The following is a 576,716-nucleotide window of genomic DNA, read 5'->3' as shown; positions in this document are numbered from 1 at the left end:
TTTCTTTCTTTAGTGTTCTATAGTTTTCATTGTAGAGGCTCTTCACCTTTTTTTTTTAATTGATTCCCCTTTTTTTTTGAGGCTACTGTGAATGGGATAGTTGTCCTAATTTCTTCTTCAGCAGATTCATCATTTAAGTATAGGAACACGATTGATTTATGAGTAATGATTTTGTACCCTACTACTTTCCTGAATACATTTATCAGTCTCATAAGTCTTCGGGTGAAGGTTTTTTTGGTTTTTGTTTTTTGTTTTTTGGGGGGCAGAGGTGTCTTCTAAATATATGATCATGTCATCAGCAAATAGAGATGATTTGAGTTCTTTTCCTATTTGTACCCCTTTAATTTCCTTCTCTTGCCTGATTGCTCTGGCTAGAGTTTCAAGGACTATGTTGAATGGGATTGGTGGAAATGGGCATCCCTGTCTTGTTCCTGTTTTTAAAGGAAAAGCTTTTAAGTTTTTCTCCATTCAGTACTATGTTGGCCTTGGGGTTTGTCTTATATAGACTTTACAAATGTTGAGGTAAATCCCTCTATCCCCAGTTTTTCTAGCGTTTTAAACATTAATAAGTGCTGTACTTTGTCAAATGCTTTTTCTGCATCTACTGAGATCATTATGTGATTCTTGACCTTGACGCTTTCATTTATTAATTTCTATATATTGAAGCAAACTTAGCATCCCTGAAATGAAACCCACTTGATCATGATGCACTGTTTTTAATGTCATCTTGTATGTGGATTGAAAATATTTTATTAAAAATTTTTGCATCTATGTTCATCCAGGCTATTGGTTTAAAATTTTCTTTCCTTGATGTGACTTTGTGTGGTTTTGGCATCAGGGTGATACTACTTCATAGAATGGGTTTGGCAGAGTTCCATTTTTTTCTATTTCATGGAATTATTTGAGGATTGGTATTAGTTCTTCTTTAAAGGTCTGGTAAAATTCAGCTGAGAATCCACCAATCTTGAGCTTTTCTTTGTTGGAAGGCTTTTGATAGGCCACTTCAATTTTGTTTTAGGGGACAGATGAGGCAAGACACCAAAGACAGCAAAAAACAGATTTATTTGGCTGCAGCCAAATTCAGAGGACAAAGCTCTCGCTGTAATCAATAGCCCTAAACCCCAAGTTCAGGGAATTTCAGAACTTTATACCCAGTGTGTAAGGGGAAGGGCTCAGAAGTTCACAATCTACAGAAGTTCACACAAAGGCAGCTTTTTCTTTCACCATTCTAGGCAAATTAACCCTTCAAGGACATTGCCTGAGAAGGGGAGAGCTTCTTCTCCCCTTTCTTCCCACCCCCTGCTAGCTGTTACTGTGTTACATCTCCTCTTTGAAATGTAAACATTTCTGTTAAGCTCGGAAAGGCTAGAGGCCTCATTAAAAGAAACTGTTTCCCTTATCATATTTTGCATTTGTAAACACACTCTACAAACTATTATATATAGTTCTATACTACTATATATAATAGTTTGAGATAGTTACTATACTAGATAGTCCATAAATGTTTGTGAAAAAAATAGTAAAGAGGTTTTCGTTTACTTCTAAGAATTTTTTTCTCCCCTGATTTCTCTGCTATCCATTCATCATCACTAAATGCTGTATTATTTAATCTCCAGGTATTAGAGTGGTTTCTATTTTTTATCTTATCATTGATTTCTAATTTCATTCCATTACAATCTGATAGAATGCAAGGTTATTATCTCTATTTTTTATATTTGAAAAGATTTATTTTGTGACCTAAAATATGATCTATTTTAGAAAATGTTCCATGTGGCCAGGCACAGTGAAGCACGCCTGTAATCCCAGCAGCTCAGGAGGCTGAGGCAGGTGGATCACGAGTTCAAAGACAGCCTCAGCAATTTAGCAAGGCCCTAAGCAATTCAGTAAGACCTGGTCTCTAAATAAAATATAAAAAAGGCTGGGAATGTGGCTTAAAGGTTAAGTGCCCCAGGGTCTAATCCAGAGAGAGAGAGAGAGAGAGAGAGAGAGACAGAGAGAGAGAGAGAATGATCCATGTGCTGCTGAGAAAAAAGTAAATTCTGTGAGGGATGTAATATTCTGTAGATGTCTGTTCAGTCCATATTATTAATTGTATTTTTTGGTTCTGTAGAATCTTTGACTTCTCTTGATGTGAGCAAACTTCAGTGTTTAACCACACAACAGTCAGGACCCAGTTGTTTATAGTCAAGTGGAAATACTAAGTGATTCACCAATTAGTGTGCTTCTATATGCTCTATTTTTCATTTAGGTATTTCCATTAAGTATCTTTTTACACAATGTTTAGTATTTTCAATATCTGCCCATCTCATTCTGAGCTTTGCCTGCAATGGTTTGTTTTGTTTTATTTTGTTTTGTTTGGGGTGGGGGGGTGGTACCAGGGATTGAACCCAGGGGCACTTAACCCCTGAACCACATCCCCAGCCCTTTTCATTTTAAGACAGGATCTCAGTTTGCTGCTTAGGGCTCACTAAATTACTGAGGCTCACTTTAAATTTGCAATCCTCCTGCCTCAGCCACCCAAGCTGCTGGGATTATATGCATGCACCACCTTGACCGGCTAGTTTGCCTGCATTCTAAAAGCAGGGGGGAAAAAGAGAAAAGAAAAACAAATATCCACCACCTGAAACTTTACTAACCAGCTCTGGTGCCTATAAGACAATACACAACCTAAGTTTCTTCATTAAAAATAAAAAGACAATCAGTACAACCATCAGTTATCAGATACAAATAAACAAGTGGTATCTTTCTATTTCAACTTAAGAAATAAATAAAAACTTGTTTGAACATTCATTCTCTGGAAGTACACTGGGAATTCTTTTAACTTACACATTGTCAAGTTCTAATATCTCCCCCATACTATTAATCTCCAAAGCAAAGTTAAGAAACTACATAAAGGTACCCTACGATTATAAACCCAGCAACCTCATAATTCAAAGTACCTCTCTCAGAGAACCCCAGTGAGCTTCTCTAATGACTCTAATTCATCTCCCTATCAGCATATGAAGAGAACAGCCATAGCCAGTATTTTGTAAATGTTGTCTAAGTCTCTGGACAGGACCTGCAAATAGGCTTGATCAGAATCTAGACAGTCTTCCCTAGTTTCCGGAATATGTAAGAATTTCAAGCAACTCAACAACAAATCCAATTAGAAAATGGGTGAATGGGACCTGAATAGACATTTCTCAAAAGAAGATATCCAAATGGTCAAATATATAAAAACATAATCCGATGTCACTAATCAATAAGAAAATACAAATAAAAACCACAATGAGTGCCTAAAAGAAGAAAAAGTACGCCCAAATCTCCCACCATGTCAGCCTAGGATTTGACTTTCTTAACAAGACTCCTAAAGCACAAGAAATAAAATCAAGAATCAATAAATGGGATGGATTTGGGGCTGGGGTTGTGGCTCAGTGGTAAAGCACTTGCCTAGCATGTGTGAGGCACTGGGTTTGATTCTCAGCACTATAAATAAATAAATAAATAAATAAATAAATAAATAAATAAATAAAGGCCCATCAATAACTAATAAAAATTTTTTAAATATTCTCTTTTATTGCTGAGTAATATTCCATTGTTTATAAATGACACATTTTTAATCCATTCATCTACTGAAGGGCATCTAGGTTGGTTCCACAATTTAGCTATTGTGAATTGTGCTGCTATAAACATTGATGTGGCTGTATGCCTGTAGTATGCTGTTTTTGTCCTTTGGGTATAGATTGAAGAGAGGGATAGCTGGGTCAAATGGTGGTTCCATTCCCAATTTTCCAAGGAATCTCCATACTGCTTTCCATATTGGCTGCACCAATTTGCAGTCCCACCAGCAGTGTATGAGTGGTACCTTTTCCTACACATCCTCACCAACAAGTATTGTTGTTTGTCTTCATAATAGCTTGCCGCAGCCCGGCTGGCTGGGCAAAATAACAGGGGGTGACGAGCAACTTGTGTAGATTGATACAGCAGGAGTGGGAGCCGTTTATTGTAAGAAAGGAGGGGTATATATACATTACACACAGCCTATCTTAATTAACATAAACTAGATACAGCAGTCAACCAATAAGGAATCTCCACATTTATTGGCTTGCTGGCGTTACTTCACAAACCACTCCCTCTGGCAAAATGCCAGGCGCCATCTTGACTTGTTTACAGACCCTAACAATAGCTGCCATTCTGACAGGAGTGAGATGAAATTTTAGAGTAGTTTTGATATGCATTTCTCTAATTGCTAGAGATGATGAGCATTTTTTCATATATCTGTTGATTGATTGTATATCATCTTCTGAGAAGGGTCTATTCAGGTCCTTGACCAATTTATTGGTTGGGTTATTTGGGTCTTTTTTGGTGTTTGGCTTTTTGAGTTCTGTATATACCCTAGAGATTAGTGCTCTATCTGATATGTGAGGGGTAAAAACTTGCTCCCAAGATTAGGCTCTCTATTCACCTCAGATTGTTTCTTTTGCTGAGAAGAAACTTTTTAGTTTGAATCCATCCCAATTATTGAGACTTAGAAGAGATAATGCTAAGTGAAGTTAGTCAATCCCAAAAAACCAAATGCCAAATGTTTTCTCTGATATAAGAAGGCTGATTCATAGTGGGGTAGGGAGGGGAAGCATGGGAGGAATAGATGAACTCTAGATAGGGCAGAGGGGTGGGAAGGGAACGGAGAGGGCAGGGGTTAGAAAAGATGGTGGAATGTGATGAACATCATTATCCAAAGTACATGTATGAAGACACAAATTGGTGTGAATATACTTCGTACACAACCAGAAATATGAAAAATTGTGCTCTATATGTATAATATGAATTGTAGTGCGTAAAAAAAACTAAGAAAGAAAGTCACAAATAAATAAATAAATGGGATGGAGTCAAACTAAAAAACTTCTTCTCAGCAAAGGAAACAATCAAGAATGTGAACAGAGAGCCTAGAGAATGGGAGAAAATCTTTACCACATGTACCTCACATCGAGCATTAATCTCCAGGATATATAAAGAACTCAAAAAACTTAATGCCAAAAAAACCAAATAGCCCAATAGGCTAAGGAACTGATCGCACATTTCACAGAAGAAGAAGTACAACTGATCAACAAATATATGAAAAGATGGTATAACATCTTCAGCAATGCAAATCAAAACTACTCTAAGATTTCATCTTACCCCAGTCAGAATCGCAATTATCAATAATACAAACAAAAATAAATGTTGGCGAGGATGTAGGGGGAAAAGTAGACTCATACATTGCTGGTGGGAATGCAAACTGGTGCAACCATTATGGAAAGCAGTATGGAAATTCCTCAAAAAACCTAGAATGGAACCACTATTGGACCCAGCTATCCCACTCCTCGGTTTATACCCAAAGAACTTAAAATCAGCATATTACAGTGATGCAGCCACATCAATGTTTACAGCAGCTCAACTCACTATACCTAAACTATGGAACCAACCTAGGTGCCCTTCAACTGATGAATGGACGAAGAAAATGTGGTATATATAAATACGATGGAATATTACTCAATCTTAACGAAGAATGAGATTATGGTATTTGCAGGTAAATGGATGGAGCTGGAGAATATCATGCTAAGTTTAATAAACCAATCCCAAAAAAACAATGGTCAAATATTTTCTCTGATATATGCATGCTAATTCACAATAAGGTAGGGGCTAGGGAAGAATAAAGTTACTTTAGATTAGGTAGAGAGGAATGAAGGGAGGGGAGGGGTTATGGGGGTAGGAATGAAAGTAGAATGAATCAGACATTATTACCCTATGTACATATATAACTACATGACAGGTGGGATTCTACATAATGTACAATCAGAAAAATGAGAAATTACACTCAGATGACATATGTATGGTATTAGAAAAGTGCATTCTACTTTCATATATAATTAGAATAAATTTTTTTTAAAAACCACAGTGAATTAACTGTGGGAGACCAACCTTACATGTGACTGAGTCACACTCCCCGGCTGGGTGTTGAGGCGCTCAGTCACAGAAATGTGGCAGAGCTTTCCCCACCCTTCTTGGGTGCGAGGGTCGGTGTTTCATGCATGGGTGTGTCTTGCTATAGCTGCATGGGTGAAGCTATGCTCACCTGTTCCTTTGTAATATAATCCCTTGCCCTGTTTAGGATAGAATCTTCCATGGAAGTGCCTTGTGTGTGTCTCCTTCTCTTACTGTGCCCTTGGGTGTGGCCTACCCAGGTATCAGTCAACCTGCTGACAGTGGACATCATGAAGATAGATTCAGCCCCCTGAAACCTGACCCCTTGCTTCATTTGAATAGCTTTTCCTCAATAAAAGGGGTCAGCGCATGCTCTCACTCTCTCTCTTTCTGCGGACCCTTAAGGTCAGAGGAGCCGTCATAACAACCCCAAAGAAAAAGGTAATTGTGTCTCTTGTATGGTTATTTCGTGCAGCCCAGTTAGCCCAGTTTAACTGGAGTGACCCCTGAGCCTTTTAGTCACTAGAACAGAAACCCGGCAGTTAACATCTCACCCAAAAAAGAATGATTATTGTCAAAAAGACATGTATTATCAAAAAAAAAAAAAACAATAAATGCTGGTAAGGATGTAAAGAAAAGGAACTCTTATATACTACTAGTGGAAATGTAAATTAGTAAACTATTATAGAAAACAGTATGAAGTTTCTTTAAACAAATGAAATAGAACTACCATATGACCCAAGAGTACCACTACCGGTTACATACCCAAAGGAAATGAAATTAGTACATCAAAGAGACATTTGCACTTGCACATTTACTGTAGCACTCACTATTCACAATAACCAAGATACAGAATCAACCTAATTGTCCACTGATATGTCACTGGATAAAGAAAATGCAGTACCATATACACAATGGGACATTATTCAGCCATCAAGAGATGAAATCCTGTCACTTATGGAAACAGATGGAACTGGAGGACATCACCTTAAGTGAAATAAGTTAGGCACAGGAAGACAAACACTGCATGTTCTCACATGTGAAAACTAAAGGTGATCTCAAAAAGAAAACAAAAAGAAAAAAAGAGTGAGAGAACAGAATAGTGGTTACCCAAGTCTGAGGAGAGTACGCAGGGGAGGGATAGTTGGAAATAGGATGGTGAATGGCTACAGAGGTACAACTGGATAGGAGGAATAATTTTTATGTTCTATAGCACAAAAGGATAACTATGGTTGACAATAATAAATTGAACATTTCAAAATACTTGAGAGAGGAATCTGGGTTTGTTTGTTTCCTGTCTGTTCTGTTTGGTGTGGCATGGTACTAGGGAATGAACCCAGGTCTGCCTCTGAGACATATATCCAGTCCTCTTTATTTTTCATTTTGAGACAGGGACTCACTACATTGCCCAGTTGGCCTCAAATTTGAAATCCTCCTGCCTCAGCCTCTAGAGTAGCAAGAATCCCAGATGTGCACCACCATGCCCAATAAGAGAGATTTTTGAAAGATCTCAATACAAAGAAATTATATAGTTCTGCAGTTATAGGTATGCCAATTGCCCTGATCTGATCAGTACATATTGTATACATGTTTTGAAGTGCCACACTGCATCCCATAAATACATACAATGAATTCATTCCAATATAGAAACTACACTAATTTTTAAAAAGAATAAAAGAAAAGAGTCTTCTCTGAATTTCCAGTTAGATAAGATCACTGCTACCATTTTTCTATCTAGCTTTATATGAACCATCATTCAACTCCATGAGCCCAACGTGAAAAGAGAGGTCTATGTATGTCCTGAGTCTCCAGAAGTCCTGCAGTTTAGATGGTTTACTATGAAGACTAAGCAGTCTGACCACAGAGTAGCACAATCACATATCATTCTATCTACTCTCAAGAATACTGAGCTGCAGAAAAAATCAGGTGAACGGTCCAGCAAGAAAAAACAGGGGCTGTGTTTGCAGGTGGCCTTCATCAATGGCTGGTAACAACTAGTCTCATAATTCTGATACACTAACTTCATGCCTTTGCCTACTTTTTGCCTGGATACACAAGGAATGGATATTATATTCCAGTTTCTACTGGACACTGTCATATACACAATGAAGAAACCATTACCAAGAAATGTTTCTTTAGAAAGAAGTTAAAGGATTATTCAAATAGGAAGAGAAGATGAAAGGAATCAAAAATTATTCAAGAAGAAAAAAGAGCAGCAAATCAAAAGCAGCAAAAACTAGCACTGTGCAATTAATGCCTTTATCCTCTAAAAAGGCAGCAAACAAGTTTGTATAAGACTTGTTTACCTCCATGGAACTCACACCATGTACCAAGGGACCTCAAGATGCCACTGCTATTCAAGGGATCCCCTAGAGTACATCAAATTTTTTAAAAAGACACACGGAGACCTAACTACTATTAGTAATGTAAACTAAAAGTACCAAGTTGTTTGAATGGAACTTCTTAATAAATTGTTATATTCCTATTAGCCTAGAAACATCACTAAAAAAAAATTACTGAGACATTAAGGGAACCTCTAGTTGAACCTATTTTACAATAAACTAACATCCCACAATTCCAAAATTCCTAGACTCAAATTTGGAGCTCTTTTTATACTTTTTTCTGTTTTTCCTATTAAAAAAAAAATTCCTTCAAAGTAGTAAAAAGCATGTTATGGTTTAGATATGAGGTGTCCCCCACAAAAGCTCATGTGTGGGAAAACACAGAAAAAGTTTAGAGGTACAATGACTGGGTTATGAGAACTTTAACCAAATCAGGGCATTAATCCACCTGAATGGATTAATTGAGCAGTAACCATAAGGAGGATGAGGCTGGAGGAGGTAGGTCACTGGGGGCATGCTTTTAGGGTACGCATTTTGTCCCAGAGCTTTCTCTCTGCCTCCTTGTTATCATATTCTGAACTGCTTTCCTCTGCCAGACCCTTTTGCCATGATGTTCTGCCTCATCTTGAGCCTAGAGCAATGGAGTTGGCCATCTATGAAGTGAGACCTCTAAAACATGAGCACCAAATAAACTTTTCCTCCTCTATGTTGTTCTTGTCAGGTTTTTTGGTAATCTGACCAAAAAACTCACCAAAACAGAGCATCAATACTATTTAGAAGCAGTGTAGCAAGATTTCATGACTACCTGGTAAGCATTCATGAGTGACCTAGGAGCCATGTATCATCCAGCTGGCATCCAATGAAGGTGAGTAAGCATCAATAATGCCAAGTACATGTATATAGGGTAACAATGGCTGTCTTATTCTACCTATATACTTGTATGATTACACTGCTGGTGTGACTCTGCATCATGTATAGCTAGAGAAAGAAGTTGTGCTCCATTTGTGCACAATGTGTCAGAATGGATTCTACTATCATGTATAACTAATTAGAATATATATATATATATCAAGAACAACTTTCTATACCCTTTTTAAAGACAGATGAAATGAAAACCTCAGAGGAGGAGGTATTAAGTGGAACATTTTACTACTAATATTTCCAAAAGAAATAACTATCCATTTAAGTGTTGCTCACAACACTGCCTAATTATATTTTATAGCACTAAGCAATACTTTCCTGAAATGGCAGGCTAATTTTGTGCCTAATAATCCCAGAACACTGTAGGCCAAAAACTTTAGGTCTTCAAAGACTTGTGAAGGCTTTAGTTATACAACATGTGCGTGTTTGTCCTCAATTATGTTCTCTAATGGATGCTAGGAAGTAAAATTCTATATATTGAATTATGTTTTCCTAATACAAAATTCTATATCCTAAATTATATTTTTCTAAATAATATTGTAAGACTAGAACTACTGCCAAGCGCGGTGGTGCACACCTGTAATCCTAGCAGCTGGGAAGGCTGAGGCAGGAGGACTGCGAGTTCAAAGCCAACCTCAGGGCTGGGGTTATGGCTCAGTGGTAGAGCGCCTGCCTGGCATGTGTGAGACACTGGGTTCAATCCTCAGCACCACATAAAAATAAATAAATAAAATAAAGCTATTGCGTCCAACTACAAAAAAAAAAAAAAAAGAATTTTTTTTTTTTAAGCCAGCCTCAGCAAATGGTAAAGCACTAAGCAACTCAATGAGACCCTGCTCTAAATAAAAAACAAAACAGGGCTAGGGATGTGGCTCAGCAGTTGAGTGTCCTCGAGTTCAATCCACTTTACCAAAAAAAAAGAAAAGACTGGAACTACTGTTTCTAGGAATTTTTCTCACTCTTAGACAAAAATCACTCATTTCAACAAAGTATTTCCAAGAAATTTCAATGAGCTAGGCTCTAGGAGAAGAATTAAATATACCATGTTATGGTTTAAATCTGAAATGTCTCCCAAAAACTCGTGTATTAAAGCTTGGTGGCCACTGGGAAGTGGTGGAAGTTCGAGGATGTGGAGCTAGCTGGAGGAGGTGGGTCACTAGGACATGTCTTTGAAAGGTGTATTTTGTCCCTAGCCCCTTCCCCTCCCTCTCTCCTTCAATCTGCTTCCTCACTGCCATGAGGTAAGCTGCTTTGCTCTACCAATCCCTCTGTGCCACAAAGCTCTGTTTTACCACTGGCCCAAAAACAACAAAGCAAAGCGACTATGCACTGAAATCATAAGCTAAAATACACTTTTCTTCCTTTAAGCTGACTTTCTCAGTATTTTGTCACAATGAGAGATATCTTAGCACATACCACTACTAAAATTACAGAGATTGTCAGGCAATCCGAACCACTGATATAGATACAAAATCTTAATGGTTTCAAGAAAAATCTGTTTTTCACCTGTATCGACTATTTTAATCTTGTATACAGCATAACTTTTAATACTCCCTTTCTACTTCTGTTTTTAATTATATTTAACATGTTATGAAAGAATGCATTATTAATATTTTTCAAAGTATTCATAACCTCTCTCTGGACCCATTTCTACATTCCATTATTTACCTCCCACCCTGCCACAATTCTCTGGAAAACAGGTTGAAAAGCAGTTCCCATTTGGGACATGCTGTCCTCAGAGTGGGGGGTGAGAGAGTAATGAATGGCAGGACAGAAGCCTTCAGGGCCACTGAAGTTCTGCCTTCACTCTTATTTCCTCAGCATGTCCCAAATAGGAGCTGATCTTCCAACCAGCAAGCCAGAGAGAAGGTAAATGAAGTAAAGTTACAGCTGATCCACAGTTGGAAGTAATATGAATAAAAAATAAGCTCCTGTTGCAAGCCAATGAAGTTTTGGGGTCAATACTATAGCAATAACCTAACAAACATCATACCTTTGGTATCAAAGCCCTCCATTCCCACTCTTTTAAAAGCTAAGAAATCCTTTATCTTACTATATTCACATCTCTCTTGTCTAATTTCCGTTACTGACTTCACCACTGTGGCCCAGGACATTTAAAACCTCAGTTCAACCTTTCAACACTTCCTTGTTGCATGAAACAAGTGTTTGAAGATAAAACATATATAATGCCACTAATATAAAACATGCAAAAGTACTATATACTATTTATAGATAACATATAAACACATTGTTTTGACTGACCTTAAGATATTTTTACCTCTCTTAGCTGTTTAAAGGCAAAATTTTAAATCGGAAGAGAATTGAGGGGTGACTATATAGGTAATATTGTGAGGGATGGTGAGGAGTACTGGGAATTTAACGCACTGAGACTCCACCACTGAACTACATCAGTCCTTTTTATTTTTTATTTTGAGGCAGGGTCTCACTAAATTTCTTAGACTGGCCTTGAATTTGCAATCCTCCTGCCTTGGCCTCCCAAGTCACTAGGATTCCAAGTTTGGGCCACCACACCTAGCTACAGATTAAATATATATCATTCTTCATACTCTACTTTTCTCCATACTTTGCTTAAAATATCACATTTTGAAAAGAATGATAACACATGATGCCAGTAAGATGGAGGACTAGGAACCTATAGGTTCCTCATTTCTCCATGGGGACAATAAATAGCAATATGTATAATAAAGCATTTTGGGGGAAACTTTAGAAACTAGTTATGGGGTAGCAACACCCAGTTGAGCGCATAAACAAGAGGAGATGGTAAGGAGAAGATAAGAAAGTTCACATTTTGTTTGCCCTAATTCCTCCTACCTCCAGGCATGTTTAGGCAGGATCAGGAGAATATTAACCCAACTCCTAGCTCTTCCTGTAAGAACTTGCACCTAGCATTATGGCTTATATGGGGACTGTCTGAGGAACTGGTTTCTATCTTGCCTGGCTCAGAGTATAAATGGAAAAGGTGACACAATTTGATTACCAGATGGGAGGCCAGTGAAAGCAGAGGCAAACTCCAGAGTACATTAGAGCAGCAGAGACTGTAGTTCTGAAAGCAGGCACAAAGGAGCAAGAGATTAAAAGCAGAGGAATATAACACACATGAAACCAAAACACCCTAAGAAAAAAACAGGAAATTAAAACAGTCAGAAACAACACGTATAAGGGCTGAGACTGTAGCTCGGTACTACAGTACTTGTCTAGCATGCACAAGGCTCTGGGTTCAATCCCCAGCACTGCAAGGAAAGGACAGGAGAGGAGAGGAGAAAAGAATGCTAGGATAAAAGCACATGCACAACCCCACAGAAAACATACCCCAGAAAAGGTCTGTGGTCTTAGAATCTCTAGCCAGGCTAATTGATAAATATTTTTCCCTTTATAATGCAAGTTCATAAATATTAAGAGAGGAGACTGTCTTCAACCCAATTTTCAACAAAAGATCACAAAGCATACAAAAAAAAAACACATAAACATGATTCAACCAAGGAACAGATAAAGGTCCAGAAATCAATCCTAAGAAAATATATCTATGAAGAGCCCAAGAAAAAATTTAAAGTAATAATCATGAAATTACTCAATGAACAAAAAAAGAAAACAGGTAGATAACAAATGAAATCAGGAAAATGAAGCTTGAAACGAAATGAGAAAATCAAAAAGAGAAAAGAAAAACTATTAAAAAGAACCAAATGAAAATTGTGGAACTTAGTGAGATCCTATCTCAAAAGAAAAATACAAAGTGCTGGGGATTTGGTTCAGTGGTAAAGCACTTCTGGGTTCAAACCCCAATACCAAAAAAAAACTGAAAACAGGATCTTGAAGAGATATTTATACATTCATTCAGCAGCATTATTCATAATAATCAAGAAGTACAAGCAACCCACATGTCTATCAATGGGTGAATGGATAAACAAAGTGTCTTTTATAATGCAATATTTTTCAGCCTTATAAAAGAAATCTGTCACATGCTACAACATGAATGAATCTTGAGGACAGTACCTTAAGTGAAATAAGCCAGTCACAAAACGACAAATACTTGTGTGATTTCACTTACATGAGTTATCTAAATTAGTCAAATTCACATAAACAGAGGGGAGGGAGAAATGGGGAGATGTTGTATCATTTAGTAAGCATCAAGTTTCAGTTTTGTGAGATGATAAAATCCAAAAGACTGGATGCACAATATATATATTTAACACTACTGAACTGTAATCTTAAAATGGTTAATAGCATAGATTTTGTGTGTTGGTTATCACATCATTTTTTTCAAAGTGATAAATTTTGAAACAAAATTAAATTAAATTAAATCAAATACCAAAAGTTCTATAAACTTGCAAAAATAACAAAATACAAAACTTTTAATAAAATACAAGCAAACATACCCTCCACACACCAAGAACTCATTTGAAGCACGTCTGCCAGTAGTTCCCATTGGCATGTCATCTAAGAAGAAAGAGAAAATTACAATCAGTTCTGTCATACCCCATGCTTTGAAAAAATGCAAATTTGTTCCAACATGATTATTATAAAACACTCGGAGTACAACATGAATGATCCATTTATGTTTCAATTCAACCAATGAAAATAATAGGTGAACACAGAAAATTGCACCCATCTGAATATACAGGATGTTGATCTTTCCATGCCAGTTCTACCAGCAAACTTATGGCCTTTTCCAAGGTAAACTGCCATATCTGTTGCAGTATTTAAGTATTTCTTCACCATCCAACATGTGTAGAAATTGTGCTTTTATTTTTAATTAGATTCCTTTCCATAGGTCACTGACAAGTTTTGAGTGTTACCATTTAGCTAGCCCATAAGCTCTGTGTTTTTTAAAACCTTTCCTTTTTTCCTCACTAGGTTTGTGTAATATAGTGTGTGTGGGGGGGGGGGGCTTTGTTGTTGCTGAGATAGGGCTCTCATTATGTTGCCCAGGCTAGTCTCTAACTCAGGGAGCTCAAGCGATCTTCCCACCTTAGCCCTCCAAGTAGCTGGGGCTACAGGCATGCTCCACCACATCAGGCTTGCTCTGTGGTTTTTATTGTACCATTCTGCAAAGAACACATATATCACACTATACCGGAAATTATCATATAACAAAGTCTATCTCAATCTATCTCAATCTAATGTTAAACTACCCCATCCTCCTGAATAACTCTTTTGAATATACTATGGAAGCTGAGGACTCCTGGACACAGTAGCACATGCCACAGGCCATCTTAGTCTACTCTTACGTTTCCTCTGAATGTGGGAGTACTGCACAGCTCAGAACTCAGGGACCCTTCTTTCCCTGCCACTGTTATATTCACTAACACACTGCTCTATGTCATTTTATGTGATATGCAACAGAAGTGTTGATCAAATAATAGATGTTTACAAATAAACCATGCTGCTAACCTATACTCAAAAGAGGGAAGAATCACAAATATTCTTTTGAATAACCCTACATAGGAAGTGAGACAGATGTTTATTTGTCACATCTCAGGTCCCTATTCTCAACAAGGGTATATTCTAGAAGTGAAAGAACCTAATAATGTCAGGTAGTGATTGGAAATATAAAGGAAAATAAATCAGGGCAAGGGAACAACAAGTAGTAGGATAAAAGAAGAGTCTATTTTAAAGATATTAAATAATTCCTATAAGTAGAAAGGAAGAAAAAGGGAAAAAGAGGCAAGCCTAGAAGCTAGGTTTCCCTTGTTTTGTAGCTTTGAGTTTGGAGCCACATATTATTATAAAACAAAATTAAATCAAAAGAAAACAAAACAATCCCTAGAAATCAAAAGTAAACTAAAGCCTGGCATAGTGGCACACACTTGTTGTCCCAGGTTTAAGGCCAGCCTGGGAAATAGAACAAAGCCCTGTTCCAAAACAAGAAGGGACTGGGGATGTGGCTCCGTGATACTGTATTTGTCTAGTATATGTTAGGCCCTAGGTTCAATCCCCAGGACTGCAAGAAACAAATAAAATGAAGCAAAGGAACCTAACCACAGATCATCTTGGTAGCTTAATCAACAGCAGGAAATTATTTCAAATGACTTTAAACTCAGTAATTTGTGTATCTCTAATGGATTATTCTAGAACAAAGAAACCCAGAAAGAGATTTTAAATGACTTTAGTAATTATACATTAAGTAATATTTATATTGTTATTTCAATGCAATATTGCTATTTTGAAACTCCAAAGAGAGAAAAGATTACAGCCTAAATTCACACAGATGAAAACACACACACACACACACACACACACAGAAAAGTCCACTGCCACAAAAATTTGGAAGATAGAAAGCTGGTGGACAAGTGATATTGACCTACTTGACCCAAGAAGATAGAATTTTTAACCCCAGAAGTAAAGCAACTTAATCACAGAACCCCAAAAGGCTTGAGTAATTAGCAGTACCAGAGACCTTGAAAGTAGGAACAAAACAAACAAAAAAAACCCTACAGGCTTATTTGAAAGTCTATTTAGAAGCAGTTAAAATACAGTAAATTATAACATTGTAATGTCTTTAAATTTTTTTACTAAATGAGTAATTATAACTGCTCATACCCGGGTTGGGGGGGGGGGGGACAGGTAACTATATGAGAGGATGGATATGTCAATTTTTTTCATTAGAGTACCCTTTTTACTAAATACGGATATATCTATATCATTAACATCAGATGTGTACCTTAAATAAACACAGTAAAATTTATTTTCAAAAATACAGAATATTTTTTTAAAATACAGAATTTTTAAAAAGCATTAGAATTTCATGTCCTTTCTCTAATTCAATGTAGAAAGGCCCAGACCCCACTATTGCGAAAAACTGGATGTTTCTATTGGGACAGAGTAAAACTGGGTCTCTGGATAATAGAGCACAAGGAAGAATTAAAGGCAAAGGTACTATGGTTTAAAAAGGTTAATGAGGGAAAGTAAGTAAGTGAAATTTTACACTGACAATTGAGTCCTCCTGACATACTACTTTACTGGTTCCCTTAAACAGTATCAGATTTATACTCTTTAGGCAGAAGATTGGATAAATCTTCTTTGAGGTATCTAAGTAGCCCTTCAAAAAGGAAATAGTCCAAGAAAATGCCCCAGCCATAGTACCCAGTACTATCAATCAGACCTAGCTCTATACAGAGATTTCAGTTTTTAAATCCTCCATTCTTAACTATGATAATCAAACAACAAAACAGAATATTACACCTTCAAATAAGAACAATGTCAAAGCGGGGAGACAAAGGACTGAAAATTAAAAACATGACAGCATAAATGAAAAACTCAACAGAGTGGTATTAAATAAAATTTACAGGAGGCCATTGTTTTGGTCTAAGCTCTATACTAGACCCCAACCAACAACCAGGCTAAAAATAGTCACTCATGCTGAAACTCCACCAGCAACCTGATACTTAAGCTTTTATCTGACCTTCCAAGAAATCTGGATTAGAGAGATAACAGTCAAATTTCCCAACCAAACTAGTTTCAAGTGGTGTGATCATAAGTTTTCTCTGCCTTAATCCTTTCACAGGAAAGGTAACCTAAGTTTTTACTCTAGGTTATCTGATGTTGACTCATCAGTTATTTTTTCATTATTCTGTCTCCCAGTCTGAGCCTTACAGGAAAAGTAACTTTGAAATAATAATTAGCTCTTTGTTTTTTGTTTCTGCTTTCTTTTATTTTTTTCATATTTTTTAGTTGTTAATAGGCACTTATTTTATTTACTTATTTTTATGTGGTGCTGAGGATCGAACCCAGTGCCTCACACATGCTAGGCAAATGTCTGATCTACCACTGAACCACAACCCCAGCCCTGTTTCTGCTTTCTTCAGCCCTTTTCTGTCTCTAAAATCAAGCTCCTCTGCTCAGTTTATAGGAACAACACATTCTGTTTCATGCAACAAAGTGTTGCTCGATTCTAGAATTGAAAATAAATCCAATTAAGAAAATTAAACTAAATTGTTGTAATTTTATCCTTTGATAGGATTAGAACATTAATGATATTTCCTAAAATATAGAGTATTAAGTCAAACAGATAGAAAATCATGGGCTGGGGCTGTAGCTTAGTGGTGGAGCGCTTGCCTAGCATGTGTGAGGTACTGGGTTCAATCCTCAGCACCACATAAAAATAAATAAGTAAAATATACGGGTTATGTCCATCTATAACTAAAAATATTTTTAAAAAATAAAATAACACCCTAGGAGAGTACAGTAAGAAGAAGTGACAGCATACAGAATACTACAGGGATACAGCCACAACAATGTTTATAGAAGCACAATTCACAATAGCTAAACTGTGGAGCCAACCCAGATGCTAGCGGTAAAAAAGCCCAATGGGTCCTATTGCTTAGTTCAGGACCTACAACTCATCAACACCTCCATTAGGCACATACATCCTTTGGTTCCCAACCCATACATCCTGCTGTCTCAGATCCCCCACACTGCCACCCACTTCTCGGTCACAGATTTAAAGGTATCTTTTTGCCTTTAACCTGGACTGTCCTTCCTCAGGGATTTTGAGATAGTCCACACCTCTTTGGACAAACCTTGGCCTCCGACCTTCAATCTTTTCACCCCCAGTGCCCCAAATCCACCCTCTTGCAATATGTTGAAGGCTACAGAGGCCCTCAGGGACTATTATCATCTGGCAAATCTCCTTGCCCACCTACAGGGAGGAAAGCACCCCACCACAGCCTTTAAGGCTACGGTAGCCCTCAGGGACTCCCTCCTTGGGCAGATTCCTAAAGTCCTAGTCCTCTCACCTTCGGGCTGCCAGAGAGACACTTACCCTCCCCTTCCTCTCTGCATGCCCTGCCTCTCCCCCTCTTTCCAGCCCTGGGAGTATCTGGCCTCTCCAGGAGGGGTCCTGAAAAGCCTTGGCCAAGGTCTCCCACGGTTCTGGCTCTGTCCAGGACAAGAGCTTCGACTGTCAGGATTCGGGGACGACCAATCTCTGCAGCTCGAACCTGCCACTTAGGCACTCCTGATTTTTTGGCTCTAGCAGGGAGGCCCCTTTTGCCAAAAAATCAGTTTCCTCCTTCTCTGCGTCCTCTTCCCTCCTCCTTACATGGGTAATGTGTCCTCTCTGCCAGTCAACTTTCCCCTACAATGACTTTTGGATCAAATATAGCACCCAGGCCTGGCCCACTTATCCCTTAGACAACCAAAGCAGATGACACCTTTTTGGATCCCTGGATCCCTCCATTCTAAGGGATCTCTACAATTACTGTGCAAAAAAATGGGTAGAAATCGCTTATGTCCAGGCTTTCTTCTTGCTCCGATCTAACCCTGCTCTCTACACCTCTTGCAAACCTCTACAAATTCTTCTAGCCCGTCCAAAGGGCGCTCAACAGATGACACAGTTCTCCTACTTATATCGGGCCACTCCACAAAAGGCCCAAATAGCAGTAAATAGGTCACACATCTAGGGTTCTCTATCTCTCAAGGGAAAAAGGTCATTACAGTAGACAGAAAACAGCTTATTGTGTCTATACCTACACCAAAGACATACTCTCCTTCTTGAGTTTGGCTGGGTACTTCAGGGCCTGGAATTTCTCCCACCTTGCCAGGCCGTTCATCTGGCCAAGGGCCCCCAAGATGAACCCCTACCCTCAGCGATAGGGAAGCCCTTTACAATCCTTAAAAAGGCCCTCCTGGGCTGGGGATGTGGCTCAAGCAGTAGCGCGCTCGCCTGGCATGCGTGCGGCCCGGGTTCTATCCTCAGCACCACGTACAAACAAGATGTTGAGTCCGCCAAAAACTAAAAAATAAATATTAAAAATTCTCTCTCTCTTTAAAAAAAAATTATTAAAAAAAAAAGGCCCTCCTTCGGGCATATGCCCTGCATCTCCCCGACCCTTCACCCTCTATGTACATGAAAAACAGGGACAAAGTCTGGGCGTTCTGGGTCAGGAATATGGACCCACATTTGCACCAGTGGCCTACCTATCCAACCCCACCGTCAGGGGCTGGGCCCCATGCCTCAGAGCCCTAGCAGCAGCCCATGACCTCCAGAAAGAAGCACACAAACTTACCTTTGGCTCCCGGGCTAACCATCTTATCTCCTCACCATCTAAATGATTTCCTCACTTACAAGGGGCTACAGTCACTTCCTCCTTCCAGGGTTCTATCCCTCCTTGTCTCATTCCTTGACTCTGCCTCCCTCCTCCCATTTTCTCCCTCATAAGATCCCGTCCACAAATGCCTGAAGGTATTAGAGTCGATTTTACCCTGCCCTACCACCATTTCTGAGGGACCCCTGCCCTCTTATATACGAAAGGGTTAAAGTGGCGGGTTATGCTGTCATTTCCCTCTCATCCATCATAGAGGCAAAATCTCTCCCACTCAATACCACCAACCAACAAGCTGAACTCATAGCTGCCACAAGGGCATGTGAGCTAGTAGAGGGAAAAACCCTCTCCCTATATACAGATTCCATAACCTGATCTCCCACGCAGCCATTTGGAAAGAAAGAGGGCTATTGACCACCAGAGGGATAGCAGTCATTAATTCCACACTTATTTCTGGCCTACTCCAGGCTGCCTTCCCAACTGGGAATAATCCATTGCAAGGGCCATCAAACTGACTCCTCCCTTACTACTATGGGGAATTCCAAGGCCAATCAAACGACTCAATCAGCCACCCTACAGAGTTTTACCTCCTCTCGGCTACTCTTTGTTACCACGGGGGATCGGCCCAAAGATCCCCAACAACTCTTCCGGTTTTTTCACTCTCTATTCCATTCAAGTCCACAGAGTCTCACTACTTTCCTTCACTCCCTTTTCACCCTTTCCTCACGTGATAAGACCCTCCTCCAACAGATCACTTCCGCTTGTCAGATCTGCCAGAGAACCAATACCAATATCCATTAAAACCTAAACCTTTCCCAGCTTGTGGTCATTCCCCGGCTGCAGACTGGCAGATTGATTTCACCAACATGCCCCAAGTAAAAAACATAAAATACCTTCTTGTATTGGTAGATACTTTTTCGGAGATGGGTAGGGGTTCTGTAGGCAGTTCAGGAGACGCCAGAACGCCTGGCATTTTTGCCAGAGGGAATGGTTGAAAGGTGACCCTGCTCCGGGATTAGGGCGGCTCCGGGATTAGGGTGGATCCTGATAGGATTAGAATTGGCGTGTGGAGTCCGGTGGAGGGAGTGTGTTACCGGGAAGTGTGTGTAGAGTGCCTGTGAGAGTTTGGGAATAAAGAGTTGCTGTTTGAACCTACAAGGCTTTGTGGCGGCTCAGTTATTTGTGCCCAGCCAGACTGCTGCATTTGGTGGCCCGTGCAGGGAAAGCTTGAAGCTTGGAGGTAAGTGAAATTGCTCGCCCCTGAGGAAGAGCGAAAGAATGGGTGACCATAAAAACAATGTGTTCTTGTTTTGATTTATTTTGTTTTTATTTCAAGTTAACTTTCCCTAGTACTTTCTCAGGCAAACTGGGGAAATGGTTGACTCAAGGTTTGAAATTGTTAGAGGAAGGAGGCACCCCAGTAAGACCAAGAACAGTTAGGGCGTATGTTGATACAATACAAAAATGTAGCCCATGGCTTTTTAAAGAGGAGTTGTTGAATATATCACAATGGGACCATCATGGTATCCTGTAAAAATATTTTTATTCAACAAGAAAGAGACGGCTAGTTCTGTTTACTACACTTGTCTAAGATCTTGGTTTTTACAGACATCTGATTAATTTACAAAGCTAAAGTGTTGAAACATCAACCACTAAATATAAAATCAAGTACTCTTTACTTATTAAGTTACATAAGGTAATATATTTAAAATATTATAAAATAAAACATGTGTGTTTTCATAAATTGGTAAATGGAAAAAAAAAGTTTAATATTGCTTTGTGTCTGTGTCTTTGCTGAAACAAGGTTAATAAGAGTTAAGATTCTATCAGGTGTAATTTATATACAAAGAGTAAAAGAAGTCTCAGTTGGGTTTCAATTATAGTATTATAGTACCATAAAAAACATAAAAATATTTCATCTTATTAAGGTGGAGTAATTTGTCTAAATTCAGAAATTTTATAAAGGTTGTTTCAGAATGTGAATTTATAAAAAGGGTTAATGGCTAGAAAAGAGATATAGAAAGATTCAAGATGCAGAAATATATTTTAATTGGATGGTTAAAGGAAAAAGAAATGTTTCTAGATGAGATAATCTTTGTGTGATAAAGTAAAAAGTTGTAAAATGTCTAAGTAAGTTGCAAAAGGCTTTAAAAGGTTAAATTAAAGGTGGTTAAGATGCCTTCATGGCAGAGGAAAGATTGCATCATTCGAAGCCTAGTTAATCTTAAAAGCAATACTTAAAAAAAAAAAAAAAAACATGAAAATGGAAAGATAATAGGATAAAAGCAATTTGGATAAAGAAGATTAAAAATTTAAAGTGGAAAACTTTAAAGACAAAAGTACAGAAAGGTAAAAAAAAAAGAGAAAGAAGACGTAGGAAGACAAGAATTTTAAACCCACAAAATAAGAAAAAAAAAAAAAAAACTAGGAGGAAAAAAAGCAACTAATGATGAATGTACAAACCTTAGAAGAAAACTAGAAGATAGAAACATAAAAAAAGGTTAAAAATGTCAAATAAAGGTATTTCAGATAAAAAATGCAAAAAGCTAAGACAACTATTAGATACAGACATTCAAGATAGAAAAAAATAAGAGAGAGAACTTTAAAGTCAAATATTGGATAAAATAGAAGAACAAGGAGATTATTAGTAACTTTTTCAAAAAGCCCATCAACTTTAATTTCTGGTGGTGCAGAAATTAGAAGTCTCAGATGAGGGTGTTAAAATTTATAGACAAGAGCCAATTTAGAAAACATTAAACTAGAAGGAAATTGGTTTAAAACCACATCAAAAAATTAAAAGGACTAAAGTAATTCTAAAAACTAAGGCAAAATGCTTTTGGAAGACTTGAATTTAAAAGGATCTTTAAATTTCCAAAGGATATATATAGGATATTTCGAAACATCATCCCTGAAGAAAAATCAGTTAATGTTTTACTTAACAGGAATCCCATACAATCCACAGGAAACAAAGCATAGTTGAAAGAGCTCATCAAACTATTAAAATGTACTTATTAAAACAAAAAGAGGGAATTGGAAAGGGGTATATATCCCCCAAAGATAAACTTAAAATAACCCTTTTTACTGTAAACTTTTTAAATTTGGATTCATCAGGGCTTAGTGCTGCGGAAAGGCATATGTGTCCAAAAAATGTACATAAGCCCAAGGTACTTTGGAAGGATATTCTAACAGGACAGGTCCTGACCCAGTGATTGTCTGGAGTCGGGGGTCTGTTTGTGTGTTTCCACAGGGAGAACAGCAGCCGATTTGGATTCCACAGAGATTAACTAAAGCGATTTCTACAGACTAAAAAGAAGACGATTTGGCTCAAATCCATAACAGCTGATATTCAGAACTCCAGTTTGGCTATTCTTACATCTGCGACAGTGATCCGCCCACACCTGGAAACTAATGAATAATGAACACCATTAAGGCCTATTTCCAATGTAAGAAACCTTGAGGCTTACTTGTGGGAATACCTTCAGACTCATATGCAAGTTACAGGAAGAAGGATATCATAAGAAGAGTCAAACCCAGGTGGTAACCAGGATGCTTTTTTTTCAATATCTATTTTATTATTGCCTTTTCCCACATCATGAAGTTCTATTTTATTTTTTGAGCTCATACAGACCTAGGTTAATATTTTGCTGATCAGTTCTATTTTTTGACTATGGAGTTTTTAAACATTGCAATGGAGATTTCACCTGTGAAAAGCTACAAGGACTTTACTATTATGTTATGTGTTGTATGTATTGTGTTATGTGTGCACACTTCTGTTTTGTGTTCTATGTCTGTATGTGCGTACGTCCATATATATGAGGAGTGCTCATGAAAAAATGGATCCGAATTTTTTTTTATTCACGTGATTTAAATGGTTTAATTTAAATTGGGTAAACAGCTGTTGAGGATTTTTTAATATGTGAACAAAAAAGGAGGTTAACAGATCTGTTTATTTTTACCTTTCCTTTTCATTATATTTAATAATTCTGTTCAGGATAATGTAAATTGTTCAGAAAATTGTTTTCTTATTGCCTGCTGGAATGTGACATAATTTTTTTTTTTTTAGCCATTGTTGCCAGAATTCCTATCTTCATCCCAGTGCCGGTGAAGACAAAGATAAAACTAAGCTACAGCTTCTTCAAAAGCTATCACAGTAAACTGTATAAACTGATGCATCAATGAATAATAACTCAGCAAGTGATGCTCAATCAAGGAGTCGATTTACTTTGGGAGGAAATGGACATATTAATACATTCCTCTGCTTTAAACTGCTTGCAGAACTTCCATGGACTATGTATCACTTGCATACATTGTGAACTATCTGTTGGCATTTTGCATCCTCCCTTTCTGCTTGTGATGGTCTAAAATTTGGGGGCCAACAGAGGTGAGGCAAAGAACCTCACCCCCCCACTGGCACCAAGGCCAAATTTGGGGGCCAACAGAGGTGAGGCAAAGAACCTCACCCCCCCAACTGGCACCAATGCCAAATTTGGGGGCCAACAGAGGTGAGGCAAAGAACCTCACCCCCCCACTGGTGCAAAGGCCTATCCACAAGTATGGCTGTATGCTGGACCGGTAGCCAATGACGGGTAAGATCCAATTACAATGGTACCAACCTAAGACAGGAGGCTGACGCCTTGAGGTCAGCTCATCCTATGACGGGTAAGGACCATATGTAGTATTGGACAACCTAAGACAGACACGGTCCCTAAGCCACATGCTTGTTGCTTAATTAAACAGAAGGGGGGAGTTGTTGAGAGCCACAGTTTAGTCAGAATGATGCCTGGCATTTTTGCCAGAGGGAATGGTTGAAAGGTGACCCTGCTCCGGGATTAGGGTGGATCCTGCTGGGAATAGGGCAGCTTTGGGATTAGGGCGGATCCTAAAAGTAGCACCCGCTACTTTGGAGTTCCCTGGAGTTCCCGTAGCCCAGTGGAGGGAGTGTGTTCCCGGGAAGTGTGTGTAGAGTGCCGGTGAGAGTTTGGGAATAAAGAGTTGCTGTTTGAACCTACAAGGCTTTGTGGCGGCTCGGTTATTTGTGCCCAGCCAGACTGCGGCACTTAATTCCATGGTGAGCTTGGTGAGGGTCTCTTTAAGGTACCAATTGGTCCTTTCAACCTTTTCAGAAGCCTGGTGGCGGTAAGGGCAATGGAAATGCCAAGGGAGTGATAACACGTGAGCCAGTCCCTGAGTTATCTGCGAGGTGAATTCTGGGCCATTGTCTGATTGGATAGAAATGGATTTATGTGAGTAAGCAACAGATCAACTACCGTAGAGGCCGGCTTGTTAGAAGTGGGAAAGGCTTCAACCCATCCCCAAGTCTTGCTGGTATGGCTACAGTGATTAAAGTTGCTTTTCTGTCTTTCAGTATTACTATTGTTTGTTTGGGGCAAACAGGCCAGACCTGTGTTTTGCGGACCCTAAATCCTCACTAGAGTCAGCTCTTTAGCCTAAGACTCTAGTAACACTAGCACAAAAAATAAATTAAAAATTAAATACTTTCATATAGGAACATATAAAATGATGTATCAGAAAACATTAAAGAGCACATAACATGGTGGGATGCTTCATCATGTACAATCAGAGAAGTGAAATGTTATGCTGCAATTATGTACAATGAATCAAAATGCATTCTGTGTCATATATACCTAATTAAAATAAATAAACAAATTTAATTTTTAAAAAGCATTAAAAAATTAAAGAAACTTAAACAATGGAGACACAAACATCTTGATGATAATTTAACACTGTAAAAATCCTAACTATCCTTGAACAAGTCTATTGAATCAATGCAAAATCCCAAAATGGTTTTTTAAGGCATTTTTTATGGAACCTGATACTGAGAAAAGCCAATTGCCAGAGTGATTCTTAACAATACTATCACTCCCTTACCACCATTTCCAGATCACACATATGCTTGACACACAAATATAAAAATTATTATAAAATAATACAAATAGACCAATGCAATAGAATGGAGAATCTCAAAAGAAATTCAATCCTATATTCAAACCTGAAATGACAACTCTGTCACTGCATTATCAGTGGAAGAAAGATAGAACATTCAATAAATAATACTGATATAATTACAGATCCCTACACCTTACTCTATTTACAAAAATGAATTCCAGGTAAAGTTAAATATGAAAAAAACTAAAAACCTTCAGAAGGAAATATAGGAGAATACCATTCTAACATTGGAGCAGCAGGATAAAGATCACCGGTACAATTTGCTTGTACCAATATTTTATAGAGTTGGAAGTTGTCCCCATCTAGTGTATCTACTTAGAAGAAATTCTAGCACATGTATACAAGGACACCTATTAGAGTACAATTTAAACAGTGAAATGGCAGAAATAATCTAATATAAATCAGTAGGGAAATGGGCAATCTGGGCTTTAGTTGTGCTATAAGATTCAAATATGAACAAAACACAAACAGTATGTATCCAGATCTATAATAAAAACAGGAAAAAGCAAACTAGAGAAGTAAGCATTCTATAAACCATTTACTTAAAACTATGAAAAGATTAAAATACTATCTATTATATATGAATACATATTAAAGGATAAAAATATCTATAGGAAGAATATCTGTCTAGAAAAAATAGAAAGTAGAAAATGTGAATGTTCCTATAGAATTTTTATACCTTTAGGGAAAACATTTAAAACAAATATGGCAAAATGTTGACATGTATAAAAAGCAGCATAGGGGGGTGGGGTTGTGGCTCAGCCACAGAATGTTCGTCTAGCATCTGTGAGGCACTGGGTTCAATCCTTAGCACTACATAAAAATAAATAAAATAAAGGTATTGTGTTCAACTACAACTAAAAAGTAAATATTTTTTTAAAAAGCAGCATAGCATGGGGGAGGTAACTTGAGTGTTATTTTCTGTTTAAAATATTTCATAATTTTAAAAGTTTTTAAAATTTTTGTAAAGAAATCAAACCACTGTAGTGGATGATTTTTAAGGGTAACTTATGATTCTCACAGCTCTGACTATAAATTGTACATATACTTGCTGTGGTCCATGTTTTCCCTCCCTGGGTAATAAAATCCTTAAGTTAATCTGGGGATTTTGACCTTTGCAATGATGAACACAACACCTGGCAGTACCTATGAAATAAGTATTTGACAAACAACTAAATAAACCTCTTAATGCAAACTTCTGCATATAGTTAGTACTTAGTACTACTCAACTGCTAAAGGAATCAGATCTTCTAGCTTCTCTGATCTATTCTTTCATACTCAAATCATGGTTTTCATCTAACACTTTTGTCTAATTTCTCTCTCTTGTAGATTTTCTGGTACACTTTACTATTCCAAAGAACACTGACTATACTTAGTTATAGTATAAATCTTCATTCTAGTTCCTTTATAAAAAATTCTTTCTATATATTTATGAAGCTTGTTCCTGAACTTACTCCTGAATGTATTTCCTAAAAGACTCCAATCTTAGGTTTTGTTCTTAAATGAGTTATTCCTTTAATTCCTTCCCTTAAAGTTAATTTTACTTATTATGATGGCTTCTCTCTTTTTTTCTGTTTGGATACAAAATTTGAGATAATTTCTTATAAAACTTTCATGTAACTTCAGCATCCAAAATTGTTTTATAGATGACTAAACAGATCTTAGAAAGGCAAGTGAGTAATTCTAAGAACTCAAACAACTAAATAAAATGCCCATTTGAAAAGGTGTCCTACACAAGAAAGTGTGATACACAGGTTAAAAACTGCTAATTTAGCAAATTAAGAAATATAATGTGTACAAGTAGAAAGATTCTCACATGAGTGGTCTGACGAGATGTTGTGTGGTACCAAAACAAAGTCATCCGTGTCACAAGAAGAGTTCTTGCTACTAGTACTGGCAGAATCTTTAGACACTTGTAGATAGTTGGGAGGACCCAATGGTGGGGAGGATAAGTTTTCTTCCTGAATATGCTGCATATCTGGAAGGGACTAAAATTAACAACATAAAATTAAAACTGGCCTAATAATCAAATGCAAGTCAGAATAGCCATTAGATTAAGGAATATTTTTTTTTCATGAAATGGGGCACAAAGTTGAATTCAACATAAGATTAAAAAAAAAAAAAAAAAAATCCTCTCTGGAAAGTTTTTCTTTTAGAAGAGCACAGTTTAGAAGTATTGCCATAAAGACTTCTAAAATATTTTCCAAAAATGATACTTAAAAATACAACTTATCACATGTACCTATCTGCCTCTTGTGAAGCCTTTGAGGTGAATTTTTAATCACTGAAATATCTCCTGCCCAAGCTTGTGGCCCAGCAAAGCAGATACTCAATAACTATTCACTTAATAACACAAAATGTCCAGGGACTTTAAATTAATCACATCTTGCAAACAAAAACAAGTTCTAAATCTGCCGTGAAGAAAACATGATAAACAGGAAGTGAAAGACTAACATATTATGTAAGATAAAATAGATAAGTCAATAAGGGTAACTATGTTAGACTAGAAATTCATTTACACTCACAGAAAAAAATATTGGAAAACTTTACAGGTGTGGGTGTGTTACTTTTGTTTGTATTTTGTTATGAGGTGAGGTAGTTTGTGGAAGACAGGTCAGGAAGAGAAGAAAAGCAGAGAAATCTATTTAAGCAAATACTTAGGTATCACTAGCTATGTACTTTTCAGCAATTGCCTCAATCAAGTTCTCTCGTGATAGCTCTGAGTGTCTTGATTATACAATGGTTTTCTAAAAAATTGAATTTGCACTACATCATGCTGTTAACATCAAGCTTTAAATGCCCAATTTATTCCTGCTGCTCCTCTGAATATCACCATGCAATGAAATCAGTCTCAAAGCATCTTATTACTTCCTTTTCTGTATGTGACATACGTAAAATCTTTTTGAAGACTTTATATCTGAAGGTAATAAGAAAAGGCAAGAGGAGTTCAAAGCTTTCCACTTGTTATCTAACTCCAGCCTTATTCTGAACTCTCTTTCGCATCTAACTAAACAAAACCTCAGATGGTTAAGTAATTTTCCTGAGACCATATAACTAAAAGGCAGTCGAGTTGAGATGTGATTGCAAGTATCAAACTCCACAATTTCTTGACAGTGGGTTAAGCAAGAACTTTCTCAATTTCTTTCCCTGCTATTAATGAAAGTATCTGCACCTACAAATGGTCCTCTCATTTCTCATCTTCACAGAAGAGATGCTTCCCTTTTATTCAAAACTAATCTTTCCACCTGGTCTTGCTCCTCATTCCACCACCCATGCCAACTCCCCAAGGACACAGATCAGCTCCTGACATTTTCACCCTCTCTGTTGATTCTGGCTTTTTGTACCTCTACACATAAATATGTTTAATTTTCTCACATCTCAAATGCAAATCCCCAAGGAGAGCTAGAGTTCCTTCAGTGGTTCACATTTCTATCACTTCTTATATGGGGGGTTCCTGTCTATTATACCATCTTTTTGCTAATTCATTCATTAAAAACTCAGCTCAAACAATACTCTCTTTAGACAAGCCCTCCTGAATCCTCAGTCTGATTATAATGCCCCTAATCCTTATTCCCACCTTTCCTTTTGTTGTTATTATTGTTGTTGTTGTTTTGTGTGTGTGTGTGTGTGTGTGTGTGAGGGGGGGGGGAGAGAGAGAGAGAGAAAGGGGGGAGAGAGAAAGATAGATAAATAGATACAGGGAATTGAACCTGGGACTACACTTACGCTAGGCAAGTACTCTATCATATGCTACAGCCCCAGCCCTCTGTTTTTCTTAACGATATTTCTTGAAGTTATTTTTACCGACTCAAATTCCTTAACGCTTATATATCCCTTAATCTACCATAATCCATTTTTTGTCTTCAACTCTCCAATAAAACTGTCTTTATTAAGCTTACAAATACTGTCAATACTTTACCACAAAAGTACTTAACGTTCTTCCCCCTCACTCCACGGCCCCGCTCTTATTTTTCCTCCTACTTCATGGAGACCCCTCCTTTATCTCTATTTATTTATTTATTTATTTTTACTTGGTGCTGAGGATCAAACCCAGTGCCTCATCCATGCGAGGCAAGAGCTCTACTACTGAGCTACAGCCACAGCCCTCTTTGTCTCTTTTGTGAGTACATTTTCTCATTTGTCTCTTGAAAACCAGAAGAAAAATACAGAACTTCTCAGGGCTCTCCCACCCTTCAGTCCTTACTTTGTATCTTTATCCTACTGACTAGTCTCTCCCCAACTTCAATTATCAAGTACTTCACATGGTGCTGGTGTGACTATTTTAAATTCTAACAAATTTAAATGCAAGTCCCCAAGGAGAGCTAGAGTTCCTTCAGTGGTTCACATTTCCATCACTTCTTATATGGGGGTTCCTGTCTATTATACCATCTTTTTGCTAATTCATTCATTAAAAACTCAGCTCAAACAATACTCTCTTTAGACAAGCCCTCCTGAATCCTCAGTCTGATTATGATGCCCCTAATCCTTATTCCCACAGGCAATTGAGGTTTATATACCTTGGTGGAATTGGGAATTAGACCCAGGGTCTCATGCATGTTAGGCAAGTGCTCTGCCACTGAGCAATGTCCCTAGTTTTTTTATTTATCTATTTTATCTATCTATCTATCTATCTATCTATCTATTTATTGGTGGTACTGGGGACTGAACCCAGAGGCACTCTACCATTGAGCTACATCCCCTTTTATTTTTTGAGACAGGGTCTCACTGAGTTGCTCAGGCTGGCCTCCAATCTATGGTCCTCCTGCCTCAGCTTCTCAAATAGCTAGGATTACAGGCATGTACCACTATGCCCAGCCTCTTGCTCTGTATGTATATACTATGTATGTATGTATATGCATTTATACATATAATTTTTATATGTAAAATTTACACACACACACGACTGACTTACCTACCTACTGTCACCCAATTAAATTTTTTAAAAAACCCTTAATGGTGGTGGTTATATGTGAAAAGGGCCTACCCCATAGTAATTTTAAGTTTTATTATAAAGTATATATTTGACACAGTGTGAGACATAATATGAAAAGCAAATTAATTAATGAATTAAATAAACAAACCAAAACAAACAAACAAACAAAAAAAAAAAACCCTGCACGCAAAGGTTAACCAGACCTAGTTCCACAGGAGAACATCCAGACTCAGTTCTCTAAGTGGCCAGCTCAAAGTTACCAGTGAGAAAGTAGTGGGGCCAGGATGAGGCCAGTCTACCAGGCTCCAGATAAAGTTTTGTATGTCAATACACTTCCTCTACCTTTCTCCCTGACAAGCTCCAAATCCAGAGTAGCTTTTTTTGTTTTTCTTGTGTTCTTCAAGTATTCCAGACTGACATAGGAAATATACAAAGTTCTTTCTCCTCTCTTAATTTTTCACCTTCACAGGAATATAAAGTAAGTCTTACATCCACTTTTGGTTTGGATTTACAGGGTTCTACAAGAAAGGTTTTTGCCAGTTTCAAGATTTGTCTGTTAGCAATAGGTTACTTTCCCATCTGCTTTAACTAGGAACTACTAGATTTCGCTGAAAAATAATAACAGCTGTCATCACTGCTTGAGTACTTACTGTGTACTACACACAGTAGTAAGGGCTTAAGCCTGTTTATCCTTAAAGAACCCTATTAAGGAAGTAAATTATACTTGTTTTGAATATGAGGAGGGCTCAGAGAAATTAATAGTTACTATGCCAAGTAGGAACTCCCAAACTCCATGCTCTTAAACCTGAGTTGTCTCAACTGGCTAACCACAAAATTACTTCCTTTTATGGCTTCTCCACCATTCTGCCAACAGAATTCAAGAAATTCATGTCTGTCAGGCTAACCTGAAAAATATTCACAATAGCTGACACAGAGCCTTGGACCTTCAGCTGTGTAAAAGTCTCAAGGTCACAGGCTGAAACACAGATTTGGGGGAAGGGTCAATTAAAAAAAAAAAAAAAAGAAGAAGAAGAAGAACATAAGAGAGCTAAGTAAAACCCTAGGAGAGGATAGAGTTGTAGCTCAGTAGTAGAGCATTTGCCTAGCATATGTGAGGCACTGGTTTAATCCTCAGCAACACAGAAAAATAAATAAGTAAAATAAAGGTGTTATGTCCAGCTACAACTAAAAATATTTTTTAAAAATAAAATAACACCCTAGGAGAGTACAGTAAGAAGTGGTGACAGCATACAGCATACTACAGGGACATAGCCACAACAATGTTTATAGAAGCACAATTCACAATAGCTAAACTGTGGAGCCAACCCAGATGCCCTTCAGTGGATGAATGGATTAAAAAAAAATGTGGCATAAATACACAATGGAATATTACTCAGCAATAAGAAAGAATAAAATCATGGCATTTGCAGGTAAATGGATGGTGTTGGAGAAGATAATGCTAAGTAAAGTTAGCCAATCCCAAAAAAACAAATGCCGAATGTTTTTTCTGATATAAGGAGGCTGACTCATAGTGGGGCAGAGAGGGGGTTGCATGGGAGGAATAGATAAATTCTAGATAAGGCAGAGGGGAGGGAGGGAAAGGGATTGGGCAGGGGATTAGCAAGGATGGTGGAATGTGATGACATCATTACCCAAAGTACACGTATGAAGATATGAATTGTTGTCAACACACTTTATATTCAACCAGAGATATGAAAAATTGTGCTGTATATGTGTAATAAGAGTTGTAATGCATTCCGCTGTCATTTTTTTTTAAATCAATAAAAATAAATAAATAAGAAGTGGTGACAAGAGTAATCAGAAGTCCTGAGGATCAGGACAAAGTACTTAAACTGGAGGGAACAGAGTCATGGAAGAAATGGCTTGGGAACTTCAGAAGAAGAAAAGAGGTTTGAGAAGAAACTTTAAGGGGTCAGTAATCACAATCAAACCAATAAAAATATGACTCCAAGGTCACTACTCCACACTAGAAATCCTATATAATCCCAACATTTATAGTATGCAGGTAAAATAAATTTTATTGCTTATTCACCTGTAATGGGTAGTCTTTGTTTGCAAGTATCATCACCAAAATCCTATAGAGTATAAAAAGGTGGTAGTACTGTGCTCAGTGTTCAGAGGAAATGGCCCAGAGAGGTAATATTTTTTGCTGAAGCTACACAGTGAAGAAAGGAAAGAGGTTCAAAAATAGGTCCATTTGATCCAACTCTAACACTTTCTCTTAAACTTCAGCTTAATTAGTAAACACTAATAAAAAAAGAGCCTCCAGAGCAAGCTCCATTTGTGAATAAATGCAATAGCACTAATTCTGGAATTATTTCTAATAAAATGGGAACTTACTGGTGGAGAAGCAAAGCGACAAGATGGAGAGCTGCCACAGGAGTTTCCAGGGACAGAACCAGCATATACAGGCACTGGGACTGGGCAAGCTAGGGAATAAACACAGCCAAAGAGCTATATCATACTATAGTACATTACAAGCACTGCCTAATAGAATAAGCTGTCAAAATTACTACATCTTTGTGTTAATCAAAAATTTGCATTCAACTACTAACTTAATTAATAAGCTGCCATGGAGGCAACTAAAAATTACTAGATCTTTTTCAACTTGGATATGGATAGAAAAACAACTGCTATTTTGTAATACAAAATACTAATTTTTTTATTAGCTTATATTCACTCTTTTAAGTAAAAAATGGAAAAACAAAGAGTACTCACATTTTTTTACTGGAACCTGCTCTAGAAAAGGATGGCTAAAAAATGCTTCTGCAAGGAAAAATGAGAATGTAATCTTTAAACAGACATTAATCAATGATAGCACAAAGGAGACAGGCAAGAAGGAATGGAATTATGCTGGAGCCAAAAAGTGATACTAAACAGTAATCTGAATCCACAAGAAGAAATGAAGAATACCAAGAATGACAGATATACAGATTTTTCACTATTTTTTTCTTTCTTCCCTTAACTTCTGAAAAAGACATAAAACTATATAAAGCAATAGCTATAATACCACACTGTTGAGATTATAACATAGATGTGACATATGTGACAATTACAGAATAAAGGGAGGAAGGAATGGAGCAATATCAGAAAAACAAAGTTTTAATATATACTGGGATTCAGCTAGTATTTATATGAAATAGACTATGCTAACTTACGATGCATACTGTAATCAATAAAGCAACCATGACTCAACAGCATTCAAAAAAAGAATCAATAAAGGAACTTAAACGCTATACTAGAAATCAATCTGTTTAATATATATCACCCCATCAACTGACAACTCTCAAAAATAAACCCCCAATCTTTCCTCCGTAATTCAAGTGGCTTCTGACAGCTGCACTTAGATATCTAATTATTATCTTAAATGTGACATATCCAGCTGGAACCCCTCTTCTGATCCCCACAGTCTTGCCCTATCCATAATCTTCCCTAACTCTGTAACCAACAACTCCACCCTTACAGCTGCTCTGGCCAAAATCCTCAGAGTTGTTGCTGAATATTTTCTTTGTTTCACACCCCACATTCAAACCATCAGTAAACACTGTTGCCTCTGCCCTCAGAAAAACGCAGAACCCAGCTTCTTCTCACAACCTCCACTGCTATTATAACAGCCTAATAAGCTGTCAAAATTACTACATCTTTGTGTTAATCAAAAATTTGCATTCAACTAAAAATTACTAGCTCCATTTTGTCTCACTTGGGTAACCAAGAATGTCCTGAGGAGTCTCCCAGCCTCTGACCTTCTCCTCATACACAGTCCATGCTCAAGAAGCAGCCAGATTTATCCTTTTAAAAACATTAGTCAGATCAATTTCCCTCAACTCAAAACCTTCCAATGGCTCCCATTACACTTTTAGAGAAAAGCCTGTCTTTAGCCGCTTTCTAGTTGTTCCTCAAGCTTCATGCATGCTCTCTACTCTAAAACTTTGAACGGGCTATTCACTCTGCCTGAACAGCTCTTCCCATACCTATCCTCATAGCTCACACTCATTTCAAGTTGATCAAATCATTTAAATGCCACTTTCTCAGTAAAGACCTTACTTCTGACCTTAAAATTTCAATCCTCTGTCCCTATTATTCTCATAGTACCTTGTACCTTCTAATATAGTATGCAATTATAGTTTATAATTTGTCTCCCCCCCCAATAGAATATATGCTAATGAGGACAGGAATTTTCTTTAATTTGTTTATCTCAGTACCTAGATTATAACAAGGACTCAATAACTATCTACAAAATTAGTGAAAGAAAATAAAGAGGGGCAGAATAATAAAATGATAAAAAAAGAAAATTTAAATTAACTGTAATTTGCAGAATACAACAGACACTACGTGGATGTGTAACGATGTGATTCTGCAATCTGTATGCGGGGTAAAAATGGGAGTTCATAACCCACTTGAATCAAATGTATGAAACATGATATGTCAAGAGCTTTGTAATGTTTTGAACAACTAATAAAAAAAAGAGAAAATAAATAAATAAACTAATTTTCTTCTGACATCTTTATAGTATCAACTTTCAATCTCTTCAGAGTACATAAAAGTAAAATTAGAAAGCACACAAAATTTGAAACTATTACTTACCAAAATCCATTCTGTCTTTTTGGTTTCTCTGAAGCAAACCCAAAAGGAGATTAGCCAAATAAGGTGAAGTTTCTCTAGGAATACTGGGGAAAAGGAAAAAAACAACCTAAGTGGTAAGTTTATTTATATTAAATACATTATTTTTGCCTTCATTATGGAAAATGTATATGCAGTTTCACAAATATAAAAAGACCACAGCAAAGCATAATATTTTGGTGGGAGAGGGTAGAGCATTACAATAGCCCTTGAGAAATAACATCAATTGTGACTATTATTGTTATTGGTTTAGAGTATTTACAAGAATAAAGCACTCCAGAAGCACAACACCAACATCTCTGAGTTTTAACACAACTTGCACAAATAGTTACTATGAAGCTCTCTATTAGAAAAAGAGCCACATCCAGTTTTGTCTGGAAAGGGGCAGAGCTTAAATAAGTACAAGTAAGAATATAATATCTTTGGGGCTGGGGTTGTGGCTCAATGATAGAGTGCTCGCCTAGCACATGCGAGGCCCTGGGTTCGATCCTCAGCACCATATAAAAATAAATAAATAAAGATATTGTGCCCAGTTAAAAAATATTTTTTTAAAAAAAGAATATAATTCTTTAATATGAAAATGGCAAAGCAATGGAAAAATGAGTAACAGTAATATAGCAATAATGAAATAAAAACCACAAAAGAATATTAAGGCAAATAAAAAAAAAAAAAAGATAGCTAGCTTTGCTGGGGTATAATTCAGAGGTAGAGCACTTGCCTAGCTTGCAAGGGGCTCTGGGTTCAATACCCAACATCAAAAGGAGAAGAAAACAGCCAATTTCACTAATGAAGAGAATAATGCAAATTAAATTATTATCTACTTTGTCCTACTCCATTTAGGAGTCATCAAGTCTGGAAATTCAACATTACACGTTGGTAAAAATGTGAGGAAAGGGGCTGGGGCTCAGTGGCAGTGGGCTTGCCTAGCACATGTGAGGCACTGGGTTTGATCCTTAGCACCACATAAAAAAATAAACAAAATAAAGGCATGATGTCCAGCTACAACTACAAAAAAAAATTTTTTTAATAATTTTAAAAAATGTGAGGAAAAAAGCTTACATGGCTATTTCATCTGGGACAGCCTATTTGGAAAGCATACCTTTCAGTCCAATAATTCTATTTCTAGGAATCCATCCTAAAGAAATGCACCATGATATTGTGTACATACAAGTGCACGCCACACACACACACACACACACACACACTAAAGTGTGCTTGTAGCAACCAAAAAATGAAAACAATAAGGACCTGATTAAATAAAATATGGAACACCTAACTATAGGACTCTAGATTGCCATTCAAAAGGATGCAGTATCTCTCTATATACTGTCATTGAATGTATATACTAATGTATATAGTAAGAAATACTAAAGTTAAGTTTCAGAACAATTCATAAAATACAGTGTAACTTGTCTTGAACTATATGTGTATGTGTAAACATACTCATAAATGAGCAAACATGTATTAAAAAAACTCCCACATAAAAGATTCGGAAAGACCCAGAGCAAACTCTCGTTAATCCTACAGAACAGGGCAAAGCATAGACAGGAATTTACTTTCTACTTTAAGCACATTTATTCTGTCTGCCTCCCCACAAAGAACACATTTAAAACTTCTGTAATTTTTTTATCTTAAATTTACTTTATATTTAAAAAACAAAAAATAAAATGGTCCAGCACTATACAAGTACCTCCACTGTGTTAGCAATTTTCTAATTTCCTGCCATAACATCACTGTCAATTGAAAAAACACTCACAGAAATACATAAAACACCTAAGGTTCAAATAAATAACACAATGCTCACAAAGAGTAAAATTCTACATAAAACACCTAGGGTTCAAATAAATAACACAATGCTCACAAAGAGTAAAACTCAGTGTAATCTAAATACATACCTAGGCATTAAACTCCTGTTTTTTTCATAAAACATCCTTAGGTCTTGAGGACTATTGGCCTGTTAAAAGAAAGAAGGGTGGGGAGCTTAGTTTCCTGACAAAAGTGGTGATGTGGGAGGGGATTTTAGAACTTCCAAATCATATGATCAATATTTGTATTCTTGAGAACTAGAATTTTAACTTGAAAGCCTTGAATTGCTGAAGGATTAGTCATTAAGGAACTGTGCAAATTCTACACATGGATATACTGTACCTTTTCTAAAGACAAACTGTTAAAGTTAAGAATTGTTATTCTAGGGCTGGGAATGAAACTCTGGAATTACACCTGCCTAGCATGTGCAGTGTCCTAGGTTAGATTCCCAGCACTGCAAAACAAACAAGCAAACAAAAAAATCTACTATTCTGGAGGTTACATGGTCTACCCAAAAGGTAAATTATTATTGTGTAAAATAGAAGTGTATTTAACTTAGGACCTTCAAAGAATTCAAGGAAAGGAACTAAGTATACTGGCACTATCCAAAATCTCCATAGGAATAAATAGCATCCTTATAGCAAGAGCTGCAGGATTAGTGAAACTGACTCTACATACAAATTAGATTGGAAAATTAGAAATTATTAAAATGGTTTCACTGATTTTGTTTAAAACATTTTGGGCAAATAATTTCACTTTGTTCCAAGTTTTCAGATTAAAAAAAATCTTTGTAACTAAGAAATTATAACATCGAAATATGAACTCAACAAAATTCATCATAATTATTATCTGTAAGGCCACTTCTTTACAGGATGGTAGGGAAAAAGAAGAAAAACCCAAAGTAATTTACAAAAAAACCTCAACAATTAACTCCCTCTCACCCAACATTGTCAGAGTTGGAGATAGGATTTCCAAGGATCTCCCAGATCAGCTCCAATCCTCACATGGATTCTAAGACCACAAAACCAGACTAAGCAGAAAGTGCTTTTGTCAATATTCACACCCACCTCCCACCACTGCTAGACTCCAGCCAGTTTTCTCTAGCCTGGAAAACATCTTCCAGCTTTCATGCCCAGTCTAATTACAAAAGGCAGGCAGATAAATGAAAAGCAAAAGATGTTCTAGCTGACCATAGCAGTTTCTTCCTGGAACAAAATCAAAGTAAGTCACAAAGGATCCAAAAACACTGCTTTCAAGGTATTCATTTTATAAGTCAAAGGCAACTACAAAATGAGAAGATTCCAAAACTGAGGACATAAAGAAAAAATCAGGCTACCTGAAAAGGTGGTTTTCCAACTAGGCATTGATATATCACTGTTCCTATGCTCCACAAGTCTGCCTTAGCATCATAATGTTGAGACATAATAACTTCAGGAGCCTGAATATAGAAAATTGAAGAAACATGAATGAATGTTAAATACATAATTAACATGCATGTATTAGTTGATTGGCTATGGTCACACTCGTAACTACTTAAAAAATTAACACACTGTGGAATTTCTCTAATCAAATGACACTGCAATGAATTTAGATCGACATAATTATGAGGTCTTGAGATTTGCTAGCAAATCTCAAAAACAATGCCACATGAAAAGGAGAAACAAATATTTCTACATATTATGATGGACACAAAGTACAGTAAAAGTATTAAAATAAGAAGGAAAAATACACACCAATTATAGTACAGAACAAAGATTCCCTCAAAGTTATGAGAGGTGGAGTGTAGGTAATGAGATTAGGGAGAAGGTAACTGGGTTGTCTGAAATATTTTAATTTCTAAACAAAGCTCAAGCCAAACATGGCAAAATATTAACTTCATTAAATATGGATGGTAGGTTCACAGGCATATGCTACGTTTTTCCCTACATTTTTTCTGCATTTTGAAAGCTTTTCCAATTACAGAAAAATTATGATGTAAAACACAATAATAAAATGTATCTTAACGGGCTGGGGTTGTGGCTTATCGGTAAAGTATTCACCTTGCACGTGCGAGGGCCTGGGTTCGATCCTCAGCACCACATAAAAATAAATAAATAAAAATAAAGGTATTGTGTCCAACTATAACTAAAAAATAAATATTTAAAAAAATAAAATGAATCTTAAAAGCAAAGGCTTTTCTCTACTACTTGTTACAGGTATTTTTCCCACTTCTCATAAAATAAAGAGATAGGGGTATACCACACTAGCCCAATTAGAAGAATATAAACCTATCTTATATATAGAACAGGAACAGACATTTATTTATGTCACATAATTCTGAAGTTCCAGAATTAAGTTATTTCTAAACTTAATATTTCACATTAGGTCTATACATATAGCTCAGCAATAGAGCACTTGCCTAGCATATACATACGGGGCCCTAAGTTAAATTCCCAGTACCAAAAGAAAAAAAATGTTTTTCCCATTAGTTTAGAAGTTTCATAGCCTACAACTAACAGATATAATAATAGGTACATGAAAGCATAAAGAGAAAAGACAAGATTTTTATCATTAAGTGTGGGGCTGTCTACAGTTCAGGGATCTTGTCAAGACAGAAAACATGGAGAAAATGGTATTAGCAGAAGAGGTATTTTTAAATATTCCTAAGAACTATGTCAACTATTGCATCTTTATACTTAATGAATTTTTATTTTCAACTTAATAGGGTTTCTCTCTTATTAGTTATAAAAATTATTAAAAAATAAAGGCAAATGGACAAAAATGACTTAATTTCATAGCCCACTATGCTAAAGCAAAAGATAACTGCAGTACTGGTACTATAATTAACATCAATAATAGAAATAACAATGTTCAACCATATATAAAAATCAATATTACTCAGAAACAAGCATTATATTTAAATTTCAATGCTTATGGTGCACAAACTTACTTACCATGTACATTGGGGATCCACACAGCGTTGCAGCCATCATATTACTGTGTAGGTAACGAGCAAAACCAAAATCCGCTATTTCACAAAATAAAAAGTAGAAAAACAAATGATACTTTTGGCTCACTCTTAACAAATATCATATGATTCTTTAAGACACAGGAATTGTGAAAAACAAAGAACTTACTGAATAAGTCTGCCACTGAAGGAAAAGTAGTAGCTATCTCAATTTCAACAAACTAAAAAATAGTAGTTATAATCAACTGTACAATTCACTACTCAACAAGTTGTGTAACCAAGGAATACCAATCTTCCCAAGTAAAAATGCTAATACAATAAATGATTTATTAATATAGCTCTCATTAAATATCAATACCAGATACAGAATTTGAACTGTTTTCTTACTGACGGCTTCAAGTAAATTTTATACCAGAGCACCAAAAAACTGACAAAAGAAGCTGAACTAAAATTATCTAAAAATACTAAGTCTCAGAAACATCCTTTCCATAAAGCAAAACATAGCTGTTTACCTATTTTGATTCGAATACCACTGACACTTGACTTTCTGCGATTGGCGTAAGACAACAAAATGTTCTGCGGTTTGAGATCCCTGTGGATTATTCCTTTGCTGTGCAGGATTCGCATGGCAGCTGCAATCTGATGTAGAAACACTCTGATAGTATCTTCACTGAGAGTTCCTTTAGCTGGTAGAAAAGGAGTCACATAAATATTTAAGCACACAAATCAAATACCATCTGTATATTCCATCAAGAGAATTGAGTTGTGAAGGAGGGCATGAAAGGAATAAAGAACTAGGATTCATACTTATTCCTTTTTTACTTTAATAATTAAGTCTACCATGAAGGGATATAAGATTTCTCCAACATGGTAACCAAACTGATGTAAAGAGAGTTGATTTGCATTTGCATTTTTGTTTTCACTACGGTTTTTTGTTTTGTTTTGCTTTTCCCTTCTTGTATTTACTTGCAGAAGGTATACAAACAGCTCTGAACACAAGAGGTGCTCAACAAATGCAGATCTCCTTTATAAACCTTCATGTTAGTCAAACACCTGGAATAATCATTCTTATTTAGACTCAATCATCACATAAGCATGAATTAAAAACAGGTGAAATCTTTGTGTGGCATCTACCGCCTCTTGTACCTGACAGGGATCTGAGCTCCTCATCTTTTTCCTCATATCTTCTCTGTTGCCCCAACACCCCTGACCCTCATAGGATCTTTCATAACTAAAGATACCTTTACAAGGGGGCTGGGGCTGGGGCTCAGTGGTAGAGTGCTCACCTAGCACGTGAGAGGCGCTGGGTTGGATCCTCAGCACCACATAAAAATAAATAAATAAAATAAAGATATTGTGTCCAACTACAGCTAAAAAAAAAATTTAAAAAAAGATACCTTTACAAACAGATATTTTCAACAACAGAGAAAGTGTGCACATTATTAGAAGTATTCATTAATCATTAACTACAGCGGCATTTAGGGTAGGTAATGGTTAATAGCCTCTGTCCAGTAAGGCTGCCTTTGTTCAAATCCCAGCTCCACCCTCCCTGTGTGACCTGGAAGATGATCAATTCTCTCCCTTTTCCACACAAAGCTGATAAGAGGCTGATCACATGAGATTGTTGTGAGGATTAAATAAGATAACACCCTTAGTAATGAAGACTTCAGAAGGCCTAACTCATAATACACACTCAAATGTAGTAAGTATGCAAAGAGAAACTTTTTATTGTAATGGACCTAAACATCACAAGTCCAATTACTTGACTCCACTTTAAATATCCTTAAACCTCTTTAAAACCTTTGTGAACACATTTCTGCCTATACAATTTGCAGAATATGTTCTACATAACTTTTCCACATATAATTTTAAAAGGTAAAAGTTAAAACCTGGAATAAGTGTAATATTAAGGTTTAAAAATTGTTTTTAAACGACATGTCAAGTGACAAATGGTTTTAAAAATCACTATAAGGTAACAGTAAGTGTTGGCAAGGAAGTGGGGGGAAAAAGGCACACTCTTAAATTGCTGGTGGGACTGCAAATTGGTGCAACCAATCTGGAAAGCAGTATGGAGATTCCTTAGAAAACTTGGAATGGAACCATCATTTGACCCTGCTATCCCACTCCTCATTTATACCCAAAGGACTTAAAAACAGCATAATACAGTGATGCAGCCACATCAATGTTTATAGCAGCACAATTCACAATAGCTAAATTATGGAACCAACCTTATGTCCTTCAATAGATGAAAGAATAAACAAACTGTGGTATAAATACACAATGGAATATTATTCAGTCTTAAAAAGATAATAAAATTATGGCATTTGCAAGTAAATGGATGAAGCTGGAGAATATCATGCTAAGCGAGGTAAGCAAATCACAAAAAAACAAAAGCCGAATGTTTTCTCTGATAAGTAGATGCTGATCTGTAATGGGGGTTGGGGGAAGCATGGGAGGAATGGAGGAACTTTGCATAGGGCAAAGGGGAGGGAAGGGAGGGGTTGGTGGGTAGGAAAGGTGGTGCAATGAGATGGACATATTTTCCCTAGGTACGTGTATAAAGACATGAATGGAGTGACTGTACTTTGTGAACAGCCAGAGAAATGAAAAACTGTGCTCCATATGTGTACTATGAATTGAAATGCATTCTGTTGTCATGTAAAATTAGATCAAATAAATAAATTTAAAAAAAACAAATTGGAGGGCTGGGATTGTGGCTCAGAGACAGAGCGCTCGCCTACCATGCATGAGGCACTGGGTTCAATCCTCAGCACCACATAAAAATAAAATAAGATATTGTGTCTACCTATATCTAAAAAATAAATATTAAAAAAAATGGGGGCCAGGGTTGTGGCTCAGCGGTAGAGAGCTTACTGATCATGCGTGAGGCACTGGGTTTGATCCTGACACCACATAAAAAAATAAACAAAATAAAGGCATTGTGTCCATCTACAACTAAAAAATATTTTTTAAATGGCATTAATAAAAACAGATAAAACCAAAAAAACTCACTTTAAGGACTGGGGATATAGCTCAGTTCGTAGAGCGCTTGCCTTGCATGCATAAGGCCCTAGATTCAATCCCCAGCATCACAAGGAAAAAAAAAAATCACTTTAAGACCTGAACAGACACTTCTCAGAGGAGGACATACAATCAATCAACAAGTACATGAAAAAATGCTCACCATCTCTAGCAGTCAGAGAAATGCAAATCAAAACCACCTAAGATACCATCTCACTCCAGTAAGATTGGCAGCCATTATGAAGTCAAACAACAACAAGTGCTGGAGAGGATGTGGGGAAAAGGGTACTCTTGTACATTGCTGGTGGGACTGCAAACTGGTGCGGCCAATTTGGAAAGCAGTATGGAGATTTCTTGGAAAGCTGGGAATGGAACCACCATTTGACCCAGCTATTGCCCTTCTTGGACTTTTCCCTGAAGACCTTAAAAGAGCGTACTACAGGGATACTGCTACATTGATGTTCATAGCAGCACAATTCACAATTGCTAGACTGTGGAACCAACCCAGATGCCCTTCAATAGATGAATGGATAAAAAAAATGTGGCATTTATACACCATGGAGTATTACGCAGCACTAAAAAATGACAAAATCATAGAATTTGCAGGGAAATGGATGGCACTAGAGCAGATTATGCTTAGTGAAGCTAGCCAATCCCTAAAAAACAAATACCAAATGTCTTCTTTGATATAATGAGAGCAACTAAGAACAGAGCAGGGAGGAAGAGCAGGAAGAAAAGATTAACATTAAACAGATACATGAGGTGGGATGGAAAGGGAGAGAAAAGGGAAATTGCATGGTAATGGAGGGAGACCCTCATTGTTATACAAAATTACATATAAGAGGTTGTGAGGGGAATGGGAAAATAAACAAGGAGAGATATGAATTACAGTGGATGGGGTAGAGAGAGAAGATGGGAGGGGAGGGAGGGGGGATGGTAGAGGATAGGAAAGGTAGCAGAATACAACAGTTACTAATAGGGCATTATGTAAAAATGTGGATGTGTAACCGATGTGATTCTGCAATCTGTATTTGGGGTAAAATTGGGAGTACATAACCAACTTGAATCTAATGTATGAAATATGATATGTCAAGAGCTTTATAATGTTTTGAACAACCAATAAAAAATAAATAAATAAATAAATAAATAAACTTAAAAAAAAAAAAATATCACCAGGCATGGTTGCACACACCTATAATCTCAGCAACTAAGGAGGCTGAAGCAGAAGGATCACAAGTTCAAGGCTAGCTTCAGCAATTTAGTGAGACCTTGCCTCAAAGTAAAATATCAAAAAAGATTGGGGATGTAGCTCAATGGTAAAAGTACCCCTGGGTCCAATCCTCAGTACCAAAAATAAAATAAAACCACTTTAATGACATACTGACATTTATGTTCTTAATATCTTCAGATAAAACAAATCAACATGGTATAAATTTTACCAAATATTTTTCCTGTGAGGACTGTTCTTAACTTGTCCTCCATCTTTTTATTCTCTGGGGCTCTTGTCCTGATGTTCAATGTTAAAAAAACAACAAACAAAAATATATAAAAATGAAATCTATATTATTCTTGGAAAAGAACAGAGTTAAGAATTTGAGCCAAGTACAGGAGCTCATGTCTATAAACTAGGAACTCGGGAAGCTAACAGGAGGTTTCAAGTTCTGGGCCAGGCTCAGCAATTTAGCAAGGCCGTATGCAACTTAGTAAGACCCTGTTTCAAAATAAAAAATAAAAAAAGGTTTGGTGTCAACATACCTTATATATAATCATAGATATGATAAATTATTGTATAATGGTGTATTAAGAATTGTAATGGTAATAAATAAAAAATCATTTAAAAAAAAAGAATCTAAGCAGATAGAGGCTACAGGTGCTATTGTTAATGCTTGAGGGGTAATTTTTTCTTTTCATTATAGTTTTTTAAGGTTATATAAAAAAAAAAATAGAATTTGGCCATTAGCAGGAGAAGAGAACAAGATGAGGAGAAAAAAAAAAAAAGACAGTGAAAATTTTACTGGAGATTACAAAAGAGTGCAGAGAGTGTTCAGGAGCAAAGTAAAACAAGTGGAGGATCATGGAACTTTAAGCCCATCAAATACCCAGTTTAGGTATTAGGCAATAGTATAGGCTTATAAATGAAAAGACATTCTTTTGAGTCATATTTCTAATAATCAAATATCTGTTTACTTATTTTATTTATAAAAAATAAAAAATAAAAAAGGGCTAGGGATGTGGCTCAGTAGTTAAGCGCCCATGGGTTCAACTCCCATTCCCAGTACCCCAAAAAAATGAATAATTTAGAGTACAGAGCTGGGGTGAAACTTAGTAGAGCACCTGCTTAGTATGTGTGAGGCCCTGGATTCATCCTCAGCACTGAAAACAAAAAAAATACAAAAAAAAGAAAAAAAATTTAGAACATATTCTTTCAGATCTACTTTCTTGTAAATGTCAACATACACATTACTTCATATTAGCTAGTGGGGCAAATCAATGATGTTTTACTTAAAATTACATTCCAACAAAATGGATATCACATCTTTTTCATTTTACTCATTTATAATTTCAGTTTGGGGCTTAGAATAATTTAGCAACTTTAAAATTACTGCAGGTGCTTAAAACTTATATCTATGTCCTATGACATAACATTGAATATACCTGAAATTTATCTGATTCAGAGTCCAAATTCTAACACTTATCCCATGAGGAATAAAAACAACTACCAACTTGGGGCTGGGGTTATATGGCTCAGCAGTAGAGTGCTCGCCTCGCACGTGCAAGGCCTTGGGTTCGATCCTTAGTACTACATAAAAATTAATTAATTACAACTACAAAAAAATAAATACTTAAAAAAAACAATGACCAACTTTAAGCTGTTTCAAACACAATTCTGGAAACTGAAATTCTCACTTCAAAAACAGCAAAGGCAGTGACAACGTCAAAAACTATTTTGAATGAATTCTTGAGGAAATTAACATCAAAAGAGTAGGCTCAGCTATAGATGCCACACTTAGAATACTATAACTAATGTTAAAACACAGTTTACTAATTAATTTAGAAATTTTTTTAAGCTTCCAATTGACAGAATTTATTTTCTATCTTTTGAAATTGTGAATTTTTATTTATCAGAGTATATAAAAGTTTTGAATGATCATGTTATCATACAATGGCAGTCGACCTTCCAGACATTCCAGACCTTGCAAACCAGAGCTGTGTGATAGAAATGCCATGTGAACCATACATGTAACTTTAAATCTTCTAGTAGTTATATTTTTAAAAGTGGAAAGAAGCCAGGAGAGGTGGTACACACCTGTAATCCCAGCAACTGGGGAGGCTGGGGCAGGAGGATCACTAGTTCAAAGCCAGCCTCAGCAACTTAGTGTGACCCTGTCTCAAAATAAAAAACAAGAGCTAGGGTTGTGGCTCCTCGGTAGAGTGCTCGCCTAGCACCTGTGAGGCACTGGGTTCGATCCTCAGCACCACATAAAAATAAATGAAACAAAAGTATTGTGTCCAACTACAACTAAAAAAAAATATATTAAAAAAATAAAAATATTGTGTCCAACTGCAACTAAAAATAAATATTACAAAAAAAATTAAAATAAAGGTATTGTGTCCATCTACAACTAAAAAGTATTTTTTAAAAATAAAAAGGGGAGGGCTGGGGATATAGCTCAGTTGGTACAGTGCTTGCTTCACATGCACAAGACTATGGGTTCAATTCCCAGCACCACCAAAAAAATAAATAAATAAAATAAATAGAAAGGGGGTGCCAGGGTGTGGCTCAATGGTACAGCACTTACTAGCCTAGCATACATGAGACACTGGGTTTGATCCTTGGTACCATATAAAAATGAAAACAAATAAAAGAATAAAAAATAGTAATAAATAAATGAATACAAAGGGCTAGAGATGTGGCTCGATGGTTAAGTGGCCCTGGGTTTAATCCCTGGTACCAAAAAAAGGAAAGAAAGATGAAATTAACATATTTAACCCAATACATCCAAAATTTTATCATTTTAACTTGGAATGCTATCCAAAAATTAATGAGATTTAATCATTCTTTTGTTCTATTTAAGTGCTAAAAACTCAGTATGCATTTTACACTTATAGCACAAATGAATTTAGCCACAGTTCAAGACCCCATGTGGTCAGTGGCAACTGTGTCAGACAATGCAACTGCAGGCAATTCCTTAAAGACCATAACATTTTTTATGTCTTTAGAAGTATTTTTAAGCTATAGGAGATCCCCTTATGGACTATGACAGAGAAGTTCTGGAAAGAGGTTAAAAAAACAAAAATTACACAGCAATTAAGTGATATAAATATTAGAACTAGAACTATGATTGCCTGGTTAATTCCAACATTCAAACTCCACTATTTGGTCCCGATTTAACAATACTACTCTAGAAATACCAAACACAAGAGTTCAACATCAAGTACATAACTGTCAAAATTAATTTAAATCTGCTTCACTGGATAACATGCTTGTATTGTTTATGAAGCAAACTCTAAGCTGATTAAGTACTGTAAGCTGATATACGTACCACTTGGTCTGACCCTAGCACAAAGATGTCTGTACCAGGAACCCTTAGGATGTCAAGGAACACAAGATTCAGAGACAGACAGCAAGACAGAGCAAGATGCTTCCTAGCTTCAACTTCTTTCACTGATAGTGAATCAAAGTACTCATCTTACTGCATTCTATCTACTCAAGAAAGACAATTTGAAAACATCATTTTATAAACTGACAGATTTTTTTTTTAATCTATCAAATTCAGGACAATAGTTACCTATAGATGAAAGATGGGAATGGAACTGCAGGAGGACTTACAAGAAGTTTCAACTGTATTTATAATTCTTTTTTAATTTGGAGTGTACACCAGTGTACTTTGTTATTCTTTACACAGATTGTGAATGTGGGCAATATTCTATATTTTAAAGGGTTGTTTTTTTGTTTTGTTTTGTTTGTTTGAGTCATTGTTAATTGCACTCCCTGACTGTTAGGTAAAATCAAACATTTTTTTTTAGTTGTAGAAAAACATAATATCTTTATTTTTATTTATTTATTTTTATGTGGTGCTGAAGATCCTACTCAGGGTCTCATGCATGCAAGGCAAGCGCTCTACCACTGAGCTACAACCAAATCAAACATTTTTAATAAATTGTTTCTCTTTTATAAATTGTCCATTTTGTGTGTGTATTCACTAGCCTTAATGATTTTACCACCAATTGCTACAATCTGTTTATAGGTTGAACGTATTAACAAATTACTTTCATTTTGCATATTTCCCTTGCAATTTTTAAGTGATGAACAAATAGATATTAGCCTCCTATATAGCATCATTAAAATAAAATACTTTGGAGGTATACAATTTGATCTGAATGCTTCAAACCTTATATGTATGCATTTTGGGTACAAAATTTCAAGCACCTTGTCACATTTAATCCATTATAATGCTATTGAATTTTGTTGGGTTTATTATAAGAAATGTTCCCATAAATAGATTCTTGGATACATTCTTCCCCTACAAATTTTTTATTTTATTTTTTAATTTTGGGTTGCTAGTGGCAACCTCTTCAAGTCTTTTTGTTCAATTGCAGAACAAGGGATTGGATCCAAGGGTGCTGGCACTACCACTAAGCCACATCCCCAGCCATTTTTATTGTTTATTAAGACAGGGTCTCATTAAGTTCATCAGGCTGGCCTCGAACTTGTGATCTTCCTGTTTCATCCTTCCAAGTTGCTGGGAATACAGGCATGTCGCTGTGGCAAGCTGAAATTTTTTGTTTCTTGTTTTTTGTTTTGGTGCTGGCAATTAACCCCAGCCTTCATTCATGCTAGGCAAGCACTACACCACTGAGCTAAATCCCCAGCCCCTCCAATAAAGTCTTTTGAAGGAGAGAGATTCTATTTGGTTCCTTTCCTCCTGGGGAAAGGATCCCCTTTTTCACTGCCAACAGAGACAGCAATAAAAGGTAACTATATGTAAATAAATATGAAAAAAACTCACAATAAACAACAACTAATCAGCAAAGTGACTATGAATTAAACAAATACACAAATATTTATTGTTTCTACACAAGTGCAGGAAAAAGATAGCATATTTCAGAACCATCTCTGAGGATTAAACAGACTGCAATATTATCTTTATTGAACATTCTCACACATACAAAATTACCTTGCAAATAATCTGCCAGGTCTCCACCATTGCAATACTGATACACAAAAGAAAAAGTAATTAAAATTAAAATAGCAATTCAAGATAAACTCAATCTATTCTAAGTCAAATTTGCATATAAATGTCATCAAAAAACATCATAATCAAAATTTTAAATTTTTATAAAGTAGAATCTAAATCACCAAATCAATTTTATTAATTTAAAATTTCTTTTTTTGAGGGGGGCATACTGGGGGTTAAACTCAGGGGCACTCGACCACTGAGCCATATCCCCAGCCCTATTTTGTATTTTATTTAGAGACAGGATCTCACTGAGTTGCTTAGTGCCTCACTTTTGCCAAGGTTGGCTTTGAACCCATGATCCTCCTGCCTCAGCCTCCCAAGCCAATGGGATTATAGGCGTGCACCACCATGCCCAGCTAATTTAAAATTTCTAATAATAAACTAGTGTCAATTTAAAAGTACAAATTAATTGAAATGAATTCAATAGAAACTTGTATAATACCTACCTCCATCACCAGAAAGACAGAGTTCGGCAATTCCTAAAAAGTAAACATATTAAATATCACACTTAAAAAAACTAAATGCCAAATTTTAAAATGATACTTTAAAAACACACTTGATCATTATTAAATTAATAAAGTGAACACACAAAATCTATCAGAAAGTGAAATGAAAAGTCCCAATACAATGATTTAAGCACCTCCTCATCAAAGTCAAAGCAAGGTTTGATAACGAGGACACAATTTATCAAGAAATTCAATTCTGTTTATGAAAAAAACTAAAGAGCAATTCATCTTTTGTTGATGACTAACCTAAAACAATATCTCAGACAAAGAGCATGGTAAATTTACTAATTATGAAAAAGGGAAAGATTCTTGGGTCCTTAGGGAAATAGTTGCACTTTGTAAAGTATGAGTTGGGGGCTGGGGTTATAGCTCAGTCGGTAGAGCACTCACCTCACACGTGTGAGGCATTGATTCAAGCCTCAGCACCACATAAAAATAAAATAAAGGTATTGTGTCCATCTACTATAAAAAAAATTTTTTAAAAGTATGAGGTAACTCCAAACATATTTTTTTAAGTCTGATTTCTAGAACACATGACTCAGGATGCACTGTTCTTTTCTCCTGGTTTTTATGTTTACTTGGGGCAATCACATAATCAGGCAAATTGTTGGCAAAAAAGGTTCATCAGATGTTACACCAAGATATGTTCCAAGGTTGTAAGGAACTAATTTGAGAAATTTTACAAAGTCCTTCAAATATATATATAGCTCCAGGTCTGTTTCTTGAGTAAATAATTCAAAGACTGATTAGCTGGCTCTTCAATGACAATTTTTATAACATTAACTAGATTTTAAATTGGGTCTCCCTTGGGTTTAAGCCTATGCTCAAATGTGATTCAAAATATAGTGCTTCCAGGTAGCACCTGGTTTCACCAAGATCCTAAAATCAAAAGATATATTCAGTGGGAAAAGGAAGAGGGCAGGGCAGAAGGGGGGCAGTTTAGAGCAGTAGTACTCAGAGTTGGTTCAAAGATCAACAGAAGAGGTCAAATTCCCATTTTGGTAGTTATTCACAATTTAACATGTATACCTAACTATTTAGTTTTCTCCATTAATTCACTATCTAATAAACAATTATCAACAATTATCTCACACTAGCCCACTAGTTAACTATAGAAATTAATGGAAGAATTTGAAAAGGTTTAAAGCAATTCTACAAAGGTAATTTTGTCTGCTGAACCTAATAAAAAAACTCTGGAAGTGGAGGTGTAGCTCAGTATTACTGGGTTTCATCCCCAGCACCTCACCTCCAAAAAAAAAGAAAAGCAACAAAAACTAGATGTCCATTTTTAGGCCCTCTTTATTTCACCTTTATAATAATTCAAATTTACAAAAGTCTCGGTTCATCCAAATCAGTAATATAAACTAGTGCTTCCTGACAGCTGGTATAGATAGCATTCTTCCCTGCAACAAGGATCAACACAAAAACTGCCATGCAGTTACCACAGGTCCAAATGCTGCAATTCAAAAGACCTCAATGTAAAAGTATGTCTATAAAAAAAACTCAGGACTGGGACTGAGTTGTAGTTCAGTGGTAGAGCACTTGCCTAATATGTGTGAGGCACTAGGTTCAATTCTCAGTACTGCATATAAATAAATGAATAAAATAAAGGTTCATCAACATCTAAAAAAATTTAAAAAAAAAACCTCAGGATGATTTGCTAAACATTTCTCAAGAAGACTAATAAATAATCAAAATACATTCTGCCCAATCGATGCTTTGATCCAAGAGGTATGCAGAAGTTCACAAGAATGGAGATGCCATTTTCTGTTAAGGAAGGAGGAGCCAGTTTCTACCATAGCAGGACCCCAGAATGAAAAGCCTACAAAACTAGCTTGACTTCCTAACAGCAGGGCTCCACTGACAAATCAGAAAGGAGGCAAGAACAGCCAGCACCTAAAAGCTGAGAAGATCAAATTTGTAAGAAATAAATGCTTCCTCACATCAGAAATGAAAACAAAATATATTTATAAGAGTTAAATCACCTTTACTGCGAACCAAATAGTTTTCCTCACAAAACTTGATCAAACCCAAACCAAATATCATGTAATCCTTAAAATAATGAAAAATCATTCAACATTGACAACTTTCAATAATATTTTCTTCTTCTCAAGTATAAAGTACAATATTATCTCAAATCAGTGTTGCTTACTCATGTAACAGCACCATATCCAAATACTGCAGAGAAAAGAGAGCTAGGAATTCTTAAGAGAGGCTCAACAGCCATAAATAACTTCCGCTCACTCAACAGAAGAGGTCAAATTCCCATTTTGGTAGGTATTCACAATTTAAGAGGTATACCTAACTATTCAGTTTTCTCCACTTATTCACTATTTAATAAATAATAAATGAAATATCCTGATCTCTCATGCACACCTCCTTTTGCCCACCTTCAAAGCCGTGAAGATCTCATTCTTTTCTCTTGAATACCCCCTCCTTTTAGGCCCCCTTTACAAAATAGTGCATTTTTAAAAATGAAGTACATAAGTAACATGGAACATGATTCACTGTAAGAGACAGGAAATAGTTAAAAAAGAAAATGTTCTTTTTCTTAACAGAACCAGTCAAGTCACTTATAGACAAATTGAAACAACTGGTATTGGGACACCAAAGAACTTCAAAGAGAGGGACTTGTATAATCAGAAAGACTGAGAAGTGAATCAGAACACCAAGAATTTGCCATGGCTACACACTTCACATAAATTCTCCTTTCCTGATACCTAGAAATCCTCATCTCTGCTTCTCTCCAGCACCTCCAACACACAAAATTAAAGTCATAGAACTTTCACTCCATCATTCCCCTACTCAAACTCCTTAATAACTAAGAATTAAAACCTATAAGAGTTAAACCTAGTTACTGGGCTGGGGATATAGCTCAGCTGGTAGAGTGCTTGCCTTGCATACACAAAGCCCTGGGTTCAATCCCCAGCACCACCAAAAAAAAAAAAAAAAAAAAAAAACCTAATTACTAAAAAGAGATATTATGAACAATTGTAAGCCAATGTGAAAAACAATTTGATGAAAAACACAAAATGATAAGAGAACATTTGAAAAAGCTCTTAGCTATTAAAGAAATTGAACTGTAATTTAAAACCTTTCTACAAAGAAATTCCCAAGATTCAATGTAATCTCAATCAAAATCCTAGGATGCTTTGGTTCTACAGAAACTGAAAAGTTGATTCTAAAATTTATGTGGAAATGGAAAATGTCAAAAATAACCAAATGTAATCTAGAAGAATAAAAACAAAAATTGAAAGACTTATCACTATGTTTCAAGGCTTAACTATAGTTAAGAAAAAAACAATGGTAAAATCCTGGAGTTAGAGAGTTTAGAAATGAACCCACACATATGTGGCTACTCATTTATGACAAAGGAAACACTACCAGACAAAAGGAAAAGGGTATCTAGGTCAATAAATGGTTATAGGTCAAATGGCTGCCCATTTGTAAATGTGACTAAATCCTGACCTCTATTTCATGCCAAACATAAAAATTACTTCCTGGTGGATGGCAGAGCTAAATGTGAAAGGCAAAACAATAAAGACTAGAAAAAAAATACAGAATATCTTCATGACTGTAGGGTAGATAAAGTCTTCTTAACTAGGACACAAACAACTAAATACAAAAGGAAAAAAAAACAATAACGTGGACTACACTGAAATCAAGAATTTCTGTTCATTAAAATAAACCACTAATAGAGTAAAAAGGAAAGTTACAGTGTGGGATAAGTCACCTCAAATACATATGTCTGGTAAGACTCAAGTCCACAATAATATAAAGAAATACAGGGGCCAGAGTTGTGACTCAGTGATAGAGTGCTGGCCTCACATGTGTGAGGCACTGGGTTCGATTCTCAGCACCGCATATAAATAAATAAATAAAGTCCCTAAACAACTAAAAATATATATTAAAATAATATACTTTAGGGTCTAAATTGCTCAGGCTGGACTCAAGCTTGCTATCTTAGTCTCCCAAATCACTTAAATATTACAAGTATATGCCACCATGACTGGCTAAACTCCAACAAATTAATAACAAAAAGGCAACCCAGTGGAAAAACAGACAAGATATTTCCATATTAATTTCAAAAAAAAAATAAAGATATTTATTTATTAGTACTGGTGATTGAACCTAGAGGTACTTTGCCATTGAGCTATATCCCCAAGCCCTTTTATATCTTTTATTTTAAGATAGGATCTCACTAAGTAGCTCAAGGCCTCACTAAATTGTTGAGGCTGACCTTAAACTTGTGATCCTCCTGCCTCAGCCTCCCAAACTGCTGAAATTACAGGTGTCAGCCACCACACCCAGCATCAAAAAGATAATTATATGGCTAATAAACATACAAAATGTGCTCAAATCAGTAGTCAACAGGAAAATGCAAATGAAAATCATAATTAATGTCTAAAATTGCCAAGTGTTGGCAAGGATGTGGAGCAACCAAACTGTCAAACATCTGCTAGTAGGAGTACAAAGCAATTCACTGGCAGTTATCTACTAAAGTTGGGCCCCCACATGCCCTATGATCCAGAAATTATTCTCCTAGAGACTGTCCCTAGCTATACTTATTTCAGCACAGAAGAATGGTGAAGGGGAAACTGAAGGAGAAACCACAGCAACAAGCTGTTTTCACTGCTCCTATGAACTTCTTAAGGGGGCGCTGAGGCGGAGTGAAAGTAAAAATGCTATAAAATCAAGAAGGAGGTAGATTTGGAAAAATGTAAAGTCAGGACCAATTAAAAAGAAAAAAAAAATGTTTAACTGGGGATGTACCTCAGTGGTAGAGTGCTTGCCTAGCAGGCTCAGGGCCCTAGTGTCATCCCCAACATGGGGGATGAAAAAATAATAATAAAGTTGCATGCTTCCAAAGAATGTTTAGTGTATGTACACTTACATACATGCATTAACAAAGGAAAAAAAGGGCTGGGGTTGTGGCTCAGTGGCAGAGAGCTTGCCTTGCACATGTGAGGCACTGGGTTTGATCCTCAGCACCACATAAAAATAAATAAGCAAAATAAAAATATTGTGTCCATGTATAACTAAAATAAAAAAACAAAGGAAAAAAGAAAGCCCAGGTCAATGGTGTACAACTGTAATCCCAGCTTCTTGGGAGGCTGAAGCAGGAGGATTACAAATTCAAAATCAGCCTGGGCAACCCAGCAAAACCCCATCTCAAAAACATGGGTGTAGCTCAGTGTTAGACTGCTTGTCTTGCATGCAAAGGCCCTGGGTTCAAAAGAAAGAGAGGGGAGGAAAAAAAGGGGAAGGGGGCAGGGAGTAAGAGAGAAAAAAAGAAAAAAAAATCTTTATAAAAGCATATACAGGGGTTGTGGCTCAGCAGTAGAGCATTCACCTAGCACGTGCAAGGCACTGGGTTCGATCCTCAGCTCCACATAAAAGTAAATAAATAAAATAAAGGTATTGTGTCTAACTACAACTAAAAAAAAAAAAGCATATATAGGGCTAGGGATGTGGCTCAAGCGGTAGCGTGCTCACCTGGCATGCACAGGGCGCTGGGTTCGATCCTCAGCACCACATAAAAATAAAATAAAGATGTTGTGTCCACCAAAAACTAAAAACTAAATATTAAAAAAATTCTCTCTCTAAAAAAAAAAAAAAAAAAGCATATACATAAACTTTAGAAAGATCTCCAAAACTGATGGCCAGCAAAAAACGATGTTCTTTCAAGTTGATAAAAGTACAAATTGGTCTGGCTGTGTTAATGGAACTTTGGCTTTTACTCTGACAGAAATGAGGAGCCAGTGCTAGAGGAGGAGTGTACCCTGATTTGCATTAGCAAAATCATTTTGATAAAAACGTTGAGAATAATACTCTTCGGAGGATGGAAGCAAAGGAACAGTAACAAGTATCACCAGGCAGTATTTCAAAAAATGTTTTCACAATTCACATTTCTGTAACTGGCACAAGAGACTATCTCACACTATTCTGTTCTCAACTCTACCTGTGAGAACTACTGCACTTTTAAAAAATATTTTTGGGTTTTTTTAGTTGTAGTTGAACACAATACTTTTATTTTATTTTTAAGTGGTGATGAGGATCGAACCCTGAACCCCACACATGCTAGGCGAGTGCTCTACCACTGAGCCACAATCCCAGGCCCGACTGCACATTTTAATTTCACCAATTGGTTTGGTGAGAAATGACATCTCACTGTAACTTTGATTTACATTTCCCCCGAGTCCTTGTTTGTGAGTATAAATACTTATACTTATTAGTTATTTTATTTTTCTTATGAGAACCAATAATTTACATCCTTTGCTTATTTTCTCTTTGGATTATCTTTATCAATTTGAGAGAATTTGTACACTTTAGATATCAGCCTATGGCTGTCATGTTGTAAATATTTTCTCAAATTATTTTTTTGATAAATTTTTTTGTAGTTGTAGATGGACAGATGCTTTTGTTTATTTTTATATGGTGCTTAAGTATTGAACCCAGTGAACACATGCTAAGCAAGCACTCTGCCAGAGTAAAAAACCCCAGCTCATTCTCAAACTATTATTTGCCAATTATGCTTGTTTATACTTTCCTGAAGTATAATTTATATACACTAACACAAACTTAAATTTAAGTGTAGAGTTCAGTGAATTATAACAAATGTATGTATATATACTGAGATTATCCTTCCAATAAAAACATGTTATATTTCCATCTCTCCAGAAAGTTCCCTTGTCTCCCTTTGACATCTGTTCCAGCTACCAAGGGGCACTCCTGTTCTGATTTTCCTCATTTCAGACACACTTGCTTAGTTCTGTCTCTTCTTAACACGCTGAGATTCGTATGTGTTATATAGCATGTACTATTTGTTCCTTTTTATGGCTGCATGGTATTTTTTGCCATATAAAAAGTTTAAAAAAAAATGTCCCTACTAAGCTATGACCCCAGCCCATTCCCAACCCCCCTTTTTTTGAAACAGGTTCTCACTAAGTTTCCAAGGCTGGCCTCAAATGTGCAATGCTCGAAGGGCACAGTGGCCCATGCCTATAATCTCAACAGCTTGGGAGGCTGAGGCAGGTGGACTGTGACTTCAAAGCCAGCCTCATCATCTTAGCAAGGCCCGGAGCAACTCAGCAAGACCCTGTCTCTAAATAAAATATAAAAAAAGGATTGGGATGTGGGTCAGTGGTTCAATCCCCAGTACCAAAAAAAAAAAAAAAAAAAAAAATTCATTTGCAATCCTTCTGCTCTGACTGTCTTCTCTTGATTTAAAATGTCTTTCTAGGGGCTGGGGTTGTGGCTCAGTGGTAGAGTGCTTGCCTGGCATGCACAAGGCACTGGGTTCGATCCTCAGCACCACATAAATGTAAAATAAAGATATTGTGTCCACCTAAAACTAAAAAATAAACATTAAAAAAAATAAATGTCTTTCTAGGGCTAGGGATGCGGCTCAGTGGTAGAGCACTTGACTAACATGCATGAGGTACTGGGTTCAATCCCCAGCACATTAAAAAAAAAAAAAAAAACTAAATAAAGGTATTATGTCCATCAACAACTAAAAATATTTTAAAAATAAAATAAGGGGCTGAGGCTCTGGCTTAGAGGTAGAGCGCTTCCCTAGCATGTTCAACTCTCAGCACCACATATAAATAAATAAAATAAAGGTCCATTGACAACAAAAAAATATTTTTAAAAATGTCTTTCTAACCCTTGGAGTATATATTGTCATCTAAATATCATTCTAAGTTTGTTATTATTTATGCTTCATAGTTAAGCCTTTGATTCTTTTGGGAAATGATGAGAATGCAGTTCCAACTTTATTTTTTCTCATCTATGAGTTTTGTCAGCAATCAAAAAAACAGGTAAGTACAGTATTCCTGACAATACTTGCCTCATGCTTAGAATGCACAAGATTTATCTTAAAAAAACGGACATGACTTCAATCTCCTCCTTTAACATGGTTTTTGCACTATCCTTAGAATAAAGAGCACATCTGGTCCCTATAACCTCTCCAGCATCATTGAGCACTACTCTCTCTCTCATTCTGTGGTCTGGTCACACTGGCCTTCTCCCTGGTCCTCAAATTTAGTGATCTTTCTTGCCTGTGGCCTTTATAAAAAGCTTCATTCTCCCACACAAATTCACTTGCTCTTCTACCACCAACCCCCGGCAAGTCTGTTTAAACATCTTTAGGGAACCTTTCCTAGATCCACTCTTCTGCCCCCATACTGTTTCCTCCAAGCCCCTCCCAGAGTTCCTTATAGCAGTTGGTACACTTAGAATTACCAACTATTTGCTTATTATCATCTTCCCCTTATATAGTTAAAGCTCCACAAAGACAAAAAACATTTCTGTTTTGTTCACTACTATACTCCTGTACATCTCATTAAATGGCACAAGAAATATTAATCACAAAGAAATCAGTACGAAAATCATAACACAAGGGGGGCTCAATGATAGCGCACCTGCCTGGCATGTGTGAAGCACTGGGTTCAATTCTCAGCACCACATATAAATAAATAAAGGTCTATCAACAACTAAAAAATAAACATATTTTTAAAAAAACACAACAGAAGCAAAATAAACCAGCAATGGAAAATTTAGAAGAAACACAACATGGTCCATATACTAAAAATTAATGAAATAAAAAGATAAAATATTTAAAATATTTTCCTACTAAAAATTGCCCAAAAAAAGTCACTATTGGTAAAAATAAATTGCTTTAACCTTTTAGAAAACAAAATGATATATCTTTGACCAAGCAATTTCAGGAACACCATAAAACTAATTAAAGATATGTACAACTTTCTCTGCAGCATTGTATCTAAAAGGAAAAGACAAACCAAAGGGCAATAATCGAGTTTTACGTAAATAAATTGTCATTTATTCCTTCAGTGTTATAATTATGAAGATATTTAAGATACATTAAGCTTAATAAAAGTTGTATTCATGTATAAAATTATTAATAAATCTCTCATAATGAAAAGCATAAAAATATCAATGACAACGGATTAATATATTTAGAAAAATCTAAGAGAAATACACCAAATTGCTCTCTGGGAATTGTCATTTCTATCTGTCATTCTGACAATGTTTGATAATTGTAACTAGGAGCAAAAAATACTCTTGTAATCAGAGAGACAAAATGTGTTTTTAAGTGTCATCTAAACTGGGGCTGGGGATGTGGCTCAAGCGGTAGCGTGCTCGCCTGGCATGCATGCGGCCCGGGTTCGATCCTCAGCACCACATACAAAGATGTTGTGTCTGCCGAAAACTAAAAAATAAATATTTAAGTGTCATCTAAACTGATATTTATGTCAAAAGTTCTCAATTTGGGGGCCAGGGATGTAGTTCAGTGGTAGACATGTACTTAGCAGTTTTGGTGCTAATTCAAACCCAACACCAAAAAAAAGAAAAGTTCTCTCTTTTAAAAAACAAATGGGCTAGGAATGGTGACACACACCTGTTATCTCAGTGACTCAGGAGGCTGAGGCAGGAGGATCAGAAGTTAAAGGTCAGCCTCAGCAATTTAGTGAAGCCCTAAGCAACTTAGCAATCCCTGTTTGAAAATATAAAATCAGAAAAGCTGGGGATATGACTTAGTGGTTAGGTACCCCTGTGTACGTATACACACACACATACACACACACACACACACATAATTTCTAAATTTTATATATAATTTATATATAATATATTTATTTATTTTATAAATATTTATTTATATTGATGTAGCTCAGTGGTAGAGCAACAGCATGACTGAGGCCCTGGGTTCTAACACCAATATTTATAAATAAATTTTAAAAAGCATAAACATACACTTTAGACAGATCTCCAAAACTGATGGTCAGTAAAAATGATGTTCATTTCAAGTTGATAAAAGTACTAGTTTCTAAACTTAGTGTACCCCTTGATAAACAATCAGAATCAAGGAAGAAAATCTAAAATACTAGATTGAGACTGTTTACTTGATAGCTAAATGCTCAAAACGACATTTATTTCACTGATATTTCTTAAGTTTATTTTTTACACATTAGTTCCAATTAGTATACAGTGTACAAAATAATAAAACATTTTAAAACAGTCACCTTGAAATTCAGAGTTTTTGAGTACATGTCTCCCTAATGTTATCTCACTCTATAACCAAAAATGGTACTTAAAAATACTTCTCATTCTGATAGAAAAAAATCTAGGTATACTCCACTATGAAAGCAAAACAGACTCAGCAATGTTGGGGTTTTCCGTACCTCTCTAGAAAAGGGAAATTAAGAGTTAACATTATTTAACAATTTTTGTACTAGGCACTGGCTTGTACCACTTGGTGCCCTCTATCCATAGAATCTAAGACAAACTACACAAACAGCTCTGAAGAGAATGGACATTTCAACTAGGGACTGTGAGATGAATTTTGTTTTGAATTTAAAGGGTTTTTTCCCCTTTTCTATATTGCTTTGAATTTCCTTAATGAAGGAATTTTTAAATAGGTAATAAAATATACCCACAGCACTCATATATTCTGTACAGGGGAATTTAAACTGCAAATGTGAAGCACAATAATACTCTATTTTCTTTAAATATACTTTTTTTAAAATTTTTTTTAAGAGAGAGAGAGAGAGAATTTTTTAATATTTATTCTCTAGTTTTCGGCGGACACAACATCTTTGTTTGTATGTGGTGCTGAGGATCGAACCCGGACTGCACGCTACCACTTGAGCCACATCCCCAGCCCCACAATAATACTCTATAATCAAAAACTTTAATTTAGGATTAGGTAACAAACATACTGTATTTCTTTTATCTAAAATATCCTGAAATATAACTATGAAATATAACTGTGGATTAAAGTTAAATTGTTGCTTTCAAAAAACATCGGAAAGGGGCTAGAGTTGTAACTCAGTGGCCAAGTGCTTGCCTAGCACATGTGAGGCACTAGGTTCGAACCTCGGCACCACATAATGAATAAATAAATGAAATAAAAAAAAAAAACTTTAAACCTGCGCAGGTTATTAAACTGGTACTTCCAATTCTTAAACTTAAAGAAATAAACATATGGGGGCCAGGGTTGTGGCCTAGTGGTAGAGCACTCGTCTAGCATGCGTGAGGCACTGGATTCAATCCCAGGACCACATAAAAATAAACAAATAAAGGTATTATGTCCATCTATAATTAAAAATATATATTAAAAAAGAAATAAACATATGTTCAGAAGGGATACACTATTTTTCTGTAATGGCAAAAACAAATATTAAGTGGATTTAGTTTCTTTGTAGCATAATATGACATCATCAAAAATTAGTACACAGGGCTGGGGTTGTGGCTCAGGGGTAGAGTGCTCACCTAGCACAAGCAAAGCCCTGGGTTCGATCCTCAGCATCACATAAAAATAAACAAATAAAATAAATGTATAAAAAAAATTAGTACACAGGGCTGGGTTGTAGCTCAGTGGTAGAGAACTTGCCTCGCATGGTGAGGCATGGGGTTCGATCCTCAACACCACATAAAAGTATTGTACCCATCTACTACTAAAAATACTTTTTTAAAAAGTAGTGCATGTTTTGAAAGCATATCTAGAAAAGTCCATTTTGTTTCACCCCACTAAAATTAAGCACCCTGAGAGCAAGAACTTTATTTTTTTATTCCTAGCACTTAGTACAATGCTTGGCATATGGTAGCCACTCAAAAATTTGCAAAAATGAATGAATTTGAATAATGTAAATGAATACAGAAAAGTTTTTAACTATTAGTAAAAATAACAGAATCACATAATATATCCATTTGCTTTACTGGAATTCAACTGTAAAACCAAGCAAAACGAACGAAATGTAAATCATGCATACGGATCTGCCCTAGAGTGGAGAGAAAACCTGAATCTGCAGTTCTCTCCCTATGTCTGTCTGTCTCCATAGCTCTCACACAGTGAACACCACAGTAGCCACGTGTGATTTAAGTTATATAAAAGAAAAAAATTTAAACATAATATGGACCAACTATTGAACTGGCATACTACCCAGAACACAGTACTTTTCTCCAAAGCTGGCCTCTTAAAAGGACTTCCAAGAATAATTCTGGCAACAGAAAAATTTCACCTTAGAAGATGACTAGAACACAGCTTTCCCACATACAAACACAATGCAATTCTATTTTATGCCATGTTGACAACTATAGCTGTATCTGAGAAACATGCACAGTGTTGTTTTTATTCATTTTATTCTTTAATATTTCTTTTATGATTTACAAATGGTGTTTTCATAACTTAGCAAGACCCTGTCTTAAAATAAAAAATAAGAAAGTATTGGGGATGTGGTTCGCTGGTTTAGCACCCCTGATTTCAATCCCTGGTACCAAAAAAAAGAAAAGTAAAACACTCTATTAAAGTTTTTAAATAGCCCACAAAAGTCCTTTTCACATTTATCATGGAAATGCTATATCTGATGTCAGTACTCCTGTACTTGACCTAAAACAATACTACCCCTATGGTATATTTTTAATTGTTAATAAATTTACTCACACAACACTTTTTAGCCTACTGCTATATGCTACCTTAACAATTTCTTAACTAATAAACATGCCATTCATACTGTATCTTTTCAAAAAGAACTGACAATTTTAATTAAAATTTACTTAAATATATATGAAATAAAAAAAACAATAATCCAAAATAAGTTACCTGAACATCATAGAGTGCTACAATATTTTCGTGCTGAAGTTCCTGTTAAGGAAATTGAGAAATAAATAAAGATCCTAGTAATTTTAATATATTTCAGTGTGTAAATACAAATTAAAGTATACATATGTTCTAGCATATCACACCTTTATTAATAGCCTGGAATAATTCAATTTATTACAACGAAATAATATGTCTGACCAAACCTTATTTGGGATCTAAATATTTTCTTTACCATAATTTTTTTGGATTTCTAATAAAGTGAGTACTCTCCTTTACAAAGCAAATGTTACTTAAATAGGGCCAAAGACTTTCTACTACTTTTTTCTAGTTTTCTAAATTTGATATTCTTTGTAATGGCAACGGAGATAAAATTCCAAAGTGCTTTTAAAAAGCATATTATAAGCTTGCAAGAAAACAAACTATAATTCTTAGCCCAAAGAACTGAAACTCTTTCCAAAGAACTCTCAGCAGGATAATTATGAGGAAAGCTGGTTAGTGTTGGGTGAAGGTTCCATGCTCATTTTAGTTTTGGAAACACTGGGTTAAGTACACTGAAACTGGTAAGATTTTTCACTTTAATGAGCCAAGTGTTTTGTGACTGCCCAAATATTTAGTAAACAGGATTTTCCAAATTTATTTAACCATGGAACCCTTTTTTCCTCAAAGCCTCTCCCTTGGATTATACTAGCTGTAAATCATCTAAAAAAAAACACCTCTAAGGAAAATAACTTTCTTCAATTTATAAGGAAAGAAAAAAGACCCCAAGAGTCCCCACTATTCCCCAAAATTTAATTATATGTGTAAGAGGTCAGAAAACAATGTATCAGATGGGACTGCCTGGCCCTTTTCTCAAACAGTAACACAATAACTAGAAAAAAGAAATTATGAGAAGCTAAAATCAGTCTTCACAGAATCCCTGTAAGTCTGGCCAGGAACCACAAGTATCTATTTTTAAAAAATTATTATTAGTTCTAATTAGTTATACATAACAGAAAAATACATTTCAGTTCGTAAAAACAGCCTCAGAAAGTCAGGAGCTCTGGGGCACACCAGTAATCTCAGTGGCTCTGGAGGCTGAAGCAGGAGGATTTCAAACTCAAAAATCAGCCTCAACAATTTATCCAGGTTCTAAGCAACTTAATAAGACCTTGTCTCAAAAAAAATAAAAACAAATAAAAATTAAAAGGCCTGGGACCATGTTTTAGTGTTCAAACACCCCTGGGTTCAATCTCTGGAACCAAAAAAAGAAGAAAAAAAAAAAAAAAAAAAAGCAGCTTCAGAGCACTCAATGATTCAAAAAACTGATCATGCAAAAATGAGCAGCAGCTGAATTCTCAAACTTGGGCCCAATTACCAAAATGGCAAAGAATGTCATTACATATTCATTAAATTTAGAATAGTCTTTAACCTAGAATATTACACTGCATAAAAGTAACATACCTTTAAGATTTTAATTTCCTTTCCAAGCAGTATTTGTGATTTTGACAAGTTCTTTTTATTAATACTTTTAATAGCTACCTCCCAATCAGTTTTCTGAAAAGAAAAACAATGTCACTCCTGGAAAGTATTACATAGAAACAACTCAACAGAAAAAAAAAAATCTATAAGCACAAAGATCCTTTTAACAAATAAATGTATGGCACTTGGGAAAATGAAAAAGAACCTCGATCTCAACAAGAAAATGGTCTCATAAATTATATTTTAACAAGCCAATATCCTACAACACAGCTACTAAAAACAGCAAATATGAAGTCCATAACAGGAACTGGCATCAAATGATAAAATACAGTTTACAACCACCTAAGAATTATGGATAAATGTGTTTACAAACTTGGAAAGTGATATGGTTAACTGAAAACAGTATTTGTTAGCTTGACTAGATTATAGGTGTTTTAATTTTTTTTCTTGAGTTTTTCCTTACTTTCATAACAAATGAAAAGTAAGACAGCCCACTTCTAACATGCCCCTTGGCAACTATCACAACAGTCAAAGCCTTTATAATTTCCACCACTCCCAATGTGCCTTCCCAAATTCTTTAGATTCTAAAACCTCATGTGACCTTTCTTGCGAAACAGCAAAGGCTTTTAAAGAATCTCTTAAAGGGTTGAACATGCGTTCTTCTTTATTTTCATTATAAATGAAGCGTCCAACTATCTTTTCCACTCGGGGCCCTTCTAACCAGGAGGTGAAGATAGTATGGAGCTCCTCGGGGGTGTAGAGGAACAAATGCTGGGAAAAGTAATACTTCCCAGTTTGAGAAAGCCTCAGGCGGGAAACCCGCCCATTTTCCGCTGGATCTGCAATTATCATCCTCAAAGGTGACAAGTCCCGGCAACCCAGGGCTGGAGCTGCGAGGGACCAAAGGTCCATGATTGAGCCTCCAGAGATGCAAGGAACAGTGCTATCATTTGGGTTAACTTCAGGTGGAAAAGCTTGCCTGGGCGGCTTACGGGGTCGAAACCCTAAGCGCACTACTGACTAGGAGGGGACATCAATGACCCGGCGCCCGTCGGTAGGTGGAGCGCTGCCTAGAGGCTCCGGCCTCAAAACAATCCTCACACTACCAAAACAAACCCCGCGACACTGACAGCGCGCACAATGGCAGGCCCCAGGCGGCAAGCCATGATAGGGGGACCTCGACTCCTGCGGCTTGGTCAAGTTTCAGGACCCCTTAGTCGGGCTGCGGCCCAGGGGTCCCGGCCTCGTCCTGGCCAGCTGGGCAGGCAGCGCTCACCTGGCGGTGCCGCCCCCGGAAAACCACGGCGAAGGCCCCGTGTCCCACGAGGTCCCTCTTGCTGTACTCGAAGTCGCCCACCACCTCCATGGCCGCGCCCGGGGGGCATACAGCGGGCGGGCAGGCGGCGCGACGAACCGGGATCAGCACCGCGGGCTCGCGAACCCCAAGCGCGCCCGCGGGCAGCGGGACTGGGGCAGCCGCGGCCCCGGGCCCGGGCGGACACTCATGCCGTAAGGCGGGAGCGGAAATGGGGGAGGCCGCCGCGCGGAGCCGAGGTCAGCGAGGCCTGGCCCGGCCCCGGACGCTCCTCATGGCCCGGCCCGCCGCGAGCTCTTTAGCGAAGCGGCCTCGGCGATGCCGGGCCAGGGGCGCGTCGCCGTCACTGTGCGACTCCGGAGTCGCACTCGCACCCGAAAGAGGTGCGGCACCCGGTCCTCCCCATCCCCAGCTTGCTCGGCCGCCAAGGCCCTCTCCGCCCGGAGCGCTGCTGCTGTGGCAGCCGCCGCCCTAAAACCCGCACAGCCGCTGTCCTTTCGTTTCCCCGCCTCGCGGTAGCGCCCAAAGCACACGAACTGGGACGCCGGCCGCTCCGGTGCCGACTGCCGGCCCTCCGCGACGTAAGCACGTCTTGTAGGACGCAGCACGCGGCGATGCCCGCTCCTTCCGCCGAGAAAAGGAGTTCGTGCATCTGGGCGCGGCGCCCTCACCAAAGCAAATCCAGAGGCACTGAGGCAAGGAAGGTGCGGGCTCGTAAGGCCAGAGGTAGTTACCCGCTGCAGGCTCCGAGCTGGCGCTGGGAGCCGATTAGAGCCGGCCACGCCCTGGCTTTGAGTCCACTTGCCAGGAAGCGGGCTTCAGAGAAACCCGTATTGAACACCATTTGCAGGCGGGACGGGGGTATTGCTTGTGCAGTGTAGACCCCCAGGAGTCCAGGGAGGGCAAAGGAGCAATTCCCAGAACCCGGGCTTTCCCTTGACCTCTCAAACCAGAATGCATACTGCAGACTTTCTCCCACCCTTCTTAGGCTTTGCTCTCTCCGGGTCTCTAAAGGGATACTGTCCTGCAGAGATTCTGCACGTTTTGGGGGCTCCCTGGCCTCTGTGAAAAGCTGATAACAGTGCAAGAAGCCCTTCTCAGAGAAATGCTTATGCCCGCAGAGGTAATATTGTACATATTTGTATGGTCTGTCCTAGGCAAGTGACCTGCAAGTTTGACCTCAGGTTTACCTTTGACGGCTTTAAGGAAAATTTCTTTTTTTTTTTAATGCTTTTATTTTGTTTGTTTATTGTTATTTTTTTAATGTGGTGCCTGGGAATCGAACCCAGTGCCTCGTGCATGCTAGGCAAGGGCTCTACCACAGAGCCACAACCCCAGCCCCTTTAAGGAAAATTTCTTTTGTACCTAATTATTAAGGTTGTTCAAGTAACAAGGAGCTTCTTTGTCAACTTTTAGGAAGTCTTTCATGAAACCATTTTATAAACAATACACTTGAAAATGACAGAAAACTCAGGCCCCTAAAAACTTAACGTGTTTTTAGGGTTTTGCTTTCATGTTATCTCTTACCACCTCAATAACATTGCCTATCCCTGCACTCCCATCTCTGAAGGCCAAGCAAGGACCCTAAAAAATTCCAGCCTTATAGCAATCAATTCAGAATTCCAAGAGAAACCTCTGTTTTCACTCCATTTTCTGTTTCTAATAACACAGTACCACAAACTGAGTAAGTAGGTTAGTCAATTTTCCATTGCTATTACAAAATACCTGAGGCTGGATCCTTTATAAAGAAAATAGGTTTATTTAGCTCACAAAGAGCTAAATATTTGGCTGAAAGTCCAAAGTGTGTAGCACCAGCTCTGGTAAAAGCCTCATGGCAAATTGCATCATGATGGGAGTGGTGGGAGATGGCGAGATCACATGATGAAGCCAAAGAGTGGGAAGAAGCCAGTCTTGTTCTTTTGTAATGATTCACTCTGGAGAAAACTACTTAGGATCCCAGAACTATATTAACCCCTTCTGAGGGTGGCACCGCTAATAGCCTCTCACTAGGATCCACCTCTTAAACATGTCTCACCACCTCAACACCACCACATAAAGAACCAAGCTTCCAGCACGTGAAACTGTGGGGGCTAAGATCCAACCATATCCAAACCATAATCAGCAAGTCATAAAGAAAAAAAGCTTTACACTGATTCACAGTTCTTGACTCCAAATTGAGGGGACACATCTGGCAATGACTTTCTTGCTGAAGAGTCACATGGTAGCACGTGTCATTACAACAGAAGAAACAGGGAGCAAGAGAGGAACCTAGCCAAATTGGCTCCCCTTCTTCCCTCACTAACCCCAGCAATCCTGGGGATCCAACACAGGGCCTCATATATGCTAAGCAGGTGCTTTACCCCTGAACTACATCCCCTGCCCCAATCTGGCTTATATAGCAGACTCACTCTCAAAGCAACCCATTAATCTACTCATGGAATGCACAGGTTAACGCATTCATGAAAGCAGAACCACAATTACCTGTGAGAGGTCCTGTCAATTTTTTTCTTTTTATTTTTTAGTTTGTTTTTTTTTTTAGTTGTCAATGGACCTTTATTTAATTATTTATATGCAGTGCTGAGATTCGAACCCAGTCCCTCACATGTGCTAGGCAAGTCCTCTACTATTGAGCTACAACTCCAGCCCAGGTCCTGTTTCTTAACATCTCATGATGGGGATTAAATTTCAATATGAGTTTTGGAAAAAGCAAACCATATTTAAACCGCCTTTCTCACACCCTCACAATGTAAGGGTTTGGGGCTTCTGTCCCCACCACTGTGCACACTCACATAATTGATCCCTACTTCAAAATCTGGCCTTGGTGGTTGTGTTAGACTCTGAACATCTGGAGCCTTCAAATTGAGAACAGCCACAACCTCATTGGATTATTAAGGGGAGTAACTGAGCTAAAAGTAAAAATAATAACAATGATGATGATGATAAATGAGCTAAAAGTGTAAAGTGATCAGATCACCTCCTGGCAGCAATAAAGAACTATTGAAGTCTTGGTTAAGTATGGTGAAATCAGGACTGAGGCTGGGGCTCAGCGGTAGGGCACTCCCCTAGAGCGTGCGAGGCCCTGGGTTCGAGCCTCAGCATCACATAAAAATAAATAAGTGAAATAAAGTTATTGTGTACAACTAAAAAAATAATATTAAAAAAAAAAAAAACTAGTGAAATCAAAGCTACTCTGAGTCAGCCCTTCGCCAAACCCAGACCTTCGGGATCCCATCCCCACTCTTCTCCATCTACTCCCCAGGTGATTTACAAGTGAACAGAGACCCAATTTCTCAGCTTCAGGGATAAACCATCTATACCTGCTAAGGCCAGTTTATCTGCAGACATCTGGAGAATTCACTTCCCCAAAAGCAATGAGTGTAAACGTTCGGAGAGCAGGGATGCAGCAGAGAGAGACAACACAGCTGGAGTAGGGCCGGCTGCAGTTTATACAGTGTCTAGCAATAGCGCACCATGGGGAACCGGAGGAGAACCCCCCTCTGGCTGCCAGAGTCAGAGAAACCGCAGGCTTCAGCATCTGTCCCTGGAGCAGCCCTCAGTCCTCCTGCTGGTCACCTCACTGTCCAGATGAGGAAGCAAGTGTATCCTTTGTCAGTTGAACCAATGGAATCGATGGATATTTTACACATATCTGTGTGTCCATGTTTTGGTGATGAGATACAATCCATAATCCCTCAAAGTCCTAAAAGACCCTAAAACTCCCATTTACAAGGTTGTATCTGTTAGAAACACATATATGTTTATACATGTATGTACATATTTTATATATGTGTAAATATATGGATATGTATGTATATATTTTATATATGTATGTATATATGTGTGTGTGTGTATATATATACATATATTTACACACATATATAAAATTTTGAGATGTTTTAATGCCACTAAAAATCACATCCCCACCCTAGGGTGTTACAAAGGTATTAAGAAGCCACCTCTAGGTGGCTTTTGTGTCGTGTATTCAAGGCTAAGCACATGTAGCTCACCCATATAAGGATATTTTTTTACATTGACCCTCATTATCAAAAGAAGTGGTGGGGGGTTGGGATTGTGGCTCAGAGGAAAAGCGCTCACCTAGCATGCGTGAGGCCCTGAGTTCAATTCTCAGCAGCACCACATAAAAATTAAATAAAGGTATTGTGTCCACCTACAACTAAAGAATAAATATATTTTTTTAAAAAAAGAAAGAAATGGTGGGGTAGGAAGAACTTTGCTAAAGAAATGTTTAGTTAGGACTATGTGGGTGACAAATAAGAAGAATCAAATGTGATAAAGTTAAAAGTAAAGAAATGGAGGCTGGGATTGTGGCTCAGTGGCAGAACGCTTGCTTGCTTGTGTGAGGCACTGGGTTCGATTCTCAGCCCTGCATATAAATAAATTTTAAAAAGGTCCATTGACAACTAAAAAATAAATAAAATAAAATAAAAATTTAAAAAGTAAAGAATTGGAGATAAAGGTACAGTTGCACCTGTCTCTGGAGTTTCCAGGCAGGGCCTTCAAAGCAAACTACCAATAGAACCAGGGACCTATAGAAGACCACTTTCTTCTCTTGTCATAAACCTCCAAAGTGGCTGAAAGATAAGCACTGATAGCCATCAGTCTGATATGCAGATGCTAATTCACATTAAGGGGGTGGGGGCTAGGGAAGAATAGAATTACTTTAGATTAGGTACAGCAGAGTGAAGGGAGGAGAGGGGGGTTGGGGGTAGGAAGGACAGTAGAATAAATCAGACATAATTATCCTATGTACATATATAACTACATAGGTGGGATTCCACATCGTGTATAACCAGAAGAATGAGAAATTACACTCTATTATATATGATGAATTTGGATTTGAGATTTAAAAATTTTTTAAAATTTGTTTTAATTAATTGTACATGAGAGTAGAATGCAAATTCAGAAGGGATTATTATCTTTACAACTTCAGTCAAAGTGCTGGACAGTGAACGATCATCCAAAGCTGAGGAGTAGAACTGAGAAAGTTTGGGTCACCTTGTATAACTAAGGCTGCTCCCAATGCAGCTAGCAGGTGGGTCTTTGTTGTTGTTGTTGTTTTGGAACGGAGGATTGAACCTGGAGGCACCTTACCTTTGAGAGACATCCCCAGACAGGTTCTGGATGGACTCCAAATCTTTTTTTAAATATATTTTTTTTAGTTGTAGGTGGTCACAATATCTCAATTATTTATTTTTATGTGGCGCTGAGGATCAAACTCAGCACCTCACATGTGCTAAGCAAGCGCTCTACTGCTGAGCTACAACTCTAGCACCAGCCTCCAACTGTTAATCTGCCTGCCTCAGCCTCCCAAATTGCTGGGATACAGACATGTGCCATGGCACCAGACCAGTCAACAGGGAAAGAGGTGATTCCCCAGAAGCAGGGACAGAATAGGTACCCCAAAAAGTATTCAACATAGTGGCAAGGGAGGAGATCTAGCTTTATTCTAAAATCGAATAGTTGATTGGATTCATTTTCAGTTCTTAATTTATCCTATTAACGATACATGTATGTGAATGTATGTGAACAAACAGGTACATATGATAAACTATTGAAAGGTTTCAGTATCTGTTAGTAAAAAGGACAATAGTAACTGCAATGAGAGACAAAATTAATGATGAATGTAAAATACTAATATAAATTCATTAGTTCATCAGCCCAATGATGTAGGATTTTCTGGTAGTGAAGGGCCTCCTAAGAAAATCAATGAGAAAAGTATTCTGCTTGGCAGGAGACATTCTGAGATTTAGGAGAGTTGCCACTTCATTATTATCTTCAAATCACATCATTGGTATTGCTTCTATTTTGGTTCGATTGTTTCTGCTTTGATCATGAATTGCTGATGATTTGAATTTCTTGTGAATAGTTAAGAGTGTGGTGTTTGGGTATTTATTCGTGAAGGAAGTTGCAATAAAATATGGAAAACGAGCACATAAAAGGAAGGGACAGTGAAGTTTGTATATATTTCTTAAAATTTTGAAGAAATATCATAACCACAAACCTTTGGAATCATAAACATAAATCTTTTAAAGTGGTAATAATAAACTTAAGCCTAGGAATCTTCTGATACAATGCAAAATTGAGAATGGCAGGGAGCAGTTTTGGGGGGTTTCTGTTTTTGTTTTTTGGGCACTAGGGATTGAACCCAGGGGCACTTAACCACTGAGCCACATCCTCAGCCCTTTTTATTTTGAAACAGTCTCACTAACTTGCTTAGGGCCTTGAGAACTCACTGAGGCTGGTTTTTAACTTGCCATCATCCTGCCTAAGCCTCCCAAGTTGCTGGGATTATAGGAATCCACCACCACACCTGGCAGGAGCAGTTTTAATATCGTACAAAAATCAGTCTAAAATGTGCACTTCTGCTGGTTATGGTAGCACATACCTATAATCCTAGCAACTCAGGAGCTGAAACAAGAGAATCCCACGTTTGAGAGAGACTCAGAAACTTAACCCAGACCCTCAGCAACTTAGGGAGACCCTGCCTCAAAATAAAAAATAAAAGGACTGGACTAGGTAACGTAGCTCATTGGTAAATGCACTCCAAAATAAACAACAATTTAGCTATTTCAACCCAGAATATGAGTGACTTACTTTGTTACTGCCATAATCAGTAGCTCAAAAATTCATATATTTCATAGGAATGGCAATAATGTTTTACTAATGCTAATGGTTGAAATAAAGAATATTTGTGGGCTGGGGATGTGGCTCAAGTGGTAGCGCGCTTGCCTGGCATGCGCAGGGTGCTGGGTTCGATCCTCAGCACCACATAAAAATAAAAAAATAAAGATGTTGTGTCAAAAAAAAAAAAAGATGTTGTGTCCACCAAAAACTAAAAAATAAATATTAACAAATTCTCTCTCTTTGAAAAAAAAAAGAATATTTGCAAACATCACTGAGATACATTTCAAAGAATATCGTGAGTCTGTTTCCCAAATAAACATTTGAAATGCCAAAACACCTAAAAGAAATATTTTTCTCCACTTTCCATATTTTAAAAAAGATATTTTACTGATGAGACAATAAAGAAAATGAACTTTTAAAACGTAATACTGGGGATTGAAGTTAGAACCCGGCACATGCTAGGCATGTAGCACTCTACCAATGAGTTGCAGCCTCAGCCCCCAAAACTTAAGATGAAAAACGTCTTAAATTTTTTTAAAAAATTAATAATATTTATTTTTTAGTTTTAGGTGGACATAGTACCTTTATTTTATTATTTTTATGTGGTGCTGAGGATCGAACTCAGTGCCTCACACATGCCAGGCAAGCGCTCTACCACTTGAACCACATCCCCAGCCCCAAATTTTTAAAAAAATTTAATCAGAAATTTAAACAGACTCTACTGTGTGCTTTTTTTTTTTTTTTAAATGAGCATCTTTGGCCATTATGGGATTTTTTTAGTACCTTAAAAAAGAATGTGACCAATACAGATGTCTCATCAAAATCTAGATTTTTGTTCTCTCTCATAAAACAAAGTCTTTCTAAAATGACCAAACAGCTGTCTAAGATTGGGTTCTCTAGAAACAGATACTGGTTCATCTTGCTAATGCCACTGTCTATTGCTGAGATCCTGAAGGAGCTGATAGCTGGAGTCTGTGTTTCCCCAGTGGGAACCACCTCCTTCTTCCAAAGGGAGTCTGGGCAGCACATCTCTGAGGCTACTACAACTACTTAGAAAATTTGAAGGGCAGGCTGTAATTTTCCACTATTATCAATGCCACATCTGTCTGTATGTTTGTTTGTTTTTAATTCTGGGGATCAAACCCAGGGGCACTTTACCACTGAACTATGTCCACAGCCCTTTTTAATTTTTATTTCGAAATAGGGGAAACAGGGTCTCACTAAGTTGCCCAAGCTGGGCTTGACCTCACAATCCTCCTGTCTCAGCCTCCAGAGTTACTGGAATTAAAGTCATGAAACACCACACCCCACTGTTGTGTCTCTTTTTTCCATATAGAATCATTTTAATAATATACTTAAAAATGCAAATTTTAAGACTGAAGTTTGTTTAGTGAGTCTTGCAAATAATGTGGAACAATAACTGAAAGCATATATTAATTTTTTTCCAAGTACTGGGAATCAAACCTAGGGGTACTTTACCATTGAAGTACATCTCCAATTTTTTTCTATTTATTTTGAGACACGGTCTCACTAAGTTGTCCAGACTGGTCTGAAACTTGGAATCCTCTTGCCGCAGCCTCTCAACTCACTGGGATTACAGGTGTGCACACCTGGTTAAGCACATATTCAATTTGATTGTCAGTGCTCAAGAAAATTTATTTCAATGAGAAATATGCATACAAAAACCTTCTTGTGGGATGTAGCTCAGTATAAAGATGTGCTTAACATATATGAGGTCACGAATTTGATCCCCAACATAAAAACAAATAAAAACGAGAAGAAATTTTTGATATTGAATTTTGTACTGATAGTGCCAGTGTAATACTAAGGGGAAAATCTAGTGTTTCAACCAAACATTAAGATAATTTTCAGATATTTGGCTTTTAGTCATTATATTCAATTATCTCTGGATGATACAATACATTTGTAAATTAAGTAAATCATTTTAAGTCTTTCCTTAATAAATTTTATATTTACTGCCAGATGTCAAATACACTGAAGGGAAAATGAAATAAATATCTGAATATTAGAATTAAAATATTGACAACTGAATGAAGTCCTGGACCTTGACAGGCAGTTGTTGCCCTGGATGACAAACCAGCTAAGAAATGCTATCAATTCTAATTGATAAAGTCTAATAAAAATTGTAAAACAGGAGTGGCTAAAAAAGTAATAAGTAGCGGGCACAGTGGTGCATGCCATAATCTCAGCAACTCAGGAGGCTGAGGCAGGAGAATTGCAAATTCAAGGCCAGCCTGGGTAACTAGTGGGACCCTGTCTCAAAATAAAAATTAAAAAAGGACTGGGATGTAGCTCATTGCAGGGTGTCCCAGGGTTCAATCTCCAGTACTGGGGGGCGGGGGGCGGAAATTCAGCTGGGCTGGAAATGTAGCTCAGTGGTAGAACATTTTCCTAGCATACACCATGCCCTGGGTTTTGTTCCCAGCATTGCACAAATAAAAGTGAAGTTGATAGATCAATTTAATGGTTATCAAAATATGAACTTAGAGGTCTCCTGCAGGTCTCCAAGACACATTCAGGGGTTCTATGAAGTCAAAACTATTTTCATAATAATACAAACTGATGATTTGCCTTTTTCACTGTGTCAGTATGTGAACTGAGATTGCAAAATCAGTGATGGATGAAATATCTGGCATTTTAGCAGAATCTGAACAATGCCACTAAAATGTACTAGTTGTCATCATGTTTTTCACCACCATGTCATTTCCAAGATAAAAAAATAAAATTAAAAAGCCAGTTTCTCATAAGAAATATTCTTGGTGCAGCATTACTGATTTTCTAAGATCTCAACCTTAAGTACATTTTTTTAATACCGTTTGTGACAAAAATGGGAAGTCCACACAGAGCACTTCTGCATACTGAAAAGCATGGCCGGCTCTAGGAAAAGCGTTTGTCCTATGTCAGCCACCATTTTCATGGAATGCATTTTTACTTGAAAGGACAACTGACAAACTGGCTATTCAGACTTGGTATTTAAAAGACATTTTTTCCTTAAAACGGAATGAATTCAGCCTGTCATATCAAGGAAAATAATACCCACAGTATTGCTGAGAATAAAATTTGAGTTTCCGAGCAAAAATCATGATTTTAAAAAACAGTAGTTCACCACTGTGAGCATGATAGCTCCCCAATACTGAAATACATTTCTAATGAGATCTGGTTAACAAATGTGATTTTTAAGTGTTGTATAATAAAGTGTGTAAACATTTGGAAGACCTGCATAAACCCAATATTTTCCAAATAACCAATGCATGATTAAAAAAACCACTGATAGGTAAAAGTTCCATTCAAAGAACAAAATCCACCAATAGATTTTAATCTAGAGTATGAAAAGTTTGCTGTTATGGTTCAGAGCCTACATTGTAATGAACCTGTTTGTCGTTTTTTTTTTTTTTCCCCCAATACTAGAAATAGAGCCCAGAGTTATTTTACCACTCAGCTACATCCCCAGTTCTTTTTATTTTTTAATTTTATTATTATTTTTTTATTTTTTAGTACTGGGATCTAGAACTCAGGGGCCTCTTTATCACTGAACCACATCCCCAGCCCTTTTTATTTTTTATTTTGAGATAGGGCCTCACTAAATTGCTGAGGCTGGCCTCCAACTCATGATCCTAAACCTCAGCCTCCTGAGCTGATGGGACTACAGGTGTGTATCACAACAACCAGCCATTGTAAATAACCTTGAAGAAACAACCACTTGTCAAATTTTGCTGCAGTATCAGAGAAGATTATCCAAAAGGCTATTAAAATACTCCTCTCTTTCTTAACTACTTACCCAAGAGGCCATATTTTCTTTATATACTTCAACCAAAACAAATTGAATCAATCAAACAAATTGAATGTAAATATAGATATGAGAGTGCAGTTGTTTTCTGTAAGCCAGACAGACAATAAAAGACTTGAAAACATCTCACCAATTTTTGATTTGAATAATATTGTAATTTTTCATAATATACCATTTATGTTAATATTACTGGATTTAATATTCTAAAATGAATATTATAAAATAAAATATATAATTTTTAATGTCTCCAGTATAATTTCTTTTTCTTCTTCTTCTTTTTTTTTTTTTTTTGGTAGTACTAGGGTTTGAATCTGGGGCACACTATGAGTGAGCTATATTCCCAGGCCTTTTTATTTTTTATTTTGAAATGATATCACTAAGTTGCTAAGGCTGGCCTTGAACTTGGCAATCCTCCTGCTTCAGCCTCCCAAGTCCCTGGGATTATAGGCATGTACCACCACTCCTGGCCCCCATTTTAGTTTCTGATATAGTATGTATATCAATAGATAGAACCTGCATAAACCAAAGCTTTTTGAGACCCTGAAAACATTTTCAGGATAGCCAGGTGCAGTGCTATGTGCCTGTAGTCCCAGCAACTTGGAAGGCTAAAGCACAAGGATCACTTGAGCTCAGCTGGTGGTGGCAGAGAAAGATGTTTGCTGACTAGAGAAACATTTGGTGGTAGAATTTGGAGGTCCTGATGAGGTACTATGAAGTAGAAGGTGAAGTTGGTTTTCTTTGGCTTATTATAAGCAGAGACTCTGTTGAATAGTCTTATTTTCAAGGCTACTTCACCTAATACAGATCCAGTAACTCTTGATTCTTCATTAGAAGGATTTATTTATAGTTGAGTAATTGCTAACACTGGGAAACTGAAATTTCCCTTTTTTTTTTCTTTCCAGTGTGGTGAGAATTGCTGACCTGATATTTTCACCAAACTCAAGAGGAAGTGAATGCTTTGTCTTGACCACAGGACCCAAAGCCATCTCCTCTGCTTCTCCAGGACCTGGCCTGGATCCCTGCCTGAGGTCAGCCACATAGTACACAGCTGACAGCCGCAGCTCTCAGGAAGGAAACCCGTGGGGGCTGTGGGCCTTCCTCAAGGGAGGAAGAAGCAAAACCCACTGGCAACAAGGGAAAAAAAAAAGTGTGTGGTCTCAGTGCAGAAATAAGTAGACAGGGCGCTGGGGATGTAACTCAGTGGTTGAGCCCTTACCTATCATGTGCAAGGCCCTGGGTTCTAGCCCCAGAATAGGAAGGAAGGAAATAAGCATGGGAGGGAGGGAGGGAGGAGAAAAGAAAGAAAAGTAGAGAGACCCAAAGAACCAACAGGATCCCTGCTGTGAGGCTGGTTATCCTGCAACACTGCATGTTGGCAGAAAGGGGGTCATCAAGAGAAACTAGAGGCCTCCTGTCCTCCTCTTAATGAGAAACTGATGTGACTCCATTTTTGAAAAACCAGCCTCAATCTCAGAGCAAAGCCTGTCCAAGGAAGGGGGCGTGACCCTTGTGCTTGGAAAAACCCACAGAGCACTCCTAAGCACATACCCACCCTGCTGAGTTGTTTGTCTGTAGACAAAAAAAAAAAAAAAACAGGAGAGATCTGCGGTGCCAGGTGTCCCTGACTCAGTTAGGCTAGGTGAGAACCCATAGCAACCCCCTAGCAACCACCAATCAGCATGAGACAGGGAAAATACCTGGGATACCAGATGACCCCCAGTAGTTTATGGTGGTTGATAACGTGTTGGGAACCCATGTAGTTCAGCACATACACCCCTCGTGGCTTAAACCAATCAGTTCAAACAAATCTCCCTCTTGTACTAACCAATCACCCCTACCCAACTTGTTCCCTCCAGTGAATGTGCTAATCAATGATAAAAGTTGTTGTTTCCCACAGTGTGGAATGATTTGCTGTGTGATGTTGTGACACATAGAGTATCCCCCCAAAACCTATAAAATATCACTGAACAAAGGACCGGGGCTCACTCCCTGGGACCACTGTGTTGGAAACAGTTAAGTCCAGGCACGAGCTTGCAATAAAGACTCTTGTGTGATTGCATCGGATTCGGCTTCTGGAGATCTGTTGGGGTCCCACGAATCTGGCATTACAATAACCCCTCATTTTTTTTATTTTTTAGTACTGGGATCTAACCCAGGGGCTCTTTACCACTGAGCCTGCTTTACAGAGACCACAATTCAAGGATGTGAACTTGGCCTGCCAGGTCCACGCACCAGATTTTCATGAGCACCTAGAGATCCGAATGAGATATCTCTGTCAAGAGCAGTTCACATTAATACATTCCCCAGAAGTTATGAAAAACACACTCCAGGGAGTCAATTCATTGATCTCAGAAAAAGTTCAACTGTTAAAAGGTAAACCAGTAAAAGGTGTTTGATGATATCCAATACCTATTCATGACAAAAACTCTCAGCAAACTAGAAATAGAGCAGTATTATCTCAACGTTGACATTTGCTGGAATCTGTAAATATACAACACTAAGAATAAAAACTATTCATGGGAATGGCTGTGGGGGAAGAGACAAACACTATTTGGGAAATCTTTGTTATCTCTCTCTGGTGTGTGTGTGTGTGTGTGTGTGTGTGTTGCTGAGGATTGAACCCAGGGCCTTGAGCATGCTAAGTAAGTGCTCTACCACTGAGCTATACCCTGGCCAGCCCCAAATCTCTGTACTTTCTGCTCGATTTTGCTCTGAACCTAAAACTGCTTTTAAAAAATAAAGACTTTTTTTTTTTTAAGTAACCCTGATTATGTTGTTCTTTTGTTTAAAATCCTACAAAGTCTTTTTATCTGACCCAGGGAAAAACTCAAAGTCCTTAAATGATCTGAGACCTTTCTGTACCTGGCCCCCTTTTTCTCTTTGTCTTCCCTTTGTCTCCAATCACCTTCTTTCTGGTTCACTGGGCTCCAACATTGGGCTACAAGCAGCCTCCTCCCTCAGGGCCTTTGCACTTGCTATTTCTTTCACTTGGAAAGCTCTCTCTCTAAATATCTTAAGGGAGCACACCTTCACTTCCCTCAGGTCTTGTTCCAGATATTACATTCTCACCTGTTTTAAAACGGTCTTTCCCTTTCTATTTCCTATCTCCCTTTCCAGATTTAGTTTTCTCCCTAGTACCTATCATCCCTAGCTCATATCCTATCTATTTTATTCTTTATTCCTCTCCATGGTCTTCTCCTCTAAAGAACTATCTTCCTGAGAACAGGGACTTTGTCAGTTTATGTTTGCTTCTAAATTCTTGTTGACTGAATAAGTAAATGAATTGTCTTTGGGCTACAATGCTGGTAGCAATAGATCATCACATACCCTCGTCCTTGCAAAGCTACATGGGAAATAAAGCTTTCACAGTACTGAGTGAGCTCAATTAGAAGCCAGGATGTCTGCTGACCTCAGACAATGTCATTAGAGGTATCGCCTGTGTCAAGGAAAATAAAACTTAAACCAATATTCAGTCTCACTCAGATTGTCTTCTTGGTGCAGGCTTTTCATTTTCCCAGTGTCCTCAGCGTCTTTCCGATTGGTTCACTTTTGTTTAACACATCCTCAAATTTAAGTTCTTGCTAACTTGGAGTCATTATTTCTCTAAACATGTTGCATTTCCTCTGCCATTTGTGCTGATTTTGAATTTTGACTCTCGGGAGCCAAATTTCTCTTCACATAACCCATCTGAGAAATGTCTGTTATCCATACCTCCTCCACAATAGCCCCAAGGCTGGATATCTATTCTCTCTCTCTCTCTCTCTCTCTCTCTCTCTCTCTCTCTCTCTCTCTCTCTCTCTCTCGTATGTGTGTGTGTGTGTGTGTGTACTGAACAAATGAGACCTCACAAAACACAGGTGCCTCATTTAATTATCTTGGGAAAACTAAACAGCAATATTTACAAGAACAATTTCATTTTTCATTTTTGTAGCTTAGAAAAAAAAACTCAAATTAAATGTAGGGCTGGGGCTGTAGCTCAATGGGACAGCGCTTGCCTAGCATGCGTGGGGCACTGGGTTTGATCCTCAGCACCACATAAAAATAAAGATATTGTGTCCATCTACAACTAAATATTTTTTTAAAAAAAATTTAAATGTAAAAGGAGAAAAAGGAAGTTTCCAACTAAGACAGGAAACCCAGAAAATGAACAAAAATAACACAAAACAGAAAGGCATATTTGAAAAAAAAATGTATCATAAAGGACTCCATAAGCGAAGCCAACAGGGAAATTACAGATTTGGAAAAACAATTTTTCCAGTCAAATGGCAAAGTGTGTGTGTGAATGCATACTATATATACATGAATGTGTATACATCTTAAATATTTCTACAAAGAGATCTGACACATTGCCAAATACTCAAACAGGCAAATCACAAAGAACAAATTCAAATGGCATATAAATATATGAAAAGATGTGCATATTCCTTAGTTTTTCCTTTATTATTTTTGGATATACATGACAGTAAAGTGTGGTTTGACAAGTTCAAAGCCAGCCTCAGCAACTGCGAAGCGCTAAGCAACTCAGTGAGACCCTGCCTCTAAATAAAATACAAAATGGGAATGGGGCTCAGTGGTCAAGTACCCCTGAGTTCAATCCCTGGTTAAAAAAAGAAGAAGAAGAATCAGGGAAGATTCTCTTTTTCCTGTGGTGCTAGGGAAGGAACCCAGGGCATCACACATGCTAGGCATGTGCTTAACCACTGAACTACACCTTCAGTTACAGATTTTTTTTTTTTTTTAAGATTTACTGGTCTATTATAAAGGATACAAATGAACAGTCAGACAAAAAGGTACGAAGTATGGAAGGACCCAGAGCTCAGAAGCCTCTGTTCCCTCAGAACTAGGGTGTGAGAACCTGTCAGCATGCACGTATTTTCACTAGTTTGGAAGCTCTACAATTTCACTATTCAGGAGTTCCATCTTCAGACCCCTCTACCCAAGATTCTACCCTATAATCATTTGATCTTTATGGTGACCAGTCCCACTCTTTATCATCTCATTATGATAAACTCGGGTGTGAATAAAAGGACTTCCTTGAGAATAACAAGACATTTCTATCATTTATGAAATTCTAAGGGTTTTAACTCTGTGCAAGGATTCAGAGACAAAGACCAAACATATTTCTTACATTAAAAATTAGTTTTCTCTGATATAAGGAGGCTGACTCATAGTTGGATAGGGAGGGGGAGCATGAGAGGATTAGATGAATTCTAGATAGGGAAGAGGGGTAGGAGGGAAAGGAGGGGCAGGGGATTAGCAAGGATGGTGGAATGTGATGGACATCATTATCCAAAGTACATGTGTGAAGACACAAATTGAGTGTCAACATACTTTACAAACAAACAGAGATATGAAAAATTGTGGTATATATGTGTAATAAGAAATGTAATGCAAAAAAAATCAGAGTACATGTATGAAGACATGAATTGGCGTGAACATACTTTATATACAAAGATATGAAAAATTGTGCTCTATATGTGTATTAAGAATTGCAATGCATTCCGCTGTAGTGTATTTAAAAAATAAAATAATAAAAAAGAATACATGGTTTATCAAGATGCAGTAGTTCAAAAATCCCTCTGAAATAAAGTTTTTTTTTTAATACAGAAAAAATTAGTGATGTAGAGAGCCAATTTTTCTAAATTACGGAATTTAGAAGACAGATCGTATAAAAACTCAGTGGTAGAGCACTTTCCCCTAGCATGCTTGAAGGCCCTGGGTTTGCTGTCCAGCATCAGTGGGGAAAAAAACATGGAATCACTGGCAAGGCAGCTAGAAAGGAGGTCTGAGGCAGCCTTCCTGAAAATGCACATCAGTGTATTGTCTGATATACAACAAGGCTAGACTCAAAAGCCCTCAAACATTCATTTTTACTGGACTTCACTTCTTCAGAAGCTCTCCAATATTTTGCCAAAGGTGGTCTACATTTAACATGTTCAGAACAGTTTTATTTTCTATCTGATTTCCTAACAAACAATGAAGCAAGAATGTTCATTAAATCTTGTCATATTGATTACCATAAAATTATTCTCCAGTGTGAACACTTGACACTAATTGAGGTATTGTTGCTGGGCAGAAGCTTTGCCATGGTCACTGCTATTTCTGTCAATTAATGAAAGCTCATCATCCATGATGAGCCCTGATAATAAAATCTTTCCAAAGAAGACTTTCTTAGTCTTTACATTCACAGAATTTACCTAGTTATACCCTTTCCAGATCTTGTGCTAGAAATTTTTGAAGGATCACCAAAGGCACTACCAAATTTACTGCAATCAGGTTTATCTCCTGGAAGATCCATTAATCTTTTGAGGGCACACAACAGGCAGTGCCATGATTACATTTCAATCTGCTAGAAACACTGATGTTGAGTGAAGTCTGAGTTGCCACAGAAGATGTTTCCATTCTACACAAACAGGGTTTTTGTGATGCATGAGTTCATTTCTAAGTGATACACTGTGACTCTCTGTTAAAGGAATTTTCAACTTGAGTGAATCTACCCATTTCTCTTGGCGTGCATTTTCTTATGTTTAACAAGATTTGACAAGTGGGAGAAGGCTTTCTCACAATCATTGCGTCCATATGGTCTCTCTCTAGAATGTGTTCTTAGGTGTATATTGAGCACTGACTTTGTAGTGAAGGGTTGTCCACATTCATGGCACTCATAGGGCTTCTCTCCTATGTGAATTCTCTGATGGGTAATGAGATCATATTTATGCAAATAGGATCTTCCACACTCAGTACATACAAAGGGAGTCTTTCCCGTGTGACAACACTCAAATTGTATGAGCCTTTACCACAGTCATTGCATTCATAGGATTTCTCTCCTGTATGAGTTCATGAGGGTATAACAAGAGTATGCTTTGTGGTAAAGGCTTTTCCACACCCACTGTATATATGTGATTTTTCTCCTGTGTGAGTTTGCTGATGTACGATGAGATTGCTCTTCACAGTGAAGCCTTTTCCACATTCCTTACAAACATAGGATTTCTCTCCAGTGTGAGTTCCCTGACTCAAAACAAGAAAGTGCTTCATAGTGAATGAAGCCTTTTCCATATTCACTGCATATGCAGGTTTCTCTACTTTACGAATTTGCTGATGGAGGATGAGATTGCTCTTCACAGTATAGCCTTTTCCACATTCACTGCACAGAAAAGTTTTCTCTCCACTGTGAGTTTGCTGATGAGCAGTTAGCACTACATTGCAAAGCCTTTTCCACACTCACTGCATATATAGGGTTTCTCTCCTGTCTCGGATGATCACTGACAGTGAGACTACTCTTCACAGTAGGGCCCTTCCTATGTTCATTACTCAACGGGTATGCTTCCTATATGACTTTTCTGATGCTTCTGGATGATTTCTCACCTTGACCACTTCCAGGTGTCTCTCTTGTATGAATGCTCTCATGATAAATGAGCTGAGACTTTCTGATGAAGGTTTTCTCACCTTCAATGCATGCAAGAGGTCTCTCAATTTTTTGAGTTTTCTGATGCTTGAAGACTTGAAATTTAGAATCTGTGCATTTTGTACTTTCAGGGAATTTCATTTCGGTATACATGTGTTCATCATTATTGTGTAGGTGGATTTTCTCACTTCCATTAAACTCAACAAGGTTATTTATTTCACATTTTCTCTTCTGGTTAAAAAAACAATCTTGATTTCAAAAATTTTCTATACAAATCATGTTTTTTTTAAATTTATTTATTCTAATTTGTTATACATGACAGCAGAATGCATACAAATCATGACTTGTATCATGATTTTGCAGTATAATAAAATGTGTTTTGCTCAAATGAGTGATATTTTTAAATGCATTCTGATCACTGCACTGATGCATGCTCTTCAGGAATCTTTGGTTTTGAGAGAACTCCTGCTGATGCCATCAACTTTCCTGACTTCTGGACAGGTCCCATTCTTGACCTCATCATCTATTACCTACAGTTCTTATTACTCCAAGTTGGAGAGTGCATTTGGTTGGTAGTTTGAAACTCCAATGAGACCAGATTATTATAATTCTCCAACATTACATCCTGGTGCAGTTTCTTCTGAGCAGGATCCAGGAACTGCCACTCCTCTAAGGTGAAATTCACAATCACATCTTCCAAAGTCAGCAATTGTTGAGGCGCCATCATTTTCCTCTATACCCAGGAGATAATGGATAACACGGGTTCTAAGCTTTCTCTCTCTTCTACATTAGCCATGGAGTTCTTATGGCCAGAAATCTTGGTATCCAGTTTATTTTATTTTTTTTTAATTTTTTATTGTTGGCTGTTCAAAACATTACATAGTTCTTGATATATCATATTTCACACTTTGATTCAAGTGGGTTATGAGCTCCCATTTTTACCCCATATACAGATTGCAGAATCACATCAGTTACACATCCATTGATTTACATATTGCCATACTAGTGTCTGTTGTGTTCTGCTGCCTTTCCTATCCTCTACTATCCCCCTCCCCTCCCCTCCCCTCCCCTCTTCTCTCTCTGCCCCCTCTACTGACATTCATTTGTCCTCCTTGTATTATTTTTCCCTTTCCCCTCACTTCCTCTTGTACGTACTTTTGTATAACTCTGAGGGTCTCCTTCCATTTCCATGCAATTTCCCTTCTCTCTCCCTTTCCCTCCCACCTCTCATCCCTGTTTAATGTTAATCTTCTTCTCATGCTCTTCGACCCTACTCTGTTCTTAGTTACTCTCCTTATATCAAAGAAGACATTTGGCATTTGTTTTTTAGGGATTGGCTAGCTTCACTTAGCATAATCTGCTCTAATGCCATCCATTTCCCTGTAAATTCTATGATTTTGTCATTTTTTAATGCAGAGTAATACTCCATTGTGTATAAATGCCACATTTTTTTTATCCATTCATCTATTGAAGGGCATCTAGGTTGGTTCCACAGTCTTGCTATTGTGAATTGTGCTGCTATGAACATCGATGTAGCAGTGTCCCTGTTGCATGCTCTTTTTAGGTCTGTAGGGAATAGACCGAGAAGGGGAATAGCTGGGTCAAATGGTGGCTCCATTCCCAGCTTTCCAAGAAATCTCCATACTGCTTTCCAAATTGGCTGCACCAATTTGCAGTCCCACCAGCAATGTACAAGTGTACCCTTTTCCCCACATCCTCGCCAGCACTTGTTGTTGTTTGACTTCATAATGGCTGCCAATCTAACTGGAGTGAGATGGTATCTTAGGGTGGTTTTGATTTGCATTTCTCTGACTGCTAGAGATGGTGAGCATTTTTTCATGTACTTGTTGATTGATTGTATGTCCTCCTCTGAGAAGTGTCTGTTCAGGTCCTTGGCCCATTTGTTGATTGGGTTGTTTGTTCTCTTATTGTCTAATTTTTTGAGTTCTTTGTATACTCTGGATATTAGGGCTCTATCTGAAGTGTGAGGAGTAAAGATTTGTTCCCAGGATGTAGGCTCTCTATTTACCTCTCTTATTGTTTCTTTTGCTGAGAAAAAACTTTTTAGTTTGAGTAAGTCCCATTTGTTGATTCTAGTTATTAACTTTTCTGCTATGGGTGTCCTATTGAGGAATTTGGAGCCCGACCCCACAGTATGTAGATTGTAGCCAACTTTTTCTTCTATCATACGGCGTGTCTCTGATTTGATATCAAGCTCCTTGATCCATTTTGAATTAACTTTTGTGCATGGCGAGAGAAAGGGATTCAGTTTCATTTTGTTGCATATGGATTTCCAGTTTTCCCAGCACCATTTCATCGATAAATTTCTTAAGTCATATGATCTGCCCAGATTGAGTCAGGAGGATATAGACAACCTAAACAGACCAATATCAGTTGAGGAAATAGAAGAAACCATCAAAAGACTACCAACTAAGAAAAGCCCAGGACCGGATGGGTATACAGCAGAGTTTTACAAAACCTTTAAAGAGGAACTAATACCAATACTTTTCAAGCTACTTCAGGAAATAGAAAAAGAGGGAGAACTTCCAAATTCATTCTACGAGGCCAACATCACCCTGATACCTAAACCAGACAAAGACACTTCAAAGAAAGAAAACTACAGACCAATATCTCTAATGAACCTAGATGCAAAAATCCTCAATAAAATTCTGGCGAATCGGATACAAAAACATATCAAAAAAATTGTGCACCATGATCAAGTAGGATTCATCCCTGGGATGCAAGGCTGGTTCAATATACGGAAATCAATAAATGTTATTCACCACATCAATAGACTTAAAAATAAGAACCATATGATCATCTCGATAGATGCGGAAAAAGCATTCGACAAAGTACAGCATCCCTTTATGTTCAAAATTCTAGAAAAACTAGGGATAACAGGAACATACCTCAATATTGTAAAAGCAATCTATGCTAAGCCTCAGGCTAGCATCATTCTGAATGGAGAAAAATTGAAGGCATTCCCTCTAAAATCTGGAACAAGACAGGGATGCCCTCTCTCACCACTTCTGTTCAACATAGTTCTCGAAACACTGGCCAGAGCAATTAGACAGATGAAAGAAATTAAAGGCATCAAAATAGGAAAAGAAGAACTTAAATTATCACTATTTGCAGATGACATGATTCTATACCTAGCAGACCCAAAAAGGTCTACAAAGAAACTATTAGAGCTAATAAATGAATTCAGCAAAGTGGCAGGATATAAAATCAACATGCATAAATCAAAGGCATTCCTGTATATCAGCGACAAATCCTCTGAAATGGAAATGAGGACAACCACTCCATTCACAATGTCTTCAAAAAAAATAAAATACTTGGGAATCAACCTAACAAAAGAGGTGAAAGACTTATACAATGAAAACTACAGAACCCTAAAGAGAGAAATAGAAGAAGATCTTAGAAGATGGAAAAATATACCCTGTTCATGGATAGGCAGAACTAACATCATCAAAATGGCGATATTACCAAAAGTTCTCTATAGGTTTAATGCAATGCCAATCAAAATCCCAACGGCATTTCTTGTAGAAATAGAGAAAGCAATCATGAAATTCATATGGAAAAATAAACGACCCAGAATAGCAAAAACAATGCTAAGCAGGAAGTGTGAATCAGGCGGTATAGCGATACCAGACTTCAAACTCTACTACAGAGCGATAGTAACAAAAACAGCATGGTACTGGTACCAAAACAGGCGGGTGGACCAAAGGTACAGAATAGAGGACACAGAAACCAATCCACAAAACTACAACTATCTTATATTTGATAAAGGGGCTAAAAGCATGCAATGGAGGAAGGATAGCATCTTCAACAAATGGTGCTGGTATCTAGTTTAAGGTGTCCTTAGAAATGATAATATTCTAGGCTAGGATATTCCTCTGTCTTCCTTCATTCTTTTCCTCCATCTTTCTTGCTTCTGGGGACCTAGGACCCGAGGGCTGCCCCGACACCTCCGCACTCTGATCCCCCCCACCCCGCGCTGGCGGCGACACTGCTCCGCCCAGTCGTGCCTTGGGAACCGGGGACTGTCCCTTATTAGTTCTATCAATATTGAGTATGTGTACTGTCTATGACCCAGCAATTCTATTGCTAGGTATATACCGAACAGAGTTTTTTTTTTTTTTGTACCAGGGATTGAACTCAGGGGAACTTGACCACTGAGCCCCATCCCCAGCCCTATTTTGTTTAGACAGGGCTCACTGTGTTGTGTAGCGCCTAAGTTTTGCTGAGGCTGGCTTTGAATTGCGATCCTCCTACCTCAGTCTCCTGAGCCACTGGAATTACAGACTTGTGTCACCACATCGGCTGGAACAGAAATGTTTATATATATAATATATGTTTATGTTTATATATATATATATATATATATATATATATATATACACATATATATACACATACACACACACTATTGTTATGATTTAGATATGAGGTCTCCCCCTGAAACTCAGGAGACAAGGCAAGAAAAAAAAATTTAGAGGTGAAACAATCAGGTTCTGATTGTTCCAGAGTCTTCATCTAATCAATACATGGAATGGATTAACCAGATGGTAATGGTAGGCAGGTAGGGTGTAGATGGAGTAGGTAGATCCCTGGGGTGTGTTTTTGGGGTATGTATTTTGTTCCTGGTAAGCAGTTTTCTCTGCTTCCTGGTGGGCACATTCAGTCTATGACTGAAACCTCTGAAACTGTGTGCCAAATAAACTTTTCCCCTTCTAAATGTTCTTGTCAGGTCTTTTGGTCATGGTGACAAAAAGGCTAACTAATACAAACATACTACGTGTCCTAGAGTGTTCATAGGAGCACTTGGCACTACCTTAATAATTACTAATGAAGGAGTGGATAAATTATGATTTATGCATACCACAGGATATTGAATAGCAAGAATGAATGCAGGACAACTATAAGCAATATGTAGATGAATCTTTCACATACATAATTCCGAGTAAAACAAGCCAAACAGGAAGCAGATCATGAGTTGGTACACATCTATAACCCCATTACTTGGGAGGCTGAGGCAGGAGGATCACAAATTCAAGACCAGCCTTGGCAACTTAGTGCAAAACAAAAATTTTAAAAGGCTGGGGATGTAGCTTACTGGTAGAGCACTCATGCATGAAGCCCTGGATTTAATCTCTAGTACCCAAACAGACAAAAATCCAAAAAGGAAAAAAAAAAAAAAGAGAGAAAGTCAGACATAAACCCAATAAAATTAAATCTAGAAGTTAGGATAGTGCTACCCTTTGGGGGATAGTGACTGGATAGAGCACAAGAAGACTGATTGGGGAATCAAATTTTCAGTTATAAGTGAATCCAGCCCACTCTACCTAACAAGGCTGGGCACTCCCAAGCAGTCCTAAGTGTTCAAACCATGAGTGGAGAGAGTCATGGAACATTTTAGTGAGGTGTTTTGGATCCTTCAGCCCCAATACCATGTGTGACAGAAGATGAGCCATTCCTGATGGGCCTACATGAATTCCTACAGAATATGTTTTTAAAAAACAGTACTTGTTTTAAATAATTTTTTCAATATAGCAATGTATTAACTGGAACAGTTTTACTCATTGAGGGGCTACTGAGAACAGGGACCAAACCTTTCTTTGACTTGGGGTGTTAAAAATACCTAATTTTAATATATGGTGACATAAGAATATCACATGCTGAAATATGAATAAACATTCTATTTTAGTCTCTGAATAAACAACACATACCATGAAGCTTCTTACCAATATAAGGTTAACACAAATTATTTGTTAAATTACTTTGATAATTCCTATTGGTAAGAAGCTTCATGGTATGTGTTGTTTATTCACGGGCAGGACCCGGGTTCGATTCTCAGCACCACATAAAAATAAAGGCATTGTGTTGTGTCCATCTACAAAAAAGATATTCTCTCTCAAAAACAAGAAACAACAAAAAAACCCAAACGTACTCAAGGGTTAAGATTTCACAAAACCAGTAATTCTTATTGATGCACCAAGAACATTGTTATGGGAAGTTGGCTTTCCCCCTCCTGGAGAGTGCATGTTGTTGAAGAATAAAGTAATGACAGGTACAGTTTAGTGTCTCTTCCTGTTGCCGGAAATTTCACCCATCAGTTTTGCATCTTTAGTGCAAATATTCATACAGGGACAAAAACAATCCATCTAGCGTTAGTATAAAATTAATTTTGGCTTTACAGACTTCCAGAATGGGTTCCAGGGGCACCTGAGCACCCATAAATGATGGCTTGTGAATTGCTGGACTAATCCAAGAGGAACATCTCAAAATTAGCCTCTGGCTAGAGTAGATAGGGTTTTTCAGCCCCCAATTGTAGGAAGGCTTAGTTCTGAGTCTGGGTAGATGAGCCTAGAAAGGCCATTAACTTGGCCTGCTTCATTTAGAGTAAACTTTTTCCACCTAGCATTTCCTAGGAGAAACCCAGCTCTTTGGGAGAGCTCATTCCCATCTGGTGATGGAGACAGACCATGATTAAAAATTCTTGTGTGTGTAACCCAGGGGTGGTTAACTACTGAGCCACATCCCCATCCCTATTTATTTTGAGACAGGGTCTTGCTAAGTTGCTGAAGCTGGCTTTGAAATTGTTATCCTTCTGCCTCAGTTTCCCAAGTTGCTGGGATTACAGGCATGCACCACATCACACCCATCCTGAATCAACTCAATGGTTCCAAACTGGACACTGTGTTAGGGCAGCACAGGGGGACTCAACTGAATTGGATATCAGGAAAGACTTTTTGGAAGGAGGAAGCAAAAGAGGCAGTGACAAAGACTTTGGAGATGAAAAGGACTTCTTTAGACTGTGGGGAAAGACATTTTAGATTATGGGCATTGCTTGAGCAAAGGCAGCAGCTCTGAGAACCAAAAATGAATTGAAGATTCATAGTTTCAGATTAGGTCTGTCAATATCTTCAATGCTCAATAAGGAATCTGGACTTAGCAAATAATGCTATGCAAACAGGTAATGTTATATTTAAGGTAAATCCCCATTTCCTTAATTTTTGAGCTAGGCATGATGGTATGTGCTTGTAGTTCCAACTACTTGGGAGGCTGAGGCAGGAGGATTGCTTGAGCCCAGGAGTTCAAGACCAGCCCAGGAAACATAGCAAGTTCCGATTTCAAAAGAAAAAGAATTTTTTAAAAAAAAAATTATGATATTCATCTGTGTATTCATACTTTTAGGAATGTTGATTAAATAGTCAGATGTCTATTTATAATAGCTAATTTATTTACTTATACATGCTTATTTAAAATAACAGTATATACAATAATACAGTAATACAAAATATTGCTTTTTTCCCATTCTCATGTTTCAAGTAACAATTTTTATTCAAATTCTCTACAAGCATCTTGTGTTTCAGTCTTTAGATCTATAGCCAGAGTTTTTTGAAGCACACCTCCATCCCTTGTGTCTTAAGTTGTTTGAGTAGCAGCACTTTTTAAAACATGCCTTTGACACTCACTGGAAAGTCTGATCCAAGTCATCACCTTAGGACCATTCTTCCTCACACCCAATTATCATGTAGGTCTATGTTTGTAAACCTTAGAACCACTTGCTTATTGCTTTTGAAATAGCTCTTTGAAAGGCTGGTTTGAAAAATCTAACTCCTGTAATAGTGAGGGAACACTTTCCTGGAATAGTCAAGTTTTTCCTTCTATTTAATCCATTCCAATAGGAGGAAACTACAACTATACAAACTTGCCTTGCTTGAGGCTGGTATGGGCTAAAATGTGAGGAGCAGCCAGGCGTAGAACAGTTGCAGGAAATGACAAGGATGGTTATATGGGTGACTGAGGAATGAAATAGCAAAAGGTTGTTGGGCAGATCAACATCATGAGCAGTGATGTTTCCTGGGATGGCCTGGGGTAGGAGTGAAGAAAGCTAGAAGTGGTATCTTGGAGAATGGAGTCAGGAGTGGACTGGAGCCAAGCAAACAGTGGAGATCAGAGGACAGTCTTCCCAGGTGGCAAGGGTTTAAATGAGGATATGGAGCAAGGATTTGTCAAGGAGCTTATGGAGGATGCTGGTAAGGAATCCTGGTCCAGTCACGGGGTTGGGAGTGACCAGCACACCATGACTATTAAGAAATGATTTCTCTTCTTTTTCTGCAGTGCGTAGGATGGAACTCAGGGCCTCACACACAAGCTGAGCTACATCCCCAAGCCAAGAAATAGTTATCTTGAGGAAAGAGATGTGCAGAATGGGTAGGTCCTAGAGAAAGATTGAGACGGTCAAGAAGTTTGTGAATCACAAAAGGAGAAGGTATCACACCAAAATTGCCCCCAACAGGTCCCTACTGTCTCTCACAGCACTCATCAGACTGAATTGTCTCTATTCATTTTCTAGACTGCAGGACAGATGCCGGGTCTGCCCTGGATAGCACTGTATCTATGGCAACTAGAACAGGCATATAACAGGCCCTCAGGAAATACGTGTTGGAGGAAGAAATGGAGAGGAAAGAGAAGATCAAAGAATGAGGTACCTGTATCCTATGGAACTTAGGAAGGTGGACAGCAAAGGAGATGGGCCAGGAAAGGTATGGTCAGGACCTCAGAGGGCAGCTGGCATCAAAAACCTACAAGACAAACTATAGGAAATGGATCAGACAGGATTTGTTCAAAAGTTTCCATGGGGACCTCGAGTAGCATCCAGATAGGCCCAAACCACAGCCTGAAGGAATATGTCAGGGTTCCCAGCAAAGGCACTGAAGCTGGAGAACTGAAAACTACTGATGACTATGGGGGTGGAACTGGTCTGTGGCCTCTTCTAACCCTTACTCTTGCATGAGACAAGATTTCAGGGTCTCAGACATGTTCAGGTTCCTAGGGACTGAGAAAGGGGGCTGGTGCTTAGATGGTGGTAGTGTTCAGCTCTGATAAACATCTGTATGCTAATAAAGGACTTTTGCCTCTTTGAGTGAGTCATGAATAATAGGTCTTCAAATTACATTTTATATAGCATGGCATTTCAAATAAACAGGAATGAAAACACTCATTTCTCAATTTGCAGCAAAGCAACAGTATCATCATCTAGGAAACTGGTAAAATGCAAATTCTTAGGCTCCACCCCAGATCTACTAAATCAGAAATTGGTTGTTAGGCCCAGAAACCTGTTTCAAAACATCTTTTCAAGGGATCCAGACATGTGAAAGTTTAAGAACTACTGCTTTAAGGTAAATAAATTTTTCTTAAGTCTTTGACATCTGCTACTCCATGGTGAGTATTGCTAATGGGGAAAACAAAAGAAGGAAGAGCAAACATCTATTTTTTGCCAGGCATAGCAGTGTTAAGAGGCAGTCTCACAGCTTGGGTGTGAGATTCTGGAAAATTCCTTTACCTTAAAACCTTCAGTCTCCTCATTTATAAGAAAGGAAAAAATAAGCACTTACCTTTCAAGATTGTCATAAGAGTCAGATGAGATAGTTCTTGGCCTATGGCAAGTACTCAATTATGCTGTTTATTATTATCATTAAAGTAGAACTTTCAAGGAGCTCATCATTTCATGGACTTAGTTCAGTAGCTAGGCAGGTTTTCCCAAGGTCATGATTTTATATTATATGCACACATTAGTCTTGTCTCTGGTTTCTAAGAATCGACATGTCCTAACTGAGCTGAGACTGATCCTATGAGCTCTTCTAATCCTTGCCCTTTTTAGAGACAGTCTGGTCTTCATGGTCAGACATCAAGATGTCCACACCTTACTCAAAGCCTAAATAAGTACCAAAAGTTCTAATCTTGCAGCAAGTAAATGGAATGACACAGCAACCCATTCTCATGGAAGGGCATGCCTTCTCAGGCCCCATGTCTCTCCTCCTTTAAGCTACAGTTCTCCCTATGAGCTTCGCAGGAGCTTGATGACTTACAGTAGGACTTTAGGGGTGGGTAGAGGAGTTAAATCATAGGCTCAAAAGGCCATCTTGAGTCAAAAAACCCAGCACATATCTTATTAACCTATTGGGGCAGGGGAGAGGGCTGGGGCTGGAGCCCAGGACGTTGTGCATGGTACACATGTTCTACCACGGAGGCACATCTCTTGCCCACAGTACATTTTAGATGCTAATTCCAATTTCCATCTCTTCAGTAGAATATAAGTTCCAAAGGGTCTAAAAGTTTGTTTTATTCCTTTCTGTGTCCCTTCAGGATAAACAGGCCTGATACTTATAGGGTGGACATTTATGAAACCAATACTTGAATAATCAGAAGGAATGGTGGTTGCTCTTCACGAAAATGAAGAAAACTAAAATCTGAAAGGGACTGTGGGGCTTTGATGAGCTCCTGAGGCTGGGGCCCTCCACCTAGAGCTACACTTAACCTGAAAGGCCAAGCCCTGACCAGGTGCTTCTTTAAGCCAGCACCACTCTCACATGTTGTATGGCATTATGGGATTCTTACCATGATGTAGAAGAGGCCAGCTTGAGATCATTTAGGGATGTGCCTGAAGGCACATTCAAGACAATGGGACTTGGAAATTAGAAGATGAGGGAAAAGGGCAGTTGTCACAATCGTCATCTCTCATTTGCTCTTTGGCAAATCTCAACTTTCTTCAAGCTGAAGCCCATTCTTTTTAGGCTGCTTGCATACCTGCCATAGAGAGACTGGGCCCAGAGAATCCCTGACCCAGCCCATGCTTACAAGATCTACTCATGGAACATCTAAAGGCCCACTCATCCAGATGCCTTTCCGTGGTGCCATCTGGTAACAGATGCACTACCAGTCTTAGGCAAGGGAAGTTCCAGGGAAGTTTTGTGGCATCCTGAATGTGCCAGCACAGAGTTTGAAAGACACAAACTGAGGAAATACTTTAGTGATACTCACTAAAGCAAGAATACTCACTTTCCTGTGTGTTAGGCAAGCAGAAAAGGGAAGGCAAAACCCCAACTGAAGATAAATGTCCTTGGGTTTTTGCTCACACAAGTCCCCCCCAGTGTCTTTTATGACCACTCCCACTAGTTCAGAATCCACAGTACCATTCTCCTGCTACTTGGAGCCATTTCTAATCCTGCCTTAGCAGTAAGCCTTCCTCAGTGCCTTCCTGGAAAGGGCATCAGAGTGTGAACCCCACAGGTTGTAACCTTGAAGGTTTTTACTCCCTTGACTCTATCCAAAAGCTAGAATCTGGCCTGGTCATAGAAGTGGTTAGCATTTATAGATTTTTATAACAATTAGCCCCCTCCTCTCATTTTAAGCTTATGTGAACTGAAATGCCTTCTATTTCTGGGTTTATTACATTGATGAGTGCAGAATACAGAGAAACATGAAGAGGCCCTGGCCTAGGAAGACGACTAAGTTCTCATGGTGACCATCCTGCAATAGGTAAGGAACTTTTCTTTTTCTTTTGGTGGGGGTGGGGAGACTGGGGGACACAGACAACCAGGGATTGAACTCAGGAGCACTTGACCACTGAGCCATATCCTCAGCCCTGTTTTGTATTTTATTTAGAGACAGGACCTTCACTGATGCTTAGTGCCTTGCTCTTGCTGAAGGTAGCTTTAAACTCGTGATCCTCCTGCCTCAGCCTCCCAAGCCCCTGGATTACAAGTGTGTGTCATTGCACCCAGCAGTAAGGGACTTTACTGAGGCCTAACTTCTTATTACAAAAATGAGTGAGTGTCTCTTAGTTCCATTGGGTTAGGATTCCATTTTGAGATAATATACCATGACCAAGGAAGGTTTACTAAAGAAAAAGTCTTTCCCAGAATGCAATACCTTGAAGACATGCAGAACACACATGATCATTAGGAATTAGAGCAGTCTGGCAGGATTTAGTCAAGGTTCTTCTGGTTGCTATGTAATACTAACTTTGGGTTGATTCACTCTATGCATTGCTGAGGGATGAGTGGAGTCCAACACAAGGATGCAGGACTGGATGCAGAAATCAGGACAGTCTTGAGGGTTACCAAGGCAGCTGCTCTCTTAGGCTTGCCCATGCACTGCCAACTCTTTTCTAAGTGCCACATCCAAACCACCATTTCTTCCTCATGCAAAATTCTTCAAATAAAGAATTGTCTTGGGCCTATCTGGTCAGGAGTTGAGCCCTGGTCCAATCAATCGGAATGTGGGGGATAGGGATGAAAGGGCAAAAGAAAGATCACTGTACAAACATAGGAGTGTTAAACTTTTGAGTCAGGAAGGATCCCAAACAGTGTCAATAGACAGATCAGTGGCTTAGCTAAATAAAACAGCAATGAAGTTTAGATTTCCTACAATTCAGAATGACCTTCCCCTCCAAATTTCTACTGAACTAGTCAAAGTTCCAGTATTGTAAACCACTTACATTTCATAAAGCTGTAGTGAATATTGGACCCCAAGTAGAAAAAGTTACAATAAATTGCTCCCTGTTTTATTGCTCTTCACTGGATTTGGCTGACAATGCTTTTCACTCTCATCAAATTTATAAAGGTGTGATAAAGACACCAAATTACAAAAAGTTTCACTTTCTCACTATTATTTTTACTTTTTAAACAATGAGTTGATGTCAATGACATGATAAAGAGTGAACAACTGATTACTTGCACCTATAAAAACCCTGCCAGGGAATTATATTTTATGGGCACAATGCATAGAACCTGGAACACAGCAATTGCTCAATAACAGATGAATTCCATTCCAATTTTAAAAGGAGCACAAGGACTTACTTTAGATCAAATATGAAATCTGGCTAATAATTTCAGACCAAAGCTGCTTCTGTGTTTCATAGCAGGTGAGGCAGAAAAGGGTAACCAAATCTCAAACTTGCTAATCTTGTCTTTATAAGAAGTTTATGACTACTGGCATCTCTAACTCAGAAGCACAAAATGTATACAAAGAAATGACTAGAAATTATCTTAATTGAAAGCACTAAGTTTGAATAGCCTAGAGTTTTACAGAAATTGTTAGTCGAAAACATGCAGAGGCAGCAACAGTCACCCAAAACCACATTTAATTCTAAGACCTTTATATTGCTTTTCTCCTATTTAAAGTTTGAAGCAATGTGAAATGGATGGAAATATTTTGCTAAAAGAACAAAATAAATTAATCACAGCATATACACCTAATAAAGACTTCAAGTCTATGCCTACACTCCAAACACAAGGCTAAATCCAGTAGTGGCTTGTATTCTGGGTTTTTGTAAAGCAAATGGAAATATTAGGCGGGATCAATAAATTTCAACAGAAGAGCCATAAATGCCCTGAAAGCAGAAAGCTGACACCATTTTAAATATAATTCATATATATATATATATTTAAAATCAAACACAATTAAATAGAATATGGTTTAAGTACATGAATACTTCAGCTTTATAAGAACAGAGGTGGTACATAGTACCAAAAAACTTATACACAGCCTTTTTGCTTCTTCTGTTGATGAAACAGTGTGCCTCTATACAATCAATATTGCAATGAATAAATTCTCTATTCAATCAAGACTTTCTCAAGGAGAGAGGTGATTAATAATTATATATTTATGCATATATATATCTCCTTTTTTTTTCTCTTCTTCTTTTTTGCAAAGTCTGAGCAAAAGCAGTAACACCTAAGAGAACATTCTATCCCTTCATTTACACACAGAGAGGAAGCACTGGCATGGTGTGGCTGGCGGAGTGTGCATGTCAACTGGGCCACCTTGCTGATGGCTGTGCAGTCCCAATGCAAAGTCGCCTGAGCAGAAGGGCAATGAGTGAGTCTTTCTGTACTGAAGACAAAAAGAAAAAAGGCCACCACTGCACACTTCCCACTCACAGCAAAAAATGGGGGAGGCAATCAAGCAAGTTGAGTACTTTTCTCCCCACTTTAAAAAACAAAATTATAATCTGTGAATAAACATTTTGTTCGAGGTACCACAGGGAAAAAACTGGAGTGATCCTTATGTCTTTCCTCCCACATGCATTCTGAAAGGGAAGTTAAGTAACTGGAGCGTAGTAAATGTTGCTGCTTGCTCCAGAGGAGCAAGACCTAATGCTCAAAGTAAACTAAATTTGCCCTTTTGTTAACAGGGAGAGACTGGTTTTAAGGATATGCTGCCACCAAAGGAAAGGACAATGTCACTGAAACATGACCTGCGATTTGTCTGTTTCTTTCTAAATTAATGCTTCTGTGAAGACTACACAAGGAACTCTCACCCAGTTCCACACATTGCCACTGAGAGCTGCCTGACTCTGAGTGGGGATGACTCACCTGTTAATTTTAGGAGGACAAAGCAAAGCACCTCTGCCACGTTTTATAATTCTGCTTGAGATGGACTCCTGCTCTAAGAATGTGCACCAAATATCAGCTCTATGCTTATCTGCCTCTCACAGGATGTGGTCCCTGTCTATTTCAGTGGGCTAACTCTCTCATACATGGGTTATTGCCATTGGAAAACTAATAATTTTCTAGTAATGTAAACAATACCACTTTGTAGCTTTGTGACTCACTGTATGAACATCATGTGCATCATTTATGTCTACATGTTACTATGCAATATGGTGGAAGTCTAGGATTGTCTCCCATTCATTCCTGGAAATAACAGTGTTATATCAGTGAAAAGAAATACAGTGCTGTTTTCATTGGCTGTGTTGAAGAATCCAACCAAAGGAAAAAAAGTTCTCTTATACTTCAAAAGCAGATTTCCTTTATCTCAGTTCTTGAGTCATAGCTGAAAAGAAAAAGTATAAGGTAAGGTAACATCTCTGTAACAAGTAACATATTATTAATACAGACAAAAGAAGAAGGCAATCATTTACACAGTGTTTACTATACATCAGAGCTTATGACAGTTCAGAAACTGACTAAAGTCTTGAGAAGTAAAATATAAATCTCGGTAAAAATGGGAGCTCATAACCCACTTGAATCAAAGGGTGAAATATGATATATCAAGAACTATGTAATGTTTTGAATAACCAATAATAAAAAATTTTAAAAAAAAAGATTAAATAGGTAACAAACTAAAAAAAAATAAAATAAAATAAATAAAATAAAATAGCATCTCAAAAAAAATATAAATAAATAAATAAATAAAATATAAATCTCCTCATTTACATATGAGTGCATAGAAGTTTAAAGAGGTTAAGTACTTGCTTGAATCTTTTTGTTTTGGCAATATCAGAATGAAAAATGGTTTCACTTTATGACAGAGTAATTCTACTTCTGGAAATTAACCCTACAGCATAAGAGAAGGTAAAGACTTACAAAACATTCATAAAAATGTTGTTTGTAACAGGTATAAACATCAAATATCCAAAATAACTGACCACAGGGACTCATTAAATGACAATAAAACCATAATATGTAATACCACAAAGCTCACAAGACTGAGTGTCTCTTTTATTTAGAGTACTGGGGAAGAAACAAACATTGCAGAAACAATTGTTTGATGGCAAATGCTCATCAAACAATTCAGTAATGATGTGAGGTAGTTCACACAAAATGTCTAAGCCTATTCTATAGGCAAATGCAGAGCTGGGGGTTCAAAGCAGAGGGAGGAATCAACATGGGCTAAACAGACTGAGTGATCCTGCATGGGTCTAGGGATTGCTCATTATTTTCATAAAGTCATGGAATGAGAATTAGAAGGGGATCTTTTGAGGTCTTCTTATGCAATCTCTCTAATCTATTGAGAGAAAATGAGGTACTGAAGAAGCAAAGTCACTTGCAAAAGGTCACACATATTGCCTAAAAATGGATTCAAAAGCTTGGGGACAGTCTGGTAGTGGAACATTTGGATAGCATTTGTGAAGCCACTGACACCCAGCACTGTGAAATTAATTAATTAATTAAACAGATTCAGCTAGTCCTGATAGCTTAGTGTTTTTTGTTTTTGCTTTTTTTGTTGTTGTTGTTTCATAGCAATAAACCACTGATCTCTGAGGGACAGGTAGGACAGATAGATGCCCTGACAAGCCAAAGACAAGGCCTAGGAAGCTCAAAATATAAAAGACAGCAAAATATACCCATATATCCTAAAAATGAAAAGCATGTGGTAATAAAATCTAAATACATAACTCAAATGAAAAACCTGAATTATAAACATCTGCTTTCCAAAATAGTTTCTAAAGAACATTTTCTTATTCAAACATTTTATCATCAACCTGATAATGGAGAATCACAAAAATAACTACCTTGTATGTCTTCATACACCTTTAGTTTGCTCTTTACTATTTTAGGTTTGCCTGAGCCAAAAGATAAATATAGACAAAAATTATCACCCTTATACAGAAAAAAGGATAGAGTATGCAAAAATGAATAGGGCTTTGGTATGAATCAGCCCAGTGAAAAGTTCACAATTAAACCAAGTTTGGTAATGACAGTTCTCAGAGGAAAAAGTTAGACATTTAGCAGGGAAAGAGTGATGCTGGACCTAAACCAAATTCAAGCCCTCTAACCTACTAAGGGATATATGATGTCACTGAACATATTTTTTTTTTGGGGGGGGGGGTGGTTAGGGGTATAGTTCAGTGATAGAATGCTTACCTAGCATGCTCAAGGCCCTGGTTCAATTGTTAGCATTACAGAAAATTGAAAAAAATAAAATAAAAAGGATTCTGTGTGTGTGTGTGTGTGTGTGTGTGTGTGTTACTGGGGACTGAATGCAGGGGTACTCTACCACTGAGCCACAACCCCAGACACTTTGATTTTTAAGACAGAGTCTCACTAAGTTGCTGAGGTTAGCCTTGAACTTGCAATCACTGGGATTACAGGTATGTGCCACCAAACCAAGCTTGCTCCTTCTTGAAACCAGCTTTTGCAGAATTGAAAATCTCAATCCTAAAACTAGAGAAGCTGAGGAGCAACCTTGCCTGGGAAAGTGATGGCACCTGTACCCAATAAGGGGAATGAGAGTGGGTACAAGCATGAAAACTTGTTAAACAAGTTAGAATTAGAAACACCTAAATGGATTACTCTACAAACTATCCAGTCAGGCAACTAACCCTAATGCCAGCAGAAAAGCCTGAGATCTCTGAGCAAAGTAGGTTAGACACACTGAGGGCAAGGATGCTGTACTGAGAAAAGGGTGATCAAGGAAGGGGTGAATATAACACTGAGCCCTCTTTTGCCCTATTTTGCTCCTAAAAACCTGGCAGCCTACACTTTATCTTGAGTTTTCTCTGAGGAGTATGATCAGTCTAAGAAGAAAAAAACTTCAAAAAAAAAATTGGACACCAGATTTCCTAAGAAAATATATCGGGCTAGTTAATTTACAATTAACTTTATAAGAAATTGTCAAACTGTTTTTCAAAGTGTTTGCTGTCTTTTTTTATTCCCACCAATAATAAAATTGTTGTACATTCTTGCTAATACATGGTAATTAATGTCACTCTTTTTAATCTTAGCTTTCTTTTGGGTATGTAGTGGAATATCACTAACTTTAATTTGTATTTCCCTAAAAAAATGATATTGGGTGCCTTATCATGTGAGTATCTGACATCCATATATTTTCTCAGTGTATACACTATGGTGTGTATACACTGCTGTTCAGGTGAACTTGATGACTGGCTGAGAGGCTTATCATTCTGGTGTCAAAAGTTTTATTATATTCTGGGTATGGAGGGCATTTAATATATTTTTCTTAACTATAGGGTTTATTTTTATAAATATAGGTCAATTGATCAGTTTATTGACTGGGGATGCCCTTAAAAGAAAGTTTTCTCATTGTGAACCTTAAGGGTCAGGGAAGTAAGTTCATTTGTTACAGTCTATTTTGGGAAAACAAAACTTCTCTTCCCTGATATTCCATTATCTTTGATTTTTCAAAGGGCCTTGATTTTATTGGTAGTTGTGCCTCAGTTAAAATTTATGGGACTTTTGTTGCTATATAGTTGGCATTTTTAATATGTGAAGTATCATAAATAAAGTTATTTATTTAATTTTTTAAAATGACAGTAGGGATATATTATCAACAACTTCATGCTAATAAGTTTTTAAAAATTTTGTAGTTGTAGATGGCAGAATGCCTTTAATTTATTTGTATATGGTGCTAAGGATCGAACCCAGTGCCTTGCACATGCTAGGCAAGCACTCTGCCACTAAGCTCCAGCTCCAGCCCCATACTAATAAGTTTAATAATTTAGGGAAATGGAGAAATTCCTTGACACAAATTACCAAAGCTCATGCAAGAAGCAATAGAAAACCTGAGTAATGACTATATCTATTAGATTGTGTAGTTAAACACCTTTCCACAAAGAAAGTTCTAGGCTCAAATATAATTTAAAGAATACCAATTCTAGGCAAAGTTCTAGGAAAATAAAGAAAGGGTTCTCATTCCTGACTCCTTGTGTAAGACCAGAATTACCTAGACACCAAAAATCAGACAAAGACACCAAAAATCAGACAAAAACATTGTAAGAAAACTACAGACTAGTTTCCATCATGGACATACACACAAAATTCTTGACAAAAATATAAGGAAGCTAATCCAGCAATACATAGAAAGGGTAATACATCATGACAAGTAGGGGATATCCTAGAAATGCAAGGTTCTTTAACATCTGGAAATCAATTTGTATAATTTACCCTATTAACATGATCATCTATAGATGTATAAAAAGAATTTGGTAAAACTCAACAGCCATTGCTAACAAAAACTCTTAGGACACTAGGAATATAAGAGAACTTCCTACATCTGATAGCACCTAATAGCTATTAACAGGTTTAATGGATGAGGAGGGAATGTACAGTCAAGGCAGTATAGTATTTGCATAAAGGTGGACATTGGTCAATGGAGCAAATAGAGTGCAGAAGTAGACCCACAAGTAGCCAATTGATTTTTAGAATATGTGCCAAGAGATATTCAATTGGGGGAAAAGACCATCTTTGTCAGCCTATGGTGCTGAAACAACTGGTTTTATATATACAAATATGTAGAAAAATTAAACCTTGGCCCTTATAGCATATATAAAATTTAACTCAAAATAGATCATGGACTTAAATATAAAAGCTCAAACTCTAAAACCTGTGGAAGAAAATTTTCAGGATTTTGACATAGTCAAAATCTTTGCCTAAGCAAAGATCTCTTAGGTCATACCCAGTATGAGCCATCAAATAAGGGGCAAAGTAAAGATAAACTGAACTTCACCAACAGTGAAAGCTGCTCTTCAAAAGATTCTGTTAAAAAGGGGTGGGAGTGCTGGGGTTGTGGCTCAGAGGTAGAGTGCTCGCCTAGCATGTGTGAGGCTATGGGTTCGATCCTCAGCACCAAATAAAAATAAAGATAAAAAAAAAAAAAGATTCTGTTAAGAAAATGAGAAAACAAAGCTTTGGATTAGAAGAAGGTATTTGCAAACATCTTTCTGATGAAGGAATTTTATCCAGAATACATAAAGAATCCTTAAACTGGAGGGTGCAGTAATCCCAGTGTCTTGAGAGCTAAGGCAGGAGAATTAAAAGTTCAAAGCCAGACTTAGCAATTTAGAGTCTGTCTCAAAATAAAAAAGTTTGGGGACGTGGTTCAGTGATTAAGTACCTCTGCATTAAATCTCCAGTTGCCCTCCCCTGCCCAAAAAAAGAATCCTTGAAATCCTAAGATTGGCAATATGATTTTTTAAAAATATTTATTTCTTAATTGTTGTTGGACACAATATCTTTGTTTAAAAAATTTATATGTGGTGCTGAGGATCAAACCCAGGACCTTGCATGTGCTAGGGGAGCACTCTACCACTGAGCCACAACCCCAGCCCAGCAATATGATTTTTTTAATGGATAAGAACAAATATGTAGAAAAAATAAACCTTGGCCCTTATAGCATATATAAAATTTACTGACTTTGTTTCATGGCTAAGAATATCTTGATGAATCTTCCATGTGCACATTAAATTCTATTACTGAGAAAGAACCGTTGACATCTCCAACAGTTACTATGGGGTTGTGGTATTTCTCCATGCAGTTCTCAGTTTTGCTTCATGTATTCTGAAGCTGTTATTGATGTATTCATATTTTCTGGATGATTCTATGTCTGGTAATACTCCTTAAAGTTTACTCTAATTTCTAGAAACAGCTATTCAGTTTTTTTTTTTTTTGTACCAGGGATTAAACTCAGGGGCACTCGACCACTGAGCCAATCCCAAGTCCTTTTTTGTATTTTATTTAGAGTTAGAGTCTCACTGAGTTGCTTAGCACCTTGCCATTGCTGAGGCTGGCTTTGAACTTTTGATCCTCCTGCCTCAGCCTCCCAAGCTGCTGCGATTACAGGCGTGCGCCACTGCATCCGGCCAGCTTACTTGATAGTGTCTGCATAATATTTATTTTTACTTCTACTTTTTACTTTAAACCTGTTGTTTTATTATCCAATCTGACAATCTCTCATTTACATTTGTAATGTAATTATTAATATGATTGGTTTAAATCTATCATCTTGTTATTTGTCCAACCAGTTCTTTCTTCTTCTTTTTCTTCTTTTCCTGTATCTTTTAGATTCAGTATTTTGGGGGGGCTTGGTTTATCTCTCACTATTGGTTTATCACCTATACAACTCATTTTTTATGTTTGCTCTTAAGGTTTATGGGTACATCATACGACCTCATCTTTAAAGTTAGAATCTTAAAAGTTTATTTTCACTTCTTCCTTCCTGTTCTTTGTATTATAGTACATTTTACTTCTATGTATGTTATAGACCCTACAACACACTGTTATTGTTTGGTTTTAAATAATTATCTCTTTCAGGAAATGGTGGTATATAATCCGTGTGACTCAGAATGCTGAGGCAGGAAGACCCTAATTTCAAGGCCAGAATAGAAAACTTAGCAAGACCCTGTCTCAAAATAAATAAAAAGGGCAGGGATTATAGGGGTAAAACACCCCTGAATTCTAACTCTAGTACTTTAAAAACAAACAAACAAGCCAAAAACAACAAAAAACTCAAACCAAACCAAAATCAACTAAACAAAAAAGCCTCTTAAACATAAAAATATATTTTAAAAATGTAAAAAGGAGGATCACAAATTCAAGGCCAGCCTGATCAACCTGCAAGACCCTGTCTCAAAATAAAAAAATAAAATAGGGCTGGTGATGTACCTCAGTGGTAGAACATTTGTCTAGCATGTGCCAACCCTTAGATTCAATTCCCAGTAAAATGTGTAAAAGAAAAAAGAAAGGGGTGGGGGAACAAGATCAAATTAGTTACTCATTTATTTACAGATGAAATTTCTAGCTGGTACCACTCTGTCCTCCTTGAAGAACTTTCTTAAGATTTATTTTAATTGTAGGTCTGCAAAAAATGAATTTCTTTAAGGTTTCATTTGATAAAAGTATTTTTATTTCATTTAAAAAGATATCTTCACTGTTTAGGCTGTTTTTCTTCTTGGATATTAAAGATGTTGGTTCAGCTATCTTCTGGCTTGTTTACATTTTGACAAGAAGACTATTATTTTTATTTTCATCAAATATGAAAAATTTTAATCATTATTTGTTCAGCTTCCCTCCCCAGCCCTCACTAGTGACTGAACCCAGGGGCACTCTATCACTGAGCTACACACATCCCCCGTCCTTTTCATTTTTTATTTTTGAGGCAGGATTTTGCTAACATGCTGAGGCTGACCTTGAACTTGTGATCCTCTTGCCTCACACTCTGAGTAATCGGGATTATACTTTTTTCTTCCCAGTCTTCTCTCTGTTGTACTTATTTTTGGATAATTTCCACTGTTTTTCACTAATCCTTTTATGGCTTCTAAGCAGGTATTTATCTCATGCAGTATTTTTCACTTGATACAATTTTTTTTTTTTGGGGGGGGGCGGGTGTAACCAGGGATTGAACTCAGGGTCACTCTACCCCACACCTATTTGTATTTTATTTAGAAACAGGGTCTGGCTGAGTTGCTTAGTGCCTCGCTAAATTGCTGAGGCTGGCTTTGAACTTGTGATCCTCCTGCCTCTGCCTCCAGAGCCACTGGGATTACAGGCGTATATCACTGTGCCAGGTCAGATACAATATTTTTTTTATTTCAAGAAATTCCATTTGAGTCTTTTTAAACTAGTTGTTTTATGGCCTTTGCTAATTTCAGCATTTCTGAGCCTGTTTTTATGATTGAATCTTCCCTAGTTATGGGTCCAGTCTATGCTTCCTTTCATGCTTAGTAATTTTTGATTGGATGATAAACATGGTAACTTTATACTGTGGAGTGCTCAATTTTGTTGTATTCCTTTAAGGAAGATTGTCTTGGCATGGAGTTATTATTCATAGAGCATTTCAATCCTTTCAAAATTTGCTTTTAAACTTGGTTAAGTTTAAAATTACTAGGGCTAATTTAGCTCTAGTAATAAGACATATCCTTTGTGAGGACACTATGCAATGTTTTATATAATATTATGGCCAAAATGACTTAGCATCTTAACTTCTAGGGATTCTTTGCCTAGATATATGCATTTTTACTTCACATATACAGAGATTAGTATTTGGCCAAGGACTTGAGAGGACTCTCCTCTGCAGCTCACTTTCTAGGCCACTCCCTCTTTTTTGGTACCTTGTCCTATAACTTCTAATCAAAACAGCTCTTCCAACTTTGACTTCTAATTCCTTAATTCAGTAAACCTATCGGGCACTGTTTGGTTTTTCCCTCTCTGTACTTTATAAACTGTTTCTAATCAGTGAAGGAAGTATCACTTCAATATTATTCTCCTCTCAAGGATTATAGTCCTATATTGCCTACTGTTCAATATTTGAAAATAAGTTGTTTTTAGTTTATCAGTTTTATAATTATTTATAATGAGAAGGCAATTCCTATAGCAGTTAACCCTTCAAAGGCAGACACAGATGTACCCTATGTCCTTTTTAATTTTTATACATTTGGAATATAATTCTTTTCAGTTTTACACAAGCTAACTCAGAACAGAAATCATCCTTACCTTTGTAGATGTCCCCATAGGTTGATCATACTGAGCCTGCTGCATAACATCACTGACTATCATTTTAGCGATCTTCCAAGCTAGCTCTTCTTGGGCCTAAAGGAAGTAATTTAAACTGTTGATAATGGTTACTCATTAGATGGATCAAGATGCACATAATTAGAGGTCTAAAATCAATCATATAGAGGTATAATTTTAATAACAAATATTTTCCATGTATTTTTTCTAGAGTCAGGCATTGTTTTCTAGAGTCAGCCAATATGACTACTTTTGTATTAGAAGGTCAAAATCTAACACTTTACATTTTCTACTCCCATCTCTCAATGAGAGATGGCTATTCAAGCAAGCCTCCACTTTTGAAAGTAAAATCAGAGTGGGGAAGGACAGCTTTTGTTTCTGCAATATGATCCATGCCTACTGATTGATGGAAATTTGAATGGATTGATATCCTTCAATGGCCATAGTCTCTGTACTGAAGTCCCGTGGTCTAGAATCATTCTTATCATCACCATGCAATTCTTAATTGCTAAGAAGGGCCTTTCTTTTCTTGTTATATTCTGGATAAGGGAGCACAGATATGTCAAGCTGTTTAAACATGGGAACTAAAGAAAGAGAAAACTTTAAAACCTTTCTTAGAAAAGGGTAGCATTTATAAAAGGGATCTTTTTATACTAAAAGTAGAATTTACCTCATCAGTATTTCCTTGTACCCACTTCTTCATAGCTTGTGAGAACATGGATCCTAGTAACAAAACAAAATTGAATACAGATTTCATACATAATTTTACATTAAAAATGCTCTTATTTAAAAGCTGTTACTTTTAGACATGGATATTCTTTTCTAGTATGATCCCATCCAAAACATTAAGGAATATTACCATTGGTAAAAACCAAGTATGTTTGTATGTTCCATAACAAAGTATTTACCTTACAAATATCATAGAAGTGCTTTTGAAAAGCTATTTCAGAATTCTAGATTTTTTTTTTCCTACTCTCCTTACCTGATGAAAGAAATTATTATCTAGTGTCAAATTTACAGTAAACATTAAAACAAACAAACAAACAAAAACATCTAACCAGGACACTGATCTTAGGTAAGAAACTAGCAATACATCAGGAGATAACTGTGGGAGACCAACCTTACACATGACTGAGTTACAATCCCCGGCTGGGTGCTGAGGCGCTCAGTTGCAGAAATGTGGCAGAGCTTTCCCCACCCTTCTTGAGTCCGAGGGTCAGTGTCTTGTGCATGGGTGTGTCTTGCTACAGCCCCATGGGTGAAGCTATGCTCACCTGTTCCTTTGTAATATAATCCCTTGCCCTGTTTAGGATAGAATCTTCCATGGAAGTGCCTTGTGTGTGTCCCCTTCTCTTACTGTGCCCTTGGGTGTGGCCTACCCAGGTGTCAGTCAACCTGCTAACAGTGGACATCATGAAGTTAGACTCAGCCCCCTGAAACCTGACCCCTTGCCTTATTTAAATAACTTCTCCTCAATAAAAGGGGTCAGCGTGTGCTCTCTCTCTTTCTGTGGACCCTTAAGGTGAGAGGAGCCGTCACAGTGACCCCAAAGAAAAAGGTATTGTGTCTCTTGTGTGGTTATTTCATGCAGCCCAGTTAGCCCAGTTTAACTGGAGTGACCCCTGAGCCTTTTAGTCGTGAGATCAGAAACCCTGCAGATAATAATACATTTATTATATTTTTAAACCTTTAGACCAGTTCCTATACAGTCTTCTAGTACAGATCATGTTGTTATAAGTTGGACTACCTAAATGAACTGGATGAGAACAAAATTTTAAATAGTCATCTCTATCCAATCCACAGTATAACTCAACTTCAAATACAGTCAAATACTGGTCTGGTCAAATTTTACTGTCAATGAGGACAAACAGAGCCACAGTGTTAAATGCTTTGCCTAAAATTTCACCCAGCTGTTCAATTAATCAATGCACTGCTTTCTCATCAGGCTTATCTGCAGAGTCACACTACTGACAGTCTCTTTCCTATTGACACTCTGTTCTTTACCTCTAATATCTATATCTTCCATGACTATTCTGTGTTCCCCCTTTAACATGGAGTTTATCCAGGATCCCCATTGTCAGCCCCCCCACCCCCTTTTTTCCAACTTGTAATCTTCTGGACATCTCATTCCCTTCTATGGCTTTAACTTCCTTTAATATGCAAATAATTCAGAATTTCCTCCTTGAGCATCAAATCCTTATTTCGAAATTATATAAAAGAATCTCAAATTTAACATGTTATAAACTCATCTTCCTCTTATCTACTCTTTTTTTGGTGTGTTCTCTTAAATTTTTCTTTCAGAGAACCTATGTTAAACTATTCAACATAGGGCTGGTGATGTGGCTCAGCAGCAGAGCACTTGCCTAGCTTACATGGGGAACTCACTGGGTTCCATTGCTGGCACAGTAAAAATGCTACCAAATTCCACCTTGAAATGCAGTCTCTTGAACTTATCCTTGGAAGCCTCATGAATCTGACCTTCTTTCCAATTCACGCTACCACTAACTTCAAATCCTCTTCTAATTACTCCTAATCCTGCTGCATTGTGTTTTCTGACACCAATCACTCCCCAACTACAATTCATTCTTATTTTAGCTCACAACATCTTTCTATAATTCCTTCTTGTTACACTTTCTCTGAGATGATTTTTAATGTAACTTTTTAAATTACCTTGTTAAAAAGCCTCTGAGATACACTCTTCTCAAAATTCTACTTTTTCTTCCTCAGTGCTGTATTATCAGAGATGCAAAACTCAAATTAAAACTACAGGCTGGTAAATGACAAACATTCTGTCCAGCTATACTTAGCAAGGAAGAAGAAAGTAAACGAAGGGGAAAATGAACTGTAAACAACTACTATCAAGACAGTATTCTGAACAAATTACATGTCCCCATTTCTTGATTACTTCATCTATAGAATGGGGAGGTGGTATATATCAATGTATTATCTAAATTGCATGAGCTTGAAAATGCTAAGAAATATTCATTATTTGGGTGTGAGAAGAGAGGGGAGCCTCTGTGAGTATCGTAAGAAGAAAGTAATCTGGGTAAGAAAATTTAGGGTCTCAGTGTGCAAAAGGCAGCCAAATTTAAGAAATATTTTTTTTTCTTTACTCTGGGGTGTTAGGAATTGGATTTTTTAAAAATGTATTATCTCTTTTTTAATATACCTTTATTTTGTTTATTTGTTTTTATGTAGTGCTGAGGATCGAACCCAGTGCCTCACACATGCAAGGCATGTGCTCTACTGCTGAGCCACAACCCCAGCTCCTGGATATTTTTTCTTAAATGGAATTATGTAGTCCAGAATTTTGTCACCCATAATCTCTAATGATTTTTTTTTTTTTTTTTGGTGGTACAGTGGATTGAACTCATGTCTTGTGAATGTTAGGCAAGATCTCTATCACCAAGCTACACTCCCATCCCCTCTAATGGAATTCTTTTTTTTTTTTTCTTTTTTGAGAGAGAGAGAGAGAGAGAGAGAGAGAGAGAGAGAGAGAGAGAATTTTTAATATTTATTTTTTTTTTTAGTTTTCGGCGGACACAACATCTTTGTATGTGGTGCTGAGGATTGAACCCGGGCAGCACGCATGCCAGGCAAGCGCGCTACCTCTTGAGCCACATCCCCAGCCCCTCTAATGGAATTCTTAAAGATCAATTAATACAATCAAAAAATATTTAATAAGTAACTATCTACTACGTACCTGGCATAATTTTAAAATTGGAGAATATAGTGCCAAATAAGACAGATAAAATCTCTTCTCTCACAGAGGCAATATTCCAGTTATGAGAAAAATAAGATTATAAGAATGTATGCAAATAAAATAATTTCAGTCAATGAATAAGAAAGAAGTGGTATGTTAGTAGTACAGATGATTTTAGATCTTGAGGGTTGGAAAGGGCTCTCTGAAGAGACTATGCTGAGAAAAGGAGGAGCCAGTTGTGGCATGAAAGTCATGGCAGAGGAAAATAGCAGCTGCAGAGGCCCTAAATGTAAAGAAACCTCAGAAAAAGAATAAAGGATAGTTGAATTAGAGCTTAGTCTGTGAAAGAAAGAGTAGTGCATAGTAAGGTAATAGAAACAGAAGGGGACATTCATAAGACACAATAAGAGGAGAGATTTTATTTCAACTGCCACAAGAAACCATGGGGAAAGGGGTGAAGTGACATAGGCACAATGTAAGGAAATTCAAAACGTGGGGGGAAAGGTTATAATAAAAACTAAAAGGTACCTTCCCTCTTCTAATACTTAAAGTAACTGCTGCTGAATTTTGTGCATATATTTTCAGGTGATTTTTAAATGTATACACCAATATAGTCTTTTAAAAAATGTTATATATGTATGGCAGGGGGTGTATAGGTGTAGCTCAGTGGTAGAGGGAACTCTCATCTAGCCTATGAGAGGTTCTGAGTTCCCTAGCACTGCAAAAATGTGTGTGTGTGTGTGTGTGTAGAAATATAAATCACATATCATAGCACTTATAATTTATGACATGTTACTTGAACCATCAAAATTTCCAGTGTAGAGGCTGGGGTTGTAGCTCAGTGGTAGAGTGCTTGCCTAGCATGCGTGAGGCACTGGGTTTGATCCTCAGCACCACATAAAAATAAATAAAATAAAGGTAATGTGTCCATCTATATCAAAAATTTTTTTAAATTTCAGGTATAACTTCTAGTTTTCAAGAAATGCTATGAAGAGGTACTGGGTTTGACTGTCAGCATTACATATAAATAAATAAAATAAAGATCCATCTACAATTTAAATAAAAATTTTAAAAAGTAAATATATTTAAAAAAAAAAAGAAAAAAAATGCTGGGAATGAAGCAATAACATATATAATATAATCAGGAAAATCCAGAAGGTTGAACATTCTGTAGGGTTCTTAGCCTGATTGTTTCACAAGTCTGGTCGTAAGGAAGAAACCAAGCTATAGTAAAAACAGACTGAGGTTATATCCTCCTATTTATATCATCTTTGACATCTAGCACAGTGCCTGGCACATAGGAGTCATTTAAATGCCTTCTTAGTGAATGAATGCAATCTCTGCGCTCCTATATTACCAAAAAATACTTAAAAAGAGACATCTGGAAAACCAAAGGAAGAACCAAGATATGTGGATATATTTAACAAACTCCTATTTGTAACTTTATATAAGCACATCTTGATTAAAGTAATAATGCCAGTAAACTGGTGGATGGGCTTGCTGATAGAGATACGAACTTACTGACTCTACCTTCAAATATAGCCCACTTGCAGCCTAATCTCCACTTAAGCTTAATCTACAACTATCCTCCCTTACTTAGATTCTGACAAGAATGTTATATTTCTCTGCCTCTCTTAAAGCACGACATTTTATTTCCAAACAGCTGCCAGAGCAATCCCTTTAACACATAAGTCACATTACATTGCTTCCCTGATCCAACCTCCCATGTTTCCCCAATACTTTCCAGTCCTTGCCATGGTCTCTCACTCACCTTCTACCACTCATCCCTTTGCTCACTGCACTCCAGCCACAATGGTCTTGTCCCTTGTTTCTTTAACCAAGAACACTCTTCTTCCAGATATTGCCTGAGCTTCTCCCCTATTGGGTTAAGATCTTTACTTAAAATGCTGTCGCCTCAATGAGGCCTTTGCTGAAGACCATTCAAATACCACTACCCACTACTCTGCCAGCCCATTACCCTACTTTTTATGCTTACACACACACACACACGCTCATATTTACAAACATGTACATAAACAGTATTATCTGTTTAATGTCTCCTTCACTATCATTTAAGTTATAAGAAAAAAAATTCTGTTTCTTCTCAGGACCTAGAACAGTAGACATATATAATAGGCACTCATCAATTTTTTAGAATAAATGAATAGCATAAAGAGATTGAGCAGAGATCACGATTTAGGAAAAAATTTCTTGTGTATCTTTTTTCATAATATATCTTACTTCATATAAAACAAGCTAACTGCAAACTCCCAATTCCTATGCTATAATATTTCCAACATCTGTATATGGAGTAGTAACATTGCTTCATGAGCTGTCAGAGGTATAAGAACAGATTAAAAAAAAAAACAAAAAAACTAAATAGAGATTTTTCTGTTAATACTGGAGACCCCATTATCCTCATTGACAAATGCTACCTAATGACACTGTAGAGTTCTTCCTGGCCAATGTCTCACAGAGGTCATCCAGCACTTCCTCTATTTCAAGGCTATCTCTTCCCAATATTCATCTTTTACCCAAGACAAGACACATAACTACTAGACTGTAAGTTTCTTGAGGACAGGATCTGCACCTTCTAACATGCTCAGTGAATATTAGTATACAGAGGCACTAAAAAATCATTTAGTGGGCTGCAGATACTAGCTCAGTGATTTACTAGCTCAGAGAGAGTACCTTCCTAGCATGCCTGAAGTCCTGCATTTAATCCCTAGCACAGGCAAGGGAAAAAAACAAGCAATTTGATGAATAAAGTGTTTATATTTTCCCTTAGTCTTTATATTCTTCTTAACTGAGGACCTGAGACTTCTCTGACAAAACAGAAAATAAATAGAATCAATTATATGGATAAATAAGGTCAAGTAAGTAATAGGTCCCTTTCTGTTCTAAATTGCTTCAAAAAATCGGTTGTATTTTTTTCAACTATGTAGATCTAACCTAGAGCATTCATCAAAATAAAGCATATAATTCATCACCCAGCTGTAGTTGGGTTAAAAAAATAGGATAAACGTAATAGGAATTTAGTATTATTAAATTCAATAGAAAGATTAACAATAGTTCTTAATTTTAAATACACTTATTAAAATGGAGTACTTTCTACTTAATAAAGTTAGCATCCTTTACTCAAGACACTATTGTCAGCCAATCACATATCCAAATGGATTCACATTTGTTTCTATAATCTTCCTGTATAAATAAACTGTTTGGAAGCTAAAATCAATCACAAAGGCACTTAAAAAAAGATATGAGTCTAACTCTAGAATTGACCAAGCCACTCTTCTGCTGATTAAATGAAGTAAGGATTTGAATTTCAACCTACTAATATTCTCCATATATATCTCATAATAATTTTCAATGGTTTTGTGAAAATTTAATAAAATAAAGATAAATCTCGAGTCTAATGTGGATTGGGTATTTTGCCACTAAATAAAAAGGTAAGCAATCTTTTCTCACTACTCTGCCTTCCATTTTGGTAAAGCCGGTTCAGTAACTTCATTCAGCCCTTGTACTAACTTGTGAATGTAAACATGGGGTGAAAGATATGGTGGTTATGACCAGTTTAAACTTAAGCGGCCCTTCAATTATAGCCAGTGAGTAACATGAGCAAAGGTTTAATATGAAGTATAAAAATACCACAAACCTTTTGATTTCTTTACATCGGGTTCAGGCTCAGATTCTCGGATAAACTGACCCAAGTCACTGACTCTTCCAAATGTCATCTTCCTACATAAGAAAAATTATATGTGACTTCTAAGAGCTAGAATTTAATCCCTTTTTAAGTATTTCATATAAATCTAAAAAGCTTACTGAAAATAGAACCTTCCTCCACAGAAAGCAAATTCAATTAAATTTCATTCAAAATCTCAAACAGGTTATGAAACATGACAAATAGGGAATTCACAGTTCTAAAATTCATGCAGAAGAGAAAAGGCACAAGAATAAACAATTTTCTAAAAGAAGGAACAAAGAAGTAGGACTTGCTCTAACAATGATCAGAATACATTATAAAGAAGAGATTGGGGTTCTAATTCACTGTAGAGTGTGTGCTTAGCATGCATGATGCCCTGGGTTCAATCCTCAGCACCCAAAACCCCCAAAACAAAACAAGTAAGCAAGCAAATAAACAAAACTCCAAAATTGTAAATGATAGCACAAGACACAGAATAGAGCACAGTATCAATTACATAAAAATAAGCAAATAGGCAAGGCAGAGTGCAGCATGTCTGTAATCCCAGTGACATGGGAGGCTGAGACATAAGGATTACAAATTCTAGTCCAACATGGGCAATTTAGCAAGATCCTGTCTCAAAACTTTATTGGAAGAACATTTCTGGGTTCAATCCCCAGTACTATTTTTTAAAAAGGAAAGAGAAGGAAGGAAAGAAGGAAGGAAACTATAACGTAACAGTGACTACTCTAAGTAAGAAGGAGAGAAAATAAGCATTGGTGTACGTTAAATTAGAAGACATTAAACTTATAGGTAAATTTAATTTTTTATAAGAATAATCTATTTGTAATTAAAAGTTGGTTAAAAGAAGAAAATTTTTGTGATACCTGTATAATTTTATTCCAGATAAAGGGGACTTTATTTTACAGATAATCTTTTAAAAAATATTTTTTTAGTTGTCAATGGACCTTTTTTTTTTTTTTAACTTATTTATATGTGGTGCTGAGAATTGAACCCAGTACCTCACATGTGTGAGGCAAGCGCTCTGCCACTGAGCTACATCCCCAGCCCTTAGAAGTATTCTTCTTAATAAATCCTCATTTCATTCATGGCACATACGTATGCCTATACCAACTGATAAAAATTTGTCTTAACTTTAGGAAGATGCTAAAATCATAAAACTAAAACAAACAATGAAAACCAACTTTAAAAATGATGAAGAAAAATTATCATTTCTCTTTTTGGATCCATTTTATAGATTATTTAAAATATACATTTATACACACAAAAATATAGAGGTAAACATTTCACGATTGATAAAACTTTCTTATGTAAATAAACCATTCCTTAAGAATAAATCTCACCTTTGGGAATTAACTCATTCAGGCTTATCATCCACTATTTTCTAAAAGATCACTAAAACAATTACAGATTATAAACTATAAGTATGACACAGCTGAAGTGTACTTTCCAAAGACAATGAAATTAAATAAATTTTAATTTCTTCAATATTTTTAAAATTTTTTTTGTTGTTGATGGAACTTTATTTTCTTTATGTATTTATATGTGTGCTCAGAATCAAACCCAGTGTGTCACAGATGCTAGGCAAGCGCTCTACCACTGAGCTACAACTCCAGTCCCTTCCTTCAACAAAGACTCCTCAGTTTCCCCCAAATCACTGTTACTTTCTGATAAACAGCAATTAAACATGTTGAAAACCCTCCTTCATGGTACTGTTGGGACTAGGTTAGGGGCTGAGGTAGGGTAATCAAGACTACACAGGTTTATGTATTAAGCTATCTTCAGAGAAGAGGCAGTGATTTTATGATTTGTCTGTAGTAACTCTCAGTAAGTGGCATATCTTATGTATCATTGTCTTTCTCTTCCCAGGTAAAATGAACACAACCTAGTTCTTAAGTACAAAGGAATGATTACATTCCATTTTCCAAATGCTAGTTATGTACTCCACAATAAATGATGTTGGCATCTTTTTTGCTTTTTGTTTTTAAGACCAAAACTTTGACATAGCTATCATGTGAATCAAACAAAATGTGTAAGAGACAGACTATATTACCAAGACACTCATTAATCTGGCATATGCTGGTGGAATAAGGATGGTAATGTTTATGATGTGCCTACTAGATATCAGGTTAACATTTTAAATGCTTTTCATGTATTATCTTATTTAATCCCTTCAACTCAAGGAAGTATTAATATTATTCTCATTTTACAGATGAAAAACTGAGACATAAACAGGTTAAGCAGCTTGCTAATAAGTAGCAAAGCAAAGATGAAAACCCAAGAAGTCACTCCAGAGCCTTCACTTTAGCCACAATGTTACTCTCACACTATATATTATAAATCTCACACTATAAATTTAATTAAAAATTTTAAAAGATGTAAATTCTTCTATTTGTTGTATCATGCACGAGGCCCTGGACTGACTCTTGAATGACAGGCAAATATTCTACCACTGAGCTACATTCCTAGTCCTTCTTTTAAAATTTTATTTTGAGACAGGGTCTCACTGAGTTGCCCAGACTGGCTTCTAAATTGTGATACTACTGCCTCAGCCTCCTGAGTAGCTGGGATTATAGGTGTACACTACCACACCCGGCTAAATTTTTTACATTTGTAAAAATTCTAGACATCAGCTAAGCTTACCCTGCATATGTCCGTTGATATAAAGATTCTGGATCCAGACTCGCAGCATCCACAATTATCGCTTCATCAAAATTTTTCAGAATTTTAATACTGGCTTTTTTCACATTGGACTACAATAGAAATTATAAAATAAGTAATACATTATTCAGGAAACAATCAGTCCTTTGTCTGGACTATACAGATCTGTACAAAATTTTCTTCAATGTATGATTTTCACTCAATCCTTTTACTACTGAGAAACTCAATAGCAACAATTCTGAAATGCTGAAGGAGAGCAAAAGATTAAAATGTAAAACATGTATTTAACATGCCAAATCTGTTTTCATAATGACCTAAGTTTCGACAAATGTGCTATCCTTACAGGCATTATTTTCCCAGTGTACAAAGCTCTCATCCATCCACACATGTATCTTAGCTAACAAAGCCCAACTTTTTACAGGGTGATCATGAATGTTTTGGATTCTCAGTGAGGTTGTTTGACAAAATAGAAGCTAAAGAACCCTTTCTAGAATGACAAGCTAGCTGAGTACAGTATGTTCCTCTCCAGCATTCTACCTCCTACACCCCACTCCTACAAAAAAAGCAAGTTAAATTTGGTATTTTCATGAAATACAGAGCTATGGGTTGATCCAGAAATTCTACTTCTAGAAACTCAACTATAGACAGACTCACACTTACGCAAAATGACATATATGCAAGATTATTTGCTGCAGCACTGTTTAAAATAACAAAAGGGAGGAATCAAGCCTAATAGTCATAACTTAGGCATATAGTAAATGAACAAAATAATTTAACAAACACTTAAACAATGCTTCATTGATGGAGAAGAGGGGGACTCAAACAGAGAAAAAGAATACTCTCTAAGATACATAGTTAGATCGAAAAGAAACATTCATCATAAGAAAGGAACACATTTCAATTAATTCTATGAGACAATTACTACTCAGATATCAAATCCATATATCACAAGAAAACCAAGACAAATCTCTCATATTATGGAGTGTATTATTTTATGAATACTGATATAAAATCCTCAACAAAACTACATCTGGCAGCATGTTGAAAGGATTACTAAACACCATAACCTTGTGGGATTTATCCTAGGAAAGCAAGGTTGGTTTAATACCTGAAAATCAATTTAATACTTATCAATAGAAAGAAAAACCCCAGAAACCTATGTTACTATTTCATTGGCACAGAAAGGACATTTGACAAAATCTAGTACCCTTTTGTAATTAAAAAAATTAAGATTAGTAGGGAACTTATTCAATCTGATAAACAACATTGATAAATTTAAAAAGTCACATCTAACTTCATATTAAATGATGAAAAACTCAAAAGCTTTCCCTATGAGATCAAAAATAAGACAAAGATGCTTGCTTTTGTCACGCCTACTTCACATTGTTCTAAAAGTTCTAACCAGAATGATTAGATGAAAAAAGAAAATACAAAGCATTCAAAGTGGAGAGGAAGAAAATTATCCTTATTCACAGGAAACATTTTATACAGAAAATCCTAAAGAATTCACAAGAAAGCTATTAAAGCTAATAAGCAAATTTAGCAAAGTTCAAAGCACATAATTAACACACAAAAATGAGCATATCAGAACAATCCAAAATAAAATTAAGAAAACAATTCTATTTATAATTGCATCAGAAAGAAAAATGGGCTAGGTACAGTAGCACACAACTGTAATCCCAAGGATCTGGGAAACTGTCGTTAGAGGACTGCAAGTTCTAGGCCAGCCTCAACAACTTACTGAGAACTTGTCTCAAAATTTTTAAAAAAGTTGCGGGGAGCTGGGGATATAGCTCAGTGGTAAAAGCAACCCTGAGTTTAAGCCCTACTACAAAAGAAAAAAGAAAAACTTGGGAACAAACTATAAAATGTTACTGGAATACATTAAAGAAGACATAAATAAATAGAAACATATCCTGTGTTGATTAGAAGAGAATACTCCCCAACGCAGATTCCATGCAATCTTCACCAAAATGAAAAAGCTGATGGCAAAGTTCATATGGAATGCAAAGGATCCAGAAAAACCAAAACAATGTTGAAAATGAAAAGAAAAAATAAAAATTAAAAAAGGGGGAAAAAAAGCTACAGTACAAATGCTTTCTGATTTCAAAACTTAGTACTCAAAACAAGGTGGTACTGGCACAAGGATAAACACACAGTTGAATGGAAAAGAACTGAAAGTTCAGAAATAAAAACATATTTACACGGCCAATTGATTTTTCTATGATTCAATGATGTAAGAATAGTTTTTTCAACAAATGATGTTGGGACAACTGGATATCAATATGAAAAAGAATGAAGTTGGACCTCTACCTCATACCACATGCAAAGCTAACTTAAAATGGATCAGATAGAAAACCCTTGGAAGAAAACACAGCAAACTGTAAATCATGGTTACTGCATATTTGGCAATGGTTCTTAGACATAATACCAAAAGTCTGTACAACCAAAGCAAACAGACAAACTAGACTTCATCAAAACTTAAGATTCTGAATTTCAAAAGACACTATCAAGAGGGATAGGCAAGTAGCTCAGTGGTAGAGCACATGCCAAGCATGCTCAATTCCTGAGTTCAATTCCTAGTACTGCCAAAACCCAACAATAATAACAAAACAACAACAAAAAATAAAACACTATAAAGAAAAGTAAAAAAACAAAACAAAACAAACAACAACAAAAAAAAAACAGCCTACAAAACCAGAGAAAATATCTGCAAATCACTATCTAGTAAGTCTGATAAAGGACATATCTAGAATATAAAAAGAACTACTCCAAGTCATAATAAAAAGACAGACAACCCAATGTAAAAATGGGTAAAGAATTCGAATAAACTTTCTTCAAAGATAAATTTTAAAAGGCCAATAAACACATGAAAAGATGCGCAAGATTATAAGTCATCAGGGAAATGAAAATAAAAACCACAATGAAATAAAACTTTATACCCAAGGTGGCTATAAACAAAAAGACAGATGATAAGTTCTGATAAGAATGTATAAATTGGAAATCTCATATATAATGTGGGTGGGACACAAAATGGTAGTCACCTTGGAAAACAGTCTGGCAATTGCTCAAAAAATACACCTAGGTGAATACAACAACAGAAATAAAAACACAAGTCCATATAAAAAGTTGTACACAAATGTTCACAGTACCATAATTCATAATAGCAGAAAGAGGGGAACTCAATGTCTACCAACTGATTGATACACACTAAACATGGATGAACCTTGAAAATGTGATGCTAAAAGAAAAGTCAGTCACAAGAGGCCACATCTTAAATGGTTCCACTTCTATGAAATATCCAAAATAAGCAAATCTTTGGCTCTATAGAGACAAAAAATAGATTAGCAGTTCCCTATGGCTGAAGAGCAGGGATTTGTAGTATAGTAAATGGGATTTCCTTTTGGGGTATAAAAATACTTTAAGATTCACTGTAGAGATAGTTCTGAATAAAAAGATAAAATTTTGAATATACTAAAAACCATTGAATTATGTAATATAAATGTGAATTATTATAATATAGCCATACCAAAAAAAAAAAAAAGAAATATATTATATGACTTCATTTACAAAGTGAATAGGTATATGCTGTCAAGACAGGACAGTAGCTATCCTGGCAGGGAAGAGGATAGAGACTAGAAGGGGCTCCAGAGAGCTTCTGGCTATTAATGTTCTGTTTCTTAATCTGGATGTCAGTTACATGGGTTAGCTCTGTTTGTGAAAATTCTATATATAGTTTTGATAAGTGCAGGTTTCTGTATGTAGTATACTTCAAGCAAAAATACGAACAAACTTTATGTTGCTGGGGATGTAGCTCAGTGGTAGAGTATGCTTAAAAAGCATGAAGTCCTGGGTTCAATCCTATTACCCAAGATAAATAATAATAAATAAAAACGAGCCCTTCTAGTTTATATAAAAAAACAAAATGGCAACCACACTTAGCAGGTTGCCCCCTATGTAAACTTAATAAGGAGAAAAAGTATTCAAGAGAACCTTGTTGACAGCAGTAAAGTAGTACTGTCTTAAAACTTATCCAAGATCCAGCATTCAAAAGTTTGCAGTGTTACTTATTCATTTGTCAATAGTGATAAGATTAATAAGTTATATTATAAAGCTTATGGTTAAGAATGCCTGGAGGGTAATATTTCTGGCTCTACCACTATGTAACTTTAACAAAATAACTTTATTCATTCATTCATTTATTTATATATTTATTTATTCATTCATTTTTGGCAGTGCTGGGGATTGAACCTAAGGTCTCACACATGCTAGCTAAGCACTCTACCACTGACTAACTTCACAGCCTAAAAACTGGTTAACTTCTTAATGCCTCCTTTAGATATTCTGTCTTCAGAATATCCCATTTCATGAGATTGTGGGGACAATCAGGTAAGGTTTGATTTAGGATTAATGCTCCCCCCAAAACCCAAAAGTCAAAGAAATATATACAATATAGCATTCTAGTTCAAAATGAACCCAAAAGGTCAATATTATGAAACTTAAAGAGTTCACTTTTCTATTAAAAAAAAGCATCCAAATTTAGTTATTAAAATTTCTCAATTACACAAAGAGCTCCTCAGAGGCTAAAAATGAATTTAGTAAAAGGAACAGCCACAATGTCTAGCAGAGTAATGGCCTGAATAAAACAGTAAGATACTTCACAATGTGTATGGTTATTCACTACAAATACTTTGATTATAAATAGTAAGTAGGCTAACTTTCTCTTTTATATCAATAACTTAAAACTTACAAATAGGATCTAGTACTGCTATTTAAAGGAAAGGATTGGTATACATCTTCCTACTGGTAGATGCAAATCAGTGACTACCTGTGAAGTGGCACTGTCTGTGCCACCTGGAAGAGACTCATCCGGAAGGCCAACAGAACCATGAGCAGTCAGTGAAACATTGCCTCCCAGAAACTCATCTCCTCGAACTGAATGAATGAGATCATTCAAATACTTATAATAAAGATTGCTGGACAAAAAGCCTGGCAAAAAGACCTGAAAGAGAGGAAAAACGTAATTTTAAAGTTGAAAAATCAAATGCATCTAAAACTATATTTTAATAAACATATTTTACCTGTAATTCTACCAGATAAAACAAATGTTCATACTACTTCTTGTTACCCTGAATATTACTGCTCTGTACAGTTTACTTGGCAATTAAAATTATTGACACATACAATTTTGTTGCCCCCACCCCAAAAAACACTTCTCATAGAAACTGCATGTCTTGATATTAATTCTTAGCAGAAAATCGTCTACAGGGTAGAATAATCTGAAACTAGATCTTTCTGGTTTGTGATAAATGTTAAAGTTTTGTGTTATATTGATTTTTGGTTCTGAACTGCTTTTTTAAATCTTCATTTATTTTTATGTGGTGCTGAAGATAGAACCTAGTGCCCCACACATGCTAGGCAAGCATTCTACAACTGAGCCACAACCCCAGCCCCTGAACTAATTTCTTTAAGATAAATTGTCAGGATATTACTGCTTGCTTAGCTAATTTTAACTTTGGCATATATGGGCAATTTATCCTTCAAAAGTATGTTATCAGGGCTGGGGTTGAGGCTCAGTGGCATAGCACTCGCCTAGCATGTGCAAGGTGCTGGGTTCGATCCTCAGCACCATATAAGTGAATAAAATAAAGGTATTGTGTCCAACTATGACTAAAAAAAAATTTACAAAAAAAAACCCCATAAAAATGTGTTATTAATTTGTATCATTAGGAATATATCAAGTATCTATTTCCACATGAGCTTTCTAAAACTGGGTTTTGTGCTTTGTTCTTTTCAAATTGTTAAATTTGAAAAGTGATGCACAAATGTTTTTATTTCCACTTAATAATTACTAATGATGATGAATAAGCTTCCATGTTTATTATCTGCATTTACTACAAAAGCTTTCGTTCATAGCACTTAGCACCCTTGTAAATATTTATGTCTGTATTTAATATGTACCTTCTTTATAGACTAAGCTGGGGGAGGGAGCAGAAACCACCTTTATTTTATTCACCACCATAACACCAACAACTAACATAGAAATATTCAAAGTACTTGTTAAATGAATCATTCATGTCTTCATTGTCCTCTTCCCAGTTATCTACCAGGGTCCTGCTGGTGTTTTTAAAATTAGTGCAAGTTCTTTACCTATAAACATTTAGTAAGGACTGTCTTAGCATTTTGTTTTTCTCTGTATTCAATTTTTTTTATTTTGAGACAGGTTCTTGCTAAGTTGCTTAGGCTGGTTTTGCACTTGCGATCCTCCTGCCTTAGCTGCCTTTACAGGCATGCACCACCATGCCAGGCTATATTTTAATTTTATAACCCAGAAAGTTAATATCATTTATATGCTATAGATCTGGACTTTTAAATTCATAAAATTTTTAATTCCAACTATGAAAAAGAATTATCCTTAGATAACTGGTGATATTCTGTTACCTCCAGCTTTTCAAAGATTTGATCTTTATGTATAATATCAGAAATTCAGATTTTGTGTAATGTATTATGTAACAGTGCTTAATTAACCTTTTCCCAACTGTATACACATGCCATGTATTAGCAATATAACCTCACAGGCTGTCCTAGATTCTGTGCAATTCTTGGCAGATGAAGACAATGGCAGTACAGAATTTCAGTAACTGAGGTCACTCTGACTATAAAAGTTTATATACTAAAACTCATTCCAGACTCAAGGCCTCTGCTCCTAGTCACTATGTTATACTGCTGCCATTTTCCACTATTGTGTTATGTTTGCTTTTTCCCATGGAATATTTTCTGGGATCCACTAGTAAAAAAAAAAACTTCTTGTAATACTTTTGGAGATCCTGGTTACCTTCTCCATGGTTGTCCAGGCCTGTCGTAGTGGAGTTGTGAAACAGTTAGGGAGTGGTCCACCTTCCCTGCAAATATTGGATTCAATTTCTAATCGCACAACATCATCAAATCCAAGAGGATGTGTGGCTTGGAGGGAGAAGTATCTATGGCAGAAAGATATCCAAAGTAAAATCAAATTCCATAGCAAGTATAAGCAATTTTTGTCATTACTTGATTCAGCTGCAGACCTAGAACCACAGAGAACAGTGATGACAGCTCTACTATAATCTTTACTTATTCTCACTTTGTCAAAAATATCTGGATGAATCTGCAACCTACCTACCTGCCTTCCAGCCATCCTTAGCTTCTGTCCAGTCAACTCTGCTGGTGTTTGTTTAAGTCAAGCTACGACCAAGTAAAGGAAAGAATCACACATATTTGATGGGCACCTAGCCCTCTTTCAGAATTTAGTTGATAGAAATGGATTTATAAAAAAGTAAGAAAAGAGAAAAGATCTGTGCACAGGACACAATAAGAACACACCATCATAATTTGGAGGCATAGCAATAAACATGTAGGAAATTCAAAACAAAATGCTACCAAGGGTCAAGTGGATGAATTTGATATATTTCAAGAAAACAAGACTTGCTAGTGATTTGATATAGAAAGGAAAAGGAGTAAATAACGGTTACTCAAAGATTTCCAATTTGATGGGATAAAATGTAGCTGGTATTTTGGTAAACTGATTATGAAGTAGATACAAAGAACACATTAAATCAGAAAAAAAAAAAGTATCTCTTCCAGCACTTTTGAGTAGCTTATATCTCTAGTTTCTGACAGAAACACAAAAAGTCTGAAGATCGTGACTGATGATGCATACAACCACAAACAAGTTGGGAATTACAAAATCAAATCTGGCACAATGAGCCTGGCAAAATGATGGTGCCAGTGGGATGTCACATAGTCATCTTCATTTAATAAATCTCCAAAGGTGAAATGTAATCCAGTGGGAAGCAGGGTCTCTGCTGTGGTTACTGAGCTCCAGCCAGGACCTTGCTAGTTTAGTGCTAGTGCCACTGACTCAGCATATAGAAAACTCTTTTCTAGTCAAAATTTTCACAACAAAAAGTGAGCCTCCCATGTTGTAATTAATAAACTGGTAAATACTCCTTCATGATATGAATTTTCAGGCACCCCAGATCAAATTTGTAAACTCTTACTGTTTCAAGATTTAACAATCTTTTTTTATGTAATGTCTTTTGGAAAAATTACCACCTCTTTCGGCCTTAAGTGTCTTTATCTGCAAAATGAAGAAAATCAGACTAGATCTCTAATCTGGCTATTCATCAGAATTACCTGGAATTATCTTCTAAAATAAAGACTCCTGGGGCATAACTGAAACCTGCTGAATCCAAATCTTCGAGATAACCGGAAAATAACCAGAAACTTATTTTTAACAAGCTCCCAGGTGACTCATGCAACTTGGCATGAGCCTGCAGACTGATGTTCAGGGACCAGTGACCTATAAGATTTTGGCTCTCCTTCCAATTCTAACATTCTTTACAGTTTTCTCTATCCTCAAGTTATTATCTTAGTATTTGCTTATGGATAAAAATAACAAATTACTTTTCTCCATAAAATAAGAAACTTTAAATGAACAGACATCCTCAGGTTTTGGATCTGGCCACAGTCTTATCACTTATCCAAGCAACTATTTTGAATTCTATTTACTACAAGATCTTTGCAACTTCTCGTTTTCAGGGAAAGCTAATAAAAAACTGGCTGGGGCTATAGCTTGGGAGAGCACAAGCTTAGCATGAGTGAAGCTCCAAATTCAATCCCCTATACCAAAAATAGAAAACAACCAACAATTATGCAAAACTATCATTCATTTATAATGTAATTGAGCAGATTTGCACCAGAAGTGTGATACACTCAAACAAAGATTTTTAAAAATATATATACACATATATATTTTTTGTTATAGATGGACACAATACCTTTATTTTATTTATTTTCATGTGGTGCTGAGGATCAAGCCAGTGCCTCACACTGCAAGGCAAGTGCTCCACTGATGAGCCAACCCCATCCCCTCAAACAAAGATATCTCTTCGCAATCTATACCAACTAGTTACATGTTCCTCTTGTATTCCTTATCCTTTTTTTTTTTAATTTATTTTTTAGTTTTCGGCAGACACAATATCTTTGTTTGTATGTGGTGCTGAGGATCGAACCCGGGCTGCACGCATGCCCAGGCGAGCGCGCTACCGCTTGAGCCACATCCCCAGCCCTTCCTTATCCTTTTAATGATTCAAACTTGTGTTCCTTCCCTACCTTCCTTTTTCCTGATTTAACACAGTGTCTTAGGCATGCCAAGTACAGTTCTGCCACTAAGCCCTCAAACTCGGGTTTCTTGAAAGTGCCACATTCCTTAAAGTTTCTATGACTCTGCTTGTATTAATATCTTTACTTAGAACTTTCTTTCCTTGCCTTCTCGAGCTGGCAAAATTCCATTCACTTTTCAGATCCAAATCAAATCCTTCTCCTATGAAACCCTTCCTGAACACCATATTGTTATCCTGACTTCTACACATAAACATCCCCTTCCCCCAACAGAAACTTTTGTTTCCCACAAAGCCTTACACACACCATATAAAAAGCAGCTTTCATCTGAGCTCCTTGACAGCAGAGACTGAGTTTATTCATCTTTGTTTTCAAACAGTAAATACCTGCTGAATACATCTACCAATAAAACTCACTTGTCATATAAAATCATAGCATCGTTCTGGGCCTCTTGTCCATCATACTGGCCCTTTTTGGCAGCAAGCTGAGATTGGAAGTTATCTGCTGCTAACCAGAATTGTAATATATTTACTGCATCTTCTTTTTCCATGTACTAGAAAGGAAAAACACAAAAGGGAAAATAAGACTAAAAATGGATTTCTTTCACTTGTCTACTTCATGAGCCCTATGCATTAAAATATAGGATATAAGCAAAAAGCAAAAACAAATCTACTTTTTTACTTAACATCAGTTAGCAATAGGGCATGCAGTCATTTGAGATAGAGAAGTTGTAAAATATTCTTGGCAAGGGCAGAACACCCGAAATGAACAACAACAACAACAACAACAACAAAAAACCCACCACACAGATAGATGCAAAATTTAGTGAACTGGAGTAAAAATTACACTAAATTGGATTAGTAGTTCCCACCGTCAAAAATACAAAGAGTAGTTGGGTGCAGTGGCACACGCCTATAATCCCAGAGGTAGGGAGGCTGAGGCAGGAGGCTCATGAGTTCAAAGTCAACCTCAGCAATTTAGGGAGGCTCTAGGCAATTCAATGAGACCCTGCCTCTAAATAAAATATTTTAAACAAGGGCTGGGGAGGTGACTAAGTAGTTAAGCACCCCTAGGTTCAATCTCTGATACAAAAAAAAAAAAAGGTAAGAAAATCAAACCAAATCTTTTACACTTGATCATTTCCATCATTCCATAAGAATATATTAACCTGAACAAATACTGATTTAAATTATGGCAAAGAAAGGGTGTAAAAACAAATCAACTGAGTATTCTGGCAAAAGAGAATCCAAGTGTCCAGATTACATTTTGTGAGATTGGGAATCCTCTTAATAGTCACTTCCTTTGCAACAAAATAATTCCATTTGCTGAAACCTAACAAATGCTATGAAACAAAACCATGCCTCAAAGAGATTAGTATACTTATTCATTTTGCAAATGCTTCACTATGTAATCCTATCAAGTAGCTTAAGTAAAAATGATGAGCATAGGAAAAATTTTACTACTTTTCTTTCTTCAGAAGTTGGGACTCCAATTATTTATGTACTGGAATTAAGTATCAAATTCTATAGCTTTATTTGGTACATAAGAGACTTTTAAAAAATGACAATAATTACTGATGGCTCTACGCTTAATGCATTAATCAGTGTGACCAAAACCTTACACTCAATCTCTTCTATCTGTAATATATTTTAAACTTTTCAAAAATATTCTCATATTCATGAGCTAATATAATCTGTCAAAAAATTCTATGGCTTTAAAATAGTTTCAAATAATTAAAAACATGCATTCTCATAAGCAATGGCTTAATTAGGTTTTCAAAATTAGAGTTATTTTACACTGAATCTTTGTATTTTTAAATGGAATTTTCATGTTCTCTTTGATGAATATGCCATCAAAGTACTCTTGCCATTAGATAAAAAACAATACAATAATACATCTTTGGAAATGACTTATATCTTCTATGTCATTTTCTATAGATGGGGCCCCAGCATTTTATAGTTCAGAGGCTGGAATGCTCTAGTAGAGTGTAAAAAGAAATGCAGAATTTACCTCAGAGAAATAAAAGAGAGCTGACTCACAGAAGAGAATGTCAGCCAGGTAAACAGTTCCACTGGTCAGCACTTCAATCTGGTATTTACAGAAATGGTGACTTCGCAGAAACTCACTAAAGTGCCTGCACATGGACAAAAAAGGGAAAATTTGAGGGAACACCCAAGGAAAGAGCTTAATTGGGAAAAACAAGACTCTTTCCATACTGTCCCTATGGTATGTGAAAGGCCTGGGTCAAGGCTACCTCACTTCCCACGGTGCTCTTCCTGATTCCTTTATCTTTATGTACTCTCTCCTACCTCTCAAGACTTTGTAACCCTCCTGTAATATTTAACACACATGGTACTTTGTATTACAATAATCAAAGAACATGCCCTGTTTCTTTTATTAGGCTGTTAACTTCCTTTGAGGCAGGTATTATACCTAACCATGCCTTGCATAGAGCATTTAATAAATGTTGAATGAAAGAAATGAGTACACAAGATTTTTTAAGGGCATTTTAAAAAGCCCTGAGGCCATTTCAACAAATCTATGTGGATTTAGTTATACAGCACACACTAAATAAAAAACATAACTAAAAAATTAGGATATCCATCTGAAGACATGTATCACTTAAATAAATAAACCAATTTGAATACTCACACATTAACCTCAATCACCTCCAAAATGACTTCAGAACTAAAAACAAATTCTTTTAACTTAGGCAATATTAACATTAAAAGAAGAAATTGTTTTGTTTTTATTAGAATCTAAATTATTTATATTTAAAAAACTATTAACCAAGAGTTTTAGAATGTGCTTGATAACTTTACACATATCCGAATTATTTAAATCCTCAAAGATACTTTGTTTTTAGTTGAGTGAAGTCCATTTTTAACACTGAACCCAAATTCCCAAGAATGCAAAATGTGAAAATACAAAACTAGCTTACTCTTGCTCCATTGCACTAAAGACTATGGCCTGTGCCAAAACAAAACAGTTGGGATCCACCTGTCCATCTTCTCCACAAATCTTTGCTGTAAAAGAAACAGTAAAGAGTTAAGCTTCCACTAAATTCAAACTATACCCATTCGTTAATCAAATTGGGAAATAACAATAAGGACATATAAGTGAGGTTTAAAGAGAATTAAAAGAAAACATAACAGCTTGAAAAAGTCTTTTGCGATGTACATTATATAAAAGTAGCAATCAAGATTTAATAACATAACATTTTTATTCAAACACCCTCAAAAACAAAATAAAAAGACAAAATCTGTAGCATATATTAGGAGATTACTATCATTAATTTATCAAACCTTGCAAACTAGTAAGAAAAGCCCAAAGAAAAACAAGCAAAGAACTAACAACTCAAAAGAACTAACATAAAATGGTCAATAAATATAAAAAGATATACATGATCACTAAATAATACAAATTAGAATAAGAAGGCATTATACTTTTGTTTAATAAAGCAGGATAATTTTAACAATACATAAGTGTTCTTGTTTAATAATGTTTGATGTTAATAATGTTTAATAATGTACTTTTTTAATATACTTGATGAAGAGCATAGGAAAACTACAATAAGTGTTAGTGGGAATATAAATTAACGTATCTTTTAAAGGGCAGCTTGGCAGTTTCTAACTTAAGTGTTAAAAATGAACATACTCTTTCAATTGGCAATTGTATTCCAAGGATTGAAACCTGAAGAATTAAGGATTTGTTAAAAACATTTACTTATAAATAAGTTTGTCAAAATGTTACTGGTTGGGCTGGGGGTATAAATTCAGTGATAAAGTACTTGCCCAGCACCTATGAGGCCCTGGGTTCAATCCCCAGGATCCCCTGCAAAAAATAAAAAAGTTATGGGTGGAAAATTTACAATACAAATGGAACTGCCTAAACAACTGCAAATAAAGAAGCTATTTAGTTGGCTGTCAGACAAGCAACCATGAGGTCTCACTCTGAGTTCATGCTGTTAGATGGACCTTAATGAAACAAACAAACAAACAAACAAAAACTCCACAAGAATCAGACTGCATTATAGTTTCCTGGTCCACTGATCCATTTACTCCCACTTTCTCCTAGACAACACTTAGCTGTAACAGTGTGAAATATGTACATGGTCTTTGTCCACTTTCCTAACATGTACTTCCTAAAATTCTTGGAAGTCTTCTCAGTGATAAAAAGTTGTTTTTTTTTTTTTTTTTTAAATGTGCTAATGAGATGACTGGTAGCCACCAAAGAGCATCAGGATGAGGACTAGTCACCAGAAAAGATCAAGGCATGGATTAGAGAATTGGAACTTTTAGCCAACCTCACCCCAATTGTATTACTAAGAAAAGATGGTCCAGGAAAGTCTAGAAGATGGTAGCAACAAATTCCAACTATGTAGAAAACTCAAAATCCATTGGGTATGATGGCCCATGCCAATAATCCCAGCTACCAGGGAAGCCAAGGTAGAAGGATTCAAGATTAAGAAGAGCTGGGGCAATTCAGCTGTGCCCCAGGTTTAATCCACCGCCACAGAAAACCAAAATCCCATAACACGATCAGTCAACAAAAGTAGGTGAACTAGTATTCCACAACCCTCAAAATACAGATGGAGACAACCCACCAGCATCCACAAATCTATGTTTTAGGTGTCTGCATGGAAGAAAAAGGAAAACAGGGGCATCATTTCATGTACCCCAAAATAGCCAACAGGTGTTCACTGGAAAGTATGGTGGGCTAATTTAAGAACCACAGCTGAGCCTGAAAGGGGTCATGCTTCATCTATAATAAGTGAGTGCAAAGTACTCACAGGAAGGAATAAAGAAGCCCCATACTAGAATAACCTACTAGGAGTAAGGTACTTTATTTCATAAATCACAAGTACTAAGTTTGAGGTGAATAAAAATAACAAAATTTAGTACTAGAACTTATTGGAATATAATATTGGAATATAATATTTGCTGATGAATAAATGAACCATTTTTTTTCTGTGAATATAGGTCGTCCTCATGAAACACAGTAAAAGCTTTCAAACTTTTTTTTACTATGATCTACAGAGAAGTTGTTCATTCAGTATTATCTATACACACATATATGCATGTATAATGGAAAAAAAATTCCTGAAATCTTTGCCCTTACTATGGGAAACACTATGAATTTTCTATTCTAGCCTTTTTTTTTTTTTTGGCAGGGGCAAGAGGGCATAAGAGAAAGCTGGTTCCAACCTAAGTATGAAAACACTACCAATTAGGGTATGGTCTAATCTCAAATTCTGACTGTGAGATGTTGCTTTGAACAATGTAGTTAATGTGTCTCTACTTCAGTTTCCTCATTCATAAAATAATAGCTACTTATCCAATAAGGTTCTGTAGAAGTTGAAATGAATTTATCTATGGGAAGTCCTTAGTTTATCATCTGGACATTGTACTAATAAATATGTTGTTATTGTTCTTGCTTTTGCTGTTATTCAGGTTAAAATCTAGGAATTCAGGTCCACATATAGGAAAGCAACTTTTTAAGTGACCTATACATCTATGTAACAGATATAAGAAAACAGACTAGGAAGGGAAGTATGTTAGGTTATTCAATGTTCATTAAAAATTCTCCAAAAAAAAGAAAAAAAAAATCTCTTAGCTGAGCATAGTGGCACATCCCTGTAATCTCAACTACTTGGGAAGCCAAGGCAGGAGGATAAGAAGTTTGAGGACAGCCTGAACAACTTAGTGAGATCTTGTCTCAAAATAAAAAAAAAGTGTAAGGGATAAAGCTTAGTGGTAGAGTGTTTGCCTAGCATGTACAAGGCCCTAGGTTTAACCTCTACCACTAAAAAAAAAAAAAAAAAAGACAAAAAACCCTCTTGGTCAATAATCAAAAATAGTCAGGTTTTTTTTATTATAACTTCAAGCACTACGTACCTATGATGTCATTTCTCATTGCTTCTGTAATTGGTATTGGTTTAGCAGCATCAGGAGATATATATTTGGTAAAAGTATTTACTGCATCTTGCTCTATACCTGCAAGGGAAGAAGGGGACAAAGTTCAAAACTGAAAAGCAACTTGGACCATAGCAATGGACTATATTCAAGAATAGCAGGATTTGGCTTATTGTGTTCTTTTGTTACAAGATAAACTTCCATCGTAAGGCTACCTTTTCTTTAGTTTGGGAGCAGAAGATTTATATGTGAATTCTCTCCAGTCACCTTGAGATAACAAGCTTCATTATTAATAGCAATTTTTTTTAATGTACATTCTTTGTCTCTTCTCCCAACTTGAAAGACTTGCACAACAATATAAAAGAGTGCAAAACTTATTTATAAATCTATATTTAAATATTTTACCAATAATTTCACATACATGAATACCATTTTTTTTTTTTGAATACCATCTTTTTGACTTTCAACAAACTTGGAAGGTTAAACAACAAATCTCGAACTTTTAAATCTCAGGATTTCTTTATAATCTTAAAAACAGGAGCTAGTGGGCTGGGGTTGTAGCTCAGTGGTAGAGAACCTGCCTAGCATAAGTGAGGCAAGGAAACAGAGGCAGGAGATCAGCATCACCCAGAAAAAAAAGAAATAGAAGAAAGAAAATGAGAATCCTAAAGAACTTCTGTTTATGTATGGTTCGTTTATAAATATTAAGGTATTAGAAACTAAGAATGAAAAAAATTAAGTTAAAATCAATACTTAAATCTTTTGTGTTCAACATGAACATTTTTATGAAAAATAGCTATTTTCTTTTTTTTTTTATTGGTTGTTCAAAACATTACAAAGCTCTTGACATATCATATTTCATACATTTGATTCAAGTGGGTTATGAACTCCCATTTTTACCCCGTATACAGATTGCAGAATCACATCGGTTACACATCCACGTTTTTACATATTGCCAAAAATAGCTATTTTCAAAATAAAAAAATTGGTGGGATGAAGGCACTGTTTTACACTTTCGCAACTCTAAATTTGGATTCTCATATCTGCTTTGGCATTCAACCTTATGCCACGCTGCTTTGATAAAATAGATATTAAGAACATCAGACGTGTAATTAGGAAGAAGTAGAATTTGAATGGTTTTTTTGAGATAACTGTGGATATATTCTTTAATATTTCAACAAAACGTGTGGTAGTTCTAAAAGGTTAGAATGTAGAACCTAAAACCATGTCAATGAAGTTTTCATATTGTTACATTAAAATCTACAGTCCTAGTTTCTGTTCTTTTATTTATGAATGATTTTATAAAAATCATGCTTTCCACTACTTTAGAAAATACTGGTATTCTGATTTATACAGATCTTTATAGGTTTATGTAAATCTAAAACCATCATTAATTTCACCAATGATCTTATTGGAACACCCTTTAAAACTTTCAAAGCACATGGTGGTATTTAGAAGTTTTCCAAAATTCTTATTTTCATTTGAAAAGTTTAAATTTTAGCACTGGGCAACAAATGCAGTGTTTTCCTTGAAGTGATAGGCTCACTTTATTAGTTTCCAAACAAATGTCTGCCATAGTTTGTCAGTGTTCATTCTTTGTAGTAAAAGTGATAGTCTAGGGCTGGGGTTGTAGCTCAGTGGTAGAGTGCTTGCCTAGCAACATGTAAGGCACTAGGTTCAATCCTCAACAACACATAACAATAAATAAATAAAGATATTGTATCCATCTACAACTAATATATATATTAGTTGATTTGAGCTAATTGAGCTCAAATCACAATCAATTGCTCATGTGTGTTTCTTTAAGCCAACTAGTGTACTTTAGTATAAAGAGCTTTACACATAATTTCTACCTCATTACACAAATTAAAAAGAAATTACCGTGGACTCAAAGGGTTAGCTTGTTTAATAAAAGTAATTCTTTATTACCCCAAAGACATCCTTAAGTAAAACTAGCATTTAGTTTCACCAGAAATAAGAGCAGTAAAGAATATACCAACTGGAGCTGGGGTTGTGGCTCAGTGGTAGAGTGCTTGCCCAGCATGCGTGAGGCACTGGGTTCGATTCTCAGTACCACATATAAATAAATAAAAATAAAGTTCCATTGACAACTAAAAGAAATATGTTTTACAAAAAAGTATTAAAAAAAAAAGAATATACCAACTTACTAGTACAATTCTGTCTAAAGCCAGCACATTTTCCCCACTATTTCTCTTGTACCAGCATTACTAATGTCAACACAGTGAAAAAGACAAATAACAATCTTAGAACTGTGAAAACAGTTTTGACCTCACAGACCTGCCTTACATCTTAGGGAATCCCTGCAGGTATACAAACCACATTTCAAGAATCCCCGACTTAAGCTAAATAGATTATTATGCACCCCTACTCCCTGACATTTTTAGGGATGCAGATGGACCTGAGAGGCACTTTATCTCTGAGCTACATTCCTAGCTCTTTTTAATTTTTACTTTGAGACCAGTTCTCACTAAATTGCTTAGGCTGTCCTTGAACTTACATCCTCCTGCCTCAGCCTTCTGAGTTGCAGGGACTATAAGTATGTGCCACCACATCCAGCTAGTATTCCCATTTTTATAGGAAAAAAAAAAAGGTATGTATAATAAAGGAAAATATCTTATTTGAATCAAGAAAGTATGGGAATGGGGAGTAAAAATATAGGTTTTATATGTGTTTGCAATTGTTACCAGCTTAAAATAGACTGTTACAAGATGTTTTATGTAAACCTCATGGCAAACGAAAAATAAAGGAAAATGGGAAAAGATAAAAGCATGCCAATGCACATGTGCACATGCATGCAAGCATGCACACACATTCACAAAATCAATAAAATACAAAGGAAGATAGGGAAAAAGGAGCAAAGGCACTACAACATGGAAAACAACTAACAAATGGAAGTTAAATCTTACCCTATTAACAATTACATTAGGGGCTGGGATTGTGGGTCAGTGGTAGAACGTTCGCCTAGCATGTGTGAGGCACTGGGTTCGATCCTCAGCACCCCATATTTTTTTTTTAAAAAAATTACATTAAATGTAAAAGGATGAAATTCTCTAACCAAAAGACAAAGAGTGGCTGACTGGTTTAAAAAAGAAGACCCAGGGGCTGGGATTGTGGCTCAGTGGTAGAGCACTTGCCTCACATGTGTGAGGCACTGGGTTCGATTCTCAGCACCACGTATAAATAAGTGAATAAAATAAAGGTCCATCAACATCTAAAAAAAAATTTTTTTAAATATATAAATAAAAAAGAAGACCCAAATATATGTTGTCTTAATTTTTCAGATTTAAGGATACTCACAGGCTGAAAGTGAAGGAATAGAAGACAATACTCTACATAGTTGGAAGAAGACATTCCATGCAAATGGTAACTAAGAGTCACATGTGTATCAGACAAAATAGATTTTAACTCCATCACAAAGAACCATCAGGAAGATATAACAATTATAAATAAATGTCGAAAGCCGCTCTGGACAGGTGCTATGCACTCACCTTAAGTCCTGAGAAAGAGGTACTGAATAGGTACTGCACCCCACAATACAATTTGGACTTTACCTCCACGTGGATAAGAGGTACAGCTCCAGGAGTGGGAATCACCCAATGGGGTTGGATTACACCCACTTGTTTGTTGTAATACTACCCCTTGCCTCATATGAATGGCTTCTCCCCCCCCACAAAAAAACCTGGTTTTCAGGCATGCTCCCTCTCTTTCTTGCCTGCTTTGCCCCCCTCGTGGGAGCTGTGGCTAAGGAGCCGTCACTGATAAATAAATAAATTAATTAAATAAAATAAAAAGAAAAGGTACTTTCTGTGTCTATACCTTTATTTAGTCAGACCAAATTCACTTGAGACAAATATATATCCAAAATCAAAGCATTTAAATATATATAGCAAACATTGATAGAACTGAGGAGAGAAACAGCAACATAATAATAGTAGAATACTTTAATACCCCACTTTCAATAATGAATAGAATCAAAGACAAAGAAAATAGTAAGGAAACAGAAGACTTGAACATCCAAACAACTAGATATAACAATATATATATATTCTTCTCAAGCTTAATAGAAGATTCCCCAGGATAGACCTGTTAGGTCACAAAACAAGTCTTAATGAATTTATGGAGAATAAAGTCATAGCAAGTATATTTTCTAAACACAATGGAATGAAACTAGAAATCAACAACTGAAGGAAAACTTCAAAATTCAAAAATATGTCAAAATTAAACAACATACTCTTGAACAATGATGAGTCAAAGAACAAATCAAAAGGGAAATCAAAAAAATATCTTGAGATAAGTGAAAATTCAACATACTAAAACTTTTTTGAGATACTGCAAAAGTAGTACTAAAAGGAAATAACAACTTAATTTTATATCTCAAGAAATTAGAAAAAGAAGAATAAACTAAGCCCAAGGTTAGCAGAAGGAAGGAAATAATGAAGATTAGAGCAGAAATGAACAAAACAGAGAAAATAGGAGGGGAAAAAATCAATGAAGCTAAGATTTGTGTTTTTGAAAAGATAAAAAATGTGACAAACCCTTAAGCTAGGCTTAAAAAGTGGGGAGGGGGTATGCTAATAAAATGAGAAATGAAAGAGGAGACATTGATTGCAACTGATGCCATAGAAATCAAAAAGGATGGGCTGGAGATGTGGCTCAAGTGGTAGCGTGCTCGCCTGGCATGCGTGCGGCCCGGTTTCGATCCTCAGCACCACATACAAACAAAGATGTTGTGTCTGCCAAAAACTAAAAAAAAAAAAAAAAAAAATTTAAAAAAATTCTCTCTCTCTAAAAAAAAAAGAAAAGAAAAAAAGAAATCAAAAAGGGTCATAAGAGACTATTCTGAACAACTACACACTAACAATCAGATAACCAAGGAGAAATGGACAAATTCCTAGAAATATTAAAGCCTATCAAGACTAAATCATTAAGAAATAAAAAAAAAAATCTAAACAGACTTAGAAGTAAAAAGGACTTTAAAAAGAACAAATCTGGGGCTGGGGTTGTGGCTCAGCGGTAGAGCACTCGCCTTGCAAGTGCCAGACCCTGGGTTTGATCCTCAGCAACCACATAAAAAATAAATAAGTGAAATAAAGGTATTGTGTCCAATTACAACTAAAAAATAAATAAATAAAAAGAACAAATCTGGAGGTATCATTATGATTTCAAAATTTATGACAAAGCAACAATAATTAAAACAATGATACTTATAAAAATAAACAGACCAATGCAACAGAATAAAGAGCAGGGAAATAAAGTCATGCAGTTGGTTTTTTTAGTTGTAGATGGATACAATATCTTTGTTTTATTTGTTTTTATGTGGTGCTGAGGATAAAACACAGTGCCTCACACATGCTAGGCAAGCACTCTACCCCTTAGCTACAACCCCAGCCCAGTTAATTGATTTTTTATTTTATTTATTTATTTATTTATTTATTTTTGGTACCCAAGATTGAACTCAGGGACACTCAACCACTGAGATACCCCAGCCCTATTTTGTATTTTTTATTTAGAGACAGGGTCTCATTGAATTGCTTAGCCTTTTACTGTTGCTGAGGCTGGTTTTGAACTCACAATCCTCAGCCTCTCAAATTGCTGGGATTACAGGCATGCGACACTACATCAGGCTCAGTTAAATGATTTGATAAGCATACCAAAAACAAAATATGGAAAGGATACCATCTTCAACAAACAGTGCTGGCAAACCTAGAAATCCACATGCAAAAGAGTGAAGCTGGATCTTTTACCTTATACCCTATACCAAAATTAATTCAAAATAATGAAAGATATAGACTCAAATTATAAAATTCCTCAAACAAAATATAAGGTGAAAAAGTTTCATAACACTGGATTAGGAAATGCTTTCTTGTATCTAACCTAAAAAGTATAGGCATCAAACACAAAAACAAGTGAGATTATGGTGAACTAAAAAACTTGCACAGCAAAGAAAACAAACTCTGGAATGAGAGAAAATATTTAAAAACCATATATCTGAATTAATATCCAAAATATAATTAATATCCAAAATATAAAAGGAAATCCTACAACTCAATAGCAAAAAAAAAAAAAAAAAAAAAATCACTCAATTTAAAGACAAAGGAATTGAAAAGACATTTCTCCAATGAAGACAGAATGGGGTACTGAGGATTGAACATGCTAAGGCAAGTATTCTACCACTGAGCTACATCCTCAGGATATTTTCAAAAAAATTCTGTTTCTAGACAGGGTATTGTGAAATTGCCCAGGTTGGCCTTGAACTTGTGATCCTCCTTCCTTAGTCTCCTAAATAACTAAGATTTACAGGTGTATGCAACAGTACCTGCCTCAAATGCCTTCTTTTGAAAATGAAAAAAAAAATGCTCAATACCAGTAGCATCAGGGAAATATAAGTCAAAGTTACAGTGAAATATCATCTCACACCTGTTAGGATGACCATTACAAAAAAGCCAAAAGATAACAAGTAGTGACAAGAATATGGAAAAGTGGGAACCCCTGTACACTGTTAGTGGAAATGTAAAATGGTGCAGCTGCTAAGAAAAATAATATGGAGGTCTCTCAAAAAAATAAAAATGGACTATTGTATGATCCTAGAATCATGTCTATGTATTTAACTCATAATCTTGCTACATCAGGAAGATTAAACAATTAAATATACATATACCTCACACATGCCAGAGTTAAGTACTCTACCACTGAGCTACAACTATAGCCCCTGAAAACATTGTTCTAAACCATAACTATATATAACTTGTACTCGTCAATTTTAAAAAGTACTCGTGTTATTAAAAAAAGAATTCATTGGGGCTGGCATTGTGGCTCAGTGGTAGAGTGCTCGCCTAGCCATGTGCGAGGCGCTGGGTTCCATCCTCAGCACCACAAACATACATACATACATACATAAATGTATTGTGTCCAACTACAACTTAAAAAAAATCAAAAAAATAATTCACAGGGGAAAAGAAAAGAAAGTATCAAGGTCATGACTAAAGCTCAGTGCTGTCTCCATGATTAAAAATTTATGTGAAAAAATGTTTCTGGGAAGGGGAGTTATTTTGCTTGTAAATTTATCCTGTCTATAACACAAGGCTTGATGAAAGACACCATTTGTGAAGACCTGAGGTAACTGTTTCCCATTCACCAGATCTAAAACAATCTGATCTAATCCCATTCTTTTAGCAAATATTTATTGCATAGCTAGTACGAACAAATTATGCAGGCAAAACAAAGACTTCTGATTTACAAAAAACATCTGTAAAAATTTTTAAAAATATAATATGGAAGTTTCTAAATCCTTGCTTTTCCATTATCAAAAACAGCTGCTAATTCTAGACAAATACAGTAAGAATTTATATAGATATTTAAGCATATTTATGTTCCAGGGCATTAAAACTATTGAAAAAAGTTTTGATACCCTTAAATATAAGTTCAGGGGCTGGGGATGTGGCTCAAGCGGTAGCGCGCTCCCCTGGCATGGGGTGCAGCCCGGGTTCGATTGTCAGCACCACATACAAAGATGTTGTGTCTGCCGAAAACTAAAATGTAAATAAAATATTAAATAAATAAATATAAGTTCAGAAACATAAAACTTGGTTATGCTTCTCTTTTGGATCCAGAAAACTTAAGTTTTCACATATTAAGGATAGAAGGACAGTAATAAATTTTAAAACATTAATAAACATTTAAAATGTAAAAGTCAATACACTGTTTTGATTTTTGTTTTTGTTTTGGTACCAGATATTGAACTCACGGGCACTTAACCACTGAGCCACATCCCCAGCCCTTTATTCTATGTTACTTAGAGATAGGGTCTCACAGAGTTGCTTAGGGCTTCACTAAGTTGCTGAGGCTGGCTTTGAACTGAAGATTCTCCTGCCTCAAACATTTGAGCGGCTGGAATTACTGTTGTAGTTGTACCACCATGCCCAGCAGTTAATTAATACACTTTTAAAAAAATTAACTGATAAATACTGGGTACAGTTGTATCAACCCGTAGTCCTACTTTATTGGGAGACTGAAGTAGGAGCAACAAAGACCCCCATTTCAACAAAAAAAAAAAAAAAAAGAAGAAGAAAGAAAGAAAGAAAGGAAAAAAGAAAACAAAATAGAGGGAGGACTGGGGTTGCAGTCAGAGGTAGTCATGTGTGAGGCAGAGATCAATCCCCAGCACAGCATAAAAATAAAGGTACTGTGTCCATATACAACTAAAAAAAAATTGTTTTTAAAGAAAACAAAGACCCAATAAGAGAATGGAAATGACTGAGAAAAGAATCAAAGAATCAGTGAATTTGAGGATAACTGAATAGAAAGTTACAAAAGTTGGAAGGGGAAAAAAAAAAAGAATAGAAAAAAGTAAATACAGCCTCAGGAACCTGTAGAACAATAACAAAGCTCTAACATTAGGATCATCAGAGTTCTAGAAGAAGTGGACAAACACTATAGTGCCAATTTTTAAAGAATGAATGGCTGAAAACTCCCCAAATCCCCCAAACTTATACAAATATGAAGCTTAGTAACCCTCAAGTAGGAAGAAAAACAAAGAAATTCACGTCCATTTTTAAATACCATAACCAAATTGCTAAAGACTAAAGAGGAAAAAAAAATCTTAAAAGCAATGTGTTAAATACATAGTAATAATGACTTCAAGATGTAGCAAAATAATCACCAGTAACCATGCAGGCCAGAAAACAATGAAACAACTTTTTAAAGTGGTTAAAAAAGAAAAAAAAAAAAATCACCAACACAGAAATCTCTACCAAATGAAAATTATTTCAAGAATGAAAGCAAGGGGCCAGTCATGGTGGTACATGCCTGTAATCCTAGCAGTGCAGGAGGCTAAGGTAAGAGGATTTCAAGTTCAAAACTAGCCTAAGCAATTTATCCAGACCCTGTCTCAAAATAAAAAAATAAATGAATAAAAAGGGCTGGGGACGTGGCTCAATGGTTGAGTGCCCCTGGGTAAAATCCCCAGTACCAAAAAAGAAAAGAAATGCTATAGGAAATTCTTTTTTTTTTTTTTTTTAATATTTATTTATTTATTTTTCGGTGGACATAACATCTTTGTTTGTATGTGGTGCTGAGGATCGAACCCGGGACGCATGCATGCCAGGCGAGCGCGCTACCACTTGAGCCACATCCCCAGCCCCTATAGGAAATTCTTGAGATGATGAAATGATAACTAAACTTCAAAGATAAAGGAATAACAACATATATAGCAAATAACTGGGTAAATAAAAGATGACCATTTTTCTCCTAGGTTCTTTAAACCATGTATGACAACTGAAAGCAAAAATTACAACATTTTCTGAAAGGCTTTCAATGTGTAGTTGACAATTACAAAATGTAAGTAGGAATATAAAGAAATCTATATGATGGTAAGTTTCCACATTCCATTGGAGTCACAGAATACTGATTTTAAGTACACTGTAAAAAGTATGCAAAGCCACAAAAAATCTACACAAAGAAGAACTCAAAAACATCCTGGTGCAGAGGTGCATACCTGAACTTCAGTGACTCTGGAGGCTGAAGTAGAAGGATCTCAAATTTGAGGCCAGCCTCAGCAACCTAGTGAGGCCCTGAGCAAGACTGCCTCAAAATAAAAAAAATAAAAAGGGCTGGATATGCAGCTCAATGGTAAAAGGCCCTAAGTTCAATTCCTAATATTATAAAAAAAGAAAAAAGAACTCAGTAAACTAAAAAATTTCAAAGAATCCAAAAGAAAGCAGAAAAGGAGAAATCAAGGAATAGAAAACAAGGAACAAACAAACAGGTAGACATGAATTCAAACATGTTATATTTACTATGATCATAATAAAATTATATTAACCAATACCAATAATTATGCTTACATATTATATTATAATCACATTGCAGTAATTATTTAACTTAAAGAGTTACATTAAAATCTGTACTAATTAAATTTACAAACAAAAAACCCCCACAAAGATTGTCAGAATGGGTGAAGTAACATGATCCAACTATATGTTACCCACAAGAAACTCACTTCAAATAAAAATTGTAAAGTCAGCCCCAAGTAAAGAAATGAGAAAAGATATATAAACACTAATCAAATGAAAGTTGGATTATCTATATAAATCAGACAACAGATATTTCTGATCTCAGAACAAGCAATGTTACTATAAAGAAGAGTATATACAGGGCTGGGATTATAGCTCAGTGATAGAGTGCTTGCCTAGCATGTATGAGGCACTAGGTTCAATTATCAGCACTGCATATGAATAAAATATAATAAAGGTCCATCGATAACTAAAAAAATATTAACAAAAAAGAAGAATGTATACCATGACTTAGATAAAGAAAAGTATATACAATGATAAAAGACGCTATTCACAAAGAAAGTAAATAATTCTAAATGTGTATATACCTTACAATAGGGCCTCAAAAATACATAAAACAAAACCAGACTGAATTAGAAGAACTGGAACCAGATGCAGTGGCACATACCTGTAATCAGCCACTCAGAAGGCTGAGGCAGGAAGATTACAAGTTCGAAGCCAGCCTCAGCAAATTAGCAAAGCCCTAAGCAACTTGGTGAGACTCTGTCTCAAAAAGTAAAAAGGGCTGGGGATGTAGCTTGCTGGTAAAGTGCCCCTAGGTTCAATCCACAATAATAATAATAATAATAATAATAATAATAACAACAACAATAAAAATAAAAAGAACTGGAAAAACTCACAATTATAGTTGGAGATGTCAACCCACTTCTACCTTCTCTCAGTAATAGAGTAATATGATCGCAAACAAAATATCTGCAAGGATATAGAAAAACTGAATACCATCATCAACCAACTAAATCTGACATACCCAAACCAGATAAAAGCAATACAAGACAAAGTTACAAAAATTAAAAAAAAAAAAAAATGGAAGTCAAATCCAGCAACAAATAAAAATATACCACAAGCAAGTGGAGTTTATTCTGAGAATACAACACTGATCCAATATTCAAAAACCAATCAATATAATCCAATATATTAACAGACAAAAGGAAACCAGTTGTATCAAATAACACAGAAAAAAAGTATCTGACAAAATTCAACACCCATTTATGATTCAAAACAACAACAACTTTCAGCAAACTAGCACAAGAAGGGAAGTTTATCAAACTGATAAAGGGCATTTACAAAAAACCTATAGCTAACCTCAGACTTAATGAGAAAAACAGAATGCTTCACCATTCCTAATCAACACTGTAATAGATGTCCTAGCTAGTGCAACAGGACAGGAGAACAAGGCTGAAAGAGAGAAGAAGAAACAAATTGGAAATGCAGAAATAAAACTCCCTATTCCTATTCATAAGACCACATGATTATTTATATAGAAAAATCCCAAGAAACCTACAAAAAAGTTCCTAGGAATAATAGTTTAGTAAGTCACAGAATACAAAATCAATATAAAAAAAAATCAATCGTTTTATATGCAAGCCATGAAAATTTTAAAACACAATTTTTAAAGCACTATTATTCACAATAGCATCAAAAAGAAAAAAAAGAGAAATACTTAAGATATAATTCTAACAAAATATGAAGGATCTATATGTTGAAATTATACAAAGCTGATGAAAAGAAGCCAAAGGCCCAGGTAAATGGATATACATACCATGTTCATGGATTGCAAGACTTGACATAATTAACATGTCAATTCTTCCCAAACTAATTTATAAATTGAACACAATTTTAATAAAATTCCAGAAGGGTCTTTTTTTTTTTGTAGATGTAGACAATATAATTCTAACATTTATAATGGGGATTATTAGAACAGCCAAAATAATTTTAGAAAAAAAGAAGAAGAAAGTTGGAGGACTCAGAGGCCTACACCAATGTGGCCAAGATACAAAGGCAATCTGATGGAGTAGGGTATTCTTTTCAATAAATGATGTTGGAACAACTGGACATGTAGACACTCATTTGTCAAAATAAACATAAAACATAAGCCTTGACTTAACCATCACAATTATACAATATCAACTCAAAAAGGATCATATATAAAACTGTGAAATGTAAAAACTATAATACTTTTATTAGAAAACATGGGGAGAAATTCTTCATGACCTCTGTACAACTGTAAAAGAAAAAATGGGTAAGATGGAGTTAATCATCATTCTGCTCTGAGAAAAATCTCTGTTAAAAGAATGAAAAGTCAAACTGGAATGTTCACCTGGAAGTAGACATTTGCAAATCACATAAAAAAATAAATAAAAATTACATCCAAAATACATTCAAAACTCTAAAATTTCAACAATGAAAAAGTCAACCCAATAAACTATGGGAAAGATTTAAATAATTCACTAAAAACATGGATGAGAAATACACAAAAAAATACTCGACGTCATTAGCTATCAGGGAAACGCAGAGTAAAACCAAAATGAGATGCTACTACACATCTATTAGAATGGTTTTTAAAAAACACAATAAACAAAACATTGACAATATTAGTGCTGGTTGGGATATGAAGGAATTAGAACTCATATATTGCTGCTAAGAATGCAAAATACTTTCTACAAAACAGTCTAGCAGGGACTTATATAATTAAATATATACTTAGCACATAATCTAGCAAACCCACTACCAGACATTTGCCCTATGTAGAAAAGAAATAAAAACTATATCTACACAAAAACCTATACACAAATGGTTACAGCAGTTCCCATTTATAACTACCAACAAGTGAAACAATCCAAATATATTCCAGTAGACCAATGAAATATACCAATACAAAGGAATACTACTTGAAATAAAAAGAAATAAACTATAAAAATAAACCTCAAAGGTTAATATTCTGTATAAATTCACTTATATGACATTTTGGAAAAGGCGAAATTGTAGAGATGGAAAATAGATCACTGGTTGCCAAATTTGGAAGAGAAGGGTTTGGCTACAAAGGTGATAGAATTCTTCTTTGTCCTGACTGTGGTGATAGTTAAAAAGATCTATACATGTGCTAAAATTCAGACAAGTAAACATTTTTAAAAGGTCAAATTTACTATATACAAATTTTTAAAATAACAATTGAAACAGGAAAAAAGTAATGACCATTGCTATCAATATTTTTTAAATGAAATAAATTACCATCAAAGCAAAGACTGTTTCCAAAAACAATAAAGCGTATTAAAATTAAAGAAACAAACCTTACATTTCCATTTCCAGAAACATGCCAGACTATATGTTCAAAGAAACTTATCCCAATACTGAATTCCCTCAAAATGCCTTTTAAAAGTATAGCAGAGGGCTGGGAATATAGATCAGTGGTAGAGTGTTTTGCCTAGTCCATGCAAGGCCCCCCAGAATCAATGCCCGCGCCAAGAAAGGAAGGGGAAGGGAAGTGTATCAGAGCTTGTGTTAAAGAAAGGGCACAAACAAGTAAAAACAGTTCCCTTACCTTTGGGCCAGTAGTACTTTGAAATTCAGAAGTTTTAAGGTTTTTATAGGGGTGACACACTATGTTTAACATACAGCACTATCTGGGACAATACCCGATAATTAAAAACATTTACATTTCTGCAACAAAATTCATTGCAGTTCAGGTTAGGTTTTGTTAAAAAATAACTTCAGATAGTCAAAGCTTTCTATATTTTATAGCAATCTGTACAAATTCAGATAGAAAAAAGTCAAGACAAAGCATTCACTTAAGGGGGTGGGAGGGATAAAAAAAAAAGACCTAGTGCCTTCACATTAAAGGGCCCAAACAAGGAAAATTAGACAAATAGAATGTCTAAAGCCAGAAGCTCAAAGGGCAAGATCTTTGGTTGATTAACTCAGGAGGGCAATAAAAGACCTCTAAGAGGAACACAACAGTGTTCTGATGCCAGAGGAAAAAAAGGAAAAATCTTCTTTGACAATTCCTGACCACAAGACTACTCCCAGGTTTAGTGCCTTAAAAACCCAAATAAACATATTTTAAATAGTACCAGAAAGGTAGTGAACCAAGCTCCAAGTGCATGACAAAAGCAAATGCAAATACACCTGAAAACTTAATTTACACAGAATACTTAAAGAATGCCCACAGGTAGGTTCATGAAACAGATGGTCAGTTAAGCTCAGCTGGTTAGAAAAAGGTGGTAGAAATTCATGAAACAAGTTCACAGCTAAAAATCATTGAAATCACCACATCAAGAAAATGAATCTGAAGAAACAAATGTTAAATCAGATCCATAAAAGCAATAGACAGATATGTTCAATAAAGTTATTTATTTTTGGTGGTGCTGTGTATTAAACCCAGAGCTTTGTTCAAGCTAGGCAAGCACTCTATCACTAAGCTACAGTCCGAGCCCTATGTTTAATAAGTTTAAGGAAATGAAAGACAAGATCAGAGGTGGGATGAAGGTAAAAGGAACAAGAAAACTATGAAAAACAAGCAAACACATTTCAAGAAAATAAAAGTGTTTCTAGAAATGAAGAATTCAATCATTTTACAATGAAAATAACATGCCAAAGTTGATTCAATAATGAAGAACCAACTTTAGAGAGAATCAATGAACCCATGAAGAAACCACCAGCTTTTGAGAAACAAAGAACAGATAAAAACACAGAGGCTGTGCAATGGGAATTCCAGAAGGTGATAACTAAAGAAAAGGAGTGTGCAATTTCTAAACTATTAAGAGAAGAGAAGAGAATTGAAAGAAAAGGGATGCTGTTGTCAATATGCCTAGGTTTTAATTCCAGTTCCTCACTTACTGTACAACCCACGGCAAGTTACTTAACCTTGCTGAGTCACGATTTTCTCCTTTATAAAACAAGGTAACAATGCCTACTTCATATAAGTGTTGTGGCTATTAAATGAAATCCAAATATACACTTAGCACAGAACTCAATACATTACCTCACGGCACCTGATGACAATTAAAAATATATATATAAAAACTTTATCTGCAAAGTGCAGTAAAATAGATTGAGACGGAAAAAATAAGCCTATATGGATAATCTACGGATAATGGTTTGATTTCCAACTCTTAGAGGATGTAGTCACTCTAGATATCCCTCCTGCTCCTTTTTCATACACTGATGTGATTCTACTCCACTTTCCAAATCATTCCAAATTTGCAAGCAGGTAGAAAAGAGAATACTATTCTAATGCTTTTATTTCTCATCTTAAGCTCTGCTTTGTGAATTAAAACAAGAAAACCAAATACTTACTTTTCATTAGTTTTCCTGACAATTCTTTTAGTGGAGAAGAGGGACTATTTCTACTGGCTATTATAAGTCTGGAGGAGGATTCTTGAGTTTCCATGGAAACTTGACTAGCTCCTGCTCTGGCCATTTCAAGGTGAAGAGAAGGGGCACTGTCACATTCCTGGGAAAGCAGCAAGTGATTCTGAGTGTTGTTAGTTCTATTATTCAGGCTAATTCCTTCTGATTGAGTCATAAGCAATTGGGCTGAGCTAGAACCCTCCAATCTCTTGTCACGGGACTCAGTTACAAAAGATGCTGTAGTTTCATGCTTTTTTGATGGAGATACAGGCTCAGCCAGAGAGCTCTGCTTCACTGTGTTCAGACTGTGTGCTCTTATTCGGGACCAAGTTGTAGAATGAAAACTTTCAGCTTCTAACCAAAATTTAACCAAATGCTCCATTCTCCGAAGTTCCATGAATTGAATGAAATATGGGAGGACAACAGTGTCGTGCAAGACTTGTTCAAGGGTTTTGGAAAGACTTGATTTGGTCTCCTGAGTCTGGTAGTCCAGACAAGATCTGCCTAAAAGAAGCAAAAAAGTCAGCAGTTAGGTAACAAATAATTTCACATAGAAAGATTATTCAATCACCTTTAGCAACAAGGATACCAGAGGGTTCTTAAATAAAATTTGTTTCCTAGCAACCACAATAAATGAACTATAGATACTATGATTTTGGTTTCTAAACAATGCAAAAACCAACCATCTAAAACTATTTAAATTACCGAAAAATACTTTGTTACTCAATCCTTATTATCTCCTTAGTATTAATTCAGAACATGTAAATTCTTTTTTTTTTTTTGGTTGTCCATGGACCTTTATTTTATATTTTATTTATAACCCAGGGCTTCACCCATGCTAGGCAAGCACTCTACAACTGAGCCACAACCCCAGCCCCAGAATATGTAAATTCTTAAAAGAAAAAAATAATCTTATGGTATGAATAACCTATGATACCAGTCCCAAAGAAAAAGGGATAATAAAATTATTTTTTAAAAAAAGTTTTAACCTCATTGAAATCCCGGAAAGGGCTGGTAGAGCACTTGCCTAGCTCAGTGAGACACTGGGTTTGATTATCAGTACCACATAAAAATAAGTAAATAAATAAAATAAAGGTATTGTGTCCATCTACAACTAAAAAAAGAAAAGAAAAAAAACCAGAAAAGTAAAGTAATGTAAGATGACATTTTGCCTCTCACACTGGAAAATGTTTTTTCAAAATAAATAAATAAGCACTATCAAGGGCATGGGGACATCAGCAACACTCTCTGATACTGGTGATGAGACTATTAACTGGCAAAATCTTTTCAAGGGAGCATTCAGGAACACACAGTAAAGCCTTAGCAAACTAGCAAGTTAGAAAAACATAGCAAAAGTTTTTCAATCCAATAACTCCACTTGTGAGCACTTGTCCTGAAGAAAAATTGTGGATATGTGGATATAGCTATAAAGGTGTCATGAATTCTCCATAATGGCTTTGGGATCTTATCTCAAAGAATAAAACTTAATAAAAGATACATTTCTCTTATTTTATATTTAGTTAAATTTAGTTTATCATTATAACCACAAGCCAATTATTAGGGTAACCAAAAAAGTGAGAAAAATTTTTGGCCTGATTGTAAAGGGTCATATAAATTTATAAAAATTTATAAAATTAGCTGAGGGTTTCATTAATTTTTCAAAAGGACTTTCCTTAATCCTTTGATATTCAAATGCTTCTCTTTTGAAGCACTTCATGTGTCATCATTTCTCATGACTATCTTGCCATCAATGTTAACTAAGTCCATCTTTGATAGTATCACTTCATGAATTTAAGGAAATCCTGATATTTTGCAAAACTTTAAAATTTCTTTTAATTAAACCCTGAGATAATGATAGATTCACACAGAATTGTGAGAAATAATATAGAAAAATCCTTTGAAGGGCTGGGAGTGTAGCCCAGCAATAAGCTACTTAGCTAGCATGTACAAGGCCTGGGTTCTATCCCAATCAAGGAAGGGAGGGAGAGAGAAAGAAAGGAAGAGCCCTTGAGCTTTTTAATTTCCAGCACAGTAATATCTTCGAAAACGAGAGTACAATATTATACCAAGATACTGACAATGATAGAATCCACCAATTTTATTCCAGATTTCCTCAATTTTACTTGTATTCATTTGTGTATATTTAGTTCTATGTAATTTTATCATGTGTAGATATATGTATCCATTGCCAAGACATTAAAGTTTCAACACCACAAGGATTCCTCATGCTGCCCACTCATAACCATACTCACCAAGTCTCCTTACCTCCCCCATCACTAACTGGCAGTCACTAATTTCTTAATTTCTCTAATTTTATCAGTTCAAGAATGCTATGCAAATGTACTTCTGCTGTAACAGTGGTCCACTTTATGCTTTGAATATAGCCCTTGGTGCTGTGCCACTGCAAATGATTTTTTAAATGTACATGTTTCTTTCTCCTCCCCTCCCTGCTCCTCCTTAATCTCTCCCCCTCCCTAATCTTAGGGGAAACAGGATCACCTTTTTTCACTATCCTAGGCAGACTTATCTGTCCTTGAATACATACCCACCATTGGAATGAAGTAATCTAGACTCTGGGGATGGTACCAGAAGATCTCAGAATTGACTATCTCCCAAATTAAAGAGTAAATTACAACTTCAACAGAGGCCATACAGAATGTATCCTTTAACCACCTCTTTAAAAGCCCTGTGTTCCTACTGATGGGCAGAATCACGGCCTTTCAGACAGGAATCCCCTGTGTTTCTCCTTTGCTAGCAAAGAAATAAAACTTTTTTCCTTTTTCTCAAAATCTTATCCTCCTTATTTGATTGGCATCAGGGACAAGGGCTGGGCTTTCAGTAACATTCCTTTTGTGATTGGCTTTTGCCTTTTACCACAATTCCCTTGAAATTCATCCCTGTTGTGTTTATAGTTTATTTCATTTTATTTTTAAGTAGTATTCTGTGGTATGAATTTACCAGGTCATTTAGCTATTGAAGGACATTCACTTTATCACTAGTAAGCTGCCATAAACATTTGTGTACAGGTTTTTATGCAAACATAAAATTTTCATTTCTCTAAGATAAGTGTCTAAAAGTGCAAGTACTGGGTCATATGGTAATTCTGTGTTTAGCTTTACAAGAAAATGTCACACTGTTTGAGAGTGACTATACCACTTACATTCCCACCAACAATATGTCCAGTAAAACTTATAATTTTACTTTGTGACCAATAAGCATTTGTTTGAAGTGCATTGTTGAGTACAACCCAGAAAGATTAGGCATCCTGGCTTTGAGTATATAAAATATTAAGCAAAGAGATATCAAAAAAGGGAATAATTTCATTAGAAGTCAATTCATTATGAATTTTTTTCTATTTATGACGTGCAATTTTTATAAGTGAAGAAGTCTGAGTAACAAATACTCAGAAAACAAGGATCTCCTACATATCTCTTTATGGGGGAGAGTTATTTTAACATAACAGAGATCTTACTATATGCACCCCTATGTGACCATTTTTCACTTTAAGGCATCTTAAGATATTCTCTGAAGTTAAAATGGCTACATTGTATTTAAATGGTTACTGCTTTTAAATGGCTACATTGTATTCCAGGATATAGCAAATTTGATTATTTCTCTCCTAACAGATATCTATACGTTGTTCTTAATTTTTTGCTATCATGAACAACACTACTACAAATAACTTTTACACATACTTACACATTTTTGTTCATATGTGCAAGTATCGCCAAAGGCCAAGTTTTACAAAGAAGCGTTGCCTATATGTCATAAATACTTTATATTTTGACAATTACTATCAAACAGACTGCTTTCCAAAGAGTTTTCACCAATTTATACCATCACTAAGGGAGTGGTCATTTCCCTGCTTCTTCACTAATATTCAAATTACCAAACCTTAAATATGTGTTAATGTGCTTAAACCCATTATTTTAATTTAGATTTCCCTCAGTATTACTGAAGTAAGGCATCTTTTTCATGTATTTAATGGTCAAATATACTTCTGGAAATTGCTCATTTTTATACTAGTCATGCTTTACATTTTGTATATTTATAGGAACATAACACAGTTGTCACCTATAACACTCATTGCTCTACTTTAATTTAAATATATTTTTTCAAAATCCCTTCCAATGACATTGTTCAGTACACTATGACAGGAGTTTCACATATTGTACTCAAGTCCTTTCTTTATCAGAGTTAACAAAAAGTGATAGCCACTTACCCAGGTCCCCAAAATGAGCAGCCTCCATGTGGCTTGGCTGCTTCTTAAGTGTTGCTGTCCTGCTACTTGAAAAGGAGTCCATGTTGGCAGAAATGGCATTGATTGCAACATGACTTGGTCCTGCAGCTTCCAGCAAGGCATGATTTTTAGTGCTTTTTTGTGGGGAATGTACAGATACTGAAGCTGTAATTTAAAAAAAAAAAAAAAAAAAAAGCCGTTAATTAAACACAATATAATAACCTAAAACTCTTCAGACAACTTTCAGAAAACTTTAAAATTAAGTTACATAACACTCTGCTTAAGCAGCATACTCAACAAAAAATACTTAAGATGAAAGATAACACAATCAAATAGCAAAAAATAGGAAAGAAAACACTTAACATTATTTATAACTCTCAAAATACTGTACTTAAAGTGAATAAAATAGATACTTCTTTGAGAACTTTGTTTATGGAGAATAGAAAGTACCAAACCATTCTGAAATATGGACCCTTTTCAATTTCTTAATCCTTGCTTGCTTCAGAAGCAAAACCAAAATTACAAAATAAATACCTGGGGGAGAGAAAACTGAAGAAATAATCTTTAGAATATTTTTTTTAGTTGAGTAACAAGATTTCTTCATCTAATAAAATATATTGATGATTAAAGTTCAAAGATGAAGCACACGTAAAACTTACAATGAGATGGAATTAAAGTTTCGTGGAAGAATGCTTGCCAAGTATGTGTGAGGCCCTGAGTTCAATCACCAGTAATACATAAAAAAATTAAAAAATATATTTTGTTTAGTAGTCTGAAGAAATACTTTGAAGTCATCCTTTTGACTTCAGAATAAAGAAGTTAGTTACCAATTCACTAATAGGAAATCACTCAATATAACAATACTGTCAAAGTATAGATAATTAAGATTCTACCTATCCTATGTACTCCACAGAATTATCAATGACTCTCATAAAAGGTTTTTAAGAAGTTTTGCCTTCTTGCTATAACAAGAAGGAGAGGAATGATAAAGGTCACTAAACAGTCTCTGCCTCAAGATAAATGCTCTCAGATAATTAAAGCTGAATATCCTAGTATCCTTCATAAATGCTCTCAATTTCAGCAATAGTCTCAGATGCAAAATCTGAGTAATGAAGATGAACTATGTACAAAGAGCGCATAGTACTATAATTCAGTCGATGGCTCTTTGATATGTGTTTATAGGATAAAATATTTTAAAATATGCATATCTATGCATGTTTCCCAGGTATTTAAATTTATCCATCATTCAATAAGAATTTTGGGAATTATGGGATGGAGAGTAAATGCCTTCAAACTATTTGCTCAACTTTAGAAGAAAACTTTATTTTTATTTTCATGTTAAATTAAAGGGAGCAAAATCATTTTAGCAAGTTTTCTTATACAAACAATAAATTACAAGATCCCATGGGAATGGTTAGACTTTCTAATTGTTTCTTAATTAGACATCTATAATAATGTAATATACTACTAACTCACTTGTGCAAGGCTTCCCCCACCCTTAACTTGTTAGAACTAGTACCTCTTATTTACCTGCTCCTTCCTGATATTCCATCTGACTTCAGCCTCCATGGTAATCACTAATTTTCTATCTGTTCATCCCTCTCATTCTTTAGGTATACATTTATTAAATGTCCACTTCGTCAGCAATGGTCTTCTTCCTTAACTTCTGGTCCTCCTCAGGCTGTTCTTTAATTCTTTCTGCTAGACAGCACATTTATTCTTAAACCTCCAATATTACCAGAGCGAGTTTTTAAACTTTCCTTTTTCTAAAGCTGTAAACTCTTTTTCTTCCACTGCCTAAATAAACTTAATAAAATACAGACCCTGATATGCCTGTAAAATGGATAAAACCAGAGTTCATTCTGGCTGATTCAAAGGTACAGTCTTACTCATGCCTCAAAGTGGACACTTCTGTAGAATAGCTGGGGAATTCCTGACTTCTCAGACCTATTCTTTAACCTGGACTCCAGTTTTGTATCTTCAATCATTTACTATTATATATTCTCACTTTGACTTTGCCATTTTAAGCTCAAGTCTTCTTTTTTTTATTAAATTATTTATTTATTCTAATTTGTTATACACAATAACTGAATGCAATTCATTTCATATTATACATATAGAGCACAATTTTTTGAGTCACTGTACACGAAGTATTTTCACACCATTCGTGTCTTCATACATGTACTTAGGGTAATGATGTCTAACTCATACCACCATCATTCCTACCCCCTCACCCCCCCTTCCCCTTCTTCCCCTTTGTCCTATCTAAAGTTCCTCCATTCCTCTGATCCCCCACCATTGCCATTATGAGTCAGCACCCTCATATCAAAGAAAACATTCAATCTTTGTTTTTTTGGGATTGGCTTACTTCATTAGCATATTCTCCAACTCCATCCATTTACCTGCAAATACCATGATTTTATTCTCTTTTAATGCTGAGTAATGTTCAATTATACACACACACACACACACACCAAAGTTTCCTTATCCATTCATCTACTGGTAGGTTGGTTCCACAAGCTATCAAGCTCAATTCTTTAAAATATCAAACTTCTAAATATCACATATTCTTCTAAACTAATTCTCCTTCCTAATTTCCTGATCTCTGTTCAATCCACCAGTCTCTGAATCTCAAAAAAGGTCTCCCCCACCTTTCTTTTTTCTCGGTACAGAAGATTGAACTTGGGCACTAAACCACTGAGCCACATCCCCAGCCTTTTTCTTATGTTTTATATATAGACAAAGTCTCACTGAGTTGCTTATGGACTCGGTAAGTTGCTGGGGCTGGCTTTGAACTTATGAACCTCCTGCCTCAGCCTCCCAAGCTGGGCGTGCACCCAGCTTCATTCTCTCATTTCACTGTATCTATTACTTGCCAATATCTGTAAACTTTTCTTTCAAGATGTTTAAACATTTATTTATCTGTTCATTTTCAACTGCACTAAGAAAAGAACTTCTAAGGTCTCTATCCTACCTAACTGACTGACCTTTCATAAACACCAGTAAGTAGCCATGTTGACTCCATTTTCTGTCTCTACTTTCTTTTCTGGCCATTAAGGACCCTCTAAATATCATCTCAATCTTTCTGCAAGTATTTCCCTTTTCTTACGTGAAGCTCTCCTGAACAATATACACTCAAAGAAATAAAATGCTAGCCAGCCTCGGTGGTCCACACCTGTAATCCCAGCAGCAGCTCGGGAGGCTGAGGCAGGAGGATCACAAGTTCAAAAACAGCCTCAGCAATAGTGAGGAGCTAAACAACTCAGTGAGACCCTGTCTCCAAATAAAATACAAAACAGGACTGTGGCTCAGTGGCTGAGGGACCCTGTGTTCAAATCCAAAGAAGGAGAAGGAGAAGAAGAAGAAGGAAAAGGAAAGGAGAAGAAGAAGAAGAAAAGAAAGAAAGAAAGAAAGAAGGAAGAAGAAAGAAGAAAGAGAGGAGGAGGAGAAATAATAAAATGCTAGGCTGGCAGGGAAAGAATCATCTCTTTCATTCAAACCTTTCAACTTTTATACAAGGTAGGTCTCATTTTCATAAGTTTCTCCTCAACTTCAGAAATTATTTATTAATTGCAAACTCATCTGAACTCCTTGCGATACTTCTCTTAATTTGACTAATTCAACCCTGAGGGACTACTATGCTAAAACTAGATAATAGCTGCCAATGGAGAATCTACTATATATTACTAGGCACTATACTGGTTTCTTAATGAACACTTTCTTTTGGGGGGAAGACAATATTTTATTTCTCTCATAATAATCCAGGAATCCCTGTTTTAGAGGTAAAGACACAAGTGTAAAAGAAATTAAATAGTTTGCCCTAGGTCTATCAGCTAGTAAAGAAACATTTCAACAAGTAGGACTTAAACCATAGAGTCTCTATCCTTTGATTAAAAATTAGACCCTAAAATTATCTGCGCATATAACATATGTAAATTAGTAATTCAAAAGCACTTACCCCTCTAAATACTAAAACTGAACATATAATTTTCCAGCTTTGTTCTGTTTAGCAAGCCAGAAAGGTAGCCATTAACCTTAAATCTCTCTCTCCTTCATACCTCATATTTAATCAATAACAAAGTTCTATTCATTTTAGCTCCTAAAATTTTTTTCAAATCAGTCTAGATCTCCCTATTCCCATTACTACTAATCTAGCCCAAGTTACCTGTGGGATTATTTGATTAATGTTCCTCTCCTGTAGCAATTTGCAATTTCATTAAGAATAAGTCCTTTTTGTTCACTGTTACAGCCACAGTTTTTGTCTAATAACTAAAACAAAAGGCATATTTCACAAACAGTAGCTATTATTATTTTGCTTTATTTGCTACTGCTCTGTGACTAAGCTTGTCCTTCTAATCACAGACTGCAAACTGCTTCCCCTCTCAATTAAACTGCAAACTTCTTGAAGGGGTGTTTCCTGTACTATTTTTGTATTGTTTTAAGATTAAGTCAGTGATTATGAAGCACCAATTATGTATTGAAACAAGGTAATATGAGTTTGAAATTTTTTAGCCTGGATTTTAAATTTAGAAATCTAGAAACCAGCTAGGCCAATCCCATTATTCTACAAATGAAGAATCTGAAAAAGGTTACATGACTTCCCAAGGTCAGACTGTCAGTGGCAAAGTCTGGAGTAGAAGACTGGTGTGTTCTAACTTCCTGAGATATCAAAGTTCCTTCCTTCCACACAATCAGATCTAGTTTTTACAAGCTTCTACTGGCTAAGGGCTTTCAGACTTTATTAGTGCCAATCAATTTGGCTTAAAGAAAGCAGTGTAAACTAATGTGAGATTCAACTGGCTTTAAATTATAAAAAATAGACAATAAAGCTGATCTTGCAAAATTCATAATAAATTATAATCATTCTTTCTCTGGCAAATTGAACATAACATATATAATAAACATTATATAAACATTCCATGTAAGCTACACAACAGATAGATAAACACTGTAAAAAAAAAAATCTAAATGTACAATCTACAGATTTGATGAAATTAAGTTACATTTACAAAATTTATATCTAGTGACTATGGAAATAATTCCCATTGTAATTTTCCCATTACAATCTCTAATGGAATGAGTCAAAAACATAGCAGATTATAATCTAAAAAAAAAAAAGCGCACTGTAACCTATAAATAAGGACAATGTATTGAGAACAAAGTTGTCTAAATAAATTTTAAAATAATCATTCACATTTCTGAATAAACAGAAAACCAAGACTTATAAATGGGAGTGCTTTCCCTTAGCAGTCAAAACTGTTCAAGTGAGTAGTCTTTTGTTTTGTTTTAGTGAATAAAGATAGCTAATCACTTTTTAGGGAACAATCCAATGTGTTATGAATAAGAAGGGTGCTGGTTCACTAGTGTAGCCACCAAATGCTCTGTTAAAGACTATTATGTGATAGTTGTTAAGGAGTTACAGGTTAAAGAAGGAAATAAGTCACAATCATAAATAATTTTAAAATATGATAATAATTTAAAATACGATAATAATTTAAAAAGAAATGATTAATGCCAAAAGGGAGAAGATAACAGGATTAAAAAGCTAATAAATGTAAAGCTCATAAATGTAATTAAAAAGCTCATAAATGTGAAGACATCACTTTGGATGAACTCACCTTTAATGGACTTGACATCAGAAGTCTTCTCTTGTTCTTTGCCTTTCACTAGAAGACAAAAGTGAATCATAACCAACCTCTGTAGTCAAAGAGATCCCTGCTATACATTGTAAAACTCAGAGAAGCTTTATTCTAACACATGAGTATTGGAAGTTCCAGAAAAATGGACTAATGGCCTTGGAGCAGGACAGGGTAACGCAGCTATCAGGAAAACTTTCTCTAAGAAAGTGACCTCTGAACAGCATTCAGTCAAAAAACACTGGGCATTGTGTATGGGGAAACCATGTGGTCACAACACCTATGTTCAAATTCTGCCTCTCCCACTTATTAACCATGAATGAGTTACTTTCCTTCACTGTGTCTTAATCTCCCTGATTAATAAAAAAATAGGTCAATAATAAAACCTACCTTAGCTTATGATGAAAAAATAAACACTTGTAAAGGGCATTTGAAGACTAACTAAAAGTAAATTTAGGATAAATGTTAACTAATATTATTACCACATGCCATCCACTGTACTGGGTATTATAATCATAGTAAAGAAAAAGATTTCTTTGGTTGTATATCATCTTACTTCTGAATCCCCCCCATGCCAATAAAAGGCAAACATTCTAAACTTACATTCTAAACCTCCTAACATTCAAGATCTAACAAGTTGTCTCTAAAGTGATCATATAATTTTTCCTCTATTACACAAAACAGTGAAAAAGTCTATGGCAGATAAGCTAACAATATAACATCCAAGAAAGGAAGTCAAGCCAAGTGTGAACTCCATTACAGGATCTGACAGAAGACTATTTTTAACCTTCTTCACTTTTCTTGTTTTTCTTTCAACAATAGTCTGTAAACCCATCATGAAAAGATTATCAAAATAAGAGATCCCAAAATTTGCCCATCTCTCTACTTGTGCTCGGAAATATTAAAAGTTTAAATGCTAGTAGGAGGAAATAACTCTCAAGAGTATCTCATTGAGTGTTAATCCACTAACAATTTGAGTGCCTAGCATGTGCCAGATTCTCTTCTGTCTCAGTAAAGGCAGTGATCCTTCCATAAAGAAGTCTACCTGCAAGTGTGCAGAGACCAGCAATGGAGAAAATAAGTAAGAGCATCTCAGGTACTGATCACAAAAACAGGAAATGCAGAGTAATTGGTGAAGAGCTGCATCTACCAACCAAACAAATCTCTCGCTTGAAACATCAAATTGTCTTGCCTCCTGTTACACCCTACTCTCCTAGTTTTCTAGTCATTTCTCAGCTCTTATCCCTTACTGGCCTCTCCTCCTTTGCCCATTGGGAGTTTCTCAGGAAAAGTGTGGGTGCTTCTTTTCTTTTAATCCATATACATGTGTAATTTTCTACCTGATCTTCCCCATTTTTTAGGAAAAAATATATATATTTTTTAAATATATAATATATAATATTATTTTTTAGCTTTAGGTCGACACAATATCTTTTACATTTATGTGGTGCTGAGGATCGAACCCAGTGCCCTGTGCATGCTACACGAGTGCGCCATGAATTGAGCCACACCCCCAGCCCCTGAAAAAATATATTTAAAAAAAAAAATTTAGTTGTCAATGGACTTTATTTTATTTATTCATATGTGGTACTGAAAATCAAACCCAGTGCCTCACATGCTAGGCAAGTGCTCTACCACTAAGCCACAATCCCATCCCAGAAAACATATTTTTTAACCGACATATAGTAATAGTACATATTCATGGGGTACAGAGTGACATTTCAGTACATGTACAATATGTAAAGATCAGGGTTCCCATTCTTTCAGTACCATAGATAAGTTATAATTCCTAAATTTTAAGTCTCCATTCTAAATCTTTTTTCATCTCTGGTTCATATAGCTAACCATTAACTTGTCTGGTAACGTATCATCTTTTCTCTAACCTGTTTCTACCTCAGTCTTCATCTTCCCCCATTAAATAACACCATCAGCCATCTAAAACTCAGGCCAAAAATCTGAAAGTAATGCTTAACATTCTCTACTCTTTCCCTTACCTCCCACACTGAAACCTCCTCTAAGAAAAACTGATTCTACCACCGAAATATACCTATCTCCACAGCTATTTTCCACCTTCAAAATAATTCTTCTAATCAGAGCTCCTATTACACTTCAAACATAAAAATGTACATACAACCCACTGACACTGTTATCACATATACACACATTAAGCAACAACAAAATGCAACACCATAAGGCTTGCAAATCCTATACATCTTTAAAAATTACACAAATGAGGGTTTTTTTTTTTTTTTTGCGGGGGGTGGGGTGGGGGGGAGGCGGGTAATCCAGTGGTAGAGTGCTTGTCTAGTATGCCTGAGTTCCCAACAAAAAAATAAAATACGTAAACAGTATTCTATACATATCTGACTTGTATTCATTCAATATGACACCTATAAATGCAGTTCTAGTTCATTCATGTAGCTCTAGTTTATTTTACACACCTAATTCCTTTATATATTTACCCACTTTTATATTATTAAACATGTACTTTATTTCTAATTTTCACATACAACATCGATGTGATAAACATTCTGGTACAGTTTTCCTATGATATATGCAAGAATCCAATATAAATTCCTTGAAATGAAATTACTAAATAACAAATTGTGGGGGTTTTTTTGTTTTGTTTTGTTTTTCTGATACTGGGGATTTAACACGGGGCGCTTAACCACTGAGCCACATTTTTATTTTTTTAATTTTGAAACAGGGGCTTGCTAAATTACTTAGGGCCTCACTAAATTGCTGAGGCTGGTCTTGAACTTGCAATCCTCCTGCCTCAGCCTCCCAAATTACTGGGATTGCAGGCAGGTGCCTCTGCCATGGCTCAATTATTACATTTTAATGAAAACACTGAACCAATTTATACAACAAAAGCCATGCTTCTTTTTTTTTTTTTCAAGGTTTTTTTTTTCAATCCCTGGATTGAACCTAGGGGCACTTACCCACTAAGCCACATCCCCAGCCCCCCTCCTTTTTTTTAAGTTATACATGGACACAATATTTTTATTTTGCTTATTTATTTTTATGTGGTGCTGAGGATCAAACCCAGGGTCTCACATGTGCAAGGTGAGCACTTTACAGCTGACCACAACCCCAGCCCCAGCCCTTTTTAAAAATATTTTATTAGGGCTGGGGATGTAGCTCAGTGGTAGAGCGATTGCCCCACACGTGTGAGACCATAAGTTCAATCCTCAGCACTACATAAAAATAAACAAAAATGTGTTTATGTAAAATATTTTTTAAAAATATTTTATTAGAGACAGTGTCTTGCAGAGTTGCGGAGGGCCTCGCTAAATTGTTGAGGCTGGCTTTGAACTTGCAATTCTTCTGTCTCAGTCTCCTGAGTCTCTGGGATTACAGGCTTGCCCCACCAAGCCAGGCTTTCATATTCTCATCCTTAGTATTTTTAATTTCTGCCAAGTTACTAGTTTTGAAATGCTATTTGATGTTTTAACTTAATTTCCTTGAGATTAGACACCTTTCGTGTTTATTGACCACTGAGACTTCTTCTCGTGTCCTTTTAAGTCTACACATATTAAACCTTTTTGTTATTTGTGTAACTATCCTAGGCATATTTTATTGTATGGAAGTTTTTTTGTTTTGTTTTTATTTGTTTGTTTTGTTTTTTAAGTAGCTAGATTAACATTACAGACTATGTTATTTTGTTTGTTTTGAGAAGGGGGTCTTCCTTAGTTGCCCAGGCTAGCCCTGATTTGCTGTCCTTTCATCTCAGTCTCCCATACAGCTGGAATTGAAAGCATGAGGTGACACCTGGCTCTTGTGGGGATTTGGGGCTTTTTGTTGTTTTTGAGGGGATTGCCCAGGGGAGCTCTATTACTGAACTATATTCCCAGTCCTTTTTTTTATATTGGGGCAGGATCTGGCTCCCTGAGCTTCCTGAGTTGCTGGGGTTAGACTGATTTTTTTTAAATATCCTTTCCTGGGTTGGGGATGTGGCTCAAGTAGTAGTGCGCTCGTCTGGCAGGGCACTGGGTTCGATCCTCAGCACCACATAAAAATAAAATATTGTGTCCACCTAAAAAAAAAAAAAAAAAAAAAGTCAATAAAAAATATATATCCTTTCTATTCCATGGTCAGATTTTTCCTTCTTTGTTCTATGATTTCAGCTTTTGCTTTTCCACATTTAGGGCTCTTATCTACCTGGAATTTATTTCTGTGTATCAGGGATCAACAAACCATTGCTCATGGGTTAAAACTAGCCTATCACATTTTTTATAAATAATGTTCTACTGTAGCATAGCCATGCCCATTTGTTTACACAATGCCTATAGCCACAAAGCTAGAGGAGAGTATAATGCTTGCAAATCCTAAAGTATTTACTTTCCGGTCCTTTACAGAAAAAGCCTGCTGTCCCCTGCTATATATTGGACTTTTTTTTTTTTCCTGCTACATAGAAAACCAGTATCATTTACTAATTCATCCTTTCCCAACTGACTAGGAACTTTTTTTTAATAGCTTTATTTTATTCTTTTATTTTATGTGGTGCTAAGGATTGAACTCAGGACCTTACATGTGCCAGGCAAGCGCTCTACCACTGAATCACAACGCTAGCCCCTAGAAACTCTTTTTAACATACCCAGTTCCCATATATAACCTGGATTTATTTTTGTGCATCTCTTTTGAAAATATAACAAATGAATGAAAAATGGAAGGGAAACCAAACACAAGGCTATAGCAAAATAATGCTGCTTCCTCTCTTAACATTTAAACTAAGATTCAAATGACATCTCCTCATAGGGCTTGTCTTAGCCACTCAATTTAAACAAAGAGGATGGTTTTCTTAAATTACTCTTTCATTACACTTTATTCAATTTGTAAACACACAGAGATACACACACTCATACAGTAGGGCTTTTTCTTGTTGAGTGCTTAATCATGAGGTCCTAGCATAGTGCCTGGCAGATTGGAGACGACAGAGATAAGAATATGTTGTGCAACACCTATTTAGCCCCATCTTTGAATGCTTTCTTTCCCCAATCCAAGACCAGGGTGAGAATGGTGAAAAGTGGTTGGATTTGGCCACAACCTGGGATAGTCCTAACAAATTTTTTGATGATCAGATATACAATAGGAGAGAAGGGAGGGGGGCAACAATGTACCAAAGTTTAAGTCAGAGCATCATTAAAAGACCAAAAATATGAAGAACAGGTTTAGAAGGACTAAATCTGAAGTTAAATTTTAGATATTGTAAATAAACTTGTCAGGTAGAGATAAAAAGCAGACCAACAATTGGTCTGTATTTAGGGGTGAAGAACCAAGCTGGAGGTGTAAATTTGGGAGTCATAAACACATAGGTAGTATTTAAAGATGGCATTTAAGGCCTGGATGGGATCCCTAATAAGACTGTTTCTAGCTTCTAATCTTGCCACATCCAGTCTCCAAAATGCATCTAAAATGATCTTTTTAAAACATATCGAATCATTCTTCTTCAAAGAATTTTAAAATATTCTTTTTGTGTTTAAAATGAAACCTAACCACAATCTATATAGTTCTCAATCATCTGATCTTTGCCTACCTCTCCATGCCCCAGTCACAGTAGCCTTCTTTCTATTCTTGAAGAGCACACCAAGCTCTTTATTCTCTTGTCTCAAGTGCTCTTCCCAGTCCTCTCTAAAGTTACCTCCTACTCACTAATCCTTTGGGCTTTATATTTCAACATCACCTGCTGAGTTTTCCCTAACATCTAACCAAAATATGGTTTTCTTCAATTACTCTTTCATTACACTTTATTCAATTTGTAAACACAAAGATATACACACACTCATACAGTAGGGCTTTTTCTTGTTGAGTGCTTAATCATGAGGTCCTAGCAAAGTGCCTGGCAGATTGTAGAGGATAGAGACAAGAATATGTTGTGCAACACCTAATTAGCCCCATCTTTGAATGCTTTCTTTCCCAAAAACAAAACAAACAACAAAAATCCTAACTACTTCAACATAAACTACATATTCTCTCTACCTAGGAACTTTATAAAGCATCCTATCATTTTACCAGTTTCATCCTCTCAGTACTGTTTCGTTCATTCATCACCCAGCATCAGTTACTAAAACCTTGTAACCACTGAAGATGAATTTTTTAGTCAGAGTTCAATAGAGCCTTTAGGAATCACCTGATTCTCCACTGAGAAAAGAGTGAAAAGTGGGTTAATTGGCCTAAACCAGTTTACATTGTTAGCAAATGAGCTGTCTTGTGAACTCAAGTCCATGATTTAGTGTCCCCCCCCCCCGCCCCACCCGCCAAACCTGGAACCTTTCCTTTGAAACAACAAGAATTCACAAACTAACCATTACCATCGTAAGAAACTCTCACTTGTTCTCTTTGGATATGTATTTTTAATGAAATGCAATGACCTTTCCCAGGATCAAAATCATGATGGCTCTACTTAATAATTGGGCACCTTTTACAACTGAAAATCAGAAATATAAGTAGTTCTTTCGTAAAGTTAAGGTTCCAGTAATTAGTAAACTTGCTAAGTCATCAAAAGAAGCGGTCTTCCTCATTAAGAAACTTCAGTAGTAAGTCGTTTTATTTTAGGAACAGCAGTTCCCCCATCCCTTCCGCCCCCCCCCCCCCAAAAAAAAGAGGAAACTGGAAACGAGCACTGGTTGGAAAAAAACTATTTTTCACATGTTGCTTTCAGGCATTAAACCCTCAATATTCGGAAAAGCCAGAAACTTCCGTCAAAGGGTATAAATGTTTTTTCCTCGATCTTGATCCACAGTACGCAAAAACAAGAACAAAAAACCCTGGAAAGTCGTTAAGCAAACAAGCACCAACTTCCGTGGGTTCCAGGAGACACTTTTGGACAGGCGCGACCATTCCCCCTCTGACCTCGCGCGAGGCCGCCGCCTTCTCCCTCCCTGCAGAGTCCCGGAGCACAGCAAGGCATCAGGGGGCGTCTGAGCAGAGGGCGAGCGGCTCACCAAGGGCCTTGCAGCCGCCCTGAAGGAAGCCCTCGTAGGGCCAAAGGTCCCACCGCCGCCCCAGAGGCCCGGCCTGGCCCCCCGCCGGCGCCCCCTCAGGTACCTTTCCGCCGGAAGAAGGACATGGCGGGGCCCGGGTCGGGGCGGAGGGCGCGGGGGGACTGTCCCGGGGAGGGCCCGGCTCCCCTCATTCAGCAACTGGCCCGGACTTCCGGGTCCGCAGAAGCTGTAGCACTAGCCAGAAAAGAGACCCTTCTTCCGGGTGTGGGCCCCACTGCCTTCTCGGGATGCCCAAGCAGCTCCTGCCGCCATATTATCAACAAGCTGCCCGCCCGGAGTTCCGGTCCTTCCCCGCGCGAGGCTTCACGGGAGGCCCGTCCGCCAGCCCCGCCCCCTGCTCCCCACCTCCTCCCGTGGGTGCTGGAGAGCTCCCGCACCACCCACGTGACCCTGCGCGCGTGCGGCTTTGAGCCTCTTTGCTGCAGCGCGGGTCTCGGCAAATAGCCCGGTTTCCGGCAAATAGTCCGGTTCCCGGTGAGGTTTTAAGTCGGCTGGCGCTGGATCTAGATGGAACGCGGGTCAAACTGAGACCGAGTATTTAGTCCTGGAGCAGGAGCCCGCCCTGGAGCTGGGAAAGCGCGCGCCTCGGGTGCGGACCTCCTAGCCCGTGGGGCACATTGCAGAGCTTGCTTTTCCAAAAGGCTGAGCCAGCTCCCGTTCCTCAGAGTCTGCCGAAAGATGCTGGCCGGCTTATACTACTTTGCACTCTCAGCCTCTTTTTCCCCAGGGCTGACCTGGCTGGCGGGTTCTAGGTAATAGTCGACCCTAAATGGGGAATAGGAGGAATAATCTGCTTTATGCAGTTCCAAAGCCTCCCTCCCTCTGTCATAGTGACCATAGAGAATAAAAGGAAGAAGTAGACTTGCTTTCAGAATGCGATTTCGAAGAATGGTTAAATTTGAAAAGGACAGCGACATAAAAGCCTCACCAGTAAATATATTTTCAAGTCTTATTTGAATGTCATTTACATGTGAATCTTCTGACCCTCCCTCGACCCCTAAAGCAGAAAGAATAAAGCCTCTCCACCTTTAGTGCTAACCCTCAACATTCAGTAAATGCACTTAGAGTGGGTGATGATTGTAGCTGCAGGGAAGAAGCCAGCCAATGGCTGTAACAACTCAATATACATTCTCAGGGTTTTTAAAATCAATTAAGTCTATAATGGGACAGGCAGCGAAACATACAGAAGAGGAGGTAACATGCCCAAGATTGCTCATTGACCAGTACTAAGACTGATAGGGGACAGACAGATGAGAGTGGTGGGAACAAGTTAAGAAAATAATTCTATCAAATGGGCCTGCTGTGTGGGTCCCAACATGCTTTCTTTTCCAAGAAGCAATTTACCTGCTGCCCTACGTGGCTCAAATGGTCAGGATATTTCATATTCCTTAGCAAACTACCTGTTATATGCAGAAGAAATGCAGACCTGAAATATTGTCAAAAAGAGGAACCCGCGTTACCCTGAAGGGGGAGAGTATTGTGACCCTTTTCACAGATCAGATCCCAGAATCCAGAGAGATAAGGATAATTCCTCCTGGCCTAAAATCCATAACAATTTTTTGGCTAAGAATCCAGTTAGAATTAGTCAATATGAGCCAAAATGACCTTGAGTTGTCAAGGGAGTGGGGACTTGAAATCTGATGTCATACTACTATCAGTCAAGTCAAGAGGTAGACCTGGGCAGGACTCCCAGGAAATTTCTTTGGGATTCCCCAATAAAACTGGAGTACAAGAGAGGCAAGTTGTCCCTCTCCTTTCAGAGGACCCACTCTTTCCCTTGAACTTGTTCCCTTTTCCCCTTTCATATCCCTTCTAATAAAATCCTTGCCTGTTACTCTGAATGACTTGTCTGAAATCTTTCTGACTTGATCACAAGAATTAGAGTTTGAAGGAAAGCCTTCACAGTCCCAGTTTCCCAGAAGGCCTTGAACCCTGTAATAAGACTTCCTAGAACCTGGGATCTTTTCCATATTATTTGAGCAGGTTAATAGATTTGCCAGTTGACTTCAAGGCATGTTTCCAAGTGCATGAAAGGCAATGAAAGCTAACATTTCCCAAAACTTACTTTACACAGGTACTGTGCTAAACCCTCCAGATAAGCAATGATACTTAGACTTCGTTTTGGTATGGAGGAAACATACTGCAAAAAAGTCACTGTGCAGGCTGGGGTTGTGGCTCAGTGGCAAAGTGCTTGCCTGGCACATGTGAGACACTGAGTTTGATCCTCAGTACCACATAAATATAAAGGTATTGTATCCATCTAAAACTAAAAAATAGGGCTGAGGTTGTGACTCAGTGGTAGAGCACTCGCCTAGCATGTGCAAGGCCCTGGGTTCAATCCTCAACACCACATAAAAATAAATAAATAAACAAAATAAAGGTATTGTGTCTAACCAAAAAATAAATATTAAAAAAACTAAAAATATTTATTTATTTTTGCATTATAATTCTTAATACACCATTATATACATTATAAAAAATATTTAAAAGAAAAGAAAAAGATTTCAAGACCAAGTATCTTCCTGGGTGAGGAGGGATATTGGAGCAGAAAAGACTGAGGCCCTGGATGCCTGTGTGAGCTGATGCTGAAGTGAACATCTGTTTCCTCCAGCTTCAGCAAAGTGAATTCTGACCAGCATCCCCCAAGGTTGAAGGTGCATTTGGAAGCCAATATGCACTTGGGGGCTTGATGGAGGAACCAGGACAAGACACCCCTTGTCTGTGACCAATAAAACCTCATATCTAAAGAGAGATTGACTAAAGTTAGAGAAGAGCAAACCTGAAGTGCTAAGTGGGATTTCTCTACCAGATGAGCCTAAAGGAAGATTGACTTATTAACCTAAATAACATCATTTTGCCTCCCTGACCTGTCCTTTTCTGAAGTTGTGCTTTCCCTCTAGGTTTTTTGTGTTTTTTTTTTTTTTTTTGCTTTTGGTACTGGGGCTTGGAACCCAGGGGCTACATCCCCAGCCCTTTTTATTTTTTTGTTTTGAGACAGAATCTCGCTGTTACTTAGAGCCTCCTTAAGTTGTTGAAGCTGGACTGGAACTGGAAATCCTCTTGCTTTAGCCTCCTGAATTGCTGAGGTTACACACATGAGCCATGGCACCTGGCTTTTTCCCTCAGTTTATCTTAACGTTCAGGATCACTGGGCCTGATAGATAAACATCCGGTGAAGTAAATTGAGATTACTCCCTTGACACCAAATGAATATTGGCTCACCCAACCCCACAAACTGAGAAGACTCTGCATATTACACAAGCTTCACAGCTTTTGCCTTTGTTCTTTCCTTCTTATAACCCCAGAGCTACTACCAATGAAGCCAGATTTAAAGATAGGTAGTTAGTATAGTTAGGTAAATCGGGTCTAATATCGGGTAAAATCGAGAATGAAGGCCATGTTGAGAATGGAGTCCAGGGAAAGGGGAATTGAAAATGTCCCCAAGGCCCAGAACCCATCCTAAGGAAATGTTAATGAAGCAGCTCCCAGAAAACCTGGAGATGCTAATCCAAAAGTTCTTCCTGCCCAGATTACTCCTTCGGCCCACCTGTCTCCCACCCTTTGGGCCTTCCCAACTACATTCCATCACTGCAAGATAACAGAACAAAGGACAGAAACTCCGACAACAGGAATGTGGGAAAGCTGAAAGAAGACCTTAGTTATAAAAGAGGGAAGATCTTGCCTTCCACGGATTCCACCTCCTGGGTCCCCTTCTTCCTCTGGGGACAAGTCTTTTCTACTGTCCTTTAGTAAAGCTTCAACTTTCCACTCTAAACTTGCCTTGGCATGCTTCTCTGATGTTATACTTCAGCATCTGGGAAGTAAGGTAAACCGGTAAACAGTGGTAACACCAACATCCCAAAAGTGGTCCTTAGATCTGTCTTCCTGGCGTGGCACACTGAAATTAAATTTAATTCCATCAACTTCTCCAAGGTTTTTTGTTTTGTTTTGTTTTGTTGTTGTTGTTGTTGTTGTTGTTGTTGAGATGAGTGGCTGAACCTGGTCTGTGTGTACCCCAAAGTCGGTTTCTGTGATCCTGGTAACAAGTCCAAGGGAAACAAGTGGTTTTCTAGCAGAGGGCCACAAGAATAGGGCATCCACACTCCTAGCAAGAAAGCTCATGAAAGAGTAAAAGAAATTGAAGTTAAAGTGTAAAAGACCGGGTATTGTAAAGTTTCTAAGCTGCAAAGCCTGAGTTAAAAATGTAAAGGACCAGGTATTGTTAAGTTCCTATGCTACACTCAAAACCTGAAATTCCTGTAGCTGTTAGGACAATTCCCGGGACTGCCCAGTAGATATTCCCCCTGACCATTTAGTTGTTTAATAACCTAGACCCTGTGCAGCTTGGCACGTAGGCATCTCAGAGCCTAAACCAATCAGTTTGAATGTATACCCTGCTTTAGGACTGACCTATCACCCCCGCCCGACCTGTTCCCGCCAATGAATGTGCTAATCATGTTTGAGAATTGTTGTTTGATTTTCCCGAGCCTCATGATGATTTGCTCTGATGTATGCAAAGCCCCCGCCCTCCCCAAAAAGTGTACTTAAGCACTGCTTAACCCCTGCTCGGGGCTCTTGGCCGCTCTCCCTTCTTGAGTGAGCCTGGAGCCCCAGCGCGCTGGATCCTCAATAAACCCCCTTTTGCTGTTGCATGAGTCGGTCTCTTGGTGGTCTCTTCCTCCGACGTTCGCCGGACCCTTACACTCAATATTCCTCTCTTTCCCTTCCTTCACTTTGTAGGGGCTATTTTTGTTTTTTTACCATTTTTTTTATTATTATTAGTTGTTCAAAACATTACAAAGCTCTTGACATATCATATTTCATACATTTGATTCAAGCAGATTATGAACTCCCATTTTTACCCCGTATACAGATTGCAGAATCACATGGGTTACATCCACTTTGTAGGGGCTATTTTGTATTTGTAGCCCAGTTAGGTGGTTGGATGGGGGAAACTCAGGGGAAGGGACTGTTAGAGAAATCCCCTGTGTATCTCTGGGATAAGAGAAGTGCTTATAGGGTTGAAGGGGAAGACTCTAATTCCTCCACATCTTCTCAAACCCATCCTCATTTTCTCCAGCTAAGCACAGAATCAGTGTAGAAGCAGTGCCTTCCCCAATGTGAATGCTGCCCATGAGTCTTTTCTACTAGAAATTCTGAAGTTGCTTTTATTCCCCCAGTCAGCTGAAGATGTCCCAGTCAGCTAATAATAGCTGTCATTATTTACTAAGTAGTGCTTAAGACATGCCCTCTGTATACTAAGCATTTTATAATCAGGATTATACTTAATCTTTCACCCCTGCTCCCCACCCCCGCAAAAATGAAACCCTGTGAGATGGTTGCCACCATTACCCCTAATTTACAAAGGATGGCCTGAGGCTCAGTGTATCTGATCCAGAATCACAAGACAAGTAAGAAAGAGACAGGATTTCAACCGCTGTCAGTCTGACACCAAAGTGTTGAAGTTTTCTCCTTTCCTTCCTTCCACCTCTAGCTAATAGTCAAATAGCTAACATTCTAGAATAGGATGTTTGTTGGGCAAGTGTAAGGGGATGACCTCAAATAGAGTATTAATCTCCAGGATATACAAAGAACTCAAAAAGCTCAACCCCCCCTGCCCCCCGCAAAAAAAAAAAAAAAATACACAGGCAAAGGAACTGAGTAGGCACTCCACAGAAGAAATGTGAATGGTCAAAAATATGTGAAAAAATGCTCAAAATCTCTAACAATTAGATAAATGAAAATTAAAACTACACTGAGATTTCGTCTCACTCCAGTCAGAATGGCAATTATCAAGAATACAAGTCAATTGGGGCTGGGGACATGGCTCAAGCAGTAGCGCACTCGCCTGGCATGTGCGGGGCGCTGGGTTCAATCCTCAGCACCACATAAAAATAATAAAATATAGACGTTGTGTCCACTGAAAACTAAAAAATAAATATTAAAAAATTCTCTCTCTCTCTCTCTCTTTAAAAAAAAGACAAGTAATAATAAATGTTGGCGAGGATATGGGGGAAAAGGAACACTCATTAATTTCGGGTGGGACTGCAAATTGGTGCAATCACTCTGGAAAGCAATATGGAGACTCCTTAGAAAACTTGGAATGGAACCACCATTTGACCCAGTTATCCCACTCCTCCGTTTACACCTAAAGGAATTAAAATCAGCATACTATAGTGATACAGCAACATCAATGTTCATAGCAGCTCAATTCACAATAGCCAAGCTATGGAAATAAACTAAGTGCCCTTCAATAGATGAATGGGTAAAGAATATGTGGTATATATACACAATGAAATATTACGCAGCTAAAACTGGAATTGTAGTTCAGTGGTAGCGCACTTGCCTAGCATGTGTGAGATACAGGGTTCAATTCTCCCTGCATATAAATGAGGGAAATAAAGGTCCATCAACAATATATAAAGTTTTTTTTTTTTTTAAATACTGCTCAGCCATAAAGAAGAATTAAATTACGGCATTTGCTTTTAAATGGATGGAACTAAGGAATATCATGCCAAGTGAAATAAGCCAGTCCCAAAAATTGAAAGGTCACATGTTCTCTCTGATATGTGGATGCTAACCCATAACAAGGGAGGGTAGGGAGGGGAAGTATAGAAATTCATTGGATTAGACAAAGAGGGAGGATGGGAATAGGAAAGACAGTAGAATGAATCAGACATAACTTTCCTATGCTCATATATGAATACATAATCAGTGTAACTCCATATCATGTTCAACCACAAGAATGGGATCAAAACTGTAAGGGGTTGTACACCATGTATGTATAATATGTCCAAATGTACCCTACTGTCACGTATATCTAAAAACAACAATTTAAAAATAATTTTTAAAAGTATAGGGGGACAAGTGATATGTTAGCAGCCTAGATGCTTCAGGTTCCTTCTACATCGTCACCATTGTTATGGTCTGATCTTAAATATCCCCCAAAGGCACATGTGATAAAGGCTTGGTTGCCGACCTGTGGTGCCAATGGGAGGCTGTGGAACCTTTAAGAGGTGGAACTATGTGAGAGGAAGTTAGGTTATTTGGGGGGGGTGCCTTTAAAGGGATATTGGGATCCCAACCTTCCCTTCTCTCCCTCCCCTCTCCTCTCTCCCTTTCTTGACCACCATAAAGTGAGCAGCTTTGCTCTACCACATGCTGCCCAGCATAATGTTCTGCCTCACCACAGGCCCAAAGCAACAGGGTCAAGTGACCATAGACTGAAACCACAAGTAAAAAATAAATATCATCTCCTTCTAAGTTATCTTAGGTATCTTGTCACATAGAGTAGTGCAAAGCCAACATAACTATTAAAGTGTTTATATGCTTAGGAAAATTCATATTTTAAGAGTATTGTCATTTAATCTTTTAAAATTTGATGAAACATATATGCATAAAATTAATATAAAAATCAGTGGGCTGGGGATGTGGCTCAAGAGGTAGCACACTCGCCTGGCGTGCGTGCGGCCCGGGTTCGATCCTCAGCACCACATACAAACAAAGATGTTGTGTCTGCCAAAAACTAAAAAATAAATATCAAAATTTCTCTCTCTCTCTCTCTCTCTCTCTCTCTCTCTCTCTCTCACCTCTCTCTTAAAAAAAAAAAAAAATCAGTAACAAGGGCCGGGGTTGTGGCTCAGTAGTAGAGCCCTCGCCTAGCATGTGTGAGGCCTTGGGTTCGATCCTCAGCACCACATAAAAATAAATAAATAAAAATAAAGGTAATGTATCCAACTACAACTAAAAAAACGAAAAATACTCCCATTAGCTTGAATACCTGGTCATGACACACTGATTCTCTGCATTGTATCTCCAAATTAATCCGGGTCACTTTAATTTACATGTAAAATATAAATCCTGATCAGAGGAAGTACTTTTAATTATGTAACTTATTTTAAGGGACTTCTCATAATATTTTCCTTTCTTTCTTTTTCTTTTTTTCTTTTTTTGGTACCATGGATTGAAGTGCTTAACCACTGAGGCACATTCCTAGCCCATTTTATTTCTTATTTTGGAACAGAGTCTCCCTAAGTTACTGAGGGCCTCACTAAAGTTGCTAAAACTAAGCTTTGAACTTAATCCTCCTGCCTCACTTTCCCAAACCTCTGGGATTACAGTCATGTACCACAACACTTGGCTCTCACAGACTTTTTAATACTGGCTGCATTAGTTACAATAAATCAATGAGCTAAAATCAGTAAGTTAATTAACCTAAAGCCACTGAATAAAATTAATCTCCTAGAGCAAATCCTTCTTACAAATTAAGAAATGATGTTCTAAAACAAACATTCTACAAATAATTTCTAGGTTTTTTTTAATCAAATATTCAAAACCTCAAGGATACTTTTCAAACAAATTTTTTTGATATAGAAAAAGAAAACTTGGTCTTTTTTTAGTAAGAAGCTGTGAAACTCAGATTTATGAGATAAAAAATTGAGTATACATATTGATATAATTTAAAATTCTCATCAACTATATACAGAAAGGTAATTCTTTGATGTTATTGTGGTGCTGGGCCTCAAAAACCCAAGGCTTCATGAATGTTAGGCAAAAGCTCTACCACTGAGCCCCAATTCTTTTTTTTTTTTTTTTGTAGTGTAAAAGTTGTATTTTATTGCTATGCTACAAAATGTAAGACGTTGGCACTTCCAGAGAGAACTAGAGAACGAAGGGTAGGTAGGGACAGAGGGGCAAATGATGTTACATATACAACAAGGTTTTATTTAAATTAACAGTGGTTGGGGCTGGGATTGTGGCTCAGCGGTAGAGCGCTCCCCTAGCACGGGTGGGACCAGGGTTCGATCCTCAGCACCACCTAAAAATAAAGGCATTGTGTTGTGTCCATCTACACCTAAAAAATATTTATTTAAAAAATTAATTAATTAATTAATTAACAGTGGTTAAGTTTTGCCAAGATTAAAAATGCTGATATGAAATAGCATTAAAATATAATTTGTGCATAGTACAATATAACATGTCTTTTATTAGAGAAATATGAAATGTTTTTTAAAAGAAATTAATTATGGAGTAAAATTCATATTTCATATACTATTTGGCAATGTTAGTCCCACTGATAGATGATTTTTATAAAGGAAAAAATTTAAAATCTAATACGCTACCTTTATACAAATTGCTATATTATATTATAATGTGAATTTGGACATAAAATAATCTTAGAATATTATACAATGCAAATAAAAACATAACACAGTTTGTCCTTTTTAAAAATGTATATTTTGCATTTACTAATGCAAATGAGGCACATTGGTGACTACTGTACTATTCATACCAGTATATTTCCATCCAATTGTCATAAAATTGCAACTATAATGATGCTACAAAAGAACTGGTATACCCCCCCAAAAAGAGGAAGTAAGGATGGGGAATAGAGATGTAAAGAACAGGAAAAAGATAGATAGGGTGCTGGTTTAGGCAGAGTATATTATGGTGTGTCATAAAATATTTGTTAATTTTTCAAGCCAAAAACATTTTCTATACATTCTGTAATTTCATACAAATGCCTTTATTCAAATTTGGCAAACATCAAGGAAAAGGTAATTAGTACCATATACCTCACATATCAGAAATATGAATGAGATGCCGATGCATCAGTTACTTCTGAATGATGTCTCTGATGGTATACCTATTTCACAAATATGTATTTTCACACACACATTGCACAAAACACTTGGACATTATGGGTTAGGAACAGCACAGGGGGAAACTCGGAAATACTTTTCAGTTTGTTAAAACCTTTACCTTGAGGCAAACAACTGGTAGCACATTGTTTTGAAACTATAAAAACATAAATGATGAACCCAGCCTAATTCCATCTTAAGGTTGGGATCCATCTCATCACAAAGTCATGAAAAGTTCATTTTTGTTTTACTATAAATAACTGCTGAGAAACTAATGTGACTCCATTTTTGAGAAACCAGCCTCTACCTCAGAGCAAAGCCTGTCCAACGAAAGGGGCGTGACCTTTATCCTTGGAAAAACCCACAAAGCACTCCTAAGCATATACCCACCCTTCTGAGTTGTTTGTCTACAAATAACAGGAGAGATCTGCAGCGCCAGGTGTCCCTGACTCAGTTAGGCTAGGTGAGGAGCCATAGCAACCCCCTAGCAACCACCAATCAACATGAGACAGGGAAAATACCTGGGATGCCAGATGACCAGTTTATGGTGGTTGATAACATGTTGGGAAACCGTGTAGTTTAGCACCTACACCCCTCGTGGCCTAAACCAATCAGTTCAAAGGAATTCCCCTCTTGCACTAACCAATTACCCCTACCCAACTTGTTCCCACCAGTGAATGTGCAAATCAATGTTAAGAGTTGTTGTTTGATTTTCCCGCGGTATGGAATGATTTGCTGTATGATGCTGTGATGCATAGAGTATCTCCCCCAAACCTATAAAATTTCACTGGACAAAGGACTGGGACTCACTTCCTGGGACCACTGCATTGGAAACAGTTGTGAGTCCAGGCTCGAGCTTGCAATAAAGACTCTTGTGTGATTGCATCGGATTTGGCTCCTGGAGGTCTATTGGGGTCCCACGAATCCGGCATTACACTGCGATTTCTAAACTTGCTTAGAATGCCTGCCCATGCCTTGAACTCACCCATGTCTGGCTTTCCCTGACCAGATAACAACCCTCTCTGAAACCCTAATGGCTTCTCATAAATTCTGATGTTGGGATCTAAATTTACTCCCTAAGTGCTGAACCACTTGCCTTTGTAGTATGCTTGTCAAAATCCTGTTATCTGTAAGTTCTCAAGACACCCCTCTTTTGCAACTTTTTATGCTATAAAACTGCTCTCCTAGAGAGCCGGGAGAGACAGTTCCGACTAGTCGGAATTATAAACTTGCTTTAATTTGATTTAAAATTGGAGTTGGTGGTCTTTGCCTCATGGATTAACAATAAGGTCCCTGTCCCATTTTTAGAAGAGCATTATTTTTTTTTTAATATTTATTTTTTAGTTATCGGCGGACACAACATCTTTGTTTGCGTGTGGTGCTGAGGATCGAACCCGGGCCGCACACATGCCCGGCGAGCGCGCTACCACTTGAGCCACATCCCCAGCCCATAGAAGAGCATTATTAAGGTACATTTTTATATACTGTGCCACAGGGTTTGGAAGTGGGTGGGAATATAAACATCAGTTTGACTTATTCTAATAACATTGAACTGGAGGGATCAAAACTAATATCTATTAAAAAAAAAACTGCTTGGCAAATTTTTTAAGTCCCAAATGCGATCTATTCTGGATATACTAGGAAGTGAAAAACTTTTTACTGAGCCTTCAAGAGTAAAGTGTGGGACTGGGATTGTGGCTCAGTGACAGAGAGCTTGCCTCGAATATGTGAGGTACTGGGTTTGATCCTCAGGACCACATAAAAATTAAAAATAGAATTTGTTTTAAAAAAGAGTAAAGTGCATATCTCATCACTCCACAGGAGTAGTCAATAAAAGGAACTCTTGTAGCGATGGGCAAAAGGTTAAGACTTATACAGTGGAGGGGTAGAAATAAATAATGTCCATGAGTTTCTGCCCTTTTCAATGCTTTACTCACTCAAATCACTCAATACAATTTCATTCTATAGGTTCTTAATGAAGAAAACCGACAATCATTAATGCTAGGCACTGCAATAGACATAATTAATTCACACCAAACAATCCTAAACACACCTAATCATGCATGACAGGCTCATGACAGACATTCCCTCTGCGTGATAAAATTCAAGTGTCAGATCAAAAGCCGCAAGCCCTGGTGGCTGGGGTGTGGCTCAGCGGTAAAGCACTTGCCTCCCACGTGTGAGGCACTGGGTTTCATCCTCAGCACCACATTAAAGTAAATGAACAAAGTAAAGATAAGTTTTAAGTCCAGCAGATGCACACTCACTCAGCCCCCGGTGATCAGATCAGAAACCAAAGCAGGCTTCTCCTGGGGTGGAGCTGATGGCTGAGGAGAAGGTCTTAGGGAGAAGTTGCTGCGGCTATCACCAGGGTCAAGATGTGGCCCTAGAGTTTGAGAGCGGTGAGGAAAATGCAGAGGATCAGCGACAATGAGAAGTGTTGGGATGTCAGTCCAGGTCTTCATCAGGCTCTCAGTGTGAGGGCATCAGTATGGGCTGGCTGAATATCTATTCATTTGCTCTATACTAAGTTTGGGGGCTTTTGACCCCCCTTTCAATCCTTATCAGCTGCCACTGGATTTCTCAGTGACATCATTTGGGGTTAAAACATCTGGTCTGGTGGCCCCCACCCTGATCTTTTCCCCTTTCCATCTTATCGGGGGAGGACAGCTTGCCTGTGGCTTCACTTTGAGTTTATCAGGGTGGAGGAAAGTGACTTGTTTGTGCCCGAGGGCCATACTGGAGGGCTCCTCTTTAGATGTGCCTGATGAGACTGCAGGTTTCAAACTGGAGTTTTAAAAATAGAGTTGCTTAGGCTCAGACCTATGGCCATCCTCACAACTCTTTGCCAGTCTTCCTGGAGAGAGGGAAGGCACCATATTTTCATTTTTTAAAAAAGGAAAATGCAACTGTGAAATAAAACACTAAGAAAAACACAGGTAATACCCATATCAGTTTCCAACCCTGGTCTGGGATAAATGTTGTTATGATCAATATGGATAAAAGAGAGTTCTACTTGGGAAAACCAAATGAACAATGATTATATTTCCAAAACCAAAAGGTAGGAGTCAGATAGGGGCTCGGGTTGTGGCTCAGCAGTGGAGCGCTCGCCTAGCACGTGTGGGACGCTGGGTTTGATCCTTAGCACCACATAAAAATAACATAAAGATATTGTGTCCAACTACAACTAAAACAAAATATTTTTTAAAAAAAGTAGGATCCTGGGCTGGGGATGTGGCTCAAGCGGTAGCGCGCTCGCCTGGCATGCGTGCAGCCCGGGTTCAATCCTCAGCACCACATACAAACAAAGATGTTGTGTCCACCGAAAACTGAAAAATAAATACTAAAAAAAAAAAAAAAAAAAAAAAGCTCTCTCTTTATCTCTCTCTCTTTAAAAAAAAAAAGTAGGATCCTTCTCTCTCTGTCTATGGAACAATGTGCCTTTATTTGTCAACTCTGACAAATGAACTCTCACGTGTAAAAAAAAAAATGGTCTATGAACAAGACCAAATATCTAAAATTAGGCTCATCTCAGAAAATCAGAGACATATGGCCACAATTCTGTGCTAATAAAATATTGCACCGGGTAATAGGTACATTCTTCCAGGACAGGACTTACTACCCATTATTAGACTACTGTGAAGGACAAGTAGTATTCTAACTTACTTTTCATTAAATACGAATACAGGTGACTTCCAGAAGACATCTAAAATTAACACCATTACATATCTCTTCTTGATATTCTTATATACCTTAAAATCAACTTCTTAGCAGGCAAACTGGTCTCATTTTCATTTTTAAAGCACACAGTATTTAAAGCATAAATTGTACTGATTATATTAGTTATCTAAAAAAATATGAAAACTAATTAGAATCTGGAGGGAAAAGTAAAAATGATGAGGGAAAGAAAGAATAAAGTATCCAACCTCCAAAGTGAATAAACAGATCAGCCCTTTCATTTGGAGATGGATGCTCTGTCTTGACTGCTTGTTTTCACAGAACAGCATGTGCATTGGTTCTGTCATTATTATTCTTCTGCATTACAAACACCATTACATAAATTTGGCACAGTTAGCAATCTACTCAGAAGAAAGGAAAAAAATGGAACAACATATTAAAAATGGAAACTATATCAGGGAACCTGCACATCTATACCACTGTTCTTTTTAAGAGAACAGTGAACATTTTAGAAAGCAACAAGTTCCCAGGGGGTAAAAAGGAAAGACAAAATTCTGTTATGCTGTTAAAACAATGGCACTGAAAATGACAAACACACTCTGTAGTTTTTTTTTTCTATAATGGTCCCACTATTGTTCTACTAATCCATTCATTCTTCTATCAATAAGTCATTTATTGCATACATTGGATGTTACATAATTGAAATGTTTTCTTACAAATTAATTCTTAGTTCCCTCTGGTAGATCCAGATCACAATCTCAAACTTCCTCATATTTAGAGAAAAACAGTAAAATATTTTGCAAGTTTACCTAACCTTCTTTTACTCTATCTTCTCTTGTATTTTCCAGTGTTTGGAATATGGGACATTGATTTTCCAAGAGTTTGACATCTGAACTCTCCTCAGTATATATAAACCTCAGTTCATTTTAAACTCTAAATTATGACACAATCTCATTACTACAAGACTTCCACTGTACCTGCTATGCTGGCAACAATATTAACATTCCACTGAAATCAAGGGATTGCCGCAGTCTGGCTGGGCACAATCAGGAGCCACTTGTCAAAAGAAACTAACTTTATTTTTAGAACCACACACGCCAAACAAAACAGCCTCTCAGGAAAATCCCTCAGAGCCTCAACTGCCACCACCGGCTTTCCACAAGCCTCTCTCTCCCCACACAAGCTTCTCTCCACCTCCCACAATCCTCCTGCTCTTGAGGCCGATTGGCTGGGTCACGTGGGCGGAGCCAAAAAAGTCCCCCAATGAGCAGCTCCGTGGTCTGAAAGGGCAGGGAAACAGCCCAATGAGCATCACCGCAGAGGAGCCAATCAGCTAGATGTTGCTGGGGCCGCTGTGAGCCAATCATCAGCCAGCAGCTGGAAGTTTGCTGGCAGCTGGAAGTTTGCTGGGGCCCCTTTGGCTGTGGCTCTCAACATCTCCCCCTCTCTGTTTAAACAACAAGCATGTGGCTTAGGGACCGTGCCTGTTAGGCAGTCCAATTCAACATATGGTCCTTACCCGTCATCGGATGAACTGACCTCTAGGCGTCAGCCTCCTGTCTTAGGTTGGTACCACTGCAATTGGATCATACCCGTCACTGACTACCGGTCCAGCATACAGCCATACTTGTGGATAGGCCTTTGCACCTGTGGGGGGGTGAGGTTCTTTGCCTCACCTCTGTTGGCCCCCAAATTTTAGACCATCACTAGTAGAGGAGGATGCAAAATGCCATGACATTAAGCCAATTGAGGGCTCCTTTGAAAAATTGTACCACCGGTGACACCATCAGCAAAAATACTCCAGCACTACCACAATTCTCTGTACCAACAAATAGTTCACAATGCATACAGGTGAGCTCACAATGTGTCCAGGCAAGTTCTGCAAGCAGTTCAGTGATGGCTATTGTAGAAGCTGTAGATTGGTTTTATCTTTGACTTCACCAGCACTGGGATGAAGATAGGAATTCTGGCAATAATGGCTAAAGAAAAAATTATGTAACATTATAGAAGGCACTAAAAGAAAACAATTTTCTTAACAATTTACATTGTCTTCACCGGCACTGGGATGAAGATAGGAATTCTGGCAATAATGGCTAAAGAAAAAATTATGTAACATTACAGAAGGCACTAAAAGAAAACAATTTTCTTAACAATTTACATTGTCTTCACCGGCACTAAAAGAAAACAATTTTCTTAACAATTTACATTATCTTTAAGAGAATTATTAAATATAATGAAAAGGAAAGGTGAAAGTAAACAAACAGATCTGTTAACCTTCTTTTTTGTTTACATATTAAAACAATCCTCAACAGTTGTTTACCCAATTTAAATTAAACCATATAAATCATGTGAAAAAAAATATTTGGATCCATTTTATCATGAGCGCTCATCATATATGATATATGGACATACGTACATTCAAACATATAACACAAAACACAAGTGTGCACACATAATATAATACATACAACACATAACATTATAGTAAAGGCCTTATAACTTTTTACAGGTGAAATCTCCATTGCAATGTTTAAAAACTCTATAGTCAAAAAATAGAACTGATCAGCAAAACATTAACCTAGGTCTGTATGAGCTCAAAAAACAAAATAGAACTTCATGATATGGCAAAGGGCAATAATAAAATAGATATTGAAAAAAGCATCCTGGTTCTGTTGCAGATGTAAGAATAGCCAAACTGGAGTTTTGGATATCAGTTGTTATGGATTTGAGCCAAATCATCTTCTTTTTGGTCTGTAGAAATCGCTTTAGTTAATCTTTCTGGAATCCAAATTGGCTGCTGTTCTCCCTGTGGAAACACATAAACAGACCCCCGACTCCAGACAATCACTGGGTCAGGACCTTGGTTAATCTCTCTGGAATCCAAATCGGCTGCTGTTCTCCCTGTGGAAACACACAAACAGACCCCCGACTCCAGACAATTACTGGGTCAGGACCTTTCCATTGTCCTGTTAGAATATCCTTCCAAAGTACCTTGGGCTTATGTACATTTTTTGGACACATATGCCTTTCCGCAGCACTAAGTCCTGATGAATCCAAATTTAAAAAGTTTAGAGTAAAAAGGGTTATTTTAAGTTTATCTTTGGGGAATATATACCCCTTCCCAATTCCTTCTTTTTGCTTTAATAAGTACATTTTAATAGTTTGATGAGCTCTTTCAACTATGCCTTGTCCCTGTGGATTGTATGGGATTCCTGTTATATGAGTAATGCCAAATGTTGAGCAAAATTGTTTAAAAGAGGTAGAAGTATAACCAGGGGCATTATCTGTTTTTAACTGTTTTGGAACACCCACAGTGGCAAAATTTTGTAAGCAATGAGCTATAACATCTTTAGTTTTTTCTCCAGCATGAAGGGAGCCCATCAAAAATCCAGAAGAAGTATCAACTGTAACATGCAAATATTTTAATTTTCCAAATTCTGGTAAGTGTGTGACGTCCATCTGCCAAATATGGTTAGGTATCAATCCTCTAGGATTGACTCCAAGATTAACTTGTGGTAAAAAGGTCACACAATTTTGACATTGTTTTATTATTTGTCTAGCTTGTTCCTTAGTTATTTTAAAACGCTTTTGTAAAGTATTAGCATTGACATGGAACTTTTTATGAAAATTTATAGCTTCTTCTAGTGTAGAGAAAATATGTATGTCATGTGTAGTTTTATCTGCTAAATCATTGCCCAAACTAAGGGCTCCAGGCAATCCTGTATGTGCCCTGATATGTCCTATAAAGAATGGATCTTTTCTGTCCCAGATTAGACTTTGTATAGTGGAAAGCAAAGAGAAAACAGTAGAAGAAGGGGAAATCCTACCAGCATCTTCAAGAGATACTATAGCATTAACTACATACTGACTATCAGAAAATAAATTAAATACAGAATCTTTAAACATCACAAAAGCTTGTAAAACTGCATTAAGCTCTACCTTTTGAGCTGATTGTTTGGGTACTAAAAATGTAAAAGTTTGATCAGGGGTAACTACTGCTGCTGTACCATTATTTGACCCATCAGTGAATATATTTGGAGCATTCATGATAGGTGTTTTTCTTGTCATTTTTGGAAAAATTACAGGATGCAATGACCAAAAAGACAATAAAGGATTAGATGGTAAGTGGTTATCAAATGAAACATTAGATTTGCACATGATTATTGCCCAAGTATTTAACTCATTAGCTAACTCATCAATTTGATGCATAGTATATGGAGTAATAATTTTATTGGGAGAAATTCCAAACACTCCCTTTGCTGCTTTTATTCCTTTGAGTATTAATTGTCCTACAGCCTCAGGATACCTAGTAAGAATAGTGTTAGGAGAATAAGATAAATGTATCCATAATAATGGACCTTCTTGCCAAAATACTCCTGTAGGAATATTTTTTGTTGGTAGTACAATAAATAATAAAGGCAAACTTATATCAATTCTATCCAAATGCATATTTTCCATATATGTTTCAATGATTTTTAATGCCTTTCTTGCTTCAGGCGTTAACATTCGGGGTGAATTTGGATCTGATGGACCTTTTAGGATATCAAATAAAGGTCCCAACTCTCCTGTTGGTATACCTAAATAAGGCCTTATCCAATTTATGTCTCCTAATAACTTTTGAAAGTCATTAAGTGATTTGAGTTGATCTACTCGTATTTGAATTTTTGGTGGACGGACCATGGTTGAGGATAATAGAACTCCTAAATAATTAATTGGAAAATTTAATTGTACTTTATCTATTGCTATCTCTAGATTATAATTTTTTAATAAGTTTGTAAGTGTGGCATAACATTCTAGCAATGTGTTTTTATCTTTGTGTGCTAATAATACATCATCCATATAGTGAAATATTTGTAGTTCAGGATTTTGATTTCTAAGTGGCTGGATTACTTTGTTAACATAAATTTGACACATAGTTGGGCTGTTAGCCATCCCTTGAGGGAGTACTTTCCAATCATATCTCTGATCAGGACCTTCATGATTCAGTGCAGGGATAGTAAATGCAAAACGTGGACTATCCTCAGGATGAATTGGAATTGAAAAAAAACAATCTTTAATATCTATAACTAAAACATACCAGGTTTTTGGCAAAGCAGACAACTGAGGAACCCCTGATTGAGCAGGTCCCATAATAACCATCTCATTATTAATGGCTCTTAAATCTTGCAATAATCTCCATTTACCAGATTTCTTTTTGATGACAAAAATGGGAGTATTATGGGGAGATACAGAAGGTTGTATATGTCCTTCTGCTAATTGTTGTTTGACCAGGTCATGGGCTGCTTGTATCTTTTCTTTAGTCAGGGGCCACTGAGGAACCCATACTGGTCTTTCTGATTTCCAAGTAATTTTTATTGTCTCAGTGGCCCTTTCTGAAAATCCAACCCATGTCTGTCTGTTCCTTGATCTATTTGTATTGGTGCTGCTATACCTTGTTCTTGTTTTTCTAATCTTTTTCCTTTCCTAAAACCTTGTCTAGTCATAATAGTGGGTGCATTTTGGTTGATGTTATTTGTTAATGTCAAACCTAATTGATCTAGGACATCTCGTCCCCATAAATTTATAGGAAGATGATCCAATACATATGGCTGTATAGTTCCTTCACATCCTTCAGGATCCTTCCAATCTAATACCATTGCACTTCTATGGGGATTAGTTGCCACTCCTAGGCCTCGAAGCGTTTGAGTGGCTTGTTGTAATGGCCAATGTTTTGGTCATTCTTGACGAGAGATGATGCTAAGGTCTGCACCTGTATCCAGTAGCCCATTAAATTCATGTCCTTGAATATTTAGTTTTAGCATGGGGTGGGAATCTAAATTTAAAGAAAGCATAGCCCAATCTACACCTGTGGAGCCTAATCCCTTGGAACCTCTTTCTACAGTATGACTGGAAAATTTATCATGTAGGCTGGGTATTATTAGTAACTGTGCTATTCTATCTCCTGGTGAAATTACTGATATACCCTTTGGAGAACTGGCTATAATTTTTATTTCACCTTCATAATCGGGATCAATTACCCCAGGACTTATCATAAGTCCTTTTAGAGTAGAAGAGCTGCGTCCCAATAATAAGCCTACTGTTCCTTTGGGAAGAGGTCCTTTCACCCCTGTGGGAATGATTTGAACTCCCATCTCTGGAGTTAGTACTGCTCTGGCGGAGGCGCAGATGTCCAACCCTGCGCTCCCTCTGGTTTGTCTGATGAGGGATCTGATGGACAATGTGTCCTGGGCACTACCCTGATGGGGTTGCTGGGTTCCTCCAGTGCTCCGTATATTTGTGGTTTTGGGCCCCGGAGCATTGGGCCCCCCTGTCCATTTTTTGGCAATGGAGCCCGATGCCTTTCTCCACGATATCGTGGATAAACACCTGGTCCTTGTTCGTTTTTTGATAATGGAGTACCCTCTATGGTGGTTTGAGAACGGCATTCATTAGCCCAATGTCTCCCTCTACGGCACCGTGGGCAAATACCTGGTATTCTACTCCTTTGATACCTAGTTTTGTTAAACCCTCCTCCAATGGGGCAATTCCTTTTAAAATGTCCTGTTTGTTCACAATTGTAGCATGTTCTTGGCCTGGCATCTAAAGCCTGTTTTACTGCAGCTGCCACAATTTGCCCTTGTTCATTAATGTCTCTGGCATCTAAAGCCTGTTTTACTGCAGCTGCCACGACTTGCTCTTGTTCATTAATGTCTCTACATAATTTAATATATGTGTTTAAATCTTCATGTTTCCATGGTCTAATGATATCTCTGCACCAACGATTCGCTTGCTCATAAGCCAGGTGTTTTAGTAATGGCATTGCTTGTTCTGTATTCCCAAAAACTCTGGTAGCTGTTTGAATAAGCCTATCTACAAATTCAGCATAAGGTTCATTAGCTCCTTGTATTACCTTAGATAATTGACCTTGTAAACCTCCATGTCCTTGTAAAGTCTTCCATGCCTTAATTGCATCTGCAGCAATTTGTGCGTATACGCCAGGATCATATGCAATTTGTTGCTGCTGATCCTCATAAGGTCCCTTTCCTAACAACATATCTAGATTTCTCTGAGGATAACCAGCTGCTGCATTTCGCCTAGCCATCTCCTTGCAAAATTCCTCATTGGCAACCTTCCATAACAGGTATTGTCCTCCATTTAGCACAGCTTTACACATATTAGCCCAATCTGCTGGCGTCATGTTCAAGTTGTTAATGGATTCGACCATGCTCAATTGGCTTAATGTCATGGCATTTTGCATCCTCCTCTACTAGTGATGGTCTAAAATTTGGGGGCCAACAGAGGTGAGGCAAAGAACCTCACCCCCCCACAGGTGCAAAGGCCTATCCACAAGTATGGCTGTATGCTGGACCGGTAGTCAGTGACGGGTATGATCCAATTGCAGTGGTACCAACCTAAGACAGGAGGCTGACGCCTAGAGGTCAGTTCATCCGATGACGGGTAAGGACCATATGTTGAATTGGACTGCCTAACAGGCACGGTCCCTAAGCCACATGCTTGTTGTTTAAACAGAGAGGGGGAGATGTTGAGAGCCACAGCCAAAGGGGCCCCAGCAAACTTCCAGCTGCCAGCAAACTTCCAGCTGCTGGCTGATGATTGGCTCACAGCAGCCCCAGCAACATCTAGCTGATTGGCTCCTCTGCCCCAGCAACATCTAGCTGATTGGCTCCTCTGCGGTGATGCTCATTGGGCTGTTTCCCTGCCCTTTCAGACCACGGAGCTGCTCATTGGGGGACTTTTTTGGCTCCGCCCACGTGACCCAGCCAGTCGGCCTCAAGAGCAGGAGGATTGTGGGAGGTGGAGAGAAGCTTGTGTGGGGAGAGAGAGGCTTGTGGAAAGCCGGTGGTGGCAGTTTGAGGCTCTCAAACTTCCAGCTGCCAGCAAGGGATAATCAGAGATCTGGCGATACGTGAAAGGATAGCAGAACCAAAGAACAGCAGAGTGGCCAAGAGCACAGCTACAGCAACGTAGCTTCGGGAATCCTTGCTAACACCTGAGGAGAGTGCCCACAGAGTACCTTTAAGGAATTTTACATGTTGAAAGCATTTTTTTTCCCTCGGCTACTAGAGATATCACATATGGACAGAAAATAAATTTACAATTGAGAAAATGGTTTTTTTCAAGTTGAAAAGTAAATAGCCTATAAACAAACACTGGACAAGGGCAAGCTTGTTATAGAATAATAGTAAATTCCAAAAGAACCTTCAAAACCATAATTTGACAAAAATGCAAACTAAGTAAAAATGAACACATAATCCAATTTCAAAACCATATATACAAAGTCGAACATTTTAAATTGATAAAGACATTAAGCAACAAAATATGACATCCCAAACACCAAAGGAAGAAATTGAAGTTAAATGGGACTCTAATGCTCAGAGCACTCCACCAGTCCTCTCTACAGGGAGTGCCCTATGCCCTGTGAAGCTATGTGACATTCTTGGTAAACTTTTTGGATAGTCTTGACCCGGAGAGGCAGCAAGATGCACTCAGGAGCTGATCAAGTGCTGGTTCAGAAAGCTGGAGTGGGGGTCTTGGTTTTGTTCAGTCTTTCCTGAACACTGATGACATGACCTCGTCACCATCCTGTAAGGAGGTAAACTGTACAAGTCTTGACACTTGGTAGGCATTCTGAAAGTGCAGTTTTCCTTGCTTCACTACAGCATCTCGGGTTTTAGAATATCTGCCAGAGGCAAGATTCCAGATGTTCAAAGCATGTTTATGACCTCAGATTTCATTTTACAAGACTCATATCTGGACCTGTGTAGTAACTTCAGTGGAGAAGTTATCAGAATTTTTTTCTCATGTAATTTCTGGGGTTTTTTATTAATTTTTTTATTTATACATGATATAAGAATGCATTACAATTCTTATTACACATATAGAGCACAATTTTTCACATCTCTCGTTGTATACAAAGTATATTCACACCAATTCGTGTCTTCATACTTGTACTTTGGATAATGACGTCCATCACATTCCACCATCCTTGCTAACCCCCTGCCCCCTCCCTTCCCCTCCCACCTCTCTGCCCTATCTAGAGTTCCTCTATTCCTCCTATGCTCCCCCTCCCTACCCACTATGAATCCGCCTCTTTATATCAGAGAAAACATTGGCTTTTGGTTTTTTGGGATTGGCTAACTTCATTTAGCATTATCTTCTCCAACTCCATCCATTTATCTGCAAATGCCATGACTTTATTCTCTTTTATTGCTGAGTAATATTCCATTGGGTATACATGCCACATTTTTTTTTATCCATTCATCTACTGAAGGGAATCTAGGTTGGCTCCATAGTTTAACTATTGTGAATTGTTCTGTTATAAACATTGATGTGGCTGTGTCCCTGGAGTGTGCTGTTTTTAAGTCCTTTAGGTAAAGACCCAGGGATAGCTGGGTCAAATGGTGATTCCATTCCCAATTTTCCAAGGAATCTCCATACTGCTCTCCATATTGGCTGCAACAATTTGCAGTCCTTGCCAACACTTATTGTTGTTTGTCTTCATAATAGCTGCCATTCTGATTGGAATAGTGGACACCTTACACGACCAGTGTAACTCCACATCGTGTTCAACCACAAAAATGGGAAGTTATACTCCATATGTGTTTGATATGTTAAAATACATGCTACTGTTATGTATAACTATAAAAAGAACAAATAAAAAAGTTTTTAAAAATGAAAAAACAAATGGGAACCTAATGACACAAATGCCTCCAGAAAACAGTGTGTCGTCAATAACCTATAGGGGACAAATGTCAACAGATCTTGATTCAGATTTTTCAAAAATGTTTTTGGGTAAAGTGACCTGAGACTGACTCTTAAGCCTATTGTAATTCTGAGTATGATACCTGGACATGCCCTTCAAGTGACATCATGAGATGAGTAAACAGAAAATCTTGTCTCCTGCTGGTCTTTCAGCACACTAACAGCAAACTATACCCAGGACACAGATTCTTTCTGGTAACACTGAAGGCAAAGGAGCTGACTGTTATCAAAGGAGATATGGTATTTCCATTTCCTTTACATATGTCTTGGCCAAGTCACAAAACCTTTAATTCATGAAATAAAGGAGCTGTGAAGCAAATCTGCAGTATTACTTTCAAAGCCTAGAGTTATCTGTTGGCAATGCACATTATCAAGAGGCTCTGGAAAAAGGTTTAAATGCCAACTGTGACTTAGACATGAAAGACACACAGAAGTCCAGAATGTTGAATAAAAGTCAACCAGCACATCATTCATTTCAACTCATTTTAAATAAGCACTGTGAGACCAGGAATGGTGGGCTGGGGACATAGCTCAGTTGGTAGAGTGCTTTCCTTGCATGTACAAAGCCCTGGGTTCAACCCTCAGCATCACCCCCCCCCAAAAAAAATAAAAACAATTCAGAGAATGGGAATGCTGCTATACAATGATGAGTAGTCTATAATATAATGAAATTAGTGTTCATTAAGGAGCACCTACCTCTATGTTAATTCCCATTAGTTAAAGATGTGCATGAAATATTTGGGAAAAAAAATTTTATCAGTCTATAGAAGGAGTTAGTGTAGAAATGAAAATAAAGCACTTGCATCTTCATTTTTAAAAACTTCACAAAGGTGCAAAAAACACAATGCTTTCCAGACTCACATGGGCAGATCAGTACTCTTATGTCTAGTTTTCCTAGATGTACCATCATCTCGTGGCTGTGCTTTCTGCAAATTTGACATAGCAGCCGTTCTCTTGATGTCTACCACAGCATACAGCTCTATGCACCTGGTAGGGGTTTGTGGAAGGGGAGTGGTAGGCGTTTTTGGAGTCTGAGGGTTGTCAGAGTCACTGCCACCTTCCAAGTCAACTTGTATGTAATTGAGCTGCCTGTGTTCTAAACTTGGGAGTCTGATATCAAAGTTAAAGACTGTCGGTGTACAGTCCCGCCGCCTTGAATATTCTATTTTGTGAGCACTTCCTGGCACAGTTATATTCTCTGTATTTACATTGTTATGCATTGGATCTAGATTATCATGGTAGCCATTGAGACATGGGATCTTTGGTCCTAAATTGTCATCTTCATCCCTACTTAGCTTGCTGGCTTCCAAACTGGAGGCAAAGATGGCAAATTTTTATAGTTTAATAATGCAGTTTTTCCCTGGGCTGAGTTGTTGATATTCAGGGTATCTGAGGTACTGAGAGATGTCAGATGACCTCTCCTGACCCCTGAGGCACTAGGGATAGAGAGCCCATTTATATTTTCATATAGTAGTTTGTTAACAGAGGTGCATCCCTTCGTTTTTCACTGTCATAGCTAGGATCCCATTCTGTGTTATTTGCATAAGTTGCTTAGTGCCTTGCAGTTGCTGAGGTGCGACACAGTGCCTGGCTCCAACCCCAATTTTTAATCCAATGTTTTACATTATTAAAAGCATTTGCCTCAGGGCTGGGATTGTGACTCAGAAGTATAGCGCTTGCCTAACATGTGCAAGGCACTGGGTTCGATCCTCAGCACCACATAAGAATAAATAAAAATAAAGGTATTGTGTCCAACTGTAACTAAAAATATATTTTTAAAAAAAGCATTTGCCTCAATATCTTTGTGAGCTCAATTTCTAAAAGAAATTGTGGCTTCTGATTTGAGTTTCAATCAAGCCAACTGCATCTAGAGTCTCTAATTGTGGCAGATAAATGGGAATTTATTGCACAGTTTTCTCATCAAAGGAACTTTAAAAAAGTAGTTGAGAAATTATAACAATAGTCTCAAATTTGCTCAACAGAGACTTCCTCAGGAATAAATAATTTCATGTGGCAAGATGCGGAGGAAAACCTAAAAAGGTGAACAAAAATATTAATTAGACTTTGGGGTAATAAGCAGGTAGAGAAGATGAAGATAAAGGGAAAAGAAAAAATCCAGAGAGTTAAGTTCAGCATTTGGGGACCTCTTTGGGAATTTTGCTGCTCATGCAAAAGACTGTTCTGGAGATATAGCTCAGGGGTAGAGCTCTTCTAGCAAGTGTGAGGCCCTAAGTGTTCAAACACCAGCACTGAAAAAAAAAAAAAAAAGACTGAGAAGCTGAGTTGATTGAGTGGTGCTGTTCATAGCTCATAGACTACAGCGAAAATGTTGGAGCCTAGGGCCTGCTTTAGGTTGGGATTCTGAAAAAGATACTTCAGAAGTAAACCAGCCCTTGAAAGGTTGGTTTTATAATCCAACTTTCAGTTATCTGGGTGATCTATGAAATCCTAATCCCTTATAAATTTAGAAAAATCCTGATTCTGGTGCCCCTGTGTGCCTAATGGAAGCAAATAAAACTTCTCTTTGAATAAGATAACATCACCCAAAGTCTCAAATTATTTCAGCAAAATAAACCATTTTCCATATTTTTATTGGACGCATTATAATTATACATAATGGTGGGATTCATTGTTACCTATATAACAATATAATCTGACTAATATCATTCCCCAGTATTTCCCTTCCAATTTTTCAAATATATTGTCTGGTACACAGTCACAGGTATCTAGACTCATGAGATGAGACATTAGAAACAAGAGCCAGGAGAAACAACAAATAATAGAAACAGACACATGGGAGTGAAACATGGTGGTCCCTGCCTGTACCCCAACTACTTGTACTCCCAACAACTCAGAATGCTGAGGTGGGAGGATTGAAAATTTGAAGGCCAGCCTAGGTTATTTAGCAAGACTCTGCCTCAAAATAAAAATAAAAAGCACCAAGAATGTATCTCAGTGATAGAGCACCGGTAGGTTCAATCCCTAGTACCAGGGGGAAAAAAAAAGAGAAGAAATAGTTACATGAAATCTACAGATAAGATCTTAGATACAGATTTTATTGAAATGCTTTTTTAAAAATTCTGTTCAAAGACATAAAGGTTGGGACTGGGGTTTTTTTGGCTCAATGGTAGAGTGCTTGCATAGCACATGTGAGCCACTGGGTTCAATTCTCAGCACCACATAAAAAATTAATAAAATAAACTTATTGCATCCATCAATTTAAAAAAAAAGAAAAAAGATAAAAGAAAAGATTGAAAATTTGGGCAAAGAACTGGAATCAATAAAAATCGAAAGAGTAAATATGAGAAAGAAGCAAACAGAAATTCTTGAACTGAATAATAAAAATGAAACTAAGAACTAAATGGATTGGTAAAAACAGTTGCAGCTGGAGAGAGAATTTGTGAAACAGAAGAAAAATATCTGGAATTAAACATGCAGTGAGAATAAAAATAATAACAGAATACAATGAAAAGGTTTACCATGTGTTTGGGCAGAGTACCAGAAGGGGAGAAGAGAGAATGTAGTAGAAAACCTAATGGCTGGGCTGGGATTGTGGTTCAGCAGTAGAGCTCTCGCCTAGCATGGGCAAGACCCGGGTTTAATTCTCAGCACCACATAAAAATAAAGGCATTGTGTTGTGTCCATCTACACCTAAAAAATAAATATTAAAAAAAAAAGAAAACCTAATGGCTGATAATTTTTCTGAAATGACAACAGAATCAACCCACCAATTCAAGAATCACTGTGAACCACAAGCGAAATAGATAAGAAATCCATGCATATAAGAAAAGGTCAAGAAATAAAAAACAAAGAAAAAATAATAAAAATTGCTAGGATTAGGGGTAACATATTACCTTTAAAGAACAACATTCAGACAGGCAGGTGATTTTTTTCAACAGCTACAATGGGAGCCAGAAGACTGAAATTAAATCTTCAATTTGCTATAAAAAGTAACTACCCAGGCTGGGGTTATGGCTCAGTGTGGAGTACTTGCCTGTCATGCTTGAGGTACTGGCTTTGATTCTCAGCACCACATAAAAAAAATAAATAAAATAAAGATATTGTGTTCTACAAGTAAAAAAATAATTAAAGTAACTACCAATCTAGAATGCTATACACATCAGAAATGTATTTCAATGCAAAAACACTTTCAAACAAAAACAGAAAGATTGTCACCAGCAGATCTTCCTAAAGGATCTTTTAAAGCATTTACTTCAGGCAGAATTAAAATGAATAAGATGGAGAGTGTTAAATGCAATGTATTATAAAGAACAACAACAACAAAGTGATATGTGGGTAAATATGAATGAACAGTAAGTGTAATCAGTAGTGATAAAGTTACAAAAGTTAGCCAACTACAAAGTTAGGGATTACAGTCCACACCCTCATATTTAACTGTAAATTAAATGGTTTCCAAGGCTTCCCTTAGATATGATAATTTGCCAGAAGGACTCACAAAACTCCCTGAAGGCTGTTGTACTTATGAAATTATGATTTATTATAATCAAAGGTTACAGATTAAATAGGCCAAGAGAAGAAATGCATAGGATAGTGCTCAAGAAAGTACCAGACAGAGAATTTCTGGTTGCCCTCTCCCAGAGAAGCTTACCCGAACTTTGGTGTCCAAAATCTTTGTTTTGGGGGTTCTATCATTTAAGCACAGTTGACTGCCCATAAAGATGATCAATGTCCAGTCCCTCAGGGTATACCCTGCATATTATTAATCTAGCTGGCCCAAGGTCAGTAGTCAAAACAAAAACTCTCCCACCAGGAATAACTTCAAGGACCTAGAAGCCAACAGCATAGGCCAAATCTCTCTTTGGGCAAGGTGATTTCTTTCTTCCCTTTTCTTTCCCTGGGCCTCACAAATGCTAGAAAGTCTGTCTACTACTGAGCTACATTCCCATCCCTTTTTATTTTTGAGATGGAGTCTCAATAAGTTGCACAGGATGACCTTAAACTTGTGATTTTCCTGCTTCAGCCCCTGGAATAGCTGGGATTACAGGCATGTACCACTTCACCCACTGGTTAAATCCTTTTCTACATAAACATCTAACAGGTTTTTAAAAACTTCACCAGTGTGGCAGCCCCCTGAATCTTTGTAGGGCTTATATTCCACCTTCTGTCATATATGTCTGGCTACTTTATCTAGAATACCTGCCATTTTCTTGCTCATTGGGTCCAATTAGTGTGATGTCATCAATATAGTGTTCCAGTATGATGTTCTGCAGAATGTCAAATCAAAGATTCTTCAGGATTGCATTGTCTAATGTGGTAGCTATTAGCCTGAAGATCTTGGGCACTTGAAATGTGGCAATTGAATTAAGATAAGCTATAAATGTATAGAATACACACTTATGCCTTTGCCATTCCATGCACTCTGACCTGACAGCTTCCTATTGCAAATGTTTGTGGCTCTTTATGAGTTTCCTCTACCACCTGTAGTGCACCTGGCTTGTGCATAGAGAAGGTTGGAAGTGCTAGAGTCCTAACTACCACAGGTCATATTTCAAACTTGAAATGAAAAAAAGAATGTAAAAAAATCTCATATTTTCATACTGATTGCAGAGTCTGCTACATGGTCCCAGTTCCTAAGGAAATAACTAGAGTGGAGAGGTCGATGACTTGAGTCAGGACTTCATAAATCTTCACTCTAAGCACAGAAGCACAGAAGGTTTTGGTCCTCCTGTTTCAATCAGCCATATCTCAGATCCCATCTCACATAGTCCTTGAAAATTCTAAGCTTAGTTACCCTGGAAAATGATCTCAGCTCTTTCGAGAAATATATTTATTATATATCCTTCTCATAGTCTCTTGAAGTCCTTCCTAAGGAGACCTGGCTTTCTTTTCAAATGATGTACTCTGGCCCTGAAAACTGACATCTGGGAACTTGGGAAGGAATGTGATTTTCCACTGTGACAGCTGACTTCTCATAAACTATTGATTGAAAAGAAATTATTTTATATATCAAGGATGCCCTAGTTGGCTGTCCATCTTTCTTCCATTTAGGAATACTATGATCCATTAACCATATTTTATTTCTCTATGGGTCAAAGAATCCTGATGGGCTATCCTGCCAATACAGTTTGAGTATCCTTTTGGATTTAGGATTTTTTTTCCCCAGATTTTGGAATATTTGCATATATACAATGAGATATCTTGGCAATGGGTCCTAAGTCTACATATGAAATTTTATTCATATCTCATACACATAACATGAAGGTAATTTGAGGCAATATTTTTAGTGTGCCTGCATTTTAACTGTGATCAATCATGTGAAGTCAAGTGTGGAAATTTTTCTTCTTGTGAGGTTAGGTTGAGCTCTCCCCAGGGCCTTTGCCATTCCAGAATCCAGTCATTCCCGTTGCTAGTAGCACCTCTCACTGCTCACTCAACCATCAAACCTCTCACAGAGGCCAGTGTCCTCTGAAGGTTTCTCAGGTCTTGCAAGTACACAGTTCTAACATTCCTGCCTCCTTAAACCTTCTGACCTCTTTCTTAAAACAGTGTCAAGAAAGTTCTGTCAATACCTTCCTCATTTACTTTAGGCCAAATTAAATCCAAATAGTGTAGTAGGAGCCAGTTCTGGATATTCTGGCCGAAGTACAAGATCTTGAGTTGTGGGGCTGAAGTTGTGGCTCAGTTGGCAGAGCACTTGCCTAGAACACGTGAGGTACTAGGTTCCATCCTCAGCACCACATAAAAATAAATAAGTAAAGTGAAGGTATTATGTTCATCTACAACTAAAATAATATTTTTTAAAAAAAGAACTTGAGTTGTGAAAGAAGGCCCCCAAATGGAGGAGGGGGAACCCAGGCTTATATTTCAGCCCACTACAGTCCAGCTGTTTTGAAAGCAACCTTTATACATGAACCCCTGGTTTCTCCCATACACAGCACATAGCGGTCAGGGTTTCTTTGACCAGTGTGATATTTTCTACTAAAGCAAGGACTGACGTCCTTGCTTAAGTTACACTGAAACCTAGAAACAATCTGGTGTGAAAAGTCTATCTCCAGCAAGCCGAATGGCATCTTACATAATATCTGTCTCCTCTGGGGAGAAAAAGGAGGCTGAATAAGCCTGTTAAGATTCAAGCTTTTCAGGCTTATCCACCTCATTGTCCCCATGTCACATTTCAGTTCCACTCATTCATCAGGGCACTAGCTTTGATCAGGAGAGCAGTTAAGACTATTGCTTTTTCTTTTTACATTTACTTATTTATTGGTACTGAGAATTGAGCCCAGCAGCACTTCACCACCAAGATATATTCCCCAGTCCTTTTTATTTTGAGGTAGGGTCTCACTAAATTGCCCAGGCTGGCCTCAAACTTGCAATCCTGCCTCAGCCTCCTGAGTTGCTGGGATTACAGGTGGGTGCCACCACACCTGGTTTAACTCTCTTGCTCTAATAGTGAGATTTTGGGTCTGATTGTCAGCACTCTTTCTGCAACTACTTCCTAAATGCTGTCAGAGAGGTGGGTATATAACTCAGTTGTAGAGTGTATGTTTGGTGTGCATGAAGTCCTGGGTTTAATTTCTAGCATACATGCACTGCCCCCTACACAGACACCAAAAAAAAAAAAAAAAAGAAGAAGAAAGAAAGAAAAAGAAAGAAATGCTACCAAATAAACCCTATGACTTTCACAATATATTGGCAATTGGATACTCTGAGCATTTATCTACCAGAAGCCAGATTACTAGTCCTTAAAATTAACATTACTTTCCATCTTTGTCTGTTTGGGCTGCTATAACAAAATACCACAGGCCAAGGGGCTTATAAACAAGAGAAATTAATTTCTGTTAGTCCTGGAGGCTAGAATTCCAAGATCAAGTTGCTCAGAGATTTGGTGCCTGGTAGGGGTCACTTTTTAGCTCACAGATGACACCTGCTTGCTGAGGGCTCACATGGTAAGGGGCAAAGACCTCTTGGGGGGCCTCCTGTAGAGTCCCCTTCCTGAAGTCTCCATCCTCATGACCTCATCACCTCCCAAGGGCTCTACCTCCAAATACATCAGATGGTGGTTAATATCTCAACATATGAATTTGGGGACAGGGGATGCAAATTTTCAGGTCATAGCACTTCCACACAACTTAAGTGGCACAGATACAACCTATCCCCAAGCTTCTCAATTAATTATAACATATACCACAGGGAATTTCACCTTTATGTATGTATAGAAAGCACCAGTCAAAAGTAAATGAGTGAAAGGACAATGGAGGAGGGAGGAGGAGAGGGAAAGTGGGGGATCAGGAACTGAAATGGAGTAAATCAAGTTCCATGAATGTATGATTTTGTTAAAATGAACCCAACTGCCAGACATGGTGGTTCTTACCTATAATCCTAGCAGCTCAGAAGGCTGAGGCAAGAGGATCACAAGTTCAAAGCCAGCCTTAGCAATAACAAGGTACTAAGCAATTCAGTGAGACCTTGTATCTAAATAAAATACAAAATAGGGCTGGGGATGTGGCTCAGTGATAGAGTACATCTGAGTTCAATCCCTAGTACCCCCCCAAAAAAAACTCTCAATTTCTATGTATAACTCTAATAAAAAATTTAATCAAAACTGACAGCCTAATTACTTTTGATGCTACTTCTTGCAAGAGATTATTTGTACCTCTACTCACCACCAGTAATAATAGTCTTACTGCTCTCATACTGATTGCTATGGTCTAAATGTTTGTATCCTCCCAAAATTCATGAACTAATACCACATAAGAGAGGTCCCAGAGAGACCCCTTACTATTTCCACCACAAGAGGGCACAGATGCAAGGTACCGTCTATAATCCAGAAAAGAGACCTCCCCCAGACACAATCTACCAGCACTTTGATTTTGGAGTCCACAGGTTCTAGAACCATGAGAAATAAATTTCTGTTGTTTATAAGCCATCCAGTCCTTGGTATTTGGTCATAATAGCCTAAGACACTGGTGAATAGACTAAGACATAGGTGAATAATCTAATCCCCAAATCCTAACCCTCTTTTGGAGTCATCTAGTGCTTAAGTACCTAAGTGCCCCAGAAAGCAAAATCTAAGATAGCGGGATCAAAGCCATGTTAAGAAGCCAAGTCCCAGAGAGAAGGAAGGAGAAATAAGGGGAGTGAGCCAGGCAGGAGGGAGATGCACAATAGTTATTGAGTTGGTCACCACCAGGTGTAAAGATGACCAGATCTGTAGGAATGTTCCTCAATAACCTGTATAAACCAGGAAGTGTTTATCCACCAGCTCCCATTGATCAATGATTTACCCCACAGGGCATTAATTCTTGTGATTCATGGCTAAAAATACACCTCATGACCTGGTCAATATGGAAGCCCAGAGAAGGGGAGACATACATAGTAGGGGAGGAGGTGAGATGCTATCAGGTTACCTCTTCATGAAGCCATGCAGAGCCAATACAGAGTTGGATACAGAACCAGATGAGACTGAGAGGAGAGGGGTGGGAAACAGTGGGCAAATGCTCCCACTCCAGACAGCAAGTTCAGGGTGTCCCTGAACGAAGCCAAGGGAATATCTTTGTAAAAATCACAAGGTTAAATGGATTCCAGGGATTGAACCCAGGGCCTTGTGCATGCAAGGCAAGCACTCTAACAACTGAGCTGTATGCCCAGCCCTCCAGGGAATCTTTACAGCTCATGAGTTTGCCATATCCTTCACATGCTGCTGGGAGACAGGGATCAGAATAAGCTGAGTAAATTGAATGTTAGAATAATCTGTCTTGATTGTCATGTTTTATACACACACAAGAGACAATTGAGTCCTGCCTAATTTATCAGGAATTGCTGAGCTTCCAAATTCAAATAAGTTGCCATGTTTGTAGTACTTGCATGGTCCTTTGCCCAGGATGTCTCAAATATATTTCTCTAGAGGACACTAGAAGCAATGATTGTCAAAGCTAGAAGGGATCTTAGCAACAGTCTCACATAATTACCACCATCTATGGATCAGAAAACTCAACCCTTTCACAAATAATGATAGCAACAGTAATGACCACCACGGTGATAATAGCACCTGTCACTTGGGGCACCTGCTAGACATAGTTTTGTTTGCTGTTTTAACTTAATCCCTATGATAGCTTTCATTTTGCAGATGGAAGAGTCTCAAATAGGCTTTGGTCTAATCAGTCTGGGTAATTATAATGAGCAGCAGTGTTAAAAATGTAGATACTAAAGTCTAAGTATTTTATTTGATTTTTTTCCTCCCTAAAAGCAGACTACTGAGCCTAAAGCTTTATAATCCACCCTCTTACCCGCTCCTTTACTTGCCCATGATCCACAATTATATTAAATGACTCTGGATGGCATTTCAGCAATATTCTATTATCAGGATCATTTCTGAGATTCTAAGTATCCACTAAAAAGATAGAGAGGTAAATCTCTCCTTGTCTAGTGCACACAGTATGCCAGATATTGTCCAAGGGACTTTTCATTTCATTAAACATGATGTTGCATTTAATTCTAACGACACCTGGGATGGTAGATATTATTATTTGCCTCATTTCGTGAATGAGAAAACAAGTCTTCTGAGAGGTTAAATAAATTGCCTAAGATATTACAGCAAATAAAAGGCAGAGCTGAGGATTGGAATGCAGTTCTATCTCCAAAGTCCCTTTCTTTATGCCATACTGCATAAAGATTTGGTTTGGCAAATCTGGTGGTTAAGGGACTGACATTTGATGAATGATATGTGTAAAATAGGAAAATCATCTACCTCTTAGGGTGGTGTTCCATATAAAAACAGTATGTAGGAAGTGCCTAGAACAGAGTTTGGCCTTTTTAAAGGTATTCAACAGATGGAAGCTGCTATTGCTGCTATTGTTGAAATGGTTTTATTACTTTGGTTATTAATTTATATCGAAGGTCTACCCCCACTCCATGCATGCAAGGCCCTAGGGTGAATGCATAGAAGATTATATCCTGTTGCTGCCTTTAAGAAGTACAGATTAGTACTGAACACGGAACTATGCTCAGAGGGTCTGATAGATAGGAAGCAGCCACAAGCCTGGGGCTCTGAATTTTTCACACGGGTCAATACTAAATCAGTCCTCTAGGTGGCAGCAAAAATCCCAATATAAATCTCTGCAGGGAGCTGGGTCCTTTTGTTGTTAATGACAACAGCCAACAGAAATACACTTGAGTTACTTAAGATCCAGGCAAGTAGCCCTGGCAGTTTATTTCATTTTTTAAAGTTAAACAAATTTGCATACAATAATTGAACATGTTTATGGGGTACACTGTGATACTTCATTCATGTATACAATGTGTAATAATCACTTCAGAGCAATTGACATACCCATAACCTGATCATAACCTTCTGTTCATAACCTTCAAATCCTCTCTACTATCTGTTTTGAAATCTACAATTAATTGTCAACCATAATTAGCCTACTGTGCTATAGAACATTAGAAGTTATTCATCATAACCAACTACACCTTAGTCCCTACTAACCATCATCTAACTAACATCATGTACATTCCTCCCCCACCCAACACCCAGTCCTTTAGTATTTGAATGTTAAGATATATATATATATATATATATATATATATATATATATATATATATATATATAATCAAGGATGGAATCCAGAACCCCAAGCTTCCTTTTTATATTTTCAATGGTTTATTTCAGTGCAAGCTAAATGTACCAAAGTGTTATTCCTATCTTATTGCTGTGATTGTTGGTCCCAAATTTAAACTACTGCGTTGATTTCAGAAAGGTCTCAGGTTGTACATTCTAGCCTCCTTTGAAGTGCAGATTTTCCCCTCAACTAAACTAGACGTGCACTATAACTTTAATATCTTTGTATCCTCAGTCTTTGGTCCAGAGCTTGTTGAACAAATAAATGAATGAGTGAATTACCACAAGAACTACTTAAGGGTAGGCTAGGCATTGCCTGGTTGGAGAAAGGATTTTAGTGTATGGAAACTTCAGTTTCACCAAATTATTTTATTCATTTATTTATATGTGGTGCTGAGAATCCATCCCAGTGCCTCACACATGCTAGGCAAGCTCTCTCTACCACTGAGCCACGACCCCCAGCCCATTTCTGGTTTTTTTAAGCACCAAAGGAATTTACTTGAATGACATGGAAATAGAATCATGAGGAAATGCTCAAGAGTGGTGCGATAGCATATGTCCCTTGAAGGCCCATGTATTAAAAGTTTGGTCTCTAGTATGGCAGTACTGGGGGATGGGAGAACCTTTGAGAGGTTAGGCCTAGTAGGAGGTCTTCAGGCCATTGGGGGCATGCCCTGAAAGGGATGTGGGGACCACAAAGCCTTTCTTTTGCTCTCCTTTTCTTCCTGGCCATGAGATGAGCTGTTTTGCTCTGTCACACACTCCCACACACTGCACAGTCACAGGCCCAAGCAATGGGGTCCAATTGCTCATGGACTAAGACCACTAAAAGTGATAAGCATAGTGGCACACACCTGTAATTCTGGCTACTTGGGAGGATAATCCCAAATTTGAGGCAGCTCAAACAATTTAGCAAGACCCTGCCTCAAAGTAAAATTTTTTAAAAAAATTATTTTATTTTATATGTTCTTTTTAGAACATATATACATGACAGTAGAATATATTTTGGCAAGTTGTACATACGTAGATTATAACTTATTCTATTTAGGATCCCACACTTGTGGCTCTACATGATGCAGAGTACCCTGGTCGTGTATTCAAATACAAGGCTAGGAAAGTTATGTCAGATTAATTTTACTATCTTTCCTGTTCCCCTCCTATTCTTCCCTTCATTTCCCTTTGTGTAATCCAATGGATTTCTATTATTCCCCTCCCCAACCTCCCTTGTATTAGGTTAGCATCCACAAATCAGAGAGAACAGTTGACCTTTGGTTGGGGGAACTGGTTTACTTCATGTAGCATGATAGTCTCCAGTTCTATCGACTTACTGGCAAATGCCATTATTTTATTCTTCTTTATGGCTGAACCTTGATGAGGTACTAAGTTAAGAATCTAAAATAGCTGGGTGCTGTGGCAAATGCCTGTAATCCCAGCGGCTTGGAATCTGAGGCAGGAGGATCAAAGCCAGCCTCAGCAACTTAGTGAGGTTATAAGCAATTCAGCAAGACCCTGTCTCTAAATAAAATATAAAAATGTGTCTTAGTGGTTAAGTGCCCCTGGGTTCAATCCCCAGTATCCCACCCCCACAAAAATATGATCTAAAATAGATGCTCATTCATCTGTTCCCTGTCCCACTTGTCTTCCTCTCAGACTTTTCCTGTCCTGGCCCACAGTCCCCCACAACAACTCCATAACCTGCAAATCCTCTTCGAAGCTTAAGCTCTCTGAGTAGCTCCCATATCTGCTTTGATTGAAACACAAATGTCCCTGAGGACACCTGAATCTGCTATCTTCTAAAAATGTAGAGCATGCTTCTTCTACACTTTTGTCAAAAGTTCTGCTTTTTTAAAACTTTAAACTCTTAAGACTTTATCACTCTCTCTTCTTCCTTATTACTTCATTATTCATTGAAATGTTATTCACCAGTGATGCAAAAAGTGTTCAGCCATGTTTGTGGCTGGTTTCCACATCCATGTGTACGACCTTGGCCACTCAGTGTATGCCACTCCTATATCCAGGGCAGCTTGGGCACTGCACAATCCATAATGGACACATGGTGGCCCTAACTCTACTCCATGCTTGCCATCTGTCTAGTTGTCTGTTTGGATGCTATAACAAAAACACCATAGTCTGGGTGGTTTAAACAAAAGAAATGTATTCCTCATAGTTCTAGAGGCTGGGAAATCTAAGATCAAAGCATGTTTGGTGTCTGCTAAGGCCTCCATCCTGGGCCATAGATGGCACCTTCTTGCTATTTTCTCACTGGATGAAATGGTGAAGGGAGCTCTTGAGGTCTCACTAATCCCAGTCATGAGATCTCCACCTAACTACCTTGAAAAGGCCTCACCTGTAAACAGCATTGCACTGGGAATTGGGTCACAACATATTAATTTGGCGGAATGGGTACACCCAGTCTGTGACACCATCCATTCTCATCCTGACCTGGTCATCAGATACTATCCTGATTCTCTTAACAGAAACTCTTCTCTGGCTGGGTTTTTCAATTACTTTAATAAGATAAATTGGGCAACATCAAAATTCCTAGATTGTTGAACTAATTTCTCCCAAACATTTGGCTCTCCCCTTCCTTTATTTCTCTTCTCCATCGGCTTAGATCCCAGAATTCTGCCTTTGATTTTTTTTTTTTTTGAGAGAGAGAGAGACAATTTTTTAATATTTATTTTTTAGTTTTTGATGGACACTACATCTTTTTTTAAATTTTTATTTATTTATTTATTTATTTTTTGACACTACATCTTTATTTTATTTTTATGTGGTGCTGAGGATCGAACCCAGCGCCCCTGAACCCAGCACCCCGCGCATGCCAAGCGAGTGCACTACGCTTGAGCCACATCCCCAGCCCAGAATTCTGCCTTTGACACACACACACACACACACACACACACTCCTAACCACCTCACGGATAACTTATACTCTTACTTTTTCAGTGAAAATGCTATTGATTTTTTTTTTTTTTTTGTAGTTGTAGATGCACAGAAAGCGTTTATTTTTATGTGGTGCTGAGGATTGAAACCAGTGCCTCACTCGTGCTACGTGAGTGCTCTGCTGCTGAACTGCAGCATCAGCCCCTGTTTGTTTTTTGAGGTACCGGAGATTGAACCCAGGGCCTTGAGCATGCTAGGCAAGAGCTCTACCACTGAGCTGCATCCCATTTTTTTTTTTAATTTTATTTTGAGACTTTGGTCTCACTAAAGTTTTCCATATAGGCCTAAAACTTTCCATCCTCCTGCCTCAGCCTCCTGAGTAGCTGGGATTACAGGCATGTAACACTATGCTGGTCTGAGAAAACTTCTCTGACTTTCCTCTATCAACCCCGCCCCCTCTTCTTTCATCCTTTCCTCTTTTTATAATAGAGGAGTTGTTATTGCCTAGGCCAGGATTTCTCAACCTCACCACTTGTTGATGTTTGGGGCTAGATTAGTCTTTGGTGTGGGGACTGCCTTTTCACTGTAGGATGTTTAACAGGATCTCTGGCCTCTATCTAGTAGATGCAAGTAGCATGGCCTCCAGTTGTGGCAACCAATATATCTTCAGATGTTGCCAAATGTTTGTGGGGGAGAACCACTAGCATATGCTCATGCTTCTACAAGTCCCTGGGACTCTACCACCCACTTCATGCATACACAATAAGCTCAGGAACCATGCAGTATTAACTATTATTTTCTCTCCAGGATGGTCAACAGCTCCCTCTCAACAAAATTATTTTCATAAAATATTTAAATATGCTGAAATTTCTCCATTGTAAACCAAACCCAAACCAAACCAAACCAAAAAACTCTCCTTCAATAGCACTTCCATATCCAGTCACCAGGGACCCCCTCCCCACCAATCTGGCAAGCGTTGGTTATGATCCTCACTCCCTCAAATATGACTCAAGATCCTGTCATTCTGCATCTGAAGCTTTCACAGAGGTACTAAGTGACTACCATGTCAATAAATACAGTGAACATTCTTCAGCCCCTGGATGTGAGGCCCATTGTAGGAGAACCAAATTGAACTTTGATCTTGACCTGGTTGAGTTTCAGGTGCCTCAGAGGCATGCTCAAAATGTTGGGTGGACATTGGGTAACAGGGCTAAAGTGAGAGGGGAGATCTAGGTGGGACATAAATGCCTAAGTCTCCCATAGTGCACAGGGACACAGATATATGTGTATATATGTAAGTAATGCCATAGGAAGCATGAGTTCTTTGAGTAGGGTGAGGGGAATTTTAATCAAGTTCTCAAACTTGAGGGTACGTCAGAATCACACAAAGGGTTTGCAATAAATGCAGACTGCAGGGCCTCAGCTTCAGTTTTTAATTCAGTAAAAACCAAATAGGGGGCTGGGGATGTGGCTCAAGCGGTAGCGCACTCGCCTGGCATGCGCAGGGCACTGGGTTCCATCCTCAGCACCACATAAAAATAAAATAAAGATGTTGTGTCCACCGAAAACTAAAAAAAAAAAAAAAAATTCTCTCTTTCTCTCTCTCAAAAAAAAAAAAAAAATAGGGCTGGGGATGTAGCTCAGTGGTACAGGATTTACCTAGTATGCTTGAGGCCTGTATTCAATCCCTAGCACTACAAAAACAAAACAACAAAACAAAAATCGAAAAACCTTGGTGAGATGGAGAATTTGTATTTTCATCAAGTTCCCACAAGATGCTGAAGGTGCTGGGCCACTTTAAGAACACTGGTCTAGAGTGCTGAAAGGTCACCCAGGCCTCCCAATGAGACGCTCCAACAAGGATTATCCAAGAGCGAAGGATGAAAGATTGAGGAGACAAGAAGAAGAAAGGATGGACCACCTGGTCAAGGCAGGCGGAGGGAGGCAGGGTAGATAGAAGATGCTGAAGCCCTTGGACTACATCTCCCAGGGAGCATCGCGCCAGCTACCGCGCGCCCTCTAGAGGCGGTTGGAGGGGTAGGCGCCGGGGATTGGGGGGATCGCTGGGACCTTTGACAGAGCATCCGCGAGCGCGGCGAGCCGGGGCTGCTGCGAGCTGCAGCGGCACCGCGGAAGCCCAACAGGAACCTAAAGAGGTGGGTCAGTAGGAGCTGCGCCGGCCACTGGTTCCTTTAAGCCTAGTTGCGCTGTCTTCCCGATTTAAGCGGGCGAGCGAGAGTCCGGGATTACGGGCTCAGGGACACAGGACTGCCCCTCTGGGAAGACGCGCTGGGGTGATCGTCGTGTGGCTCCGGTACCTCTTCGTGCAGCAGGTCCTGTCCCCAGTTGGAGAGGGACGTCACGCTCTGTCCGACTCACTCTGGGATTGGAGGGACCAGTGCTGCAGGTGATAGTGTCAGGTGGCCGCCCCCTCCTCTCCGGGCTTGGGGAGGAGGTGATTGGCGCAGGATCCTCGGACTGAGGGCCAGGTGGCTCCCGAAGACTGTGGCCCTGAGAGGCATTCCTAGCCCTTGAAGTGGTGGGACAGGTGCATGGGCGCTCCTGGCCGGGGATCTTGGGGCCCGGGAAGCCTCCCACATCCTCCTTGATGATGCCCGAGGTGTGTGTGTATGAGGAGGGGGGTATTGCCGTGTAGTGTCAGGATCTAAGACCTTGGCCATCCTCGCGTCCACAGAGCTCTGCCCCGCTTCCTGTCCTGTGGTGACCTCGGAAGGGCGCCGGTGCCCGTCTCCAGGGTTAGCTCGTGGTGCCACCGCGCAGTGCACCTGGTGAGCCCAGGAGGACCGTGTGGATGCTTGTGGGTGTCCCGGTAATGCGCAGCCTGTCGTGAGTGCAACAGTAACAACCACCTTTCCCAAATGCCTTTAACAAAATTAGTTTTATGTTCTTATTTTTTAAAACATCAAGTTTGATTCCGAATATCTTAATTTTATTTTGTGGGAGCTCCATTTGCCAGCACGCAAGTTTATATAATAAGCAGTGTACGCTTTCGGGGGCGGGGGGGGGGGGGATTCCGGTGAAGGTGCTCTTCCTTGCCCTCTATCGGATGAATTATGTTGGACTGGTTGACATGCTTATCCATTAGTAACTGCAGTAGCTGGAGGCGAGAGATAAAGTGTTTTTGAGTAGAGTCACAACTCAGCCCTTCAGAACGATTTTTGGTTTCAGCAGATTTTGGTTATCCAGTTTCAAACACTCATTTCAACGTTTAAGATGGGGATGGTGGTGGTGGGGGGATGAATTTGTCAATCCTAATAGCTTACTCTATAGAAAATAGCTTTGCATGATTAACTTTCAAAACAAGCAAGTTGAATATGTAGATCCGAAGCTAAACCTGCATACCGAACTCTGCATATGTTTTAATACTAGTTTTTTTATTGGTGATTTTTAATTGTAGGTGAATACGATATCTTTATTTCATTTATTTTATTTTTCGGTGGTGCTGAGGATCGAACCCAGTGCCTCACACTTGCAAGGCAAGGGCTCTACCACTGAGCTACAACCGCAGCCCCTTAATACTAGTTTTAAGCTGATTAGTTTGGCTGTTCCAGTTAGATAATTTTGTTGTCTGTTAAGAGGCAACACCATATGTCTCTTTCTAATTTTTGTGCTTCTTATTTCTTTTCTTCCATGGGTCATTCTCTCGACAGTGTTGACTTTAAAGGTTAAACAGGACATCTTCTTTGGGCTTAATTTTAGGGGAATGCTTCTCCTGTAAAATCACTAAGTGTGCTCTTATGTTAGTATTTATTCCTAGGTACTAAGAGTTTGAAATTTGGGGATGTGCTTTGGTCTTTTTCCAAATGCTTTTGTATAGCATTCATTGATATGACCATGTAGGCTTCCATCTTAAAATTACTAACATAAGTGATTATGCTGCTAGATTTTTTTTTTTCCTCTAAAATTTTGGGATACTTTGAAGTGCACTTTTGGGTAGTTTGGTAGAGTCAATAATCTAACATTTTATTTAGGGTTTGCTATCTATATTTATAAGCAAGATTGGTATATAGTTTTCTTCCTTCCCCATTTTTGTGAGCTCATAATTAAGGTTTTGCTCTCCTTACTGATTAAGTTGGGAAACTTCCCATCATTTTCTGTGCTCTGGAGCAGAAGAATTATCTGTTCCTTAAAGTTTCACAGAACTTGACTGCAGACTGCCTGGGCTGCTACTTATGTTTTCTTTCTTCTTTTCCTTCTTTTTTCTGTTTTGGGGATTGAACTCAGAGCCTCACCCATGCTAGGCAAGCCCTTTACCACTGTGCTACATCTGCAGCCCTGCTGATGTTTTTTAGGAAGTTGATATCAGTATTTAACTTCCTTTTCATTTTTTTCCATAAACATTGATTTCTCAGGTTTTCTATTTCTTCAAAGTCAATTTAATACTTTCTATTTTTATAGAAAATCCTTAGCATTATTAAAATTTAATATATTTTAACATAATGTATGTACTATTCTAGATTAAGAAAATAAATAAACTCATGTATTTATGAAGTTATCTTTCTTGTTAATATTAATACTTTTTGGTGCTTTTTCTCTCTTTTTATTGGTAAGACTTGCCTAATGATTGCTTATTTTATTAATCCTTTCAAATAACCAGATTTTGGATTTATTGATTAGTCCTATTGATTTTTATTTTTCTATTTCATTGATTTTTATTCTTTATCTTTCTACTTAATTTGAATTTATTTTAAGCTCTGATCTTTTGAATTGAAAGTTTGGATTAATCTTTTTATATATATTTTATTTTTTAGTTGTAGTTGGACACAATATGTTTATTTCATTTATTTATTTTTATGTGGTACTGAAGATCAAACCCAGGGCCTTGCACATGCTAGGTGAGCGCGCTGCTGCTTAGCCACAACCCCAGCCCCTGGATTAATTTTTTTTTTTTTAATTGTTTCAGGGCTGGAGTTGTGGCTCAGTGGTAGAGCTCGTGCCTGGCATGTGTGAGACACTGGATTCAATTCTCAGCACCACATATAAATAAACAAATAAAATAAAGGTCCACTAACAACTAAAATATATGTATACATATAAAAAATTTAAAAAGATTAGTTGCAGATAGACACAATACCTTTATTTTGTTTATTTATTTTTATTTGGTGCTGAGGATCGAACACAGTGCCTCACACATGCCAGGCAAGCGCTCTACCACTGAGCTACAACCTCAGCCCCAAGACATTTTGAGATATTATAAAAACAAAGAATTTATTGTCACTGAAGGAACTTCTAAAGAAGATACTTGAGGGAGAAGGAAAAATGTTTTTGTTTGTTTTTTGTTTTTTAAAGGTTAGATACAAGAAGGAAAGGAACAAATTTTAAAATAATTTTAAGCCAGGTGCGATGGCGCATGCCTGTAATCCTAGCAAAAAATTGTCCATCTACAATTTTTTTTAAAAGTTGTTAATGCTTTTATTTTGTCTGAATTCTTGAATTTTAGCTTCCCCATGTTTTTTCCACTGAATTCAAAGATATACATATATATATATATATATATATATATTTAAAAATATTTTGTAACTGGAAAGTGTTGGGATTTCTATTTTGCCACACTAATGAAAGAAAAATAAAGATTAAAAAAAGAAATCTGGGCTGGGGTTGTGGCTCAGTGGCAGAGCGCTCGCCTAGCAAGTGTGAGGCACTGGGTTCGACATTCAGCACCACAAAAAAATAAAATAAAGGCATTGTGTTCACATAAAACTAAAATATATATATATATATATATATATATATATATATATATATATATATATAAATCAATTTGTAGTCTAATGAACTATCAGTTTTTATAACTATTCCCAGTGCCCTTAAATTGAGTAGAAGTTTAAGTTTATTGGTTATAGTTCATGTTCTCTATCTCCCTAATTTGTTTTTCCTCTATTTAACCTATTAATTATGAGAGTTGTGGTAAAGATTTCCACTGTGATTCTTGTACATGTTTTGTGTTATGCTTCTATTGGCTATGTGCATACTGATGTGTGTTTGTGTGTGTGTGTGTGTGTATACACCATGTATATATTTTGATTCATTCTATTTTTTGTGTATGTAGTACTGGGGATTGAACCTAGATATGCTATACCACTGAACTACACCCCCTACTCTATTTTATATTTTATTTTGAGGCAGAGTCTCATTAAATTGCCCAGGGGTGGTCTCAAACTTGGGATCCTCTTGCCTCAGTCTCCCAAGTTGCTGGGATTATAGGTATATACCACCACATCTAGCTATACATTGTATTTTTGAAGCTGTGTTTTTAAGTGCTTCAAGATTCACAATTTTTATATCTTCTGGTTGAATTCTACTTTTAAAAATTTTTTTAGATGTTTATGGACTTTATTTTATTCATTTATGTTGTTTATTCATTTATTTTCTTCATTTTATGTTGTACTGGGAATCAAACCCAGTGCCTCACACATGCTAGGCAAGTGCTCTAGATACATCTCATTTAATTATTTTGCTTTTAATTCTATTTTTTCTGGTATTAATATTGTTATGTTTTCTTTTTGTTAGCATTTATCTGGCATATTTTTTCACTTATTTATTTTAAATTTTCTGTTTTGTTTGACTTGTTACTCTAGTGATCAACTTCTAGCTACATTTTTTGTTTTACTTATTAATCTTTTATAAAAATTGTAAACTATACGAACACAAAATTTACTATTTGACCATTTTTAAGTGTATAGTTTACTAGTGTCAAGTATATTCATAGTGTTGTTCAGAACATTTCATCTTGCAAAACAGAAACTCTATACCCATTATCTGCTCCTCTAGTTCTAGCAATTACATTTCTACTTTCTATGACCATCTATTTTAGATTATTTTTTTGTGGGGGTGGGTTACTGGGGTTTGAACCCAGGGGCACTTAACCACTGAGCCACATTTTTATATTTTATTTAGAGACAGGGTCTTGCTGAGTTGCTTAGGACCTCACTAAGTTGCTGAGGCTGGCTTTGATACTCCTGCCTCAGCCTCCCAAGCCACTGGGATTATAGGCATATGCCAGAGCACCCAGCTATTTTAGATTCTTAACATAGTACCTCATCAAGGTTCATCTATCTTATACAACATGTAAGAATTTTATTCCTTTTAAGGCTAAATGATATTCCACTTTATGTACACATCACATTTGCTTATTTGTTCGTCTGCCAATGGTGGGTACTGGTGCTGCTTCCAAATTTTAGCTATTGTGGGTAATGCTGCTATGACCATGGATGTACCAATAGCTCTATGAGAACCTGTTTTCTGGATCATAAGCTAATTCAATTTTCAATTTTTTGAAGATTTTTTGCCATAATGTTTTCAACAGAGGCTGCACCATTTTACACTTCCACCAGTGAGATATAGGGTTCTAATTTCTCCATATCCTGTCAACATATGTTATTTTCTGTTTTTTTTTAAATCATCCACTTAATGGGTATAAAATATTACAAAATTTTATCTTTTTTTTTTGTGTGTGTGTGTGTGTGTGGTGCTGGAGATTGATCCCAGAACCTCACCATGCTAGGCAATTGCGCTGCTACACACACCATCTGATTTTTGTTTTTAAAATTTTTTTTCCAGTTGTAGTTGGACACAATACCTTTATTTTTATTTGTTTTTATTTTTATGTAGCACTGAGGATCAAACCCAGTGCCTTGTAGGTGCTAGACGAGAGATCTACCGCTGAGCTACAACCTCAGCCCCTGTTTTGTTCTGTTTTTTTGTTGTTGTTGTTTTGTTTTGTTTTTATTTTTTTTGAGACAGGGTCTTGCTAAGTTGCCTGGGCTGGCCTTGATCTTGAGGTCCTTCTGCCTCATCCTCCCAAGTAGCTGGGATTTGAAGGGTACACCCCCAGGACTGGCTTGAAATCTTTGTCTTTTAATAGGCATCTTTAAACCACTTACATTTATTTTGATTACTGATATTTGGGGGCTTATTCCTGTTGTTTTATTTCATTTTCTATTTCTTACTCCTTGCTAGCCTCCACCCATTATGCAATTTTTGTTGGACTGAGTTTTTCTTGTTCCATTTTATATCTCTCAAGACGTGTAAGTTACATATAGTCTTCCTACTCGGCTGTGGTTAGGTACTCATTTTTTTGGCAATTTTTCATTGAGAAACATATGTGCAAAGGTGTAAAAATTACAAATGTCTAGCTCAATGTATTTTGGTAAACTACATATATATAATCAGCTTTCAGAATAAGAAGAAAACTTTTCCTATGCTCCCAAACCTGCTTTGTTGTGCTCACCATCAAGGATAACCACTATTTTGATGTGCATAGTTCTGTTTTAATTTTGTAGTGCCATGGATTGAACCCAAAGCCTCGTGTATCCTAGGCAGGTACACTACTACTGAGCTACACCCACAGCCCCTCTATTTTGATTTCTAACACAATAGATTAATTTTGCATTTTTCTACTTAACATTAGAATTATACAGTCTGTATTCTTTTGATTCTGACTTCTTTCCACTAACTTTACATTTGTGAGATTTGTCTATATTCTTGAGTGCAGTTGTGGTTAATTTCATTCTTTTTTTTTCTCCTTCCACATTTTTTTATTGGTGCATTAAGTTGTACATAATGATGAGATTTGTCGTTATGTATTCATACATGTATGCAATATAGCAATATAATTAGGGCAGTATCACTCCCCAACACTTCCTCCCTCCCTCCCCTCCTCCCACCATAGTCCTTTTCCTCTACTGATCTCCCTCTGATTTTTTTTTTGCGGGGGTGGGGGGTGGAGGGTGGGGGTGTAAAAGGGGTTGAACTCAGAGGCACTTGATTATTGAACCACATCCCAGCTTTATTTCCTCAGGGTCTCACTGAGTTGCTCAGCACCTTGCTGTCCCTAAGGCTGGCCTTGAATTTGGGATCCTGCTGCCTCAGCCTGCTGTCCTGCTGGGATTATAGGTGTGCGCCACCACACCCGGCCTCCCTTTGATTTTCATGAAGTGATCTCACCATCACCACCTTTCTTTTCCTTTTTTCCTTTGTACCTTCTGCACATGAGAGAAACATAACTACTCTTGACCTTCTGAGTTTGGCTTATTTCATTTTTGATTAATTTCATTCTTATTATTATATCCATCCTATTGTGTATATATTCATAATGTATGTATCCATTGGCATTTGGGTTGTTTGCAGTTTGGGACTTTATGTAATGTGCTGTCGTGAACATTCTAGCATTTATCTTTTGTTGAATGAATGTATATGTTTCTGTGAGTTTATAGCCAGGAGTGCAATTTCATCATATAGAGGGTGCATATATTTTTATATATATATACCATTATTTTACTTATTTATTTTTATGTGGTGCTGAGGATCAAACCCAGGACCTCGCATGTGCTAGGCGGGAGCTCTATGGCTGAGCCACAACCCCAGCCCTAGAGTGTGCATATCTTTTGTAGATAGCATTCGTAGATACTGCCAGTGACTTACAGTACTCAGCATGTCGTTGTGTTCATGGCCATAATTTTATTTGTTGTTTAATTATTTTTATTTTAAGTGATACTGGAGATTAAACTCAGGAACACTCTACCACTGAGCTACATTCCCACCCTTTTTTATTCTTAGACAGGGTGTCACTAAATTGCCCAGTCTGGCCTTGAACTTGTGATCTTCCTGCTTCAGCTTCCGAGTTGCTGGGATTATAGGTATGAGCCACTACACCCAGCTTTCATGGCCATAATTTATTACAGTGAAAGGATACAAAGCAAAATCAGCAAAAGGAAAAGGTTTATTACGGGGTCCACATCTAAAAGAAACCAGGCACAAGCTTCCAAGAGTCCTTTCCCAGTGCAGTCACACAAATGTGCTTAATTTTCCTAGCAATGAGCTGTGATAACACATGAAATGTTGCCAACTAGAGAAGGTCCCTAGAGAGTCAAAGCTCAGGGTTTTTACTGAGAGCTGATCACACAGGACCCCCTTTGCCTAGCATATTCCAGACTCCCAGAAAGAAAGCAGGTGTTCAGCATAAACTGGAGTGTTTGCACAAATAGTTTAGGCACAATGAGTCACTCTGACCCCTTAGGATAGTGGGAACCCCAAGTTTCCAAATGCCTGTCAAGTTGGGTCAACTTCGGGTTCGTTAGGAATAGCAGCAATCTCAGACCTGCTATGTTTATGTTTTCCTTCAAAAGTTCCCTCCTATTTTTCTCAAAAAAAGATGGACACTGTACCCAGAAATGACTTCTCCCAGCCAGATAAGTATCTTTTGCCCTCTCACAAGGAGAGAACAGCATTTATGTGAGTATTACAAAACAAACTGGGGTGGCATATGTTCAGCCTCGCATGCCTGATGCCTCAGGTTTGCTAGCATCATGGAAATACAAAACAAACAAAATAAACAAACTGTGGTCAAAGAACCATTTCCTGACTTTGGAAGCTATCAAAGCATGGCACTGCTAAATAGACTTGAAGGTATAATCATGAAATAGCATAAAGGAAACACTCAAACATTTAAATTTATTTTTCCCCTCAATTGACTTCAACATGAACATCATCTAACATAGCCATTCCCAACTTCGTTTACATCCTTTCCATAGAGCCATCCTGATTGCAACCCACTACCGTTGAACCACGATGCAAAGAAAAGACCATTGACTCCAATTTAAACCAAATTAAAGCAAGCTTATGTTGTGTACACAAGAGAGAGCTGGTCAGCAGCTGTCTCACCCAGAAAAACAGGGCCAGAGAACAGCAGCTGATCTGATTACAGGGAAGTTTTTATGGCACAAAAAGTGGGGTATCTTGGGAGCTTATAGCTAACTGTGTTCTAGCAAGCGTAATACAAGGGCAGACAGCAGCTTTAGGATCTGCATTGTTTAACATCTCAAGATAGGAAGCAAACTCAGATTCCAACCTCAAAGTTAATGAGGAGTAGCTGGGATTTCAGGGAGGGCTGTCATCTGGTCAAGGAAAGCTGGGCACGGATAAGTTCAAAGCACAAACAGGAATCCCAAGCAAGTTTTTAAAACATCAAATTATGGTCAGGCCAAATTGAAATTTTAGTATTTTACAGTAAAACAGAAATGAACCTTTCGTGATTTTGTGACGAGATGGCTCCCAATCTTAAAATGGAATTAGGCTGCGTTCATCACCTACACCACTACCATCCCTGTAATTACTATTCCCCCAAACTCCGTCCAGGGGTCACATGACATTTCGTCACTAACTTCCCCTTCTGTGGTTGCATTACAGTTTTTATCACTTAACTTCTTGTTTGTATGAATTTGACCTCCCGCCAGATTGAGGATTCCTTGAGGTCTGAATAGCAAGTCATACTTAGTTATACATCCTGTGTCTCCTTGGAAGGATGACATGCTTATAGTTGGTGCCTATTATCGAAAGAACAGCTAAAAGGGAGAAAGCAGTCTCTTCTCCCATTATATATCCCCCTGATTAATATGTAAATGAATTTTGTTCTGTGCCAAGGATGATGATACAAAGCACCGAGCTGAAATGAACTGCTTGAGTTGTCTGAGTTCTGTCTGCAGTGGATGGCATAATGAAAGGTTTTCCTTTGAAAGACTTTTTGAGGTCATTGAACCTGACCGTGGGCTTCCATTGTCAAATCATCTTTTCTGCCTTACTCTGTGGGCTGTTTCTGGTTGTAGACCTGTTTCCTCCCTTTTCCCAGGCATTGGGGGGGGGGGCTGAGTTAGTTATATTCTCATTCTTTACTCTTTTGTCATCACAGGTCCGTGCAAGCCCCTCTCTTGCTTTGCTTAGTCCTGAATTTGTTGGTTCACGTGCCCTTTCATTCTGTGTGCTCCACTATGCTCCACTCTGATTTCCTTCCCCTCATAGCCAACTATTCTGATGTGTTTCCTAGGTATGCTTTCATTGTATGTATACTGTATTGTATGCATGTAATTTTAGTGTCATGTTATGGCCTTTTTTCTAAGTGGCATCACTCACCATCATGTTTATCATCACTCACGGTCCATCCCTGTTGCTTTGTGGCTCCCTGGTCTTCATACCTGCCACATTTTGCCTTTCTGCTCTCCTATGGATGGTACCCAGATTTATTCCTACCCCCAGACACCACGAGAAATGTTGAATGAAACTCAAACATGTCTCCTTATGGGCTTGTGTGAGAGTCTCTTTGAGATTTAGATCTAGGAGTGGCCTTGCCTGGTCGTAGTGTGTGCCTAAACAATTGGCCCTTCATATCTCTGGGTTTCGTGTTTACAAATTCAACCAATCATGGATGGAAACTATTTTTAAAATTTACATCTATATTGAACACGTGTAGGCTTTTGTTCCTTGTGATTATTCCCTAAGCAATACAGTATAACAATTATTTGCATAGCATTTTACATTGTATTGGGAATTACAAGTAATCTTGAGAAAATTCAAAGTACACAGGAGGATATGGGAAGGGCCTGTGCAAATACAACACCACTTTTTGTAAGGGACATAAGCATCTGAAGATTTTGGTATCTGAGGGGCATCCTGGAACCTATGCCCTGTGGATACTACATGTTCTCCAGAGTAACTGTACCATCCTACATTCCCCCAGCAGCACACTAGGATTTATTTTTTCTTCCTTCTTTTGTAGCTTAGGTGCAAGGTTATACACAGTTTGAGTAACTCTTGTCTGAAACGCTTGGGGATTTTGGAATATTTGCTTAAACACAAGAGATCTAGAGGGGACCCAAGTCTAAACAAAAAATTCATTCATGTTTTGTATACACCTTACACACATAGCCTGAGATAATTTATACAGTATTTTTGGTGCACCTGTGTGTGACTGCCACTGTCACATATGAGATCAGGTGTGAAGTTTTCTCCTTGTGGCATCATATTGGCATTCAAGAAATTTTTGATTTAGGAACATTTCAGATCTTGGATTTTTGGACTTAGGGGTGGGTGCTCAAACCATATAACAGTCTGCTGATAAATACTTAGTAAGGACCAATTGTGTATTAGGTGCTGAGATTATTGTGAGGAATAGGATGCAAATTCTGTCTATTAAGTTAATGTTTGGGTGGGGAGACAGATGAGTGGGCAGGCAGTTACCAGAAAGGATGACGAGGGTTGAGCACAAAATTGGGCAGCAGGAGTAGGAAGGGGGCATGTCAGATAAGATTTCTTAGAAGGTGATATCTAAATAAAGTGAGCAGAGGAGTTAGCCAGGATAAAGCAAAGAGGCAAAGGCCTTTTTTTTTTTTTTTTTGATACTTCATCTGCAAAAATCTATGAGGTGACAGTTTAGCCCAATAAAACTGGAAAGTGGAGATCATGGTTTTGTGGTATTAAGGAAAGGGAGAATTGGGGTAGATTGAGAGTTGGAGCAGTAAGCAACCCAAAAGTAGGAAGCAGGAATGACATCAGAGACAGGGGGAAAAAATTCTGACATAGAATCAGGAATGCTGATAATCAAAGGTTGATGAAGACGAGTCCCATGCTAGTTAAATGTGCCAGAACATAAGAAAACATGAGAGCACGCCAACTCACTTTATGAGGCTAAAACAACCCAGGTAGAGAACAGTAGAAGCCCATAAAAATAAACTACAGACCAAGTTCACGTATGGTATGTGTGTAAATATCCTAAATATAAGCACAAAATGAGTCCAGCAGACCATTAGAAGAGTAATAAATTTTGACCAAATAGATTTTAGTCTAGAAATTTCCTGAATGTTCCGATAATTGGATGTATGTTCATCTAATACATTAAACAAATAAAAGGGAAAAGCTATATAATCATCTTTGGAGAGTGCGGATAAATGCTCCAATAATGGGGCTGGGGTTGTGGCTCAGCGGTAGAGCGCTTGCCTCACAAGTGCGAGACCCTGGGTTTGATCCTCAGCACCACATACAAAAACAAATAAATAAATAAACAACTGAAAAAAAAAAAAACCCTTATACTTAAAAAAAAAATGCTCGAATGAATTTGACTTTGAATTTCATCATTCCCCGAGAAGCTTTCCTGCAGTGTGCTTCTCTATGTGCAGTTTTCCTGCCCAGTTGGTTTTCTCACCTTTTACTTTCTCTGGTGAATTTTTGCTCATTATTTCTATAACGTTTCATCATGTCCTTTGTTTTTTGTTTATTCAGTGTGGAATGAATTATTCTCTCTTCTCTAGTAGTGCCTCTGTTCTTGCATTTCTGTTGTCTATTTTTCTCTTCTCTGTTTCTTCTGTTCTAATTTTTAATATTTACTTCCTTTCTTCTGGTAGAGAGGAGAGGTGCAACTTGGAACTTTTCAAAGTCATTGTTTACCACTTCAGTGGGAACACTAGGGAACACCTAGGATTATTGGGAGCCAATAGAAGCTATATCTTTTTTTTTAATATTTATTTTTTAGTTTTTTGGTGGACACAGTATCTTTATTTTACTTTATATGGTGCTGAGGATCTAACCCAGTGCCTCATGAATGCTAGAGGAGCACTCTACCACTGAGCCAAAACCCCAGCCCCGAAGCTATATCTTTTTTGAAGTGACTTTGTCTGTTATTAATAGATTCCGCCACTCCTGTTCTCTTTTCTATTCTTTTTTTTTCTTTTTTCTTTTTGGTAGCAAGATTGAACCCAGGGCGCTTAACTAGTGAGCAATACATTTTATCCGAAGACAAGGTCTCTTGAAGTTGCTTTAGGACCTTGCTAAGTTGCTGAGGCTGGCTTTGAACTTGCAATCCTCCTGCCTCAGCCTTCCAAGCTGCTGGGTTTACAGGTGTGTGCCACCATGCTCCTGTTTTCTTTCTTACTGTTTTTTTTTTAATTTTTGGTTGTAAATGGATACATTGTCTTTTTATGTCATTATTTTTATGTGGTACTGAGGATTGAACCCAGTGCCTCAAACATGTGAGGCAAGCACTCTACCACTGAGCTACAGCCCCAGCCCTCCTATTTTCTTTTCATTGAAGTTCACATGACATACTGGTGCCATCTTTTAATTTCAACCATAAGTCATTTATATCATAACTGTTGATAGGTTAGAGCTTAAACCTGACATTTGCTTACTTGTTTTTTTGTTAATAGTTTGTTCTGTTTTCCTTTTTTTTTTTTTTTTTTTTTTGAGAGAGAGAGAGAGAGAGAGAGAGAGATAGTTTTTTAATTTTTTTTTTTTTTAGTTTTCAGTGGACACAACATCTTTATTCTTTTATTTTTATTTTTCTGTTTTCTTTTTTCTGTCTTCCTATGGATTTTTTTGAATATTTTTAGAATTCCATTTGGATTTTTCTGAAGTCTTTTTCTTCCTATCTCTTTGCATAATGTTATTAGTGGTTGCTCTAATTATTACTTTATATAACTTTTCAAAATCTGCAGGCATCAGTGTTTTACCACTTCAGTGAAGTGTAGAAACTTTATCTTTCTTTACTTTCCCTATTTATGAGTTTCTACATACTTTTAGGATCACAGTTATAATTTTTGCTTCATCCATTAAAGCTAATTTAGAAATCTTAAGATAGAAATTTCATTGTAAATACATACTTTTTTTTTTAACATGTTATTTCTTCTGTTCTCATGTTTTTAAATTCTCTCTTTCCTAATTTTCTTTCTGTTGAGGGCACTTTCTTTTGTGATTCTTTTACAATTTGGAGGGTGTTTGGTTATTATATTTTTCAATTCTAAAATTCCATCAAAATATGTGTCTTTTACTTCTTTACTATCACATTCATAATTGTTTTAAAGATGATGGCTTTTTAAAAATCACTATCAGATAATTCTGACATCTGTATTATCTCAGATGTTGGTGATCTTTTCTCAATTGAATGACACTATACCAACAGGAAGAGGAAGGGCTGCCTTCACCCTGCTGGGCAGGAGTATGCTATGGTTTGAATGTGCTCATCAAAACTCACTTTGCAGCCAGGCATGGTGGTATACGCCTCTAATCCCAGCAGCTCAGGAGGCCGAGGCAGGAGGAACGCAAGTTCAAAGCCAGTCTCAGCAATTTAGCGAGGCCCTAAGCAACTTAGTGAGACCCTATCTCAAAATATAAAAGGGGCTGGGTATGTGGCTCAGTGGTTAAGTACTCCTGGGTTCAATCCTTGGTACCAAAACCAAACAAAAGAGACCAGGCAAAAACTCACTTTGCAATTTAATTCGTATCATGAAGTATTAAGAAGCGGAACCAGCTGGATGCAGTGACACATGCCTGTAATCCCAGTGGCTCAAGAGGCTGAGACAGGAGGATAGCAAGTTTGAGGCCAGTCTCAGCAATTTAGCAAGGCCCTAAGCAACTTAGTGAGACCATGTTTCAAAATAAAAAATAAAAAGGGCTGAGGGTGTAGCTCAATTGTAAAGTACCTCTGGGTTAAAACCCCAATATTAAAAAAAAAAAAAAAAAGGTGGGACCAGGTGGTAAAATTAATAAATGTGTTTGGGTCATACAGACTCTACTTGGATTAGAGCATTAATGGGTTATAACTGGAGTGACTTTATTAGAAAAACAAGCCTCTCTGGCCTGCATACTCTGTCTCATTGTGGGATATCTTCTGCTGTGTTAGGACCCAGCAGGAAGGCTCTCACCAGAAGCTGAACAGATGCTGGTATTAGGCTCTTGAACTTCCAGAACTGAGATAAATGAACCTCTTTTCTTTGTAAAGTACCCAGCCTCAGGTATTTTATTACAGCAACAACAACAAAACCAGACTATACAGACTGGAAGTATCAATTCCACTGATGCTGCTGGGAAGATGGTGGTGGAGTGGGTTCATTCTTGCCAGCTTTTCCTGACATTGTCCTAGTGAGGCACTAGGTGCCTTGTATGTCTTCATGAAGGTGGAAGCCTGGGCTCCCTATTCTCCTGTTAGAATGGGGGTAGGGTAAGGCCTAGTTGTTTTTTTTTTTTTTTTTTTTTTGTGTGTGTGTGTGTGTGTTACTGGGCTGGAGTAGAGCAGTGTGGCCTAAATATTTTCCATCTTACTAGAATGCCCCTTTCCTGGACCTTTGGCCTGAGAAGGCTTTTCTTAAAGTTCTTTACATCTGTGTCTTTCAGTGTTTCCAAATCACTTGCTTTTTCAGCTCCATGTTTGGGGTAACGAGGCAATAAGAAAATTTATTGACTCATCACTGGGGTGTTCCTTGGGCTGTAGGTTCCCTAGACAGACAGCCTGCCTTCTTCTCCCCACCTTTCAGAATCTGTTTATATTTGTTCTATCTCTGATGTCCAGCATTTTTAACTGTACTTAAGGAGTAGAATAAGGAAAACCATCTCCACCTTACTGGTAGCCCAAGTCCACGCCATGTTTTTGTGAAACGGTTTTATTTAAGAGGCCAGGCAAGCAGTAAACTGTCCCATGTTCTGAATTTGTGTAAGTCTTTCACGAAACTCATGATGAGTTTCAAAGGAATAGCGTTGACAAGCAGGCTACACAGGTGATGCTGCATATCTCCTACGTCTCATGAGGAGGCGCGTGATGTCAGGTTGCACAGCTGGTGGGGATGGCAAGCTTGGTTGCATCTTCCTTTTTGAAATTAATAAATTATCTGTGGGGTGAAACTTTGATATCAAGTGAGCATGCTTTTCCCCCAACCACTTTCTACTCAACTTTTGACACATCTTGATCAATATATTAGGGTTACAAAATGGTAATTTCCTAATTCTATTATTTTTCTTTACATTAGTTAACTCGTATTCTTTAGAGAAGAACTTTATTCCCCCATCCTTTAATTCCTTTTTTTAGTATCAATGTGTGTTTAAATGATATTTAATAATTTATAGTCATTTATATAAATATAAATATTAATATTAATATACTTTGTGGTAGGGGCAGTATAGGGATGGAACCCAGTACCTTGTACATTCCTTACTCTATCACTGAGCTTCCTCCTTAGCCTGATTCGAGTGTTTTCCTAATGTTCTGACTGAGTGGAGAATAGTCAAGTTGCGTGGATATGTTGGTAGGCTGTGGGCAAATTATTAAGTGTTTCAGAACTTGTTTCTCTTGTTGAATGGAAAGCATTTTATTGGCTTCAGCATATTAAAAACGGCTATTATAAGGCATGAGACTGTTCTTTCCAGTGGATTAAATAAGGTAATGGTGGGGATTCAGTGTAAATGCTTGTTGAAAGTGACTCTCAAAGGTTTATGGTTCACCCTAGAAGTGAGTGGTATAAAACTGGTGTGCTGAGCCTTTGGATAGGAGACCTGTGCTTTTTCTTTTACTGAATGACTCTCCTACTGTATTACTATATGCCTTTGAAGTCAGTCAATGGCTCAATTTCTTTTCCTTATCTTCACCCAGAAGAGTATGACAGGATTCTAAACAAATTGAATTCAGATGAAAACATCACACAGTGATATATACAGGAATTGAACATTATATGGTACCCCATTCATAGGTACAATTTTATGTATCCGTTAAAATAAAAAATTTTAAAAGGGGAAATGAGAAAAACATAGAATCTTTTTATATGTAGTCATTAAATTAAAGATGAATATAAGCATAGAACTTAGTCATTAAAAGGAGCTACCAAGGAAGCCTCGTGTCAGGTCCTAGGTTTGCTTTTACTTGAGGGAGTGGTAGTATAGCATTTTAATAACAGTTCCAAGTGAAATAATAAAAGGACTATAAAGTTATAGCTTTTTTTTTTTTTTCAATTTGCTCGGAGAAGGTTTAGGCAGAGGACACGGGAAAGTAGATTTATTTATAACCTGCATTTGAGTGAATAAATAGAACTTAAAAGGAATGATTAAAATATTAACCATTACATTTAACAAGTAAAATGTGTATAAATATAAAAAGACACTATTTAAAGAAATATTTTTGGTCTCTAAATGTGATGTCTTCTTTCAAAAAGTAATTCTTAGCCAGGGGTGGTGGACTGCACCTGTAGTCCCAGCTACTCAGGAGATTGAGGCAAGAGGATGGCTTGAGCCCACAAGTTCAAGACTAGCTTGGGCAGCATAGTGAAATTTCATCTCAAAAGAAAAGAAGAGGGACTGGGGCTGTGGCTCAGTGGCAGAGCACTTGCATAGCATGTGTGAGACACTGGGTTTGATCCTTAGCACTGCATAAAACTAAACCAATAAAATAAAGGCATGCTGTCCATCTACAACTACAAAAAAATAAAAACGTAATAAAGAAAAGCAGAAAAAAGAAAAAAAGTAATAATTCCTGCTTGTGGTAAAAGTTGCAGATAATGTAGATGCTTGACATAGTGAAAATTCCCAATTTTCCTCCAACTGTTTTGTTTCTAGTCTTTCAGATCTTTTCTGTGCATACAGTAAATTTTTTTTCCTAGAAATTTGCTCATACTAACCTAATCATACTATCGCTGCTACACATATTTTTTTAATAGTTATAGATGATGGACAGCATGCCTTTCTTTGTGTAGTTTTTTTTAATGTGGTGCTTAGAACCCAGTGCCTCACACATGCTAGGCAAGCGCTCTGCCACTGAGCTATAGCCCCAGCCCATTCAACACATATTTTTATGTCTGTATGTGGACAATCTATAAAACTCCTTTTTTTAAAAAAAAAAAAATGAGATTTTTCTATGTTGCTCTGGCTGGCCCTGAACTCCTGGGCTCAAGTGATCCTTCTGCCTTCAATTAATTCAATAAAATTATTTTGAAGGGAAGTCATGTTGGAAGATTTTAGTAGTATCTTAACAGTGATTTACTTTAGATAATTCTTTGGGGCCTAATTCATTGTTAGAATATGCATCCACTTACCTGCTTTGAATTGATTTTGCTAACAGAAGTCAGCATTCTCTGTTGGTCACTCTACAGTATTTTACCCCAGCTCCCCAATGACACAAGGAATGAACTTGCTGATAAAGTTGGCAGAGGAAATCAGGATGATTTATTTATTTTTGGTCTATAATATATTGACATTAAATGGCCCCATTTAGGTTACATTTGATAGCTTCATCCTCCTTTAGCTAAATAAGCTGGCTATGGATATTCTTCAAGAAAAAAAAATTGTTACAAATTTTTAGACTAATGTATGCATGAGCTGGTAAAGAAGAATGTCTTAGCTACAATTTCAGACTAATACAAGCACATTTTTGTTATTATGATCTTGCAAGTTTGCTAACTGCTTCACTGAAAATAGTGTACATGGAAAAACCTAGTACAGTATATCCCCAAAAAACATTTGGCTATTTCTTCAAGTTACTTATTTAAATTTGGTCTTGAGCTTGTCATATTATTTCTTTTAAATTGTTATATTTATGTAAATATTTATTTTAGTGCTTTTTTTCTTCCTTTGGAATTTTTATTCATTTATTTATTTTTATTCAAATGTGTTTTAATGTTTTTTATATATCTTTATTTTATTTTTTATGTGGTGCTGAGGATCGAACCCAGGGCCTCTCACGTGCTAGGCGAGCGCTCTACCGCTGAGCCACAATCCCAGCCCTTTATTCATTTAATGAAATGAAAACTTATTGATTACCTGCTTTCTCTAGACAATTTCCTGCGTACCGACATGCAGTGGGGAACAAAATAGACAAGAACGCTGTTCTCATTGAATTTATAATTAGTGGGGGAGTTAGGCAATAAATAAGAAAATCTCAGGTTGTGATCAGTTCTTTTTTTAATATTTAGTTTGTAGTCACAGGTGGACATAATATCTTTATTTCATTTTTTTTAATGTGATGAGGTTCGAACCCAGTGCCTCACATGTGCTAGGCAAGCACTCTACCACTGAGCCACAACCCCAGCCCCAGGTTGTGATCAGTTATAAGGAAAAATAAATAAATAAAGCAGGGTGATAGTGGATCACCTTGGGGGCAACATCTAGTAGGAGGTTGATACAGTTAATAATTAATATTAGTTACTATTTATTGGAAAGACATTGTGGCAAATGGGAAGCGTGCACCTTAGAGTTAGGTAAGATTCTGTATAAATCTCAAGTATCTATATGCAAACTGTGTGGACTTGAGTAAATTACCTTGCTCCCCAGTTTCCTCAACAGCTCAGAAGGAGAAAAATATCCCTATTCCATAGTGGCTTATGTGGAATTAAATATGATAAGGAAAAGCACCTAGAAAAGGGACCTATAATAGAAAAGCCTAGAAAAGTATGTGACTTATAAACAGTAACTAAAATATTACTAACTTAATTTGCTTTGTTCATTAAAATTTTTCAAATAAGAAATATCCCCATAATTTCTATAGTTTTAATATCATGAGTTAGTAAGATGGTATGTTTCAAAGAAAGCTTTAAACATTCACACGTGCTCATTGTCACCATGGTAACTGCTAAAATAGGGAATTGCTGGCATCAGCATATTCATTTCCAGGAATTGTCGTCGTTTAATGTTCACCTGCTGTTTGACCAAATTTTGTTGAGGTCATACCTAATAGAAAGGGAACTAGATTGATTAGGCATTGAATAAGAACAACTTTGAATAGACCCAAAAGGTAATAACATCAGTGGATATACTGTTTCATTTGTTTCACACTGAAGAGAAACTAAAATTCAAGGATATTTAGTACCTTACCCAAACCAGGGAACCAGGCTGAGATCCTGCTAGACCTCAAACTGGGAGCAGGAACAGCCCCAAGATACCAAGTCTATTGGGGCTGCTGATGGAGATTTCCACTGAGGAGATTCTGAGACCAAGCAGAAGTCATCACTTCTTAGATAAGCAGCCCAATGAAGTGGCATTCCAGGAAGGAGCAGGGACTGTAGGGAGGGTAGAGATTGGGGTAGCAAGTCAGCCACCGTACTGAAACCTAGTATAGGCCAGAGAGATGAAACAGGGGTCTGCATCCAGCATAAGGGAAGAAAGGAAGGTGTAGGTAACAATTAAACTGATTTCTCACCTATCCATTTGCTCTAGAGACAGAACCATGCTAAATAGCACTGATTCTTTCTTCTTTTTCCTTTCTCTCAATAAAGAGGTGTTCCTCCCTGGGTCTCAAGTTGATGGATGAAGGATTCTGCAGAGACCTTTGTCAATTATCCCCTTATTGTTCATATTTTAATTTCTCCTTCTACCTAAAAACACACTCATATGCCTCTTACCATTAAAAATAACTGAACCATCAACCTCTATTCTGCCTGTAACTGTTGACTTCCTTTCAGGGCTCAGTTTTTAGGAGAGGCTGACTCCATTTCCTTTACCTTTAGTTTCCTACTTAATTCTATAATCTTGCTGAATTCTTAGTTGTGACCTCCTTACCTTGCTGTGTTCTTGGGACCTTGCTGTGTTCTTGGGGAAGGCAACTGTTGAACCTTTCCAGTGGTATGTCTTGGGCATTTCAAATTCAGCATGAATTTGAACATGAATTCAACTCCACTTCCATAATGTGATGCTTCTAAAATGTTTCCACAAATGCTCTGATACTTTTCCTTTTAAGAGGTGGAGCTTAATGTCCCTCCCCTTGGCCATGGACCAGACTCAGCATCTTCCTTCCAGCTAGTGGAATAAGACAGAAGTGATGGCATGAAGGGACTAGGCCATTAAAGATGTTGTGACTGGCTTCTTTCTGATCTCCTCTCTTTTGGGTCACTTGCTCTTGGGAAGCCAAACGCCATGTTGGTAGGATATTCTAACAGTGCTATAGAGAGGTTCACTTGGCAAGGAACTAAGATGGGCCACCAATAACCAGCTGTACCTTACCAGGCATGTGAGTGAACTTGGAAGTGTATCTTCCAGCTCCAGCTGAGCCTTCCTATGCTGGGGTCCCTGCTAGCATCCTGACAAGAAATCCTGAGCTTGAGCCAGCCGGCTAAGCCTCCTCCAGACTCTGGACCCACAGAAACACTGAGACAGCACATTTGTTGCTTTAAGCTGCCAATAATTGTGGGTGATTTGTTACACAGCAATAAATAGTTAACCAACATACACAGCAAACCTATTTTCCCAGTCTCAGCAAACTGAATCCAAACTAGGAAATTCCTTTTTTCTTCCCTAAATCCAACCTGTGACCAAATCCTGTTATTTCCAAGAAATGTATTGGTTTAGACTGTTCTTATTTTCACTGTCACTCTCTTCGATCGTTATTTCTCATCTAGACTGTTTAAATTGTCTCCAGTTTTATTCCCTTATAATCTGTCCCCCGACTACAAACAGCTGTCATTCTAAAATGTGAACTTGATCATCTCTATTCTTTGGTTAAATTGTTTTTACTGGCTAGAGGTAACCTCACCTTAGCAGGGCAGGTGAAGTCACCCGAGGTTTGAGACTGGCTTTGCTTTCCAGTTCCGCCTCTCATGCCTCATGCAGTAGGAAGTGTAGCCATCAGAAATGGCTGATGATTGCCATGGCTCTTCCTGTTTCTGTGATTTAGTGTGTGAAGTCCTCTCTGCTTTTTGGCAGGCGTTCACCAACTCTCCAACTTTATCTACAGAAAGTGAGACATCCCTCCCCTCTTCTTCCCTAAACCCCAGCAGATACTTCTGTAATTGCTGTGATCACATCACTGTAATTAATTGTTTCTCAATGTCTGACTCACAATTAGACTAGGAATCCCACTAGATTAAGAACTGAGCTTTATTCATGGTAGTGGTGCTTCTCTGAACTTAAAAAAATTGTTCATATTATCTATTTTTGCTATACTGGGGGATGGAACCCAGGGCCTCACACATGCTAGGCAAGCACTCTATCATTGACATCTTCAAACCCCTCCCCTTTAAAAAAAATAAAAAAGTCCTATTAAAAAAAAATCCTACTACTTTTACTTTTAAATGTATCAAATATTTCTGAATATATAAAAGGACTAGATATTCCACATAAGAACCTGTCCACTCTGCACACAGCACTGGTAAATAAAATTGCATAGTTAGCAATGGTTATAATCTGAGGTACCTTGTAATATGACCATTTTGTTCTTGAACCTTTCCCTCCTCACTTCCTTCTCTTGACTTTCAATCCAGTGGACAAGCACAGACATATGTAACACTTAGAGATGGTTGAATAAATTCCTACCCAGAAGTCTTTTACAGATGACAAGTTTTCCTATGAATTTCAACACAAAATGTACCAAGGTACCAACTTTTGCTAACTACTTGGTCATATTAGCAACCTCTTTAACATCTAGAGACTGAATGTTGAACAATTGGGATTCATTTGTCCATTTTATATACTATATACACAGCAAAACAAAATGAATAAAGCATACAGAAAAATGATGCCTGAAAATGGCCAAATATAAGCACAATTTTTTTTTTTTTTTACTGGATCCTGAGGATTGAATCCAAGGGTGCTTTACCACAGTCCTTTTTATTTTTATTTTTTTTAAATTTTGAGACAGGGTCTTGCTAGTTTGTAGAAGCTAACTTCAAGCTTGTTGTACTCTTGTCTCAGCCTCCCAATTAACTGGATTACAGGTCTGTGCAATTGTGCCCAGCCATAATATTTATTTTATTGTGGTAAGAACACTTGACATGAGACCACCCCTTTTAACAAATTGTCACATGCACAATAAATTATTGTATTCTGGTGGAAAACCCTGACTTTTAAGAGATACCTCCTATGAATTTATAGATGTATTTTAGAATAGAAAGCCAAAATTATGCACCATAATCTTTAAAAATATAAATATTAAATGATTTTAAATTAATCATACCATATTTCATATATTTGTAAGAGAAATCACATTGTTTATAATCTTAAACTCTAGGACAGCTTTTCCACTTCTTTTCTTTTTTCTTTTTTAGTTGTAGATGGACACAATATCTTTATTTATTTATTTTTAAGTGGTGCTGAGGATGGAACCCAGTGCTTCACATGTGAGAGGCAGGCATTCTACCACTGAGCTACAGCCCCAGCCCCTCATTTCTTTTCTTCCCTATTTTTGTTAACAGAAAACCTAACTTAGAATTATAGGTCATCAAGAATGTTTAAAAGTGTTTTGACTCTGATAGAGCTGTACATTCAGGGTAAATATGGACACAGAGATTATAGTAGTTTCTTCCTGAAGGTCACTTTCCACAGCTGAGGAAACAAGCATATTCTTCCTTAAAAGCTGGGAGGCTCTGCGTTTCTCTCTGACAATGGTGAGTGGATCCCTCATCTACTCTTTGATTCTGGAAAATGTTTTTTTGTATCATTTTGCAGCATTTCAATGTAGTTTTTAAATATGCTAATAATATATCAAAAATTCATTTCCCCAGTTTGTGAAGAAAACTGTCAACTACAAGGGAAGTCAAACTCATGGAGATTCAGTTATCTGCATGGCAGTTTGATCATATCAAGATATCCTGGCCTGGGGCTATAACTCAATGGTAGAGTGCTTGCCTCACATGTGTGAGGCATTGGGTTCAATCCTCAGCACCAAATAAAAGTAAATAAAATAAAATAAAGGCATTGTGTCTATCTAAAACTAAAAAAAAAAATGTTTAAAAAAGATCCTAAGATCTTGTCAATAAAAATCATGATGTTTTGACTAAGACTCAGGCTGCCCCAAATATGATTACGAAAGTATACTACTTGAGTCATCTAGTCTTCATCAGTATTATCGCTGTTATGAAGAAATAGTTTATGTCATGCCTCTTTTTTTTTTGTAGCTGTAGGTTGACAGCATATCTTTATTTTATTTGTTTATTTTTATGTGGTGCAGCACATAAAAAGGATCGAACTCAGTGCCTCACATATACTAGGCAAGTTCTCTGCCACTGAGCTATAGCCTCAGCCTCTCATTTCTCATTTTAAATATCTGTGTGAACACCTTTCCCCTTAACAGCCAGTGTACTTCCTCTGAGAAAGCAGACACTGGTACCCACTGTACATACTTCACATTGAAAAGATAGATTGGCCATAATCTGCAAGGTTTTTTTTTTTTTTTAACTAAGGATTGAACTCTCAGTTGTAAAGGCATATACTTACAAGTGAGCCACATCTGCAATCCTTTTTATTTTTTATTTTGAGATAGTGTCTTGCTAGGTTGCTGAGGGTCTCACTAAGTTCCTGAGGCTGGTTTTGAACTTGTGGTCCTCCTTTCTCAGCCTCCTGAGTCTCTGGGATTACAGGTGTGCACCATCTCACACCTAGCTCCATAATTGTTTATTCCTTTTTCAGTACAGTTGTCCCTAGGGTTCCAAGGAGATTGGTTCTAGGAACCCCCTATAGATACCAAAATCCATACTCAAGTCCCTTATATAAAATGGTATAGCATTTGCTTATAACCTATACATATCTTCCCATATACTAGAAATCATTTCTAGATCACTTATAATATCTGATATAGTATAAATAATAGTAAATAGTTATTGTACTGTATTGTTTGGGGAATACTGACAAAGGGGAAAACGTCTGTGCATGTTCAATACAGGTGCAAGTTTTTTCTTTTTTGTTTGTTTGTTTTAGTTGTAATTGGACACAATACCTTTATTTCACTTATTTATTTCCATGCGGTGCTGAGGATCGAACCCGGGTCCCGCCTATGCGAAGCGATCGCTCTACCACTGAGCCACAATCCCAGCCCCAGGTGCAGGTTTTTTAAAAAATATTTTCAGTCTGTAATTGGTTGAATCCAGAGATGCAGAACCCATGGCTATGAAGGATTGGCCAAACTAAATGAAGATTAGATTATTACAGCTATCAACTCTTCTCTGAAGAAGATGTGGTGGCACGTATTGACATTAAATGCAGTCTCTTTTATCCTACAGAGCTACTCCTTTTCTTCCCCATCCACCATCAGTGTAGACCTTTGGGCTCTCTGTTCACTTTGTACTTTGATCCTCATAATGAGCTTCAAAAGCAAAAGGTGCTGATTGCACAGAAGGCTCATTTAGTGGTAAATTGAAATTAACTTCTAGTGTGCATATGCAATCACAGTGCCTCTTACATAGGGCATGCCGTTCACAGTCCTTCATGTTCACAGTGGTGTTTGATAGAAAAGCTTTTGCTAATGTCTTTTCTTTGTCCTTTTTGACAAAAACAACTATTATTAACTTAGAGATCTTACAAAGAATGTTCCATTACTATGTGTTTTTTTAGTACCAGCTTTTTGTCTCTAAGGAATGCAACTTTGAATGATGTCTCTGGTAGTTGAGATTCTTTTCTTTTTGGTAATGAAATGGATTGGTTTTGCACTGAGAAACATTATTTTACCCTTAAGGGAAACCTTGAATGATTTACCAAAGGGGCCACTGTATAGTCATGCTTCGCTAACAAGAGGGACTAAGTCTGGGAAATGTGTTGTTTAGCCAACTTCACTGTCGTGTAAATATAATAGCTGGTACTTAACACAAACACAATGTCACTAGGCAATAAAATATTGTAGGACCACTGTTATATATGCTGTCCATCACTGGCCAAAATGTTAGTATGCAACGTGTTGACTATACTTTGAAAGTGACTGCAGTTTTAGAAGTCTCATAAAAACAATAGGGCTCTGGTTTGATAAATCCCAATTTTTCAGTATTTTGCTATTATGCTTCCAGCATAGCACTGGACACATAGGGCTTGTATCTCTGAAGCTTGCATTTGAGTCCTGTTCAATAGTGATCCTAACAATTGTTAAGATTTCATATTTATATTACTCTCAATGTGACTTTTACACTTCAATGAACCATTTTGCTATATATCCACTTTTCTGAACTGATATAGCATTACAAAATAGAAAGATATGAAAACTGAATTTCAGTAAATATGATTGCAAACATAAATAACAGCACGTATATGTTATAAAAATAGATTTGGGGGCTGGTGTTGGAGCTCAGTGGAAGAGCACTTACCTAACATATGTACGGCACTAAGTTTGATCCTCAGCACCATGTAAAAATAAATAAATAAAATAAAGGTATTGTGTCTATCTACAACTAAAAGAATTTTTTAAAAAAGCAATAACAGACTTGTCAAATTGAACCACATCCTTTAAACCAAAGGCTAGCCATAGAAAAATGACCAGTATTTATAAGCTAGTATAAATTTTAATATTAATAGTTACATTAAGAGTATAATAATATTTCAGTGAATATTACTTTGCATCTCAAATTTGTGAAATACGTATGAACAAAATTGTTTTGTTTCTTTTGAAACAGAAATTCCCAGCTTATCTTTTTTTTTTTTTAATACCAGGCATGACCCAGAAGGGGTTTAACTACTGAGACACATCCCAGCTCTTTTATTTTTTTATTTTGAGATAGTCTCATTAAGTTGCTGAGGCTGGCTTTGAACTTGTGATCCTCCTGCCTCAGCCTCCTGAGTCGCTGGGATTACAATCATGCACCACCATGTTTGGCTCCGGCATATACTTGATATACTTCTGGGGGCTTCCATATGGTCTCCAGCCACGTTTGGGCCATAATCCCCAAAAATGTTTCTGAACAACATAAATCCAAATGTCAAAATCTTTAAACATAAAAATCCCTAAATTCTAAAATTCTGAAAATTTTACTCTGAAAGAAATAATTTAAAAATTCTTTAAAAGACACTTATATTCTTTAAAGGGAATTTATTTAAGAAACACATAAAAACATGACTGAACACTTCATAGGACACTTTATACAATAAAGTCTATACTAATGACAGTTGTGTGGATATAATAGTTATGGAGAAATAGATCAAAAGCAAAATGTATGGACATATATTATTATATTGGGTAAGTTTGTACACCCAGCTTTATTGCTGAAGTCATTTGACATACAAACTAAGTCTTAATTAAATTGCTCATTAATCCCTTCCCCAGAATTCACCTTTCTACCCTCTACTTTTTTTTAGTATTTTGTTTTAGTTGGACACAATGCCTTTATTTTATTTTTATGTGGTGCTGAGGATAGAACCCAGGGCCTCACACGTGCTAGGTGAACGCTCTGCCACTGAGCCAGAACCCCAGCCCCACCTTTCTACCCTTTTTATAATAACCTTTTATCCCTCCAATGAGAATTCAGGTTTTTAGAATTTCAGCTTCCAGGATTTCAATATTCAGTATTTTATTTTTGGGGGATTGTGATTTCTGGAGTTTTAGACTTCAGAGATTTTGATCTTGCAACGCTTCAGCATTCAGGATTAGGGCATTTGGGTTTGTGTCTTTAGGGTTTAGGATCAGTACCACTTCTAGCCTCCAGCAGTGTGTGCTTTGTGCCGAAGTCAGTTGGTGATCCCGACTGTGGTGGAAGCCATTCTGATTCACTCTGATGGCTAGCAAGTGCACTTGCTAAGTCCTTAAGAGTATAAGCTTTGGGAACCTTCTATCCTCAGTTGCTGTCACCCATTTAGCACAGATCATCACTAGTTGATCATCAATTGGGATTATTGTCTGAACAGAGACTGGTTTTGTTCTTTTTTTTTCCCCCATGGATTCTTTTTGAAGGTCTTTAAGTTGTTACCCTTAACTGATCAGATAACATTTTATAATGCTTTCTATGATTTATTACTTTGATTCTATTTTCTTTCATTTATTTAGCAATCATTTACCAAGGGCTTGTTAGGCACTCTGTGAAATAGGACAGTGTTTTGTCTCACAGAACTAGTGCTTTGCCTGTGTGGTTTTCTCCCATATTATATCCAGTCTAGTTTGCAGCCGATTTTTCTATTTTTTATTTTTCTTATCTGCTATGTTTCAGATCCATAGACTACTTTAACTCCATGTTCTCATTTCAAATTTTGTTCTCCAATCTAAACACACAGTAACAATTGTGGTATCAATCCTTTGCATACGGACCTAAAAGTTCTATTTTAAACTTTTCAGTTACAACACACAAAAATGCATTTTTATAAAAATTCAAATATAAAAATAAAGTAAAATATGAAGTCTCTCTTCACAATCCCACTCCACTTACCTCCCCCATGCGCCATACCCACAAGCATATAAGAGTGCTTATTTCCTACATTTTTGCTATCATTGTTATCTCTTTTTAAAGTATTGGTCCATATGAAGAGTTTTTAAAATGCCTTGTTGCTTTAGCCCATATTTGTTGGCTACTAGGTAGGCTAAGCACCTTTACACATGTTTGGTCATTGTATTTTTACTTTTATGAGTTGCTTTTTCATATCCTTTGCTTTTATTCTGTGGACTGTTTGTTTCTTCTTGAGTTAATTTTGGTAATATGTGTTTTCCTAGAAAATTATTGGTTTCGCCTAGTTTACAAATCCACATATGCAATTATGTCCTTGTTCTTGTTTCTAATTTGGATACCTTCTCTCTTTTTTTTTTCTTCCTTGATTAGATTAGCCAGAGGGTTTTTTTTTTTAATATCTTGTTTGAAACAGCTTTTACTTTTATTAATCTTCATGATCACTTTTAAAAATGTTTTGTGCCTCATTAATTGCTGCTTTCTTTATGCATTTCTCCCTCCTACTTCCTGTGGTCTTAGGGAAAAGACCCTTCCTGGGAACAAAAAACAATTGTTGGGGGTTGGGGAAACAATTATTAACATCATTCCCATTCACACATGACATTCCTTTGCATCCTCCCAACCACCATCACAAACCAGACATTTCAGAATCAATTAAGAAATAAGAGATGAGTCAGGAAGTAGACAGATTGAGATCAAACTATCAGCTTTATTCATAATAAGGCTGAATCGAAGAATAGTGATTGACCTGTAATCATAGTCAACCTAAGGACCCTCCACCTCTGAGTTAAAGTTAACTAAGAAATTCTTAGCATAAATGCTTCAGGATGGCCAATAAAAAGCCAGTTAGAGATGAATAAATCAATTACTTAGAAACACTGAGGGCCAAATGGACTCAGGGGAGGTCAATTGTTCCTTTTTTTTTTTTTTTTTTTTTTTTTGCGGTACTGAGGATTGAACCAAGGGTGTGCTAATACAGGGCTAAATTTCTGCCCCCCACCGCATTTGAGACAGTATCTCAATAAATTGCACAGGCTGGCTTCATATTTGTGAACCTCCTGCCTCAGCCTTCCAAAATCACTGGGATTATAGGTGTGTACCACTGAACCCAGTTCATTTCTGTTTGCAGACCCAGAACAAAAACAAAGAAAAATGAGTTGGTGGTCCCTCATGGGTGGCTAATGGAGTAGGGCCAGATTCGTGGAAGGGGATAACCTTGGAATTCAGAGTGGTCAGGAAGGTGTGAGATCAGAAGAAGAGGGAGGGAGGGTCAGGGGCTTTGGTTTCACACAAGCATATGAGCCAGGTGCAGAGAGAGTTTGATTGTAGAACTTCTGAAGGAGGAGCATCTGGAAGTCAGAGAAGGGCACTGCACATCCTGAACTTGATGATAGGACAGTTGAATAGGTGGGCACATCCTCAAGTGAGATAGAACTTGCGGGGGACTGGGGCTGAGTCATTCTTGAGACTATTCCAGGCTCTTATTCTTTCCTGAAATTAGTTTAACATCTGCTTTGGAATCAAAAGGGTAGCTACTTTCCTATTCCTGGCTAATTAAACAAATGCAAATCGATTCAGCCCAGGAGGGAAGTTCAGCGTGGGTGGCAGGTGTACAGCATTAGAAGCTGAGAGTGATCTGTGCTGAGTGGGAGGATACCAGGAGGGTCTATCCATGGAGCCAGATGGTCCTCTTTTCTCCCTGGATAACCTCCCAAGGTCATGACCTGTGCTGTATGAACTCACTTGGCACAACTGTAATGCTTTAAAAAAACAGCAACCCCTCAGCACATTGTGACTTCTAAACACATTGTGACTTGTGACAAACTTCTTGTTCCAAGTCATGCATTCCAGAAAGAGCCTTGCCTTTGTGTTCTCACAGGGAGGACACAATGAACCTTGTCTCTTACCTCGTAAGGAGACTAGCTTCACTAACCATCCCTTGCTCAGTGTGGTCTGTTTCCCTCTGTAATTAGTTCTCTCTGTGTTATTTCTTACAGTGAAATGGTATACTTAAAACAAAATTAAAGTCATCTAAAGAGATGGTTTGGTTAATATACAAGTGAAGTTCCTCCTCGTAGAAATGGGTGTTTGTAGTCAGAATTTATAGATATTACAAAGAAGAGCAATACTGCTAGGCTTTGGATCTTAAATGTTCTCCAAAGGCCCATGTGAATGGATTGTCTCCCAAGATGGTGCTGTTGATAGATGGTGGAACCTTAAGGGGTCTAGTGGGAGAGCTTTCAGATATTAGGGTTTGTTCTTCTTTCTCTCTTTTGCATACAGTTCATGAGGTCAGCAGTGTTGCTCTACCACATGCTCCCACTATGATGTGCTTCCTTGCCACAGTCCCAAAACCAATGGGCCAATCAACCATGGACTGAAACCTCCAAAACTCTGAACCAAAACAAACCTTTCCTCAGTTTTTATCTCAGGTATTTTGTCACAGTAACAGAAAACTAACACAAATATATATCTATATTCTGTGCTTATGTCAATTTTCAGATTTTATTTAGTATATTGTTACATTAATTATGATCTGCTAACCTATTAGATAAATAATTTCCATTTATACCCATTTTCTGGTAATAAACACTGACTTTGTTGCTGACTAGATGAAACTTAAAAACCCATGAAGATTTTTGCCTTTTTCTGCTCTGGTGGGTGTATCCTGCCTTCCTAGATCATTACAAATTCTCTTAGATACCCCTCTGCTATTGTATTGGAGTCCTGAAAACTCTTACTCTGACAGTTTTTATAAAAATTAGTCCAACATCTGCTTGACACTCATTCAGAGTCACTTTCATCTTTTGACTTTGTCCTAGTTATTTTTAGGGTTGATAAATTTATTTTCCAAGAGCAAAACAGCATTTTTAAGCCTTGATTTTTGGCTAGGATTTAGGAAATTCTTGTTCTGTGAAGAACTGGCAGGTTTCCCACTGAGGCACTTATAAACCTAGCCCACACAGAGATTTCCTTCAGCTGTAGAACATTGATCTGAGGCTTGGCCATCCGGACACCTCCCAGCCTTCAGGCAAATGGACATGTCAGTGTGTCATCGTAGATAGTCATCTTCTTCTGTTCTTAAGGAATTCAGGAGCGGAGATTTCAAAGTCTCTGCAAAGGAAAACTCATCCAGGGTTTAATTATTTCTACAATTAAGAAAGCCTTCCTCAGTTGAATTAAACTTACTTTGTGCATTAAAAGTCATGACATTTTTACAGAGTCTGATGCATTTTGTTATGATTAAGTAGAATTTTAAAATTTCTAAAACTGTTACATGTTCATTGTTGATACTTTAGAAAAATTTAAAGAACACAAAGAAAACAGAAATTTCTGACTGGTGCAGTGAGATACTTCTGTAATCTCAGTGACTCTGGAGGGTAAGGCAGGAGATTGCAAGTTTGAGGCCAGCCTCAGCAATTTAGGGGGACCCTCACCAATTTAGTGAGACCCTATCTCAAAATAAAAATGTTTAAAAGGATTGGGGATGTAGCACAGTGATAAAGCACCCTTGGGTTCAATACCCAGTATCAAAAAAGAAAGGAAGGGCTGGGGTCATGACTCAACGATAGAGTGCTTGCCTAGCATGTGTGAGGCTCGGGGTTCGATTCTCAGCACCACATATAAATAAATAAAGATTCATTGACAACTAACTAACTAACTGTGTGTGTGTGTGTGTGTATACATATATATGAAAGGAAATTGAAATTTTATATTATCTCACCACCCAGAGATAACTTTTAATTTGCAGATTATTTCCAGCCTTTTTTCTATGCCTAAATGTAAATGTAGCTCCTACAGTATATACCATTTACAATCTGTATTTACAATCTGCATTTACAATCTGTCATCATTATTCTATATCATCAAATATTTTACAGTATCACTTTTAAATTGAGATTTAATTCATATACATATGTCATAGAATTCCCATATACCATGATGTAACCAGTAAATGCAACCAACTAGAACTTAGTTCCTTTGTTGTTTTAATAATTGAGGACAAGCTCATCGCACTCGCTCATATGGTTTTGTATTTTTCATGATTATTTTCTTAGGATCTATTTCTACAAATGGGATAACTGAACCAAAGGCCATGCGCAGACATGTGTCTCATCTTGCCATTGACTCTCACACTGAGCTGCATCCCCCATCCTTTGTATTTTATTTTGAGAAAGGGTCTTGCTAAGTTGCCACAGCTGGCCTTGAACTTGCCATCCTTCTGCCTCTGCCTTCTGAGTATCTGTGATGACAGGCGTGTGCCATCACATCTGGTCTGGGTTTTTCGGTTTTTCTTTTTTGGAAGGGTCTTAATTTTCAGAAGTTTTGAATTTTCAAGTAGTTCCATCAGTTTTACCTTGATGGTATTGTATTATCTCCTGTATTTTCTTCTGGTTCTTATAACGCTTCTTGTTTTTTTCCACTTAAATCTTTTTTTATGAGAACTTATTTGGATACATAGTGTGAGTAGGAGTCTATTTTCTTTTTGACAAGTGATTAGTCAATTTTATGAATGCCATTTTTTTAAAAAAAAAGAAAATCCATTCTTTATCTTTGAATTGGTGATACCGTCTTTGGGCCATCTCTGTATTCCTGAATTATACCATTGTAATGATTATATTTTTTGGTTCTATTTTAATATCTTACATTTTTTTCAAGAATTTTCTTTTGTAGAGACTAAATTACTCTAAATCTTCTGTAGAAAAGAATTATCAGTTCTTCTAATCTGAATTTCAGGATCTCTTTATAATTTTTTTTCTTCATACTTCTAATCCCATTAGGATTTTTCTTAGACTTATAATACATTTATAAAATCATTTGTGAAGAGTGATTATCTGGTTGGAAGAATATGGTATATATTTTTTTATCTAGTTTTTTTTGTCATACAGTGAAGTATCATGGAGGGTTCTTTGTGGACAACTCTATTATTCTTATCAGATTTATTCATAGATAATATATATTTTTTTCTTATAAGTAGAATCTTTTCTAACATGTGTGTAATTTACTATTACATAATTTAACACAATACTCATTTTAGAAAATATAGTGTGAATCTTAAAAATTACCTACAATGTGAAATATAACCACTATTAATATTTTGTGTGTATCTTCCTATTAATAGATTTATGGTCTACTTGGGGAAGTAAAACATCATAGGAAAGACTTGATAATCTAAGGCACTATTAGCTGATGTGCTTATCCTTTTTATCTGCCCAGCATTTTTTTTTTTCCTTTAGGAAACTGCTCTTTTTGTAACTAGTAGGGCTGCCAATCACCCTGGTCCTTCTGCCCTGCCACTGGGTTGGGTATCCCCCTGGGCTCCTCTGGGGAGAGCCTCTGTTGTGGGGTCTTGCATGCTAAATACTTCTAATTCCAAGAAAGTATTACCTATCCCTAGAGCATCTGTGTTCAAATGATGCTGACTTAGGAAAGAGGGGCTGAGAGGTGATTAAAACAATTTCTGATGACATCATTTGAACCTTGGCTTCTAGCTGGATTAAAGCCAACTTAAATTCACCCCTAGACTTTCCAGTTACTCAAGCCAATAAATTCTCCATTTTATTCAAGATGCATTGAGTCAGATTTTTTTTTTTTTTTTTTTTTTTTTGGTATGGGGGATTGAACTCAGGGACACTCGACCACTGAGCCACATCACCAGCCCTTTTTTGTATTTATTTAGAGACAGGGTCTCACTGAGTTGCTTAGCAACTGCTGATGTTGCTGAGGCTGGCTTTGAATATGCAATCCTCCTGCCTCAGCCTCGGGAGCTGTTGGGATTACAGGCATGTGCCACCGGGACCGGCTGGATTTTTTTTTTTTTTTTTGAGTTGGATTTTTGTCACTGGCACAGTCTCAACCACTACCACCTCTCCTGTTTGTTCTGTGACTTAGATCCCTGTGTGCCCCCAAACTCTCCCAGGCAGGTAGATTTCCTTAGTGAGAGCAGATCCAATGCATTATGCTTCTTGCCTCTTCAAGGCAGAAGGATGGCCATGAGAGGCAGTAGCATTGGCCAGGTGAGCCACGTGGCCACTAGTGTTGAATACCCTGGCAAAGGAAGGCCTCTCTGAGCTGCCTGACCACAGCTCTTTATGTGGTCTGTCCTTTAGAAAGCCAGAGTCTGAGTGCGGGTGGAATTGAGGCATTCTCTGTCACCGAGGCTCCCTGAGCTTCTACCACCTGCCATGGAAGAGCTGTTTGGCTGATATCACACTTATTATCTAGCCAAATAGCAATGAAAAGCCAGCCTGTGGCAATGACTAAGCTTACCCTAGACCTGCTGATTAGAGTTCTTGGTGCATGTGGCTAGACCATTGTTTACTGACCTTCATAAAAAAAAATCTCTTCCACGTGTTTTCTGTGCCATGTCCTCACTCCCTGTTCAGTGGATTCCATGGTCATTGGGACTTACCATAGCCCATCCATAGTAGCAGGAGACGTGAACCCCAGGTTTTATGAGGATGCCCATATAAGTTGGGAGCTCTCTGAATTCAAAATTAGGTATGAACATATTTACTTAGGATAAATAAAGAAATCACAACAAATCACTAATGATTCAGAGATTCAGTTCCCTGTCCCTAGTACCCCTTTTGTTAGTTCACCAGACCCCCTGCTTTGACATCCCCCCTCCACCTTGGATACTCTATATTTGCTGCACTCAGGGGAGCATGGGAAGTGAGGAGCCCTGTGGCTTCAAGTAAACCCATTTCTGGAGGTCAGACTGGTTTTTTGGGGGGGTGTCTTTTGTTGTTTGTTCCTGTTCGATATCTCGGGGAGCAATCAGCAAGAAGCTAGCCAGCTTACATCTTTGAATCGTTAAATTTTGGAGAGGTGCAAATGAAGTATTTAGGACCCAGTTAAAAAAGAAATATGATTTTGCACTGTGCGTATGGCGTGGGGTGGGGCTGATGAGGGAGAGGCCAAGGAAGAAGCAGAGGCGTGGCGAGCAGAGCCCGCCTGCTTCCTGAGTGAAGCCTTGCTCAAGCGCTCTCTGAATGTGGTTTTCCTCCTAGGCCAGCACCCAGCCGAGAATAGTGCGGCTGACTTGCTGATTGAGGTCAGCAACTCCTGAGAAGCACGAGAAGCCAAGGGTTTATCAGTAAGTATATAGTTGGTTATTTTTTAAGATGGGGATGGAAAATCTTAGAAGACAGCTCTATCTGGGCTTAGGGATCCTTCTGCTATAGGCACAATGTCTAATGTATCCCACGGACCCTGATGTCACTAAGGCAGCATCAATGCCTTCTTTTGGGGTGCGGGGTCTGCATAAGTTCATGCTACACGCTCGCTTCGGCAGGGAGTGGGTAGTACTGAAAATGGATTTGAAATTCATCTTCTGATATCTTGGGGGAAAAAAACAGTTCTTTCTCACTGTTTGTCCTTTTTTTTTTTTTCATCTTGCAAAGTAAGGATGATTCATGCTAACTTCAAGTTAATGTATAAAGTTCTTGGAAAACAAGTCCTCTCTCTGTGATACTAATTAATTACTTGTAGTGTGAAGATCTGTTTTCATAAGCCGGGTGTCTCATAAGCTGCTGCTGTATATTCTTATTGTCAAGAGTCTAATGCAGAAAATCACCTACTTGAAGGTGCTTAGCCCACATGAAGGTTTAACAGTTTGTCTCCCCTTGGAGGAGATCCGCAGGTAGAATGCAATGTGGCTTCTTGTCTGGCAGAGGGACTGATAATGTCTGAGTGCTCAACATCTGGGCAATAGGCTGTGGTAGGTCTGAAATTTGATGTTCAAGAAGCCCTCGATGGCACAGTTTCAAAGCAACGATATGACAAAGATAGTGGCTTTTCTAGGAAGTTATTTGTTATACTGTTTCTGTTTATACAGTATCCCCCCAAAAGGCTCAAGATAAATTTGACATTACTTCCAAACTACTCTATGTTCTAGAAATGTTTTCTAGTCTTTGGTTTTGATCTCCCTTTCCCATAGACTCTAATTTCTCATTGAAATAAAATATCTTTCTCAGTAAAACAGGAAGGTCATATCTTACATTTATTTGGAAAACATGACCTCCCCATTTCTTTCTCAGTGGAGACAAAGGTTAAGACATTTATTTGTTGCCTCTGCTATAGTAGACATCAACATGGTTCCTTTTTGTTCCTTTACAACTCCATTCCATAGACACCATATTTTTATGTGGTTCTTTTTTAGATTAGCCATGTTTCACTTCCTTTAATCTTCCTTTTGTGAAGTGAGTCAACATGTCAAGTACGGTCTAAACCGAGGAACCCCCACAAAATAAACCATAATAAACTTTATTTTGAAACTCTGAAATATGAAATAAACCATTGCATGTGAACTATCCTTTTTCCCCCCCACTTCGGTTTTATTTTTTTCAAATACATTAAGTTGTTTAAAATGATAAAAATGACATTTTTAGCACCCTCTGTGAAGACAGGTACAGCATTCAAATTCTTTACAATTATTATTTCACTTGATTCTCACAGTAGCCCCTTTATAACCTTCTCTTAGGTGAGGAAACAAAGGAATGGAGTGGTAATGTAACTTTACCATGGTCAGACAGGTGGGTGGACAAGAGAGTGAGATAGCCAGGACAGGAACTTGGGTCTCTCTCAGTCCAGACCTTATGGTCTGATAGAGCATTTTAGCAAATTTGGAAGTTAGAGAAAACAGTGACTCAGAATTTCTATAATTCTTTCTACTTGTACAACTAGATTTTCTAGCACAGGGGTTTTTAATGTTATTATATAGTTTCACAATTATTTTAAATGATGCATAATGTTCTATTAAGTGATTGTCCCATAAATAATTTATTCCTTGTTCTTAAAGATTAGGTTGTGGGCTAGGGTTGTGGCTGAGTGGTAGAGTGCTTGCCTGGACACGTGTGAGGCACTGAGTTCAATCCTCAGCACCACATAAAAATAATAAATAAATTAGGGACTGGGTTTGTGGCTCAGTGGTAGAGTGCTCACCTAGCATGCATGAGGCACTGGGTTCGATCCTCAAAACCACATAAAATAAAGATATTGTGTCTACCTAAGACTAAAAACTAAATATTTAAAAACAATAATAATAATAAATAAATTAAATAAAGGTATTGCATCCATCTACAACTAAAAAAATATTGTAAAAAAAGATTAGGTTGTCTGTCTGCCTTCCTTCCTTCCTTTATTTTTCTTTCTTTGTTTATTTCTTGCTATTATAAATAACTATTTTTAGCCATAGAATGTTTCTCATGTTTTTTGGGCTTTATCTGTAAATTTGCTGATGTGGAATTGCTGGGTAAAAGGGTGTGAACTTTGTTTATGTGTACGCTGGAGATTGCCCTTGTACGTGTGTGTGTGTGAGTGTGTGTGTGTGTGTATGTTTTGAGGCTAAGCAGGCACTCTGCCACTGAGCTACATCCCCACCTTGGGCATGAACTTTTTAATGAAGATTGGTTGGTATCTGAGTTATCTTCTATCCACACTGTGTGAGAGAGTAACAGTTTAATTTCATTCATTCTACCAGTGGACAGAACCGTGGGGAGGGAATAGGTAAAATAGGGACTCTGTTTTGTCATTTTGCATTTCTTTCAATTTAGTTAGGCTGAACATTTTTTTTCATATGCTTGTTTACAAGTTGCACATTCTATTTTGATCATTATTTTAGGATTTTAACGTTTGATTTTGACTTTTGCTAATCTGTATTGTCTTTAAATAATATGTATTTGTCATATTTTTTGTCCGTTATTTCTCAGTCTGTTGTTTACCTTTTAAATGAGTTTTTAGGATGTGAATGTGGCTCAGTGGTAGAATGCTTGCCTAGCAAGTATAAGGTCTTGCGTTCAACCTCCAGCAATACACACAATTAAAAATAAATAAAATAAAAATAAAAATGAGTTCTAAAAAAAAAAAACCCACTGGGTGCAGTGGTGCATGCCTGTAATCTCAAGGACTTGGAAGGCTGAGGTAGGAGAATTACAAGTTCAGCTTAGGCACTTTAGTAAGACTCTGTCTCAAAATTTAAAAAGGGCTGGGGATGCAGCTCAGTGGTAAAGTGCCTCTGGGATTAATCCCCAGTACTAAAACTAAAAACCAAACCAAACAAAACATGCAGCAGTTTAACAGTTTTCCACAATAAAATCTCCTTTTTCTGATTCTTCTTAGTTTAATATCTAGGTTCTTGCCATTTAAGGATTCACTTCCTTCTCATATTCACTTTAGTAGATGATGTGAAAATAAATTGAGTTTTTAAAAATAATGTTAACCTCTTTTTTCCACTATTATTTAAGAACAATCCTCAGATTCTCTAATATTTTATAATTTCATCTTTTTATACCTTCAGGGTTTTTTTGTGTATTGCCTGTTTATGTGTAGGAGCTATTTCTATGGCATTATCACATTGTGGTAAATTTTGTGGCTTTTATAATATGTTGAAAGAATGAGTTGTGTGGAGTAATGTTGAGTCAAAATAAGGCACTGCTTAAGACCTTGGGCACAGGAGGCAAATGGCTCAGCCTTAAGTAACATCTTTGTCCCTTCATCTTGCTATCTGTGAAATGGGGGTAATAACAGTGTCTATTCCACAGTGTTTTGGGAGTGAGGAAATAAAAGCTAAATTAAAACATACATACACACACATTGAGAAAATATCTGATGTATGCAGATATGTGTAGGGCATATTTGAAGTATAAATATATATGAATTTTATACATATAAATGTGCATTATGAAACCTTTCATGAAATCTTGGGAGACAAGGAAGGTTATCATAAGCCAAAAAAGGAAAAGAAGGAAACATTTGACTTTATGTAGTTAAAACATAATACACTATAAAGATAGGCAAGTGCAGGCAGAAAGAAATACATGTAACATGCAAAGATTGCTATTCATAATAAGTGAAGAATTCCCACAAATCACTTAGAAACGTATAAACAAAAGAAAAACGGGCAAAAGTTATAAGCAAGTAAATCTCAGAAGAAAAAGGCCAATGATTGTATAATGTTCAACCTCAGAAATAATCATGAAAATTCAAATTCAAATGCTAATTACAAATCACTTTCCGTGCAACAGATCCACAACAAAATGAAAACATAAACAATATTCAGTATAAAGAGAACATATGGAGATGAGCATTAGCAAGAATGGGAACAAAACTTTGGAAATCTTTTTTTCTATAGCAAATTTATAAAAATCTATCAAAATGCAAAATGTGCATATCTTCAATATATCTTAGAAAATATTATACATATTTTAAATAAGAATAAGCAATGTAACCATTTTTATGTTTAAATTTTTATTTACATTAAAAATACCTAAACTATGTATTTTTATTTGAGTGTGTCTGTGTGTATGTATATAATATTTAAAATGTACTGGATATGTGATATCAAGCTGTTTACTGTGTAGCCTCTGGAAAAGGGAAGTAGAATTAGGGCAAGGTCATTTTCTCCTTTTGTTACATTTATGGCTGTGTTTAAATATTTTATGAGTCTGTATTTGTTTTGTTTGTGAAACGTAAGTGATATAAATAGGCATTTTTCCAAACCCACAGGCAAGATGGTTTTTGGGAGCAGGATCCTAGGTGTAGAAACTCGGGGTTGGGAAAGTAGATGGCAAATTTTAGGAAAAGTGAGCATTTAGGAGGCAGTATTTTAAGATTTATTAAAGGTTTTAACTTAGATTTTAGGGAAAAAAAAAGGGCAAGGAACTTTCGAGAACACTCAATCCCATAGGAGCATGGAGGAAAAATTGTTTTATTTATGGGTGGTGACCTCTTCCTAACTTCCGTCCCTGTTTTCAGGCTTTGGTGTGATGTCCCCATCTATAGGGCTTATAGACACCCTCTAGAGTCATTGTGTTCCTCCAGCCTTTTCATCCTATGTTCCTTATCTCTATTTTAAAAAGCCATCATCTGAGGTCCAAAATAGCCCTTTCTCCAATGTCTTAGTCCTTTTTCTGTTGCCAAAACAGAATTCCTGACACTGGGTATTTTATTTAAAAAGAGGTTTATTCTGCTTCCAGTTTTAGAGGTTGAAAGTTCAAGATCAGATGGCCCCCCATATGTTCAGCCTCTGATCCTCACCTCTGGGTACATCACAACATGGCAGATGGCATCATGGTAGGAGGACGGGTGAGAGGGCGAGATCACATAATAAGACAGAAAGTCCAGGGAAATTCAAGGGGCAGTCCTGCTCTGCAGGAATTAACCATAATCCCTTCCATGAGTGGCCCCTCCCAATCATCTGGCCACCTCCCACGAGGCCCCCAACTTTTTTTTGTTTTTTAAGTTGTAGATGGACACAACACCTTTATTTTATTTATTTTTATGTGGTGCTGAGGATCGAACCCCGTGACTCACACATGCAAGGCAAGCTCTCTACCACTGAGCTACAGCTGCAGCCCAAGACCCTAACTCTTAAAGGATCCACCAGCTCAACACCCCCACCACCCTGGGGATCAACTTCATTCATACACTTGAACCTTCGTGGGCTACACTCAAACCAAACCCAAACTATAGCATGCAGTTATATATCTAGCATATATCTAGGACCTAGTCTGAGCCAGGCAGTGTGTGAGGCCCTGGGGAGACAAGGGTGAGCGAGAAAGATAATATGCCAGCCTTGGGGACCTACACACCAGTAGAGAAGGGACAGTAAACACACTAATAAACCCCATCACTGCTTATGATCATAGCTGTGAAGCTACCGTGAGGGGCTTGTGATGGAGAGTTGTAGGGGAGGGCTTCTTTGGAAGGGAGGCCAGGAGGGCCAAAAAGCTGAGGCTGTTCTGAGAAGCACTTGCAGGCAATGTCAGCGTGTTTTTGAGGCCCCCCACCTTGGCGCACATTCAACCACTTCTCACCTCATGCTAATTCCATCGCCCCCATCTCTCCTATTTCATCTCCTCCTCTGCACTCCTACCGCCCTTCCTTTCATTGGGACCACTGTTTCCTAGATTTTAGTCATTTAATTCCTCTTTTCACAGTTGTTGCCATAGCCTACCACCAACATGAATTCAATTCCCTAAAATCCAGTTACCTTCTTAATGTACCTTAAAAGGAAGTTCTGTGGCTTACTGCAAATGAGAAACAGTGCAAACCAAATGATGACAGTTTTACAATGATCCTTAATGATCCTTAATGAAGGAGAGTGCTTTAACGTGGTGTTAGGCATAAACAGGGTAGCTTAGATCACCAAAGGGGTGCTATTGATGTGAGAGAAAAGACATGTATTAAGTTTAGATGGTTAGCAGGCAGAAAATGACTTGGTTGTCAGTGAATTCAGGAAGGACATTGCAGGAAAGAGATGAGAACAAGAGGAAGAGACTGCGGGGCATTTATTTCATTTGTACAATTGTAAGAGTGGGTGAGGTAAGCCAGCAAAACATTACAACTTGGGGAATCAGAGGGTCCCTCTGAGGCCGGCTGGGCGAGAGCCTCATCTGGTTGCTGCAGTAATGGGTCTCCTCCTAATGAGAAGAGCCACAAGTGCCTGAAGTAAATGACCCTGGGGTATAGGAGTTGGGGAGGGATCACAGGTAGATAAGGATGAGATCCTGGGGGCTTGCAGACCTCTGGGGTATCCACCTGCTACTGGAACTTTTGTTAGCTCTCTCTTCTTTTTTCGCGGGGCATGGGGTGGGGGTACTAACAGGGATTGAACTGAGGTGCTTAACGACTTAGCCACATCCCCAGCCCTTTTTTATATTTTATTATAGACAGAGTCTTGATGAGTTGCTCAGGACCTCACTAAATTGCTGAGACTGGGTTTGAACTCACGATCCTCCTGCCTCAGCTTCCCAAGTAGCTGGGATTACAGGTATGCACCACTGCACCCGGCTAGCTCTCTTTCTTTTTCTTTTTCTTTTTTAAAAATATTTTTTAGTTTTAGGTGCACACAATATCTTTATTTTTTATTTTTATGTGGTGCCAAGGATCAAACCCAGTGCCTCATGCATGCTAGGCAAGCACTCTATCACTGAGCCACAACCCCAGCCCAGGCTGTCTCTTCTTGATGGGGTCTGAGCACATATATAGGAAGTCCTCCTGGCTTCCTCTGTGCCACCTGGTAGCCTCAGCATGGAGAGGGATTCTAGGACAAGCATTTGGTACAGCAGCTTTGGTGAAGTAGTTTGGACTACTGAGACCATTTGGGCATTTCTTTGGCCTTCCCTGAGTGGGGCTGGGCCCACCTGACAGAGCCAGGGAAGGTAAGGGGTGGTAGTCCCCTGCACCTGAAATTGTTAGCCAAATCATGAATCTTTTGTGAGGTTCCCCTGCCAACCTGGCCCCTGCAGAGCAGGAACGTTAAGTCCTACATACTTGTGTTTCTACCTCCTGCCACAGTATCTCCTTCCCTTGCTTTTCTGTTCCCTCTGCCTGTGGATGTCTCTCTTTTCACTTCATTCATGCCTGTTATCCTGGGAATGTCACCTGAAGGGTCTTTCCCTCCTTGACTTGGTCATATCCATTTGTGACGAAATCTTGCATTTTTCACTGTTGACATTGTGTCTTTTGTGGTTATTGACTAGTTCCTTGAACTGGACCACAAACCTCAGGTAGGGAGAGACGGGGTTTGTTTTTGCCGATCCCTGTATCCTGGTGCTGGCCACAGTGCCTGAGATACAGAAGGTGGTCCAAAAATGTTTGTTGAGCAAACACAAGAATGAAACGGTCCCCAGCTGTCTGGTTGTGTAAACAAGTGAGTTCCCATGATTCCTCGTAGGGTTGACTTTTCCTCTCCCAGTTCAGCAAAGCACAGGGAATGATGGGAAGACGAGGGTCCCCGGGGTAGAGGTGCAGGGCATGCATGGGACCACAGTTGGAAGGTTGGATTTTATTCTGAGGAGCCTGGAGACCCACTAGAGGGTTTGGAGCAGGGGAGTGACAATATCTGACCTATATTTAAAAGGATGACTGTGGTTCGTGTGGAAAGATGACCTGGCAGAGGGAGGGGGTAAGTAGAAGGATGGAGGTGAATCAGAGGATGGTCCCTGCATCCAGAAGATAATCCAGGTAGATTTGGTGTTTTAGTCAGTTTTTTTTTTTTTTTTTTTTGCCTCTGTGAGCAAAAAAAACCTGACAAGAACAATTTTAGAGGAGGAAATTTTTATTTGGCTTATTATTTCAGAGGTCTCAGTCCATATATAACCAACTCCACTGCTCTAGGCCAGAGGTAAGGCAGAATATCACAATGAAAATGTGGAGTGGAGAAAAGCTCAGGATATGGCCAAAAGGAAGCAGAGAGAACTCCCCTCACCAAGAACAAAATATATACCCCAAAGACATGCCCCCAGTGACTTACCTTCTCCAGCTACACCCTTCCTTCCTGTAATTACCACCCTTCCTATAATTAATCCATTCAAGTGGATTAATGCACTGCCTAGGCTAAGATGCTCATAACCTAATCATTTTACCTCTGAACTTTCTTGCATTGTCTTACAAGTGAGCTTTGGGGGATTCCTCACATCTAAACCATAACATTTGGGATCTAACCTGAAGAATGAGCTGCTGATCATGGTGGTTATGGGCATCAGGACTCCATTATATGTTCTTGCTCTGATCAACAAGAGAGCTATGCTGTGGTCTTAAGTTTCCCACATAAAAATCCATACAGAAAGCCACTACAGGTACCTTCCCCACCCCCGCGTGGCAGCAGTGTGGCCCAGGTGGCAGCAGCTGGGAGGCTTGCTGACACCCTTGTCTGTCAGGTGTGTGTGCCACTTCCTGTCAGGATGCCTAGAGAAGCTGCCATGTTCTTCCTCCCATTATAGATAATACCTAGCTGCCACCAACCCTAGAGGGAAGAGGCACTTTTGCCTACAGAATAAACTCTAAGATCTTTCTTTAAAAAAATATTTTTAGTTGTCAGTGGACACATAGCTGTAATTTAATTATTTTTTATGTGGTGCTGAGGATGGAACCCAGTGCCTCACAGGTGCTAGGCAAGCACTCTATCACGGAGCCACAACCCCAGTGCAAAGTCTAAGATCTTTAACCTGTCATTCTGGACCTCCACAATCTTCTGCCAACCCATTTTTCCCAGGGCTATTGTGCACTACATGCCATGCTCATCTCCTACTGCCCCCTGAGCCACCCCAACATCCACACGCTGGCGTTGCTCTCTTGCCTGCCTGTGGATGTGCTCTTCTCACCTGGAATGCCTTTCAAGTCCACATCTTGCTGTCCCATCCTTCCTTCTCAGCTGAATTAGTGTTCCAGGGCTTCCATAACAAAGCAGTGTAGACTGGATGTGCATTATCTAAACATCAGAAATTATATATGTGTGTATATATATATATATATATATATATATATATATATATTTTTTTTTTTTTCCCCCGCAATCCTGGAGGCCAGAATTTTCAAATCCAGGTGTCAACAAGTTAACTCCCTCTGAGGATTCTGTCTTTTGTTGGTAGGTGGCATTTTCTCACTGTGTAGTTACAAGGCCTTCCATCTGCTACGTCTGTGTCCCCATCTCCTTTCATTATGTGGCCATCCATTATTCTGGATTGGGATCCACCCTAAAGACCTCATTTCACTTCAATTACCTCTTTAAAGATCTCTCCAAATATAGTCACATTGTGAGGTACTGGGGTTCTGACTTCAACATTTGACTGAGTCTCATATGAATTTGAGCTTTGCTCTAGTTTCACTCAAGTTCTCCTGCATCAGCTTCCTGTTCTCATGCATCAGCCCCTGAGTGGATTTCTTTCTAATGCTGATCTTTGTCTTTTGGTATTCATTCCTTCATTCACCTGAAATATCATCAAAAGACCCTCAAAGTTATATAAACTCCTGGACTATATCGTGACAGTGCTGACCACACCAACTTTATCTGCCACAGTGTATCCTGTCCATTTAATTTTTAATGAACCCATCAAACAAAATTTCTGTGCACTTCCCACGTGTAAGGAATGGATCCAGATGCTGTCTGTGCATGAATGCAAAAGTGAATCAGATTTGGTGCTTAGAATTAGTTGGAGAGGTGATATTTTCATACCCTGTCATACATAAGAAGGCATTAAACGTAAGAGAGAAAAATGCTTGGAAGGCATATCAAATCATGTGTTCTTTTCATAGGTGTGGGGAAGGTAGTAATCAGATAAGGATCTAGAGAAGAAGTAACATTTGATCTGGGATGAAAAGATGAACAAGAATTGTGCATATAGTAAGCAGCCTTTGAATTCTGGCTGCTTTCACTTAGCATGATGCATTTAAAATTCATCCATTTTTTAATGCATATAAGTAGCTCATTCATATTTTTTTTAGCTTTTAAAACATTTCATTATTTTATTATGTAGCAAAGTTGAGGATTAAACTCGGGACTTGTGTTAACTAAGTATGTGCTCTCCCACTGAACTACACCCCAGTCTTATTTTTGACACATAAAGATTGTACAGTGTGATGCTTCAACACATTGTGCAATGATCAAATCAGGGTAATTAGCATAACCATTACCTCAAACATTTATCATTTCTTTGTGGTGAGAACATACAAAATTCTCTTTTCTAGCTATTTTGAAATATACAATGTGTTGTTATCATTTGCTGTAGTCACCTCACTGTGCAGTTATAACTTCAGAATTTATTCCTCCTATTTAACTGTAACTTTGTATGTATTGACCAACCTCTCCTCACCCCCACCCCCAGATTCTGGTAAACACCATTCTACTCTTTTCTCTTATAAGATTAAGTTTTTTAGATTCAAATATGAGATTATCCAGTACTTATATTTCTTGTCTGATTTATTTTACTTAATATCTTCTAGGCTCAAGCATGTTGTTGCAAGTGAATTGATTTCATTCTTTTTATGGACGAATAGTATTCCATTCTGTATACATACTACATTTCTTTATCCATTCATCCATTGATGAATACTTCATTTGATTTATACCTTGGCTATGACAAATGCTGTGAACAGGAGTCCTGATATTTCTTTGATACCATGATTTTATTTCCTCTGTGTGTGTGTGTGTGTGTGTGTAATTCATTTATTAGTCAGCTTTCTGTTGCTTTGATAAATTACCAGAGAAAACTGTCTTAAAAAAGAAAAAATTTATTTGACTCCCAGTGTGAGGGTTTCAGTCCATTGTCACTGACCCCATTGCTGTGGGCTTGTAGTGATGCAGACCATCATGGCAAGGAGCATGTGGTAGAGCTAAACCACTCATCTCATGGTGGCTGGAAAGCAGAGAGAGAAAAAGGAGAGACAAAATAGAGTCCCCAAGGATTGACCCCCAAGGATTCACTTTCTTCAACCAGGTCTCACTTCTTACCGTTTCCACCAACTCCCAGTAGTTCATTCAGCTATGAATTCATTGATGGATTAACCCACTGAGGATACAATCAATTCCCAAAGCTCCTCTTCTGAATGTTGATGCACTGGGGACCAAGCCTTCAACATACCAGCCTTTGGAGACATTCTGGATCCAAACTATAACATATCCACCAATTGGATTCCTGGGTCATAGGGTATTTTTGTTTTTTAATTTTTTGAGATATTTCCATAATGGTTTCCATAATGACTGTACTAATTTACATTCCGAACAGTGTATAAGAAAGAGTTCCTTTTTTGCCACATCCTTTTTAAAATTATGTTCATTCTAACTAGATGAGTTGATATCTCATAGTGGCTTTGATATCTGATGAGTGATATTGTTTTTTCATATGCCTGTTGGCCATCTATATTTCTTCTTTTGAGAAATGTTTATTCAAGTCTTTTACCCATTTTTAAATCAGATTTGGTTTTGGTTTGTTTTTTTGCTAGAGTTCCTCCTATATTCTGGATTAATATCCCTTGTCAGATGTGTAGTTTGCAAATATTTTCTCCTATTCTGTATGCTCTCTTTGCTCTGTTGATAGTTTCCTTTTCTGTGCTGTTCATTCTTTTATATCTGCTGACTCTTTTTTTGGTGCTGGGATTGTACCCAGGACCTTGCGCATGTAAGTTTTCTAACTACTGAGTCACATCCCCCAACCTTTTCATTATTATTATTATTATTATTTTATTTTGGGGGAGAACATGGATTGAACTCAGGGACACTCAACCACTGAGCCACATCCCCAGCCCTATTTGTATTTTATTTGGAGGCAGGGTCTCACTGAGTTGCTTAGCACCTCACCATTGCTGAGGCTGGCTTTGAACTCGCAATCCTCCTGTCTCAGCCTCCCGAGCAACTGGGATTACAGGCATGCACCACTGCACACAGCTCACGACGTTTAATTTTTAAGAAACTGCTGTGCTGTTTTGCAAAATAGCTGTACCATTTTGCATTTCCATTAGCAATATGTTGATGTATTAGTATAACCATCATTTTAAACATTTATCATTTCTTTGTGGTAAGAACATTCAGAATCTTCTCTTCTGGCTATTTTGAAATATGCAATGCATTATTGTTAACTATAGTACCCTACTGTGCTATAGAACAACAAAATTATCCCTTTACTTGCTTCATAGCCTTTCTAACACTTCTTTTTAATTTTTAGCCATTCTGATAGGTGTATGATAATATCTTCTTCTTGTGGTTTCAGTTTGCGTTTTCTTAGTGACTAATAATGTTGAGCATCTTTTCATGTGCTCATTTGCCATTTGCCATTCAAATATCTTCTTTTTTTGGTGGGGGGGCATACCAGGGATTGAACTCAGGGGTACCACATCCCCAGTCCCATTTTGTATTTTATTTAGAGACAGGGTCTTGCTGAATTGCTTAGAGCCTAATTTGCTGAGGCAGGCTTTGAACTCCCGATCCTCCTGTCTCAGTCTTCCAAGCTGCTAGGATTATAGGCATGCACCATCATGCCCAGCTCAAATATCTTCTTTGGTGAAGTATGTGTTTAAGTCTTTGACCACTTTTTATTGAATTGTGCATTTCATTATGATTATTGAGACTATTATTGATTATTGAGTTTTACAAACTCTTTATAAATTCAGGAATGAAGTCCTTCATAGAAACTTTCCTTCCAGTCTGTGGTTTAGCCTCTCATTTTCTCAGCCATGTCTTTTGAAGACCAGAAGTTTTACATTTTGATGAATTCCAATTTATTAGTTTTTAAAATTATTTTATGGATTATGTACTTGGTATTGTATCAAAGAAATCTTTGCCAAACTCAAGGTCACAAAGATTCTCCTCTCCTCTGCTGGATATTTTCTAATTTCAAACTTCACATTTCCGTCTGTGACCCATCTTTAACATTTATTGTAAACCAGGCACTGGGCCTAGAGCTACAGAAACAAAGAGGAATGAGACAGAACCCTTCCTTCTGGGTCTTCTGGGCTGGGGATGGGGAACAAAGTAAACAACATTCTTATGGTGTGAGGAGCTCACCAGGGATGTGGTACCCCTGAGTTCAATCCCTGGTGAGCTTGTGTACACGGTGCTGAGGATGCTCACTGTGGTTTTTGAAGCAGGACTAATCTCCAGGTAAAGACCAGGGACTGAGTTTTACGGAGGCCAGTAGGAGGTAGACAGAAAGCAGAAACCAGGGGTGGGAACCCTGTTTGGGGGTTGGAGTAGCCATGGGGAGGCTGGAGGCTGGATTATAGATTGTTATGTCCCAGTAGCTGTTGGGCATTGGCTGTTCCTGGAGTCTCTATGCATGGTGGCTGGCAGGAGTGGGCAGAGGAGAACAGAGGCCCCATATGGGTCACTCAATGTCCCATATCCTGAAACAAAGAAGAGGCGGGGTTGGCTTTATGATATAGCTCATGCCTTGTTGTTTGAAGGCCAGGACATTGTCAGATGAGACTGTGTCATAAAGAGCTCATCCTTAGGGGGCGGCCGCAGCACTGTTACATAACCATTTCTGTCCCCCACCCTGGGCACAGATCATGTCGTGCAAACTGTACTGGCTGTTCCTTGTAGAATTACTCCTGAGGACTGTGTAAGAAATGTGTCATGACAAGATAATCCCGGGAGCAGCCTGCAAAATAATCCCTCATCTTTGTAGTTCTTGTATATATTTAAAACCTAATACTAGAAGTGTTCGGTGCTGAGGGGAGAGACAGGGCCTATTGCAGGCCCCTGAATAAATTAACCCTGCAAAGCACAGCAGTTGCTTTCATTAGCCAGCTGGCACTACAGGAAGATAGCTAAAGCCTGTGGGTTAGGAAAGAAAATTTCAGGAATGTGAGAACAAAAAGGAAATCAGCTGCATTCAGTGATTTAACTTAATCCGTTAACAATAAAGAAATCCAGAACTCATGGTGCTCTGAGCAATAACTGTCTCCCACAATGTGTGCAAGAGAACACTCTTTCTCTGTTCAATAGAGGGTGTCCCCCACAACCCGGGTACCCAGGGTGATGGTGCAGGCATGAGTTAGACCCCAGAGGGATAATCTCGATTTTGTTTGTGCTTCATTTGTTCCTATAGTCGCTCCAGGTAAATTCTTTCTTCCCCCTGTTTCTACCTGGTGGCCCTAAGGAGTGACATTAATGAACAGACTCAGCCACTCTTCCAGATGTTTGCAGCCATCATGTCCACTACACTTAAGGCCTCTACTGCCCACAGTCCTGAAGATACCTCTCCATAACTTCTGGGCCACAGATGGGAGTCTTTCCCTGGCAGGCTGCTTCCTCCATCACCCTGGGCAGCTTCACTGCCACTGCCCTGTTGCTTTGTAGTTTCAAGGTGCCAGAAAGTTATATCTTCAATAAGAAAGTGCAGAAGGCCCAATAAATCTGGTGGGACACCTCAGAATTTCTTGAGGAACTAGCTCTTTCAATGGTTTTTAATGGCCCTATTCCTAACTACATTTCTTCTCCTAGGCTGAGAGTTCTCCCAGGAAGCTCTTCAGTTCCTCAGACAGACAGTCTGTCAGGAGCTCTCCCTGCCAGCCTCCCCACATGCCTGGGCCACAGCCCTCCTTGTAATTGGGATCCAGTTGAGACCCTCTACTCTGATTTTCAAGCTTGCAAGGTTTAAGGCTGCCTTTGCAGAATTCAATAAGGTCACCATTATAGCAATCTTGTTTCTGTTTGTGGAAGTTCTTCATGAGTATATCAGTGACCAAATGACTCTGAAGGTACTATTATGAAAGGAGAAGACCACCATCATGGAGAAAGAGGAGCCAGAGTCCAGTCTGGTTTTTTTCTCCCGTTTGCTAACATCTGAGGTTTTACCAAGCTCAAACTACACTTTAATTTTAAATTGGTTGTACACACACACACACACACACACAGAGTCAGGAATTGGTCAAAAAAGTTTGGACATTTGTTAGATGAATTCTTTACTTGGCCTCCTGAGGAGAGAGCATATCCTACCTTTGATATCCAATGCAGATGAGTGTGAAGAACTGGTAGAGATGAGTGTCTTTCCGGGGGAAGAAAAAATAAGTAATCATAACTGAAGTAGTGGAGGGGAAATGAGCCACTGGAGGAAGTCCTGTCGTGTGACTCATGAAAATCACTTGATGTAGGATTTATTCCCTCAATGATGGTCAAAGAGTTGACACCAGCTCTTGCCTCTGAATCAGAAGTGGTAGACTGGATGGAATGCTTTCACCATTGCTTGCTTTTCTTGAATTTTTAAGGCACTTCTGCAATAAGTGGACTTGTGAGATGACCTGAGGTTTCTCTCGTGGAGTTCCATTTGCAATATAGTTAGCATGTGTGGTCAGCATGGGCACGTGGCATGCAGGGTCTGCCTCTTCTGAGTTTGCAGAGCTGGTACTGGTTTCTTCTTGGTGATGTCTTCCTGTGGTCAGAAAACCAGTGAGCAGAGGAGGGCAGTGGATGTGGTGAGTGGACAGGCCTCTTCACCCATGGGTGAGGCTTTGTCATAGAGGGTCCTTTATTACATCAATGCTCAGCAGTGCTGGGGGAAAGGGTTTGCCCCTCCCTCTTGGGTCTTAAGAGTTCCAGGGCATTGTGCCCATTGGTGGAGGGCACAGCCGTTGCTGGGTGTGTGGGGTTCTTGCATTGTTCTTAAGAGGAAATAGAACAGAATGAGATAAAACTGGCTTGTTGTCCTGGAAGCTGTACCACTGACATCATAGTGCTTTGCCCTTTGTCCCATCTGACATAGAAGTCTCAGGAAGAAACAGAAAAGGTTGGATAAAAGATAAAGTTCTCACATTCGATATTTTATTCATTCCTTAAATCTGTGGTTACCATCAGCTCCCACTTTATAAAACATCTACCAACAAATTCATTCATGATGTTTCTATTAAGACATCTAGTTAAGCCATAAGCCATAAAAATGTATTATTTTCTTTGACTATGAAACTAGGATGTATACCAAAAAATTATCCTGCCATCCTTCAGGAATAAATTCAGGAAATTAGATGGAGCAGGAAATGACTTTAGAGATTTGGTACTGCATAATTTTAGGGACTATTTCTCAAGCATGACTATAAGTTAATGGGATTAACTTTTATAATATGAATGCTTATACATCAACATGAATGTTATTTTTAAGGTAATAATCCTAGAAGGCTCTATATCAATGGGGTTCTCATTCTGAAAGCAATTTCGGGACCCCCTTTTTTTGCAATGGTTAGAGACATTCATAAGTCTTACAGAAAAAGGATTATCATTGCTTTCTATTCTATTTTGTATTCACCAATTCATTTAGCACCTGCTTAGGTTAGTGCCTCCTATTGTATTGGCAGGGTCCTGTGTTGAGACCTATAAAAGCTTTCTGGTTGGGTGAGGCAGGAGCAAGAAGGTCTCCATATGCATGTCCTCCATGAAAGGGGGAATCTAGTATTCATTGATATTTTGGGAAGCACCTGCTGTGTGCCAGGGAGGCAAAGCCCTTCTATCAACAACTATATTAACTTCTATTACTGTAACAAAATACCTGAGACAATCAATTTAAGAAGGGAGAAGACTTACTTTGGCTCAAGGTTTTAGAGATTTTAGTTAATGGTTGTTTAGGGGATCTATGGTGGCACAGTACATCATGATGGGAGCACATAGTAGAAGAATCTTCCTTCATGGCAGCCGGGAAGCAAAGAGAGAGGAAGGACCTGAGGTCCCAGTATCCCCTTGCCAATGACCTAACTTCCTCCCACTAGGCTCTACCAGAGTCTTAAAGGTTTCACCATCTCCTGATAGCACCACAGACTGGGGACCAAGCCTTCAGTTCATGGACCTTTTGGGGGACACTTCAAATCCAAATATAGCACCCACATTCCATGGTGGAGGGAGGCAGATAATTAATGGCAGATAAATCAGTTATGGTGAAAGTCTTCATTTGGTGATAAAAGCTCAGAAGAAATAAGACCACAATCAAGGTGATCTGTCACATTGGATGAGAGAGCTACTCTACAAAGTGGGAAGAAAAAGTATCTTAGAGGAAATGATTTTGAGAAAAGATCAAAGCACAAAGCCCTTTGGTGGGAACCAGCAAGGCCTATTCAATAAACTGGAAACAACTTTTGTAACTGAAGAAGAGTGATCAGGAAAGAGTGGTCCAAACCAAGGTTGAGAGGTGGGCATGTCCCAGGACCTTGAGGGCCATGACAAAGAGTTTGGCTTTCTGTCCCAAGTGCAGTGGTGATAGGCCATTGGGCATAATGATTTGTAGAGATTTTGTTGTTTGTTTTTGTGCTGGGGTTTGAACCCAGGGCTTCACACATGCTAAGTACACACTCTACCTCTGAATAACACCCCTTCCTACCTTGTGGTATTTTTTAAGAAAATAATAGTTTTTAAAGCTAAAGTTTAACATTTTAATTGCATCATCGTAAATGAAAGAAAAAATTTACAGCTTCATTGAAATATCATTGATGGATAAAAAAAATACATATTTCATGTATAAAATTGGATAAGTTTGAAGCACAGAATGAGCCCTCAGACACTGAATTTTGCTGGTGTCTTGATCTTGGACTTCTCAGCTTCCAGAACTGTGAGCAATAAATTCCTTTTGTTTCTAAATGACCCAGTTGGGTCCACAGCTTGGAAGTGGTGCTACCTGGGCCTATACTTGGAATTGAACAAACTTCTAGGCAATTTGTTGTTGCTGATCTTTTTTTTTTTTTTAAGAGAGAGAGAGAGAGAGAATTTTTTAATATTTATTTTTTTTAGTTTTCGGTGGACACAACATCTTTATTTGTCTGTGGTGCTGAGGATTGAACGCAGCGCCCCGCGCATGCCAGGCGTGCTACCGCTTGAGCCACATCCCCAGCCCCTGTTGCTGATCTTTAAGATCGATGACAACAGCTCCCTGACAGGATAGTCAGGAACATGAGAGATGACTGATATAAGAAAATACTGAACATTGTGCCTGCTTCTTTCGTGTGGATAAATATTACTTAAAAATAAGAAAGAAGTGAAGGGTTTTGAGCAGACAGTGACCAATCCCAGCCCAAACTTCAGAATTCTGTCAGGAATACATAAAGAATGAGCTCCAGGCAGAACTTCAGTGCAAGCCTATGCTGCGACATAGAGGGCTCCCACCCAAAGTGCTTCAAGGAGTTGGATTGGCCGATGTGGGAGGGGAATTTGAGAATGGTAACCCAAGGGCAGAGTCCAAAATGACTCTAAAGTTTGGAGTCTAGGAAAGTAAGAGAAAAGCTATGTTGGTGATAGCAATGGGAAGGTTGGGGGTAAGTCTAGTTATTGAGAGTCTGTTCTGGATCCTTCCACTAAGTCTGGCCATGAGGCTGCCCCCAGGAGGGCTTACAGGCCAGCTGGCACACAGGTAAATGAACAGTCAAGGAGACCCTCCTGGACTTGGGTTGGGGAGGTTTTCTAGAGTGGAGAGGCTTAAGGTCACTTTGGAAGTTGAGTGCTGAGCTGGTATCCTGGGCGTCCTCTGTTGGCTCCCCTACCATCTCTGTGCTCTGCTAAAGACACTGCATCTATGCTCTATGCCTTGCTTTGGCTGGCCCACTGGAGGGAGAATAGAATTTTGACTCCATTGAAAATTTTTTTCTTCTGCTGCTGCCTTCCCTGAGTCTCCATAGTTGGTTGTGTTTTTGTACTAAAGGCCCAAACTCTGAATCCTGGGCCAGTTCCTTCTAGCTTCCAACTGCTTCCTCTACCTACTCCCTTGCAGAGCTAGGGATGATAAGGATCCCAGTCTTAGAGTTTTGCAAGCTTCCCCTTTGCTTCTCCAAAACCCTGCCCACGCCCTTGTCAGCAGTTTCCTCTCGGCAATCCTCAGGTGCCCAGAACTGGGACTGAATAAATAGGGCACAGGGGGAGAGCAACATGGCGGCGAGAGGGGAGGCAGCACTTTCAGTACCTCCTCAACAAAGGGGTCAGAGAGACGCATGGATACGCTTAGATATGACCTGCTGAGAAACTCCTAGCAAAATTCCACTAAAGAGAGACCGGCCGGGAATTGGAAGGATTTTTGGAGGTGACAGTCTGCGCTAGACGAGTGAATCTCCGCCACGCAGCGCAGAGGTCCAGACCCGCCAGCCGCTGCCCGCGCGACTCGGCGACTGTCGGCTGCCTGCACGCGGCCCACGTCAGGGCGGATAGCCTCCGAGGCGCAGCGCAGCAGGAGCGGTGTAGGGACTCTAGGAAGAGGTCTCTCGCCAAGCCTTCATGAAATAGCAAACTGGGAGCTGAAACCAACCAGAGACGGACCAGTCCCACCCCTCCCTTCGGACACTCTGGCAAGGAGCCTGGGGCCTGCCATAGCAGAGTGGTGACATCACCAGAGTTCCGCCGACAGAATTCCTTCCCAGCGGAATCCACATTAGCAGGTGTGTGACTCCCACCCCCCCCAGATACAAGCAGCCAGGAAACCACCGGGGGCGTGTCTGTAGGGAAGCAGAGGGGACTCCAGATCCCCACCTCCCCTTAACACCAGCGGCGACACCCAAGATCTTAGCCGCCAGTTTCTGGGGGCGTGCCCACCAAAGGGGTCCTGAAAAATTTAACTGTTGGTTCCCAGATCACCCCACCACAGCACTGGGGCTTAATTGAATGACAGAGAGGGTGTTCATCGTTCGGGATATAGGACACGCGGTGGGGCTGCAAGTGTAATCAGATCCTTGGGGAACCGCCTCTGGTGAACAGGACCTGGCTGGCTGGCTGGGAGGAGGAACAGGGGGAGGGGCCGGATAAGTGAAAGGGCTCTGGACTAACAGGATTGAGAGACTCCCAGGAGCCACCGTACAGGGATTTCTGTCAGCACATAGAGGGCAGAAGCTCAGCTCAGAGGGCACAGCTCCGCCTATTGGAAGAGAAGAAAATGGGATTCAGCCATAGAACAGGGGATGCCAGCATGGCAGAGATCTGATGTCATCGGAGAGCGGCCGAGGAGAAAACTTCATTGGTGCCAGCGGCGACGGAAACACTTGGTCCCCTGGTAGGGAGGGTGAGTCACAGATACCCGAGTCTCTCTCGCTTTGTCGTCGAGCCAGAGGCGAGGAGAGGGGCCGCCGCCCACGCCCGCAAGGTAGGAAGACCTGCGACCAACCTGCAGATCAGGCCCAGCGGTCTGCAGGCGTGGTAAGAGGGGCAGGGCAGAGCCACCGCCCGCGCTGGCAAGGTAAGCAGACCTGCGACAGACCTGTGGATCAGGCCCAGCGGCCTGCCAGCGTGGTACACACTTCACCCCAACTGGAGTAGGGGCAGAGCAGAGCCTTAGCCCGCGCCCAGATCAGGCCCAGTGGCTCGCCTGTGTGGTGGTCAAGTGACCCCAATTGGAGTGGGGGCGGAGCGGAACTGACACCCTTGCCCACAAGGTGGGCAGACCTGCGACCAACCTGCAGATCAGGCCTAGCGGTCCCCGGGCGTGGTAGGAGGGGCAGGGCAGAGCCTTCGCCCCCACCTGCAAGGTAGGCAGACCTGCGACAGAACAGCGGATCAGGCCCAGGGGTCCGCGGGCGTGGTAGACACCTCACACCAATTGGAGGAGGGGCAGAGCAGAGCCCCTGCGCACACCTGCAAGGGAGAATTTTCAACTATACAAGAGCAACATAAATATATAGGGGGGGGAAAAATTTCAAAAACACAACAGTTTCACCAAGAAGAAAGAAACGCAAGCAGTATGAAAAGACAAGGAAAGAAAGGACTACAAGCAATGCAGGTCAGCTCAACTTTAGAAGAGGTAACAGCTGCAGCAGATGGAATGTCAGATAAAGAATTCAGGATATATATGCTTCAGATGATCTGGAGTATCAAGGAAGAAATTAGACAGCAAAATCAGACAATGAAAGATCACTTCGACAAGGAATTACACAAACAAATCCAGGAAGCAAAGGATCAACTATACAGGGAGATAGAGGTTATAAAAAACAAACAAACAGAAATCCTAGAAATGCAGGAAGCAATAAACCAACTTAAAAACTCAATTGAGAGTACTACCAGCAGAGTAGAACACTTAGAAGATAGAACATCAGACAATGAAGACAAAGTATTTCAACTTGAAAAGAACATAGACAGCTCAGCAAGACTGTTAAGAAACCATGAGCAGAACATCCAAGAAATATGGGATAACATTAAGAGACCAAACTTAAGAGTCATTGGGATACAGGAAGGTATAGAACTCCACACCAAAGGAATGGGCAATTTATTTAATGAAATAATACGAGAAAACTTCCCAGACTTGAAGAATGAGACAGAATCCCAAATTCTAGAAGCCTACAGGACGCCGAATGTGCAAAATTATAAGAGATCCACACCTAGACACATTATAATGAAGATGCCCAACATACAGAATAAGGAGAGAATTTTAAAAGCTACAAGAGAAAGGAAGCAGATTACATTTAGGGGCAAGCCAATCAGGATAACAGCTGATCTTTCAACACAGACTCTGAAAGCTAGAAGATCCTGGAATAACATATTTCAAACACTGAAAGAAAATGGGTTCCAACCAAGAATTGTGTATCCAGCGAAATTAAGCTTCAGGATGGAAGATGAAATTAAAACCTTCCACGACAAACAAAAGTTAAAAGAATATGCAGCTAGAAAACCATCTCTTCAAAACATCCTCAGCAAAACATTACAGGAAGAGGAAATGGAAAATAACAATGAAAACCAACAGTGGGAGGTAGGACAGTAAAGGGGGGGGAATAATCAAAGAGGAAAACAAACCATGTTTAGTAACATAAATAAACAAATATGGCTGGAACAACAACCCATATCTCAATAATAACCCTAAATGTTAATGGCTTAAACTCACCAATTAAGAGACACAGGCTAGTAGAATGGATCTCAAAACAAGACCCAACAATATGCTGCCTACAGGAGACGCATTTGATAGGAAAAGACATACATAGGCTGAAGGTGAAAGGTTGGGAAAAATCATATCACTCATATGGACTTCGGAAAAAAGCAGGAGTGTCCATACTCATATCAAATAAAATAGATTTCAAGCCAAAGTTAATCAAAAGGGATAAAGAGGGACACTACATACTGCTTAAGGGAACCATACACCAACAAGACATAACAATCATAAATATATATGCCCCAAACAATGGCGCAGCTATGTTCATCAAACAAACTCTTCTCAAGTTCAAGAGTCTAATAGACCACCATACAATAATCATGGGAGACTTCAACACACCTCTCTCGCCACTGGACAGATCTTCCAAACAAAAGTTGAATAAGGAAACTATAGAACTCAATAACACTATTAATAACCTAGACTTAATTGACATATATAGAATATACCACCCAACATCAAGCAGTTACACTTTTTTCTCAGCAGCACATGGATCCTTCTCAAAAATAGATCATATATTATGTCACAGGGCAACTCTTAGACAATATAAAGGAGTAGAGATAATACCATGCATCTTATCTGACCATAATGGAATGAAACTGAAAATCAACGATAAAAGAAGGAAGGAAAAAGCATACATCACTTGGAGAATGAACAATAGGTTACTGAATGATCAATGGGTTATAGAAGACATCAAGGAGGAAATTAAAAAATTCTTAGAGATTAATGAAAACACAGACACAACATATCGGAATCTATGGGACACATTGAAAGCAGTTCTAAGAGGAAAATTCATTGCTTGGAGTTCATTCCTTAAAAAAAGAAAAAACCAACAAATAAATGATCTCATGCTTCATCTCAAAATCCTAGAAAAAGAAGAGCAAAACAACAGCAAAAGAAGTAGAAGGCAAGAAATAATTAAAATCAGAGCTGAAATTAATGAAATCGAAACAAAAGAAACAATTGAAAAAATTGACAAAACTAAAAGTTGGTTCTTTGAAAAAATAAACAAAATCGACAGACCCTTAGCGATGCTAGCGAAGAGAAGAAGAGAGAGAACTCAAATTACTAGCATACGGGATGAAAAAGGCAATATCACAACAGACACTTCAGAAATACAGAAGATAATCAAAAATTATTTTGAATCCTTATACTCCAATAAATTAGAAGATAGTGAAGGCATAGATAAATTTCTGAAGTCATATGGTCTGCCCAGATTGAGTCAGGAGGATATAGACAACCTAAACAGACCAATATCAATTGAGGAAATAGAAGAAACCATCAAAAGACTACCAACTAAGAAAAGCCCAGGACCCGATGGGTATACAGCAGAATTTTACAAAACCTTTAAAGAGGAACTAATACCAATACTTTTCAAGCTACTTCAGGAAATAGAAAAAGAGGGAGAACTTCCAAATTCATTCTACGAGGCCAACATCACCCTGATACCTAAACCAGACAAAGACACTTCAAAGAAAGAAAACTTCAGACCAATATCTCTAATGAACCTAGATGCAAAAATCCTCAATAAAATTCTGGCGAATCGGATACAAAAACATATCAAAAAAATTGTGCACCATGATCAAGTAGGATTCATCCCTGGGATGCAAGGCTGGTTCAATATACGGAAATCAATAAATGTTATTCACCACATCAATAGACTTAAGAATAAGAACCATATGATCATCTCGATAGATGCGGAAAAAGCATTCGACAAAGTACAGCATCCCTTTATGTTCAAAACTCTAGAAAAACTAGGGATAACAGGAACATACCTCAATATTGTAAAAGCAATCTATGCTAAGCCTCAGGCTAGCATCATTCTGAATGGAGAAAAATTGAAGGCATTCCCTCTAAAATCTGGAACAAGACAGGGATGCCCTCTCTCACCACTTCTGTTCAACATAGTTCTCGAAACACTGGCCAGAGCAATTAGACAGAAGAAAGAAATTAAAGGCATAAAAATAGGAAAAGAAGAACTTAAATTATCACTATTTGCAGATGATATGATTCTATACCTAGCAGACCCAAAAGGGTCTACAAAGAAACTATTAGAGCTAATAAATGAATTCAGCAAAGTGGCAGGATATAAAATCAACACGCATAAATCAAAGGCATTCCTGTATATCAGCGACAAATCCTCTGAAATGGAAATGAGGACAACCACTCCATTCAAAATATCTTCAAAAAAAATAAAATACTTGGGAATCAACCTAACAAAAGAGGTGAAAGACTTATACAATGAAAACTACAGAACCCTAAAGAGAGAAATAGAAGAAGATCTTAGAAGATGGAAAAATATACCCTGTTCATGGATAGGCAGAACTAACATCATCAAAATGGCGATATTACCAAAAGTTCTCTATAGGTTTAATGCAATGCCAATCAAAATCCCAAAGGCATTTCTTGTAGAAATAGAGAAAGCAATCATGAAATTCATATGGAAAAATAAAAGACCTAGAATAGCAAAAACAATGCTAAGCAGGAAGTGTGAATCAGGCGGTATAGCGATACCAGACTTCAAACTATACTACAGAGCAATAGTAACAAAAACAGCATGGTACTGGTACCAAAACAGGCGGGTGGACCAATGGTACAGAATAGAGGACACAGAAACCAATCCACAAAACTACAACTATCTTATATTTGATAAAGGGGCTAAAAGCATGCAATGGAGGAAGGATAGCATCTTCAACAAATGGTGCTGGGAAAACTGGAAATCCATATGCAACAAAATGAAACTGAATCCCTTTCTCTCGCCATGCACAAAAGTTAATTCAAAATGGATCAAGGAGCTTGATATCAAATCAGAGACACGCCGTCTGATAGAAGAAAAAGTTGGCTACGATCTACATACTGTGGGGTCGGGCTCCAAATTCCTCAATAGGACACCCATAGCACAAAAGTTAATAACTAGAATCAACAAATGGGACTTACTCAAACTAAAAAGTTTTTTCTCAGCTAAAGAAACAATAAGAGAGGTAAATAGAGAGCCTACATCCTGGGAACAAATCTTTACTCCTCACACTTCAGACAGAGCCCTAATATCCAGAGTATACAAAGAACTCCAAAAATTAGACAATAAGATAACTAACAACCCAATCAACAAATGGGCCAAGGACCTGAACAGACACTTCTCAGAGGAGGACATACAATCAATCAACAAGTACATGAAAAAATGCTCACCATCTCTAGCAGTCAGAGAAATGCAAATCAAAACCACCCTAAGATACCATCTCACTCCAGTAAGATTGGCAGCCATCATGAAGTCAAACAACAACAAGTGCTGGCGAGGATGTGGGGAAAAGGGTACACTTGTACATTGCTGGTGGGACTGCAAATTGGTGCAGCCAATTTGGAAAGCAGTAGGGAGATTTCTTGGAAAGCTGGGAATGGAGCCACCATTTGACCCAGCTATTCCCCTTCTTGGTCTATTCCCTAAAGACCTAAAAAGAGCATGCTACAGGGACACTGCTACATCGATGTTCATAGCAGCTCAATTCACAATAGCAAGACTTTGGAACCAACCCAGATGCCCTTCAATAGACGAATGGATTAAAAAAATGTGGCATTTATACACAATGGAGTATTACTCTGCATTAAAAAATGACAAAATCATAGAATTTGCAGGGAAATGGATGGCACTAGAGCAGATTATGCTAAGTGAAGCTAGCCAATCCCTAAAAAGCAAATGCCAAATGTCTCCTTTGATATAAGGAGAGTAACTAAGAACAGAGTAGGGACGAAGAGCATGAGAAGAAGATTAACATTAAACAGAGATGAGAGGTGGGAGGGAAAGGGAGAGAAAAGGGAAATTGCATGGAAATGGAAGGAGACCCTCAGGGTTATACAAAAGAACATACAAGAGGAAATGAGGGGAAAGGGAAAAATAATACAAGGGGGAGAAATGAAGGTCAATAGGGGGGGTAGAGAGAGAAGAAGGGTGGGGAGGGGAGGGGAGGGGGGATAGTAGAGGATAGGAAAGGTAGCAGAACATGACAGTCACAAGTATGGCAATATGTAAATCAATGGATGTGTAATTGATGTGATTCTGCAATCTGTATATGGGCTAAAAATGGGAGTTCATAACTCACTTGAAGCAAAGTGTGAAAGATGATATATCAAGAACTATGTAATGTTTTGAACAACCAACAATAAAAAAAAATAAAATAAAAAAAAAAAAAATAAATAGGGCACAGGATGCTTCCATCGAAATAAATAGGAAAGTCTCTGGGTTTTCTTACAGTTTAGATATTATTCTTTCTTCTTCTGCAGTAGATCCTTTTATTTTTTTATTTTTTTTGGGGGGGGGGTACCAAATTTCTTTATTTGAAGGAATGGTACAAATTAAAGAACATAAGTGGAGTGCTCGCGGGGCCGTGGTGGAGGGCATCGTGCTGCCCTGACCGCTCTGACTTACCCGTGGGTGGGTGCACTCGCCCACCTGAGTCGCGGCGGGGACTGCAGGGCAGCCTGGGCTGCACGCTCAGTCGCCTCTTGGAAGAGGCAGCCGATCTCGGCTCGGAGATGGAGAGCGGGCGAAGTTGAGGAGCCCCCCACCCACGCTGCGCTTTTCCTGACAGAGGTGCTCTGCCCCCTCCAGGGGGTGTCCTCCAGCTTCTCTGCCCCAGGCGCTGCAGCCAGCGGTGTGTCACGCGTGCTTGTTTGCAAAGGGAGCCGCCCCGGGGAGAAGATTCGGAGGAGAGTTGTTTCCCCTGGGGAGACCTGCAGCCCAGCGGAGCGGTTCGGGCGGCCTGGATGCGCAGGACCCAGCCCCGCAGCCGCTGACGCCCGGCAGCGGCGAAGTTTGGCTGCTGACCCGCTCGGCGCCGGGCCACTGGACAGACGGCCGCCCGGCGGCCGCGGCGGCGGCAGCGATGCCCGTGGGGGGCCTGTTGCCGCTCTTCAGCAGTCCCGCGGGCGGCGGTCTGGGCGGCGGTCTGGGTGGGGGGCTCGGCGGCGGCGGCAGCAGGAAGGGGTCCGGCCCCTCCGCCTTCCGCCTGACGGAGAAGTTCGTGCTGCTTCTGGTGTTCAGCGCCTTCATCACTCTCTGCTTCGGGGCAATATTCTTCCTTCCCGACTCCTCCAAGCTGCTCAGTGGAGTCCTGTTCCACTCCAGCCCCGCCTTGCAGCCGGCCGCCGACCACAAGCCTGGGCCCGGGGCGCGCGCCGAGGACTCAGCGGAGGGGCTACCCCGGCTCCGGGAGGAGGGCGCGCCCGGGAATCCCGCGGCCGCCCTGGAGGACAACTTGGCCAGGATCCGCGAAAACCACGAGCGGGCTCTCAGGGAAGCCAAAGAGACCCTGCAGAAGCTGCCAGAGGAGATCCAAAGAGACATCCTGCTGGAGAAGGAGAAGGTAGCCCAGGACCAGCTGCGTGACAAGGATCCTTTCAGAGGGTTGCCGGAGGTGGACTTTGTGCCTCCCATTGGAGTGGAGAACCGGGAGCCTGCGGATGAAGCTATCCGTGAGAAGAGGGCAAAGATCGTAGAGGTGAGTGCATCATGTCATAATCCCTCCCAGTTGGCTGTTTTTCTGGGAGAAATGGCAAATCTTTGAAACTCTGAAAACTGCAACATTACCCTGTAGTGGGAGATGGAGGTTTTCCTCTTCCACCAGGTGTTATGTCAAAGGTTCTTTCATTTTCCTTTTTTTAGTTTTATAGTAGACGTAGCTAATTACGATATATGCTGAATCCCATTGCTTTTAACTTGCATGCTGTGGTGAGCTTAAGCCATATGAAGTTGGTGTTAATACATCGGCTGGTGATAGACAAACCTCTACTGGCTGTATACATTTAGTAGTTTGGGTACAGTACAGTGAAGGTACTTTACAGCCCCCCCCCCCCAATATGGCTTGGAAGTGGCTTTAAAGTGAAGCTTGCCAGTAAACTAAAGCATCATTCAACCAGGATGTAAAAGTACTAGCAGCAAGCCAGAGCTCCTTAGCGTTCAGTCATATGGCCCCATTCTGCCAGGTGGCATTTTGTGTGTACTTACAAAGTCAAAAGGTGAAACTGGAGAACTTCCCATCATAGGAGGTATACTATTGTTTACTTTTCAAAAAAATGAAAATTTAGCCAGTCTACTAACTGTATTTCTAGTGCATATTCAGAAATAGGGTATTCCATGTGAAGCAACAGGTTTGCTTCATAACAGCACAATAATAACAAACTTAATCTGGGACAAACATAGACTTTGATAAATCCTCTGTAATTTCTTTATGTAATTTGTAGTTAGAACTCATGTGATTAGTTCATGAGCAGCTTAAAGCTTAAGGAGACCTTAAACATCATTTCAGGCTGTTATTGCAGTGATGAAAGTTTAAGAGTCCAGAGCTCAAGAATCAGTTAGTGATTAGGTAGGGAATTGAATTAGAACCCTGGGACTTCTTCCCAATCACCTGTCACCAGGATGTCTATGGTCTTGCTCCCTTCCAGAGTTGCTGCTCTATGTGAAAGGATGCCAGCCTGGGTTTTACTGAGAATTAAGAGCTGTAGGAACCATATTTAAAGCATGTCATCCCAAATCTTGAGCAGTTTTCTAAAATACATTATGAATGGAGGTAATATTTTTGCCATTTTGAAAAATGATACATAATGTCTGTGAAAATAAATTTTGTGTTTTGATATTGGGTCAGTAATCAGGAAAGGAAGTTTCCTGGTCCCATTTTCAGAGAGGAAACAGAATTTTGAGGTGGTAAAGATGAAGGTTAAGTGGCTGCAGAATAGAGGCTGATAGATTATCACAGCATTTTTACTTTAACATAAGACTAGATGAATCTGGGTAAGCTGTAGTTAAGCAAGTTAAAGTGAATTTGGGTCCTTTTCAGTTTACCCTAGGAAGAGTTCCTTTATCCTCTGCCCTGCACATAGCTTTCTTCAGTAATGCTTCAGCCTTCTGCTTCTTTGAGACTCCTGCTCAGGCACAGAACCAAGACCTGGGGTGGGGGGGGGGTGGATTCTACTCTCCTTAACTACTCTCTAGCAGTTTCCCTTTTCCTTGAAATCCTGTCAGTATCACCAAACCAGGAGGGTGAAACAAAGCTCTGCCTCTTCCCAAACATCCTGCTAGCCTCATCTTCCAGGTTCCGTAAAAATATCCAACCCAAACCATGGGAAAGCAACCCTAAATGATATTTATATGCTTGTTCCCTTTAAACTCGAAGAAAGCAACCTGTGCATTTCATGCCTGTAGTTCATATGAGCTGCCAGTTAGCACACATCACAGTTTTCTGAGTAAGATTTTAAATACCAAAGATGTACAGGTATAAAAAGCTGTTGTTACTGACCAGTAGTGATTAAAAGTGCTTTTACAGCAGAAGCAGTGATACAATAGTAGTCCATTCAGGTTAACAGTACGTGTATCTATTTCTATTGGATCACTTCATATATATCTCTAAATCCAAAGTTCTTAATTTACCATGTTAAGGAAATTTATGTAGTCTCTGTTGAAAGTGTGGTGCCAACATCTTAGCACCAAAATGTGTTGAAATTGCCCAGTCTTGCAAAAAGTTGTAGAGTTCAGTGTGTTCTTTAAAATTCCATGTTGTGAAAACCCAAAATAGCCAGCATAATTAGTTGCAGTGGTTGGTCAAAGGCCAATGGGAGTAAAATGGATTATGTTTTTCATCAGATTAGTTCAAGCAGATGTAGTCCTTTGTTTAAAAAAAAAAAAAAAGTAATGCATGCTGCTCTAAAAGAATTTGGTGAGTGAGTGGTTTTAGGAGGAAAAAGTGGTTGCCCATTGTAAGTAAAGCACTAGACTTCATACAAGTAAGATTTGGTTTCATTTACTCCTCTGGGCTTCTTGTAATGAACCAATGAATCTTTGCTTTGGTTTTGTTCTTGTTCCTATGCTTTCTAGATCTTTTTTTAATACTTACATTCTTTATCATACCTGACTGTACCAAAATTTTTATAGTTAAAATTTAGAAAATATAAGTAGGCCTAACATGTTGGGTCTTGGGCTGTAACTTAAGTCAAACTCTTATAAATGTGGCTTGAAGGCAGTTAATACTGTTTTTCATAATGCTAATACAGTTGTGTTATTGGTCCCACAGTAACTTTTTAACAGATTTGTGTTTTAGGGGAGATACTTAACTTCAAATTGGACATTGCCTAGTGCCCTTTCCAAAAAAGATGTTAAGTGACTTCCACTACTAATTTGATGGATGGTAAATCTTTGATGTAATATTTCAAATTAAAATTATGATTTTCCTGGACTTGCCCCTGTGAAAATTCTGTCAATACTCTGTAAATGCATTTACTCTGGAATTTCCCTGAAATTCATAATGTGTACAAAATTCCTATTTATTTTCATGAATTGGATCTTCTTGAAATTATGCTCAAGTTGCCCTTAGCTTTAAAAAGCAGTGTTAGAATAATGAAGCTGGAAGCTAAAATAGCACCATGGAATTTTTAGAAAAATAGTCCATTTTCCCCTTTACTTCACCCCTTTTTAAAAATCAGGAAGTATTCTTAGCTTTTTTTTGGTAGTGGTAGGGAGGTAGGTAGAGGGGTTCTACACAATGAGCTTGCCCTGTCCTTTAAGATTAGAACCCTAATCCAATTTGGAAAGTGAATATTTTATTTTTCCACTTCCTGCAAGTATGAGGATTTCTCAGTAATAGATACTGAAGACAAATTGTCCCTTCTTAAACTGGAGTCCCCACCAACATAAGAGGCAGGTGGGGCTTGTGCAGGTTGTCATCCTTCTATCAAATAAGGCTTTAGGATCCATCAGTTCTTGGGACACAGATATCTGCTCAGTTTTTCAAAAGAGCCTTTTTAAAATTATTATTATTATTAATCCATTCTTGTATAATCATAAATTTAAGGAAAATTTCCATATTGGTGGTGACTGGTTAAAACATATTTTTATTATATTTTACACTAATCTTGTATGTATAGCCTTGGGAAAAGTATATCATTTATATGAACTATTAGCCATGAACGCTTTTGGTAGAGATCAGATGTGGCAATAATCTCAGCAGACTAAAACAAAAGAGAACACTCTTTATTTTCTTTTATTTTTTACAGTAATGAAGATTAAACTCAGAGCCTTGCACATTCTAGGCAAGTGTTCTACCACTGAGCTACATTTCTACCCCAGTTTTACTTAGGTTGCTGGTATAGGTAGTTCTGGTATGGAAAATATTAATTACAAAGTAATAAAAGTGACAGATTGAAGACCTGACCTGAGGGGTTTAGACACCCTTGGGTGCTTCCTTTGAAACTGCTCCCTGCTCTGGGACACACAACATACTGAACAGAGGCCATTGTGAGACTGATCCATTCAGGGGCTCTTCCCCAGACCAGAGAGGACATGGAGTGTTTCTAAAGGTTTCTCTCTTCAACAAGTAAATGAGTCAGTTAAGATTTCCACAGTGTAAGTACCAGAGTAGATGCTGACTGTTGAACATCAATATACAAAATTAAGAAAAGATTGTCAGTGGGTACTTAATTATGTTCAGCTATAAGTTATTGATAATTTCTTCAACAGGAGTATTCTGCCTTCCTGTTAATAGGCAAAGAAGATTCACATAAAAGTACTACATATAGGATTTAGAACTTAGAATTATGAAAGGAGATTGAAAAACATGCATTTTCAAATCAATGTATCATTTCTTTATGACCTAATAAATTGAACTGTGTTGAGAAAAAAAATAAAAAAATAAAAAAATAAAGAACATAAGTGGATGTTTTGGTACAACTTATAGAAAAGGTAAAGGTAACCCCAATATGCATGCACTGCCTTGGTGACCAGGGAAGTCACTTGCACGGCTATGGGAAAGTCAGGCTGAGGTTTAGCTCTCATTATCACTGTCTCCCAGGGTGTGCTTGTCAAAGAGATACTCTGCCATGCCCGATTCTGGGGCTCCCATCTTGCCCAAGTTGGTTACATGGTCACCCAATTCTTTGATGGATTTCACCTGCTCATTCAGGTAATGAGTCTCAATGAAGTCACACAAGTGGGGGTCATTTTTGTCAGTGGCCAGTTTGTGCAGTTCCAGAAGTGACTGGTTCACACTTTTCTCCAAGTGCAAAGCACATTCCATTGCATTGAGCCCACTCTCCCAGTCATCACGGTCTGGTTTCTTGATATCCTGAAGGAAGATTCGGCCACCTGGTTGGTTCTGCAGCTTCATCAATTTCTCAGCATGTTCCCTCTCCTCATGAGATTGGTGAAGAAAATATTTAGCAAAGTTCTTCAAAGCCACATCATCACGGTCAAAGTAGTAAGACATGGACAGGTAGACACAGGAGGCGTAGAGCTCCAGGTTGATCTGGCGGTTGATGGCGGCCTCCGTGTCCTGGTGGTAGTTCTGGCGCACCTGCGAGGGGGACGTGGTAGCCATGGCGGGCGGCTGAGGAGAGGCGCGGCGCTGGAGCGGCAGCGGAGGCCTGGGGCGGTCCGAGGGCGCTGTGAAGAGGTGGCGAAGGGCTGCTGGCTCTGAGCGGCGGCCGGGGTGGGGGTCGAGCGCCGGGTTCCGTCCAAGCACTGTTGAAGCAGGAAACCGCCGCGAAGAACATCTGGCCTGCAGTAGATCCTTTTAAACTGTCCCCAAAGAAAGGGCTCTTGGGGAGGAGGGAAGATGGCGGCGAGGGGAGTGCATTACCCCCGTGTGCTGCTTCACTGTGTGGGAGTATGACAAGTCAGGACGGCTAAAGGATATCTTGTTAGGAATTTCCAGCAATAGTGGGGTGCGCCGGAACCTGGAGGAAGGATTTCCATCGCATGAGGATCGGCTACGGGGACTCAAACGCGAGAGGTTTGTCGCACGGAGGGTAACACTGCTTATTCAGCAAATCGCCCCGCGGCTAGAGTCTGCAAGGCGCGCTGGGATAGAGACGCAGGGTTACAGCGCTGCAGTTTCTGCCAGACGCGCAAGCACCGCACTCAGGGCTGAATTCTGGGTTCGAGACGGGGAAGGAAGCGGTCCATCTCGGTTCTCCACACCGGTCAGACCACAGAGGAGGCCAGCAGCCACCATGTTGGTAAACTGACGTCACCATACCTGTTTTTGACTGACCGCAGCTCATTCAGCCATAGAACAGGTAATTTCAGGCTGCAATTCGCCTGCGGCTTGCAGACAGATTGCTAGGGTTCAGCGCCTGGGGGCTTCTTAAAATCTGATCTTATCGGAGTGAACACGGAGCGCGGGGCGGCCGAGTCCCGGCTCCCGGAACCGTCCCGGAACCGCCCTGGCTCCGGGCTGCGGAGCCTGCGGAGGCTGCTTCTTGGACCCTGCTAATATCAGAGCAAACACGAAACACCAAGAAGCCGAATTCCAGCTCCCGGAACTGAGCCCGCGGGGACTGCTTCTTGGAGCTTACACTTATAGGAGCTTACACCGAGCACAGAGCGGCCGAGTTCCGGCTCCCGGAACCGTCCCGGAACCGCCCTGGCTCAGGGCTGCGGAGCCCGCGGAGGCTGCTTCTTGGACCCTGCTACTATCAGAGCATACACCAAACACTAAGCGGCCGAATTCCGGCTCCCGGAACTGAGCCCGCGGGGGCTGCTTCTTGGAGCCTACACTTATAGGAGCTTACACCGAGCACGGAGCGGCCGAGTTCCGGCTCCCGGAACTTCCCTGGACCGGGGCTAGGAGCCCGCGGAAACTGTGTCTCGGTCCGGGTCCTGCTGAGGGCAGGTCAGGACTCACCCATTGCTTGGGTTGCCTGGCAAGGGGAATGAAATGCTGCCATTCGCATAGGATACCAACATGGCAGAGATCTGATGTCAGCAGAAAGCGGTGGAGGAGAGATCTTCATCAATACCAGCGGTGACATAAGCAGTTGGTCTCCTGGTAAGGGGGGTGAGGCTCAGTCACCCGAGTCTCCTCAATTTGTCCTCGAGCCAGAGGGAAGGAGCCGGGCCGCCGCCAGCCCCCGGAGCAGGCCCAGCGGCTCGCCAGCGTGGTGACCGCGTGACCCCAATTGGAGAGGGGGCGGAGCGGAGCCGCCACCCACACCCGCCAGGTGGGCAGACCCACGACCCAGTAGTACATGGGCGTGGTAGGAGGGGCAGGGCAGAGCCGCCCTTCGCGCTTGCAAGGTAAACAGACCTGTGACAGCCTGGCGGGTCAGGCCCAGTGGCCTGCCAGTGTGGTACACACGTCACCCCAACTCGAGTAGGGGCAGAGCAGATCCTTATCCCACGCCCGGATCAGGCCCTGCCGGTGTGGTGGTCACGTGACCCCAATTGGAGTGGGGGTGGAGCGGAACCGCCACCCGTGCCCGCAGGGTGAGCAGACCAGTGATCAACCTGCAGATCAGGCCCAGGGGTCCGCAGGCGTGGTAGGAGGGGCAGGGCAGATCCGCCGCCCGCGCCTTCAAGGTAGGCAGACCTACAACAGACCGGCGGATCAGGCCCAGGAGCCTGCCGGCGGGGTACAAACACCACCCTAATTGGAGTAGTGACAGAGCAGAGTCGCCTCCCTTGCCAGGAACAGACCCAGCATCCTGCAGGCGGGGTAGTCACGACACCCCAATTGGAGTAGGGGCAAAGCAGAGCCTCCACTCGTGCCCGAAAGGTGGGCAGATCTGCGACCGACCAGCAGGACAGGCCCAGTGGCCTGCTGGTACGACAGACACGTCACCCCAATTGGAGTAGGGGCAGAACAGAGCCGCCACCAGCTCCCAGAACAGGCCCAGTGACCTGCCGGCGTGGTAGCCACGACACCCCAATTGGAATAAGGAGAGAGCAGAGCCGCCGCCCGCACCTGCAGGAAAGATACGCAAGCAGTATGAAAAGACAAGGAAAGAAAGGACCACAAGCAATGCAGGTCAACGCAACTTTAGAAGAGGTAACAGCTGCAGCAGATGGAATGTCAGATAAAGAATTCAGGATATACATGCTTCAGATGATCTGGAGTATCAAGGAAGACATTAAACAGCAAAATCAGACAATGAAAGATCACTTCGACAACGAATTACGCAAACAAATCCAGGAAGCAAAGGATCAACTATACAGGGAGATAGAGGTTATAAAAAACAAGCAATCAGAAATCCTAGAAATGCAGGAAGCAATAAACCAACTTAAAAACTCAATGGAGAATACTACCAACAGAGTAGAACACTTAGAAGATAGAACATCAGACAATGAAGACAAAGTATTTCAACTGGAAAAGAACATAGACAGCTCAGCAAGACTGTTAAGAAACCATGAGCAGAACATCCAAGAAATATGGGATAACATTAAGAGACCAAACTTAAGAGTCATTGGGATACAGGAAGGTACAGAGCTCCAAACCAAAGGAATGAGCAGTCTATTCAATGAAATAATACAAGAAAACTTCCCAGACTTGAAGAATGAGACAGAATCCCAAATCCTAGAAGCCTACAGGACGCCGAATGTGCAAAATCATAAGAGATCCACACCTAGACACATTATAATGAAGATGCCCAACATACAGAATAAGGAGAGAATTTTAAAAGCTACAAGAGAAAGGAAGCAGATTACATTTAGGGGCAAGCCAATCAGGATAACAGCTGATCTTTCAACACAGACTCTGAAAGCTAGAAGATCCTGGAATAACATATTTCAAACACTGAAAGATAATGGGTTCCAACCAAGAATTGTGTATCCAGCGAAATTAAGCTTCAGGATGGAGAATGAAATTAAAACCTTCCACGATAAACAAAAGTTTAAAGAATTCGCAGCTAGAAAACCATCTCTTCAAAACATCCTAGCCAAAGTATTACAGGAAGAGGAAATGGAAAATAACAATGAAAACCAACAGTGGGAGGTAGGACAGTAAAGGGGGGGGGGAAACAATCAAAGAGGAAAACAAACAATGTTTAGTAACAGAAATAAACAAATATGGCTGGAAGAACAACCCATATCTCAATAATAACCCTAAATGTTAATGGCTTAAACTCACCAATTAAGAGACACAGGCTAGTAGAATGGATCACAAAACAAGACCCAACAATATGCTGCCTACAGGAGACGCATTTGATAGGAAAAGACATACATAGGCTGAAGGTGAAAGGTTGGGAAAAATCATATCACTCATATGGACTTCGGAAACAAGCAGGCGTGTCCATACTCATATCAAATAAAATAGATTTCAAGCCAAAGTTAATCAAAAGGGATAAAGAGGGACACTACATACTGCTTAAGGGAACCATACACCAACAAGACATAACAATCATAAATATTTATGCCCCAAACAATGGTGCAGCTATGTTCGTCAAACAAACTCTTCTCAAGTTCAAGAGTCTAATAGACCACCATACAATAATCATGGGAGACTTCAACACACCTCTCTCGCCACTGGACAGATCTTCCAAACAAAAGTTGAATAAGGAAACTATAGAACTCAATAACACTATTAATAACCTAGACCTAATTGACATATATAGAGTATACCACCCAACATCAAGCAGTTACACTTTTTTCTCAGCAGCACATGGATCCTTCTCAAAAATAGATCATATATTATGTCACAGGGCAACTCTTAGACAATATAAAGGAGTAGAGATATTACCATGCATCTTATCTGATCATAATGGAATGAAACTGAAAATCAACGATAAAAGAAGGAAGGAAAAAGCATACATCAATTGGAGAATGAACAATAGGTTACTGAATGATCAATGGGTTATAGAAGACATCAAGGAGGAAATTAAAAAATTCTTAGAGATAAATGAAAACACAGACACAACATATCGGAATCTATGGGACACATTGAAAGCAGTTCTAAGAGGAAAATTCATTGCTTGGAGTTCATTCCTTAAAAAAAGAAAAAACCAACAAATAAATGATCTCATACTTCATCTCAAAATCCTTGAAAAAGAAGAGCAAAACAACAGCAAAAGAAGTAGAAGGCAAGAAATAATTAAAATCAGAGCTGAAATTAATGAAATCGAAACAAAAGAAACAATTGAAAAAATTGACAAAACTAAAAGTTGGTTCTTTGAAAAAATAAACAAAATCGACAGACCCTTAGCGATGCTAGTGAAGAGAAGAAGAGAGAGAACTCAAATTACTAGCATACGGGATGAAAAAGGCAATATCACAACAGACACTTCAGAAATACAGAAGATAATCAAAAACTATTTTGAATCCTTATACTCCAATAAATTAGAAGATAGTGAAGGTATAGATAAATTTCTTAAGTCATATGATCTGCCCAGATTGAGTCAGGAGGATATAGAAAACCTAAACAGACCAATATCAATTGAGGAGATAGAAGAAACCATCAAAAGACTACCAACTAAGAAAAGCCCAGGTCCCGATGGGTATACAGCAGAATTTTACAAAACCTTTAAAGAAGAACTAATACCAATACTTTTCAAGCTACTTCAGGAAATAGAAAAGGAGGGAGAACTTCCAAATTCATTCTATGAGGCCAACATCACCCTGATACCTAAACCAGACAAAGACACTTCAAAGAAAGAAAACTACAGACCAATATCTCTAATGAACCTAGATGCAAAAATCCTCAATAAAATTCTGGCGAATCGGATACAAAAACATATAAAAAAAATTGTACACCATGATCAAGTAGGATTCATCCCTGGGATGCAAGGCTGGTTCAATATACGGAAATCAATAAATGTTATTCACCACATCAATAGACTTAAAAATAAGAACCATATGATCATCTCGATAGATGCGGAAAAAGCATTTGACAAAGTACAGCATCCCTTTATGTTCAAAACTCTAGAAAAACTAGGGATAACAGGAACATACCTCAATATTGTAAAAGCAATCTATGCTAAGCCTCAGGCTAGCATTATTCTGAATGGAGAAAAACTGAAGGCATTCCCTCTAAAATCTGGAACAAGACAGGGATGCCCTCTCTCTCCACTTCTCTTCAACATAGTTCTCGAAACACTGGCCAGAGCAATTAGACAGACGAAAGAAATTAAAGGCATAAAAATAGGAAAAGAAGAAATTAAATTATCACTATTTGCAGATGATATGATTCTATATCTAGCAGACCCAAAAGGCTCTACAAAGAAACTATTAGAGCTAATAAATGAATTCAGCAAAGTGGCAGGATTTAAAATCAACACGCATAAATCAAAGGCATTCCTGTATATCAGCGACAAATCCTCTGAAATGGAAATGAGGACAACCACTCCATTCAAAATATCTTCAAAAAAAATAAAATACTTGGGAATCAACCTAACAAAAGAGGTGAAAGACTTATACAATGAAAACTACAGAACCCTAAAGAGAGAAATAGAAGAAGATCTTAGAAGATGGAAAAATATACCCTGTTCATGGATAGGCAGAACTAACATCATCAAAATGGCGATATTACCAAAAGTTCTCTATAGGTTTAATGCAATGCCAATCAAAATCCCAAAGGCATTTCTTGTAGAAATAGAGAAAGCAATCATGAAATTCATATGGAAAAATAAAAGACCCAGAATAGCAAAAACAATGCTAAGCAAGAAGTGTGAATCAGGCGGTATAGCGATACCAGACTTCAAACTATACTACAGAGCAATAGTAACAAAAACAGCATGGTACTGGTACCAAAACAGGCGGGTGGACCAATGGTACAGAATAGAGGACACAGAAACCAATCCACAAAACTACAACTATCTTATATTTGATAAAGGGGCTAAAAGCATGCAATGGAGGAAGGATAGCATCTTCAACAAATGGTGCTGGGAAAACTGGAAATCCATATGCAACAAAATGAAACTGAATCCCTTTCTCTCGCCATGCACAAAAGTGAATTCAAAATGGATCAAGGAACTTGATATCAAATCAGAGACGCGCCGTCTGATAGAAGAAAAAGTTGGCTACGATCTACAGTCGGTGGGGTCGGGCTCCAAATTCCTCAATAGGACACCCATAGCACAAAAGTTAATAACTAGAATCAACAAATGGGACTTACTCAAACTAAGAAGTTTTTTCTCAGCAAAAGAAACAATAAGAGAGGTAAATAGGGAGCCTACATCCTGGGAACAAATCTTTACTCCTCACACTTCAGATAGAGCCCTAATATCCAGAGTGTACAAAGAACTCAAAAAATTAGACAATAAGAGAACAAACAACCCAATCAACAAATGGGCCAAGGACCTGAACAGACACTTCACAGAGGAGGACATACAGTCAATCAACAAGTACATGAAAAAATGCTCAACATCTCTAGCTGTCAGAGAAATGCAAATCAAAACCACCCTAAGATACCATCTCACTCCAGTAAGATTGGCAGCCATTAGGAAGTCAAACAACAACAAGTGCTGGCGAGGATGTGGGGAAAAGGGTACACTTGTACATTGCTGGTGGGACTGCAGATTGGTGCAGCCAATTTGGAAAGCAGTATGGAGATTTCTTGGAAAGCTGGGAATGGAGCCACCATTTGACCCAGCTATTCCCCTTCTTGGTCTATTCCCTAAAGACCTAAAAAGAGCATGCTACAGGGACACTGCTACATCGATGTTCATAGCAGCACAGTTCACAATAGCAAGACTGTGGAACCAACCTAGATGCCCTTCAATAGACGAATGGATAAAAAAAATGTGGCATTTATACACAATGGAGTATTACTCTGCATTAAAAAATGACAAAATCATAGAATTTACAGGGAAATGGATGGCATTAGAGCAGATTATGCTAAGTGAAGCTAGCCAATCCCTAAAAAACAAATGCCAAATGTCTTCTTTGATATAAGGAAAGTAACTAAGAACAGAGTAGGGACGAAGAACAGGAGAAGAAGATTAACATTTAACAGGGATGAGAGGTGGGAGGGAAAGGGAGAGAGAAGGTAAATTGCACGGTAATGGAAGGAGACCCTCAGGGTTATACAGTGGAGGGGGTAGAGAGAGAGGAGGGGAGGGGAGGGGAGAGGTGGGGAGGGGGGAGGGTGGATGATGGGAAAGGCAGCGGAGCACAACAGACACTAGTATGGCAATTTGTAAATCAATGGATGTGTAACTGATGTGAATCTGCAATCTGTGTATGGGGTGAAGGTGGGAGTTCATAACCCACTAGAATCAAAGTGTGGAATATGATATGTCAAGAAATTTGTAATGTTTTGAACAACCCACAATAAAAAATTAAAAAAAAAAAAAAAAAAAAAAAGAAAGGGCTCTTGGAAGATTTTATTTCTGTCTCCTTTTTCTACTGCCTTGGCTCATTCACTTTTAAGTCTTTGATGTGAAGCCACATGATAGGTAAGGAAATAACTACTCATTAGTGGTCATTCAGCTCTTTGGGATACTGACCTCTTGGTTCAGCTTTAGAGACCTAAGGACATCACAGACCAGTGTTTCTGAGTGCTTGGTCTCAATATAGCTGCCAGATTACAGCCTCTGTTTATGGCTTGTGTATCATATTTGTGAGCCACCTCTGCTTCTGTTTCTTATTCCAGATTACACCCTATCCTTTGTGGGTTTCTGCCTGTGGCCTTGTGCCATAGTTTCTGTGAGTCCTTATTCCCCTCTCAGTGTTTATTTTCAGGTTTGAGGTAGTGTGATCCGTAACATACAAATGTCCTTTCTCATTTAATTTTTGTTTGGTCCCTTTTTGATTCTCTTTCCCTTCCAGTGATATCTGCAGAGGGGACCAGTGTGTTTTCGTTTGCAGTTTTTCTTCTGAGACCATAAGGAAATCTGTCCTTTTCCTTATTTACCAGGAAGTAATTTAGGGCTATTGGGAAAAATTTTTTTCAACCCCCAAGATCACAGGAAATAATCATCTTTAAAAAATTTCCTGTGGTCACCGGCTTAAGCCTGGGATTTCTTTGGCTCTTCCCTAACCAGATTTGGTGTAACAAGGTTTCCATGTTAGATGGGAAACTCTCCAGGTGCATTGTGTGTCCGTCCCTCTGTAACTCAGAGTCCCAGGACTCTCCTCCTTGCCCTACAACAGTTTTTCAACTTCATTTAGGCCACATATTTACTTATCATACGACTGCTTCTTTGGTTTTATATTTCCAATTGCCTCTCTGGCTTCTACCCAGTAACACCCAAGGTATTACCACCATAAATGCCTTCACACTTTGCCATATGTCCCCTGCCAGACTTAGAACCACTACCTTCCAAGTGGTCAGTAGCAAACTCAACACATGTTCTAACAAGCTCTAGTTAGATATTTTCAACTTGCTGTTCACTAATATTCTATTTCCTGCCGAGTCCCATGGTAATTGAGCTATGTGCACATTCTTATTTTGTTAGTTCTCAGACTTGAATGCTTTAGCTTTCCGCTTCCTAATGCTTATTGTACTTGAAGCTGAGACCTGAATGCCTTCTCCCACTCTCACAGACTTGTCATTATTTTCTGATTATCCAGAATGGTTTCCCAATCACCTTCCAGTTTTCTTTGCCTTAAAAGGGAAATAAAACCAAGAGCCCCAAGATAATCCCCCAACACAGGCTGTGAAGGCGGAGATTCGGTAGCAAAATAACATGTTTTCAGGGAGCAGGAGACATATGCATGGGCTCTGACCTCCCCTGTGCCCAAGCACCTCATTGTATTCCTAAAATAGCTGTCCCCTGTCCCTTCCTTTCCTCCCTCCCCTCTTTCTTTTCTACATTATACTGTACAATTTATGAGTTATAGCTTAAATGTTAGTCTTATGCTATTCTGGATAGGAAAGAAGTTTGATAAGAAAATAAAATGTTTGACAAATTCAAAGAAAATATCCCTGGGAATACCCTCTCTCTGCCCCTTTCTCTCCATTTCGTACTCTCTTTGGGGAATGGGTTTCTAGATTTAACAGTATTCCCTTGGATGATTTGATTTTTTGTGATGTCTATGAGGCTTTTAAGAAACACTTTTTGCCCCCACTGTTTTGTACTTGCCTAGGGACCATCTATTCATTTCATGTTATTAATTTGCACCCATTAGAAAATATTACTTAGCCAGCATTCCCACCTGTGTTTATCTTGCAGCAGCTGAGATTTGTTAGCAGAAGTTCTAATGACTGTAAGGCGTCTTCCCTCAGTGCTTATTGCCCTCTCTGCTTTCTCCTGTTCACGTTTCCAAATGAAAATAGATTGCTCTGTAAGAAGAGCATTTTCCTCACATTGAATGTCTGTCTGCCTCCTTCCCCCAATATTTAATTGATCTGTCACAGTGTGTTGTTGAGTTAATAAAGCAGAGAAGCCCTCCATTTAAAACAATCAACAATTTTGTCTAGAAAGCAGCTCATATATGTTAAGAGTCTTCTATGTGCCTGGCATTTGATTCCTACCTTCTCCTTTAGGCTTCACGGTTTTGTGAAGTCACTATTCAACTCCTTCTTTCTGGGTGAAGATATTGAGACTCACAGCGCTCAAAAAGCATGCCCAAGCTCACACAATCAAGCTGAAGCTGCATCTGTTCCAGGTGCCTTTGATCTACAAGCCCTCATGCCTTGCCATGTGAACAGGGATTATCTAGAGAGGCCATACCCATCCTGGTGTTTAAGCACACAGGTTTTGGAGCCGGTGTAAACTAGGTTTGAATCTTGTCACTGCAGCATTTATGTGATCAACTGGTTCCCTGTGCCACAGAGCCAGGCCTAAGGGTGGGATCTGAGAAGAGAGTAGTAGGAACAATGGAAAGTGGATTGGATGGAAACCTGGAGTCAATTAGGGGAGGGCTAAGAGGTATAGCTGTTCCTTTGGGGCCGAAGGCATTGCTGCAGGTGGACAGAGAGCTGGGTTAACATGGTCCATGCTGTGCAGGCAGACAGCTCAGAGGTCATAGCTCTGTGTTCCAGAAAACCCCAGGACTGGGGGTGGGTACATCAGAGGAAAGAGAGAAGTCTCCAGAATATCTCAGTGACATCACAAGGATACTAGTCGGGGCTGGGGTGGACAACAGGTGATGTTTAATAAGATCCTTAGACATGGAGCCTGGGAAGCAGGAAGCAAGACTTCCATTCAGTCTGATGGAGCACAGGGAGCAGGTCTCTTCCTCACACACCAATTCCCATCCTCTTGTCTGCACCAACCTGCATAGTCTATCACCTCTCCATAGCAGGTGTCATGAGGCCACTCCCAGGCATCACATCCTGGGCATTTTCTCTTCTTGTGAGCATTTCTTCCTGGCTACAGTGAGCAGGACATTGATGATTCATTATCTCACATTATCAATTATGAAACAAAATGGGATTGGAAGGAAAGAATCTAGCTGATGTATGAACACAAGGCTGAATTCAAGAAAAAAAAATGCTGGCAGAATGGAATGAAGGATACTCAGAAAATAGTTTGGGAAATAGGAGGGGTCCAGATGAACAAGAGTTCATTGAGGACATTCATTTGGGAATAAGAGCTGAATTCAAGGGGATGGTAAAGAAAGGAGAGATATGACCAATGAAGTAACCTGCAGAGCTTTACCTCAGAGCAAGCAACTTGTCAGACTTTGAAAAATGATTGAGCATTTTTGGATGCACCATCCAGGAGATCATGAGATCTGATGCCAGAGATTAAGAGAGGAGTTAAGATCTTCAAATTTTGACATGACCTGCCTGCCTCCCTCCTCTCCTTTCTTCTTTCCCTCTCTTCCTTTTCCTTCCTTCCTTGTTTTGTACTTGGATTCCTGAAATGTTGGGGGAAAGACTGCAAAGATAATGTCCTGTCCCTTTTCTTGCTGTTTTTTTTTCTTTAGTTATAGTTGGACACAATACCTTTATTTCACTTATTTATTTTCATGTGGTGCTGAAGATCAAACCCAGGATCTTGCATGTATGTGCAAGGCGAGCGCTCTACTGCTGAGCCACAACCCCAACCCCAGCCCATTGCTGTGTTTTTTTTTTTAAATATTTATTTTTTAGTTTTAGGTGGACACAACATCTTTATTTTTTATTTTTATGTGGTGCTGAGAATTGAATCCAGTGATTCATGCATGCCAGGCGAGCGCGCTACCACTTGAGCCACATCCTCAGCCCCCCATTGCTGTTTTTAATCTTCATATTTTTAAGCTCTTAGGGGAGAGTTTCAGGGGTTACCTGGGCAGATTTTGGAACACTTAGATGCCTTGCAAAATCGCCTTATGCGTTCCTAAAGTCATAGTCATTTGTAAGTAGTTCTAATCATAAAAGGTGGTGTTGATTGATTAAGCAGATATTTTATTTAAACCATATCCCCAAGTCAGACTGATGTGTTGCTGTTGGGATCTGTAGTCATTACTAATTTTCTTCATGAATCATTAAGGCTCTGTTAGTTCATTTTATCTTGGGAGGGAGTCCTAATGAAATTAGTTACTGAACAGGTCTTAACCTAGACATTCTTTTGCTGTTGCTGTGGAAACCAGCAATAAAAATTGTGGGTTGAGAAAGAAAAATAATCATTGCTGAACATCAGTAAAATACAGGAGCAGTAGGCTGCTTTTCTTATACAGACTTTTTTTTTTTTTAAATCATGATACCTGGAACCAGGCTGAGGTTAATAAGGTTCTGAGCTCATCATATCACTGAAATCACGTGTAGTTTTTCTCAGAAACATTGTGGAAAACAAATTACAAAGTCTTTACTATTAGAACAAAATATATTCTAGGCTTGTGTAATTATGTCAAAATGTATTCTACTGTCATGTAAAACTAAAAAGAACCAATTTTTTTAAAAAGAACATTTTCACCAGTGGTGGCATTCACAGGCTGACAATTGGACCCATGTCCCCAGCTAATCCCTTTGTTTAAATAGGAAGAAATAATGACTCTGGAGGAGAGAGGTATTGTCAGTTGAAATGTTCTCTTCCAGCCAAGAAAGGAGACAGGAACATAAGGTGGCCTTGCCCAGCGAGACAAGTGCTCTACCACTGAGCTCTATCCCCAGCCTATGAGTATTTTTTTTCTTTTTTTCCCCTTGGAACAAGGGCCCTTAACTACCGAGCCACATTCCCAGCCCTTTTTAATACTTTATTTAGTGACAGGGTCATGCTGAGTTGTTTAGATCCTTGATAAGTTTTTGAGGCTAGCTTTGAACTTGTGATCTCCTGCCTCAGCCTCTTGAGCTGCTGAGATTATAGTAGGCATGTACCACAGTGCCCAGCTCCCAGCTCTATGTAAATATATTTTTTAAATATTTATTTTTTAATTGTAGTTGGAAACAATACCTTTATTTTATTTATCCATTCATATGCGGTGCTGAGAATCGAACCCAGGGCCTCACACGGGCTAGGCAAGCGCTCTACAGCTGAGCCACAACCCCAGCCCCATATGTGAGTGTTTTTTAGAGTGCATTTTTTGTTGTTGTTTTTAGACATTGATGGACCTTTATTTTATTCATTTATTTGTATGTGGTGCTGAGAATCGAACCCAGTGCCTCATACATGCTAGGCAAAGGCTCTACCACTGAGCCACAACCCCAGCCCTAAAGTGCATTTGTGATGTTTTTTCAAAGGATGCAGCACTTTGGTTTGGGTGCCCTGTGTCACACTCTTGGCCATCAGAGTCTACAGGGATGGGGAAAGGTAAGGTTGGGGCTAAAGAAGATCCTCAAGGGCATTTAATCCAGTCCTGTTACATTGCTGACAGAAGAAACAGAGGATCAGGGAAAGGGGTGTGCCAGCTACTTCTGGTTCAGGAATAACAGACTAGGATGATTTTTTAAAATGATTGCCAGTGGAGAGACCCAGGCCACCTCCCAGTCTCTCTGCATGTGGATGTCCCCCAAGAACTTTAGCTGCATCCTTCTACTTTGAACAATCTTTTAAAATATTTTTTTAGATGTTGATGGACCTTTATTTGATTCATTTATTTATACATGGTGCTGAGAATCGAGCCCAGGGCCTCACACATGCTAGGCAAGTGCTCTTACTACTGAGCCACAACTCCAGCCCCTGAACAATTTTTATTTCATAAAATAATTCAGTCAGGAGGGGGGATAGTAGAGGATGGGAAAGGCAGCAGAATACAACATACACTAGTATGGCAGTATGTAAGAAAAGTGGATGTGTAACCGATGTGATTCTGCAATATGTATACGGGGTAAAAATGGGAGTTCATAATCTGCTTGAATCAAATGTATGAAATATGATATGTCAAGAGCTTTGTAATATTTTGAACAACTAATAATAAAAAAAATTAAAAAAGAATTTAAAAAATTTTTAAAAAAAATTCAGAGCAGCAACTCTGCCTCGTAATGTCAGATCTGACCAATTAAAATATGCTTTATTAATTTTTAAATGATAGCCATTTTTATCCATGTGCTTCCATGAAATCTAACTTTCAAGTAATTCATTTATGTCTATTTAAAAATTAGGTTGGTTATTCCTCTTCCAGCCCTACAGCTGCAAATCTGCTGGCTGTTTCCTGGTTTGATTCATGCTGCCCTGTTGTGTGTGTATGTGTGTGTGTGTGTATACCTGGTACATTACTGTGTTAGGTGTCTCTGATGGATAATAAGCTATTAATTTGCCAAAAAGTAATGTCAGAGTATCATTAAATATTACACATTTCAATAATTTGGTAAAGTCTGTTTTAGAGTTGTAAAAATTATCCTAATACAAAGGTGTCATCTTAGGAATAGAGTTTTCTGATTCTGGCCAACTTTCAAGCACTCATTCTCTGTGACAGCAGTTGAGATGGGTAAAGCTTGACCATGTCACTTGGCAGGTTTAAGTTATGGAGATACATGTTTTCCTTTTCTGCTCTTCTACAGAAAGACAATCCCCTGCCCTAGGACAAACATGAGGAGCGCAGCCAAGCCCTGGAATCCTGTCGTCAAAGCGGGGAGCCATGGCCCCGAACGTGCACGGCCCCTTCCTACAGCTTCTTCTGGCATGAGGAGTTCTAAATCTTCAACCTCCTTGGCTTTTGAGTCCCGTCTCAGCAAGGTATAGACTAAGATGCCCAGGTCGGGGCTGTGGTGATTCTTGATGTCCAGGTTGGGAGGACTGAAGAGGGCAGTTGGCAAACCAGTGGGCTTTCAGGACCAGGAAATAGGCTTGTAAGGAAGAGCCCCAGAGTACGGAGCACCGCAGAGCAAGGGTGGTATGGGGATGAGAAAGGAAATCTAGGAGATGTTTAACACAAAAATTAGGGTCTTCTGCCTTGAATTATGTGGACTCTAGGCAATTTTGCCCCATCATGTCCCTGGATGAGGTTCAAGATCACTCATAATCTTCCCAACCCTGACAATCCAGTCATTCTCTATCCTCCTCTCTTGTCTCTTTATCTCTCTATCTCTTGGCCTATCAACACTGTTTACTATGTCCTCCCTCCAGTGATATATTTTTCTCTAATTTTTCTGCTTCCTCTTCATCTCCATTCATCTCTAATATTAGATGGGTCCAAGGTATAGACTTTGCACTCACCTATTTTTCAGCTACATTCATTCTCTATATCAGAGATTCTCCACATGCCACACCTGACACCTCCTTGGGTGTTCTGAGATGAAATTCATAGACAGTTTCACCTACCTGCAAGCAGACGTTTGCAAAATCAATATAGTATCCAGACTCTAGTATAAAAGGAAAAGTATTAAATGACTTGTACTTCCATCTGCAAATGCCTGAGCATGACTGTGCAAAGGACCCAAGCTGCTCCTGAGAGCTCACGAATGTGAAAGTGATGATGTAGTCTGACTCAGGCTTGTGACAATGACAGATGATTGTTTTGAAACAGTGAATGCTCTTGGTGAAATTCTGAGCCAAACATAGTACGGTCTTCTTTTGTTTTATTATGATGATTGTATTCTTAGAAAGTTCATTGTATCACTGGGTGTGGTGGCACACTCCTGTAATCCCAATGACTCAGAGGCTGAGGTGGGAGGATCTCAAGTTCAAGACCAGCCTCAGCAACTTAGTGAGACCCTGTCTCAACCTAAAAATAAGTAACAAGGGCTGGGAATGTAACTCAGTGGCAGAGCACCCCTAGGTTCAACCCCAAGTGCTACAAAAAGGAAAAAAAAAAAAAAGAAAGCTCAGCATGTCTTAAGGATTGTGCAACAAGTACCTTGCTGTATAAATGCTGTATAAATGTATAAAATGAAGGTAGGTGTTAGGACTGATTGATAAGAAAAAGGTGTTCCACCTATGTGGATGTCACAGAATCTGTGAAAATTGCATGGGTGGTAGGGAAATAAATTTTGCCAACTTGTCACATGCATTGTAGGACATCTAGATTTCCCATCCTGTCACCCATTATCAGTAGCATGTCCATCATGGTGACATGCAAAAATGCACCTCACATTTCCAACATATTCCCAGGACTGCATTATCCCTATGGAGAACTATTTTTCTAGGTGACAGTGTCTGTTATTATGGCTTTTAACACTGTATGTGGATGACATCCAAATTTCCATCTCCAGCCAGGACCCCTACTATAGCCTCTGTGATGTTGCCTCTTGGAAATCTAAATGTTGCCTTTGGGATAACATGTCCAAAATTACATCTTTTTTTTTTTTGAGGGGGGGTTACCAGGGATTGAACTCAGGGGCACTCGACCACTGAGCCACATCTCCAGTCCTATTTTGTATTTTATTTAGTGACAGGGTCTCACCGAGTTGCTTAGTACCTCACTTTTGCTGAGGCTGGCTTTGAACTCATGATCCTGCTGTCTCAGCCTCTGGAGCCACTGGGATTATAGGCATATGCCACCATGCTGGGCTCAAAATTGAATCTTGATTCCTTTTACTCCATCTCCCCCATCCCTCAAATCTCCTTCAAATCTTCCCTTTTGAGTTAATAGCAACACCATCCTTTTGATTGCTCACACACATGATCTTCTCTAGTGTCCCAAGATGCATCAATGAAATGCCATTACTTCTGCCTTAAAAATATATGTCAGCTGCAACCTCTTTACACCAACTGTGACCTGCCATCCATCTACCTTTTCTTGTCCTGGCTTCCCTAAACTCTGCTTTCCTCTCTATGCTCTATCTTCTGTTCTCAGCAGAAGTCAGAGTGGTCCTTTTAGCACAAAAGTCATGTCATGACCTGTCACTTCTCTGCTTAAAACTCTCTAAGTCTCTCTCCATTCACCTTGCCATGACCTTGCCATGGTCACTGATGTGCCCCCAAAGACCTGACCCTATTTCTTCTCAAACACTGACATTTTCTTCGATAGCTTTGACCACAATTTCCTAGTGACTATGACAACTGTCCCTTGGACATGCCACCACACTCTTGCAGCAGCATGTTTGTGTTGATGATTGCCTCTACCAGGAAGGTGCATTATCAGAGGTGTCGTCCCTGACCACTGTATTCAAAGTGCCCCTTAGCTTCCATCCACCCTCCTTATCCTGCCTTATTTTCCCTCTTGGCTCTTATACCGTTGCACACATTTGCTTATTTAATGTTTGTCTCCCTCTGACTGAACCCCAGGATGGCAGGAATTATCTGCTAATTTTTTGTTTGCAGCTCTCTGACCCTAGTGCTAAGAACACCTAGTGGCTGGGCCTGGGGTTGTGGCTCAGTGGTAGAGCCCACCATTCATGAAGCACTGGGTTCAATCTTTAGCACCAATAAAAATGAAAAATACAGATATAGTGTCCACCTAAAACTAATTAACTAAATAAATAAATAACATTAAAAAAAAAAGAAAAGTTACTAGCTACCTGGTGGGCTCAGAGTATTTGATGAATACCCATGTCCCCCTGTTCTTCTGGGAGCAGAAGCTTGGTGGAATAGAGGAGTTTGGTGTTGGTCAGAGCAGCCTGATGTGGAAACTTGGTTCTCCCACATTCCAGCTGTGAGATCTCAGAGAAACCATGGAACCATCCTAAGCTCCTGCTTTCTTGACTTTGAGAGGAAGGTAATACCTTAGTTGCCATGAGGAGTAAATTTACTTAAAGTGTTTGTAACATAATTTTATTATTCTATTATCACAGACTCAACTTCATTTCCATTTATTTTGTTTTTATTATCTTTCACCTAATATCACATTTTAGATTTTTACATGAATGCATATATTCTATCAATAATAGATCATTAGAACTACTTCTGGAATATATTGAAATATTTTTTATAAGAAGCATGAAAAAAAAATAAGTCCTGATATGCAGGAGTGTTTCATCAGGATAGCGAGATGTTGGCCACTTCTGACATCAGGAGGTTCGTGTTTTGGAAACTTGTTCCACAGGGAAAATGTCAGAGGAAAGCACAGTTCATGTTAGAGGATTTCTATTCTCCATATTCCTGGGATCTCATGTTCTGATTCTAGAGAATGACAGGGCTTGAGGGAAGGAGTAGCATAAGGAATTAGACCATGCCTACTCCTTTATCCCGTTTTGCTCTGACAATCTCCTTTCCCCTTACATTGGTGGGTAGATGACGAAAACTAAAAATCCGGAGAAGAGAAAACGAGGAAATGATGAGATCAGAAAATAAGTAGATTTCCTTTCCCTAAAAGTTTACTGCAAAAACTTACAAGCAGATAGAGATGTGGAATCATACAGCAAACACTCACGTACCACTGCCTGGACTCCATGGTGGACATCATACTTATTCCATTTGCTTTACAGTAAATGGATACATATGGTTTTAACGGATCAAAATAGGAAAAGTGAAAGAAGTCCACCAAAAATACTCAACTTCAATACTGGCTGAGCTGTGGGAGCAGTGGCAGAACAAAGCATGGACAACGAGATCAGCAGGATGGGGAATGGTGGTGTATATCATTCTCACTATACTCAAGCACCTGGAGTACTCTGATTCAACAGTACTCTGATTCACCCCATCCTGGCCATTTAGAAGACCCAGGTCTATGTACCAGGGATCACTGGGTTGCATACTATGAAACAGTGGCTTGAGCTTGCTCCAGCTGAGAGAAATCTAGTCATCCTTGCTACTCCTAGGGGATTTGTTCCAGAACTCCCCACAGACAACAAGATCCATGAATAATCAAGTGCCCTAGTATGTAATGGTGTAGAATTTGCATATAACCTATTTATATTCTCCTATAAAGTCTAACTCATCTCTAGATTATTTATAATACCTAATACAATATAAATGTTATGAAAATGGATGTTATACTATACTGTTTAGAGAATAATGACAAGGAAATGTCTGTGCATGTTCAGTATAGATGCATATTTTTTTTTAAGATTTTTTTGTGTGTTTGTGGTGCTGCGGATTGAACCCAGGGTCTTATGCATGCGAGGCAAGCCCTCTACCAACTGAGCTTTATCCCCAGACTAAAAATATTTTTGATCGGAGGTTGGCTGTATCTGAGGATATGAACCTGTGGATCTGGAGGGCCTAAGGTTTCCACGTCACTGTGGGGACAAGGGTTTAAGGCTGGACCAAGCGCAGACCACTCTCTCTGTTGCATGTCTCTACTTAACTCTGCCCCTTTATTTCTATGATGCCCACTGACACCCAGCTTCCTCTCACATGGGGATGAAGTATGGTGGCCAGCATGCTGTGACTCCTACATCTCTTAGAAGCTTTGGCCACTTTTTTGCTCATTCCTACTTATTTAAAACAACAATAAAAAAGTCAAACAAGAAGCAAAGACCTGTTCAGTTTCTTTTTGGTTATTGGTTTTGTTTTTGGCCAGGTGTGGGTTCACCGTTGACCTTGTGCAGCCTGCTGGGGCCTAGGAATCAGGGCTTGGTGTTGGAGCAGCCTCAGTCCTCCCAGAGAATTCAGCTGTGGTTAGGAAAGCCGTTTTATAGTGTGGTTGTGTTGTATGAGGCTTGGGGACCCAGTCTTCTGTAATCATTCTTACAAAATGCTGTAAATATGGTAGCCATTAACCACCTGGGGCAAATTGGAGCCCTTGAAATGTGGCTAGTCAAAATTGGGATGTGCTCTATATGTAAAAATACACACCAGATTTAAAGAGTTAATACCAAAAAATGAAGAATGTCTCACTAATATTCATCCATGTACCATATAACAACATTTCAGTCAATGACACACACATATACTGGTGATGCCATCAGATTACAATGGAGCTGAAGAATTCCTATGGCTTAGTGATGTCATAGCACAATGAATTATTCATGTGTTTGTGTTAATATATTTGTGTGACTGTGATGCCAGTTGCATAAAAGAATAGTATGTACAGTACGTAAAAATGGATACTGATATTAGAAACTATGTTACTGGCTTATCTACTTACTGTACTGTACTTTTCATCATTATTTTGGAGGGTACTTCTATTTATAAAGAAAAAATTTGCCATAAAACTGCTATGTGAACTAGCAGCAGCCTCGTGATTACCATGCCTCTTGATTGCATCTTCTTCTCTTGTGCTTGATTTAATCTCATGTTGTTTTGCTCAGCATAGTGAAGGATATGAAATTAATAAAGCCCCAGAAACAGGAGGGCCTGGGAGAAGGGAAAGAAAGGCAGAAACTTTGAAGGTGGCAGTCCCTGTGAAGTGGGATCCTTTCCCTAATCAAATCCTTTCCCAGTGATAGCAAACTGCCCATCAGTCTTGCCTCCGTGACAATATGAAGACCTCTGGAGGTCAGGATGGGCATTGGACTCTGAACTTTGAACCCTCCTCCTGCAGAGTAAAAACACTGCCTAGTACAAACCATGCCCAGTAAAAACAAGATCCAGATGCTTGCAACCTTTTGCCCACAAGCTGTTAAAGTCTTCAAGGGTTAAGTCTCCCCAACATAACCTATATTAACCCAGATTCCTTCTGTAACCATGGCCATTTTCTGACCAGAAAGTGCACCCACCTGATGCACAACTTCGATGCTGAATAAAGGCTTTGCTGATCCATGAAGTCTGTACCCAGCTCGGTCATTTTGAGCTAACTCTGCCCTAGGAGTAATAGGCTACTATATATATATAGCCTGGGTGTATAATAGGCTACACCACCTGGGTTTATAGAAACACACACTATGATGTTCTCACAATGACAAAATTGCCTAACAACTCATTTTTAGAATATATCCTATCACTGACACAGGACTCTATTTTACTTCGATTGCATGTTGATAATATTTTGCTTAAATTTGTGTAAAGAAAATATATTATTAAAATTCTTTTATCTGTTTCAGTTTACTTCTTTTTTTTTTTTTCCCCCTTAACCAGGGATTGAACTCATGGGCACTCAACCACTGAGCCACATCCCCAGCCCTTTTTGTATTTTATTTAGAGACAAGGTCTCGGTGAGTTACATAGTGCCTTGCTACTAATGCTTCAGTTTACTACTTCTTCTTTTTTTTTTTTTTTGGCATGGGGGACTAAACCCAAGGGTGCTTAACCACTGAGCCACATCCCCAGCCCTTTTTCTGTATTGTAATAGAGATAAAGTCTAGCTGAGTTGCTAAATGCCTTGCTAAGTTGCTGAGACTGGTTTTGAACTTGTGATTCTCCTATCCCAGCCTTCCAAACTGCTGGAGTTACAGGTGTGCACCACTACCCCTGGCATCAGTTTACTTCTTAATGTGGCCACCACACAACATAAAATTATGTCTCATATTTGCCGTGCTGCACTAAAACTTTGGTTCTCTGGGCTGGGGTTGTGGCTCAGCGGTAGAGTGCTTGCTTAGCACATACAAGGCCCTGGGTTCCATCCTCAGCACCACATAAAAATAAATAAATAAAATAAAGGTATTGTGTCCAACTACAACTAAAAAATAAATATGAAGGAAAAAAAAAAAAAAAAAAAAACTTTGGTTCTCAAAGTGTGGTCCCTAGACCAGCAGATCAGCATTTCCTGGGAAGTTGGTAGAAAACAAATTCTTGGGCCCTACCCTCGACCTAGTAAATCAGAAACATGATGGTTGATGTTGGGTTTAAAGAGAGGTGAAGTCAGCAATTGCATTTCAACAAACCCTCCCCAGAATTCTGATGCCTGCTCACATTTGAGGACCACTGTGCAATCATAACATGTTATCTCTTTCTGAAGACCAGATTACACTATGGCTAATGATTTTGGTTCTCTGGGCTGAGGTTGTGGCTCAGCGGTAGAGTGCTCGCTTAGCACATGCAAGGCCCTGGGTTTTCCCCTCATCTTTGTGAAATTCAGAGGACTTTCTTAGTTTCTTTAATCTGTGAGGTATTTAAACTTTTTCCTTTTTCGAGCTTTCATATGCAGGTGCTCAGCAGCTTAAGTATCAGAGAAACCATTAGCAAAAATACCTTTTCAACATATCAAAGCAACGCCAAAGCACATAACCTTTGTAGGGATCTTCTATAACAAACCAGAAACCTTGGGTGGTGTTGATGCTGTTGTGTGACCGGGAATTAGAGCCAAAAAAATGCAGCCATAAATAGAGATAGGTCACAAATCAGTAACTGAGATGAGGGGCTTTTCCTATTTGATGTTGCATCCAAAAAAGAGTAGTGATAGAATAAATAGCTTCAGCTGTTTTTTTTCTGAGGACAGGTAGGATCACTTTGTAGTCTGTGTGCAAAGCGTCTACACACACAGGAAAGCGTCTATGCAATCAATCTTTCTCACGTGGAAGTCCTCATGGAAGATGCAGGGGAAATAAAGTACTCTCTTTAAAAGCTCTGCTGGCTGGGGGTGTAGCTAGCCTGCATATTCCAAAGACCTTGTTCGGTGTGGGGGAGATGGCTTGAGCAGAAAGAGGAGAGCTTCAATATGTTTGAAGCAGAGGTTATATTTAACCAGTTACTGCAGTATTTGGGATGTATTAATAATAATATCCACCGATACTTGTTTTGTTCTTAATTTAGTGCTTAATTAAGGGCACGATCCTAGAACTAGGATTATTATTTTCCCTATTTTAGAATTGGGGGACTATAAAACAGTTCCTCCAGTTACATAGGTAGGAAAGAACAGGGTAGTATCTGTCACTAGCAGCCTGTCTCTACAGCCTGGTTGCACAGCCCTTACTAACCCTTAGCTGCCTCCTTCACATGTGCTTGCTGGGAAGCTGGCATATAGAGATTCCATATCCTGGGTCCCCTATTGCATTCCCCACTCCCTTCCTGCCTTGCCCCAAACAAAATGCTATATCTTAGAGTTTAATGCAGGGGGTCTCAGCTCTCCCACCACTAACTGTGCACTTGAAACCCTCCCGTCCTGAGTCTGGTGCTTCAACCGTCTGAGCGTTCCTCCTGGTCACTGTTATTCCTATAACCCCTATTGCAATTCTTATGATCACTCTCACTTCCTTTATTGTTGGGCCAGGCCATCTTACAAAGCAAGTCTTCCCACTGATTGCCAACTCCTGTTTTCTGTTGCCTCTGCCTGGCATCTCATCAGGACCCCACATCTTCAGGACCCAACCCCATATAGAAGAAGGGATAGAGTGTCCCAGGGTGTGGTTGGGGTGGAGGCTGAAGTGGTTTTATTTCTACCCCAATGGAAGTGCTCTGGTTTGTGGAAGCCCTGTTCTGATTTGAAGGTTGAGCACTTGCCCTCTGGGCCTTTTGCTAAAGGGTTTGATAATTCTGTACTTCAAGTCAGACTTAACTGATTTCAACAATGTCGGCCAATTAGAGGAAAGTAGAACTAAGTGCATACCCCTTGCACTATTGCTTTGAGAATTCCCTTAACTACAATGATTTCCACTTTTCATTTGAGGTGTCCCCTTGAGAATTTTTAAAGTCTGAGATCAGAATTGATTTCCTTTGGGAACCAGGGATGCACTTGGTCATGATTCTTGGCAGAGTGAATAATAAGTTCATTTATATTTTCCTATCGGGAAAAGGCTGCTGACATTACAGACTGTGGCCATTTAATATTGAACACATATACTGACAATCTGATGGATGGTTTGAGAGGTTGGAAAACTTGAGCAAAGAAACACCTTTTACTCTGAGATGGGAAGTAGGAAGACAATTCTGGAGTCCCTAAAAAAGGGCAATAGTGCAACTTCTGTGACAACCTCAGGTGCCATATTTATCCAGTTGCTAAATCAGGGATTATGCTGTTGTCTAAAAAAATTAATCATCTACTAAATGGAAGTCATTCTTTTAATATTACTTATTTTTTTAAATTATTAATTTGTTCTAAAATCTTGATCATGGTTGTTTGGCTAATATTAAGACTTTAAATAATGTCCCCCAACCCCCCCCCCACCTTTTTTTTCTGGTGGTACAAGGGATTGAACCCAGGGGTACTTTATCACTAAGCCACGTCCCCAGACCTTTTTATTTTTTATTTTGATACAGAGTCTTAATAAATTGTTGAGGCTAGTGTTGAACTTGCAATCCTCCTGCTTCAGCCTCTCAAGTTGCTAGGATTACAGCAAGGTCCTCTTTTTAAAATATAGTATGTGGGCTGGGTGGGGTGGTGCACGCCTATAATCCCAGTGGTTTGGGAAGCTGAGGCAGGAGGATCACAAGTTCAAATCCAGCAACAGCAAGGTGCTAAGCAACTCAGTAAGACCCTGTCTCTAAATAAAATGCAAAAAAGGACTGGGATGTGACTCAGTGGTCAAGTGCCCTGAGTTCAATCATTGATTAAAAAAAAAGTCATATGTGTTTCAGTTTACAGATGGTGACTATATTTAATGCCACTGAATTGTTCACTTAAAATGATTAAAATAGTAAATTTTATGTTAGGCTCATTTTGCCACAATAAATTTTTTAAAAAATTAAAACAAAAGTACATTAATATTTGTAGGAATGGAACCAGGACTTTGCCTCAAATTGCAACCACTTCCACCCCAATTTACTCTTTCTTTTTGTCTTTCTTTGCAGTGCTGAGAATGGAATTCAGGGTCTTGTGCATCCTGCTCAAGTGTTCTACCACTGAACTAGATTCCCAATCTCTTTTTCTTTTTTTAAAAATATTTTTATTAGTCATTCATGGACCTTTATATTATTTACTTATTTATATAAGTGCTGAGAATTAAATGCAGTGCCTCGCACATGCTAGACAAACACTCTACCACTGAGCCACAACCCCAGCCCCCTTTTTCTTTTTTAATGAAGCACAGCATACTACAGTAAAGTGCAAAAAGCACACATCATGATCTTAGCTATTCAGTTCACTGGATATTTACACAAGTTCTTACTCAGATAACCACCACCCAATGTATATGTGGATGTTCCAGCACCCAGAAGGTTCCTTCCCATATGTAAGTTCCCCAGACACAACCTCTGTTGCCATTAATTGGCTTTGCCATTCTTAGACTTCACATACATGGAATCAGGAAGTATGTGATCTTTTGCTTCTGGTTCTTTTCACTTAGAATACCTATGAGATTGATCCATTTATTAATATCAAACTTTATTTTTTTCTATTGCTGTGTTTCCATTGTGTACTATACCACTATTTAATCTCTTTTCTGTCGAAGGATATTTGGATTGCTTTGATTGGGATTATTACAAATAAAGGTTCTATGAACATTCTTTTAAAGTAGTTTTCTTGGACACAGAGCAAGGAGTAGGGCTGCTGAAGCATAAAGTGAAAGTACTTAGCTAAATTGATACTGCAATTTTACTAATTTGCCTTCCCACCAGCAAGACATGATAGTTGCTGCTGAATACACCAACATTTGGTATTGGTATTTTTTTCTCTTTCAAACTGTTCTGGGGGCTTGTGGTTATACCTTGAAATTTAAATGATACGAAAATGGAAAATGCCTCTTTTTTTTTTTTTTAATTGTGCAAATGTGTGAAGTTCTAACCCTCAGTAAGTGACTCCCAAGCCAGTGGAGCAGAATGGAGCCGCCTTTGAGGCCTCAGCACTGTGGCCGAACACCTCTTTTATGAGATGCTCTACAGAGTGCCTGGTGTCATGCACTTGGTAGATTCTCCAGTCATTTCCTCCTGATGTACATTAAGCTATTTTAGAAATGTTCTGTGCACCGCCCTATCCTGCCTTTTGTGCTGCTCACAGTTCTTTTTTCGCCAGTGCCATTGTTTGTTTTTCTACCAGATTTTTTTTCCAGTTATTCGGTCCCCCTCTTATCTACACATTTCACTTTCCACAGTTTTGGTTAGCCATGGTCCAAAAATATGAAGTGAAAATTTCCAGAAATAATTGATTCATAACTTTTGAATCACATGCAATTCTGGGTACCATGATGAAACCTTGCACCATACTGCCTGGGAGGTAAATCATCCATGTGTTCAACATCCATGCTGTGTATACTCCTCATCCCATCTTGGTTATCAGATCAACTGTCATGATATCTCTTTGCTTGGGTTCATGTAACCTGTAACCATTATTTTACTTAATAATGGCCCCAAAATGCAAGTGTAGCGATGCTGGCAATTCAGATACGCTGTGTAGTGCTTCAAGTGAAGAGGTTAAAATTCTCGACTTCATAAGGAAAGAAAAAAGTTTGTATGTCAAGGTGGCTAAGATCTACTGTAGGAATGAAACATAGTATATAAAGGGCTGGAAACTTAAGAACTAGCAGTGGACTTGGAATGTATTCTGTGCACATAAGGGAAGACAACTGATTTTGAAATGTGACACGACGGGTACTAGACACCGTCATCTTACTCTTTTCTTTGAAATGATTATAGAAGATCTTATAGAAGATCATACTCTGACCTGACCTGCGAATGACAGGCACAGGTTTGCCTAACTTGACATTTTTTTCACTTCACACACTGGTGCTACTCAGAGTATTGTATCTAAGCCACTAGGCACACGTTCCACTCGGATACCTTGTTGTTTTGCAGCACTCCTTACTGAGAACGTGTCTTCATCCTCTCTTTTCCCTCCAACCTCTCTTGTAGCTCAAGAGGGCCAGTAGCGAGGATATGCTCAACAAACCTGGAAGTACCACCTCATCAGGGGTAGTTCGACTGAAAAAGACCTCGACAGCAGGAGCCATCTCTGAACTAGCTGAGAGTCGCCTGAGGACCAATACAGGTAGGAGGGACCTGGGCAGGAGGGACTAGGAAGCCATTCATCTTGGCCATACAAAAGCACATTGGTGATGTATTCCTCTCTTCCCTCATCAGATTTTTATTAATCACTCACCCTGTGCCAGGAACTGATTTAGGGAGTGTCCTTGCCCTCAGGGGAGTTTAACGTGTATCCACGTGGAGAGAGACCAGAAACAGAAAGGTCACAGGAAGTGAGTGTGGTGGTTTGCTCAATCTGCTCGGTAATCCCCTTGTTACCATGTGTGTGTGAAATCCTTGGGATCCAGGCAGGGTGGTGTAGGTTCTGTGGTGTAAAAAGGTTTTGTGCATTCAGATAAGAGACCTAAGTGTTCCATGGACTCACTCTTATCATACAGCTCTCCCTGAATTGTTAAACGGTCTAACATGGGAAAATAACTGAAAAATATCATTATTCATTTGTAATAGATGTTGAAGATTAGTACGCTTATGATTTTGTACTCTTCATAAAACATGTTCTAGACTACCTTTCCAAAGGTGTATTTTAATTTATTCAGTTTTCAAAAAAGTTGAATCGCTGAAGGTTGTATGTGGCTTTTGGATGTGAGGGAAATTGCCTGGTGTTTCTATATAAAAGTTTTACTATTTTAAAGACTGATTTCATATAAATACACACACAAACACACACATACACACACATGCAAACACACACAAACACACATACCTTAAAAAAATACAACAAATGGTTGGGCATGGTGACACATGCCTGTAATCCCAGCTGCTTGGGAGGCTAAGGCAGGAGGATCACAAGTTTGAGGTTAGCCTGGGCAACTTAGTGAGACCCTGTCTCAAAATAAATTTTTTTTAAATATTTTTTAGTTGTCAATGGACCTTTATTTTTTAGAATTTTTATTTATTTTATTTTATTTTTTTTTTTAGTTTTCAGCAGACACAACATCTTGTTTGTATGTGATGCTGAGGATCAAACCTGGGCCGCACGCATACCAGGTGATTGTGCTACCGCTTGAGCCACATCCCCAGCCCAGACATTTATTTTTTTAAAAATTTATGTATATGTAGTGCTGAGAACCAAACCCAGTGCCTCACACATGCTAGGCAAGCGCTCTACCACTGAGCCACACCCCCAGTTCTCAAAATAAAAATTTTTTTTAAAAATGCTGAGAATGTAGCTTAATGGTAAAATTCTTGCCTGGCATATGTGAGGCCCTGAGTTCCATTGTCAGTACTGCAAATAACAATAATGAAAGCCCAACTTATTTTTCAAGCCAAACTAGCCTAACACTGATTCCAAAAATTATTAAAGCCCACTAAAAAATGACAGACCAATTTTACTCTCAAATGTTGATGCCGAAATGTTCAGAAAGCTTCCTGGAAAAAGTTTTCTGTAGCTTTTTCAATAACCAAGTGAGGCTTCTCAAACTATTTAGGAGAGTTGAAAGCCATTAGTAAAGAGACCTCGGAGATCATTAGGGGAACATTCCGACCTTAGAGAGCACATTATATATTCCATCCTATTTCATCCAAGAATTAAAAATCAGACATCCCAGTATGTCCGTAGACAAACTGCATTTCTTTTTTATCTTTTTTTAATTTGTTCTCTTTAGATATACACGACAGCAGAGTGTTATTTGACATATTATAAATACATGGAGTATAACTTATTCTAATTAGGATTCCATTCTTATAATTGAACATTATACAGAGTTTCACTGGTGGTGTATTCATATATGAACTTAGGAAAGTTAAGTCAGATTCATTCCACTCTCTTTCCTATTTCTATCTCCCCTCCCTTCCCTTCGTTCCCCATTTGTCTAATCTACTAAACTTCTATTCTTCCCCTCTCCCCACCCTGTTGTGTGTTAGTATCTGCATATCAGAGAGAACATTTGACCTTTGGTTTGGGAGGATTGGCTTATTTCACTTAGCATGGTAGTCTCCAGATCCATCTACTTACAAGAAAAAAATCATAAAGTCATTCATTTTTATAGCTGAGTAATATTCCAATGTATGTGTGCATATATATATACATATATATATATATATACATATATATGTATATATATATATTTATATCACATTTTTTTATCCATTCATTTGTTGAAGGGCACCAAGGTTGATATAAACAAAGACCCTAGGGGTTTATAGTTTAAAATATCTGTTAGATCTGTTTACTCTCTTTCTTTGACTACACCATATGTAGTATTTGTATTTGGGTGTATCTTTCAGTTTTGAACCAAATTCTAATGTTTAAGTTCATTTTTTCTTAAGTACACTCTTAATAATGTACCTCAGTTAGTGTTTAAACAGCTTTCTCCAATTTTAAAATTGATTTTTCTTTCTATAACCTTCCCATGGTTGTTCTTTGTGTGACCAAAGTGAGAATTACCTAGAAGATAAAGCCCTCTGTGATGGAGTTAGTCTCTTACCATCTTGTTCGACAGGCTCAAGTGAGGGACTAAGTAGGTCGACTTTGCCTAATTCAATAATTCAGAATAAGATATGCAATACCAATGAATCTACTGAAACTACTCAGGAGGTAAATATCAGACAAAATCCTAATTGAGGAACATTCTACAAAATAACTATTGAATACTCTTCAGACTCATAAGACTATACAAAGTAAGATAAATCTGATAAACTGTTACAGACAAGAAGAGACTAAAAATACAAAATTACTAAATGTAAGATGGCTTGTAGATTGGGTCCTAACACAGAAAAATAATGTTAGATAAAAACTAAGGAGGGGGCTGGGGATGTGGCTCAAGCGGTAGCGCGCTCGCCTGGCATGCGTGCGGCCCAGGTTCGATCCTCAGCACCACATACAAACAAAGATGCTGTGTCCGCCGAAATCTAAAGAATAAATACTAAAAAAATTCTCTCTCAAAAAAAAAAAAAAAACTAAGGAGGGGCTGGTGTTGTGGCTCAGTTGTAGAGTGCTCGCCTAGCATGCACGAGGCACTGGGTTCGATCCTCAGCACCACATAAATGTAAAATGAAGATATTGTGTCCACCTAAAACTTAAGAATAAATATTTTAAAAAATTTTTTAAAAATTAAGGAAATTTGAAAGTATGAACCTTAATGAAAGTAGTATATAATTATTGATCCATTATTTGTGATGATTGTACCATACTAACATAAAATATTAATAGGGGAAAATGTATGTGTAATATATGGAAAATCTGCACTATCTTTATGATTTTTCTATCGATGAAGTTATTCTAAAATAAAAAGCTTATTTAAAAGCAAAAAAAAATGTAAGTTCAAATATTAGCAAATAGAATTCAACAAGAAATTAAAAAATAGTAGTATATATCACAATCAAGTGGATTTATGTCATCCAAGAGTGAATGAATAATAGAAAATCTCAATCTGATCTTTTGTAGAAAAATAATAGACCAAAGAAAAACTACCTTAGGTTGTGAAGACTGGGAGGTGATACTGACACCTAGTGGGCAGAGGATAGAGGTGCTGCCAAACGTCTTACGCCTGGGACAGTCCCCAGTAATTATTCTGCCCAAACTGTCAGTGGTACCACTGTTGATAAAACTTGATGTAGAAGAATAAATATCCTATACTGAAAAATAAATATACAAGATATATTTGTCAAAATTATCAATCTTTCTGATTGATAACAGACTCTTGGTAGACTATAAACATATGGAGGCTTCTTTGGTGATATAAAATATATGGCATGTGTAGGCCCAGCTGCTCTGGAGATTGAGGCAGGGGGATTGCTCGGCCCAGGAGTTCAAGGCCAACATAGTGAGGTCTGACTCAAAATGGATAAATAAATAGCTTTCTTATCAATGACTAGTTTAAAAGGATAATAATATAATAAACAACCCTGTTTATGAAGAAATGATAAAAGTAAAATACCTAGGAATAAACTTAGTAGTACAAGGAACTATATATTAAAAAGCATTTAAAAACTCTTTTAAAGAACAAGTCTATGCCCTTCAGAGAAGATATAAGTAAGTGGAAGACTATCCGTGGTTTTTGGTTAAGAAGATTTATAATAAATATTAAATTTTGATAGTATAACATGTTAAGTGTAATAGGATGTCTAAATCATTCTATGAATTCATTTTCATCCTAATTAAAATATGAGTGGGAATTTGGGAGTGGAAACATGGATAAAATGATACTGGAGTATATCTGAAACTGGATCTCAGTAGGGTCTGAACTTGGTTCCCTCCTAAGACCCAGTGAGTAATTGGCCATGTCTGAAGATGATTTGGGTTGTCAAGACTGGGAGGTGATACTGACATCTAGTGGGAAGAGGGTGGAGGTGCTGCCAAACATCTTAGGCATAGGATAGTCCCCCGTAATTATTCTGCCCAAACTGTCAGTGGCACCACTGTTGATAAAACCTGATGTAGAAGAATAAATGTCCTCTACTGAAAAATAGTAATTAAGGGTCTAACTATAAACATCTTAGAGCTAGAGAAGAAATGGGTAGCTCAAAGGAACAGCAGAGAAAGTCCAAGATACACTGGCTAATTTAGTATTGGGTGAAGTTGGCATTTTACACCAAGATGGATAATTCACTCAAAAATAAGGACTGAGATACTGGGGGTATAGCTTACAAGGAGAGCCCATGCTTAGCATGTGTGAGGCCCTGGGTTCAGTCTCCAGCACTGCGCACACACACACACATACACACACACACAAAGACTGATTAAAATTTCAGGAAAAAATAAATCTGGATCCCTATTTTAATTCATCAAAAAAAAATTCAAAAGCAATAAATATTTAAATAATAAAAAATGAGACTATGAAAGTACAAAGAGAAAACATCAGAGAATTAATTTGTAGTCTTAGCCTTGGGCTTTTCTAAGTAGGAACAGGCCCAAAAGTCACAAAGGGAAAGATTGAAAATGTAATTACATAAATATTTCAAAGTGCTTCACAAAAAGAGGAAATTACTTGCAATATATGTAACAAAGAGCTTTTTTACCAAGAATTTATACAAATCCATAAAGAAAAGAATACAGTGGAAAAATGGGTAGTTCATATAAAAGAAATACAGATAACCAGAAGATGCTAAACCTCATTTATAAAGAAATGCTAATCAAAATAATAATTTCATATATTATTTCCCCTAAAAGATTAGCAGAAACTAAAACAGTTGACAATTGCTGGTGTCACTAAGGGTGCAAGGAGCTGGCATACCACATGAGGATGTATAGCCCAAGGACATTTGGCAGTTTGCCAAATCATATTTTGGTGACAATTTAGCAATATTTTGCCTAAATTTTAAATATGTATCTTTGATCAGGTATTTCTAATGTTTGTTATTGATGTTTTTGTTGCTATTTCTAATGTTTGTTATTGATGTTTTTGTTGCTATTATTATTATTTGTGGTGCTGGGGATGAAACCCAGGCCCTTGAACATGCTGTGTTGATTTTTTAACTTTACTGATTTACTTGGAAAAGGATGCCAATATTTATGAGGAAGATGTTTACACTGTTATTTACAATAGCAAAATCCTGGCCACAGCCCAGTGTATGATCGTTACAGGGCTGGTTGAATAATGAGGTTTTGGGGGAGTAGTATACAATATGAAAATGGGCACAGATTTGTCTGTACTGATAGGAAAAGATTTCCAAGATACTAAGTGGGAAAAATAACGTGGTGCATTTATAATATAGTATAGTCTCATTTGTTTAATGATATGGCAATTATTAAAATCATAAATATTTTCTCTACAAGGATCCATGTCTGGTTCTATGAGGAGTGTTACCATTGTTGAAAATGGTAAAGGAAGATTTTTATCTTAGATTTTTCTTCATTGTTTGAAAAATTTTAACATAGATTACTATAAAAAGTTTAAAACTGGGTAAATACAAGTTATCACCTAAACTTGTGTGTGTGATGTGTGTATGGTACTGGGGATATGGGGATAGAACCCAGGGCCTCACATATACAAGGCAAACGCTCTACCACTGAGTCACATCCACAGCCCATATCTTAAACTTTTTTTTTCCCTTCACCTAATCCTTTGTTCTATCTGTCTTTTGCCCTGTTTCTTAGATATTTGTTGGGGTTTGTCTGATTGCTTGCTCAGGCATGCGCTCCTTTGTTCAGGATTCTAGCAAAAGATCCTGGCTTAATACGAACTCCTAAAGTGGGCCAGTTCCTACACCCCATGGGGCACTAGCTTCCTTATTTATCAAATGAAGGAGACAACTACAGTGATGTTCTTGGGACAAACATCTGGGAATACTGTGTAAATTGCGATGGGCTATTGGAATGTAAGACATTCTCCTAGGTTTCCAAACTCACTTTGTCAGTTTACTTATTTTAATGCAATTAAATTATTTGACTTAATAGAGCTGAATTTGGGATTATGTTTTGTCTCCGGAACTTTTATTATTATCATTTTTGTTGTTGTTATTGTTGCATTGCTGGGGCTCAAACCCCGGGCCTTGTGCAGGCGAGGCAAGTGCTCTACCACTGAGTACATTCCCAGCTCTGAAGTTTTTATTTTTAAATACAGGTAGTCCTTAATAGCTTCTGGATAGCTGGCACTTTTGTACACCATCATGAGATCCCAAATTGACTCCTTTGTGAAGTCACAAAGGAGTGACTGTTAGGACCAAATGTTGGGAGCAGTGCATCAACACTTCTCTGTTTTGGGTATTGCCACCTTAGCAATCACACAGTAGACATTTGTTTGGGTAGACATTTGAATATTCGATTGCATTTTATCTACATGTGTGTTAGCTTTCTGTCACTATAAAAAATATCTGAGATCATCGACTAACAGAGATAAAAGATTTTGTTTTGTTTTTGGTGCTGGTGATTGAACCCAGGGCACCCTTCTGCCAGGCTACATCCCCAGTCCTATAAAGAGAAAAGGTTTATTCTGGCTCACAGTTTTGAAGGTTCCAATCCACGATCAGTAGATCCTGCTGCTTTGGGCCACGGTGAGACAGCACATCAAGGCAGGAGCATGTGGTGGAGCAAAACGGCTCATCTCATGGCCAGGAAGCAAAAAAAGAGTGAGAAGAGGGCTGATGACTCACAGTCCTCTTCAAGGGAATGTCTCCAGTGACCCAAAGACCTCCTACTAGGCCTCACCTCTCAAAGGTTCCACCACCACCCACTAGTGCCACCCTGGGAATGAAACCTTTAACATGTGGGCCTCTGAGGGATATTCAAGATCCAAATTATAGCAACATGCATTAAAAAAAAAGAAAGAAAGAAAGAAAAAGAAAATTCCCAGCATGGTGATACATGCCTATAATCCCAGCAATTTGAGAGGCTGAGGCATGAGGATCGAAAATTTGAGGCCAGCCTCAGCAACTTAGCAAGGCCCTAAGCAACTTAGCTAAGGGCCTATCTCAAAATAAAAAATAAAAAGGGCTGGCTCAGTGGTTAAGCACCCCAATACCAAAAAAAAAAGAAAGAAAAAGAAACTGCTGGTCCTAGTCATACATAAGGGCACATCTTAAAATCTTAATACAGGGGCTGGGGATGTGGCTCAAGTGGCAGCGCGCTTGCCTAGCATGCATGAGGCACCGGGTTCGATTCTCAGCACCACATAAAAATTAAAAAATAAAGATATTGTGTCCACCTAAAACTAAAAAAAAAAAATATATTAAAAAATCTTAATACAGTTGAGATAAAGATGGAAATTACTTGTGTGTTAGAAATGGCATCAACCAACCATTAGACACTTGCAGAACTTAAAGTAATTCCCTTTAGGTTAAGCTGAGAAGGAAATGAACCAAATTAAAGAAAATCAGGTAAATATTGGCAATGTGTAGTTGGTTTCCTCTGAAAGGAAAAGGATAAATTATATATAGACTCTTAGGGAGTGGAATTCTTCTTATGGCACTCAAATCTTAATTTTTGGATTTTAACTTGTTTTCTCTAATGTAGTCTGTATTTTCTTTCCAGTATATTCATTTTTTATTATTATATTATCTTTAATTATCACATAATAAGTACATATTTATGGAAGATGGCATTATACTTCAACTTGTGTAAAATGTGTAATCAAATCAGGATAATCGGCATATCCATAACCTCAAATATTTGACATTTCTTTGTTCGACTGTGTTAATTTTTGAAAGAATTTTGTCATGAAAGTATAATATAGTACTGTAATTTTCAAGTCACAATATATAAACTTATCATATTCCTATATTGTTTTATTTATTTATTTATTTTGGTCCTAAGGATTGAACCCAGGGGCACTTAACTACTGAGTCACATCCCCAGCCTTTTTTAAAAATATTTTATTTAGAAACAGGGTCTCGCTGAGCTGCTAAGTACCTTGCTAAGTTGCTGAGACTAGTTTTGAATTTGTGATTCTCCTGCCTCAGTTTCCTGAGCCGCTAGGATTATAGGCATGCACCACCATGCCCGGCAATATTCCTGTATTAAGACATCTTTTCTTGGGAATTGATCTGTCCTTTGGGAGAATCTCTCAAACCTAGTAGCAGAAGAAAATGTTTCATCTTTTGGTAATAATGGTTATATTGTGTCCTCTGTCTGCTTTTGTTCTAACTGGACATTTGACTCTTTTGGGATTGGAACTGAATGAATTGAGAGACATGAACTTTCTGGAAGCCTTTCCTTTTTGTTTGTTTAAAGACTATTTCTAGTTTTCAGATCCAGGCTTTATGGTCTTCCAGAGTTAGCTTCAACAAGAGCAAAAACCAGACAGCAGCCAAAGTCACAAAAGGGCAGCCACTACCACATGGAGCCATGTTACCTGCAGCCCCTGTGCGACCTCTGGTCTGTTACTCCATTTCATCGTCAAAACAGCCTTTAGAAGAAGATAGTATTTTATCCAGATCAGGGAAACTTGGCTGCAGAAAAATCAAACAACTTTGGCTTTGTATCTCCCATGCCCACCCCAGGTGTCCACACTGAACATGCGCGATTTTCTTCCATCAATCTCCTACATGCTGAATTGTAGACAGTTCTTGTTCTTCCAGAGGTACCCTTTGAGTATAGCTCATCTTACCCAACCAGTGTAAACTTTAGAGAAGGGTTGGGTTTTCTTGTGTTCAGGAGGCAGTTTCCTGCCTGCCCCATAAACCCCTTTTCTCAAGGTCAAATGAGATGCCAGGGAAGCCCCCAGAAAGCAGTAAGGGAATCTGGCCACCAGGTGGCAGCCTTGTCAAAACACCAAGATGCCCTTGCAGTCCAAGTTCTGGCTCTGAGGTCAAGTTCTACCTGACTTCAAAACAACCCTTCTTATATTTATTCACTAATTCAACAAATATTTTGAGTGTTTTCCATGTTTGGCACTATTCTAGCAGTGGCCAAGACAAAGATTCTTGCCTTCATGGAGCTACCTGATAAAGACCCATATGCATGTATATACAATATGTCAAAATACACTCTACTGTCATGAGCCCATGTCTGGCATACCCAGGGAGCAGTAAGAAGGTCAATGGGGCTGTCGCAAGTCAAAGCCATGGACGAGAAAGGCAGGTTGGGTAATTTCACAGAGTTTTGCACAGAGCAGTGATATGACCTGACTTCATTTTGTAAGGAATCCTTTGGCATCTTCTTGTGAGTGGACAGTTGGAGTGAGGATGATATTGGATTGGAAGCCACAGTCTTAATCTCAGAAAGAAGTCACAGTGGCCCGAGCTGGGTTGGTAAGTGGGGAGCTGGGGAATAGTAGTTGGGTTCTGGATATATATATATATATATATATATATATATATATTTTTTTTTTTTTTTTTTTTTTTAATGTGGTGCTGAGGATCGAACCCAGGACCTCGCACATGCTAGGTGAGTGCTCTACTGCTGAGCCACAACCCCAGCCCCCTTCTGGATATAATTTAAAGGGTGAGAACAACCACCTATAACTCTCCTGGTGGATTTTTTTGAAATTGTGATAAAATACACATAACATAAATTTTACCATCTTAACTATATTTTAAGTATGAAGTTTAGTGGCATGAAGAATATTCCAATTGTTTTTGCAATCTATCTATCCACCATCTTGTCTTCAGAAGTCTTTTCATCTTGCAAAACAGAAACTCTGTATCCATGAAACACTAATTCCCCATATCCCCCACTCACCAAATCCTGGCAATCCTCATTCAACTTTCTGTCTCTATGAATTTGACTACCCTAGAAGTGGAATGATGTAGTATTTGTCCTTCTGTGCCCTTGGTGTTCATCCATGCTGTAGCACATGTCAGGATTCCTTTTCTTTTTTCAGGCTAAATAATATTCTTCTGTATATATTTACCACATTTTCTTTACCCATCCATCCGTTAATGGACAGCTTATCTGTTTCCTCCTCTTGGCTGTTGTGAATAGTATTCCTGTGAACAACAGTGTACATGTGTCTCTTTGAGCCTTCTTTCATTTCTTGGGTATTGACTCAGAAGTAAATACCTACCTACCTACCCTACCTACCCTCTCTGACATGGGAAAGAAGTAGGGTTGCTAGATTCTCCTGACAGATTTTAGGGTGGGTGTAGAGTCAGATTTCTGCTCAAAGTAACAGTGGGGCTAGTGAAATGAGGTCTGACGGGCACCAAGGGAAAAGGAGGGCACACAGATCTCTTCTGGAGAAGGCAGCTGTCAGGGAGGCTCACATGACCACAGAGTGAACATTTTGAAAACTGGTAAAGTACAGAAGTATTCTTTTAGATGATCCTATATATATCACATATAGGATTGAAAAGAATGTCACTATTTTAAATTGATGTCAGTTCCTTTTAAAAGTTCAATAAGTAGAAATTTGTTAAGTGCCAGTTTTACCTTGACCACATTCTGCTTTAACATCACAGAATCTTAGATAGCTTAGAGTGTTATCAATGAGGACGAAGCAGTTGTGGTTCCAAGGTCAGAACTGACTCACTTCCATGCCAGTACCCATGTCCATCCATTCTCTATTTGCTTACATTATACTCAGGTAATATCTTAGGCTCTGACCTACCTACCCTCTCTGACATGGGAAGGGAGTGACACAAGGCTCCTGCCAGGTGCTGACTCCTCAGACACAGGAGGTAAATGTTCTCATCACTCTCTTATGCGTAAAGAAACAGAGACCCAGGTAGGTTTTGTAGTTTCCCAAACCCAGAGTTTTTTCTTCTGCTGCACCTTTTGCTGCAGGTAGAAGCCCTCATATCTTTTCTACCATCTTCACTTGTGATTGTGTGACTACTATCAACACTGATATTCTTAGCTCACTGTGTGCTAACCACCATTTCTAATAGACGTACTGAATAAGTTTAGACTCCTTTAGTCTTTACTACAAACCTATGGACAGTGTCATTATTACCATTCCATTTTATAGATCAGGAGACCGAGGCAAAAAAGCCATTAAGCTGACTGTTCTAATCCACACACAGTGAATATTGGAGACAGGACCTGCAGATTCAGGATTTGAAGCTGAGAGAAAACCAGGAGATAGATAGCTTCCAGGCTACCTATCAAGATAAGCAGATCTTGAAAGTGAGGATGGGGGTGCCATGCAAGAGGCACACCTCACCCAGGAATGTCAAGGAATTGAGAGGTTGGGGTGGAGTCAGTAGATGACAGACAACAGCAGTGGGGGTGGGGTGAGGGGTTGGGATGCCAGGTCCTGCTGCAGGAACCTCAGAGATGGAGGGTGTCCATTTCGCAGAAGCAAGAGCAAGAGACGTTGGAGGTGAGAGGGACACCTGGGACACCTCATGCCTGCAGGTTCAGGAAATGTGAAAAAAGGAACAGATGTGCATGAAAAGGCAGTGGCGGAAGTCTTGCAGGCAAGGGAGTAAGGGGTACAGAGATAGCTCTGCCTAAGAACATGCCAATTTCATCAGGAGCCCTAAAGGGGTGTTGAGTACTGAGGGAAGTACTCAGGGCAGGTGAGGAGTCCAAGTCCATTTGGAGATGAGAGCCGATAAAATCACAGAATGCCAGTAATGAATTTGTTGTTGTTTTAATAATTTTAGAGGAAACATTTATGGATGAATACATTTTGTGATTAAAAAATTAACATTTCAGACTCACCATTTCTTCTACATTTAGTTCTTTTTTTAAATCGTGGTTTATATGAGATCCACCCCCTTTGACAAATTTTTCAGCGTGCAACATAGTATTGTTGACAGTAGGCACAATAGTTACAGCAGCTCTCTAGAACTGATTCGTCTCAAGTGACTGAAACTCTGTACCCACTGAATGGTCACCACCCTTTTCCTCCTCCCCACAGTCCCTGGCATCTACCATTCTGCTTTCTGTCCCTATGAGTCTGATTAATTTAGATTCTGCATGCAAGTGAGATCATGCAATATTTGTCCTTCTGTGATTGGCTTATCTTGCTCAGCATAATGTCCTCAAGCTCCATCCATATTGTAGCATGAGTCAAAATGTCCTTCCTCTTTAAGGCTGAATGACATGCCAGGCCACAGATGGATCATACTTTAATTTGTCCATTCCTACATGGTTTTAGCTTTTGACCATGTCTGGGTGAACCCAGTTGTGAGGCTGTTGTGAACTTGGCTTGTTAAAGTCCTGCATCTGAAACTCCATGATGCACTCAGTGATTTTATGGCCCCACATCTCCTAGGAGTGCATGGTTGAGATAGGGCCTTGGAAGGGGGCCAGGGTTTTCCTCTGGCTTTCTGCCTAAGCACAAGGTATGGAGAGTGGTTTGGGGATGGCATTTTCTGGGTCCTCCACTCTCAGCCTGTAGTTCTGAGAATTGGGAACTCTCCCTGCATCTGACCAAAGAATGACAATATCTTTGCCATGTCTCCATCCGGGGACCTGGCTATTTTTCCTGTTCCGTAAGTCCTCTCTTCTCTTTTTGTTCCCCACTAGAATTTATCTCTTCTCTCTGTGTGTGTCAGTTCTCTAAGTTTATGTCTTCATGTTTTGCTTCCATTTTTATTGTGAATGGGATTCTTCATTTATTGTATTTTTGCCTTATTTTTAAAAATATGGAAGGAATCTGAATGTCATTCTTATGTAAGCAAGGGCTGTGCTAATCTCTATATCATTCCAATTTTAGTATTAATGCCACCAAAGCAAGTACTTGTAAATTTTTGATTGTTATTTGAGACATGGTCTTGCTATTTTGCCCAGGGTGGCACCTCCTGATTCAAGTGATCCCCCTGCCTCAACCACCCAAGTAACTGGGATGACAGACGGGCCTCCGTGCTGGGCTTCGTTGTACTTTTTTGTAACTTTAATTGTTTCACTTGTGACTGGCTCTTCCTCACCACCCTCTTCTTAGCATTATTGATTTTCAGTTGATTCTCATGTGTTTTCCAAGTGGTCCGTTAGCTCAGCCACAGAGAACAATGCCTTTCATCTCCCCCATACCAGTACTTATTCATTTTATTTCTGGTTCCTGCTGGTCTACCTGTGTGACCTGAGTTGTGTTAAATACTAGTAACATCCTGAACTTGCTCTTACCTTATTTTGAGCAGTTGTGGTGTTTTGCCATTAAATATCATGCAGAAAGTTGGCTTGAGATAATAATATTTTTACTCTTCCTACTTAGGTTGTTATTAGAATTGAGAGGTGGATTTTATTACATGCCTTCTAGGTATGCAGTTATTACTTTGATTATTGCTCCTCTTTTCACCCTGGAGTCTCTTTCAGGAAATTAAAATATCTGTGTATTTGGTCTCCTGGGTATATCTTCCATGTCACATATTTTCTTTGATTCTTTTAATCACTTTCATGAATCCTCTGAATTAAAAAAAAAAAAGTATCATCTACTATGTTTTGTTTTGTGTATTTCTTTACTTAAACTTCTGTGGGCTTTTTTTTTTTTGCATTTCATTTCTTTGCATATTTCTTCTAAAATTTTTTAGTAGTGCATATAATAGTGAGGTTCATTTTGACGTTCACAAATACATACAACATAGTTTGCGCCATTCCATATACTCTTGTGATTTTTAATCTTTCATCCGATTTCTCTGCTTTCAAACTGTTTCTTCTTCATCACTCTTTGCCCTACTCTCACTGTTATAAAATTTTAGATTTCAATGAGAAGGTAAATTAGAAATTTTCTAAATTTCTAGTTTCTTCTGGTAGCTGTTTCATGGGTACATATTTCCCTGGAGTCCTCAGATAGGTCGTGAGTTGCCAAAATTTTCCACATAGATCTAGTGATTATTCTATAAGGAAAGCTAGTGTGTGTCCCGAATTGGAAATAAGAAAAATTCCATTGGAGAGAGTGTGGGTATCAGGTCAGACTTTTTATGCCCAGGTAAAGGAAGGAGGAAAATGTTTTATATTAACCAGAATGAGAGTGGGGAAGGCAATAAAACCTGGGGTACAGTTTGGGCACATTTTCTTTTCTCTCTTAATGATTTTGTTTTGTTGTTGTTGTTGTTGCCTTGGTCGCTGCCTGAAGGTGGCCTTATCCTTCCCACTGCTTGTGTGAGTGCCCCTGGTATTGCTGTCCGTGACTTATATTGTTGTTGTTATCAGCCAGCCATGGTTATTTCCCGTGCATGGCCTTCCAGTGGAATGCAGTCAAGGAGAAAAAAGCTCTGCAATGCTTTCGGAGGGGCTCCTGGCAGAGGTCTCAACCTTGTGGTCCAGTTACTTTTTTTTTTTTTTTAATGATTTTTATTTTGTAAGGCACCCTTTAATATCCTAGAATGAAATTTATCAATCCATATATATGACTGAAAAAAATCAATACAGTGTCCTACCTGTCATGTAGAAGAGAAATAAAAGGAAACCCATTTCTTAATAAAGTAACACATTTAGATGTGTATTTACTGACTCCACTAGGAGACCGTTAGATGCTTGTACTTGGGTGGAGGTGGCTGAGAATCTAAATGCTACAGAGGAGGCCACTTGGTGCAGTGTGGGGGATTCAAATACCAGAGCAGTGTTGACCTGAGTGACTCTCTAAAACGCCCACAACTCAGGGTAAACTTTTGAACAAAGCAAAGTACTGCTTTTCTTTGAAGATATACGTTTATTGCATTCTAAGAAGGCTAAGTGTATAATAATAATACTGTCACACTGTTTTTGTGATTCTATGCAAAACAGAATTAGGTTGTAAACTTATATAATTATAAACAGTTTTTCCACCTTCAAATGATGGCATAATGTAAGGAACGAAAGGGAGCTAGCTATAGGAGGCATGTGTGTGCCCGATATGGCTTGGGGCAAGAGCACTCATAGGGGCTTGCTGTTTATTCAGTGTTCTGATGGCTAATCAATATTCTAGTAAAGGATATCAAGTTTCAGGGATTTCAGATGATCTATATTGTAGATGTAATAAAAATAGCTTTCTGACACATTTTTGTTGTTTTTATCAGTAGTGGGTGAGTTTGGTGTGGTAATTTTTTTTTTCTTCTCAGCTTTTCCCCCCCTGAGTTTTATTTTAGTATTTTTCTATCACTTTGAAGTTTGTATGCTTTCTGGAGTTTTTTTTTTTTAATGGTTTTCAAAGTGTATAAGTTTTCTTCAAAATGTAAATTCAAGTCAACATAAAAGTTGAAATGTATCATATTTTTAAATTTAGTTAAATATATTTCATATGCTCTTTACTTAGCAATAATTGAAGATTCTCATGCAATTGTTACAAGTACTACAGGTCGCTCCCTTGTACCATTTTCCCAATTTCCTCAATGGTAACCTTTTTTTTTTTTTTAATATTTTTTTTACTTGTTGATGGACCTTTATTTTATTTGCTTATTTATATGTGGTGCTGGAAATCGAAAGCAGTGCCTCACATGTATGAGGTAAGTGCTCTACCTCTGCGCTACAACTCCAGCCCCTCCCCCCGCCCCCCAGTGGTAACCTTTTGCAAAATGATAGTACCATCCCACAGCCAGGACATAGGATTTGATACAGTGAAGTTATAAGCATTTTAACCACCACAGAAATTCCTCATGTTCCCCATTTAGAGCCATACTCATCTCCTTTCTTCCATAGACTTTTAACTTTTGGCCATAAAATTTGTATTCCATTTCTGTAATTTTGTTATTTCAAAAATATTTTATAGGCCTAGCGGTGGAACTAGGAGAGTGCTTGCCTAGCATGCACAAGGCCCTGGGTTCAGTTCCCAGCACTGACAAAAAAAAGGCAGGGAGGGGGCAGTTTATACATGAAATCATGCAATTTATAGGCTTTAGAATTGGCATTTGGTAGTATATTAAAATGCAATTGATTTTCATATATTTATCTTGCATCTTGCAACTTTGCTAAACTCACAGCATTTGTGGATTATTTTACATTCCTTATGATTTTTAACATAAACAATCATGTCATCTACAAATAGAGGCAATTTTGTCCTTCATTTATGATCTATATGCTTTTTATTTCCTTTTCTTGCCTTATTACACTGGCACCTGTTGAATGAATGAATGTTGAATGGATATCCTTGCCTTGTTCCTGGTCCTAAGGAAAAAGCATTTTGTCTTTAGACATTATCTTTTTTTTTTTTTTTTAAGAGAGAGAGAGAGAGAATTTTTTAAATATTTATTTATATTTTTTTTAGTTTTCGGCAGACACACATTTTTGTTTGTATGTGGTGCTGAGGATCGAACCCGGGCCGCATGCATGCCAGGCGAGCGCGCTACCGTTTGAGCCACATCCCCAGCCCTTAGACATTATCTTGGTGTTGGGGTTTTTTTGGTAGATGCTCTTAATTAAGTTGATAAATTTCTTTATATTCCAGTTTTTCTCAGATTTGTCTGAGGATTTTTCCTCTGTTTCAGTTTTTATTAAGAGGATGGGATTTTGTTGACTGTTCTTTCCGTATTGATAGATATGATTATGTGATTTTTCATTTTTTAACCTGTCCAGGATGTGGTCGATTACGTTGATTGACTTTTTTCAGTTTTTTTTTTTAAATATTTTTATTTATTTTTTTTTAGTTTTTTGGCGGACACAACATCTTTGTTTGTATGTGGTGCTGAGGATCGAACCCGGGCCGCACGCATGCCAGGCGAGTGTGCTACCACTTGAGCCACATCCCCAGCCCTTTTTTTCAATATTGCTGAATTCTATTTATTAGTATTTTGTAAAGATTTTTCCACCTATATTCCTGACAGCCTATAATTTGCATGCTTTGTACTATTTGGATTTGATATCAGGATAATACTACTTCATAAAGTAAATTGAGAAGTACATTCAGTTCTTCTATTTTCTGGAAAAAAATTTACATATGGTTGGTATTAATTCTTCATTATGTATTTGGTAGAATTCTCTAGTGAAAACTTTTGTGCCTGTAGTTTTTTGGTTTTGGGGGGGAGCAAGGGGCAGGGGGGCAGAGAGTAGAAGATTTTTTTTTTTTTAGAGAGAGAGAGAGAATTTTTTAATATTTATTTTTTAGTTTTTGGTGGACACAACATCTTTATTTTATTTTTATGTGGTGCTGAGGATTGAACCCAACACCCCATGCATGTGGCTCGCTACCGCTTGAGCCACATCCCCAGCCCAAGAGTGGGAGATTTTTTTAAATTACAAATTCACATTCTCCCTAAGAGTTATACTGCTGTTCATATTACCTATTTCACATTGAGTGAGTTGTGTTCTTCAAACAATCCATTTTTTCTGGGTTATACAGTTTTATTTGTGTAGAGTTATTTGTAGTATTTTATTTTTTTGAGACTGCAGAATCTGTAGTGATACACATTTCCTTCCTGATATTCAAAATCTGTATTTTCTTTTCTTCTTTTTCTTTTTTTTTCTTAGTCTTGCTAGATGTGCATCAATTTTATTGATCTTTGTAAAAACCAGCATTGTGTTGTTAATTTTCTCTATTGTTTTCTGCTTTCAACTTCATTGATTCCTACTCATTTTTATTATTTCCTTGTCTGTAAAATAAAGCTAATCTTATTACATAAGCATCTAGAGTAGCACCTGAAAGAAATATTTTTATGAAACGTGATTACTTTCTCCTCCTTAGACTATCTTCCTTAACAGAATCTTCCCTTAGAACACATGGCAGTTTTTAAAATTCCCAACACTACCAAAAAAGCAAAACAAAAACCTGCACTACATATGACTTATAGTATGTTTAGATTTATATATATACAAATTTGAGAGTAATAAGAATTGTTTAGTTTTGTGAAACTTTTCCTCAGTCGTCCTTCCAACTGTTGCAGATAGTGCAGGAATTCATTCTAGAACCACCCGTTGGGATGAGAAGAAAAGAAAGAAAACAGATAATGAATACTTGGCACCTCTGGCTCAGTAGAAGATTCTATCATATTCATTGTGTCTAAAAGTGGTTTAACAAATTAAGTTGTTTGTGTTATCTCTTAGGAAGCCCTTTCCCGGTGTCCTACTTTGCTTTCCAAAAATCAGGCTCCATTTACAGTGTGGACAGCAGTACAACCCCATGAACCTCCACAGCTTCCCTCTTGTGTCAAGGACAAAGAAAGGAGATGTGAAGTGTTTCCCTGGTGCTCAGATGATATTATTCATAACAATAAATGGTTACAAGTTTCTCTCTGTATACACATATACAACATATTATATTGTAACTTTATAGATTATAAATACTCACATAGGATATTTACATACCATATGATATGTATTATAAATTTATACAAAAACTATATTCATTATCATAAATATACAAAATACATATTAAATATATCATAAATACATATAAAATATATAGTAAAATATAATATGCATATTATGAGGCCATATTTCCAAATTCATTTATTTGAACATCTCAGGGTTCTTTCTAGCTTTGCCCAGTCTGTGTTTATAACTGTCATCTTTGGGAATGACAAATACAGCTCTCCTTATACTCTATTTATGTATGTGCTCAATGCAGCCATTTTCACAAATCCTTCTCCCACCTGCCACCTCCAGCCACCCCAGGCCCACTGCCGGTGTTTCTCCTTGCATTGTCCAGTACTCAGCAATCATTCTGGCCCCTCCCCTTGGGAAAGGGAGGGAAAGATTGGTTCAGGAACTTTTTTTTTTTTTTCCTCTTCGTTTCTTCTTTCTTTGGAGTTAGGGATGAAACCCAGGGCCTCACATGTGCCAGGCAAACACTGTACCCCTAAGCTATACTCTGAGTCCAACTAGTAGCTCTCTTAATATCATACATTTCAAAGTCACTTAAATGTGTTTCTTATTTCAAGTTGTTTGCATTGTTGAAAAGTTAGATCTCCTGCTTCCTTTGATGAAAAAATTACTTCTCCTTGTAGAATGTTGTAGTATCAAAGATCAAGGGAAGGCTTGGGTGATACTCTGGTGTGATTACAGGCCTGAACAGTCCCTCTGCCTCTGCTGGCTTGCATGCATCTTCCCAGGACCTGGCATGTGGAAAGGGACATTCAACAGTCAATTGCAGGGGTTTAGAGGGCATTTCCAAAATCATTGTAAAGAAAAGTGAGAAATGGAATTGTATATGTTTTTATGTATACCTTTTCTTGTAGGAAAGAATCTGAGAAGTGTTCCAGAGATGCACGTCAGAATATAAAAATACAATAAATGAGGAAATGGGGCTGGGAAATAGAAAAATCGAAGACTAGAATTAATGCACATTTAGGAGAGTCATATGTACTGGGGTAGGTTGATTGTCTCCGAGTTTTTTAGAGTCAGAGGAAAGAGGGAAATGTGACTCATGAGAATGAGATGATAAGAATCCAGTTATTAGAAACATTAAAAACAACAAACTTCCTACGTATACCTGTCCAGTCATCGGCCATCTGTCACTGTGGACCTCTGGACTGCCCTGAGGCTGAATACCCTTCACTGTCCCTACCTCACCTGATAGAGAACAAGGACTTTGGTTTACTTCCCCCAACTTCACCCTTTTTCAGCAGGAAACAGCTTGACGATGTCATCACCCATCTTTCCATAGAAATGGGATATAGAAATTGACAGTAGGAAAATGTAACCGTCGTCCACCTTATGCTTTGAATATAGCCCTTGCTGCTCTACCATTGCAAACAAACAAACAAAAAAGAACAAAAACAAAAATAACCCTCTCCTTTGGAAATCTGAAGGGGTCCAAGTTTGAATATTATGAAGTCAACAAAGTGATTATGTGAAACAAATATAATATAGCTGAGTAGTCCACTAGCACCCCATAGGTTAATGTTTCCTCTACACTCTTAAAACAATATATACATTTACTATTTACTACTGCAATGTTTAATAAGTAAACACAGCATTACTGTTAGATTTAAGTGTCCTTAAACCAAGCGATGCTTGTGGAAGGAAAGAGGATTAGTAAGGCCTGGGGGATGTGCTAGAGGAATATGGTGGAGTATATGCTGGAGTACTGATGCTATAAGGGTAGAACATTGATGGAGTAACGATACAGTAAGGGTGGGGCATATGCTTGGGTAATAATACATTAAGAATGAGGGTATGCTGGAGTAATAATATAATTAGGCTTGGAAGTGTGCTAGAATAGTAAAGACTGGTTGAAACTTCAGGGATGAAGGAAGATAGGTTATCAATGATAGATATTTATAGTAACATAAATTAGTGTCTACTAACTGATATATATATATATATAGATAGATAGATAGATATAGATGGTACATTGTGAATATAAATGCTGGGGGTCATTGTAAAAACTCAAGTGCTATATGACTATAGCATAGAAGACAGAGGACAAAGACATTTTCTACTGTGACTGCCCTTCCTGTTAGATCATCATGACTAAATTCCTTGAATGAAATCTCCTACTTCTTCTAAATATATGCATTCATTTATTACTTTTTCTAAGGGAGTGACCATGATTTCTACTCCTTCCCTCGAGTGGATTTATGCTTGGAATAGTGTGACCTGGTGCCAGTATCCCACGTTTCATTAGAGAAGAGGAGAAAAGGGAGAGAATTGTAGAATCCTACAGAAGAACAAGTTTTTATGTTCCAAAAGAAAGTTCTGCTTTTCTGGTTCTGTGTAATTATCACGTTGGGTGGAAGGGAAACTGGAGGTCTTTCCACTGAATTCATGGAATATTAAAGTTCCAGCCCTTGAACTCAGCCATGACCTTCTGAAATGTTCAAGTCCCTTAATGGAAAACATGACCAGATCTCTTATGCTGCTTTTCCTGGCTGCTGACACACAGTGGATTCTCAGCGTTGGGTTCTTTCTTCCTGAGAGTTTGTTTGGATTACTGAGCTTGCCACTGAATTGTCTTGGTTTGGGTATTTATTTCTACTTCAAAAATTAGTTTAATACTGTACAAAGTACCTTTCCTAAGCAAATTACACGCAGAGGGTCAGAATAGACGTATGTATTGTTGATATCACACCTCTCTGCAGTGAAATCTGGCTGGGTTTTTGTAAAAAAAAAACCAGAGATATTTATCCTTATTTGATCATTTCCAAAAGATAAACCAGTGGGGGTGATTTTGTGTGGTGGGGATTGATTTTAGAACATTAAGCCAAGAAATTTATCATATATTAAACTAACACATATTTAACAGTTTATGTGGCTATTACTTTAGAAATCATGTGTGGGTTTGATGCCAGAGGAACAGAAAATACTCGTACAGTCAGGAAAGCAACAAGAAAACTTTAAGAAAAGTTGGCCATGAGGGAGACCTAGAAGAAGCTTGTCTGACCTCTCCATAAATCCTGGCTTGTGACTTTAAGCAAATTCATCCACCGCCACTTTCATTCCTAGTCCAGGGACTAGCCAAATCTGTGGATTTTAAAATGAAATTCTGTGAGAAGACCTAGAGCAGAGTGCGGTTTACTATTGGTGATTTTTCCTGACTAATCCATCTGGTTCCTGGGGTGGATTTTGCCCTTACCATTTTGAACTACCATAGCTCCTTCTCATTTTATAAAAATGTGTTAGTTTAGATCATTTTCTGATAGGTTTCTGACAATCTCCTAATTCACCCAGGCCTACTTGTCTTATTTGGGGTTTTAATACATTTACTTATAAGCACATCAGTAACCTGGATGGTTATACTGGTTTCTTGAGGAAACTTCACCACCTTTATTCTTCAGTCAGAATCTATTACACATGGGTGTCAGAATTTAATGCTTAGAACCTTTTAGCCTCCTTGGAGAAGCATCACGTGTGACTTTGAATAAGCTGCTCAGCTTCCTGAGCCTGTTACTTTATCCAGAAGATGGGGTTAATCCTATCTGTCACAGACAGTTGTGACAATTAAATGAAATGATATATATATATACTGTTGGCTCCCACATCTATGGGTTCCACATCTGTTTCCAACCAACCTCAAATCAAAAATACTTGGGAAAAAAAAATGCATCTGGGGCTATGGTTGTGGCTCAATGGTAGAGCATTTGCCTAGCATGTGTGAAGCCCTGGGTTTGATCCTCAGCACCACATAAAAACAAATGAATAAAATAAAGGTATTGTGTCCATCTACATCTAAAAATATTTGTTTTGTTTTAAATTGTGTCTGGACCGAACATGTATAGACTTCTATTTTCATTTCATGATTTCCTAAAAACTTTAGTATAACAACTGTGTAACAGCATTTACAAGTAATCTAGAGATGACTTAAAATATATACGAAGACGTGCCTAGGTTATATGGAAATTCTACACCATTTAAACAAGAGACTTGGGCATATGAGGATTTTGATGTCAGCCAAGGGTCCTGGAAGCCATCTCCCTCAGTTAGCAAGGGATGACAGTATAAGGCACCAAGAATGAAAACTGAAATGGTATTTTTTATAAAATGTGATTTTCCCCTAAAACCGTCTTCCTTAATAGAATCCCCTAGTTAGGAACTATGGCAAAAAATAAATAAATAAATAAAATTTAAAACATTCAACTGCCTTAGACTTTACAGCATCTTGCCTAGACTCTTCAAGTTTTGTTTTCTTTTTTTCTCAAAACTTTTAAGATCTACTATTTTAGGGTTTTTTGTTCACAGCAAAATTGAGAGGAAGGTTCTTTCCCTCTCCTTCTCAAATATCAGCATCCTCCATTAGGAGTGGCACATTTGTTACAATCCATTAACTGCATTGATACATCAATATCACTCAAAATCCATAGTTCACATTAGGGTTCTCTCTTGGTGTTATGCATTTCATGTGTTTGGACAAATAAAGAGTGACATGTGTCCATCATTGCAGTATCATACAGAATAGTTTCACTGCCTTGTTCATCCCTTCCTCCCCTAACTCCTGGCAATTACTGATCTTTTTACTATCTCTAAATTTTGCCTTTTCCATAATGTCATATGATTGAAATCATATGGCATACAGCTTATGAAGATTGGCTTCTTTCACTTAGTAATATGGATTTAGTATTGTTCCATATCTTCCCATGGCTTTATAGCTTTTTAGGGCTGAATAATATTCCATTGTCTGGTTGTGCCACAGTTTATTCATTCACCAATGAAGGACATCTTCGTTGCTTCCAAGTTTTGGCAACTGTGAATAAAGCTGCTCTGAACATCTGTGAAGCTTTGCTTTCTGGTGATGACATTTTTTTTTTCTTCCCAAACTACCATCATTTATACTTTATCAAGCAAAAATAAACTTTTACTTCTCATTTGTAAGAAGTAAAATTAGGACCAGGTTTTGACTTAATATCTTGAAGAATGTTCTAGTAGCTGTGGAATTTCAGAGATAAGCATACTGGAAATGAAGAGATCCACATTATTGATAAAGAAGTCTTCATTCTATACTGAACAAGTCCTTCATGAAGATATTATATATTGATAGGATTAGAAGATCTTCATTAAAGTCCTTTCCAACCCCAAAAGTGTTTCCTTTAAGGTTGAAGACCTTTTATTAGATATTTGTCTTATGTCCTCTCAAGTAGGAATCACTAGTCCAAGCCCTGGAGTTACAAGATAGACAAGGTTCCTGATAACTCCTAAACCTGCATCTCTGATCCCAGTTTGCCCCTTGTACCATAAAACACTTCTCCAACTATTTGCCAAAAATATATCAAGGTTGTTCAGCATATGCATTCATTCATTCAACAAATATTTACTATGTTCTAGGCATCTTTCTGGGTGGTAGGGATGCAGCAATTAAAACAATTTCATTTCTTTTCTTTTTCTTTTAAAGAATTATTTTTTAGTTTTTGGTGGACACAACATCTTTATTTTATTTTTATGTGGTGCTGAGGATCGAACCTGGGCCGCACGCATGCCAGGCGAGCGTGCTACCGCTTGAGCCATATCCCCAGCCCTTCTTTTTTCTTTTTATAGATGGTCAGAATGCCTTTATTTGTTTATTTTTATGTGGTGCCGAGGATCGAACCCAGTGCCTAACACATGCTAGGCAAGCGCTCTGCCACTAAGCTACAGCCCCAGCCCAAGGCCTTTTCTTAAATTAAATTAAATTAGGGAATCCTAAAGAAAAAATAAACATATATATTTCATTTTATTTTCACATAAAACATTCAAGTGTGCATTCATTCACTGATCTCTAGTTATAGGCTAAAGCATTTTCTTAGATTGGGCCTGTAGGTTGGAGTTCCTTAACATCTTTTCACACTGGTATTACATAATCTGTAACTTCCAGTTTTAGGCTATTTTTTTTTTTTTTTTGTAACAGGAATTGAAACTGGGGCCTCTTAATCACTAAGCTACATTCCCAACCACTTTTACTTTTTTTTAAAATTTTGAGACAGGCTCTCATTAGGTTGCTTACAGTCTCACTAAATTGCTGAGTCTGACTTTGAACCTGCAATCCTCCTCCCTCAGTCTCCAAAACTGCTGGGAGGCTCATGGTGGTACAGATGTGCACCACCACTCCTGGCTTTAAGTTTTTTTTTTTTTTTTTTTTTTAAACATGAGCAAGAATAAAGGTACTTAAGAAGACTGCATGCAGAATCTTTTCATATGATTGTGTGTATTCTCTTAGTCTTTTGCAGTTGCTGTCCCCACTTTTAGGGACTCACCTTCATTGAGGCTTTTCAAAACATTGAGTGTGGATTTTGAAGAAATAATCTTCCCACCACCACCACTCATATTTCATTGGTTTTGTAATAATTTAGGTAAATACAACACAAATAGCATAAACAGATTTGGGGACATATACACTGGGCTCAGTATATAGACAACCCAATGCTGGGGAGCAGAAGTGCACGGGTGTCTTGGAGAGGAACCTACTGGCCAAAAGTATTCATCTTGCCATGGATATCAGACAGTATGCCTTACAACATGGGCTGCATTGGCTATTTTGGAGAATTGGTTATCTGTAAAATGTTAAGTAGATGGTTTATAAGAGAGAACTCCTGTGTGACCAGAGCATCTTCCTGCCATGACTCTCATCAGACTATTTCTCCACTCCATGACCTTCAGGCATTCCTCACTAGGTAAGGCAACCTCTTGCCTTGATTCATGTGACCCCTTTGCAGCCTTATCTCCTTTCCCTGTTGGTGCCTTGATCGTGACTTTTTCACAATCAAACCTTTGTTCAACCTGGTGAACAAAGACAGGGGCCCGTGGCCCCACCCTTATTTGTGCAGGATGTGCACGTCTATGCCAAGTGCCTCCCTCCCTGCTGCCCCCTGCCCCCTCTTATCACTGCAGACATTGACAGAAATGTGCAGAGACCAAGCTTATAAGTAGCACCTCTTCAAAAGGCCTTTCTGGAACAACTCACAACAGGGTCTGCTTTCTTGCTTTTAAAATCTTCTGTAGCATTGCGTGTGTATTTCTGTTAAGATGTTTTTACTATGTCCCAATTTGTCCTGCTTCTTCTTTTTTCCCTAATAATCCTTGGTGTTTTTGAATTGAGCCCAGTTCAGTAAGCAAGCAACTCCAGGGTGAGCGTGAAGCTTTTCTCCCTTATCTTTTCCCCCTTATTTCCTCTTCTTCCAAGCCTGTGTCATTCTGGCTTTTATTCCCAGCAGGCAAGGCACTCCCAGCTTCAGTCATGCTAACTGATTCCAAGAGAGGACAAGGCTCATTTTAGTTCGGAAACAACACAGAGTCTTGAAAATTCTTGCACTTACCTCCCTTGATTTTCTTTTTTTTTTTTTTTAAATCAGCTTTATTGAAGCAAAATTGACATACCATAAACCACACCCATTTAAAATGTGCCATCCGATGGCTGTTAATAAATTGGCCGAGTTAGAACCATCACTGAGAATGAGTTTTAAAACATTGGTTACCTCAAAAATCTCTCTCCTTCCCTTTCCAGTCACATACTGTTTCTACCACCAGCTCCAGGCAACCACTAATCTGCTATTTATCCTTCTAGAGCTATTCTGGACTTTTCCTGCCTCTTTTTCATAATTGGAATGTTTTCTAGACCAATGTGCATGCTATTTACCTAAGGAACTTTGTGTCTGATTCAATGACTTGGCTTTGTTACCTTCTCTTTTTCTCCTCATGTTCAAGTTTCTCTTGGTTTTCTTTGTTGTGTGAACCAAGTCCTTGTTCAGCAAGTTGGCCTTTGGCTTATTGAGAAATTTGAGCTTTTTGTCCTCCCTTAGTATATGGAAAACTTGAATAGTATCATGTACAAAACAGATACTGAATATTATTAACGGTATAAAGGAATCTAATTCCTTCTAAGGCATGGAAAATCTTTTCTGTTATATTCAGCAGAAGGAACATAAAACTATTTAATTATTATTTTTGGTAATTACTAATTTTCAACTTTCGGTAAGGAAAATGCCATTTTTATTAAAATGATTTATGCTTGATAACTTAAAGAGTACAGAACAAAGTGATGTCCTAAAAATAAAAGTATAATATAATCCATTATTTCCACGTCTGGGTACATATCCAAAATAATTGAATGCAGGGACTATAAAAGATATGTGTACACCCACGTTTATAAGAGCATAGTTTGCAATAATCAAAAGGTGGAAGCCATCCAGATGTCCATTCATAGATGGACAGATGCTATGCAGCCTTAAAAAGGAGGAAATTATGACACATGCTACAACATCGACAACCTTGAAGACATTATGCTGAGTACAATAAGCCAGTCACAAGAGGATAAACACTGTATGATCTCACTCTTATGAGGTTACCTAGAGCTGTAAAATCCTTAGATGTAGAAAGTAGACCAGTGATTGTGAGGAGCTAGGAGAAGAGGGAGTAGGGAGTTGTTGTTTAATGGGTACAGAGTTTTGCTTTGCAAGATAAAAATTCTGGAAATGAATATGTAACAGTGTGAATGTACTTTGTGTCACTGAAAGAAACACTTAAAAATGATGAAGATGGTAAAATTCATGTGTGTTTTACCATGAGTTAAAAAAATTAAAGAGAATAATAGGGAAAAAAAGAAAGTATAAAGAAGAAAGTTAAATAAAACTTATCCAAAACATCCCCTCTTAGAAGCAACTGGTGTTAAGCTATGGTAATTATCTTTCCAAACATCTCTGTCAGTAGTGATATCACTATCACAACAAATATTAGTGTCCTTTGGGGTCAGGGGAGGTAGTCCTGGGTCTTGTGGGAATGCAGGTCAGACATGGGTGTCCCCTAGAGGAGGTCAGTAGCAGGGGCAGGATGTGATTACAGAGGCACAGAAACTGGGAACTGTGTGGATGTTAGGCTCGAGCCTGTGGAGGAGCCCCAGGGCCTACTGCAGGGTAACCGTTAACCGGGATGAGAGGCAATGGGGGACCTCCTTGTGCAGTAGAACAGAGGGTGGACGGCTGGGCTGCTGCCACTGAGCTTCTTAAGGGAGTTTGGAAGACCAGTGAATGTGAAGAACACATGCTGTAAGTTCATTGAGAAAAAGTAACGTACTTCTGGCAGAAATAATTGGGGAAGCTTTGCAGTGAGAATGAAGGTCAAGTTATAATAGTAAATGATTAGAGCCGTGAAAATACACTGTGTATTGTTAATGTGACCCCATTTTTTTTTTTAAAGAGAGAGAGAGAGAATTTTTTTTAATGTTTATTTTTTTTAGTTCTCGGTGGACACAACATCTTTGTTTGTACGTGGTCCTGAGGATCAAACCCGGGCTGCACGCATGCCAGGCGAGCGCGCTACCGCTTGAGCCACATCTCCAGCCCCATGTGACCCAATTTTTAACCCCAGAAATATAATTTAGGAAAATATGGGATGCACAAAATACATAGATAGGAATTCAACTCTGTTTTTTGTTCACATATAGTGTGAAGTACTTCAAAACATCGAAGGCCAGTAACATTTTTTTTTTTTTTAATTTGTACCAGATTCTGAGACAAGGCAGTAGGTTGATAATAATCTTCTCAAGGGGTGGCCTGAACAGAGTCACTTAATGAGTCTGTGACTGAGATAAGTATGGGAGATTTTTCTGGGTATGGTTCTGTTGTTGTTGTTGTTTAATTAACTTTTTGGTGCTCTGAATTGAACCCAGAGCCTTGTACATGGTTTTTCAGTGGTGATTATAGCTGGGAAGAGTGGTGAACTCTTGTAATCCCATAGACTAGAGAGGCTGAGGCAGGAGGATTGCAAGTTTGAGGCCAGCCTAGGCACCATATAGAGACCCTGTTTCAAAATAAAAAACAAAAGGGCCTGGGGATGCAGCTCAGTGGTAAAGTGCCCCTGGGTTTAACCTTTGGTACTGCCAAAAACAAATGAACAAAAAACACATTATCTTTGTAGTGCTGATTATATTGATATTCTTTCCTTTAGACTGTAGGGCTGTCATTCATATTCAAGTTAAGAATACAAACTGAGAATGAAAATATGTTCTTTCTAATTTAAGAGAATTAATAATAATAATAATTTAAGAGAGTTTTCTCCTTAAGGATATTCCACAGTTTATAGTTTCTTATATTGCAAGATACTATTTGTTTTCTCTGACTCCTGAAATATTGGCTTCTCTTTGAAGATTCTGTGCCCAGCTTCTACTGGAGACAAAATGGGGTGGTGTAGAAAGAACAAGTCCTTTGGAGGCAGTCGGCCTGAATTAAATTCCAGTTCCCCACATTTAATCTGCATGACCTTGGGCAAGATAGCTTAATCTCTCTGGATCTCAGTTCTTTACTTGTAAGAAGAGAAAAAGAGTAGCTACTAGGTCAGATCATACCCGATTCAGCTGGACTTCAACACTGGACAAGTGTACTACTGTTGTAAAACAAAACAAGAGGTGGTGGAGTACTTGCTGAGCCTGCACAAGGCCCTGGTTCCATTTACAGCGCTGCAATAAAGAAAAGAAAACTAGGTGATCAGAAGGTTGTTTAATTTGGGGACTCAGTAATGCCATTGGGGATCCAGGTTCTTTTCATCTTTCTGGTCTATCATCCCAAGTTATGTTGGCCTGGCGTTCTGACTAGTTCTCTGCTATAGTTCTGGCCATCTTGAGTCCAGGGCAAGAACAATGGGTCTTCCAATGGGTCTCCTTAAGAATGGGAGAACTTTTCCCAACCCACCCGCCCGCAAACCTCCCCTCATGTGTTGTTGTTCAGAAGTAGGTCCCACAGCATGCCCAGTCTAGTCACTAGCAAGGAGAATGGAATCACTGTGACTGACTCAGACTGTGAATTAAGAATCACTCCTGACCCTTCTGTCAGGGTCAGAGCCCTGGAATTCTTTGATAAGGAAGAGGTAGGGTTGTCTCATAGATAGGTCATCCACCTGTTTTATAGTGTTAATTACAGCTCCAGGTTATTATTTGATTGTGATTTGTTTAAATTAATGGATTTTATTTTTTAGATTATAGGAAACTGAGTGGAAAGTATAAAAATTTTCCATATACCCCCTCGCCATTACCTTCAGTTTCCCCCAATTATTGGGGAGGGGTAGTAGAAATAAAAAGCAAATGTGGTAGAATGTTTACAATTGGTAGATGTAGATGATGGGCATATAATAGTGATCTTTGTATTATAATTGTGACACTTATAGATTAATTTGAAAATGTTCAAAATGAAAAACTGAACAATAAAGACTTTTGTACATTTTATTTTTTTAAGAGAGAGAATTTTTAATATTTATTTTTTAGTTTTCGGTGGATACAACATCTTTGTTTGTAGGTGGTGCTGAGGATCGAACCCGGGCCGCACGCATGCCAGGCGAGCGCGCTACCACTTGAGCCACATCCCCAGCCCAACTTTTGTACATTTTAGATGATATTTTATATTTTTTTTTATAAATATTCTTCTGTGACTCTCATTTTCACATTTTCCCATTAAAGTAGTATTGAATTGGAATTTAGTCATAAGGAGTGAGATAGGGGTTTTGCTTAATTTTAGCTTTAAGTGCCACTTTATATTAAATTCTTTTAAACCTATATTTTAATTTCCATTTTATTGTGATCACATTACTATGTGATTTTTTTTTTGGCATTTTGAAATTCTAATAAAGTAGGTTTCATTATTCTTTATTCTTTCTTTTCCAAATTTTCTTGGATTTCCCAATGCCTTTATTCTTCCAGGTGAACCTAGTAATAAACACATCAAGTTCATGATTGATTTGAATTATGTTAAAGTTATAGATTAAATCTGGATAGACTTGATGTCTTTGTTTTCTCATTGTATAACAATTTCTGTAGACAGCAAAGGTTCCTTTAACAATTCAAATATTCATGTTAGTTTTTTTTAGTTTGAGAAATTAATGTTTTCACCATACTGTAAGGTAAATAAATATTTTAAAAATTACTTTATGTTAGGTATTAGGGAGGAAAAGAGGAATAAGACAGCATTGCTGCCACTCAGAGAGTTGATAGTCTCCTAAGAAGAATGATTCAAATGGTGTAGTTACATGGGGAAATTCAAGCATTTGCAAAATGGAGAAGTATCAGGAAGGAGAAGGATTTTAATTCTGCCTGGGATGGGCAGGCTAATCAGAGGAGGTGATGCCATAGTTTGCTTGGGCAGCCAGAACCAAATACCATCCTCTGAGTGGCTTAAACAACACCTTATTTCTTAAGGTTCTGGAGGCTAAAGTCTGAGATCACGATGCAGATAGCATGGTCAGGTTATGGTGAAGGCTCTCTCTTTGGCTTTTACAAGGTTACCTTCTCACTGTGTCCTTACATTATCAGAGGGAGAAAGCAAGAAGAAGCGGGAGAGAGAGGGACACACACATACATCATCACACATCATACAGGGGACAGAACCCATTGGTGCTTTATCACTGAGCTACACCCCATAGCCCTTCTTATTTTGAGACAAGGTCTTGCTAAGCTTCTGAGGCTGGCTGTAAACTTGAGATCCTCCTGTCTCAGTTTCCCTAGTAGTAGCTGGGATTACAGGCCTGTGACACCATGCCTAAGGCTAGAGAGATCTTCTTTTAAAGCCACCAATCCTATCAGATTGTCCCACCCTTATGACCTCATTTAAACTTAATTATCTCTTAAAGACCCTATCTCCAAATTCCACCACATTGGAGGTTAGAGCTTCACTGATGAATTGGGAGGCGGAAGTAAGAGAGCACTATCCAATTCATACAAGATGACTAGGCATTTGCCAGGCAGCCAAATTATGAGATGGTAATCAAAACAGAGAGATAGCAGACATAAATGCATAGAGGCCTATGACAGTGACAGTAGGGTGTATTTTGGGAACTACAACTGGCTTAATGTTGCTGGAATATAAAGTAGAAGGACATATAGCACTTTTGAAAGATGAGGCTAGAATAGTAGGTATGAAGATGGGGTCCAAGATTTTGAAGGACCTTGTTTATCAGGCTTAAGAACCAGGGACTTTGTCTTAAAGGTAGAGGGGAGTCACAGGGAGCTTTTAAACTGAGGATTGATATAGTCAGAATTGTTATTTTTAAAAAGTTGGGAAGGAGAAGCAATTTGAACACAAGCGAAACTGGAAGCAGCAATTCAGTCACTGGGAAGCTAATTCAGTCACTCTTGTAAGAGATGAAGGCCCACATTAAAGCGAATGCAGCAAGAGATGAGAGAGGCAACATCTGAACCATGTAAAGGACATAAGATACACAGGATTATCCGGATATTTTTGATGTGAGAGTTGAAAGAGCCATAGGCGTCCAGGTTGGGCTGGTGTCTTACTTGTTCAGTGTTTATAAAGAGACATGTTAATGACTCAACACATTATAAATTAATAAAATGACTCATCAGTTTCCAAACTCTAGTGGTAAGTATGTAACTATTCTATAAACTGAAGTTATATTGTTGTTAACAATGTTCACAAACTCAGGTTTTACCTATCATTCTGGAAACATCTGGGGAAGTCAGCCATCTTTTCTGGGCTGATGATTATTCACATTTTTTTAAAGGGAGGGGGTTGACATGATCTCATACACATTTCTGCTCTCCTTTTGTCCTGTGTCACATTTTCCTTAGTCCATTTGCTTTTCTGTGTTTAGAGCTGTGTTAGGTTTGGTAGATTACAGAAAGAAAACTGTGACACTTTTGTCTCCAGTTAATTTTATTTGAGAAACCAATTTATGGTACTTTCACTAAAAAGAAATAATGTCTAACTAAGGACTGATTTATATGTGATGAATTCTACACATTTTTTTCCATCTATTTGTTCATTTCTTCAGAGTTCCTGCTCTCATGAAGCTTATATTCCAGGGGAGGGTAAGCAATTAGTATACTCAGAGTATATAGCAGCCCCCATACTCGGTTTTACTTTTTGCAATTTCAGTTATGATCAACTACAGTCTGAAAATATAGAATATCCCAGAAATATACAATTTGTAAGTTTTAAATTGTGTGCCATTATAAGTATGACATCTCAGGCTGTCCCACTCTGAGAAGTGAATCATCCCTTTGTCCAGTGTATCAAACACTGTATACATTATCCCTTGTCATTACTCATTTAGTAGCCATCTTGGTTATCAGCTCTACTGTCACCATATCACAGTGTTTCTATTCAAGTAATCCTTATTTACTTATTTTTTTTAAAGAGAGAGAGAGAGAGAATTTTAATATTTATTTTTTAGTTTTTGGCGGACACAACATCTTTGTTTGTATGTAGTGCTGAGGATCGAACACGGGCTGCACGCATGCCAGGCGAGCCAGCTACTGCTTGAGCCACATCCCCAGCCCCTTATTTACTTATTAATGATCCCGAAGCACAAGACCAGTGATGCTGGCAATATGGATGTGATGTGCAAAAGAGATGCCATAATGTGCTTCCTTTTTTTTAAAGAGAGAGAGAGAGAGAGAATTTTTAATATTTATTTTTCAGTTTTCGGTGGACACAACATCCTTGTTTGTATGTGGTGCTGAGGATCGAACCCGGGCCGCACGCATGCCAGGCAAGCACACTACCACTTGAGCCACATCCCATGTGCTTCCTTTAAATAAAAATATTTTGCAAATTAGTAAGGATAGAAAAAAAATCATACGCTGAGGTTGCTAAGAACTACAGTAAGTTATTGTTGTTAATCTCTTATGGTGCCTGAATTTGTAAGTTAAACTTTGTCACAGGCACATACACACAGGAAAAAATACAGTACAGGTACAGTTCAGTACTATCTGTGATATCAGGCATCCACAGGGAGTCTTGGAACATTTTCCCCTTGGATAAGGGAAACCCTACTGTACAAAATGGTGATAAGGGTCACAGAGATCAGAAAAGAAGAGGACAGGAGGGTCGAGGGTCTGTTTTACTTTTTAATGTGGTGTTATAAGAGAAGCTCCTAATAAGAAGAGGCCTTGAGTAGAGACCTAGGAGGTGAGAGTGAATCATATGGTCAATTTAACATAGGTATCTTGATGAGTGTTCCAGGGAGAGGGAATAGCAAGTATAAAGGCCCTTAGGTGGCAGCATGCTCAGCTAATTTGAAGAACAGTAGGGAGACTGGTGCGGCAAAACCAGTGTGAGATGGGGAAGGTGAGTTCATTGAGGAGGAAAGGGGAAAATTATTCTGGGACTTGGAGGCCACTGATTTATACTTTTCCTTTACATGAGACAGAAGCACATCAGAGTATTGTAAATGGAGGCATGATATGATTTGAGGTAGGTTTTAGAAGCATCACTCTCTATTCTAGTATGTGGAGAATAGACTATAGAGAAGCAGGGGATGAAGGGAGACTGGTTAGAAGGCAGTTGCAGTAATCCTGGCAGGAGATGACAGTGGCTTGGACAGTAAGTGGCTTGGCAGTAAGTGGGGGAGGTAAGAAGTACTGAAACATAGTGGCATTTATGATATACACAATCTATACTAACGGGATTTGCTGATGAACTGGTTGTGGCATGTGAGAGGCATTGAAGTCTATGGTCTGAGTCACTGGAAGAATGGAATTTCCTTTTATGGAAATGGAGAAGATATGAGGGGCATAGATCTATGGGAGAAAACCAAGAGTTCAGTTTTGTTCTGGTTAAATTGGAGATGCTTATTTAGATGTCTAAGTGGAATCATCAAGAAGTGTCATTGAGAAAGTAGTTGGATAAATAAAGTCTGAACTTCAGAAGAGGGGACCAGCCTGGAGATATTTAGATGGTATTTAAAAGCCACAAGTAGGGCCAGCCATGGTGGCATATGCCTGTAATCCCAGCAACTTGGGAGGCTGAGGCAGGAGGACCACAAGGTCAAGGCCAGTCTCAGCAACTTAGTGAGACCCTCAGCAATTTAGCAAGGCCCTGTGTCAAAATTTAAAAAGTGGGGGTGGGGGTGGGGCACAGTGGTTAAGCACCCCTGGGTTCAATCCCCCTATTAAAACAACAACAACAACAACAACAAAAGCCACAAATTGGGAAATAAAAGACCAAGAGAGTTGAGAAGTCAGGCGGCTGAGCTGTAAGGCACTCCAGAGTCTAGAGGTCAAGTCCAACAAAGGGGATTGAGAAGAGGCCACCAGGGAGGTGGACCAAAAACTAGGAGAGTATAGCATCCTGAAAACCAAGTGAATACAGTTTTGAAATGCTGGGAGTGATTAGCAATGTCCTAATATGTTGATAGTCAGGAAAAATGACTGAAAATGGACTGTAATGTTCAATGATGCAGAAGACAGGACTAGCATTCCATTAATGATTTTTTTAACTTCTAAATATTGTCACTGCAGATTTAGTTAGTTCTAAGTGTTTTCACTGTAAAATGAGAGCTGTTCAAGGTAATTTGCATAAATTAATCATTTCCAACAGTGGCAGTATAGTATATAAATAGAAATATTTATGATCCGCATGCATTTTTATTACTAGTGATAGTATTCTTCTTGACTAGTGGGCATGTTCTTTGCGAGCATTATTTTTTCTTCACCTCCCCAAGAGTTGTTTGTTCATCGATTCATTCATTCACTCATCCGGAAAAATCTTTATTAAGCGTCTTCTCTGTGCCAACTCTAGGTTTTTCTGGTTCTGATAGATCTAATTTCACATGCGCGGTACTTGGCCTTTTCTGTGGCTCTTGGTGTTAGCCTCTCCGCAGTGGGGTTTTTCCAGCCTACCTTGTCCAACTGCAGTTCTCGCTGTGGGCGGATGGAGGCCAGAAGTCGGTCAACCGGTGCGTCAGTCCCAAGACCGGGAGGGGACCCTTTGGACACCGGGGAAGCGATATGCAGACGAATGGGCGGGGATATGTAGATGAGATGGGCGGGCCGCGCCAAGCGAGCCGCGTGGAGTCCAGGAGGGCCAGCCCTTTCTTTCTGGCGGGATGCAGATGAGGGGGGCGGGTCGCGTGGAACGAAGGAGGGCGGGCGGTATGTAGATGAGGGGGCGGGCCCGCCCGCGGGCGCGAGGAGCGGCTCAGCCGGCGGCCGCCGGGAACTGGAAGGCGCCCGGCCCTTTCTTTGACTGGAGCGGACCCGCGGACGCAGCTGCCTCTCCAGCCAGAGCCAGCGCGCTCTGCGGCACGGTGGACACCCTGTCCGAAGCCGGCCAGCCGGCAGCTTCCCGAGTCAGCAGAGCATGGGCAACCACTCTGGGCGGCCAGAGGATCCCGAACCAGGTCGGTGTGGTTTGGCTGGGGGTCGCGCCGCGCCCCCTCCCCTGCCGAGCGCCCTTCCCCCACCCGCCTCCCGGGCTGGCGGGCCGGCGGCTGTGGCGCTACCCGCTGCGCGGAGTGGGGGCGAGTGTGGAAAGGTGAAGTTCCCGCGATGTGATTCTTGCCTTTGGAATGCGCTGATGGGGTTGTGAAATTACCTGTGCTGGTTCCGCGACCAGGAAATGCCACTCGCTATAAACACGTACCTGAAAGCCCCGGGGTCAGCCCGGACTCCCGAGAGTGGAGCGGGAAGGAGCTCCCAGGCCCGGCCCGAGAAGTGGGGTCGGGGAAGGGTCTTCGTGAAGGCGTCACCGTGTGACCTCTCTGGCCCTTCGGGTCTCCTATGCGGTGTAGGCAGTTCTTGCAGACTTTCTGGGCCATGGGCGACGAAAAGTGTGACTTGGCAGTGGTTTTCTGGTTCATTGTCCGTTTTTTTTTTTTTTTTGCAGTGCATCATTTGCATATCACACTTTTCTGGAGTCCCGCGGAAGGTGGCGACCCCGTCAGCTGATTTTGTTACTCATACTCAGACCAAGGGCTTGATTGTGACTTGTTTCTTCCCCCAACATAATCTGTCCTTATTCTGGGATGCCAGAACTTGTCCAGTTTATCAAATTTTTATTTCCTTGGAAATGAAGGGAGTGAGCTTTTGTAGAGACAGCTGGGCTCTAGATTTCATCTTCTGGTCCTTCATCCTGGACTCCCGCACAGATTTTGATGCTAATAACCACGGGTTGCGTTTAAAAAAACGAAACAGAACGTTTCTGTACTGACACATGAAGTCAAGTGGATTTTATTTTAGTCTCAAAAATGGCATCCTAGGTGATTGGAAAGAGATAGTTGATCTAATGTTGGAGTCCATTGGTGGCATGTGACCAGTCATAACTATTAAATCTTTTTTAAAGGAGTAATCTTTAATTTTTAATTTGAGCCAGGAAATTGAGGCTCTGAAGTGAACTGATTTGTCCAAATGATTTATCCCTTGAATTGGGAGCAGTGCTATGATTAAAAACTTGGTTGTCTCAGCCTCAGTCATTTATGCCTCAGTCCTTGAACTGCTTGTTTTGACCATATTCCTGGGGCTGGGCAAAGGTGGGTGCCTCCCTGGTTCTGTGGCATGTTGAACTGGTACAATAGCCAGGACTGAAAACTTCAATAACTACACAGAAACACTGTCAAGAAAAATCTTAGAGGTGGGGTTACTGCATAGGTTACATAGAAGTCTTTAGTTACACAATACTTGTCCAAACTTTTCTGTGCAGAATAACCAATATATACAAAAATAAGAACAGTATATTGATTTTTCTGTGTAAAGAAGCCTGGGTAAACCCTGTTGATAACTTATTAGGTAAAGGATTTGTAACATTTTCAAAACACCTCTCACTAGTGCCCAAGAAATGTGAAAAAACCCTGTTTATTATTACTTCCTGTGAGATAAAATTGTAAAAAGACTGTCATTCTTGTTAATGTTTTTGAGTTTTTTGGATCTTTGTGTTTCAATTTCTAAGTGACCTTACATTTTAAAGCATTCTGATGAATAAGAAATCCAAGATATTTTTATGCTAATGACACTTTTGTGTTTGTAGTTTTCAGGGTTTATATAATTTCAGAATAGGAACTGAGTCTGATTCGTTGAAGTTAAAGACACTTGATTGGGAAATCTTGGTAAGGACTTTCAATGTTGGACATTTGACTGAAAGGATGAGCGTAATCTTAACTAGTCTCTTCTTATTGCTATGATGAAATGTATCAGTGAGATTCTGGAAAGTAGAGTTTTGTTAAAGATAAACGTATTTCCACTCTGCTTTACCATGGGGGCTGGAACAGTATTAGATGCCTCCCACTGGCAGTTATTGGTGCATTGGATTAGAATCTGACCTTGGAGAGCAGTCAGTCACAATTTTGGGATTTTGTGGATCTGCAGGACCTCAAATGTTTGGGTGAGGAGGATCTTTTTAAAGGGTATGGCACACAACTCTAGTCCCAGCTACTTGGGAAGCTGAAGGAGGAGTTGGAAAACAGTCTGGGTGACATAGTGAGACCCCCCATCTCAAAATAAATAAATAAAGAATAAATGGGGGTAAAATTCTCCTTTCAGACTCCTTCAGCAGGATTCAGAGGGCTGGAGGGCACCATCTCTTCCAGGTCTTCTCTTCCTTGCCTACTTTGGGGTGTATCCAGGCAGGAGGCAGGTTTTTAACTGCTATTTATTTTCTAGCCCTTGGATTTGCTGTGGTGGCAAACAAAGTTCATCTTTGGTGGTATCTGCGATGTTCTGAATTGGGTCATTGTAACGCATTGTGGTACTGCAGGATGGGTAAGAAAAATTGATCAAGTGACTTGAAGATAAAAAAACTCAAAAAACTCAAAAACATTAACAAGAATGACAGTCTTTTTACAATTTTATCTCACAGTGTCTAAGGGCAGCTAGAAACAGAACAGCATGCTGAAGACCACATCTCTTATTTCCTAGAAGGTCCCAGTTAACAACTCTTGTTTCCAACCAGGTTTTCAGTTCTTATATTGTCAGAGAGGGCTGTTGAACATGGTTGTGCAGTCTGCACACTACTCAAAGACATCTGGGTAAAGGGGTGAGTGGGCCCAGCTGCGATTGTATAAACCCAGAGGAAGGGGTCTGTTTTGCAGTTTTTACTGTTTGTATTCAAGCAAAGGTGCCCAGTATGCTAAAGATCTCTTAGAAAATGAGCTTAGAAGCCTTTTCCTCGTCCTGATACTAGTTGACAGTCTGCTTACTTCTTGTTGTAAATTTATATGTATGCATTTAAAAGATAAATACAAATGACATATAAAAGTAATACTTCCTCAGGTTGCACTCTGTATTACAGGTAATGATAACTGTAGTTACAGATGAATCCCCTAAATAGCCAGTTCAGACAGTAAAAGTTTATTTATCCCTCCTGTGGCAGTCTGCTGTGAGTTGGTGCCTTTAGAGGAATTATTGATGGTTATTAGATGTTCATCTTCATCTTCATCATATGGCTCCTAGATTGCCATCCATCTGCCTGAATTCAGGAGAGTGAGAATGCTTAGAGGATCCTGCAGGAGGCTTTAAGGGTCGGACCTGGAAGTGGTGCATGCCAGTTCCACCCACATTCCACAGGCCAAGCTCAGTCACACAGCCCCACCAGGATGCCAAGTGACTGGAAAGTGTCTGCAGTGTGTCAAGCAGAGGATAGCATGGATGGTGGTGAACACTAGCAGTCTCTTTTGATGATCATTCTCAACCACATTTGTGTCAATATTTCATTTTTAAGAATTTTAATCTGAAAAGGTGAAAGGCTTATATAAGTGAACATGCAAATACACATCACCTGGATCTGTAATTAATATTTTGCTATATTCGTTCATCTTTTTGTCCCTCTATCCATCCATAGTCCAACTTATTTTCTGGTGCATGTCAAAGCTGCGGTGATTATCCCTATAATTCTACATAAAATAATATACTATGTTTTTATGAATTCTTGATTTATTAGCTTCCAAGGCTCTCCACTAACCCTCACTACAAAAGTTGAGAAGTTTCCTCTTGTGCCCCATTTCTGCAAGTCACACATAAACTTTCTAAATTCATTGTTAGTATTCCAAGGCTAGTGGTGGAATACAGGTGGTGGAGGGTTGGTCAAAGGGCTTGAGCGGGAGTTCCTGGCTTCTGTTGTCATTAGTTTTCAATTTCATGGATTTTATATATTCACTAAGAGTTCAGTATAGTATGCATTTTTCTCAAGTATATTTTGTTCTGTAGAAGAATTTCATGAAGTGTTCTGAGAGACATACTTTGGAAAATGCACCTTTTTTATTAAAATGAAGATATCTACATAAAAAAATCAGTGATAACACATATTTTAAAAAGATAAGATCAAGTATATCTGTTGCCGTAGTAAATACGAGTGGGTTAAACTGTTCATTAATAAAAAGAGTCTTCTTCCCACAGATTAAGACAAAACCCAAATCATATGCTTTTTCAGATAGTACTTGATTTTAAAACTTAAGTCAATTAAAGTGAATAATAAAAACCAGTTATTTAAGCTTTCGAGTTCAACATTGTGATATCCTATTTATAAATCCAATAAAATTTAGTGATCACTTTTAAGGGGATCTTTGATTAATATTCAGTTCAATATATAAACTTTACTAACAAATTTTAAGCATTTTGAATTGTGTCTATTAATATGTTTAGGTTCCTGTTAAAGTCTGAATGAGAATTTTGGTTTTTTAAGTCATAAATTTAATAATTGTTATAGAAAGCATAGTGATTCTTCAATCTATACATATTTCAAAACACTTATACATTCTCTTTTTTACATGTGTGAATCTATAAATGCACACTTTCAAATTAAAATCACAAATTAATACTCAATTACACATTATAGTAGAATCAAAAAGTTGACCTGTAACTGTTTAATAGATACAATTCTCTTAAACATAAAAAATATAATTCTAAAACGCAACTTAGTATTACTATTTGTTTGATTGTTTTAAAATATTTCTCTGCTTGTTCTAAGTCCTTCCATGGTTAAAAGATGTTTACATGACTTTTTTTAGTTATTTAATTATTTGTGGTATTGGGGATTGAACTGGGTGTTCTACCGCTAAGCTATATCATCAGCCCTTTTTTATTTTTTACTGTGAGACAGGATCTCAGTTGAGTTGCAGACTGGCATTGAACTTGCAATCAGTCTCCCAAGTTGCTAAGATTACCTACTAGCACTACTATGCCTGGCTAGTAAATGTTTTATTCCAAATAATATAGGGATCACTTTCCATATAATTTTTGGGATTTCCATCTTAGTTTGCTGAGATTTTTAAAACAGACATCTCTGACAGGGCCAAGGATTGATTCCTTAAGCTTCAGATGTAAACTTTAGCCCCTTTTGTTTTGGTTGAACGTATTCTTAAACATTTGATTTGAGCATATACAGGGACAATCTGCACATGATAAATTTCCTCAACCTTCTCCTGACCTACATTGCCCTCACGCTTTATTGACAGTTTGACTAGGTATAGATTCCTAAGTTCAGAATCTCTCTACAGCATGGATTTCAAAAATTAAACAAGGAAGTGCTATAATGCCAATGTACTTTGGAGTCAAGTTATATTTTACTTAATTCTTATCACCCCTGATAGGAGCCTGAACAACTCCCCCCCAAAGCCCCATGGTCATATGGGCATACCACTTGATTAGAGTTTGCACTTTTTTTTTGCATTTAAAATACGTAAAAATTTTTGTACCTAACTACAAAGACCTTTGACTTGATAGAATGCTGCCTGTTTTTCTTATACTTTCTGTATCTTAAGGCAGTATCTTTTTTGATAGTAAGACAAACGTGATTCAACTGTGGATGTCTCTCTAGGCTCTGTTTAACTTACAGGGTCACTCCATTGAAACAATAGAAACAATCAGTTGAAGACACAAACACACACCCTGAGTATCTCAAATGAGACAGGACATTTTATGTTAGTAAAATTATAATCCAAGAAGAAAAGTAGAAGTTACAAAATCTGATACACTAAATAGCAAAACATTGGCAGTAATGAAAACCTATTAGAAACTGATGGGAACACTCACAAGTAGAATGGGAGAATTTAACCATGTGTCATACACAAACCATTTTTTCAGAATGTTCATGGAATGGTTAAGACATTTACCTATTCATTAAGACCAAAAAGAAACCTCATTATACTCATTTTTTTTTGTCAATAATTTTTAGTTGTCAATGGACCTTTATTTTATTTATTTATATAAGTGGTGCTGAGAATCTAATTCAGTGCCTCACACATTGTTAGGAAAGCGCTCTGCCACTGAGCCACAACCCCAGCCCTCATTATACTCTTTTTTAAGGGAAATTTTACTGGTTACCCTGTGATTATAATCAATAAACTGTAAATAATAAAAACTGAAAATTTAAAAGCTATTTAAAATTTTTTATTCAATGGGAGCTAAAAACTATATAAATAATTTAGAAAAATAACGTGAATACCAATAGTCACAAATAAATTAAAGAAAATAAATAAAGAAAATTCATTCTTCAGAAAGCTTTTATCATCGAGAAAGAATAAAAATAAATGAAGTACATGGAGCTGGGGTTGTGGCTCAGCGGTAGAGTACTTGCCTACCACGTGCGAGGCACTGGGTTCGATCCTCAGCACCACATAAAATAAATAAATAAATAAATAAATAAAAATGAAGTACACAAAAAGCATTAGAAAATAAAAAACAGACCAGGTATGGTAGTACCATTCCTGAGTTCCACCTATTTGGGAGAGGCTGAGTTAGGAGGATGCTTGAACATAAGATGGAGGCCAACTTGGGCCATATAACAAGACCCCATCTCAAAAAACCCCACAAAAGACAAGAAATCTGGGAAACAGGAAAGTTGTTATTTTTTAACAACTCCTGCATGGGAGTTCGGTGGAGGTGAGGATATAGTCACAGAATGAACAAAATGTATAAAACCTGGGGGAGAAATAAGAAAGGTACAAGCCCTCTATGATAAACCATAAATTCACAGAAGCATATATATATTTAGTTATAGATAGACAATACCCTTATTTTATTTGTTTATTTTTATGTGGTGCTGGGGATCAAACCCAGTGCCTCACACACACTAGACAAGTGCTCTACAGACCACAACCTTGACCCCTAGGAAAGTTTTTTTTTTTTGGCGGGGAGGTACCAGGGATTGAACTCAGGGGCACTCAACCACTGAGCCACAGTCCCAGCCCTATTTTGTATTTTATTTAGAGACAGGGTCTCACTGAGTTTCTTAGGGCCTTGCCATTGCTGAGGCTGGTTTTGAACTCATGATCCTCCTGCCTCAGCCTCCTGAGCCACTGGTATTAAAGGTGTGTGCCATGGTGCCCGGCTAACAGGAAAGTTTTTAAGAAGCACAGAAATTAATCCAGTAAATTATAACTTTGTCAATTTCACTTTTTCTCTTTCCTTAGCACATGGATGGCATTTAGTTAATATTTGTTGAATAAATATGAAAGAACATTAAAATAAGCACTAGAATTGAAAAATGTACAAGTAGATTGTTAAAGAATGGAGTAGATAAAGCTACAGAGGCTACAATAGTACATTCTTACAAATGTAAAGTATAAGCTCTAACTAAAATATAAGCCAAATTTAACCAAACCATATATTTTATAAAATATTACACCATCAGCTAAAAACTGGCTTGTTGCAAGAGTGTAATAATGTTATTAAATAAATAGGATTTGCAAAATAAGTAAATTTAAAATTTTTTTTACCTTTATTTTATTTATTTATTTATTTATTTTTATGTGGTGCTAAGGATCAAACCCAGTACCTCATGCATGTGGAGCAAGTGCTCTACCACTGAGCTACAACCCCAGCACAAAATAAGCAAATTTAATGAGAAAAATTGTTTTACTATATGTCAAGAAAACATTTAATAAAATTTAACATCTACCTCATAAACATTTAATTCATATTGGAATGGCATGGATCCTTTCTTAAGATAATAACTAAAATGGTCTTAAAGCAGCTTAACAGAAAACTAAAAATATTCCCATAAAGATCTGGAACAAGACAGTGGTACCCTGGTAGAGCTGTACAATATCGTTTTCAGATATACTATCCAAAGTAGTTAAGCTCTTTTGAAAATGCTTATTAAAAATGAGATAATATTAGTATTATTTATAAGTACTGTAATTCTTTTATTAGAACAGCCATGGATAAAATTGAGAAAAAATAGCCATGGAGTTCACTGAAAAACTTAGAACTAAGGAGAATTCAGTAAGGTAACCCATCTTGTAAATGAATATGCATATTCAAATATGAAAAGTATGTATGTATGTATGTATATGAATGTATATATAACAGTGGTTTTCTTTTATGTTAGTAGTAATCAGAAATCAACAATGAATTATTTATTAAAAAGTTACATTCAAGGGTAGGGATATAAGTCAGTAGTAGAGTACATGCTTAGCACTCCTGAGGCCCTGGGTTCAATTCCCTGCATGGGAGTCGGGGGTAGAGGTAAGGATATAAAGGTCACAGTCACAGAATGAACAAAATGTATAAAACCTGGGGGAGAAATAGGAAACATACAAGCCCTCTATGATAAACCATAAATTCACAGAAGCATAGAAACTAGAGAGATGAGATAGATATCATCTTTTATATGAAGGAGTTATCCTTCATATATTATAGTTTTTAAAATTAGAAATAGAGACTGAAAGTATAGATCACTAGTTGAGTACATGTTTTAGCATGCACAAGGCCCTGGGTTCCTCCCCAGCACCAAAAAAAAAAAAAAAAATACTTGCTGAATTTTGTAAAATGCCTTGTAGACATCCATCTCAATCTTAGGATTTTTCTTTTTAGATATAATGATTTGGTTTGATGGATTTGAAAGAAGATGTTTACCTTATAATGATTTTTTAAATCAGATTTTTCTAAATTCTCTCTTTGGAATTTTTTTTTTACATGAAAGGTTAATTAACAAAATGTTTTTGTTGGTATCTTGTTGCCTCATATAAAAGATATGAGAGTGTGTTAGAGGTTAGCTCTAAATTTCCTGCTAACTTTAACATTCTATGATTTTATGTTTTTAGACATTTAAACATCCAAACTCAAGAAAGTATTTGAGTGTCTTGCCTCATTAGATCTAGTCTGTTGAATTGTTTTACTTTATTAAAAAAAATTTATATGGTTCCAATCAGATCATAACCGCCCATGTAATACCATAGAAGCAGCATGAAAACTGAACATTTTGAAGGGCGTCCATCTTTAGGAGGATTTTGTTATCACATGACAAAACGCTTCTCTCAGGACAGTCCTCCAACCCACCCCAGCCTCTCTTCTCTTCTCCTTCATCCTGTTCGTCCACCACCTTCCCATTCCCTTTGGTGAGGGACCTCTCTGGCATCTACCTTCCCTTGGATGTTGAATTCTTGTTTGTCTTTGTCATCTCTCTAGCCCCTAACTCTGAAGAGTCCTTAACATAAAGTAGGGTTCTGATGAACTGATGTCAGCTGTTTCTCATATTTCCAGGAAACATTTGAATTCTTAGGAGAGAGTAGGTTTATTATTTCTAAATTAATATGGACAAGTATTTAAGACTGGGATTTAATAAAAAAATCTTTTAATGTTATGAACTTCAGACAAGCTTGTGCAGAAAAGAGTTTTTCTTCATTCCACACCACTACAAAGATAACTCATGATTCTAGGCCAAGGGGACTGACTCTTTCTGGTCAGCACAGGGAACATGCCTACCGTCTCATTTCATTCCTGTCAGAGGACCTGTGTTTACCTGGTCTTTCATAACTCATATCTGTTCACTATCCTCTCATATTTTTTATGTGAGGCAACAAGGTAACAACAAAAATGTTGTTAATTAACTTTTCATGTCAAAAAAAATTCCAAAGAGAGAATTTAGAAAAATCTGATTTAAAATTCATTATAAGGTAAACATGTTCTTTATTTCTTTATTTATTAGCTTTTCGTGGACACAATATCTTTATTTTATTTTTATGTGGTGCTGAGGATCAAACCCAGTGCCTCACGCATGCCAGGCGAGCGCGCTACTACTTGAGCCATATCCCCAGCCTAAACATGTTCTTTCAAATCCATCAGACCATTATCCTTTCTCAAAATCCATCAAACCACTATCCTTTCTCAGCTCATCTTTTTTTTTAACCCTTGCCCTATTCAGAAAAATCTGTCTTTTCTCCTTGATTTTTCTCTTATTTCTAACTACTTGTCCCAAATTAAACTTTGTTGTGGACAAGTGTTACCGTTAGGACTTCTGATAAACCTAGAAAAGTAAAGTCATAAATTTTGACCTGAAACTATACCCAATAAAAACTGGTGCCCAAAACATCCAAAGCTCTTGAAAATCCCCATTGTGTAGTATGCCAAAGAATTTATCTCCTTTTTCTAATGGGCTCTGCTTTTCTCTCTAGAACCAGCAACCAAATGGAGGGGGGGGGGCGGGAGGCCACTCTTAGAAGGTCAGATTATCAGCTGTCTAACCTCCTGATCTATAAACAAATAAACAAGGAACCTATTCATAGTGATCATGAAACTATTATGATAATTATCTGTTCATGGTTATATTCTCTTCTGTTCCTTCAATCCGAAAACATTACTGTGTGCCAGTTACATGGAATTATGTGCTTACTCAGCTAGATCCAAAATGTGGTAAAATGATCTCTTTTACAGGTAGACAGAGTTTTGTGAGAAGTCATATGTGTGTCTCTCTCTCTGTGTACTTACTTTTATGTTTTTCTGTATGTGTGTATGTCCCTCACAACTTCCCTGATACCCTAAGTTTCTCTGACATTCTATTCTTGTGTTTTATGTTTTGGTTGAGATTTTTAATCAGTAATTGTAGAAGAATAAGAAAGAGCAGTAACTGTAATTGGAGCAATGATTAAATTTTAGATATAAACTATACATTAAAATGACCTTGGACTGGGGTTGTGGCTCAGTGGTAGAGCGCTTGCCTAGCATGTGTGAGGCACTGGGTTCAAGCCTCAGCACCACATAAAAAATAAATAAAATAAAGGCATTGTGTTAATCTACAACTTAAAAAAAAATTTTAAATGATCTTTTTGGGGCTGGGTCTGTAGCTCAGTGGTAGGGCACCTGCCTCACATATGTGAGTCACTGGGTTCGATCCTCAGCCCCACATAAAAATAAATAAAGATATTGTGTCCATCTACAACTGAAAAAATATATTTTTTAAAAGGACCTTTTTTGTATAGTAAATTTGGTATTCAGAACCTTATACCAACCATTCCAGATATAAACTAAAATAGTGCATTTACTCTTTTCTCATCACTTGGATCATCACTATCAATGTTAATTCTGTTACCAGCCTGATTCTGGGGGTGCACTGGGGACCTCTTGTTGCTGGGGTCAGTCTACACACTGTGGTCATATGCTTGTCAGCATTTTGTTTTGTTTGTTTATTTTTTAGTTGTTGATGAACCTGTATTTTATTTATATGTAGTTCTGAGAATTGAACCCAGTGCCTCACACATGCTAGGCAAGTGCTTTACCTCTGAGCCACAACCCCAGCCCTGCTCGTCAACATTTTTAAACTATTTCTTCTCTGCTGCCTCTGATCTGTTCCTGCATGCCTGGAAACTAGAACTAAACCTGTCAGAACTGTGGATAGACTAGTTACTATTTCCTGTTAATAAAAAGATGCGAAGGTTAAGATACAGACATTTTTAGCTTCCCTGGAGATCTCTTTCTGTTCCTGGGTTGGCATAATCTCAGGTAGCTGAATGGTCTGTTAGATTTATTGCAGGTTGGGTGCTATTCCTCTGCCATCGGCCTCCCCTCTGTCCCTAGAAGCACAACCTGCTCCTTACCCTGGGGTTCTTGCGCCTTTTCTCATGTTGCTTTACAGCTATATCTGTGGACCCCTCCATAGGTTGGCCATTAGCCTCAAGTTGCCCAGGAGAGTCCCATTGAACGCTTACTAGTTTTATTCTCAAAAGTGTTCCAGTTTGGGTGGGGAGCATGGGAGGAATGGAGGATCTTTAGATAGGGCAAAGGAGAGGTGCAGAAGGGAGGGCAGAGGTAAGAAAATGTCTTTCATGGGGGTAAGAAAGACAGTGGAATGAGATGGAACATTATTGCGCTAAGTACATGTATGAAGACACGAATGGTGTGAACCCTACTTTGTGTACAACCAGAGAAATGAAAAATTGTGCTCTATATGTGTACTATGAATTGAATTGCATTCTGCTGTCATGTATAACAAATGAGAATAAATAAATAAATTAAAAGAAAAAAAGTGTTCCAACTTGGAAGAAAAATTACACCATCCTACTTCTCATTCTTTCAGTTTCAACTCTCATGTCATCTCCCAAGTAAATCTCCCCTTCTTTCCCAGGGGTGAGTTTTTTTGCTTGCTGTGGCTGCCGAGTAGCCCCTGGGGCTTGATGGACCCACCCAGAGATTGTGAGGAGGGAAATTCAGACTTCTTTTCCTGTGAGGACTCATGCATGCCTAGAAGGGAGAAGCTAGAGGCAACTAGCTGCTGGGAGGCTGGGGAAGGATGAAAGGAGAATGGTTAAAGTGAGGAGAAAAGAAGGAAGAACCGTGGGAGAGTTCTGTTCTGTAGGCTTGGATTTACAGGAAGGCTTACAAGTGTTATCCTGGATATCATTCTTGAAGAATTTTTGTCTGCTTACCTCTCAAGACTGCAGAGTCAAAGTTCAGTATTTGAAAAATGAGATGGAGTGTGATTTAGCTTTAAGAGGACCAATACAGGGAGAGACTTCTAGTGACTTACATTGAATACACAAACTCTGTTTTCTCTAGGTGATAGGTTGGGCTATTAAAATCCTAGATTCAGAGAGACACTTTGAACTCATTTCTCTTCCTTTCTTGGCATTGATGGTTTTTCAAATTGGTAAAATGAGAACCTGAACTATGTCTACATCCATGAAGACTCTCCCAACTTCTTATAAGTATGGATTATGTTGTATGCTTTGGAGAGTTCACACTATATAAAGCATTTTGAATTTCTACAGAGTAGTTTTTTTTTTCCCCAATTGCTGACCAAAAAGGGAAACTTCCAAATAAGGCTGCATAAGTCTGGGAAACAAAGGGAAACAATAACTAAAATACAAGTGTAGCCTTTGCCCTGGCATGAAAAGAATGCAGACTATTAGCTGACCTAAAGGTTTCTGTTTTATTTCATATTTAGGTGAAATGGCCAGCTTTGACCATTATTCCCAAAGAAGGTTCTTTCCAGATTTCAAAATATTTGTGCAATATTAAGATGGTTGTATTATCTTTGAGAAAGCATGGTCACTTTTATTTACAAAACTGTCAAGCTTATTGTGTATGTACCAGGAACAGTGCTTAAAAGCTAAATTTAGAGAAAGTAATCTAGGCTCACAAGTGATTATGGGAGACATTCAATAAACACCCTTATCTAATACTGTCACAAACATGGCTGAGTGACCTCCCAGCATTTTAGCCCTCTAACCATAAAGGAATGATGAAGTAATTATGGTGATTGGATTCAGTGGATAATAGGCACACTGCCATTTAAAACTGTAATTGTCAGAAATATACCCAAACATGAGGAAATGTATGCTGTAAAGGTGAATGAACAATACTGAGTACAAACTTGTATGTATGCTGATTATATCTTTGTAAAAGGATAGCCTAGATGACACAGATTGGCAAAGCTCATTTGTCTTATAGAGGGCTTTGGAGTTTTTTGAATAAGAATATTTTATGGGGCCTGAAAATATTTTATTCTCTACATGTCACATTTCCTGCCACTCCCTTTGTTCTTCATTTTGCCCTTCACAGACATTTACTTGCTAATCTGGTTCTATAGGCAGTTGAATTTTTGACTCCTGATTTAAAAAAATAAAACAAGAATTGGAGATGTAGTTCAGTGATAGAGAAGGTGCCTGACATGTGGGAGGCACTGCTAGATAAATAAATAAAAGACTAACACAGGAATTTAATTTTAATTTAAAAAAAAAAGATGCTTTTAAAATAAAGTAAGTTTTAAAATTAAGTTCATGTACTATAAATATACAATGGGGTCAATTGTCTCTTAGCTGCTTCTTGGGGAAATAGGCCTTGAGACCCAGATGTGTGTTTATTATGGGGAATGACTTCAGAAATAGTACCAATGAAGGGTGAAGGAAGTGGGCTGGGTCAAAATGGGATACAGTTGCCACAGTGGCTTCCTCTATCCCAAAGAGAACTCAAGCTAAGATGGACCTTCACGGTATCCCACATTGAGACTAGGTGATCACCTCTCTCTACCTTTCCCATCAGCCAAATAGCATGAGGTTGGGGTGTTGAAGGGAGAACCTGCCTTTTCCAGGAGTATTTCCCTTCATTTCCTGTATGAATTCCAGCTCCAATGGGGCATTTCAATATCCTGAAGACAAATAAACACTCAGTATTTTCTTCTTTAAAATGTTTATTTTGGGGGGATTGACCCCATGGCTGAGCTGGCTCAGGAGGTCAGGGCTAGGACTTGACTCATTTTCTTCCTCTCCTTTCTGTGGATCTCGTCAGGGCCTGTTTCCCCAGGCCCTCTTCCTACCTCCTTTGGATAGGCCTGTAGTAGGGTGGATGGGCCAGGTTACAGCTCGCCTTGCAGAGTAGTGAGTTTGGGTCAGAGGCTTCTCCAAGGCCTGAGCCACCCTTGTCTTCTTCAGTTCAGCCTTGGCAGGAGAGCCCTGGCCAGTTGTCAAGAAAGTGCTTCTCTGTCTTCAATATGATTTATTCACCATGGGCCCAGCACCTTCTGTCTGACTCCCATGGGGGTGAAGGCAGAACTTCAGACAGGATCCAGTCATCCCTCGGCTGTTGGCTCTTAGTACCATCAAAACCCCTCACCTCTACTTAGAGTACTTAGAACTCAGACATTTGATGTTATGTCTTGGTGGGAATCCCCTTTCATTTGTTTTTGCCTGGTCATTGCCCCTAAAAGAACACCAGTGAGTGGATGCTTTATAGGTACTAGAGCTTTTCTAACCAGTATCCAGTTAAGGTCCTTGCTGCAGGGAATAGTCTCCAGGTCTCTCCAAGTTGAGGGTGGGAAGGTGGGTTGGGTGGGTACACAGGAAGAACATTTTACATCTCTTTACACTTTATCTCAGGTTAGTTTTCTCCCATTATTTTAAATTTTTCATGTTTCCTATTATACTTATATTGGCTCTTCTCAGTCTTCTTACATGTCTCAATTTTTTAAAAATTTTCATCATCTCAGTATTCTTTTAGACAGAATGAGCAAGTGCCCCATAGTGTTCAGCCTTGCTTTGTGTATTGTGTTAGTACGCTTTTTGTCACTATAACAAATCCCTGAGATAGTCAACTAATATAATGTTTATTTTAACCCACTGTTCTAGAGATTTCAGTCCGTGGTCAGTTAACCCCATTGTGTTTTGGCCCATGACCAGTTAGCACATCATGGTGGGGAACACATGGCAGAGCAAAGCTCCTCACCTCAGGACTCGAATGCCAAGGAAAGAGAAAGAGTAGGAGACTGGGGTCCCTCAGACCCCTTCAAGGGCATGACTCCAGTGACTTAAAGCCTTCCGCTAGCCCCACTAGGTGCCACTTAAAAGTTCCACCACTTCCTGGTAGTGCTAAGGGGACTAAGCCTTTAACATATGGGCCTTTGGAGGATATTCCAGATCCAAACCATAGTTCATGTGAGAGCAGTCTTTCCTGAGATCATATTTTCCTTTTAAATGAATGTCATCTCCTTTCCAGTCTTACTGAAAATATGGAGGGTAGACTTTCTAAAGGCTTGTTTACCACACAGTCATGCTGAATTTTGTTACCATATCTGTTTTTCTCCTGGGGGCTAAGTGCCACTGCCTGACTTTTACCCAGCCCCTAAAAGAACACCAGTGGGTGGATGCTTTATAGGTACTAGAGCTTTTCTAACCAGTATCCAGTTAAGGTCCTTGTTCCAGGGAATAGTCTCCAGGTCTCTCCAAATTGAGGGTGGGAAGGTGGGTTGGGTGGGTACACAGGAAGAACAGGCCCAGTGCATCACTCCCAGGCTCTGGACTTCCCCTTCTGCGTCATGCCACAGGATTTGAATCCAAGTGTGAATTTGACCACTCAAGAATTAGAACCATCCTGAACATGGCACATGAAATCAAGAGCCTTTTAAAAATAAATTTAGGTCATTTTAAATGATATTCAACCCCTTTAGCTTACATAAATGCAAAAATTCCTTAAAATCCCTATATACATGATTTTGTTTTGAAATAGTTTTCTCTTTTATTTAAAGTTTGTGAAAGGGTTTACACTGACTGTATATACACACACACATATATATGTGTGTGTGTATATATATATATATATGTCTATATATATATATTTTTTACCACCCCACCCCCAGCCTTAAAATGTGACAGTATAGTCTGGATTCAAAACACCAAAATGGGGGCTGGGGATATAGCTCAGTTGATAGAGTGCTTTCCTTAAATGCATAAGGCCCTGGGTTCAATCCCCAGCCCCACAAAAATAAATAAATAAATAGATAGATAGATAGAAACAAGGGGAGGAACCACCTTGGAATTTATGTTTTTTTTAAAAAAAAAAAACAAAACAACAAAATGGAATTCAGTGGCTACTCCTACCCTGGTTTTCAATGGAACAGTTGCTTTGCTGAAAGTATTTAATGACTCACAAAGACACATGCTTTGAAGGCCACAGAGGATGTTTTTAACCCTACTGATTAAGGCAACAATTAGATTCTTATTCCTCTTGTCTTGATACTTGCTATGAATTATTGTGGCAATAAGTTCAGGTTAAAAAACACATACTACTGCTATTTGTGGGAGGGTCTGGTAGGGAAACCCAGAAGGTTTCTCTCCTCCAAAGCAGGTAAGATATATTCATGGAAGTAGATTTAAAAGGTCATGCAAAGTCATCTTCATATCCCTAAGTATATTATTCTGGATTTTGTTTTAAATCAAAACTTCTTAATAGCATATATGAAGGCAACTTTGTGCATGTGTGTGTGGTACTGGGGATTAAACCCAGGGCCTTACCCATGCTAGGAAAGGATTCAACCACTGATCTACACCTTCAACCCCTTTTTTTGCTTTTTATTTTTGAGATACAGTCTTAATATATTGCTGAGGATGGCCTTAAACTTGTGATCTTCTGTCTCAGCCTTCTGAATTGCTGGGATTACAGACATGTGCCACAGCACCCAGCTCTATGAAGACATCTTTAAAAAAAAAAATTAAATTATTTATTTATTCTAATTTGTTATCCATGATGGCAGATGCAATTCATTTCATATCACACGTATAAAGCACAATTTTTCAAGTCACTGATTGTACACAAAGTATTTTCACGCCATTCATGTCTTCATACATGTACTCAGGGTAATGATGTCTAACTCATTCCACCATCACTCCTATACCTCCTCGCCCCTCCCTCCCCCTTCCTCCCCTTTGCCCTATCTAAAGTTCCTCCATTCCTCCCATGCTCCCTCCACATTGCCATTATGAGTCAGCATCCTCATATCAAAGAAAATATTTGGCCATTGGTTTTTTGGGATTGGCTTGCTTCACTTAGAATTGTATTCTCCAACTTCATCCATTTACCTGCAAATGCCATGATTTTATTCTCTTTTAATGCTGAGTAATGTTCCATTGTATATAATACTGAAGTTTCCCTATCCATTTATCTACTGAAGGGCATCTAGGTTGGTTCCACGGTTTAACTATTGTGAATTATACTGCTATAAACATTGACATGGCTGTGTCCCTGTAGTATGCTGTTTTTAAATCCTTTGGGTATAAACTGAAGAGTGGGATAGCTGGGTCAAATAGTGGTTCCATTCCATGTTTCCCAAGGAATCTCCATACTGCTTTAGAGATTGGCTGCACCAATTTGCAGTCCCACCAGCAATGTATAAGTGTGGCTTTTCTCCCACATGCTCACCAACACTTATTTTTGTTTATATTGCTTGATAAGCTGCCATTCTGACTGGAGTGAGATGAAATCTTAGTTTTGATTTGCATTTCTCTAATTCCTAGAGATGTTGAACATTTTTTCATATATTAGTTGATTGATTATATATCCTCTTCTGAGAAGTGTCTGTTCGGTTCCTTGGTCCATTTATTGATTGGGTTATTTGTGTTTTTTGGTGTTAACGGTTTTTGAGTGCTTTATATATCCTAGAGGTTAGTTCTCTCTCTGATGTGTGAGGGGTAAAGATTTGCTCCCATTCTGTAGGCTCTCTATTCACCTCACTGATTGTTTCTTTTGCTCCGAAGAAGCTTTTTAGTGTGAATCCATCCCATTTATTGATTCTTGGTTTTAATTCTTGCACTATAGGAGTCTTTTTTTTTTTTAAGAGAGAGAGAATTTTTTAATATTTATTTTTTAGTTTTTGGCCAACACAACATCTTTGTATGTGGTGTTGAGGATCAAACCCAGGCCGCAAGCATGCCAGGCGAGCGCGCTACCGCTTGAGCCACATCCCCAGCCCCTATAGGAGTCTTATTAAGAAAGTTGGGGCCTAATCTGACATGATGGAGATTTGGGCCTACTTTTTCTTCCATTAGGCGCAAGATCTCAGGTTTAATTCCTAGGTCCTTGACCCAACTCAATCCAGTTGAGTTTTGTGCATGGTGAGAGATAGAGGTTTAATTTCATTTTGTTACATGTGGATTTCCAGTTTTCCCAGCACCATTTGTTGAAGAGACTGTCTTTTCTCCAATGTACGTTTTTGGCACCTTTGTCTAATATAAGATAACTGTAATTATGTAGGTTAGACTCTGTGTCCTCTATTCTGTACCATTGGCCTACAGGTCTATTTTGGTGCCAATACCATGCTGTTTTTGTTACTATTGTTCTGTAGTATAGTTTAAGATCTGGAATAGTAATGCCACCAGCTTCACTCTTCTTGCTAATGATTACTTTGGCTATTCTGGATCTCTTATTTTTCCAGATGAATTTCATGATTGTTTTTTTCTATTTCTATGAGGAATGTCATTGGGATTTTAATTGGGATTGCATTGAATCTGTATAGCGCTTTTGGTAGTGTGTTCATTTTGACAATATTAATTCCACTTATCCAAGAGCAAGGTAGATCTTTTCATCTTCTAGGTCTTCTTTAATTTCTTAGAGTGTTGTAGTTTTCATTGTAGAGGTCTTTCATCTCTTTCATTAAGTTTATTCCCATTTTTTTTTTTTGAGGCTATTGTAAATGGGGTGGTTTTCCTAGTTTCTCTTTCAGAAATGTCTTTGATTTATGGGTATTGATTTTATATCCAGCTACTTTTCTGAATTCATTTATTAGTTCTAGGACATTTCTGGTGTAATGTTTTGGGTCTTCTAGGTATAGAGTCATATTGTCTGCAAATAGTGATAATTTGAGTTCTCCTTTTCTTACCCATATCCCTTTAATTTCTTTGTCTGTCTGATTGCTCTGGCTAGAGTTTCAAGAACTGTGTTAAATAGAAGTGGTGACAGAGGGCATCCCTGTCTTGTTCCAGTTTTTAGAGAGAATGCTTTCGATTTTTCTCCATTTAGAATGATGTTGGCCTGGGGCTTAGCATAGATAGCCTTTACAATGTTGAGGTATGTTCCTGTTATCCCTAGTTTTTCTAGTGTTTTGAATTTAAGGGGTGCTGTATTTTATCAAATGTTTTCTCAGCATCCATTGAGATAAAAAAAATGATTTTTATCTTTGGGTCTATTGATGTGATGATTTCCATATGTTGAACCAACCTTACATTCCTGTGTACTTGATTTTTTATTACAAGTTAACATCATGGGTTCTGGAGTCAGAATTCCTAGATTCTTACCTTGACTTCCTTATTTACTAACTGTGGAATTATAGGCTGACTAGTTAATTTCTTTTATTTTTATTTTTGGGTACCAGAGACTGAACTGAGGGGCACTTGACCACTGAGCCACATCCCTAGCCCTATTTTGTATTTTATTAGAGACAGAGTTGCTTAGCACCTTGTAAAATTGCTGAGACTGGTTTTGAACTCGAGATCCTCCTGCCTCTGCCTCCTGAGCTGCTGGGATTACAGGCACCATCACGCCTGGCCTTAATTTCTTAGGTAATTTCCCTTTTTTTTATAAAATAGGGATAATAGTATTTACTTACAGGGTTTCCTAGAATGGTATAAGTTAATAGGTTCTCAAAAGATGTTAGTAAATGTTAAATAAGCTAAATGTTGAAGTCACAATAAAAATTAACCCTCTTCATCTCTTCTTCCCCCCTTCCTTGTTTTCCTGTGTCTTTCAGTCATTTTCTTTGATGTCTTTTCAGTCATTTTAATTTCTTACCAAATGTTTACACAGTGTTTCTTCATGATTCTGTATTCCTCCCCTTGCCTGCCCTGAGTGCACTTAATATAGCAAGGCAGTATGTTTGTTTCCTATCACTGCTGTAACAAATTATCAGATTTAGTAGCTGCAAACACTGATTTGTTCTCTGGCAGTTCAGTAAGTTAGAAGTCTAAGGTCAAGATGTTAGCAGGGCCACAGTCCTTCTGGAGCCTTTAGGGGAAAATTCATTTTCTTGCGTTTCCCAGCTTTTAGAGGCTGTACTTATTCCTTGCATTATGGTCCCTTCCTCCATCTTCACTGTATCTCTCTCCAACCTCTTATTCTGTTATCACACTTGCTTTTTTTCCCCCCTCTGATTCTCCTGCTTTCCTGTAATGAGATAATACCCTTGTGAAGACATCAAATCCACCAGCTAATGCAGAATAGTCTCTCCATCTCAAGATCCTTTTCTAGCATCTGAAAAATCTCTTTGCCACGCAAAGTAACATAAGATACAGATTCCAAGGATTAGGATGTGGACATTGCTGAGAGCCATTATTTAGTCTTCTGCAGGAAGGAGGATCTATAAACTTAGTTATAGCATAGTGCAGGTGGTACCATCACATTGGTGCCTTGAGCGAAGAGGTGTGGAACTCCAACAGAAGCAGTTATTGCTTCTTGGGGGCATTGGGAGAGTTGCACAGAAGAGGGACATGGGAACTGAATCTTGAAGGATGAGGAGGTATTTGCTATGTGGGGTAGGAGGAACAGCACTTAACAAGAAATAAGTTGTGAAATAATCTAACAATTTTGAGGAATAGTTAGATCTTCGATGTTGCCAGAACATAGGGTGTAAGGGGCAGGGGTGGGAGGTAAGGCAAAGAAATATGGATAATTTGAGATTGAACTGTGTTGTGATAAAGGGTTTAGAATTGATTATGAAGAAAGGGGATCTGTGAAATGACTTTGGTGGGTTTTTAATTTTTTTTCTGATTATATAGGTAGTACATTTTCATTTTATATAAAATGAAGAAACTAAAGAAATGTATCAAGAAAACAAATTACTCAGGCTGGGGTTGTAGCTCAGTGGAGAGTGCTTGCCTAGCATGTATGAGGCACTGGGTTCGATCCTCTACACCACATAAAAATAAGTAAAATAAAGGTATTGTGTCCTTCAAAAAATAAAAGCAAATCATTCATAATCCTGCTTCCCAGAGATGATGACTGTTGACATTTCTGTGTGTGTATTTCCATTACACACACACACACATACACACATGAACATGCACATGTGCACACACTTCTACAAAGTTGAAATCGTACTATGTATTCAAATTCATTTTTTTAATTCTTTTTTTTAAATTTTTTTCAGTTGTAGTTGGACACATACCTTTATTTTATTTATTTTTATGTGGTGCTGAGGATCGAACCCAGGGCCTCGCACGTGCTAGGTGAGCGCTCTACCACTGAGCCACAACCCCAGCCCCTCATTTTTAAAATTCTTTATCTAATAGTGTATCGTAACATTTCTTCATGTAATTAGATACTTCCAAATATTCTTAGCATTTCTATAATTCTTAATGTATTACTATAATTTAATCTTATTATTGGATCCAGTATTTTCTCTGTTTTAAATAGTACTAATCCATAAACCTGTATTTAAGTTTTTAAATATTTTCTTGAGGAAGGAGTTCTTCTCGTTTGATTATTCTCAGAGGTATTAGACCAGACAGAAGTGCTCCCCATGTCTAGGGGAAGGGGTTCAACAGGTACTAGTTCATGCACACCAGGGCTCTAGCATGGAAACTTCCATGTCTTCCTTTGTATGAGAATTTGTTTGTATACAGAGGACCAAACCCATATTTAGCAAAGAAATAGTGTGTCCCACTTTAAGGGAGAAGATAGGTCAGTTTTGAGGAGAATTAGCATGGTATTGGAATTCTCATTTATCCACAGGGCTAGAAGCTGGAGTAGTCTACAGGGAGTAATGATTCTAAAGAAATACAATGTAAACCTTCTATACCAGTCACTACCTTCTATACCACTCAAATTAGAACTTCCTGAGTTCTAATTTGTAGGCAATAGAAGCTGCAAATCTAACTTAAAATTGGCCCAAGGAGTATGTTGCTACAGTGTCCCTGAGCATAGAGTGTAGCTTATGCTACATATGGCTGGCACTGATGTCCACAGAGAGGACCTTGGCCACTACTTGCTAGGATCTTGATATTGCTGTAACCACAGTTACATTTCCCATCATAGCCCTTGCTTTGCAAAATTAGTTCCTGAATCAAATTAGTCCAGGATGAGTATAAATAATGGCAAAGTCAAGGGACCTTCCTAGCCTTAAGCGGGAGAACCAGAAGCTGCATTTTCAGCTTATTTGGCGAGAGGTGGACTCTGCCTTCAACAGATACTATTATGGAGGGGAAATCCCCAATCATAGGAAAGAAAGGTTAAAAAGCTAGGTAGTCAGAAAGAATTTCAGATATTAAATACTCCTGTCAAGATACCATTCAAATGAATCAGGGCAAAAGAAGGATCTTTTTAGACATGAAAGATTTATGTTTCCTATTTGAACAAATAATCAGACATCTGATTAAATGCTGGTGATTGGATCAATACAAATATGAAGATACAGAGGAAGATTAAGAATATAAGATATAGTGGCAAGCAGTCAATCTTGCAGCAGGAAATGTTGAATACATAAATTATATACAGTATACATAAGTGAAAATTCATAATGTAAGTGTAAAGTGAGGAGGATTCTTTAGAAGAAGGATCTGACTACCAAGGAAAATTCAGGACATAGCCTAGAACTAAAAATTGTAGACTATCTTAGTAAAATCCAGGACTAGGGTTGGAAACATCCAAGGCATTCAGATATAAAATTTCTCTAAAAAATCTCATTCTTTATCGTTGAGGGATGTGGAGGCATTGTTACGTAGCTTAAAGTTTGGTGAAGACTGTTAGGAATGACAGATAACCACTAACAAGAGATAAAACATAGTATAACTTGAGAATTCCTAATCTGAAAAATCAAAAGTCTGGAAGTTTTTGAGTGCTTTTTGGAGCATTTCAGAGTTTGGATTTTCAGATTAGGGATGCTTAAACCTGAATTTCCAAAGTAACAGGGATTTAAGATGCTCCCGAGGGCTAGACCAAAAGGAAAGAAAGAGAAGCAATGTCAAATTGGCAAAAGTGGGGAAAGGATATATGATGAAATAAAAGTTAACAAACAGGGTTGGGGTTGTGGCTCAGTGGTAGAGTGCTTACTCACATGTGTGAGGCACTGGGTTCGATCCTTAGCACGACATGAAAAAATAAAATAAAGTTACTAAAAAAAAGTTAGTAAACAGGGGCTGGGGTTGTAGCACTTGCACAGTGGTAGAGCAGTTGACTAGCATGTGTGAGGCCCTGGGTTTGATCCCCAGCACCACATAAAACTAAACAAACAAAGGTATTGTGTCCATCTACAACTAAAAAAAAAAAAAAAAAAAAAAAAGTTAGGGCTGGGGATATAGCTCAGTTGGTAGAGTGCTTGCCTCCAATCTACAATGCCCTGGGTTCAATCCCCAGTACCACATAACAAAAAAAAAAAGTTTACAAATAGCAAACAAAATAAAGTGAACTGTACCATAATAAATATTCTTTTTTTTTTTAAAGAAAGAGTAAGAGACAGAGAGAGAGAGAGAGAGAGAGAGAGAGAGAGAGAGAGAGAGAGAGAGAGAATTTTTTTTAATATTTATTTTTTAGTTTTCGGCGGGCATAACATCTTTGTTTGTATGTGGTGCTGAGGATCGAATCCAGGCCGCACGCATGCCAGGCGAGCGCGCTACCGCTTGAGCCACATCCCCAGCCCCATAATAAATATTCTTAAGCTAAATTCACCTACCCCAAATCAAAGATTAACGATATTAGCATCATACAAAGCTGAATGTAAGAATAAAAGTGTTGAACAGAACAAAGAAGGATACTATACTGATAAAAGACAAAAATATATAACTGTCTTTGAACTTTATGCAGCAAAATACATAAAACAAAAATTAAATATAAAAGAATTCATTTAAAAGCATATTACACTAGAAGATGTTAATTATGTGTGTATTTTCTAATTTGACAGGTCAGATACACTAGACTGCCAACTTGGAATCCCAAAGGGGCCAGTGGGTAGCATGAATATGTGAATTAGGGAGAAGGCAGCAGGGATGATGGGAATTGCACAGTGAACTGGATAATGCATGCCTTGCCTGGAGGCATTGGGATTTATACATTTTAAAGCCATTTGCCAGCTAAACAAAGCATGTCTGTAGCTTGGAGACTGCCAGTTTTCAACCTTTGAAAGAAACAAAAATAAAATAAGACAAAATATAGAGGTTATAAACAATATACTCAATAAATGTATGGAGCAGGAAATATATACATTCTTCCCCTGTGTCAAGGGTATATTTACAGAAAGTGACCATATAGTTTATTACAGAAAACAAAAATAAAATGTAGAAACTATCTTTTTTTTTTTTAAATATTTATTTTTTAGTTTTTGGTGGACACAACATCTTTATTTTATTTTTATGTGGTGCTGAGGATCGAACGCAGTGCCTCACGCATGCCAGGTGAGCGTGTTACCGCTTGAGCCACATCCCCAGCCCAGTAGAAACTATCTTAATCACTGGATTAAGATCACAGTAACCTGATTTTAATCCAGTGAAATTAGTAGAAAGAAGAAAAATTATTATTAAAAAAACTACCTTGAAGAGATACCCTTCTTAAATATCCTATTCCACCAAAAAAAGGTCAACTAGAAATTATAATCATCTAGCAATAAATAGAAAGAGGCGAGTTTCAAATAGGCAAAATCTGTAGAATAGCAGCTATAATCAGGAAGTTAAGTTGTAGATGCTTTTAGTGTAAGAAAAGACAGACTGAAAAATGTATGAGTGAAACTAGGTAAAAGAACAAAAAAAAAAAAGAAAAAGAAATGAATAATGATATTGAAGTGAGTGAAGTAGAAAACATAAAATGTAAATAAGAGCTAACATTATTTGAAAAGGCAAAAGGTAGCCAGACTCAGTGGTGCATGTCTATAATTCTGGCTACTTGGAATGCTGAGGCAGGAGGATTGCAAGTTTGAGGCTAGCCTCAGTAACCTAATGAGACCATCTCAAAATAAAAAAAAAGGGCTGGGGGTATAGCTCAATGAGAGAGTACTCCTGGGTTCAATCTCAAGTATTGCAAAAAAAGGAAAAAAAATATTGAAAACAGATAAGGTTTACAGGTGTGGAAGAAACAAAATCAGAAACAATAGATATGAAAAACTGGAGGAAATTGGAATTTTTCTCTCAAAATATAAATTCACAAAACTGCTCTTAGAAAAAAATATAAAACCTGAAATATTATCACTTTTATTTGACATCACTTTGGTATCAATGCTATGTGGCAAAACCATTTTTGTTTAAATATTGAAAAAGAAAAAAACAAGTTTGATCTAAGAGATTTTATATGTGACTTAAGTATGTATATGTAAATAAATATATAAATATGCTATCTATAATAAGTATTTTATAATGAATGTATAAATAAATAAATTAAAATATATTATATATATGTATACACACACACACATACACATAAATTTAAAGTAGGGATTTAACTGCAGCAATACAAGTTTACTCAAGTTGGTCAAAACACTATAATTTGTTTTGTTTGTTTTTGCTCTTACTGGAAAGGAGTATCACCCTATATTCAAAGTCACAATATTAGGATTAAATTTTACTGCAAGTGACAAAATAATAATGGCTTAAACAAGACACATGTTTATTTCTCACATAGAGCTCAGTATTGACCCATGGCTGGTGTGATTCTCAGCAGTACCCAACTGTGGCTCCACTATGTGAAGCCTTGATCTCTGGTCCAAGATGTTGTAGTTTCAGGCAGCAGATCTAGGAGAAAGGAGAGGAAAGAGAGAGAACAAAGGAAATTGGAATGTCTGTTAAGGACCCTCTCCAGGAAAGCTTCATCTGATTGGCCGGAACTGAGTCACCTGGTTGCATCCAGCTTCAAAAGAGGTTAAAATGTCATTTTGGAACCACATGCCCAACTGTAAATCATGTTACTCAGGAAGAAAAATAAAAAATAGCATGTGCTATTTTAGGATGAATATAGGTAATAATAATGACTTGTGCATTTCAGAAAGCTAGAAGAAAGTACATTGAAAGTTTTCACCATAAAGAATTGATAAATGTTTGAGGAGATATGTTTAACCAAATTTAAACATTACAGAGTATATACATGTATTGAAATATCACATTATTATATTTTTTGTACCTTTATTTTATTTATTTATTTTTATGTGGTGCTGAGGATTGAACCCAGGGCCTCATACATGTTAGGCAAGTGCTCTACTGCTGAGCTACAACCCCAGCCCACATTATTATATTATTAATATGTACAACTTAATGTTTTTACATAGCAGTTAAAATTAATTTAAATGTTAAGTAAAGAAGAAATTCTGGGATACAAGTAGCCTCTACTTGGGTAAATGTAACACTCTGGGGAAAATTTTGCGCAATAACCTGAATACATGAAGTATACCTATAAACAATAAAAAAACCTAAATGCCAAAAGAGGTGGTAACAGGGGTCAGTAAGGAGTAGGGTGATGAGCAACTCAAATTGCAAAAACAAAAAAGAAGAGAAAAAAAGATATTTAACATTAGTAATAATCAGAAATTCAAGGCAAACAAAAGCATTTTTTACCCATCAAAGAGTAACTTCCAGTGTTGGGTAGGGTACAGAGAGGTAATTATTCCTATATATTGATAGTATCATGTAAATAATTGCAATCTTTTTTGGAAAACAGTCTGGCAATAGCTGTTGTGACTGAATTGCTTTTGAGAATATGTATTGCTTTTGAGAATGCAGGGCTTCTGTCCTCTAGAAATAAATGTACCTGTGCATACATATATGTAGTGAATTTAGGGAAAATTTGCTAATTGTAGTCTTTTTCAATGTGGCTGAAGTCTAGGAACAATCTGAATGTCACTGAGTTAGGTATTTGTTAAATAAATGATAGTACATAGTACTAAAATGAGTATATATACTAATATAGTAACGAAATTTTTTATATAATCAAAAAAGAACAAGTTACATCTATTTACATTGTCCTGGAAAGCTATAACTAGAATGTATTCTAAAATGATAAAACATAGTTCACAAAAGGATGTTTATAGCTTTATGTCATATATGTGTATGCTATGATCCCAAATAAGACCAGCCATGTTTGTATCAACTTGAGAGATCCTTTCCAGTATCTTCTTAATGATCATCACAGGCTGGTATAGGATTTTGGTTATTTTGCTTTTATAAAGAGCATATATTATTTCCATATGCAAGGAATGAGGAATTTAGTGATTAAGAGTATGAACATTGGAGCCCATATTTCCTGCAATTGAATCCTAGCTCAACGTCTGTAATCTTGGATAAGTTATCTGACCTAGCCGTGCCTCAGTTTCCATCTTGGTAAAATATGTATAAAACAGTATCTACTGCATAGGGTTTTGTGTTAATATTTGTAAGGTGTTGGGTGCAATATAGGTTCTGCACAAGAGGGGTTGGTTTTCTTATTTTAAAACTTGAAATATTAATTTAGTTGAGGGTAAAACAAAGGTCATTGGTAAAGTGCTGAACATGTTTTCATCAGTCTTAGAGCTTGAAGAACATGGTGAAGCAACAAAATGTTTCTTATTCATATCCTTGCCTTTTTTATACCAAAGTGAAGAAATGGGACTAACTAGCCCCAGAAAGTACAGAAAATTGAGAGTCCTGTACTTACCAGGGAGAAGTCTTCCCAGTGGTCTTTGGAATTGACCAGTTGTCAGTAGAATTCATGTTGGCTTCCATGTCTGGACGTTTCAGTTAGGCAGACTTCATTCCAGGAAAGAGTCACACAATGAATGCCAGGAGTCGTTTGTTGAGGCATTTGATGGGATATGATATGAGGCTTTGAGCTGCTGGAGCCATCATGAGGGCAGGCAGCTTATTGATGAAGATGATTTGAGAAGAAGGCAGAAGCAAGAGATGGAAAGAAACTGACCCTAAGAACATCTTTTGCTTGAACCAGACCTTAAATTGGCCTAGACTTTCAGTTGCACCTGCCCAAAACTTTTCTTTATATTGTTGAAAACTTGTTGTGTGTTTATGTTGGAATCCAAAGATTCCTAACTCATAGAGACCATATCTGCAGCATTTCTGAGATTCTGGGTAATGTTTCAGAGGACCATAGGTAAGTCAAAAGGTCTCTGGACAGTTCATTCAACGAATGAACTCTGGGCCTGAGGCCTGGTGGGAAGAATTAGGAATGTTTGGAGTGAAGAATAGAAGACGTATGGAAAACAAAGTTGCCCTCAAATAAATATTCGCATGTCATGTGGAAGAGGCAATACATTTGTATTTTGTGATTCCTGTTCTGAAAAAAAATCTGGAACCAGTGTGTACCATGTTAACGAAGACAGAATTCAGCTTTACATAAAGGATAATAGTCCAACTCTGTGAGCTGTTGAATGTTAGCTTGTCTAAGGCTGGGTTCTCTTTCACTGAAAACACTCCATGGCAACTGATACATGGGAGTTTAGCAAATAGCAGCAGAATTTGGATGCCATTGATACTATTTTCTATGAAAAATTAGGGTATGTAATTTCTGTTTCTTCCAGCTCTGAAAGAACATGATTTTATAATTCCTTAGGTATCAGAAGATTTACTTATTATGTGACCCTGGAGCAAATTAAGAAGCTTTAGTTTATTGATCTGTAAAATGATGTTAATAATATTTTTCACAAAAAGCCAGCACAGTGGCATATCTCTGTACTTCTGGCTGCTCAGGAGGATATGGCAGGAGGATGGCTTGAGTTCAAGAATTCGAGATTAACCTGGGCAATATAGTGAGACACTGCCTCAAAAAAAATTAATACTTTTGCCAATTGATTTTTATATATGAATATATTTTGAAAACTGAAGTACTGGGTTGGGGATTTAGCTCAGTGGTAGGACTTTTGCCTAGCAAACACAGGTCTCTGGGTTTGATTCCAGCCCTATCCTCCTTATTATCCCCTTCCATAGTAAACTCTCATTTAAGAAATGTAGGTGATTCTTTAAACTTCTTTTTATGTTTTGACTTATGTCAATTTAAAAAATCATACCCCAGGGCTGGGGATATAGCTCAGTTGGCAAAGTGCTTGCCTCGCATGCACAAGGCCCTGGGTTCAATCCCCAGCATCACACACACACACAAAAAAGTCATCCCTCCAACCCCAAAAAGAAATATTAATGAAAATAAATAGGTTTCAGTGGATCCATTCCATCTAATTCTCAGATGAATGTAATAGTGGAACTTGAATGTTTCTTAGTGATCTCTGGCAGAGCTACAGCTAAGCCAGGTGTAGTATTATTAGGAGTCAGAGTTCCGTTGTGGTCTAGACTAGGTTGTTCTAACTTGCATTGAGGCTTACAAACCTGGAAGTCGAGCTTTTCCCATCTCTCCAGAAACAAGGCTGCACGTGGAGAGGCAGATCTTTTCATTCACTAAAGCTCCACTGCCCTCGACAACAACTCATTCTTAGCGTTTGCTGCCTGGAGACCGTGGGTTTTCTTTTCCCACAAAGCTGGGAGATTTCGCTTCAGCAGTGCCAAGCTCTCAAGTTGGGCAATGAGGATTTCATTTGGCCCACACAATGGGCAGGGAGACTAATGCTGTGTGCAGAGTGAATTTTGGGGTCAGGCATTCTTCTGGCCACTTTGCTTTCAGTGGAAAGTAGATGTCCCTGGCTGCTTTGTACTTTCCAAACTTTTGCATGTTGGGAGCTGCCCTTCCAGAACCATTTTGGCTTCTTCTGGAGATGACTAACTGCAGCCAGCTGTGTGGGTTGCCTGCAAGAAGCTGGTCAGACCATACCATTATCTCTCCTCACAAACACTGCAGCTTTGTGTCCTCCCACATCTAGCCTGCAACCCAACACAGAGCGGTCACTGTGTCCTCTCCAGGCTGGAGCCCCCTTCTGAGTGTTAGGGGTCTTTTGTTCAGAAGCTTTATTGTCCCCCTCATTCTGGAGCACTGTTCATGGTGGTTGTGGTACAGCATGAATATTTGGGGAAGAGGAGGATGTAGATTTACAAGTGTTTAAAATTCTAACCCAAGTTGCTGAGCAAGTGGAGTATGAGCAAAATTAATTCTGCAAAGAAAGAGAAACAAAAAGAAAGAAAGAAAAAAGAAAGAAAGAAAGAAGGGATACAAAACCTCTAAATGTTGATATTACTGTTTGCTTTTAACAAAGAAGGCAGAGTGAGTGATTTGATTCATTTGGATGAGTGAGGACTCTTTTGTGGCTTTTCCTCTGATTTGCAAAGAATGTCTCCGTTAACTTTAGTTTTAGATTGTATGAATCTCTAGAGCACACTGTAGTGAGACTACCCAAAGAGCAGTCTAGCTATGGAAGAAATTCCATTTTACATGGTCAAGGTGGGGCCCCAAGATATGATAACAGATTTTATTCCTTAAGGCAGAGAGTCTGCTTGCTGAATTGCCTCAAACTTTTTTTCATCTTATTTATTCTAAGTCAAAAGGCTCAGTACTGCCTAGAAAATCCAATGGATTTCCTGCTTCTACACTATATTTACAAACATACACATTGCTTTGTCATAATTTTTATTATCAGAGTAGTATACACACAGGTTTAAAAACAGACTAGGACAAGGAACCTATAAAAAGCAAGACCACTGGTGCCCTGTCCTCTTCTCAATTTGTGTCCCTCTTTTGGGGATGATCAAATAACAACTTGATTATGCTTATACTGCATTTAAAACACACATTCGCGTGCACACATACACTTTATTTTTTAGACTAGTTTTATGCATAGCAAAATTGGGCAAGTAATACAGTTAATCTTGTGTACCTTCTGTCCCCAAACACACCTGTTATCAACATCCCTCACCAGACTGATATGTTTGTTATAATCAATGAACCTACTGACACATCTTTGGCACTCAGGGTCCCTATGCTACACTGGGGTTCGCTCTTGGTGGTGTGTGTTCTGTGGGTTTGGACAGATGTGAAATGACTTTCACCCACCATTGCAGTATCAAATGGAGTATTTTCAGTGCCTTCAAATTCCTTTGTGCTGTGCCTATTTATCTTTCCCTCCTTCCTCACCCCGGGGCAACCATTTTGTTTATTTATTTATTTATTACTGTCTCTATAGTCTTGCCTTTTCCAGAATGCCTTATAGTTGGAATCATAAGGTGTGCAACCTTTTCAGATTGTCTCCTTCCACTTAGTACCATGTACTCAAGGTTCTTCCATGTCTTCTCATGTTTGTGCTGTGGTTTGAATAAGTGTCCATGTATTAGAAGCTCAATGCCCAGCTTTAAGAGGTGGCGCCTAGTAGGAGGTCTTCAAGTCACTGGGGGTGTGCCACTGTTGGTGACTGGGGGATCCACTTCTTCTCTCTTGCTTCCTAGCCACGAGGTGAATGATTTTGCTCCATCATGAGCTCCCTCTGTATGTGCCACAGGACAAAAACGACAGGGCTAACCCATCAGTCTGAAACTTCTAAATTGTGAGCCAAAATAAATCTCTTTTTTAAATGTTTATTGTTTTATATTATTACAGTGACAGCTGACTAACACAGCTTGATAGCTTATTTATTTATTTATTTACTTACTTACTTGAGATTAAACCCAGTGGCATTTTACCATTGAGCCGCTTCCCCAAACCATTTTAGTTTTTATTTTGAGAAGGGGTCTCACTAAGTTGCTTAGAGCCTCATTAATTTGCTAAAACTGGCCTTGAACTTGTGATCCTCCTGCCTCGCCTCCCAAGCCGCTGGTATTACAGATGTGCACCACCACACTATGTGAGAGTTCCTATTTGTCCCACGACCTTGCCAGCATTTGGTGTTGTCAGTGTTTGAGACTTTAGCCATTCTAATTGATGTGTAGTGATGTCTCACTGTGGTTTTAATTATTAAAATCTCCATGATGATATGGAGTAGCTTTTCACGTGCTCTTCTTCCATCTGTATCTTTCTTTCTTCATGTGGTATTAGAGATTGAACCCAGGTGTACTCTACCACTGAACTGCATTTCCAGACCTTTTTACTTCTATTTTATTTTTTGAGACAGGGTCTTGCTCAGTCAGGCTGGCCTCAAACTTGTGATCCTCCTGCTGCAGTCACTGAAATTACAGGCGTGCACTTGGTGCACTGCACCCAACTATCTATCTCTTTTGATGAGTTGTCTGTTCAAATCTTTTGCCCATTTTTAGTCAGGTTGTTTGTTTTTGTAGTGTTGAGTTTTAGGAGTTCTTTACACATTTTGAATATCAGTCCTTTGTAACATATGTCATTTGCAAAATGTTCTCCCAATCTGTAGCCTGTTTTCTCATTCTTTTGACACTACTATAGTTTATTTTTTCACACACACATTTTTAAAAAAATATTCTTTTAGTTGTAGATGGACACAGTATCTTTATTTTTATGTGATGCTGAGGATCGAACCCAATGCTTCTCATGTGCAAAGTAAGTGCTCTACCACTGAGCATTAGCCCCAGCCCTCACCCACACATTTTTTTGATTGTTTGCTATGATAGATAAGGATTTAACTCCTAACCTTACACCTTTTCTCAATGTCATAATATTGTCACTGTTTTTAGTTCCTGTCTTGGTTATTACTTTTATTTAACTTTATTTAAATAGTTTTTTACTTATATATGGACACAATGCCTCTATTTATTTTTATGTGGTGCTGTGGTTCGAACCTAGTGCCCCACACGTGCTAGGCAAGCGCTCTACCACTGAGCTAGAACTCCAGCCCTATTGCTTTTATTTTAATAATGCATTTCATCTTTATTATTTTGTCAATTGTGTATAGTATCTTTGGCTCTCCATTTGTAAAGGCAGAGGAAGATATTATTACTAGTATCCTCTCTACCTTGTCTTATACCTCTCAGTTTCTTTCCTCTGTAACTTTTTTGTCTTTAAATATGATAATATTCAAACGTTCTAGAAAATGGTCTCGCTTGCTCAGCATACTGGTCAATTTAAGTAGTATCCACATTATTGTGACTACATATGTATTCTTCCCTGCAAAGTGAGGTCATTGTTTTGCTACCTGTCATATGAAGCTTCTTGTTTTTCCACTTTTTTTTTTTTTTCTAGCTTTAGGTAAAATATCTTTATTTTATTTTTATGTGGTGCTAAGGATCGAACCCAGTGCCTCATGCATGCCAAGCGAGCGCGCTACTACTTGAGCCATATTCCCAGCCCCATTTTTCCACTTTTTAAAATTTATTTCCTCATTGTTTTTCATAGTCTTCATCAAGGCAGATATTCTGTCAAAGAAATTTCCCTTCTGTGGCACTTTGTCCTCTTGAACCGGTCTAGACTTTTTTCTCAAATTTGTTTCTGGGTATCATCTTTAGACTTCCCTTGACTGGTTTCCTGTAATGGAGCCACTGCTTCCTAGATCACTTTTTCTCTTCCTCATTGGTTTAGTCCCTTGTTTTACTGGTGCACACACTCAAATAACTTCCTTAGAGTGGGTATTGACACTTTAGTTTTCTGAGTCTTCACATGCTTTAATGTGTATTTTTAAATGATATTGATATTTTTATTTTTATTTATTTTTTGCGGTGCTGGGGATTCAACCCAGGGCCTCAAGCATGCAAGGCAAGCACTCCACCACTGAACTATATACCTGACTTTTAACATGTATTTTTAACTTTTGTGATTGGTTTATATTTCAGTTGGATATAGAATTCTAGGCTGAAATAATCTTTTCCTCTGAACTTTGAAGGCATTTACTTGATTGCTTTCTAGAATTCAGTATTGCAAATGCACAGTGATGGTTCATTTTATACTCTGTCCACATGCCTTCCCCAAATTTTTAGGCGTTTTTGGTATTCTAAAGCTTCATTAAAAATATATCTTCATGTAGTACTTTTTTTTTTTCTTTTTCTCATCAATTTTGCTTGACATGAGTTTTGGAAACATGTTCTTTATCTTTGGAGAATTCTCTTCCTCTTTGATAAATTCTTCCATTTGGTTTCCGCCAGTCAGTATTTCTGAAACTTCTGTTAACTGGTTATTTGATCTCCTGGATATAGTTTAAGATGTTTTTATGATAGTTCAGTTATGCTTATCAAGTGTGTCCCTTAACTTTCAAATTTGTTGCTGAGAAGAGAGGTCTCTGGAAAAGTTAATTGGGAGTCTTCAGTTAAGTTCATGAGATTAAGTATTTAAGATCATGAGACTAGGGCTGGGGTTGTGGCTCAGTGGTAGAGTGCTTGCCTAGCACACGTGAGGCACTGGGTTCAAACCTCAGCACCACATAAAAATGAAATAAAGATATTGTGTCTACCTACAACTAAAAAATAACTATTTTTTAAAAAGATCACCAGGAAAATAAAGTAATAAAATAAAAAAGGCCCAGGACTGAGGTCTGAAGAATTCTAGCAAGGAAAACGTAGAGGGAGAAGGAGGAATCAGCAAAGGAGACAGAGGGTGGCCCCTGAGGTAGGAGAAAAGCTAGGAAAGTATGACTCCAAAGGAGTGTTTCAGAGAAGCAGCCTTGTGTATGAAAGTTCCTCAGAAAATTAAAAATAGATCTACCATCTGATCCAACAGTCCCACTTCTGGATGTGTTGGAAAGACACCTGCATACCCATGTTCATTGCAGCACTATTCACAGTAGCCAAGATATAGAAGTAACCAAAGTGTCCCTCAGCAGTTGAATGGAAAAGGAAAATACAGTATACATACACAGTGGAATATTATTCAGCCTTCAAAAGAAAGAAACTCTTTGTACAACAATATGAATGATTCTGGGGATATTACACTGAGTGAAATAAGCCAGGCACAGAAAGACAAATACCACACATGTTTCTCACTTACATGTAGAGTCTAAAAAAGTTGGTTGCATAGAAATAAAGAGTTGAATAGTGGACTGGGACTTGTAAGAAGGGGCTGGAGAAATGTTGGCCAAAGGGTACAGTTACGATGAGTAAGTTCAAAAAATTCACGTACAACATGATCACCCTAGTTAATAACAATATGTTGGATACATTAAAAATCGCTAGGAGAGGGACTGAGGTTGTGGCTCAATAGTTGAGTGCTCGCCTAGCACATGTGAGGCACTGGGTTCGATCCCCAGCACCACATAAAAAATTAATTAATTAATTAATTAAAGGTATTGTGTCCAACTACAACTAAAAAATAAAATATTTTTTTTAAAATAGCTAGGAGACGAGATTTTAAGTGTTTCACCACAAAAATTAGTAAGTATATGAGGGAATACATGTACTCGACATAGCCATTTCCTAATGCTGCAGTGAATTCAGGAGTACAGATATCTCTTGGACATAACAGATTTCATTTCTTTTGCATATATACCCAGAAGTAGGATTGCTGGATCACATGCTAATTTTTTTTGGAGGAAATTCCATACTGTTCTCCAACAATGTGCAAAGGGTTCCGTTTTCTCCATGTCTTTGCCAGCACTCATCTTTCATCTTTTTTTTATAATAGCCATTCTAACAGATGGGAGGTGATACCACATTGTGGTTTTAGTTTGCATTTCCTTGTGTATTAGTGAATTTCTACATACTGTTTAGTTACCCCATTTTTTAAAATCTACTGCATAAATATAACTAAAAAGGAAACAGAAAATTACTTACAGAGCAACCAGCTTAATACTCAACTGTTCTCAATATTCTATGTTCCCTTCTAGTTCGTGTGTCTATGAATATTTAGTTTTATATACTTGTGATCAATCACAGCATAATATTGTTTTCACTGGCATTTAAAAATATTATGTTAAATATATTTCTTTTTTTGTATAGGTCTTCCTAGTTAAGAGGTGGAGCTTGCTTTCATTTCAACCTCTTTCAGTTAGCTGGCCAGCTAAGCTCATGAATGGGAATAAGTGGGGGAATGGGAAGAGAATAAAGGACATAAAGGTGCTGACTGAGCCCGCCACAGTTCCATCTGCCCATTCCTCTTGACACCCTGCTGTCACCTTGCAAGGATGTATTTTGTAAGGTAGCATGGCCAGTGTCAGGGGTTTAGAATACATTGTTTAGCAATGAGTCTTAACTCACAGTAAAGATGTTTTCCCTGGACTTATGGTGAGACTATGTCCTGATAAACTCATTCTAAGTTGAAAATAGGCTAAGTTGAAAATGCATTTAACTCACCAAACCCACCAAGATAATAAAGCCTAACAGTTTTACTAGCCTAGCCAACCTGAAACATGCTGAGAACACTTACATTAGAATAAAGCTAGGCAAAATCATCTAACACAAAGACTATTTTATAGTAAAGTGTTGAATATCACTAATTTATTGAATTCTTTACTAAAAGTGAAAAACAACTTTTTTTCTGAATGGTTGTATGGATATACTTTCACATCAACATGAGTTGAACCTTCTTTAGTTGGGGATGTCTGTACTTGAAGGAGACTCCACTGGCAGGTGTCTTTCAGGGGCTTACATCATTGCCACTTTACTTCTTCCCTTGAGTACCCTGAGGAAGTAAGTTGGACTGGAGAGTAGGCACTTATGGAAGGTGTGAGAGGCCACTAACCAGCCCAGGTTTAGTCTGATGTGTCTGTGATGCATTTTAGCAGCTCTCTTTAAATGTTCCCTCTGTTTCTAAAGTGATGTGCACACAGAAGAGAGAACCTTAAAGAACAGATACAGATGTAGTTTTAAAAAAGAAAAAAGAGGGCTGAGGCTGGAGCTCAGTGGCAGAGTGCTTGCCTGGCATGTGTGAGGCACTGGGTTCGATCCTTAGCACCACATAAAAATAAACAAAATATAGGCATTCTGTTTTAAAAACTACAAAAAATATATATATTAAAAAAAAAAGAATAGATGTAATGAAAAATACAACTGGATTGTATATTTCATAATGCGCTAGATGTAGTTCATAAATAAACTTTGGTTTGCTATTTGAAAAAAAATTGAATAGTTAGGTACATTTTTTAGAAGAACCAGATAAGATTTAGAACCAAAAGGAAAGAATTAATTAAATTAATTATAGAAATTAATAGCTAGAAATAATTTGTTCTGTTGTTCTGTTGGAGTTCTCTCCATCTTCAGAACCAAAAAAATGATTGAAGGTAGAAAGAAGAAAGGAAGGGAGAGGAGAAAGAAGCGGGGAGGGAGGAAAGAAGAAAGGAGAGCCTGAATCTAGTGGTATTTTAGGAATGGCAGATGCTGCTGTGATAATGAGTCCCTGACTTGCATGTATGCCTGTTGGGCCATAGTTACGGTGAAACTTTTGTTATCTTGCAGTGTTTATCATAGTCCTTGCTAGGATGACTTCATTCTAGAGAACTGCTGTTACTAAAATATTTCATTGCTTAGTGGTTTTAATCTTCATTTTATAAGAAAAGTTAAATAGATCTTTTCTTCATTGAGTAATTCAGTATGATGCAAGTGAGGCATCTAGATACCTAAAAGTATCAAAAATCTATGGTGGTACTCAGTCTCTGTCCCAGGAGCTTAGTTTGAAACAGTTACCTTAAAAATCATAGATTCTGTACATTAATATGACAGCTTGGCCTTTATTATATCAAAGTTTCGAAAGGACTTAGTGGTAGGTGCTTAGCAAGGTATGCTACCCGCCTGTACATCATCACTTCCGAGTCAGGTGTTTAGATTGGTGGCTGTTCCTTTTCCCTAGCAATCTGGGTAGTGGGTTGGAGCATCTGGGTCAGGCTGGGTTCTAAATCTGCTGACTGTCTAGAGAGGGGGGCATTCTCCTACACCTGCTTTCTATTCTGAAGACACCTGGAGATTGGTGATCACTTCTGGGATCCTTTGTTAGCAGGATTGCAGCAGTTCAGCCTTGATGGTCTTTGCATGTGTTAAATAGGTCAAGAGTTTTCATTTCCCCTTCACTTCTGATATTAGTCTTCAATTCCAGAGCACAAACAAGAATGGTTTCTGGGTTTTTACCCCTAGAATATTTTTTATGTGTCTGTGATACAATATAGATGAAAATAAAGAAATAATTCTTTATATCTTATATTTCCCATTATAAATATACTAAATTCTGTATCATTTCAATGTCATATAAATCCCTTTAATATTTATAACTATTCCATAGATATTCATAATACATCCTTATCCCATTCATTCTTATTTCTCTGTGACTACAAATAGCATACCATTTCCAGTGGTGTTAAAATTGATACATCATTGGTCTGATCAGTTTCTGCTTAGTATCATTGTGTCTTCTAATTACTACCCCTCCCCTCTAATACTAAGATTAAACTCACTGATTTCTTAATCAGAGTTGTGCTCAGTCAAATATGTTAATGATACCCTCTGCAAGTTTTTATTGAGAAATGCTCAATAAACTTGTATTTTGTCAAATGGCTATTGTTTATTTGCCAACATTGTATCAGTTTATATGTATTAAATTGCAAGTTAAAGAAAAACTGTTCCATAGTGACTTATATGAAGCATATGCATTGGCTGGTGTAGCTGAAAGACCAGCAACAGGGCATCTGTATTGTTTGCAGCTCAATAATGCCAATAAAAATTTGGCTTCCTTCTTTCTATCTTGCTGTCTGCAATCCCACTTTCCTCTTACAAGGGCAAGGTGGTTGCGAGCCATTCCATACTCATGTGCTTTCTTACTGATATCCAGTGATGTTTGACAGCCTGCCCTGAAAACCTTTCTTGTGCCCATTGATATTAATATGCTGTGTGCCCCTGCTTTGTGCCAGCAACTGTAGCTGGCGATGGGATTGTCTGAGTAGCTCAGACTGAGAGTCAGCTTTCCCAAGTAGGTAGGGCTGTGGGAGGAGATACAGAAACCCCAACAGGAAGTGGGTAACAGGAGGAAATGGTTGAAAGGTCATAGCCACATCACGAAAGGTGATAGCCACATCATTCACTATGCCACGTGTTTGGATGTCATTCCATTATAAAAGTTCTTGCTTTTTTGGTGTTTTTCTTAATTTATTTTTCCTTCTGTTTTTAGGGGCTGTTTCAACAACCAAACGGACAGGCATCCCAGCTCCCCGAGAACTCTCAGTAACTGTCTCAAGAGAGAGGTCTGTGCCACGTGGTCCCTCCAACCCAAGGAAATCTGGGTCCAGTCCAACTTCCTCCTGTACCCCGACCCCTACCAAGCACCTGAGGACCACTTCAGCAAAATCCAAGCAAGAGAATGAAGGTGGAGAAAAAGCTGTTCTTGAGTCTCAAGTTCGGGAACTTCTGGCAGAAGCCAAAGCCAAAGACAGTGAAATCAACAGGCTTCGAAGTGAACTAAAGAAATGTAAGGAGAGAAGGGCCCTGAGCACTGAGGGGACTGATGCTTCAGACCCAAGTGTTGATGGGATATCAGCCCCACCAGGTGACACAGAACCTTTATTAAGAGCCCTTGAGGAGAAGAACAAAATCTTTCAGAAAGAGCTTGCTGACCTAGAGGAAGAAAATAGGGCCTTGAAGGAGAAACTGACTTACCTCGAGCAGTCACCAAATTCTGAAGGAGTAGCAAGTCACATTGGTGACAGCAGCTGCCCAACATCCATAACTCAAGAGTCAAGCTTTGGAAGTCCAACTGGAAATGAGCTGTCAAGTGAAATTGAAGAGTATAAAAAAAACACACATGGAAATACATTGCGGACATCAGGGTCCTCAAGCAGCGATGTTACCAAAGCTTCCTTGTCACCAGATGCCTCTGATTTTGAGCACATCACTGCAGATACCCCGTCTCGGCCCTTGTCCTCCACTAGTAACCCTTTTAAGAGCTCCAAGTGTTCCCCTACTGGGAGTTCCCCAAATAACGCCAGCGAGCTGTCCCTGGCTTCCCTCACAGAGAAGATACACAAGATGGAAGAAAATCAGCACAGCACTGCAGAAGAGCTGCAGGCTACTCTGCAAGAGTTATCAGACCAGCAGCAAATGGTGCAGGAACTGACAGCTGAGAACGAGAAACTGGTGGATGAGAAGACGATTTTAGAGACATCCTTTCACCAGCATCGAGAAAGGGCAGAGCAGCTAAGTCAAGAAAATGAGAAACTGATAAACCTTTTACAAGAGCGAGTGAAGAATGAAGAGCCCAATGCCCAAGGAGGAAAAATCCTGGAGCTGGAGCAGAAGTGCACAGATATTCTGGAGAAGAGCCGCTTTGAAAGAGAGAAGTTGCTCAATATTCAGCAGCAGTTGACCTGTAGCTTACGGAAGGTTGAGGAGGAAAACCAAGGAGCTTTAGACATGATTAAGCACCTAAAGGAAGAAAATGAAAAACTTAATGGGTTTCTAGAACTAGAGCGGTGTAATAATAGTGTGATGGCCAAAACTTTGGAAGAATGTAGAGTTACCTTGGAAGGCTTGAAGACAGAGAATGGGTCCTTGAAGTCTCATTTGGAGGGAGAAAAGCAAAAAACTATGGAGACCAGTAGTACCCTGGGGCAGACAGCAGAGAACTGTAAAGTCCAGGAAATGTTGGAAGTGGCTCGAGCTGAAAAAGATCAACTGGAACTGTCTTGCACAGAGCTCAGACAAGAATTGCTAAAGGCAAATGGTGAAATTAAACATGTTTCAAGCCTGCTAGCCAAGGTAAGAATAGGTGTCTCTTACCTGGTATTTGTTCATCCTTACTAACATTTCTCTCCTTGACCTTAAAGTTGCAAAGAGAATCATTTGTTCTGTTACTTTCATTCATGAACCTAGCATTCTAAATGCTTGAATATCTGTGATTCCAGATGGACTGGTATTGAGATTCAAAAGGAAATACCCAAATTTCTGACTACAGGCAGTTGAAAGTATAATGGGGATATAGTAAATCACATCAAATGGTAGGATATATTGATAAAGAATTTCATAGGGCTGGGGAATACAGTTCAATGGTAGATGCTTGCCTAGCATGCATGAGGCCCTGGTTTCCATCGCATACCGAAGAAAAAAAAATTTCTGCTGAAGCTGCAGTCTAGTGCAGAGGAGGGACACGAGAATAATATGGGAGGGGGGCAGGGCAGGAGTAGTGCAGAAGTAGTACTTCCTGGAAAAGTGACAGCTAAGCTGAGGCTTGACGATTGAGTTATCTAAGTCTATCATCATGAGTTTAGCTATTAGTAACAGTTAAAATTGTCCCCAATTTTCCCAGCAAGAAATAATACAGCCACGGGCTGGGGTTGTGGCTCAGTGGTAGAATGCTCGCCTAGTATGGGTGAGGCACTGGGTTCAATCCTCAGCACCACATAAACATAAATAAATAAAAATAAAGGCATTGTGTTCACCTACAACTAAAAAAAATATTTAAAAAATAATACAACCACTATTTTAATATTTTCTGTCAAATATATGTATGCATATATCTTCATGAATTAAAAAAAAATTAAGGGCTGGGGGTATAGGTCAATGATAGAGTGCATGAGACCCTGGGCTTTCATCTTCAGCACTGTAGAAAATAACATTTAGAACCATCCTGTACATGTTATTAACTTTTCTTTGTTGCATTTAACATTTTCTGAGCATATTCTCCCCATCAATTATTCTTTTAGGTATTATTTTAAATATGATAGTACTTTATTATATAACTATCTTATATTCACTAGTCCTGTGTTATTAAACATATGTGTTTTATTGGATATTTATGTTTTTTTTCTGGTCTTTCACTAGTGTAAATATATTTTTTGTCTCTCTCTGATTATTTCTTCAGGAAAAATTCCTAGACGTTGACTTAGTGAGTCAGAGAGTATAAACATTTTAAAGACTTTCAACACATTCAGCCAGATTGCCCTCCAGAAATATTATGCCAATTTGTTCCCACGAGCAGTTCATGAGAGCACTTGTTTCCCTGAGCCCTTGCCAACACTTGGTATTAAATTATGTCATTCAAATCTGTTAATCATTTCCTTTAAAAATATTTTATTTTTACCTTTTTAATTTAGAAAGATCTTCTCTAGCCCAAGATCAAATAAATGATCACTTCATTCATTTTCAAGTGACCTTTTGATTGTTCTGGAATTTTCTTATGTGATGCAAGATTGATAATAATTGTAGGATAGTCTGCCTACTCCACAGGGTAGGTGCAGAGAGATGACTTCCTGTTTCTGTCTTCATCAAGCTCTTGGGTCTGTGAATTAAGGGTCTGCTGGGGAGCGAGGGTAAAAAGCTTTTTCACTTTATGTGGGGGTTTATCACTGTTTCAAGCAGCAATTTGTGCTGTAAGCTCTTAGGCAGACTTTTCTGCATCGCTTCATCTGTCTTGAGACTTGTTAGTCGCATCCTGATTCTGTAGTTCGACATTCTGATGGTCCTAGTAGTATGTTGTGTTAGGAGTTTTTACCATTGTCTATGTTTTAAATTCATAAGTATTTTATTGAAAACTCAGGATTAGAATTAGAGGTTACTAGCCAGGTACTCATTTAATTGAAGCTTTGCATTGTCACCCAATAGAATATTTATCTATTTTGCTTAAAGATCACTGAGTACTCTTTTACAAAATGTTTAGTCTCCCAAAGGACTTTTTTTTTTTTTTGTAGTTGTAGATGGACAGAATGCCTTTATTTATTTGTTTATTTTTGTGTGGTACTGAGGATTGAACCCAGTGCCACTGAGCTACATCCCTAGCCCCCCACCAAGGACTTTTTGTGTGTGTTTGTGTGTGCTGCTGGAGGTTAAACCCAGGGCCTTGTGCATGTGAGGCAAGCACTCTACCAATTGAGCTATATCCCCAGCCCTCAAAGAGCATTTTTCAAGTCCTCTCTTAGTCCTTCATTGTTCTCTTTGGTATTTTGATTGGTATCTCACTAAATATATGTATCAGTAAGAAATAATTTGGCATCTTAAAAATAGCTTACTTCTTATCATAAAGTATTTATTATAGGAGATTTAGAAAATATAGAAAAGTATGAAAAGTGACCTTTATAACCTCTAATAATCTAAATATGGGGCTGGGGTTGTAGCTCAGTGGTAGAGTAATTGCCTGGCAAGTGTGAGGCATTGGGTTCAATCCTCAGAACCACATAAAAATAAGTAAATAAAAATAAAGGTATTGTGTCCATTTACAACTAAAATAAATAAATAACCTTTAATATCACATCTTGAAGAAAAAAACTATCAACATTTTTTGTGTGTCCTTTAAAGTTTGTTTATGCATACAAACCTGTATTGACAGAGTTTTATTTAATCTTTCTGCCAAAAAGAATAGAGTATGTCTTTCATGACTACAATGACCCCCATTAGATTTATAAAATCTATTTCTGATTTATGCATTTCTTTTATCATTTAAAATTCTTTTATATCGCTTTTTATACATTGTTTGTTTTCTTCCTAGCTTCTTAAGTAAAATTTTTCATTTAACTTTGTTCTTTCTTTGAAGTCATGAATTTTTTGCTTTCATGTGGTTTTGGCTAAATAATGACAATAAAATGTAAAGTTTTCTAGTATAAACTTAATATGATATGGAGGAAAAGGCAAGTATTTGCATTCTCTGTAGAATATAAGGCCCAAGATATATATTAAATATCAAGCTATTATAAATATTATAAAATCAAACTGTTATTGATATATTCCATATCTTATTTCTGGCTTACTAAAGTTATCAAATTCTAATGGAAGATGAAAAAGATTTTAGCCAGTGTTTAGGTGAAAGTCTGAGGTAAAAGATGAGATATGATGCCACAAAAGGTTTCTTTATACCTATCAAGACCTCAGGTCTATGATTTTGCACTGTTGTTTGCAAAGACATTGATTTGTAATGGCAGTGAATCTGTAACTTAATCTTCCTGCTGTTTTATATTAACATAGAAAAAGTATAATCCATACCTATGGAAGAGACCATCTCTGTTTTCTGTTGCTTTAACAGAACATCTGAGACTAGGTAATTTATAAAGAAAACAGCTTTATTTTGGCTCTTGGTTCTAGAGGCCGGAAAATCTAAAACCAGGTGGTCAAATCTTGTGTGGGCCATGTTACGCTTCAACTTACGGTGGAAAATTGGAAGGAGAAGCTCTGCATTCGGAAGATGGACCATGTGTGAGAGAGTGAGGGGAGATGTCAGGCTTACTTGATAACAATCTCCTGTCAAGGTCACCAGTCTAGTTTCAGGAGCATGAGAGTTCCCATGAGACTGCATTCATCCATTTATAGGGGTAGAGCCCCCCAAACTTAATCACCTCTTAGAGGCCCCACCTCCCAATTCCACTACATTGGGAATCAAATTTCATTGTGAGTTTTGGTGGGGACATATTATATCCAAACCATAGTAGCTTATTGTATCCCCACTGTAGAATATCAGGTAATCCATTGGCAATTGTGAATTCAAATGATGTTGCTTAAGCGACTCATGCCTTAAGGATAATAGGAACAGTTTTAGCATAGAATTAAAGATCTAAGTGTTAGACTGGGTCTTCCTGACTTGCCCAGTGACAAGTCTTATGACCTCAGGCAGGCCTCTTTCCATCCACAGTGTTGAGCCAGAAGTATGATGGTGGGTGTATTCTGGTTTTGTGCCAAAAATAAAGCATTTAACATTTCATCATTAATTATTTTTGTTGTAGACATTTGGTACATAACCTATATTATGTTATTGTAAGTGTTTTGCTAAGTCGTGTCTGATTTTTAAATAAAGGATAGGGGTTAAATTCTTTCTGTATCTACTGACATCTATTTTTGTGCCATCACATTGCTTTTTTCTCCTTTATTTTGTTACAGAGGTGAATTACAATAACAGATTCTCTAAGGTAGTTAGTCCTATGTTAAGTCATCTTGGCATTCCTGGAGTGAATCCTAATTCTTCAGTGCTCATCATTTCACTTGACATTTTTGCCCAGAATCTTCACATATGATGACTTTAAGCAGTTGTCAGAGTGGACTCTTCTATTTATCACTAAGCAGACTGTTTGGTCATCAGTACTTTATCCCTTGAGCATCATATTCATCCACTCTAATACTTGGCAGAAGAAGTAGATCCGATTAAAAGAATAAAGTTGTGTATTTACAAAGGGGAAAAGCAATATCAACCCACCCTACAATCTAATAGTTAACAGATTTACCTCACCTGATAGAGTTAATAGAGTTAGTGAATCTATAAGAGTTTCAATTCAAATATGTTACTTAATGACTCAAAAGAATTTCTGAAAGTCTTCAAATGTACTTCTTTTTGGATAGTATATAGTACTTTTCCTTGTGAAATAAATAGAAAGTTAGTAGAATTTTTATAATAACTATGTTTTTGTTTCATAGGATTTTTCTTCCTTGTATTTATTTGTCTTAGCAGTTCACTAATAATATCTCCATTCTTTTTTTTTTTTTTTTTTTTTTTTTTGTGGTGCTGGGGATTGAACCCAGGGATTTATACGTGCAAGGCAAGCACTCTACCAACTCGCCATATCCCCAACCCCAATATCTCCATTCTTTTCATTTTCTCTGGTAGATTCCCTATACATTTTTCTGGCAGCTTATGTAAGACACTTCTGTATAATTTTGAAAAAGGGTGTGATGTCTACAGGACCCCAAAGCCTCAGCTTCCTGTGAGGCATTTAGGTACCCAGGTAGCCCCTGTAGCCGGATAACAGCTTGTAGTTGCTTAGGGTTATTTTTTTTTCCCCAGCCCTTGACAACCCAGCTTTAAGTTTATTTTATTTATTTATTTGAAACAGGGTCTCAGAGTGTTTCCCAGGCTGCCTTCAAATTCCTGGGACCAAGGAATCCTTGTATTTCAACCCCCTGAGTAGCCAGAAATACAAGCATATACCATATGCCACTGTGCCAGGTTTAAATTTTTTGACTTTCACCTTTTTCAATTGTTCGGGATCTTGATTTTACAATAGACTTTCTTGACTAGGCTTGAAACTTAGAAATTTTAAAAGAAAAATACTGAGGCCTTAAAGCTTATAGTTGGTATACTTAGAAACTAGCTTTTTCTTCAGAAACTCATGGTTCTCCTCCAAGGAAGTAAGACGATTATAAATAACCACTCACTGTGGGTGGTCAGGGGAGCCCAGTAGAGTTAAAGTGATCAGTGTGCAACCAAGGTTGGTTCTGAGGCCAAACTGATTAGAGCAACCTCTGGGCAAAGATTGCAAAACTGGAATTTGAGAGAAAGATATAATGAGTGAATAATCCTATGGCCATGACTTCAGAATAGAATGTCTTAAGGACTTAAGAGATCTTAAAACCTTAAGTAATCAGGTGGTCCAATAGAATCCCCAGGTGATGCCTTGGACAACGTAAAACAGAAAACTCCAGTGTCTATGATGTATGCCAGTTGACGTACTCGCTGCTTCCATTCTCTGAGGTCAGAATTCAGGCAGTTGCTAGCAGTGGTTCCCGGGCTCCATAATTCCAGGGCTATGGGCTGGTAGCTCTTGACCCTCCTGCCAAGGGTACAGGGTAGCTCAGCTTCCTTGGGCCTTTTTAACCACATGTTGTGGTTCCAGGCAGAAAAAGTCTCCTCAGACCTCTCAGTTCTATGAGTAGAACCTGGTTCCTGGGAAGCTTCCCCCAATTTCTTTCTCTTTATGTCTGATTGGTCAAAATAGTACCATATTTGTGGGCTGGGGATATAGCTCAGTTGGTAGAGTGCCTGCCTTGCATGCACAAGGCCCTAGTTCAATCCCCAGCACTACCACCGCAAAAAAAAAAAAAAAAAAAAAAAAAACCCAAAACCATATTTGCATCCCAGCCCACCTCTTTTGAAATAAGTTCATAACCTGATTCTTAAACAAAATTGAGGTTCCCATAGAAAGAAAAAAGGGGGGGGTTATGGGCACTGTTTGACAGCCTCCCCACAGGACTCCATATCTTTACTTTTTTCCACAAAGCACTCATGGTAACCTAATCATGTAAGTCCTTCAACGGCTTCCCATTTCATCAAACACTTCATGGATGCCCAGAGCCCAGCAGCTTGGCATCCCTATACTCTAGCCTCAGCCTCACTGTTTCCCTCCTTGCCCAGAACCAGCTAGATTGAGTCCTTGCCTGCCTCTGGGTGTTTGTATAGTGCTCTCTCTGTCTCTCTTGCCTGGTGTTTTCTGCAGCTTTCAGTCTTAGCTATGGGGACACTTCTTCAAAGAGGCCTTCAGCTCCGATGGATCATTAACTCATGAACTCTCATGGCTTCTTTCAATAAATGATATTGTTCTAGATCAACCAGGATCTCTGTGTGAAAGCCTTTGCCCTTCATAGCACCTCAGGATGTTCTTGGAAGTATTGGCGAATCTGTTGTGTAGCGTTCAGGGGAAATTTGGAGAATATTCGTTTCTCCTGCCTGAATGATGGACTGGTGACGGGTTAAGGTTACTTACCCAAAGTCATGGAGATTTCATTCCTCTTCAATTGAGACATAATTTACCCCATTTTCTGGCCACAAAACATCAACGAGGAGAAAGGCAAGTGAGGAAGTTCTGTAAACAGCCTGCTGCAGCTGTCCTGTGGAAGCCTGGAGGAGGTAGACTCAAAGGAGGCACCTCAGGGTAGCAACATGAGGAGAGGCCTGCAGGGAAATTTGCCAAAGGCCCCCTCCTGCCTGGCTGTGCACTAGGAGCTGAAGCTCACAAAGATTAAATTACACAGCTAGAATGCCCATGTGTCCCTTATTATGTGAGATATAACAGCGACATGGCCCCAAACACAGTAGTCACATGATGGGGGTATATACCAGGTTCTTCCCAGCAGATCGATCTCTGAAACTCAGAAGAGAAGGGTTGAAGCTGAACTTTGGTGGAGAAGAAATACGGCCTTGTGGGGGATCGGAACACAGAACACTTGTGGCTCTGCCTCCTACACCTACTGTGGTTCTCACTGCCGACCTACATGGGCTGCCCCTTTTCTGAGTTTCCTTGCCAGAATTTCATCCCCTGTGACAAATTCATTTTTCTTCTTAGACATGTTAGTTCTTTTAATGAGATGAGGCCCGAGCACTATTCTTGTCCTTGAATGTGACCTCAGGACTCTTTGAGAGCCCTAGAGTTGCCCCAACATCTCCCTCCTATGTACATTCTTGGGCAGCACTTTTATGGGGCACTGCTACTGCCGATGGCATCCCCAGCACACAGCCCCTGCTTCTTCAGCTTGCCTGTGAGTTCCCAAAGGTAAAATTCAGATTTTTATTCTACATCTTTGAGTTTTCCATCAGTCTTTTCCATTACAGAAGTGTAAATACATAGCATATTCTCTTCTCCCTTGGCAGAATAGCATTGCAAAAAGGAAAGAAAGATTTAAACTTAGGTCAGTAAGAATGCAATATAGTTATCAGTATCAGCAGTACCTGTTCACAATGTGGCCAAGAATGAAGCAAAAGTTGTTTTATAGTAGCCAAGCTAGATGTCAAAACAAAAACAACAAATACAACACACATCCTTACTCATGGCAGAGTTACTCAAGCTGTCATTCCAGGTTTGTTTACTTTTTATGCTGTATATAATTTTAGCATTGCTGTTTCTTCCACATATTAGGTATTCAGTAAATACTTGTCAGTGAATAAGTGAATGAATGGCAAAGAAATTTACAGTGGAATTAAAAGAGACTGCTATAATTTATCAATATGTTCAAAACAAATTTTATCATATTTTAATAATAATAGCTAGTATTTTAATGCTTTATATGTATTAGGCACTCTTAGAGACTATAATCATCATAACCTTACATAGTAGATACTGTCAATATTAGCCTAATTAATTAATTGATGAAACCAGGATCAAAACTGGGTTTGACTTCAACATGCCTAGATATTTTTTTGTGTGTGGGGGCGGGTACCAGGAGCTGAACTGGTACAGACTGAACTCAGGGGTACTTGACCACTTGTTCACATCCCCAGCCCTATTTTATATTTTATTTAGAGACAGGGTTTCACTGAGTTGCTTAGCACTTTGCTGCTGTTGCTGAGGCTGGCTTTGAATTTGAGATTCTCCCTCCTTAACCTCCTGAGCTGCCTGGATTACAGGCATGCGCCACTGCACCCAGCAACATGTCTGTCTTTAATCACTGATTTATATGGCTTTCTGGTTACTGAAAGCAAAGAGATAGGAAAATATATAAAGCAGACCTAATGACTCTAATACCATGTGGTCTTAGGCCAATGCTGTTTTTCCCCCCACTGAAAAAACAAAGCCTCATTTACTAGAAGAATTTTACTTGATTATAATACAGTGGGAAAGTTTACAGCAAAAACCTGAATCATCAAGAAATGTTTTTGTTTGACTTCTAGTCTGAATCATGAGAAGGGGTAAGAATGAGTTTACCAGGTGAAGTGTTGGGGGTAGGGACTGGGGAATGTCACTAGAAGACAATAACTTAAGTCCTAAGGCCAGAAAGCCTGGCCCTTGAGGAAGTAATGCTCATTTTTTTGTCATTGCTGGAATGCATGGGATGGTCCGTGGAAGTGAACAGGAAGAAATGCCAACCACGTAGATTGAATTTCACCCTCAAGACATAGTAAGTCGGGGCTGGGGATGTGGCTCAAGCGGTGGCGCGCTCGCCTGGCATGCGTGCGTCCCGGGTTCGATCTTCAGCACCACATACAAACAAAGATGTTGTGTCTGCCGAAAACTAAAAAATAAATATTAAAAATTCTCTCTCTCTCTCTCCCCCTCTCTCTCTCCCTCTCTCTCTTTAAAAAAAAAAAAAAAGACATAGTAAGTCTTAGAAGGATTTTTTTAATAGCAGCTTTATTGAGATATAATTCAGAAAATGTACAAGCCAGTAATTTTTAATATATTCTCATGGTTGTATAGCCATTACCACAGTCAATTTTACATCATTTTTATTACACAGTAAGGAAATCTGTATCATGTATTAAAGTCACCGCCGTTTGAGTCAACTTTCGTGTCACTGTGACCAAAATATCTGACAAGAGCAACTTAGAGGAGAAAAAATTTATTGGGGCCTCATAGTTTCACAGGTCAGTCCATAGAGGGCTGACTCCATTGTTCTGGGCCTAAGATGAGGCAGCACATCATGGGGGACATGTGAGGTAGAGAGGAGAGCTGCTCCCTCATGGCAGCTGGAGAGAGGATCCAAAAGGGGCCAGAGAGTAGATGCACCCTTCAAGGGCACACCCTCGGTGACCCACCTCCTCCATCCATACCGCCTGCTTATGGTTACCACCCAGTCCATTCAAACTATTAGATTATGAGAGCTGTAACTTAGTCCTAAATTACAGCCCTCATAATCTAATAGTTTTACCTCTGAATATTCCTGCATTAGCAAGAGCTTTTGAGAGACACATATGCTAACCATAACATGCTTCCCCCATATCACCTTTTCCCTCCCATCCTTTGGCAACCTCTAATCTATTTTGTGACTCTTTGGATCTGCCTCTTCTGAACATTTTATGAAATCATATACTATGTGACTTTTATCTTTTTTTTTTTTTTCACTCAGTGCCGTTCTTTCAAGGTTCACCCACATTGTAGCCTATGTCAGTACTTCATTCTTTTTCATAGCTAATATTCCATTGTATAAATCCATCACATTTTGTTTATCCGTTCAGTTGATGAGAAAGTTGTTTCTACTTTTTTGGTTATTGAAAATACTATTGCTATTAATGTTTGCGTACAGCGTTTTGTATTAATATATTTCATTTCTCTTGGGCATATGCCTAGGAGTGGAATTCCTGATCGTTTAATTCTATATTTAACTTTGTTTTTCCTAAGGGACTTTCGACTACTGAGCCACATCCCCAGCCCTATTTTGTATTTTATTGAGAGACAGGGTCTCGCTGAGTTGCTTAGCTTCTTGCTTTTGCTGAGGCTGGCTTTGAACTTGAGATACTCCTGCCTCAGCCTCCCAAGCTGCTGGGATTACAGGTGTGCGCCACCATGCCTGGCTTGTATTTAAATTTGTAAGGGACTCTCAAACTGTTTTTCAAAGTGGTCACACCATTTTATATTCCCACCAGCAATGTGTTTGGGTTCCACTTTTGCCACATCCTCCTCTCCCTTGTTATTGTCTTTTTGTGTTAGCCGTCTAAGTTTGATATGCACCTCCCCAAAGATGACATTAGTCTTTTCCCCAGTGTCTAATGATACTGAGCATTTTTCATGTGCATACTTAGCAATTATATATCATCTTTGGAGAAACAATTTAAATCCCTCACACATTTTTTTGTCTTACGGTTGAGTTCTAAGAATTCTTTACATATTCTGAATACAATGCTTTATCAGAGATGTAATTTGTAAATATCTTCTCCCATTCTGTGGGTTATCTTTTTACTGTCTTTTAATGTCCTTGAAGGCACACTTTTTTTTGTTTTAATTTTAATTATATGAAGTCCAAGTTATTGTTTTGTTGTGGTTGTGCTTTTGGTTTGAGGAATTTTAAACAAGGGAGTGAGAGAATCCCAGATTCAGAACGATCGCTGGGCTACAGCTGGAGCTCAATGGTGGAGCGCTCGCCTGGCACATGTGAAGCACTGGGCTTGATCCTCCACACCATGTAAAATTAAAGTAAAGGTATTGTGTCCACCTATAACTAAAAAGTATATATTTTAAAAAGGACAAAAGAAAGATTGCTAGCCGGGTGCGGTGGCACACTCCTGTAATCCCAGCAGTTTGGGTTTGATCACGAGTTCAAACCCAGCCTCAGCAAAAGCGAGGCGCTAAGCAACTCAGTGAGACCTTGTCTCTAAATAACATACAAAATAGGGCTGAGGATGTGGCTCAGTGGTCAAGTGCCCCTGAGTTAAATCCCCAGTACCAAAAAAAGAAAAAAGAAAGAAAGATTGCTTTAGCCACAGTTAGGTGAGAAAGAATGGATTGAACAGGGGACAAGATAGAAGGGAGGACAGGATTTGAAAGACATTTGGACATTAGATATTCTAGGAGTTAGGCCCATTAGGGTTTGGTGTCCAATATGATATTGGGGATCCCTGGAAAGAGGCCTTTGGTCCATTCCCCAATCCTCCTCTTGTGTGGTTGCACATGTGGTTGTGCTGTTTCCTGAGAGGGAGCATAGAACCTGGAGCAGCTTGGGGAGGAGTGATGTCTGTTGAACCAAAGAAGGTATTCAGGCCTGCTCATTGAGCTCCTGTCAGCCCCTGCCTGTCTAGCCATAGATGACCCCTCAGCTTTAGGCCAAAGATCTCAAGGCCAGGAGCTACTTCATTTCCTGTACCTAAGGCCTTCCTTAGACCCTTTTGTCCCTTTAGAAGCAGTAAAACTATAAGCAACTAGGATGTTTCCCTAGTTACACATTTTACATTTCTGAGGTTTGTTGAAAAAGAAGTCACTATTGGAATGTGTGGGGGTTGGATCTTTTTTTCTTTTCTTTTCTTTTTTTTTAGTTGTAGGTGGACACAGTGCCTTTTTATTTTATTTATATGGTGCTAAGGATCAAACCCAGAGCCTCACACATGCGAGACAAGTGCTCTACCACTGAGCCCTGCCCTAGCGCCAGCCCCAGTCCCGGGGTTGGATTTTTTAAGAGAGAGAAATTTTTTTTTAATATTAATTTTTTAGTTTTTGGCAGACACAACATCCTTATTTTTTTATTTTTATTTGGTGCTGAGGATCGAACCCAGCGCCCCACGCATGGCAGGTGAGCACGCTACCTGAGCCACATCCCCAGCCCGGGGTTGGGTCTTAATGTCTTTATTTTCTTCCTTCCTAGATGATTTACTTTTTTTTTTTTTTTTTTTTTAGTATTGAAGATCTTTTTATCAAATAGACAGTATAATCAGCAGATTCAGTCAAAAGCCAAGTAAAAGACAAACATGGGCTATGGTGTGGTAGAGCACTTGCCTAGCTTATGTGTGGCCCTGGGTTCCATCCCTGGTACCACAGACAAACAAACGCAACATCCTTACATAAGAAGCAGTACAGAGGGTTTATTTTACAAGCCATGTACCTTGCTATTGGCAACATAACTTATCCACCTTTGCTGGTTTCTAACAGAACTATCTATACAACTTTAATGATATTGGAATTTATTTAGAATTTATTACAATGATATAACTACATCTGCCTATGTCTCTATGTTATTCATACATGACTGAATGATGAAATGATGTATGAAAGGCAGGGTCTGATTTTCAAAAAAGTTCTTTGCTTGAGAACCTATTAAGAATAACCATAGTAGGGCTGGGGTTGTGGCTCAGCGGTAGAGCCTAGCACGTGCAAGGCGCTGGGTTCCATCCTCAGCACCAATAAAAATAAATAAATGAAGTAAAGATATTAAAAAAAAAAAGAAGAACCACAACACTAAAATATTTAAACCATATTTTCGTCTTGCAGGATGCTTTGATTTTGATGTACTGAATTCCTAGTTCCTTATATACTGAAACATTGCTAGGTTAGCTGTAAACCTGTTTCCTTAGTGTATTCTCTTTATTTGAAATTTTCTATTCTTGGGACTAGTTTGTGTAAGATGGGACCTTGGTTCTTAGTTTGACTTCCTTTATATTTCATCTTACCCAACAAAGATAAACAGATGTGCCTTATGGAGGTCTTTATTCACTGTAGTCGATTGATCTAATGGTAAAACTATTTTGACCAGTTACTCATTTCCCCAAGAAGATAATCTAGATGTGTGTATGTGGCACCACAGTGTTCTCTAATATCTGCAGAGGTGGGGGCACCACTCCCCAGGAGCTCTCCAGGACTGTAGCATGCCCTCCTGCCAGGGCTTAACTCTGCTGAGGAGAGCTGCCTTCCACAGGGTAGCCCATACTGTAGCTAACCCCCCAAGAGGACCAAGGTCCAGGCTTTGCTCCCATCTGGAACAGTACTGAGGGGCATCCTCCGTGTGGAGCTCCCCAGGGGATTAACTGAAGTCTTTGTGTGACAACTTCATGGTTCTGCTTCCTTCTTCCACAGCTTGGACACCCCTCTCCCACTCCCAGGCAGTTCTCAATAAACTTCCCGTGTCCACCTCTTCATCTCTACGTGTTTCCAGGGAACCTGACCTGTGATAGAATCTTTTCCCCAAATTCAGTATCTGGCTGAGTCCTGGGAGATAGTCACATTTGCCAAGATTCAGTGGGTCTGGTCTCAGAGCTGCCCTGGCTGTGTGCTCCCAGCACTGCCCTTGGGCTGTGGAGCTACCTCTGCTGCTGCGTGCCTCTGGCAATTTTAGGCCATCAGGAATGGTTTCACTGCCCTCTCCCCAGGAAGTCCTGGTGTTCCTGGGAAATTCCTTTGAATCTACTTGTAGTATAATCTTATAGGACCCATTTCTGAAGAAGTTGATTTTTTTAAATAATGGAATATTCTTTTGTTTTTCCTACTTTATTTTATTTTTTATATGGTACTGAGGATCAAACCCAGTGCCTCACACATATTAGGCAAGGGCTCTACCACTGAGCCACAACCCCAGCCACAAGAAGTTGATTTTCAAAGATGAAAGATGTTTGGAATCCATAGAAGAGATTTCTCTTTTCAAGGGAAAAATCATGTTGCTGGGTGTCTGATAGTGTAATTCCTGATCCAGAGAAGCTAAAATTCAAAGGAGTTTGTGTTGCTGGCCAGCAGAAAAGCCAACACAAAAGGCAGCCTAGAACTCTTAACAGTCATGAAAATAAAAGGTTTGTTCTCAGCTACTTGATACACAGGATTATTCTTTTCAAGTGATTTAATTTCTCCCTCTCTTTGTTAATCTTTGAAATGAATATTAAAACACCATCCTGTTATTTATTGAGTCCCTGTAAGAAGCATTGAGGCTACTTAAGGGCTCTTGGTTTTTACTTTTCTTTAAAACATTTTTATAATAATAATTATTATTATTATATTTGTATAATTATAATTTATTATTAGTAGTAGTAGTAGTAGGTACTGAGGATTGTACCCAGGAACACTTTTTTTTTTTTTTAAACTTTGAGACTGGATCTTACTAAGTTGCTTAGGGCCTCTGTAAGTTAGTAAGTTGCTAAGGCTGGCCTTGAATTTGTGATCCTCCTGCCTCAGCCTCCTGTTCTTTCTTTCTTCCTTTTTTTTTTCCCAATACCTTTCTGGAATACACTGTTAAATTGAGAGAATTACTCCAAAATCAAGAATTGATCAGTGCATTTGAAACAGTAGCTGATTTATATAGATTTACTGACCTGGCAGTCCACACTGTACCCATCGCTATGCTATGTCACCACTCTTTGATGCCCATGATTATGATGAGCCAACACATGAGAAGTAGAGGAACATGGGAGTCTATAAAGGGTCCAGCAGCCTTGGTTGCACTCAGACCTTCCTTGGTGTGCTCAGTCTTTGGGTTCCGTTGCTCAACTGACTCACAGACATACCAGATAATTACATGCATATTTCTAGAACTCAGATAACATTCCTCTGCCTGAGTCTTCCCAACAAAGGCAGCCTGCCCTGCAGAAGACCATGGGCTGCCTCAGCATGCAAGACCCAGAGCTGCCTTCCCTTACTGCTCTCCAGATCCCTTCAGACTTCAGCATTATGTATTTAAAATGTTGTGGCTGCTTCTCCTTGAAATTGTCTTCTGTTTCACAAAATAGCTATTGTTAAGATCATGAGACTTCTGGCTTTTTCAACAAATTGAGATTTTCTTGGTTGAATGGACCTATATTATTATTCACATTGTATACCTAAGCTCATTATAAGATAAAGAGTGGCTCTTATTAAGTGCTTACTATGTACCAGGCACTGTGATAAACTTTCTGAGTACATTACTTCTTGAACCATTCCATTGTTCAGGCAGAGGGATTAAAAAGATAAAAGGTTTGATATGGTAGATTTAAAACCTAGTAGTCCAGCTCCCAGAGTCTGGAGCTGGAACCATTTTAATGAACAACAGCTTTCAAATATTTTGTCCACAAACTGCAGTGATATATTCTACGTCACAGTCCAGAGCCACACATTTTTACAATTGAAATACAAGTTTCACAGAGCAATGCTGACCTTTAGCACAGGTAGTATACTTTGGCTGTGTTGGTTCTCTTATTAGTTTTCTTACTTCTTGTTACCTACCCACTTCCTCCTTCCTTCCATTCTTCCATCCATTCATCCACAGCTTCCCAAGTGAAAAACACTGCAGGATTGCCCTTCACTGTTTGTTCATTCATTCATCAATTTTTTTTTGGGGGGGGGTGTGCTGGGGATTGAACCCAGGGCCTTGTGCATGCAAGGCAAGCACTCTACCAACTGAGCTCTATCCCCCTATTGCTTCCTCTGTGTCTGACCTTCAGGCACAGGGGATACAGTGGTGAATACAGCAGATGAAGTCCTTGTCCCCATAGAGTTCACAGCCAGAAGGTTTTGCACATGAAATGCAGTTGGAAAAAAATTGCAGATGAAGTCCCTGAAACCCCTCCCCCCAAAAAACTACCTGGGAAGAAATCTATGGGTATCAAGTTTATATTACTCTCCTAAATATACAGTTATGTAATAATATCCATTAAAGGACTATAGAAAAGGGTCAATGGTGTTTATTGCCGTGTTGTTCAAAATAATGAATTAATTAGTATTTTTAGATGGGGAATAATAATATGCAGTAATTAAAGTAATGTCCTAATGAGATGTGTAGCGATATGGATTCCTCTCCAAAACACAGTTAAAAACAAGTTACAAGCCTTGCAAGGCCTTGGAGAAGGCCTTGAGTTCAATCCCCAGCGCCAAAAACAAAACAAAAGAAAAAGAAAAAAAACAAGTTATAGAACACAAGAATTGTATAGTACAGGACAAAAGCATATTATTATATACCTCAGTATAATATTGTACATGAAAAAAACATAATATATCATTTGTGTAAAAGTTTTTAAATATCCAGGACAATACTATGCATTATCATGGGGACATATATTTATTATAAAAGTGGAAAACCCTTCAAAGTATGACCACACATCAATTTGGGGATAATGCTTATCACTCTTGGAGGTGGGAGAGAAGGTTGATGTGTTAACAAATATTAATAAAATAAAAGATTTAGCAAATGTGGCAAAACTCAACTATTGTTAAGTGTGTCTGGGTGAATGGTTATTTCATTATTTGGAGTGCTTTTCTGTGTTAATTATTACTACTTGTAATAATTAAAAACAGATGAAATTTTATGTGCTACTCCTCTGTTTCTGTGGCATGCACATTTCTATGTTCAGATTGGTCAGGTTTCAGGAGCATTGTTTGTGTCTCACCAGCAGAGGGCGCTGCTCCATAGCAGATAGAAGATGGGGCATTCCCATCCCTCCTTACCAGTGTAGCACCAGCGCCTCTCACAAAAGCAGTGTTCTACCCTTGTATGGGAAAGAAAGTTATTTTAAGTACATGTAGCTTTCTTTCTGTTTGTGAAAAGGGGCACAAAATGCAGCCATTTGGATACACACATTTTCCTGAACATTCCCAGCCTTGTCTGTTTCTCCGACTAAGAACGCAAGAAACATTACATGCCGAGAGCATCCTTTGCTGTTGCATGAGCCAGCCTTTCTGCTACTTTTTGGTGAACTTCTTTGCCATTACACTAACTGGGGAATCTTCTCTGTTCTAGATGGAAAAAGATTATTCTTACCTGAAGGAGATCTGTGATCATCAAGCAGAACAGCTGAGCAGAACCAGCCTAAAACTGCAAGAGAAAGCATCAGAGAGTGATGCAGAGATAAAAGACATGAAAGAAACCATATTCGAATTGGAAGATCAGGTGGAACAGCACCGGGCTGTCAAGTTACACAATAATCAACTCATTAGTGAGCTGGAAAGTAAGTGAAGTCACATCCAGGTGAAACGTGGAACAGGCCTGAGTAGGATGCTAAAGAAACTGGTATTCGCAGGTGACTGTGAAACAGTTTTTAAGAATGTGTGTGTGTCTAGGATCTAAGAAGAGTCTTTTGACTACTCTGTAATCTCTAAAGAATAATGGCACTTAAGAAATAATCATTAATCTCTTGGGGCTGGGGATGTGGCTCAAGCGGTAGCGTGCTCGCCTGGCATGCGTGCGGCCCGGGTTCGATCCTCAGCACCACATACAAACAAAGATGTTGTGTCCGCCGAAAACTAAAAAATAAATATTAAAAAAATTCAAAAAAAATTAATCTCTTAAATTAAGTCAGAAAGTAAATGACAGAAGAGATTATTAACCATGAGTCAGTAGACAAAACAACTACGAGAAGGAGCATGTGTATTTCAAATGTTAGGTACCAATATGTGTCGTGAGGCTGCTGCCTCTGTCTTGAGACAGATACATGTGACATATTCTACCACTTAGTCTGTTTTGAGTTTAGCTGTGACTGTGTTCACATGGACTTTTTCTACAGATAGTCCCGGTGTAGGAGAGGGTCATTCAAAATGAACTGTTTACTACACTCATCAAGTACAGACAATGTGCTGTCTTTTGGATCTGATGGATAGAGGTTCAGAGTGGCGTGAACAATGTGTGCCTTTGGTCTGAGGGAGAAAACAATTCCAACATGTGTCCCGTTGACAGTAGGATATCAGATAACAGATGTTGGCCACTTCTTACTATAGAGACATCAATATATGATTTATTTATAAGCTCATTGTTTGCTTTGACTAGGGAAATATTTTTAAAAGATTAAACATTGCCTGCTTTGTTCAAATAAGTTTTATAAAATTATCACATCTAATGTGTCTTGCTTTTATAACAAAAGAATTATGTACAGAGCTTTTAATACTAACACATTACTAAAAATAGCTTAGTTACCTGAGAAGTTCCCCAATATGTACGATTAATCCTCATTATTCACAGATTCTGTGTTCATGAATTCACCTACTAACTAAAACTTATTTGTAACCCCAAATCAGTACTCATGATGCTTTCGTGGTTATTTTTGGAAATTCACAGAGAGGTGAAAAATTAGAGTCATCCTACCACTTACATTTCCAACTGAGATCAAAAACTCTGTCTTCTTATCTCAGTTCTGATACTGTATACCAGTGTCCTTTTTACAGTCTACTAATGCCATGTTTTTAGTATTTTTGTGCTTGTTTTTGGTGATTTTGCTGTTTAAAATGTACCCCTCTACCACAGTGCAATACTGAAGTGCCTTCTGCTGACCCTAAGTATAAGAAAGCTGTGATAGGGTCGGGCACGTGGCACACGCCTGTAATCCCAGCAGCTCGGGAGGCTGAGGCAGGAAGATCTCAAGTTCAAAGCCAGCTTCAGCAAAAGTGGGGAGCTAAGCAACTCAGTGAGACCCTGTCTCTAAATAAAGTACAAAATAGGGGTGGGGATGTGGCTCAGTGGTTGAGTGCTCTGAGTTCAATCCCCAGGACCAAAAAGAAAAGAAAGCTGTGGTGCACCTTGATGGAGAGTCATGTGTGTCAGATAAACTTGTTTCAGGACTGAGTTTTGAGCCACTGGCATGAGTTCAATGTTAATGAGTCAACAACCCAGTGCACTTAGAGAAAGAAAGAAGAACTTCTTCAATCTGCTCATAAGACTGCTCTGGAAAGTGCTAAAGTAACACATATAGTGCAAGATGACGCTATGGAGAAGATAGAAAAGGAATAAATTTATGGATTTGTGAGATGGAGGCCAAAAGGAAGTATAGCAGGCAGCATTATTGCAATGTCAAAAACCAAAGAAATTTACTTTATATGGCTCAGGATCAGGAAAATGATCAGTCCTCATTGCACACCCAGAAGGTGTGAGAGAAGTTAAACTTGTGAGCCAGAAAGGTTCTTCATGCTACAGAAGATTTTAAAAATATCTTTCCCGTGTCACAAAGAGAGGGAAGAGCATGTTTCTAATACGTTTAATATATTCATTTGGCAGACAAACCTATGTAATGCAAACAGTGTTTTAGTTAATGAAAGATGTTGTGACCAGAGGCTTATAGGAACCTAACTCTGTTTTTCCCCTATGAGCAGAGATTCAGTCCTTGCTAGTTGAGTGAGCTTGGCAACTTTATGTAGCTACCACAAATAATGAGAATTGACGTCTACGCCTGTGTGATAGTACCTGTTCCATTCCTCCTTAGACATGATGAACTGTAGAGTCTTGGCTCTCAGTATCACCCAGGCTCAACAGTGGTACTAGGATACAATTAAAGACTATTTCTAAAGAGCACTGCCCTTGAAAAAAGTAAAGTCAAAGGAGATGAGTTCTGTTTTGTTTGGGTTTTGTTTTTGTGGCATATTGCTATTGAGAAAATGGTTGTATTGTCTTTAAATTCTTAAGAGTCAGTCCAGACACAACCAAAAAAACCAGTGTATAATTAGTGTCCACAGCAAATTTCAGGCCCATCCCCAGTGGTTATATCATAATCTATCCAAGACTGAAAAATAACACAGAGCATCTTTTAAGGGCTTTTAAACTTCTGTTAGGAATATTAAGGTATTATTAAGATATATTTTTGTTAGGAGAACCAGGCACACTCAATTCCAGCCCTAATCACTCCTTCCCATAAGAGTCTTGAGAGAAACATGCAGAACAAGAAAAAAAAGTGAAGAAGGATTTTCTTACTCAGGCATTGATCCCGAACACGGATTCTTAGGCTCCACTGCTGGAATAGGATGTGACCATAAAGATTTGTTCTTTAACCTTCTCTAGTGATTCTGATTCATATCTTTAATAGACATGTGCTGCTCTAGAAGAAAGAAACCATTCAGGAACTTTACCTGGGTGACTGACATGATGAGAACACTTAAATGGCTCTGATAGCCTCATGGAGCAAATTGGAGACTTGGAGAACCAGTGAGGAAAGTTGTTCTTAATTTGGGAGAGGTGATCAAGCTGTTAGAATATCCCTGGGCCCAGATTCTGTCTGTGCTCAGAGATTCTGGAGCCCATAGGTCTAGAGCTGGTGTCTTACAAATCTGTGCTTTTGAAAAGTGCCGCATGTGATTCTGAGGTTTAACTATGATTAAGAACTGCTACTCTAGAAATACATTTCAGATTCACAGGAGTAATAACCAGTTACATCCTCTATTATACAAAAGCCCTCTACCTTTCAGTGATAAAGACTATTCAGGACAATTGTGTGCAAATAGCAGGGAAGCGCCCAACACAAGTGTGTAAGTGTGAACAGCTATTGAGGTCTTCTCTTATAGTGCCACATGGTGGTACTTCTGGTTGTATATCCTAAAAAAAAACCCCAAAAACAAAAAAAACACTACTTATTTCCCAAATTATCCCAATCCCTGTCTTGGAAGAACCTTCCGCTGCTAGCTCCCCGTCTGCAGGGTGCTAAAAACTGAATTTATAGTGGAAGGGATGGATTTGCCTTATTGTGACCTGTGGAGCTGTCCCTCTGTTTCCCAGCTTACTTTCTCTCAGAAGTCTCACAACGTTTTCAACTCCTGTCTCAATCACTTGTTTCTAGGCAATGTGATCAAATTGGAGGAACAGAAGTCAGACTTGGAAAGGCAGCTGAAGACCCTGACAAAGCAGATAAAGGTGAGTGGGGTTACAGCTGTGAACAGGGACCTTCTCCATTGTCTCACTATAAATGGTTCTCAGGGTTTGGAAACATTAGGAAAATACCAGTTGCCCTTTCTAAGTCTGCTTTCTCACTGAACATTTCAACAACTTGAGCCTTCCTGTTGGCAGGAAGTAAAATGAAATCAATTGTTCAGTTTTAGGATGGAGAATTCTGTGACTTGAGGAAGGAATTCCCATCTGTGCCTCTTCTTAGTAGGGAGACAATATGAATGCAGGGCCTCCCTGTGTTCTTCCTTGGTGATTGATATGGTGATTCTGGGCCCCTGCCTGCATGTTTGCCCTAGCAGGCGTTTCTCACAGGTGTGGGCTCTGGCATTTTCAGGAGGAGACAGAGGAATGGAGGCGGTTCCAGGCAGACCTGCAGACTGCAGTGGTTGTGGCCAATGACATCAAGTGCGAGGCCCAGCAGGAACTGCGCTCTGTTAAGAGGAGGCTGCTGGAAGAGGAAGAGAAGAACGCCAGGCTACAAAAGGAGCTGGGGGACATGCAGGGCCATAGCAGGTGGGTTATGGGCGGAGCCCCACCTCCATGAGTCTGATGAGCACCTGAACAGTGCTTTGGCTTCTCACTTAATCACTGTGCATGAGGCTGTGTTATAGAGACAAAAGCTTTTGTGTCTCTCTGTGCCAGGTTCTATGATGTCTTTTCTTTGATCAGTCTACCATTAACCATGCTACTTCCCTACTTGGAACCTTCCAAATCTAGGTTCAAATCACTGCTCTCATGGGCTATTTCAAATAAGGCCTGACAATACCCACTCTATTAAAAAGGATAAGTTAGCGTGGAAAACAAAAGATCTTGCAGATTCATGACTTCCCCTTCTGATGTGTTAGCACAAAGGCCCTATTGAACAGGTGTTTAAGAGGAAGGTATTCCTAAGGTGAGCTTAAAACTCATTATTATTTAAAATTTAAAGGGAGGGGGACATAGATAAAATTATAAGCAATATTTTAGACTTTGACTAATAAGATGTTATCTTTCCCCAATCAGGAGTCACTGTCCTTAACTTTGAATATTAGGAAATTATTTTTGAGTTTCTAGATATCTTTCAAATGTAAAATATAGTCTTATAAAATCAGATTTAGTGGGTTCTGAATTTTGATGTGTACAGTTTACCCTAAACTTGTTTTTCCAGGATCAGAAGGGGTGTTTGTTGGCTTGTTTCTGCACCTTGAGGTCTGATGTTCTTTGATCATGAGTGTCATGACATTGGAAATAGTGCACTTCTTCTCAGAATTCAGTTCTATCATAAATTTCTATCATAGAATCATAAAATTCTATCATAAAACCTGCTCCAATAAATCCCTGCTCCTTTGTTTATGACTTTTTTATAAAGTGGCCTCTAGAGAAGGAATAATGTGTCCAGTTTCACACTTCAGTCTTGAAAAAACCAGAATCATTATTTCCCAGTCACCCGTCTTTCCTCTAGCCACAGACGTGATTTTACAGGAAGGCAGGAGATTTCCCAGTGTTCCCTGCTGAAAGGACTACAGGATCACTCTAGTTTGCTTTTGCGTCTGCCTTTGTCTGTCTTGCTTCCATAATGTCCGTCTTTGGAAGAAGAACTAAGTCATAGTTTTTGTTGCTTCCTATCTATGTTATTTTAAAGATAAATGGTAAAGACAAACCCTGAGTTTTCATGGTGTTCCTAAATAGGTTATTGTATGAGATATTGAATCTCTTCCATAGATTCTAAGATACAGGCTCTAGCTCTACGTAATAGGAAATCTCTGTGTGTCCAGACAGTCCAAGGCTTCATACACTCTGCACCTTCACATTTAAAGTTATTTTTTCTTTTAAACACAGAATGTTTCTTTCTCCCCACCCACCTTTTTTTTTTTTTTTTTTTTTTTTTTGGTACCAGGAATTGAACCCAGGGTTGCTTAACAACTGAACCATATCCTCAGCCCTTTTTGATTTTTTATTTTGAGGTAGAGTCTTGCTAAGTTGCTTAGGGTCTCCTGAATCATTGGGATTATAGGCATGTGCCACTATGCCCAGCTCCTGTGATTTTTTTTTTCCCTTAGGCCTATCTTCCAAATCTAGCAATTTAATCACAAAATCACAATTTTATCACAAAACCTTTCAAAATTTTAGAATTGACACCGATCAGAACATGGCACATTACGGGAAACCATTGGCATCAGAATGTTTCTTGCCTGTCATTGCATTTGGCAGAACATCAGATAACTGCTGGTGATGGTTTCTTGTCTGATTTTTCACTTGTCTGGTAAGCTGCTCCCCTTAAGGAGTTGACTGTTTGCCGGGCTCAATGGCGTGCACCTGTAATCCTGGCAGTTCAGGAGACTGAGGCAGGAGGATTGTGAATTCAAAGCCAGTCACAGCAATGTAGTGAGGCACTAAGCAACTCAGCTGAGACCCTATCTCTAAATAAGATATTTTAAAAACTGCTGGGGATATGGCTCAGTAGTAAAATGCCTCTGGGTTCAATCCCTGATACCTAGTAATATAATAATAATAATAATAATAATAGCAGCTGACCATTTCAAAGTTACTCACTAATGGCCCAGCTACCTCCTGCACCTACCATGGACAAGAATGGAAACCAACTAATACCTCAAAGCTCCTGCAGCAACTTAGTGTTTCCATCTTGACTGAATAAGTGCTTGACACTTAATTTGACTTTGACAGTCATCTCATAAGAACTCAAAGGTCATTCTTGGCTCAGCCACAGCCACAGAACTTGCAGAACACCCTCTGATGAGGTCCTCCAAGCACAACTGAGAGAAGGTAAGAGCATCCTGAAAAGCACCTTAACTGTGACATGGGGTTAACTGGTTCGTATTCTCATTTTGAACAGATTGATATTCAAGGAGATTGTTAAGAGCTGGGCTGATAGGTGGGCAAATGAATGATGAGTCTAGATAGGAAAACAAATTAGCACTTGTTACCAAGAACTCAGTAACTAAAACAAAGTGGGATATTATTTAACTGATTAAAGATCTTCATTCCTGTTACATTTTCAGAGATATTTTTGTTTTATTTATCAATTTTTCGAGATGAGGTCTTGCTGTGTTGCCCAGGCTGGTCTCCAACTTGTGCATCCAGGGGGACCTCCCTTCTTAGCCTCCTGAGTAGCTGGAACTACAAACTCCTGTCACCACAGCCAGCTGATGTTTTCTATTTATTTATTTTTTAAATTTTGGAGTAAGAATAACTGATGTTAAGATTCATGGGAAATTAAGGCAGTGACATTCTTACACCAGTGTCCCCTTCCTAGACCTGGCTCCATCATATATAATAGTGTTTCAGGGTCCCTTTAAACCATGCTATTCTGAGACTGGTTGGTCAACTGGCCTTCCCATAGTGGGAAAGTCAGAAATAAGTGCCAATACTCCATTTATTTGGTACAATCTTTGAACCTCAGTTCAAAAATCTCTGAATTTTAGTTGTGACTTGTGGGCCTGATTTTTCTGTCACAGAAATTTGAACAAACCTGAAAGCAGTCTGTGTTTTACTAAATACATAAATTAATAAATAAAAGGATAATGAAAAACTTTCTCAACCTTGGCTTTTCCCATTTTGAACAATTAAGAGAAAGGCATCCAAATGAAGACTTTCAGCTGGGTGCAGTGGCCCATGCCTGTAATCCCAGTGGCTTGGGAGACTGAGACAAGGAGGATCCCAAGTTCAAAGCCAGCCTCAGCAACGGCGAGGTGCTGGGCAACAAAATAGGGCTGGGGATGTGGCTCAGTGGTCAGGTGCCCCTGAGTTCAATTCCTGGTACCAAAAATAATGAAGACTTTCATTGAAATTAAAACACCAGATCTGAGGTTGGGGGTATAGCTCAGAGGTAGAGTGCCTGTCTACATTTGCAAGGCCTTGGGTTAGATTCCCAGCATGAGGGGGAGTGGGGTCATCAGATCTTCTTCCTAAAAAGTTGAGTTCTGAGGCCTGGTCGATATCATGATTCTATAGGCCACACACAAACTTTGTTAATGAAAGACATTGTTGATGTGCAATACATGATATGGGCTTCGTGAACAGTGGCAGAGAATGACCCATATGCATTTATTTCTCATTCTAAAAAAGTTAAAGCCATTATTTTTAGGATGGCTTACACAATTCATACTGTGTTTATCATATAACACCAAACAAGCATCCGTGGAAGATATCTTAAAAAGAAAGAGGTCATTGAAAACACTTAAAATTTGTTTCTAATTAAGGGCATTTGCTTCCATGATAGAATATCTCAGATCACATGTGTTTAGGCCGTACCACCCACTGATTCTCACATTGTCCCAGCTGAAGTGAGCAGTGTGGTGGCTTGTCATGTGCAGACTCTGCTGGAATTGGCTTGTAACTTGCATGTGCACATCCACGTCACGCCCTAACATCACTTGTGTGTACCTGTGCTGCCCTGTATTGTTCTTAGCGTTCTAATATTTCACAGCTGCTCAGCAAGTGTTCTGTAGCTACTGCTGAAGGGGAAGTATGGGAGCTGGAAGTATATATTCTTGGGAGCTAAGATGCAGTCTGTGATACTAAATCCCTGGCCTTTATAGAGGGGGCCAGTTCCCATGGAATTCCTAACCAATTTCTGAACAGACCTCACCTTAGCTCCTACAACTGTCACGACCACTGGCATTTCATTTGACCCTTAATGTAAAAATTAGTACTCTTGGTATCCTTTCACTCCAGGAAGCATAATCTCTTCATTTATATATTTCTTTCATAGTTTAAATTTACAGGTTTAACATTAAATATATAGCCTGTAATTGTACTTTTTTTTTTTTTTCTTTTTTGGCTGTGCTGAGGATTGAACCCAGGGCCTCACACATGCGAGGCAAATGCTATACCTCTGACGTGTATCCCCAGTCCTAGTCTAAGCCTAAAGGCCTACATCTGCCTGTCTGGTTCCTGATCCCCATTTTACAGATTTGTTTTGATATGACTCCCTTAAACCCTTAGGATTTTTAGTCTGTCATAATAATTATATATATATATTTTAGCCTTGATAATAGAGGTAAGCATGAACCTCTCTATAAATGACAGTGGGGCAGGTGTTTACCTGGACATCTCTGCTTCTCCAACATATTTCTTTGTTGGAGAAGTTCTGCTGGAAGGAGCCTCGTAATGGCATTTTGAAGTCTTTGACATTTTTCTGTCTGAAAACCTTTGACTTCTAAAAAATATTGTATAGTGGGAGTGAAAGCTTATTGGCCCTATTGTGGGTATTTGCTTTTCTCTGTGGGACAGTATAGGCTGTTAATTCTTATGTTATAAACGAAGACCCCGTTGCCTTACGTCACTCCTTTACCAGCCTTCCCTTCCATTTCTATCTTCACAGCTCCATGGTCTCTGTCAGCTAGCAGAGCATTTGGTGGAAGAAAGACAGTCCAGCCCTTGCCATGATTGGAAACTACAGCCATTTCTATATGAAAGGGGGAGTCTATAGAGGAGAAATTACTGCTTTATAAAGAACCCAGTTGTTTTGTGTACATTCATTGTTCCCCACAGAGTCATTGCAATCAAGTCTCTTTACTTTTTTCCTACATTCTGGAATCAACTCATGCATGATCAAAGATAATCTTTTTGTCCCCCCCTCAGAAGATTCAGTGTTCTCTTTTTGGAAGAGTAAAATGAAGTTCAGAAAAAAAATTAAAAACAAGTCCTTTGAAAGAAATATTTTATATGCAACCTGAGTGTTCAGAAAGAATAACTGCATAGCAAACTCCAAGTGTTGGTGAATGTATGGGTTCTCCTTTTGGAGTTTATTTTTATGCTGCCTTTTGGTATAGTATCTGATAATCTGAGAATTCACACTACCCAAGGCAAAATAAGAAGCCGTCTGCATGATGCCTTATTCTGAAGAAGTTAGAAAGTTCTGCTCCCTTTTATCAAGTCTTGATTCAGCCTTTCCAAGCGGGGGTCTCGCTTTATTACCCCATCTGAAACAAGCTACCACTAAGCTTTGGTCTGTTTTCCAGAATCTTTATTGAGCTAAACATAAATAGATATTTGGTTGATTATAAAAGATGAAGTTAATGCAGTAACAGTGCTAACTGAAAACTAATGAAGGACAACTTACAACAAAAGACTTGTAAATAAAACTTACCATGAAAACTTAAAAGATTTTTAATGCAGAAGTATACAATTCAGAATTGGGAAGAACATTTGTAAATATCTTTACCTGATTCAGCAAAGTCCATCAGGCAAAAGCCTACTACTGTACTTCTCATGTGAGGAGACATTTACAGTGTATACAGTGTAGGGTTGTTAGCTGCATCATGCATGCTAAGGATAAAATAGGAGTTGTTATCTAATAAAGGAAAAATTAGGATCAAGAATGCTCTTTAAACTCAGGAAGATGTTTTGGGGAATCAAACTGGGGAGTACAGATTCACTAGAAATATTTAGCTTTGTGTGGGAAAGAAGGGACATTAATGTCTTCTCTGTAAAAATAATTAAGATACTTGCTGAAATTGTCTAGTAGGATTGAAATTTTTATTCTAGGAGATATTTACTTCAGATTGAGAATTTTTAGAATGACATAAAATTTACTTGCTGGGTGTTTTCAAATATAAACAACAGTAAATAAGAAAACAATAAGAAAAATGCAACCTCAACTTAAAATGCAAAACTGTGTTCACATGCACATTTTGATCTATCTTTACTCCAGGTACTGTTGAATATTTTTATATGTAAGAGTTTATGAAGTGCTAAATAAATATGTTATTATTTAGAAGAGTCTGTTGTTTGATTTTTAATCATTGATCATGTTGCTTCGGGACCTTTATGTTGCTTTAACTTTTTTCCTTAATATATTTTCAGAACTTTTTTCCCTCCATGCTGTGACTCAAATCCAGGGCCTTGTACATGCTAGGGAGTACTTTATCACTGAGCTTATATCTCTAGACCCTAGTTTCAGAACTTTAAAGTAACTAGAATTTGAAGTAGAAATAAGCTGGACTTGAGATATAAGTTGTTGAGAATAGGTTGAAATGGAATGTGAATGTAACTTTTAATGATTTCATTGTTTGAAAAAAGGAAACGTGAAAACATTATTTTTGCATAAAGTAATATTTAAAGCAAAATTCTAGAGTATCAGAAAATAGTAATACATAGAATTTGAAGTCTAGGTTGAAATTTTAAAACTAGTTGAAATTTAAAAACAATTAGATTGATGATTTAATAATTTGATTTTTTTTCACCGGGTATGGTGGCTCATAACTGTAATCCCAGCAGCTTGGGAGGCTGAGGCAGGAGGATGGAGAGTTCAAAGCCAGCCTCAGCAAAAGCAAGACACTAAGCAACTCAGTGAGACCCTGTCTCCTGTCTCTAAATACCTCTTCTTTCTTTCTTTTCTTTTTTTTTTTTAATGTGGTGCTGGGGATCGAACCCAGGGCCTTGTGCATGCAAGTCAAGCACTCTACCAACTGAGCCATATCCCCAGCCCTGTCTCTAAATAAAATACAAAATTGGGCTGGGGATGTGACTCAGTCGAGTACCCCTGAGTTCAATCTCCAGTACCAAAATAATGATAATAATAATAATAATATGATTTTTCTTAATTATGAAGTAATATGTGGGAATACTAATGATGAACTGGAGCTATGTAAAGAAAAATAGTAATCCTTTTCCTTCTTTTGTCATCATCCTATAAGGTAATCAGTGTTAACAGTATGTGTATTTTTCTTTATCTTTCCCTTTACTCATATATCATATAAATGTACCAGTAGGGCTCATTTTTATATTTTTTATAAATTTAGAATTATATTCTATACAGTACCATGCACCTTCACATTTCAGTTGATGTGTCCTGGGCAATATTACAAATCTAAGTAATTTTAATAGCTGCATGGTATTCTACATGGATCTGAGAATATCAAATGCTGGGATGCCAAGGTTACATTTTTGAATCTTTTTTCCCCCTCAAATAATGGTATAACATAACCGTATATGGTTGTATCTTAATTTATTAATTTATTTACTTATTTACTTTTGATATTGGGAATTGAACCCAGGGCCTTAAGCATGCTAAACACACACTCTACCACTGAGCTACACTCCCAGCGCCGTGCCCCACCCCTCCACCTTTTTTTTATAGGATGGGTTCCTAAAAATATGATTGTTCCATTAAAGAGTATTCATGTTTTTATTTTCATAGATATTGCCAGATTATTTACCTTAGAGCTACGATTCTTTAGTCTTTTTTTATTATTTATTTATTTATTTTGTAGTCATGTATGGACAGCATGCCTTTATTTTATTTACTTTTATGAGGTGCTAAGGATCAAACTCAGTGCCTCACACATGCTAGGCAAGTACTTTGCCACTGAGCCACAGCCCCCGCCTGCGTGATGGCGTTAGTCTTGATGAGAATACCCACTTCTACGTAGACTTATCAACTGGGATAATATTAATTTTATTTTTTGCCATCAGGATAAGCAAAAAAATATATATTATTAACACTTTGCATTTCCCTGAGCATATTTTTATATGTTTACTAACCATTTGCATTTTCCCCTGCTAGAAATTGCCAGTTGATTAGCACTTTTACCTAGTTTTTTTCACTGAACTGATTATTTTTTTCTTACCAGTTTATAAATTAGTAGTTATCACAGTATAATATGACTCTTATGGAAAATTTCATATTTTATAGGATCTCCATTTATTTACTTATTTTAGTTGTGATGCTGGCAATTGAATTTAGGAGTTCACACATGCTAGTGAGGCACCCCCCAGCCCTTACATTGTTATATAATATAGTCTGTTTGTATTTTCCTTTATTGTTTCTGAGAGGATTGTTTTTAGGGCTTCTCCTACCCCAGTATTATGCAAATAGACTTTTCAATTTTCTTCAACTATTTTATACTGTCTCTCTCACTCACACACCACACACAGAGAGATCCTTGACCATCCTTTGTGTATTTAATCTGATGTGAGGTATGGTTTATTTTCCTCCAGGTGAATAGCCAGTGGTGCCAGCATCATTCATTGCCAAAACCATTCTTTGCCCACTAAGTCAAAACCCCCACTTTTCATTGTTCATTTCATCTCTATCCAAAGAGACTTCCCAAATATGCCTCTTTTTCTTTTGAGTTAGTTCTGCTTCAAATATTTTAATGGAATTATTACCTTACTTATATTGTTTTTCAAGCGCAACCTTTCATTTTAAATTGTCATCTTTCATCTTGTTCACATTTTTTTTTAAATTTTAAGGTAGAGGGCTGGGGATGTGGCTCAAGCGGTATCCCGTTCGCCTGGCATGTGTGCGGCCCGGGTTCGATCCTCAGCACCACATACAAACAAAGATGATGTGTCCGCAGAAAACTAAAAAATAAATATTGAAATTCTCTTGCTCTCTATCTCTCTCTCTCTTTCTAAAAATAATAATAATAATAATTTTAAGGTAGATGCTGTCAAGAGTGTCTTGTTTCCTGTCATAAATTTACAAATGTCTATTCTGTCTTGAATAAAGTAAGTCTCCTCATTTTATATACTGAAATGTCTTTGTTGGTCAGAACTTTTTAAATATTTTAATTTTCAAATATTTGTATTAGGGGATTCTTTTTCTCATCACTGACCCTTGCTTGAATTGATTAAAGTGTGTCAGGGTCCATATTTGCTTGAGATCCGTATCTACAGAAGCTGTTTAAATGCATTTGCTTTGCCTCTTAAGCTGGAGGGAAGGCTCTTTAAGGTAAATTGAAACTCAGACTACAGGGGGAGCAGGTGTCTAGTAGGGGAAATTCCTTTATGTCTAGTTTTTTCTCTGGAGAAACTGGAATGAAGGAGCCAACTTCCTGGGTTTGCTGTTGTTTGGCCCATATGTCCACATTAGGTCCATTCTGTGACTCTCCTGACTTGTCCCTTGTTACTGTTGCCCTTTGTGCCTGGAATGACCCATTTCTAGCTTCTCCAGACAATCCGGTCTTCATCTCCTTATCCTTTGCAAAGATACTGCATGCTCCCTAGGCATCATATGCCTCTCCATTCCTGGCCTTTGAGGATGGGAGATACTAATGGGTTTTTTCTCATACCTCCATTTTCTTTGCAAGGAAATTAGGGAAAGCCCTTTGGTATTTTCTCTCCCCAACATACACACTTATTCTGTGTAACAGAAACTTAAAATTGTATAGGTAGTATCTAGTTTCCATTGCTGATGCAAGATTCTGCACTATTTCTCTTACTGTGTTGAAATTTGGAGATTAAGATGTGTTTCAATTGCTGTTTTTTTCCTCTTTGTTTTACTAGTTCTGAATGCCAATATGGCAATTGGAAGGTAAAGTTCAGAAGATACTGTTTGACACCTAAGAGAATACTTCATAATTTCTGTCTCACAGCAAAGTGACAAACTTCTTTTAGATTTGTTTTATAGAGCTGAGGCTGTAGCTCAGTGCAAAAGCACTTGCTTAGCATGTATTATGCCCTGGGTTCATTCCTCAGTATTGGGGGGGGGGGGCGGGGGGAGATTTGTTTTGTGCAAAACAGTAAAAAAGTATTTTGAGAAAAGTATATTTCAGGCAAGGGCATAGAATGAGCAAAATGCAGAGGTAGGACATAAAAGGAACAAAACTTGATTATCTGGGTTGAGTTCAAAAACTAGATGGGCAAGTGGAATTCAAAGGCAGTATGCCCGAACGGCCCCAGGAGAGGCCTGGGGCAGGGTCGTTTCCAGGAGCCACAGCAATTGTAATCATGTGTTTGGCATGACCAGTCCTTTTAACAAATAATCTGCCAGTTGTGAATTTAACAGTGGTGTAATTCGGTGTCTCCCAAGTGGAATTACTTAGGTTTTTGAATACTTCAAAAATCATCTTGTAGGGCTGGGGATATAGCTCATTTGGTAGGCCCTGGGTTCAACCCCAGCACCAGGGGGGAAAAAAAATCATCTTGTCTTGTGTAGGAGCTCACCTATGCTTAAATTGAAATAGACTACACCAAGTCGCATCTTGATGAAGTGAATATTGTAGAAAATCAATGTCATTTGAAGACTCTGTTCTACAACCAAACAAGGAAAGCAATGAATTGGAGAGATTAAATGAAATTTTTAGAGAAAAAAATAATTATAGACATATATGCGCATGCACACACATATAAAAACTAAGGCATGTAAGGTAGACTTCCACTCTGTGAGTGGCGGACATGCGTCTCACTGTGGCTGATGGGTATGCGCATGGTGGGTTCATGTGCCAAAGTATCTGACCTCTGTTTGTCATATTCAGATTATTTGTTACCAGCTCCTACAAGCAAATTCTTGCGTAAAAATAGTATTTATTTACTGAAATAAATATTGACATCATTTTTAAAAATATATTTAAATAAATATAATTTTTAAATATATTTAAGATATTTAACCTTTTCTTAAATATATTTAAAATAAATTTTAAGAAGAAACTTTAGAACCTTTGTGTGCCTCCATGGAACATTCAGGCATTAAGGAAAATTTGACAAAAGCATAACCAGTGGAGCTGGATTTGCATTTCAGATTCCCTACTTAAGAGCCATGGGACCTCTGTCAAACTTTTCCTTCTAAAGTAAGGTATAATAGTATGGAATTTTATAGAAAATTAGTATCAATAATGTTTTAAAGATATATGGTATACTTTCTAGCATATACAGAGACGTTATATACACTTATTTTGCTAAAATTATAATGATTATAGTTTTATACACAGGGAGAAGAGAGAAGACATTCTTTATTTCTGTTGTTTTAAATATGTCTCCTTAACACAAAATACAAAAAATTAATTTCTGTTAGTAGTGGTAGGGGAACCTATATGTTAGAATTATTGAAAGATATGTTTGTATGTAGTCATATTTACAAAATCATCTAAGTTGTACTTTTGGGTGAGAAGAGATTTTCAAGGTATATTTGATTACATGTGTGATTTTTATTTTCAGGTTGACCTTAGAACCTAAACTCGGTCTTAAAGGCAATAACTACTCTTGAACAAATATGTACCTGATAGTGGTATCTTACAATTTTTCTTTTATTTAATGCATTTGCTGATATACACCTGGCTACATGCATTAAATGTTTCTTAATATTCTTTGTGGGATGCAGAATTCCTATTTTTTTAAATAATATCTTCATTTTATTAATTTATTTTGATGTGCACTGAGGATAGAATCCAGTACCTTACACATGTTAGGCAAGCAGCTATACCACTGAGCTATAAGCACAGCCCCCTCTTTTTTTTTTTTTGAGGTGCTGGGATTGAACCCAGGGCCTTGTGCATACAAGGCAAGCACTCTACCAACTGAGCTAAGTCCTCAGCCCTGTATTTTAAAACAGAGGAAATGTAATACTTCATTTGTTGCTGGGTTCTAACAATTCAAAAACAATCTGGTATAGGGAATTTCGGGGTTTATTTAAAAATAAAGTTCAAGCTGGAGTACCTCTTAGCTGAAATTCTTGGGACCAGAAGTGTTTTGAATTTCAGATTTTTTTCACATTTTAAATACTTGCATATTCATAATTAGGTATTTTGGGAAGGGACCCAAGTCTTTACCCGAAATTCACTGATATTTCATATACATCTTATACACATAGCCTGAAGGTAATTTTATACAATATTTTTAGTGCATGTGTGCTTTACCTATACTTGTCCTATGGGGTTGTGTGGAATTTCCACTTCTGGCTTTATGTCAGTGCTCAAAAGTCTTAGATTTTAGATAATTTTAGATCTCAGATTCTTAGATAATGGATGTTTAACTGTACTAATAAAACCAATAGGGGCTGGGGGTATAGCTCAGTTGGTAGAGTGCTTGTCTTGCAAGTCCAAGGCCCTGGGTTCAATCCCCAGCACCAAAAAAAAAAAAAAAAAAAAACCAATAACATTCTTAACTGTTTTCTATGTTTATTCAATTCAGACTTTGTTTTGTGTATCCCTTCTACACACATGTGAGATACACACACACACATACATACACACAGAGTTATATGATATGGTGGGTATCTAGTGGGTATTTTTCTAATCTACTTACATAATTTGCTTAGCTTCCTCATACTGACTGATCATTTGAAATATCATCTTTGGTATCTGAAGGCAGGGCTTTATGGTTTTCTTATGAAGTCTATGTGAGTCTTTTTAATTATCATTTGATGTTTTGAATCAAAGAGAAAATTAGGAATACCTCAACAGAAGGTAGGATCCTCCATTTTATTCTTATTTAATTAACAAGGAGTGAAATTAAAATTAATTTTTAGAAAATGATCTTCCTTAGAGATACTTTGATAGCAAGTCATTTAAGTGGACTGGTAAGAAGGTATCCTACCTTGTTGATGATCTTTGTGATAAAAAGGAGGTTTTTTTTTTTTTTTTTTTCCCCTGCTTAGACCTAACCTTATTTTATTCTTTTTCTACTGTTTGTTTTTTGAGACAGGGTGTTTTCTATGTTGCCTAGGCTGGCCTCAAGTTCCTGAACTCAAGTGATCCTCCTGCATCAGTCTCCTGAGTAGCTGGGACTGTAGGTTGTGCCATTGTGCCCAGCTCACCGTCTGGTTTTATACTGTGTAACACAAGGAGGAAATACAACAACTAACTCCTTTCATTAAACCTTTAATTTTGTTTTTAAACCAAACCCCCTACAATTTCTGATAGTTTTTTCCAAAAAAGTTTTGAGTTTGCTAATTTTGTTTTCACTCAAAAGAAAGGGAAGTCAGGTCAAGAGTGTAGGGCAGAGTGGTTTAAGTGTTTTAAATTAAAACACTGATTCATTAAAATTTTCTCTGTTGATTACACAGCAACAGAAGAAAGCAAAGAGGATTAAGGATGTTAAGTAAATTCAATTGCAGAAGCTTATTAAGGTTTCTTTCAGAAAGATCAGGAAATAAGTATTTTAAACTTCTACTGACCTTATTAATATATACTGCCAGAAATATTTTATTTGATCCATTCTCATAAATTAGTCATCTTGCAAAACAGCTGTGGCAATATGATTTTTTTTTTTTCAGCAGTGATTTAGCAATCAGAGGTTGGGAGTTCTTGTGTTGACTCATTCACAAGGAGATTAAATGACATGAGACGAGGAAGCCATGCATGAGAGGATAGAATCACATATTCTGTCTTTAAAAGATTCTCCTATGAGTCTGTGCAGGAATTTAGGAACCACACCAAGAACCTACCAGAAAATTTGGGTGGCCAGACACAGTGGTACACCCTTGTAATTCCAGGGGCTCAGGAGGCTAAGGCAGAAGGATTGCAAATTCAAAGCCGGGCTCAGCAACTTATTGAGGTCCTGAGTAACTTAGCAAGACCCTGTCTCAAAATAAAAAAATTTTTAAAAGGCTGAAAATGTGACTCAGTGGTTAAGTGTCCCTGGGTCCAATCCCCAACACCAAAAAGAAAAAAGAAGGAGAAAAAAAATTCTGGTGAGAGTAGAAGATTAATAGCACACAGAATTTAGAGGGTCAACAGGATATTGAAGCAGGATTCTGTTGTATATAATGTATCGCACTTTAGTTGGCTTAGGCAAAAAGATATTAAATGGCTTGCAGAGTTGTTGGGAGGGCTAAAGAAACAAGACTCCTAGCTAAGCTTCCAGGATGAGTTTCCAAAGTCCCTTATGTCTCCACCATGTTGGGGAGCCTTAAAATTGAGAGGCTGCCTGCCTAGTTGGAAAGCTACAACCACCATTGCCAATACTAGAAGCAACTTGTCTCTGTTACAGTCTGTATCACCATAGTGAATGCCCCATGCCCTGCCTCTCTCCCTGAGTTCAGGTCTCACTCCAGATCTTGCTCAAGTGTTTCTGATTGGTGGAACCTGAAATCTTAGCTGCAGGAGAGTCCCAAAATTTCATCTTTCCAACCTCTGAGTATGCTACCTGGGGTTTGGTACAAATGTCCACAAGCTAATCAGCATCTGCCATTGATAGGAAGCTAAATGTTTAAATAAACATTTAGCTTCATTTTTTCATCATTTGCAGAGTAGACTCATTTATTTAGAGGTACCATCAAGTCACTCTACATATAAACATTATTTCTGACCATTTCCTAGAGAACACCTCTTTCTGAAAATTTGAGAGTAGTATGTTATTTCCTAAAGATGCAAAGCTGATCCAGGAAACAGCATTTTAAATTTATAATTCTCCTTCCAGCTTTGTGCATTTTCTCTGTATTGGTTCTATTTCCATCCGTGTCTTTTCCCCATGGGGACATCCTCCACCTTTTCAATTTAATATGCTCTTTACTATGCAGAGCTGTGAATGAAGAATCTGAGCCCTCAGAGGTCGATGCTGCTGGCCGGTGGCATGGCGTCTACGTCACCAGAACAGCTCCAGCACCTGCAGAATCTGCAACGACTGTTAAGTCACTGATCAAGTCATTTGACTTGGGACGCTCAGGTATTTAATAGTTTTTTTCCAAAAGCAAAGCTCCACATTCAAATCATGTCTTGACACATCATCTCTGCTCCATAATGACCCCCAGGGCTCTTTCTAGGTCATGCCTTGGGCAGCCACTGTATGAAGAATGCAGGAGCCCGGCAGAGGCTCAGTGAGGCCAAAACGGAGAGTCTAGCTCATAGATAAAACAAACACAGCCTCCCTTTTCTCTACACCTCTTCCCAACCTCTTAATTTCTGCTTAGCCGCCTTCTTCCTTTTCTGCTTCTTGTAGCCGTTACATTCAGATCACTACTGTTTTCCTTCTTCACATCTCCTGAGAATGAGCAGCGTCAGCCAGAGGCTTTATCTTCCAGGAAACAAGGCATCCTATCTGTGCATTCATCCTTTTTGTTGGGACCCTGGCCATTCTTACCTGGCAGTGTGCTGTTAAGACTTCTTTCTACCTCATCTTGCATGTTCTGGTGCTGATTTTTATTTATTTATTTATTTATTTTTGGGTCATTCCTGATCTTGGTGCATTTGCACCTTTAATGTAATGGGCTGACAGATTCACAATTTCTCTTTAGTTAAACTTACCCTTAGGATATTGCCAGTTACCAGTGATGGGTTCTGCTCCCTCAAATATTGAAGTTTGAACATTAGAGAAGCACGCCGAGGCAAGCATCTAAAGCAGGGTTTATTTACAAAGGGGTAACGGACTTTTCCTGGGAGGGAGAGGGGGCTGTACCTGGTATCCCAAAAAGCCAGGCGTTCTGCTTCCTTTGTTCTCCTGCCCTCTTCACCTGGAGGTATAGTTCCTGTTCCTGTGTTTGAATAAGACTATTGATATTTATTGTGAGTCAGACAGCACAGATAGGAAATGAATCAACAGTTAATGATTTGTGTATGGGCTTTCCTGTTCCTTTCCTCCTAGAGGAACCTTATTACATAGACATTTTCTTTTTCCTCATTTATCCTATATCCAAGACCAACTCCCACTTGGTTAGCTTTTCCCCTCACATTTCCCCAATTCACTCTAGAGAAAAGGATAGTGCACTGAACATCATGGAATATTGAAGTCACCAAAAAAGTAACAACAAATTGAGAACTATTATTTGTGATTTTTGATCTGGAACAAACATGTATATTTCAATCTCTTTCCTTGTTAGGTGGAACTGGACAGAATATTTCTGTCCATAAGACTCCCAGAAGTCCCCTAAGTGGAATACCAGTAAGGACCACTCCAGCAGCTGCTGTCTCTCCCATGCAGGTATTAGAAGGTCCCAAACAACCACTGTTTATGGCATGTTGTGTATTCTAGATGTTCTTATTTACATATATCTCTGTGGGATGGCGGGGAGAAGACAGTGTGTTCGCTTTACAAATGGGATTACATATTATTCTGACACTCATTTCACTTTAATGTGGAGCATAGATTCTGTGAGGACAGGAATTTTTTTTTTTTTTTTTCTCTTACTGGGGATTGAACCCAGAGGGTGCTTAATCACTGAGCCACATCCCCAGCTCCCCTACCCCCTTTTTTTTTGGTAGTTGTATAGATGAATAGCTTGCCTTTATTATGTTTGGTTTTTATTTTTAGGTGGTGCTAAGGTTCAAACCCAGTGCCTCACTCAAGCTAGGCAAGTGTTCTGCCACTGAGCTACAGCCCAGCCCCTCTCCAACTTTTTTTTTATACCTTATTTAGAGACAGAGTCTCCCTGAATTGCTTAGGGCCTCACTAAGTTGCTGAGACTGGTTTTGAACTCGTGATAAGGACAGGGATTTTGAGACTTTGCTTGCTATTAGGTCTCTTGTTTAGAACAATGACTGGCATAATAGTCATATCACAGTAAAAACCCAATAAATATTTGTTCAACAAATGAAGGAATATGTTTTTATATGTCAATATGTGGAGAAATAATTCATCCTTTTTAAAGGCTACATTACATGCAGTGGTTTATTTAGCTACTCTTCTATTGATGATGAAAGCACATGAAAGAGAATACAAAAAAAAAAAGGAGAAGACCCCCATGGACTGGCAATGCTTCATTCAGCACTGGAGGAGCACATTTTTGGGGGGGAAAATGGCAGTAGGCCACCTCGAGAGTCTGGGGGCCTAAGCAGAGCCAGATCATTGGAGGAGCTAGTTACTTTTGGAGGGCCCTCTTGGCAGGCAGGGCCAAGTAATGGGAGGAGTTTAGGGTGGGGTGGGAGGACATGTAGGTAACCATATCCTTCAGGTGGATGTTTAGATTGTTTTGGATTTACCTTATTATAAAAGCAGTACAGTGAAGGTCCTTGTACAAATTTTTGACCTCCTAAGGAACTATTTTTATGTAAGAGTGTATTAGGATTCATTCATTTGCAAATATCAGAAATCACTTTCGCTAGTTAAGCTAGAGTGATTCAGGGGTTTTGATGCTGAAAGGACTGGAGGAGAAGGTTCTAGTCTCTCTGAGCTTCTAGGAAAGGTTCTCAAAACATCTCAAGTTGGCCCATCAAAGAATCTTCTGCAGCTGGGTGTAGTGGTGCATGCCTGTAATTCTGATGACTAGGGAGAAGCAGGAGGATCACAAAGCCAGCCTCAGCAACTTAGCAAGGTCATATCTCAAAATAAAAATTAAAAAGGGATGTGGTTCCGTGCTTAAGTACCCCTGGGTTTAGTGTCGAGTAACAAGACAAAAATAACTTAAAAAAAAAAAAAAAAGAATCTTTTATTTCTGCCAGAATCAGGAATTCTTTCACTAAGTGCTGGCCTAGGACCCCCATTTTTGCCAGGATCTAGGGCCGGCTTCAGGACCATACTGCTGCAGGTGCAGTTCATGCCAGCAGAACACAAGCTCTACCCTCTCCTTCATAATACCATGAAGTTATGGGATCACACACCAGAACCTCCATCCCTGCCAGAGACAGGCAGTATGCCTCCAAGCCATGGTTGCCAGCAAAAGCCGCAGAAGGGCACATTTACCCTCCCTTGCCCCTTTCAGGTCTTCTGAGAATGGGCCTGTTTGACAAAAGCTAGGTAGATCACTGGGTGAACCAAACTTTGAGGGAGTTTGAAAAATATACCCTTTAGCTTTTCAGTCTCATGTAATTCAGTGAGTCACCCTACAAAGGGACTAGAATGAAGTTCAGTGAGCCAATTCTGAGACCCAAATTTGTTCTGAGTAATAGAAAATGAATTACTAGAAAAGGAAATGGATTTGCTCCTTCTTGGCACATGAAAATTTTGATATATTACCTTGAAATTTGCGCTCCACTCACTTATTTAAAGTGCTATTTTCCCAGAATTTTGACACCCTTTATACATTTTGAGGATTTGAGTAAATGAACTGTGTTATCTTATTTTACTTTGTTTATTGGTAAGGTTGAGCACTTCATATATTTATAGGTCATTTTATATCTTTTAAAATATTTTTTAGTTGAGATGGACACATATTTTTGTTTATTAATTTATTTTTATTTTTTTTTAGTCATACATGACAGCAGAATGTATTTTGACATATAATACATACATGGAATGTACATACATCAATCATATTGTCTATTCTATTCTGCTGCCCTTCCTATCCTCCCTACTCCTCCCCTCCTCTCCCATCCTTTCTCTCTATCCAATCTAATGTGTATTAATTTGTTTTTTATGTGGTGCTGAGGATCAAACCCAGTGCCTCACACTTGCGAGGCAAGTGCTGTACCACTGAGCCCCAGCCCCAGCTCCATTTTGTATCTTTTGAATGTGTGTGATCACATATGCTTTATCTGTTTTTCTTTTGAGTTATTGATCTTTTACCTATTTATAAGTCATCTTGATGTATTGTGGGTTTTTTAATATTTTTTTAATTATATAATATTTTATTTTATTTTTTATGTGGTGCTTAGGATCAAACTCAGTGCCTCATGCATGCTAGGCAAGTGCTCTACCACCTAGCCACACCCCCCAGCCCTGTTACTGTTGAGTTTGTTATGTCACAAGCTCACCTGTACTGTTGTGCCCTTTTGTTTTGATAGAGGCATTCGACTTACAGCAGCTTGAGGCCAGCCAACAAAGGTGTGACTCAGCGCTTAGATCTTCCAGACCTTCCCCTCTCAGGTAAATTACCTTAAACATGAAGTTCTTTTGACCTACTTTTTTGTGGGGCTGACTTTTCTGCTTGCCTTTTCATGAAACTTAATGTAGGAAATTAATCGGTATCAGTTTTTTTCAACTGATTTCCAGCACTGCATGTAGACATTTGTGGATGTTATATCCAGTTGTGCAGCCCTGAGACAAAAGGGTGTCTCAACATGCGTGGACCCAAAGAGAAATGCCAAACTTGGTTGTTGTTTTCTATTACACATATATGTATATGTACATACATATGTTTATATACGTCTGCAAAGATATGTACACTGATTCTCAAAAGAATATCTTCTATTTAAAAAAATTATTTTTTTAGTTGTAGATGGACGCAATATCTTCATTTATTTATTTTTTTGGTGCTGAGATTCGAACCTAGTACCTTATGCATGCACGGCAAGTGATATACCACTGAGCTACAACCCCAGTCTCTCTTCTACTCTTTAACATAAGTAAATAAACAAATAAAATTTTAAAATCTATCTTATTTTGAATTTGCCTATGGTTTCCACGATTCTTAAAATATGCCTCTTAAAATATTACTGTCTAGCTGGGGATATAGCTCGGTTGGTAGAGTGCTTGCCTCACATGCACAAGGCCCTGGTTCAAACCCCAGCAACACCAAAAAAAAAAAAAGATATCCCCGTGTATAATCCACTTCTTACTGTTAAAATCATGACCTACGGCAGTTATAGCCTTATGAAATGTATTGTTCAAATAATAAGATTTGAAATTACTCCTTGATCCATGGCTGCAGAGTGGATGCTCTGTTAGCAGGCATGAAAACAACATTAATTGCATTGTACATTTCCATCAGAGCTTTTGGGTGGCCAGGTGCACTGTGAATAAGCAGTAATATTTTGAAAAGAATCTTTCCCCCTGAGCAATAGCTCTCAATAATGGGCTTAACATACTTAGTAAGCTATATTGTAAACAGATATGCTGTCATCAAACTTTTGTTCTTCGGCGTATAGAGCATAAGCACAGTTGACTTAGTATCATTTTTAGAGTCACAGAATTTTCAAAATGGTAAATGAGTATTAGCCTCACCTTAAAGTTTGAGCCCCAGGGGAGGGAGAAAGCCAAAACAGAAGATTGAAAACCTGCCTGATTTTCAAAACTGCATAACTTATTACATAACATAAAATAGGGAATAACTTAATTATATGCATAGTGTTTGGTTTGCTTTTTCGAAAATTGTAGTAAAAGATGCATAACATAAAATTCACCATCTTAACCATTTTTAAATATACTTGGTAGGTGAGCTTTGAACAATAGTATATGTATCCTCTTCTCTACGTCCCACCAGCTTCAAAGTTTCCTATTGGTCTAGAGAAACCATCCTTTTGATTGACAAGATAAATATTGAAGTTGAGACCACAACTATTGCTGGGAGTAAATAGCTCATTGGCAACCCTCCCCACCTCATCTACCACCAGGCACCTGTCTATGGGAATATTATTTACTATAATAAAGAAAGGATTACACAGTGAAAACTGTTTTCTTTTAGTCATTTCCAGAAATTGCTTGTCAACATTGAGGTCATCAGAAGCTACAGAAACAGGGATTAATGTGCTGTTTTTGTTGTTCTCTTTAGTGATGTAAACACTGTTTTTCTCGGGTATTTAGAGCTAATTAGCCTCACTCCCAACTTCACTACCCATAATTGATGGCTATTAGCTGTAGAAGTATTGTTTTCTTCTATAACTATATGTAGGTCCACAGGAAGCAACCACAGGGCTCAGCCTGCTCACTGGCCTGTCCTGTAGCTTTGAACTTGATTCTCTGAGCTCATTTCCTCTATCAATATAAATCATTCTCAAAATTTTTCTCCTGTTCTCTACTTTTATGGTGCTTTAAGGATTATCTGGTGGATTCAGCCCACTTGAGGACCTGTTTCGACCCAGACTAATATGACAGTATTTGGAATGTTTAAAAGGATGATTTTTGCTAAATTTTTGGTGAACCAGACCTTGTGATTAGAATAACTTTTTTCTTATAAAATTATAAGTTATCATTCTTAGTCCTCAAGATTTTTCTCTGCTGTTGACTGTGAGCTGATAATCATGAGGCATTTTTCTGCCAGCTCATTCTTTCTGGTGCCTACCAAATAAAATAAAATACATTCTTTGGGGACAGGGACAGGGTCACGGCATCCAAACTGAGTAGTTGCACAGCCTGTTAGAAGGGCCCATACTTTGCTTAAATGCTCTGATAAAGTCATTTTTAAATTAATAATCATCTTTTACCAAGAGGGTAATTTGGCATCTAGATCCTGTAGTTTATGTAGTTGGTACTGCCTAAAGCATCATTAGCAAATACCATGTCCCTGTTTGTATTTTTGTTACTTCAGGAGAAAAAATTGCATGGGTATGTGTATATATATGTGTGTGAGTGTTTGTATATTTGTACTTGAGAATAAAATAAGAATTGTACTTAAGAATAAGTATGATGCCGGGCACAGTGGCTCATACCTGTAATCCCAGCAGCTCGGGAGGCTGAGGATTACAAGTTCAAAGCCAGCCTCAGCAATGTCGAGGTGCTGAGCAACTCAGTGAGACCCTGTCTCTAAATAAATACAAAATAGGGATGGGGATGTGGCTCAGTGGAGAAAAGTATGATGACCTGTCAGATTTCTCCTCTTCAAATATAGGTGATAATGTTGTTGTTCACACAGATCTTCTGAAGGGAAGAGCTGAGGACCTGAAGCCAGACCCTTACCTCAGAAAGAGTCCCTCATTGGAATCACTGAGCAGACCCCCTTCCCTGGGCTTCGGGAGTACCAGACTGCTGAGCGCCTCCACCGGGGGGTTGAAACCACCAAGCAAACTCAGGTACCATATTTTAAACAATGAGAAATCAGAAAACACTGGACTATCTTCCTTCTGTTTTATCCCCCATGGACAATTTACTTATGTATATACCTCTTGAGTGAAAGTTATTAAGCTACAGTTCCTGAGTCAGGTTCAGTGGCACATGTTTTAATGTCAGCTACCTAGGAGGCTGAGGATCAAACACTCGAGGCAAATCTTGGCCACTTGGAGAGACCCTTTCTCAAAAAGTTTTTAAAAAGGGCTGGAATTGGAGCTTGGTGGGGTAGAGCCCCCGCCCTGGCTTCAATCCTCAATACCACACACAAACAACAAAAAAAGACAGTACCTGCCTTCAATGAGTCAAAAATTAGAGGGACAGTAGATACTATATTGTGCTATGTGAAATGAAGGGCTGCCAAAAAAAAAAAAAAAAAAGATAAGCACAGTGCTGGGGGTAGGGGTTGTTAATTGGATCAGGAAGTCTAGAGAGATGTGAAAATTCTGCCAGGATGTGCAATGTGCTATCATGAGCAAGATGTGGAACTAGAACCTGGGCTTCTCAGGGCAGGGACCCTGACATGTGTACAGCAGCTTTCTGTCAAGGGTTCAGTGGTAGATGGATGACTAGGATGTTAACCTCTGAAAAGGCAAGTCGCAGGCCTGTTGCAAACAGTCCTCATTGGCAAGGAAAAGGTTCCTACATATTTTGATACAGCCGTGGAGAAGCACTAAGTCTGTGGGATTTTGTTTTTGTTTTTGAATAGTGGTTAAGATCAGACCTGCTCTTTAAGGCAGATTAATCAGAACACAGTGGCATATAATAAGCATTAGAAAGGCATTTTTGAGATCAGTGTTTAAAGGAACATTAGCAAGAATGTTAAAGCTCTAGTGAGAGAGGGAGATAATGTTGAGCCTGGCAAGATGGTTATCAGTAGTCTGTTCTCTCTCCCATACCTCTGCCACCTCCTCCCCTTTGGTGCTTCTGATCACCTAGACTCCAGTAAACCTCCTTCAGCTGCTTCCTGTATCCCTTATGACTTCCCTGCTTCTCCATGCTATTTTTCGGAAGCACTGAGTACATCCCGCTGCAGACCTCTCAGAAACTCCCATTACTTTGTCATCCACACTCCTTGTTTTTTAGCTAAGCCACAAGTTAGTGCCACCCCCACTCACCAGCTAGAATGGCCCAGTTTTTCCCCTCCTTCCAAGCCTACCTAACTTCCTGCCTTTGCAATATAACACGAACATTTCTGATTCTAGATCTTTATTTATTTGCTAGATTGAAATGCTTTCCTTTTGTCCTTTTATACTCCTAAATACTGCTGCTTCTTCAAATTCAAACTTTCCATGAAGTTGTACTAACCACCCTGGTAGCATTGACGGGAGTTCCCCTTCTCTGACTTTGGTGTCTTACATTCATTTGAGTACGCTGCTTTGTAGTGTGAATAACTTGCATAGTCTTTGCCCTTGTCCACAGGATGGTTATAATTTAGGGAACAGTAGATATTTTGTCTTTGGTATCTTTCCCAGGCCCTTGCATTCTGTGATATACACAGCATTTCACTCAGTATATACTTATGAATTGGTAGATAGATGAGTATATAAAACTGTCTAGTATAGCAACTTATAATAAATATTATAATCATCAACATGGAAAGGGATTTATGAAAGTCCGAATAAGTGCCAATTTTGAATCTTTGGGAATAGACTATATTTGGACCCAAGTAGATGAAATCATTTGTTTTAAGGGTTTAATTTCAATCCCTAAATATTATATATTGTCCTGTTTATTTGCAGAGATTTAAGAAAATCAAGATAGGTTTTAAGGACCAGAATTAGTGCACTTCTCAAACTAGTATCATAAATGCATTCAAAATGCTATGTGTACATTAGTATACTGTTTACATTATACCTTTCTCATGAAAGGTTAAATTAGTAAAATTAATTTTTTATTTAAATTTTATATTCATGTTATTGAGATTAACCCATGACAGTGACAATAGCAAGTACTTACTTTAGAAGTTCTCAAAAAAAAAAAAAAGAAAAAAAAAACCTACATATAAAAAAATAAAAAATAAAACACACACACACACACAAAAAAAAAGAAGTTCTCAACCTGAATTATTAAATTTGGGGAAGGGATCATATTTAGATAACTTATGTTTTAAAGAAAGAATGTTTGTTGAATGCTTTAGTCTTATATTTATACAGAAACTTTTACAAGCTTTCATCATTTCTGTCCTTTCTTTCTTTTTTAGTTGTAGTTGGACACAATACCTTTATTTTATTTATTTATTTTTATGTGGTGCTGAGGATCTAATCCAGGGCCTCGCATGTGCTAGGTGAGCGCTCTACCGCTGAGCCACAACCCCAGCCCCTCATTTCTGTCCTTTCTAATGTGCAAAGTGCAGAAGCTCAGTTTTTGTTTTTGTTTTCTTGTTATGGTAGTAGTGATTGAATCCAGAGACACTCTACTGCTGAGCTATTTGCCCAGCCCTTTCTGTTTTTTTATTTTGAGACAGGATCTCACTTAAGTTGCTGAGATCGGCCTTGAACTTGGAATCCTCCTGTCTGAAGTTCTTTTGTTTGTTTGTTTTGTTTTTTGGTTTTTTTTTTTTTTTTGTGATGCTAGGAATTGAACCCAGGACTTTGTGTATGCAAGGCAAGCACTCTATCAACTAAGCTATATCTTCAGCCCCTGTCTGAGGTTCTTGAGTAGCTGGAATTACAGGTGTATGCTACCATGCCTGGCACAGAAGCTCAGTTTTGAGGGGTAACATAATGCTAGACATGGTCACTAGAGCTTTGTAGTTAATAGTAACACTGACCAAAGAAACTTACAGGCGTGACTTCATAGATATATCAGGTACAGAAAAGCATTCATCAAAATGTACACACAAAAAAAATTGAATTAACATTTGAACTGTTTTTCCCAAAATATCTCTGCCTTGGTTCATATTGCTAAAGTCTAGGATCATCCTATTCCATTTTTAAAGATCATTTTAAAAGATTTTTATTAAATATTGAATGGATACTGTAGGAAAGTTTCAACCTTCCCCTGAAGGTTTAATAATTTTAGTCTATCAAATAAACTGGCAATAGATTAACAGGAAAAAAAAAAACATACAAAATTTATTAATGTACAGAAGTATAGGAGCCATCCACAAAGTGTGAGTTCCCTCAACAAAGGTCAGCTAAATGAAAGATAAATAACTTCTTTTTTTGGGGGGGGGGAGGGTGTATCAGGGATTGAATTCGGGCATTAGGCCACTAAGCAACACCCCAGTCCTATTTTGTATTTTATTTATAGGTCTGTGTTAAGCAGGGAGAAGAATCAAGTCTAAGAGGGTCTTAGGCTAACTAAAAATGTAATGATGTTTCTCAGTTTAGTTACTACTAAGTGAGTTTAGTTACCACTAAGCCAACGCCCTGGCCCTATTTTGTATTTTATGATGGAATATTTAATATTTGAAATTTAATATTTGAAATTTGGGTTAGCATGAAAATTAATGTCAAAGTTATTAGAAAATCAAGGATGGGGCATCTAAGCCTTTGGTCACGGGATGCTAAGGTATTATAGCAAAGTCACCTTGACATTGGCTACATCAGGTACGCAGAATTGAGTATCACTTCAGTGTGTGCAAAACCCCAGTTTTGGAGTCATTTCATTTTATCTTACTTATTTCTCCTCCCTCTCTACTCCTATTACCTCCCATAAGCTGCAGATCTGGTGTTTTTAGTATGCCCTTCTTTTTTTACACATTACCTTTTACACATTGCTTAGATATAGGTGTGGTCTTCAGATCTGTTTTTTATGTTATGTATAAGGGTCTTTAATTCAAATTATATTGTGCTTCATTAAATAAATAAGAAGAGCCGGGCACAGTGGCGCACACCTGTAACCCCAGCGGCCCAGAAAGCTGAGGAAGGAGGATCACAAGTTCAAAGCCAGCCTCAGCAAAAGCAAGGCCTTAAGCAACTCAGTGAGACCCTGTCTCTAAATAAAATATAAAATTGGGCTGGGGATGTGGCTCAGTGGTGGAGTGCCCCTGAGTTCAATCCCCAGTACCCAATAAATATGTTTTAAATATTTAAATAAATAGGTTTATAGATACATAGATGGATGGATTTTTAAAACAGAATTAAACTCTCCCCAGATTTAGGATTGTCAAGAAGCATGATTTAGGCTTTTTTTAATTTAATGAGACATAAGATATATTATTAAATGTGACTAATTTAGTTATCTCTTTGGAGTCCCTCTGGATAAACCTAGGCTTTTGTTTTTTTCTAATCTAGTTACTTGTTTCTTGTATATTTGAGGGTTTTAAAAGCCAATATCTTCTCCTTACTATGTGTTCTTCTTTCTAACAAGTGTGGAACGAAGAGACCCTCTAGCAGCCCTGGCTCGTGAATATGGCGGCTCCAAGCGCAACGCACTACTGAAATGGTGCCAGAAGAAGACAGAAGGCTATGCGGTAAGGAACAGTAACATACATGGGTGGTAGTGGTCCTGTTCCAGGATATGTTCCATGTATGCATATACTTAGTGGTCCAGTTGTCATATGATTGTCACCATTCTCTCTTCCCAGGCAGGACTGCCAGGGAGAGTGATATTTGTGCATTGCACAAAGGCCTAACAGAGGCAGTGGGAAGCCCATCTTCAGACTTCCCTGCAGACCGTATTCCTGAATGCAGAGAGCTGCATTTCCTGTGGGGAGGGAACCCTTCTCTTTGCTTGCAGGGGGCATAAGCTCCCCTCCCCAGTACACCTGACAGGCTTATTCTCCTCAGACACAGTTTTTGGTAAAGCATCCTCCTAATTCACACAAAGACCCCAAGATGTTGTCCTCCAGAATTTTTCTAAAATTTTTTTCTGTGGTTTTAAGAATGCTCGCATTTATTTTAGTAAGAATCTTGGTTTACTAAGACAGTGTTTATTGTCTCTGAAGTTCATATAGGGCAAGAATACCTGACGTAGTTTTTTTTTTAATTATGAAATATCACACACAAAGAAAAAAGTGCATTGATATAAAGTTTACAAATGAAGCAAAAGCCATGTCATCAGTGTTCCTGTCCAGAAACTCAGCATTGACAGTTGCCACCTTTCATATGACTTTCCAACCATGATCCCTCACAATACCCTAAAATACCTGTGGACCTCAATTTCGCTTATAGTTTTCTATAAATGTATGTATCCCAAATACTAAGTTAGATTTGCCTGCATATCATATAAATGGAACAAAAATATTGTAATATTTGATGTCTGTTTTTTTCCCACACAGTTTTGTTAGTACAATTTGTCCATATTGTTGCAAATAGCTATAATTTGTTTACTTTCTTCATCATTTAGTAACCTGTGGTATGATTATTATTTATTCATTCTATTGTTGTTAGACAACTAAGTCATTTCTAGTTATTATAAATAGTACAGGTATGCTTTTGTACGTGAACTCTTAGAATATGTATGTTCTTATCCCACTTGGGAATGGAATTACTGGGCCATACAGTATGCTTATATCCAAGTAAAGTAGATAGTGCCAAGCAGACTTCTGAAGTAGTTTACACCCAACCAGCTTTACAAAGATATGTTTCTCAACATTCTCACCAATTCTTAGTATTGTTTTTAGTCTTTTTGTTTTTTTTTAACTCAACCATGCAGCCACATCCCCAGCCCTATTTTGTATATTATCTAGAGACAGGGTCTCACTGAGTTGCTTAGCACCTCGCTTTTGCTGAGGCTGCTTTTGAACTTGTGATCCTCCTGAGCTGCTGGGATTACAAGGGTATGCCACCATGCTGGCTTGTCCTTAATCTCTTTACTCTCGGTCTTTGGGTAAACGTATTTTTTTTTGTGGTTTTGATTTGTATTTTCCTTTGGGCTAATAGGATTGAGAATTTTTTGATGTGCTGATCGACCATTTGGATAGTCTCTTTGAGGATGTACTTATTCGGGTCCTTTGCCCACTTTTATTATTTTGGTGCTAGAAATTAAACTCAGAGCCTTATGCATACTAATAACTCTCTCTTCTTCTGAACTGTATACTCAGCCCTTGGCTATTTTAAAAATCATTTTCTTTCTTTTCCTTACTGCTTTAAGGAATTCTTTATATATTCAAGATATAATTTTTTTATATCATATGGAAGTTTGGCAAGTTCATCTTGAATGTGGCTTGAATTTTCACTGTTTCAGTGATGTTAGAAATAATGAGGTGCCACAAGAAATCAAACATGTGCTTGAAAGTGGGTGGGCAAGGCTAACCCTTACTTCTAACAGAAGGCCATGCTATGGGAACCTGGCTAGCAAGCACACCTAGGCAGTCACTGATTCATATCTCTAACCCCGTGCAGCACCACCCTTCACTCTGATTAGAGGAGTTCAGGGTTACAATCTCTATGATCAACTAATTTTAGAATTATGAGGAGCAAAAGGGAAGGGCTATAGTTGGATCCAATTAAAGCTAAACACTATATTCTGAAAATGGACCATCAGGCTTTCTAATTCTCACAAATCCCCTCTTTTTCTTTTTATACCTTTTGGTTTCATTTCATTATACTCTTTGATATTCATCTATCCAAGATATAAACTTTTCAAGGTAGAAATCACCCTGAGTCTTCCCATTTTTAGTAGTTAAAGATAGCCATCCTGGTGATCACGAGACTTGGTAAGGGACTTTCCAGCTTGGTTGAAGACTGTCTTCTCTTCAGGTCTTGATTAAAATCAAGTCATCAGAAGGGAAGTGATAAATGGCAAATTCTAGAAGGGGAGTTTGAGTGGCAGTTTATAATAGTCATACCAGTAAAAAAAAAAAAAAAAAAAAAGGAAGAAACACAGATCAAGTCTGCCTATGTAGGTTAGGAAGACTTGTACGTCTTGAACTGACTCAGAACCAACTCATGTATCAAGTTTTCCTGTGCAAAAACCCTTTCTTTATAACTTCCAGTTTTATTTACTTTTGAGAGGACTGATAAATATACATCTCCAGTTACATCAAAAGAACTATTGGCTTTTCTTTTAAATGCCCATGTACGACTATGGTTTTGGTTAAACTGTCCTGGCAGGTATATAAAATCAAATTGGTCAAAATTGACCTTGTTTCTTTCTATCTATTACTAAGAATCAGCTGAGATTCCTCAGGGGTTACTTGGGAACTTGTGAGAAGCCTCTTATCTTCTTTAGTGCCACCTACTAGGATGGATCAGGGTCTTGCTGACCACATGTGGCTTCCCTTGGAAGCATCAGGGACATCACCCTAATGACCTTCCTTTTTACAGAATGTGCACTGGTTGGCTTCCTCTTCTCCAGGGTCCCTTTGATCCTCCTGATCAGGAAGTAATATGGCCCAGAGTTGCAAAGCCTTTAGAGAAATCTTGTAGTTCCCTGGGTCCTTACTGACCTCAGAGGGCAAGAACCAAATATTGGCTATTTTCTCTTAACCCTTAAATTTTCTTAACTTGGTTTTGGTTTTAAACATCCATCAAGCCAATTTTGCCAATCTTAAAGTGGGTGTACTGGGTTTTAATTTTGTTTATCCCTTCCATTTAATTGAGGTCAGTATTAGTACTGGAAGTCAGCCTAATATTTTGTCTGTCCTATAGGTGATGGCTTATTTGAAAATTAACTCAGGTTGTCCTGTTAGAAGGAATACTTCTTCAAAACATTAACAGGCAAAAGCTATTAAGTTCTACAAGGAAAATGCAAAATGAAATTAACAAGACCAAAAACATATTCAGTTTGTACAATAGCTTTAAACCAAGAAACATAATTTCTATAATAACATTAATATAACTTTGGTATCTACTTTGCCTTCACAAAGACACATAAATTTATCAACTCAATCATGAGGAATTTTACTTTCTTTTAAAGGTCTTCTAGTGAATGTTACATGTCTTTTATAATTTACCCAAACCTTTACTTAGTTTTGTATCCCTTGGTTATTTTGAGATCACAGTAATCTTGACAACAAAAATCTGTCCTTTGAACATAATAAGCTTAAGTCTAGCCTGCTTTGGAGCCATCCTTACATGGAGTTGGGTGCAAAGCAGATTTATCTCAAGTAAGGTGGGGCTCTTCACAAATAACACAATACAAGATCACATCTGAGCCTCACCTTCCAGAAGGACAGTCTTGGGAGAACAATCATATCGATTATAATACATGGCAGAATTAATTAAATGCCACATAGAAAGAACCCAGAGAAGAAAGGAAAGCAGGTTTGTGAGATAAAGAAGTGAAGCTAGCCAATCCCTAAAAAAACAAATGCCAAATGTCTTCTTTGATATAATGAGAGCAACTAAGAACAGAGCAGGAAGGAAGAGCAGGAGGAAAAGATTAACATTAAACAGAGACATGAGGTGGGAGGGAAAGGGAGAGAAAAGGGAAATTGCATGGAAATGGAAGGAGATCCTCATTGTTATACAAAATTACATATAAGAGGTTGTGAGGGGAATGGGAAAAAAACAAGGAGAGAAATGAATTACAGTAGATGGGGTAGAGAGAGAAGATGGGAGGGGAGGGGAGGGGGGATAGTAGAGGATAGGAAAGGTAGCAGAACACAACAGTTACTAATAGGGCATTATGTAAAAATGTGGATGTGTAACCGACGTGATTCTGCAATCTGTATTTGGGGTAAAAATGGGAGTTCATAACCCACTTGAATCTAATGTATGAAATATGATATATCAAGAGCTTTATAATGTTTTGAACAACCAATAAAAAAAAAAAAACAACTGAAAAAAAAAAGAAAGGCCCTAGAGAGGTGGCATGGAGGAAGCGTTGGAGGAGGGTAGATTAAAACATGTGACATCAAGAGAAGGGGGCTTCCAGGGGTGCAGAGCAGAGAATCTGAATGACTCAGACACAAAAGGGCCTGTGCAGTTGGGACTATTAGGAATGGAATCTGCCAGCCATGGTGGACACTGAAGTCAAAGGTTCATGTGGCCATTCATCCTTCATGGGGTAGATTTACTCTCACTTTCACTACTGTTTATTTTTTTGCTCAGAACTCTTTTTTTTTTTTTATTTTGATTGAACTCAGGGGCACTCTACCACTCAGCCACATCCTCAGCCCTATTTTGTACTTTATTTAGAGACAGGGTCTCACTGAGTTGCTCAGTGCCTCATTTTTGTCGAGGCTGACTTTGAACTCGTGATCTTCCTGCTTCAGCCTCCCAAGCTGCTGGGATTACAGGCGTGTGCCACTGCACTCAGCTATAACTAAAAAAATTTAAAAAAAAAAAATGGGGCTGGGGATGTGGCTCAAGCGGTAGCATGCTCGCTGGGTTCGATTCTCAGCACCAGATAAAAATAAAATAAAATAAAGATGTTGTGTCCACCGAAAACTAAAAAATAAATATTAAAAAATTCTCTCTCTCTCTTTAAAAAAAAAATTGTTGTTTATCTTAAGTTTATAAAGATATTATCCTCTCTTCTTCTAGAAGCTTTATCATTGTACTTTTCACACTAAATAGATGACCTATTTAAAACTGCCAGTTACTCATTTTCTACTCAGACTAGCCTTCTCATACCTTTACCCCCATTTTGCTAAAACTTTTAAAGATTTTTGGCACCACAACATACCCTTCCCAACCTCAAAATTTTGTGGGTAGCAGGGACAGAGTAAAAAACTAGCAAGAAACGGGCCTTGGCTGAGATCCAACCCAGGTAGTTGAGAAACAGAGCGGTACCTACAGTTGGGCCCATTGTTTTTTTAATTTTTTTTTCTCCTTAAATTTTATTTTTTGATACCAGGGATTGAACTCAGGGGCTCTCAACCACTGAGCCACATCCCCAGCCCTATTTTGTATTTTACTTAGAGACAGGACCTCACTGAGTTGCTAAGCGTTTCACCATTGCTGAGGCTGGCTTGGAACTCACAATCCTCCTGTCTCAGTCTCCCGAGCTGCTGGGATTACAGGCGCCCGGCTATCATTATTTATTCTTTCAGTGACTCTGTCTACCATGCATCAGCCCCTGTCTGAGGGTTGAACATTCTGAAAACAGAGGTCACCAAATAACAGTATCCCTCATGGCATGTCAGCCTTGCTGGCTGAGGAAATGGAAAAGAAAAAAGCTAGAGAGAGAAAGCTGATTATGGGATGTTTTTCCATAAAAGAAACAGAAATGGTAATGGAAAGTTGAAGAAAACAATTAACAAGAGTAGTCAGTCAGGAATGAAGCCTTAATTGTGGCTCAGCCACAGTGTGGCTGGTTTTGGGCACCATCATTTCCCCGCTACAGAAATGGATTGAGGGAACTGCCAGAAGGCACATAAAAAGACAGACTTTTCAGAAGGAATTAGCCCCTTGTGATGTGACATCGTTATAATTAGATGGCAGGGATGAGATAGACAGTAAGATATTTCTAGTCATAGTTGTGAAAATAATATTTCCTGCTGTAACAACTTCTTTGTTGTTTTGCGAACATCTTAAAATAGTTTTCAAGACATTTTACATTTGATGAGACCCACCACTTATTTTTCCTGAAGAATACTTTTCACTCATTGTTAAATGTCTGTAAATTTAGAGGGAAATATAAACTGTATGTGTCTGCTTTTTTGCTCCTTAATAGAATATTCTTTGTCTAGATCTGTTTGTCTGAGATCTCTCATAATTAGCCAAAACAAATCATTTTCAACAAGGTTCATAGTCTTTTGAAAACCAGTAACTTTTTTTTTTTTTTTTTTGGTGTTGCTGGGAATTGAACCCAGGGCTTTGCGCATGCGAGGTAAACACTCACTCTACCAACTGAGCTATATCCCCAGCCCATCATGTGTATTTTGACTTAACTTTCTTTTTACTGCATGTAAACATAGTGTGACAGGTTATGTTAAATACCTCTATATTAATTTAATAATGAGTTTTTGTGGAGGGATCCTTAGTACCAAATAATATTTTAGGTGCTGGGGATTCAGTAGTGAATGAGACAGGCTTTTGGGGACTTATATTCTTATGGGGACTGGCTGTTAACTAAAATTTAAAAAGCAAAATATGTACTAAATTAGAAGGAGGTGTTTGCTGTGAAGAAAAGTAGAACAGGGAAGGAGGATTGGGAATTATGGCTGTATGGATATAATTGTAATACAGGGATCAAGGAGGTGACATTTGAGTGAAGGTTTACTAGAAAGACTTCGGTTTTTCCATCAAGGTTGTTATGCCACATCAAATATAGCAGTTCTGTTTTATTTACTGGGGATGTATTCCAGTATACCCAGTGGACACCTGAAACCTTGGAAAGTACCAAACCCAATATTTACTGCTTTTTTAATACATACATATTTATGATAAAGTTTAATATATAAATTAGGCACAGGGAGAAATTAATAATAACCAATAGGAAAACAGAACAATTATAACAATATATTATAATAAATGTCATATAAATGTGGTTTATCTCTTTCACTCAAAACATGGAATTTTCCACTTAATATTTTTAGACCGTAATTGACTGTGGTTAACTAAACCCATGGATATGAAAACAACAGTGCCAGGCATAGAGGGTCAGAGTCAGGAGGCCATCAAGTTAGTGACTTCATCAATTGGAGTTTAAATAATACGAGATATTGAGATATCGGCTCTAACTCTAGTAGCACTAGAAAGTTGGACTCTTGAAAAAAACCCAGGTTCACCTAAGGTGGCCTGAGGATTGAGAGGGAACTCTAGCTGTGGAGGGAGGTCCTCACTGACCTTGAAATGCTTCTTATAGGAGAAGATAAACATTCTGCTGAACTCCTACATCCTTGGGTCTTATTTTGGAATATCAGATTCCCAGAAGGCCTAAAAATTACTCTCCATCCCTGAACTTGGTGCTTCTTATGCCTGTTAGCTATATTACACATCAGGGATAGACCTGACCCAGAGAACTCCTGCATCTCCCTTTCTTGTCTACTTTTAGCTCCTAGTTTTGTATTATGATGGAGAAATTTCCACTTAACCACTAATAATTCTAACCACTAATAATTCTGCCTTGCCTCTGACAAGGGACCTGGGCCAGGAATCTCCTCTGATGAATATGTGGGATTTATTTTAAATCTCTCCACAGTCCTGTTAGCTCCCAAGAACTATGACAAAGTACAACCACCCCACACCTGCACAAATGGCTGCATTCTTAGGACGCTGCCATGTCCTGGATTCTGTGGTTGATATGGTGATTTAGTCAAGGGCCTAGGTAGGGATTCCCTCCAGCTTTTCTGTATATCAAAAGCTGGAATGCAGAACGGGGTACAAGTCAGTGGTTGTGAACGTGCCTGACATGTGCAAGGCCCTAGGTTTCATTCTCAGTCTCTTAAAAGAAGAAAAAAAAAACTAGGATTCATCACTTAGCAATTTTTTTTTTATTCGTTGTTCAAAACATTACAAAGCTCTTGAAATATCGTATTTCATACATTTGATTCAGGTGGGTTTTGAACTCCCAATTTTACCCCAAATACAGATTGCAGAATCACGTCGGTTACACATCTACATTTTTACATAATGCCCTGTTAGTAACTGTTGTATTCTGCTAGCTTTCCTATCCTCTACTATCTCCCCTCCCCTCCCCTCCCATCTTCTCTCTCTACCCCATCTACTGTAATTCATTTCTCTCCTTGTTTATTTTCCCATTCCCCTCACAACCTCTTATATGTAATTTTGTATAACAATGAGGATCTCCCTCCATTACCATGCAATTTCCCTTTTCTCTCCCTTTCCCTCCCACCTCATGTATCTGTTTAATGTTAATCTTTTCTTCCTGCTCTTCCTCCCTGCTTTGTTCTTAGTTGCTCTCATTATATCAAAGAAGACATTTGGTATTTGTTTTTTAGGGATTGGCTAGCTTCACTAAGCATAATCTGCTCTAGTGCCATCCATTTCCCTGAAAATTCCATGATTTTGTCATTTTTTAGTGCTGTATAATACTCCATTGTGTATAAATGCCACATTTTTTTTATCCATTCATCTATTGAAGGGCATCTGGGTTGGTTCCACAGTCTAGCGATTGTGAATTGTGCTGCTATGAACATCGATGTAGCAGTATCCCTGTAGTACGCTCTTTTAAGGTCTTCAGGGAATAGTCCGAGAAGGGCAATAGCTGGGTCAAATGGTGGTTCCATTCCCAGCTTTCCCAGGAATCTCCATACTGCTTTCCAAATTGGCCGCACCAGTTTGCAGTCCCACCAGCAATGTACAAGAGTACCCTTTTCCCCACATCCTCTCCAGCACTTGTTGTTGTTTGACTTCATAATGGCTGCCAATCTTACTGGAGTGAGATGGAATCTTAGGGTGGTTTTGATTTGCATTTCTCTGACTGCTAGTGATGGTGAGCATTTTTTCATGTACTTGTTGATTGATTGTATTTCCTCCTCTGAGAAGTGTCTGTTCAGGTCCTTGGCCCATTTGTTGATTGGGTTATTTGTTTTCTTATTGTTTAATTTTTTGAGTTCTTTGTATACTCTGGATATTAGGGCTCTATCTGAAGTGTGAGGAGTATAAATTTGTTCCCATGATGTAGGCTCCCTATTTACCTCTCTTATTGTTTCTCTTGCTGAGAAAAAACTTTTCAGTTTAAGTAGGTCCCATTTGTTGATTCTTGTTATTAACTTTTGTGCTATGGGTGTCCTATTAAGGAATTTGGAGCCCGACCCCACAATATGTAGATCGGAGCCAACTTTTTCTTCTATCAGACGTAGAGTCTCTGATTTGATATCTAGCTCCTTGATCCACTTTGAGTTAACTTTTGTGCATGGCGAGAGGAGGGGATTCAGTTTCATTTTGATGCATATGGATTTCCAGTTTTCCCAACACCATTTGTTGAAGATGCTATCCTTCCTCCATTGCATGCTTTTAGCTCCTTTATCAAATATAAGATAGCTGTAGCTTTGTGGATTAGTCTCTGTGTCCTCTATTCTGTACCATTGGTCCACCCGCCTGTTTTGGTACCAGTACCATGCCGTTTTTGTTACTATTGCTCTGTAATATAGTTTTAAATCCGGTATCGCTATACCACCTGATTCACACTTCCTGCTCAGAATTGCTTTTGCTATTCTTGGTCTTTTATTTTTCCATATGAATTTCATGATTGCTTTATCTATTTCTACAAGAAATGCCATTGGGATTTTGATTGGCATTGCATTAAACCTATAGAGAACTTTTGGTAATATCGCCATTTTGATGATGTTAGTTCTGCCTATCCATGAACAGGGTATATTTTTCCATCTTCTAATATCTTCTTCTACTTCTCTTTTTAGGGTTTTGTAGTTTTCATTGTATAAGTCCTTCACCTCTTTTGTTAGGTTGATTCCCAAGTATTTTATTTTTTTGAGGATATTGTGAATGGAGTGTTTTTCCTCATTTCCGTTTCAGAAGTTTTGTCGCTGATATACAGAAATGCCTTTGATTTATGCGTGTTGATTTTATATCCTGCCACTTTGCTGAATTCATTTATTCTAGTAGTTTTTTTGTAGACCCTTTTGGGTCTTCTAGGTATAGAATCATGTCATCTGCAAATAGTGATAATTTAAGTTCTTCCTTTCCTATTTTTATGCCTTTAATTTCTTTCGTCTGTCTAATTGCTCTGGCCAGTGTTTCGAGAACTATATTGAATAGAAGTGGTGATAGAGGGCATCCCTGTCTTGTTCCAGATTTTAGGGGGAATGCCTTCAATTTTTCTCCATTGAGAATGATGCTAGCCTGAGGCTTAGCATAGATAGCTTTTACTATGTCGAGGTAAGTTCCTGTTATTCCTAGTTTTTCTAATGTTTTGAACCTAAAGGGATGCTGTACTTTGTCGAATGCTTTTTCTGCGTCTATCGAGATGATCATATGGTTCTTATCTTTAAGTCTATTGATGTGGTGAATAACATTTATTGATTTCCGTATATTGAACCATCCTTGCATCCCAGGGATGAATCCTACTTGATCATGGTGCACAATTTTTTTGATGTGCCTTTGTATCCGATTCGCCAGAATTTTATTGAGGATTTTTGCATCTAGGTTCATCAGAGATATTGGTCTGTAGTTTTCTTTCTTTGAGGTGTCTTTGTCTGGTTTCGGAATCAGGGTGATGTTGGCCTCATAGAATGAATTTGGCAGAGCTCCCTCTTTTTCTATTTCCTGAAATAGCTTGAAAAGTATTGGTATTAATTCTTCCTTAAAGGTTTTGTAAAACTCCGCTGTATACCCATCTGGTCCTGGGCTTTTCTTGGTTGGAAGTCTTTTGATTGCTTCTTCTATTTCATCTATTGATATTGGTCTGTTTAAGTTGTGAGTATCCTCCTGACTCAGTCTGGGCAAATCATATGACTTAAGGAATTTATCGATGTCTTCACTATCTTCTATTTTATTGGAATATAGGTTTTCAAAATAATTTCTAATTGTCTTCTGTATTTCTGTAGCGTGTGTTGTGATATTGCCTTTTTCATCCCATATGTTAGTAATTTGAGTTCTCTCTCTTCTTCTCTTCGTTAGCATGGCTAAGGGTCTGTCGATCTTATTTATTTTTTCAAAGAACCAACTTTTAGTTTTGTTAATTTTTTCAATAGTTTCTTTTGTTTCAATTTCGTTGATTTCCGCTCTGATTTTAATTATTTCTTGCCTTCTGCTACATTTGCTGTTGTTTTGCTCTTCCTTTTCTAGGGCTTTGAGATGAAGTGTGAGCTCATTTATTTGTTGGTTTTTCCTTTTTTTGAGGAATGACCTCCAGGCGATGAATTTCCCTCTTAAAACTGCTTTCATTGTGTCCCATAGATTCCGATATGTTGTGTCTGTATTTTCATTTATCTCTAAGAATTTTTTGATTTCCTCCTTTATGTCTTCTGTAACCCATTGATCATTCAGTAACATATTGTTCATTTTCCATGTGATATAGGATTTTTCCTTCCTTCTTTTATCATTGATTTCCAGTTTCATTCCATTATGATCAGATAAAATGCATGGGATTATCTCCACCCCTGTATATTTACTGAGGGTTGCCCTATGGCATAATATATGGTCTGTTTTTGGGAAGGATCCATGTGCTGCTGAGAAAAAAGTATATCCACTTGATGATGGTTGATATATTCTATATATGTCAGTTAAGTCTAGGTTGTTGATTGTGATATTGAGTTCTATAGTTTCTTTATTCAACTTTTGTTTGGAGGATCTGTCAAATGGTGAGAGAGGTGTGTTGAAGTCACCCATAATTATTGTGTTGTGGTCTATTTGATTCTTGAACTTGAGGAGAATTTGTTTTATGAACGTCGCAGCACCATTATTTGGTGCATAAATATTGATAATTGTTATGTCTTGTTGGTGAATGGTTCCTTTTAACAGTATATAATGTCCTTCCTTATCCCTTTTGATTAACTTAGTCTTGAAGTCGATTTTATTCGATATGAGGATGGCCACCCCTGCTTGCTTACGAGGACCGTGTGCGTGGTATATTTTTTCCCAACCTTTCACCTTCAGCCTGTGTATGTCTTTTGCAATCAGATGTGTCTTCTGGAGGCAGCATATTGTTGGATTTGTTTTTTTAATCCATGTTACCAGCCTATGTCGCTTTATTGGAGAGTTTAAGCCATTAACGTTTAGAGTTACTATTGATATATGGTTTGTACTTCCAGCCGTGTTTGATTATTTATCTTCTTTTTTTTTTTTTAATTTAATTTAGTTTGTTTCTCCATGGTTAGCTTTCCCCCCGCCCTCTGTTTTTATAGAGGCACTTCCCACTGATGGTTTTGGTTATTGTTTTTCATTTCTTCCTCGTGTAGTGTTTTGCTCAAGATGCTTTGCAATGCTGGTTTTCTGGCTGCAAATTCTTTTAGCTTTTGTTTATCATGAAAGATTTTTATTTCGTTGTCGTACCTGAAACTTAATTTTGCTGGATACAGAATTCTTGGTTGGCATCCATTGTCTTTCAGTGTTTGAAATACGTTGTTCCAGGATCTTCTCGCTTTCAGCGTCTGTGATGAAAAATCCATTGTTAACCTTATTGGTTTACCCCTGAATGTAATCTGCCTCCTTTCTCTTGTAGCTTTTAATATTTTCTCTTTGTTCTGTATATTGGATATCTTCATAACAATGTGTCTTGGCGTTGGTCTACTGTGATTTTGTGTGCTCGGTGTCCTGTATGCATCTAAAATTTGTATATCCGTTCCCTTTTTTATTTCTGGAAAGTTTTCTGTAATTATTTCATTCAGCAGGCTACTCATTCCCTTGCTTTGAATCTCTGTGCCTTCTTCTATCCCGATGACTTGTAGGTTTGGTTTTTTTATGTTATCCCATATCTCTTGGATGTTTCTCTCGTGATTTTTAACCAGCCTTTCTGAGTTGGCTAGGCTCTTTTCAAGATGATATATTTTGTCTTCATTATCTGACGTTCTGGCTTCTACTTGCTCCACTCTGTTAGTGATACTCTCAATTGAGTTTTTAATTTGATTTATCGTTTCCTTCATTTCTAGAATTATTGTTTGATTTTTTTTTATAATCTCTATCTCCTGATAAAGATGCTTAACTTCTTCTTTTATCTGTTTATGTAATTGATTTTCAAAGTGTTCTTTCACTGTTTGGATTTGCTGTCTCGTATCCTCTTTAAGGTTCCATTCCATCTGTCTAAGGTGTTCCTTGAGTTCTTTATATGACCATTTTTCTGCTGACTCTAGGTCCTCCTGAATATTTAGGCTGTCCTTCATTGTTTGTACCCCTTTTCTTCCTTGCTTTTTTATGCTGCTCATGTTACTTCTTGTTCTGCTTGACTGCTGAGTTACTGTTTACTCTTATAAATTTATTTGATGCTTGGGAAGAAAGATATTAGAAGGGAAGGGAAGAAGTCACTAAAGAGAATGAGAGTAGGCAGGTAGAATTCAAGGAAGGGGGAATAAGAAAATTGAAAAGAAATGAAAAGACAAAAGAAACAAAAACAAAACACACACAAAAAAGTTAGAAAATAAAGAACGAAAAGAAAAAAAATTTTTTTTTACAAAAATAATAATGATAATAAAAATAATGAAAATTAAAATTAAAAAAAATTATAATAATTAAAAAATTAGAAACATTAAAAAAATTAAAGAACAACAACAATAAAAAATTGAAAATGAAAGAAAAAGAAAAAAAATGATAATAATAATAATAAATGCAGTCATAGAGTTCGATTAATTTCTCTTCCAGTAGGTGGAGCTGTGCCCACTGGGTCAAGTTTCTCCTCTCACTAAGTGGGAACCAATCACTGTGTAGCAGCTCTTCCTCACAGACTGGGCGGGTCTCCAATCCTGAGTGCCTAGGGCCTTCTCTTGTGTTTCCTCAAGCCAGGCTGCGCTCACCTGTGACGCTCACCACAATACTGGCTACACGCCATGTCTGCTGCTCCTGGGAGCCCTGTTGCGCTGGTTTCAATGCAGTTATCTCCTCCGCCCGTGACGTCAGTTCTCTGCCAAGTTGGTATCACATGTAAATGGTGACCTTTCGTTCCCTTTGCCGGGTGACCAGTGCAACGGGTGGGTCCTGACTGTCTCTCCCAATCCCCGTTTCAATCCTGTGGCCACTGCCTATGAAGGCTCGGTTGGTTTTTACCTCTGAAAGTTCCTAAGGGCCAACCAGTTATTTCAGCGGGATTGTTAGTGCTGAGTCACGAGAAGCAGGCGAACCGGAGCTTGGATGCAGCTGATCCGGGCTCGGTGTGTGTGTTCTGAGGGGCCCAGACTGTACACCCCAGATCCACGTCAGCTCAGCATTGCCTAGTGATCCTGGGCAAACAGCATTTATACAGTTTACAGCTCCCTATGCCCGCACAGTTGAAGAGGTCAGAGACTTGATCTCTCCCCGCCCACTGCCATGTTAGATCTCCTCAATGATATTCATGTTGCCCTTACAGCTTCCTGGCAGAAGCAAGTTCTTGGGATTATACAAACTGCTGCTTCTGTTTCCAGTCCAGATTTCTAGAAATTAAACCCTGCCGCCGTCGCCTCTTCCCAGGGGCCACGCTCAGGGGCGCCGCACTGGTCCGCGACCGTAGCTGCGCCGGTGCCCAGCCCCCAGGGCCCAAGCGGCTGCCGCCTCGGCTCTCCAGCTCCCTCCTCTGAAGCAGGGGTCCCCTCGCAGGGGCATGCAGAACGACCCCAGAGCAGGCTCTGCCCGAGGGTGCAGCGGCGAACAGGTGACCCAGGCGCTCAAGGCTGCGGTCCAGCCTTTGGAGGACAGGGCTCGGCACGCAGCCCAGCTCCAACCTCTACGTGCGGCTGCCGGACAATGTAGCCATAGCCATCAAGACAGCCGGCAGAAAGCAAATGGCGGCTCCCGCGGAGTGGATTTTCGGCACAGAAACCGCAACCCAGCCAACGATCCCAATCCACAAACTCTCCCTGTATAAAAAATATTCAAAAAAAAGGCAGGGCGCACTGAGCTTTCTTTGCCTAGGGTACTTGCAATCAACTGCTGATTACACATTCACCTTTTCTGCCCGGAGCGAAGCGAAAGAGGAAGCAGATGGGAGCAAAATCCTCTGGTGTCTTTTCTTCTGTAGTTTCATGGGACAGGTTGACAATCACTACCCTAAAAGCAGGCTCCTTGAAAGTCTAAAGACATGTCCAATAATTTTCCCAAAGATCCTAAAAAAGGATCCTCTCCCGGGGGCACAAACCATCTTCACTCTTTGTTTGTTTGTTTGTTTGTTTGTTGGTACCGGGGATTGCACTCAAGGCCACTTAATCATGGAGCCACATCCCTAGCCCTGGCTGCTGAGGCATTGAAGTCTTCATCCTCCTGTCTCAGCCTCCCACTGTACAGCACCCCCCACTCCCCACCCTATTAGCAATTTTTAAAGTGATGAACTTAAAAGGTTTAAAGACCTCTGGTTTCCCGTGTTAAATTAGAACACAAGAGCAGTATTATAGTAGAAAGGAAGAAGGCACAAAGTGATACCAAAGTTTATGCTAAGGGAAGTGCGATTGAAGAGTTTGGTTAGAAATGGCCCAGAATTTTTAATGCTTTCATCTCTGTCATTGTATTAGTTTTTTTTTTTTTTTTTAAAGAATTTTTTTGTAGTTGTAGTTGGACAGACTGCCTTTATTTTTATTTGTATGTAGTGGTAAGGATCGAACCCAGTGCCTCGCACATGCTAGGCAAGTGCTGTGCCACTGAGCTACAGCCCCAGCCCCTGTATTAGTTTTCTTTTGCTGTGTACAAATTATCACAGACTTGGCAACTTAACACCCCACCTGTTTATTACCTCACAGTAGGTCAAAGGTCCCACTTGGCATGGCTAGTTCTGCACTTCAAAGTCTTCTCTGATTTGAAAGTGTGTGTGGGAAACTCTTTTTATTTTTTTTTCTCTAATGCTGGGGAGTAAACCCAGGGCCTTGCACATGCTAGGCAAGTGCTGTACCACTGAACTGTATCTCTGGCCCTTTCTATTTTTTTAATACAGGATCTCACTAAGTTGCATAGGCTGGACTCAAACTTATGATTCTACTGCCTCAGCTTTCCAAGTAGCTGGTATTACAGGCATGCATGACTGGGCTTGGCTTGAAAGTATGTTGGAATTTAATCTCAAAATCCATGTTAGTGGATTTAGGAAGGATTAAATGAGGTCATGAGAGTGGGGTCCCTTTGATGGCATTAGTGGCTTTCTAAGAAGAGGGCATGAGATCTGAGCTTGTTGTTATTATGTAGTGTAAGGCCCTCATCAGTTGCTAGCACCATGATCTTGGACTTGCCAACCTCCATAACCATAAACCCAAATAGACCTCCTTTTTTTTTTTTTTTTTTTTACAAATTACCCAGATTCCGGTATTTTGTTAAAGCAACAGAAAATGGAAGAAGACAAGGTCTTTCAAAGCTGAAATAAGAGTGTCACCTGAGAATCCTCACCTGGAGGCTCTGGGGAAGGACCAAGCAACTTCCAAGTTTATTGAGATTGCTGACAGATTTCCTTGAAGTTGTAAGATCAAGGTCCCCATTTACTTGCAGGCTGTCCACCAGGAGTCTCACTTAACTCCTGGAGGCTGCCCTTGGGTCTTGCCCACATGACCCCTTCCATCTCCAACCTAGCACCTCATGCTCACCCAGTTTTTTTCTCTTTGGCTATCCACTGGAGAAAATGCTCCTCTCTTAAAACTTGCATGTGACCCCTCAGGCCCACCCAGGTCACCTCCCTACCTTAGAGTCAATTCATTAATAACCTTAATTACATATATAAGATCCATTTTGTGACCTAACGTGGAATCATCATGGTATAATACCAGGGAGTGGAGGTTATGAAAGATGTGTTAGCATTCTGCCCATTGAGGCATAATCTCAATACAGACTACACTTTGGAACAATGGGAGCTTTTAAAAAATACCTATATCTGGGCCTAACTGTAGTTCTAAAGAATCAAGGTCTCATAAGGGGGAGCCAGGCCCCAGTATTTTTTGTCATCCCTCCACCAAATTCATATGTTGAGACCTAATCACCAGTGTGATGATTTTAGGAGATAGGCTTTTGGAAGGTGGTTATGTTGCCAGTCTACCAGCAACTGTTGGTCCTTTTGGGATAGGAACCATGAAAAACCCAAGTACAGTTTTTGAGGTATTGCCAGTCCTCAGCTATTAATATTACTAGGTCAACTTTGGGCTCTTTTGCTTAATTTGAGATAGAAATCATGAAAAGGCAAAGTTATATGATCCAAAGGAGTTTTTTTTGGAACTTATTCTTGAGCACAAGGGAAACAGTGCACAGGACAGGGTTCCTAAACTGGCTCTCTGAGGATGTGAGGAATGAAGCTTATGTAGCCACCCAGGTGAGCTCAGGTAAGCACACAGCCAATTGTTGCACACAATCACAGGATTTCTGTACAGATCTTGCCAGTTCTTTGCTGCCCACAACTGAGGTTTGCACTTAACGTAGCGATCTATTGGTGTGTGATAGGTCCATCTGCACTCAGCTGTCAAGAGATGGCAGATGTGCTCACTGCCACCCCTCCAGGAAAATACTTGGCAAGATCCATCACCTGTCAGGTCCTGGCAGCAATGAGGAGGGGAGTGAGGTAGCATTGGCAGCTCAGCCAAGCTTAGGGTTTTCAGGGATACTCACAGGGCTGGGTGGCCAGGCCAGGCTCAGGGCTGAGAGGCACTGGGGTATGCATAGCCCTGGGTGGCCCTGTTTCATGCAGGTACAGGTCATCATCACAATTGTCACCAGGCAGGAAGATAGCTCCAGCCACAGTCAAGGATACTCCTGGCGACTCACAAGAATAGGGTGGAGACCTCCTCCCCAATCACAGTACCAGGCCAATGCTGCAGCTCAGGATTGCTCCATTGCAGTTCCATGAGCTCACTTCAATCAGGCCCCCAATGGGATCTGTGCCCTTATAAAACAGACCCCAGAGAGCTGCCTCACCCCTTCCATCTTCTAGTAACACAGCCAGAAGGTGTCCCCTATGAACCAGGAAATAGGCCCTACCCAGTCACTGATCTGCCTTGATCTTAGACTTCCCAGATTCCAGAATCAGAAAAAAACAATTTTCTATTGTTTATAAGCTATGAAGTCTGTGATATTTTGTTGTAGCAGCCTCAAGGGGCTAAGATAGATACCCTAGTGATTCTAGTGTGAATAGGCAGCAAATGGAGACTCCAACCCACGAGCATTCTTAACCTGTGTCTTGAGTTGGTAAGTCTTCATAATGTAAAAAAAAAATTAGAGAGTGGCTGGGGTTGTGGCTCAGCAGTAGTGCGCTTGCCTAGCATGTGCAAGGCCCTGGATGCAATCCTCAGCACCACATTAAAAAAGAAATAAATAAAATAAAGGTATTGTGTCCAATTATAACTAAAAGATAAATATAAAAAAATTAGAAACACAACAATCATGAATAATGAAAACACTAATGGCCTGAAGAAGAGAAAATCACTTGTCTGTCACCTAAACTAACTAAACACCTGAGTCTACCAAAGGACTATAGAATGGTATGTTATCTCATGATCCCAATAAGGTCTCTCTTACTTTTTATTGCTGCAAATTGCTACAAATGTAGCAGCTTAAATAACATCCACTTAGTAGTTTGCAATTGTGGGGATCCAAAGCCACTGCAAGCTCAGCAAGGTTCTCTGCCTCTGTGTCCAGGTGTCAACTAGACTGGGCTCTCACCTTCGGGCTCTGAAAAAGAATCTACTTCCAAGGTTGCTCAGGGTGTTGACATACTTCACCCTTTTGAAATTTCCCTGGGACGTTGACCAGTATTAGCCACAGAGTCCAAGAACATGGCAGAGCCCTAGGGATATAGCCAGTGTGTCAGCTATGCAGGTAAGGAGTGGTTGTGCCTCCTCATGCTTTTTGAGAGGTACAGAAGAGTTTGAAGAGACTTAAAAGTGAATTCTGCGTGTTCATCAGAGGGTATTCCAGGTTTGGGTTCCTTGGCAAAGGGAAGGCAGAACGCAGAGCAAACTCATCCTCAGCCTAGGTGAGGTCTGAGGGCACTGAGATCAGGGGCTCTGCAGCACTGTAGTTCTTGATTCAAAACCATAGACCACCCCATGTGGCATTTTGTGGGTAGTTGTAAGAACGCAGCACTTTGTTGTTTTGGTGCCAGCCTGTTCCTGTCAACCTATAGATATCATGAAAGAACCAGATTGCATAGTTGGATTTACTAGAGACACTTCTTGTTTTAAGCATTCTCTGAGGCCAGACATAAAGATTCTAGAGCTTTCTAATAAACAAGAAAAACCTTGGGGCTGGAGATATAGCTCAGTTGGTAAAGTGCTTGACTTGCATGCACAAGGCCCTGGTCAATCCCCAGCATGTTTAAAAAAAAAAAAAAAACCTAGACCAGATATAGTTAGATGTAGATATAGATATGACTGTGTTACTTATCTAAAGTTTCTTGAGTTCATTTACCACTTACATGAACATTTTCTTATATTCTGTACATTAATAAATAAAGGTGGGCTGGGGATGTGGCTCAAGCGGTAGCGCGCTCACCTGGCATGCGTGCGGCCCGGGTTCGATCCTCAGCACCACATACAAACAAAGATGTTGTGTCCGCCAAGAACTAAAAAAAAAATAAATTTAAAAAAATAAATAAATAAAATAAATAATAAAGGCTATTTCCTGTAACAAACCTGTTTACAAGCTTTGTTGCCATGGTATGCTGTATCATTAAAGGCTTCATTCATGAGAGATTAAAACAAAAATTGTGGAGAATAGTTAAATATCTCAGGAAATTTTTGAACCGAAAAACTGATTCACAGTAAGTAATAATCTAATCTCCACAGGTTTAAGCTCAAATGACCTTCTGCATGCCTGGACTGTGTTTTTCTTAAATACTTTTGTAGTCACTATTATATAAATATACTCTAATCAATTCTTCCATATCTTTAGTTAGGTAATTTAAACAAGGTAATTTAATAAGAAAATTCATCACCAACAAGATCTTTTCTTTCAAAAGCACACCATCAGGGCTCGGGTTGTGGCTCAATGGTAGAGCCTGGCACCTGTGAGGCACTGGGTTCAATCCCCAGCACCACATAAAAATAAAGAAAATAAAGATATTGTGTCTGTCTACAGCTAAAAAATATTTAAAACACACACACACACACACACACACACACACCATCACACATCAATGTGATTCACATTTTATCTTTTAATTTTAATCAAGGCTGGATCAAAATCTGAGAGTCCCCATCATGTACATCCACAAGACTGGACTTCTAATTAGAATAAGATACTCCATGCTTTTATAATTAAATCAGAATAGATTCTACCATCATGTATAACAGAAAGAACCAATTAAAAAAAAAAAATTCCAAGGGCCCTACAGCTTTATTTCACAAGCACAGAGGCCCTAGAAGTGAGGTTCAGAGAACTAATGGGAGTCTGGTGACAGCCATAGGAAGAGCTGCAGTTGAAAACTGGTACTGGGAGCTGGGGTGTAGCTCAGTGGTAGAGCCTGTACAAGGCCCAGGGTTATATTAACCCCAGCACCTGGGGGGATGCTGCTGTCAGCCTAGGGGTAGTGTTACATCAGGCTGAGCCCAGAAAATTGAGTAGGGTGCTACTGTTAGTTTTGATTCATACAGTTTCTGGAAGAAACATCATAGGGATACTTTGAACTCTGGCCTGAGATAATCAGAAGAATATTAATTGGGGAATAATCAAACTTAATTTTAGACCCAAGGTGGCGATTGTGGGAATGTTACCAAACTAACTTTATTTATAAATAGACTCACTTAAGGGTTATATAGTCATCCTGTGTATCAATAGGGGATTGGTTTCAGGATCTCTTGAAGAATACTAAGATCCATGGATATCCAATATTATAGTGTATGTATGTGTATATATATATATATATATATATATATATAACCTTTGTAACATCCTCTTTTAAAACATCTGTAGATTACTTAGAAAAACCTAACATAGGGTTGGGGTTGTGGCTCAGTGGTAGAGTGCTTGCCTGGCATGTGTGAGGCCCTGGGTTCAAATCTCAGCACCACATATAAATAAAATAAAGGCCCATAGACAACTAAAAAAAAAATTATTCTTTAAAAAAAAAAAAAGAAAAGAAAAACCTAACACAATGTAATGTAAAGACTATTAAATAGTTACTATACTCTATTGCTTAAGGAATAATGACAAGAAAAATCTGTACATTTTCAGTACAGATGCAATAAAAAAAAAATTATTCCTGATCTGAGTTTGGTAGAATCCATAGATGTAGAAGCTGCAAATAGGAAAAACTAACTCTTTAAAAAAAAATATATATATATATATATATATATATATATATATATATATATATATATATATATTCTATCTGAGATTGGTGGAATCCACAGATGTAGAGCCCACAAATAGGGAGAATCAACTCTGTACTGAACATCTGCTAGATGCTATTCAGCAACCATGTCTAGACCTCCAGGAAGTGGGTGGGTCAAGGGTAGAAGGGCAAACATGAAAATAATAAGAAGAAGGGAATGGGCCTGAGTGCTATGCAGAGAATTAAAGAGAAGAATGGAGTAATTATGGAAGAGCTGTAGATTGGGAATACGCATCTGAGGTGACATATTAATTAGAACCAGAGAGAGAGAATTTTAATATTTAATTTTTAGTTTTCGGCGGACACAACATCTTTGTTTGTATGTGGTGCTGAGGATCGAACCCGGGCCGCATGCATGCCAGGCGAGCGCGCTACCGCTTGAGCCACATCCCCAGCCCTCAAGGCTTCTGAGTGGGAGTTCAGTCCCATAGTAGAGATGATGACTTGGCCTTTGCCAAGTCCCAGCTGGTACATGGTTCCCTGAAGTTGCATATACACTTGTCCTCCATTGTATTCCTCATTCATCATCAAGGGGAAGAAAGTGGTAATCCTATCTTCCCGGGGTTTTGAATATCTTCTCTGTAGCATAGACTCTGACAACCACCTATGACTATAGAGACTTGAACTCAATAGAGCAAACTCCATGTAAGTTAAAGCGTTTCTCTTGAATCATTTATGGGGTATGTAGTTTAGTGGTAGAGTGCTTGCCTAGCACTTGAGACCCTGTATTTGGCCCCCAGCTCTGAGAAAATAAATAAATAATAAAATTGAAATAAATCAATAATAAGCATCATAAATAGTTATAAATTATCAAAGATTTAAACTGCTGTTTTGGGCTGGGGATATAGCTCGGTACGTAGAGCGCTTGCCTCTCATGTACAAGGCCCTGGGTTTGATCCCCAACACCACACACACACACACACACACAAATAAATAAATAAATAAACAAACAAATAAAATTGTTGTTTTGACTAAATGTAAAAATTGTTCAATCTCACTGGTCATCAAAGAAATCATAAATGAAATACAGTTTATTTACTTACCATGATGGAAGGTTTTTTTGTTTTGTTTTGTTTAAATATTTTTTTAGTTATAGATGAACACACAGTATCTTTTTTTGTTTTTATGTGGTGCTGAGGATCGAACCAAGTGTCTTACACATGCAAGGCAAGTGCTTTACCATTGAACTACAGCCCCAGCCCTGGAAGGTTTTTTTTAATGATGAAGTGATCAAAGCAAGAATCTTACTGCACCATTCGTGGAAGTGCAAATGAATACCAACTTTAAGGAGGGAAATTTAGCAATATGTAGCATGAATCTTAAAAATGCCCTGTAACCTGCTCCCAGTGGCAAATGCCTGTAATCCCAGTGGTTCAGGAGGCTGAGACTGGAGGATTACAAGTTCAAAGTCAGTCTCAGCAAAAGCAAGGCACTAAGCAATTCAGTGAATCCTGATTCTAAATAAAATACAAAATAGGGCTGGGGATGTGGCTCAATGGTCAAGTGTCCTTTCATTCAATCCCCAGTACCAAAAAACATAAACAAAAATGCCCTCTAACAGAATTAAATTGTATTTCTAAGTGTTCATGTGAAAGAAATAAGCATGGATGCCTATAAAGATGTAATTATAAGCACATTCATTATAGTTTTATTTATGATTACTTAAAATAGAATAGAGATGTTATAAATAGGGGAATTGAGTAAATTATGATATATGTTTATAGTGGAATAAATGGAATAAAAATTATGCTTTGGGAAAATCTCTTTAATGGCAGGGGAAAAGATGTGCATAGTACATTAAGTCAAAAAGTAAGGTCTTGCTGAGGTTGTAGTTTGATGGTAGAGCACTTGCCTAGCATGTGTGAGTCACTGGGTTCTTTTCTTAGCACCGCATATAAATAAGTAAAATAAAGGTCCATTGATAACTAAAAAATATTTTTTTAAAAATGTAAGGGCTGGGGGTGGTTGTGGCTCAATGGTAAAGCACTTACCTAGCATACGCAAAGCCCTGGGTTTGATCCCCAGCACTACAAAGAAAGGCGGGAGGGTGGGAGCATATTCTAAGACAGATTCTAAGAAGTCTGAGGGAAAAGGCCATAATGGGGTATTACAGTAGATAGTTAAAGCAGTTCTTTTCTGGGGGGAAAGAAAAAATTAAAGTGGAAAAACAAGACCTAACGAAAATTTGCTCTTCTGGAACTATAAGACAAGGAATGGACTTTAGGTTCCTGTTGGGTTGGATTTCATCACATCTCTGCCATCCCACTTCAAAGCCATGTGATAATTAACAATGTATTTATTGCTAAACTGCATCTTTTAAAATTAAAATATAAACATAAAAATCTGATGAAATGTTTTCAGAAAAATAGTATTTTTTTCTTTTTTCTTTTTCTTTTTTTAAAGAGAGAGAGAGAGAGAGGGAGAGAATTTTTTAATATTTATTTTTTAGTTTTCAGCGGACACAACATCTCTGTTTGTATGTGGTGCTGAGGATTGAACCCGGGCCGCACGCATGCCAGGTGAGCGCGCCACCACTTGAGCCACATCCCCAGCCCCTAATAGTATTTTTTTCAAGTGACATACCGAAAATGTTCTTACCCTGATTTGCACATACTATAATTCAGAATTTTCTCATTTTGTCATAGTCCCCTCTTATTTTATAAAGATAATAGGAGTGATGTTTTATATCATCAAAGTTTTTGCCATTTGAAATCGTAATAATATGGGTCTGATGCTGTTGGTCTAAATTAAAGTCTTGATTTAGATGGCCCAAAGGGCAAATCTGGCCTACCACATGTTTTTGTAAATAAAGTTTTATTATAAAACAGTTCATTTGTAACCCATTCATATTGTTACCCATTTGTATACACATTATCTGTAGCTGCTTTTGCAGCAACTGCAGAGCCAAGTAGTACAACATACCTTTTGGCCAGATGAGGTACAAAACAAAAGCTATTTATAGTCTGCCCCTTTACAGAAAAAGTGTGCTGGCCCTTCCCTTAGACAAATCAAGAAAGGATCTCCTGTTATTCAAACACTGTATGATTCTTGCATTTCATTCAGATAGCAAGAAGCAAGGGTTCAGCTGTCAAGGGATTTACTTGAAAATTTATCTGACTGTTCAGTTTCTGATTTTATATCGTTAAGAATTCAGATAGCAAGGGATACCAGCACTATCTTTAAAGGACAGATAGATATCTTAGAGTGTGATATTAACCTGTTAATGAAGACCGTTAGCTTCTTTTCTTTGGGGAGGAAAAAAAAAATCAGTCTTTGTCCAAAGTGAATCATGTTTTGAATCTGGACAGAACACCCACATTGCATGTAACTTCTGTTTTTCCATCTCTGAGTTCCCACAGACACAGTGGAATATGCTTATCCAAATAGCAAGCAGCCTTTGAAATGTCAGGCCAATTGAGACTCTATGTGTTGTTTTCTTTTTTGAGACAGGTCTCTTGAGGGCTACAATTCAAAGAAAGTAAAATTCTCTGATTTATTTATTGTCATCAGAGGGCCTTTTCCTGTCTTTATTGTAAAGATATATTCCCAGTAGAAAATGAAAATCATGAGTTTCTACTCTGTTGAGGCTACTTTCCACATATCTTCTACTTTTGTGACAGCTTACAACACAGTGATTTGTGAAGACATTTTAAATGACATAGGCCTATTTTTTTTTTTTTGAGAGAGAGAGAGAGAGAGAGAATTTTTTAATATTTATTTTTTATTCTTGGCGGACACAACATCTTTGTTTTTGTATGTGGAACCCGGGCCGCACGCATGCCAAGCAAGTGCGCTACCGCTTGAGCCACATCCCCAGCCCAACATAGGCCTATTTTTATAATAGTAGAATTTGTTGGAAAATTAAGGCTTTCTTGCTTGATGTTGTTTGTTTGTTTTTTTGTGGTACTACAGTAGAACCCAGGAGCACTCTGCCACTGAGCTACATCCCCAGCCTTTTATTTTATTTAGAGACAGGGTCTGACTAAGTTAACTGGGCTGGCCTCAAACTTGTTATCCTCCTGCCTCAGCCTCCCAAGCCTCTGAGTTTACAGGAATGTGCCACCTACGTATCTAAGACAAAAAGACTTTCATTTTCCAAGTTGTGATGGACTCAGAGCCCTCTCCTGGTTACCTGTCATTTGGTTTTCTCTTGTGAGCCTGCACTTTGGAGCACTCCCTCTCACTCCCAGTTGTGTGTACCTCCCCATATGTTTGAGACCTCAAGTCACAAGAATAACTTTCTGAACAAAACCATCGAAGGGCACAGAAAGACCTGTCTGATGGTTTGTGCAGCAGATGGGGAAGGATTTTTTCCTTCATGTACATGAACTCCAAGCAGCAGCCATGACAATCTAAGCTGGGTGCAGTAGCCCCTTCCCCAGAAATGTTGGAAATAAAACTGAAAGATTATTCTTTAATACCACATAAAACCAAGATACTGTTGGCAGCCATGTTTTTGCCACTGAGGAGAAAAGTGAACATAGTAGGCCCAGGATAGTAATCCTCGGAAGGCTGCTTACCAGGCTGTCCCCTGGCTGGCATCGAGGAACTTAAATTTCAGGAGGGCGCCTACTACCCTAAGTGGGAAGAATGGCTTGCTTTGTCTAAACTATTTTTGCAAACTCTGGTTTATGCTAAATACCTGCTTTCCTTCTGGGTGCCTGGAGTGTGGCATGTAGTAGGCAGAGGGGGCCTACATGACCAGCCCCCAGTAAAAACCCTGGGTCCTGGGTCACTAGTGAACTTCCCCGGCAGGTCACATTTCATACATGTTCTCCAGATCATTGCTGGGAGAATTAACTCGAATGACTCCCCTGGGAAAAAATTCTTGGAAGCTTGTGCCTGGTTTCCTCTGGATTTCACTGCATGTGCCTTTTCCCTTTCCTAATTTTGCTTGATATGTATCTTTCCTTGTAATAAATCTGTGAATAGCTATAATTGAGTAGTTGTGACTCTGCTGAGCCCTTTAAGTCCTCCTAGCAATCATAGAACCTGAACTTTTTATTTAGCCATAACAGGAGTGAAGTATTGACATATATTACAACATGAATGTGCCTTGAAGACGTGATGCATAAAAGAAGCCAGATACAAAGGCCACATTTTGTATGATTCCATTTATAGGAAAGATCCAGAATAGGAAAATCCATAAAAACAGAAGGCAAATTAGTGATTGCTAGAGGTTGAGGAGAAGGGAGAAGAGGGAGTAGAGTGACTGCTTAATAGATACAGGGTGTCCTGTGGGGTGATGAAAATGCAGCTTGGTAGTGGCAAAGGTTGCACAGCATTACCAATATAAAGCTGCTGAACTGTACACTCTGAATTAGTTTAAAATGGCAAATTTTATTACATGAATTTCACCAAAAGTTTTTAAAAATCATCATGATGATAAATATCATCTGTCATGCCTTTTTCTAAGTTTGTGTTAAATACTTGTGAAACAGTTGTGTTTTTTTTCTTTGTTATAACTTTATTTTTTGTTTATTTATTTATATGTGGTGCTGAGGATCGAACTCAGTGCTTCATATATGGGAGGCAAGCGCTCTGCCACTAGGCCACAACCCCAGCCCCAGTTCTAAGTTTTTATAAAATAAATTTCTAGAAGTGAATTTGCTTTATGAAGGGCTATGTTGCCCTTCCCATTTTGATCCACATTATCAAATTTTTACTATAAAATTATTCCTTTTACACTTCTATAATTTGATGTATGATAATTGTACCTTCTCAAATCCTGAATAGACATACTTTTTTATCTTTTTCATCCTGGGATAAGATAATTTCTCATTACTAATAGAAATACAGCACCTTTTATCAGTTCATTAATCATTTTTATAGTCATTCGGAATTACCAGTGTAGTTGCTTTGCATGTTTTTCTATTTGTGTGATCTTCTTTATTCCTTAAGATTTGTGAGAGATCTTTTTGGTTTAGTTTTAGTTTTTATTTTCATCTAAGTTAAACATGCCCATAATAAGATCTACAAAGGCTCTTAAAAGCAAGCAGCCAGCCTGTCTTAAGAGGTCTGTTTCCACTCCCCAGAGTCAAGCACTGTCAGGTCAGGTCATCCAGACAGTGCTGTGGGCATTGCTAAGGAGCTAAGGAGGATGCTCAAAATTGCTATTTCTGGATTTTTTTTTTTTTAATGTCTCGAGCTCCTGATAGAAGAAATGAAGTTTTCTCTGTTTTCAACTACCCCTCTCCCATTCTTCCTGTCTTCTTGTTTTCATAATTGTATATTTTTATGAGTTCTCATTAAGATGATAGAAATGGGACTGGGGTCTTGACTCCGTGCTTAGAGTGCTTACCTGGCATGTATGAAGCACAGGGTTCAATTCTAAGCACCACATATAAAAAAATAAAGATCCATTGACAACTTAAAAAAAATGATAGAAATGTGATTCACTGACAGCCATGTAGTAGCACAGTACATGCCATTATTGCTCGTTCTTTTTGCACAACCTTTTATTCCTCCTACACTTAAAATGGTTTTGCTTGTAGTTTATTCAGTTTTCTGTGTAATTACAAGTTGAGTATCCTTTATCTGAAATGCTTGCAAGCAAGAGTGTTTCCAATTTCATCATTTTCATAGAACCACTTGAATGTCCCTAATCTGAAAATCTGAGACCCAAAATGCTCTAGAATCTGAAACTTTTCAAGTGGATTTTTAGATTTAGGGATGCACAACTTTTATCACTGTTCAGCCCCAAACTCTCTGTGAACTACTTCCATGCATCATATGAGTCAGAAATTCCAGTTTCATTTTCAGAAAATCTGACCTGAAATCTTTGGCCTTCCACATGCCTGGTGCCCAGTTACTGTTATTTCTTTGCTTTCCTCCCCACCTCCCGCTCATTTTCTTGGAAATGGGAATTGAACCTAAGGCACTTAACCACTGAGCCATATCCCCGGCACTTTTTTTATATTTTATTTAGAGATAGGGCCTTGCCAAGTTGTTCAGGGCCTCACTAAGTTACTGAGGCTGACTCTGAACTCACGATCCTTCTGCCTTAGTCTCCTGAGCCACTGGGATTATAGGCATGTGCCACCACGCCCAGCTCCTTGTTTTTGATCCTCTATATCCCCCATCCTTTAATTCCCCCTCCTAATTCCCCCTTTTTTTTCACAGTATCTTTCTGAGAATGGGTTCATGGAAGGTAAAATTCTATGGCTTTCATCTGTACTTTACCCTGATATTTGATGGTTTCATTGGGCAAAAAAATTATAGTTCAGAAATTATTTCCTGTCATAAATTTGTAGGTACAGCTTCTCTGTCTTCTAGTGGTAAAGGTGTACACTCTACATGCCCTTTTTTCCTTTTGTAATTTATTTGGTAAGAGTTTTTTTTTTTTACCTTTTTATCCTAAATGGATGGATGGCATGGCTATTTGTTTAGCATTATTTATTTTTCTGTGTGTGTATGTGTGGTGTGTGCACATGTGTGTGCATGCACAGGGCTGGAGATGGAACCCTGGGCCTTGCACATATTAGGCGGGGACTCTGCCACTGAGTTACATCCCCAGCCTGGTATCCTAGCATCATCTCTTTAACAGTCTGTCTTCGACTACTTGATAGATCCAGGTAGAAATGGAAATGCAGAATGTGCCTTGACTCTGTTCTCTTCTGTTGATCTGTTAGTCCAGTTCTCTGACACAGGTTGCAACTGGTCACAAAAACAAAAAAAGTGGCCATTAGTACTGCATATTATACTGATGCACCACCACAAGGGCTCTCTGAATGTTGACCCTCATTAGTTATATTACTGTGATAATTTTTATGCCTTTATGCATTTTATTGTTTGATTACTTACTGATTTTTAGACTTTTCTAGGTAAACTATTACAAATAATGATGATTTTTGTTTCTTTTCAATATTTATGCCTTTTGTACTTTTTATGTTTTTTTGCATTCATGAAAGTCCAGAACAATATTAAATAATACTATTGATAGTAGATAGTCTTGCCTCATTTTCCATTAATAATATCTCACCTTTAAATATGATTTTTTGGGGGCTGGCATTGTGGCTCAGTGGTAGTGCACTCGCCTAGCAAGCGCGAGGCCCTGGGTTCGATCCTCAGCACCACATAAAAACAAATAAAGGTATTGTGTCCAACTACAACTAAAAAATAAATATTAAAAAATATATATGATTTTTGGGTTGTTTTCTGGTAAATACTTTATCAGCTAAAGGAACTTGTATCTGTTTTGAGTTTACTTAGCGTTTTGATTTTGTTTTTTTCCTTAATCCAGAAATAAGAATAATATTTAAATTAGTTTTTGGCATTTACTGAGCTATCCATATGATGTCTTCCCTTTTAACTCGTTTATATAATTAGCAATATAGATAGATTCCTAGAGGTGAAACATTCTTATATGGGAGAAAAACCACAACTTTGCCATGGTATATTTTATGGAATGATTGATTTTGCTTGATACTGATAATTAAACCCAGAGGTATTTTATCACTGAGCTACATCTCTAGCTCCCTCCCACCCACCTTCCCCACTTTTTAAATTTCCAGACAATGTTTCACTAAATTGCTGAGGCTGGTCTTAAACTTGGTGATCTTCCTGCCTTTGCTTCCCAAATAGCTGGAAACACAAGCATGTACCACTGCTATAACCAAAGCATATTTTTTTTTTACCCTATTAGTAATAAAGGGGTATTTGACTTGTTGCTTGTTTAGTTACTTTATTGCCTATGTTAGTCAACTTTTGTTGCTGTGACAAAAACACCTGAGAAAAATAACATAAAGGAGTAAAGATTTATTTTGTCTTATGAGCTCAGAGATTTCAGTTCATGATCGTTGGCTACATTGCTTTGGGCCTAAAGTGAGGCAAAACATCAGAAGGGCATGGCAAAGGAAAGCTGCTCACCTCTAGCAGCCAGGAAGCAGAGTGAGAAGAAAGGACTGGTGACAAGATATACACTCCCCAAGGGCATGCCCCCAGGGACCCACTCCTTCAACCAAGTCTCACTTGCCATAATCTCTACCACCTCCCAGTAGTCCATTCAGCTGTGAATTCATCAATGGGTTAATCCCTCCAAACATTGCTGCATTGAAGACCCTGTCTTTAGCACATGAGCCTTTGGGGGACAATCCAGATCCAAACCATAACATTGCCTTCTGTAGTAGGGTTGGTGACAGGATAAATTCTTTTTTTTTTTTTTTTTTTTTAAAGAGAGAGAGAGAGAATTTTTTAATATTTATTTTTTAGTTTTCGGTGGACACAACATCTTTATTTTATTTTTATGTGGTGCTGAGGATCGAACCCAGCGCCCCCCGCACATGCCAGGCGAGCGTGATACTGCTTGAGCCACATCCCCAGCCCAGGATAAATTGTTAGTCAAAGAAAATGTTGCCAGGTGCAGTGGCAAAAGCCTGTAATTCCAGCATCCCGGAAAGCTAAGGATCACAAATTCAAAGCCGGCCTCAGCAACTTAGCCAGACCTTGAGCAACTCAGTAAGACCCTGGCTCTGAATAAAATACAAAAACGGGCTGGGGATGTGGCTCAGTGGTTAAGCAACCTGAGTTCAATCCCCAGTATTTAAAAAAAAAAAAGGAAAATTTTTATATTTTACTTAAAAGATTCTGATGTTCAAAAACTGATTTATTATTATTATTATTATTATTTATTATCATCATCATCATCATCTTGGATGGCAGTTGGGAAATCTCTCATTTGAAAGTTCCAGGCAGATTTTGTATTCTCTAAAAGTGAAGACTTAAATTTCCCTTGGGACTAAGTGTTCTCTTGTTCCCAGGAACATCCTTGAAAGGACCTCTTAGTTGCTCAGTCATAAAGCTCTGGTCTTGAATGTCTGTTCCAGAGGCACCCTCTGGCCCCTGAGCCTCATTCAGGAGTGGAGCATGTCCCGTCACTGTGTGTCCCATTGATCTATTCAGTTCTGAGAGGTGCTTTGAGGTCTTTTAACTCTGATTGTGATTTTTTTTGTTGTTGTTAAAATCTTTGATTTCTAAGTTTTGACCTTAAACATTTTCAACCAAACTTAAAAGTTTGGTTGAAAAACTAGCTTTTATATCTTTTTAGTAGGCTTCACCTTTTATTTCAGTTAATCCTCTTGAGCTAGAAGTTTACATTTTATGATACCAAAGTCACTATTTCTGTTTATGTTTAGCTCTTATTTATGTGATATATTTTTACTTCTTTTATTTTCACCCTTTCTTAGTCACATGTTTTAGGTTTATCTTTGTTGTTGTTATTGTTACTATTTTTGTGGCACTGGAAATTGAATTCCAGGGACTTGCTTATACTCTGAGAGCACTGAACCACTGTACTACATATCCAGCCCAGATGTATTTCTTATAGTTAGTTTAGCCTTATAAGTAATCTGAAAGTTTAGATAATTCACATTTTCTTGTGGCTATTAGTATCTATTTTATCTTATTCCTTTTATCTTATCTTCATTTTTAGTATGCTTACTGGTTTCCTCTTTCTGATTTCTAGTCACCTGCCAGCTGCATGGAAAGATGTATGGATTTAAAAAGTGAAAAAGCAGAGGTGGTCTTGCCTGAGGAGCTGAGAGGCCTTGTGGGATAGTAGTGAGATTTAAAGCTGAAGTCAGTTTTTGCCAAATTTGTGCAGAGTAAACAGGTCTTTTCCAAGCAAACAAAAAACATATTTTTAAAACATAGTGCCACAAAGCTAAATTGCATTAATGAGAAAGAGTTTAGCTGGCCCCGTTGTGGTTGGAAGTCAAAATTGGAGGCAGAACCTAGGCTCAGTTGCTCTTGCCAGGGACACTTTCTGAGGCAGATGGAAGGAGAGCTCCATGAATGGGCCAGGTCAACAGGCAGTTGTCACCAGGTGTACTGGTACATTACTATGATGAAATAATGTGAGGGGGTAGGTATTTTATAAAGAAAAGAGGTTTATTTAGCTCATAGTTCTAGAAGCTCAGGGCATGGCACAAGCATCAGCCATATTGTCAACATACATTTCAAAAAGCTGAAAGAAAGGATTTTGAATGTTTCCATCTCAAAGAAATGATAAACATTTTAGGAGATAAATATGCTTATCCTAATTTGAACACATATAGTGTATACATGTAACTAAACAGCACATGGTACTCCCATAAATGTGTACATTTTTTTAACAATTAAAAGTAAATTTTTTAAAAATTACCACTGTACACATTTTTCATATGTATAGAAGTGTTGGATGTGGTGCCAACTTCAGGAAGTAAAAGTAAGATTTTCAAAACAAAATTAAAAAATGTTTCCTCCTACTAAGAAATAGATTGATTTAAAGTACCCTGGGTTTCTTTCCTCCTGTGGGCCATTTGTCCTAGGGCAGGGGTCTTCCTAGGGTCAAGTATGCTAGCAGCTGATATTGGTGCATGGTACCATCAAACACCAGTAGCCATTATCTTACCTTCAGGAACAAAAAGGAGGCTTTAATATTTGCTGCTGTTCCTTTTCCATCCCCCAGGAAAGCATGTAAGTCTGTTCAGATAATAACAGCACCAAGTGAATCTGCACTGAACATTTTTTCCACTTTCTTACTCATGAAATGCTCATTTTGGGAAAAAAAAGAACTCATCTAGACACAGTCTTAATGATTTCAGGGATTGAATTCGGTCTTCTGAGGATGGGAGATTGACATTGAGTTGAAGGTTATTTGTCAAATATAAATTAAACTTGGCCTTGGAATAGATTTTCTTAGACTTCTTCAGTTATGTGTAATTTTCTTAGTAAGCACATCCAAAAATATACAAGGACCACCTTTAAATTTTTTTTCTTACTAAAAATACTCAGTTTGGAGCTCTAGAGCATCATGATGTGAACAAAATCATGTTGTTTTCTAAAACTTACTGGCTTATTTAAGACATGTCTTTTCCTACAGAGTCTAATTCATTTGATTCTAGGGTCCTTAAAGGTTTTTAAGGCAAGGATGGCAGGTAGATTCCCAGCCATGTCTAAAATGTATATCCATTTTTAAGGACAGAGAAACTAAGGCATAAAGAGGTCAAGTAATTGCTCAGAGACCCACTAGTAAGTGACAGAACCAGTATTTACCTCTTGCTGTCTGGCTTCTTGATCTCTTCATTATAATTGTTTTCTATATGTAGTGAAAGGAACTCTCCCCATATATCTCGGTAAGGATAAAAAGCATGCTACCATTTGTATAAAATATTTCTACATACATACATACACACACGCATGCACATACACATATTTGTATAAATGCAGGCCAGCACTGTCTTTTAGAACTTTCAGAATGTTAAAGATCTATGCTATCCAATCCAGCAGCCACAGGCCACATAGTAACTATTGAGCACTTAAGAGATGGTTAATGGGACTGGGAAACTGAATATTTAATTGTATTTAATGTTAATTAGTGGCTGTTGTATAGGCTAGTTAAAAATAGAATATATGTGAAAGAAGGCAAAAGAAAAGATCATTGAATCTTGTGGTTTTCAAACTTCACTAGGGGGGAAAAAAACTTCTGCAGAAATTTACATGGAAGTACAGGTCCCATGACTAATCATTTCAAAACCATTGATATAATCCAGCGACCTCATTTGAGAGATGAGGAAACTATAGGCCAGAAAAGTTGAGTCATTTTCCTGAAGTCGATCACACAGCTGCTGTCCTGAGGGAGGGAGGAAGAGTTATGGAGCTGCTTGCAATTTGGGTTGGTTTCTTCTTTAGAGTAATTAGCGTTTTGGTGTTCCAAGGCTTAGTTAAATCTGATTATCATCTTAATAAAGACAGAGGAGAGCCCAGACTTTTGTCCCCTGGGTCTCAGAACCCTGTGGAAAATCCTACTAGCAACTTACTCATTCTTTGGAACCAGACCTCATCATGACTCCTCCAAATCCCAGACTTGTATGTTAAGTATGTCTTGTTTTGTTTTTGTTTTTTGGTACTGAGAATTGAACCCAGTAAAGAATTGAACTGTACCACTGAGCTATATTCCCAGCCCTCCCCCTTTTTTTTAGTTGTTGACGGACCTTTATTTTTTTTATTTATTTATATGTGGTGCTGAGAATGGAACCTAGTGCCTCACACGTGTGAGGCTCTGCCACTGAGCCACAACTCCAGCCCTGTATTTTTTTTTTTTATTTTGAGACAAGGTCTCACTAAGTTGCTTAGGGCTTCACTAAGTTGTTGAGGCTGGCCTTGAACTTGTGATTTTCCTGCCTTCATCTTCCAGGTCACTGGGATTATAGGCATGTGCTACTTTGCAGGTTCAAGTGTGTTTTGCCCTGTTTCAATCATGCATGTGGTGACCCATACTGGGCAGGGACCATGCTTCATTGTTTGTATATCCCTCAGCACCTTACAAGTAGAGAGGCTCAATAAGTTTGATAACTGTTGTTATGGACAAAAGGCTATAGATTTAAGTAGAGTTGAATCATTAGTGCATATGGCTCGTAATTAGGTTTCGTTAACATTTTCTTGGGGAACTGATGGATATAGATAAGCTCTCTGCTAGGAGAATTTAGAGTATAACGGTTGCTAACAGGTAAGTCAGCCTGAAAAGTGGGTGACTGGGTGATTCTAGGATGAGTAGAACCAGCAGAGCTCCCAATAACCATCCCTTTTTAGAAAAAATAAGAAGAAGAAGGAACTTAACAGAAAGATACTCAACTCTACAGAAAGGTAGAAGAGGAAAGTTGAAGAAAATTCCAAAAATGTTTTCTCCAGAGACCTGGAATATGGTCTGGACCTAGGGATTCCTAGCAGAGAATCAATCATTTGATTCTCAGGGTGAGAGGTACAGAAAAGATCTGCTCAAAGGACGCTATAGAACCAAAGTTGTGCTTAGTCATGATATTTCATCTTCCTTTGCCAATGTTGGCTATGTAGGGCCAGCCCCATCAGTTGGGCTTCTGGCAGGAATTGGGGTGGGGATACCAACATGGATGTGGACCCAGCCAAATGGGTCAATATTTATTGGACAGCAGGATCCAGAGTTTGCAGTTAAATTAGATCAAGTGGTCCATGCCATGGCATAAGTCTACAATCCTAGCTACTCGGGAGGCAAGAAGATTGCAAGTTCAAGGCCAACCTGGCAACTTAGCGAGACCCTGTTTCAAAATAAAAAAGGCTAGAGATGTATCTCAGTGGTAAAGCAACCCTGGGTTCATTTCTCAGTACATCAAAATAAATAGACAAACTAGACCAAGGGTCAGGATACCCAAACCAGAGAACCTCAGGGAGGAAATTGCAAAGGTGGAGGCTCTCAAGTGTTTAAGTGAAAAAGGAGGAAGCAAGAAAGATAAGAGCCCTGTCTGCATCCCTTTTCTATGCTGTAATTGAATGCTACATAATAGGTAATTTATTTGTAATAGAAGTTTATTTGGCTCACAGTTCTGGAAGCTGGAAAGTCTAAGAACATGGTACCAGCATCTGGCAAGGGCCTTCTTACTGTGTCACTCCATTCAGAAGGCAGAAGCGGGGAGGAAAGGAAAGAGATTCTCAGCTCCAGAAAAGAGGGAAAATCCTTTTCTCTGCCATTTTTGTTCTGATTCCCCAGCCAATTGGATGGTGCCTGCCCACACTGAGGGTGGGTCTTCTTCACTCACACAAGGTCTCTTCTAGAAACGCTGACAGAGGCACTCAAAAGCCATGCTTTACCAGTCCTCTAGATAGTTCTTCATCTAGTCAAGCTGACACCTATAGTTAATTAACCATCACAAGTCTCAGCCGCTCTTCTGGTGTGAAAAGCCTTCTTATTCTATTTCAGAAAGTAGCTGTGTGGTATCTGCCCAAACAGCTCTATTGATAGAGCAATCTCCTTGTCATTAGGAAGCTCTTATCCTCAAAGGAGTGTTTTTTTTTACAATCCCCATAACTTTTCCCTTTGACCTTGCCAGGTAAACCACAGAACAGTATTTCCTGAACTCACTAACCATGGCCTTCTTATCTATATTCCAAATCCTTAGTTCCTCCAGTTGGGTTTTAAAAAAAGAAAATGGGTAAAATCATAAAAAAAGTGGTCTTCCAAATTAACCTATAAATCGAATACAATTCTTATTAAAATCCCAACAGAATGTCTTTCTTCCTAAACTTAAAAAATAGTTAAATATTCACCTGGAAGAAAACAGGAAGAACAGCCAAGAAAGTGTTACAGAGAAAAATAAAGGCCAGTTTTCTCTTATTTACCGTGAGCTGTGGTAAATAAGGCCTCTACTTCAAAAACCCTTCTACCCACCTGAGATATTCCAGAAGGGAGAACACCAACAGGGGAAGCCATCATAACCTTGGTTCCTGAGACTCATGTTTAATAAGAATTGACCAGATTGATTAAACAGGTTCATTTTGGGGGTTTTGTTTTTATTTCTGTGGTACTAGGGGTCCTAGGGCCTCATGGGTAAGCCCTTTAATCCCGAGTTATGTCCCAAGCTCAGGTCCATGTTTTTTAAACTCCTTTTTTTTTTTCCTTTTTTTTTTACATTTATTTTTTTAGTCGCAGTTGGACACAATACCTTAATTAATTTATTTTTACGTGGTGCTGAGGATTGAACCCAGGGCCCCTCACGTGCTAGGTGAACACTCTACCGCTGAGCCACAACCCCAGCCCATAAACTCCTTTAAATACAACTTGTCAGACTTGATTTGGGAGAAAAAGTCCAAATATAAAATCTTAAATAGAGAAATAAGTGATTAAAGCAATATTATGAATAGGATCAAAAGTGGACAGAAATTCCAATGAAAACCCAAGTTATAAATGTATGATATGTCAAAATCATTGTATTGTCATGAGCAACTAATTAAAAAAAAAAAGAAAAGAAAAGAAAGAAAACCCAAGTTATCTGCTTTAGGGACAAAAGATTGGTTTCTACTATCACAGAGAGATGATTCTCTCCTTTGTAGCAGATGTCACAGAAGTGATGTGAAGTTGTTTTGCTTATCTACAACTGCAAAACAAACTCCCCCCAAACTTAGTAGATTAGAATAACAATAGTGTTGGGTCCCTCAGCTGCCACCACAAATCTGAAATTCAGGTGTGACTCCCCTCCGTTCCTTGAGGTCTAGAACCTTAAATGGCTAGAGGCTAGAATAGTTAGGGGCTGGCCAAGCTTTCTCCACAGATTTCTGCATACCTCAGAAGCTACAGAGGCCCCAGAGAGAGCATTCCAAGAGTTTTGGATAGAAATTCAAGGCTTTTTATGTTCTGGCTTTGGAAATCCCAATGTCACTTCTTCCACAGGCATGCTAAGTATGTATTCTACATTTGAGCTGTGGGCCCCATCCCCTCTAGTGTGTGTTGGGGGGAGGGGGCCAGAGGCTGGAGTTGAACCAAAGGCCTAGTGCATGCTAGGTTAAGTATCCCCAGACCTAGCAAGTTCTTAATTACATCTGCCTTCCCTCATCTATAACCGAGTCTTTTCTTCTTCCTCAAATTTTGAAAAAATACGGGTAAGAGGGCACTCCTCCACAATTTATTTGGCCCTAAATCCTATAATTAATAGGACTTTTATAAATTCATTACCTCGGAAATTATAAATTCATTACCACATTGGCCTATTTTGTCTATGTGTTTTGTTATTATTTTTAGTAGCGTGTATTATTTTTTTCTCACTGTAAAAATAATACATTGTCATTATAGAAAGATTGGAAATACACAAAAGATGAAGAAGAATCAAGTTAAATGCCATCTTATTTAATTTGATTTCTGTTTTTTGCCTATTGAAATATTTTTGGATCCTGAATCAATGAATTTGTTATTTATATCCTTCCCAAATTTCTTTAACCAAGTCAGTGAACACGTAGAAAACTATAGGACCAAGCCTCTAGGTTGGCATCTATCAAAATATTACCAAAAAGCAACAAACTATTGCATATAACAAACCCTCAAAAACCAGATAAGGCCCAGCAGGGTGGCGCATGCCTGTAATTCTAGCAGCTCCAGAAGCTGAGGCAGGAGGATCACAAGTTCAAAGGCAACCTAAGCAAAACCAAGGCACTAAGCAACTCAATGAGACCCTATCTCTAAGTAAAATACAAAATATTACTGGGGATGTGGCTCAGTAGTGGCTCAGTACCCCACCCCCCACCCACACACACCCCAGAGGGGGGAAAAAAAAAACAGATAAGATTTTTCCCATGAGCTTCACAGAAATTTCTGCTGATTAGGAAACTATATTATAGATTATTTTTTATAAAAAAATCTCAAAAAAATGTTTACTTAGCCTACTTCCATTAGGATATTTCTAATTCCCCATTCTGAACAATATTCTACACGTCTTTTCTAGTTTTTTTTTCATTCTAGTTATGTCTTTTCTAGAACAGATCTCCCCAGTGTGATACTACTGGGTCAAATAATTTCATTTAAAAAAAAAATACTTCCAGTTGTCTTCCTAAAATCCTATACCATTTTATATTTTCATCACCCAATATAAGAAGATTCATTTCCCCATATCTTCATTAACTCTATGAATTAGCAGTCTTTTTAATTTAAAAAAAATTAATTTTTTTTAGATGTTGATGAACCTTTATTTTATTTATATATTTATATGTGGCACTGAGAATTGAACCCAGTGCCTCACACATGATAGGCAAGCACTCTACCACGGAGCCCCAATCCCAGCCCAGTCTTTTTAGTTTTTAATGAGTGAAAATTTTGTTTCACCATTCTTATTTTCTGGTGAGACTGAAAATTTCTTTATAGGTTTCAGACTGTATTTCCTCTTTGATGCATCACTGGTTTATTCTTACAACCATTTTTACTTGCGTTCTCTCTTCCTTATTGCTTATAGGAATATATTATAAATATTCATCATTTGCACTCACTCATTCTCTCTATATATACGTACATATAGTTTTTAAATTTTGTCATATAGAAACTTCATTGTATAGTAGGATTTCTCAGCCCTGTCTTTTATGCTTTTTGAATTTTATGCTGTAGACAACTTTGTTTCCCTGAGATTATGAAACTATTCTTCTACATTTCCTTCTACTAATGTTACAATTTTGGTTTTTAAATGTATCCATCTAGAATTTACCTCTAGAGAACAAGCACAGGAATAATCTCCATGGGAAGAGAAACCCAAGGTGATGCCCTGGTCACCAGCCCTCCATTTGGACACAGTCTCCACATCACAGTACAGAGAGCTGGCAATGAATAGAACACAGTAGCTGAGAAGGCAGCAATCAGAGAAGGCACCTTGAACAGTTCATTCTATGGGATGGGATGGGATGCAGAAGGGAGGATGCTATATGGAGAGGGGGGGCCCAGAAGCCTTTGTACAGGTCACTACAAGTCCTTGGTAGAAGGCCACACTGTCCATGTATAAGGCAGGTCACTTGAGGTTGACCAGATGGCCTGGCCTGAAGCTGAAACATATTAAAATTCTATGGTACACACACCTGCCTGAGACAAAGGATGAGTGCTAAATACAAGTACAGGGAAGGAATAGGCTGCCTTTGTTGCAATTTTACATGAACCTTCTGATTAGTGTATATGCTCTGTATTCTGTCCCACCAAATCTTCAAAGTAAATTTGGGCCTTCCTGGTCTCTTACACATGCTGAACCTTAGTGAGAAATGATCATCTGTTATCCTCTGGGATCTATAAATTGTTACATTAAAAAACAAACAAAAGCATTATTTCACAGCTGCGACAATAAAGACCTACCAAGAAAAGCCCCAGAGCTATCCTGGGAGGAAGGATATTTAAGACACCCTCAGCCTGAGAGAGCTAATTTTTGCAGGAATTAACATACTACATTTTCTAATCCATTTCCTGCCTTTTTCCCAGAAGTTTTACTTTGCTGCTTTTTAATTGTTTTTAAACTTTGCTACTTAGTGCATACAGAGTCATTCCATTCATAGAAATGCAATGGAGGAAACCAGAGATCCTCAGAGAAGATGGAATGGTGGGAATAAAGTCACACAGCCACCAAATCCAACTGTGTATCCTCAGTAGAGTTGAGCACAAGAGTCATTTCAGTGTGTGTTCTGTGGCTTCTCTTTCCTATGATTAATTTTTTTTTTTCACTAAATATTGGGTTTCCAGGCAACAGAAGACAAATGAGATTAATCTTCTGGAAGCAAAATGCTCTAGGTTGTTAGGGTTTGCTTTGCTTCTGTTCCATGCATTAAGAGTACTGCCTTTCTGGGTACAGTGGTGCATGCGTGTAATCTCAGCGCTTGGGAGGCTGAGGCAGGAGGATCGAAAGTTCAAAGCCAACCTTAGCAAAAGCAAAGCACTAAGCAACTCAGTGAAACCCTGTCTTCAAATAAAATACAAAATAGGGCTAGGGATATGGCTCAGAGGTTGAGTGCCCCTGAGTTCAATCCTCAGTACCAAAAAAAAAAAAAAAAAAGTACAGCCTTTGCATTTCTGCATTCATCCTTCTGGAACTGTGATGACACCCAACCCACTCAAAAGGCAGTCTGGAATATTTGCTAAAGTTAGAGGTTGAACTTCTCATGTATGATTCAGTGTATTCATTCTCAACTGACTTTGTAGCACCAAAAGGGACAAAATTCTGTAATTTACAACATTTTCTTCTAAGTGCTCCTAGAAATGTAATTGTCAAATACGCTTGTAATGTTACCTCTTTTACATCTGAGACTTCAGTCAAAAAGACCAGACCAACCTAGGTGCAATGGTAACTCAGGAGGCTGAGACAGGAGGATTGCAAAGTTAGAGGCCAGCTGATCAACTTAATGAGACCCTGTCTCTAAATAAATAAATAAATAAAAAGGGCTAGGGATATAGCTCAGTGGCAAAGCATCTCTGGGTTCAACCTCTACCCCTACCATATTTGCATACAAATTGTATGGCACAGCCCCCATGAAGCCAGGGTCTTCAGAGACAACTCTTCTCTCTCCTGTTCATCCACTCCCATTCTTAGCCTGCTTGACCTTCCCTCTGTTCTGCTGGTAGGAGTCCTGCATACCACACAGCTTGCAGGGGTCTCTAGAAGGTCCACAAGGGAACCGTAATGTAAGCAGTGTGGCTCTTTCAGAGTGAAGTGAGGGAAGAGTGATGAAGCATACATTAACTCATCTATTTTCGTAATTCATCTTACATCTATGTTTAAGAAAAAAGAGAGAGAGAAAAGAAAATAACCAAATTGTGTCATACCACGTAAGCTAACTCCTCATTCACAAAAATATACCTGTGGCTCACAGAAATATGCCTCCATGTTTGGTAACGAAATCACTTGTAATAATGGCAACAAAAGCAACCGCCTGAGAAGTGCATGGTGCTTGCAGGTTGACAGCCATCTTCTCCTGAGATAAGAATGTATACACACAATTTGAGTTGTTCAGTGAGCCGTGTCAAGTACGGAATTGTTGACACTCTTGGCACTCAAATGCAATTAGAGACCATTTCAAGTGACGTTCAGGGAACAAGAATTGAGGTTGTTCCACTCTGTAATAAAAAGGGTAGGGTTTTTACTTGATGGTGTAATGTTCTTGGAATGAGTCTAATAATACAAATCATAGCTGATTATCCTCCATCTCTCTCTGCCAGTGTCAGAACAGTAAAAAGTCTTAAACATGGAGAATAGCTTACACATAAGAGAAACATTTCCTGACCCGGATGTGGGATTAGATTGCCTAAATTTGGAATTCCCATAATAATTCCCTATTTTAAAAGGTGGAATACTTCGCTTTTCTAATATGATTTCTGTGCACTCTTATTAATTTTTAAAAAAAATTTTTAGTTGTAGGTGGTGCTGAGGATTGAACCCAGCACCTCATACGTGCAAGGCAAGTTCTCTACCACTAAGCTACAGCCCCAGCCCATTATTTATTGTTGAAGTGTGTCTTACATTAAAATGTTTGTCTTTTCTCCTTTTTTCTTTTTTCTTTTTGGTGATCCTGGGCATGCAACCCGGGGCTTTACACATGATAGGCAAATGCTTTACCCTGAGCTACACCCCCAACCCTGGGTTTGATCCCTAGAACAATAAATAAATAAGTAGATAAAATATGTCTCAATCTTCCAGAGAGACCTGCAGGCTGTAATCTGTTCTGAAATATCCTGTGAATCTGAGCTGTCCTGAGGTGACAGGTGATTTTGTTTCATTTTTCAATCATGGATTTGATGTCATGAGATTTTAGTCTGAACCTTTTATTCATTTATAGTGATAGATCAATGATTATTCTTAACTGGGATTCTGTTTACTAATATATCAGATACTTTCTCAATTTTGTGAGATGGATGGCTTCATCACATCTTTGGATCCGTTTGGCCTCTCAAAATGCTTCTGAAGATTCTGCTGATGAAAGGAAATGGGGGGCTGGGGATATATAGCTCAGTTGGTAGAGTGCTTGCCTCACATGCACAAGGCCCTGGGTTCAATCCCCAGCACCACCGAAAAAAAAAGAAAAAGAAAAAAGAAAGGAAATGGTATTTCATATTGTTATCTTTTGAAAGAAAAAATTATAACAATTAGTTAGAAATCTAAATGGTTTTTGTCTCAGTTCATTGATCAGAACAGCTTTCATGCTACAAAACAAGAGTGAGAGCTCCTGCTGACAAAATGGTGGGTTTTTGTAAGGTGGAAACAAGAAAACAGTATAAACAAAAAACACATATTAACATCATGTTGCTTGTAAAGAGGAAAGCGGAAGGTGATTTCCTTCTTCTGACTCAAGTAGATTAGAATCTCCTATTTTCAGGGAAAATGTCTGTGTCTTGGAATGTTTCCTTGAGGTTTCAGTTTGATGATGGATTATTTAGCATGTGTGACCCCATTTTGGTTTATCTGATCCACTGGGGCCTAGTATAAGGGCTGGGGTCCAAATCAATGGCCCCTGTAACAATATGATAATTGACACAAGACACATGTCTATTAAATGTTCTCATGTTTTAGGAAGGGAAAGATTTAGCAGCTGGGCACAGTGGCACACACCCATATTCCCCAGCAGCTCAAGAGGCTGAGGCAGAAGGATCAGAAGTTCAAAGCCAGCCTCAGCAACTTAGTGAGACCCTCTCTAAATAAAATATGCAAAAGGGCTCAGGATGTGGCTCAGTTATTAAGTGCCCCGGGGTTCAATTCCCAGTAACCCCCCTCCCCCCCAAAAAAAAAAAAGATTTAGCAAATTTTAAAAGTTTTAAATATAAAATAAACTGGAGGAGGAAGGGAGAATCTGGCCCATTTGGGACATATAAGTTCCTCAGTGTGGTAACATTCACTAGTGCTAGAAGAGTGATGCTGTTTACCCTAGAGCCTGTTCCTTGTGATCAATAGCCTGGTGACAGAAAATGTGGTTCTAGTTTACTAACTTACAAGAGTAATGGAGTCAAAGTTCCATCCTTGACTCCCTCTAGAATCTGCTTTCTCTCGCCTTAGCATTTCTGTTTATTCTTGTCCTAGATGTGAATCCAGGAATTGTAGGGTCTGCTTCCAGCACTGCAGATGGTGTTGAATTCTATGCTCAGTTCATCCTACCTCAACACCCACCCACCCCCAACTTCTTCCTTCCCTGGGTAACAGTGTCCCACAGAAAACAATACATGTGCTTTGTAGTCACATGGAACTGGCCTTTGTAGTCACATAGAACTGAACCTTGACTCTGGCACTAATATTTCTTTTTGCTGCAGCTTTCTTGTCCATAATATGGGCATAACCCGACTAACCATGTACGGCAGTTCTGCAAATTAAATGACAAAGTACACAGTGGCAGGCACATTGTAGGCATTTGACAAATATCACTACTCTTACCACCCCCAGCATTTTTGGAGCTTGAAACTTAAAGGACCTTCATCTTGACCACTGAGCATTCAACTTCCGGTTTAAAATGTGGCCTTCTGTTGGAAATGAAATGATCTAGGTCTGTGTTGCCTTGCAGAAGGAACACTTGCAGGCCCTCCGCGGTGCTTGCTTCTGTTTACAAAGAAACTATAGGGGCCATCATAAATAAGAGGCATAAGCATGTGGCCTCTGGAAGTACATCCTGGCTTTCCCTCCTCCAAGTCACAGCCATATGAGAGGTTAGTTGGAGATGGGGTCTCAGGCAACCTGTGTGTGGCAAAGAAAGAAAGGAAAGGAATTTGATTTTTGGTAAGAGCCATTCCCCAAGGTTGACCTTGTCCTTCCCCCTTAAGTTCCCCTTTCCAGAGTAATGTGTAGTTTGAATGCTTAAATCTAAGCAGGTGAAATAGGTCATTTCCCCCAACCCCCTGGCCCATTTTTTCCCCCTCTGTTCTTTAAACATATAAATCTCTTCTGAAAGTACAAAGCCAAAGCATTTATTTATTTAGTCTGTAAGTATCCGGTTCTTGCCAGGTAACTACTGAACCAAAAGAGGTTTTAGAGCCAAATAATTCCAGTGATCAGCTTCTCGGAGGGCCATTACAGTCAAACTGAAAATGGATACAGGGCCCTCTTGCAACAGTGGCATTCTCAGACTTTTATGTAACACTGATGCTTAGCAACTATTACAAGTTAATTGTGCTTCAGTCATGAAAATCCAAATAGAGAGGTATTATCACGGTGGTGTGTTGTTTTCAACCAAATGTCCTTCCCTGGGTGAATGCAATTGCAAAGTAGACCCAAGATAGCCTGTGTGTTGGGATAAAGGTCTAGGGCCCACCAGAATCATCTTGGACTTTGGCTAAAGGCAAGAGGAGGTTTGATAGAAAGGCGGAGGTGTGGGTTCTTGGTGTCTGTGCCCTTCAGGAAAGGCTCATGTGTGACATGTCATATCACCTCTTCTGTCTCAATTTCATTACTCACCAATGAGGTATTTGACCAACTTTGTGGCTAAGGGCGAGGCTAGCTCAAACTAATACTGGAAAAATCTAGATAAAAACCCAAATGGGGGTCGGGGTTATGGCTCAGTGGTAGAGTGCTTGCCTAGCATGCATAAGGCACTGGGTTTGATCCCCGGCACCACATAAAAATATAAACCCATAAAATAAAGGTATTACAAAAAAAAACACAAATGAGATCGTAGATCATCTGCTTCCAAGGAAACTTCACAGGAAACATTCTGCTGTATTTTATTATTCATTTCCACCTATGTATATTCTCTAAAACTTCTCTACACACTTTGAGAAGAATTCCATGAAGGTCTTCCTTCCCTATTCCAACTTAACTTCATGCCATTTTTTATTCTCTCTTCCTGTTCTTTTAAACTGCCAGTTGCCTCTGATAGATAGAAACACTCTAAAAAAAAGAAAAGAAAAAAACACCAGGGCAGTCAGAGAGTTGACTGGTTGTAGTTACGTTTGGCTGTTTGGGCAAAGGGAAGGAGGGGCTGTCAGCATCCACTCCATTAGAAGGAGCCAGCAACCATCACCCCTCTTCAAAATCTTTGCCAGCTTTCTTGACTCCCCTTTTTCCCAGGACTGGGTGCTCAAGCCCCAGCAACTGTGAAGAGATTGCAAGGAGTCCTACACTGGCCCAATTCCTTTTATCACCTTCAGGCTGCTCAGAACACAGACATAAAACCCAAGCCTCAAGTGGGCCCCACTTCTGCAATCCCTTGCAGGCCCCCCTTGTGAGCTATTTCAATATATTTGAGTAGCCACTGCACTGAACCACATAAACATGAAAGCATTCACAGGCCTTAGAACCTGACATTGCATCTGGGTAAGCTTTGTGGAAATCAGGGAAGGAAACCCTGTAAGAATAAGCAGGGAAGGTCTGAAGATCTGCAAGGCGGAGGTACCCTGGAGCTGCAAGCCTAGGCCACCTGCCTAGGAGGCTTTTTAAAGTTAGATTTTAGCTTCTTTATAACTGTGAACCAGACAGCCACCAGGAGCCCCGCCTGTGCTGAAGGTGGAGTCCCATTTTCCCCATGTGATCCCCACTGTTTGGTGTGCTCCTAGAGGGACAGTGGAGCCTGAAGGTTTCTCTCCCCACTGAGGAGGTCTCCAGGTGAGGAAGCAGGACAAGCTGCCAGACCAGTCACTCAGGACTTTATGACCTTTTTGTTCATCTTGAACTGCTTGTTGCTGATTATGTTATACATGATGTTGATGATGTTGATGATGATTCTCTCTTGGCTAAATATATTTGGGAAGTACTGAGATATACAAAGCAACTCAGTGGGAAGACTCCTGCAGGAGGCAACCGGAATTTCCTGTTGTTTTGAGTATTTACACCTTCTTTTCCTACTATCCTGGAAAAGAATTGGGACCATACCAAGCCTTTCCAGGTGCCAAAATCAAATGTACTCCCAGCAGTTTGGGGTAGTTCATTCCTATGTTGCCTTTCCCAAAACCCAAAGTTAGAGTCCTAACCGAACAGTCTCCTTGTATTGACATTGCTCAGTTTAGGGGTTTAATACTGCTTTTTTCCCTGCTGCAGAACATTGACATCACCAATTTCAGCAGCAGCTGGAGTGATGGCCTGGCCTTCTGTGCTCTGCTCCACACCTACTTGCCTGCCCACATCCCGTACCATGAGCTGAACAGTCAAGAAAAAGTAAGTCACTGCTCAGTCATCCTTTTCTCTTCTAGAACTACAGGGGGTATTCCTAGTTATGTTGATATATCCCATTGGGGGTTGTTTATAGAGTTGAAAGAGATGTTAGGATATTGATACCAGGGACAGATAACTACTGAATGCATGATTATTCTATGAAGTCTCCTTAGCAGATACTTCTCAGCTTCCCTTCTCAATACTTACCCCTTACACAGTGAAGGCCAGTTACTGTGACTACTGAGAAATTCTTATTACACACCATCCAGAGAAAACCCAATGGAATTTCACCTTCATGGTTTTAAAACGTTAACCAGCATTTTTCAAAGTCTATTCCAAGGCTAGTGGTTTAAACTCCATGGAAGAACATCATATTTCACTGCATAATTGTCACAGATATTTATGCCTTTTTTTCTGCAAAAAAAAAAAGAGTATAACCACTATGTGAAGCTAAAAACATTGTGCCAGTATTACTTAAAAATCATTTATTATTAAACTACCTCTGACACAAGATTAGGATGCATGAGATACTTTTCAATGCAGTGAAATACTGCATCTGACTGTCATGCGCAAGCTTTGATCCCCAATGCTGCAAAAACAAAAAGCAAAGCAAAGTTTATTCCAAAGAACCAGCAAACGCCAAAAAGGAAATGGTATGTTATGTCATATTTTTGGAATTTTCATATGACTTTGTTTAACTCAACATATATTAGACCCACAGAACCTTTTCTTTTGTTTTGTTTTTAGTTCTGCTATAATCGTCCATAACAAGGATTAGCAGACTTGTCTGTTAGGAACCAAATAGCTTTATGAGTCATTTGGTATGTTAGTCAATTTTTTGTCACTGCAACAAAATAACTGAGAAAAGCAACTTAAAGAAGGAAGGATTTATTTTGGCTCACAGTGTCAGAGGTTTCAGTTCATAGTCTGCTGGCTCCATTGCTCTGGGCCTGAGGTGAGGTGGGACATCACAATAAAAAGTCACAGTGTAGAAAAGTTGCTTACCTTAGAGAGCGGGGAGGCCAGAGACCAATATGCCCCTCTAGAGCATTCCCCCAGTGACATACTACCTCCTCCCACTAGGCTCCTAAAGTCTCCACCCCCTCCCAGTAATGCCCTCAGCGATGAACCCATCACAGATTGATCTACTGATGAGAGCAGAGCCCACTTCTCACCTTTGAACTTTGTTCCATTGAGTACCAAGCCTTCAACACATGAGCCTCTGGGGGACATTTCGCATTCAAACCATAATGGTCTTTGTCATAACGATGCAACCTTATCATTAAGCTGAAGTGGCCCTTGACAGTATGTAACTGTGTGGCCGTGGCTGTTGAATTCAGTGCAGAGGCAGTAGCTTGTCAACCTCTGACCTCGTACAACCTACAAAATCATATTCCACAGAGTGTGCTTTAGAAAACACCGTGCCTGGGTCCTGCACTCTTTCACTCAGAAAGTATCTCTTGCCAAGCTTGGTGCACAGTCATAAAGACAACAGTGACCAACACAGGCTTGTTCTGTGCCCTCATAAGATAAACAGAAGATAAACACAACTTTTACAAGTTGTGAAAAAGCCAAGAGAAAAACAGTTCTGTGAGAGCAGTCAGTGGGGATCTCATCTGAGCAACATCCCACTCCTGGCAATCCTATTAGATCAGGAAGACTGAGACAGTCTTTCTGAGGAGATGGTACTCAAGCTGATTTATGAAGAACAGATGTGAAGGAGAGCCGTGCAAAGCTCTAGGGGAGCCCTTCCGGCTCATGGAACAACTAAGAAGGGAACGCTGGGGTGCTGTCAAGGATATGGAAGGAAGCATTGACTGGATCCCAGGGGGCAGGAAGAGTGGCTTCTGGAGATGCCAGGCATCAGGCAGAGGAGGCCAAATCCCACAGAGCTTCTGCAGGTGACTGGTGAGAAGTTTGTTCGTTACTCTGTGTATAGTGGGAAGCCATTGAAGGATTCTAAACAGTGGAGAGGCATGATTGGTGTTTATAAAAGAGCTCTCTGACTTTTATGTGAAAGATTGCATTGGAAGGAGAACAAGAATGAAGAAGGAGCTATTGTAGGAGTCATCCGGAGAATTCGTTTTCCTTGACCTCACCCACTAACTGAGACTGTAGTGGTAGTGCAGATAGAAAGATGTAGAAGCGCTCAAAATATGTCTTAGATACAGAATCACCTGGACTTAGCCACAGGTTGGTTGTAGGAAAGAGAAGAGGAAGGAGTCAAAGATAACTCCTTGATATCCAGTTTGACAAAACCATTTTTCAGGGTGGGAAATGCATAGAGAGGTTTTAACCCATATCAGGAGTCAAATGGACATACCATGCATAGCCAAGTTGACATATAAAATTAACCATCATAGAGCATATTAAAATTTTAGAGCACTTTTATGTGGGGGCTTTGTCTATTATCTATAAAGCAGGATGGACAGAATTATTGAACATTTTGAAGGAAAAAAGGTTTTGTTTCTAATTCTGTTAAAGTCTGAGATGTCAGAAATATGTAGGTACTAGTGTCAGAAAAGGAACTGGATAGCAAGTCTGGAGTTCAGATGGGAAGTCAGAGCTGGAAATAACGATCTGGGGTCATCAGTGAAGATGAGTGCTGTGTAGTAGAATAATATCTGCACTGTCCAATATGGCAGCCATCAACCACAAAGGCTGTAGAGCACATGAACTATTACTAGTATGACTAGTTAATTTCAATTTAAATAGCCACATGTCACAAGTGGCTACTGTATTGGACAGGGTACATATGATATTTAAAGCTATGGGCCTAGAGATCATCCAGTCACTATGTCTTAAGGGAAATTGTCTTGGTTTTTTATTGCTGTAATACAATACCTGAGGCAGAGTACTTTATAAAGAAAAGAGGTTTATCTGGGCACAGTGGCTCACACCTGTAATCCCAGCCACTGGGAGGCTGAGACAGGAGGATCATGAGTTCAAAACCAGTCTCAGCAACAGCAAGGCGCTAAGCAACTCAGTAAGACCTTGTCTCTAATAAAATTCAAAATAGGGATGAGGATGTGGCTCAGTGGTTGAGTGCCCCTGGGTTCAATCCCCGGTACAAAAAAAAAAAAAAAGGTTTAATTCACGGTTTAGGAGATTGAAAGGCCAAGACTGGGTGTCCCATCTGTTCAGCCTCTGAGAAAGACCTAGGGGCAGATGGCATCACATGGTGGGAGCATGTGCAGAAGAGATCAATGAGTGAGACAAGAAGCCAGCGATGCTGGGCTGCTCTTTTTATTGCAACTTGCCCTTGTAGGAACCGGTCATGCTCCATGAGCACGACTTTAATTACTTCTGAGGTTGACGTGTAGTGATTTAATCATCTCCCATTACCCCCTGTGTCTTAAAGGTTCCACCACCCAATACCACACTGGGCCAGCTGTCCTTCACGTGAACATTGGAGGGCACATTCAAGCCACATCAAACAGATAACCACAGCAGAAGTGTAGAAAGATGAGAACTCCGATGTTTGTGCTATAGGTAGAGGGAGATGACCCAGCAGAGGGAAGGGGAGGGAGCAGCCAGACAGTCGGAGTGGAGTTGGGGCCAGAAGGTTCACAGAGGCCAAGGCATCTGGCATAGCCTCACAAGCAAAGCCTGCATCTGACCATGATCTGGGTGTCCATCCTCCGCACCCTCTTAATTTTTCAGCCCTTTCCTTTCCACTGATCACAGAAACAGTCAAGGAAATAGTGGGCATAGAACAACGGAAAGTGATTAAGGCCTTCCTTAAACTGTAGGGAGTGTGAGCTTGAGCACTTGCATACCCCCAACAAGCCTGTGTCTTTGGGAAGTTGGGCTGCAGTAAGCAGACTTGACTTTTATGTCTTTGAATCTAATTCAGGTCTGGTTGGAAATAATGGGCCTGCGAGTATTCACTTTCACACTTCAAGTCATGAGCATTGCTTCCTGGTGTCCGAAACCTCTTTGTTTCATTCTGGATCCCTGATATTCCCCTACTGGGACATGACCTCTGTGCCCAATGGCCTCTCACAGCCTGGAGACATGCAGTAGGGCAGGCAGACATTGATGTTCTTCCTTCTGTTGCTCTGACAGGACAGAGGCCCCTGTTTTCTACATCAAAAACTCATGGTCTTTCATGGGTCTTTTACAGGGTTGTACTCCTTTTCCCAGATCTATCTGCTATCCTCAGGGAATAGCCACTGGTGAAAGACCATGGGTCTTTGATGTGGTTCAGGAGTTAGCTCCAGAGACCTGACACAATTTAAGATCTGTTTGGGTTCACGTCCTCTCTATCAACTGGAGTTGGGTTTGTGTCCCACCACCTAAGTCTCAGTTACCACCTGCCCACCATTCCTTGAAGAAACATCTGGCTTCCTATTTTCTAAACACCCCCATCCTGGCTGCCCTCCAAGTACAGTAATTGCAGCAGCCACGTTCGTTTGGGGCTACTTGAGGTGTGTCGAGCGTGCCCTGGGGGTGAGAGGCCAGATTCCTTATGGTTATGGAAAAGCATTTTCAGGATGTGTTAACTTAAGCAGATTAATACAGTGTAAAACTGAGCACATGTGTGAAACCCAGTGTGGAGGGAATCTTACCAGAGGAGAGAGGGTATAAACAGGAGAGTTTTCCCAAAATGGGTTTTTCAGGGCTGGGGCCTTCCAGGAAACTGAGGTTCCCCTTCACAATCCCCCCAATCAAATCAGAAAGATTTCAGACATATTACTCAGAAATTCTAACAGGCATAAGATTATTAGAAGGAGTAGGAAAGGGGGGGAAGGGGACACTCTAAAAGAGAAAAGTAGGTCGTTTTGGGAGGGGGACAGCATGTCTCTATTGCACTCCAGTTTAATTGGGGGTCCCAGGAAAGTTTCCAGAGAGTCTCACTCAGGTTCACCTCTTGACTTTTGATTGACAGCAGACTTTCAAGTCCCCCAACCCCATGACAACTGTAGGGGGACTTTGGCCCGTGCTGACCAGTTCTAACTGAACCTGTTCTTATAGACTTTATGGTTGGGGGAATTAACTTTATCTCCCTGAATCCTGGGATCTGGTCTGTGTAAGGGTCACAGAAGGTCCCCCCCTGTTCTGGGTAATTTGTGTTCTTCTTATCAGCATTATTTTGGGCCTGCATTTCTCTAGCAGATAACAGGCAGCTTGCTGAGGAATGTAACATGTCCTGTGGACTGAAGCCAGGCAGGGCTGCAGGTAAATTGCTTTTTAGAAGTAAAAGCATGTGGAGGTCAGCACAGTGTGCCCAGTTTATAGAATTATTCCTTCAGCCTCATGTTCCCACCACTCATGTCAGACTGTCCCCTATCAAGGGCATATTTGAAGTGGGTTTCTATGGAAACAAGTTGACTTGAATGAAACACAGACCTTAGGATGACTGAACATCATCCAGACTCTAGCCTGCAGCCTTGTTCTGGCAAGCCTCAGTGTTGGGGTTTTGTTTTTTTAGAGGGTCTTTTAGAGTACATAGACATCAAAAAGGGCACTAAGAGAAGGCTGGGGTAGGGCTCAGTGGTAGAGCACTTGCCTATCACTCGTGAGGCACTGGGTTTGATCCTCAGCACCACATGCAAAAATAAATAAAATAATTATGTCCATCTACAACTAAAAATATTTTTTAAAAGGGGGCATAAAAAGAGGCCTTATAATATCTGTGAAAGTCTATTAAAATTGTGATCTATAGATTATAGGATATAGGAACTGGAGGTGTAGCTCAGTGGTAGAGAACTGAGAACCAAAATAACTAAGTAAATGAGTAAATAATCTTTTTTAAAATGAAACTTTATGATATAGCTATTGATTATCCCAGAAGTTTCTGAAATCATGAGCTGCTCCCATATGGATGAAAGTAATTAAAGCAAGTAAGGTTGACACCGGTTTTAAATAGGGAATTTCTGATAAAACTAACAAGGATGTCTTCTGTGACATTAAAAGGATATGCAGTCACAGGGCATGAGTTATAGTCAGGTGATTGAATGGAGTATGCTTATTTTAAGATCTGAAATGAAATATGAATGTGAGAGGAGAATTTCTAGAATTGGCATCATTTCTCCCTTCAGTTTCAGGAGAGGTATTCCAACAGCTCAACCCCCGCTAGCCAGGCTGGTGACAGTTATACTATAGGTTGAGGATTTAGACTGTCTTGGAACTGGAAGGTCTCAGGCCTACCTACACCTTCTTCCCCAGGGCAGACACTGCAGGACAGCCTCACACTGTCCCCACTTGGTTGGCAGAGGCCCAACTGAAGCTCACATCTTGTAGACAAATGAGTTCCCACCCCCAGCTTCTTTAGAGGGCTTACCTTTAGCTGGGAATGGTAATCCCAGTGTCATGGGAGGCTGAGATGGCAGGATCGCAAGTTCAAAGCCAGCCTCAGCCTTGGCGAGGCATTAAACAACTCAGTGAGACCTTATCTCTAAATAAAATATGAAATAGGGCTGGAGCTGGGCTCAGTAGTAGAGTGCTTGCCTAGCATGCATGAGTCACTGGGTTCGATCCTCAGCACCACATAAAAAACAAAATAAAGATATTGTGTCTACCTATAAGTAAAATAAACAAATAAATAAGAGAAATCGGGCTGGGGATGTGACTTCAGTGGTTGAGCACCCCTGAGTTCAATCCCTGATACCCCCCAAAAATAAAAAATAAACTCTTTCCTCCTGTCAGAAGCTGCTACACAGTGCCTGTGACAACGTTCCAGTGAAAGAGTACTAGGATAGTGATGCCTGGTCATTCAAGTCAGAGCATTTGAGAAAATTTTACAGTATGGACTATTCTGTCATAACTGCAAAGAAACACAATTGGTTTTATGTAAATCACACTAGAGGGCCTTGAGAGTTCCCTATAAAATCTTTACTTAGAAATGCCTTCATGGGCTGGGGATATGGCTCAAGCGGTAGCACGCTCGCCTGGCATGCGTGCGGCCCGGGTTCGATCCTCAGCACCACATACAAACAAAGATGTTGTGTCCGCCGAAAACTAAAAAATAAATATTTAAAAAAAAAAAAAAAGAAAGAAATGCCTTCACCTAGCTGGGCACCATGGCGCATGCCTGTAATCCTAGTGGCTCAGGAGGATCATGAGTTCAAAGCCAGCCTTAGCAACTTATCAAGGCACTAAGCAACTCAGTGAAACCCTGTTGTTAAATAAAATACAAAAAAGGGCTGGAGATGTGGCTCACTGGTTAAGTGCCCTTCAGTTCAATCCCCAGTACTAAACCTAAAAAAAAAAAGAAAAAGAAAAATAGAAATGCCTTCATTTTAGATCTTACTATTAATCCAAGAATACAGATAAAAAATAAAATATCTTATTTAAGTCTGACACATTTGACAGAGCCTTTTGGAAGTCCTAATATTCTGTCCAGGTAAGGGTACCAAAAATGGGCACTACTGCTAGAAAGGAAATTGGTATAACCTTTTGGAAAGCAATTTGAAAGTACATCTCAAAAGCCATAAAAATGTTTGTATCTTGACTTCCAGGAGTGATGATCACCTAAAAACAGGCTTACAGAGTCCCTTATTATTCTAACCCAAAGAACTTTACAATAAGAAAAAGGCGTCATTAGCACCAACATAGGAGAGTGCTTTGGGCTGCATTGAATATGGAAACCAATGCACAGTGCTCCAACTCAGTAGAACAGTGTTATGGAAGCAAGTGCGAGATTTACAGACGAACTGATTAATACCTCTTAATTTCAAGGAAAAAAGTTGGAATCTTAGGCCAGAACACAGTTTCTCAAAACCTCAACCACCAGCTGGAAGAAACATATAGCCACATCTTTCTGGGTCTTCTCTCTCACTGGGTTTCTCAGAGTTGGTTTTACTGTCAGGGCAAACCCTTTAGTCTCAGACAGAGTGAAAGCTATGGGGGAAATGGAATAGAGTATAAAATTCTGTATAAAATCTTTTTTTCCTCCAGTGCTAGGGATAGAACTCAAGGGTTCTTTACCACTGAGCTATATCCTCAGCCCTTTTTATTTTATCTTGAGTCAGGGACTTGTTATGATGCTCAGGCTGGCTTTTAACTCCTAGACTGAGCCATCTTTCTACTTTAGCCTCCCAAGTACATGGGACTGTGGGTGTGTACTACCAAATGTGGTTATGTATAATACCTACGTATATAAAATTATGAATTTTTACCAACCAGGCATAGTCACACATGCCTGTAATCCTCGCCACATGGAAGGCTGAAGTAGGAGGATTATAAATTTGAGGCCAGCCTCAGCAACTTAATGAGACCAAGTCTCTAAAATAAAAAGGACTGAAGACATAGCTTAGTGTTAGAATGCTTGCCTACCACATGTGAACTCTTAGGTTCAATCCCTAACACTGCAAAAAACAAAAGAACATGAATAGGTAGTGGAACATTTTTCTCTCAATAATATTTAATTCACCAATTTTAAATTTTAATAAATCCTAATGGCTTTAAAATGAATTATGACCAAATTAAAAACATGACCAAATGATTCTTAAGTTCATCTCTCCAAAGAAACATTAAAGAATAGCCAGAAAGAGTTTCAGGAGTGGAGCAGCACTATTACTTTTCTAAAGAAAAATTATTTTCAATGTCTAATTTTCTGTCCAGTCAAACTGTTTAACCAAGTGTGATGGTAGAAGAGACTTTGTTTTGACCTAGCTACCCCACTCCTTGGTCTATACCCAAAGGACTTAAAATCAACATACTATAGTAACACAGTCATATCAATGTTCATAGCAGCTCAATTCACAGTAACTAAATTGTGGAAGCAACCTAGATGCCCTTCCATAGGTGAATGGATAAAGAAACTGTGGCATATATACACAATGGAATATTACTCCGCATTAAAAGAGAATAAAATCATGGCATTTGCAGGTAAATGGATGGAGTTGGAGAATATCATGGTAAGCGAAGTAAGCCAATCCCAAAAAATAAACAAAGGCCAAATGTTCTCTCTGATAAGTGGATGCTGATCCATGGTTGGGGTGGCATGTGTGGAGGAATTTTGATTGGGCAAAGGGTGGGGATGAGGAGGATGCATGGGGGCAGGAAAGATGGTGGAATGAGATGGACATCATTGCCCTAAGTACATGTATGACTACACATATTGTGCAATGCTACACCGTGTATAACCAGAGAAATGAAAAATTGTGTGTAATTGTGTACAATGAATCAAAATGCATTCTGCTGTCATATATACCTAATTAAAATAAATAAATAAAAAGAATATAGATATTGTCACATGTGATTACATCCAGAAAATGTTTTTCCCCCACATTCTTACCTTAGAAGAAAACCTAAGAATGTACTCTAGTAAGACTGGGGTATAATCCAAAAATTCATACGAGGTTCTAGAGGGCTCTGGGCTAAAGGATTTTGTTGAATGGTATGTTTAAGAGCTTGAGTGTATGAAAAAAGAGAAAATGAGAAGCTATGCAGAGAAGTCACAGTCCATGAGGCAGTACCTCCATGTTAGAATGGAAAATTTGGGCCACAGGAGAATATTGTAAACTTTAAGCTTTCATTAAAATGAGTAAGAAGCCAGATGATAAAAGAGACACGAAGTTCTTCTCCCACTAAGAAAAGTCTAAATAAGCAGAAACTATAGGGAAAAAAACACTTTTGAAGAAAGATCCAAATCTGGAGCAGACTAAAATGAGGTATGATTTGATCAGTGGGTAGAGTAATAAAGAAGAGAATCCTCTTGAAACAAATGTGTTGTTGTTGTTGTTCTGGGGATTGAATCCAGAGGCACTTTACCACTGATTTACATATAAAGTCCTTTTTTTTTTTAATTTTTAATTTTGAAACAGATTCTCCCTAAGTTGCTGAGGGTCTCCCTAAGTTACCAGAGCTGTGCTTGAACTTGAGATCCTCCTGCCTGAGCCTTCTGAGTTAATGGGATTACAGGCATGTGCCACTGCACCCAACTTGAAACCATTTATTGAGTGGCAGAGGATCATGACTTTGGAACTATGGATCTTTGATAGATGACAATAATGTTGTTTTCAATGTAATTATAATAAGTTAATCCTCAAACTGAGACATTGATTGCATATTTAATTAATCTATAGGGGATTGTCAACTGATGTTCTCTTTTAGCAAAAACTACTTTTTTTAAAAAGATGATGATTTTATCCTCTTTGTCTTTCTTTATTTTTTTTTTTTTTATTTTTTTTTTTTCCTCTTTGTCTTTCTAACCTAGAAGAAGAATCTCTTATTGGCATTTGAAGCAGCTGAAAGTGTAGGAATCAAACCCAGCTTGGTAAGTATCCTATTTTGTATCCTTTTTATATTTTATTCTATATATATGAGAAAGAATTTTATGCCATCTACTAGACAGTTTCTTATAAAACACCAAAATCTATTTGCAGATCTGTTACTCATGATCCCTGTACAAATTTATCCAGTTTGTCTGATCACAAATGATTTAGTGTTTTTTCAATTAAGATTTCACTGGATAAATTTCAGTTCTGGAAATACAGTGGGCTAAATTATCATTAAAGCCCACAAATCATCTAGAAATCCCAATAAAATATCATTTTTTAAAATGTCAATACATGGTCGAGGTTGTGGCTCAGCGGCAGAGCGCTTACCTAGCACATGCAAGGCACTGGGTTCGATCCTCAGCGTCACATAAAATAAGTAAAATAAAGGTATCGTGTCCAACTATAGCTAAAAAACTTTTTTAAATAAATAAAGTGTCGATGCATTCAACCAGAGACACAAAAAACTGTGCTCTGTTTGTGTATACAAATTGAACTGCATTCTGCTTTCATATATATCTAATTAGAATAAATAAAATTGTAAAAAAATGTTTAAATGTCAATATATAATCAAGCTTTTGGAAAAAAATAGAAAATAAACAGATGCCTGAAATTTAGAAAATAAAAACCAAACCATAAGGCATGACCTGAGATCATGGCAACCCTAGGGGGCAGAGATGGGGCTGGTGATATAGGGCTTATAATAAGTAGATACTCATAAACCCTAGTGGCTGCAGGCTTTATTTAATCACAGGAACAAGAGATAAGAATCTAAGCTCCCTTAAACAAAGCACTAGTACTGAGATCCCCACATGAAACCAGGGCTCACAGTGTACTCTTCCTCTTAGTGAAAGGATTTTAAAATCTTGAGATTTTAAAAGCTACACCTGCATCATTCAGAAAAGTAATGAAGAAGTTTATCTCCACCTTGGATGTTTTGTGGGAGGGAAAAAAAAAAAAATCTCTTGTAAGGAAAAAAAAGAGCCAGGTAACGTTTAGAGTCCAAATTTGTATCTGTGCTGTGCAAAGCCCTTGGCTTCTACTCTTTGATGCAGAAATCTCTTGGTAATACAATGGCTGCTAGAAATAGGCTCACAAGTCAGAATTCCGAATCATCCAGATCACTCTACCAACTAAGCCAGTCAGTAGGTACAACAAGCAAGAGGATTATCTACCAGAACTGGAGATTGATATTGAAAGACCTGTGCCACATGCAGTGGAGCAAGGCACTAAGCAACTCAGTAAGACCTGACTCTAAATAAAATACAAAATAGGGCTGGGGATGTGGTTTAGTGGTCGAGTGCCCCTGAGTTCAATCCTCGGTACAAAAAAAAAAAAAAAAACACAAAAATAATAATGAAGGACTTTACATTGACTACATTTAAATTTATTAAAAGAGACCCAAAAGGAGGAATAGAAACAATAAGGAAGGACCTTGATAGTATAAAAAAGAGTTTTGGAAAAGTAATCAGGTAAAGCTTCTACAAATGAAAATTTGGAATTAAAAAAACAATGACATGAGTTGCCAAACTGATTAGATACAGCAAAAGAAAGAACTACTGAACTAGAAAATAAATATAAGGAGATTGCTCAGAATATAAAACAATCAAAAATGGAAAATATAATAGGGGGCTTTTATCAGTATACATTCAGCTTCAAGAAATGGAAAACCCAACTAACAGTTGCTTGGAATCACAAAGAATTTTTTTTTATTTTAATGAGAAGTTCAAACGTATTTTCAGGTTTAGTTCACTGCTCAGTGTTTTAATAAAAGACCTGGAATGTCTCTTCACTGCACTCCACAATCTATCTGTTGGCTCTTTGTTCCCATATTTCTCTGTGGTTTAATGTGACTACCAAACTCCAGACATTATTCCCACCTGCAGGGAAGGGAGAAGAGGGAAGGAATAGAGCAGATCCTTCATATCTTTCTCCTTTGATAAGGAAAGCAAAAGGCTTCCTGGAGTCCCTCCAGTTCACTGTCAGTACTGTTACATGACCACCCTGACTGCAAGGGCTTTTAAGAGAGTCAACATATAACATTTTCCAGCCTCTTCAGAGGGAAGCCTACAAGAGAAAGAGAGGTTGGGAATGACTGTTAAGTTAACCAGCTAGTACTGTCTGTCACAGAGTTTAAGAGACCTAGAAGATTGAAGCAGTCTATTTCCATGTCCCATGTCCAGTGGAATTCCTGAAACAGAGGATAAAAATAATGGAATAGCTGGGTGCAATGGTGCATGCCTATAATCCCAGCAGTTTGGGAGGCTAAAGCAGAAGGATCACAAGTTCAAAGCCAGCCTCAGCAACAGCAAGGTGCTAAGCTACTCATTGAGACACTGTCTGTAAATAAAATACAAAATAGCGCTGGTGATGTGGCACAGTGGTTGGGTGCCCCTGAGTTCAACCTCTGGTACCCCCAAAAATAATAATGGAATAGAGACAATATTTGAATATTGAGTACCTGAAAAATTTCCAGAATGATGAAGACAAGAGCCCATGATTCTTAATGAGTCTCAATCAGGATGAATAAAATAAAATATTGTAATGAAACTACAGTAAATGCAAAGACAAGCCTGATCACCTATAAAAAGATCCAGCTAACAAGTAATAAGAAACAAACCGGGCTGGGGATGTGGCTCAAGTGGTAGCGCGCTCGCCTGGCGTGCGTGCGGCCCGGGTTCCATCCTCAGCACCACATGCAAACAAAGATGTTGTGTCCGCCTAAAACTAAAATAAATAAATAAATATTTTTGGGCTGGGGATGTGGCTCAAGCAGTAGCGCGCTCGCCTGGCATGCGTGCGGCCCGGGTTCGATCCTCAGCACCACATACAAACAAAGATGTTGTATCCGCCGAAAACTAGAAAATAAATATTAAAAAAAAATTTAAAAAAAAAAAAAAAGAAACAAACCACTGAAAATTATTAAATTCAAGGGGCTGGGTTGTGGCTCAGTGGTAGGGCACTTACTTACTAGGTTTGGTTCTCAGCACAACATATAAATAAATAAAGGTTCATCAAAACTCAAAAAGTAGGGCTGGAGCTGGGGCTCAGTGGCACAGCACTTGCCTAGCATGTATGAGGCACTGGATTCAATCCTCAGCACCCCAGAAAAATAAACAAATAAAATAAAGGTAGTCTTTCCATCTACAATTACAAAAAAAAATTTTTTTAAAAACAACTTTTTAAAAAAAAAAGTAAAATAATCAAAGTCTAGAATATACAACTCACAGAACAGGATCATGAATCGCCACTAACTGTTTAAGATGTTCAATTTCATTCATGATTCTAAGCTGTAAAAATAGCGGGATACAATTTCATAACCCTTGGAAGACAGGAGGAATCCAAAAAATGAAAAAGCACAAGTACACCTATCATAGAAATCTTAGTAATATGAACAATGTTATACCACAAATTGGAAACAGAAGTTTCCAAAGAAATACCAAAATATTTCTAAAAATACTAAATCCAAATATTTCTCTAGAACCTATTCAAAAATAGAATTTTAACCATTAAAGAAATTGAATGCATACTTTAAAATGTAGTTATAGACACACAAACAAGAGTCTAAGTGAGCCCAAATTCTTTTAAACAAAGGGTTTAAAACAAATATCCCTATTATGTATATTTAAGTCCAGAGAAATTAAAAAGGGAGTAAGGGGCCCTACACATCTAACCATGATGAAGTCAGAGGAATCTGATTTATACTGTGTGGAAATAGTGGGACAACCAACAAGTACAAACAGTTTACATAAGGACCAGAAATGATAAGAACTTGTTAGGAAATTATATTATACAAAGAATATTTTTTTCTTTCTAGTATTATAGTAATATTTGCTTCTTTTTAAATTTGCTATTTTTTCTTAATTTTCATCTAAGGCATTGTAGAAGTTAGTGACCTGGGACATAAATGAGATAATTTTGTTGACCTGATTGTTGGAGCCAACAATTTCATTTGTGTAGACAGTTGCAAGTGGCTGCTGACATGAAAACTAATCCTGAAAGCATTCAGGAATGTTTGTAAGCAATGTAACCAGTTTATACAGCAAAGTAGAAATTTCTTACATTCTTAAATTTGATTTTAAATATCTTATTGGTGATAGAGACTGAGCCCAGGCCCTTGAGCATAGACACCTATCCTACCACCGAGCTACACTCACAGCCTCTACTTTCCAGTATCTTGAAACGGACTGAAAAGCCATGTATTGAGTTATACTCGACACGATTACCACAGTCCCAGCGCAGAAGCCCGACTCTAGGGGTCCCAACAGATTAGATTTAGCCACTCATCCCCCACTCAAAAAAAACAAAACAGGTAGAGGAGTCAGTGGTGAAACAAGAAGAGAACTTCAATTTCAGTGCAGCCACACTGGGAAGACAGATCTTAGGGTTGTCTTTGGGGAATCAGGAGCTACCTTGAGGTTATATAGCTGTGAGAGAACAAAGGCAATCCCAGTTAGGTCATAATCTGGTTGATCATTATCTTGGGCCTGGTCATCCAGAATCTTATTAGTCTCAAGGAAATTGCCACTACTTAGGGAACAGTCTCCATTTAGTTCTCAGAATGTTTATCAGCCCCTGCGATCCTGGAATTTAAAATACACTGAGGTTTCGAAAGAGCAACTCAGAAAAGGAAAGATCCGGGAGAAGCAAAATGGAGTCAGGTTAATAATGAGATGCTCCTTCAACACTTTTAAAACTACACCCAATCAGAAGTGACAATCATAATTAACCCCATCTTTGATTAAGTTCTATTAAGATTATGCAGGAAAAATTTCCATGTATACTTACATATTTAAGTACAGCTAGGTTTCTGGGTATAGCAGATTAACAAGGATAAGATCTTTAAAAAGTGAAGTTCTACAGTGTCTCCCAAATTTTAGACAGCATTCCTCCCCAGCCACTGTGTAATGAGAGAGATTTATCTTGCCACATCACACGGGTGAGCAACTCCTTACAGAAAGCATTGGGTAAGAGAGGATATATGGCATCATTGTCATTATCACAGGACAACCGTAATGTGTCCTCAGGGCTGATGTGTCTGTGGCTTGGTGGGGGGACACTGTTTCATTGTTCATTTAGCCCATGAGGGCTTTTGCTCACCAAGTGAGCTGGAGCAGCCAACAGGATAGTCACACAGTGTTCCTCGGGGCCCCAATGGAATAATGTCATTACAACTCAGGATTTTAAATATATGTTAGGCATGACTGAGCCTACTCTGGTGTAAACTTTATGTGTGCTTCAATAGTTACCTTGAGCTTAATTAGGCTTGCGCGCGCGCGCGCGCGCACACACACATGCACACACACATTTTTCTCCTATTTACTATATATCACACACATAGGATTTTTCCATATATTGACCCTCCTGAACCCTCACAGAAGTCCTGTGAGGTAGATACATGATGCAGGTGGGACAGGGGCACATGCAGTTAATAAAAAAGATCACTTGGCTAATGAGTATCAGAGGCAAGAATCCGAGCCAGGCAGGCAGACTCTAGAGCCAATGCCCATCACCACTGGGTAACACTGCTTCTATGACAGCCCTGTCTACCTTCTGGGCTCTTAAAGCACAATTTATTCATAGTTTGATATCCCCATGCCCTATTATATGATGATTCATCTGATTATATGGCATATTTCCATTCCCTCCACCCCCACAAGGTTATAATCTCCCAAGAGCAAGAAGCCTTACTTTTTTTCCAACTGTCTTTTTAAACATTTAGTATAATCATCTAAGTCAATAAATGATATTGATTTTATTTTATTGTGGTAAAATACACATAAGCTTTACCATTTTAGCCATTTTTAAGTGGTGTTAAGTATATTCACATCCCCTCCATCTCTTTTTATCTTATAAAATTAAAATCCTGTGCCTATTAAACATTGACTCCTCATTCTTTCATCCCCAGCCAGGCAAACACCATTCTGTTTTCTGTCTCTATGAATTTACCTATTTCAGGTACCTTATATAAGTGGTATTTGTCATACATAATCTTTGGTCATACAGTATTTGTCCTTCCAGGTGATTTACTTAACATAGTATAATGTTCTCAGCGTTTATCCATGTTTAGCATATGTTCAGATTTCCTTCCTTTTAAAGGCTGAATAGTATCCCAATTTTATGTCTATTCCACACCTTTGCTCATCCATTCATCCTTTGGACTCTGGGGATGCTTCCAGATTTAGCTGTTGTGAATAGTACTTGCATGAACATGGGCATACACATGACTTGCCTTTGTTATTAACTAAGTTAAAAGGTTCTTAGAACAATTCCAGGTTATAGATTGTAATTAACAACTATGTGTTATTAAGTGAATAACATAGGAAACTTTAGTACATTTCTGATGTTAATTATAAGCTCATTAACACCAAAGTATTGAGGAAAATCATAGTCATTATTTTTTAAATCAAATTCATTTTCATCCTGGCTGGAACTTTTTTCTCTTCCATTTTATTTGTCTTTAGCATTCCATGAATTAGATTCTTTTTTTATATATTTATTTTTTAGTTGTAGTTGGACACAGTACTTTTACTTCACTTATTTATTTTTATGTGGTGTTGAGGATCGAACCCAGGGTCTCGCATGTCCGAGGCGAGAGTTCTACCGCTGAGCCACAACCCCAGCCCAGAATTAGATTCTTATTCCATGGGAAACCATACATAGTATCCACCTCATTGAAGAATCATTTCTTTGTATTAGCACTGGTATTGCAATTGTAAAGGGTACTTAATCTCTGTATCTTAAAATCAGAATCAGCTTCATATGAATAGTAGTTTTCTTCTTGCCAGATTAGTGTTGCAAAAGATTCTGAAAGACACAAATGACAACCTGTCAAGGCGGATTGTGAAAGGGAAGGGGCCTGTTCTTAATCTGGTTGGTCATTATACATAATATTTGCTTCATAATAACCCATTAAATCATAAATTAATATTTTATATTAATCAGAATGAAAATTATTATTTAAAAGCAATTATAAACATCTAGAGGGATTCTGCAGTCGTTTTGCTTCACAAGTTTCTTTAGATTTTTGTATCATTAGTTGAAAAAAAAATCCAGTTAAAATCTCTTGGTGGGGGGGACTTCTTTGATCCTATATCATGAGGTCTGGCTTTTGTAAGACAGATGGCTTCAAACCCTAACTTTGGATCATGTTCAAAAAAAGACCATAGGTCCATTAGATGGCCAAATGAGTATAACTGTATGTTTCCTGGCAAAACAAACAAAAAATCTCATATGTCACTTTCTCTGATTATCCACTTGGGGCTTTATTATCTAGATACTATCACAGAGATGCAGGAATTTCACTAAATTCACCTTTTCTCTTAAGTGAATAGGGCTAGCCAATGCCTTTAGCACAAATTCCTCTGAGAAGGCCTGCGTCAACATTAAGTCAGGGGCTATGGGATCCTCTTCTAGGTTGAATGCTACCTGGACACCCTCCCCATTATATATTAGGCAGGAGGATCTCGGATTCAAAGCCAGCCTCAGCAACAGTGAGGCTCTAAGCAACTCAGGGAGACCCTGTCTCTAAATAAAATACAAAATAAAGCTGGGGATGTGGCTCAGTGGTTGAGTGCTCCTGAGTTCAATCCCTGTACCCGCCACCCAACCAAAAAAAAATATTGCCCCTAGTTTTCATCCTGCTGTCAAGCACTGCCCCACAACCCCAGCCCTGTTCACCCTGGCATCCACTTGCTGCTTTCTTGTATGTTTGCTTGTCTGGAAAATTATTGGGCAAATTAATACCTTCGGTATTGCAAATTAAATGCAAGGGCACTCTACCCCTGAGTGACATCCCAAGCCTTTTTTTTTGGGGGGGGGTGAGGGGTACTGGGGATTGAACTCAGGGGCACTCAACCACTGAGCCACATCCCCAATCCTATTTTGTATTTTCTTTAGAGACAGGGTCTTGCTGAGTTGCTTAGCGCCTCCTGATCCTCCTGTCTCAGCCTCCCTAGCTGCTGAGATTACAGGTGTGCACCATCACATCCAGCCCCAGCCTTTTATTTTAAAGCTTTTTAAAACTGGTTGCTAAATTGCCCAGACTGGCCTTGAACTTGCAATCCTTTGATCACTAAGATTATGGTCTCACAGCACCACGCCCAGCTGTTTTTATTTAGTTGTAAAAAGTAAGTTGAAAAGAGGTGTTTTTTTTTTTGTTTTTGTTTTTGTTTTTTTTGCTCCTGTATCCTCACCAACTTTTGGTACTTCCATGTTTTTAGATTTTAGCCATTCTAAAAGGTATAGGGGTGTACCTTGCCAAGTATATAACGCCTATAATTCCAGCTACTTGGGAGGCTGAGTCAGGATTACAAATTCAAGGCCAGCTTCAGCAACTTAGTCACCTTATCTCAAAAAATAAAAAGGGCTGGGAATGTAGCTCAGTGATAGAGCACCCCTGGGTTCATTCCCCAGTATAGGGTGGGATGGTAGGGGATTATCTTGTTTTAATTGGCATTTCTCGACTGGCAAATTATGTTGAGCTTTTTTCCATATGCTATTTATTGGCCACATATCTTCTTTGGTCTAGTGTCTATTCAAATCTTTTGCCCATTTCTTTTTTTTTTTTAAAATATTTATTTATTTATTTAGTTTTCAGCAGACACAACATCTTTGTTTGTATGTGGTGCTGAGGATCGAACCCGGGCCGCACACATGCCAGGCGAGCTTGCTACCGCTTGAGCCACATCCCCAGCCCTCTTTTGCCCATTTCTAAATCAGATTGCTTTCTTATTATTGGATTTAAATTTTTTAAAAAAATATTTATTTTTTAGTTGTAGTTGGACACAATACTTTATTTATTTTTATGTGGTGCTGAGGATCAAACCCAGGGCCTCGCACATGCTAGGGGAGCGCTCTACCCCTGAGCCACAGCCCCAGCCCTAAAATTTTTTAATATTCTGTATAAAAGTCCTTTATCATAAGTGATTTTTAGCTATTTTTTCCCACTCTGTAACTTTTAAAAAATATTTTATTAGTTATTAATGGACCTTTATTTATTTGTTTATATGCAGTGCTGAGAATCAAACCCAGTGCCTCCCACATGCAAGGCAAGCGCTCTACCACTGAGCTACAACCCCAGCCACACACTCTGTAACTTTTAATTCTCTTAACACTCTCTTTCTCAGAGCAGTTTTTAATTTTTATTTTATTTATTTTATTTTTTTAAATATTTTTTAGATGTTGATGGACCTTTATTTTATTCATTTATTTATATTCGGTGCTGAGAATCGAACCCAGGGCCTCACACATGCTAGGCAAGTGCTCTACCACTGAGCCACAACCCCAGCCCAAGGTTTTAATTTTTATAAAGTCCCATTTATTGATCTTGTTTTTTCTTTCTTGATCATGTTCTTGGTTTTTTTCTGGTACTGGGGATTGAACTCAGGGATACTTTCACCTCTGAGTTACATCTCCAGCCCCTTTATTTTTAAGACAAAGTCTCACTAAGTTGCCAAGGCTGGCCTCAAACTTGTGATTCTCCTGCCTCTCAGCCTCTGGAGCAGCTGGGATTTTACAGTCATGCTCCACCATGCCCAGATGGAAAGAGACTTTTTGATCCTTATAATCTGGGGAAATTTTGTTCTTTCTTTTAAAATTATTCTAGGCATATCTGTGTAGATTGTTCCACTTACTCCTTTTTGACCCCTTCTCAATGAATAATGAATGATACACTGATAATTTTAGCATAACCAGGAAGCAAAGAAGGAAGCAAAATATATTTAGATGTTGTTGAATCAGAGGATAAATGGCTGGTTAACAACCTCAGCTAGTTGTGTCACCACCCAGGAACAGATGTACTCAGTTCAGCCTTATTTTTTCCATTGCATCTTTGTTTCTGGCTTTCCATCAAGGTTCTTTCCTATTGTTCTCCTGTGACCACAAAAGAATACAAATTCAGACCCAAAGTTAAATTATTAAACAAATCCAGTGGCACAAATTTTGAAAAAGCTCGACCTACTGCTCTGCAGAATGCCTAGTCCTCTTCCCTGTCACTTTATAGCCTCTGTATTAGCTTGTGCATTGAAAAGTTAGCAAAAATAAATAAATGAAATTTTTAAAATAAGAGGAAGAGGTTAGCAAAAGTAAATATGTAAATGCAAGAAATTTACTAAATTAATGCAATAAACAACAACAACAAAAACTCACACATTAAATGATATGACTTAATGTTAGCAAAATAAGTGTTTATATTGGCTCAACTCTGTTCTTTGGAATTTCTCTTAAGTAATTCAATGGAAGGAAACAGTCCTGCACAGAGATGTTCATTGTGAACTCTGGAACAGTGAAGAAGTGAACATAAACTACATGTCTTGTCAACCTTGGGCAGCAGTCCCCTTAGACAGGGTGTATCCAGCACAGTGGGAGCCAGCCAAACAACCCAGCAGCGTGGGGAATGGCATATGAAAAAGTCCATGAAGAAGCAGAGAGTACACTTAACATGAGCACTGCTATGGAACCCTGGAAGTCAGAGACTAATTTACTTATATGTGACTGTAATTAAGGAAAACAGAAATCATTTTCTGATAGCAAGTTTATGACTGAGATCATCTGTTTGCAGGTCTTTCTTAATGCTGTCATGTTTAACAACAAAAGCAACAAGAGGCCATGTCTTGCATCTTTTAAAAGGGAATAAATAGGATGAAAAGTCTTTTTTACCTTGGCACATTTAGCACTACATCGTTGTGTAGGTGGAGAGTTTTCAGGCAGTAAACGCCAAGATCTGGATATGAGTCCCTTAGTGGGAAGAGGTCTATGATGTTCCCCTTGTAACTTGTCCCCTTTCCTTTTCCCTGCAGGAGCTCAGTGAGATGTTGTACACTGACCGGCCTGACTGGCAGAGCGTGATGCAGTATGTAGCCCAGATCTACAAGTACTTTGAGACTTAAACCTCAGGGCCCAAAAGAATTAGCTGCCACCAACATTGGTTTGTCCTGGAAGTACCTGGTTGCCACCAATCTTGCTCTGCCCACTGTCCAGCCTCCTGGATTTCTAAGAAAGGCTCAAACCAAGTGAATCAACACTCAAAGAAGAAACTAGAGCTGGATTCTGCAGTGTCCCTATTGCAAATGCAAATGCATTTGGAGTATAAGTTGGGGAATCTTTGCTCTTCCATGGCAGGTTTCTAAAGAGGATGGCCTTCCTTCTTCCAAACCAAGATCCCACAGGCATATTTCTGTGAGAAAAAACCCAGGACGTCACCAATCCCACATGGTGACTTGATGCGTAATCTGCACAGAGATTCTTGAGGTACAACACCTCCAAACCAGTTTTTTTGTTTTTTGATTTTTGGGTTTTTTACTTAAAATCCCTGGCTTTTGCTTTCATAAAAACTGCCCTTGTCAACCACCCCACAAAACATAAAAAACAAAGAAACTTTTGCTTTGCTTCAAAGCAACCTTGGAAACACTTTGGCTCTGTAGAACTCAACTATTTGAGTCTTCAATATGCAAAGGAGCCTGCGGTGTCTTGCTGAAGGTCCCCTGAGGTGTCTCATAGCAGGAAGTGTGTACAGTGGACGGTTTACGGGCTGAAAGGGAAACCACAGTCATTGTCCACAGCATCTTCTATCCCATTTATTCACCTCCTATTCATACCCACGCACATTTGTCACACATGAAGAACTTGATAGTCACTTGTGTGTGTGCAATGTTGTGTATGTTGTGGTCTTTATGTTTTTGCACAAACAGGCTGAGAGTGTATGTCCCTCTGGATTCTGGATAGACAGCAAATCCAAACAGTATTCCAACTCCAGGCGACTTAGTCCTTGGGACTTCATACTGGGCCTTTTACATTTGCATGACAAAAAGAAGCTCTTGGGGGTGGGCTTTGATGGCTCCAATATAACTGAATGGAGGGAAATGCATTTCCCCTAATATCCTACTGGTTACCCTAGTAGAGGCAGGGACCTCCCAAGGTGCTCAGTCTAGGTATCCATCTGGTGGCTGGTCTTCTACTTGGACAAATAAATGTATTCTGTAGCAAATGAGGGGGCCCATTCACACAGGCAGTCAAGGTAGATGTGTAAATGTCCATGACTTGCTGTTTTAAGTGCCAAATAGCTGTTAGTACCCCTCTGACAAAGGATGTCTTTACATTAAGTCCCCCAGAATTACAACTACTGCCAAAATTCTTTAAAGTGAATCCTGATTGCTGATCTGAGCCGCTCATTCAGGGACAGGTTATGGAGTCCACTCCCTGTCTTGGGAGTGGTATGGGCTCTTTCCCCTCCTCCAGGTTAACTTTTCCCAGAGGTGTCTACTGGGTGAGGCCAGCCCTCATTCTCAAACTGTTGTGACCTCTATAGGGCTGGAGTTTCTGCCTTCCAGTCTGGTCTGTGGTTCTCAGCTGTGGCTCTGTATCCATATCCTCTGGGGAGCTTCTAGAAGCCACATGCCCAGCCTCCCTGGATCAGTGAGTCAGAATATCTGGAATGGGAGCAGAGATGTGTGGTGTGTCATTCCGAGGCCTCGGGGACTCGTTTTGTGACCCCACAGCCGTGCAGAAGTCAAGCTCCCAAGCAGTTGCTTGGGGACCAGCATTCATTATGGAACTAGCCCCTTGTTTTCGAATGGAAGCTTGGGATTCAGCTGTAACAGTTTTAACTTTCTCCTTCAGCTGAATGTGTTCAAATGAAAGTCCCTGCCTGTGCTGCTTCCTGCACCTGTGTTAACATCGAAGCTGACATTGTTGGCGCATCTTCATGATTCCCAAGCTTCTCCTTTGCCACCATCAAAGTGGAGAGACGTATATTCCAACTAGTCGGGTTGAGCTGTGGATGGTAGTGCCTAAACTGGGATTACCCCAGGGTTTTGTATGGGACAAGCAGTTGAGGTCTTGGGATTCACCGAGGGATGGTCAGCCTGATTGACACTCTGTTTGCAATGATGATGTGAAAAGGGCTTCAGAAGAGCTCTGGGCCAGGCAGAGCTATGTGTAGTCGTGCCGTCTCCAGTAGGAGCCCACATTACCCATGACTGGCCACACTTATCCCTTCTTTGTCAGTAAAGAAGGAGGGGAAAACGTCCTGTGAAACAAACTGCCACGTGCAGTTTGTTCTTAAAATTCAAGGAGTTTCCCTTACTGTTGAAGAGGTGATCTGAGTGTGGAGGTGCAAGTTTTAGGACCGTTCAGAGCACAAAACTGACGGTGAAAAACTGGTAAACTAAGAAAATTAAGTAGCATTTCTTATGTTTTCTCTAGTTCTCAGCAAATTGTACCATTTCCAGTTGTCTGTCTTGAGGATTTTAGAGACCATCATAGCCATGATTCTTCCGTCTCCCCCGCAGCTGGTACTTAATTTAAAATTATTTGGTGGTTCTGCAGAAAAAAAATTTAATGTATGATTTTTACATAAAAGCTGCAAAATACAAGATCCTGAGAAGTTATTTAAGATACAAAGAGAAGTTGGCAGTTCTCTGCACTGAGGAGTTGCCTCCTGGATTGCTTCTCAGCTGACTGGTGTTCCCCAGGACAGCATTGTGAGGAACCTGCCTCCTAGGCCCTTCACACCTCAGAAACAATGTTGGTCTTCCGTTTTTTGTCCTTTGTTCTGTTGTTGATGGGCAGCTCTTGTAGAAATCATCCAAAGTAAATGCTATGGGTGGAAGACAAAAATGTCCTGCTGAGCATGGTGGCAGCCACCAGTAGTCCCAGCTACTTGGGAGGCCAAGACAGGAGGATAACTTGAGTCCCAAGGTTTGAGGCCAGCCTGGACAATATAACAACATAGCAAGATGCCATCTCAAAAAAAAAAAAATTATCAGAGTGATTAGCCATCTCATGAGAACAGAGAGCTGTTGTGTTCTCCTCCCCACCACCGACAAATGTCAGTTCTCAATCTCTGCCTTCCCTCTTCCCCATGGAGGGGTGGATGTGTCACTGGCCTGTGGAGATGGTGAACTCTCTTCCTTAGAGACAAGCCCACCTACCAAACCCAGAAGTTAGTTCTTACCATTCCACATTTTGAGGGCCATTTTGAGAAGCAGTAGAACATACAACCTCTCAGCCTTTTTAAAAAATATTTTTAATACTTTTTGCCCTTGCTCACTGGCCATTTCAGTCCTCTGACCCAGGTTGGAGTTTTGCTGAACCCATAACATCCTGTGTAGTTCACTGATTTTTAACTGCATTAGTTGAGGACACTTGATACGTCCATGGCCCAGTTTCTACAAAGAGCACATTAGATCGAACCAAGCACTGTCAGGACATGACATGCTAACATAGATGTATTAACCTGAAAGTGTAAGATGTGTGACTGTAATATTTCTAATAAATATATTTTGTTTCTGTCCGATTATTTTTCCCCAGTGACATTCATCATTAGCATGCTTTCAAACCACCAAGCTTACATTGAGTCTGCTTTCAAACAGCATCCTATGTACATGTTCCTCATGGGTCACGGCCCTCACTGCAATTTCCAGGAATTCTGAGAACTTAACACAAGGGACTAGAGGCCAGAGGGCTCCTCCGCTTCCTCCCCTCCACGGTTGTCTTGCTGTAATACGGGTTCTTGTGAAGATCACCCTTCAAGACCCTTCCTGGATGCTGCCAGGCTGTGCAGAGGTGCACAGGATGTGTTTAGTGTTAAACGTGTGACCAAATGCCAACCAAGGCCCAGGAAACTATATACAAGGGGTGCTAAATGGGAGGGTTGTGCCAAGATTGAAACAAAGTGGATATAAATTTTAAATGACACAGGATGCCAGTGTCTGCTGACACCAAGGCACTGTGTGTGTCAGATTCTGGGGGTTTAAGTTCTAATAACATGATTTTTTGGAGACACATTCAAACCATAGCAACAGTAGGGGGGAAATCCCCAACCCAGGAAGATCCATGAAGTGGTCATATTAAATGAGGGATCAGGGCTGGGGTTGTGGCTCAGTGGTAGAGCACTGGCCTAGCACATGCAAGGTTCGATCCTCAGCACCACATAAAAATAAAGGTATTGTGTCCAACTACAACTAAAAAATATTTTTAAAAAAAATTGAGGCATCAGGTAGGAGGATTCTAACAAGGTCTGTTACACACAATGCTCAATGTGGTCTCTGCTTTCTGGAGGACTGAACAATTCCTGGGGAATCTACTTATCCTATGCCTCATCAGCCCATAGAGGGCTTGCCTTTCTCATGTGAGAAGGGCTGGGATTCTTGGGCTGTTTAGTTATACTTCATCTGAGCCCCTTGAGGGTGGAGTTTGCTCGGAATACCTCAACCAGATAAGCAGCAGTTGCTATTGTTGTATAAATAATTTTTTATTAATTATGGGAACCATCCAGCTGCCAATTGCCCTCATTCCAACTTGGAATTCACCATGGAACTCCCGGAAAGAAACATCTCCACATCCAGCTGGCGTTCAGGGCTGTGGTCAGTCTTGTGAACAATTGTTGGCAGCATTCTCCAGAAGTGGGAAAGACCCTGGGGAGAAATTTGAAACCTGACCTCCCTAAGCCTTTCATTGTTTCCTTTTTTTCTTTGCTGGTTTTATTTCTAGTATCATGAATGAAACGATACAGTATGTTTCCAAGTAGAATCTCCAAACTTCCCAGGCTCTTTAAATGAATGCAATCTAACTTAACTCACCGCCCTACCAAAACTTCAGTGCGACTTTTTTAGATTATGAAACATATGTCATAAAAAGATATGGTGGGGTGGAATGGCAATTGCTGAGTGCTGGAAACACACTGATGTAAAATCTCCAGACCGACTGGCACCCAGCCAAGAGACTGGAGCACACCTAAGCCTGCACCCCGCCTCCAGGAGTTCCACCTGCACAACTAACCCTTACCCTAGCAACCCCACCCATGTGGAGAGTGGAGCCAGCATCCTACCCCAGACAACTCCACCTAACTACTGAGAAGGAGAACTAAGAAAGTTTTGAGTTCCAATGGAAACAATTTTTCTTTGAGATCGATCTTGATATCTCTCCCTCCCTCCCTCCCTCCCTCTCCCTCTCTCTCTCTCTCTCTCTCTCTCTCTCTCTCTCTCTCTCTTTTTCCTCTCACATGTCTACCATTTTTTAAGCCAAGTATTTTTTATGCATTGGTTCATTGAAGCCTGGAATGTATGGATAGTATATTGCTTAGCAAGTATGAGTTTTGTTTGTGTGTGTGTGTGTGTTTTAATTTTTAATTTAAAATTTTTTTTTACTTTATATATATTTTTCCTGTTATCTGTTTCCCTGGATTCTCTTTCTCTCTTTTCTCCTGCTAAAGCCAACCTCTATTAATCCCTCTTTCACTCTTCCTATAATTTTTAAATATATTTTTTAGTTGTTGATGGGCCTTTATTTTCTTCATTTATTTATATGTGGTGCTGAGAATTGAACCCAGGGCCTCCCACATGCTGGGCAAGTGCTCTATCACTGAGCTACAGCCCCAGCCCTTCCTATAATTTTTTACTTTTATCTTATCTTTTCTCTTCCTTCCTCATAAACATCACATCCTATACCACTCTGTTCTCTCTTTGTCCACCATTTGAAATTGTAAACTCTTTTGCAAATTTACTGTTTGTATTGTAGGCAGTAATTGAAAACATCATTTCTGTTTATTCCAACAAAACAAAAACGGTAGATGTCTTAGTAGAGCTACTTGGTTTAAGGCTGTGTATTATTTTCATTGGGCTGTTTTTTGTTTGTTTGTTTTTTTCTTCCCCTTAAAGGCGAGGTACTGAAAACCTTCAGGGACACTGTAAGTCTACAGGGTAGAAACTGTACTGCCTCAGATCCACACAGCTAGCTGGGAAGACACACAAACAGCATGAAAAACAAGGGAACAAATCACTCCAAACAAACCAAGATTCTCCAATAATAGAATCCATTAACAATATGGTAGACGAAATGTCAGAGGAGTTTAAAATGTACAGAGTTAAGAGGCTCTGGCTGTGGCTCAGTGGTAGAGCACTTGCTTGGCATGTGTAAGGCCCTGGGTTCGATTCTCAGCACCACATACAAATAAATAAAATAAAGGTATGGTATCCAATTATATATATATATATATATATATATATATATATATATATATATATATATATAAAATGTGCATAGTTAAACTGAGCGATGTAAAAGCAATGTAAGGAATGAAATCAGATAAAATTCAGGAGGTGAAAGATCACTTTAATAAAGAGATTCTGGGGGCTGGGGATGTGGCTGAAGCGGTAACGCGCTCGCCTGGCATGCGTGCGGCCCGGGTTGGATCCTCAGCACCACATACAAACAAAGATGTTGTGTCCGCCGAAAACTGAAAAATAAATATTAAAATTCTCTCTCTCTCTCTCTCTCTTTAAAAAATAAATAAAGAGATTCTGAAAAGAAATCAAGCAGAAATCCTCAAAATGAAGGAATCAATAAACCTAATTAAAAATTCAATGGGCTGGGGATGTGGCTCAAGCGGTAACGTGCATGCCTGGCATGCGTGTGGCCCGGGTTCAATCCTCAGCACCACATACAAACAAAGATGTTGTGTCTGCCGAAAAATAAACAATAAATATTAAAAAAAATTCTTTCTCTCTCTCTCTCTAAAAAAATCTAATTAAAAAAAAATTCAATGGGAAGTATCACCAACAGATAGACTACTTGGAAGACAGACTCTCAGGCAGTGAAGACAAAATATATAATCATGAAAATAAAAGTTGACCGTGGAGAGAAGATGTTAAGAAGCCATGAACAGAACTTCCAAGAAATAACAGATAACACAAAAAGACCAAATTTAAGATTTACCAGGATATATAAAAGCACAGAGATACAAACCAAAAGAATGCACAATCTTTTCAATGAAATAATATCAGAAAATTACCCAAACCTGGGGCCGGAGTCATGACTCAGTGGTAGAGCGCTTGCCTAGCATGAGTGAGGCATGGGGTTCATTTCTCAGCACTGCATATAAATAACTAAATAAATAAAGATCCATTGACAACTAAAAAAATTTTTTTTTAATTACCCAAACCTAAAGAATGAAATGGAAAAATCAAATATGAGAGGCTAAGAGGTCTTGGAATAATATATACCAAGCTCTGAAAGAAAATGGATGCAACCAAGAATTCTATATCCAGCAAAATTAAGCTTCAGATTTGAAGATGAAATTAAAAACTTTTATGATAAACAAAAGTTACAACTAGAAAGCCTGCACTACAGAACATTCTCAACAAAATATTCCGTGAAGATAAAATGAAAAGAAAAAGTGAAAAACAGCAAAGAGAAGAACTACACTGAAGGAATAACCCATCAAAGGAGAAACATTCAAATTAAAAACCAGGAATAAATCAAAATGACTGAGAATATAAATCATATCTCCATAGTAACCTTGAACATAAATGGCCTAAACTTGTCAATCAAAGACAAAGACTGGCAGATTGGATTCAAAAACAAGACCTAACAATATGCTGTCTCTAAGAGACTCACCTCACAGGAAAAGACATCCACAGACTGACGGTGAAAGAATTGGAAAAAACGTACCGTTCACATGGATCTTGTAAATAAGCAGGGGTTACTATCCTCACATCAGATAAAATGGAATTCAAGCAAAAGGTAATCAGAAGAGACAAGGACATTTCATCCTGCTTAAGGGAATTATACATCAATAAGACATAAAAATCATAAATATTTATGCCCCAAACAATGGATCATCTATATACCTCAAACAACCCATCTCAAATTCAAGAATCAGGCTGGGGATATAACTCAGTTGGTAGAGTGCTTGCTTTGCATACACGAGGCCCTGGGTTCTATCCCCAGCACCACACACACACAAAAAGTATCAAATAAATCACAACACAATAATACTGGGTGACTTTATCAAACCTCTCTGACCACTGGATAGATCCTCCAAACAAAAACTAAAGAAAGAAACTACAGAACAAAATAATACAACCAATAATTTAGACTTCACAGACATATATAGAGTATTTTATCCATCAATGAGTGAACACACTTAAAATAGACCATATCTTATGCCACAAAGCAACTCTTAGCAAATACAAAAAAAAAAAAAAAAAGAGATCATATGCTGCATTCTATCAGATCATAATGGAATGAAATTAGAAATCAATGATAAAAAATAGAATAGAGCTGGGTTTGTGGCTCAGTGATAGAGGCTTGCTTAGCAAGTATGAGTCACTGGGTTCAATTCTCAGCACCACATATAAATAAATGAACAAAATAAAGGTACTTCGATGTCTAAAAATTTTTTTTAAAAAAAATAGAAGCTACTCTTAACACCTGAAAATTAAATAGTATGCTATTGAATAAACACTGGATAGCAGAAAAAATCAGGGATGAAATTTTTTTAAAAATGCTCAGAAGTAAATGAGAATAGTGATACAACATATCAAAATCTGGGCCACTATAAGGGAGGTGCTAAGAAGAAAGTTCATTGCATTGAGGTCCTTCCTTAAAAGAACAGAAAGTTGGGCTGTGGCTGTGGCTCAGTGGTAGAGCACTTGCCTAGCATGTGTGAGGCACTGGGATGGATTCTCAACACTATGTATAAATAAATGAATAAAATAAAGATTCATCAACATCTTAAAAAAATAAAATAAAAAGAACAGAAAGTCAATAAATAAATAATCTAACATTACATCTCAAAGCCCTAGAAAAAGAATAAATCAACACCAAAAACAGTAGAAGACAGGAAATAATTAAATTCAAAATTGACAAAACAGGAGTAGGGTTGTGGCTCAGTGGTAGAGCACTTGCCAAACAGGTATGAGGCACTGGTTCAATCTTTAGCACCACATAAAAAAAAATTTAAAAAAAAAATAAATAAATGAAATAAAGGTATTGTGCCTATTTATAATTTTAAAAAAATATATGTTTAGCCAGGCATGGTGGCACATGCCTGAATCCTAGCAACTACCAACGTCTCCAGAGGCTGAGGCAGGAGGATCATGAGTTCAAAGCCAGCCTTAGCACCAGCAAGGCACTAAGCAACTTAGTGAGACCCTGTCTCTAAATAAAATAGGAAATAGGACTGGGGATGTGGCTCAATGGTTGAGTGTCCCTGAGTTCAATCTCTGGTACCCCTCATATATATATATATATATATATATATATATATATATATATATATGCGTGTGTGTGTGTGTGTGTGTAAAACAAAACACACACATGTTTATGACAAAACAAAAAGTTGTTTCTTTGAAAAAATAAATAAAATTGATAAACCCTTAGCCGTGCTAAGAGAGAGTAAACTCAAATTACTAAAATTCATGATGAAAAAGGAAATATCACAATAAACACTACTGAAATACAGAAGACAATCAAAAACTATTTTGAAAATTTATATTCCAAGAAAGTAAAAAAATCTTGAAGACACTGACAAATTTCTAGAGACTATGACCTACCTAAACAGAATCATGAGAACATACATAATTTAAACAGATCAATTTCAGGCAATGAAATAGAAGATGACATCAAAAGCCTGTCAACTAAGAAAAGCCCTGGATCAACTGCTTTCTATAAGACCTTCAAAGATGAATTAACACCAATTCCCCTCAAATTATTCCATGAAATAGAAAAGGAAGGAAACCTTCCAAACTCATTATGAGAAGCTAGTATCACCCTGATACCAAAACCAGACAAAGACACATCAAGGAAAGGAAACTTCAGACCAATATTCCTGATAAGCATAGATGCAAAATTTCTCAATAAAATTCTGGCAAATTGCATATAAAAACATATTTATAAGATAGTGCACCACAATCAAGTAGGGTTCATCTCAGGGATGCAAGATTGGTTCAACATATGGAAATCAATAAACATAATTCATCACATCAGTAGACTTAAAGACAAGAATCATGATTATCTCAATAGATGCAGAAAAAGCATTTGACAAAATACAGCACCCCTTTATGTTCAAAACACTAGAAAAACTAGGAATAACAGGAACATACCTCAACATTGTAAAAGCTATATCTGCTAAACCCAAGGCCAACATCATTCTAAATGGAGAAAAATTGAAAGCCTTCCCTCTAAGAACTGGAACAAGACAAGGAGGCCCTCTTATACCACTTTTATTCAACATCGTCTTTGAAACTCTAGTGAAAACAATTAGAAGAAAAGAAAGAAAATAAAGAGATTCGAATAGGAAAAGAACTCAAACTATCACTATTTGCCGATGACATGACTCTCTATTTAGAAGACCCAAAAATTCCACCAAAAAACTTCTAGAACTAATAAATGAATTCAGCAAATAAGTAGGATATAAAGTTAACATCCATAGGAGCTAGGGATATGGCTCAAGTGGTAGTGTGCTCACCTAGCATGTGTGAGGCACGAGGATCAATCCTCAGCACCACATAAAAATAAAATAAAGATATTGTATCCACCTAAAACTAAAAAATAAATATTAAAAAAATTAACATCCACAAATCAAATGTGATCCTATACATCAATGATGAATCAATCCATTGCAAGAAAAATTAGGAAGATTACCCCATTTACAATAGCCTCAAGGAAAATAAAATACTTGGGAATCAACCTAGCAAAGAAGGTGAAAAGAACTCTACAAGGAAAATTACAGAGCACTAAAGAAAGAAATTGAAGATGACTTTAGAAGATGGAAAGATCTCCCTTGTTCTTGGATAGGCAGAATTAACATTGTCAAAATGGCCATACTACCAAAATCACTATACAGATTTAATGTAATTCCAATTAAAATCCCAATGACATTCTTCATAGAAATAGAAAAGGCAGCCGGGTGCAGTGGTGCATGCCTGTGATCCCAGCAGTTTGGGAGGGTGAGGCAGGAGGAATGTGATTTCAAAGCCAGCCTCAGCAACGGTGAGGTGCTAAGCAGCTCAGTGAGACTCTGTCTCCAAAGAAAATACAAAATAGGGCTGGGGATGTGGCTCAGTGGCTGAGTGCCCCTGAGTTCAACCCCTGGTTAAAAAAAAAAGAAAGAAAGAAAAAGCAATCACGAAAGTCATTTGGAAAAATAAGAGACCCAGAATAGTCAAAGCACTCCTTAGCAAGAAAAGTGAAGTAGGAGGCATCACAATACCAGACCTTAAACTGTACTACAGAGCTATAGTAACAACAACGACTCGGTTTTGGCACCAAAACAGTCATGTAGATCAGGGGTACAAAAAAGAAGATACAGAGACTAACCCCATAAATACAGTTATCTCATACTAGACAAAGGTGCCAAAGAAATACATTGGAGAAAAGATAACCTTTTCAACAAATAGTGCAGGGAAAACTGGAAATCCATACGCAATAAAATGAAATTTAATCTCTCACCATGCACAAAACTCAACTCAGAGTAGATCAAGGATTTAGGCACTAGAACAGCGACCCTGCATCTAACAGAAGAAAAAGTAGGCCCAAATCTTCATCATGTTGGCTTAGGAACTGACTTCTTCAACAAGACTCCTAGAGTCCAAAAAGTAAAATCAAGAATCAATAAATGGGAATCAAATTAAATAAAATGGAATCAAACTAAAAAGCTTCTCCACAGCAAAGGAAACAATGAATGTGAAGAGAACCTACAGAATGGGACAAAATCTTAATCAGATGTACCTCAGATAGAGCATCAATTTCCAGGTTATATAAAGAATTCAAAAAACTCAACACCCCTAAATCAAATAATCCAATCAATAAATGTGCTAAGGAACTGAACAGACACTTCACAGAAGAAATACAATCAATCAACAAATATATGAAGAAATGTTCATCATCTTTAGCAATTAGAGAAATGCAAATTAAAACTAGTCTTAAGATTTCATCTCGGGCTGGGGATGTGGCTCAAGTGATAGTGCGCTTGCCTGGCATGCGCAGGGCGCTGGGTTCGATCCTCAACACCATATAGAAATAAAATAAAGATATTGTGTCCACCTTAAAAAAAAACTAAAAAATAAATATATTTTTTTAAAAAAGATTTCATCTCACTCCAGTCAGAACGGCAATTATCAAGCAACAGTAAATGTTGGCAAGGATGTGGGGGAAAAGGTACCCTCACATTGCTGATGGGACTGCAAATTGGTGCAACCTCTCTGGAAAGCAGTATGGAGATTCCTCAGAAAACTTGGAATGAAACTACCATTTGTCCCAGTTATCCCAATCCTCAGTTTATATCGAAAAAGCTTAAAATCAGCATACTATAGTGATGCACATCAATGTTTATGTGCATATTGTTTATTCACAATAGCTAAATTATGGAAACAACCTAGGTGCCCTTCAACAGATGAATGGATAAGGAAAATATGGTATATATATTACTCAGCCATAGAGAAGAATGAAATTATGGCATTTTGCTGGTGAATGGATGGAGCTGGAGAATATCGTGCTAAGTGAAATAAGCCAGTCCTAAAGAACCAAGGGCTCAGTGTTTTCTCTGATATTTGGATGCTAATTCACAATAAGGCAGGGGGCCTAGGGAATAATAGAGGTACTTTGGATTAGACAGAGGGGAATGAAGGGAGGGGAGGGGATATGAAGGTAGGAATGATAGGGTAATAATGTCCGATTCATTCTACTATGTGCAGATAATGAGTACAAGACTGATGTAACTCTACATCATGTATAACCAGATGAATGAGAAGTTATACTCCATTTATGTATGGTATGTCAAAATGCATTCTATATAACTAATTAGAAAAAATTTATATAACTAAATTCTTTATAACTAATTAGAAAAAATTTAAAAAATAAAATACCAATAATAATAATAAGCCAGCTTCAGCAACTTAGCAAGGCCCTAAGCAACTTAGCAGGACCCTGTCTCTAAATAAAAAATAAAAAGGGAAAAAAAAAAGATTTGGCTGGGACATCTTGTAGAGTTGGGCAAAAGACCTGTCACCCCTCCCACTCGCCCATCTGGGATGCTATTTATATCCCGCCTTAAAGCATGTCATTACCCTCCTATCAGAAAAATGAAGCAAAACAGAATGTGGGACATGGGAAAAGTTAGCCACAGCTTTCTCTTACTGGTATGTGTGACCTTAGATGATTTGGCTGTTTGAAAATTCTGATCCTAGAAAACACATCCGCCTGGGGAAGGAACCTTGCTCTGAGAAAGTCAAAGTCTGAAGACAGGATCATGGCGAAGGTCAGACCTTCTTAGGGGCTGGAAGCCACCACTGGGCTCTTCCAATGGCCAGACAGGGTCAAACAACAGGGACATGCAGCTCTTGATAAGGAAGATGAACCACATTCAGTCCTAGGGAAGAATTTCAAAGTCACATTTGTAACTCCCACAAATTTGACTGCCTATATTTGGGGTGGGAGGGGAGATGAGATTAAAAAAAAGAAGAAGAAGAAGAACGTGTCTGTTGCCACCTGCTTTTGCAATCAGTGGTCACGTGCCCCAGAGCAAGCGTGAGGCAGGACATATGTTGTTCCCTCCAACAGTCTCAATTCCCCTGAGTCATGCGTCGCATGGGTGTCTGGGACACTGAGTGTGGTTTCAGTATTTAAAGTTGGAGTACGACATGTCCCCTGACTGTAAATCAGCTTCATTTAGTGTTCAGCCCATCCCTAGAGGAAAACTTGGCTGTGTTGGGCCCCGCTGAGAGAAAACTTGTAGATGTCCTGGGTGGTATTTTTCTTCCACACTGATTTCAGATCCTAACTCCTTAGAGAAAGGCAACGCTCCTCAAGTTCAGGTCTTTGGAGGCCCAAGGAAACATCCATTGGGTGACTTGCCACCACCCTGCCTGGGTGAGCATTGCTTTCCATACCAAAGGCTTTGACAGGTCCATAACCAGTTGGTGGTTAGTTACCCTGGGTCAGTTCCTATCCTTGCCCAAGCAGCTGGGGTGAATATTGTCTCCCTGCTCAAAGAATAAACCAGTCCTTTTGCAAACTAGAGTCGTCTCCCTCCAAAAGCAGTGGTGACCTGAGAGCCGATATATGATGATGCGTTTCTCAGGATGGAAATCGGGCTTCTCCTAAACAAACAACGGGACTGGCAAGTCGTGGATTTGAAGAGCTTGGGGTACCAATGATATCAGATTCTAGTCTTGTATAGATAAGGAAACTGAGGCACAGAAGTGTTAAATAACTTGCCTACAGTGACAGAGCTTGGAGAAAACAAGGCAAGGCAAGGGTTCAAACCCAAACGGTCTAGCAACCAAAGCCTGTGCACACAGCCACCAGTCAGCATGCCACCAACAGCCACCTGTGGCAGAGAAGGAACTGCGTCCTGGAGAGGAAGTTTCTCCTTTGGGTAATGCTATTTAGTGCATTTGCTGTGGTTTCTTATTTGAAAGACAACTAAAGAGGGGCAGAAGTTGTAGCTCCTTGGTAGAGCAGCACCTGTGAGGCCCTGGGTTCCATCCTCAGCACCCCATAAAAATAAATAAAATAAAGGTATTGTGTCTGTCTATAGTTAGAAAACAAAAAACAACGAAATAATCCCTATCCAGTGAAGGTTAGAAATGAAATCCCACTTTGGAATACATCTTCAGCTAGGAGTTTGTGTATGTATTTCTTTTCCAAACGACACACTAAACAAGGGTCGTGCCGTTTATGTTCAGAACCCCTGTATTCAAAGGCAGCATGAAGTTCTTTCTCAGAACCCACCTCCAGCCCCTTCAGGTTCTGTCCCATTGGCCAAAATAGTGCGGTGCCCTGGGCCCAAGCAATCACTGGAAAAAGGAAGAGCAATCCGCGCAGCTGTGATTTGTGCTGGGTGGGTGGGTAGGGGTGGTCTGCCCTGCCTGACACAGGCATACCCCTCCAATGAGCAAAACCGGTGTTATTTTAGCCTGGGCTATCTGGTGGGGCGACCGGGAGTGGCCCTTTAGTGTCTGCTACAACGTGCTGGTGGCAATGCGTGCATTTTCCTCAGCAAGAAACCGTTGCCCATGCCAACCGATTCCTGCAGATCCCCAAGGAGGTGTGCCTTCTCGGGGCACCCACAGACTGCCTGGGAGGGCACAACTTCGGGGAACAAGGACAAAAGCCAAAAAGCCAGGACAAGTTCCTCATGCAGGACAGGCCCCTCAGGTCCTAGAGGGGACCACGCACTTACAGAGGGACCTAGCCACTGCTTCCCACAGACAGCACCCGCCATCGGGATGTCACAAGCCCAAGTCCTTGCTCTCGGCCCCCACAGCCACTGGGCTCACCCGCCAGACGGAGCCCAACATCCCAAAGGCTCCAAGAGGTGCCAGATAGGTGGGTCTCCGATGCCTGGTGGGAGAAGGGGGTTTCTCCATCAGGAATTCCCTGAGACCTCAGGTCCCTGGTGGCTAGGTGACATGCTATGGAGGGCTCGCTGGGGCTCAGCTCTTTGGTAATTGTACACCTCTGCTGAGGCGGTTGTTGGAAGCCTGACCTCTGTGGTCTGCATTCCCAGGGGTCCCCATTCTCAGGACAATGGTTCCAGGATCGGGTCCTGACAGCAATGTGTCTTGGGTGAGGGGATGGCTTTGCTCTTTTCCCCAGAGATCAGAAAGAAGGTGGCACTTGGGGACCTGAGTGAGCTCTCAGGAGCCACATTGCCCTTGCCTCTCCTGGCACTCCCACACCAAGACCTTTCTCTCCAGGGTCACCAATTGCTTCTTGTCCCAGAGGCAGGAAAGAGTGGGGAAGATGTGGAATGAACCCCGCCCCCCCAAAATCACACCTTCCCTTTGGCCCTTCACTGACCCAACTGTACCCCTTACCTCCTGTGGGTGGCTATCTGCCTCTATCCTTCCCGGCTCACTGAACTGACTTCTGGCTGTCCTCCTCTGGCTCCTCTGTGGGTGCCTTAGCTGCAACAAAGTACCACAGACTGGGGAGTTTATAAATAATAGAAATTTATTTCTCATTAATTCTTTGTATTGGTTTTGGCTTTTTTTTTTCTTTATGGTGCTGGAGATTGAACCCAGAACCTCATGAGCTACACTTCCAGTCCCTCCACCCCAGGACCACAGTCACCTCCCAAGGTCTTTGCTTCCTAATATCTTCACCTTGAGGTGGTCTGTGATTGGCTGGATGGACTCTTGCACTCTCCCATGGAAGAATCAGAATTTGTAGTTTCAGTGGCTCCTGGACAATGTTATTCTTTTTTTTTTTTTTTTAGTTGTTGATTGACCTTCATTTATTGACTTATATGTGGTGCTGAGAAAAGAACCCAGTGCCTCACACATACTAGGCAAGCGCTCTGCCACTGAGCCACCTCCCCAGCCCCCAATGTTATTGGTCCTTAGAAAACCTGGCCCTGAAGATGCACCTGGCTTCTGAAGCTGATAAGGTCATTTAAGGGTGGATGAGGAAGGCAGGTAACAAACTTTTGGTAGCTGTCAAGCTGAGAATTAAGGTGGGAAAGCACACACCATGCTTTTAATAGCAAGCTCATATTAAGGTGCCCTTTTCAGATGTAACCAAAAGTTTGGTCCTTGTCCCTAAGTGCCAATTAATGCCAAATTTCATAATGAGGACACAGTTTGGGGAAAAGGAGTTTTATTGCTTTGCTAGTAAAGGAGAAACTCAGGGGACTCCTCCTGTCCCAGAGGCTGTGGTTTCTACCCATCAGAAGGAACAGGGGGATTTTAAAGGAACTCCTCAAGGGTTGCATTCCAGGTGTGCTCTGGTAGGGGGTCCCAGGGCACCTTGCTGGTGTGTTAGGATTCACTTGTGAATTTGGGAGTTATTCACTCCTCAGATCCTCTGGCAGATATCTCCTTCCTGTGGAACACAGATAACTCTAGGTAACCTTGTTCCCCGCCCCCAGGTTAGGGAGGGGGAGAGGGAGAAGAGGCAAAGGAAAACGTGTCCCTTTTAAAAATAAGCCTCAGAGGCTGAGGATATAGCTCAGTTGGTGGAGTGCTTGCCTGCATGCACAAGGCCCTGGGTTCAATCCCCAGCACCACAATAAATACATACAAAAACCTCAGCGCTATATTCAAAAGGTGAAGTGGACCCCTGTTACAAGGGGGCCCTGAATATCTCATGACTACCTCTTTGGTTCACCCCATGTCCTGGCATCACTATAATGTCATGGGGGTGCCTGGGGGCCCCAGGGTAGCTACCTTGGAAGTGGAAGGACTGGGCCTCCTGGGGTCAGTAGAAGGCCATCAGATCTTTCTGATGGAGATGTCTAGAGGGTGGGAAGGAAAGGGAAGCCTCATGGGGCTCTGAGTTAGTTGGATATACAAGTATTTGCTGGGCTACTTTTTTTTTTTTAGGTGTAGATAGACACAACACAATGCCTTTATTTTTATGTGGTGCTGAGGATGGAACCCGGGTCCCACCTGTGCAAGGCGAGCGCTCTATCGCTGAGCCACAATCCCAACCCTCTCCAGCTACCTTTTATAAAAACCTTTTCCATAAAGGAATTGGGCAAATTTGTCTAAACAAGATTAGGTGTATTCTAGTACCAGGAATTGTATCAAATTAGTATGAATTTTAAATCCTGTAAGCTGGGGGTTTACACCCAACCAAAATATCCCAGGAGTACATCAGGAGTCACCAAACAGTTTGAAGCTATGTCCTGTGAGACCCGCACACACACCCCAAAAAATATTTTAATAAAACTTGCATGCTAGCTGGGCGGGGTGGTGCACTCCTGTAATCCCTGTGGCGGAGGCAGGAGGATCCCAAGTTCAAAGCCAGCCTCAGTAATTTAACTGAGACCCTGTCTCTAATAAAATACAAAATAGGGCTAGGGATGTGGCTCAGTGCTCAACTGTCCCTGAATTCAATCTCTGATACCCAAAAAAGTAAAAAAAAAATAAAACTTGCATGCTAGAAACGCATCAGAGCATTGTATTTGTAACTCGTGCCATGGAGTCTGAACCCACAGACAGGCCTCATCCCTAGAGGTGGGTGTCCAGCTGGAGAAGCCCAGCCAAGGCCCAACAGGGTGAATCACAGGCTGTAATGGCAGGCACCTGGGAGCCACAACTCAGGTGATACAGTGTTAATGGGGTCCTCTCAGAACCCCCTTTCAAGGCCTCTTCTATAAAGGCTCTCATTCTGGAATTAATTATATATGGCAACTTGGGAAACAAGCGTCTGAGACCAAGAATGTTTGCTGGCCTCTCAATCCTTCCAAGATGAGTCAGACAGAACCGGCCTAAACTCTGTGTCCTCAGGCCTTGGAGGATTTCTTCCTGGCTTCAGTTAGTCAGTAGACAATGGAAACCTGTTTCCCAGCAGAAAGCAGACAAGTAGAGCCTCGGGATTTGGCAAATCTCAATCAGACCTGGCTCCAAGCCCCTGTCTAGATTCCATTTACAATTTAAAGCAACAGGAAGTTTTTCCTCAGTGGGAGGACCTAAGGCTACCCTTCTTCAGGGGTGGGGGTGGGGGTGGGGGGTGGGGGTGGGGAATGCAGCTGAGGTTTCTGCAGCTAAAAAAATACCCATACCCACTGGTGAGAGGCTTAGAGAGATGTGCCTCTCAGTGTCATCATCCTCTCTTTTGAAACTGAAATTCCCTGGATGCAAAACCAGAAACTCTAAGAATCATTTCCTGTAACTATGTAAATGTGGGTGTTTTTTTTTTTGTTTTTTGTTTTTTTTTTTGGTACCAGGGATTGAACTGAGGGGCACTCAACCTCTGAGCCACATCCCCAGCCCTATTTTGTGTTTTCTTTAGAGACAGGGTCTCACTGAGTTGCTTAGTGCCTCATGAGTGCTGAGGCTGGCTTTGAACTCACCATATTCCTGCCTCAGCCTCCCAGAGCTGCTGGGATTACAGGCATGTGTCACCAAACCTGGCTAAATGTTGTTTTAAAGTGATAGTTGTTATTAAAATACATGTTTGGCATAGAAAATACCAAAAAGCACCAAGAAAACAAAAACCTTGTCATCACGCCAAAACTGGATAACAAAAGTTAACATCCTTTCGGTAGTTGATCAGCACACCTATGCATTAGGATTAGCAAAGAGGCAAAAAATAAGAAACCTGAAAAAATTGGGTCTTAATTAATGTAAGAAATTTACTTATTTCCCAAACACACAAAAAGAAGCCCAAAGGTAAAAAGTCCAGAGCCGATATATCGGCTTCACAAAATCATCAGGGATGCAGACACCTTACTGCTCCAGTGTCCTCAAGGGAGTGACACTTGTCCTTATGGTTTAATATGGCTACTCAGAATTCCAGCCATCACAACTGTATTCCAAGTGCAGAACAGAGGAAGAGTGAACAAGTGCCCTGTCTCTTTTAATTCTTCCTAGAAGACACAAATAGCAATTTCACTTTTAGTTCATCAGTCCCATGGCTGTATCTTGTTACAAATGAGGTAGGAAATGTAGTCTGGGGGTTCTGTTACTAAAAAGGAAGAATCAATACATTGGAAACTAGAAGTCTCTATGACAATTCACATATTTTACATGTTAAAGTTTATCTCTTGGGCTGGGGTTGTGGCTCAGAGGCAGAGCACTTGCCTTGCACATGTGAGGCACTAGGTTGGATCTTCTGCATCACATAAAAATAAATCAACAAAATAAAGACATTGAAAAAAAAAAGTTTATCTCTTGGGGCCGGGGTTGTAGCTCAGTGGTAGAGCCCTTGGCTAGCATGCGTGAGGCACTGGGTTCAATCCCCTTGCACCACATACAAATAAACAAATAAAATAAAGATATTGTGTCCATCTACAACTAAAAAGATTTTTTTTAATTATCTCTTACAATTGGCTCAAAAATTTATTCTTATGTGGGTCAAAAATAAAGACTAAGGAGAAAAATACACAGTAGGAAGAACCTCATTCACTCAGTTTTCCTTGGTGTATTCTTCCAGAGTTTCTTAGGCATATGCAAACAAATGTGAATATTATTATATTCTACCTCTCTTTTAACCCAGAATGTTGCATGTTACGCACCTTGCTTTTTGTTTTAATTTGTTTTTTTTTTCTTTTTCTCCCACTTGGCAATGTGTCTTGGAGATGTTGTACATGGAATAGAACGTATTCCATTCTATTATTACATAGAATATTTTTCTTTTTTCCCTGCTGCATGGTATTCTTTTTAAAATTTTTTTTACACAATATCTTTATTTATTTACTTTTATGTGGTGCTGAGGATCGAACCCAGGGCCTCGCACATGCTAGGCGAGTGCTCTACTGCTGAGCCACAGCCCCAGTCCAGCTGCATGGTATTCTATCATGTGGTTATGGCATCAATTATTTATCTAGTCCCCTATGATTAGGGTAGCTATGTTCTATGGTTTGGAGATCCCTGCCCCAAACTCATGTCAAAGCTTAATTACCATTGTAACAGTATTAAAAAGTGAGATTAAAAAAAAAAAAGGTGGGTTGGGGCTATAGCTCAGTGGTAGAGCACCTGCCTTGCACTTGTCAGGCACTGGGTTCGATCCTCAGCACCACAGAAAAATAAATAAATAAAGATATTGTGTCCATCTACAACTAAAAAATATTTTTTAAAAAAAGTGTGATTTTTAAGAGCTGGGTGTGGTAGCACACTCCTGTAATCTCAGCTACTCAAGAAGGTAAGGCAGGAGGATTATAAATTTGAGATCAGCCTGGGCAATTTAGGGAGATCCTATCTCAAAATGAAAAAAAGACTAGGGATGTAATTTAGTAACCCAACACCCCTGTTCCATCTCCTTATGACAATAAATAAAGAGGTGATTAAATCCTCATGAATTGGGGCTGGGGTTGTGGCTCAGCAGTAGAGCACTTGCCTAGCACATGCGAAGCCCTGGGTTTGATCCTCAGCACCACATAAAAATAAGTAAATAAATAAAATAAGGATATTGTGTCAACTATAACTAAAAAAATATTAAAAATCAAATAAATAAACCCTCATGAATTGATTACTACCTGTTAACAAAGGAATGGGTTAGTTATCACCATCAATTCTCCATACAGGGATAAATTCTCCTCATCCTCTGTCTGTCTCACAAGCATGCTTGGCACTTGCCAGATGCAGGCACCTTGACATGGGACTTCCCAGCCTCTAGACAGTGAGAAATAATGTCTTTTCTTTATTAATTGCCCTGACTGTGTTTTTTTCATTATATCAGCAAAAAAAAAAAATGGACTGAGACAATCTGTAATCCAAATCTGGACACTTTTAAGGATAAAGGAAGGCCCTCTTGCTAATGATACTGGACAGAAGTGTGACTCAGAGCTCTTCTGAGAAAACTGGGATGTAGGGTCACCCTACAGGTGATGGACATATGAGTTGCTTCTACTCTTTTGCTATTGAGACAATGCTGTAATTATTCACATGTGTATAGGTAGGTTTGTGTGTATAAGTTTCAAACATGCTTTTGCTGGGCTAAAGGGTGCAAACATTTATACCTGTAATGGAAACTGCCAAATTGCCTCTGGAAATTGGATAACTTGTTCTCTCATCAGCATCATGGGAAGATGTATCTTTCCCCACGGTTTGGCCCACAGACCACATTATAGGACCTTTGGATTTGTGTCCATCTGATCGGTGGGAATTGGTATTGGGTCTGAATTTAGTTTTAATTTGCATTTTGTTGTAAATGAGGCAGAATGTTTTGAAGTTCTTTTCGTGTTTCCTTTTCTGTGACTTGCCTTCCATAACCTTTGCCCATACTTTACCCAGTGTTTGGAAACCTTATCCTAGATGATGTCTGGGATCTGAGATGTAAATGGTTTCCCCAGTTGGTTGGTTGTCTTTGCTTATGATGTTTGGTTTTGCCATACAGGATTTTTAAATTTTTATATTTTCTTTTATGGTTTTGGATGTCACATCAAAGCTAGAAAGACCATCCCAAAGGTATAAAAGGAGTATGTCAATGTTTTCTTCTAGAACTTTCATTGTTCAAAAAAAATTTTTTTTTTCAGTGCTGGGAATGGAACCCAGAGCCTCATTCATGCTAGATTGGCTCTGCCACTGAGCTACACACCAGCCCTCATTGTTTTTGTTTTTGTTTGGTACCAGAGATTGGATCCCAGGGGTGCTTAACCACTGAGTCACAGCCCCAGCCCTTTTAAATTTTCTTTTTATTTATAGACAGGATCTCCCTAAATTGCAGAGGCTGGTTTTGAACCTGCAAACCTCCTGCCTCAGCCGCTGGGATGACAGGTGTGTGCCACCGTGCCTGGCTTGCATTGTTCTATTTTAAAACCTTGATACATTTGGGATTATTTTAGTTAACTGATTTATGTACACTTTTACTGATTTATATACATTATAATAAGTATATTTACTTTCTTCTCATAGGAATACAAGCTTATCATTAAAAAGTCAAATAGTATATAAGGCTTATGTCAAAAGACAGCAGTGTCCTAACCCTTCCCCCACACACTTTTTTAGCCAATTTACAGTCTTTTGAAAGTTTCTTTTGATATTTTCCTCCATATTTATAAATAGGAATCTTACGCTGTTATGTATTAACTTTATCAGTTTTAAACATACTCTGTTGTTATGTGCATGAAAATTCTTCCCTTCCAACAGTTGAGTCAGTGAGGGGTTGGGAATATTAGCTCAGTGGTAGAGTATATGCTTTGCACCAAACACAAAGCAAAATTAAAACAAATACTTGTGAAATCTCTGTCAGTATTATAAGACCAGTCACTGTGTACTTAATACAGGATTTGTCTGTGTGATATTTCACTTTGCATATCTAAATAATCAACCTGCATTAATAATCATGAATCCCTTTTCAAATGTATACAAACTAGACAGATCTGGGAGTAAAGCATGGGATGATAGGAATTCCTTCTTTCTGTCTCCAAAGCAATTTTTTTTTCTACTTTCACAATCTTGAAAATAGCTGGTTGCCCTTGACTCTGAATAAATGATAATTCAGTGTTGCTGAAGTGGTGTGATAATGCTGTTGCTGAAACTGAGGAGCGGAGTGGAGTCAAGGGTCAGGTGTGAGATGTCTTGGTTTATTTTTCTATTACTATTACAGAATACCTGAAAATGGGTAATTTATAAAGAAAAAAGGTTTGTTTTAGATTATTCTTCTGGAAGTCCAAGAGCATGGCACCAGCATTTGATTAATTCTGGAGAAGGGCAATTGGCTATTTAACTTGTGGTGTACAACTGAAAGGCAAGCGGCCACCTGCAAAGAGAAACATGAATAAGAGATTGAGGGGAGGTACCCGACTTAGTTTATAACAACCTGCTCCCTCAAGAGCTAATCCATTCTCTTGAGAATTAATCCAGTCTAGAGAGAAAGGAGTTAATCTCTCCTAGAGGCCTCACTACCTTTCAACTGTCACATTGGGGATCAAACCTCAACATGAGTTTTGGTGGGGACAAAACATATTCAAGCTATAGCAGAGGCTTTTCTTCATCCAAGTGGATGTTGATTTTATATCCTGCTACTTTGCTGAATTCATTTACTAGTTCCAGAAGTTTTCTGGTGAAATTTTTGGGGTCTTCTAGGAAAAGAATCATATCATCAGCAAATAGTGCTAATTTAAGTTCTTCTTTTCCTATCTGTATCCCTTTGATTTCTTTCATCTAATTGCTCTGGCCAGTGTTTCAAGAACCATGTTAAATAGAAGTGGTGAAAGAGGGCACCCCTGTCTTGTTTCAGTTTTTAGAGGGAATGCCTTCAATTTTTCTCCATTTAGAATGATGTTGGCCTGGGGCTTAGCAGAGATAGCTTTTACAATGTTGAGATATGTTCCTGTTATCCCTAGTTTTTCTAGTGTTTTGAACATTCAGGGAGCTGTATTTTGTCGAATGCTTTTTTTAAAAAAAATTATTTAGTTGTAGTTGAACACACAATATATTTATTTATTTTTATGTGGCGCTGAGGATTGAACCCAGTGCCTCACACATGTGAGGCAAGCGCTTTACCACTGAGCTACATACAGCTCTAGCTGCTCAAATGCTTTTCCTGCATCTATTGAGATGATCATAATGTTCTTATCTTTAAATCTATTGATGTGATGAATTACATTTATTGATTTCCTTAAGTTGAACCAACCTTGCATGCCTGGGATGAACCCCACTTGATCATGGTGCATGATCTTTTTGATATGTTTTTGTATTCAATTTGCCAGAATTTTATTGAGAACTTTTGCATCTATGTTCATTAGAGATATTGGTCTGAAGTTTTCTGTGTCTTTGCTTGGTTTTGGGATCAGAGTGATATTGGCCTCATAGAATGAGTTGGGAATTACTGCCTCTTTTTCTATTTCCTGAAATAAAATGAAGAGTATTGGTATTAGTTCTTCTTTAAATTTCTTGTAGAACTCGGCTGTGTACCCATCTGGTCCTGGACTTTTCTTAGTTGGTAGGCTTCTGATGGCATCTTCTATTTCATCACTTGGAACTGATCTGTTTAAATTGTGTATGTCATCCTGATTCAATTTGGGCAAATCATATGACTCTAGAAATTTGTCAGTGCCTTTGATGTTTTCTATTTAAATCCAGAACTGTTGAGTCCAGGAGGAAAAAAGAAAACTGTATAATGGTTGAGTCCCGGGGTCTTACTGGAAAAGGCTGAGGACAGACAGGAAGGCAGGGAACGTAGGGGGTGACTGGGGGTCTTGGAAGCCAGAATGTCAAGAATGTCAATGGCAGACAATCTGAGAGGTTAATAAGAGCACTGAGAAGTGGCTGACACCTTACTGGTGTCAGGGGCTGGGGCTGGGGCTGGGGCTCAGTGGCAGAGGGCTTGTTTAACATGTGTGAGGCACTGGGTTTGGTCCTTAGCACTACATAAAAATAAACAAAAAACAAAAAAAAAAATTAAAAAGGTTAAAAAGAAAAAAAAGAGATGGTGTCAGCACTGGGTAGGGACTGAGCCTGGCAAGCAGGAGAAGAGAGAATATGAGGGAAGGAAGTGGAGGCTGAGGGAGGACCTCACTTGGAAGGAGTCTTACTGGAAAAAGGAATCGAGAAACGGAAAGAGCACTAGAAAGGGATATGGGAACAGGGTGGGTGTTTCATTTTCTTCTTTCTATCTTTTTTTTTAAGGGTGGAAGAATTAGGGCACATTTGCAAGGTTGGGGAACAATCTGGAGGCTGTAGGGGGTTGGAAGGAATGTTCTGGGAAGAGCAAGGTCTTAAGTGGGAGGGCCTGAGCGTGGGCCCCAACACACACTCACACACACACACACACACACACACACACAGAGGAGTAGGACAGGCTGTGGAAACCCACACGGCCTCTCGGAGGCTGAGCACAGGGAGGGGGAGACTGGGGCAGAGATGGACATCTGTCTTTATTTTCACAGCTGGTGCAACTGTCCCAGGGCACAGGGCTGAAGGTCAGCTGGCTGGGGTGGCGGGGGTGGATATGGTGGAGGGAATGGACTGGCAGGATGAGCCACGCTGTTTGGAGATGCGCCACCTGAAGCCAAAATTCTGGAGGCAGCACAATGACTGATGGTGACAGTCCCTTGGATGGTATTCAAAGGCACAATAACCAGGGTGCGGGTGGTTCCAGTGAGTTGGAAGAAAAAAAAAATGGTTGTGGAGGAAGAGTTGGGAATCGGAAGATTCATTAAATGACATTAGTTGAAACCACCCACCGTGACCACAGGAGTAACTGGTGAGAGACAGTGTGAGGAGGGTAAGAAATCTTCCAGAAAGTGGGAACAGTGGAGGAAGGTCAGTAGGTGACCTTTCCAAGCAAGTGCAAGAGTGGCATAGCATGAAGGCAGGATTTCTGAGAGACTGAATTGTTTTATGGAGGGAAAGAGGAGGAATGTTCTGGAAGAGTGGGGAGAAGACCACCACAGTCACCTCTTGAGAGAATTACAGGGAAAGAGCGCCTCAGGAGAACCCAGCCTCTGTAAGGGCAAGAAGATGGAGGGAACTTGCAGCAAGGAGACTTACGTGGCAGATTTTCTGATGACATAACTACAAGTTCCCTTTGGCCTGGTAGAAATTTGGTGTTTAAGAAGAGGTGGACATTGGGTCAGATTTGGGAATGTTTTAAGCCCTAAAAAGATCCCAATGGTTAGAGTACAAGGTGGATTCAGCCTAGATCAGGAAAACCAGGAGCATTTTCTCAACATATCAGGCAAATGGGGCCCCCAGGCAAGCCCACAGACCATGGGGTGGACGTCAAGATGAGCCAAGGCCGTTTATGTGCTCATCAAGGAAGAAACGGAACATGTCGTTCTCTGCCCAGTTTGTGGGAGACTGGTCTAGTTGGGGGGTGGGCCTTCCTTCTAGAGATGGTTAAGGGTCAGGGCACTTACCTCTTTCCATCCTGTCTCAAAAGTCAAGTTGAGCCTATGAGCACCTGCAATCCCAATTCCTTGGGAAGCTGAGGTGGGAGGTTCACTTAAGTCCATCAGTTTGTGACCAGCCTAGCCAACATAGCAAGACCCCATTTTTAAAAACAAGTCAGCTTGGTGCACACCCATATCCATCACAAGACTCTTCATAGCGGCCAAAGGGTAAAAGCAACCGCATCCGTGGACAGATGATGGATAAACGAAACATGGTCTGTCCATGGACGGAATATGGCTCAGCTCTAAAAAGGAAGGGAATTCTGCAATATGCTACAATATGGATTTGTGGTGGTTGTTGTTGTTGTGGCAGGACTGGGGATAGAACCCAGGGCTTGTGCGTGCTAGGCACACACTCCACCACTGAAGTATGTTTCCAGCCCTAATACGGATGGACCTTGGAAACACCATGCTGAGTAAAGTAAGTCAGATGCAAAAGGACAACTATTGTATAATTCCACTTAGATGAGAAAGTAGAATGGTGGTTTCCAGGGGCTAGGGAATTTGGAATGGGGAGTTAATGTCTAATGGGTTTCAGGTTTGCAAGATGAAGAGTTCTGGACATGTTTGGTGGTGCTGGCCATACAATAATGTGAATGTATTCAATGCCACCAAACTGTACACTTAAAAATGGTTACAGCGAGGCAGCTGTAGCGTTTAAGCATGCACAAGACCCTGGGTTCCATCCCAGCCCACACAAAAAGAAAAGTGTAAAATAGTTAAAAAAAAAAATATCAATTTGGGCAACCTGAGATGGTCCGGTGGCCTGCTAGCCACACAGTTGGCCCAAGATCACAGCATTGGCCTAGAATGTGTTTCCTACTAGGAACTCTACTGGGCAGAGAAATCGGCGCAGGTGGTAATGAGAGAGATTTTCATACCTGGGGTGAGGTGACCCAGCTTGAGGCCTGCTCCCTGGTACCTTTCAGGAAGAACTTTGCTTACTCATTTTCCATGTCAGGTCTAACATGGAGACATTTGAATTCCCAAGGGTGGTGATTTGCTTCGGGTGGAGCAGGCACCGTGGGCACTTAGCTTATAGCTCCAGGTTCAGCAACAACCCGACTCACTCACAAACAGTAGGTCCCGGGCATTATGGTTATTTTCCTGACCTCAGTCTCAAGTGCCAAATCTCAAAACTATCATTAAAGTGTCCAGATTTTTCCATTTAGAGAAAATACTGTCTGCTAAACTCCATAATATTCACCTGAGTGTTTGTTCAGCAGGGGCCGGCCTGACAGCGCTTGTTTAAAAATTGACAATGAGTTTGAGATTGCCAGGAAGAGGGAAGCTGAGAAATTTTGGAAGAATAATGAAGGATGCACTCTGCTAGATATAAAAACACACAGTAAAGATGCAATGCTTTTCGAAGGACGTATCAGAAAACTGAAAGAGGAGGAGAGAGAGAGAGAGAGAGAGAGAGAGAGAGAGAGAGAGAATAAAACAAAACAGATTTGTGAATCAGAATACAGAGGCCAGAAGTGCCAAGCTACATGTGAGAACTTCACATCTGATTGAGCAAGGATGTGTTTCCAACTCACAGGGAGAGGAGTCAACTCAGGAGGTAGGGACACATTGACTTTTTTTCAGGGTTGCGGGGGGCAAGGTAAGTAGTATTCTTATTCTCAAGACTTGAACCCCCCCCCCAAAAAAAAAATGAATGGAAGAGATGGATATGGTTAACCACATAAAAATGAAAAACTTTCACATAACAAAAAATATCATGAAGTTACAGGCTCAATGGTGCATGCCTTTAGTCCCTAAGACTCCGGAGGCTGAGGCAGGAGGATTGCAAATTTGAAATCAACCTGGGCAACTTGGACCTTGTCTAAAAATAAAAAAAGGGCTGTGGATGTAGCTCCACGGTACAGCACTTGCCTAATATTCTGAAGACCCTGGGTTCACACTGTGTAGCTCAGACTAACCTTGAATTCCTGGGTTTAAGAGATCTTCCTACCTCAGCCTTCTGAGCAGCTGGGATTAAAGGGGGGACATGCCACTGTGCCCAGCTTTATACATTTTACTCTTATATGGGGGGCGATTCTCCTTTGATTATTTTTGTATCTTCCCCCAAATTAAAGCTATTATCCAAGATGCTGGGAAAAACAGAGATTGAGCTGAGTGAAGGCTCACTCCTGGACTGCCCACACCGGGAGGCTAGAGGAGGTGTGGCCTTTGGCTATATTCTGTTGGGTTTCTTGTGACTGTTATAGCATTTAGGATTTCTGTCCTGGACATTGATAAACAGGAGGTTGAAGTGGAAAGTGATCTCAAAGGTCATTGGATTCAGCTTTCTCGTTTTATAATTGAGGAAACAAAGATTCAAAGAGGTGGAGCAATAATCCCAGTCACAGAGGGATCTTATTCTGAGGTAGGTTCTAAGGTGTCTCAGCATGTCAGAGTGCCAGCTTTGGGGTGTAGTTTTCCGAGCCCCTAATATGGACATTGTTCTCTTCCATGAGGTTCTGAGTGGCTGGGACAGGAACCAAGATTTCTTTGACTCAAATATTTATGTAGCTCTGAATCCTATAGGATGCCTCATTTCGAGTCTCAGAAAACATAACCAACAGTGGCTTATTCCACAGGGATGTTGATAGGGTTATCGAACCAGAGGTCCAGAGAGAGATGTTTTTGAGATTGGTTGAGCTGTTCAAAGATGTGATCAGGGATCAGGGACACAGGTTCTTTGTTCTATCTTTCCCCATCACCTTCAGTGAGTTAGTTTTCCCCTGATATTTGTCATCTCGTGATTGTAAAAGACTATCATAGCTCTAGATACCACATTTTCACATAGCAGTGCCCTGAAAGACAGGAGTGAGGCCCAAACCTTGCAGCATAATTCTCCTTATATCCCATTGGCCAGAATTAGTTACTTGCCCATCCTTAAACCAATCACTGAAAAAAAAGGAGAAAGGGACTTTCTGATTGGCTTAGAGCAATTATGATTCATCCTTTACAGTGGGTGTATTATTGCCAATTCCAGGAACAACACTGGGGTTCTGTTAGCAACCAAGAAGAAGGAATTATTGTTGGAGAGCCACACATTGCCACAAGCTCCTTATTCTTGATAGTGACAATAATGAACAGTTGGCTTGAGGTAATGTCCCACATTTCTCGAGGGAACAATGAAGTAACAGACGTAATGATTAATGGATTCTAAAATCTTTTCAGCTCCTTCAGCTGATGTGTTTTGCAGACCACACTGGAGGAAAACGACATTTTCCACCTGAGGTTGCTGAAATTAGCTACAGAAACAAGTGCAATCATTTCAAATGAAGCAACTCTAGAAGTCTCCAGAGATAGGGACATGGTGATAATGGGATTGCAATTTAAGCATTTGTTGGAAATTAAGCTTTCCAGAGATGAGATTGGATGGGTAGGAGACTCACTGGTGGCAGAAAAGAGAGCAGTCAGACTGCCTGGGGCCTGGGATGGTGCACTGACTGAGGCCACCTCATTTCTTTTCCTCCATTTGTACTTTACCTCTCTACACAGAATCAAGTTATAAACTATGTGACTTGTTTTTGCATATCTTCTTTGAAGAACTGTGCATTCAAATCCTTTGTCTATTTAAAAAATTAGATTGCCTTTTATTGGGTTGTAAGAATTCTTTTTTTTTAAAGAGAGAGAGAGAGAATTTTAATATTTTTTTTTAGTTATGGGGGACACAACATCTTTGTTTGTATGTGGTGCTGAGGATCGAACCTGGGCAGCACGCATGCCAGGCGAGCGCGCTACAGCTTGAGCCACATCCCCAGCCCCAAGAATTCTTAATATATTATGAATACTAGACTTTTACCAGATGTATGATTTGCAAACATTTTCTCTCATTTTATGGGTTATATTTTTGCTCTCTTGATAGTGCTCTTTGATATGCAAAAGATATTCTTTTTTTGATATTTTCATTTTGAAGAAGTCCAATTTATCTAGTTTTTATTGATTGCTAGGGGTCTTAGTGTTATAGCAAAGAAATTGTTGCCTAGTCTAAGAACATAGAGATTAAAGTCTAGGTTTTCTTCTAAGAATTTTATAGTTTTAGCTCATATATTGGGTATTTTATCCATTTTGTGTTCATTTTTACATATGGTAGAAAGTAGTATTTTGTGTATAGATACTCAGTTGTCCCAAGACTTTGTTTAGCAGGCTTTTGTTTTCCCCATTGAAGTATCAAGGAACTCTTGTAAAATATCAGTGCACCATGAGTGTAAGGGTTTATTTCTGGATTCTCAATTCTATTCCATGGATCTCTCTCTCTCTCTCTCTTCCCCCTCTCTTTCTCCTTGAACTGGGGATTGGGTCTAGGGGCATTTTACCACTTAGCTGCATCCCCAGCCCTTTTATTTATTTATTTATTTATTTATTTATTTTTATGTATGTGTGTATGTGTAGTTAGACACAATACCTTTATTTTAATTTATTTATTTTTATGTGGTGCTGAGGATTGAACCCAGTGTCTCACACTTGCAAGTCAAGCGCTCTCCCACTGAGCTACAACCCCAGCCCTGTATTGCCATTTTAATGATATTAAATCTCCCAATTTATCAACGTGGAATGTTTTTCCATTTATTTAGATGTCCTTTAATTTCTTTCAATGATTTTTATAGTTTTTATTGTATAATTCTTGTACTTCTCTAGTTAAATTTATTCTTAAGAATTTTATTCTTTTTTTCTGCTAGGGAAAGTTAAACTTTTTATTAAATTTTAATTTTAGATTATTCATTGCTACAAAATAAAAATAGAATTGATCTTATATTTTGTACAAGATATTGATCTTATATTTTGCAACCTTATGAACCTGTTTATTGATTCTAATAGGTTTTTGCATTTGTTTTGTGGATTACTTAGGATTTTTTATATATATAAAATAATAGCATTTACAAACAGAGATAGTTTTATTTCTTCCTTTCCAATCTGGATACTATTTATTTATTATCTTTTCACTTCATTGCTCTAGCTAGAACCTCAACACGACGCTAAGTAGAGATGGTACCAGCAAAATCCTTGTCTTGATTTTGATTTTAGAGGGGAAGCTTTTTGTCTTTCACCATTGAATGTGCTATTAGCTGTGAGTTTTCATAGATGGACTTTATTGGGTTAACAATGTTTCCTTCCATTTCTATTTTGTTGATTTTTAAAAATATAAAATGATGTTAGACTTCTGTTAAATACTTTTTCTGTATATGTTGGATTATCTTCTGATTTCTGTCTTTTATTCTATTAAAAAAGTGTATTACATAGATTTCTTTTTGTATGTTGAACACACTTTGCATTCCTGAGATAAATCCCATTTGGTCATGGTGTGTAGTGCTTGCTCTATGTTGCTGAATTCAGTTGAAAATGTTTGCATGTATATTGACAAATATCCATATTCATAAAGAATATTGGTCTGTAGTTTTCTTGTTATGTCTTTGTCTGGTTTGGGCATTAGAATAATATTTACCTCATAGATGAGGTGATAAGTATTCCTTCCCTTTCTCCTTTTTTGGAAGAGTTTGTGAAAAGTTTCTGTTAATTCTTCTTTAATCCTTTGGTAGAATTCACCTGTGAAGCCTTCTGGGCACGTACTTTTTTTTTTTCCTGGAAAGTTTTTTGTTTTTTTTTTTAATACTAACACAATCTCTTAGTATAAAAAGTTTTTTTCATACTTTCTATTTCTTCTTGAGTTCATTTTGGCAATGTGTATCTTTATGGTAAATAATTATTTACCATAAGTACAAGAATTATACAATAAAAACTATAAGCATCATTGAAAGAAATTAAAGGACATCTAGATAATTATCTTTTGTCCATTTCATGTAGATTACTTAAGTTGTTGGCATGGAATTTTATACTATTATTAGTACAATATAGTATTATTAGTGTAGAATGAATACTTCTTAATGTGCTTCTATATTTATCATATAATTTGGCCTTTATTTTAGCCTTTATTCCCAGCCCACATTTGAGGAAATGGAGGTATTAATTATGTGTTCACTATTTTGTGAACATTGTTCATGGGCCCTAAGAAAGTCAGTACAAAAGAAATAGAAGACAAAGTATTTTCGTTGGAGAACTCAAAATCGACCAGTCGTGGACAACCAGAAAAATGAAAAGTTGTGCTGCAATCGAAATGCATTCTGCTGTCATATAGAGCTGATTTAAAATAATTAATTAATTAATTTAAAGAATCGACCAAGGTTGGGACGTTGTGGGTGTATACAGGTGGAGTCTACCTTGACTAGTATTCTCCTACTTTGTCCATCTTTAAGGCGTAGAGCTGCATTTGGAGTCTTGGCAGGACTGATCCTGCATAAGTTCACTGACCAGAGGTGAAGAAGTCTCCAGGAATGGGCTTTGCCTACGGAAAAACAGTGTTCATTCCACTGTTTTTGGAATGAACCAGTAATAAAGGCTCAACTGTCCGAGGGAAGTAGAAAGTTGAGGTATAGTAACTTGTTCTGGAAGCCTGTGTTGATTTCCAGAAATACTTGAGACATTTCACACAGCCACTGAAGGATGATGTGTATGATCCTGCATTCTTCTTTATTTATAGAGCCTCAAGTTTATTCAGATGGTGACATATTTGGGCAAGTAGGCCCTTTCCTGTTCCCTATGGAATAAACCACATTTGGTCTAAATCAGGCACAATCAATTCCTATCCCTGGACTCATGATTGTTTTAGGGTAGTACATGATCTGTGACTTTGCTCCTTCTGCTTTGAATGAGATTGGATTAGCAAATGATCCTTGCAGCTGTGGCAGTCTTTTCGTGAAAGCTATTATTATTCAGAGCAGAAAGACTGAAACCTGAGTCTTTTATGACATTTCAGCATGTTGGACCTACTCTGGGATCATCTGGATTGTCACCTGAATTCTGCTCTGACAGCTGAGGCAAGATGAGACAGGGATGGGAAGTAGGAAGATAGGTGCTACCACTCTGCAAGAGGTCCAAAGAAGTTTACAAAACATAACCCTTCTTTCACTTTTACCAAAGACCCACTTTGGGGTTGGGGTTGTAGCTCAGTTGGTAGAGTGCTCACCTAGCATGTGTGAGGCACTGGGTTGGATAGTTAGCACCACATAAAAACAAATAAATAAAATAAAGGTATTATGTCTGTCTACAACTAAAAATATATATAGACTCAATTTGGTCTAGGGCTCTAGTATCAAGTTCTCTAAATATTACATCATTGCAATAGTTTTCAAGGAGTCTGAAACCTACAGGTGGGTCGGATGGCAGATGGCTCCTCTTGCCCCTTTTAGCTTGCCACTTGTGAAGTAGGTATTGTTACCCTTACCTTATGCATAAGAAATGGTGGCTCAGAAAGATGAACTTTCTTGTCCAAGGCCAACAGCAAAGCTGGGAACCAAACCTAGGTTCTTTGCTACAGAGATCTGGGCTCCGTGGCACCCAAGTGGCTTTCAAGTCTAACCCTCATGATTCCTTGTGTTTCCTGAACAATAATTTCCTATTACCATCACTGCCACTCCCATGGACTCCGTGAGCCTAGTTCAAATCCTATTATGAGTTCTAGACTCAGGGTTGATGGAGTCAGGAAAACTCATTTCCCATAAACTTTGTGGAGAAGGGAAGGCAGTTGCCTGAATCAAAGGGTGTACTAGATCAGGGCTGGGTGGGGAGGAGACAGAGAGGAGAGAAGCTGTGCTGGTCGGTGACACTGATGGCATGGAACTCAGTGGACTGCAATACAGAAAGATTCAGGGCACAGCCCTGCACTAAGAGACTCTTCCTACTCAACAGATTCTGGGAAGATTTCCTGAAGAAGGTTGGGCTCTAGAAAGGGGAAGTGGGAATTTTAGGCATAGTAAATGCTGGAGCTGAGCCCAAGGCCTGAAGGCTACAGGGTGTGTAGAAACCACCCACAGCAACCAGCTGGCCTCTGTCCAGTGCCTCCTCTCCCTCTGCCAAACCTCTGTTTACTCCTGCTGGATCATGTTCGGGTCATCGTGCCTTGCCCAGAGACCTCCTGGAGCCGGCATCCCAGCACCTCCAGCAGCAGACACTCCATCCTACCAGCAAAAGCCTTCCCTGGCCAGGCCTCCTTTTTTCTACTCTTCTGGCCATGGCTGTCCCTGAGAAAGCTTCTCCTACCTTTGCCCCACATGGCTCTCCACCCCATACCTGCCCACTGCCACCATTTAGTAGTAGTCCACTACTAAATCTTACCCACTCTGCAAAAGCCATTGCCCTAGGAAACACTTCCCTTCCCCACCCTCCAAGGAAGTGCCCTTAGACAAGTTACCCAATCTCTCTGATGTTCAGTTTATCATTTGTGTGGCAGAGTTGGTGTCAAGTGCTATGGGAACTTGGCAGGTGCAGCAGGTGCTGTCCTAACTCAGGTGGCCGGGGCATGCAATGTGTATTTAAAAATTGCATATTTAGCCCGTTGCGGTGGTACACGCCTGTAATCACAGCCACTCAGGAGGCTGAGACAGGAGGATTGCACAGGAGGATTGAGGAGTCAAAGCCAGCTGCAGCAAAAGCAAGGTGCTAAGCAACTCAGTGAGATCTTTCTCTAAATAAAATACAAAAATAGGGTTGGAGATGTGGGTCACTGGTCGAGTGCCCCTGAGTTCAATCCTTAGTATGGAAAAAAAATTGCACGTTTAAAATATAAAAGTGCATAAGAATTCTTTAAAAATTTGGGTTTTTTTAATTATAGAAGGAAAATAGGAAAAAAATCCCTAAAATAATCTAGAACAGTTACTGTGAGTGCTCAGAGATGTTGCTGTGTTTGTCATTACCTGAGTAGATATTACTATTAATGCCTGGTGGTGTGTGTGTGGTGGGGCAGATTGGTCATTATTATTGCAGCTACACTGATATATAATTTGTTTACCATGTAATGCATCCATATAAAGAGTACGTTTTAGAACTGTACAGCTATTCTGTATCCTTTGTCACCCCTATGCTTTGTTTTTCTGCTTAACATTATTTTCCAATCATCTATACCTGTTGCCAGACAATCTCCTTAACCATTCTGCTTGGTGACTGATGGCTTTTTTGGTGGGAGAATGGCACAGCCAGGTGTGTTCTAGAAGAATGGTGTTTGTGAGGATTGCAGTAGCAGATGGAGCAGACAGGACCTGGGCAGAGAGAGGGCGGGTTGGGAGAATAGGTGGGGAGATTGCCAGGACTATGGGAGTGGAGAGGAGCAAGGGTCAGTGATACTGCTAGTCATCTGGAGGTGGAGGAGAGTGACAGCTAGGGCGTCAGCACACTTCTTGGGGTGGGTGAGAGTGGCAGAGCTAATTACTGAAATCCAGAATGAAGCGGCAGCACAGGTTTGGGGGAGGGTTGAAAAGGAGCCTGGTGGATTTGGACTGTTGATTTGGGAGCACCAGGCTGTCCTGGCGAGTCCTACAGGGGGCATATCTGGCACTCTAGGGCTGATAGGGTTCCAGGTGAGAGGTTTGGGAGTTAAAATTGAAAGGGTCAAGTGGAAGGCGGGAGCTGATCCAGGTTGATCCAGGGTGTGAAGGCTAAAAAGAGGGCTCAGGGGAAACTAGCATTTTAGGGAGGTGACAAGGAAGCAGAGGACACGGAGCATGTCATAAAGTGGAAGGCAGAGAGGGAAGCTGTCCCAGCAGTGTTCAGAGCAGCGCAGGGAAGCGGCGGGGAGGGCGGAAAAGTGCGCAAGCGGCTGAGACTGGCCCTGCGGAGGTGGGTGGCAGTGGCACCAGTACTCCCAGAGGGTTCCTTGCAGCAGCATGCTGTGGTCTGACGGTGCAGTTCAGGTGTGAACGAGTGGCCCCAATAGATCCCACAAGCGAAGCATCTCTTCCAGTTTGTAGGGAGACCTCTGCCTACCCAGAGCCTTGTGCAGGTTTGGTGGGGGAGTGCCCAAAGCTTCAGGACCTCACTGCCAGGCGGTGGAATGGTTCTGGGGGTGTCCTTTCTGCAGCGATCTCCCCAGGCGGGAGTTCTGGGGCAGAGCGCGGTGCAAACCCCAGGAATCGCCTGGACTCCGCGCTGCACCACCCAGGCTGGAAGGCGGTAAGGCTGCTCGGGACGCTGACGCCGACCTGAAGGAAAGTTGGAGAACTCTTTTTTGTTAGATACCAGTTACTACAAGCGCGCTGCTGATTGCCGTCGGGGAGCGGCTTGGCACTGGGCGCGAAGTAGGGATGGGGCGAGGGGGCGGTGCTATGTCCGGGAATCCGAGACAGGCGGACGGTCTGGCCAATTGTAGCCTCCGCCTGCCCAAAGTCCCGTCCCCTGTGCCCCGGACCTGAGAGCGCGAGCTAGGCGGCTCAGAAGCGGCCAGAGGAGGCGCGGTCTGGCGCTCCGGCCGTGCCCGGCGGGGCTCACGCGGCTGTCCCGCGCGCGGCAGGGCCCTGGTAGGCGACTCCCGGGGCCCGGCTGGCCCGGCCATGCCGCTGGAGACTCTGGACGCGCTATATGTGGCCCTGGAACTCGCCATCGCCGCGCTGTCGGTGGCGGGCAACGTGCTGGTGTGCGCGGCGGTGGGCACGTCTAGCTCGCTGCAGACTCCCACCAACTACTTTCTGGTGTCCCTGGCGGCAGCCGACGTGGCCGTGGGGCTGTTCGCCATCCCCTTTGCCATCACCATCAGCCTGGGCTTCTGCACTGACTTCCACAGCTGCCTCTTTCTCGCCTGCTTTGTGCTTGTGCTCACTCAAAGCTCTATCTTCAGCCTCCTGGCCGTGGCCATCGACAGGTATCTGGCCATCCGCGTCCCGCTCAGGTGAGGCGCGTGGGCGTCTTTCGATCTCGGGGCCCCGTCCAATCCTCTCAGGAGGTTGCAGTCTCCAGGACCTAGGGCCAGCCTTCAGGTACACCATATTGGCCTGGTTGGGGACGCTTGGGTCGCTCGAAACGCTTTTTCCTAGCTTGGAGGAGACCCGTCATCCTCAGAGACAAGTGCGCCCGGGCTGCTCTCCGAGACCCTCTCGGTGCAGCAGAGAAAGACCTTGGCAGTCTCTGCGCAGCCCAGGCGTCCCGTATGCGCGCGCCCCTCTAAGGAAACTTGTGTAGGGACAACTCTAGGGGTTCCGGAAGTGCGGCACCCGGCGAGACGCCCCCGCGGGTGCGTGGAAACCCGGGCACTGGAGGTTTGGTGATTGCAACTCCACCCTTGCGGTTAAGGCTGTTTCCTCCCGACCCTACTCACTCGCTGCTGCTGTGTTCGCGAGAGCAGATGCACAGAGCAGGGCATCGCGTCCAGAGCAGCGGCCAGACGTGGCCCCCTGAGTGCTGGGGGGGGGCGCGGTCAGGGAGGTTTCCTCCACGGGCGAGGCCACCGAACGCTAGCAGTTCGCCCTGTCGGAATGGACGCTACTCACGGCTGAGTTTCAGAATGTGTCTGTTGCCAACTAAGGTGGCCAGGGGCAGATCCAAGTTGAATGTGCCTGGTAACTTTGGGGAACACTGTGGACACTTTTCCCTGCATGTTAAAAGGTGACTTAAATCACCTCCATATGCTTTAAAAAAGAGTTACAGTGCTTGCTGGTTCACCAAGCGAGCAGCCTTAGAGTCTCCATTGCGGTTGGGTAACCTCCTTTATACCCTGCGCTTCTGAGAAGCGCTTCCAGGATTTCAGGAAGCTTCAGGAATACATATCGGTCCACACTTTCTCTGAACATGCTTAAATCAACTCTTCCTGTTTCCATACTGAGACAATGTAGGATTCTGGGGAGTGGATTCCTAGTTGTAGCTGATGAATTCAACGTCAAAGGTTTGTTAAAAGTATTCTCTCTTCTGTACCTGGGCCCCTTTGGCATGAGGTGAACTTGGGATCTTTTTAGATTTGGAGCGTGGCCAGGGAAACTAAGTTATAAGAGTAGAAGAAGGGAAGGGAAGGAACTCATTTATTGAGTGCCAGCTATGTGCCAGGCAGTTTATATTAAATGTCTAACTTTAATCCTTTAAGTAATTCTAGAGGACAGATACTGCCACCCGCATCTTGTAGATGAAGGGGATGGTGGTTCAGGAAAATTTAGGGTCTTGCTCAGGATGGTGCAGAGGGAATGAGTGTCAGAGCCAGGACTTGAACTCAGAACTGGCATTGTGTTCCATCAGGCTGTCTTGCAAGGCTGTGTATGGCATCAGTGTTTGAGAAACAAGAAGAAATTTATTCTATTTCTGGAGGGGGATTCTGCCTGTAGTAAACTGGTAGTTGTAGAGGAGATGTGATTGTGGGAATTGAGCAGGAGAATGCTCCCAGAAACCTTTTTAGTAGACATAAATGTTGAGCCTGGTCCCTGTGGGTTGTGTCTGGGTCCCAAAGGAAACAGGAACCGCCTGCTTGGCCAGGCTGTGAGCCTGATGTGCACATCTGGGCTGTTACATGGTCTGCTGTCCTTGACATCTGAACAGGAGGCTTTTTGCATTCTACTCTATCAGGTGTGACAGAGCCCAGCACTTGGGTGGCACAGTATTCTCTTCTCTTTTAGGAGCCCCTTTGTTCTTACAGGTACTTGATGGCATACATCAGGGCAGTCACACACCCCCATCTGAGAGAAGCTCCTTAAGTTTGCCCTAGGTAGAGACCACGCAGCTCAGCAGGGAGTTGCTACCACAATCTTTTGTGCCACGTGGATGCAGCAGGAAGTTCCGTAACAGTTTAAATCTGTTAGTTCTTGTCCTCATTTGTGCTGGGTGGGGTCTTGAAAAGAATGGGTGTGGGTGTCTTAAGGGGAAAGGCATGTGTGAATCAGGTCCCTGACTTCTGCTTTGCTAAGGGCTGGAGGATGAGAGGAGAAGGAGAGATTGAGGAATGCTGAGTGGGATCTCTAAGAAGGCTCACTCCTGGCTTGCCCACAGAGAACAGAGATCTGAAAGAGGTGTCCAAAATCCTGCCCTGTCCATAACCCTGGCTTCCACCTTGGGTTGAGAGATGTACCTGGGTCCTCATACTTCCCCGAGCTCTCCTGAGAGTTGGAGCTTGAGACAGGCCTTCTGCCCTCAGCTGTTTTAGTGGTCCAGAGCACAGTTCCCTGTGAGCATGTTAAAAATACAGATTATACTGAATCAACCACATGTGCCTATAGTCCCAGCTGCTTGGGAGGCTGAGTCAGGAGGATCACTGGAGGCTGAGAGTTGGAGACCACCCTGAGCGACACAGTGAGACCTTGGATCAGTACAGATTATGGGGCCTGGTGGGGCCCCTACTGAATAAGAATCTCTGTGATGGGTGTATGTGACATTCTGGGATTGATATTTAACCAGAGTTATAGTTATAGTTCCACTGAGGTTTGAGAACCCTTCTAGAGTTGGAGGGCTTGAGGTTCCTCTTTTTTAACCGACACAGGCTGGATTCTGGGACACTTCAATTTTTGACTTGGCTTTGGGGACCTCCTTGGGATCATGGAGCTGCAGGTAGAAGTCAGGTCAGAAGAGTCCTGTTTGGGAGAAAGTGTCTTCTCTAGGACACTAAGCAGTTAGAAGGGTGAGGCCCAGGGAGGAAGGGCCAAAGTTGTAGGCACACCTCTTCCTTGGGCAGAAACAGTTCTGGGACTTGTCCTTGGGTCACTGGCTCCAGTCCTGGGACTTGTCTCTAGGTCACTGACTCCATGGACCCATGGACTTGGAAGGGATCTGTGCTGTAAGGTTGTGGGTGTAAGGTCCCTACTTGCTACCTGGGAGCACAATGTTTACTAACATGAAAGAGGACAGTGAAGGAGGAAAAGATCCCAGAGGTGATGCTGGACACAAAAATGACCCCTTTGGCCTGACTTGTGAAAAAGGAATGTCTGACAGGGCTGGGGTTGTGGCTCAGTGGTAGAGCACTTGCCTAGCATGTGTGAGACACTGGGTTTGATTGTCAACACCACATATAAATAAATGAATAAAATAAAAAGGTCTATCAACAGGCCAGGCGTGGTAGTGCACGCCTGTAATCCCAGTGGTTTGGGAGGCTGAGACTGGGGGATCGCAGGTTCAAAGCCAGCCTCAGCAAAGGTGAGGCACTAAGCAACTCAGTGGACCCTGTCTCTAAATAAAATACAAAATAGGGCTGGGGATGTGGCTCAGTGGCTGAGTGCCCCTGAGTTCAATCCCTGGTACCCCCAAAAAATTTTTAAAAAAAGGTCCATTAGCAACTAAAAATATATTTTTTTTTAAAAAAGGAGGGGCTGGGGCTGTAGCTCAGTTGTAGAGCGCTTGCTTCACAGGTATGAGGCTCTGGGTTCGATCCTCAGCACCACATAAAAATAAATAAATAATAAATAAATAAAAGATATTGTGTCCATCTAAAAATATATATATATTTTTAAAAGTTTATCTTTTAGTTGTAGGTGGACATAATACCTTTATTTTATTTTTATTTGGTGCTGAGGATCGAACCCAGTGCCTCATGCATGCTAGGCAAGTGCTCTACCACTGAGCCACAACCCCAGCTCTAAAATATATATAATGAAAAAAGGAATGTCTGCTCACATCAGGCCTTGCCCTTCGCCTTCAGAGTGAGGGGTGTGTGAGGGGTGACTAAACCAACTTCCTTTGGTTTAGTCCATAGAGGGTTCCTGACATTGGTCCTGGTGTGGGGTCCAGGCCACGGAAGCCATTAGAAGTGGGCAGTAATGGAGTGGCACATAAGGCCGAGCTCCTGGGCTCTAGGAGGTGGGCGTGTATCTGCCCACAGTGGCCCCTGGATCTCACTTCATCCTGTTGCTGGTTCTGCTTCCTCCTCTCTAGTCTAATCCTGTTCTACTTCATGTCCCACCCGCAGCTGAGCTTGGGGTGTCTGTGATTCATTCTAACTGGGGGCCTTTCCTGGTCTCTCTGAGGACTCAGTTTCCTTTTTCACAGTGGAGCAGGCTTCGGGAGCACTGGAGGTTGGAGTTGAAGGAGTTGTTTTGCAGGGAGTGTTTGGTTGGTTGACCAGGTCAATAGAACAGAAAGGGGCATGTTTGTCTGCTCTGTTCCTGGGCCCTGACCCTGTCACCATCCCAGCCCTCTGCCACACTGAGGCTTTTTCCTCAGTGTTTACATGTCCAATCTGGGGAGTAAGACTTCTTAGCAAGACTTTGCCTTGTGTGAAAATGTGGCCTCCACTTAGGGTGGGAGTTGGCAGAGGATTTTGGAAATATTTTCAAAAATTTTTAAAATTGAGCTATAATTCCCATTAATAATATAATTCCTATAATTCCCAGTTTACCTTTAAAAGTGCTGGGCACGGTGGTGCATGCTTGTAATCTCAGTTGCTTGAAAGGCTGAGGCAGGAGAATCGCAGGGTCAAAGCCAGTCTCAGCAACTTAGCAAGGCTATCAGAAACCTAATCTCAATAATAATAATAATAATAATAATAATAATTATTATTATTATTATTATTAGGGGAAAAAAAGGGCTGTAGCTTGTGGCAAGGTGTTGAGCACCCTTGCGTCCAATCCTTAGTACCAACTCCCAAACAAAACAAAAAAAAAAAAAGAAAAAGAAAAAAAAATCACCTCTAGAGTTGTTTAAAAATGAAAGAAGAAAGAAAATATTCAGCTCTGGGTCTTACCCTTCCATCCTCTCAAGGACTCCCCTCCTTGGTATACCTACTTTCTCTTGCTTCAGTGTTATAATTCCCTCTCCTCCCCTAGAACTGGAGATTAAAGCTAGAGGGCTCTACCACTGAGCTACAACCACAGGCCTTTTTATTTTTTTAATTTTCAGACAGGATGCTCTAATCCCAGCAGCTCAGAAGGCTGAGACAGGAGGATTGCTGTTCAAAGCCAGCCTCAGCAATCACGAGGCACTTGGCAACTCAAGTGAGACCCTGTTTCTAAATACAATACAAAATAGAGCTGGGGATGTGGCTCAATGGTCTAATCCCTGACCTTAAACCTGTGATCTTCCTGCCTCAGCCTCCTGAGTAGCTGGAATTACAGGCCTGTACCACCATGCCCAGTGGTATTATCTTTCTTTTCCAGATCATCTTCATTATAGTGGGTTGAATGATGTTGCCTCTCCAAAGATATGTGCATATTTTAATCCCCAGAGCCTGCGAATATATGCCTGTATATGGAAAGGAAAACAAAACAAAACAAAACAAAGAAAAGAAAAAGAAAAAGAATATTGCCTTACATGGTTCTTTTTTAAAAAAATATTTTTATTTGTAGATGGACATAATACCTTTTTTTTGTTTATTTAGTTTTTTTAAGTGGCTCCTGGGGATCAAACCCAGTGCCTCACACATGCTAGGCAAGAGCTCTACCACTGAGCCACAACCCCAGCCCCTTGTATGGCTCTTGATAGGAGGGGCTTATGCATATTAACCTCTGAATGCAGTTGCATCTTACAAGATAGACATGCAGAGGAGGCCATGTGAAGATAGAGGGAGAGATTGCAGTCATGTGACCACAGCAAAGGAACTTAGGGGCAGCTATCAGAAGCCGCTAAAGGCATAGGACAGATCCTCCCCTAGAAGCTTTGGAGAGAGTGTGGCCTCCCAGCACCCTGACTTCTGGCCTCCAGAACTGGTAGAGAATCAATTTCCGTTGTTTTAAGCCACCAAGTTTGTGGTACTTTGTTAGACGAGCCCCAGGAAACTACCCATCAGCAGAATGTTTAAGTCACTCTCCCTGACCACACACTCTCTTCTTGGCGCGTTGCTCTGCTTCCCTCTGTAGCAAATCTCTCCAACAAGTCATTCCTTCTCCTCCACTTGGTATTGCTGATTGCTCCTGTGAGGTCACCCATGTATCATCCCCCTTTGGACCAAATCTTGGGGTTACCTCCTGGACCTCATTGCATGTGCCCTCCTGACAGTTCTTGCCAGACCCTCTCCCCAGCTCCTGCTGGGTCCCAGGGAAGCCCCCACCTCCTCTCCTCCTGCACCTGTGACTTTCTCCACCAGACTGCTGGCGAGGATGATTTCAGACATAAGTCAGATCATGTCATTTCCCCCCTTAGCCTGGCTTCTGTCACTCCATCCTGTACCCTTTGTTCTCTCCCCAACACCAGCTTTGCTCTCTTTCCTTCCTACCTAATGTGGAGAGGTTTCTTTCTCTCAACTGCTCACTTTATTTACCCATGATTAGTTTTCCTGATAAACTATGTCTTCACTTAGTTGTGGTCTCTGTCCACAGTGTGTGAGCTCTATGGGGCAGGGGCTTCATCTCATCTTCTAGGACCCAGCACTCTACCATTCCTGGCACAGGGTACAGACCCACACTGTGGATGAATTCACACACAAGTGACTGGGTGAAAGCTTGTGTCAGGGTATGTCATATCCAGGGGAACAGCTGGGACAGGTGTGGGGAGACAGTCCTTAAAAGGATATGAGAGCCGGCACTGTGGCGCATGCCTATAATCCTAGCAATTCAGGAGGCCGAGACAGGAGGATTGCGGGTTCAAAGCCAGCCTCAGCAATCACGAGGTACTAGGCAACTCAAGTGAGATCCTGTTTCTAAATACAATACAACATAGGGCTGGGGATGTGGCTCAGTGGTCGGGTGCCCCTGAGTTCAATCCCTGGCACCCCCCACCCCCAAAATAAAAAGGATATGAGAAGGGCTGGGGCTATAGCTCAGTGGTAGAGCATTTGCTTAGCATGTGTGGTGCGCTGAGTTCAGTCCTCAACACCACATTAAAAAAAATGAATAAAATAAAGGTGTTGTGTCTCTCTACAACTAATATATATATATATGGATATGAGAAAGGAGGGTCTAAGATGGTCAGAGCTCTCTGGTGAGATGATGTCAGAAGAAAAGCTGGTCCAATGTTTTTTGTTTTTTGGTTTTTTTTAAATGGGGTCTTGCTGTGTTGCCCAGGCTGGTGTCAAACACATAAACCTCAGCTGCCTAAGTAGCTGGGATGTGTGCCATTGAGTCTGGTTGATCCAATAAGTTTTAATGAAGAAATAAAAGGAAATCATCTTTTTAGAGGATCCCTTACACTCCAAGTACAGGGTGGCATGGGGCTCAGGGATGCTCTGGGACAGGAGGCAAGCCAGCAGGTGCTATAGTCCAGAGGGCTGGGCTGGGGGCAGATGGCTGTGAACCCTCGGGCATAGCCCACAGGTCCTGGCTCCTCTTGCAATGCAGGCAGTGCAGGTTTCACCAGGGTCTGGGTGTTGCTTTGCTATGAGTGGTCCCCCATTGTTATCACAATCCTCTCAACTCTGCCTCCCAGCTTGAAACAACAACCTTAAAAACAGCAATGGTTGTCGCAGTTGGCTCTTGTCTGAGGCCATGTTTATTGCTGAGGGGACCTGCAGCCTGGCTGGGGTGGCGGGAAAGTCTGCCTCTGTTGGTTCCCTGCTGGACATACACATTCCTGGACAGAGGCCCAGGTCTGGCTCAGGTCTTGGAACCAGGCTGGAATCAGGGTGTGGAGGGCACCTGAAAGAAAGTGTGTTGGCTAGGGGTAGAGCCAGGCCTGACCTAGCTGGACGGCCAGGAGGAGCACATGGGAACTGCAGGGCATGGGGAGATGCAGGGGGAGTTGTCAAGCACTTGGGCTGTGACAGGATCCCTCAAGGAACAGGAGGAGGGGTCCTCCTGGCCACCATGGCTCTGCCCTGGGAACAGGGCCTACAACTGCCCCAGAGTGTCACAGGGACAGCACCTGACTTTGTGCCTCCAATGAACATCTCTCTCGGATTCTGAATAGTGGGGTGCTGTCTGATTATGTGGACAAAGAGCTTGTGTGAAGGAACAAAAGGAAGCAACATTTCTCCAAGACGTACAATCTGACCATGTGCCGGGGGTCTTACCTTATGAGTCACTGGCAGGGCTTCATATATATATATATATATTTAAGTTGTAGATAGACACAATACCTTTATTTTATGTATTTTTATGTGGTGCTGAGGATCAAACCCAGGGCCTCCCAAGTGCTACCACGCAGCCACAACCCCAGCTCTCCTTGCTTTTGTTTTCTGTTCTTTGAATTAGAAATCAGCCAGTGAGCTCACAGGTAAACATTCAGAAGCAGGAAGGCTACAAAATGGAAAAGTTCCTCCATCCCTGACATCCCTGGTCATTTCTTCCAGGGTTGCTTCTTCACTGACACCTGGTTTTGTGCTGCCATGTGACATGGGGACTATGGCTCACACTCAGGCAAGCCTTCTCCCCTACATAATTCCTTCTAATTTTGTGCTATATTTTGACTTTTCCCCTGTAGACATTTCAGTCTGTCCTAATTCTATCAATTGTAAATTACATCTAATGATCAATGATGCCACCACCATTCCTTCTACATCTCATCTCCTGATTTATAGACAGTGGATAGTAATGTAATAGTTATTTGATTACATTGTCTGCCTAAGAGAGGGTTTACTTTCTTTCTTTGGGGGGTGCTGGGGATTGAACCCAGGGCCTTGTGCATGCGAGGCAAGCACTCTACCAACTGAGCTATATCCCCAGCCCCAAGAGAGGGTTTACCTTTCAATTTCTTTACTTTGGAAAGAAATTGAAACCATGCACACAGGGAAACTGTGGAAAGTTGTCACCCATCTCTGATCTCTGGCTCCCCAGTGGCAACCGCTATTTCTTACGGTGACTTCTCCGCAAAATTGTGTATTGAACATGTTCATGTTTTGCTGTTGCTTTTGTGTTGTCAAGGTTTGTACCATTTACATTTATTCTGTAATAAAATTTCCTGAACTTTATATGGAGCATCTGAAGATTGGGAATTGATAACTAGCGTGTACACTTGCATATCTCTTATTCACCCCAGAACAGTAGGATTGAGTAGGAAATGCCGTCTTGCCACTACGCCTGTGCTTTTCAAGGAGACAGTTCTACTGTCCAGATCACATGGGTTCTATTTTTAGATGTTATCCATTGCTTAAAATTATGCCACATTTTAGTCTGCTTCAAATTTAGATCATGAGTTTCCCATCTGGAATAAAGAAAGTCAAAGGAGGAAACATGCCTTCCCATACCAGTTTCTTGGTTGTTGACTGGAGAAGGGTCAAAAGCTTTTCCCTCAGAAGGCTGAAGGCGGTGTGGCTCAGGAATCTGATGCTGTATGATTCTATTTGTAACTTGGGTTTCCTATCTGTAAGCTTCTGGGATCATTTGCATCTGCTTAGTGTTCTTGAGTTTCATGAGGTTGGGTTTAAATATTGCCTTTGGGTTTTCTCCTCCATTGGGGATGGTACTATTAGTGAATTTTTTTTTTTAATATTTATTTCCTTTAGTTTTCGGTGGACACAACATCTTTGTTTGTATGTGGTGCTGAGGATCGAACCCGGGCTGCACGCATGCCAGACGAGAGCGCTACCGCTTGAGCCACATCCCCAGCCCTTTTTTAAATTTTATTTTATTTTTTACTTTTTTTACTATTAGTGAACTTTTCAATCTGAAGACTCAGGTCTGTCATCAGCTTTGAGCTTTTAAAGGAATATTTACTTTTTGCCATTTTTTTCTACCTATTTTTTTTTTTAAATGGGGATTGAACCCAGGGCCTTGTACATGTGAGGCAAGCATTCTACCAACTGAGCTATATCCCCAGCCCTCTTTTTGGGATTCCTAACAGAAAGATGGATACCTCTTCTCCTTGGTTGGACTTTGTTTCTTTTTCTTTCTTTCTTTCTTTTTTAAATATTTTTTTAGTTGTTGATGATCTTTATTTTATTTATTTATATGTGGGTGCTGAGAATCAAACCCAGTGCCTCACACATGCCAGGCGAGTGCTCCACAACTGAGCCATAGCCCAGGTGATCCTCTTACCTTATGTTTCTAGAAAGTCATCAAAGTTTCTGGTTTGCTGATCACCCTCCCCTTCTATTTTTAGGATGATTATGAATTTCTTTTTGTATGCCTTCAATGTCATCTAAATGTGCATTTATGAGGAGTGATAATTATCTGGGAATGTAGAATTATAATCAGGCGTTTGGCATGATCAGGTTGCATTCTACTATAGTTACTCTGGTGGACAGTTAAGAGGGTGGGTTGGAGGGGACAAGATTATAAGGGAGGTGGGATTGGGGCAATATAGCTCAGTGGTAGAGTGCTTGCCTAGCACATGTGAAGCCCTGGGTTCGATCCTTAGTACCACATACAAATGAATAAATAGAATAAAGATATTAAAAAAATTCCTTCCTTTAAAAAAAAAAAGATTATAAAGGAAGCCAATTGTCTTCTAGGTAAGAAGGAAGGTAGATGTTTGATGTCAGGCAAGGGGACTGGCTGAATTGGGAGCAGAGAGGTCCTAGGTAAAGCCACTTAGCCAGCCAAGAAACCGGGATATGAACAAGCCCTAAAAAACGTGGGGTCAACTATAGATCATTCTGAGTGATCGTTCAGCCTGAGGGACTGGTAAGTGAATCTGAGGGTCACCACATATTGAGTGGAGTGCATCTGGCTAGAAGACAGGGATCATGGGCAGCAGGTTCAAGAGGACTTGGTGACTCCAGTGGATGTTGGACTAAGGGAGAGGGAAGAGTCTGGGGTGATTTCTGGGCAGTTGGGTGGTGCCATCCTGAAGATAGGGACTATTTGGAAAAGTGTGGCTTAGGTTGTGTTTCAGGTGCCTCTGGGTTGAGAGATATGGGAGGTGGCGAGTCTTGAGGAGTTTGGGGCTGGTCTATTCTTCCCTTGGCTCTTCCTGCTTCATGGAGTCCAATTCTGCTTATCAGCCCTTCCTGTGGGGGCTCCTGTGCCTTCCTGTCCTACTTCTCTACCTCAGCTTCTCTGGTTTATCACTTGTGGTATTCCAGTCCCTGTCTTCAAATTTCCCAAAACAGCTTTCTCTATAGGCCATCTTAATTTCCATTGCTGATTTCAACACCACTACTGAATTTTTTTTTAATGTAGGGAATTTATAAAGCTTTATCGAAAGATATTACAGAACCAGGTCCTGTTGGCCTCATTTACCTGGGATAAATTCGCATTTCTCCTTGTTCCTATCTCCACCTCTGCCCTATTCTAGGATACCAGTTTCCTTGCTACCTGGGCTGATTGTAGTCTCACTTGGCCTTCATGGAGCTACGTTCTTTCCCAAATGAAAACTTGATTGCACCTCTTTAATACTGACTGTGCTGGGATCAGGGGTGTATATCACCATGCCTGGCTCAGAAGCAGTTTTTTTTTATTTGAATATTTTCAGAAGAACCGGTGCTATAGAGGACCAACTGTACCTTCCACTTAGATTTACAAATTGTTAATATTTTGCTATATTTGCTTTCCCTTTCTCTGTCCATTCGTTTGTCTCTCTCTCACACACACAAAATTATCACACTCAGAAATTTTAACAGATACTACAATCCACAGTCAGATATCCCCTTTTATCCCAATTATATTCTTTATAGTTTTTTCTTGTCCAGGTTCCAGTGAAAGGTCATGCTTGCGTTGAATATGTTTAATTTTCTTTAATCTGCATCAGTTCCTTAGATGTTTTCATTTTGATCTTTTAAGACAATAACATTTTAGCTGAGCGGAGTGGTGGATATAGCTCTGTAATCCTAGCAACTCAGGAGATTGAGGCAGGAGGATCACAAATTCAAGGCTAACCTGGACAATTCCTCCTCTTCTTCTTCTTTATTTTTGGTTCTGGAGATTGAATCCAGTGGTACTTTACCATTAAATTACATCCCCAGACCTTTTAATTTTGATATAGTGTCTCACTAAAGTTGCTTAGGGCCCGATTAAGTTGCCGAGGCTGGCCTTGAACTTGTGATCCTTCTGTCTCAGCTTCCTGGTTTGCTGGGATTACAGGAATGCAACACTATACCTGGAGTCCGCTTTCATTCTTCTTATGTTTTTCTTGCTTTTTTATAATTTTTAAAAATATCAGTACGCACTTACGGAATTTTACTTTCATTCAATAATTATAATCCATTCCTGTTACTCAATTACATGCTCAGATTTGGCAATTGAGAACCCCCTTCAAGTTCACTTCTGCTTAAGTGCTCTCATCCATTTTTGAGCACTTCCTTATTTTCTGGCACAGAAAGATATTCCAGGCTCAAATTTGGAACTAGCTATTTTAAAGAGCCCTGGTTACTTAGAAACCAGGATTTGGGTAGGTTTCCCCATTCAGCTGGAGTATGATCTCCTTGGAATAAACAGCTAGTTTTTTGTTTTGTTTTTTAAATAATGTGCTGGAAGAACTTTTACTACAATAGAATGCTGTATGGTTAGGAGGAGGAATGACTGAATTAAGCAAATTACCATTTGGGAAACTATAACAGTAGTAGCTGATTCAGGCAAGAATCATTGATGCCAAAACTCATGGGTGAAAATTTGATGAAACTAAGATATAGTTTTAAAATGTACCACAAGATACTGCCTTTCCTAAGTACGGGGGAGGGGGGTGGGGATAGTTACAGGGACAAATCTGTCAGATACCACATTAAACAAGTCATCAAAGTTAACAACACTAGTAAGGGGTCAAACTAGCCTCCTGATGTCCTTTGACATCATGCTATATGGAACCTGATACTTTGGACAATGTCATTATCCGAAGCAGTGTGTTTTAACTGCAGCCTTAGGAGGGCACCTTTGGGGCAGAGGACAGACTGTCTGTTCTTCTCTGACCTGGTTTCATGCACTGATCCTTTGCAGGGGCTGCTCACTTCCTGTGGAGGAGATAGAAATCTGGCACCCAACAACCTTGTGCTTTCTATGAGTCCCACCAATTATTTGAGAACAACATGTGAGACACTCCAAAAAAACCAGTCCCACAGGGGAGCTCTGGAAACCCTGGTCCTGTGGGCTTCCTCATTCTCCACTGACTGCTTCAGTGGCAGCTACCTGGGGAGCTGGTGAGGAGCGCTGCCATCTCTTTATTCTGCTACTGCCTTCCTCATCCTTTGTGACAATGAACGACAAATGGCATCTCCCAGCCACCTCTGCATGCAGCGTTGGACCTCTCCTGAGGTTCAGCCAGGTCCACTGGACTCAGATATGTCTGAATTGTTAAAGTAGATGAGCCCCCTGGGAGCCAGGGGAGCTGAGGGCCCTGCCTTCCTGGGAAGATCTCAGCTGAATGGAAGCTCTGGTGACCAGCCACACCCTGTTTTTTTGTGGGTGGGCGGGCATTGTGCTGTTCTCCAACTGGCTACAGCAACGGCCATCTACAGAGACACGGCAGACCGCCCTTAATGTGACCCATAACTGGTAAAAAGGGGCCTTCTTTCTATACTTCATGTAGTAAAATAGAATAGCATTTGTTCTTTTTGTATAAGAATGGTTTTGGGGCTGGGGTTGTGGCTCAGCAATAGAGCGCTTGCCTAGCACTTGTGAGGCCATGGGTTCGATCCTTAGCACCACACAAAAATAAATAAGAAAATAAATAAATAGATACATAGATAGATAGGTAAAATGAAGGTATTGTGTTCATCTACAACTAAAAAATAAATATTAAAAAAGTAATGGTTTTTACTGGTTCCTTAAACTTCTTTTTTAAATATTTGTTTTTTAGTTTTAGGTGGACACAATATCTTTATTTTATTTTTATGGGGGACTGAGGATCAAACCCAGTGCCTCATGCATGCTAGCATGCACTCTACCCCTGAGCTACAACCCCAGCAACCCCACCCGCCTCTTTTTTTTTTTTTTTTTTTTGGAGACAGAGTCTTGCTAAGTTGCCCAGGTAAGCCTGGAATTTAGGATCCTCCAGCCTAGCCACCCAAGTAGCTGGGATTACTGGCTTGTTCTACCATGCCCAGCTGTTCCTTAAACTTTTGCTGGAATTCATTAGTGACAATATCTTCTGGGTCTTAAGTTTTTTTTTTTTTTTGTGTGTGTGTGTGTGTTTTGCGGGGTGGGGGAGTATGGGGGATTGAACTCAGGTGCACTCCACCACTGAGCCACATCCCTAACCCTGTTTTGTATTTTATTCGAGACAGGATCTCATTGAGTTGTTTAGCACCTCACAAAATTGCTGAGGCTGGCTTTAAACTTGCGATCCTCTTGCCTCAGCCTCCCTAGCCCCTGGGATTACAGGTGTGTGCCATTGCACCTGGCCCGGAACAGTTTTAATTAAGAATTCTAGTTCTTTTTTAAAAAAAATATTTGTTAATTGACCTTTACTTATTTATTTATAAGTGGTGCTGAGCCTCGAACCCAGTGCCTTACGCATACCAGGCAAGTGCGCTACCCCATAACCCCAGCCCAAGAATTCTACTTTTTTAATAGATGCAGTGCTGTTCCAATTTCCTATTTCTTTTTCTGTTTATCAGTACTTTTTTTTAAAAAAACAAACAAACATTTTTTGTAGTTGTAGATAGACAGCATGTCTTTCTTTTTTTAAAAAAATATTTAATTTTTAGTTTCTTAGGTGGACACAATGTCTTTATTTTATATTTATGTGGTGCTAAGGATTGAACCCGGTGTGCCTCACACATGCTCGGCAAGTGCTGTGCCCTTGAGCTACAGTCCCAGTCCAGTATATGAGTATTTTTAAAAAATATTTTTAGTTTTTGCAGTCCTGGAGATGGAACCCAGGGCCTTGTATATGTTAGCCTGTAATACTTTTTAAAAACCCTTTTAGTTTGGTTCCATGGGAAAAGTGAAAAAAAAAAAAAAAAACCCCTTTTAGTTTGGTTCCATGGGAAAAGTGAAAAAAGGGAAGTAGCTACTCATGACTGCTGCTTGTGGTCGGTAAGGTGGAGCGCCAACCATGTCAAGACCCCAGGACTTGCTTTAATTAGAGCTTCTAACTAAATGGATGTTTCACACACACACACACACACACACACAGAATTCTGGGGGCTGGAGTCGTGACTCAGTAGAAGAGCACTTCCCTGGTTGTGTAGCTGTGTCCATCTAAACTAAAAATAAACAAAAAAGACGAGTTATCCCTTATTAATAAAAAAGGCAGAGGCCACCTTTGTTCACTGCTCAGCACTGCGGTAGCGATCTCCTCCCAGGTAGAGACTGCTGCACAGTAGACCACATCATGCTCTGTGAAACTGGTCTGTTTCTGGCAGAGGCACGCAAGTGGATGAGAGTTTTTTAAGGATTTTAGATTTCTGGAGCCTAGCCAGTGTGCAGGAACTAAAATTACTCTTCAAAAGGGAAAACAATACGATCTGGACAATATAGACACCCTGTCAACCGTACAGTCAAAAATGTCTAGATTTGCAAAGGAACAGGAACAAACCACCTGTGTCAAAAGAAATCAGCTAAGAGGTACTGATGAGGAGACACCTCGGATGTTAGATTTCAAGTACAAAGATTATATACCAACTACTATTGTGGAGAAATTTAAGGTCTTCTTGGAAATACAGGACCTGATGTTTTTCGAGATGAGGGAAACCCTGAAAAATGACCTAAAGGAAATGCTAGTAAAACGTGAGCTATCTGAAACAAAAGATAAAGAGCACTGTGGTAGCAGGGAAGAGTGGTGGGAAGCGAAAGTTTAGCTTCACAAAAAACAGAGTTGAGGGAACAAGAAGAAAAAAATTCTAAATTTGCTGAGTGTACTGAAAACTTATCTTTTAGAAATGAGGAAATAGACGAGCCGAGTTGTAAATGGGACAAAGCCAAGATGTCCACTAGCAATCAAGGTAAGGAATTATCCCAGAATGAGCCCCAAAGTTACCAAGCCATTGGAGGGATGGCAGAAGCCTCAGATATGAACGACGACACATGTAGAAATGGCAGTCACCACATACAACTGCCCGACAAAGAGAAGCCAAAGCATAGGGAGGGTGGAGCAGTAAAAGCAATGGAAGAAGAAAACCTCCAGATCCTCAGTAACACAGAGAAGACCGTCAAAGCATCAAGAGAAGAAGGAACTCTGATGGAGGAAGGAGCCGTGCTCACCCTGGCTGCAGGCAGACCCTCTGGCATCAGCCACCTTGGAAGTCAGTAAGAAGTGGGGCGACATCTTCAGCATTTTGAGAGAAAATGACTTTGAACCTGAGTTTCAGCATGAGGTCCAATTAGCATTTAAATGTGATGATGAGATGAAGACATTTTCAGACCTGCAAAGTTTACGACAATTTACCAGCCAAAAACCTGTCATAGAAGAATTACTGAACCGTGTGCTCCGACAGAAGGAAGAACCAAATCTAGGAGGAGGATGTGGGATCCCTGCAAAAGGGGGTAACGCTCTAGTAAATTCAAAACATGAAGCTGGAGGAACAGCAAGTGATGGCTTGCATTTCTTATTCATCAAAGAGGTAAAAGTCACTAGGCCAGAAGTGAAGAACTTAAGAGACTCGGGAGGAAGAGTTTTTGGAGTGGAAGGATAAAGGAATCCCTACCTTTGAGGTGACAGGAGAAGACTCAGAGACCAACGAGGATGACATTGTTTTGGTGAGGGCAGAAGAGGAAGAAGGGGCCTGTGCCATAGAAGAGGAGGGACAAGAGGAGATGGAAGAAGAGGAGACCTCTGGGGAAGAGGAGGAGGAGTGGTGGGAGGAGGAGGAGGAGTGGTGGGAGGAGGAGGAGGAGGAGGGCGAGGATGATTCAATGTTATGTGAGAAACGGGACTCAACCTGTTGCCTTGTTCCTGCGACAAGTGTGATGGGAAAGATGGGAGCTGATGAAGAGATTATGGTCCATAAGGTACAGAATTCTGAGAATGAGGAGGAAGAGGAAGTAGGAGGGTTTTTTATGCAGGGGACTCTTCAAACACAAACATCCAAAGAGGCAGACCTAATGCAGGAAATGGAAACAAACTATAGAACATCTGTGATCGGTGTCCTCAGAGAGATGGGAGAAGAGATTGGAAAAATTAAAAAATGCCTTCCAGATATCTTGGAAACTAACAAATCAATAGATGATCTGAGGAGTAGAATAGACATCCTTGAAGAAAGACTTTGCAATCTAGATGATGAAATGGCACAATTCTCTAGGGATATCATACATGTTGTGGCCAATCAGATAATAAATTAATGCTAAGCGAGAGGGAGGATAGACTCAGAAGTGCCAACATTCGTTTGATAGGAATCCCGGAAAAAGAGTGAAGAGAATGAAGCAGAGGACATACTGCAGGAAATAACTGAAGAAAATTTTCCAGAGCTTCGGGATTCTAGTCTTGGGATAGTGAGGGCTCACCGAATCCCCAGCGTGATTGACAAAAACAGACTCACTCTGAGACACATCTTGGTGAAGTTTTTGAATTATAGTGATAAAGAGAAAATCCTAAAGGCTTCTAGAGAGAAAAAAGAAAAACACCTACAGAAAGCCTTTCGCCCTAGAATCCTGTATCCAGCCAAATTGGCATTTGATTTCCAGGGTCAAACAAAGATATTTTTTGATATGGAAGAATTTAGGAAGTTTATTTCTTTTGTACCCACTTTGAAAGAATTATTGGAGAAAACAACATAAGTGGCTGCAACTTACACTGTCCTCACCCCAACATCGATCTAGAAAATTGACGAATACAACATCATGTCTGTCCAGAAAAGTGGGAGCTAATTGGGGATGAGGAAAAAAGGAGTGGTATTACCCAGATGTTAGGAAGGTTAAAGGGCATATTTTAAAAATTTAATGATAGTCATTGTAGTTTGCCTAGGGTGAAGATTCTGTATTACTGAGCGGGGAGGAAGGAATCTGTCCATGGAACAGACGGGGAAAGTAATAGAAATGTACAGGGGTAAGGTGGCAGGGTAAAGTAGAACAGAAAAGAATGAAACTGCTGAATGTATGGGGAAGGATATTTCATAATTTTATCATGTATCAGTGAATCTGCTTTTTCCATTTGAATATACTCATTTTGCTATTAAAAGTTTTACCTTTTCCAAAAAAAAAAAAAAAAAGACAGAGGGGCTGGAGTTGTGGCTCAGTGGTAGAGCACTTGCCTTGCAAGTGTGAGGATTTGATTCTTAGCGCCACATATAAATAAAGAAATAAAATAAAGGTCCATCAACAACTAATAATAATAATAATAATAATAATGGCAGAATTCTGGTCCTTCCGTATAAACTGAGGCTTTCTATCAGCATTTACTTGTCACAGTGTTAGGTGTCTTAGACACAACGGTGAGCAAGACAGAGTATCACCAAGAAGCTTGTTCAGCTGGAAAGAGACAGAACACGAAGTTATGTGGTGGGTACATGGGATGGGGGTGCTTAGGACAATCATGGAAGACTAGGGAGCACAGTGATGTACTTCGGTCCAAACTGCTCTGCTTCCAGATACATTTTTGTATTGTGAATTAGTTCACATGTTGTAGATAAATAGGGGAAGGATGTTTGATTTGGTTCATGTATGATTTTCCCTAGGCAGAGGAGGTGGAATAGTGAGAGTAGAATTACAGTCTTTAGTAGGAAGGGAAAAAGCTGTTTGACCCCTGTGCAGCAGGTGCCCCAGCAGCTCCCAGGGACAAGGAACATGAAAACAGCTCCTTTCCTCAGATACTTATTAAAGCAAGTTATGACACCCCTCTGCCTTGCTTTAATAAGTTTCGTCAGGATCTCCATCAGATTTTTCTAGCAAATTTTTACTATGACGGCAGCCACTCGCCCAAATGACTTCCTGTCAGTGCTGTAGTTACAAAATCGGGTCCATTTGAGTGGACTGTCCTAACCCCATTTTTCCTGTAAGTCCTGCCACCTGTGTGCAGTTTTAGAGAACATGATATTTTCTAAGTATGTATGTATGGCTTTGTAGCAGAAATGTTTGTATTTACAGAGGAAGGAAGCCGCACTAGAACCCAGTGTGTGTTTACTTAGCAGTTTGCATTCATCAAGTGTTTTTTGTACCTATTCTATCTGCCCTATGGTTTGCAGCTGCAGCTGCAGCTTGCAGGTGGGTTAAGGAACCAACGTTTCAGCTCAGTGTTACTGTCCAGGGTAGCTGCTCTTGGGCCTCTGAACTAGGGGCGCCCTTGAGAGATGCGGATTGGGCTCCAGGGCTGAGAACTTGGCCTGGTTTGAGCTGTAGGCCCTGAGCCCAAGCAGGAGGACCCTGCCCCCAAAGTAGGCCAGCATTTGTTATGCAGCCCTGCGGTTCCCCTTTGTTATGTAACCTCAGCATTCACACTGTTCCCTTTTGTTGACTCCCTCCACGTGACTGTTTTTCCGATCAATCTCCTTAGCTAATGAGCCCCTTATAAGGAGATGGATGCACCGTGGAGGGGCACAGCTCTTTCCAGAGTGTGGACTTCCCTAGAACACCCCTAAATGGGGGCCCACAAAAGCTGGGCTTGTGCACGCCTTGTTTGGAATAATAAAGCTGCCTGTGTTTTCTGCTTTCACTCCTCTGTCTCCTGTCATTTGCTCTCAGGCAGCAGTTGTGCCCAGCGTCCTCTGCAGCAAAGCAGCGGCCCGGCCCAGGGCCAGGGAACAGGATATGGCCTGTGTGTTCCAGGAATGTTTTGGGGAGATAGACATATGCACAGGGAATGAAGTTGAAGCCCACAGGGACCAGGGCCGGGGAGGGAGTCAGGCATTCAGGGAGAGAAGAGAGCACAGCTAGAAGTGGGAAATGAGAGAGAGCACAGGCAGATTGCAGTCCAGGACAACCTCCCAGCATTTTGTGAATTGCGGAGGGAAATGGCTTGCTTCCTATAGCATCCCAGTCCCCTTCTTTGGACCTGGGTGTCCCATGGAGACCAACTGTTCTGCCATCATGGAGCTAGAGGAGCTCCAGTGCTAACAGTCTTTAGAGCTCAACCCTTTTTCATGTGGAGGCAGCATCCATGAAGTGTGGTCATGTTCTCCAGCAGAATAAAGAGCCTGCATCTCTGTTGGCTACCTGAGGACCACCTCCTAACAGAGTAGCAGAGGTCCCATTCCCCTGTGGCTGCCTGGAGCACGGGGGCTCTCTGGAACCTGCAGGCAGCTCTGGCAAGGGCAGATAAATCTGGGGAAGAAAATGAAGCAGCTTATACAGAGGGGTGGCCAGATAGAGAGGAAGCTGAGATTTGTGAGATGAGCACTGAAGAGCTGGGGTTCCTAAGCACAAAAATGACCACTTTGGGCAAAATTGTAATCAGATTAGATTGGGTTTGTGTCAGCAAAATTTAGTGGCACTAAATTAATTTAATCATTTAATCACTCTGAGCCTTGGTTTCTACAAAGAGCAGGGGCTCAGGCCCTGGTAGCTCTGTGTTCTCGATGGCTCTGGACAGCTGGGAAAGATGGGTCTGCAGATATTTCTCCCCAAAACTTTGTATCTGCTCGTGTGGTTCAAAGGCTGATGGCATGGAAAACTGTGCCAGTTAGGGAGAAATTAGAAAGGAGTTTGAATCGAAAATTAGGGAGAATTTAGATGGAGAAGTGGATGGTGAACCCATTTTTTTTCCTTCTTTAATATTGAAGATGAAAATGGAGATGCGGCTTGTATATTTTAGCTTTAGCTAAGTATTCCAGGTCCTGAGAAAATGTTAACGTTCAACTCCACGATGCTCTATATTACCCTGGCTAATGTGACTCAAGGTCCTACCTCTCCTTCCCAAGCCCTGTGCTCTCTGAGCATCACCAGATCCGTGAGTGTCCTCCACTTCCTCTGTGACGTTTCCACCACCATCTGTCCTCCACCAAGACCTGCTGTTGCCCCAAGAATGTGGCTTTCCTTACTGCCACTTACTCCCTGGACCTCAGGTGGGGACTTGGGCTGCAGCTCTCTTGTTTCCCTCCACTTCTCTTTCCAGAATATTTTCCCCATCCCTGCAACCCCCAGAAAAGACCCCCATTTTTGAAGTTCCTATTGTCCAAACGTACTGCCCCTCATTGCTGTCATCTGGCTTCGCGTTCTCTGTCACTCTCTATGGTGGTCACCATTTCTGGAGACTTCACCATCCACCCGGCTCAAGCATCCTGCCCCCTAGAGTTTGTTCCCTCACATCCTCAATCTTTCCCTCTTCCTCAGCTCCACTGCCATGGTCACAGCCTGAGACTTGTCAACCATAAGAGCTACACCAGCATTAGGACCACAAGGAGGCTCATTTCCCACCACCTGGGATGACAACGTGGCATCCTAGCCTCCTCCTTTCTCCCTTAGCTGACTTTCTTCATACTTCTCTGAGGTGAAAGCAGCTCTTGAAGGAGATGCTGCCCCTGTCCTGTTACCATCAAAACTCTACCCTCTCTGAATTGGCCCTGTCCTACTTCTTTCTACCACAGTTGTGACAGTGTCTCTCCACGTGTGCCCTGACCCTCCAACTTTCTCACAGTCTTAGCTTCTCTAATAATCTATCCCTTTTTCCTGCATCTTCTTACTCTACGGATCAGTTTACTGACATCCACCATTTTCTTGACCTTAATCTCCTTGCATCTCACCCCTTTTTGTGGGGGGAGGGGTGTACCGGGGATTGAACTCAAGGGCACTCAACCACTGAGCCACATCCCCAGCCCTATTTTGTATTTTATTTAGCGACAGGTTCTGAGTTTAGAGCCTTGCTTTTGCAGGGGATGGCTTTGAACTCATGACCCGCCTGCCTCAACCTCCCAAACCACTGAGATTATAGGCATGTGCCACCATGCCTGGCTTTTTCTCATTTATCTATTTATTTTGTGGTGCTGGGGATTGAACCCAGGGCCTTGCACATGCAAGGCAGGTACTCTACCAACTGAGCTATGTCCCCAGCCCTTACCCTCTTCTTAATCTTTTTCTGGTTCAGTAATATAAACTCTTAGGAATCATCCTTGATTCTTTATCTTCCAGCATGTAATCCATTTTCAAGACCTGTTGGTTCTATCTCCAAAATGAATATCCACTTATATTATCTTGCTTATTATCACTCTGGTTTAAGTCAACATCTTCTCTAGAATCAACTACTGAAATAGTCCCCTAATGATTTCTGTTTCTCTTCTTGCTTCCCTAAAATCCAAACTCCATCCTGTGACCAGATGAGCTTGATACAGTATAGGCTGGTGCCATTCCTTTGCTTAAAGCCTGCAGTGGCTCCCTGTGGCCTATGAACTGGTCCCTGTCCCATCTTAGGCTCATTCACATTTTCTTTTTGCTTCTTGAGGGAACTTAAGCCTCTTCCCCCAGCCCTATTTTGTGTTTTATTTAGAGACAGGGTCTCACTGAGTTGCTTAACGCCTTGCTTTTGCTGAGGCTGGCTTTGAACTCAAGGTCCTCCTGCCTCAGCCTCACGCTTGGCCTTGGGGGAACATTCTTGTCTGAAAGCCTTAGTATGTGCTATCCTGCCTGGAATTTTCTACTTTTCAGAATTTTCAGTCCTTGTCATCTATTTGCTTTTGGATTTAACAGCAGCCTTTCCAGGCAACCTATATAATAAGGTCTCCTTGCTTCTTTTCTATCATTGCATCCTATTCATTTGGGTGTGGCCAAACCCATCTCAATTCATGACTGACATATTTGTATGCTTACTTTTTTACTTCCTGTTTCTTTCATGAGTCTGTGTTTCAGGAGGTCAGAGATTAGGTTTCCAGTGCCTCGAAAGTTGTTTGGTAGCAAGGAGGAATTCTATGAGTAAAATAATGAACCATCAGGGAAGAGAGGTAGCCATGGGGTTTCATTGAGAAAGCTGTGGCTAACTCTTCACCTGATGGAATCTTTTCTTTCCTTATCCAAGACAATTTGGCATAAAAATAGTTCTTCACATGTGCAGGATCCAACAGTTTTGAGTTCAGATGTGGGTGAATTCCTGTTGGATTTTATTGGGAAGCTACGCCATGAGCACTCTTTGTATTGGCTACCTTGTATCTAATATAACTTGAATATAAAAATAAGAGGCAGCATGATGTAGTGTCAAGAACACAGGCCTGGGAGTATGGGCTTAGCTTCTGGTCTTTGTTTCATACTGGCTTAATATATTCAAAGACTTTGTATGTGAAATAAAAAAGGTTGGACTAGGGCTGGGGTTGTGGCTCAGCGGTAGAGCACTTGCCTAGCACCTGGGAGGCATTGAGTTCGATCCTCAGCACCAAAGAAAAATAAATAAATAAAGGTATTGTGTCCATCTACACCTAAAAAAAAAAAGGTTGGACTAGAAAAGATTTAAAAAAAAAAAAGTCTCTCCAGTTAGTATGCTTTGGGCTGCAGATAACTGAATACCTAACAGTGGTACAAGCAATCAAGATATTATCTCTTAAAACAAGAATGTGGGGCTGAGGTTGTGGCTCAGCAGTAGAGCGCTCGCCTAGCACATGTGAGGCCCTGGGTTCGATCCTCAGCACCATATAGTGAGTCCAACTACAACTAAAAAAAATATTAAAAAAAAAAACAAGAATGTGGATCTATGACGTTTCTGGGGTTGGTCTAGTTATTCAAAGATGCCCTCAAGGAGCTGGGTTCTTTCCTTCCTTCTTCTTTGTCTTCAGGCTTGTGACTCATGATCACAAGGTGGATGCTGTAGCTCTGGGCATCATACACCCTACAAGGATATCAGAAGCAGAAAGAGAGAGGCATGCAGGTAGAGCTTCTTTTATGTGTCTTTCTCCTTTTATTAGGAAATAAAAGCTTTCCTGGAGGTCCCCTAGCAGACTTTTATGTCTCATTGGTCCAAACTGTCTCACTGTCCACCCTAGACTAATCACCAATAAGAGAATGGAAGTGCCATAATTTGTATATCCCAAATAGAATCCATCTGCCAGGGTTGACCTGTAATCAGCTGTGCTCAACTCATTATAGCTGAGTCTTGCAAAGGGCAGGGCTGGGGAGTAGGCTGCCTCATGGTCCTGGATCCTGTGATTCTAAGTGCTTGGCCTTTAAGTTTCTCTGTTATCCTACAGGGACTAGTTGTGTTATTCACATCTTTGGTGAGGCAATGGCAAGGAATAAGATTTTTAATTTTATCTAATTTTTTTTTTTTTAGTTGTCATTGGACATAATGCCTTTATTTATTTATTTTTATGTGGTGCTGAGGATCGAACCTGGGTCCTGCCCGCGCTAGGTGAGTGCTCTACTGCTGAGCCACAATCCCAGTCCCCAGGAATAAGATTTTTTTAAAGGAAGGCTTTACATTCCTGAATAATGAAAGAAGCAGAAAGGCTTGGAAATAGATTTACTGGCCAAGAAAAATTCAGTGAGCAACTGAGCCCGGCAGGTCATTTATAGTATAGGCCCACAAATGAGGGCCTTTACTATAAATAGAGATTAGTAACTGGGGAGGCCGAGGCAACAGGATCACAAGTTCGAGGCCAGCCTCAGCAACTTAGTGAGACCCTGTCTCAAAATAGAAAGGGCTGGGGATGTGGCTCAGGTTCGATTCCTAGTAATACACACACACACACACACACACACACACAGTATGAGGCCAAGACCCCAGTAAGAAGTATTACTAGTAAGCAGAATCTTTCAGACAACGAATGAATATAAAATGACCATTTTATTAAGGAACTCCTGTGTATCAGGCACTGTGTTAGGTCTGGGAATCCCAGTACAAAGGGACATGGTCCCAGTCCTTAGGAGACTGACATTCTGATTGAGGCAAAATATATGTAACAGATAAGGAGGCTCTATTATAAGTGTGTGTCTGGGACCAGAGTCAAGTAGCCACCTTTTACCAAAGAAGTGATTAGGAAAAGAAGTGATCACTGAAAGACGAATAGCTCTTTTGGCTGTTGTTGAGGACAGCACGATTCAGAAAGGAACCATCAGTCAGGGAAGGCAGGCACTGTAGAGGTGGTCCGAAGGCCTGGAGGGCTCTGCAGGCCTTGCTGAGAGAGCTTTGCCCTGCAGGCAAAGTAAGTTGGATATTTCTCATAGACAAGTCTTAAGATACCATGAATCAAGTTAGTTTCCAGTTTCCTCCCTCCCAAGAGGTTACAGAAAAATTTATTTCATTTAGTTAATGCATTATATTGAGTACAATTTATACATTACATAGGTATTATGGGCCAGTTACTAGTATTTCCAAATTTTTATCAAATCCACTGCTAGCAGTGCTCTACAGAGAGGATATTGCTGGAACGTTTCTTTGCCAGCAATTTGTAGAGATACTCGGAAATGATCCTGCCCATCGTCTGAAGCAAATAACCTGTATTATTTGTAGGAGAAAGATTATTGCTTAGAGCCACAAGCAGTGTCACCTGGTACCAGGGGCTCCAGTGTTCATTTCTTTTTTTTTAATTTATTTTTTAGTTATCAGCGGACACAACATCTTTGTTTTGTATGTGGTGCTGAGGATCAAACCTGGGCTGCACACATGCCAGGCGAGCGCGCTACCGCATGAGCCACATCCCCAGCCCCTCCAGTGTTCATTTCCTTATGCCTGTGTTTAAGTGTCACCTCATCAATGAAGCCTCCTTTGACCAATCTCTTGAAAACTTCTGTCCCTGCCAGTCCTAACTTTCCTCTTTGTGCTTCTTCATTTTTTATACCACATGCATCTCCATACTATTTGTTCATTATTTCCCCTGCTAGAATGTAGGTCTCTTCACCTTTAGCAGAGATGGGATTTGTGTGTTCTTTTCATTGGTGTTATCTCAACTACCTAGAGCAGCACCTTACAGAAGACTTAGACTAAAGATTGGTACTGAAGTCATTACAGTTACCCCTTAAAGGTATCTATACCTTTTTTTTTTAAAGAGAGAGGGAGAGGGAGAATTTTAATATTTATTTTTTAGTATTTGGCGGACACAACATCTTTGTTTGTATGTGGTGCTGAGGATCGAACCCAGGCCGCACACATGCCAGGCGAGCGCGCTACCGCTTGAGCCACATCCCCAGCCCCTATCTATGCCTCTTGTCATGGTCCTTTGTCACTTAATAGAAATGAGTTACTAGTTCAAGAATGAAAATCTTACTAACAAGCTCTACTTATACTTGCTTATCTCTCTAGTATTGTGAGTACTGGCCATGGTGCTCTGGTGGGTGAACCTGACAGGCTTTTAGGGCGGAAGGGCCATGGAATAAAAGCAGAGGTAGGCTCTCGGGCTTTGGTTGCAGAGTACTGTAAATTGACCATAACAGATGATGTTTTTTGAACAGGTATAAGAGTTTGGTCACTGGGACCCGAGCAAGAGGAGTCATCGCAGTGCTCTGGGTCCTTGCCTTTGGCATTGGATTGACTCCATTCCTGGGGTGGAACAGTAAAGACAGTGCCACCAACTGCACGGAGTCCTGGGATGGAACCATGAATGAGAGCTGCTGCCTTGTGAAGTGTCTCTTTGAGAATGTGGTCCCCATGAGCTACATGGTGTACTTCAACTTCTTTGGATGTGTCCTGCCCCCACTGCTCATCATGCTGGTGATCTACATCAAGATCTTCATGGTGGCCTGCAGGCAGCTGCAGCACATGGAGCCGATGGACCACTCCAGGACTACCCTCCAGCGGGAGATCCATGCCGCCAAGTCCCTGGCTATGATTGTGGGGATCTTTGCTCTGTGTTGGCTACCAGTACATGTCATCAACTGTTTCACTCTTTTTCAGCCAGCCCAGGCTAAGGACAAGCCCAAGTGGGCAATGAACATGGCCATTCTCCTGTCACATGCCAATTCAGTGGTCAATCCCATGGTCTATGCCTATCGGAACCGAGACTTCCGCTATACTTTTCACAAAATCATCTCCAGGTATGTTCTCTGCCAGGCGGATGGCAAGAGTGGGAATGGGCAGGCTGGGCCCCAACCTGCACTCAGTGTGGGCCTATGACCCAGGCTCTGGCCTCTTGGAGGCCAAAGCCTCCAAAGGATAGGATACGATGGACTGATCCTGTGAAAGACAGCTACACCTCACAAGCATCTGGGCTCTCTTCTGAACACTTGTCTGGAGTTACCACATATCTAGCTAATATGTACATGCTGTTAGTAGACTCTAAGTGTCAACAAATGTATTTATGATTTTTCAGCTGCTCTTATTGTGTGGATGATGCTGATGGCTTGAATGGATTCTAAAAGACTTTTATTTTTGAGTCTGCCTGATTCATGGAAGAAAATGACTGAAATCTTTTACTGTGAATACTGTGAACTATTTTAATGCAAATATTTTTTAACTTAAAGGCAATGGAAGAATAAAAAGTTGGTTGTTCTAATGTAAACTTGTTCCCAGAAAGGCTACCAAGAATACTAAAAATGTAATTCTTTAATCAAGAAACTGCTGTATTAATCTGGGGATGATAGTCTCCTAAATTCTTAAGCAGAATTATCATCAAGTAACAATTTTAGGTTCCATTCTACTCCATATACAACTGTACTCTAGAGGAAGAAACTGGACAAACAGGGTTCCCTCCTCTACTGGATTCCCCCTTTTAGAGCTAGGTACTGAATTTTATTTCTCTCCTAAGTTCAAGTTTGGCAAAACTGCTGGAACTCAAAAGAGTGTGAGAATTTTCCTAAGCAAAATCATGTATTTGTGTATGTATATTCAGTGAAATAAACTTTTATTTAAAAAATTAGTTTAGAATGCTGCATTACCTTGCTCACAGGTACAGCCATTGTCTACGATCTGAAGGCTGCTTTGTAAGGACAGGCTAATACTCTTTGTATGTTTCTGAAGTAGCAAGTCTTGGTAGATTTTTTATTTTTCTACACTGCAACATAATGAGACTCTGTCAACCACAACAGCACTGCAACTAGTATGGCCCTGGGCTTTCCTCAGCATTCATTCACTAATACCTTGTTTAGGGGTCCCAGGGATAAGGGGGTGTCCTAGGCTAGAAAATCATCTCTTTTATCTGCTTATCCATTGCTTCCCTTTCCACAATAATACTGCAGGTTTATGAACCCCTGCAGAGACCAGCCATCCTTGTCCCTCTCCGATCTTCTTCTAGCTGTTACTTTATTATGTATTTATTTGCTTTACTTATTAAGAAGTTCTTGTGCTGGGCTGAAGCCTGTCTCATTTTCATCCTTATCCTACTGTTGCTCCTTGTTCTCTCTTGGGGTCCATCTGGGTCTCCTATCCACCCCCACCCTTTTAAAATTTATTCTTCAGACTCAAAATCCCTATTGGTATCTACAGCTTCTTTCCAGGACATGATTTGAAGTCTGTCCTTTTGTCTGTCCAGTTATAAGGTCCTGCTATACAAGCAGAATAAATCCAGCTCTGGCCTTGTTATAGAGGCTGCATCACTAGCAATACAGTCCACTTAGGCTGCTCTGGCAGCAGAGCCACATATATCAGAAGGTGAGAGTCCTTTCAGACTTACTGTTGTTTGTTTGGCCATCTCTCTGCTCTGATCTTTTATTATTGCTGAGTAATTTTCTGGACCCCAAGAAAAGAACCAATACCTGTTCATCTAAACTTGCTCGAACTCAGTTTGACTAGCCACCCTAGCCTTTAAAGAATTACTACTAATTCAGTCACTTAAGAAGCAAACTAATTGTGGACACAGCATGGTATTGGACTTTATTTCAGGTTACAATGCTTAATTCCTTCCAGGGACATTTTTTGCCCAAGTGGCTCAGAGGCTGATTCAGGTTTTTCATGGGAAGATGTCATAGGCTCCAAACCATATTCACACTCTCCCTAGCCCACAGCTCCCAGAGTTCGTCCTGCAATCCAGGATGAAAAGGGAGAGTAACACAAGTCTATGGAAGATCCATTTCATCTCTTTTCCTTGAGAACCATGACAGGTTGAATGCATTTCTCCATAGGACTTCTATTTTGAAAGACAATGACATTCCATCTGTACTTTTTTAAGCTTCTTGTTTCTTCTCTATCAATAACATGTCTGTCAGTTGTTTGTCAGAGACACTTAACTGCTGACAGGTCCTCATAACCTGACCAAGATAAACTGCCAAGAGATGCTTACACTGGAACACAAAACATAAAGACATATTAGGAACAAGCAGGGCTGTGATTGTCTAGTCTACTTCTCCTACCATTATATGAAAGGAAAAGGAAGTTTGCTGTGCTTTCAGTTAGGTTCTTCCTTCCTTTTAGAAAGGAAGGCAATGGCTAACATTCCTTGAGGTACTATGTTGTTCAGTGTTTCTCAGATTATCTCACTTATCTGACAGCTACCCATGAGGACAGGTATTAACTTCATTTTAACCATATGCTCAGAACCTATAGTCTATTCACTTAACCACTGTTATGTACTTGAGGGTCAGGGCTGAGGGTCAGGGAGGAGTTGTGGCAGAACTCTGGCATATCCCAGCCTGTCTGCTACTCTGGGGAGATGATGCAGTTGGACCTATGTCACAGAACACAGCTTCAGATCTTGAAGAGGTCCTCATTCAATCCTGTTATTTTATAGGTGATATATACTTATAGCACATGAGCTATGAATTCGGCCTCTTGCACAATGGGACATCCAACTTGGCATCCAGTTCCCAAGATGTTTAAGAAGTTAACAGAGTAAAATGAAGGGAAGAATGCAGTAGACTCCATTATCTTCTTTGCCAAGACTGAGAAATAGTGACCTTCTCCCAAGAGGCGATAAGGAGTGTGTGAATATGTCCTGCTCTTGCTTAATGCTCTGGACTCTGAGGAAATCAGTAAAGACTGAGAGGGACGGACAAAGGCATTCCTGCCCCGTGTGAAGGTTGAGTGTAGCACCAGTCTATCTTACAGGTAGGAAGAAGCCACACCTCATGGCTGGAGTTGGGGTTATACAAGTTGCCAACATACAATTAGCTTCAAATTTTATTGGACCATCTACGTTCCCAGTCCCAACTTCCAGGACTGCCTTTCTATCCTCCCCAAAGCTGTGACCTTTCAAATAAAAAAGCAAGAAACCAATGTAGTTCTATAAAGGACATTTTGGTAGGCTAAGCCTAAAAATAAATAAACAAACAAATAAATAAATAAATAAAAATCACTGAAGTCAAGGAAATAAATTATTTATTTTAATACAGTAAAACTGCCACTTTGTGGCTGGGCATGTTGGCACATACTGGTAATCCCAGCTACTTGTGAGACTAAGGTAGTATGATTGCAAATTCATGGTCATTCTGAGCAACTTAGCAAGACCCTATCTCAAAAAGGGCTGGGAGTGGAGTTCAGTGGTAAGCACCTCTGGGTTCAATCTCCAGTACTGAAGGAAAAAAATAAATTCCCATTTTGTGCAACTTTTAAACCATTAAATAAGGGCTAGCAATTTATCTCCTAACCTAACTGCGGTGGCAAGAGCCTTCCCCATCCTTACCAGTAGGCTTTCACTCTTCCGCAGCACTGAGAAGGCAAATGCAGGACACGAACAGTAATGACAAGAAGCCAAACATGTGTATGTTTTGCCAGAACTTCCTAGTACCTAGGAAAAAAGGATAGATACATCAGCTCTCAGAAGGTGTGCTTCTGGGTGTCATCTCTTTCCCTTTAACCATTTAATGATTCAAAGTCTCTGCAAACTGCACTGGAAAGAAATGCAGTACTATTTTACATAGAAGGGGAAACTCAACTTCTTTTCCTGGAGCATGCAAACTGCTCCTTACCTCTCAGTGCTCACCCTTTAGGACAGTGAGTGGAACTGAAGAGTTTCAGGCTAGTTCAACCATCCACACAAACCATTTGTTCCTATACTTAGTGATTCATAGGGCCTACTCCATGTGCTGACTATCAAGGCGTGAAGGGGAAATCTCTCATTTATATTTTATTGTGGGGTTTCTTAACATTTGGTATTTCACAGCATGTATGTTAAGTTTCTGAAGCTTCCACCACATACCTGAAAAGAGTGAAAACAGGTACAGAGTGAGTGGTTGGGCAGGAAGCAAGATAGGTCTCAGAAGAAAGTAGAAATGGGCTTTTGAAAAACATTTGAGGGTGGAGAGAATATAAAGAATCCTGCAAAAGGGATGACTCAGCTGCTCAGGATGGAGGTCTCCGGAAAAGAGGCAAGCCCAGATCTGCCCACTCTTTTAGCAGGATGGAAGGAGGATGTAGATATATGTGGGGTTGTTAAGAGGCTCAGTCTAAGAACAGAAAGCTTTGGTGGCAGTCAAAAGAACACAAAGGACAGGTAAAGGGACAATCTGATCTGTTAGTGGTGTGATTGGACAAATTTAGTGTTATATCCCCTCCCATGCCCTGTATTGGGGATTGAAACAGGGCTAAGCAGGTGCTCTACCCCTGAGCTACAGCCTCATTCCTGACTGGACAAATCTGTTGGAGGTCTCTTTTCCACCAAATAGTCAAAACCTTTTTGTTAGTTTACTGTAGTTTGGATCTTCAATGTGCTCCAAAGATATTACAGGCTTGGTTGCTGGTCTGTGGCACTACTGGAAGGTGGCAAAACCTTTAGGAAATGGGCCTAGTTTGAGTAAGTTGGGTCACTGGGACTGTGCCCTTGAAGGGGATATTGGGACCCTATACCCTTCTTTTCTCTGCTTTCTGAGTACTATGAGGTTAACAGGCTTCATCCACCACATATTCTTGCCATGTATATAATTTGCTATCACAGGCCCAAAGCAACAGGACCAAGCAATCATGGATTGAAACCTCTGAAACTGAAATAAAATAAACTTTTCCTCTTTTCAAGTTGATTTATCTCAGATATTTGTTACAGTGGTGGGAGGCTGACTAACAGTTTCATTCCTTAAGTTAATTTCCAAACTAGAAGATTATTTCTCAGAGGGCCTTTGGATTATATTTAGGCTTGAAGAGGCTTGAAGACACTAATCTAAATGAAAAATCACAGAACTTAAAAAAAAAAAATTCTTTGGTACCAGGGATTGAACTCAGGGGTACTCAACAATTGAGCCACTTCCCCATCCCTTTTTTTTTTTTTTTAATTTTGAGATAAGGTCTCACCACGTTATTGAGGCTGCCTTTGAATTTATGATCCTCCTACATCCTACCTCCCGAACCACTGGGATAACAGGTTTTTTTTTTTAAAACTATACTGTCATATAATTTCCCATCCAAGGATCTTTTCTACCCCACAGAGAATTAAGCAACAGATAAGGCTTTAACCGTAGGAGAAATAGCAGATTCAAATGTGTGCTTCTTTCACTGGTTCACATGATACAGCCATCTTTTTTGGGGTGGGGGTGGGAGTACTGGGGATTGTACCTATGGGGGCTCTACCACTGACATATACATCTCCAGCCCTTTTTTAAAATTTGATTTTGAGGTAGGCTCTCACTAAGTTGCCCAAGTTGCCCTCAAACTTCCAATTCTGCCTGAGCCTCCTGAGCAGCTGGGATTACAGGTGTGTGCCACCTCACCTGGCCGACACAGCCATCTTGGTAAAGTTTTTTGACAAAATCAGCAGAATTCCTTGGGGGTTCCTAGATTTCCAGGAATGGCCAATGATTGGGTAAGATGCCTGCTGTACCAATTAAAGATTTTAGCCTTGGTTTAAATTTGTTATTAAAACCACATCTTGGGGGCTGGGGATGTGGCTCAAGTGGTAGCACGCTCGCCTGGCATGCGTGCAGCCTGGGTTCGATCCTCAGCACCACATACAAACAAAGATATTGTGTCCGCCAAAAACTAAAAAAATAAATATTAAAAAAATTCTCTCTCTCTTTAAAAAAAAAAAAAAAACAAAAAAACCCACACATCTTGGGCTGGGGCTGGGGCTCAGTGATAGAGTGCTCACCTAGCATATATGAGGCACTGGGTTCAAACCTCAGCACTACATAAATTTCCTATATGAACATACCTATCACCTACATCACTAAGTATGAACAGAGAAATTTACCTAGTGCATCTGGAAGGCTTAACTGAAGAAGGAAAATTAAAGCAGATTATTTCCTCCTTCATCCTAAAGAAAACGAACATCCAACAGAGACATGAATGATTCTTGGGTTTCCAAATTACTACCAAAGAATAAAACTTTAGAATTCTTCCTTTAGTTATCTCCTGTGTCTTTTCTCTCTAGAAATAAACTTACTCAGGAATAAGCCTCTGGAATTCTGCATCAATTTGAATGATTCAGTGTTTCCTTCGTATTGCAGGGCCCCTATCTATTAGAATACTTCCTGAACTATGTTAAAATAATGCCCGGTGACTTAAAGATGGGGATAAATTCTGCAGATGTTCCCTTGCCCGCTCCTCTCACAGGCTGGCTAAGATTCAAAGTAAAATGTTTAACTGCTTGAGGCAGTATGTACCGTACATAGCAGTGGACAACTAATGAACCCAATAATCAGGCAGAAATCTGAGTTAGAATTGTTTAGAACTAGAAATCGACCTTAGGGAAAATTTAATTTCTTCACCCTTCAATGAAAAATGAACTCCTCTTACAGGAATTGCTCCTAGTTCTTCCACTCATAGTTTGGTGTGATTTTTTTAAAAATGGACATACAAAGAAGAGGACACTCAGATTGGACTTGTAGGAACTTTGCTTGGAGGACTTCAGTTAGGTTCTAAAGAGGTGACCCACATAGATGGTTACACATTCATGGGTACAGCTTTATTTTATGCCCACTACAAGCCTCTTATGATACTTTGCAGCAGTAAGCTGTATTATTTCTCTCTGGAAAAAGGATTATACATTCCTGTTCTATTGAATACAGACTGGCTATATGACTTGCTTCTTATCCAGCTAAGTATGAATAGCCAGGAAGAAATGTTAAAAATTATAGCACAACAGGCTATATACATAGGGGTGGGTTTACTAACTGGGATTCCTAAATGAAGGTGCCTGGGAGCAGAGCTGCAGTTGACTCCTGATGGATGTATAGCATGAAGGATATGTAAAACTTTGTTTCTTTAAAGCCTTTCAGATTTGGAGGTCATTGTTACTGCATAATTTCGCCACCCCTTCTCAAACTGAGCCAAAGTTTCTAAAAAGCAGGTCAGGTGATAGCAACAAAATGGTGACTTTTAGAATAAGTACACATTACATCTGGTGGACAGTAATAATATTAGGGTTGACATATGGAATAAAAGTTCTCTTGTGGAAAGACAAGGCAGTGTCCGATTCAGCTTTTATCTTTTTACAACCCCCCCCCAACTTAAACCAAATTCTTACTATAGTACTATATAATACAACCATTAAGGTTAACCTGAAGGGTTATAAAGATTTCTTCAGACTCATTTAATTCAAATTCCAGGCTGATAGTCACAATTCTAGAAAGTTAGCGTTTTTTTATGACTAACAAAGCTAATATAGGATGTGAATTACAAAAACTAAACAAGTCACACTGAATACTGGAGGAACAAGACATCAACTATAATTAAAATATTTTAAACAACTTTAACATTTTAATTAATGATCAGATCACAGAACAAGAGGTCAGCCAGACATCTGCTTGCCCAGGCTAAATGTTATGTTGATAATGGAACTGAGACCAAAATTCCAAAACTAAAAGACATGGGGAAAATGTGAAGGGCCGCTCTAGTTTCAGGTATCTAAGTCATATAAAAACCAAATACAGGGGCTGGGGTTATGGCTCACTGGTAGAGCACTCACCTAGCACGTGCGAGGCGCTGGGTTCAATCCTCAGCACCACATAAAAATAAATAAATAAAGGTATTGTGTCCAACTACAACTAAAAAAATATACATATATATTAAAAAAAAAAAAACCCAAATATAAAGCTGGGTGCTGTGGCACAAACCTGTAATCCCTGCGGCTTGAGAGGCTGAGGCAGGAGGATTGTGAGTTCAAAGCCAGCCTCAGCAAAAGCAAGGTGCTAAGAATTCAGGGAGATCCTGACTCTAAATAAAATACAAAATAGGGCTGGGGATGTGGCTCAGTGGTTGAGTTGAGTGCCCCTGAGTTCAATCCCCAGTACCCTCCCCCTGAAACAACAAACAAAACAAACATAAAATATCAGAAAAGATTACAGAAATACCTATTCATGTATAAATAATAAATTTAGTGACTGAGTATACATCTGTAAGTTCACCATGTCAGAATTTCCTACTAGGCAGTCTCCTTTGAGTAGGAAAATACTATTCAATAGTTTTATCTATAGCATCCAACACTACTCTATTCTCCTTAATGAGGAAACACAGGATGACTCTGCCATGTCAAGGAAGTTATGCTATAATGTAGAATGGCAAGTGAATTCACTGAGCAAAGGCACCTATTTCTCTAGGCAGGCTTTGCTGAAGTCATTCACTTCCTAAGAATTAATTGATGTGGTCTCTCAATGAGAGTTAACTAACTGGTCTCAGCTCCAAGAAGTTATTTGTAAAAACAAAACAAAACAAAACAAAACAAAACAGAATTTAAACAATGAAAAAATTCTATTCTCATGTTCTGGTCTTCAGCAAAGCCTGGAAAACAAATAAGAGCTGATGGCTTTGAATCCAGACACAAAACTCTGAACCACTGCCAATATTTTTATTTCTTAAGAGTCCTTTCCCTAAGCTGGGTACAGTGGTGCATGCCTGAGACAGGAGGATCTTGGGTTCTGAGCCAGCTTCAGCAATGGCAAGACCCTAAGCAACTCAAGTGAGACCCTGTCTCTAAATAAAATACAAAATAGGGATGGGGATGTGGCTCAGTGGTTGAGTGCCCCCCAGTTCAATCCCCAGTACCAGGAAAAAAAAAAAAGAAAGAGTCCCTTCGCCCAACCCCAGCTGCTTTTACCTTTGTTTCATATAGCCAGGAGGAGTAACACTTTTGTCTGCCGTTTATATAGTCTTTATTCTAGTCTCAGATTATAGAACAGGCAATGTGAGGTAACCAGATACAACTATTACTTTACTTTTTTAAAAAGAATTTAGTTGTTGATGGATCTTTATTTTTTATTTATTTATATTCGGTACTGAGAATCGAACCCAGTGCCTCACACATGCTAGGGAAGCACTCTGCCACTGAGCCACAACCCCAGCATGTTACTTTACTTTTCTTCATTTAAGCTTCCTACAGAAATATACTTTGCAGTCTTGTGGTGGGAATAATCAATAACACATGAAAGTAATTCAGAGTCTGATAAGAGGCTGCTGCTTCACAAATCTATCTATCCCTATCATAAGCTTGAAGAGAGCAAAACTAAGGTCCAAGTAAACTGTATTCAGCAGTTTGACCCTTAATAAATATTTATTGACAACAATTTGAAAGATCATTTTTGATAAATCATTCTGATCATGTGGAAGAACCTCAAAATACATTTTGGCTTTTGCCTATAAGCAAGACTATGAACAAGATGTAAATATCTATAAATTTATGGGGAGGATGTGCCTCTATCATCAACAGTAAGAAAGCAAAAGTTGGGCTGGGGCTGTAGCTCAATGGTAGAGCATCCGCCTTGCAAGTGTGAGGCACTGGGTTTGATCTTCAGCACCACATAAAAATAAATAAAGACACTGTGTCCATCTATAAATAAAAAAATATTTAAAAAAAAGAAAAGAAAGCAAAAGTTGACTATACTCTATCAGACCTGACAGAAAGCCTTTCTACATTATTGCTGGTACTGAAAATATTTCTTGGAAATATTTCTTTTAACTACTAAAATGCTTGGAGATAGTATATTAAATGAAACAAGGCAGACACAAAAAGATGGAATACTCAGTCATGATCTCATTCATATGTGAAATCAAAAACAGTCAAACTCAAAACTCAAAAAGGAGAAGAATGGTTACTAAGAGATTGAAGGTTGGAGGAGATGGTGGTTCAAGGGCACAAGATTTCAGTTAGGCAGGAGGAATAAGTTCAGGAAATCTACTGTACAATATGATGATAATAGTTAACAACAATGAATTGTACACTTGAAATTTTCTAAGAGTAGATTTTAAGTTGGTTTCACTACAAAAAAATAAGTATGCGAGGTAATGGACATGTTAATAGCCTGAATTAGTCATCCCAAGGTATACATATATCAAAACACCATTTATGCCATAAATATGCAGTTTTGTCAATTTTGAATAAGTACATACACATTTTAAAAAATCACTAATATGTTAACTTTACTAAAATGGGTCAAAACCTTTTCAACAGTTAGGAAATACTTCAAGCTGGTTATCAGCTTCCATAGAGACATGAAAACATTCTATCCTAAGGGTTTCTGTTGAGATTATCCCACTTCTAGACTTATTACCTGGTAAATGTGCCTTCCACTGGGCGATGAGATTAAAGTGATGGACTGTCGATCAACTAGGTCCAAGGCTTGAATGGCTGATGAGCCAAAGATAAACTTCAGCCTGGGAAATGGAGGCTTTGGATTAGAAGGGCTGACTGCCAGTCACCTTAGTAACTTGACCCAAAGGTTCACTATCCTCAGCACTTTCTTTTCTTTCTTTTTATGTGGTGCTGAGGATTGAACACAGGGCCTTGCACATGCTAGGCAAACGCTCTACCACTGAGCCACAATCCCAGCCCTCTTTTCTTTTGTTTTTGACAGTGTTGAGGATAGAACCCACTTATGCATGCTAGACAAGCACTCTACCACTGAGCTATCCTGCCCTCTTCATCCTCAGCATTTTAAAAAAGTTCACTTTAATTTAGAAAAACAGGAAATAATATAGCAAAATCCATAGACTCATTTGCTCTCTAGAATTAATATATATTAATATTCTTGTTCATTTATTTCAGATGTTCTTTTTTAATAAAAGGAGTAACTTATACTGATAATGAAGCCCTCTTTTATACTTTTGTGTAGTGTTTCCATTCTCTTTTTTTCTTTGTGTTTATGTGTTGGGAATTCAATGCAGGGCCTCAAAGGTGCTAAGCACATTCTTTATCACTGAGTATTATCTATCTCTAGCCCCAAATATTTACTGGTTTCCTTCCTGATTTTATTATACATAGAATGTATGTGCACATATATACACATGTATACATATATGTATGCATACACATACATATATATGTTAATGTTTTAGAAATTAAAAAATAACTTACTTCGTTTTTCTACATTACTAGTCTAAGGTGCAAAACTATTGAAGGAATAGGAAAGAGCTCTTTAAAATTTTTATATTAAACATGTTAAAGATTTAGTCAATAAAAAAAATCAATAAAACATGGTAAAAATAATCAAAGGTAATCACAGTTAACATTAGAAAAAATTTAAACCTGCTTTGTCTTCTTTAGAACCTACTGCAAGCATCTCTTGAACAAAGAATGGCTACAAAGATTTTTACTTTTATTCTCCCCAACTCTTTTGGATAGATTGTTTTCAGAGTTTTTGTTTTACTACAATAAACAATACTGGATTAATATTCTCACTGTAAAATCTTTATGAACAACCATGATTACTTCCTTGGGATATATTCTTATAAGTGGAATATCTAGGTCAAAGAATATGTTTTAAAAGCTATTATTTCCTGTTGCCAAGTTACTTTCCAATGTACATTCCTACCAGTAAGGTATCAGTTATGCCCTTCTCCATATTTCTACCAAATTTCTTCTGTGGTTTCCAGTTTTAAAAGATGAACAGTTATCTTTATTTTGTATTTTTCTGCAACATTTTTGCATATTTGCATTTTTTATGATTGCCTATTTTGTTTTTAAAGTGGTAATTAATTTTTCTTATAATAATGTATAATTCTTATGAAAAATCTGACAAATAGAGGAAAGGTTAAAGCATTTTCCTAAATTCTACTTCCTTACCATTAAGATAATTACTGGTAGCTGGGCAAGGTGGTGCATTCCTGTTATCTCAGCTACTTGGGAGACTGAGGCAGGAGGATCTCAAGTTTGAGACTATCCTGGGCAACTTAATGAGACCCTGTTTCCAAAAAAAAAAGGGCTGAGGATGTAGCTCAGTGATTGTGCTCTTGGGTTCAATCCCTAGTACCACCAAAAATCAAAATAAAAACAATTAAGTGTCACTTATTCCTGGGTAGCTTTTACTTTTTATTGCTATTGAGATTGTAATTGTATTCTTGGATTTTGTGGCATGAAAGAAAATGACTTTTTTTAGTAGTTCCATCCACAATTTATTGAATTATAAATCAGATTAAATGATTTTTTATTTCTGTAAAATAATTGGCCATTTTTAATTCTCTCTTTTTTTAATAGTGATATCACCTGCAAATAACATTTGTCTTTTTAAAAAAATATTTATTTTTTAGTTGTAGTTGGACATAACACCTTTATTTCACTTATTTTTTTTTTAATGTGGTGCTGAGGATCGAACCCAGGGTCTCACATGTGGGAGGCCAGCGCTCTACCGCTGAGCCACAACCTCAGTCCCACATTTATCTTTCTTTGAAGACAGGTATACTTCTAATTTTTTTTTTTTTTTTTATGTGCCAGTGGAACAGGTTTAATTTATAGAACGGTGTTAAAGAAGAGTTGCAAATAGGGCAATATAGGAATGCCTTATATGATGTTGTTGGCTATTCATCTGAGATTTTTAAAAATTATTTGAAAAATATTTAGTAGTTAACTAGTTCAGTAAGACTAGTTTTAAAAGTTAAGAATCAAGGGCTGGGGATATAGCTCGATTAGTAGAGTGTTTGCCTTGCATGCACAAGGCCCTGGGGTCAATCCCCAGCACCATAAAAAAAAAGTTAAGAATTGATAAAGATTTGGCCCTTAAAATATACTAGAGTTTTTTTTAAAAAAATCAAAGCACAACAGTGTGTACTTACGATGATAGATGCTCATCAGGAACTGTAAAATGGGAATAGAAAAAAAAGTTAATTATGTTATACTAGTGACCACAGACACAAAAAATCTTAAAACAAATTGAACCTATGTATATAATTTTGTTCCTTCCCTAAATCCGCCTAAAACAGTTAAAAAAAAAAAAAAAAACCATAAACTCCCAAGAATGAGAAAGGCAGGAAGAAACAATACTAAGATAAACTGGAAGTAGATAGAAGAGTGAAAAATAATTCACAAGATCTGAAAAAACTGAATCCTAGGCTAGCAGTGGGGAGAGTCAAGCACCAACCTGATTTAATTACAGAATCCAATACTTCTCCTCTACCTTACTCCCCTCAACCCCCCCCCCCCAAAAAAAAAAGAAATTCTCAAAATGGTAGTACCAGATTGTTCTGGAGGCTGGTATCAATCAAGGACATTAAAATAACAAAAAGTCTATGGGCTGGGGTTGTGGCTCATTGGTAGAGCTCGTGCCTGGCACATGTGGGGCCCCGAGTTTGATCCTCCTCAGCACCACATATAAATCAATAAAATAAAGGGGTGTGTGTGTGTATATATATATATATGTGTGTGTGTGTGTGTGTGTGTGTATATATATATATATATATATATATATATATATATATATATAAAAAATATGTTTAAGAAGTAATCTACGGCCTAGCTATAGATGGCTGCTGTCTTTGCGCTCTGACAAAAGACTAGGTTCATTTTCTGGAGAGATTCAAACACACGTTATCTGACCTAGAGGAAAATTCTAGGTACACACAGTGGAGCTAAGGTGTCACATGAAAAACAGGGGACCTCATGCTCTCTTCCCCAATATGGCTCTTGTAATACAATCAGGCTTTACCCTTTGGGCAATCTTTCCTGGGGACTCTGACCAAGCCAAGAGGAATGACACTGGAATGTTTTCCCCAGCTAGCCTAGTAAAAACAATTACAATGACATTAACCATCCATAAGCTCTTCTATATCCAAAGTCTTCACACTTAAACATTCTAGACAACTAAGAATTACTGGGAAACAAAGGAAAAAAGACAGAGAACAAAACAAACAGAAGCAAACTAATTAGAGAAAAAACTGCAGAGAAAATATTTCAAACACCTATCAATATTATCAGAGGAAAAAACAAGCAAAGCAACTGTAAAACAGGCACAAGATATAATAAAGGGATCTTCAGGGGAAAAAATTGTAAATTAAATATGACAGCAGAAATAAAAAAAAGGAATCTAAAAGATTCAGTTAAAGAAAGTTCCTAGGAAGTGGAGAAAATTTAAAAAATGAAATATAGGAGAAATTGTACATCACTCAAGAGGAACAATAAAGGGCATTCAGTAACTGAATAATGGAAACACTAGGAAAAAAAAAAAAAAAAACTCATCAATCCAGTAAGTCAAGAAAATTTCCCAGAATTGAAGGATATGAATTCCTAGTCTGAAAGGGGCCACTGAGTGCCCACATGGTAGAGTGAAAAAATAAAAAATAATTCTCATCAGAAGATTCTAAAAAACTGGTCATAAAGAGAAGATATAGTTGAGCTTCCAAATCCATGGATTTTATGTTTCCATGATTCAACCAGCCTTGGATTAAAAACAAAACCAAAACAAACAACAAATTTGGAAAAATATTCTCTGTGCCTATACCTGAACATGTAGATTTTTTTCTTATCTTTATTCCCTAAGCAATACAGTACAACTACTACTTATGTAGCATTTACATGTGCCAAACATTATGAGTAATTGAGAGATGATTTAAAGTTTATGGGAGGATGTGTATAGGTTATATGCTATTTTAAATAAAGAACTTGAGCATCAGTGATGTCCACAGGAGGTCCTGCAACCAATCCTCTAAGGATACTGAGGAACAAGTGTGATTCAACTTCCAGAAAAATAAAAAGTCACATAAAAAATCAGGAAAAACACTAGAAGATAGAAGATAGCATAATAATGCTTTCAGATGTCTCAAGAAATATTATTTCCAACATATAATTTAACACTTAGCCAACCTATCAATTAAGTGTGAGTATAGAAAAACTTTCAGACATGCTAAGCCTTAAAAAGTACATCTCACACCCTTTCATACCCTTCTTCACGAAGCTACAAGAGCTTATGCTCCATAAAATAAGGTAGAAAACCAAGAAAAGAAAATTGTAGGATATACTAAATATAAGGCCCAACATAGGTAAAGAGAATTCCCAGGATAATAATGGTGAAGGGAGATCTCAGGAGACAGATGAGATCAGCCAATTCATATTAGACAAGTCAGAACGCTCTAGGAGAGATTTCTTCAGAAAAATGAAATTGATGAACACCTTTTTAATTTGAACATGTTGAGTAGAGATTTAGAACACTGATAGAATGTGGGGTTGAATTAAGGATAAATACACAGAAAACTAAACAAACCAAGACAACTGTAACTACAGGGGAACCAAAAAGTAACACAGGAAATGTAATCTTAATTTCCTACATGGCTCAGCTACAACTAGTTTATATTTCCTTACACAAGCTTTGAATCTTGATTTAAAACTATTAGCACTTTAGAATGGGGGTTAAGGAAGGTTCTACGACTAAAAAAACAGGTCTGCGGGCTGGGAATGTGGCTCAAGCGGTAGCGTGCTAGCGTGCTCGCCAGGCATTCGTGTAGCCGGGTTCCATCCTCAGCACCACATACAAACAAAGATGTTGTGTCCTCCGAAAGCTAAAAAATAAATATTAAAATTCTCTCTCTCCTAATAAAAAAAATAATAAAAAATAAAAAACAGGTCTGCTAAAAAATAAACATGATTAAATGTCAGTGGTCCTTGTGTCCGAGCCATGAGTGTCAACAGCACTTACTATGTCCCCTTCAAGATTGTCGGCCTAAGGTTTGATCCATTCTGACATACTCCAGTAAAAGTTGATTCTATTTTGAACTCTTAGACTGTTCAAGCTTAGACAAGAAACACTGAACTGACAATACATTAGCTTTCCCTCCATCCTTTCTGGAATCAGGACGTTTAACCCTCAGTAAATTCTGACTGAAATGCTTTACTTTTCTCAGTCTTTTAAAAACAGTAATGCAAAATAACCCATATTGAAGCACACAAAAGCCATGCAAGTGAATAAGCGATGGCAGTCTTGAAACCTAATTTGGCTTTTGTTTATAGGGTGACCATCTTTACACTGGAAGAGTAGTTCGAATAGTCCATACATTTTGATTTGAAATATCCTTTTTTTTTTCAATTTGTAATGCTGAGATGATCCTGGCTCCGTGATATTAGTGACATAGGCATAAAGCACCCTCTGCTGGTCCCTGGAAAAAAGACTTTTAGAGCATCCAGATTTACTTCAGAAATTAGCATATGCATTTGGGTTTGTGACCCTAAGATATTTACTTTCTGAATAAAGTATATGAAGAGTTTTTAAAGTTAACATTAGGACTTGAGAAAAATTATGTTTTAAAATTCAGAGTTTCGAATGAAATAACTTAAGAGTTAGCTTTTCCATAACTCACTATAGGATTCAGTCCTTTCAACCTCCCAAGCCCCTCTCACGTGTACTCAACGCTTGTCCCAGAGCTTCCGTCCTCATTGGCCTGTTCGCCCTCCGCGGGAGGAGTGCCAACACCTGCACTGTTCCTTAAATATCTGTTAAGTGGATTTGACTTTTATGGCCGAAATATTTCTATTTAATTTTATTTTTTCCACGAGCCTGGAGTTTAGAGATAAGGGAAAAAAACTCGGGCAGTTTACAGCGCCCACCCTGGTGGGGCCCGGAACCTCGCGCCCGTGGGCCCTGGCGCCCCCGGCCCCCTCGACGTGTTCCGCGGCCCACAACGCAGCCACGCACGGCCTACGACCCGTACTTCGTGCGGTTTCCCTCACTGCCGCGGCCATCTCGCTCAAGAGCTCCTCTACGACCGCGGGTAACGTGACAGCCATGATGCCACAGGTTGCATCCTCTTCAACAAGATCTTAGGCCACCGAACTCCGACCTGCTACGATAACCTGCGGAGGAATGCCGCCGCCACTGGGGTTGGGGCGAGACCGTGACGTCGGTGTACGTCATCGCGCATGCGGAAAGCAACGATGACGCCTTCTTGGGCATGATGGCCCGACCAATCCGGCGAACCCTTTGCGCAGGGGGCGGGGCGTCCCGGGATCCGACCGGCCTGCAGTGCGCAGAGGACGCGGAGGGAGCATGTACCGGCTCCTGAGCTGGAGCCGGGGTCGAGGCCTCCTGCGGGCCGCGGGGCGGCGGTACGGGGGTTACTCTGCGCGCCTGCTCCCCGGGCCGGCAGGAGGCCCCGGGCCCGAGATGGAGGTGCCGCCACCCCGAGTTGCGCCGCACGGCCGCGGCTCGGGCCTGCTGCCGCTACTGGCAGGTGAGGGGCGCGGGCCGGGCGGGGCCGGCCGGGCGGGGACCGGGGCGCGGGCCGGGCCCGGTGACCTCAGAGCCCCTTCCTGCAGCGCTCGCCTGGTTCTCGAGGCCTTCTGCGGCAGATGCGGAGGAACAGCAGGGAGCGGGCGGGGCCGCCGCTGAGGATGCGGCGGACGAGGCAGAGGCCGAGATCATCCAGCTGCTGAAGCGAGCCAAGGTGAGGCTTCGTGAGCCCTTGTGAGCGAGGCCTTCCCTATAGTTTGCGGAAACGTGGATGGAGGCTCGGAGGATAAAATTGCCCCAAATTAGATGGATCATCAGAGGGGGGAGGTTGGGATCCATTCAGTCTGGTCCGTCTCTAAAACCTGCAGTAAAATTGCTGCAGTCTCAAGTGCAGGTGGAGATGGCACCCTTGGCATATTTCTTTTGTTTGAACAAATTATTGAAAATGTTTTATGGTTGTTTTTAATCAATTAACCAGCCAAGATGAAGTGGGCATTATTTGCACATACTATGATCCTTAAAATGCAATTCTTCCTTTTCTCCATATCTTTTTTTTTTCTTAATATTCCTTTTTTTTTTTTTTTTTCACCCCAGGCTCTCTCAGTTTGCTGTTTACATTCTATCTCCACTGTAAGGCCTCATCTACCTCTCAGACTTAAAAATGCCCCAAACCAAACTCTTCCTCTTGAATGCCTTTCCAACACATTCTTTATCTTCTCTTTATGACCATCAGTTTCTCAGCTACATTTCTAAAACTTGTGGTCCTCTATCATTGCCTTCCAGTACACAGCTGTAATTCCTGTTGCCACCAAATGCAAAATATTTTTCAAATATGGCCCGTTTCTCTATTTCCCTTGCTGTTGTCATCCTAGTGCAGTCACTGTCACCAACTGAATTGATAGCCTGTCCTGGTCTTTTGACCCTCTACAATTCCTTTTCCATACATCAGTCTTAGTGATACCTACGACATACATCAGTCTTAGTGATACCTATGATGCATTTTCCATACTGCAGCCTTAGTGATATTTTAAAAATGCAAATCAGCTCACATCACTCTTGCCTGACAACTCTGAGAAATTTCCCACTGCACTTGTTAAAATTCAGACTCTTTGCCATGGTCAGCAAGATCCTAAGATCTAAACCATCCTACCTCACCCATTCATTTGCAGTAGTGCTCTGGCTCACCATTCTTCACATTTCTTTCCTGGCAGTTCTTCTGAAGAACCATTCTTTTCAACCTGTACAGGCTTCACTCATTCTCTGTGGGTCATTCTTCCTCCCAATTCCATATTTGGTTGACTTACTGTCACCCTTTGTTCCTCAGTTTAATTCTTATTTCTTTGGAAGATTTCCCTGATTTTCATTGGAGGAGACTACTTCTCACTTGCCTTTTTTTTTTTTTTTTTTTGCTGGGGATTGAATCCAGGGCCTTGTGCATACAAGGCAAGCACTCTACCAACTGAGCTATAACCTCAGTCTCCCGTCCTTCTCACTTCTTTCCATTGTTTTTCTTCATAGCTATTAATTAATGAATTGTAATTAAGCCTATTTCCCCCGATGGTCCCCTTCAGCCTAAAGGAAGGAAGAGAAAAAGAGGATGAGCTGGGTGCACTGATGCGTGGCTGTAATCCCAGTGGCTTGGGAGGCTGAGACAGGAGGATCACAAGTTTAAGACCAGCCTTGGCAAATTCGTGAGACCCTGTCTCAAAATAAAACATAAAAAGGGATAGGAGGTGACTCAGTGGTTAAGTTCCCCTGGGTTCAATCCTTGGTACCAAAAAAAAAAAAAAAAAGGAAAAAGATGAAGGACAAACAGATTTCTTATAAAATATGATATAAAGATTGCTCACATTCCTTCTGCCTGCATCTGTTGGCCAAAACTTCATTACACATAGCCACATATAGCTGCCAGGGAGGCTGACCTCCTTGTCATCTATAGACAATGCTTGCTGCATAGTAGGAGTCAGTAAATATCTGATGAATGAATAGCTTCTTTCTATGAATGGGATGTATAGCCATCTGTACTTCTTTCTGGAAGCACATGCATGTGCTTTCCTTATACATCATTTAATGTTATTTTCTTTTTCTTCTCTTTTTAGTTGAGCATCATGAAAGATGAACCAGAAGAGGCTGAGCTAATATTGCATGATGCTCTTCGCCTTGCCTATCAGAGCGATAACCTGAAAGCCATCACTTACACTTATGATTTGGTAACTCTTCTAATCAAAGCTACTGATGACGAAGGGTGGATGCTTGAAAAGGATTGTTCTTCCTGATTTCTATTCCTGACCGTTGGGGTGTTTGAAAGCTCTATTTTCATTGTTGTCATTTTCTTTTTTTTTTTTTAAACCATTGGCAGAATCACTTATGAGCTGTCTCAATTCCCGACCAAAAAGAAACAAATAGCTTTTGTTTCTTTAATGATAAGTAGATCTAGATTTCATTTATTATCAACAATATATGCAACAAAGTATTTGCTTCTTATACCATTGCTGTACTGTGCTAGCAGATTAACTGGTGACATACTTTATCCACTTTGAACTTTTGTTTTTTTAATTCAGAGTGTGACTGCCAAAGGGAATCTTTAGCTTAAAGGTTTTTGGATAAGTAGGAACACAGTGCTCTAAACTGAACAATTTGTAATTTGCTTTCAGATGGCCAACTTAGCGTTTATACGAGGTCAACTAGAAAATGTAAGTAAATCATTTTGTAATATTTTGAATTTGTGAAATACGAGCCTCTAGGGAACTGCAATAGTAATGATGCAGGCTAAGCTACTATGATCCAGAATATAGTGACTCAGAGAGGATGAAGTTATTTCTCTTTTTTTTTTTTGACATATATTTTTTAGTTGTAGTTGGACACAATACCTTTATTTTTATGTGGTGTGAGGATCGAACCCTAGGCCTTGCATGTGCTAGGTAAGCACTTTGCCGCTGAGCCACAACACCAGCCCCTGAAGTGAGTCTACATGTAGGTCAAAGACTAAAGGCAAGATAGGCATCTCTGCTGTCTGGTTCAGAAGTCTGGTTCTTTCTAAGCTGCATGGGTGAGCTGACTCACTTCCAGCCTGCAGGAAGGGAGAAAAAGAAGATGAAGGGCAAGCAGCATCCTTATAAGTTATGGTTTAAAAAGTTCATATTCTTCCTGCATGCAACTCCTGGCCACAATTTCATCATATGACTACATGTAGCTTTAAGGAAGGCTGATTTGCTAAAAATTGAGGGGATTTTATAGCCATAATGATGGGAGAGTGACTATTGGGGCCAATTTGCAATCTCTGCCACAGTGATTTGATGAGAAGTTGATTTCTACTCATCCACAGAGTAGATTAAGATACACAGGATGTGGGACCCTGATACTTTGGTCCATTTTCCTTCCAAAAAAGTACTTTTCTGTGTGTTTGGGGTGTGTGTGTGTACACATGTGTACGTACATAGGAGTGCTACATCAGACTGACACTTAGAATCCAAGGGTCATGTAGAGAATTGGGCCCAAATGAAAAATCTTTTCCTTACGCTTTTAGGCAGAACAACTTTTTAAAGCAACAATGAGTTACCTGCTTGGAGGGGGCATGAAGCAGGTAAGAATATTGCCTATTATTGGCCCCCTCATTGAAGCGGTTTTTAAAATAGTCTTCCTGAAAACTTCTCCCCCAGTCTTCAATGTGCGCTTTGACCAAAAAAGGTGAATTTTTTGCTCCTGTACCTCTATAAAAATGGCCAATCTTTCACTAATTCAAAAGCATGGTTGCTGAGAACTTCACTAATTTCTCTAAAAGTCAAGAAGTTGAACTGAAATAATCTGTGAGGAAGTTTTACTTGTCATGAATTACCTTTATTTCTCTCTCCCAATAGGAAGACAATGCAATAATTGAAATCTCCCTAAAACTGGCCAGTATCTATGCTGCTCAGAATAGGTAAGTGTGGTTAGAATGTAGGTGTAACAGTGGCGAGAGAATGGGCCTGTGGGCAGGAAACTGATCCTAGGGTGTCATATAATCTTCATTTACCTACAAGTCATCAGGGTCTTCAAAAAATTGGCTTTCACCTTTCAGTTGTCCCATGCCTTGTCTTAGCAGTCTTCAGGCTTTTCCAGTTCTGCCCTGCTTTTTCCTTTAGCTTGCTGAGGGGAAGCACACAGCCCTCACACCTGGCTGTGTGATAAAGCTAGTCAAGTTTTTTGTTCCTGCTTGAAGTGAGAAGGGAAGTTGAAATGTGAACTGGGAACCGTAGTTAGCTCTTCCTAGAAGTGGAGAGAGCAATGTAAAATTGCCAGGGATAATACACTTTGAAAAAACCACTTTCTTTCTTTTTTTTTTTTTTAATATTTTTTTAGTTGTAAATGGATCTTTTATTTATTTATTTAAATGTGGTGCTGAGGATCGAACCCAGGGCCCACATGCCAGGCAACTGCTCTTCCACTGAGCCACAATTCCAGCCCCAAGAAACCACTCTCTTGATATAGGCATCAGCAAAAGAAGTTGTTAGGTATCAAGGTACATGGTGAGAGTCACTGTGGGAGTATCTTGTGGCTCATTTTCATTATCCATTCTGAGAAAACAGCAGCTTTTTTTTCTTTTTTTCCTTTCTTTTGGATACTGGGGATTGAACCTAGGGGTGCTTTACCACTGAGCTATATCCCCAGCCCTTTTTTAAATTTTTTATTTTGAAATGATTTTGCTAAGTTTTGCTGAGGCTAGCCTCGGATTTGCCATTCTCCTGTTTTAGCCTCTGAGCCACTGGGATTACAGGCTTGCACTGCTGGGAGCCATTAGCCAAGTAGGTATGACAATTTCCTTGCCAGCGTACCCCATGTTGCTTAGTGGAAGGGCTCGTGGAAATAGGACATTTTGCAGTGACATTGCATGTAGGTGACCTTGCTCAAGGACCAGGGCGGATCCAGGTTTAGGGTGTTCCCGGTTTAGGATAATCGGGTTTAGGGCGTTCTGGTTTAGGGCATTCCAGGTTTAAGATTATTCCTGCTGGGAATAGGGCGTATCCTGCTGCCTGAGTTCCCCTTGTTGCACCACCATGCTTGACAATAAATGTCTATTTTTAAGACCTTAGCAGAAGGTTTTGAATAAAATATTTTGTTTAAATGACTTGACCACTGTTCATATGTAGAGTATGTAGAGTTAATGATAGGTAGGTTTCTGGAAGGGGAACTAGTCGAGAATAGAGGAGAGATCTATAAATAAGTGAGTCATTTCTTATAAAGAAGAAAAACATGCCAGCTACATAGGATGACCTTAGACAACAATTTAGATAACATGCCAAAGGCTGAGAGCACTGATGAGTTGAGGGCCTTTTATTCCTATCAGTTTCTAGGTGGAGTTCAAAGAAGAAGCATATAGGATGTAAGCAGAGAACTCTAGACTGGAGTTTTATTTGGGGTGAGTTTAGGGGGAGAATTAAAACTAGCTTTCCTTACGTTTTTAGTTACTGCAGAATTTGGTGTCAGAGGTTTGGAGTGACATCAAGTCAGATACTATACAAAGGGTTCTCATTGAAGTCCTGGTACTGGTCTCTGCTGTCCTAGTCACAGCTTCTTCATTTTCATCAAGTCCTCTCTGCATTTTGATTGGACAGTAGAACTTCCGAGGGCCTTTGACTTCAAGTTGTCTAAAGAGCTTTAAGTTTGATTGGTACCAGGAAACGTTTTGGCTGAGGTCAATCTTCCTAGGAAGAGTATCAAATAGAAGTAGATGTTGGTGGAACTGAACTGCTCAGGTAAGAAGCCAATAAAAACCAATAAAACACAGGAAAGTAATACAATTTATAATCTTGTAGATGTGAAAGCTTTTATAGTATCCATTAATAATTAACCTTTAAGTACTTTTCATTCTGTTTTGTTGAGAGAATCATAAGGTAGAAGACAAGGCCAGGTCCTGAGGCTTAGAATGCCTGATACGAGTCCGGAGAGGAATTTTTTTTTTTTTTGTAGCTGTAAACAGCATAAATGTATTTGTTAATTTTATGTGGTGCTGAGCATTGAACACAGTGCCTCAGACATGCCAGGCAAGCGCTATGCAGCTACAGCCCCACACTGGAGGAATTTTTTTATAGGCCTCTTGCCCTACTGGGAACATTTTGTAGCAGCTTCTTCCTGCCCCCATGTCTTGGCTGAAAAGGGTCCCTGCTACCAAGGTTTGGGTCCAGAGCAGAAAGGGGATGCTTTTGTTCTAAGAATAGAGTAGCTCAGCAGGGTCATCAGCTCTTCCCTGGGAAGGCACTAGAGGAAAAGGTTGAGATTTATAGTGCTTCTTCTGGTAAGAAAGTAGAGGCAACATGGAAGAGCAAAAATCAAAACTAAGCTCCTACATAGAGGGGGAATTTCATTTTTTGGAACCCAGGGACACTTAGCCACTGATCCACATGCCCAAGTCCTTCTTTATTTTTCATTCTGAGATGGTGTCTCAAAAGAATTGTGAAGGGCCTCGAGTTGCTTTGAGTTCTCTTGTCTCAGCTTCATGAGCCACTGGGGTTACAGGTGTGCACTGCCTTGCCCAGCCTGAAGGAGAAATTTCTGTCATATTCCTCTGCATCTCTTTATAGAAATCAGGGAGTCAATCTGCATGCTTGGATGTCATCTTCAGTTGACCGAGGGTCCAGAACTAGAGTCAGTCTAAATATTGCCATGGCTAAAAGTTTCATTACTTTGGAAAACTTTTATCAAAGACTTATAGTTTGAGAGAAGTAATATACAATCAAAAGCTCCCCAGAAGCTACATGAACGCAGCAATCCCTAGTGCAGAGGGAGCTGAGCTTCCCTTTGTTAGGTCATACTTCATATTACTTTGATCAGGTGTGGGCTTTCCCATGCTTACTCATTTGAGACTGATAGTGGGAGATGATGAAAGACCACTGGTTATGTCAGTTGTGAAAATTTTTACAGCATTCCTAGCTTTTCATGTGTTAATTTACCTTAAATAGATTACTTTAGAAAAAATTTTGAGAATTGGTAGATTGATAGCCCAGAGGTACTTTAAGCATAATTCCCACTTTCCTTTACCAATAACGCTGAAACCTGAGCTGGAAAGATGGAGGTAAAAGGAGAGTTTGAGAAAAGGTAAATGGTTGATTATTGATCTTTGTTTCACAGACAAGAATTTGCTCTCGCTGGCTATGAATTCTGCATTTCAACTTTAGAGGAAAAAATTGAACGAGAAAAGGAATTATCAGAAGATGTTATGTCAGGTAGGAAACCGGACTCTTCTGGATGTTGTGTTTTCTCCACAAAAGGCTTATGTCTGTATCAGGGAGGGTAAGATATCCATTGTTCACTGTGACTCTAATATTATGAAGTCTGGAATAAGATGGGATATTTTGTTTGAATGATTTGATAGCTCTTTTGTTTGTATTTTTTATTTGAACTGTTCTTTGAAGATGTGTTCATAAATTATCAGTCAATTTTTATCTATATATAACCTCCAAGAAATTGGGAAGCAGAAAGGGAAGGCCTTTCTCTTACCTCTTAGTTCAACTACTAGATTTCTTTCTTTCTTTTTTTTTTTTGGTGGTGGTGGGGTGCTGGGAATTTAACCCAGAGCTTTGTGTATGTGAGGCAAGCCCTCTACCAACTGAGCTATATCCCCGGCCCCTCAACTACCAGTCAGAATGCAATAATTACCTTTCTTAATAGCAGCAGGTTAAGGAAAGACAGAAAGAAGCTTTGCGTTTTTTCCACACTTGTAGAAACTGGAAATGGAATGAGGTTGGCTGGAACCCTTCAAAGGGTGTGCCATTTTGGGTTTCTTAATTTTGTTTAAAGTATTGGGAGTTTTCAGATTTGACATTTGTTCAGTAACTTCTTTCATACCTGCTGTATGCCAAGAGCTAGTGAGATATTAGGGATCCCGTGGTCAAGTCTAGTTCATGAAGTAAGACACCACAATAGAGTTGTCTTCCAATTCTCTCTTGAACATACGTCAGTTTTTCTTCTCCATCACTCTACTGAAGCCACTTCTCTCAGAGTCACCAAATCTAGCAGTCATTTTCTCAATCCTTAGCTTTCTTATTCATTAGCAGCTTTGACTTGGGATGAATCTCTTCTACTGGAAATACATTTCTTTGATTTCGGGGCACCTTACTCGTGTCTTTCCCTTACTGACCTCAAGTGGTGGTGGACTTCAGAGCTGTCCACACTCTCCACTTTTCCCTCTGCCCTCATGCCCTAGGAGAGACCATGTACTCTCATACTTTTTAGATTTACATCTTCAGCCCCAGCTTGCACCTGAATAGCAGACTTATGGGTATGATTGCCTACCTGTCATCTTGACTGGTGAATGGTCATCTCACACTTAACATATCTATAATGGATCTTTTCAATTCTGTCACTCACAAATTTGTTTCTCCACAAGTCAGTCCAGGTTAGTAAGTGGCACTAATAATCATCCAGTTGCTTAGCCATAAAGCTTTGGCCCAGTTGCTTTGGACCTATAAGGCCCTCTGTGATCTGTCCCCCACCAGCATTTCCTACATCATCCATTGCACTCTCCTTGCTCATTCCATTCTTACCACACTGAATCTCTGTTGTTCTTGCACATCCCAAGTTCATGCCATCTTCCTTTTTTTTTTTATTTTTTATTTTTGCAGGGGGTGGGGTAGTACCGGGGATTGAACTCAGGGGTCCTCAACCACTGAGCCACAACCCCAGCTCTATTTTGTATTTTCTTTAGAGACAGGGTCTCACTGAGTTGCTTAGCACCTTGCCATTGCTGAGGCTGGCTTTGAACTTGGGATCTTCCTGTCTCAGCTTCCTGAGATGCTGGGATTACAGGCGTGTGCTACCTTATCCCACCATGCCATCTTTAAGGCCTTTTTGCTTAATATTTTCTCTGTCTAGATTGTTCTCTCATATTCTTCCATGGATAGCTGCCTCACTTTATTCAGATCTCTGCTCAGATATTTCTTCAGGGGCTTATCCTGACTAAAACAATCATCTCTTCCTACCTAGTATTATTTACCTCTTTAACTTTCCTTCATCATGCTTTAAAGTAGAGATCTGTGTTTTATGCTTGTCTGAATTACCAATAAAAGTATATTTTTGTTCAAGCATTTTTAGTTTTTGTCTTCCCTATCAAAGAGGGATCAAGACATCATCTGGGGGCTGGGGCTGTAGCTCAGTGGTAGAGTGCTTGCCTTGCAAATGTGAGGCACTGGGTTCAATCCTTCAATCCTCAGCACCACATAATAAATAAATATAGTGTGTCTAAGAAATATTTTTTAAAAAATCTGTTTTGCTATTACTAA

At 39.0% G+C, this 576,716-nt stretch overlaps 8 protein-coding genes and 1 non-coding gene across 32 annotated transcripts in view; 4 read left to right on the top strand and 5 right to left on the bottom strand.

Moving 5' to 3' along the window:
- Ulk2 (unc-51 like autophagy activating kinase 2) overlaps nucleotides 1-64,903 on the bottom strand; it is a 96,350-nt gene extending 31,447 nt beyond the window's left edge. For 2 of the 5 annotated variants that reach the window (XM_046422056.2, XM_046422055.2), the window contains exons 1-14: nucleotides 64,690-64,903; nucleotides 63,396-63,488; nucleotides 61,956-61,997; nucleotides 49,271-49,303; nucleotides 48,762-48,798; nucleotides 40,074-40,247; nucleotides 39,548-39,621; nucleotides 37,951-38,052; nucleotides 36,704-36,762; nucleotides 34,773-34,855; nucleotides 32,907-32,954; nucleotides 32,529-32,617; nucleotides 27,051-27,222; nucleotides 13,601-13,661 (exon numbers count right to left, since the gene is read on the bottom strand). In XM_046422056.2, the coding sequence (XP_046278012.1) occupies nucleotides 13,601-13,661; nucleotides 27,051-27,222; nucleotides 32,529-32,617; nucleotides 32,907-32,954; nucleotides 34,773-34,855; nucleotides 36,704-36,762; nucleotides 37,951-38,052; nucleotides 39,548-39,621; nucleotides 40,074-40,247; nucleotides 48,762-48,798; nucleotides 49,271-49,303; nucleotides 61,956-61,997; nucleotides 63,396-63,488; nucleotides 64,690-64,779 (1,157 nt within the window). In that variant the 5' untranslated portion in view covers nucleotides 64,780-64,903. Of the gene's footprint in view, nucleotides 1-12,204; nucleotides 12,271-13,600; nucleotides 13,662-27,050; nucleotides 27,223-32,528; nucleotides 32,618-32,906; nucleotides 32,955-34,772; nucleotides 34,856-36,703; nucleotides 36,763-37,950; nucleotides 38,053-39,547; nucleotides 39,622-40,073; nucleotides 40,248-48,761; nucleotides 48,799-49,270; nucleotides 49,304-61,955; nucleotides 61,998-63,395; nucleotides 63,489-64,689 lie in introns of those variants that run through there. The other 3 variants (XM_058572020.1, XM_058572022.1, XM_058572021.1) reach the window with 3 other exon arrangements.
- Nucleotides 64,904-89,804: 24,901 nt separating this feature from the next.
- On the bottom strand, nucleotides 89,805-162,943 carry Akap10 (A-kinase anchoring protein 10). 3 transcript variants are annotated; one of them, XM_046422049.2, is made up of 15 exons: nucleotides 162,689-162,943; nucleotides 155,624-155,671; nucleotides 149,988-150,170; nucleotides 145,712-146,269; nucleotides 130,530-130,628; nucleotides 127,574-127,658; nucleotides 126,643-126,766; nucleotides 125,049-125,185; nucleotides 122,309-122,453; nucleotides 120,302-120,475; nucleotides 115,456-115,565; nucleotides 112,765-112,847; nucleotides 106,077-106,129; nucleotides 105,389-105,484; nucleotides 89,805-97,211 (listed from the first exon to the last, which is right to left on the bottom strand). In XM_046422049.2, exons 1-15 carry the CDS (start codon nucleotides 162,774-162,776, stop codon nucleotides 97,206-97,208), a joined length of 1,989 nt encoding a protein of 662 aa, XP_046278005.1. In that variant the 5' UTR covers nucleotides 162,777-162,943; the 3' UTR covers nucleotides 89,805-97,205. The 3 variants fall into 3 exon arrangements, with proteins under 3 accessions (XP_046278005.1, XP_046278006.1, XP_046278007.1); XM_046422050.2 differs by lacking the exon at nucleotides 162,689-162,943 and adding an exon at nucleotides 162,494-162,652; XM_046422051.2 differs by lacking the exon at nucleotides 162,689-162,943 and adding an exon at nucleotides 151,536-151,706 and having other exon boundaries at nucleotides 155,624-155,657.
- Nucleotides 162,944-202,240: 39,297 nt separating this feature from the next.
- On the top strand, nucleotides 202,241-490,222 carry Specc1 (sperm antigen with calponin homology and coiled-coil domains 1). 10 transcript variants are annotated; one of them, XM_058572013.1, is made up of 16 exons: nucleotides 202,312-202,346; nucleotides 236,861-236,946; nucleotides 283,495-283,669; nucleotides 295,415-295,550; nucleotides 370,060-371,642; nucleotides 388,464-388,671; nucleotides 392,257-392,330; nucleotides 392,698-392,876; nucleotides 407,548-407,693; nucleotides 408,844-408,944; nucleotides 411,683-411,764; nucleotides 414,469-414,625; nucleotides 418,977-419,079; nucleotides 465,587-465,703; nucleotides 475,866-475,925; nucleotides 486,726-490,222. In XM_058572013.1, the coding sequence occupies exons 3-16, from the start codon at nucleotides 283,523-283,525 to the stop codon at nucleotides 486,813-486,815; spliced, it is 3,183 nt and encodes a 1,060-aa protein (XP_058427996.1). In that variant the 5' UTR covers nucleotides 202,312-202,346; nucleotides 236,861-236,946; nucleotides 283,495-283,522; the 3' UTR covers nucleotides 486,816-490,222. The 10 variants fall into 10 exon arrangements, with proteins under 10 accessions (XP_058427997.1, XP_058428001.1, XP_058427996.1 ...); XM_058572014.1 differs by lacking the exon at nucleotides 236,861-236,946 and having other exon boundaries at nucleotides 202,241-202,346; XM_058572015.1 differs by lacking the exon at nucleotides 202,312-202,346 and having other exon boundaries at nucleotides 236,804-236,946; nucleotides 475,869-475,925.
- Nucleotides 263,307-265,159, top strand: LOC124077607 (mannosyl-oligosaccharide 1,2-alpha-mannosidase IA-like). Its single transcript, XM_046422047.2, has one exon. The coding sequence runs from the start codon at nucleotides 263,812-263,814 to the stop codon at nucleotides 264,490-264,492; it is 681 nt and encodes a 226-aa protein (XP_046278003.1). The 5' UTR covers nucleotides 263,307-263,811; the 3' UTR covers nucleotides 264,493-265,159.
- LOC124077608 (ferritin heavy chain-like) lies at nucleotides 268,619-269,469 on the bottom strand. The gene has a single exon (XM_046422048.2). The coding sequence runs from the start codon at nucleotides 269,290-269,292 to the stop codon at nucleotides 268,741-268,743; it is 552 nt and encodes a 183-aa protein (XP_046278004.1). The 5' UTR covers nucleotides 269,293-269,469; the 3' UTR covers nucleotides 268,619-268,740.
- Nucleotides 490,223-523,269: 33,047 nt separating the features above from the next.
- Adora2b (adenosine A2b receptor) lies at nucleotides 523,270-551,099 on the top strand. Its single transcript, XM_046422080.1, has 2 exons — nucleotides 523,270-523,703; nucleotides 549,697-551,099. Exons 1-2 carry the CDS (start codon nucleotides 523,369-523,371, stop codon nucleotides 550,355-550,357), a joined length of 996 nt encoding a protein of 331 aa, XP_046278036.1. The 5' UTR covers nucleotides 523,270-523,368; the 3' UTR covers nucleotides 550,358-551,099.
- On the bottom strand, nucleotides 532,237-532,309 carry Trnaa-cgc (transfer RNA alanine (anticodon CGC)). The gene has a single exon. It is a non-coding gene; the product is annotated as a tRNA-Ala (tRNA).
- A 927-nt stretch (nucleotides 551,100-552,026) lies between the features above and the next one.
- On the bottom strand, nucleotides 552,027-567,147 carry Zswim7 (zinc finger SWIM-type containing 7). The gene is made up of 5 exons (XM_046422087.2): nucleotides 566,945-567,147; nucleotides 563,084-563,105; nucleotides 560,587-560,689; nucleotides 553,797-553,901; nucleotides 552,027-552,459 (listed from the first exon to the last, which is right to left on the bottom strand). Exons 1-5 carry the CDS (start codon nucleotides 567,018-567,020, stop codon nucleotides 552,343-552,345), a joined length of 423 nt encoding a protein of 140 aa, XP_046278043.1. The 5' UTR covers nucleotides 567,021-567,147; the 3' UTR covers nucleotides 552,027-552,342.
- Nucleotides 567,148-567,234: 87 nt separating this feature from the next.
- Ttc19 (tetratricopeptide repeat domain 19) overlaps nucleotides 567,235-576,716 on the top strand; it is a 45,409-nt gene continuing 35,927 nt past the window's right edge. For 5 of the 9 annotated variants that reach the window (XR_006846685.2, XR_006846683.2, XR_006846682.2 and 2 more), the window contains exons 1-7: nucleotides 567,235-567,463; nucleotides 567,549-567,676; nucleotides 569,562-569,672; nucleotides 570,117-570,155; nucleotides 570,989-571,045; nucleotides 571,320-571,381; nucleotides 574,567-574,661. Coding sequence is in view for 2 of the 9 variants with exons in the window: in XM_046422077.2 (XP_046278033.1) it covers nucleotides 567,280-567,463; nucleotides 567,549-567,676; nucleotides 569,562-569,672; nucleotides 570,117-570,155; nucleotides 570,989-571,045; nucleotides 571,320-571,381; nucleotides 574,567-574,661 (676 nt within the window). In the remaining 7 variants the exon portion in view is untranslated. The remainder of the gene's footprint in view (nucleotides 567,464-567,548; nucleotides 567,677-569,561; nucleotides 569,673-570,116; nucleotides 570,156-570,988; nucleotides 571,046-571,319; nucleotides 571,382-574,566; nucleotides 574,662-576,716) is intronic. The other 4 variants (XR_009224688.1, XR_006846686.2, XR_009224687.1 and 1 more) reach the window with 1 other exon arrangement.

The sequence above is a fragment of the Marmota monax genome, unplaced genomic scaffold, assembly GCF_021218885.2.
Source record: "Marmota monax isolate L192 unplaced genomic scaffold, Marmota_monax_Labrador192_F-V1.1 WCK01_AAM20220418_F8-fsc00311, whole genome shotgun sequence".
NCBI classification, from domain to species: domain Eukaryota; kingdom Metazoa; phylum Chordata; class Mammalia; order Rodentia; family Sciuridae; genus Marmota; species Marmota monax.
This window is presented reverse-complemented; position numbering and strand designations above follow the sequence as displayed.

Excerpts from the sequence above, each read along its gene's own strand:
- Akap10 (XM_046422049.2), bottom strand. The coding sequence starts at position 162,776 with ATGAGGGGAGCCGGGCCCTCCCCGGGACAGTCCCCCCGCGCCCTCCGC. Across the intron at positions 120,476-122,308 it reads CCTGGACAACCATGGAGAAG|GTCTTTTTGCCAGGCTTTTT; the intron begins GTAACCAGGATC and ends CCTCTCTTTCAG. Across the intron at positions 106,130-112,764 it reads CGATGTAAAGAAATCAAAAG|GATCCATGTTCTCACAAGCT; the intron begins GTTTGTGGTATT and ends TTTTGTTACTAG.
- Specc1 (XM_058572014.1), top strand. The coding sequence starts at position 283,523 with ATGAGGAGCGCAGCCAAGCCCTGGAATCCTGTCGTCAAAGCGGGGAGC. Across the intron at positions 414,626-418,976 it reads AAACCACCAAGCAAACTCAG|TGTGGAACGAAGAGACCCTC; the intron begins GTACCATATTTT and ends CTTTCTAACAAG. Across the intron at positions 475,926-486,725 it reads TAGGAATCAAACCCAGCTTG|GAGCTCAGTGAGATGTTGTA; the intron begins GTAAGTATCCTA and ends TTTTCCCTGCAG.
- Adora2b (XM_046422080.1), top strand. The coding sequence starts at position 523,369 with ATGCCGCTGGAGACTCTGGACGCGCTATATGTGGCCCTGGAACTCGCC. Across the intron at positions 523,704-549,696 it reads GCCATCCGCGTCCCGCTCAG|GTATAAGAGTTTGGTCACTG; the intron begins GTGAGGCGCGTG and ends TTTTTTGAACAG.
- LOC124077607 (XM_046422047.2), top strand. The coding sequence starts at position 263,812 with ATGCCCGTGGGGGGCCTGTTGCCGCTCTTCAGCAGTCCCGCGGGCGGC.
- LOC124077608 (XM_046422048.2), bottom strand. The coding sequence starts at position 269,292 with ATGGCTACCACGTCCCCCTCGCAGGTGCGCCAGAACTACCACCAGGAC.
- Zswim7 (XM_046422087.2), bottom strand. The coding sequence starts at position 567,020 with ATGGCTGTCACGTTACCCGCGGTCGTAGAGGAGCTCTTGAGCGAGATG. Across the intron at positions 563,106-566,944 it reads AGTGAGGGAAACCGCACGAA|TTCCTGATGAGCATCTATCA; the intron begins GTACGGGTCGTA and ends CCCATTTTACAG. Across the intron at positions 553,902-560,586 it reads GTGGAAGGCACATTTACCAG|GTACTAGGAAGTTCTGGCAA; the intron begins GTAATAAGTCTA and ends CTTTTTTCCTAG.